This window comes from Podarcis gaigeae (assembly GCF_964106915.1).
Source record: "Podarcis gaigeae genome assembly, chromosome: 13".
Classification (NCBI taxonomy): domain Eukaryota; kingdom Metazoa; phylum Chordata; class Lepidosauria; order Squamata; family Lacertidae; genus Podarcis; species Podarcis gaigeae.
This window is the reverse complement of record NC_139689.1, coordinates 35,067,844-35,644,559: the sequence shown is the minus strand read 5'-3', so window position 1 is coordinate 35,644,559 and position 576,716 is coordinate 35,067,844. Positions and strand designations below refer to the sequence as shown.

At 46.0% G+C, this 576,716-nt stretch overlaps 7 protein-coding genes and 1 long non-coding RNA gene across 17 annotated transcripts; 5 read left to right on the top strand and 3 right to left on the bottom strand.

Moving 5' to 3' along the window:
* Positions 1-41,421: 41,421 nt before the first annotated feature.
* On the bottom strand, positions 41,422-65,513 carry NXPH3 (neurexophilin 3). The gene is made up of 2 exons (XM_083709884.1): positions 65,160-65,513; positions 41,422-44,353 (listed from the first exon to the last, which is right to left on the bottom strand). The coding sequence occupies exons 1-2, from the start codon at positions 65,214-65,216 to the stop codon at positions 43,610-43,612; spliced, it is 801 nt and encodes a 266-aa protein (XP_083566010.1). The 5' UTR covers positions 65,217-65,513; the 3' UTR covers positions 41,422-43,609.
* Positions 65,514-152,589: 87,076 nt separating this feature from the next.
* Positions 152,590-524,048, top strand: LOC310830330. Its single transcript, XR_014557591.1, has 3 exons — positions 152,590-152,661; positions 403,752-403,855; positions 524,014-524,048. It is a non-coding gene; the product is annotated as an uncharacterized lncRNA (long non-coding RNA).
* Positions 189,883-252,894, bottom strand: NGFR (nerve growth factor receptor). Its single transcript, XM_083709631.1, has 7 exons — positions 252,625-252,894; positions 233,350-233,488; positions 212,891-213,250; positions 206,233-206,310; positions 204,459-204,675; positions 199,632-199,792; positions 189,883-195,652 (listed from the first exon to the last, which is right to left on the bottom strand). Exons 1-7 carry the CDS (start codon positions 252,682-252,684, stop codon positions 195,351-195,353), a joined length of 1,317 nt encoding a protein of 438 aa, XP_083565757.1. The 5' UTR covers positions 252,685-252,894; the 3' UTR covers positions 189,883-195,350.
* On the top strand, positions 426,262-438,114 carry PHB1 (prohibitin 1). 2 transcript variants are annotated; one of them, XM_083709873.1, is made up of 7 exons: positions 426,262-426,341; positions 427,334-427,467; positions 429,653-429,814; positions 431,761-431,903; positions 433,109-433,225; positions 435,640-435,735; positions 437,090-438,114. In XM_083709873.1, the coding sequence occupies exons 2-7, from the start codon at positions 427,380-427,382 to the stop codon at positions 437,300-437,302; spliced, it is 819 nt and encodes a 272-aa protein (XP_083565999.1). In that variant the 5' UTR covers positions 426,262-426,341; positions 427,334-427,379; the 3' UTR covers positions 437,303-438,114. The 2 variants fall into 2 exon arrangements, with proteins under 2 accessions (XP_083565999.1, XP_083566000.1); XM_083709874.1 differs by having other exon boundaries at positions 426,332-426,528.
* ZNF652 (zinc finger protein 652) lies at positions 443,858-475,234 on the top strand. Its single transcript, XM_083709417.1, has 6 exons — positions 443,858-444,312; positions 459,824-460,946; positions 467,603-467,750; positions 469,765-469,880; positions 470,842-470,986; positions 472,399-475,234. The coding sequence occupies exons 2-6, from the start codon at positions 460,044-460,046 to the stop codon at positions 472,917-472,919; spliced, it is 1,833 nt and encodes a 610-aa protein (XP_083565543.1). The 5' UTR covers positions 443,858-444,312; positions 459,824-460,043; the 3' UTR covers positions 472,920-475,234.
* On the top strand, positions 483,886-509,987 carry PHOSPHO1 (phosphoethanolamine/phosphocholine phosphatase 1). 6 transcript variants are annotated; one of them, XM_083709881.1, is made up of 4 exons: positions 485,130-485,484; positions 505,796-505,932; positions 506,245-506,340; positions 507,698-509,987. In XM_083709881.1, exons 3-4 carry the CDS (start codon positions 506,320-506,322, stop codon positions 508,457-508,459), a joined length of 783 nt encoding a protein of 260 aa, XP_083566007.1. In that variant the 5' UTR covers positions 485,130-485,484; positions 505,796-505,932; positions 506,245-506,319; the 3' UTR covers positions 508,460-509,987. The 6 variants fall into 6 exon arrangements, with proteins under 6 accessions (XP_083566004.1, XP_083566008.1, XP_083566005.1 ...); XM_083709878.1 differs by lacking the exons at positions 485,130-485,484; positions 506,245-506,340 and adding an exon at positions 483,886-484,027; XM_083709879.1 differs by lacking the exons at positions 485,130-485,484; positions 506,245-506,340 and adding an exon at positions 483,916-484,027 and having other exon boundaries at positions 505,801-505,932.
* ABI3 (ABI family member 3) lies at positions 510,741-534,953 on the bottom strand. 3 transcript variants are annotated; one of them, XR_014557483.1, is made up of 10 exons: positions 534,707-534,952; positions 530,244-530,411; positions 525,156-525,332; positions 519,788-519,873; positions 518,929-519,018; positions 517,243-517,415; positions 516,377-516,505; positions 514,621-514,854; positions 512,006-512,634; positions 510,741-511,777 (listed from the first exon to the last, which is right to left on the bottom strand). XR_014557483.1 is itself a non-coding variant. In XM_083709731.1 (8 exons), the coding sequence occupies exons 1-8, from the start codon at positions 534,821-534,823 to the stop codon at positions 514,691-514,693; spliced, it is 1,104 nt and encodes a 367-aa protein (XP_083565857.1). In that variant the 5' UTR covers positions 534,824-534,952; the 3' UTR covers positions 514,616-514,690. The 3 variants fall into 3 exon arrangements, 2 of the variants coding, with proteins under 2 accessions (XP_083565857.1, XP_083565858.1); XM_083709731.1 differs by lacking the exons at positions 510,741-511,777; positions 512,006-512,634 and having other exon boundaries at positions 514,616-514,854; XM_083709732.1 differs by lacking the exons at positions 510,741-511,777; positions 512,006-512,634; positions 525,156-525,332 and having other exon boundaries at positions 514,616-514,854; positions 534,707-534,953.
* On the top strand, positions 532,242-552,816 carry GNGT2 (G protein subunit gamma transducin 2). Of its 2 annotated transcripts, XM_083709989.1 has the most exons (4): positions 532,242-532,277; positions 539,796-539,958; positions 550,606-550,695; positions 552,391-552,816. In XM_083709989.1, the coding sequence occupies exons 1-4, from the start codon at positions 532,255-532,257 to the stop codon at positions 552,514-552,516; spliced, it is 402 nt and encodes a 133-aa protein (XP_083566115.1). In that variant the 5' UTR covers positions 532,242-532,254; the 3' UTR covers positions 552,517-552,816. The 2 variants fall into 2 exon arrangements, with proteins under 2 accessions (XP_083566115.1, XP_083566116.1); XM_083709990.1 differs by lacking the exons at positions 532,242-532,277; positions 539,796-539,958 and adding an exon at positions 549,248-549,346.
* The last annotated feature ends 23,900 nt before the right edge of the window (positions 552,817-576,716 follow it).

Here is a 576,716-nt window from a genome sequence, read left to right as displayed (position 1 = left end):
GGCTGGCCTGCTTCCTTGAACTTTGCTGATGCCTTTTTGTACGTGGAACATTTTGCACAGTTGAAAAGCACAGTAAAAAAATGCTAGCAACATGATGTTGTGCTATGCTGCCTTGTAGAGAAGTTAAAAGAGAGTTGCATGCAAGGACTTTTAAGATGAGGCAATGATGATAGCCCTAAAGCAGCCCTTACAGTTCACAATCTACAGCCAGGGTAGCTTTTTAATCCAGGCTGCATTTGCCATTGGAAATACAGCACACTCTAGCTTCTCTCCAAGCACACGTTGTTAGTAGAATTGTAGCCTGACAATAAGTAGAAGAACGTAAGTTTGGGCTCCAGGGATGTCAAGGTGATGTTCAGGACTTTGAACCTGGGTCTTGCCAGTCCTAGTCTTGGCACTCGAACCCGTACCCTATGCTGACTCCAGCAGCCTGTTCCCCAGCTTGGAAAAAGAGTTATTAGGCAGATACATGGCAGGTAGGTCTATGAATAGCTTTTAGGTGTCATTCACTAAAAAATGGAAACCTCATGGCCTCCGCTCACCAGATTCTGGAATAACCATTGCTCCACGTCTTCTAAGACATATGGGGGAACCATTGGTGCTCCACGTGTTTCTGAACTACAACTTTCTTAGCAGTGGTTTGTAAGTCAGGCAAAAAAAAAAAAACCATGGCGGTGTGTCCTTTTGAAAACTGGTTCTCTTTTCCCGCTTCACCCCCCCCCCCACCTCTTCTTAATGCATTGCTGGTGTAAGTGCGAGACACCTAGATACAGTCTGAAACAGCATTTCAAGTGTTTTCCGGTAGCAGGAAGGTTTTCTCGTGTCGGATCGCGTAGCATCTCTGTCTCTAAGTATGAGCAAGAAAGCTGGCTGATTTTTTTTCCAAGGGAAAGAGCCGTGTTGTTTACTGAAAGGTTCGCTGCTACATGACAAAGACTTCATCCCCATTGGGTTTGCAGGAGCAGCTATAACTGCTCAGGGAGTCTCTCGCCTCGGCTTCCAGCTGCAGGATGCAAGACACACTTGCAACAAGTTAAACGGGCCTTGACATCACCAGCCTTGCCTTTCCTTCAGGGAGGTGCTTGACTGGAAAGCGAGGCTGGTTTTGGCAATCGACTTCCCCGGGGAGCCAGAGACACACAGGCAGAAAAGGTAATCTGTTCAGGGACTTGTGTGGCCTTTTTTCCCCCCCTCCGAGGGAAGAAGAGACCCAGAATGGATGTCCTCTGCACCTTTGGGAGATTTCCCCCAAGCAAGTGGATTGATTGCATTTAGATTTATAGCCTGCTTTGTTTCTTTAAATAGTCGGGAAAGCGAGAACAAAAACCAGCGGCGCAGATGGGGAGCTTACGAATGGGAACGGGGGCACAGTTTTAAAGCTGCACACCCAGTGTGCAGATGCACACACGGGAAAACCATTCATGCAGGAACTTTTCCCTTCAGTGGCAGGAAGTGATCTAGCATCTACATGAGGTCGAGAACGGGTTCTGGATATTGCACCTCTGGGAAGCACCATCTCCTGGTTGACAGGTGTTGTCAACAAAAATTGCCCTTTTCCCTTATGGGGTATCCAAGAGCCCATATAGACTCCTTACATAGGTTCCCTATTGGTAGGAGAGAATAACAGAGGCCAACCAGAGAATATTGAGAAGCAAAAGCAGCTAGTAAACTTGGATCTTTTTTGATCTATTGCAACAGGCCTCTCCCCTCACCCGCAGGAGAGGAGGGCCCAGAAAAATGGCGTGCAAGGCCTTAGAAAGACTTCTGAAATTCCCATCCTGTAGATCAAGACCACCCCCAGAAACATACATACATCACAGAAGGGGTGTAACCTAAGACCACCCCTCAGATACATCACACCTACATCACAGAAAAGGCGGTCTAAAACAGAAATTTGAATATTGTTTTTCTCCTGTTGTTGTTTATCTCCTGTCTGGCAGGTTACTTGATTGGATTGCCTGGGGAGCCTGGCCATTCTTTTCTAGTGATAAATTCTTAGTTCCTGGGCCAGGTCACAGGCTCACACCCTATTCATATCTTAAATGTGCCCTTAAGACAGGATTTGTGAGGAAAGAGACAATGGGGAGGTTTTCCACTTTGACCTTGCAGAGAAAACATTTGGTCAGTTTAGGAATCAAAATGGTTCCAGGTTGGCCTTCCTGTGCTGATCTATGTATGTGCTTGGTTGGTACGCTTATGAACATTACCATATATCTAAGACCATAAAATTCCTATCACACAGGCAAAGGATCAAGGGAGATGGGCACCAATGGTACGGCCTTTTCTCTCTCTTTCACACACACTCTCACACACACCTACCTCAGACCAGTTATTTCTGGTCAGCAAGCAGGTTTCCGGCTTTGCACGCATCCAGTTCACTGCAGCACCATTTGAGCGTTACTTAAGCAGCTGTGGGGAAAGAGGGCTCAGTCGGTAGAGCATGAGACTCTTAATCTCAGGATCGTGGCTTCCAGCCCCACGTTGGACAATAGATGCCTGCGTTGCACGGGGTTGGACTAGGACCCACATACCTACGGGACCGCCTCTCTTGGTATGCCCCACAAAGGACCTTAAGGTCCACAAATGACAACACGTTGGTGGTCCCGAGCCTCAAGGAGGTTCAACTAAGGCCAGGGCCTTTTCAGCACTGGCCCTGACGTGGTGGAACGCTCTGTCACAAGAGACTAGGGCCCTGCGGGACTTGACATCTTTCCACAGGGCTGCAAGACAGAGCTGTTCCGCCTGGCCTTTGGTTTGGACTCAGTCTGACCCTTATGTTTCCCATCCCTTATGGTCTTGATTTATCAGCTATTTTAAAATGAGGCTGCATTTTAACCTGTATTTTAAATTGGTTTTTATTTTCTCCCTCTCTTTTCCCCCTACAGTGGTACCTCGGGTTAAGTACTTAATTCATTCTGGAGGTCCATTCTTAACCTGAAACTGTTCTTAACCTGAAGCACCACTTTAGCTAATGGGGCCTCCTGCTGCTGCCGCGCCACTGGAACACAATTTCTGTTCTTATCCTGAAGCAAAGTTCTTAACCTGAAGCACTATTTCTGGGTTAGTGGAGTGTGTAACCTGAAGTGTATGTAACCTGAAGCGTATGTAACCCGAGGTACCACTGTATTATGTTTTTACTGTGATTTTATTTTATTGGTATTAGCTGCCCTGAGCCCAGCTCTGGCTGGGGAGGGCGGGGTATAAATAAAAACTATTATTATTATTATTATTATTATTATTATTATTATTATTATTATTATTATTAGATTCCTGTGGTCCCTTCCAACTCTAAAGTTCTGTGATTCTATAGAGGCTCCACCTCAAGCAGGGACCGGTGAGTGAGGGAGTCTCCATTCGTAGGTGAGAATGGCGTGCATTGAATTCTCGTGGAGTTTTCCCTCAGTGTATAGGAGCTGCTAAGTTCACAGCTGTTCATGAACCATAGAAGAGGCAATATAAGTTTATTTACTGGGCGGCTATGGTCAAGAGAAAAACCCTCCATTTTGCCAAAGCAGTTTTTCGCTACCCTCCGTCCCCAACATCCCCCACATTTCCACAGACTTTGGGGCTGCTTACTCAAGTCTGAACCTGGCTTTTGTACAGGTGGAACTGACTGAAATTTGTATCTGGGGAGCTATGCCACTATACCCTTCGTATGGCCAGTAAAATAATTGAAACCATGCTGCTTTTTGGTATACAGTGGTACCTCAGGTTACAGATGCTTCAGTTTACAGATGCTTCAGGTCACAGACTCCGCTAACGCAGAAATAGTACCTTGGGTTAAGAACTTTGCTTCAGGAAGAGAACAGAAATCGTGTGACGGCAGCGGGAGGCCTTATTAGCTAAAGTGGTACCTCAGGTTAAGAACAGTTTCAGGTTAAAAACGGACCTCCAGAACAAATTAAGTTCTTAACCCGAGGTATCACTGTACACAATACACTTTTAAGACTTGGCTTTGTTTACAACTCTGTGAAGCCGAAAGGATAATTGGGATTTGAACCTGTGTTTACCACATCCAACCCTTTCACCTGACCTCAAATGTTCTGCTGTCTCCAGGCTTCTTACAGAAGCTCTTTCCTCTCGGATGCTTGAAGGTACAAGCTTAAAAAGCCCTCTTTGTGTTGTTTGAAGGGTCAGGTGTTAACTCTGGGTACATGAAAGCCTGATAGGCCTCCAGGATCTTTTTGTGTGGTGCTTCCCTTCAGTGCTGGGTGAAGATGCACTTTTGTGGCGTCCGAAGGGAGAAAACAAGATATAGGCTGTTCCAGGTGCGCAGGGCCTTGCCAGTTCATGTGCCTGATGCTCATAGAGTCATAGAAATGTTGAGTTGGAGGATCATCTACTCCAACCCCCTGCAATGCAGGAATATGCAGCTGTCCCTTACAGGAATCAAACCTTGGTATTATGAGCGCCATGCTCTAACCAGCTGAGCTATCCAGGCTCCCATTCAAGCTCACCTGTGAATACTTAGCCACATGTCCTCCTGCCTGTTTTCCTGCAAGTATGAAGCAGTTGATCTCACGGGCGTGGGTTCGAACCCCATGTCGGGCAAAAGATTCCTGCATTGCAAGGGGTTGGACTACAGTGGTACCTCGGGTTACATACGCTTCAGGTTACATACGCTTCAGGTTACAGACTCCGCTAACCCAGAAATAGTGCTTCAGGTTAAGAACTTTGCTTCAGGATAAGAACAGAAATTGTGCTCCAGCGGCGCTGCAGCAGCGGGAGGCCTCATTAGCTAAAGTGGTGCTTCAGGTTAAGAACAGTTTCAGGTTAAGAACGGACCTCCAGAATGAATTAAGTACTTAACCTGAGGTACCACTGTAGATGACCCTCATGGTCCCTTTCGGCTCTATGATTTTCAGAAGGCAGCGAGGCCTGTCAGATGAACCCAGTGGGAGGAAGGGTGTCAAGTGTTCGTTATTTCAAGGCATTGCTCCTGCAGAGCACATAACCTGTGTCCCTTTTAAATGTGTGCCAAGTTTTTGGCCTGCCTCAAAGCCTTAAGGTGCCTAGCCCCTGTCTAAACAAACCAGACACTGAAAGCACTCCCTGCTCCTCATCCATGTCCACAAAACATCTCTCATTGTTTCTGCCCCATATCTTGGGCTTTTCCCGACTTCTGGTGGACAATAGGTCCAAGGTTGGTGAACCGGCACTGGAAAAGTCACCCTGGACACCCTCACGTCTTAGAGAGTGCTGATGTCCTTGAGAAACTACAGTAGTACCTCGGGTTACATACGCTTCAGGTTACAGACTCTGCTAACCCAGAAATAATACCTATGGGTAAGAACTTTGCTTCAGGATGAGAACAGAAATTGCGCGGCGTCAGCAGCGGGAGGCCTCATTAGCTAAAGTGGTACCTCAGGTTAAGAACAGTTTCAGCTTAAGAACGGACCTCCAGAACGAATTAAGTTCTTACCCTGAGGTACCACTGTATACGGATTGAGATGGAACATGAGGAAGAAAGCAGCTTCTGAATTGTCCCCATGCTACTGTAAAGGTAAAGGTAAAGGTAAAGGGACCCCTGACAGTTAAGTCCAGTCGCGAACAACCCTGGGGTTGTGGCGCTCATCTCACTTTACAGGCTGAGGGAGCCGGCGTTTGTCCGCTCCGCAGACAGTTTTTCCGGGTCGTGGCCAGCAAGACTAAGTCACTTCTGGCGCAGCGGAACACTGACACCAGAGCAGCGCACGGAAATACCGTTTACCTTCCCATCACAGTGGTACCTATTTATCTACTTGCACTGGCGTTCTTTCGAACTGCTAGGTTGGCAGGAGCTGGGACCGAGCAATGGGAGCTCACCCCGTCATGGGGATTCGAACCGCCGACCTTTTGATCGGCAAGCCCAAGGCTCAGGGTGGCGATGTGGTCTAAACCACTGAGCCTCTTGGGCTTGCCGATTGCAAGGTCGTTGGTTCAAATCCCCACAATGGGGTGAGCTCCCATTGCTCTGTCCCAGCTCCTGCCAACTTAGTACTTTGAAAGCACGCCAGTGCAAGTAGATACAGTGGTACCTCGCAAGATGAATGCCTTGTAAGACGAAAAACCCGCAAGACGAAAGAGTTTTTCGTTTTTGAGTTGCTTCGCAACACGAATTTCCCTATGGGCTTGCTTCACAAGACGAAAACGTCTTGCAAGTTTGTTTCCTTTTTTGAGCCTTTTTTGAGGTTTTTGAAGACTTTGGTGATTTTTGAAGCTTTTCCAAAACTTCTTTTGCAGCCATTTGGTAAGTTAAACTTTTAAAACTTTTTGGGGTTTTTTTGGATTTGGGGTTGGAATCCGTGCTTCGCAAGATGAAAAAACTCACAAGACAAAAAAACTTGCAGAACGAATTAATTTCGTCTTGCGAGGCACCACTGTAAATAGGTACCGCTATGGCAGAAAGGTAAACGGTGTTTCTGTGCACTCTGGCTTCTGTCAAGGTGTTCTGCTGTGCCAGAAGCGGTTTGGTCATGCTGGCCACATGACCCGGAAAGCTGTCTGTGGACAAACGCCGGCTCCCTCGGCCTGAAAGCGAGGCGAGCGCCGCAACCCCATAGTCTCCTTTGACTGGACTTAACCATCCATGGGTCCTTTACCTACTTCGAATTATGTCTAAGGTTATAGAAAGCCATTGCAAACATCAGGTCTGATCCAGCAAGAGAGGTCCATGTCTGGGATCAGATCCACATCTTCATGTACATCTGCATCATGCTCTTCAGAGGTGGGCAGATGCGCATGGTTTGCATCTTTGTCCCGTTGTTACATGGGGACTTGTAGAACTCAAGCAGGTTCACTGCAGTGCCATTTTTTTTAAATGTTTTGAATTTGTTAAAGACTTCGGAGAGGAGCAACCTGTTGTTGGCATCGCTTCTCTGCAAGCTGATGCTTCATCTATCAATTTTGTGTTATGTGTGGGTTTCTCTTGGCTCCCTCCCTCTTTTTAATAAACGGTAATTGATACAGCCGGAGTCATCTGGCGATGGTAGGATCAGAGCTGCTGCATGCTGTTCATAAACCTCCCACTAACATCGCTCCCTGCATCTTTCTAGTCTGTGCTGTGCTGCTGCAGAGAGTTTTGAGCCAGATGAGCAGCTGGGAGAGCCAAACTCCACAAGGGAAGGGTATATTTATCTAAACAATATTCCAGATAAACATTATTATTTTTTTGTTTCGGAAAGCCATTTTTGCTGATGTGCTCTGCAATCTAAACATGGCATTCTCTGTTGTAGGATGTTCCCCTAAGGGCTCTTACTAGCCACCAGCTTCTCTTGTGTATATGGTGCCATCATTTAATCTCTTATGTTCCGCCCAGAAATGTAGCTCCTGACAAGACAGTTTTGATGAGGATGAAAACGTAAGGTTTTCCGCTATAAAATATATACTGTATTTTTCGCTCTGCAAGACGCACCAGACCATAAGACGCACCTAGTTTTTGGAGGAGGAAAACAAGAAAAAAAAATATTCTGAATCTCAGAAGCCAGAACAACAAGAGGGATTGCTGCGCAGCGAAAACAGTGATCCCTCTTGCTGTTCTGGGATAGCTGCGCAGCCTGCATTCACTCCATAAGACACACACACATTTCCCCTTACTTTTTAGGAGGGAAAAAGTGAGTCTTATAGAGCAAAACATACGGTGTATATATGGAAGAATTTGAAAACAGCATCCCACCCAACCCCCAATTTGTATTTGCAAGATACGACGAATCAAAAACGAAAAATTTCAGGAACTGTGGAGCGGAGAGAAAGTTCAAATCTGAACATTGACAGTTCGGGAACAGATCTGAGTACAGATGAAATCTCAGTTCCAGTTTTGAGTGACTGGCTTTGTTTGGATGCAACAGCTCCTTTTGTATTTGCTCTATTTAAAAGGAAATATATGGGAGCCCTGTTGGTTGAACAGCAGGGGAGTTTCATTTAAATAAGCTAGAATTCTATTGTGAACTTGTGTTACGGGTACTGTAGAATTGGGAAAAGGTTCTGTAAAGAGCAATCCTGCGTAGCCAAGGGGCTGGAACAACTCTGCTTTAAGGAAGGTTGTGACGTGTGGCTTTTAGTGTAGAGAAAATGTGAGAAAGGGGTGATTTGACACATGTATACAAAACTATGCATGGGTTTGTTTTTTTTAAGAATGGAAACCATTTTTATTATTTTTTGGGGGGAAATCCTACGGTATGAAGAATCCGCGAGCAAGTTTTGAACTACGAGCAGCAGAAATAATTAAAGATTGTTGTGTTACGACTGTTTAAAAAAAGAGGGAAGACAGGGTCCAGTAAATTGGGGGATAAGAAAAACATCATGGAAAATGGGATGGGAAGTTGACAATATAATTTTTTTATTAGAAAAAAATGTATTGGAATTTTTTGTTGATTTTTTGGGGGGGGATTTAATAATACTTTAAGAATAAAACTATGCATAGTATGAAGAAAGTTGATAATAGGAAATGGGCTCATGGGCAGCCAATTATTTAATATCTTTCACAAAATGTATACGCTACCTGATTGTCAGAAAAAAGGGGGAAAAGCCCCTCAAAGCGGTTTACAATTAAAACAAAGATTAAACAAAATTACCAGTAAGGAAGATCAACAGCGAAAATTTTAAACGCTCAAAATGTTAAAATATCAATAGACTATAAAAATAGATTAAAACTCACATCGGTCTTCTTTAACATCTGATTGTTGGGAGATGCAGGACAGACAGAATGAAGACCTGTTCACACAATTTGGCTTTAAAAGAGTAGCAGACAAAACTCACGGAGGACGAAGCAATGAAATGGCTCTGTTCTAGGTCTGCTGCCAGAGGGAGTGTGCTTCTGAACACCAAGAGGGGAGAGGGCCGTTGTGCTCGGGTCCAGCTTCTGTGCTCTCTTTGAGAACAGGATGGTGGTCTAGATGTGGGAGCAATGCTCATGCTCAACTGTGGCAGCATAAACCTCAATGTCCTATGCAGATTGAAGCCCAACATATTGTGTGTTGTGGCATAAGCTTTCGCATGCCAGAAACCACTTCACCTAAATAGAAGCGTTGCCTCATGAGCTCTGGCCCGTAGGCTTCATGCTGCAGTGTGTGTGTGTTGGGCTTTCGGGTACCACAGAGCTCTTGGGTGTCTGGATGATGAGATTAGATAGATGATAGAAAGATAGATGATAGATGATAGATAGATAGATAGATAGATAGATAGATAGATAGATAGATAGATAATTATTGATATCCTATGCATCTGGCTGAGTTTCCCCAGCCACTCTGGGTGGCTCCCAACAGAACATTATTATTATTATTATTATTATTATTATTATTATTATTATTATTATTAAAGTGATAAAACACCAAACATTAAAAACTTCCTTAAACAGGACTGCCTTCAGATGACTCCTAAAAGTCAGATAGTTGTTTATTTCCTTGACATCTGATGGGAGGGTGTTTCACAGGGCAGGCGCCACTACTGAGAAGGCCCTCTGTCTGGTTCCCTGCAACCTCACTTCTCACAGGGAGGGAACCGCCAGAAGGCCCTCAGAGCTGGACCTCAGTGTCTGGGCTGAACGATGGGGGTGGAGACGCTCCTTCAGGTATACTGGGCTGAGGCCGTTTAGGGATGTTTATGCATTGGACTGCCTTTGCCCTTCCATTGGTTAAGAGCCATGCAAGTCCTGTGCCCGTGTTGTGTGTTCTCATGTGTGCGTGGTTTTACTCCACAAAAAAATAGCATTTGATTTCCGGGAGATTATTCTGATTGCCTTTATTGCTGTGGGAGAAAGCTTGAATGTGAGGTGGGGAGATCATCTAGCGCTAGGGTAGTCAACCTTTTTATACCTACTGCCCACTAATGCATCTTTCTTGATGGTAAAATTTCCTTACTGCCCACCAGTGCTCAATGGAAGGATGATTCAGCTTGTGCCGCAGAACCCCCTACTGCCCACCTAGAATCCTGAAACACCCACTAGTGGGTGGTAGGTACCAGCTTGACAACCCCCGATCTGGAGCATAGCCACAGAAGAACCTAGAAGGGTATTTCCTCTGGTTTACAGGGGTAGGTGTGGAGTGCTTTGTGTAATATTACTCTCTTCCTGTATTTCCTGTCTCACCATTTCCCATTTCACCTCTTCTTTTCCCTTCTGTTTTCCTAGTCTTTCGTTCCAAGCTGCATGGGGAATCTCCCAGGAAGCGATGATTTGAAAGGGATTTTTTCTACTCCGCAAAGGCTCTTTCCTCCTATCTCCTCCTGACTGTATTGCTCCCCTGTCTGTCATGTAGGCCACTTTTCAAATCCCCAGACGCTGTTCAGGCTTGTCTACTTATCAGCCCCTTTTGCCTCCTCCCCTTCTCCTGTCATTCTGCGCCTTTTGCTTAGAATAGCCTTTTATTCACCAAGTACTTCCCTGTTTAGCACTCTGTGCCTTCCCTGAATAGAGGATGCAGAGGGGTGGGTGTAAACCAATGACATTTGCATGGCTGGAGTTAAGAAAGTGGGATGTTTTGAGAACAGGCACTGGTGCAGGAATATCGTCATGGATATCATAGAAATGTAGAGTTGGGAGGGAACTCAAGGATCACCTAGTCCAACCCCCTGCAATGCAGGAATACACAGCTGTCCCATAAGGGGATTGAACCTGCAACCTTGGCATCATCAGCACCACGCTCTAATCAGCTGAGCTATCCAGCTTTGTGTGGTGCTACCCACTTTTGCCTCTGGCCTCACCTGCCAGTGTCTAAGAGGCATAGTTGAAAATGATTTCCCACTTCTGGTTTAGATTTCTCATGTGTGTGTGTGTGTGTGTGTAAGAGAGAGAGAGAGAATAGGTAAAGGTAAAGGACCCCTGGATGGTTAAGTCCAGTCAAAGGTGACAATGGGGTTGCGGTGCTCATCTTGCTTTCAGGCCGAGGGAGCCAGCGTTTGTCCACAGACAGCTTTCCAGATCATGTAGCCAGCAGGACTAAACCACTTCTGACACAACGGGACACTGTAATGGAAACCAGCGCACACGGAAATGCCGTTTACCTTCACGCCACAGCGGTACCCCTTTTTTTACTTGCACTGGCATGCTTTCGAACTACTAGGTTGGCAGGAGCTGGGACAGAGCAACGGGAGCTCAGCACCATCGCACCGATTTGAACCGCTGACTTTCTGATCAGCAAGCCCAAGAGGTGCAGTGGTTTAGACCACAGTGCCACCTGCATCCCTTAGAGAGGGAGAGAGAATATAAATTAGGGAGCATGTACCCTGCTGGATCAGAAGGAAGGTTGATCCTGTTTCAACCACTGGCCAGCCAGGAAGTGACAACTAGAGCATGAAGGCAACGAGTCCTGTTTCTTAGGTTTGTATTTTGTCTTCCCCCAAAGTCACTTAAGCCAGTGTACGTGGCTGGCTTACACTTCTCTCACTATCTTCACAACAACCCTCAGGTGCAAGTTAAGCTGAGGTGTGCTGAGTAGCCAAGGGTCCCCCAGTGTCTGAGTGGGGATTTGAACCTGGATGTCCCTGGGCCTGGTCCAGCACTCTTTCGGCACAGCTTCATGCTGGCTCCTCGCAACCAGTTTGAAGAGGCCTTTAGCCTCCGAAACTGGAAGGTTCCATATAGTCACCATGAAGAATAGCAGACCTTCCAAGTGTCCTTGTTTTCCAGGGACAGCCCTAGATTTACAGAAGCTGTCCTGGTTTCTGATTTGAATGTGACTCTTTTCCTTAGGACATCCCTGTTTTCCTCAGAGAAATGCTGGAGGGTATGGTAGAACGTCCCTATTTTCATTGGAGGGTACAGAGTTATGCAACCACCGAGCCAAGGAGATCCAACCTTTCGAAGACATCTGAAGGCAGCCCTGAATAGGGAAGGTTCTTTCTTTAAAAAAGTTTAATGTTTTATTGTGGTTTTTATATACAGTCATACCTCATGTTACGTTTGCTTCAGGTTACGTGTTTTCGGGTTGCGGACCACGGGAAACCCGGAAGTACCGGAATGGGTTATTTCCGGGTTTTGCCACTCACGCATGCGCAGAAGCGCCAAATCGCGCCTGAGCAGACGCAGCGCTTCAGCTTGCGAATGCTGTGGCTTGTGGACATGCCTCCGTCACAGATTACATCCACAACCCAAGGTTCCACTGTATGTTGGAAGCCGCCCAAGAGTGGCTAGGGCAACCCAGGCAGATGGGCGTAATATAAATAAGAAAAGTTGTATTATTATTTTCATCAGAGAAATGCTGGAGGGTACAGAATAGCTCTTGATAGACTTTTCCTCTGCAACTTGGTCTAATCCCCCCTGAAGGCTGCCTGAGCTGGGGCCTATTGCCGCCTCTTGCGACTGCGAATTTCATAACTGAATTACGAACTGCGTAAAGTACTTCTGTTTCCTCCACCTTGTCCTGAAGAAATCCTTTGCCAGTACATTTCTTCGGGGGATCCCGAGTTCTAATGTTACGCGCTAGAGAAAGAGAGAAGAGAGATGACCCGTTTCTTCTTCTGAAACCATGCAGTCATTTTACGTTTTAAAAATCGTACCTAGGCAAGTGAATTTCCTCACTTGGAGGGTTTTGGTTTTCTGTGTGCTGGTGAAATGAAAAACTCGCCGGTGAATCCATTGTCTCCTCCAGGCAAACAATAAATGCAGACAGCAAACTTCAAGCCCCAGAAGCTTTGCGGAGCGTTTCCAACGATCAGTCTAACGGCGAACCAACCATTATTGGCTAAAGAGATCTTTCACTGCCGGCTCCCTTGGGCTTTAAATTATTATTGGCGGATTCTGCTGAGGTATTTCTCTTGTTTATTGTGAGAGTTTATTTTACTTTCTCCGACCTTCAGTTCTCTCTCCCCTTATGAAAGACAACAGCTTGTCCATTTACCAGAAAAAAACATCTAACCAAGCAGAGGGAACGGCTGTGCTTTTGAAAACTCTCTTTAAAGCTTTTGTTCTGCGGTTTAGACAGCCCTCCTTATATGCCTATATGAATCTGCATATGGGAGAAATCTGTTGTCTCCTTTTGTTTCCCTTTTCTTTCAGAAGAGCATTTGTAGTCTTTTTGACAAAGACTCTCATGCTAAACTAATTACCTTGGCTTTTTTTATATACAAGAAGGAGAAGAAAGGAACACATTTTGGATACAGCTTTGCATTATTACACAGCTCAGCTCAGTTGGTTAGAGCGTGGTGCTGATAATACCAAGGTTGCAGGTTTGATCCCCGTGTGGGATAGCTGTATATTCCTGCATTGCAGGGGGCCGGACTAGATGATCCTCAGGATCCCTTCCAACTCTACAATTCTATGATTCTATGTCTTTCCCCACTAAAAAGGTGACTAGAGGCAAGGTAAAATGTAAAGGACTCCTGGACGGTTAAGTCCAATCAAAGGCAACTATGGGGTTGCACCGCTCATCTTTCTTCAAGCCGAGGGAGCTGGCGTTTGTCCACAGACAGCTTTCTGGGTCAGGTGTCCAGCAGGATTAAGCTGCTTCTGGCACAATGGAACACTGTGATCGAAGTCAGAGCACACGGAAATGCTGTTTCCCTTCCCGCCGCAATGTTACCTATTTATCTACTTGCACTGGTGTGCTTTCGAAGTGCTAGGTTGGCAGGAGCTGGGACAGAGCAATAGGAGCTCACCCCGTCGCGAGGATTTGAACCGCCGACCTTCTGATTGGCAAGCCCAGGAGGCTCAGTGTTTTAGACCACAGCGCCACCCATGTGAATTCTGCACCAGAACTGCTAAATTTAATGACAGTTATTGGACCTTCAACATCACCCCAACCCCAAAGAAGCTTAGAGGAATTCTTCAGATGTAGAGTCCCTACTGAACCCTAAAACAAGGCCTCACCTGCACCTTAAATTTAAAGAATATACTACTTTAGTAGGCATGGCTTTTCCCAAAGAATCCTGGGAGCTGTAGTTTGTTCAGGGTCCTGAGAGTTGCTTGGATTCTCACAGAGCTATGATTCCCAGAGTGAAGAGGAACAGGTTGTTGAAACCTCTTTGAAACTTGTAGCTGTGTGAAGGGAATGGGAGTCTCTTAACAACTCTCAGCGCCTTTAACAAATTATAGTTCCTAGGATTCTTTGGGGAAACCGTTACTATTAAGGTAGCATAATACTGCTTTAAATCTACTGTGTGTGTGCACACTCTCTCCTCAAATCAAGGATGCACAGATCAGTGGCGTAGCGTGGGTTGTCAGCACCCGGGGCAAGGCAAGTAATTTGTGCCCCCTAACCCGTGGATTTGCGCCACCTAACCCTAACCCCCAGATGTTGCGCCCGGTGCGGCCGGCCCCCCCTGCACCCCCCACGCTACGCCACTGGCACAGATTATTCTGGACTCCAAACTGTCTCTCAACTTTATGTCCGGTTTGGCATAAATCTCAATCCTCCCCTTCAGTAGCCCTGCTCAGAGATTTACAGGCCATGGTATATGAGCTGTTGGCTCTCCCTCACTGGCCATCAGGGACTGGTGCTAAAGTGGCGTGCTGGCTTTGTGCTGTTTTGTGCTGCAAACCATGCTTTCTGTGCCGCCCCCCAAGCTGAGTACAGTCATACCTTGGATCCTGAACGCCTTGCAAGTCCAACGTTTTGGCTCCTGAACGCCGCAAAGCTGGAAATGGGTGTTCTGGTTTGCAAAGGTTATTTGGAACCCAAACATCCTCCGTGGGTTCCGGAAGCTCCTGCTGCCAACCGGAAGCTGTGCCTTGGTTTCAGAACGTTTTGGAAGTCGAACAGACTTCTGGAACGGATTCTGTTCGACTTCCGATGTACGACTGAAATATACCCGGAGTCGAGTGTGGATTTCATGCTCTTTATTCAGCTCATAGTTGTGAGGAATGGAAGTTCTCCCCAAATATCTGCTTTATATACATTACTTACACAATGGGCGGCACGGTATTGGCTAATTCTGGGATTCTCCTGTAGGCCAATCAGGTTGTGGATTCACTTCCACCTGGAGCTGGATTGGGTGGCTCCTGCGGACCAATCATACTGCTGCATTGTTCTAGGACCAATCAGACTGCTGCATTCTGGACCCTATTGTTCTAGGACCAATCAGACTGCTGCATTCTGAATCCTATTCAACTCAGTACATAACAACAACTGTAATTGGCACTCAAACTGGGAGCCATAGGGACACCCCAAAACCCAACCTCGTCTGACTGACTCCAAACCAGTGCCAAAGAGGCATCAGGTTCCCAGAGCCTTCTCAAAAAGGGCATATGGCAATGAATGGAGAGCCAGTTGGGTGCAGTGGTCAAAGTGTCAGACTATGACTGAAGAAACCCAGTTTTTGAGTTCTGACACCACTTAGGTGAGCGCCATTGCTATTACAGGAGAACAAGGGAGGTGTTCATGGTGAAAAACAGCACTGGTGGGCTGGGCAGACCAAATGATATGACAATGTATAAGACAGCTTCTTATGTTCTTGATTGTTCTGAAACAACATTGAAAGAGGAGGGAGGCGCGTCTAAACGCCAGGAAAAATATGGCAGAAACAAAGAGGAAGGAAGAACTCTTATTAAATTTGTATCCCGCCCTTCATCCATAGCTCTCAGCACAGTTCACAACATAAAAATACCATATAAAAACACGAAGTGCATGATAGAAACAAGAACAAAAGAAATAAAAATTGATTGGATAGGAAGTTTGAGGGCTTCATGCAGAGCCACACGTTGCCTGCTTGTGTGCTATGGCATGGCATTAATGTTATTTATTCATTAAATTTTAAATTTGTTAGTCGTCTTGCCTTGCTCAGGGCAACCCAAAGCAACCAAAGGCCAAACAAATTGACAAAAATGTGCGAACCAGGCTCGCCAACCTTCAGCCTAACATCTCGGAAGTTTATTGTGGCGATTAAAGCTGAAGGGAACCTTGAGCTACGCTGCCTTGAGCTCTATCAGAATGGCAGGATGTAAATGTGTTTTCAAAAACAGAATTCCTCTAATCATTAATATGAAATTGCAGTGGGGAGGGCGGTTTGCAAGCAGGTTTGAGGCCTCAGAGCCCTGGTGTGCCCTAATCATGTCATTGCTTCGCTCTGGGGTCTATATAAGGATTTCTGGCCAGTATTGCTGAGGGACGCAATCCAGCCTTCAAATTATTTCTTCCAGACCTCCAGCTGACTTCTGGAAAATTAACCCAGTTACTTCAGATTTGTTTCCAGAGCGGATTACGGCGAAGCCTGCCTATCCCCAGTTTATATTTTGTGCCTCCTTTCTCCCCAATCCCCAAAGATTGGTTGGCCCATTAACAGGATCTGACCCGAGCCCCATGCACAGCCCCCGGTTGAATTGCTATGGGCTGCTTCCACTTTGCCAGGAAACTAATTTGGCTGCAGGTAGAGCAGGCTGCAAATCTCTTATCAGCCCTTTTGATTTTAGCTTGTCTGTTGTGCTGGTTCATTAGAAAGCTGAACTTGAATGTACTTCGCTCCTGTGCAAGTCAGGTGTGAGATGTTAAACACAGGTGTCCTTGTACGAATAGATTTTCAGTTTCTCGGGTTTGCCAGGGTTGGAAATGGCAGGAGCCCCTATTGTGGCTGTTTGGGGGGAGGTGTGGGGCACAGATGAGGCTACTGCCTGCTTCCTATCTGGGCTGCCAAATGTATGCAAACTGATCTGTTTAGCTTCTGGTAAGTCCAGATTCTCTGAATAATCTGACTGTTTACAAAAAGGCAGCAGAGCTGATGTCAGCTTGGCAGAGAGAATTTGGAAGCATGGATACTGAGAATTTGGAAACATGGATGTGGAGAATTTGGAAACACGAATATTGAAAATTTGGAAACGTGGATATCAAAGTGTTTCATTAATCTTTGTGTATATATATATATATATATATATATATATATATATGCTTTCGTAGATTTTCACGGGTACAGGAATGCAGGTTTTGGTGTCCTCGGGTGTCTTCCCGTGTAAAAGTTGGGGTGTCTAGGCGACGTTTCGACGAGGTCTCACTCGTCATCTTCAGGCTGGTGCTTTCGGCTTCTTGTTACTGGAACAGAGGGTGCCAAAGACCTCAGAGAAGAGGAATATTTTTGCCCGGCACCTAAAGATATGTAAGCAAGGCACCAGGCTCCACAAGCAAGGGGTCACTGCAGGAGGTCTGGCAACATGAGAACGGGGCCTTTTCTGCAGTGGCTCCCTATTTGCTGAATGCTCTCCCCAAAACCTGCATATATATATATATATATATATATATATATCTGTAAGGCAGATATAGAGAGATGTAGTGGAAGGAAGGAAGGAAGGAAGGAAGGAAGGAAGGAAGGAAGGAAGGAAGGAAAGAAAGAAAGAAAGAAAGAAAGAAAGAAAGAAAGAAAGAAAGAAAGAAAGAAAGAAAGAAAGCTGTTTCAGAGGGAGTTTTTTCCTGCCCTTTGTCTCTCCCAGGGCAGCTGATAATAATTAATTTTTGCTATAGCTCATGCAGGGGTCTAAACTGCCTCAAAGACTTGTCTTTCTAATTGCAGATCTGAGATGCGTTTGCAGTGAGACAGTCTTGGTTTGTGGTTTTTCATGGGCAAGCAAAATGTGCTCTGCCTATCCCCAGAGCTACTCTTTACTCTTTCTTCCTAGGTTTCTGAGTAGATTTATTTACTTGGTTGAATGGTTTGTATGCCGCCCTTCATCATACGATCTCAGGGTGGTTCACAGTATAAAATACAGGATAAAAACAAGCAAACAATTAAAAAACAAAAGAGCAAAACAATACCCACCCCCCTTCCCACAGACACATTTAAAAGACTATAGAATATTAACAAGCCCACGGCCTGGTTGAAGAGGAACGTTTTCACCTGGCGCCTAAAAATATATATAATTGATGGCACCAGGTGAACCTCCCTGGGGAGAGCATTCAGCAAATAGGGAGCCACTGCAGAAAAGGCCCCGTTCTCATGTTGCCAGACCTCCTGCAGTGACCCCTTGCTTGTGGAGCCTGGTGCCTTGCTTACATATCTTTAGGTGCCGGGCAAAAATATTCCTCTTCTCTGAGGTCTTTGGCTAATTGTGGCCTTTTAACCCACTGAGGTCCAGCTCCGAAGGCCTTCTGGTGGTTCCCTTGCTGCGAGAAGCCAAGTTACAGGGAACCAGGCAGAGGGCCTTCTCGGTAGTGGCGCCCGCCCTGTGGAACGCCCTCCCACCAGATGTCAAAGAGAAAAATAACTACCAAACTTTTAGAAGACATCTGAAGGCGGCCCTGTTTAGGGAAGCTTTTAATGCTTAATAGGTTATTGTATTCTAGTGTTTTGTTGGAAGCCACCCAGAGTGGCTGGGGAAACCCAGCCAGATGGGCGGGGTATAAATTATTATTATTATTATTATTATTATTATTATTATTATTATTATTATGTGGGAGGTTGCTTTTGTTTTTGTTTATTATGGCATGCATTTTTGTGTTTTTATATAGCAAATAACAGACCATACTGGATTGTTGGATCCCATATGGTGTTTGGAGATGGGGTGGCAGCGGATAGCGACTTTTTGCGGCAGATGGGCCGGTGCTTCTCCGCTGGATGCGCTCCTCACGCCAGCCTCGAATTGATCCGGTCCCTAAGCGCTTGGTAGCCAGAGAGCGCAGGAGAGTAGCCAAAGTTCTCTTTGCCGAACGGCTGTGAAAGGCATTGTGTGTGTGCGTGTGTGTGTGTGTTTGGAATGCCAGCCATTCATTTGTATGCGGCTTGGTATTTCGTACAGTTGCAATCCCCCGGTGGCGGCACAAAGCCCCGGCCATCTGTTGGGCTGCCGAGTGACTTCTGGAGGAACAACTTGGTGGTCTTTGCTGCCGACAGATATATCTGCATCCCCCTCCCTCCCCAAGAGGCTCGCCGCAGCTGCCACCGAGTGTCTCCTTTTGTCGACGCTTTTCGGAGGGCGCCTTCGCACAAGCACAAGTTGAAATGATTCTTAATAAGCTCTAGCCTGTCGGATTCTGTGGTTTTATGTACAGCTAAAAAAAGCCGTGTTTCTCCAGGACGGAGCTGGCGAGTGAAGCTTTAATTATAGCGAGCTCAAAAGCAAAGTGAGCGGCTCAGCCATCCTACCCCTGCCTTCCTCACAGCCGCCTCTCTCGCCGCCCATCCCTGCATGGAGAGAGACCCCCCCCCCCCTTTCACAGGGGTTCCTAAGGGGCAGGTGCCTGAACTCGCATCCAGTTATCTGATTGCTAGAAAGGGAAATAATTGTGCCTGCTGAGCCGTGCTCCAAACCGCAGCGTGACACACGCAACAGAATGGGTTGTGTGCCCCTTCAAACTGCAGGGAGGTAGATAACAGTCTCTGAGCCTCACTGCTGTTAACTGGTATTTCGCCTTTCCTCTCAAAGCTCTCGAGGCAGCAATGTGCTGCAATGCTCGAGCCAAGGGAGACAACCCACCATGGCACCCGAGGAGGCTTCCGGTGTTGTCCTTCGGCAGCTGCCCCAGACGCTGAACTTCCGTTGCAATAAGATGCACCTGACCATAAGACGCACCTAGTTTTAGCAGGACCAGTGGTCAGGAATGTTGGGAATTGTAGTCCCAAAACATCTGGAGGGCCAAGTTTGCCTATGCCTGTTCTAAGCTATCTTTGTGAAATGAGAGGGGTGTGTAGACGTGCAGTCGCATCTTACGTTCTGTTCAGGATGCGAATGGGACTCCGGAATGGATCCCATTCTCATCCCGAGGTACCACTGTAATCAAATTTATGTACCACAAGCATAGGACCTCAGGAGGCTGTCTTATATGGACTCAGACCTATTGGTCCATCTAACTCAATATGATCTATTCTCACTGAAGGACACAGTTGATTGGAAGGTTGGCAGTTCGAATCCCCGCAGCGGGGTGAGCTCCTGTTGCTCTGTCCCAGCTCCTGTTAGCTTAGCAGTTCGAAAGCACACCAGTGCAAGTAGATAAATAGGTACCTCTGTGGCAGGAAGGTAAACGGCATTTCCATGCGCTCTGATTTCCATCACGGTATTCTGTTGTGCCAGAAGCAGTTTAGTCATGCTGGCCACCCGGAAAATTGTCTGTGGACAAACCCTGGCTCCCTCAGCCTGAAAGTGAGATGAGCCCCACAACCCCATTGTCGCCTTAGTCCAGGGGTCCCCATAGTCCGGGGGTCCTTTACCTATACTAACTGACCATGGGTTTTCACTGGTCTCCGCCAGGCCTACCTGGAGATGCCAGGGTTTGAACCTGGGAAACGCAGGTAGTCTAGCACTGAACAACAGTCAATGTATCAATGCCGTATCTGTTCAGATTCACTCCTTGTTGCCTTTGCCTCTCCCAGTTGTTGGTGCCTCAGGTTGGAATTTAAATGGTAAACCCCGTGGGGGGCAGAAGCTTTCCTTTTGCGTAGCTGACTGCAATGTGCCGCGAACGGCGGCGTGTTGTTAATAACAACAGGAATGTGTTTCGCAGGTATCCTTCCCACCACAGGCCGCTGTTAAAATTAACAACTGCTTTGCAGCTTATTACTGGCGAGGCCTGTGCTCTTGCTGATAGCCGGTTTTCAGGAAGGTGAGGCGGCGGCGGGGGGGGGGGGGAGAGAACTGGACACAGGTGGAGGTCTTATTATCATAGGTAATTAAAGTATACTAATTAAATTAAGACTCCATCTGTCGGAGCTGAGCAAGCCAGCAGAGTCCTTTAATTAAGATACCGTGTTTACCATAATGGAGGCTGGGAGCAGGAGGCTTGACTGCAGAAGGGATAAGCAAAGAACAGGCAGCCAATGAGAACGTGCCAAGAACAGATCCCTGGAAGCTGCTGAAATGACTTAACGAAAAAAAGGAACCGGTGGGAGAAGGAGGAAGACTTTGCTTACGAAGGCTCCGGGGGAAGAGTCATCCGCCCTGCCTTTTGAAGTTGACTCCATGGTGGGGTGGGCCTGAGTCCCACCCACCCTTGATATTTTACTCCAGCATGCTAGGAGGACATGACCAAGAGCTGCAGCATTTTTATTTATCTATTTCCATTTATAAATTGCTTTTCGTAGATCTCTCAGCGCAATTTCGCAAGGAAAAGTCGACCGAGAAAACGGTCGGTCAATTTCATTTACAAGTGGTACCTCGGGTTACAGACACTTCAGGTTACAGACGCTTCAGGTTACAGACTCCACTAACCCAGAAATAGTACCTCGGGTTAAAAACTTTGCTTCGGGATGAGAACAAAAATTGCACAGCGGCAGCTAGAGGCCCCATTAGCTAAAGTGGTACCTCAGGTTAAGAACAGTTTCAGGTCAAAAACGGACCTCCAGAACAAATTAAGTTCTTAACCCAAGGTACCACTGTATAAAGATGGCCATAGCCATTAAAACAGAAGAAGGTTAAATACATTTTTGTATGTAAAAAACCCCACAATTTCTTTTATTTTTGGTAATACAGTTGTACCTCAGAAGTCAGATGCCTTGAGTGTTCTGGTTTGTGAACGTTCTTTGGAACCTGAATGTCCAATGCTGCTTCTGATTGGCTACAGGAGCTTCCAGCAGCCAATCGGAAGCCATGCCTTGGTTCCTGAATGTTTTAAATGTCAAACGGACTTCCGGAACAGATTCCATTCAACTTCCGAGATACGACTGTAATATTTTATTATTTTCTCCGTATAGAAGCTTACATTTGTTACTCAACAATTATATTCCAATTCAACAAAACCAGGGACTTCCCACTCAACCCAGCATCAATTTTTATAATTCAAATTTTGTTTTCCCCCCAGCAGAACTCACCAGAAGACAGTTCAGATACCTCTTAGGTGGGTGGCATTATTGTTCTAAGAGGAGTTCATGGTGAGTTCCAGCACCTCTTTTCCTAGAAAAATAGCACTGAATTTCATCCTAACACATTTCTTAAGATATTCTGCTGTTTTCTTACACTGTTGTCTTTGCTAATGGGAAATAACTTTTTTTATGCAGACTAGAAATGGTTTCTAGTTTTCTTTAAAAGATTCTAAATTGGTATCTTTTATCAGTGCTGTCAATTTTGCCATCTCTGCATATTCCAAGATTTTCATTAACCGTTCTTCCTTGGAGGGGGGGGGTCTCTCCTCCCATTTCTGAGCACAGAGAACCCTTGCAGCAGCAGTCACATATATAAATACTGTACATATGTACTGTATGTTAAAAAAAAGGATGGAGTCATGGGAAGAGATATTTCCGTTTCATCTTTCACCAGTCAGTACATCTAGAATTGAGGGGACGCGGGTGGCGCTGTGGGTTAAACCACAGAGCCAAGGACTTGCTGATCAGAAGGTCGGAGGTTCGAATCCCCGCGACAGGGTGAGCTCCTGTTGCTCGGTCCCTGCTCCTGCCAACCTAGCAGTTCGAAAGCACGTCAAAGTGCAAGTAAATAAATAAGTACTGCTCCGGCAGGAAGGTAAACGGCGTTTCTGTGAGCTGCTCTGGTTCACCAGAAGCGGCTTAGTCATGCTGGCCACATGACCCGGAAGCTGTCTGCAGACAAACGTCAGCTCCCTCGGCCAATAGTGCGAGATGAGCGCCGCAACCCCAGAGTCGGTTACAACAGGACCTAATGGTCAGGGACCCCTTTCCCTTTCCCTTACACCTAGAATACTGTCTCTACTCCTAGGTGCTGCGATTGAAGAAGGGGCGTTGTCTGGCAGGTGGAGGACCTCGGTAGGCAAATGTGACCTCTCTTCTCAGTCTTGGGGACTCCTCCCCGTCCCTGTTCCGTGCCCCCCTCTGAGTGTTTTTGTGTAGCTGAAATGTGTCTTTGAGGTGTGATGTTGCCTCATTCACCTGGTTGCAGGGGCATAGGAAGGGGAGGTGGGGGGGGGGTGGACCGCCCTGGGTGCTCTTACTGAAGGGGGTGACATTCAGTGTTAGAATTCCTGCTCCGTTATTGCAGTCATAGGATTGCTGTCTTTCACATGACATGGTATGTTTTGACTCCACAGAGTGGGAAGTGACGGAAACAGGATGTTTGGGTTACTGTGTTCCGTGAAGTGGGACTATTGTCCTTTGCTCTTTTTCCTTTTGCTGTCTGATGCTAGAGAGAGAGGGAGCCATGATGCAGTGCTCCGTGTGTGCTTATATGTAAATAAAGGTAGATTAGACAAAATGCTGAGGTCTGTCACGCAAACTTTGCAGATCCTTAAGTGTACAGTGGTGCCTCGCAAGACGAAAAGAATCCGTTCCGCGAGTCTCTTCGTCTTGCGGTTTTTTGGTCTTGCGAAGCAAGCCCATTAGCGGCTTAGCGGGCTTAGCGGATCAGCTGTCAAGCGGCTTAGAGGATCAGCTGATAAGTGGCTTAGCGGATCAGCTGTTAAGCGGCTTAGCGGATCAGCTGATAAGCGGCTTAGCGGCTTGGGAAAAAGGGGGGGGGGAGGAAAAAACCCCCGCAGGAACTCGCAAGACATTTTCGTCTTGCAAAACAAGCCCATAGGAAATTCGTTTTGCGAAGCACCTCCAAAACGGAAAACCCTTTCGTCTAGCGGGTTTTCCGTCTTGCGAGGCATTCGTTTTGCGGGGCACCACTGTGCCGGTGTCTCTTGGCATCGGTCGCTGTGATGTTCAGGCTGAAGAAAGCTCCCGAATGATCGACCAGGAGGGAAAGAACATGCCAGTCGGGCATGTGTCTCTGGCAGGGTCCTACTTGAGTGTAGGCTGAACTCCTGACATTCAGCCCACGACTCCCAAACCTACCCCGAGACGTCAGGGTAAGGGGGGGGAGCTGTGCTGCTTTGCTGATGACACTCCCCTTTCCCCCTTTGCTTTGACAGCTTGGGCTTGGGCGTCGCGGGCGGTGTGCTGAATGTCTGCCAGGGGTGGCTCACTCCACCTCCCTGTGTGGCTCGCTTCGCCCCTTGCTGCAGGGTGCATACGCCGCTCTGGGCACCCGAGCGGCTATTGTGCGCCTGGGAGGGCACCCTCTGTGCCACGCTTCCCTTGGGAGCATTACGCTTCTCATTTTTAAGTTCGGAATAGAGTACAGTGGTACCTCAGGTTAAGAACTTAATTCGTTCTGAAGGTCCGTTCTTAACCTGAAACTCTTCTTACCCTGAGGTACCACTTTAGCTAATGGGGCCTCCCGCTGCTACCGCGCGATTTATGTTCTCATCCTGAGGTAAAGTTCTTAACCTGAGGTACTACTTCCGGATTAGCAGAGTCTGTAACCTGAAGCGTCTGTAACCTGAAGTGTCTGTAACCCGAGGTACCACTGTAGTTGCTTTGGAAGACGATAATCTGGCATCCACAGCTTCCTATTCTTTCTACGAAGAAGGGTCAGGCTGGATGCCCAACGGGACCCATTCCGACGTTACTATTCTGACTTCAACGAGAGGTCTGGGCGAGCTGACCCCAAATCGTTCTGGCCGTTGAGGTCAAAGCTAGAAGACAAGCAGGAACAAGAGCAGATGCTGGAGCAGTGGTTAAAAAAATGTGTTCCTGGCAGCTTGCCTGTGGCAGGATGTCTATGTGCGGATACAGTTATATCAGTGGAAACTTTGCCATTGATTTGGAGGATGCAGTGGGGGGGGGGGCAAGTGTTGCACGGCTTAACTCTTTTAATAAAAAAATTATATAATACTCAGCGATTTGTCCTTCATAGAAACACAGATGTTGCATATTAAAATCCGCAATCGATATTTACAGCTGCCTGAGTCTTTTCCAGTAATTAATAACTGGTTGCCAATTTTCTTTATTATTTCTTTCTTGATTTGTGTTTAAGGCAATAAAAGGTTGTCTTCCTCTCTTTGATTCAAACACAAATTCAGCAAGGACAACCAAGATTGTAAATATTTGCTTTCTTGATTTCTTCCATCTTGGCAGTTTCCTAATCTCTAATAGTGGATAGAGATAGATAGGTATAGATAGATAGGTATAGATAGATAGATAGATAGATAGATAGATAGATAGATAGATGATATAGACAGATAGAGTGGTACCTCGGGTTACAGATGCTTCAGGTTACAGACTCCGCTAACCCAGAAATAGTACCTCGGGTTAAGAACTTTACCTCAGGATGAGAACAGAAATCACGCGGCGGCAGTGGGAGGCCCCATTAGCTAAAGTACCTCAGGTTAAGAACAGTTTCAGGTTAAGAACGGACCTCCGGAACGAATTAAGTACTTAACCCAAGGTACCACTGTACATACATACAGACAGTGCGGGGGGGGGATGTACACAGGGGTACACATACCCCTAAACATTTTGTGAATCTAACGGGAGAAGAAACTAACATGTTTGTTTGTTTTTTAAAATGGTTTCTTCTCTAGCACGGTCAATTGTCAGTTCCGTTGCTACCCCCAATGTCCATTCACTGTATTTATTTTTCCTGATCTGAACTATAAAATGGTGATTTTCTTGAGTCAAAATGAGAATACCCTTAAACATTTTTAAAGAAAAAAAATTGATAGATGGCTAGATAGATAGATGATAGATAGATGACAGTACAGAGATATATGAAAACATCTCTTGATAAGGTCTTGACAAATTATTTATACATGTTAAACAGATAAAGCTTGTTCCTTTTTTGCTTCAGGGCATATGGAGGTGGGCAGGGGAAGCTCTATATACAGGCCTCTTTTTAAAAAAACAACAACCCAAAAACGCAACCGTATCCAGGCTTCCTTCCCTCCTCCTTGGTCCCAGGAGAGGCAGAAGCTGGTAGCAGAGCAGATGGGTGATCACACAGAAATCTATCAAGTCGGGAAAGCTTGTCCTTCTCTGCCCACTGAGGAGGTTTGCAGGTTTATCTTCGGGACACTGTTACAAGCACAGCACGCCTGTGGGACTGAAGCCTCCCCTCTCCCTTGGCATCTAATGGGACTTTTGGACCAGGTTTGGGCAGTGCAGCTGCAGGGGCTGAAAACATTTTAATTGCTGATTTATCTCGTTCTCCCTCTCCTGCTTTTAAGCTTGCTTTGCATTCTCCCGAATTCCTTCCACAAATTCCCTCACTGTGGCGCTTCCAGACAGTTGTTGCTTTTGGGTGGGATTCAATCACACGCCGGCGAAGCTGAAGTGAAGGCGGTGAAGGTGGTTGGAAGATGGATGGCGGCTAACAGATTGAGGTTGAATCCTGACAAGACAGAAGTACTGTTTTGGGGGGACCGGGGGTGGACTGGTGTGGAGGACTCCCTGGTCCTGAATGGGGTAACTGTACCCTTGAAGGACCAGGTGCGCAGCCTGGGAGTCATTTTGGACTCACAGCTGTCCATGGAGGCACAGGTCAATTCTGTGTCCAGGGCAGCTGTCTACCAGCTCCATCTGGTACGCAGGCTAAGACCCTATCTGCCCACGGACTGTCTCGCCAGAGTGGTGAATGCTCTAGTTATCTCCCGCTTGGACTACTGCAATGCGCTCTATGTGTGGTTACCTTGGAAGGTGACCTGGAAACTGCAACTAGTCCAGAGTGTGGCAGCTAGACTGGTGACGGAGTGGCCACTGAGACCATATAACACCAGTCCTGAAAGACCTACATTGGCTCCCAGTACATTTCTGAGCACAATTCAAAGTGTTGGTGCTGACCTTAAAAGCCCTAAGCAGCCTTGGCCCAGTATACCTGAAGGAGCATCTCTACCCCCATCGTTCAGCCCAGACGCTGAGGTCCAGCTCTGAGGGCCTTCTGGCAGTTCCCTCACTGCGAGAAGTGAAGCTACAGGGAACAAGGCAGAGGCCTTCTTGGTTGTGGCGCCCGCCCTGTGGAACGCCCTCCCATTAGATGTCAAGGAAATATACAACTATTTATTATTTATAGAAATGCTATTTTTCAAGAAAAAGAGGTGCAGGAACTCAGCATGAACGATTACCATGTTCTCTTATAATGGCAATGATGCCCTCCTGAGAGGTACTGGAACTGAGTACCGACGAGTTGGTAAAAAAGCCCTGAATATTTGTCTGCCTTTGTCATTGCCTACTTCCACCTTTGATCTTGCCCACCATTGGAATGTGGCCCTCGGAATGTTAGCTACATCTGAATTTGGCCCTCAGGCCAAAAGAAGTTCCTCAGTAATGAGTTAGATATAGTAGTAACATCTCTCGGTCTGGAGTCCCTCACTAGAATTCAAAATGGTCGCTCCCCCGTTTTACATGCTGCACAAATTTGTAATCTCATGTTACAAAAGTGTGAGAAAGTAATAAAGAAAGAAAGCAAAAAACAAACAACAAACAAACAAACAAACAAACAAACAAACAAAAAACCCAAACCCCACAACCCTCTCTGTTGGAGGCAAATAAGGATTCTTAGCATTTTCTCTGGGGGAAGTGACCTTTCAGGGTCAGTTTGCACAAGCCGGAATAGGTGCGGGCAAACTGGCGCAAGGTAAGAGACGGCGGATAGCCAATTCCACCCTCTGAGAGGTGAGAGGGGTCTCGTCAATTTTGAGGCACGCAGAGGCGGACCCACCAGTGCCCTGCTCTTCCTTGCCCTTTCCGCAGAAACAGAAAAAAAGTTCCAGATGTGGAGGCGGATAATATTTTTCTTCTTCTCTGCAAATGTGACATATCGCTTTGGCAACAGCTTCTTATTCAGGGAGGAGCTCAAACAAGTTGTTGTTTTTTTTAATTAGATCCAGACTCCATATATTCCAGAGCTGCCTCAGAACAGCGGACAGCCAGATGGCCCTAGATAGCTCACAAGCAGGGCATGATGGGAGAATTATCCTTTGTCTTGCCCCAGTATAATCAAAGATTGGCTTACTCTGAGATGTGCAAGTTCCTTTACGTTCCAGCTGTCCCTCTTCCGGGGTGGACAGAAGGTGGGTTGGGATGTCCTGGTAGACCTCCAGACAAATGGCAGTAGATCAGCAAAGACTTTCGACTCTGAATGGTGTAGCAGTAGCACCAACCAAAAACAGAAAACCCACCCTTTCCCTCACCTAAATTAGGCTGCTGAAATGCTGGGGTGAAATGGAAGTGTATTGATCTTGAGTTCTGGTGCTGAAAGGAAGTTCCAGGGTTGAGCATATGCTTTCAGCCATATTTTTCTGCAATCCAATGTTTACCTTCCTATTTTGCTCCTGGCTCTGGTTGAAGTCAATGAAAAACAAGAAAGATCCTGCCAACCCAAAGTTTGCCCATCTGTTGCTTTCTGCACCAAGGGCGGTTCCTACTTTCTGCTACCTGCATTCCGGATAATTGTTTTCAAGATTGTGAGTGTGCACTCGGGTAAGAGGTGATGCTTTCCATCCTGTCCTCTGTTCATCACAATCAGCGTTGTTTGCATTCCACTACAGTTCTGCTAAAATCGACATTGTTCACCTCATGATCGGCTATGGCTGAAATTAATTGTATGATTAATTTGGCTGCATTTTGATGACAAGGAAGTGTCAGAAACAATGCAGGCAATAATGTAATTATATACAGTGGTACCTCGGGTTACAGATGCTTCAGGTTACAGACACTTCAGGTTACAGGCTCCGCTAACCCAAAAATAGTACCTCGGGTTAAGAACTTTGCTTCAGGATGAGAACAGAAATCATGTGGTCGTAGCGCGGCGGCAGCAAGAGGCCCCATTATCTAAAGTGGTACCTCAGGTTAAGAACAGTTTCAGGTTAAGAACAGACCTCCAGAACGAATTAAGTTATTAACCCAAGGTACCACTGTACATAACATTTGCAGACTTTTTTTTTTTTAAAAAAAAAAAGCAAACCAATGACATAGCAAAGACTGCTCATATTTGCTGGCATGATTTCTATTCCTGACCTCCAACAAACATTTTAATTGCAGCAATTTCTGCTCACATTTCCATTTCCGGTGTCCAATATCTCTAGTGTGCACCCAAACCCTCCAAGTGTCCCTATTTCCAGGGACAGTCCTGGATTTACAGAAGCCGTCCCGGTTTCTGATTTGATCCTGGAATGTCCCACTTTTCCTTAGGACATCTGTTTTTCATTGGAGCATTGTTATAAGGTATGGAGTTATGTGACCCCTGAACCAAAGACATAAGTAACTATACAACCTTTAGAAGGCACCTGAAGGCATTCCTGTATAGAGAAGTTTTTTAAAAAATATTTATTATGTTTTTATATATGTTGGAAGCCTCCCAGAGTGGCTATGGCAACCCAATCAGATGGATGGGGTGTAATAACAGCAGCAGCAACAACAACAACAATAGACATTCCTATTTTCCATCAGATGTCAGTCTTAATGCTATGCAAGTGGCTTCTTGGGTGGGGTGCAGGTAAATCTGAATTCTGCTGTGGAAAGAAGACACATGAACACAAAATAACCACACCTGAAAAAGGGATTTACCAGAGATCTGGCTTCCTCGGTGGTGGTAGTGCCTGCCCTGTGAAACGCCTTCCCATCAGGTATCAAGGAAATAAACAACTCTCTGACTTTTAGAAGACATCTGAAGGCAGCCCTGTATAGGGAGGTTTTTAAGTTTGAGGTTATTGTATTTTTAATATTCTGCCACTCAGTGTGGCTGGGGAAACCCAGCTGCATGGGCGGGGTATAAATAATATATTATTATTATTATTATTATTATTATTATTATTATTATTATCCTCTTGCTTTTGATGTATGAGAAAATCTGGATTGCAGGATGGAGAAAGTGTTTGAAGGTAGTGATTTGAAGGAGGCCACCATATGGGTAGAGGAGAATTAATGGAGGTTCAGGAATCTTACAGTCCATGCTCAACAGCAATATGATTGAGCCCTAAGATGATTAGAACTTTCGAGCTTGAATTGGCTACTATTGATTTATCAACTGAATAAATTGAGCTGTAGTTGATTTATTTATTGGCAGTTAATCACCGGGGATGGTGAATTAAGTTCTCATGGGTTATTAGTCCTGGTTAACAAAAAAAAAAAAAAAAAAAAAAAGCTTCTTGCAGAGCCCTTGTCCCTTTTTGGTGTGTTATAGTAGGGAAGGGGGAAAATTAAAGGGGGCTGTTTTTCTTCTCTCTAGCAGTGAGTGGAAACAACCCTGCTTGTTAAAACTTTTGAGTTATCTCTCTCACTTCAGTATCTCATAAATCCACCTATATTAAGTTTTTGGTAACATGCACATCTATTTGCATTTAATTAACTTCAATCAGTTAACGGGCGGATGATTGATCCGGGGGAAATTGTTTGTTCTGCAGCTCAGAGGTGGAGCACCTGTTTTGTGTTCAAAAGGTCCTAGATTCAGTCTCTAGCATCTCACCCTGGACGGATCAGTCAACCGGTGATGGGAAAGACCCTCTGCCCTAAGCCCAGGATCAGACTTGCACCCAAGATTGAAGAGGTCCAGGATGCATTGCATGTGTGTGACATCAATGCGTATCACATTTGTGCGATGTCATGCTCTCAGCATGCACTGTGCATGGGACGTCGCATCATCAGGAGGAGGCAGAGCCCAGTGTTACATGGCTTCATTGACCGGCGGCTCCTCTCTCACACTCAGGAAGAACTGGACATTGGAGCTACATTTTGCTCTGCTCCACGCTCAGCCTCCTCCACCCCCTCAATATTGAAGGCCCTCGGCCCCCTCCCAACAGATACTGAGGGGGCTAAATGCACCTTGGCCACGTAGAGGTAAAAGGTAAAGGATCCCTGGATGGTTAATTTAAGGTTACCAGATTTTTTTCAATGAATCCGGGGACACTTTTCAACTTCAATGGATTTTGTATGGGGACTGATTTGTAAATCTGGGGACTGTCCCCGGGAAACGGGGACGTCTGGTAACCTTAGGTTAAGTCCCGTCAAAGGCGACTATGGGGTTGGGGCGCTCATCTCGCTTTCAGGCTGAGGGAGTCGGTGTTTGTCCACAGACAGCTTTCCGGGTCATGTGGCCAGCATGACTAAACTGCTTCTGGCACAATGGAACACCATGACGGAAACCAAGGTGCACGGAAACGCTGTTTGCCTTCCCACCACAGTGGTATCTATTTATCTACTTGCACTGCCATGCTTTTGAACTGCTAGCTTGGCAGGCGCTGGGAAAGAGCAACGGGAGCTTACTCCGTCATGGGGATTCGAACCACCAACCTTCTGATTGACAAACCCAAGAAGCTCAGTGGTTTAGACCACAGCGCCACCCGCATCCCATGCAGGCTCCATAGAACTGATGCCCCTGCCCAAGAGAGCCTCTGCCACTCAGTGTGGACTGTATTGGACTAAACCAGGGCTTCCCAAACTATGGTCAGCATTTAAATATCCATGTTGGTTTTTTTATTGTGTTTTATTGCTCCCTTTATTTCTTGTAGGGCAGCGAAATGCAATGTGCAGGAAATAGAAGCAGCAATCCAAATGCAAATAAAAATCATGCAGCATTTAGCACAGTGCCTTGCAACTGCTTCAAGAGGCAGGAAACAAGTCTGAAGGGATTCACCAAGATCATCAGTGATTTTCAAGGGCACCATCAGAGTGTGGGAACTGCTGGACTAGAGACGGACAAATTGCCTGACTGGGTATAAGGCACCTTTCTCTGTACTTAATTCTGCATTGCTTTAGTTCTGCACAACTAAACGGAGGACTGAGGTCCACGGACATGTGCTTGCAATTGACCCATTGGCATGAATAGCTATTAACTTCAATGGTTCTTCTCCTAAGTCAGTTGAATGAAGGCGACCCAAAGTTCACACCCCAGTATGCCAAGGCTTGATGAAACTGCTGAAACTGAAACTGAAACTGCTGTTGAACCACCCACTGGCTCTGAGATTTGATTGGATGTGATCTACGCGTTCTCGGTCTCTTCTCAGTAGCTTTGAGGACTAGCGCCTTTGCTAGCCCCTTTCTTTAAAGGAAGGACAACTGGGCCCTGCACCAGATCCCAAAACATGCCCCCCTGGATCACCCCCTTCCTGTGAGTATAGGATATAATATCTGGTCTAATAGAAATGATTTTTATTTTTTATTTTTGCATTCGGAGTAATTATATTTATTTTTCTGCCTGCGCAAAAATAAGTCATCTGTTGTACACAAGCATCTTTCTCTTTGGTCTCTTGGCTGTTTCTGATTTCTGTTCCTTCTCCTCATCCTTTATGCGGAGTTCAGCCAGGCAGATGGTTGCAGCGTGGGCAGATGTGCCCATTCCCTTTCCCTGTTAACAGCTAAGCATGGTAGATTTGACTTGGGTGTTTGTTCTAAGTGGCTGGTTTTCTGGATGTGCGGGAGCAAAGGTTATTGGAGGCTCAAGCTTTTGAGGCTCATTAAATTTAAATTAGAGGAGGAAATTCCCCCCCCCCTTTTTCCTAGTGAGACGAGGGAATCTATTTATTAGCAAAACTGGCAAGCATCATATTCTGTAGATGGAAGTAAATTCGCCCCCTGCTTATGGTGTGATCAGAGCAGCAGAGAGGCAATCAAGCCCTGACATTTTCAATTTTGGAGACCAAATTCTCTTGTCTCTTCTTCTCGCCCCTCTTGGGCAGCAGGTCAGTTTTTTCTCTCTCTCTAATGAGCTGTGAGTCCCAGACCCTAATATACCTCTCAGTCTTTGCAATGTGTTTTGCTGCATTTAGGTTTACTGCTCTTTTTCTGCTGCCTTTGTACTTTGTATCTCGCTCTCAGCACCCCTGCAGGCATGACTGTTGCGTCCCGTCCCCCCCTTTTAGAGAAGGCAGCGTTAAGGTGCAGAAAAAAGGTGCATTAAGGTGTGAAATGCAATTAGGATTCCAGATGTCTAGGAGTTGGGGGCATTTATAGGAGCCCTATATTCCAGATGTGTAAACAAAGTACTGTCCTGTGTCCAACCCTTGTTTTCTTTTTTGGGGTGCTCAGGACAAACGGAAGTCAGTGGCACCATTAAAGGTGACAAGCCATTCTCGAAGGTGATGGATTACATGGAACTGGCGGAAATGACTGACAGAATCCGAGACCAGGGAGAAGAGCCGGTAGAAGAAGGTTGGAAGAAATTTAAAGACTATCTACAGAAACATTGTAAAATTAAGGAAAGTTAGAAGGATGTTGGAATCAAGTTATGTGGTTTTAGCAGCAATGTTACAAAGGAGTAAGAAAAATGGATTGTTAACAGGTGAGAATGTAAAGTTACAATATATTAAGATAAATTATTAAGATAAAAACAAAGATGGGAAGGATTTGCTGAATTAACTAATTGAACTAGAACACAAAAAAGGGAGGTGTGAGGAGGTCAAGGAAACAAGCAAATGAAAGATAAGATATGGAAAGATTGACTTGTTTTTAATTGTTTTAATCTTTCTGTATTTTGTATTTTTTTTGTTTTATTTTCCTTTAATTTGTAATTTTTTGAAATTTCAATAAATATTTTTTTTTTTAAAAAAAAGACAAGCCATTCTCCTCACAGATGCCCGGTCCAGGGCCGGATTTAGGTTTGACGAGGCCCTAAGCTACTGAAGGTAATGCGGCCTTTTATATGTCCAGCTGTCCTTTGCCAACAACAAATTGCCGCTGTTTTTTGTGTTGAATATATTCTATATGGTAATTTACAGACCTAATAGGTATCTAAAGCCACTGGCACATAATAAAATATGTATTTTATCAAAGTAATTGTTGAACTGAAATACAATTAAGAAGAAGTATATTATTAGTGAAATACAATTAAGAAGAAGTATATTAATAGTGAAATAATTATTAAGCTCTAACTTAAAATGATTGGGGGCCCATTACTTACATCAGGCTTCCTCAACCTTGGCCCTCCAGATGTTTTGAGACTACAACTCCCTCATCCCTGACCACTGGTCCTGCTAGCTAGGGATCATGGGAGTTGTTGGCCAAAAAACATCTGGAGGGCAGAGGTTGAGGAAGCCTGACTTACATCATAGGAGCCTACACAACACAAAACACTGTTGCTGTATGTAGGTTTTATTTTATTTGGTTTTTTTATCTTATATTTTGGAAATGTACATCCAGGTTTTTTCCTTTAATTTTTTTGGGGGGCCCCCAAGAGAGTGGGGCCCTAAGCTATAGCTTGTTTAGCTTATATGTACCTATCCGATCACATCAGCTTGGGGGATTGAATTCTCTAAATAGAACTGCTCTGCTTCTCACGTTGATTGCCTTCCCTAACAGGGGGAGAAATGGAACTGTGTTTGAACAAATGCTAAAATGGTAGAATTACTCATGAGAGCAGCTGTTCAAAGTCCAACCAATAAATCACTCCTGTTCTGCCTACCATGGCAATTTCTGTCCCTTCTTGGTGAACCGCCAGAAGACGCGGCAACATCCCTGGGCAACAAGTTCTGTAGGCCAAGTGAAATGTCGGAGGCTAGATGCCTCTGAATAACAGTTTCTGGGAATTGCAAGTAGAGTAGGGTTGCCATATTTCAAAAAGGGAAAATCCGGACAGAAAAGTACTGAGCTTTTTTCAAAATTCTGGACAGAAAAGTTGCTGAGCTTTTTTCCAAAAGACAAAATTGAAGTTCTTGAGCTATTTTTAAAGGGAAATCACTAAAAACGGCACCGCTGACACGGGTTGCCATGCGTCCAGATTTTCCCAGATGTTTCAGTGATTGCCAGCTGTGTCTGGGAAATTCCGGATGCATAGCAAGCCTAAAGTTGAGAGACTGCTGATGCATTTGGGTCCTGCTTTGAGGCTTCCAATATAGACATCTGGTTAGCATACCTGTCAAGTGTCCTGAAAAAAAGGACATACCTTTCTCCCCCTCCAAAGTGGTGGCCATTTTGGGTGCTGTACTCTCGTTCTTAGGGACGCGGGTGGTGCTGTGGGTTAAACCACAGAGCCTAGGACTTGCCGATCAGAAGGTCGGCGGTTCAAACCCCCACGATGGGGTGAGCTCCCATTGCTCGGTCCCTGCTCCTGCCTACCTAGCAGTTCAAAAGCATGTAGATAAATAGGTACCACTCTGGCGGGAAGGTAAACGGCATTTCTGTGCACTGCTCTGGTTCGCCAGAAGCGGCTTAGTCATGCTGGCCACATGACCCGGAAGCTGTACGCCGGCTCCCTCGGACAATAAAGTGAGATGAGTGCCGCAACCCCAGAGTCGGCCACGACTGGACCTAATGGTCAGGAGTCCCTTAACCTTTACCTTTACTCTTGTTCTTATCCCAAAAAAAGTGTTCTTTTTCAGGGTGAGTGTGAGGCATAGGTCATGTGACTCGCCCAGGAGCATGTCCCAGTTTGGGGTTTGGAAAAAAAATTGAACGGTATGGGTTAGCTGAACTAGTTGGGCCTCTGGCCTAACCCGGCCTGATCTTGGTGGCTGCTCCCAGACTTTGGAACGCCATCTCTGGAGAACTTAGACCTTTCCCCTCCTATTTGTGCTTCTGCCGGAAGGTGAAGATTTTCTTGCTCCAAAGAGGTTTGGGGGAACTGGCAGCTTTTAATGCTGCTGTGCTGTTTTTGTTGTAATAATTGATACGGTTTTAATAGATTTTATATGTGTATATAGTTTTAATTGGTTTCCCGCCCCCCAATGTTTCTAAAGGTTCTGATTTTTATCTGTAAGCTGCCTTGATTTCCTATCAGGGGGAAAAGGCAACATAAATATAAGATAATATCATCATCATCAGGGTTTTTTTTCCAGCTGTAACTCGCCTCTCAAGTGGGCTCTATTGTCATTCTAAGAGAACGAGGGAGGTGTTCATGGTGAGTTCTGGCACCTTTTTTTTAAAAAAAGCACTAATAATCTAGTAGGATTCACCTTACATTTTTAAAATTATTTTTGTGTTAAGTCTTCTCCATTGCAAAGTTCATTGGATGGCCCAGTTATTTGTCTTTAGAGAGTGATTGCTTTCCCACCTCCCTCTTTGTACTTTTCACATAGCTGTCAACTTTTCACCTAAACATTAGGAAGAACTTCCTGACAGTAAGAGCTGTTCGACAGTGTAATTTGCTGCCAAGGAGTGTGGTGGAGTCTCCTTCTTTGGAGGTCTTTAAGCAGAGGCTTGACAACCATATGTCAGGAGCAGTGGCGTAGCGTGGGTTGTCAGCACCCGGGGCAAGGCAAGTAATTTGTGCCCCCTAACCCGTGGATTTGCGCCCCCTAACCCGTGGATTTGCGCCCCCTAACCCTAACCCCCAGATGTTGCGCCCGGTGCGGCTGGCCCCCCCTGCACCCCCCACGCTACGCCACTGGTCAGGAGTGCTCTGATGGTGTTTCCTGCTTGGCAGGGGGTTGGACTCAATGGCCCTTGTGGTCTCTTCCAACTCTATGATTCTATGATTCTATTATTTTCCCTTATCTTGCAGGGAATCCTATTCGGAATAAGGGAATTTCCCTTTAAAAAAGGGAAACGTTGACAGCTATGACTTTTCATGCACCCTGATGTAACACAAAGGCCTGCTGTTCCATGCTCCCCACAACTTGCTTGCAGTGTGTGTGTGTACACAACAGACTGCATTCAGCAATGGCATAATGCACATCAAACCCGAAAGCGAATACATTTCCCGTGTAGTTGCTTTTGCACAATTGAGAGCTAGCCACGGTTTCCGAGCATCTGTGCAGCCTTCTGCCGTTCTCTGGAATTGGATTGCGACAATGATCTTATAAATCATTGCCTCCCCTCGCCAGTTGTCTCCTCCTGCCCACCCCACCCCCTCCGGCCATATATATTATGTTTATAAACCAAAATGCCTTGACAGTATGCAAATCCTTGGTCAGCAGTAGACACTCTCCTCTTTAGGGTCTCAAATGTAGGCTTTGCTTCAGGTTTGAGGGTACCCCCTGGACTAACTATACACCTTTGTCCAACCCAGAGAGACTTACGTGGTGGCAGCAGCATTCTGAACCATACTAGCTGGGCTGCTTTTGGCCACCATTTTAATGTCCCAATGGCAGGGTGGATAAAAATCAATGTTTTTTAAAATTTAAATCAGATTTATTTTTTTAAAATCAGATTTTTAAAATAAAATGCTTTTGGAGGAAATATCTTTCTAAAGATAGATTTCTATTTAAGTTACATTATGGTCCAAAGGCTATTCATCGGGAAATAAGGATTTGTTTTAAGTTTTTCATGTGTGCTAAAAGTCAATCTAAGTTGTTTTGTGTGTTTTTTAAAAAAATCATTCAACCACATCAGTTAACAAACATGGATATATATGCTATAATGTTATTGTTTTTGTTACATAAATTGTTTAAATAGTTATTAAGGAAATGATTATTTTTCTCCTTACAATAAAGTACAGTCCAAATATAAACAGTTAACTTATTAAACCTCACAGTAATTTCATAATTATCTATGTATTTATGTATCTATGTATTTCGAATAGTATAACCACATCCGTAATTTTTGATATAACTGAAAAAACTACTCTGAATTTTTTTTATTCCAAAAATGAAACCTTCATCTGGTTGTAAATATGAAGATTATACCAGCAAGAACGAGTCTTTCTGTAAAAAAAATGATTTAAATCAAGTCTTAATGCCTAGTGATTTAAATCAAGTCCTACTAGTAATTTAAATCATGATTTAAATTGATTTGATTTAAATCAAACCCACCTTGCCCAATGGAAGTGCTGACGGCCACCAACTTAGACGGCTTTAAGAGAGGATTGGACAAATTTGTGGGGGAGAGGGCTAACAATGGTTGCTGTCCTCTGCCTCCTCAACTGGAGGCAAGATGGCTTCTGAATACCAGTTGCTGGAAGCCACAGTGTACCACCTGCTTGGCCGCTGTGAGAACAGGATGCTGGACTAGATGGGTCATTGGCCTAATCCAGCAGCCTCTCCTTATCTTCTCGTGTGTCATGGCTAGTAGCTATTGACGGTGATACCCTCCACAAATTGGCCTGATCCTCTTTGGTAGCCATCCAAGTTGGCCAAGAGCAATGCTATGCAGAAATGGCGGTGAAGCCCAGCTAGAATTTGGTAGCCATTGTCAGTGCTTTTTTTCTGGGGGCACGCATACCCCTAAACATTTTGTGAATCTAACGGAAGAAGAAACTAAAAAAATTAAAATTTTTAGTTTCTTCTCTAGCACGGTGAATCGTCAGTTCCGTTGCTACCCCCGATGGCGGCCTCATTTCCTGTCACGGTGTTTCCTGAGTCTCAGATGGAAGCGAGCGTTTAATGTGTGAAGTAGTGTGGAATGTGTGGTGTTTCATGAGGTAATGCATGTTTTTGGTACCTTTGTCCATTTACTGTAATTATTTGTAACCACAAACCATCATTTTGAGGAGCTTTTAAACACAGGGGGTGGTAACTGTGGATTTGCGAGCATGTCTGTCACCGATTTGCCATTGGGATTGTTCATTCATGGAAGCATTTGAGTGACTGAGTACATTTCTGAGCACAATTCAAAGTGTTGGTGCTTACCTTTAAAGCCATAAATGGCATTGGTCCTGTATATCTGAAGGAGTGTCTCCACCCCCATCGTTCAGCCCAGACACTGAGATCCAGCACCGAGGGCCTTCTGGCAATTCCCTCGCTGCGAGAAGTGAGGTTACAGGGAACCAGGCAGAGGGCCTTCTCGGTAGTGGTGCCCACCTTGTGGAATGCCCTCCCATCAGATGTCAAGGAAATAATCAACTATCTGATTTTTAGAAGACATCTGACTGCAGTCCTCTTTAGGGAAGTTATTGTGTTTTTAATAATCTGTTGGGAGCTTCCCAGAGTGGCTGGGGAGACCCAGCCAGATGAGTGGGGTATAAATAATAAATTATTATTATTATTATTATCGACACCCCTCCCTTTTCTAGAGTTATTAGTGGAGAGAAAAGGACATTCTTCTGCAATCTAACAACAAAACCAGAAGCCACTCATCATTGTGCCCCTCCATAATGCAGAGGGAAACTTTATTCTCCATTTCAAGGGCAGTATTAAAAATAAATACATGATGCAAAGAGACGTGGCCATCCTTGAATCGGAAAGAGGAAAGTGTGGAGCAACGTGTAGGCAGAAGAGAGGAAGAAAGATCTGGCACAAGAGAGCGGGAGAAAGCAAAAGGTGGTGAGGCAACGAGACAAGCAGAGAAACTTGGGAAAGGCGGGAGAGAAGGAACCCTTATGAAACATTTATATACTATATATCTATAGCACCGGATGCTTTATAATCCTTCTCTCATCCATCATCACAACAATCCTCTGAGGTAGGTCCTTAATGTTTGCAGGGGAGAGGGTGAATTGCTTGTAGCAACCCAGTGGGTTTGGAGCGGGAAGCTAGGATTTAAACCCTGCTCCTCTGCATCAAAGTCCATTGATCCAATCCTGCAACCCCAAAACCCACCTGGGAATAGGCTTCCATGGGTGCATCTGCTGTGCTGGGTGTGGACTCCCCACTCACCCAGCATGTGTGAATGACAGAGAACCACACCCAACAACCTGGTAATGCGGACACAACTGTATGGACCCCCACGCGCTCAGATTCCAGGGCACAATAGTGGAGACATTTTGTCAACATCAGTGAATGTCAGCAGAGCGTCACGATGCTGGCTATAAAATTTCAACCGAATTTGGCAACTTTTCCCCAATGTGTGTTTCAAATTTTTAATTATTTGAGGAGCCCAAACACTTCTCTTTTGGGATTGGGTGGAACCGTGATTCTTCCCACTGAATCTGAGTTGGCGCTATCCAAAATAGAAATCCACATAAGAATTGACCCAGCCAAACTTCCAACTTAGAAAGGCACAGGCATTCACATTTGAAATTTTGTATTCCCCTCCTCTCTTACAAATTTCACATTCTGCACAATCAGCTGGTTTTGGATTACAATTCCCATCATGCCTGACCACTGGCCCTGCTAGCTAGGGATGATGGGAGTTGTAGTCCAAAAACAGCTTGAGATCCCAGATTTGGGAAACCGTGCACTAGATTGACCAAAGAGCCACTTCCTGGCAGAGCCATCAGGGCAAGTCCTTCCCCACCACCTCCCGTTTTCTCCATGTTGGTTGATGCTACTGGCAAGTACATGAGGCTGGCATCCCCCAAAGCAGCCTTGCTAGCTTCCAAAGATGCCTAAGTGAGTGGTAGATCAACCAGTGGTTGTTTATGGTGGCCTGGACAGAACAATTCAAAAGAGAAAGCTCCTACTGGAAATAATGGGAGAGGGTCTTCAGTACATCATGTTCCTCTTAGCTGCCTTCGGAACACAAATTTTAGAGACCTTGGTGATTGTCCTGGGCAGGCACTGTGCTGCACCCATTGCCTGCGATCTGGTTCGGTTGTGGAGCGCCTGCTTCCCTCGTGGTCCCTCCCAATCCGTCTGCGAGAAAGAGGATGTGCTCCTAGGGGATGCTCTGAGCCAAGGCTAAGAGCATACAGAGGGGCCCATTCTTAGCGGTTGTGCTGCCACTTCCTTCTGCCAGAGACTTCACCAAATCTTTGAGCCCGAGCTACCTGGTCGCCCTCAAAGGCAATAGTGTTTGGGTTTTGCTGGCATTAAATCAAGTTGATCTAACTCTCGGGTGCTGAGATCACAGAGAAGGCCCTCTTCCTGCTTCCTCTGCCCTTAGAGACTCGGAGTGGCAGTGGTCCAGGAGCAGACATTCTCCACGGCAGGGATGTCCAAAGCCCAAGAGACTGTGATCTACTCCTGCTGTAAAAACACTGGCAGTGATCTACCCATTGGATTGACCAAAGTTGTGGAGCATTTCTTGGGGAGTCAGGCCCAAAGTTGTTGAGCTTTTTTGGGGGGGAAGTCAATCCATCACTATCACGCGATTGACCAGGAACACCCCATGATCAACCGTTGGACCATCCCTGCTCTATGGCAACCCCTACAGAGGTGCGTCTGTTGCCTTCATTATACAGATTTCAGAGAATGTTGAAGACGTACCTCTTTCTCCTGCCTTTTAACACTTGAGAGGTGTATGTTTGTAGGACCCACCTTCTTTTGGCATGGCATCTCCAGTTTGCCTTCCTAACCTGGTAGAGTTGAGTTGTGCAAACTGAGTTCTTGTAGGCAACTGCTCTTTTGAATACTCTGTGTCAGCTAGAAATGGTAGCACCAAGAGGGTGGTGGGCCTTCTGCTTGACTTGGCGGGGGGGGGGGGCTGGCAAATGCCCCACCTTGCCACTTTTCCTGGAGGCAACCCTGACACCAGGCACCATGTTAGAAGAGGAAGACAGAACTGGGGAGAAGCATTTCCTCATTCCTTCTCTGAGAAGGAGGGATGCCTCTTCTAATATGGCTGCCTTGTTCCTTACACCAGAAATGGGGTCTCTGTGGCACCTCCAGCTGTTGACCATGGGCTATTGCTGACTGGGGCCGATGGGAATTGTAGTCCCTCAACATCTGGAGAGCCAAAAGAGACCCCCTGCTTATAGATACAGGTAGGTAGCCGTGTTGGTCTGCCGTAGTTGAAACAAAATAAAAAAATTCCTTCCAGTACCACCTTAGAGACCAACTAAGTTTGTTATTGGTATGAGCTTTCGTGTGCATGCACACTTCTTCAGATACCTTAATGCATGCACACGAAAGCTCATACCAATAACAAACTTAGTTGGTCTCTAAGGTGCTACTAGAAGAATTTTTTTTATTTTGTTTCCCCTGCTTCTAGATGGTGTTTAAAAGTAAAGGACCCCTGGATGGTTAAGTCCAACCTAAATTCGACTAAAATCGAACCGCCGACCTTCTGATCGGCAAGCCCAAGAGGCTTGGTGGTTTAGACCACAGTGCCACCCGTGTCCCTCTTTTCCCCTGACGTGGGTGGCGCTGTGGTCTAAACCACTAGCCTTCTCAAATCCCCGTGATGGGGTGTGCTCCCGTTGATCCGTCCCAGCTCCTGCCAACCTAGCAATTCGAAAGCACGCCAGTGCAAGTAGATAAATAGGTACCACTGTGGCAGGAAGGTAAACGGCGTTTCTGTGCACTCTGGTTTCCATCAGGGTGTTATGTTGTGCCAGAAGCGGTTTAGTCATGCTGGCCACATGACCCAGAAAGCTGTCTGTGGACAAACGCCAGCTCCCTCGGTCTGAAAGCGAGATGAGCGCTGCAACCCCAGTGTCGCCTTTAACTGGACTTAACCATCTAGGGGTCCTTTACCTTTTACCTTAGATGGTGTTTGCTGTGGTCTGTGCAACATCACCCAGCAACAATGGAGGAGGGTGGCAAAATCTTGAAAAGGCATACTCTCTAGTAGGCATACGAGAGCAGGAAGCATATGCCTTCCTTTAAGTGGAAATTGCCAACTTGCCAGCACAGCATGAGGATGCAGAATCAGGAGCTGGCTTCCTCCTTGCTTTCTTCTCATCACCACGGAAATTAGATTTGGGGTTTCCGGGGACCCGGGGGTGATAGATCTGAGTTAGAGCACTGTGATCCCTGCCGCACCTCTCAATGCCTCTGTCCCACTTGGCTTTATGCAAATGCCGACCATTTGTTTTAAGTTCCGCGTACTAAACGAACTGAGATTTCTTCTAAATGGAGTGACAGAGCTACTAATTTATTTGGGTTGCATTTGTTTCCTGCGCTGCTTCTTGCCCCCAAGCCCTTGGTTGCTTGATGGATATTCTATAGAAGCAGATAAATTATATTCAGAGCCCTCTGCTAGAAAACCTTACCCATCAAGGTGGCTAGGACTTGGCCATAACAAGGTCAGAGGAGGGGGGCAGCTTAGGGACAATTAAATGGGGGAAAGAAGGGGAAGCCAGACTCTCCCATCTATAAACCATGGAACTGAATGGACAGTGTATGATTCAGCAAGGGCCCTTTTGGAACCCAAAATGTTCTAGTAATTCAATCCACTTTTCCTGTTTCCAATCCAGTGGGTGGAGGGACATGAAGCCCGAAGTGATGTCTTTTGGGAGCCATTATGGTCAGCAGACTAGGAAACTAAGTGATCTGACCCATCCTTTATTCCAGGGGTGATGAACTTCTGACCATGGGCCAGTTGTGGCTCACCGGGAATCCCAATTTGGCCTGCAAGTCCATTCCCCTTGAAACCACGCCCATCCACCCCACATCTGACATCATATGTGATTTCAGGTGTGGGGTGGATGTATCTTTGAAGGAGCTTAAAGTGAGCTCCTAAGTGTCCCCTTTGCTGGAGCTGGGCGCCCTCCCACCACCCAGTATCATGGGCCAGGAGCCAGCTTCACCTGCTGAACGGCAGCCTGACAGGGGAGAAGGTAGAGTGACTCCATCTGCAGCTGACCAGCCTTCCAGGATACAGGAGAAGGCGCTGATGAGAACCTGCTGGCTTCAGCCTTCTTCAGCAGAGCTTCCAGCAGCAGTCAGGTGCCAGAAACATCACTTGTAGTTCCTGGCCCTCCCTTGTTGCTCATCTTGACCCTTGATCTTCGGGTTTCCTGACCCCTGGACCGCCTGACCACATGGTTTGCTGTCCCCGCAACCCTAGGACTGGACTTGACTTTGGATGCTGACTCTGCCTCCAGGCAAATTCCCTCTAAGAGACTCTTCTGGTTGGCTGGTCTCCCACTCCCCTAAGCTCTGCATGTTGTTGCTCAGCAACAAGACCACAACACCCATCGGCTGAGGAACGGAGAGGCCGTGCCTTGGTCTGGGAGCAGGGAGCGGTTTCCTCCTGCGCAAGCCCCATTTGAGGTTCACACAGCAGAATCCCTTGCTGGGAGGAAATGTCCCACTTGTTAAACAGTAGGGACGGGGGCAGGAGTGCAACTTGGGTTTCCCACTTGGAACACTTGCATGTTTTGGGCTAGCCCCGAATGCATGAAAGCTGGCGGACGGGTGAGCAGGTGGGAAAGGTGTTTCCAGGATGGTATGCTTGCTTGGGTACTCTCAAACTCCCCCCCCCAACCCCCCTGCCTTTCAGCAGATGCTGGAGGCTTTGCCACTGTGTCTGGTGCTGCAGAGGTCCTCCTCCCTGCTTGCAGCCCCACCCCTTCCTTCCTTGCCCAACCCCAAATCAAAGCTGTACTTGGGATACAGGACGCTTCTGAGATGGGAAAGGTAGGTGGTCACCCGGAGGGGTAATAAGGAACATTGCTGTGGTAGTTGTAGTCGGGACACACTTTCTGCACAAGCCTGTAGTCTATGCTGTAGAAGGTGATATAGATACAGATGACCTTGAAGGGCTTGGAGCAAACCCAGGAGACCTGGCTTTGTGTGTGGTTCAGGAAGCAGGTTTTGGAAGGGTCATAAGTGCACAGGGTGGTCTTCTTGGCTTTGTCCACTTTCTCGTACTCCACCCGGCAGTTGAAGATCTTGGATTCTTTGGCCTCGATGAAGATCTGCTGTTCGAGGTCAAACTCCACAGCTTTGTTGGGGGGCACCAGGCTGACGGAGATGTTCCCCTGCCCGGTGGAGTTGTGCCGGAAGAAGACGTTGACCGTGCCGTTCCCGTGGTCAACCACTTTCCCTGTGATCAAGAGGTTCAGCTTTACCGTCTTAATGTTGGAGTAGAAATCACCCCAGCCAAATATTTTCTTGAGCCGGCCGGGGTTGCCAACGGAGTCCCTCCGGCCGCGGGGCTGCACGCCCTGGCTGTGCTTGGACAAGCTCTCTAAGACGTCCCAAAACTCTTGGGCGTTGTTGGAGGCCAACTCCAGGAGACTGGTGTTCTGGAAGTGAGATTGGGCTGCAGAAGGTTTCAAGGAGAGCTGGCCTTTTTTCTTTTGTACCCGGGATCTTGGTTGCTCTTTGGGCGACTTCCCACTTTCCTCCTCCTCTTCCTCTGTTGCCTCGTCTTGGCCACAAATCACCTGCATGGAACAAGATGAGATCATGATGTCCTAAAGCACTGCCTTTTCTTATGGTTGTTGTTGTTTGACTTACCCCCTCCCCTGCCTTCTTTTATGGCATTGGTTCTCAACCTTCCTAATGCCGGGACCCTTTAATACAGTTCCTCATGTTGTGGTGACCCCCAACCATCAGTGGCGTAGCGTGGGGGGTGCAGGGGGGGCCGGCCGCACCGGGCGCAACATCTGGGGGTTAGGGTTAGGGGGCACAAATCCATGGGTTAGAGGGTGCAAATTACTTGCCTTGCCCCGGGTGCTGACAACCCACGCTACGCCACTGCCAACCATAAAATTATTTTCATTGCTACTGTATTTTTTGCTCTATAAGACACACTTTTTCCCTCCTAAAAAGTAAGGGGAAATGTGTGTACGTCTTATGGAGCAAATGCAGGCTGTGCGGCCTAACTAGAAGCTAGAACAGCGAGAGGGATCGCTGCGCAGTGCTCCCTCTTGCTGTTCTAGCTTCTGGCTTAGCTGTGTGAAGCTTCTACAGGGCACGGGGAGCCTTCATCCCGCTGCCCTGAAGAGGCTTCGCGCAGCTATCCCAGAAGCCAGAACAGCGAGAGGGATCATTCTGCAGCGCTTCCTCTTGCTGTTCTACCTTCTGGGATAGCCCCTCAGTCCCTTCCCCCACCTACCGGAAAAGCCCCCAAGAGCTGCGCTCCCTTTAAATAATTTTTTTCTTCTTCTTGCATTCTCCCTCTAAAAACTAGGTGCGTCTTATGGTCAGGTGCGTCTTATGGAGTGAAAAATACAGTACTTCACAACTGTGATTTTGCTACTGCTATGAATCGTAGTGTAAATATCTGATATGCAGGATGTATTTCCATTGTTACAAATTGAGCATAATTAAAGCATAGTGATTAATCACAAAAACAATAGGTAGTATATGTATATATATATTTCTCATGGCGCAAGCACCGTCCGCCCCCCCTGACATTTCTGCCCCCTCTCCCTCACCGTGGCGGAACCTCCCCTTCCTCCCAGTGTAGCAAATTGCCGGCCAATCGCCTGCTAAGGTTTGAGGCCCTGGCCAATGGGCGAGCGGCAGCTGCGCATTGCCGAGAGGAGGAAGGGGGCTGGGCTGGGCTGGGCTGGGCTGGCAGAGCGCATTTCTAGCAGTCCCTCATCAGAGCAAGCTGTTTGCCGCTGCCGCCGCTCATGCTGCCGCTGCTCTGCTAAGCGTGGCTTCTGTGCCTGCCCTTGCGAGCGGCAGAGGCTGTCATCGGCGAAGGAGCCCACCCCCCCAAAAGCTTGCTGACCCCTGGTCTTAGGCGACCCCTGTGAAAGGGTTGTTCGACCCCCAAAGGGGTCACGACCCACAGGTTGAGAACTGCTGCTTTATGGGCTTGTGGGCACCTTTGGCTATTTGAAAATCTGTTGTGGGCATCACCGCAATCTGCTGCAGTGGACTGGTTAGTTGCTGTGGGATGTAACATCACTGAAGAAGCAGTCAAATACAACATTTCCTGTTTGTCCAGAGTGGACACGCAGGGGGAAGTTGCTCCAGCCAGGAGGACTCCCTATCACACCTGGTCTGGAGCATCTTCCCCCTGCATGTGGCCAGGGAGATGGGTGTGACCCTGGCAGACTAGGGGCTAATCATGCAGCCATCTTCCTCTTGACTTTCTTGATGCCTTTTGCTGTCTGCTGGCTCTCAGCCAGCAGCCCATGGGCTCATCCCTCACAGAGGATGAGCCTACACTTTTCTCTATAACTGTTATTACAAGCTAAAGCACTGCCTTCAGGACCATACTGTGAACTGGATGTAAGTAACATTCATTACTTTTAAAAGAAGACTGTTGGGTCATTATTTTTTTTAAGAGGGAACTAAAGCGGATTTGTGGGACGTGGGTGGTGCTGTGGGTTAAACCACAGAGCCTAGGACTTGCCGATCAGAGGGTCAGCGGTTTGAATCCCCACGACGGGGTGAGCTTCCATTGCTCGGTCCCTGCTCCTGCCAACCTGGCAGTTCGAAAGCATGTCAAAGTGCAAGTAGATAAATAGGTACCGCTCCAGCGGGAAGGTAAATGGTGTTTCCGTGCGCTGCTCTGGTTCACCAGAAGCGGCTTAGTCATGCTGGCCACATGACCCGGAAGCTGTACGCCGGCTCCCTCAGCCAATAAAGCGAGATGAGCGTCGCAGCCCCAGAGTCGGCCACGACTGGACCTAATGGTCAGGGGTCCCTTTACCTTTTAAAGGGGATTTACCATGACAAGCCAGGCTTTGATTGCTTAACTCAAATGATTCTCACGAATCCATCCACTAGTTTCATGCAATGTACAAGGGAATGTGCTCTGCTACAAGCTCACTAGCGTGAGAGAGGAAGGATAATATTTAATCAATATATCCTCTCCTCCTATCCACAACATTCCCACAGTTTCAAAACACTAGTAGCTTGCCTGAGTACAAAGAGACCTGCAGTCTCATTTGAAGTGTCAATTTTCTGTCCACCAGTACACCCAGAAGGCAAAAATTAATTTCTCCAAATCAGCTCTAAGTAAATTATCTCCCCTGGTTTCTCTCTCTCCATTGGCTGGAATGACCCTCAGAATACTTGTGCACTCTCTTGCACATGCTCATGTTTTCACATGCACCCCCACATCTGTCCAATCACAAGCATGCACCCAAAATATCCAACACACACTCTTTTATGCTCCTCCTTCCTCCCATTGCCCCAACCAACGTCCTTTCGCTCCCTCAAATCCCCATCCACTCTGTTTTCTGCTCTCCTCCCATGACTCTAGCTTCACCCTTTCCCTCTCTGCCATGTTGCTTTCACATCCACCTTGCACCACCCACCCCATTCCTGCCCCTCAGTGCTCCAGAATTCCTACCTTCCCTCTTCCAATCAACAAACACGCAGCTGCAACCAGCCTTCTCTCTCTGCCCTCCAGCCAGTCGAAAGGTCTGCTGCTGTCCAGTCCGAATGGAAGTGGACGTGTGCAACAGAGACCTTTGAGCAGCCCAAGGAGACACTGTCATGGCATTTTCCTTGGTTATCTGATGTGGAGGGAAGCAGATGGCACTATGGCAACCCTCTGGGCTAAGCTGGTTCTCATGGGCACTTCCTTGGTGAATGCAGATAATGGGTTATCTAGATCAGGCACCCCCAAACTTCAGCCCTCCAGATGTTTTGGACTTCAATTCCCATCATCCCTGATCACTGGTCCTGTTAGCTAGGGATCATGGGAGTTGTAGGCCAAAACATCTGGAGGGCCACAGCTTGGGGTTTCCTGATTTAGAGGATTTGCCTCATTGACCTGCAGTGGGCTTTTGCTTTCCAGCTTTATAAGGAAACTTTCTTGAATGGTCTTTTACACATGTAGAAACATGTTGAGCAACTGACAGTGAAAGTTTGGGCTGTACCTTGTGAGCGATTCATGTATATTAATGAATCGGCAACTTTAAACTCCTAAGTTCAGGAATACTGAAGGACCTGCAGCTATACCGGAGACTATATATATATATATATATATATATATATATGCTTTCGTAGATTTTCACGGGTACAGGAATGCAGGTTTTGGTGTCCTCGGGTGTCTTCCCGTGTAAAAGTTGGGGTGTCTAGGCGACGTTTCGACGAGGTCTCACTCGTCATCTTCAGGCTGGTGCCGAAAGCACCAGCCTGAAGCCGAAAGCACCAGCCTGAAGATGACGAGTGAGACCTCGTCGAAACGTCGCCTAGACACCCCAACTTTTACACGGGAAGACACCCGAGGACACCAAAACCTGCATATATATATATATATATATATATATTAGTGGTACCTCTGGTTACATACTTAATTCGTTCTGGAGGTCCGTTCTTAACCTGAAACTGTTCTTAACCTGAGGTAGCACTTTAGCTAATTGGGCCTCCTGCTGCCGCTGCGCTGCTGCTGTGCGATTTCTGTTCTTAACCTGAAGCAAAGTTCTTAACCCAAGGTACTATTTCTGGGTTAGCGGAGTCTGTAACCTGAAGCATATGTAACCTGAAGTGTATGTAACCCAAGGTAAAGGTAAAGGGACCCCTGACCATTAGGTCCAATCATGACCGACTCTGGGCTTGCGGCGCTCATCTCGCTTTATTGGCCGAGGGAGCCAGCGTACAGCTTCCGGGTCATGGCGAACCAGAGCAGCACACGGAAACACCATTTACCTTCCCGCCGGAGCGGTACCTATTTATCTACTTGCACTTTGACATGCCCTCGAACTGCTAGGTTGGCAGGAGCAGGGACCGAGCAATGGGAGCTCACCCCGTCACGGGGATCCAAACCGCCAACCTTCCGATCGGCAAGTCCTAGGCTCTGTGGTTTAACCCACAGCGCCATCCGCGTCCCAACCCAAGGTACCACTGTATATATATATAGGCAGACAGGTCCCTGCCTCAAGAAACTTACAAAAGAGAGAGCTTAAGGACATGGAAGAACAATAAGCAGTGTGTCGAACCTACCTACCTAGACTTCACTTTGGATGGGAGATGGAAGACTGTGCTAAAAGTTGCATAGAATGCATTTGGAAAGAGACATTAGGATAAACTATGGTTTATTGTGTTGGGAATGAGCCTAGCCTTGCTAAAAGCTTGTATGCTCTTCCCTTCCCCCTCCCACACCCAACTGCGTCCAATTAACCACAGTTTTAGCCTAGCCTACCTCACAGGGTTGTTGTGGAGATTAATTGTGGCTGAGAGGCGGTGACTGGCCCAAAGTCACATGGTGAGCTTCATGGCTGAGTGGGGGGTTTGAACCCTGGTGTCTTTCAGGATGAGACAACTGTGGCCTCTTTTCTGGTAGTAGTAGTAGTAGTAGTAGTAGTAATAATAATAATAATAATAATAATAATAATAATAATGTCCCCTAACCATCTGACTGGGTTGCCCCAGCCACTCTGGGTGACACTTTGCTGGTGCTCAGCAAGACAAGATGCTTAGTGAAACAATAAGCAGCAACCTCCTTTTAATAAAATAAAATAAAATAAAATAAAATAAAATAAAATAAAATAAAATAAAATAAAATAAAATAAAATAATAAAATAAAATAAAATAAAATAAAATAAAATAAAATAAAATAAAATAAAATAAAATAAAATAAAATAAAATAAAATAAAAAAGTTTACAGCCTCTTCTCTATGGATATGTCTTTGTGCTTTTATCTTTTAAAGCTGCTCCTTTGGCTTTGACGTATCACTGCAGCCGGGCATAGCCCACCCTCCACGTTGTAAAGGGAAAGGAAGCGTTCCCTCTGACGGCGGATCGCGACTTTTGTTTATTGAATTGTCACAGTTAAGAGAAACGGCCTCTTTCCTCAGACAGGCACACCACTGAGCTTTTGCCACAGGCACGCTAACATTTATTCAATTAATCAGTAAAAGGCCAGGCAGTTAATTGATTGAAAGACCTCTAATAGCTTGACAGCTCCAGTGAATGGTTTGAAAGCTGAGAAGCGACAGAAATAATGGGTCGCGCCGCGTGTCATAAACCACTGCTGGTGGCCACAGTCATGCCATACATTTAAAACAGTGCCACCGTCATGGCTTGCCCCAAAGAATTCTGGGAGCTGTGGTTTGTTAAGGGGGCTGAGAGTTGTTCGGAGGACACACACCCCGTTCCCCCTCACAGAAATAACAATTTGCAGAGTGGCTTAGCAATCAACCCTTTTCCCACAGGGAATTCTGTGAACTGTAGCTCTGTGAGGGGAACAGGGGGTCTTCTAACAGCTCTGAGCACCCTTAACAACATACAACTCTGATAAATCTTTGGAGAAGTTGTGACTCTTTAAAGTGCTTATCGTAGCGCTTTGCTAATTCACATTCCTTTTTGCACTTGAAGTAGGTGTCTCATTAGGCTAGAGAGTCCAGCCTCAGCGATTGGGGGATCCTGGTTCAACTCCCAGAGTTTTAGCGGGTTCTGCTGTTTTAGGTCATTTTACTCCCAGTACTCAGATATCTTTGGGGTTAGCCATGACTGTTTAAAGTGGCATGGTACCACTTTAAATGTATGACGTGAATGTTGCTCATGGAATAATAATAAATAATAATAATAATAATAATAATAATAATAATAATAATAATAATAATTTATTTATACCCCGCCCACCTGGCTGAGTTTCCCCAGCTACTCTGGGCGGCTCCCAATCGAGTGTTAAAAACAATACAGCATTAAATATTAAAAACTTCCCTAAACAGGGCTGCCTTCAGATGTCTTTTAAAAATAGGATAGTTGCTTATAATAAAATAAAATAAAATAATAATAATAATTTATTTGTACCCCGCCCACTCTGGGCAGCTTCCAACAAAGACAAAAAATACACTTATTTCCTTGACATCTGACGGGAGGGCGTCCCACAGGGCAGGCACCACTACCGAGAAGGCCCTCTGTCTGGTTCCCTGTAACCTCACTTCTCACAATGAGGGAACAGCCAGAGGGTCCTTGGCGCTGGACCTCAGTGTCCGGGCTGAATGATGGGGGTGGAATGGCAATCACCATCATCCTCAGGGTTCAGGAGTGTGTTTTCTGAAGAGCAAACTGGAGGGCAAGAGGACACACACACCCCTTAGATAATGGTGCCTTTGAAATCCATTGAGATGAATTGACCTCAGCTAGTCATCTTCATGAAGTTCAATGGGTTGTATCCAATGTTAGTTCTACTCAAAGTAGACCCATTTTGCTGACGAGCTTTAGGACCATGGATTTCAACAGCTCTGCTCTGGGTCAAATGTTGTTGGATATAACCCATTACGCAAGCAAGGAACTAGGTAAAGTAAAGGTAAAGGTACCCCTGCCCGTACGGGCCAGTCTTGACAGACTCTGGGGTTGTGCGCCCATCTCACTTAAGAGGCCAGGGGCCAGCGCTGTCCGGAGACACTTCCGGGTCACGTGGCCAGCGTGACAAAGCTGCATCTGGCGAGCCAGAGCCGCACACGGAAATGCCGTTTACCTTCCCGCTGGTAAGCGGTCCCTATTTATCTACTTGCCCCCGGAGGTGCTTTCGAACTGGTAGGTTGGCAGGCGCTGGGACCGAGCAGCGGGAGCGCACCCCGCCGCAGGGATTCGAACCGCCGAACTTTCAATCAGCAGGTCCTAGGCGCTGAGGCTTTAACCCACAGCGCCACTACTCTGGCTTTAATGAGTTCCCATGTCCTGACCAAAGGCCAGGCAGAACAGCTCTGTCTTGCAGCCCTGCTGAAAGATGTCAAGTCCCGCAGGGCCCTAGTCTCTTGTGACAGAGCGTTCCACCATGCATGTGATTGTGAATCCTCTTCTGAACAGGGCTCAATGTGAGCAGCCTCAGGGTGTGTTCGAGGTCACCCTCTCATCCCTAAAACTTGTAAAGAGATTAGTGTACTTTGGACATGTTCGATATCACTTATCAGCCACAACATGCACACCCTAAAATGATGTGCAAGACCCAGGTATCTTTAAGGTCCTCTACCTCCATTGCTGTACATTGGTACCTCAGGTTACAGACGCTTCAGGTTACAGACGCTTCAGGTTACAGACTCCGCTAACCCAGAAATAGTACCTCGGGTTAAGAACTTTGCTTCAGAATGAGAACAGAAATCGCACGGTGGCAGGAGGCTCCATTAGCTAAAGTGGTACCTCAGGTTAAGAACAGTTTCAGGTTAAGAATGGACCTCCAGAACAAATAAAGTTCTTAACCCGAGGTACCACTGTATAATCCTGGTGGAAAATGGATCTGTCTATGATTCTGTTTCCATATGATCTTTTTAATTATTTTATTACTAGAATCAGCCGGTTCAGGATCTTTTTTTTTTATAAATCTTTTATTAAAGTTTCAACAAATTTTTATCAGAACAAAACAAAAACAATAACAAACAATAACAAACAAAAGAAAAAACAATATAAAAAAGAAAAACACATAAGTTCAACCCTTAATTTCTTATAACTTACTTTCCCAACTTCCTCGTATCTCCCCTTTCTGTATTCCAATTTCTGATTAATTTTTCAGCAAATCCTTCCCTTACTTTTAGCTTAATTTTAATGTTACTCATTTTCTTTAACTTAACCATTACCGCTAATAACCACATATTTTCTAATCCAACGTCATTTTAGCATTCATTAATTTTGCAATATTTCTTTAGATAGTCCTTAAATTTTTTCCAATCTTCTTCCGCCGTTTCTCTTCCCTGGTTTCGGAATCCAGCCGGTTCAGGATCAATACTAGGGCTAAGGGAAACATTCAGTTTTGTTTGTGTTTTAATGAGAAACTGCCCAATTCACACGCTCAAACCAATATGTGAACCAAAACAGCAATCCTTCCACAAATTCACACTTCTCCGAATTTTGCAATGCAGTTCTCCAGCCAAGCAATGTGTACATAATGCATGCAGTTAAAGAAAAGTGTACATAGAAGTGCGTATATTCACAAAAACAATTTCCAAAAATGTATTATATTAAATTGCTTGCAAAAAATCTCCGGGGGTGGGGTGGGGGTGCAGTAGTATGCTTATAAATTATGATTAGGATTTTACCAAACGAATTGTGGCAGAAATATGAACTGCATTTAAGAACAACGAGAAACTGAAAGAAACCAAAATGGATTGATCCTTTCCCATACTGAACTAAACAGAATGAAATCATGGGATCTTTAGAAACCTGGAAGTTCAGTTCCATATGCACTGAGAAATAAGAGCACATTTAGCTCCTTCTGGGATTTTACAAACTGCACCTGAGTGTAGAGAGTATTTAACTTAGTCACTGCACTTTATTTGCCTTATCTGTTGAGCTGAAAAAGGCATTGCAGTCTCTGGTGTTTTGCCCTTGCAGCAGGTTTGGCAGGAAGAACCTCTTAGTCTTAGTGTCTATTCCCCCACCAGGTTTAGTTTCAAGGACATACCCTCCCACCTGCCAAGAGCTGATGTAGCAGCTAGGAGATTGAGCTGGGAATCTGGAAGCTCCTAGTTTGACTCTTGCCTTTTCCACGAACTCACCAGGGTTGTCTTCTGCAATCTCCCCTCTTTCCCTCCCAGTCTCAGTCCTACCGTCTGCAACTGGGGGGAGAGGGAAGGATAATAGAGTCTCACCTTATAGCAGAGAGATACCTCACCATTCCTGACTGCGGACCACATTTATTGGGCAAAGGGAAGACCAAATACTATCTGGAGGGCTACAGATTCTCCACCCCAACCACCTTCCTAGCATGGATGCTGTAAGATTACAATTTGAATACAGCTGTAACTTGGAAGTCAAACAGAATCCGTTCCGCAAGTCCATTCGACTTCCAAAACATTTGAAAACCAAAGCGCGGCTTCTGATTGGCTGCAGGAAGCTCCTGCAACCAATTGGAAGCCATGGAAGCCCTGCCATTCGGCTTCCAAAAAGAGTTTGCAAACCGGAACGGTCACTTCCAGGTTTGCGGCATTCGGGAGCCAAAACGTTCGAGAACTAAGCTGTTCGAAAACCAAGGTATGACTGTACCAGAAATTGCTATACGGTGTTAATGTAGGGAGGTTCTGCACAAGAAAGCAAGGTTGGTAGACTGCCTGGAGCCCCAAACCTCCCTTTCTCCAGGGCTGCAAATAAACCACACACGTAAATCACATTTAAAACACCCCCTAAAAAAAAAAAAAAGATTCCCAGGAACTGTAGTTCTCCCCCCACAGAACTACAATTCCCAGCACCTTCCACAAATTGCAGTTCCCAGGATACTCCTGGGGAAGATGGGCTATAAATGTGTTATGTGCAAGAAGCCTAAATTAATAAATCAAGCTCTGTATATTGTTTGTTTGTTTAGTCGTTTAGTCGTGTCTGACTCTTCATGACCCCATGGACCAGAGCACGCCAGGCACTCCTGTCTTCCACTGCCTCCCGCAGTTTGGTCAAGCTCATGCTGGTAGCTTCGAGAACACTGTCCAACCATCTCGTCCTCTGTCGTGCCCTTCTCCTTGTGCCCTCCATCTTTCCCAACACCAGGGTCTTTTCCAGGGAGTCTTCTCTTCTCATGAGGTGGCCAAAGTATTGGAGCCTCTGCTTCACGATCTGTCCTTCCAGTGAGCACTCAGGGCTGATTTCCTCCAGAATGGATAGGTTTGATCTTCTTGCAGTCCATGGGACTCTCAAGAGTCTCCTCCAGCACCATAATTCAAATGCATCAATTCTTCGGCGATCAGCCTTCTTGATGGTCCAGCTCTCACTTCCATACATCACTACTGGGAAAACTATGGCTTTAACCATACGGACCTTTGTTGGCAAGGTGATGCCTCTGCTTTTTAAGATGCTGTCTAGGTTTGCCATTGCCTTTCTCCCAAGGAGCAGGCGTCTTTTAATTTCGTGACTGCTGTCACCATCTGCAGTGATCATGGAGCCCAAGAAAGTAAAATCTCTCACTGCCTCCATTTCTTCCCCTTCTATTTGCCAGGAGGTGATGGGACCAGTGGCCATGATCTTCGTTAGATTGGGCCAAAGAGGCAGTGACTGGCCCAAGATCACCCTGTGAGCTTCATGGCTGAGTGGGGATTTGGACCCTGCTCTCCCAGGTCTTAGTCTGACACTCTAACCACTACACCACACTGGCTCTCACATGTAATAACGCTGAATGTATTTCTTATGGTAAATGTTGACATTTACCGGTTGTGGGATTTTCGGTTGTTTTTGAGAAGCCACCAGGCAGGTTTGTCCCGTTGCAAATGTGCATAGAAGCAACACACAGAGGAAAGAGCATGAACATATGCTCACTGCAGCCTCAACATGTAACTTTTGTGCCTTGATCCTATACTGTAGTCGGAACAGAGCCTTCCTGTGTGTGAGTCGTACACAGCATGCAATTTCTCCCGATTGGTGGCTGCAGTGTCTCCACATGTTGCTTCTGTGCGCAGCTGTTTGCACGATAAGGGCTGCGCCGTTAGGAAGCTTACTGCTATTTACTGGTAAGTCTCAAGGACAAGCCAGTGCCCTTGGTAAGGGACCAAATTTCATCACCATCATCATCTAAACCAGTAAAAGATGACCAGTTTAGAAAGAGGATGAAAGAAAAGGATCAATACTCATCAAGAGGGTTCTGACACTTCCCAGTTGGCTTTTCAAAGTCTTTTTAACATCGATGTTTAAAACAGAGATGGCATACCCTTCCCATTTGACATTTACTGTACCGTATACATCTGAAGACATTTGCCTGCCTGGAATGGAACTCAAATAGGACACACACACACACACACACTAACGCCAACACTTTAAAAAGGCTCATTGCACCGATTCAGATTCCTCTTCTATATCTCCACCCCCTCTGGTGAAAATGTCTTCGATTTTCTGCCTGGTGGGACCACCTGCCTGGTTTTCTTTTAACAGAGTAAATATATATATAGGGAAAAGAAAACGTAAAACATTGCAAATATTCAAATAGTCCCATCTGAGAGGTTTTTCTCCCAGAGCTGATATATTGTAAAGTTATGTGAAATGTGCCCCATGACCAGCTGCCCTCTAACATCTCCCAACTGGTATATATTTTATCTTAATGCCATACAGTGGTACCTCGGGTTAAGAACTTAATTCGTTCTGGAGGTCCGTTCTTAACCTGAAACTGTTCTTAACCTGAAGCACCACTTTAGCTAATGGGGCCTCCCGCTGCGCTGCCCCGCGATTTCTGTTCTCATTCTGAAGCAAAGTTCTTAACACGAGGTACTATTTCTGGGTTAGCGGAGTCGGTAACCCGAGGTACCACTGTACTAGGATGCTGCTTTGTATACCCAGTTACACTAGTCCATCCAGCCCTATACTGTCTGTCCTGACTGGGGTTGGCAGCAGCTCTGTAGGGACCCAGGAAGAAGTTCATTTCCCATGACCTTTTCATTTTAACTGGAGACTCGGCAGATTGAACCTGAGACCTTCTTCAGATAAAGAAGGTGCTCTGCTACTGAACTGCGCTTCCTCTCCATCCATCCATCCATCCATCCATCCATCCATCCATCCATCTATCCATCCATTCGTTATTAAATTTATACCTCACCTTTGCTGTAAGGATCTCAAGGCGCCATGCATAGTTTTCCTCCTCCTAAGAACAAGAAGACCTGCACCAACAGTTGGCACTTCCAGGAGGCTGGGAAAGAGACATGCCAATCATCGCTCTCACTGACATTAGTCTTTTGGTGCTGTGTCAGCCACCTCTGGGAGGCTGTAATACATGGGTAGGCAAACTAAGGCCCGGGGGCCGGATCTGGCCCAATTGCCTTCTAAATCCAGCCGGGAACCAGCGTGTTTTTACATGAGTAGAATGTGTCCTTTTATTTAAAATGTATCTCTGGGTTATTTGTGGGGCATAGGAATTCATTCATTTCCCCCCAAAAAATATAGTCCGGCCCCCCACAAGGTCTGAGGGACAGTGGGCCGGCCCCCTGCTGAAAAAGTTTTCTGACCCCTGCTGTAATATGTCATCTAATATCCCCTCCTTGAACTGCATTTAAACCAAGCTTCTTGGAGTGCAGGAAGACCAGGATCAGAAACTTTATTGTCTGCGAACTTTATTATATTGGTTTTATTTTTCCCCTAATATTGACTTTATTCTGCATTTGCTGAATTGTTGGTTTTTGTTACTTTGAATCGGCTGACCTGTTTTGTATTTTTTTTGTATATTTGTATTTCCACTGCTCTCTAGATGTTTTGAACGCTTGGGCGCAGCTCATTGCGGAAAAGCAGAATGCAGGGAAACTCAATCAATCAATCAATCAATCAATCAATCAATCAATCAATCAGAACATAAAAAAGAGCCCAGATGGATTAGGCCAGTGGCCCATCTACTCCAGCATCCTGTTCTCACAGTGTCCACCAGTGGCGCCATCTTGAATAACAGATTGGAGGCGGGGCAAGTATAAGCCCCACCCTGTAGAATTAATCGCGAAGGGACCTTGACTCTAGGAGTTGGCTCTGATGGTGGCTCCCCCAGACAGTGTGGGAAGCCCACCAGCCCATTTTAACCCTCATAGTTTAACCCTGTGAGGTGTCTTACCCAGCTGAGAGATAAGGAGTGGCTCAAGGTCACCCAGTGAGCTTCACAGCAGATTTGGAAACTGCTCTCCCAGGCCTAGTCCGACACTCTGACCAGTCCCCCACGCTGGTTTTCTCCGTCCAAGCTATGCACATTTATTTCACGTATTAATTGCTCACGGCAAAAGGCTCTCTAAGGAACTCACAAACAGCAGTTAAGGGCATGGTTGCCACCTGTTCTGTATCATACAGGATTGTCCCGTATTTCAGTGTAAAATGCTACGTCCTGTATTGATACGGTTTAGTCCTGTATTTCAGGTCTTTTCTCCTTCTCTCTCTGCCAAGTTGGGGGATGCTCTCCCAATGCGTGTGTCTGAAAGGGTGTGAGAAAGGTCATGTATTTGAGCTCTGGGTAGCCAAGCACAGACAGATTTACGAATTCACGTGTGCGTCTGTGTGTGTGTGTGTGACAACTTCCAGAGGGGCCATCCTGTTAGGCCGCAGTCGATTGTAATAAAGGTAAAGGTAAACGGTATTTCCGTGCACTCTGGTTTCTGTCATGGTGTCCTGTTGCACCAGAAGCAGTTTAGTCATGCTGGCTACATTAAGGTTACCAGATTTTTTTCAATGAATCCGGGGACACTTTTCAACTTCAATGGATTTTGTATGGGGACTGATTTGTAAATCTGGGAACTGTCCTTGGGAAACGGGGACGTCTGGTAACCTTAGGCTACATGACCCGGAAAGCTGTCTGTGGACAAGTGCCAGCTCCCTCGGCCTGAAAGGAAGGTGAGCACCCCATAGTCGCCTTTGCCTGGACATAACCGTCCAGGTGTCCTTTACCTTTACGTTTCTAAAGATTGTAATGGATTGGTTTGAAGTCACTTCAGCACCAGAAAGGGTAAAAGAAATCACCCCCAAACCAACCCACCCTGTCCTGTATTTTGCCAGAACAAAGATGGCAAACCCTAATATCATCACATAGAAACAAAACGACATTGCAATACAACCATCACAATGAACCATAATAAACAGACGCAGCAAAACTTCCGACAGCAGAAAGCAGCTTCTCAATAGGTCACAATCCACCCAGTGCCTGCTTGCCCCAACATTGGTACAGTGGTACCTCAGGTTAAGTACTTAATTCGTTCCGGAGGTCCATTCTTAACCTGAAACTGTTCTTAACCTGAAGCACCACTTTAGCTAATGGGGCCTCCTGCTGCTGCCATGCTGCCGGAGCGGGATTTCTGTTCTTATCCTGATGCAAAGTTCTTAACCTGAAGCACTATTTCTAGGTTAGCGGAGTGTGTAACCTGAAGCGTATATAACCTGAAGTGTATGTAACCCGAGGTACCACTGTATAGGATTGTGGGGCCTTTGGTATGGAACAATTTGCACTGTTTCTGCTCTGCCATAAAGTTTAGTTTCCCCCCCGCTCCGCCTGAGGTTGGGGAAGGACAGTGTGAGTGTGGGGGTTAGGGAAATGTTGGCCCAGGATATTTGCAAGGTGATGTGTGCAGAAGCCTGCAGCACCGTCGTCAGGATGACTAAACGGTGGGAATGCTGTATTACTCATTCCCTCCATCTGAGCTTTGTTTTCTAATTCATTTATTTGCGGGTACGGTGCAGGGCTATGCATATCTAACCCAGGAGGTAGACCCATTGAATTCAATGGAAATTGCTCCCAGGTAATTGTGTATAGAAAGAGGGGCATTTTAACAGTTTCATGCCCAAATGAGGAGATTAAATGCTTCTCACTCTGGCACTTTTAATTGCTGCTGCTTAGTTTAAAGAATGTTTAATAGATTATTGTATTAATGCTTAATAGATTATTGCATTTTAGTGTTTTGTTGGAAGCCGCCCAGAGTGGCTGGTGAAACCCAGCCAGATGGGTGGGGTATAAATAAATTATTATTATTTTTTTTATATTATTATTATTATTAAGAATTAACTGGACTGGGAAGCTGATGGACTGGGAAGTCTTGAGATATGAAATGTTTAAAGGTAACTCTAAGAGGTATATATCTTAATTTAATTGATTTATTTTGGTCACTGACCAGAATGCAAAAGTATGTATCAAATTTTGGGAAAACACATTTAAATAATAAACTTCATCAGGGGAGAAAGGAACCCAACCTTTTTTTCTTTTTCTAAAAAAAAAAAAAACTCTGCTCAGCAGGGCCCTCCAGATGTTGTTGGGACTACATCATCCTTTACCATTCGCCATGCTAGCTGGGGCTGATGGGAGTCCAACGCCCTCAGTTTCCACAGCTGGGAAATGGGAATTATAGCTGCCAACCACATGGGGTGTCGGTTTATTTTCATGAAATAGTCCCCCCCCCCAAAGTATCAATACTGCTTAACAATTATGCAAAATATGATAGAATGATCAAGACCTCCCTCCCTTCGTGCTTCTTTGTGTTCTGTTTGTTTACTTTAGATGAACCAGAATATGGAACCATAAGTGCCAGATTAAATGATAACAACTAACAGCCTTCTGGAATTAGATTACCTTTCAGGTAAGCAGATTTCAACTAAATATTGGGCAGACACACACCATAAATTTGAAGGATGTTTGACACACATTTAAAGCACATTACTTCCCCAAAGAACCTGGGAACTGTAGTTTGCAAAGGTTCCTGGGAATTTGAAGCTCTGTAAGGGGGAAAACTACAGTTTCCAGGATTCTTCGCATGGTGTGGAGTGGAGTGTCAGACTTCCTAGTTGTAAGAGTTGTTTGACGGTGGAGCAGGAGGTGTTGAGTTCTTCTTCACTGAGAGTATTTAAGCAGAGGCTAGGTAGTCATCCTATCAGGGATCCTGTTTGTAGATCCAACATTGATCAGGGTGGGTTGGCCTTGATCACCCCCAAGATCCCTTCCAACTGATTCTAAATTCTAGAAGCAGGCAAAGATGGGAAAATTCCAAGGCAATATCCTCCATTGTGTGGTAATTCACTGCACCTGTATGAGAGAGGGCACCAAACATAGGGCCTCGCCCCGAGATCTGGGAAGGTAAGAAAGCTCTACATTGGTACCTTGGGTTAAGAACTTAATTTGTTCTGGAGGTCTGTTTTTAACCTGAAACTGTTCTTAATCCAAAGCACCACTTTAGCTAACGGGGCCTCCTGCTGCCTCCATGCCGCGGGAGCACGATTTCTGTACCTCTTAACCTGAGGTACTATTTCTGGGTTAGTGGAGTCTGTAACCTGAAACGTATGTAACCTGAAGCATATGTAACCCAAGGTACCACTTTATATAAACCAGGAGCTGGAGCTCTTATTACATGTGTATTTCTGAATCAGCGAAGGGGGCATGCAGAAAGCCCTGCTGTCCAGTCCCTAGTATCTCCAAGCAAGGCTGCATGTCCTCCAACTTCCCTGAAAATGTCGGGACCGTCAAGAAAACCCTGCTTCTCACTTGTTTCACACGGAGCCCGAATTCCCAAGGGGCCTTCCCTTCAGTCCAACGTTTCAACATGCTACTAGAAGTTCAGATCTGTGCATCCTTCTAACACATCTCTTAGATCTATGCCTCCTGCTCCCCACCCTCATCCTGCCACACTCAATATGGCGTCACTTCCTGTTTTTATGAAAAAACAAGATCTGGGTCACTCGAATGCCCCAAAGAAAGTTTCCCGCTGTTTCCCCACTACTACAGGCAGAGGGCCTTCTCGGCAGTGGCACCCGCCCTGTGGAATGCCCTTCCACCAGATTTCAAAGAGAACAACAACTACCAGACTTTTTAGAAGACATCTGAAGGCAGCCCTGTTTAGAGAAGCTTTTAATGTTTAATAGACTATTAGGGAAGATGCAAGGGAGTGGGCACACTGATGTAGAACATGTCCCTATTTTCTTGCCTATTAATTTTTATTAATTTCCCAGTTTTTTAACAGATTAACATCAAATCAATTCAAATTTAACACATATTTTAAAATGGACTTTCCACACACACCCTTTCAAGATGCTTCTTTCCCCTCCCTCCTTTGCTGCTCGCAGTAAAGTACATTTCCTTAATTTCTAATACTTTCGCATCCAGTCTCTCTTTCCATTGACTGCGCATGCTCAATTCCTGCTTGAACTTTTGTTTAACCATGTCCCAATTGATCAAATTCAGTGGTACCTCTGGTTACATACGTAATTCGTTCTGGAAGTCCGTTCTTAACCTGAAACCGTTCTTAACCTGAGGTACCACTTTAGCTAATGGGGCCTCCCGCTGCCGCCGCACGATTTCTGTTCTCATCCTGAGGTAAAGTTCTTAACCCGAGGTACGACTTTGGGGTTAGCGGAGTCTGTAACCTGAAGTGTTTGTAACCCGAGGTGTTTGTAACCAGAGGTACCACTGTAGAGTTAATCTCCCTTTATCAACTAATACAGTTTATTCATTATGCCGTATATGTCCCTATTTTCATCTGAGGAATGCTGGAGGGTACTGGGCTGGGAATGTCTCCCACCTGAAATTCTGAAGAGCGAATGCTAGTTGGTAGAGACGGTACTTTGCTAATTGGATTAAGGTTTAATATGAGGCAGGTAAGGTGTACACATGACCTGGAAGCTGTATGCCGGCTCCCTCGGCCAATAAAGCGAGATGAGCGCCGCAACCCCAGAGTCGGTCACGACTGGACCTAATGGTCAGGGGTCCCTTTACCTTTACCTTTTAAGGTGTACAGGACAGGGTTTGGGAGGAACCAGTGGCCCTCCCCGATATGGCTGGACTACAACTCCCATCAGCCCCAAGCACCATGGCCAATGATCGAGAGCGATGGGAGTTGTAGCCTAAGAATTTTGGATCATCACAATTCCTCCCCAGGGAAAAGGAAACGCATCACTCCCTGAGCTAGTCAGAACAGATGATACTTGACTGAATGCACCAGAGGACAAGGCAGCGTTATATGTTTATTGTAGGGATGGGGAAGCCTATAGGCCCTTTGGCTGTTGCTGGACTACAACTCCCAACATCCTTGGCCATTGGCTATGCTTGCTGGGGCTGATGGGAGTTGTAGCTCAGCTGGAGGGCCAAAGCTTTCCAACCTCTCTTCACCATAATAGGCAACCTACACTGGTGCCTGCCGACTCTGAGTTCTGTAATTAACGCAAACAAACACAATCGCCTTTTTACGTAGGGAGGAGAGGACCGCAGAACCACCCTAATTTGATTTCTTGACATGCAGACAGATTTTTAAGTGCCCCGTTGACTGGCATAGGGAGTAACCATTTATTAATATTTTTAAAGAGAGGAAGGAAAATACATTATGAGGGGTGGGGTGGCTGGATGGAGAAGAAACCAGGCGAGAAGCAAGCACAGCGACAAAGCCACCCAGTTCAGACCAGCTGCAAGCCCCCATGCCCACAGTGTTCGGAGGAAGATGTGTCTGCGCCAATTCGGCAGGGATTAAGGGCACTCTGCTGCCAAAGTAAACTCTGGGCTTGTTTCCCTGTGGACATGAAATGTGTGGGGTTTTTCCCCCTCCCCTCTGTTCAGAGAACAACAAAATGATTAGTGGGGGAGCTGGTAGGAGCTTTGAGTACCCCAAAGGGCAGTGGGAAGCTGTGGCGTAGCATGGGGGGTGTAGGGGGGCCGGCCGCACCGGGCGCAACATCTGGGGGTTAGGGTTAGGGGGCGCAAATCCACAGGTTAGGGGACGCAAATTATTTGCCTTGCCCCGGGTGCTGACAACCCATGCTACGCCACTGGTGGGAAGAGTTCCTAGTACAGTGGTACCTCAGGTTACATATGCTTCAGGTTACAGACTCCGCTAAACCAGAAATAGTGCTTCAGGTTAAGAACTTTGCTTCAGGATGAGAACAGAAATCGTGCTCCGGGGGCACAGCAGCAGCAGGAGGCCCCATTAGCTAAAGTGGTACCTCAGGTTAAGAACAGTTTCAGGTTAAGAACGGACCTCCGGAACGAATTAAGTACTTAACCCGAGGTACCACTGTATCTTCTCCAGGAGATGAGGTCTGCTACCTGTGGCCACCCACAATTCCAGTGAGATAACTTCTGTTTTTCAATGGGCTCAGAGATTAAATGGAGGGTGTGTCTGTGTCGGCACCTTTGCCGCTCCCCGCTGGAAATCAATTGTTATTCACCCTTCTATGCCAACCCACCCTGCCAGGTTGTTAAATATAAATGCTGCATGCAAAATCTCAGAATCCGTGTTTGTTTTTTCCTCGGGGGGGGGGGGGGATGATAACAATGATCTAAGAAGTCACCTTCTGGACATCCAAGCAGAGGTCTTCTCTTAGACCCTTCCTGCAACCAAAGATTGCCTCTTGAATACACAGCTCCAAAGCCCCGGGCAAAGGATTAAACAACAACAACAACCAGAACCTTGCAGACATGCATTGGGATAGCGTGACCGGGGGGGGGGGGGGAGCCTCTTCTCTGCTTGATAGGGAAACAAACCTTCTTAAGACTGCTGCAGCATTTTTAAGAACCCATTTCCAAGGCCTGATTTGCTAATTAGTTTTTGTAAGTTTTGGCAACCGTTTTAAACAGGGGTCAGTGGGGAACCTGCCCATCTTGTGGGGGGGCGGGGGGGGGAGAAATGACCATTTGCTACCAGCCCAGAGTCGATTAGGTTCGGCACAGACTCTGGACCTGTATTCAGATCCTTCCATCTTCCGAAAGCTCACTTGGGTGACCTCAACCATCTCTTTATTATTTTCTCTTCAGCTGCCTCCCTTTGTGTCCCCATTGGATTTGGGAGGAATCTTCACTCCCCTGAGTTCTGCCTTCCTCGCCCCATAAGGGATTGCCATAAGTAGAGCTAGATTGTTTGGTGGCCTTCCAGTTTCCTTCGGGGAAACTTGCAGGATGGGTTTTGTTTGTACTTCGGATCTGATAGCTTGCCATGGCAAGCACTTCTCTCCCCAGGACCAAGTTGCCTGCGAATGAATATATGATACAACCTTCTCCCCCATCATGTGTGGTTTCCTTACTTGCAGCCTGGCTCACCTACTTGAGCCAGCTAGAATTGCTTATTTACAGTATTTGGGTGGTGCAACCTGTTTGCCTCTTCAAGGTGTATTTGTGTTTGTTCCAGGGATAGCCAAATTGTCCTCTCTCTCTCTCTCTCTCTGTCTCTCCTCCCTGTAGTGCATTTAACTACATCCTGACATAAAGCCATAAAGCTGCTATTGAGCAGAATCCGATCCCAGAATGAGATAAAAAGTGATCAAATAGCTTTATAAGACTGCTCAAGCATTCTGAATGACAAGGTACGCTCAAATGGAGGAGTTAGGATTTATTTCTCATCTTTAAAAATCTGCGCTGTTTTGTGTTTTATTGCGGTATATTTTTTACTGCATTCCTTGTCATTTTTTTTTATAACTCATTTTGAACTTTTATTGCACGTTGCCCGGAGAACTCTCCTCCGGGGTGGTTAACCAATTTAAACGAACAAGCAATGAGAGATTCAAACAGACAAGCAATTAAGGAAGAGATTTGGCAGGTGACGCTTTTCTTAACCAGGCACCTGTTTACAACCCCAGATCAGGACCTTAAAGAAAAGGAAAATGGCAACCTTAATTGATAGGCGGATGGAGGGATAGTCCTGCCTTATGGGGTTGGACTAGATGTCCTTTGTATCCCCCTCCCAAATCTCCTGTGCCCCGACCCTGCCTGGCAAAGTTGATGCGAGGACAATTGTTAAGCCCAGGCAAAGCCCGGTGCATGCTAAGAAGTGCTACGCGGAAGCAGCAGACCGCAAAACCGCTGGAACATACTAATTTCAAGCAGCGTTTTGCACAAGCCGCCCCTTTGCTCTCAGGCACCGCCAAGGGCATGCCACTATCCTTATTCTCTCTCTCCCCCTCCCCGCACCCTCACCTTTCCCTTGTCCGTTGCTCACTCACCAGCAGATAGATGCTCCCTTGGATGAGGAATATGAAACAGCACCGAGTCAGCTGCATTTTCTTTTCAGCCTCTCCTCCGCCTTTCCCCTCCTCTTATCGATATCTGGCTAAATCTGTTGTGCCTCCTTTCTGCTGCTGCTGCTGCTGCTGTTTATAATCTGGCCTCTGGCTTCCTAGGATCTCCCCTTTCCAGGTTCCATCTGGCCGCCTCCTTCCAGCCAGGCATGGATGGGCAAAACAGGAAAAAAAGGAAGCAGGAACAGCCCCACTGTCTCAACCTCTGCAGTTGGAGAGCTCCATGGGGCTGCCTCCTGTCTGCTTCCCTGCTTTGCCGGAGACTCTGGCAAAACTCACTCCAGTCCCTCGCTCTTTTCTTTCTCCCTCTCTCCCTCTCTCCACTAGCTCCCTCCCACTGACAGGTGCCACCACTGGAGCCGACGAGCCCTGCCTTAACCCCTTGCCTGCCTGCCTGGCAAACTTAGAAACTCAGCGCAGAGCTCCAAAGTTGGCAACAGCGTTCCGAGAGAAGACTGCGCTCTGACTCTGCCTTGCCCAGTTTAGGCCAGCATCCTGGGAAGAACGGCTGCAGGTAGGTCAGGAGCGAGGAGGGTGCCGATGTCCCCAGGGTCTTGTGGACGGAGCTTGCTTTTAGGATGTGAAATCTGGGGGGGGGGGGGTGTTGGGGGTCGTGTTGTTCCAAGGTGATTCTTGGCAAGGAGGAAAGAGAAGTTCCTAATCTGAGTCAGATGCGGACTCCAGAAGCTGTTTTCAAGGGCAAGGCTATGTCCTTGGTCTGGGAAGGTTCAAAGCAGCTGACCTGAAAACAGAGACGTTTATGTACCTTTGTCTCCGTGAAAACCTTTCGATTAAAAACAACGATAAAAGAAGGAAAGGGGAGTACTTTTTGAAAATGTGCAAAGCTGCTCTGGGTGTAGGTTAAAGACAAGAGCCCTTGGGGCAGACGGTATGACTCACAAGCCGGCTTCAGATCTGCCACATCCAGTCTTTTATTTTTAAAATGATGTATCCCGGTTGCATCCTGCCCATCTTGAATCCCAGGGTGACTTTATGCAGCGCCTGGGATCTGGGAGGGAAAATATGAGCACTGCTTTCTGCCTCCCACTTCTGAACAGAGGGTCCTGATCCATCTCCCAGGTTAGCCTCACCCGAGCAAATTGTGCTCTTGCACAGCTCCCAGTCATTTCAATGGAGCTTGCGCAGGAGAGCTTCCCGCTGGGCTGTGGCCATATGTGATGTGCTTCCAGTATTAATTGCTCCCCCACATTGATAGATCTGGTATTGACTGAGCTCCTGTCTTCCTCTCGCTCAAGGTTCTGCTCTGTTCTTGTTTAATGTTTTAAGCTGGCTTTTAATTGCATTGATTTTTAATTGTGTTTTTGTCCCTCGTCCCCCCCCCCTCCACATCACCATGCCTGGTTGAGCATCTTTTGCAAGTGACAAAGTGTCTATGTTTTAATACACATAAATAATAGGGAGTCAGATCAGTTTTGTCTGCCGTGCTTGATGGGGGCATCCACCATAGCGCAGCTGGTAGAGCAGGAGACTCTTAATCTCAGGGTTGTGGGTTTGAGCCCCACGTTGGGCAAATGATTCCTATACTGCAGGGGGTTGGACTAGATGACCCTTGTGTACAATTCTGTAATTCTAGCTGCCTCACCTTACCTCCTTCGGAAGCCCACCTTTGGACTTTCTCAAAGAATTGATACGAAGGTGTGAGACCAGGCTTGCCTTGTGCTAGCCTGAATGGGAAAAGTAAACCCTTGGGCTGGATCCAGAGCTTCACTTGTCAATCTCCAGTTCTTTGGCAAAGGCTGCCCTTAACCCAGTGGAGTAGTACATTTTTAAAATTCAGAAGCTCAGCATAAAAGTCCCCGTAGCCACTTGTCCCAAGGGAAAACCCCCAAACACCAGCAACTGTGTTGATTAATTTGTATACTTACAGAGATATACACACCCCAGTGAGATCAGAATCATAGAATTGTAAAGTTGGAAGGGATCCCAAGTCAATGGTTCGAATCCTGCCCTCCAGAGAAGAGCCCACCTAGTCCAGCTCCCTGTTCGCATAGTGACCAACCACATGCCTATGAAAGGCCTGTAAGAAGGGCAAGAGTTCAACAGCCCCTCTGCCCACTGGTGATCCCCAGCAGCTGTCATGTGGAGGTAAATTGCCTCTGACAGAGGAAGTAGAACATAGCAGCCAAGACTCGTATCCATTGATAGCCTCCATGAATTTGTCTAATCCTCCTTCAAAGCCACAAAGAGTTGCAGCACATAACATAATGCCCACTCGGTTAGGATCGGCAGGATCAGATGAAGAGACTGTCTTGACTAGGTATACGGCAGGCTCAGATGTTCTGTATCTGAGAAGGCTCATAGCTTAGGGGTGCATCACGTGCTCTGCATGCCAGAAGTCCTAGGTTCAGTCCCTGGCATCCTCCGGGAGGGCTGGGAACGGCCTCAGTCTGAAATCTTGAAGAGTTGCTGTGAAACAGTGTGCAAATTAGAAATTAGGGAATCTGTGGCCATCCAAATGTTGCAGGACTCCAGTTCCCATCAGCCCCAGACAGGGATGGTGGGGCATATCTTCCAACATTTCTCTGGTGAAAATAGATACGTTGTATTCCATAATGATAGATGGGACGCGGGTGGCGTTGTGGTCTAAACCACTGAGCCTCTTGGGCTTGCCGATCAGGTCAGTGGTTCGAATCCCCATGATGGGGTGAGCTACCGTTGCTCGGTCCCAGCTCCTGCCAACCTAGCAGTTCGAAAGCACGTCAAAGTGCGAGTAGATAAATAGGTACCACTCTGGCGGGAAGGTAAACTGCATTTCCATGTGCTGCTCTGGTTTCGCCAGAAGCGGCTTAGTCTTGCTGGCCACATGACCCGGAAAAACTGTATGCGGACAAACGCCGGCTCCCTTGGCCTGTAAAGCAAGATGAGAGCCGCAACACCAGAGTCATCTGTGACTGGATTTAACTGTCAGGGATCTTTACCTTTTATTCCATAATGATAATAATATTTTTATTGTTTATACCCCACCCATCTTAACCGGCTTGCCCCTGTCACTCTGGGCAGCTTCCAACTTATATATATATAAAATGATAAAACATTAAAAGACTTCCCTATACAGGGGATGCCCTTCAGATGTCTTCTAAAGGTTGTAGAGTTACTTATCTCCTTGGCTCAGGGGTTGCATAACTCCACACCTTCCAATATTTCTCTGATGAAAACAGGGACGTCCTAAGGAGAAGCAGGACATTCAGGATCAAATCAGAAACTGGGATGGCTTCTGTAAATCTGGGACTGTCCCTGGAAAATAGGGACACTTGGAGGGTCTGGTGGGGGTTGTAGTCAGGAATATCCAGAGGACCACCAATTCTCCATCCTTGGTGCAGAGGAAGCTCTGCTAGATGGACCAACGACCTGATTCAGCTTCCTGTTTGTACGGCACAGGCTTTAGGTTCTTTCCCAGCTGCATTCCAGGTGAAATTTCAGAAGGTGGACCCTTTCCCTACATGGAGATTTGGGGGGGGGGGCGAGGAGAGAAAGATGCCCCTGTTTAATTTCTGCCTGCAGTGCAGCTGTGAAATGCACAAGACTCTCTGGGAGAGGAATACAGAGAGAGAGAGAGAGAGAGCGCATTCCTAGATCAGCCAAACAAACTACCTGCAGCCTAATTGCGTCGCACCTCTAGAGACCGTTGAATATTACAAATGACTTCACAGCTTGATAGTACATTTTTGTTGTTGTTTAATTTAGTCAAGTTTTATTATATGGCTAAGGGCTTCGCGGCGCTACAAAGACAATCAGTCAAAAGCATATTCCGGTAATACAAACCCAAATGGTTTGGCCTACGCCAGATCCAAACCAATTCATCACTCTTGCTTTTCAATAAATGCGCTCATTGAGTTTTCGAATCGGCCCCATCGCTAAGCCTCAGAAACCCTTTTCGGTTTGAGACGTGCACATCAATTGCGCAAATAAAAACCAGACTGCACCGCACAGTTGCTTAAGCTCTCGACGTTTTCAACCTCTGCCTTCTGATTTGGGAGCTTTTGCCCGTAAATCTCAGATATTGGAGTTGAGGAAGGGAGCGGTGAGTTGCTTGCTGCTACCTTGTCGAGGACTGGAAAATACTCTGCACATGCTTAGAGGCAGGTCTTCGGTTTGAGATCACAGCTTACAAGGCTGAAGGGAAAGCTTGGGGTGAACTCTAGTGCAGGAACTGGGGACCCGTGGCTCTCAAAATGGTGTTGGGCTCCAGTTCCCATCAGCCCTGGCCAGCATGACCAATGGTCAGGGATGATGGGGACGTATAGGTTCCCCATCAAGATATGGGTGTTGTTCATGTGCTAAAAGGACCAGCTAAATGTTGGCAAGTCTATTTATAACATCAGTTTAGAAATGAGACTGCAGAGAAGGAGGCAGTATTTTGAAGACGAAACTGGCCTTGACCAGAGCTTTTCCGTCTTTGCCGGCAAATATCAGCTGGCGAGGGTTTATTTATTTTTCTGGAAGGTTTAATTTTATGTCAGCACGGTCACAGAAATAACACACAAATACCTGTCTGCCATTTTTAGCTGGCCTATTACACCTGCTGCTCTTTCCCCCTTGGATGGTCCCTAGAGATAGACTTTGGAAAGGGAGCCAGCGACGGCGGCTGGTGCAATATTTCATCACAAACCATTTCACCTGTTGGGTGGCCTTAAGAGAGATTTTCAAAAGCCCTTCAGCTCGGAGAAACATTCAGTGATGACCAGGTTCGACTGGTTTCTAGTAAACAGAAAATGGGGGCGGGGGATTTAACTCATTCCTCTCAAAACGAATTTCAAAATGAGAGAGGAAATGAGACGTTCCTTAATTCTGAGGCAGTTCTTAATGAGAACATACGGAGTCAACGATGCCTGAAGCCTCTGAAGCCCAGCTCTCTCTGTGGGTATGTAGCTTTCAGCTGTATACCAGAGATACTCTGCACATGCTTAGAAACACTTCACACCCCCCACGTTCCCTCATTTTCTGAACAAAAGGGCTCTGTACTGTAGTACTAACCCCACTCATTTGGGTGCAAGACCCGCTGAATTCAATAGGGCTTACTTCTGAGTAGCGATGGCTAGGATTGTGAAATTGACTGTGTGGTGATGTTGTAACTGCCCTGAGACCTGTGGGTATACAAAAGTTAATAATAATAATAATAATAATGATAATAATAATAATAATAATTAATAAATAAAGGCTCCTGGCTCAGATGGAGGCAGGGTGGCTGCTCCTATTTTGGGGGACAAGTTAATTAACCAAACACGCCCCACTCCCCCAGCCAGCTCAGACATGTCACAACAACACTGAGGGCAGGGATGAGAGAAAGAAGCATCCAGACAGCACACCAAGCCCTTCCCACGCCAAGGAATAGCTTGCTATCTTCTCTCCATGCTCTGAACAGAGACTTGATGTCCAGCAGTCTCCTTACCACAGGGATTGGGCACGATTTTGGCCTGGTGGGTCAGATATTTATCTCCCCCTATCAGCCTCATTGGACAAGTTGGATAGCTGGGTGAATCATCTAGGTGGCCATGCCCGCTTGCCAAAGTTGGGGTTGGGAGGAGAGAGGCTTCCTGCCAGCCTGTACCATGCAGGGAAAGGATTGAACCCTCCACCCAGCAGGATTGAACCCTCCACTCATCAGGGGTCTGCTTTGCCAGTGCGTTCCCAGCAGGGAAACAGACCCCAACAGGACCGAACTCTGCCTTCCTGCCCATCAGCTGACATAACCCAGTGACACCAGCTGACTGGCAGGTGAGCGTAGTTTGAGGGGGGGGGAGGAAATGACCTCATGGGCCAGCAAAAATCCCCTGACAGGACAAGCTTGGCTCGGTGGGCCAGAGGATTTGCAAAATTCTGCATGTACCAATAGCTGCAAATGAGGGGTCAGCAACCTTTTTCAGCCATGGGCTGGTCCAGACCTTGTGGGGCACCAGGCTGTATTTTGAAAAAAAAAAATGAATGAATTCCTGTGCCCCACAAATAGCCCAGAGATGCATTTTAAAGAAAAGCACACATTCTACTCATGTGAAAACACCAGGCAGGCCCCACAAATAACCCAGAGATGCATTTTAAATAAAAGGACACATTCTACTCATGTAAAAACATGCTGATTCCTGGACCGTCCGCGGGCCGAATTGAGAAGGCGATTGGGCTGCATCCGGCCCCCGGGCCTTAGATTGCTTATCCCTGCTCTAAATAGAAATGGGAGATATCTTATCCCTACTGGAGAGGACTTGGACCTCTGTGGCTGCTCCATCTGTTACCTGGATGTTGCTGATGAGCAGCTTCAAGGCTCCTGATCTCTCCTGTTCTTTAGCACCAGACAGCTTTTTAAGTAAAGGACTGGGCTCCGTAAAAGTAGAACAGATGAGCACCCTACTACATGGCCAGAAATGAGCCCATGCTCTTGGAAGCATGTTTCCAGACTGAAGCCCAACTCTTACAAGGCTGCATACACAACATGTGTTTGAAGCCTATCTCTCCTCCCTCGCCATGGGAACTTTAGTTTGCAGAACTACAATTCTCAGCACCTTTGAGGGAGGTGTCAAATGTGCTTGAAATGGTGTGTCTGCAGCCTCAGCCTTCCTCTAAGACTATGCTGGAAATATATGATATTATGAAAGCTCTTTTCCCCCTCCCTCCCTTCTCAAAATTTTTCTAATTTGTACTCTCAGCCTGAGTGCTAAAACTTGCTTGAGGCATGCAGAGTAATAAGAGGATTCCTTTTTAAATTTATTAATGAGCGCACGCAGAGTGCTGTTTTGTTAAGGTGAGGAGAGTGTTGTCGGGTTGGCGGTTCTCTCTCTGTTCGGGGATAACATGCTGGCAGGGGTACCCCAGTACATTTCGTTGTCGAAGCAAGGCAGCAAATGGCAGCCCCCTCCCCAGCCCACATTGTATAGCACCCAGGATCAGTCAAGTTGCTTTGTCACCCAGCACCAAGATATTTTGCTGCCTGAGTTGAAGGAGAAGAAGATGACATCCTCTTGCTGCTCCACATTAGGAAGCCAACTGGGTCGGCCATTGAGTCTTAGGCCCCATCTGCACTATGCATTTAAAGCAGTATTGTTGTTGTTGTTGTTTAGTCGTTTAGTCATGTCTGACTCTTCATGACCCCATGGACTAGAACACACCAGGCACTCCTGTCTTCCACTGCCTCCTGCCCTGCCGTGGCGAAGGGGCTTGAACAACTCAGAGAAGCTATGAGCTATGCTGTGCAGGGCCACCCAAGATGGACAGGTCATAGTTAGAGTTTTAACTAAATGTGATCCACCTGGAGCAGGAACTGGCAAGCCACTCCAGTATCCCTGCCAAGAAAACTCCATGGACATATAAAACAACAGGCATATAAAAGTTATGAAGATGAGCCCCTCAGGTCGGAAGGCATCCAACATGCTACTGAGGAAGAGTGGAGGACAAGTACAAGTAGATTCAGAGCTGATGAAGCAGCTGGGCCAAAGCCGAAAGGTTGCTTAGTTGTGGATATTCCTGGAAGCGAAAGGAAAGTCTAATGCTGTAAAGAAAAATATTGTATAGGAACCTGGAATGTAAGAACCATGAACTGTGGTAAGTTGGATGTGGTCAAAAATGAGATGGCAAGAATAAATATTGACATCCTGGGCATCAGTGAACTAAAATGGACGGGAATGGGCGAATTCAGCTCGGATGACCATCATATCTACTACTATGGGCAAGAATCCCGTAAAGCAGTATTATACCACTTTAAATACAGTGGTACCTCGGGTTAAGAACTTAATTCGTTCCAGAGGTCCGTTCTTAACCTGAAACTGTTCTTAACCTGAAGCACCACTTTAGCTAATGGGGCCTCCTGCTGCCACCTCACAATTTCTGTTCTCATCCTGAAGCAAAGTTCTTAACCCAAGGTACTATTTCTGGGTTAGCAGAGTCTGTAACCTGAAGCGTCTGTAACCTGAAGTGTCTGTAACCCGAGGTACCACAGTAGTCATGACTCCCCACCACCACCACCGCAAGGAATCCTGGGAAGTGCAACTTTGTCAAGGGTGCTGGGCGTGGTTAGGAGACCCCCCCTACAGAACTACCATTCCCAGAATTCCCTGGGAAGAAGGACTGCCTTGAGGCCCATGTGGGTTCCTTTCCAACCTGACCATGTGACGTTTGCAGAAAGTTATGCAATTATAACACACACACAACTTGAAGTTCATTGGTTTTATTGCACTTTGGGCATTGTGGCTTGAGAGAGTGGCTGGCTGTTTTGAGGCAAAATAATGTAGAGATTGGATCATGAAGCCAAGAGTCAAAACAAGTTGTGATGTTCAAGGCTTATCTAGCGCATGGATCACCAACCTTTTTTTGATGCCCGGGGATTGCTTTTGGATTTTTGAGTGAGTTGCAGTGGGTATCACTCCTTCTAGTCTCTTCAGCTTCCCTCCCAGAGGCAGAAAGAGAGAAAGCACATGCTCCCAGCCTCTGCTTTCCCGAGGGATCTGGTAAAACCTGGATCTGGTAGAATGAATCCGAACCCCGAAAGGCACATAGAGCTGAAAGGAGAAGTGGGACGGAGTGCCGCTTTTCCAACTTCCTCCTCCTATGAACTTTTCAAAGGAAAGAAATTGTACCTACCTGTTATGTACTGAAGTTCTCACCCTGGGCCAGCAGGGGGATACTGTAGATAGTTTTCACTCAGGTCCACATATGCAAATAAGGGATAGAAGTGACATTCAGTGATTGGATAGTTACAGAAAGTGGTTACTGTTGCGTTGTAGAGGAGCTCTATATAAGCAGGCTGGCTGAACCCTTCAGGTCAGTTCTGTTCTGGCCTGTGAATAAACAAGAGCTGTTTGAAGAATCGCTGTGTCGTCTGATATGTTCACCCACAACTTAACACTACCCTCACTGCCTCATGAACAAGGGAGGCAGTGCATGTGGGGAGCTCAGAGGCTTCACAGGCACCAGTCAAAGGTCTCGAGGGTGACGCTGTGCCCACGGGCACCACTTTGTGGTACCTCTCAGCGCCGGGCTTTCTGCCCTACCATCCCCTCTGCAAGGACTTGCTCTGTGTTCTCTGCTTGGCTCTTGGACGGATCTGCTTTGTAATTTAATTTAAACATATTTTTTAAATTAAAGATTTCTTGGTTTACAAAAGTATGTGCAATGTCTCTTTGTTGAAGTTACATATCAGTTTCATTTGTTGAGACATTAGTGAGATGAGAGCAAACAGAAAGTGAAGGAAGGCTGAGATAAGTGGTTATGATGACTGAAGACTCAGCAGCAAATGGCCAAGGATGCTTTTGGAGGTGCCCCAGTTGCAGCAGAATGAGTTTGGCATGCCTGTTTGACCCGTGTCCAAGTCTCTCTTTCTCTCCCTCCCTGTCTCTCCCTATCTCCCTTTCTCCCTCTGAATCTCCCCTTTCCTTCCTCCGCTGCTACTTTCCTTGAGATGGTGCTGCCCTCTCATGGGCAAAGTTGATGGAACATTTTTAAGAAACCCAATGCTTGCATGGTTAAAGTTGCAAATTGCATACCTCACCCCCACATTTCTCTGATGAAAATAGGGCCACCCTCTTCCATTCTTCTTCTTCTTCTTCTTCTTCTTCTTCTTCTTCTTCTTCTTCTTCTTCTTCTTCTTCTTCTTCTTCTTCCACCCACCTGACTGGGTTACCTCCAACCACTCTGGGTGGCTTCCAAAATACAGTGGTACCTTGGAAGTCAGACACAATCCATTCCGGAAGTCTGTTAGACGTCCAAAACATTTGGAAACTAAAGCACGGCTTCTGATTGGCTGCAGGAAGGTCCTGCAGCCAATCAAAACCCACGGAAGTTCGGCTTCTGAAAATTGTTCAAGACCCAAAACACTCACTTCTGGGTTTTGATCGTTTGGGAGCTGATTTGTTTGGGAGCCAAGGCATTCTGGATCCAAGGTACAACTGTATATAAAAACACAATAAAACATTATTATTTTATTATTATTATTAAAAAACCTTCCCTATCCAGGGCTGCCGTCAGATTTCTTCAAAAAGTGGTATAGTTACTTATCTCCTTGGCTCGGGGGTCTCGCAACTCTATACCCTCCAGCATTTCTCCGATGAAAACAGAGATATCCTAAGGAAAAGGGGGATATTCCGGGATCAAATCAGAAACTGGGACAGCTTCTGCAAATCCAGGACTGTCCCTGGAAAACAGGGACACTTGGAGGGTCTGAAATTAGCCCAGAACAGCTTTGGTGCTGTGCATCCCAGGAAGGACCCTGCAGCCACGACTGGCGCACCACTGTTATTGACATTATTATTTATTCCTTTAAATATAGCTTTTTAAAATATACATTATATATTCTTTTCTCTTTTTTTAACCTCTTCTACTAGGACGCGGGTGGCGCTGCGGGTTAAACCACAGAGCCTAGGGCTTGATGATCAGAAGGTTGGCGGTTTAAATCCCCGCGACAGGGTCAGCTCCCGTTGCTCGGTCCCTGCTCCTGCCAACCTAGCAGTTCGAAAGCACGTCAAAGTGCAAGTAGATAAATAGGTACCACTCTGGCAGGAAGGTAAACGGCGTTTCCGTGCACAGCTCTGGTTCGCCAGAAGTGGCTTAGTCATGCTGGCCACATGACCCGGAAGCTGTACGCCGGCTCCCTCGGCCAATAAAGCTGGATGAGCGCCGCAACCCCAGAGTCAGTCACGACTGGATCTAATGGTCAGGGGTCCCTTTACCTTTACTAGGAGAAGGGGTGGGGAGCCTTTGCACCTTCCGATGTTGTCGGACTGCAATTCCCATCAGCTCCCAGTCAGCATGGTCAATGAGCCGAGTTGATGGGAATCATAGTCTTAACAACAACTGGAGAGTCACAGGTTTCCCACCCCTGACTTAGTGGGTCATAACAGTGACTGCAGAGTTATACGGTCTCAGGTTCATTCTCAGGTTCAGTGGTACCTCGGTTTTCGAACGTCTCTGTTGTTGAACGTTTCGGTTTGTGAACGTCGTAAACCTGGATGTACATGCTTCGGTTTTTGAACACGCCTCGGAAGTCAAACATGCCACACGGCTTCCACTGAGGGCAAGATCCTGAGGCCTAGCTGTCGGCTATTGGGTTTTCAGTTTTTGAACGTTTCAGAACTCGAACGATCTTCCGGAATGGATTACGTTTGAAAACCAAGGCACCACTGTACTTTAAGCTTCAACTCCTTTCAATCAGTCCTGGCTTTTCTTTACTTCTAGCAGAGAGGAAGTACTTTGCGTCTGAGCCGGAGTCGATTCAGAGAATGATGCTCTTTTAAAAAAATTATTAATTTAATTTATTTAACATAATTATTACAAAATATAAGCAAAAAATTGCAAATACATGTGTACATACATACATACATACATATTTCAGATAAGCACACATATAAAAAAAAGAACAAAAGAGAAGAAAAGAAGAAAAGAAAAAAGAAGAAGAAATAGGCAGAAAAAAGAAGGAAAGTTGGAAGAATTTCTTCCAAATTTGTTCTACAAATATCTCAATATGAAAATATGAATAAAATTTCATTGATTGACCTCCATCGCTTACACTGCACTTCCTTTTTACATTTTAAGCAAGATTGTATCTGTTATTCCGTATTCTTCCCATGCAATCTCGCACAAATATTCTAATCAATAAGTTTTCTAAATCGTTCATAAGTCTATTCTAAACACAACCAATACTTTGCATTTAATCTTTGTCTACATAAATAATCATTTAAACATTTCCATTGTTTCTGGATTACCGTATTTTTCGCTCTATAGGACGCACTTTTTCCCCTCTAAAAATGAAGGGGAAGTGTTACGCGTCCTATGGAGCGAATGTAGGTTCCTTGGCTTCAGCGATAGCAACGCGAAGGCTCCGAAGCGCAGAGAGAGAGCTCCCCCTGTGCTCCGGAGGCTTTGCGTTGCTTTTGCTGAAGCCCCTGGAGTGCAGGGAACTCCCACTGCACTCTGGGGGCTTCAGGTGGCTATCCGCAAGCCTTCGGAGCACAGCATAATTTATTCAGCCATTCTTCTTTGGTTGGAACATAATTTCCTTTCAGATTGGATTGGATTGGAGAGAATGATGATCTTAAGCTGATTGTGTTCTCTTTGGAAAGAGACGGGGTGGGGTGGGGTTTGAAAACGAAAAGTCCCAGAGGGGGAGATCGGGATGCTATCGTAAACACAACAGGAGATTCTGGCTAAACATCAGGAATAATTTTCTGATGGCAAGAGCTGTTTGACAGTGAAACCAGACCCTCAGGAGGTTGTGGCTTCTCCTTTCTTGGAGGTTGGATGGTCATCTGTCATGGATGCTTTAGTTGAGATTCCTGAATTGTAGGGGGTTGGACTAGATGGCCCTCAAGGTCCCTTCCAACTCTACGATTTTATGACTCTATGAAATGAAATACAACAGGAAATGAAACAGAACGTACGGGACTAGACATGAACTAGCAGATTATAACGAGAAACAAAAACGGGAATACTGGCGCAATGCGTGATCACAATGGAGAGGCTTTGATGTGGATATGGGTGGAAGAATTTAGTATTATCCAATATGGAATAATGGTGGTGGTGGGGATTAATAGAGGTTAAAGTTAGAAGATAAAATATGGTTAGCATTTATTAATAATACTAACAATTAGGGAACCTAACTTGGACTTTTCGTAGGAAAAAGAAATGAAAGATTCCGAGACACCTTGGCTTAAAAGAAATATTGTTTAACAGAAAGTGGAGAAGACAGATGTTCACATGAATGGAAGGTTTTGAATAATTGTCTTTTTATATATATAACCAGCAGATGGAAAATCAGAAGACCTTCTCATGCATCTTTTGCCGATGTTTCTTTTCCTTTATCTTATTCATCTTTCTTTCCTTTCTTTATTTCTGTTGTCCCTTTCACTTCTTTTCCTGTTTCAAATTTTACTGTATTAAGGGGAGAAATAATAATAATGAAACCTTACAAGGGAATGATAGGGGGAATAAAGATCTATACAGTGGTACCTTGGTACTCAAACAACTTGAAACCCAAACACAGCAAACCTGTAAGTGTTCTGGTTTGTGAACTTTTTTCGGAAGTCGAATGTGCTCCGTTTTGAGAGTTACGCTTCCGTTTTGAGAGCCACAGTTCAGTTGTGAGTGTTATGCTGAGTTCTGTCTGTTTTTGCTATTTATTTTGCGTTTTTGTTTTTGCAGCTCTTTTTTCCATTTTTGTGACTGTGTGGGAACCCAGTTCAGCTACGGATAAGTTGATTGTGTGACTGCAGTACATTGTTTATTGCTTTCATTTTACGGACCAATGGTCTCATTAGATAGTAAAATTCATGTGAAATTGCTGTTTTAGGGGTTGTTTTTAGAAGTCTGGAACGGATCAATCCATTTTGCATTGCTTTCTATGGGAAAGCGTGCCTTGGTTTTGGAATGCTTTGGTTTTGGAATGGACTTCCGGAACGGATTAAGTTTGAGAATTGAGAAGTCAGGTGGGAGGAGACCAAGAGCACTTCCTGTTCACCAAGAGTCCACTATAGAGGCAGCGTTGGAGTCTATAGGAAGTGGAAGATCCAGCCTCCAGTGGCAGCAGCAGGAGATGCATTCCTAGGAGGCCAACTCTGCTGCCCCTGTGGATCCTGCCGCCCAAGGCAGCTGCCTCACCTTGCCTCATGCGTGGGCCGGCTCTGCCCACAACAGGAGATGAAGATGCCCTCTGTGCTTAGCCGGAGAAAAAGGCACAGATCCCATATGGTGCAGATTAAACCACTCCCTGACCCCGCTGTGCTGCAAACAGGGATGGACGAGGCTGTGCTTTTCACCTTCTCATTTCCCCACTCCTCAATATTCCTTCATCCATTTGCAAATTGCTTATACAGTGGTACCTCTAGATACGAACGGGATCCGTTCCGGAGCCCCGTTTGCATCTAGAAGTAAACGTAAGTAGCGACGGCACATCTGCGCACACGCGTCGCTTTTCGCCGCTTCTGCGCATGTGTGTGATGTCATTTTGAGCATTTGCGCATGAGCAAGCGGTGAAACCCGGAAGTAACGCCCTCCGTTACTTCCAGGTTGCCGAGGAGCGCAACTCGAAGGCGCTCAACTCGAAGCATATTCAACCCGAGGTATGACTGTATATAGAGAAATGGCCTCATGAAAATCTGTCAACATACCCATCCTGCGAAATATTTCCCCAGGTAAAGGTAAAGGGACCCCTGACCCTTAGGTCCAGTTGTGGTGGACTCTGGGGTTGTGGCGCTCATCTCGCTTTACTGGCTGAGGGAGTCGGCAAACCAGAGCAGCGCACGGAAATGCTGTTTACCTTCCCGCCAAAGCGGTACCTATTTATCTACTTGCACTTTGACGTGCTTTCGAACTGCCAGCTCACCCCGTTGCGGGGATTCGAACCGCCGACCACCTGATCGGCAAGTCCTAGGCTCTGTCATTTAACCCACAGTGCCACCCACGTCCCAATTTCCCCAGATGTCATGCTATTTTTACTAATATGCATCTCTTATGCACACTTTCCCCTAGTGTACTCACGGATATGCTTTCTGTTAGAGAACTGCACCACAAAATTTGGAGAAGTAGAGAAGTACGGCTGCCTTTTGGTTTGTGCATTGTTTTGGAGAGTACCAATTATTTGGTGCACACTCAAATGCAAATTTTGTCCCCAAATCCTAGCTGCAAATGAAAAATGCAGTCTGTCCTTGTTTTTTTTTTATTAAAAAAGCAACAGTAGAGGGCAGCAGAAAGCCACTCTATTTACTCAGGATGTGTAGGGAAATGGGGAAGCGGCTAAAGGAAGAAGCTTTGAGAGACTGCCATCTTCTGAAGTCCACACAAGGTTGTTTGGAAGGCAGAAGGCTGAATTAGGCAACTCCACACACACACACACACACACACACACACACACACACACACAGAGAGAGAGAGAGAGAGAGAGAGAGAGAGAGAGAGAGAGAGAGAGAACTGGATTATGCAAAAGAAATGGAACCTATTTATTTCTTTAAAGTGTTTTTACCACTCCTTTTAAAGTGTTTTTACCACACCACAGGTGGCGCTGTGTGTTAAACCACAGAGCCTAGGGCTTGCCGATCAGAAGGTCGGCAGTTCGGATCTCCGCGACGGGGTGAGCTCCTGTTGCTCGGTCCCTGTTCCTGCCAACCTAGCAGTTCAAAAGCACATCAAGTGCAAGTAGATAAATAGGTACCGCTCCGGGGGGAAGGTAAACAGCGTTTCTGTGCGCTGCTCCGGTTTGCCAGAAGCAGCTTAGTCATGCTGGCCACATGACCCGGAAGCTGTACACCAGCTCCCTCAGCCAATAAAGCGAGATGGGCACCGCAACCCCAGAGTCAGTCACGACTGGACCTAATGGTCAGGGGTCCCTTTACCTTTACCTTTACCACACCCTTCAGTCTCCCAAGTGGTTTGCATAAGTCCAGTAACAAATGAGATAGATCTGATGACAGGGACTGTCTAGAGCACAGTCACGAAAGGAAAACGGGATGAGGAGGGGAGAGGGAAACGAGCAAACTGAGAGACACTGGTTCTTCAAAGTTCTCATGACGACCAACTTGTTTGCAAACAGTTGAGGAAGAGGAGGAGCCCAGTAGAGCTGGTTCCCTCAGCCCAGCCGATGGAGGGGGCCTTGCTCACACCTACCCCACATTAACCACTGTCTGTTTCAACGCTGAGATCCGGCACTGAAAACAGAGTCTGAGGCCTAAGGAGCCCCAATTTAAATTAAGTTCTGAGAGAACCTGGCCCAAACTGTTGGCTTCCCACAAAAGGCTTGTAGAAACCAGTCCCATTTCACAACACCCCTTGCGGTGCCACACAGCTGCCAGCTGTGCCCATTTGTGTATGAAACCTGCCTGTTTATGATCTTTCCTTTTTCTTAGTAGCAATTCTCTGTGGCCTCTGCTATTATTATTAATTTTTGCTACTTGTGGGGGTTTTTGGAGTGGCGGTGGAAATTTACTTTCATTGATCTTGGGCACAGCAGTAGATAGTGAATCTCTGGCTCAATCTCTTCTGAATTTCACATGCTGGATTGCACACCTCTTATTCTTTGGGTTTCGGATTATTAGCTGCAAAAACTTAAAATGCATCCATCAACATACCCAACATAATAGATAAATCAGGGGTGTGCATGTCAAACCCTCTGAAAGTTGATGTGCATTTTAATATGTAATTTTGTTATATAATGTATGCTTTTTAAACTGCTGATTTTTTAAAATAAAAAAAATCCTTTAAAATTGTTGTTGTTTAGTCGTGTCTGACTCTTCGTGACCCCATGGACCAGAGCACGCCAGGCCCTCCTGTCTTCCATTGCCTCCCGCACCTTGGTCAAACTCATGCTGGTAGCTTCGAGAACACTGTCCAACCACCTCGTCCTCTGTTGTCCCCTTCTTCTGCCCTCCATCTTTCCCAACATCAGGATCTTTTCCAGGGAGTCTTCTCTTCTCATGAGGTGGCCAAAGTATTGGAGCCTCAGCTTCACGATCTGTCCTTCCAGTGAGCACTCAGGGCTGATTTCGTTCAGAATTTCCTTCAGGTTTGATCTTCTTGCAGTCCATGGGACTCTGAAGAGTCTCCTCCAGCACCATCATTCAAATTATAAATTCAATTATTTTTAATTATTTAATCCCAATTTGTGTTTAACGTCTGGCTTTTATCGACAATATGAATGTATTAAACAGTATACAAATTCTGTTTCTTTTTTCTTTTTTAATGGGAAAACCTCATCAAAGAGCCAAAAGGGATTCTCTCTTTTCCCCCTTTCAAATAATTTTTAAAATAAATTTTCCATTTTAACAATCCAATCACATCACATTAAATATTCCAAATTATACAAATACATATCATATAGTCCAAATATTCTGCCAAATTATAAATTTTTATTGGGACTTCCCACGCTTCAAGTTCGCAAAAAGGGATTCTCACTCCAAAAATTTAACCCCAAAGTCCTTTTTGAGCTGGTCTAGAGAAGTTGCCTTAAGCAAACAGCTGATATGTTGCTTCGATTCCAGTGGGTTGAGCTAGATGACCCTTGGGGATCCCTTTCAACTCTCCAGTTCTGTGATTCTACACCTACAAAGAGAGGAGAGAGACCCTTACCTGGAGCTTTGCTGAATAAGCCTCATGGAGCAGGCCCTTCTTGCCTGCAGCACAGTCATTAATTTGGAGAATGCATCTCTTGCCAGAAGACCTCCCATGAGACTGAAGCTATTTAGGGTAGAGTTGCGGAAATCTGTAGCCCTCCAGATACTCTTGGACCCGGCCTAGGCAAACTCAGCCTTCCAGATGTTTTGGCACTACAACTCCCATCGTCCCTAGCTAGCAGGACCAGTGGTCAGGGATGATGGGAGTTGTAGTCCCAAAACAGGGTTGAGTTTGCCTATGCCTGTCTTGGACTGTTGTCCCTGTGGATAGCTCAGTCGGTAGAGCATGAGACTCTTAATCTCAGGGTTGTGGGTTTGAGCCCCACCTTGGACAAAAGATTCCTGCCTTGCAGGGGGTTGGGTAGATGACCCACAGGGTCCCTTCCAACTCTACAGTTCTACGATTCTAGGAACTCCCATCAACCCCATTCAGCATGACCAATGCCTGGGAAGCGGGGGGGGGGGGAGAGTTACATTCCAGAAATAACTGGAGGTCTACAGGTTTCCCCACCTGTGGTTCAGCACATCTTAAAAAAAAAAAACCTCAAATGAAGACAAAGTTTAAGGTATGTAAATGTTGAAAGCGCTCATTTTTATTTGGCGAGAGCCTGCTTTACGTTTGCACATCCTCATGGCGGCGAGGAAGCCTGTCAATTAAATGTTTTTGGCAGTGTGCTGGGATTGTTGGCTACACTGTTTGGATCTCATTCTTCCTAGAGTCCAGGGGTCAGCAAACATTTTCAGCAGGGGGCCGGTCCACTGTCCCTCAGACCTTGTTGGGGGCCGGACTTTATTTTGGAGCAGGGGAAAAAGAATTCCTGTGCCCCACAAATAACCCAGAGATGCATTTTAAATAAAAGGACACATTCTACTCATGTAAAAACACCAGGCAGGCCCCACAAATAACCCAGAGATGCTTTTTAAATAAAAGGACACCTTCTCTTTATGTGAAAACATGCTGATTCCTGGACTGTCCGTGGGCCGGATTTAGAAGGCAATTGGGCCGGATCCAGCTCCCAGGCCTTAGTTTGCCTACCCATGTCCTAGACCATTGTTTAGAGTTGGCAGAGCATCTTTGCACAATTCCACCCCCACTGCCTGTCAGCCACCACTTTGGGGTACGGTTTGAGGCACAAAACTGCCTCGCCTTGTTCTCCCTCGCAAGAGCCAGAGCTGTCAAAATCTGGGTACGACTCTAACCCGTCACTCTTCCCCAAAGCTCCTGACTCCTGTCAGCTGCAGAGGCTCCGGCACTCTTAGAGAGGCCCGCCGGACGGATACAGTCCATCTGCCTCCATTTAAGCAACATGGACGTTTTGCTGATGTGTGGGGATCAGCTTTGTGAGGCTCAGTTTTCTGGCGAAGCAGAGATGGCCCGGGGGCCTGTTTTGAGAACAAACACTCTAATGAGTTTTCGTTTCCCTTTCGCCAAGAGGTGGGTCCCAGAAAGTGAACTTTCACACCTCCTTGGCTGGCCCTTTAGATAAGGAGATTAGGGTGGATGTTAAAACCCCACCCGGCCTTTTCCCTTCTCATTTTCACCTCCTCTTTGCAAACCTGCATATTTTCTTGCAGGCATTGGTTGGGGACATCAAGTGCTTGGTATTAGCTTCTTCCCAGACAACTTACTGTATCTATAAAGCTTCAAAAAGCCAGTTATTAATTTGTTTAACAACATCAGCAAATCTAAGCCCTGCAGAGACTCGATAACAACTGGAAGTCACACTATTTAACCTTAAAAATAATGTTCTGTAATGAGAATAGGGCGCGTGTTTGCATAGGTGTCTTGTTTTTGTTTTGCTTTGTTTTGGTGTGAGGGAAAAGCACTCTTCACATGCCCAGGTGCCCTCTATGCTCAAAGGTACTGCATGTGTTCTAGGTGTCAATTTGATTCCAGTTAAAAGTATTTTCTGACTTGGAAGATGCCTGCTCTCCCCTCTCAGACCTAGTAGGCTGTGGTTATCCAATGGAACAGGAAAACATCCTGCCTTTGCTGAAAAACTCACTCCATACATCATGTTTGGCTCCCTGGCATTGAAAACCATAACCTATTTTAGACTAAGCCGTAGCTCAAAGTTAATGCCTGGTCAAATGATGTAATCCTCTGTTCTCAGTAAGGATGGGTGAATCTGTCAAACTTGATTTCTCTCAAGATTCTCATTTTTCAATCTTAAATTCACTTCTCCACATTTCCAAATTAGTTTGTATTATGGAAAAAACACGCTGTGCTTTATTGTGAATTTATCCCAGGACAGACATTTTTCTATGCAGTTTTGCCTAATGTACACATTTTGCAAGGCAATTTCACCTAATACAATGTGTTTCTTTATGCATGTTATTTTCAGTGGCATATGCATTTATAAAGGTAAAAAGGTCAAGGACCCCTGGACGGTTAAGTCCGGTCAAAGGTGACTATGGGGTTGCGGCGTTCATCTCGCTTTCAGGATGAGGGAGCCGGCGTTTGTCCACAGACAGCTTTCCGGGTCGTGTGGCCAGAATGACTAAACAGCTTCTGGTGCAATAGAATACCGTGATGGAAACCAAAGCGCATGGAAACGCCGTTTACATCCCTGCTGCAGTGGTACCTATTCATCTACTTGCACTGGCATGCTTTCAAACTGCTAGGTTGGCAGGAGCTGGGACAGAGCAACGGGAGCTAACCCCATTGCGGGGATTCGAACTGCCAACCTTCTGATCAGGAAGCCCAAGAGGCTCAGTGGTTTAGACCACAGCGCCACCTGCATTTATATGCAGTCATTATACTCCAATGTACATGTTTCTGTACACATTACATGTTTGGACAATGGCATCACAAAATTCAGAGAAGTGCAGATTTTGAAGTTTGGTGCATTGTTCCGGAAAGTGCAATTTAGTTTGCCTTTAAATATGAACCGAAACGAATTTCTCCCTCACCCCTAGTTCTTAGTGAAGCAGGATATCCCTATGGGCGTACCCTACATATTGGAATTGCAGGTTCCTCAGATCCCTGGTCAGCCGTGAGTGATGCCCACAGGCAAAATCTGGGCAATGAGTCACTTTACCATCTTCACCTGCTTACCAAAGTGTTTTGTTTCCAAGTTGCTATGCGACTGCTTGGTAATAAATATTTTCTTGCTTAACTCCCTTCTTCTTTCAACTATCCCCACCCCCCTCTCTCTGTCTCTGCCTCCCCCAGCCCTTTGGCTTCTTGTTAATCTTCCACGCAGATGCACGCACTCGCTTTTGGTTAGAGTTCACGATCTAACCCCAAGAGGTCAGAAGTTGCAAATCAGCAAATCAGCTCTAATCAATAGAGTCTGGTTTCTAAGCTTCAGTCTGAGCCTGTGATTGCGGTGAAGGTGAGAGGTGCGTACATGTGCGATACAGGATCAGTGCGGGTTGGGTGGGCGCGAGCAACTGAACAAATGCTTTGAGGAGACCCACAAATTGGAACCATGGTTTTGACACAAGACCTTTCGCCCCCCTGGTTATCCTTCAAAGCCGCCTGTGCAGCTTGGCTAATCTCTTTGACCCAACTGCAAAACAGGGTCCAGGGATTGACTAAATCTCACAACCCCTGTAATTGCCCTAAAGCACTTTGAACAGTCATCTTGATGGTTTAAAAGCAATCCCGTTTATTAGATTTGAAACAGTCCATATTATGGGTGTTTTGTTTGTGTGGGTATACGGTAAATAGATAGATGGATGGATGGACTGGGAAAGGTTGTCCAAAAGGAATCTCTCTTGGTCTCTCTTTCTCTTCTGTCGCCCTATTGATCTGAGGCATCAGAGATGATGACAACCAGGGAGATATTATGAGTCACTAGCACAACCAACCAACCTTTTTTTGAAAAAATCCCTAACCCGCGAGGTCAGAATTTCACAAAAAAATCTGACGTTCTGCAATTCACTCAAAAATGGTGCCAAACTGTTGCAAATGCTCCCCCGAAAGGTTTGGCGGTGAAAACAGAAGGGGTTTTATCCTAGGCTAAGAAATCAGGCCTCGACGCTTTATGCTGGCACCAGTGGGCACATTTTTAATTTTGAGAAAGTGCCATGGGCACCAGTCACAAAATGGCTTCCACATTTAAAAGAGCAAGAAAAGAGACAGAATTGTAAAATGGTACATGGATGCATGTTTTTGCTTCTTCTTCTTTATTTTATTTTATTATTTTGACAAAGTAGTAATCATAAATAAATAAATAAATAAATAAGAATTAAAATGTGCACCCCACCACCAAGACCATTCCATTGTAACTATCCAACCTCCCAAAATTTCAACACCTCTTGCGATGGTTTGAGCCCTTTCCGTTTTAGCAGTACAAATTCTAAAATACCTTCCATATCTCCTCAAAATAATTTATCCTACGTATTCCCCGCCTTACCTTAATGGCACATGTTAATTTATCATTAATAGCTATACCCCACACCTCTTTGTACCATTTTATATTCTGCTTGCCCCTTCCACTTCCTAGCTATCATAATTCGTGCAGCTGTCAATAAATTTGTGAGCAAGTCCTTCCTAGCCCGTGAACCTTCTACCCAATCGTAAATTGATAATAATGCTACTTTTGAACTTTTGGTCAGCTTTAACCCAGTGATTTCTGTTATCTCCTTAAACACCCTTTGCCAGAAAAATTGTACATATTTGCACCCCCACCACGTGAACGTAATTCCCGGTTTCATGGCATCGCCTCCAGCGTAACACTGAATATTCCTTGTTTATTTGATTTAATCTGACTGGTGTTAAATACCATCTCCAAACTAATTTATGTTTAAGGCGGGGGGGGGGTTGATGCAGAAGGGGCTGAACAAGTGCAAACAGGAACTGAGCAGGAAGAGCAAACTGCATTGTAGATTTTTGATGGGATAGCCACTTAGACCTTTTGCAGGCGTTCTAGGAGTTACTGGTGGGCACATGGGTGCCAGGAGTCCAGGTTCCCAGCTTGATAACACAGTAAGCATAGGTAATTAAAAAGGAGGATTTATTGCAAAAACAAACAGATATCTCTGGATGGCTCTAACAAAGCCTCTGGCATCATAACTCAAGATGACCCTTCTGAAGATTCCTTCCTGTGTCTACAGAAGATATTGAACTTCCAATCCTTATGTCTCTTGTTTTGCTTCCTATTAGCAGCCCTCCCATTCGCCAACTCTTCGGACTTAGTGAATCAGCTCCAACCTCTTCCCGTTCTGAGAGGCTGTATCTGAGACTGTTCAAGCCTTTTTGTGCTTCCTGCGAACTTTGGCTGTGTTCCAGTCTGCTCTCAGCTACTGCCTTATCAGCTTGCCCGTCAAGGTCAGGAAGAGCCAAAGTCTGCAGCTGCCGTCTCTCCCCTGCCTTGCTAACATCTAAGCCTCTGTTCCTGGCTGCTTTCTGCCGTTGGCTGCAAGCCTTCTCTTGGAGCTGGCTCATTCCTGACAATGGGCACCCATGGATGTCACATTGGTGATCCCTGTCCTGGAGAGATCTACCCAAAACACAGGCCATTCCTATGCATACTTCTGTAGAAGTAAGCCTCACAGGGGCTTCCTCTCTGGTAAACCCAATGAACTCAATGAGGTTTCTTTCTGAGTAAACATCAGTTGGATTGCACAGTGAATTACCTTGAGGAAACCTGGGCAAATTGGGCTTTGCTCTCACCCGGGATCACTGCCCACCATATGTGGGCCAGGAAAAAACTCCCCCACTTCCCCAGCCTAGTTAAAGGTCACATCATGAAATTAAATTGATAAAGTTACAGATAGGTAGCCGTGTTGGTCTGCCATAGTCAAAACAAAACAAAACAAAAAAATCCTTCCAGTAGCACCTTAAAGACCAAGTTAATTCTTGGTATGAGCTTTCGTGTGCATGCACACTTCTTCAGATACACACAATTGATAAAGTTAGCAATGGCGACTAGCCAGGATGGCTATGTTCAACATTCACGGTTGGAGGCAGCATCTCTCTGAATGACAGTTGCTGGGAATCATAGAATTGTAGAGTTGGAAGGGACCCCAAGGGTCATCTAGTCCAACCCCCTGCAATGCAGGAATCTCAACGAAAGCATCCATCCAACCTCTGCTTAAAAACCTCCAAGGAAGGAGAGTCTTATGGGAGGTGGTTCCACTGCTGAACAACTCCTACTGTGAGAAAACTCTTCCTGATGTACATTTGGAATCTCCTTTCTTGTCACTTGAAATCATTAGTTAGGGTCTTAGCTTCTGGAGCAGGATAAAATAAGCTTACTCCATCCTCTGTGTGATAGCCCTGAAGATCTCTCAGTCTCCTCTTTTCCATGCTAAACATACACAACTCCCTCAACTGTTCCTCAAAAGGCTTGGTTTCCAGACCATTGGTCACCCTCCTCCACACACGTTTCAGCTTGTCAATATCCTTCTTAAATTGTGGTGTCCAGAACTGGACAAGCGCTTTCCAGGGGAGAGTGCTATTGTACAGTGGTACCTCAAGTTACAAATGCCTCAGGTTACAAACGCTTCAGGTTACAAACTCCGCTAACCTGGAAGAGTTACCTTGAGTTGAGAACTTTGCCCCAGAATGAGAATGGAAATCGTGTGCTGGCAGCGCAGTGGCAGCAAGAGGCCCCATTAGTAAAAGCACGCCTCAGGTTAAGAACAGTTTCAGGTTAAGAATGGACCTCCGGAATGAATTCAGTTCATAACTAGAGGTACCACTGTACTCAGGTCCTGCCTGCAAGCTTCCCAACAGACATCTGGTTGGCTACTGTGAGAACAGGATGACGGACTCGATTGGTCATTGGCTGGCTCTATCAGGGCTCTTCCTACATTCCTTAAATCCAGTGGCTCTTAAAACTATTCTGACTTACTTGACTCATGGAAAACCCTATTTTCTTTCCTTGCGGCTGTTATCTGGTAGGATGCTTGAGATGTCCCTAGTCCAACTCCATTAAAAACCTGATTCCCTTAGGTTCAGTCCATCCATCCTGCATGCTGCAGAACATCTCCCCACACTCATGGTGCAAGTGGCTTCCTGGCTCCCTCCGTTGAAAAGCGTCTCTAACGCAGCAAACATACCTGCCAAGGGCACACCTGCCATTCACTTCGGCTTTCTTCCAGCTGTCTGCCACCTCCCCTAGATAATCACTCCACCATTTTTATATAGTTCCCCTTTCCCTGGTTTCATATGGTTCTCATTGTCTCTCTCCCTCACTTTCCCAGGCTGCGGTGGGGGCCCCTCTGAAAACCTCCTTCTCCCGAAATCAGGGATGGGGAACCTGTGGCTCTCTGCAGGTTGTTGTGTTCCAACTCCCCTCAGCCCCAGCCAGCATAGCCAAGCATCAAGGATGATGGGGACAGTTGTCCAACAACATCTGGTGGACAACAGGTTGCCCCATCCCTGGTCTGAATAGAAGATTTGCTTCTTCTTCTTAAAGCGAAACCCCTAATATGTTCACTTGCGAAGATATAAGGAGAAGGATGTTGGTAATATTCTACCCAAAAGCTCCAAGAGAGAGAGAGAGAGAGAGAATATGCCTTCTGCCTTCCAGGAGGGTTTAATTCTGAACATACACTGTTTCCACAATTCTGTTTCCATGTTCAAAACACATACTGTATCATATTGGTGTATGGAGTACATCTTCTCAGGCCTTCTCGAAAACAATGGGTTCAGCTTGAGGTTGAAGCATTCAAAGGATGTCCCAAACATGCCCACCACCACACATTCTGATTTCTCAGCCTTCCAGGTGAGTTTCATTGTGGCGTGTGCTTGACATCTTTCCTGGGCTCCTTGAACATTTCACCTGTGGCCCAGCTGGCATTTGAACATGGCAAAAACCAGGGATAGAGAACTTCCGGGGGCCTTTCCAGAAAAAAAGGGGTGAACCCTGATAAATAGGGACAGTTGGGAGTATATGGGAATAGGGGCTCAATGAATCAAAGGCATCACTTAGAATTATGGGTTTGGAAGTGACCGTAGACCCATCCTCTGCCTAGTGCAGGTATTGTGCAACTCTGGTATCTCTTACAGGTGGCCCTCCAATCTCTGCTTAAGCACCTTTTGCAAAACAGAGCATCATCACCTATCAGGCAATCTGGTCTACAACCCAACACCTCCCACTGCTAGGAAGTTTCTCGTAACCATTCTGCAAAAATCTGTTTCTTTGCAATTTCCACCCATTGGTTCCGACCTCTGGGGCAACAGATGGAACAAGTCTGCCCTGTCATTTGCAGGAGAACTCTTCAAATTGTTGAAGCTGGCAGTATTCCCCAGGCTGAAAAAGCCCTGCTGTTTCAAGTTTCTTATAAAAGATAAAGGACCCCTAGACAGTTAAGTCCAGTCAAAGGCGACTATGGGGTTGCAGCGCTCATCTCGCTTTCAGGCCGAGGGAGCTGGAGCTTGTCCACAGACAGCTTTCCAGGTCATATGGCCAGCATGACTAAACCACTTCTGGAGCAATGGAACACCATGACGGAAACCAAGGTGCATGGAAATGCCATTTACCTACCTGCCATAGCAGTACCTATTCATCTATTTGCCCTGGTGTGCTTTCGAACTGCTAGATTGGCAGGAGCTGGGACAGAGCAACTGGCGCTCACTCCATCATGGGGATTCGAACCGCCAACCTTCTGATCAGCAAGCCCAAGAGGCTCAGTGGTTTAGACCACAGCGCCACCCACGTTTCTCATAGGCCTTGTTTGCCACACCCCTCTCGTCATCCTGCCTGCACTCCTCTGACAGGTCTGTCAAGGTCTTTTAAAAATGAGGTACCAGAACTGGGCACAGCATTCCAAGAACTGCCAGGAAACCCCATCATCACAAGCGCCCTGAAAACAGATCTCACATTGCCATGAAATGTTTATCTCACAGCAGCAGCAGCAATGATGCCATCTGATGGTGTGCTATTTGCCAGTCTTCCACATATGAAATAAATATACTTTTCTCCAAGAGAACAATGAATAAGCTAAGCTAAGGGCTACTGGGTTTAAAATGTCACTTTTGTTTCAAACACTGCCCCCCTCCCAATTATGATAAACTGAAACATCACAAAATAGGGAGAAAATGTCGGCATGCCCCAGACCTCTTCGTTTCTATTTATTTTTGTTTCATAAAATTAAGATACTGCTAAATTGTAAAAACAAAACAGAAAACAAACATAAACCCTCAAGTTGGATGTTAAGCAAAGTGAAAAGTTGGCTTGGCATACAAATCGTAATCTCTTCATTGGTCAAAAAAAAAGAAGCATATTTTTTTTTATTCTGTGCAGCCTTAGAAGGGATGTGGCTGTTGGGGTTGTGCTGAAACGTGCCTGTACTTCAGCATTTACTCCACCGCTGACCAAAATACCTTTAAGCTGAAAATGCTTGGAGCGGTGCTGTCGGCCGAATTGTTTCAGTGGCATGGCTTCGTTCCGAGGAGATACCTCGTTACCATGTAAATTTGGTATGAATTATCATGCAGGCCTGGAGGTGCAGAGAAGTTAATTATTTGGGCCTGGCTGCGTGGGAGGCAGGAACCAGAGGCTTAGCAGAAGTAGCCTGATCTGATTCTTAAAAAAGAAAGAAAGAAAATCGGTTCTCTAGCGAATGCGCCTTGGCCTTGAAATTAGCAATGTGCATTTTCCTGCCATCCCTTGTAAACCTGTAAACTAGCACAAGAAACTGCTGTGTTTTCTCTGGCTGGAGCAGCACATAGCTGAAGATGCTAACATCCCCTGTGGGATGTGTGGATGTTAAGTTCTTTGGTCTCATTCTGAGTTCCCTCTCACTGAATTAGTTTTGTAGGGTTTTCTAAAATATTCACGGAAACCTACAAAGCAGGTGGACTGAATCCTTAATACATACCTTGCAAGTGTCCCAGAAAAACTGAGACTTTTTTTTTTAAAAAAAAGATCATGAGATAATGGTGGGCATTTTGGCTGCCGTGCTCTCTTGCAATTTTGTACAGTGGTGCCTCACAAGACGAAATTAATTAAGTCTTTTCGTCTTGCGAGTTTTTCGTCTTGCGAAGCACGGTTTCCCATAGGAATGCATTAAAAATCAATTAATGCGTTCCTATGGAAACCGCCTTCAGACCAGGTCCGGGGACAGTCTGTCCCCCGACCTCTTCTGAAGGCCGGCGGGGGGCGAAAGTCTTTGCTTCCCCCCCGCCTGCCTTCCCGGGACAGCGGAGACTTCTCCGCTGTCCCGGGGCGTCTCCACTGTCCCGGGGCGATCTTAAAATGCTGGCAGGCTGCAGAGACTTCTCCGCTGTCCCGGGGCGATCTTAAAATGCTGGCGGGCGGCAGCGAAGTATTCGCTGCCGCCCGCCAGCATTTTAAAAACCCCCGGACAGCGGAGGACTTCTGAAGGCGGGCGGTGGGCGAAAGTCTTTGCTCCCCCCCGCCTGCCTTCAAAAGCCCTCCGGGACAGCGGAGAAACGCGCTGCATTTCTCCGCTCTCCCGGGAAGGCAGGCAGGGGGGAGCAAAGACTTTTGCCCCCCGCCGGCCTTCAGAAGAGGTCCAGGACCTCTTCTGAAGGCGGGCGGGGGGCAAAAGTCTTTGCTCCCCCCCGCCTGCCTTCAAAAGCCATCCGGGATAGCGGGAAGCGCTTCCCTGCTATCCCGGACTGCTTTTAAAATGCTGGCGGTGGGGAGCAAAGTCTTTCGGCCCCTGCCAGCCTTCCTGGACCTCTTCTGAAGGCCGGGGGGGGGAAGGCTTTGCTCCCCACCGCTAGCATTTAAAAGAGGTCCCCGGAGATTTCCCTATGGGCTTTCTTCTTGCGAAGCAAGCCCATAGGGAAATTTGTTTTGCGAAGTGTCTCCAAAACGGAAAACCCTTTCGTCTAGCGGGTTTTTCGTCTTGCGAGGCGTTTGTCTTGCGGGGCACCACTGTAGTGTGATTCCCCCATCAAAAAGCTCCCCCCCCCAGGGCTGTGATCTCACAGAAGGGTAGGTGGCCAGTGGCGACTTTGGTCTTTTAAACTTCAACGCCACCCTGTGCAACACCAAAATTCAGACTCTTGCCTTCTGTTGTTTGTTATTCTTGGCACAGCACCATAGCTGTCAACTGTCCCTTATTTGGTGGGAAAGTCCCTTATCCCAGTGCCATGTCCTGCTGCTGTCCCTTATTGATGATGTCCCTTAAATTTCCCGGGTTTCAAAGGAAGCAGCTCCTCTCCCTCCCTCCCTCCCTGCTGGCCAGGGAGGAGGGAGGCTCCAACTGTGTTGCTTGGCTGCGTTGCTCACCCAATAAGGAGTCTAAGAACGACTGAGGGGTGGAGCTTGCATGCCTTGTGCCGATCAAATCGGCCGTGTTGCCTGGAGACTCGCCTTTGCTCAGCGCTTCCCAGTGGAGAGGTGTCAATGATTTTCCTTGCTGCATCCCCTTTGCCGGGTTGCTGCGCTGTGGGAACCACCACTTGAGGCTTCATTTAGCTGCTGGCTGGGCTTTCTGCTTTTGGCTCAGAGGGGCTCAGAAGTTGAACATACCTGTGCTAGGAAAATCCCTTATTTTGGCTGCTGATCCCTTATTTTCGAGGCTGCTGGTCCCTTATTTTCAAATCTGTAAGTTGACAGCTATGCACAGCTCCCAGGGTGGGCAAACTGATCGTGCTCCCCTAAATCTGTCTCTGATGTGACCCCCAGGCTGAAAAGGATTCCCTGTTCCTGAATTAGCATGTGCACATTTTCTGCAAATCTGTATCCTCTCTCTCTCTTTTTAATGCAATTTGAATCCTGCCACGCTCATTCATGTCAGTGCATCCTATGAGCTTGAGACGATGCTAGTCAGGGTCCAAAAGAGCCCTCATAAACGCTTCCTTTGGTGGCCCCTCTCCTACAACAGCGGGCACCAGCGATCTTGCCTGCAGTGGAGATGAGGCATAGCCGTGCTGAGATAGGGACTGGGCAGTTTGGATCTAAATTTCCCACAGTGCCCCAGTTCTGTGGCTGTTTCACCTCCCAGTGGCCCTCGCTCGGGCCGAGTCAGTTTAACCGGGCATCCACTCTGCGCGCCAACCCTGGAAATGTGGCAGCTGTTATGCTCTGTGCAGCGATGTTTTCCAGGACACCTTCCTCCTCCTTTCTGCTGCTTGGGAGACTTTTATATCCCAATAAACGCTCTGACACCGGCGGCCCTGATCCCTCTACAGAAGCCAGAGTGGAATCGAAAGACTGTCTCAGAGTCTGCTTTCCTTCAGGTGATGTCGAAGCTGGAGGAGGCCACAACCGCTGATGGCTTTATTTGGTCACGTTTTTCCTCCTCGAGCTGAGGGAGAGGGAAGTGATTTGTGAAACGTGTGTTTGGTGAGGCACGGCAGCCTGCCTTGTTCATAAAAAACAACAACCCCGGACTTTGGGGGTCTGTGTCCTGTTAATCCTTCAGACCTGGGAAGCGACTTGTCCTTTGAAGGAAACCAGGCGGGAATAAGCACAAGGCCTTAAACGCATGAGGGATTCCACTTCTAGAGCTGAAACGAAAATGTGGACGAGAATTCTGAGTTCGGCAGCCATCCAGCTTTGCGACTTTCCTCTTTTGTGTTTGGAAGTTTGAAACTGAAGGATTCTTTTAGGCTGAGGATGGGAGAAACTTGTTGCTCGACTACAACTCCCAGCATTCCATGCTGGCTGGGAGTGACAGGAGTTGGAAGTCCAGCAACAGGTGAAGGGCCTTCTTGGCAGTGGCACCCACCATGTCAGATGTCAAGGAGGTGAGTAACTAGGGAAGCCTTTTAAGGTGTAATGTTTGATTCTGTTTTTATATATGTCGAAAGTTGCTAAGAGTGGCTGGGGCAACCCAGTCAGATGGGCAGGGTACAATTTTATTATTATTATTATTATTATTATTATTATTATTATTATTATTAAGTTCCTCACCATCTTCTGCACAAACTCTCCACATACCTGCAAATTATAGCCAACTGAAGGCTAAGTGTAAGAAAGGTTAATCTAGCCCACCGAAAACAGGAGCGGTTCTGACAGATGTCATGCAATGCTAAGTTTATTAAGGGTGCTGGGAATTGTAGCTCTGCAAGGGGAGAACTACAATTCCCGGGACTCTCTTGAAGGGTTGTGTGTGCTTTAAATGCATGGTGTGTAAACGACCCGTATCCCCCACTTCGAAACCTCCAGATTTCTTACGTCTAAATGAATCCATTCAAATTCATCCTCTCCCCAATCCCACATTCCCAGGATGTTCGCACTCTTGTCTCAGTGATGCCTGCACTGGCTTGGTCATGTCCGCAGAATGGAAGATGGCAGGATCCTGAGACATATGCTCTATGTGAGGAGCTGGCTTCGGGCACCAGGCTTGTTGGCAGTCCTACTCTGTGTCCAAGGCCAGATTTACCGTAGGTTTGATGATTTAGGTTTGACCCTAAGCTACTGACGGTAATAGGGCCCTTTATATGTCCAGCTGTCCTTTGTCAACAACAAATTGTCACTGCTTTTTGTGTTGAAAATATGCTATAAGGTAATTTACGGACCTAATAGGTATCTCAAGTCATTGGCACATGTTGCCAGGCAACCAGTCCATGCAGAATGTAGGCACCCTGTATATTATTGTTGTTGTTTAGTCGTTTAGTTGTGACCCTATGGACCAGAGCACTCCAGGCACTCCTGTCTTCCACTGCCTCCCGCAGTTTGGTCAAACTCATGCTGGTAGCTTCGAGAACACTATCCAGCCATCTCATCCTCTGTCGTCCCCTTCTCCTTGTGCCCTCCATCTTTCCCAACATCAGAGTCTTTTCCAGAGAGTCTTCTCTTCTCATGAGGTGGCCAAACCAGTGATATTTTAGAGAGCAGGCTAGCAGGCGGGGCCCATGACTAACATCATAGGAGCCTACAGCCCTTCTATTTTGATGAGCTTTGATGGACCTTGGCTGTTCCTACAGAGCCCAGGAAAGGAATGCAAGCAGTGGTTATTTGGAATCTTCCTGAGAGCCACCATCCCACTGGTAAAGGGAACACAGTTGACCTATCTTTGAGCCGGCTGCTGTACAGACCTTCAAAATGTTTTGCATCGTGTTGGCTCACTGCAAATGGGCTGGGCGTGGGCTGCTTCTTTCTTTTGTTCCGCCCCCTCCACTGCCCTTCTCTTTCCCTGTGGCATATGGCGAAAACAGCTGTGCGGATGATTACTTTCCTCCTCTCTTTCCTCCGCCCTCCCCAACATCTCCTCGCCAGCTTATCTGGAGCTCCTCCCTGTTTCAGAGCCAGCTTCCTTGCTTTCAGGTGGCCAGATCCAGTCACTGCAAAGGCTCCGGCAGCATTGGCCATAAGGGAGAAGTTCCCAACTCTGGTTTTCTCCAGCCCAGTTCTGCAGTGACAGGAGATGCCGTATCTGGATGGATGGAATCCCTAAATTCTGCAAGGAGCCTGAACCCAGCAGCTATCCATCTTCAAGGGCCTTTGTAGCTTCCTCCCCCGAATCCTCCTCCCTTCCCATGTTTCCTTTCGGCTGATTTTTATTTTTGTTCTACCTTCCTCGCAGAGTTGGTTTTGGAAGGCCGGACGGCCTGAGAAAAACAGAGCCTGGCTTAATGGGTTGAGAAATTTGAGATCGAAGAAGGCAAGCTTCCCATGTTTTGCTGCAGTTTTTTCTACTTCTAACCCATAAGTCATCTGAGCCTCTTATATTCTTTGGAAATGGTTTTTTGGGGGCAAAGGCCTTCCATCTCCAACCGCATCTGATGCGCGCCAGGGTTAGTGGGGAGGAATGCTCTGCAGAGCGGTGGGAGAATAGCTGCTTCTGAGCTGGGTCTGCTTTTCCATCTTTCCCCTGTTCTCCAGGAAATCATCATTTCTGTTTCTGAGCTTGGAGGCAGCAGGCAGGATGAGAGATTGCCTAAGGGAGAACATTGCCTGGATAGCTCAGTTGGTTAGAGCATGGTGCTGAGAACGCCAAGGTTGCAGGTTCAATCCCTGTATGGGACGCCTGCATATTCCTGCATTGCAGGGGGTTGGACTAGATGATTGAGGGAGTGGGTGGCGCTGTGGTCTAAACCACTGAGCCTCTTGGCTTGCCAATCAGAAGGTTGGCAGTTCGAGTCCCACGACGGAGTGAGCTCCTGCTGCTCTGTCCCAGCTCCTGCCAGCCTAGCAGTTTGAAAGCATGCCAGTGCATGTAGATAAATAGGTACCACTGTGGCGGGAAGGTAAACAGAATTTCCATGCGCTCTGGTTTCATTGTGCCAGAAACGGTTTAGTCCTGCTGGCCACATGAGCCAGAAAGCTTTCTGTGGACAAACACTGGCTGCCTTGGCCTGAAAGCGAGATGAGCTTTCGAACCTCGAAATCCCTGTCCTGTAGATCTGTTGGGATCTCGATCGTCTTGCAAGCTAATGTGGAAAACAGAATTGAAGACAGGAAAATGGAGAAACTGAGAGAAACCAAAACGATCAATTTGTCACCCCTTCCTAATCCTTGGAAGACCCATCATGAGAAATGAGAATCTGGACTCTCATCTTCCCTGACCATTGACCATGGTGGCTGGGACTGATGGTACTGCATATCCATTAACATTTGGAGGACACCAGGTTGCCTACCCCTCAGCAAGATGTGATAAGATCTGACTCAGCAGTTTCATGCCCAAATTGGAGTTTGGATAGGGAACCCTGGGCAAATACTTTCCTCTTTAGTTCTGAGCATCCTGCAGCACCAGCAGAATGCAGAGCTGAATGTGCACTTGGCTGGCTATGCCGAACTGTCACATTCAAACAGGCTCAAATTTATACATCTAATAAACAACAGACAATGTATTGCGTACCATTTTCTAAACTAACCAAAAAGCAGGGGAAATATTAATTTAAGAAATCATAGGAATCGGCTTATTCTCGCGGGTAATGTAAAGGCCTCTGCTTATTTGTAAATCAACCTGTTTCAATGGCTTTATTAGCCCATTAGCAGGTACTTTGGTTTAGGAAATGTTTAACGTACTGATGGGGAACTTGATTTAAATCCCCAATTTAAACCGGCTTTTTCTCTTGATGATTTAAGCCGTGATTTAATCACTCAGCATGAGTGTGTATTAGTGGGGAACATTTACCAGATGTCTTGGATTTTCCAGCTATGGTTTCCAAATATCTCTGAGCTTCAAAATTAAAAACCACCCTTTCCACCATGGGGACATCCATGCGAAGTGTTTAGGGTGGAATTGCCATGCTCAATGGCATAGCGTGGGGGGTGCAGGGGGGGCCGGCCGCACCGGGCGCAACATCTGGGGGTTAGGGTTAGGGGGCGCAAATCCACGGGTTAGGGGGCGCAAATTACTTGCCTTGCCCCGGGTGCTGACAACCCACGCTACGCCACTGGCCATGCTGTCTCCACTCCCTGTTTACAGGGCATTGACAGGATGGCATCACCCAGTCATTGCTATCCAACACTTAATCCGATGGGTCTTCAGTCTTTTCTGCTACCAGGCGACCTGCTCACCAAGCATTCCTCATTCGTTCGCAGAAAGGTCCCATTCACACCACACATTTAAAGTACCTTTAGGTAAAGGTAAAGGGACCCCTGACCATTAGGTCCAGTCGTGGCCGACTCTGGGGTTGCGGAGCTCATCTCGCTTTATTGGCCAAGGGAGCCGGCGTACAGCTTCCAGGTCATGTGGCCAGCATGACTAAGCCGCTTCTGGTGAACCAGAGCAGCGCACAGAAACTCTGTTTACCTTCCCGCTGGAGCGGTACCTATTTATCTACTTGCACTTTGACGTGCTTTCGAACTGCTAGGTTGGCAGGAAAAAGTACCTTGAGCACGCATTTAAAGCACATGACTGTTGGGATACTGCTGGGGAGACGGGGGCATCACGCATGACTGGCATGACTGTTGTGTATCACTGCCTGTTTACTTCCAGCACTTGCTGGGAACTTCCGTTGTATGTTGCTTTTGCTATGCTGCTGTTTTGCTGGACACGAAGGCAAGCAGACATGTTTTCCTTTGTTCCTGAGCTATGCTGAATAAAATGCTGTTCATTTTGCTTGCACATCTCTCTGTCCGCCTCTTCTACTGTGAGGTGATTTACGCACTCTGCTGACAGAGCGTGCACAGGTCTCTAAACGTATCTGAGGTTCGTGTCGCTGACTGACTGATGCTGTTCCACGGGAGACCAGTGATCGTCTGGAGCCAACTGGGGGCCTGCGTGGTGCCCCCATCTCCCCAGCAGTATCCCAACAGTCATGTGCTTTAAATGCAATCATTGGTCTTCCATTGTAAGCTGCTTCACAATTGGCTGTTGAGCTATCCGCTGCACTGCAATTTTTTAAGGATGTTGGAACATGTTGCTGGATAAGCTACACTCCCAGGACTCTTTGGGGGAAGCCATTGTTAGGATATAGTTCCATTCCACCTTAAAAAGCAGGGGCTCACAAGCTTCATTGCTGCCCTATGCTAACTACTGGGGGGCTAAACCTTGCCAGCCAGTTATCTGAGCAGTTTGGGGTGTGTGGGGGTGGGAAGTCTCCTCTTGAATTTTGGTAATCCTAGCAGCAGATGTCTACTGGCTTCTGGGAAATGAAGCAGCTTTGATTTGCTTGGTTTTTGGCTCAGCAGATGGGGAGAGGCAGAGGGCAGATGGACACAGTGAGGTTGAGTTTGAGGAGGCTGTGCGTGCGCGTACAATCTTATCTTGCTGATCTATCAACTCAAACGGTAACATAACCATTTCTTTAGTCCAACCACATCTCCCCCCCCCCCCCCGAGTGACCTATGACAAAATCTGAAAAGCGATACGAGAACCTAAGAATCGCCCGGCTGGGCCCCGCCAGTGGCCATTCAGCAAACCAGCCAGATGCCACAAAAAATGGTCTGGGTTTAATTCCCAGCAGCATCTGGTGGTCCAAAGTTTGGGGAGCCCCATATCCTGATTTGCAGAACAGAGTTCTCTGTTTGAAGGACTGCCCCAGCAGAGTCCCCTATTTGAAGGCACCCTATTTTTCTGGGGTGGCTAAGTTGTGTCCCTCCAGATGTTGCTGCATTACAACACTGTCATCCCCGACAGCTGACCACACCAGCTGCGGTTAGCGATGGGCAAATCAATCCTTCTCAGTTCTCCCGGTTTCTCATTTTTCTCATCTTAAGTTCAGTTTTCCACATTTCCACATCTGTTTGCAAATTATTATTTTATTAAAGCGCCCGTGAAGACCTATTAGCATTTGAGTGTGGATTGCACATTTTTGTATGAAATTCTGCCCAACATAAAGGTAAAGGATCCCTGGATGGTTAAGTCCAGTCAAAGGCGACTCTGGGGTTGCGGCGCTCATCTCGCTTTCAGGCCGAGGGAGCCGGCGTTTGTCCAGAGACAGCTTTCCAGGTCATGTGGCCAGCAGGACTAAACCGCTTCTGGTGCAATGGAACACAGTGACGGAAACCAGAGCGCATGGAAATGCCATTTACCTTCCTGCCACAGCGGTACCTATTTATCTAATTGCACTGGCGTGCTTTCGAACTGCTAGGTTGGCAGGAGCTGGGACTGAGCAGCGGGAGCTCACCCTGTCATGGGGATTCGAATCGCCAACCTTCTGATTGGCAAGCCCAAGAGGCTCAGTGGTTTATACCACAGCACCACCCGTATCCCTATTCTGTGCAACATACAAGTGTTTGCAAAGCAACGTTCCCTGGCATCTTGCATCTTTATCTGCTATTTTCACAAATCTGTGCATTTTTCTATGTGCATGTGCAACTTGGCATAAGTTACTTGGCCGGAATACCGCATTGCAAAATTTGGAGCAGTGAGAATTTGGAAGGGCGGCTGTATTTTGGTTTGTGCATTGTTTCAGAGAGTGCGGATTTAAATTTGAGCTCAGTTGAAATCCTTCACCATCTCTAGCTAGGGCTGATGGGAACTGGAGCCAGATAATATCTGGAGGATCACAAGTTAGCCGCTCCTGTTTTAAATGAAGAGTTGTTGGATTCAAGTCTGGTTTAAAGATACAGAACCATAGAAAAAGTCATTGAAGTTGCTAATCAGCAGACTGAGCAGGTACCCAGGTAACCTGGTCACACCTTTCCCCACTAGGGTGAAATGGATCATCATTCTGTTCAGATTCTGGTAGTTATTTCTAAATTTGCACCTGTGCATATAAATAAGCACAGCAGCGGATTTAGGGGAGCACCACTGGTTCAGCCACACTGGGCATGGAGCCTTGGGGGGGGGGGCAGCAACTATTATTTAGAATGGACTGTGAGAGGCTGGGGCACTTCTAGCATATACAAAAACATAATAAAAGAGAAATAATTCTCTGTTACGGGGCTGCCTTCATATATCTTCTGAAGGTTGCATAGTTACTTATCTCCTTGGTTGGGGGTCACATAACTCTATACCCTCCAACATTTATCTGATGAAATAGGGACATCCTAAGGAAAAGCAGGGTTGTGTCATCTGCATAGACAGCATCTTAAAAAGCAGAGACATCACCTTGCCAACAAAGGTCTGTATTGGTTATGGTTTTCCCAGTTGTGATGTATGGAAGTGAGAGCTGGACCATAAGGAAGGCTGATCGCCAAAGAATTGATGCTTTTGAATTATGGTGCTGGAGGAAACTCTTGAGAGTCCCATGGACTGCAAGAAGATCAAACCTATCCATTCTGGAGGAAATCAGCCCTGAGTGCTCACTGGAAGGACAGATCCTGAAGCTGAGGCTCCAGTACTTTGGCCACCTCATGAGAAGAGAAGATTCCCTGGAAAAGACCGTGATGTTGGGAAAGATGGAGGGCAGAAGGAGAAGGGGACGACAGAGGATGAGATGGTTGGATAGTGTTCTTGAAGCTACTAACATGAGTTTGACCAAACTGCGGGAGGCAGTGGAAGACAGGAGTGCTTGGAGTGCTCTGGTCCATGGGGTCACGAAGAGTCGGACACGACTAAACGACTAAACAACAACAAGGGTAGTGATAAAGTGGGATATCAAATCCAAACTCTTCTTCTTTAAAGGTCAGCACCAACACTTTGAATTATGCTCGGAAACATACTGGAAGCCAATGTAGATCCTGTAGGACCGGTGTTATATGGTCCTGGGAGCCACCAGTCTAGCTGCTGCATTCCAGATTAGTTGTAGTTTCCAAGTCACCTTCAAAGGTAGCTCCACGTAAATCGCTTTGCAATAGTCTAAGCTGGAGCTAACCAGAGCGAGTACCCCTCTGTGCATGTAACTGTTCTGTGGGCATCTCAACAACGCCAATTTCAATGGCTAAGAAATGAATTTCACAAACCTCCTCCTCTGTTTGGAGTCATGACTTCTCCAAACCTGTCTAAAGGTATGGTGTGGTGCGACCTCTGAAAACAAAGGGTGATGCATTTGGCTATCTGAAATAGCAGCTTGCAAAACTTCTGGTAAGACCTTTCCTCTATATATTCAGCATCAGCATCCGTCTCCATGCAGGGCAGTGAGAGGGGGAGTCAAAGGCTTTTTTGGACACAACTGTCCTGTTTTTGCAAAAGGACTGTAATTATCTTGGCAACCTGATCCCAGTTGCTTTGGCTTGGTTTACAGCTCTGTTTTTACTAAGGTTTTTAATTTCCTCCTCTCTACCATTTTTGAAGTGTCTTTTTGCCTCTCTTTGTTGTTCTTCCAAGAGCTCCTGAATTACCCAGGTTCCAGGTCGGCTCCTCTGCTCTGGACAGGTCTAATAATCTCTCTGGAGTGTCAGGATTCTCCCACAGGTTGAAGGGGTCTTTTTTGGGGGGGTTGTAGTGGGAAGCTTTTATTAGCCAAATTCCTGCCTCTGAGTTGATCCCTTGGCAAGTTTGATTTCAGCCCCATGTGTTTCTAGTTAGGAGACATTCATGATCTATGCTTCCCGCTTTCCTCCTGGTGAGAAATGCTGAATACAACATCCCAGAAATGTGTGGATTCAGGCTGATCCCCCATCCCATTTCCCTTTTCAGGGAGTGGGGAAAAAATGAAATGAAATAAAACATTGGTGCCAAAAAGCTAATTTTCCCCCAGGAAGCCGAGAAATATTTAGAAGCCTGTCCAAAAATCAATTAAACAATAAATAACCGGTTTTAATGGTGGTGCTTGCAGACTCCACCAAAAGAAATGTTTCAAAAACCCTGGGTGGTTTTGGAAAGGGATGAAAAGCAGGAGCCCACCTCCGCTGCAAGCTTAAGCTGGTTGCAACTCTGATGGAACCGAACTGTATGATCTGTGCATGAGAACTCAGCAATAAGTCTGTGGAGATCAACAGGGCTTGCTCCCAAAGTAGAATACACAGGATAAAACAGACCCAGGCACTCCAAGTGCCCCTATTTTCCAGGGACAGTCCCGGATTTACAGAAATCCTCCTGGTTTCTGATTTGACCCCGGAATGTCCTGCTTCTCCTTAGGATGTCCCTATTTTCATTGGAGAAATGTTGGAGGGTATGGAGTTATGTGATCCTTGAACCAAGGAGATAAGTAACTATACAACCTTTGGAAGATGTCTGAAGGCAGCCCTATATAGGGAAGGGTTTTTTTTAATGTTTAGTGTTTGATTATGTTTTTATATACAGTGGTACCTCGGGTTAAGAACTTAATTCGTTCTGGAGGTCCATTCTTAACCTGAAACAGTTCTTAACCTGAGGTACCACTTTAGCTAATGGGGCCTCCCGCTGCTGCCGCACGATTTCTGTTCTCATCCTGAAGCAAAGTTCTTAACCTGAGGTACTGTTTCTGGGTTAGCGGAGTCTGTAACCTGAAGCATATGTAACCTGAAGCGTCTATAACCCGAGGTAGCACTGTATGTTGGAGGTCACCCAGAATAGCTGGGGCAACGCAATCAGATGGGCCAGGTATTATTAATGAATAGGACGTCCCTATTTTCATCAGAGAAATGTTGGAGGGTATGAAGACCAAAGCTGAAATCTTGGGGACACTTATCTGGGAGTAGGTTCTATTGACCTCAGTGGAATGCTATTCAGAGAAAACATGCAGGTGATACATATCTCAAACACACAGCCCCAAGGAACCCTAGGCCAGCCTTCCAGATTTTGATGGACCACAGCTCAGTTCAAGAGACACTGAGTCTGTTAGCTGTCTCTCCCCTTGTGCTTCTTCTTCCTGCTCCTGTTCACCCCCCAATATTTCCTAGCTTCTCTCCTCTGTAGCCTCTGAACCTTCTGCAAACCGCTCTTCTAAATCTATACTGTCTCCCTCTTCTCTGGAGGGAAAAGGGGGGGGGACTCCACTATTTCTCCTCTTCAGACTGGTCCCTGACACTCTGTAAGTTCAGCACCCTTCAGAAACCACAGCTCCCAGTATTCTTTTGCCAGCGGGAGGGGTGGGAAATCATGGCTGTTAAAGTGGCATAAGAGTGCTTCAAATGTTGGGTTGTTGTGGATGTGACCATAGTGCACTTGGGGTCAGCATCTGGGATAAAAAAGCATGGAAGGGAGTGTCTTTGCCCACACGTAAACCAGGAAAGATCTAATGATCCAGGCATGTGGAGCTCTTTGAACAATTGAAAAAGCAGTACAAATGTGGGAGTATTATTAAGTGTTATTGCAAAGAGCTGCACGTGATTAGGAGCAGGGAGGCCAGGAGCAAAAAGCAGGGCTCCTTTCTCGTCCCGCTTGACACCACCGATCAGTCCTGAGTAGCTGTTGAGGGAGGGATGGGAAGCCTGAAGTTGGTGGGCCAATTGTGGCCCCCAAAACTCTGTAATAATCTATAATTATAATAATTTATTATTTATACCCTGCCCATCTGGCTGGGTTTACTTCCCTAAACAGGGCTGCCTTCAGGTGTCTTCTAAAAGTCAGATCGTTGTTTATTTCCTTGACATCTGATGGGAGGGCGTTCCAAAGGGTGGGTGCCACTACCGAGAAGGCCCTCTGCTTGGTTCCCTGTAACCTCACTTCTCACAGGGAGGGAACCGCCAGAAGGCCCTTGGAGCTGGGCCTCCGTGACTGTGCTGAACAATGGGGTGGAGATGCTCCTTCAGGTATACTGGGCTGAGGCCCTTGGGATGCTCCCCTCACCATTTTACCTTTGCACTCTCTTTGAGTGTTATTGGCTGTCTGGGATGCATCCTTGAACTCTGACCATGGCCTCTTGCCTGCCTGGCTGGAGGGCAGAGAAGGCTTGCATGTGATCATGTGCAAAAACTAGCCTACTGTGCTGGTGCCGAGGGTTAACCGTGTGGCGAGGTCCGAGTCCAGTCCAAGGTCGAGGGTGTGGTATGGAGGCTGTCTGTCAAAGCTGAAGCTGGGTCCAAGGCAGGGAGTCGGGTGAGGTCAGGAACAGGCTACCAACAATGTTGCTCCCGCAACCTGGGACTAGGGCTGGCTGGCTTTTATCTGCCCCGAGGCATAGGGCGGCCCCGGTCCACAGGTGACTCACCTCTCCTGGCCTGGAGGCGAGCACTCCTCCTGTGGGAACTTAGTTCCCTCTGCCTCTTTGCCCTGAGCCTCTGCAGCTCAGGAGAGGCTGGAGGGTTACCGGACCCAGAGGCAACCTCAGCTTCCTCTGATGGGGCTGAGAGTGGAGCACCTGCAGGCAATGTATCCTTCATCACCTCCGGAGCCAGAGCAGACTCAGCTGGTGCCTGCAGCTGAGGATCCAGCACAGGTGAGGACCCTTCAGGCTCAGCTGGTTCTGGAGGCAAGGACTCCTGTGCAGGCTGGGATTCCTCAGGTTCAGCCTCCAAGTCCGAATCCCAGGTCATCACACCTACTGTGCAAAGGTAAAAATGAATGCCTGGAAGGGAATGTGGCGCTCAGGCTGAAAATGTCATTCCCATCCCTGTGCTACAGACTTCACCTGACTTGGACCTGATGTGGATATTGGCCAGGATGTCCAAGTGGCAGTAAGCGCCACTAAGTCCCAATTCCGGGATAGCATTGGGGGACTATTGCCTTCATGCTGTATTAGAGCAGTGTTCTCCAACTGTGGGTCTCCAGCTGTTTTTTGACCACAACTGCCGCCATCCCCAGCTAGCAAGACCAGTGGTCAGGAATGATGGGAACTGTAGTCCAGAAACTAGCTGGAGACCCAAGGCTGGGAAACACTATACTAGAGGGATTCTCAGAATAGGAAGGGGAATAGGAAGGCCTTTAGTCTGATCCAGAAGCAGAGCTGCTCCGTATAAGTAATAAACAAAACTGCTGCAGTTTATACTCACAGAAAAACAGACGTGCCACTTCACAGACTGGCAAGTTGCAAAAGAGGATGGGGCTTCTTTAATTAATAAGGGGATAGGAGAGGGAATTTCAGGGGCTGCTTGCATGGCAGCTTTTAACAAAAGGTACAGGAGCCCTGGCCTGTGTCCTCTGCACCTTTAATAGTGGCTACCCTAGCTGCTTCCGTGACTTTAAAAGAAAAAGCAGGGTGTGTGTGATCTAAACAGGCTCTGAAACGAGGGGACTAATGGCATGTTTTTAATAAAGTATTTTTAAACGAGACCCATTAATTTTAAGGGAAAGGAATACTTCATAGGGTTTTTTATATTAGGATTGTGATAGGGAGGTTGTTTTTACATATGTTATTGATTCTATAGCCTTTTTAATATCTGTGGGGCACGTTTATCTGATTTCTGTATTTTTGATCTCCTGAAGAAGAGTGGTACTTGAAACGTGTCGGGATTAATATACCTTACTCCATATTCATGTAAACATGTTCTGCTTGGTAGACATAAAATATGTATTCTGCCGCTGTGTGGTTTTCCATATTTTGATTCTCTCTTTGTTTTCACATTTATTTCAAAGCAATCCAGGGCTGTGATCTGGAACTTGCTGACCACCCAAAACAGGGCTTCGTGGCCGTTTCAAAAAGTTCTCTCCCCCAACAGCTGTTTACCCCGTCCATGCTGTTTCCCTTCTTATTTATTGCTTTTATATCCCATCTTTCCTCTCAGGAGCTCCAGGTGGTGTGTAGGGCTGGGCGATATATCGTCCCAAACCGTTTTGAAGTCCATATCGTGATACCAGTTTCATAATTTTTGACATGGCAATATATCATGAATCACGATGTGTGTGTATGTGCAAAAATCACAACCATGAAGCCAGCCAATGCCTCTACATAGCTCCATCCTTATTTCAGACATTGTAATAGATCTGCATATTGCAATGTTTAGCTGGTGATATATCACAATGTTGAAAGCCAGATATCGCACAGCAGTACAGTGGTACCTCGGGTTAAGAACTTAATTCGTTCTGGAGGTCCGTTCTTAACCTGAAACTGTTCTTAACCTGAGGTACCACTTTAGCTAATGGGGCCTTCCGCTGCCGCACGGTTTCTGTTCTCATCCTGAAGCAAAGTTCTTAACCCGAGGTACTATTTCTGGGTTAGCGGAGTTTGTAACCTGAAGTGTCTGTAACCTGAAGCGCCTGTAACCCGAGGTACCACTGTACTGTTCACCTCTACATAGCTGCATTCTTATTTCAGACATTGTGATATATTGATATATTGTGATGCTTGTTGGTGATGTATCATGATGTTGAAAACCAGATATCGCCCAGTCCTAGTGGCATGCATGGTCCTCTCTCTCCCCCTTTCCCCACCTTCACAACATCCCTGTGAGGTAGGTCAGGCGGAGAGATGAGGGTGACCAAGCCAAGGCCACCCAGTGAGCTACATGGCTGAGCAGGGATCTGAACCCTGTTCCTAATCTTAAAAATATAACCACTACAGTGGTATCTCTGGTTACGTAGTTAATTTGTTCTGGAGGTCCGTTCTTAACTTGAAACTGTTCTTAACTTGAGGCACCACTTTAGCTAATGGGGCCTCCCGCTGCTGCTGCCGCGAGATTTCTGTTCTCATCCTGAAGCAAAGTTCTTAACCCAAGGTATTATTTCTGGGTTAGCTGAGTCTGTACCCTGAAGCGTATGCAACCCGAGGTACCACTGTACTGGCTCAACATGGCTGCCAATTGGCAAGGCTTCCTGGCTTTAGTTTGCAAACAGAACGGAGCCCAGCGTCCCAGCCTCTCTCTTTCGGCAAACCAAATGCGATTCCTGCCATCTCCGATGGACAGGATCTTTCCTTAAGCAGGGTAACCTTTTTGGGCACCGACTGCGCTATTCTTTGTCATGAGGCCACAAAAGAATCCACTTGGACACGAGACATCATGCCCTCCCAGCCCCGCCGTGTTGAGAGAAATCCGAGCCACTAATTGGTTGAAATTCGGGGGCAGCGAGGGAAAATTCTTCCCATTGCAATTTGATGGATGAAAGAAGCCGAGGGAAATGGATGTGTGGCCTTAAGGAACAAAGGATGCTTTGAAGGGGCCGTGGGTTGCAAATTATTGCCTCTTCCTCCCGCTCCCCAACCCAACCCATCTCTATTGCTAGTGACAGAAATGCGAAAGGCTGACAGAGTTACCTTTCTGAATGACCGGCTTTTTCGCTCTCTCTCTCTCTCCCTACTGATTTTTTTGTGCAATCTGGCACTCCTTAGCAGAAAAACGAATCCAGATGCCTTGCATTGCAATTTTGTTCATCGATCCCTGAGGATCAGAGCCGGCTTTCTCTCTGTCGCCAAACCTGACTGCTTTCCAGCTACTTCTCCCTGGTCGCTGTCTGTCATTCTGCCCTCCACCCCCCCAAAAAAACTGTCTCTGGTTCTCCTCCCCCCGCATGGGACCATTCTAAGTTTGTTTCTGAATACCAGTCACTCCTCATGGGCTGGTATAATATTTGCTTTCTCGTTTCACGCTCCCACGCTGTGCCGTGTATCCGATCGATCCCAGAATTCCCAGCTGATCCCAGCCCAAAGAATTCAAATGGGACATCTACCTAGAATCATAGAATTATAGAGCTGGATGGACCCCAAAGGTAATTTCGTCCAGTGTTTCCCAAGCTTTGGTCTCTAGCTGTTTTTGGACTACAACTCCCATCATCCCTAGCTAGCTAGCAAGAAAAGTGATCAGGGGTGATGGGAATTGTAGTCTGAAAACAGCCAGAGACCCAAGTTTGGGAAACCCGAATCTAGTCCAATCCTCTGTAACACAAGAGTCACAGCTAAAAAATCCCTGACAGATGACCATCCAACATCTGCTCAAAGACCTCCAATGAAGGAGGATCCACCACCTTCTGAGATAGTTCGATCGATTGCCAAACAGCTCTTACCTCTCTGAATTGAGGGCCCCTCCAGCCTGGTGCAAGATTTTTTTGGAGCTGGGGGTTGTATTCTGCAATACAACATGGACTCAACAATTATGCATTAATGGTGGCTTTATACTGGACTGTCCGCACAGCATTCTATTTTATAAGCTGTTCTTGTCAGTATTTTCATGCCTCCCATTGCAAGGATTACCAGATCATGTTTTTTTTTACTTTCTCTCTGTGATAAAGGAGGGGGGGGGATGGAACTACTCTTCCAGACTTCTGTCCCTAGTACAGTGTGTGGGTATTTCTTTGATCTGTCTAGAGACAAGATGGCAGTATGAGAGAGCTGTATCTCTTGTGCATGTTTGTTATGTTCTTTTATTTGTTTAATCAGTAGAAATAAATTAGGTATGCAACGAAACCTCCACAGCTTTGCTTCCGTTACTCTGCTATTTTGGAGGTAAGGTAATGGTAAAGGGACCCCTGACCATTAGGTCCAGTCGTGGCTGACTCTGGGGTTGCAGCGCTCATCTCGCTTTACTGGCCGAGGGAGTCGGCGTACAGCTTCTGGGTCATGTGGCCAGCATGACGAAGCCGCTTCTGGCAAACCAGAGCAGTGCATGGAAACGTCGTTTACCTTCCTGCCAGAGTTGTACCTATTTAACTACTTGCACTTTGACGTGCTTTCAAACTGCTAGGTTGGCAGTAGCAGGGACCGAGCAACGGGAGCTCACGCCGTCACGGGGATTTGAACCGCCGACCTTCTGATCGGCAAGTCCTAGGCTCTGTGGTTTAGCCCACAGCGCCACCCATGTCCCTGCTTTCAAGGTGCTCACATAACAACAACAACAACAACAGCAACAACAACAACAACAACATTTTATTTATATCCCGTCCTCCCCAGCCAAGGCCTGGCTCAGAGCAGCTAACAACAGTAAAATAATACAGCATTCTAAAATCAATTAATTATAAAATCAGTTGAGATAAATTTGATGGCAAATGTGAGCCCACTGCACCAGGACCTATTCCTCAGGAATGCTGTGTTGCTGTTCCTACGTTCCTGTGATCGGAAGGTCAGAGAAGGTGCTCATGCAGCCCATGCAGGCACAGCTGAAGACGTGGGCTGTACATGGGTGTACTGAAAGTTCTGTGATACTTCCTGAATGGTGGTGCGTGGCACACTTCATGTTGCTCCCAGGGTTACTTTCAGCCCCCATTTTCCAGCTGTGTGTGTGGGGGGAAGCGGGGCTGTCAAGCACCCCACAAAGCCATGATTTTTTAAAAAACAAAATTAATTCTGCTCTTGGGTTCAGGCTGAAGAACATCTCAAGGTTGAGGTAGATATAAACCCACTCAGTACACTTGCTATGGGGTTCCACCCCCTCTCCAAACACCCCAAACTGGAAAGGGGGCAGCTGTTGAAAATTCAGATGGGCCCTAATAAATTTAACATGTGCTGCCTTTCCCAAAAAAGGAGGCGGCCAGTTCTGCAGGAGTTTGTGTCCATCCGTCTACCTTTCCTCTAGCCAAAGCATTCCTAAACTCCAATTGCAACGGCAATCTAGTCGCCTCCAGAGGGCTGTACGCAACCCCACCTGCGCTGGCAAAGACGAAACGCTAGGAAGAGTGGGAGGCAGATGAAGAAACAGACGCCATCCGCTCTTCTGATTTAAGAGCCAAGGCTCTGCTCCCGCCCCCTCCTGTCTCCTTTGCATTGCCTAATTGACAAACAGCTGTTTCTGCTCCTCCCCAGAGGTAGCTGCGCTTAGCCAGGGCTGTTGCCGTCTTTGATTCACAGGCTCATAAAGGTTCCGGGGCTCCATCTGGAAGGGAAAGGGCTCATAAAAGCCAGCTCACGGTTGCTGTTTCACATGAAAAGAGTGCAGGGTTTTCTTCTGGGTAGCTCTCAGGCCTCTTTTCACAGATAGCTGGGTCTCCATATTGAATTCTGTCTCGTGCAATGTTCAGGAGACGTTCAAATAAATGCGTTATTTGCACAAAGGGTCCCTTTGCACCCTAAGAGCTAAGGGTGCAAGAAGGGATGGGCAAATCTGTTCATTTCGGTTTCTCATTTTTGGTTCTTCATATTTCTGCATCACTTGTGAGGTTCAAAACACACAGACAAAACAAGTCCTCATGAAAATTCATCAGCATTCTGCGAATGTCTCCCAATACAGTGGTACCTCGGGTTAAGAACTTAATTCATTCCGGAGGTCCGTTCTTAACCTGAAACTGTTCTTAACCTGAGGTACCAACTTCAGCTAATGGTGCCTCCCCCCGCTGCCACCACCACGCAATTTCTGTTCTCATCCTGAAGCAAAGTTCTTAACCCGAGGTACTATTTCTGGGTTAGCAGAGTCTGTAACCTGAAGCGTCTGTAACCTGAAGCGCCTGCAACCCGAGGTGCCACTGTACTGTTCACCTCTACATAGCTGCATCCCTATTTCAGACTTTGTGATATATTGATATATTGTGATGTTTAGCTGGCGATATATCATGATGTTGAAAACCAGGTATCGCCCAGTCCTAGTGGCATGTCTGATTGTGTGACTGTGGAAATGGATAAAAGCCCCATACAAACAATGACTACCATCAGGGCAAGTAAGAAAAAACATTAATTTTAATTTTTATCATCTACAATACGGTCTTATTTATTTTATAGTAAAGTACATTGATTATTAGGGACATGGGTGGCACTGTGGGTTAAACCACAGAGCCTAGGACTTGCCAATCAGAAGGTTGGCGGTTCGAATCCCTGCGACGGGGTGAGCTCCCATTGCTCGGATCCAGCTTCTGCCAACCTAGCAGTTCAAAAGCACGTCAAGGTATAAGTAGATAAATAGGTACCGCTCCGGCAGGAAGGTAAACGGCGTTTCTGTGTGCTGCTCTGGTTCGCCAGAAGTGGCTTAGTCATGCTGGCCACATGACCTGGAAGATGTCTGTGGACAAACGCCGGCTCCCTCGGCCAATAAAGCGAGATGAGCGCTGCAACCCCAGAGTCGGTCACGACTGGACCTAATGGTCAGGGGTCCCTTTACCCTTGCACGCTTACATTGATTATTGCTTTCATTTTATGGATCAGTGGTCTCGTTAGATAGTAAAATTCATGTTAAATTGCTGCTGTAGGGGTTGTTTTTTAAAGTCTGGAATGGATTGATCTGTTTTGCATTACTTTATATGGGAAAGTGCACCTTGGTTTTGGAACGCTTTGGTTTTGGAACGGACTTCCGGAACAGATTAAGTTTGAAAACCAAGGTACCACTGTATATATGCCGTATGGAATGAAGTTTTTAAAAGCAAGCCATTCTTCTTTGTGTCTTGTGTGCCCTGGGGGCAGATGAGTTGCATTGGAGTCAACATCAGTCAAGACATTCTCAAGTAAATTTTTGTCTTGACAGGCTAAAGACTGACAGCAGAGACGGGTTCATAGCCAATGCATCCACTTTGGGCTGAGCTAAAGCAGACCAAGGAGTGGCACAAACAGAAATGGCACTATGGGAATCGTGATCACTAAACGAGCACAGACAAGCAGCGAATCCCATCCCTAGTATGACTAACTTAAAACCCGTTGTTTTTAATGGATCTGTTCTAAGTCTGGATCCAGCCCATAGATTCAAGTTTCTCTGGGTGCAGAATTTGACTTACTTACTTTGTAGAACTCACTGTTGTTTTTTTCTGTACAGAAAACAATAAAATGTAAGATTAATTAAACTTAGCACAGATTTTGTTTTCTTTAGAAATTGCTTCTATACTAGCCGCTTAGTCCAAAATTGCCACCCCTCAATTTTCTCTTTTTAAAATGGAGAATCCAGATGGCATCATTGCCTACCCATCGCATCCCTGTATTTTCTGTCTTGTCCACACATTTTCCCCAATACGTGATTTGTGCCTATTTCCCCCACTTAGAAGGCAGTTGAATCACCTGCCAGTCCAGCATGAATTGCCAAAATTCTATTGAGGGTTTTCAGATTTTAATTAGAAAGCTGCCTCCTTGCAGCTTCCGTAATTGCTTCCTGTTCAGTGGGGGCACAACATTGTTGCCTCTTACGGTAATTGTCCTTAAATCAATCCATTCTTTTCCTTGCTGGTGATAGTTACTAGTTTCTTCTCATTAATTTTTTTATTGAGCCCTATATATAAATATTTTTAAGGAAGGAAAAGGAAAAGGGAAGAACCCAGTAATTAAAGACTATTTTCCACTTGCAGTGAACAGAAAGGGGCAATTAAGGAGCAATTCATCAAGACTGCTGTGGGCAATCTTCAGTGAAAATAATTAGAGGCAGAGGCTGCAAGGAAGCTTCTAATTAAAGTTCCAAGGGATCTTGCTGATGAGGATATTCCATTTACAATACTTGTTTAGAAGTATCTTGGCTACCAGAATGGTCACTGCTGAATAATATATATCAGGGGTGGCCAACTCCCAAGAGACTGTGATCAACTCACAGAGTTAAAAACTTTTGGGGTTCAGGTCAAGGTTGATGAGCTTTTTTGGGCAAAAATGTTGAGCTTTTATTTAGGGTAGCCAAACTTTTTGAGCTTCTTTGGGGGTGAGCCACTGATCTGACAGTGATCTACCACAGACGTCCAGTGATCTACTGGTAGGTCACGATCTACCTCTTGGATGTGCCTGATATACCGTATATTAAGTGTCTTGTGGAAACACAGTTTTGATTCAGCTTCCAGCTAACTGTGGAAATAACGATGCCTCAACTTTCTTGGAGCCCTAGAGTCAAAGTGACCTAAAGGAGCCCTAGAGTCAAAGTGACCTAAATCTATACACAGCAACTAGCTGGATTCAGAAATGTCTGCTATTTCCAAGACGGAGGCGAGAGGACTCTAATGTCCTCATGAGTCTATAGAATGACCCAGACATACATAGACATCAGAGGGTCCTGAAACATTCTGGACGAGTGAAAACGGAAAGGTCTGAGAGCCCGCCAACGCACTACTGTCAACAAGCCTTCTCTGGGTGACTGCTGAGCTTTCTGCTACCATCCAGATGTTGAGCGTCTTCTCCAGAACTCTTGCGTTCTCAGAAACTAGACCCTCCTGGATTGACAGTAAAGGATCCGCGGCTGACCCCCAGAATTTCTTGGCGAGTTCTGCTCCACGATGTGCCAGCAGTGGCCAATGAAAAAACACACGCTGTCTGCAGTGAACTTGTGTGCTTTGACTCTTGAATTCCACTCCTGTCCCATGACGGATTTGAGGAGGATGTAAGAACTGGAACAACTGCCGCGTCCTGTATGGGAATCAGAGGAAACTTGATGGGAGGAGAAGGAGGGGAGGAATTCCGAATGTTTTGCATACGAAGGAAGTGAAGAATCTTGCTATCTTTAGGCCGCACTTCCTCAGCTAAGAGCCCCTCATGCTCAAACAGGGTTTAGTTAAATACCAAAGAGGGTGAAGTCTTAACCCATGAGGCACAAAAACCATGGGGTGTGTCTGAGCTTATGCAGAGTGCAATTATTTGGTGCTCCAAATAACTACTGTCACAATATACGCTGGGGCTAGGGCAAGAAAAGACAAATGAGGCAGGTTTGGGGGTTTCGGTTTTTGTTTTTAAAAAAGGAGGAAACAGATATATTTTATTCAGTTTAACAAAGAGTAGGGCTTACATACTGGATACAGTTTATGGATTTATGACATGATGGTTGTAAATGCTATTGACAGTTCTGTTGTGGATTAGCAATGCAATGTCAGTTTGCCTCTGCTGATGGTTTTGTTTCTGCTGTATATTCCTTGCAAGCTTTCTGTGGTTCCAATAAAACAATTATTTTAAAGAATAATAATGCCCGGGGCTAGGGGTTAACCCTATACTTCCCTGCGTGCTGCAACCTTCAGATGAAAATAGCGCTCCCCTTGGTGTAGCACATGGGTAGGCAAACTAAGGCCCGGGGGCTGGATCCAGCCCAATCGCCTTCTAAATCCGGCCTGGATCCAGCCCAATCGCCTTCTAAATCCGGGAATCAGCATGTTTTACATGAGTAGAATGTGTGCTTTTATTTTAAAATGCATCTCTGGGTTATTTGTGGGGCATAGGAATTCATTCATTTTATTTTATTTTTTCAAATATAGTCCGGCCCCCCACAAGGTCTGAGGGACAGTGGACCGGCCCCCTGCTGAAAAAGTTGGCTGACATGCCTTTTCAAGAAGGCCTGATCGCTAACCCTTGATTCAAAAATAAATAAATGAAATAGTGAGTTTAAACCTGAATGAATTTAATGCAGCCCTACTAATCTCCAGTGTGCAGGCAGGCTTGCGCTCACTGAGGGTTGAGTAAAAATAACTTTGCCCATGTTCAGATGCACTCTTTAATTTAATAGGTCACTCGTTCCAGAGCCTCAGTATTGGCAGAATCTCTCGAAGTTTAGGACTAAGTGCCGGCTCATAAAGACATGTGTCCGCACTTCGAACTTATGACTCATAACCTTACCCTCACATGACATCACCATCGTAAACTGCTTTTACCACAACTAATTGTGATGTCACACAGACAGGTGGGGGGCAAGGATGCAAAGCAGCAGGGGGCTCGGGAAACCCCTGAGAGAGAGCCAGCTGTCCCCAAACATGAGGCAAGGGGGAAAGGGAAAACTTGATACAGAAGCAGAACCAATTTGCTTCAAAGCTTTTAAAGCATTTTTATTCTTTATTTTTTAAAAAAAATATGTGTACAAATAGCATCACTGGGAATGGAAGTTGCTTCCCACTCCCATACAGCTCTCCCTTCCTGTGCTTTCCCATTTCGGCATTCTCCACCTGCTGAATTTTTTGAAGGGAGCGTTGCCTAGTGGTCAGGGTTGAAGCCCTGGAACAAGAAGGTTCGAAGAACAAAAGTACAGAACAGTGTGCCTTAAGCAGCATTTACATGTTGACGTCTCATGGAGAATTTTGTTCTCAGTGGTAAACCTGTGTTTGGACTCCACCACTTCAGACGATAAGTGGGGTTCTCTGGATTGCACCTCCATTAAAAACAAGCAAACCCCATTCTGCCTCAAAAAAGAGTTCCCTGGGGAGAAAAGCTTCCAGCCTTGTTTTCTGCCAGATACGATAGTTCCTCTTGTGCAGGGAATAAAATACAGTGGTACCTCAGGTTAAGTACTTAATTCGTTCTGGAGGTCTGTTCTTAACCTGAAACTGTGCTTAACCTGAAGCACCACTTTAGCTAATGGGGCCTCCTGCTGCCGCCGCGCCGCCAGAGCACAATTCCTGTTCTCATCCTGAGGCAAACTTCTTAACCTGAAGCACTATTTATGGGTTAGCGGAGTCTGTAACCTGAAGCGTATATAACCTGAAGCGTATGTAACCTGAGGTACCACTGTAACTACTTAAAATAAGCTTTGTGAGAGCTGAACTCGCAGATTAAGACAGCATTCCTCAAAAGAAACAGTGTGTGTTCTTCATTCAAATCTTCTTTATTTTTGGCCTGGCGTGAATATTTCGACCATTGTAATTATTATGGTATGCGCTGTTCTCAAAACAGCAAATAAGATGAGTTTTGCAAGACATGAACTGCTAAATCGAGAGAGACGTCACTGTGGTCGCTTGTTTCCTCAGAGCCTTCTGCCCTCTCCCTTAAACATTGCAGCCAGCATCTAAGCTAAACTTTGCAAGAGCTGAGGGGCTCTGTTCAGAAAGAGCTGCTTCTGAGAGCCCGATACAGCTTCCCCCTGCTAGATGGTTTTGCCCAGTGAAAATGTTAAGAGCTACACAGTCAGCACAAGTCTGCATTCCCAGGCCACTGCATTCAGTTAAACAACACATAAAGATCTTTTAGAAATCATTCTCACTGTGCCCAGAGAGCGAAAAGGAAAGACTGCTTGCAGTTGTTTTGCTATATAAAAAGCATCTTTTCAGCCAGGTTCCATCTTGGATCGATACCCATCTAGTCTGGAGGTGGAAGGTTAGCGCATTAAAATACATTTAGTAAACACAATCATTAAGGCCAGCGAGAAAATGAAGGCAAGAAATCATCGGGAAGCAGCCTCGGTTGGCATGTTGAGGGGGAGGAATGGGTAAACAGACCTACAATAAACCTCCGTTAGGGGGATTTATTGTTGGGTAGACTGATGAGGGAAGGGCAGGCTGGCGTGATCGCTGAACAAGCCAGGATGCAATTAGAGTATCATTTGCGCAGAAGAAGAGATGTGAGAGGAGGGGAATGGAGATGTACCTGCTATGCCTTTGCTACCCTCAAGCTGGAGCTGAGGGAACTGTGTAGTCATAAGAAGGGGGCTTTTTTCCCACTTGAACTCAGTTCTAGCGCCTCTCAGGTGGGCACTGTTGCCATTACAAGGTGGCTGTCATGATGACGTCCAGCACCTCTTTTTCTAGAAAAATAGCATAAGAACTGCATAAGAACGTAAGCATCTTAAAAAGTAGAGACATCACAAAGGTCCATATAGTAAAAGCTATGGTTTTCCCAGTGGTGATGTATGGAAGTGAGAGATGGACCATAAAGAAGGCTGATCGCCGAAGAATTGATGCTTTTGAATTCTGGTGCTGGAGGAGACTCTTGAGAGTCCCATGGACTGCAAGAAGATCAAACCTCTCCATTCTGAAGGAAATCAGCCTTGAGTGCTCACTGGAAGGACAGATCCTGAAGCTGAGGCTCCAATACTTTGGCCACCTCATGAGAAGAGAAGACTCCCTGGAAAAGACCCTGATGTTGGGAAAGATGGAGGGCACAAGGAGAAGGGGATGACAGAGGACAAGATGGTTGGATAGTCTTCTCGAAGCTACCAGCATGAGTTTGACCAAACTGCGGGAGGCAGTGGAAGATGGAAGTGCCTGGCGTGCTCTGGTCCATGGGGTCACAAAGAGTCGGACACGACTAAACGACTAAACAACAACAAGAACATAAGATGAAGCAGCTGGAAAAGCCCTATTGGAATTCTTGCCCGGTCAGAGGTATGTGCCTATCTGTCTAGGCACCGGCTGAATTCCTTTGACCTCCCTCCGGCGACTCCCGGCAGGAAAAACACACGAGGTCCGTTCCGGCGATTTTCCTCAGGCTGTGAGAAAAACACACCACCTGCTTCTCCTCCTGCTTCTCCTCCCTGCATATCCCCAGGGAGGGGAATCAGACACAGACAGAAATGTAACTACATGCTTTTATTCCTGTCTTTAGCAGTCATACAGTAAAAGATGTCTGCTCTCTTCAACAAACAGAGAGAAACTCCAAACTCCACCCATGTACATCCTGTACAGGTCATATGACACACACTGAGCTCACATCCTGTGCTCAATAAGGAGAATGGACTGCCCCTTTGTTCCCATGGCAACAGTCACAAACATCCTGTTTGGCTTTCCAGCCACAAGCAGCTGACTGAGCTGCTAGAGCCTTTGCTTGCTGCAGCATTGCTGCTTTAGAATAACAAGCCCAGCCCTAGGTTCTCCAGTTTAAAGGGCTGGGAGAGAACCCTGCCAGTCAGATTAGGCAGCACACTGGATCAGTGCTCTGATTTAGTTTAATCCATGGCTCAAGGGACAGATGTGGCCCTCAGTTTAATTTCAAGCGGCCCTCACTGCCACCCAGTTTCCTAGATGCTGTGGGCCTCTCTGGAAATTGCTTCTCTTCCACTTAAGGCAGTGGTGGCCAAACTTGGCCCTCTGTTTTTAGGACTACAGTTCCCATCATCCCTGGCCACTGGTCCTGTTAACTAGGGATGATGGGGGTTGTAATCCAAAAACAGCCGCTGGGCCAGGTTTGGCCACCACTGACTTAAGGTGTGTGGATCAGGTGTTAGAACAGGTGAAGAAGGAGTGGCACAGAGGGACAAGGAGCGATGCAATCCTGCAAACTCCAACCACTTTGGGCAGTGGTTCCACCCACCTCACCCTGGCCCCACCCACTCTAAGCCATGCCCCACCCTCCATCAGTTGCAGTCGCCCTGGCTGACTTCCCCCTAATTGACTTCAATGGTCATTTATAGGGGAAAGACGTAAGTCAAACGACTTCAAAACCTTCTCAGCAAAGTCTTTCCTGGCTTTTCTTCACCTGCTGTTGGGCATGGGGGGAGAAATTCAATTTTGTTTGCACTTTAATCAGAAATTTCATTAATTCGGGCTTCTTGGACGGATGTGCAAAACCGAAGTACAACTGTCCTTCATAATTCACCCTTTCCTGAATTTTGCAATGCAGTTACACAACCAAACCATGCGTACAAAAATATATATTAAGGGGGCGGGGAGTGTTGGTTAAAACTGCATACAAAAATGCACGTTTGGGGAGAAATACACATGAATTTTCAGGAGGATTTAAAAAAAATACCGTACTTTTCCATGTATAACATGCCCCCGTGTATAAGACTGTTTTGGGGGACTCAAAATTAAGAAAATGGGGGGAAATTGCCCCCAGAGTTGTTGAGCTTTTTTTGCGGTGGTGCCTTAAAACCGCTCACCTGGCTGGCCAACACTTCCGATCAAACGCGGCGCAGAAGCCTCCGAAACTATTTCCGCTCTCCGCCAATCACCCGCCAAATTGCCGCAGCAGCGCCAAATCGACAGCAGCCATTGCTGCAGCCACAAATCACCCGCACTAACGCCAGTGACAATCTACTACTCACAGCAGGAAACAATCCACTGTCCCCCATCAGCAATACCATGTATAAGACGAGCCCAATTTTCAACCACTATTTTAACGTTAAAAAACCCCCTCATCTTATACAAGGAAAAATGATAAGCTGAAAGAAACCAAATTTGACAGATAAGTCTATCCCTAACCCCTGCCACCCCATTTTTGCCCTGCTCCATCGCAGCTACATTTTATCGCTTCCAACACACGCCTATCAGCTTGTGCACCTGCTTTTGATTGTAACCCTGAGTCTGAGTGGGAGCTGGACCGCTTTTAGGGTATGCACAGATGCACGTAATTTTAGTGGTGAGCCAGCTGTGGAAACAAGCACTCTGGATTTAGGGCACACATACACCCCAAGTAAACTAAAAGCAGACCTTGTGGCTTTCACATCATGCCAGCTTTTTCTCTCTCTCCCTCCTATCCCTTCCTGCTTTGCTTAACATCAAGTCTGATTGACAGCTCTGGAGAATGTGAAAGCTTGCTCACTTCTTGGTGACATTAGTATGATCACTTCCAGGGGACGTGCCCTCTTTCCTTTGGCTCCATCTGTTTGGGCTCCCTTCTTGAGTTCCCTCCATCCTGCTTTCCTTCTTCTCTCTCCAGGCTCCCTTGACGACCCTGCAAATCAGGCTGAGGGTTTAATGTGGCCCTTTGGCTACAGGTTGCCCACCTCTGTCATAAAGCATTCGTGGGTCTGGTTAATGATCGTCCTCAATGTTTTGGCCACATCCTTGGCATGCATTTATAGCACTCTATTCCTGCTTTAAACAGTCATGGCTGCTCCCTAGAGAATCAAGGGAATAGTAGTTTGCTAAGGGTGCTGAGAGCTGTTGGGGGACTCACAGGTTTGCCAGGGAACTCTGGGAACTGTAGTTCTCTGAGGGGGAATAGGCATCTCCTAACAACTCCTAACAGGGACACGGGCGGCGCTGTGGGTTAAACCACAGAGCCTAGGACTTGCTGATCAGAAGGTCGGTGGTTTGAATCCCTGTGACGGGGTGAGCTCCCATTGCTCGGTCCCTGCTCCTGCCAACCTAGCAGTTCGAAAGCACGTCAAAGTGCAAGTAGATAAATAGGTACCGCTCCGGCGGGAAGGTAAACGCCGTTTCCGTGCGCTGCTCTGGTTCGCCAGAAGCGGCTTAGTCATGCTGGCCACATGACCTGGAAGCTGTATGCCGGCTGCTTCGGCCAATAAAGCGAGATGAGCACCGCAACCCCAGAGTCGGCCACGGATGGACCTAATGGTCAGGGGTCCCTTTACCCTTTACCTTTTTAACAGCTCTCAATACCCTTCAACTACAGCTCCCAGAATTCTTTGGGAGAAGCCATGACTGCTTAAAGTGGTATAATAGTGCTTTAAATATATGAGGCCAGGCCCACTCAACCTGCATTCTCCTACACTTGGCTTCTGCCCTGCTTAGCCTGCTCCTAGTTCCAGCTATGACTTGTTCATACTGTCCAACTTTTTTGGATCTGAAACCAGGACATGCGTCTTCCTGGACACACTCCTGCACCAAACTCTAGCCCCCAAAATGTGATTGGGTGGGGAGCGCGACCTGAGATCACAGCATCCAAAATGGCTGCCGAGATCTCATGTGAAAAAATGGGATGTCCTGTTTGTTCCAGGGCAATTGGCAGGTCTTGCTTTCTGGGATCCTGGCTCTTGTTGATGCCTCCTCAGCAGAAATAATTGCCTAACTGCTGCCTCAAACTTATACTCAGTGAACATCACAGGGCCGTCCCAGCTCCCAGCACTGGTTCCACTGCCAGGTGGGCTGTGGGTTTGCCAGCCATTTTTCTGACTGCAGTGTTTACGAAACAAAGGCAGAGCCAAAAATAAAAGGGGAAATGTGCAACGCTCAATTTTGATTATTCAAAATATGATAAGAGGAAAGGGTGTTTGTGAGGAGAATATTGGGTACCAATGCCTTGGGAGCTTTGCACGTATCTGTTTCAAGGAAACAGTTTGGGAAATAAAAAGGGAAGATAATAGAGAAAGACATCTAGGAATGTGCTGTGGGTGTGATTTCTGGAAAAGCTTTGACCCCAAAGTGGCCAATTTCTGACAAGAGTCAGAAGAGCCTCCTTCCAAGAAACCACTCAAAATTCTTTTTTGTCAGAAAGGCACTGCCGTCTTGTGATATCCAGCGCCTATTCCTCCGAAGTGTATACTCCGTAATTCCTCTTCATTCTGAAGGGCGTTCTGCCGCCATAAAACAAATTCTTTCGTCTCCTCTTGACAGCTGTTTCCTGCCCCATTTCCAGTTGTTGAAGGGGAAAGTCAGAGCATGAGTCTGTTTTAGAGTCATCTTGTGCTTTTTATATCCAAGAACGACATAGGCCCAATGCAAAGGGATTCTGGGAAACGTATCAGTAGGGATGGGAATGATGACAAAATAAGGAAGAGTCCAAGTTTTCTGGGAGAAAAGAATTGCCCTCCAGTTGTTGGGATGGAGGGAGTTTTTAAAGAAGAAGTGTTTGGATTTGATACCCTATTTTATCACCACCCTAAGGAGTCTCAAAGCAGATAACAATCTCCTTTCCCTTCCTCTCCCACAACAAACACTCTGTGAGGTTAGTGGGGCTGAGAGACTTCAAAGAAGTGTGACTAGCCCAAGGTCACCCAGCAGCTGCATGTGGAGGAGCGGAGACGCGAACCCGGTTCACCAGATTACAAATCCACCACTCTGAACCACTACACCACACTGGCTCTCTTTTAAAGCCATGGAAGACTGCATCTCTGACCCAGGCAAGCACACAGAGCTGGAGAAAGTTGTGAGAGCCTTAAACAGCTGAGTTACCCTTGCAGCTTGTTCCATCTCTCTCCATCAGGAATCCAAGGCTGGATTCCTGATGGGAAGCTGACCTACTCGTAAGTACACCCTTGTGCAAATTAATTGAAACAAAGCATGTTTTCTATCTTATTAATAATCCTGTACAGTGGTACCTCGGGTTAAGTACTTAATTAATTCTGGAGGTCCGTTCTTAACCTGAAACTGTTCTTAACCTGAAGCACCACTTAAGCTAATGGGGCCTCCTGCTGCTGCCACGCCGCCGGAGCATGATTTCTGTTCTCATCCTGAAGCAAAGTTCTTAAGCTGAAGCACTATTTCTGGGTTAGCGGAATAGGTAACCTGAAGCGTATGTAACCTGAAGCGTATGTAATCTGAGGTACCACTGTACTCTAAACAAACACAAAGAGTCAGTTGATCATTATGGTGTCGGAAGCCTGCAGCCAATAGAAGGAATGATGCACTCGCCACAATATATTGAGGTTCTACGAAAGAGAGTTATTACAGAGCTGAAAAGAGGTATCCTGACAGTACTGGGATATTGCAGCAGGACCCAGCCCCCTGTCACACATCGAAAGTGGTGAAGAAATTCATGAAAGAGCAGCAAATACAGGTACTTGATTGGCCAGGGAATTCCCTGGACGTAAATCCCATTGAGCATTTGTGGGCTATATGCAAAAGTCGCCTCGGTGCTGTAGACTGTATGACTATGGAGAAGTTCATTCAGGCACTGATTTAAGTGTGGTACAGGGATCCGAAAATCAACAGTGACTGTTCAAAACTAGTAGACTCCATGCCAAACAGTGTTCAAATGCTGCTTAAAAATAGCAGAGGTCATATCCGTTACTAATGTACGTATATGTGAGTTTTGTACAATAAACTACATTGTTTGTTTCAATTAATTTGTACAAGGGTGTAGACTGAGAGCATTGGGGTGTTAGTAATTAGGATAGAAGTAGTCAGGTTTTGGAGCCATTGGGCTCTTTTTGCTTTTCAAAAATGTTCTGTGGACCTTCTTGCCCTCCTCCTAATACGTTTAATAACTGGACTGATAAGAGTCAGTGTGTCCAAGTCCCATTCAAAAATTTGACATGGGGGAAACAGAAGAAGGGGAAGGGGTTGGAACCAGGGGCAGACATGCAATTGTTTCATGACCAAGGTAGATATGACATTAAATATGTCTTTGCATTTAATGTGCAGTACTTTAAAAATGTAAATATCACCAGCTGCAGGGCACCAATATGGGATTGTCCTCTAAAGCAAATAATCTGTTCCAGAAGTTGGTTTTCCCCTTTTGCAGGATTCCAGCCATAGATACACAGGTTAACCTCCCTTTTGGTGCCTGCTCAGAGGCCATTTATTACCAGTTCCTCCAATGGATTTAATTTGCATTTGTAAAAGCCCTGCATGTTTGATGTGGGCACATCTAATGCCACGGGTAGTTTGGTCCACAGTTGCATGTGCTTAGGCTTAGTTTCAGGAACTAGAAGATGGTGAATGATAAACATTGTGGAAATTCTGGTTTCCTTCTGGCTGTTCCATCCCCTATACATAGCCTGGTATCCTGGTATCCTATGTAGGATCTGATTCGTATCTACTGGTTTGGCATGGCTGATATGCCTGTGTGGTCTGGTCCTCAGGTCTTCTGATAGCATCTTCTACAGGGAACCAGGGATGTGGGTGGCGCTGTGGTCTAAACCACTGAGCCTCTTGAGCTTGCCGATCAGAAGGTCGGCAGTTCGAATCCCTGCGACGGGGTGAGCTCCTGTTGCTCTGTCCCAGCTCCTGCCAAACTAGCAGTTCGAAAGCACGTCAGTGCAAGTAGATAAATAGGTACCGCTGCCGCGAGAAGGTAAACAACATTTCTGTGTGCTCTGTATTCCATCGTGGTGTCCCATTGTTCCAGAAGTGGTTTAGTCCTGCTGGCCACATGACCCAGAAAGCTGTCTGTGGACAAACGCCGGCTCCCTTGGCTTGAAAGCGAGATGAGCGCCACAACCCCATAGTCGCCTTTGACTGGACTTAACCATCCAGGAGTCCTTTACCTTTACCTTACAGGGAACCACATGAGATTGATAACTCATAACTGTATGGTCAGTTCCATTTCTTGTTGAGTACTACTGTGAAAGATGCAGAAATAGCCAGGATAAAAGCCTCAGGCTTCCTGGCCCTTGTCCTCTTCTTCCCCCTTCATTCCCAATGCCTTTTTCTCCTTTTATTTCAGAATAATGAATTCCCACCCCCCATTACATTTGTCCCAGTACAGCGTCACCTTGTCAATTTTGCCTACTGATTTCTCTCAGTGGAAGCAGAAAACAGGGCCACTTCATGATCTGGAACTGGCTGCTTCCCATTTAAGTTCTCATTTTGACCCTCCCTAACCTCCCCACCTCCCAGCATTTTTCTCCAGATTTATTGGAAGAAGGAAGGCTGCAGTTCCTGCTCAGCATTCCTTTAATTAAAAGACGATTAAAAAATTAGAATGCCAGAGTCTGCAGTTCCCCAAGGAAGGTGCATTTATGTAGAGAAGGGGCCAGCAAACTTTTTCAGCAGGGGGCCGGTCCACTGTCCCTTGGACCTTGTGGGGACCAGACTATATTTTGAAAAGAAAAAAAAAGAATGAATTCCTATGCCCCACAAATAACCCAGAGATGCATTTTAAATAAAAGGACACATTCTACTCATGTAAAGACATGCTGATTCCCGGACCATCCGCCGGCTGGATTTAGAAGGCGATTGGGCCGGATCCAGCCCCTGGGCCTTTGTTTGCCTACCCATGATGTAGAGGATGCACACCGAAGCCTGAAGAAAAATTGCCGTTTCTGACAGCTGAAAGGGTAGACCATCAGGGGAGGTCAGCTAATCTAAGGTGCCTGCTTGAACTGTGTTTACCTCACCGCTCCCTCCAGCTTTACCTCCCAGTGGCACAAGATGGAAGGGTCCACCATAACAACACAATAAGAGCCAGCTGGTTCCAACCAGTGGCCCATCTTATTATCCTTCACCCTGTTCTCACAGTGGCCAACCAGATGCCTGCAGGAATCAAGCACAGGAACACACACACACACACACACACACACACACACACACACACACACACCAGTAGTTTCCAGCAACATTCAGAAGCATTGCTGTGAACAAATGCAAGAGGATTCCTTCACCCCTTTATTATAATAATAATAACAATAACAATAATTTATTGTTTATACCCCACCCATCTGGCTGGGTTTCCTCAGCCACTCTGGGCAGCTTCCAACAAAATATTAAAAACACGATAAAACATCAAACATTAAAAACTTCCCCAAACAGGGCTGCCTTCAGATGTCTTCTAAAAGTCAGATAGTTGTTTATTTCCTTGACATCTGGTGGGAGGGCGTTCCACAGGGCGGGCGCCACCACTGAAAAGGCCCTCTACCTGGTTCCCTGTAACTTCGCTTCTCGCAGTGAGGGAACCGCCAGAAGGCCCTCGGAGATGGACTTCAGGGAGTATTACATACTCAGGCCATCAAGACAACAACAAGAACCCACTAACCTGGCTAACTGGACCCAACAATCCCTGCCCCCCCCATGCAAATGAATCTTACTGTGGTCAACTAAAGCCAACCATCCATGCCCTGTCCCCCCCCCACCCTCTGTCACTGTCAAGGAAAAATAACAAACAAATAGAAATAGAACCTACCCAAGTGATACTGACACAAAAACCTCACACATACACTAAGAGAACGTCAGTTTGCCACCCTCCCTTTCCCCCTCTCTCCCCACCTCTCTTCTCCCCCAAGGTTATACTGTATACAACATTAATGTCTCACACTGAATGTAACTGATCTATAGAAAAGACTGGGGATGCGGGTGGCGTTTACCTTCCCACCACCGCGGTACCTATTTATCTACTTGCATGGGTGTGCTTTCGAACTGGTAGGTTGGCAGGTGCTGGGACAGAGCGACGGGAGCTCACCCCGTTGCGGGGATTCGAACCGCTGACCTTCCGATCGGCAAGCCCAAGAGGGGATTCAGCTGAATAGGGTTGAGGCAGCTCTGGGTTGTATTGGGTCCTGAGAAGGTAGCCGTAAAATGGAAGTCCCTTTCAGAGGGGAAGAATACCTTTGAGAAACTAGAAGGCAGATCTTGACACAGCACTGTTTTAAACATTGGGACGGTTCAGTGCAACAGTTAACTCCAACCAACAAGAGTTTGAAGGGCTTATTATTATTACAGTGGTACCTCAGGTTAAGTACTTAATTCGTTCCGGAGGTCCGTTCTTAACCTGAAGCAAAGTTCTTAACCTGAAGCACTATTTCTGGGTTAGCGGAGTCTGTAACCTGAAGTGTATGTAACCTGAAGCATATGTAACCCGAGGTACCACTGTATTATTATTTTATTTATACCCCACCCACCTGGGGTAATTATACGTCACGAACAAATTTGTATGTGAGAACCCCACTGCCCCCCACCCGTTTTAACCACTGCTGAGAATGGAGAGCGGTGAGGGTGGGGAAAGGGACCCCTTTCCCCACCTGCTGTTTCCCCACTATAAATCAGCCCCTTTAAGCAGTCCACCCCCCCCCCCCGCTTGAAGGGTTTCAAATGCACAGAAAGGATCATCAGCAATTACCAGATCGATTTCTTCCTAATGAACATTAACGAAGAGCCTTGTGGCAGATTAAAGACTAATTACAGAGTCGTTTGTCAGCAGTGCCCCTCTGTCTTCTGCACACAGCAAACGGGCAACAGTCCGTGCAAAAGAAAAAGGAAAAAAAAACGGACGCAACTTTAATTTGTGGTTCTTCTAAGGTGCCCCACATGGGCTTTGCTGCGGCGGAGAAAGGCGGCTAATTAAAACCTGTCTTCTCTTCTGTTCCGTAAACGCTGGCTGGGTATCCATTTTGGCGTTGTAGATTTTGTTTCAAGAATCCTCATATCTGGAGTGACCCTTCCTGATAGTTGCAAACGATGTGGAGCCCTTGGAAGAAGGAGGAGGAGGAGGAGGAGGAGGAGGAGGAGGAGGAGGAGGAGGAATGTGCCTTGCTAAATCTTTGGCCTGGAACTGTAAACGGTGGGAAGCGAGGGGTGGAATGGGTAACGGCTGAGATCCTGCAGCTGGCTGTTGCTACATTGCAATGGGAAAGGGGCATTATTTCTGGGTGCTGACGGTTGCTTAACGTCTGGGCTCCATTCTGTCTGCTGCAAAAAAAGGGGGGGATCGCTGGATGAAGGGAGAATTTTGTCTCTTTCCAGCTTAGGGTCCCTGAATCCCGATTTCCCCCTGTCTTCTCTTTCCCTTGCAACCTTGCTCAGCACAGCTGGCCTGCAGCGCTTGGTGATTTCAGTGCATAAAATCTTGTTCCAGAACGAATCTTTTGGCTCATTCTTGGCACCCGCTCAGAGCTTTGAACTCCTCTGCCGGGCCTGCCAGCTTTGGTTCCGGTCCGGTTTCTTCCCCTTTCAAGGTAGCCAGTGTGGTGGAGGCATGAAATGATAGATGTTCATGGCTGTTGGGACTGTGTGCCTCCCACAGAGTTTGGGAGCAAGGAACAGGGGGTATCTCTGACTGGTGCAGGGCTCAGTTTGCCTCCAGAAAAGCAGATTGGGAATACAGTGGTACCTCTGGATGCGAACGGGATCCGTTCCGGAGCTCCGTTCGCATCCTGAGCAGAACGCAACCCGCGTCTGCACATGCACAGGTCGCAATTCCCAGCTTCTGTGTATGCGCGTGACATCATTTTGAGCGTCTGCGCATGCGTGAGTGGTGAAACCCGGAAGTAACCCGTTCCATTACTTCCGGGTCACCGCAGAACGCAACCTGAAAACGCTCAACCTGAAGCGTCTTTAACCTGAGGTATGACTGTAGAGGTGAGCTCTCTGGGGCTCATGTGTTGTTGCAGGTTTGTGAGCCTTGTAGCTTCTGTTACATCTTCTCTAGCCCTGGACCAGCTACTCTTAACAAGAGAGAGACTAGTGTCATATTCCCTGCCCACCAATCAGTACCCAGCAGTGGTACTGAGTTCCATCCTCGTCTCATGCATATGACATCACATGTGTGATGTCGTGTGCATCAGGAGGAGGCCGCAAGGCCTGACAAAGCTCTCTGCCACTGCGGGGAGGTCCGGTGGGGCCCTCAGTCAACATGGGGAAGCCTTGTGGGGCCTGCTGGCGCTGCAAGGAGGCCCAGCAAGGCCCTTCAAGATTGGGTGCGGACCAGTCCCATCCCCACATACTTCGGAGTAGAGTTGGCGCCTATGATACCCAGAGCATTTTCAGATCATGTTTTAAGCACAGGTTAGACCAGGCTTCCTCATGTTCCTGATGTTTTGAGACTACAATTCCCACCATCCCTGACCACTGGTTCTGCTAGCTAGGGATCATGGGAGTTGTAGGCCCAAAACATCTGGAGGGGCGAGCTTGAGGAAGCCTGGGTTAGACTGACCAGGACGCTCTGGTACAGTAGACCTTGTTCGATGTGCTTTGGGAAACCCTACAAGAAAGGAGGTGATGCTGGGAAGTAGGGTGGCCTCTTATGTAGAAAAAAAAAAGACAAAAGAAGACGAAGATTTTCAAGACGTTTTCATGGGCTGATTCATACACAAATACGCAAGGATTCCTGTCATTGAAATAGAATTACATCAGAACCCAAGAAGAACCTGGGGGATCAGACCAAAGGCCCATCTCCCCAAACATCTCACAGTAGCCAACCAGATGCCTATGGGATGCTCCCATGCAGGACCTGGGTGCAACAGCCCTCTCTCCCCACTTTTGATTCCCAATGTTTGGTATTCGTAGGCATGCTGTCTCTGACAGTGCAGGTGGAACCTAGCCATCGTGGCTCATAGCCAGTGACAGCATTTCTTTTTTATATATATATATAATATTTTATTAAATTTTAGGAATAAAAAATTAAGAAAAGTACAAAAAGACAAAAATGCAAAATTACAAAATACAAAAATACAGACATTAAAGCATAAAAAAGAAAAAGACAGAAAGAAAAAAAGGACACATACAAGAAAAAAAAGAAAAGACAAAAATCCCTCTTTTTTAATCTCTCATCTTTGATTAACTTATTTTCCTGACTTCCTCACATCTCCCTTTTTTGTATCCCTTTTGAAATTTGATTCAGCAAATTCATCAACCCTATTTAATTTATCTATTTATCTATTATGAATCCAATCTTAACCTTATTGCTAGAACCCCTTCAGTTCAAATCAATGCCATCAACATTCAAAAATTTTACAATGTTTCTGTAAATAAATTTTAAATTTCCTCCAATCTTCTTCCACCAACTCTTCTCCCTGGTCTCGGATTCTGCCAGTCATCTCCGCCAGTTCCATATAGTCCATCAATTGCGTCTGCCATTCTTCCAGTATGGGTAGGTCTTGTGTCTTCCAATGCTTCGCGATGAGAATTCTTGCTGCTGCTGTGGCATGCATAAAAAAAGTTCTATCCTTCTTTGACACCGTTTGGCCAACTATGCCTAGGAGGAAGGCCTCTGGTTTCCATAGCATTTCCTACAGCACTGCAGGCAAGACTGTGACCAACCGTGTGTCTGCTCAGACCGTTATCCAGATTCTAAGTGTTGATGTGCAAATTCAAGAGCCCTCCGGCTCTCTCTTCTTACAGTTCTTCATCTTTTCCCTTCAGATGAAGGAATGCCCTCTGGCCGCCATTCTTATGAAGGATTCTCCTCTATAAACTAGGAAGGCTGGAGCTAGGGCTGAGCAGTATCTGGTTTTCAACATTGTGATATATTACCAGCTAAACATCGTGATATACTGATATATCACAGTGTCTGAAATAAGGATGGAACTATGGAGAGGCATTGAGTGGCTTCACAGTTTTCCCCACATGATTTTCGCATGATTCGCGATATATCGTGAGGTCAAAAATAATAAGAAACCAGTATCACGATATGGACTTCAAACCAGTTTTGGACGATATGTTGCCTGGCCCTAACACACATCATGATTCCTGATATATTGCCAGGTCAAAAATTACAAAACCAACATCACGATATGGACTTCAAACCGGTTTTGGATTATATATCAATATATCGCCCAACCCTCGTTGGAGCAAGTGCCTCAGATGTCACGACAACAGGACTGAGGCCGCCACATTCCTAGTGGAGGTTTTCAAAAAACGAACATACAGAAAACCAGCAATATCCTCTTTCTTCCTATCCTTGTTTATAAGTCACAGTGAATGCAAACGAAGTAGTATTTGGGCACCCCAAAGACAGGCTTCCTGCGCCGTAAGGCTTCATGGCCAGCTTTGATGAAGCGGGCTGTTCTCTGCGCAAGCAGAAACCGCAATGAATTCATTAGTCTTTGAGGTGCCACCGTCAGCAGCAGCTTCCTTAAATAAATAATTGAACGCATCTACTCCTTACATTACCCCTTGTGTTCTTTAAACGCTTTGCTATGCTCACAGTCATCGTTTCTAAAAGGGGTTTGTTTGGCTCAGCATCACTTAATCATGATGATAAATGGTGGTTGTGATCCCACTTGAAGCCATGGGGCATCTTCGGTGGGTGGAGCAGGTGGGTAGAGTTTAGAGCACCGACACTTTGCAGGGGATTTTGTGGGAATGCTCAGGGTGGCAGGAGAGGATCTATTGCTTATTCATATCCTTCCTAACTTGTGTTAGCAAGTTTCTTTACAGATAGGTAGCCGTGTTGGTCTGCCATAGTCAAAACAAAAAAAAAATCCTTCCAGTAGCACCTTAAAGACCAACTAAGTTAGTTCTTGGTATGAGCTTTCGTGTGCATGCACACTTCTTCAGGTATGTATCTGAAGAAGTGTGCATGCACACGAAAGCTCATACCAAGAACTAACTTAGTTGGTCTTTAAGGTGCTACTGGAAGGGATTTTTTCAAGTTTCTTTACTTAGCAGAGTGCATTCCCCTGTACACAGCAGAAAACTAGTTGTAAACTTGTGTGTTTCTTAAGACAATACGCAATTCAATCTGGCTTGTCCAGAACAGAAGGAGTGAGAAATTATTGTATTACAGTCATACCTCGGGTTACAGACGCTTCAGGTTGCGCGTTTTCGGGTTGCGCACTGCGCCGAACCTGGAAGTACCGGAATGGGTTACTTCCGGGTTTTGGTGCTTGCGCATGGGCAGAAACGCTAAATCGTGCTTTGCGCATGCACAGAAGTGCCAAATCGCAACCCCCGCACGCGGAGATGCAACGCTGCGGGTTGCGAACGTGCCTCCCGTACGGATCACGTTCGCAACCCGAGCTTCTACTGTATTGTTATGCTATTTCACTTTCTGAAATATTGTTATGCTATGCAATATTTTCGAAATGTTGTTATGCTATTTCACTGTTTGGAATACGGCAACCCTGAGCAACAGAAGGAATGAGAGATTATTGTATTATTGTTATGCTATACAGTGGTACCTTGGGTTACCTACGCTTCAGGTTACATACGCTTCAGGTTACAGACTCTGCTAACCCAGAAATATTACCTTGGGTTAAGAACTTTGCTTCAGGATGAGAACAGAAATCGTGCTCTGGCGGTGCGGCGGCAGCGGGCGGCCCCATTAGCTTAAGTGGTGCTTCAGGTTAAGAACAGTTTCAGGTTAAGAACGGACCTCTGGAACGAATTAAGTACTTAACCCGAGGTACCACTGTAAAAGAGGGACGATAGGGTGCAGCAGAAGGAAGGAATATAACACACTGTGGAAAATGGGATGGGAAGCCGACAAAACAAAACAAAAGTCCATTATGTATTGGAATGCCTAAGTGCAATTTGTGATGATTTAATAAAATATATCTTAAAAAAAAAGAGCCACCGTGGCATGGTGGTTAGAGTGTCAGAGTTGGGCCTGGGAGATCAGGGTTCAAATTCCCCTTTGTCCATGAAGCTCATTGGGTGAACTTGTGTCCAGTCACTGCCTCTCAGCCAAACCTACCTCACAGGGTTGTTGTGGGGGGTTGAATGAGATGAGGAAGAACTACGTATGCCACCTTGAGGTCCTTGGAGTAAAAGATGGGATGTAAATGCAATTGATAGCAATAATAATCTCAACAATAAAAGATAAACTTGGCTGCTGCTGAAAGCCATCTCCTCCTCCACTCTCAGCTTCAGAAACAGTCACTCGCAGCTAGATTCCGGGTAATATTCACCCCCCCTCCATATTGTGACCCAGTTGTGTATGTCATGACTATATATATCTTATTTATTTTTCAAAAAATGCCAGCAGCTTGGGTGTGAAAACATTAACAACTAGAGGAGGCCTCTTCTGCATGTGTGAAACAAATAATTCCCTGAGATTGGTGTGAACTGACCCCCAAGCACAGGAGCAGCTGTTGAGAGATTTGGTCTCACATCTCCCCACTAAATGTATTTTATCTTAGTGGGAAAGGGTGAGAATGAACAAATCCCGCAGCTGAATTGTAAGACCTTGGAATGGGCAGAAAAGACTGCCAGCTTAGCAAGTTTGTGCTTGTTCATCTTCTGCCACCGGATGACTCAAGCTAGCATTTGGCAAATAAAATGTTGTTTCCCCCCCAAAGAATAAAAACCACATTTTCTCATTTGCATACGCAGTTGCGTTGACAGAAATGAATATTTAAATATTTTCTTTAAATCAAAACAGGGAGAAGAGGACTGTTGTTGTTGTTGTTGTTATTTATTGAATTTATATACAGTGGTACCTCGGGTTAAGTACTTAATTCATTCCGGATTAAGTACTTAATTCATTCATTCCGTTCTTAACCTGAAACTGTTCTTAACCTGAAGCACCACTTTAGCTAATGGGGCTTCCCGCTGCCACCACACTGCCAGAGCATGATTTCTGTTCTTATCCTGAAGCAAAGTTCTTAACCCGAGGTAATATTTCTGGGTTAGCGAAGTCTGTAACCTGAAGCGTATGTAACCTGAAGCATATGTAACCCGAGGTACCACTGTACCGCCCTATACCTGGAGGTCTCAGGGCGGTTCACAGAATAAAATCAAAATATAAAACCATAAAATACATAATCAAAATAAAGACAACAACCCAATAACCCCTCCCCCAAAAGCCACATTTTAAAAGAGCACAGGATCCTCACAACATTTAAAATAAGACAATTAACAAACCTGGACAGGAGCCACTCGTTGGAAAGACCATGGTCTCAGAAATGTCTGGGGCAATATTTATTGGCAACCAAATGCTTTTTCAGGGACTTTGGTTCAGTGACTTACTGTAACTGGGTTATCCGGAAGATTATTTCTTTTCTTTTTAAAAATGATTTTAATTAAGTTTTCCATTTAACAATCCAATCATATCACATTAGATTTCCCAATTATATCAATACATATCATAAAGTCCAAATATTTTGCCAATTTTTTGTTGGGGGTTCCCATGCTTCGAGTTCAGTAAGGGTCCGATCATCTCATATTTCTGCTGATTTTGGTGTTCACAAGTCCCATCTTCCGATCTTCTTGTTGTTATCATTTTTCTTCTTAATAACCTCTAAGTTGTTTCCACAAGCGAGTTAAGGCAATTATTATGTTTCTGTGTGAACTTTGTAAGGCTCTCCCTTTTTCTTTTTTTTTAAGCTGGTAAGTCTTTTGTTTGCAGTAAATCATCACACACTGATCCAAAAGTCCTGCTCGGGCGGCAGGCGCCATTTTTGTCAGTTCCGATGAAATAAAATCTAAGCGTCTGCTCATTAATCGGAAGATTATTTCTTCACCCAATGCATAGTTAAGCCAAATTATGCACAGAAATGCATATATTAGTGACGACGACGTACAAAAATGCATCCTATCAGGGGGAATTGTTTTGCAAAACATGTGTATGTCAGACACAGTTGCATAGAAATAGGTGTGTATTAGGAAAAAGACACACTAAAATGCTGATTAATTTGAATCCCCGCCACACACACATAGGTAAAGGTAAAGGGACCCCTGACCATTAAGTCCAGTCATGACCGACTCTGGGGTTGTGGCGTTCATCTCGCTTTATTGGCTGAGGGAGCCGGCGTACAGCTTCCGGGTCATATGACTAAGCATGACTAAGCCGCTTCTGGCAAACCAGAGCAGCACACAGAAACACTGTTTACCTTCCCGCCGGAGCGGTACCTATTTATCTACTTGCACTGGTGTGCTTTTGAACTGCTAGTTTGGCAGGAGCAGGGACCGAACAAGGGAAGCTCACCCCGTCGCGGGGATTCGAACCGCCGACCTTCTGATCAGCAAGTCTAGCTGATGAATTTGAATCCCTGCCACACACACATACTGGTGTGGAAATGTGGAGAGCTAAACAATGGGAAAATGAGAAATTGAAATGGAGAGCTTCAGCCATTCTTAGCTGCTGCAGCTGAGCTACAGTGGACAAGAGGTTGCTGCTCCCTTGACCAGACAAGAGCAGAAGAGCCACAATCCTAGCAGTTAAACTAGGTACCAGCGCGCTTCCCAAATGATTCAAGAACACTGGATTAACTTGGAAATTCACAGTATCTGAATCCTTCTGGGAGGAAGAACCAGAAGAACCTGCCCAGTTTTTCTGAGCTGATTGGAGGGTGTCTGATGGAGAGAGGAGTTCCGTGTGGTTATTTTCATGACTTCTCTCTCCTGATCACAAAAAAATTGTCAAGAGCTTATGATCTTCAGCATTTCGGCAGCTAGGAACCACCGCGTCAAACAAAACAGCACACTAAACCACTTGGGGAAAGGAAAAAACACACAAAAAGAAATTAAAAACCAGGTGCAGTCTGTGTTCTGCAACAAGCCTTAATTTATTTTAAATTAATTTGCACAGAGGGAGACAAAACAGTGTATTAATTTCCCTCCTTTTTTTTCTCTGGGACCTTTTCCAGCTGAGAAGAATTGGGGGTGCGGGGGGTGATATTTCCCCTTTTCTTTCTTTTTTTGCTTCGTGGGGAAAGGCCTTAAAGCTTTCTTCAGGGAATAGGAAAATATAGCCAGTATTCTATTCAATTAGGTGTAATAAAGCCACATTTTCCTGTCTCCTGATCCCAGAGCAAAGTGAGGGTAATTAGTTAAACCCAGTCAGTTGATCAGTTAATCCCAAATCTTGCAAGTGTCCCCCAACCCCAGATCTCATAAATGGAAGGGAGTTTTCTGTTACCCAAGTTCAGAGCTGGCCCAAGAAATTCTGCTGCCTGAAGCAAATGACAAGATGGCAAGCCCTTCTTCCCCATGGCACTTACAGAACTAGACCCCTAGTTGATTGTTGGCTCCATCTGCACTATATATTTAAAGCGGTGTCATATCACTTTAAACAGTAGTGGCTTTCCCCCAAAGAATCCTGGGAACTGTAGTCTGTTAAGATTGCTGAGAGTTGTTTTACTTGTGTTCAATTGAATGCAAGCAGAACCCTCGACACTATCGGGCTTCCTGCTTTTTTCTTTAAAAGGAGACCACAATGTATTACAATGCACCAAAAGGTTCAATGCTAGATTGAATGGACACGATGTCTTTTAAGATCATACCACACGGGTTAACTAGCTTACCAATTCTAGGATGTCTATGTTATAAACACTTTTGTGAATGATTACAGTTAAGCTAGGGTTGCCTCTTAAAAAGCAGGGACATCACCTTGCCAACAAAGGTCCGTATATTTAAAGCTATGGTTTTCCCAGTAGTGATATATGGAAGTGAGAGCTGGACCATCAAGAAGGCTGATCGCTGAATAATTGATGCTTTTGAATTATGGTGCTGGAGGAGACTCTTGAGAGTCCCATGGACTGCAAGAAGATCAAACCTACCCATTCTAAAGGAAATCAGCCCTGAGTGCTCACTGGAAGGACAGATCCTGAAGCTGAGGCTCCAATACTTTGGCCACCTCATGAGAAGAGAAGACTCCCTGGAAAAGACCCTGATGTTGGGAAAGATGGAGGGCACAAGGAGAAGGGGACGGCAGAGGACGAGATGGTTGGATAGTGTTCTCGAAGCTACCAACATGAGTTTGACCAAACTGCGGGAGGCAGTGGAAGACAGGAGTGCCTGGCGTGCTCTGGTCCAAGGGGTCACGAAGAGTCGGACACGACTAAACAACAACAGGGTTGCCATATTTCAAAATGTGAAAATCTGGACACAAAAGTTGTTGAGCAGGAGCAATGAAGAACTTCTGAAACAACAACAGGATATTAGCTCCGCCCAAGGCATGATGGAGAGCAGCAATGGCTGGGAAATGGTAGACATAATATTTTACAAGGACAGGAAGGAACACCACGGACAGAATAATTGTCACACACAGTAGGAATAAGAATATAGTTTGAATGCTTCACCTATAGATTTATAAATTATTTGATGTGTCAATACAAATGGACATTGTTAATATTGCAGTTCTTGTATAAGGGATTGTTATTTCGACTGGAGTGTAGTTGAGATGAATAAGATTTTGGAACACAGAAATAAAGTAAATCATCAAACCAGCAACTCTAGCAGGCAGGAGGCCACCTAAATTATATAATTTGGCATCTGAATGATTGGAATTAGTAATTGTATTATAATTTGGCATTGTTATAATGAGGCTATCATTGGATTATTGTAATTGATAGCTAAATTGTTGAGCTTTTTTTTGGCAAAGTTGTTGGGTTGCACCTAAATTTTAGCCTGGACCTGGACGCCATTTTTGTTGGACAAATCCTGGCTATGTCCAGGAAATTCCAGACATATGATAGCCCTAGTTAAACGCTTAACTATCACTGGCAGTACTCTTCTGTATTTCATTTCCCTCTGACCTCACTGTTCTCTCTCTCTCTCCCCACCCCCTCTCTCTGGGTGTGTGGGTACCTGTAACTCAGAATAGTGCTTCACGAATCTGATGAAGTGGACTATAGTCCATGAAAGCTCATTGACATAATAAATTTGTTAGTCTTTAAGGTGCCAGAATACTATCAACAGGACTTAACAGCTGAACCAGCCTTCAACTTGCTGGTATTTCTGTCTGTCATGCAAATTGTAGACCCGGGTTCACGTTGCAGGTTATAAACTTTCTGCGACGAATCTTCCTATACTCTACCACTGCCTTCACTTTCTCAGGATAGAAAAATAAGTTGATCCCTAGCCAGGAACAGGGCGAAGTGCAGGCCACACCACCTGTTTCTGGTATGTTCCAGGGCAGAGATTGCATAAAAAGAAAAGGTTTGGGGGCAGATCTATGCCCTGAGGCGAAACATTATGGGATTGATCCACGCAAGGAAGAGTAATGCACTTTTTCTCCCCCCTCTGTGGCAGATGCACATTTTAAAAAGCATTCTCTGTGGGAGGAAGATGGTCTTTTCAAAGGAGGCAGCTAATTGGAAATGATGGCTCCCAACTTCGGTAATAATAAACTCAAGATGGGCTACTTGGGCCATCTCTTCAGAGAAGTCTCTCGATCAAAGGCAAGGATAAGTGGCGAGATTGAGATCTGAAAGAGAAAAAGGAAAAGAGAGTTCCTCTCTAGGTAGGATGGGGAGCCGAAAAGATGGCTGTGAAGTTATTCCTGGATAACTCAGTTGTTTCTGCTTCTAGATATACTGTATTTTTCGCTCTATAAGACACACCAGACCAAAAAACGCACCTAGTTTCTGGAGGAGGAAAATGAGAAAAGAAATATTCTGAATCTCAGAAGCCAGAACAGCAAGAGGGATCGCTGCACAGTGAAAGCAGCAATCCCTCTTGCTGTTCTGGCTTCTGGAATAGCTGCGCAGCCTGCATTCGCTCCATAAGATGCACACACATTTCCCCTTACTTTTTAGGAGGGAAAAAGTGAGTCTTATAGAGCAAAAAATATGGTACTTCTAATTTTGTAGGGCAGGAGCTGATGGCAAAACGTAAATGAGAGAAGAGTCATAGTCCATCTGATGAGCAGCAGAGGGAGAGTTGCCCTATTCAGAGGCATTTCTCTACTTGGTGATAGGTGCAGCGCGTATTTTTGACTCCAGGGACTTGCATCAAGATGTCAGAGACTTCCAACACAAACAGAAAAGGAAGCGGAAATTGCTGCAACTCGTGTGTCCCTCTGTGGCCAGGGATGGAAATCAGTCGAGCAAACAGGGCTGATTTCCCACAATGTTTTTTAAGTCTGCAAATGATATGCAATTAATAATAGGGGAGGTGTTTTTCTACATATCCTTTACGCTGAAATGACTGAAAGTTATGTAAGTTTTGCAACTGACGTTAAATAATGGACAGAAAGGCGAATAACATAATATTTGGCGGAAATGGGACTGCAGTGGAATGGAAACAGCACTGACTGAGAACAATACAGATCGGAATGGAAATCACTGCCTTCTGGCATCCCTAGTTGCATCTGTCCTTTTTTTCATTTTCAAATAACTTTCACACCTTTCAAATAAGTTTCATGCCTTCAAGACTTCCCTTGTAGAGCTGGGCAACATGTGTGCGTTTCGTCGATGTGGGATAAGGCTATCAACGCCTGCTTGTCATGATGGTTATAGAGGCTGCGTTCTTCTGAGTACTGGTTGCTGGGGAGCAACAGCAGGAGAGGGCATCTCTTTGGTTACCATGGGAAACGGACAGCATTTGCCAAAAATACCCTTCTGAAATATGCGCAGGGCAAACAGGCCAGTTCCATGGCAGAAGAATAAACAGATGCCAATCTGACATCAGAAATGGCCGTATTGACAAACCAGTGTGTAAACATTTTGACGTCCTAGATTACTGTAAATGACTTTAAGTTGGTGGTACTGGGACAAAGGCACTTCAAAGAGAGAATGCCATGGAAAACCTCTGATTTACAATTCTTCAAGAGGCTCGGTGCTGTCATTTGGGGACTGAATAGGCACAATGGATTTTTAGCATGCTGCATGTGTTAATTGACTTGGCAATGCCAGGATGCCTGCGTTATCAGTACAATTCATTTTAAGTTTTGGTGAGTGAGGAGCTACACTTTTGCACATTTCGACCAGGCAGAGGGCCTTCTCAGTAGTGGCGCCGCTCTGTGGAATGTCGTCCTATCAGATGTCAAGGAAATGAACTGAAATCTGACTTTTAGAAGACATCTGAAGGCATCCCTGTTTAGGGAAGTTTTTAATGTTTGATGTTTTATCGTGTTTTTAATGTTCTGTTGGAAGCCGCCCAGAGTGGCTAGGGAAACCCAGCCAGATGGGTGGGGTATAAAATAATAATAATAATAATAATAATAATAATAATAATAATAATAATAATTCTCTTCCTTTGGATCTCACATTTACAGCCCCACCCCCTCCTGTGTCATTGTCTATAACGTCTAGAACTCAAAATGACACTTCATACGTCTGTTGCCTATGAAAGCTAATGGAAGAATAGACCAGATTACGAGTCTACCGCTCTTAACCACTACACCACACTGAACTCACACTATGTTCTGTAACTACAAGCTAAAGCCTGCCTTCAGGGATCACACCGTGAACTGAATGTGAGTAAACATCTTGTTACCTTTAAGGTAAGCCTCTTGTGTCTTTGTTCTTTTAAGAGGGATCAAAGGGGACACCAGGAATAATCCAGTCTGATCAAGCCAGACTGGATTTCTTACCTAAAGAGATTCAAATGAATCTGCAAGCTAGCTTCCTGCTGTATTGAAGGGAATCCACTCTGCTACATGACTCACTAGCATGAATGAAGGAAAGATAATATTTAATCAATATAGCCTCTGCTACTATCCTTAACATTTCACACACTTTTGGTGCACACCAGCCTTCTGATCCTGGTGGCATTCCCTTGCCAGTCCTCCTGTATTCCTCAACTCATCATTTGCATTTGCTGTCTGTCAATATTACTATGTTATCTTTTGCTCAGGGCGATATCATTTGGCTGTTGACTCTGCCGCTGGGAGAGCCTTCGATCGCGACTTCATTGCACAAAAGTTAATGCCATTGCAATCGGCAGCCCTGATGCTATGGGGGCCATAAGATTGGTGCGCTTATCTTTTATATCTTTCAATATCCCCTCCTCCCCAAAGGTATATAACAGAATAATTGAGGAGGGGGGGGGGAGCTATAAACATTATAAAGCATCTCATAAAACTAACTAAATTACCAGCGCTGAGATTACGTCTCCGATTCCAAAATGTTAGATGTTGCATTCTTCGTACAGTAGATCTTATCAGCGAGAGCAACGAGGGCACCATTTAAAGGTTTCATGGGAGTGGGAGAGAATTCACAGCGTGGTTCAAAGGCATGTTCTTCCATACAGCGGAGATTATATTGCCCAAAATGTCCCCGCTGGTGTGCTTTTAAGTAGTGATGGCGCCAAAGTTCGTAATTGCTTTCCTCAGAACATGAGCTTATCTTGCCCGTGGTGCTTGGCGACGTTACAAAGCACACGCCATTTTCTTATCCTGCAGCATGACATCTGAATCTGGACCTTACCAGGCACCTTGAACACTAATGCGCCAACATCTCAGGTGCCAGGCAGCCTGGGAAACGTAGTTCTCTGGGGTGATTGAGTTAGGGAGGCTGCTTACACTTGGCCAGCAAAAGAGGACAGAAGAAGACACACATTTGCATAACATTTGCAGAGGCCAAAGTTATATGTATGGATGCAAATTTTGAAAGAATGATTATAATTTAAATCAGGGGTAGGCAGCCTAAGGCCCGGGGGCTGGATGTGGCCCAATCGCCTTCTAAATCTGGCCCGTGGACGTTCCGGGAATCAGCATGTTTTTACATGAGCAGAATGTGTGCTTTTATTTAAAATGCATCTCTGGATTATTTGAGGAGCATAGGAATTCATTCATCCCCCCCCCCAAAAAAATAGTCCGGCCCACCACATGGTCTGAGGGATGGTGGACCGGCCCACGGCTTAAAAAGGTTGCTGGATCAAATTAGAAGCCCTTTCCCCTGCGAAATTGGGACACTTGGAGGGTATGCGTACACCTCCTTGCTCCTGGGACACTGAAGGAGCGTCTCCACCCCCATCGTTCTGCCCGGACACTGAGGTCCAGCTCCGAAGGCCTTCTGGCGGTTCCCTCACTCTGAGAAGTGAGGTTACAGGGAACCAGGCAGAGGGTCTTCCCGGTAGTGGCACCCACCCTGTGAAACGCCCTCCCACCAGATGTCAAAGAAATAAACAACTATCTCACATTTAGAAGACATCTGAAGGCAGCCCTCTTTAGGGAAGTTTTTAATGTTTGATGTTTTATCGCGTTTTTAATATTCTGTTGGGAGCCTCCCAGAGTGGCTGGGGAATCCCAGCCAGATGGGCAGGGTATAAATAATAAATTATTATTATTATTACTACTACTACTGAGCGATGCAGGAACCATTTGGACGACATGGTTTGGAGCATGATGAGTCCAAACGAAGAATCGATCTTAGGCTGCATAAACACCAGATGCTTAAAGCACATTTAAAGCAGACACAGAGACTCCATATTCCACAACTGTCCTGATTGGGGCACCTGTTTTTGAGCTCTGTGCTCTTGCGCAAGTCACACGACTTGCCTGGGAGAGCATCCTAGAAGACGCGCACCCCAGTTGTGGCCTGCAACCTGTTGGATGGTATGCAGTAAAGGTAAAGGGACCCCTGACCATTAACCAGAGCAGCGCACGGAAATGCCGTTTACCTTCCCGCTGGAGCGGTACCTATTTATCTACTTGCACTTTGACATACTTTTGAAATGCTAGGTTGGCAGGAGCAGGGACCGAGCAACGGGAGCTCACCCCGTCACAGGGATTCGAACCACCGACCTTCTAATCGGCAAGTCCTAGGCTCTGTGGTTTAACCCACAGTGCCACCTGCGTCCCTCAGGACGGTATGCAGACTAGCCCTCAAAACCCAGGAACCATAGTTTGTTAAGGGTGCTAGGAGTGTAGCTCTGTGAGGGATAAACTACAACTCCCAGAATTCTTGGGGGAAGAAAGCCATGTGCTTTAAATATATGGTATGTAAGGCAAGGTCCCTGATGTTGGGAAAGATGGAGGGCACAAGGAGAAGGGGACAGCAAAGGACAAGATGGTTGGATAGTGTTCTCGAAGCTACTAACATGAGTCTGACCAAACTGCGGGAGGCAGTGGAAGACAGGAGTGCCTGGCGTACTCTGGTCCATGGGGACACGAAGAGTCGGACACGACTAAACGACTAAACAGCAACAACAAAGGCAAGGTCTCTGAGCTATGGTGAGCTCCAGCCTGAATGAAGCCTTACAAAATGTGGTTCTTTTTTGTTATTGCAGAATGTTTGAGTCCCTATTAGGAGCCCTTTTTTCAGATCTGATCCATCCCAGCCTTGGATAGAAAAGTTTTCTTCCCTCCTAAAAGCAGGAAATTTCATATACTTTTTTTTTTTAAAAGCATAAACACAAGTTAAATCTTTAAGTGCATTTTAGGCCCTCTTGATCCCCAGACTTGTCACACCAGAGGGGAGTAGGGAAGGTTTTTTCCTTCCATTGTGAATTAATTACTTCTGATGTTTTAAAAAGCCCTCCTTTCATTCTCTCTGCATGTCTGCGTGTGAAGGGCTAAAAGTTTTGCGGAGAAACCCGAAACCATGTGAAAGTTGCTTGACTTTGGGGTTTTAATGTAAGCTCTAAACTCAGACCAGATTCTCAGAGAGAGAGAGGGAGAGAGAGCTACAGTTAGCCTTGCAGGGCCTTTTAAGCAAACATGTTTGGCTTGTCAGCCTTACACCCTGACTTTGATGGTGGAATTTATTCAGGACGGGAGCCGTTTAAGTCAAGGAAAAACAGGGTCCAGATTTTGAGTTTGCTTGGGAATTATCACCTTTGATTTGGCACTCCAGATCCATCATTTAATTTCCAGGTTTCCCCCCCCCCCTTAGTTGAATATGAAAGGTAGGCACTCTGCACGTACCTAGAGGTGCTCTTGCCATTACTATAATTTAAAGAGAAATGCAGGTCACGGTGGCCACCATGGTGCCTACACAGTCTGCTGTCCAGGCAGCTTATCTCATAGAATCACAGTTAGAAGGGACCCAAGGGCATCTAGTCCAAGCCCCTACAATGCAGGAATATGCAGCTGTCCATTATGGGGATCGAACCTGAAGCACTGGTGTTGTCAGCACCACGCTCAAACCAACTCAGCTATCCAGGTTGGTTGATGGGTAGCTTCAGTCCTGCCCACTTTTTATTTTTAAACCAGACTTGGAGCAGGCAGCCCTTGGAACAGAAGTAAGGTAAAAGGGTAAAGGTACCCCTGCCCGTACGGGCCAGTCTTGACAGACTCTGGGGTTGTGCGCCCATCTCACTTAAGAGGCCAGGGGCCAGCGCTGTCCGGAGACACTTCTGGGTCACGTGGCCAGCGTGACATCGCTGCTCTGGCGAGCCAGAGCCGCACACGGAAACGCCGTTTACCTTCCCGCTGGTAAGCGGTCCCTATTTATCTACTTGCACCCGGAGGTGCTTTCGAACTGCTAGGTTGGCAGGCGCTGGGACCGAGCAGCGGGAGCGCACCCCGCCGCAGGGATTCGAACCGCCGACCTTTCGATCGGCAAGTCCTAGGCGCTGAGGCTTTAACCCACAGCGCCACCTGCGTCCCGATTGGAACAGAAGACAGCCCTTCAAATAGAGGACTGTCCTCTGTAAATCAGGACACATGGTCACCCCTACTCAGGCAGTGCACTTGAGGACCTCAGGAAGCAAGGCTGAGACCTTCAAAGCTCTCTGCCTTGCTTGCGGGGATAAGACTCACAGGGTATCAGAAGGAATGGTTCAAAGGGCGTGATTTGACTACAGTCGTACCTCGGAAGTGAACGGAATCCGTTCCGGAAGTCCGTTTGACTTCCAAAACGTTCTGAAACCAAGGTGCAGCTTGCAATTGGCTGCAGGAAGCTTCTGCAGCCAATCGGAAGCCTCGGAAGCCCCGTCGAACGTTTGGGTTCCAAAGAACGTTTGCAAACCAGAACACTCACTTCCAGGTTTGCAGTGTTCAGGAGCCAAAACAGCCATGTCGTAAGGCGTTTGACCTCCGAGGTACGACTGTATATATGTTTTTGTGTATACGCACCATCCCCGGAACATAACTGCCATGTAAGATGCAAGACAACCGTAAAATGTTGAATTCTGCAGCTGATCTGATTGTCTTCCTTGAAAGGCTGCCATCAAACAGATTTGGGGATGTTTACTGTGGACTTTTCCAGGGAGTCTTCTCCAAAGTATTGGAGCCTCTGCTTCACGATCTGTCCTTCCAGTGAGCACGCAGGGCTGATTTTCTTAAGAGTGGATAGGTTTGATCTTCTTGCAGTCCATGGGACTCTCTCCTCCAGCACCAGAATTCAAAAGCATCAGTTCTTCGGCGATCAGCCTTCTTTATGGTCCATCTCTCACTTCCATACATCACCACTGGGAAAACCATAGCTTTTTCTATGTGGACCTAGGGAAGACTCCCTGGAAAAGACCCTGATGTTAGGAAAGATGGATGGCACAAGGAGAAGGGGACGACAGAGTACGAAATGGTTGGATAGTGTTCTCGAAGGTACCAGCATGAATTGCGGGAGGCAGTGGAAGACAGAAGTGCCTGGCGTGCTCTGGTCCATGGGGTCACGAAGAGTTGGACACGACTAAATGACTAAACAAGAACAACACTGTGGACTTTCCTGAACTAAAGAAAGAAAGAAAGAGGGATTGTTATTTACCAAGGCCAGGTAGAAACAAGTAGGCACAGCTGAAACATAAGTATTGATTTAGTAGGTCGAATTCTGGTATCAGAAAATTGACATTCTTCGAAAAGATTGTGTGTCTAGCATGGCTGTGCTGCCACTGCTGCCTGAGACCATGGAGATCTTCTTTCTTTGGAGACCCCTCGTAGCCGAGTAAGATTGTCTTCCATGAACACGGTTTTAACAGTGAGTTAATTCTGGATCCACACATCCTTCCACAGTAGGGACATTGGTTTCCAGGTGTGAGTTGATCACGGTGTGGATTTGCCAAGCGTGCCTTCCTCTTAGCGTGTTTCTCCCTTACGTCCTGAGTTCGAGTGTCTTCAAAGCCCATGACACCTTTGGCAAAGGTTCAGGTTCTGTTCTCCAACTGGTGGGCAAATGGAGGACTGCCCCGCCCACTTCAGCCTGCCCCCAACTGCCTGCCTTCTTATTTACAACCTGTTAGGGACTGGGCAGAGGAGGAATGGTGGAGACTGCCTCCCCAGCCTGACCCTTCCAGAGAAGAAGAAGACAGTTCAGAATTACAACAGGGGTTTGAGGAAGGTCACAGCTCAGAGACAGATGAGGGGGAAAGCTGAGAAATAATGGGAGAGGACGACGACGAAGAGGAAGCACCAGGAGGGCAACAGCTGATGGACAGAGTGTCAATAATAATAATAATAATAATAATAATAATAATAATAATAATAATATTTTTTATTTATACCCCGCCCTCCCCAGCCAAGACCGGGCTCAGGGCGGCTAACAACCAATAATAAAAAACAAGTTGATTAAAATACAATTTAAAAGATTAAGATACAACATTAAAACAATTCGGGAGCAATCTCTTCATAGGAGGAGAAAGGGAAAAGAAAGAAGGGGAGAGAATCAAACTGATTCTGAGCCAAAGGCCAGGTGGAACAACTCTTACAGGCCCTGTGGAAAGAGATCAGATCCCGCAGGGCCCTGGTCTCATGAGGCAGACCGTTCCACCGGGCCGGAGCCAGTGTTGAGAAGGCCCTGGCTCTGGTTGAGGCTAATCTAACTTCCTTAGGGCCCAGGACCTCTAGGGTGTTGCTATATATGGACCTTAAGGTCCTCCGTGGGGCATACCAGGAGAGGCGGTCCCGTTGGTACCTTTAGAAAGCATTCCAGACCCCACCTCTCCCAGAACCCGGCGAGCATTGAAAGCAGGAGAGCAAAGGGCTCAGAAGCAAAGGGCCCTCAGCGCCACCTGTAGGGGAGAAGGTGACAAATGAGGAAGTGGGAGAAAAAGGGGGTCACTTGGGACAATGCCATTATTCCAAAAGGCTGCATTCCAAGCCACTCTCTGTAAATATTGAATAAAAAGCAGATGGTAAGGACTTTTCCTTGTCTTATCCATTCCTGGCAACCTGCCGTAGGTGTTGGTTCCTCTGCTGCCTGACACAACCGGTCCAGAAAGTGACACTGCATGTCATCTTCCACCTCCTCAGTCTCAGGTGTTGCCCCTTGCAGAACTCTGCAGGGAGGAGGGAGAACAAGAAGCTAGAGAATCCATTGGCTCTGTTTGTCATTGGTGCCACCTACTGTTCAGCTCCCTGCCTTTTGCCCTACCAATCTTCCACTGGGGCAATAGTGCCACTCAATGCAAGGCAGCTTTCATAAAGGGGGCTGGGAGCTGTTCCCCTTTCTCCTCCCGCCCCGAAGCCAAATCAAAGCACCAGGGTGGCTTTTTCAGAGGCCGATTTATTCCCTTCTCTGTTTCTGTGAACGTTTCAGTAAGATTTGAAATCTCATTCATCAATATATTTAATTAAAATCCCATTTTCTCGGTTTTTGTTTTCACAGCCTCGCCTGCTGGGGATACCTCTGTCTGGAGAGAGACGGCTTTGCTCCCCCCTTTCCTGGACCAATGTTTTGTTACTAATAATGGCTTCCTGTATCAATGAGGAGAGTTATTTTGAGAACTTTGTAAATGGGGCGGGGGGGCGACAACTGGCGAGTGAAATAGGAGCTTGACAAGTGAGCAAGCACACAAGGGATGGTCAAATGAAATAGTCCCCCCCCCCAAAAAAATGCCCCCACCCCAGCCTAAGATACGATGTACAAATTCTATAGCAAAGGGAGGGGATGGATAGCTTTCCCCCACTCATAGCAACAAAACACTGGCTCGCTGATTTTTAAAATAATACATAAAATACAACAATTATTTGTTCATTATTATTTCATTTATATTCTAACTTTCCTTCAAGGAGCCCGAGGTGCCGCACATCGTTAGTGTAACAAGTGCAGGAACTAAGTACATAAATAATAGTATACCCTTTAAATGTATAAAGGCCAGGCCAATGGGTTTACTTCCTATATGAATGCTCATTCTAACACTGATATACAATCATACCTTGGTTTTCGAACAGCCTAGTTCTTGAATGTTTTGGCTCCGGAACGATCGAAACCAGGAAGTGACTGTTCCTGTTTTGGAATTTTTTTTGGAAGCCAAACGTTCAATGGTGCTTCCACAGCTTCCGATTGGCTGCAGGAGCTTCCTGCATCCAATCAGAAGCCACGCTTTGGAAGTCAAATGCTTTGGAAGTCAAACGGACATCCGGAACGGATTCCATTCGACTTCCAAGATATGACTGTACAGTGGGCTTATGTAAAATGTGCTCTCCCCTCTCCATCAAAGTACCCTCTGGCATTTCCAGCTTGTATGCATTACAGTGGTACCTCGGGTTAAGTACTTAATTCGTTCCGGAGGTCCGTTCTTAACCTGAAACTGTTCTCAACCTGAGGTACCACTTTAGCTAATGGGGCCTCCTGCTGCCACCGCATGATTTCTGTTCTCATCCTGAAGCAAAGTTCTTAACCTGAAGCACTATTTCTGGGTTAGCAGAGTCTGTAACCTGAAGCGTATGTAACCTGGAGCGTATGTAACCTGAGGTACCACTGTATATGCTAACGTCGTGTTAGGCTGTTGGCTTGCACCAGATCAGACTATTTCTTCATGCAGCCCTGTACAGTCTTGTTCTGACTGAGGTTGGCAGCAGCGTAATAGGGAATAAGTTTGCTTCCTGCCACCTTGCTAGCTGATCCTTTTAGCTGGAGATGTTGAGGAATGGACTTGAGACCTATAGCCGTTGAGCTTTGCTTCCTCATTCCTCCATTATCACATTTACACCCCGCCTTTCCTCAAGCTGGAACTCAAACTATCATACATGAATATCTCTCCACAACAACCTTGTGGGGTAGGTGAGGCTGAGAGGTTGCGAGTGGCCCAAGGTCACCCCGCGGGGTTCACAGCTGAGTTAGGATTTGAACCCAGATCTCACAGGTCCTATTCTGGCATTCATGAATGAATAAACATAGGAACCTGCCTCATATCAATACACCTTTTACCACATGTGGTGGATCTGTAAGGTGCTAAAATAATTTTGGGAGATGATATATAATGAATTGGGGGGGGGGGGAATGTTTGAAATAACCTTTTCTAAAAAAAGAAAACCCAAAGCCTTTTTTTCCTAGGAATTTTAGGTGCTGAAATACCAAAGGACCAGAAGAGACTATTTATGTATGTGACCACTGCTGCTCGGATGTTATTAGCCCAGAGATGGAAAGAAGACACAGTCCCTATCAGAGAAGAATGGCAGATTAAATTGTTGGACGATGCTGAAATGCCCAAAATGACCAGAATAATTAGGAATCAGGAAGACCAACATTTAAAAAAGGAATGGGGAAAATATATAATTTATCTAAAAAAGTCATTGTAAACATTATTAGTAGGATTGGAATGACACTTGTAGTTAATGTTGGGCTGTGGTTGTAATGGGGATTAAATAGAACTGGATTAACAGAGAAGGTGCAGGAGGGGGAAAAGTTAATATAAGGACCCAGAAAGGAGAGAAGGAAAGTCCATGGGAATTGTTACTCTGACTGGTTGCAGTTACCCAGGATTTTGGACGGAGTTCTGTCTCCAAGACTTACCTAGAGATGCCAGGATTTGAACCTGCGGCCTTGGTGCTCTACCGTTGAGCCAGAGCTCATCCCTACCAACACTATGCTGGCTTAAAAGATATAACAAAGCCATAACTATGTCTATATTATATATTACAGACATGGAAGCATGGGAACGATCATGGAATATGGATACAGGTGGCGCTGCGGGTTAAACCACAGAGCATAGGATTTGCTGATCAGAAGGTCGGCGGTTCGAATCCCCATGGCGGGGTGAGCTCCCATTACTTGGTCCCTGCTCCTGCCAACCTAGCAGTTCGAAAACGCATCAATGTGCAAGTAGATAAATATGTACCGCTCTGGCAGGAAGGTAAACGGCATTTCCGTGCGCTGCTCTGGTTTGCCACAAGCGGCTTCGTCATGCTGGCCACATGACCCAGAAGCTGTACGCCGGCTCCCTCGACCAATAAAGCGAGATGAGCGCCACAACCCCAGAGTTGGCCACGACTGGACCTAATGGTCAGGGGTCCCTTTACCTTACAGTTTAAGAGAAAATTATATGAAAGTGACGTATCGATGGTATCTAACGCCGAGTAAATTGGCAAAAATGTATACATCTAAATCAAATAAGTGTTGGAAATGTAAAGAGAAAGAAGGTTCTTTTTATCAGATGTGGTGGTCTTGTAGTAAGGTTAAAGTTTCCTAGGAAATGATGTATAACGAATTGAAAAGGATGTTTAAAACAACGTTTGTAAAACAAACAACCAAAAGCTTTTCTTTTGGGAATTACCTAAATTTACTACCTAAATTTATTTACGTATGCTATTACAGCAGCAAGAATGTTACTTGCCCCAAAATGGAAAGAAACAGAAGTCCCAGCAAAGGAAGAATGGATACAAAAATTTATGGAGTGTGCAGAAATGGCGAAACCTTACTGGAAGAATAACCAATCAAGATAACAAACTTTTTTATATATAAAAGAATGGAAATAGTTTGTTGAATATTTACAGATAAATTGTAAACAGATAAGAACTTTGGCAGGATTATTGTGATAACCGGCTGTCTTATAAGTATATATTTAAAGTGAATGGATAAATGAGCAAATTAAGTTGATTTGGATATTAAAAAAAATAATTAAGAAACTGCGGAAAGAGGGGGAAGGAAGTCAAGATTTGAAATGTTAAGATGATGGTAAAATTGGTGAAATGTATAAATTTGAAAAGAATAAATAATTTATGTGTGGTTTTTTAAAAGCCACAATAAATAAGAATGCTGGTGATAGTCGTGGCATCCTGGGTTGATAATGAATAGTCTCTTCTTTCTACCTATATGACCTCTTTCCAGCCCAGTCTGTTCTCAGACAGTAGTATCTTCCAGATCTCACTCCTCTCCCTGCCCCTTCCCTGCGGCTCCTGCAGAATGGATCAAAGAGAGAAGGCCACTGACATCCCCTTGTTCGAGAGAACCTGAACTTTCCGCGGCAAGCTGATGCTCCATTGTCTGAGGGGGGAATCTTAGCTGGCGGAGAAAGATGTCCAGATAGCCGCAGAGAAAAAAGGGACTCTGGGACGAGATGGGCGCAATTTTGTAACCTGACCCTTCCCTCCCACAACCCGGCCGCCCCACCTTTCACCAAAAACAAAAAGGCAGAGAGAAAGATTGGAGATTACCACGACGGCATTGTCGAGGTGAGGAAAGGCCTCCTCGCCGACAGAGGGGAAGGAAGCCATCGGAATCCTTGTCGAAAGGAGATGCTACAGCGACATTCCTTGATCTGTTCCCGATGGGTTGGGAACGCCCTTCTCCCTCCCCATGTGGCCGCTGGGGTGGGGAGATTTGATATCACCTCGCTGTCGCTGTGAACACAGCAAGGGGGACAATGCAGCTGGAGGAAGGGCAAAGAAGCTCAAGAGCTCCTGACTTCTTGGGCCTCTGGTCCGTGCGCCCGAAGCCAGAGTCCTATTATTTATTATTATTTTATATTCAATTTATGCACCACCCTATACCGGGAGGTGGGATGCGGGTGGCTCTGTGGGTTAAACCGCAGAGCCTAGGGCTTGCCGATCAGAAGGTCGGCGGTTTGAATCCCCGCGATGGGTTGAGCTCCCGTTGCTCATTCCCTGCTCCTGCCAACCTAGCAGTTCGAAAGCACGTCAAAGTGCAAGTAGATAAATAGGTACCGCTCCGGCGGGAAGGTAAACTGCATTTCCGTGCGCTATTATGGTTCGCCAGAAGCGGCTTAGTCATGCTGGTAACATGACCTCTGTACGCCGGCTCCCTCGGCCAATAAAGTGAGATGAGCGCCGCAACCCCAGAGTCGGTCACAACTGGACCAAATGGTCAGGGGTCCCTTTACTTTTATCTATACCGGGAGGTCTCAGGGCGGTTCACAGACAAGACCACAACATATAAAATCACACAAAAAACAATGACCCAATAAAAATACACATCAAAAAGAGCCACATTCTGAAATTAGGGTATTGGATGACAATAAGATCAACCAAGGGCCTGGTTAAAAAGGAACAGTGGTACCTCGGGTTACAGACACTTCAGGTTACAGACTCCGCTAACCCAGAAATAGTACCTCAGGTTAAGAACTTTACCTCAGGGTGAGAACAGAAATTGCGCGACGGCAGCGGGAGTTCCCATTAGCTAAAGTGGTACCTCAGGTTAAGAACAGTTTCAGGTTAAGAACAGACCTCCGGAACGAATTAAGTCCTTAACCCGAGGTACCACTGTATAAGGAAGGTGTATAATGAAAGTGCCAGGCAAACTTCCCTGGGGAGAGCATTCTATAGATGGGGCGCTACTGTCTCGTGTTGCAACCCTCTGGACCTCTCAAGGAGGAGGCACACGAAGGAGGGCCACAGAAGATGATCTCAGGGTCCAGGTAGGTTCATATGGAAAGAGGCAGTCCTTGAGGTATTGCGGTCCTGAGTCGTTTAAGGCTTTATAGGTCAGAACCAGCACTCTGAATTGAGTCCTAATCAGTTTATTTATAGTTTCCCACAAAAACATCTGTGCTCAAAGCAGTTCACAGAACAACCAACGCAGCCTAAGTACTTGGCTTTTATTGAACATACAATCTGATTTGTTTGCAGGGTCTTGCCATTAGTTGGGTGAAGAAAACGCTATTCATTCATTCATTCATTCAGTGAATTTATATACCACCCTATACCCTCAGGTCTCAGGGCGGTTCACAGAATAAAATCAGAATATAAAACCACAAAATACATAATCAAAATAACAACAACAACAACACTCCAATACCCCCCCAACCCAACACATTTTAAAAGGACATAGGCTGGCACTGATGCTCACACTGGTCTTTCTTTGAAGAAGTTTCCAGGCGCTCACTGTTCCTGCTTAAGAGCTTCAGTACTAGCAGGAGACATGGGCAGGATGCAGGTGGCGCTGTGGCCTAAACCACTGAGCTCTTGGGCTTGCCGATTGGAAGGTTGGCGGTTGAAATCCCCGCCTGCGATGGGCTGAGCTCCTGTTGCTCTGTCCCAGCTCCTGCCAACCTAGCAGTTCAAAAGCATGCCAGTGCAAGTAGATAAATGGGTACCTCTGCGATGGGAAGGTTTTTCCGTGCGCTCTGGTTTCCATCACAGTGTCCCATTACACCAGGAGCGGTTTAGTCCTGGTGGCCACATGACCCTGAAAGCTGTCTGTGGACAAACTCCGGCTCCCTTGGCCTGAAAGCAAGATGAGCGCCGCAACCCCATAGTCACCTTTGACTAGACTTAACCATCCAGAGGTCCTTTATATTTTACCTTTTACTAGCAGGAGAGTGAGAACAGCAAGCCAGAGGCACAAGCGATAGGCCTTAGGGCTACTCTGCTCCAGGGCCAGCCCAAAACATTTCCGCACCTGAGGTGAACCGCAAAATGACGCCCCCTTCGCCACCAGGGAAGAAAGAGGGAATGAAGATTGACATCAGGGGTGTGGGGGGGAGTAAACCACTAGACTGGGATCTGCTGCCCCTGTGGATTCTGCTGCCTGAGGCAGTTGCCTCACATTGCCTTATAGGTGGGCCGGCCCTGCTTTGCTCAATTAACTATCAACCGATCGCACATGCATGCAGCTGCCCGTCTGGCAAGGAAGAGGCAGGATTCTGCCCCCACTCTTATCTTAGGATCTGAAGATGTCTGGCATTGCCTTGGTGCTCTGAAGACTGCCTGGCTTGTAGACACGTTTCCATTTATAGAAAGGGTAGACCGGCTGTCTCATCCAGTGCCAAAAATGGTAAACAGAGCTTATCAGGATGCTTAGTCTAGCTATGAAACTCAGGGTGAAAAAGGGGGTATAGGAAGATTGATCTGTTGGGAGAGAGTGCAGCACGTGAATGAAAAAAGAGCTGTCTTAAAGGAAGTTGAATGTGGCGGAGGCTGTGAGTCTAAACATGAAGGCGATATAAATTTGGGGGGGAGGTTTTTATTGGGTAGGATTAAAGGCTCAAGCCAGAGCTGAGAGAAGGAAATTAGAATCGAATCAAGTTTAAGCTTTAATTGAAAATCAAGAGGCAAATTTATGGCTCGCTGAAGCCGGGGCTTAATCCAAGCTGGGGCTAAAGCCACACAAATGCCAAATCTATTTGCAAGGTCCTTTCTCAGTCCTGGAACAATGCATGCAGTCATAGCACAAGAAAATTTAATATGAACATGTGCAGAGTGCCTTAACGAGCACAGCTGGCCCACACACGGATCTGGGTCAGCTTTGAGGTAGGCTCGGACCTCCTTCTCAGTTCAAAGTCAGGGACACCACTTTTTCTGATAGTTAGCGGATTCATTTTTGGGAAAGCTTGTTGCCAGGCACCCAATGGATGCTGGAGGAATGCTGTGTACCCCCAAACCCTAATTAATCCCAGCATTTATTTGCAGGGCTGGTGTAATGCAAGATCCTCCTTGTCACCATCTTTGCTGCGTTCTCTGGCTGAAGGTTGGATCAGAACTGTGGATAGCTGCATATTGTCCAAGCAGAGCACCAATGGCTATGGATATTGGAGAATTCCAACAGAAATGGAAATGGTAGTAGAAATGGACTGTGTTTCCTTGTTCATCCCCTGCCTAGAATGGAACTCAATCCAGCGAATACAACCAGTATTTGCTGCCGCGTTGCTTTCAGTCCCTAAATGAAGGTGATTTTGTAGTTGTTTACGTTTCTCTCCTCTCATCTGCACTGCATTTTCTTTGGATTGAAGCAAATGGGGTGGGAGAACATAATGGCAATATAATGTATGCAATCAATTACATAAGTTATATGATTTTTGTCGCTGTGCACAGCAAGACGAATAACGGCATTTTTGTGGGAAGACGAACTGCAGCTGAATGGAAACAGCGATGCATGAAACCAACAAAGGACGGAACAGAAGACGATGCCTTCTTACATCCCTGCTGATGGCTCTATTTGTTAAAACCCAGAATGGGAGGCAGGGATCTGTCAAATTAAACCTTAAAAGCTTCCCTAAACAGGGCTGCCTTTAGATGTATTCTAAAAGTTTGGTAGTTATTTTTCTCTTTGACATCTGGTGGGAGGGCATTCCACAGGGTGGGTGCCACTACCAAGAAGGCCCTCTGCCTGGTTCCCTGTAACCTCACTTCTCACAGGGAGGGAATCGCCAGAAGGCCCTCGGTGCTGGACCTCAGTGTCCGGGCAGAACAATGGGGGTGGAGACGCTCCTTCAGGTATACTGGGCTGAGGCTGTTTAGGGCTTTAAAGGTCAGCACCAACACTTTGAATTGTGCTCAGAAATGTACTGGGAGCCAGTGTAGGTCTTTCAGGACCGGTGTTATGTGGTCTCGGTGGCCACTCCCAGTCACCAGTCTAGCTGCTGCATTCTGGATTTGTTGTAGTTTCTGGGTCACCTTCAAAGCTAGCCCCACGTAGAGCGCATTGCGGTAGTCCAAGCGGGAGATAACCAGAGCATGCACCACTCTGGCGAGACAGATTTCCATAAGGGCACCAGCAGAACAATGGGGATGGAGATGCTCCTTCAGGTATACTGGACCGAGGCCGTTTAGGGATTTAAAGGTCAGCACCAACACTTTGAATTGTGCTTGGAAACGTACTGCCACAATGGAACAGTGGTGCCAGGTTGCATAACGGGGACAGAACAAATGCAGTACTCGTGGCGTGTGTGGTTTGAGCTGGCACCCTCACCACACCCTCACGTGGTCCGTGGCCTTCCACAAATGGTGGAAGAAGGCATCTAGAGGAGACAACCTGAAGTGTAGGTGGGTTCACATGAGGCAAGACACAGTGTTAACAGCAAGAACCTTTAACGAATTAACAGAACTAGACAACAGGGGCAAAGCAACTGCTTACATACATTTCTGCAGGCCTGGGCCACTCCCACTCCCAACGTGATTGGCTGTCTAAACTTCCAAGCTGCGAATCACGACTCAGAGTTTAAGAGCCAATGGCAGAGGCCCAAATCCTGAAATGTTCTGTGATTGGATGTCATGTATCGAATCAGAGCCCAGGAGCTCAGAATCTTTAGTGCAGACTCAAGCTCAGGCAAACACAGAGCCTACTGAATATGGACGATGGATGCACAACAGTGAGGGTCCCTAGACAACATTGCACACACAGCAAAAAAGACCCCAAAATACAAAAGTGGTAGTGTGTTACCCTAAGAACATATTTCATATGGTGAAGCACTTACTATCAAATGCATCTTTCAGGGAGTGTGTTGGCCTCTCCTTCGGCCTGCCCGTCTTAATAGCAGGCAATGCTCCAAAAAACACACGTGAAGAGTCTGGATACATTTCCTCAGAAGTGATGTGTTATCTCTCTCTGCAAGGATGCCAGATTAATCAGATGGGGTTGAAAAAGACGGATGAGTCGAAATGGTTTTTCAACCAGGGTTCCATCTTCTGACATATATTGCAGCATGTTCATATTTGGAGGGATTTTTTTGTTGGTTTTTTTGTTATTTATGCTCTGTTAGAAAGATGGGAAGAGCCAGAGCTCTAGTAATGGAGAAGGAAGTAGCTGCGAGGAGGGCTCTGGAGGACTGTCCCTCATCTTAACCCTCTTCTCCTCATCCACTGCCTGAGGCCATGGAGCTTAAAGACTGAGATGAAACTCCCCACCTCAGTCTTCTAAAAAACATTCTCCCCTCGCAAAAACCGATTTCCTGCTGCTTTCTTGTAGGTGGGAATTCCACAAAATTTTTTGAGAAGGGGGTGGGGGTCACTGCTAGGGATGAGTGAATCTGTCCACTTCAATTTCTCATCTTCCCTGCTCAGTTCTCCACACAACTTTACATTTTTTAAAGCGTTCCCATGAAAACGCACCAGCAAATTTCTCCTGATGAACACATGCTTGTAGGCAACATCCTCCTCCTAATATACATGCTTTCTTTGCAAAGCAGTTTCCCCTAAAACAACAACAACAACAACAACAACAACAACAACAACAACAACAACAACAACAACATAAGGGTCAGATGGAATCCAAACCAAAGGCCAGGCGGAACAGCTTTGTCTTGCAGGCCCTGAGGAAAGATGTCAAGTCCCGCAGGGCCCTAGTCTCTTGTGACAGAGTGTTCCAGTAATGTAATTGATTGTTATTTTCACTATTATGTGTGGTTATATGCATTTTTGCATGCATTATTCATGGAGAAGTGCACTGCAAAATTCAGAGAAGTGAGTATTTCGAAGGATGCTGTGTGCCGGTTTGCATCTTGTTTCGAAAAGTGAAAAATCAGGTAAGTTCACCGTTCAATGCAAACTGGGCTGAATTTCTCCCAAGTTCTGCAAGCTTTCTGGGAGAGGATATACAATGAAATGGGGAATAAAAATGCTTAAAATAACTTTTGTTAAGAAACCAGAAGCTACAAGAAAAACTTATGGAATATGCAGAATTAGCAAAATTAGCAGATAAATTACATGAAAGGGACAACGAAGACTTCAAAAGAGAATGGGAACCATTTACAATATATATGATGAGACAACATGAAGAGTTGGACTCATTGGTCTTTTGGTGCTACGCTCTCGTGTGAGTCAGCCAGCTTGCATGAGCCACTGAAAGCACCAGTGTTGGTTTATCCCTGAGACATTCTGGGATCAAATCAGAAGCCAGGATGGCTTCTGTAATTCTGGGAATGTCCCAGGCAAATAGGGGCAATTGGAGGGTATGCAACTGAACTATCTGAAAATTGCATATAATTCCGCCTCCCCATGATTTTGTTTCACGCCCACCCAGTAAATGGTGGAAAAGGAGATTCTCAATACTTTGAACACAGCCCCATGCCTAATGGTAGGGCTGTGCCTGGCTTTCTTCGGCGGTCGCACTGCTGACCCTATCAGCAGACAGACAATTTGTTACCAGAATGATGAGGTACGAACTGTTTCCCCTTTCAGTTTATCTCGCTTTTGATTCAGCTTTATTGTTCCTATTGTTGGAAGGATCACAAAAAGTGCAGTCCCTAAGCCCGAAGGCAAGACCATTAAATCATCCAATGCAAACCAGACTCTCCCTGATGTTTGGCAAGATAAGTGTGAACACATATATGAAACAATCGACCGCTAGCATGCAAAATCTTCCCTTTTCCGTTTTAGATCTGGCAGCAGAGAACATGACTTCTCAGCAAGCGTAGCAAGTGGGGTGGGAACCTGGGGCCTGCCAGATGTTGCATTCTAACTCCCAAACATCTGGAGGGCCACAAGTTCCCCATCTTTGCAATAGAGAAAACCCAGAAAGAGTGAGAACTTTGCTATATGCTAGGATTACCAGACGTCCCCATTTCCCGGGAACAGTCCCCGGATTTGAGAATAAGTCCCCGGACAAATTCCATCCCTGGAATGTCCCCAGATTTTATCTAATGTCCCCAGAAAACACAGCAGCAGCAACAGTCTCTGGCTGGCTTCAGGAGCTGCTCGGAAGCCCCCCGTGATGGTGGTGCAGGGGCTCTAAGATGCAGCTTCTGGGCTGCCTCCACCTTCCCTGATCCCAGCAACTAAGCTGTAGGCTTCATACTGCCTATCGGAGCAGCCTCCCAACTCCTACTTGTGTGCAAGCAGGAGCAGCGTGGGGATCTCTCAGCTGTGAGGCTTCACGCTGCCTAGCAGAGCTTGCCTGCAAGCAGGAGGGGGCAGGGATCTCTCAGTTAGGCAACGGGAAGCCTCCCTTGCCAGCTGAGGGATCCCTGCCCCCTCCTGCTTCCATGCAAGTAGGAATGGGATTGGGGCTGCTCGCCGCCGCTGCAGCTCTCAGCCTTCCTTCTCCACCTTCCATGCCTGACCCACCGTGCACCGCTTCCCCACCACCACCACTGAAGAACCAACAACTCAGGGGCTGGCCAGGCTCATGGAGAAAGGAGATAGAAGCCTCGAAGGAAGGGGAAACGTGGTGGTTGAGGTCAAGGCGGCAGCTGCCCCTCTGCCACCGCCATCGCTGCAGCATCAACGTCCCGATTGTGTAGTAATTAATTTATTAATTGATTAAAGTGCCCCCGGATTGAAAAAAAATCTGGTAACCTTACTACAGTGGTGCCTCGCAAGATGAAAATAATTCGTTCTGCGAGTCTCTTCGTCTAGCGGTTTGTTCGTCTTGCGAAGCACGGCCATTAGCGGCTTAGCAGATTAGCGCTATTAGTGGCTTAGCGGCTTAGAAAAGGGGAGGGGGGAGGGAAAAAAACTTGCAAGAACTCGCAAGACGTTTTCGTCTTGCAAAGCAAGCCCATAGGGAAATTCGTCTTGCGAAGCACCTCAAAAACGGAAAACTCTTTCGTCTAGCGAGTTTTTTGTCTTGCGAGGCATTCATCTTGCAGGGCACCACTGTATATGCCTTAATGACAACAGGTTTTCCCAGACCCTGATTAACTCTCTGCCTGGCTTCCTGATTGGCTGCGGAAATGAACCAAGAAACACCAGTGCAGGCAACTTCTAGAGCAATGCTTTCAATGTAACACTGGAATATTGGACAGGAGAGGATTAATGGAGCCAGGAGTATTGCTTACTTGGTGCCTTAATGATTGACAAATGCTTTCTCTTTGTTAGGGAGAGTGGCTGGTTGCTCTCAATAAGAAATTCTGGAGAGAGGGCAATCTCTCTGCCACACCTCAGATAAGGATGATATAGCTTACGAGGAAATTATATATAATGAAATGAAAAGGATGTTTAAATTAACGTTCGTAAACAACAACCCCCCCGAAGCTTTTCTCTTGGGAATTATAGGGACAGAACTACCTAAACCGTATAGAAACTTATTCAAGTATGTGACTACAGCGGCAAGAATGTCACTTACCCAAAAATGGAAAGAAGAATTCCAGGCAAAGGAAGAATGGATACAAAAACTTCCGGAATATGCAGAAATGGTGAAAATCACCAGAAGAATAAGAAATCAAGATGAGAAACATTTTATAAAAGGATGGAAATGATGGCTTGAATATTTACAGATAAATTGTAAACAGATAAAAACATTGGCAGGATTATTGTAATCTGCAGTTTCGTAAGAGTATATACTTAAAGAAGATGAATAAATGAGCAAATTAAGTTAATTAGGATATGCAGAAGATATTAAAAATAAACTTAAGGTACCGCAGAAAGAGGGGGAAGGAAGTCAAGTTTTGAAATGTCAAGACGATTGTAAAATCAGTGAAATGTATAAATCTGAAAAGTATAAATAATTTTCTTTAAAAAGGATGATATGGCTGAAAAGTGTGTGTAAGGAGAAAAAAAACTATAGACCGAGGCAGAGAAAGACACAGAAAGTTGAGTTTAGGCTCCGTAAGCATCTTTGGGTGCTAGTTCTCTCCTTGAAGTGCTGATGTGAGAAGGGTGGACTTTGGCTCCCTGTTGGAAGGGTGGACTTTTGGCTCCTAAGCTGCTCAACCTGGGCATTTGCAGTTAAATGCAAATATTATGGAACACAAACCAAGCGTCGAGTGACCTCTCCTTCCACAGGAAACCAAATCCGGGAGGACGCTGTGTCTCTGGAGTGCCTCTCCACTTTGAGAAGTGAGGCGAGCAGGGGTGGAGGAAGGGGGGTGCAGTGGGTGTGGGCCGCCCTAAGTGTCAGTCAGTCAGTCAGTCAGTCAGTTTTATTGCACATAGCCAAAGACTGCCGCAATGTACACAGAATCATTCAACAATTGAAAGAAAACATGCTGGATTAATACAAAAAACTTAAAACATTTATATTATCAAGACATTACCTACTCTAAACAGAGCTATAAAAGTACCTTTTAAGACATTAAACAATAAAATTTATAAGCTGAAATCATCACATGGCCACTAATATATTAAAAAATAATGTTAATTAATACAATGTGCAATTATATTCAGAATTTGGTGATAAAGATAGAATATAGCTTGATGTAAAGGTAAAGGGACCCCTGACCATTAGGTCCAGTCGTGACTGACTCTGGGGTTGTGGCGCTCATCTCGCTTTATTGGCCGAGGGAGCCGGCGTACAGCTTCCGGGTCATGTGGCCAGCATGACGAAGCCGCTTCTGGTGAACAAGAGCAGCACACGGAAACGCCATTTACCTTCCCGCCGGAGCGGTACCTATTTATCTACTTGCACTTTGATGTACTTTCGAACTGCTAGGTTGGCAGGAGCAGGGACCGAGCAATGGGAGCTCACCCCGTCGCGGGGATTCAAACTGCCGACCTTCTGATCAGCAAGTCCTAGGCTCTTTGGTTTAATCCACAGCGCCACCTGTGTCCCAGCTTGATGTAGATAGGGTCAAATAAATTCATCTCCTTTACAGTTGGTGGCTATCTTGGTTGTATAATTTGCTCTAATTTTCCTAGCGGCAGTTGCAAAGATTGCTACACACCAGCCCCAGGTGTCACCATTGAGGGGGGTGACAAAATGCCAGGTGGCACTCACCACGGGGCCTGCAGTGTGCCCAAGCCACACGTCTCTCCTGGGAGTGCCGCAGTGGCTTGGGCACACGCAGGCTCTGTGCTGCCCAAACGGTCCGCCAGCTGCCTCCCCCTCAGCTGTAAGGCAGCTGAGTAGAAGGAGGCAGGCAGACTCCTCGGAGGCCCAGTGGTGCACCTCGCGCCTATGGGTGGCTTGCCCTGCCCCTGGATGCATCATCCCAGGCGCCCGATCGGCTTCCTCCACCGCTGGGGGCGAGCAAATCCATCGGCCTCCCTCAGCTGCTTTACAGTGGTACCTCAGGTTAAGTACTTAATTCGTTCCAGAGGTCCATTCTTAACCTGAAACTGTTCTTAACCTGAGGTACTACTTTAGCTAATGGGGCCTCCCACTACTGCTGTGCCACACAATTTCGGTTGTCATCCTGAAGCCACAGTAGCAGACCATCGAAGTGTTCCCATTTTCCAGGGAGAGTCCCAGAATTACAGAAGTTGTCCCTGTTTCTGATTTGATGCTGGAATGTCCCGCTTTTCCTTAGGATGTCCCTATTTTCATTGGAGAAGTTGGAGGGCATGGAGTTATGCGATCCCTGAGCCAAAGAGATAAGTAACTTATACAACCTTTAGAAGACATCTGAAGACATACAGTGGTACCTCGGGTTAAGAACTTAATTTGTTCCGGAGGTCCGTTCTTAACCTGAAACTGTTCTTAACCTGAGGTACCACTTTAGCTAATGGGGCCTCCTTCTGTTCTCATCCTAAAGCAAAGTTCTTAACCCAAGGTACTAGTTCTGGGTTAGTGGAGTCTGTAAGATGAAGTGTCTGTAACCTGAAGCGCCTGTAACCCGAGGTACCACTGTATTAGACTTTCCTATCTCCCTCACCGCTCCGTGTGCCCCTCTCCCACACCTCTCTCTCTAACCCCCCTCCTCCCGTATCGCAATGCCGTTGCCGATTCCAATATAAAACAGGAGAGAAGAAAAGATCAGGAACTGCCCCATAAAAAATGAAGAAAGTTAATCACGGAGATAATTGGAACCAGAAGCTCGCCAGCTCCACACACATGGAGCAGACACACACACACACACACACACACACACACACACACACAGGGTCTTTCTTCTCCCCCTCTCCTGCTTCTCAGCACTCCGATCCCTGCTGCCCATGAAGCAATTAGAGCCTTCTCTTCTGCCCCCAAAGCAAAGTCCATATGGTTTGGAACAGCATTTCCCAGGAACTTTAGCCCTGGCTCAATCATAAATGTCTCAACCTTTTCGCATCAAGTGCATGCATATATATATATATATATATATATATATATATATATATATATGGGTTGAGCCTGCTATGCTCAGTCAATGGACACAGACTGTGGCCCTAGTGTAGCGCTCTCAGTTAAGCATGAGCTATATTATTTTTGCATGTGCTCATTCAAAAGTCCTTTCCATCTCATTTGGTTTTATTTCAACGTCTGCATCTCTGCGTGGACTTTATCCGAAAGTACGTGTTTTTAAAATGCACCGCGGTGCTTTTTTTAAAAGCAGGCGGGTGGTCGTTGCAAAACCCGAAGAAGTGTGAAATCCAAAACAACAATGTTCTTCCAATCCATGAATAATTTTGTTGTTGTTTTTTTAAATCATATTTTATTAAATTTTACAAAAGTTAACAACCAATAAAAAATTAACTAAAATCACAAAAACAACAAACAACACATCAAAAATACACACAGAAAAACAGAAAAAAGAAAAACATAAAAAAGAAAATTTAGCATAAAAAACACTCTCTTTCAAATTAATGCCCTTCCAGATCTTATTTTCCTTACTACCACCCGCCTTCCTTTCTTGTATTCCACTTTATAAATTAATTCAGTAAAATCATTTAATATTCGAATTCATCCGTTATCCTTCCCTTTATACTCTTATTTATCTTAATCACCAGAACCCCTTCATTTCATTTACAATGCCCTTAGCATTCATAAATTTTACAATGTTTTTGTAGGTAAACTTTAAACTTCTTCCAATCCTCTTCCACCTGTTCTTCTCCTTGATCTCGGATTCTGCCGGTCATTTCTGCCAGTTCCATATAGTCTATTACTTGCATCTGCCATTCTTCCAAGGTGGGTAGATCTTGTGTCTTCCAGTGCTTTGCGATGAGTATTCTTGCTGCTGCTGTAGCATACATAAAAAAGGTTCTATCCTTCTTTGGCACCAATTGGCCGACCATGCCCAGGAGAAAGGCCTCTGGTTTCTTTAGGAAAGTATACTTAAATACTTTTTTCAGTTCATTATAGATCATTTCCCAGAAAGCCTTAATCCTTGGGCAGGCCCACCAAAGGTGAAAGAATGTTCCTTCCGTTTCTTTGCATTTCCAACATTTATTATCGGGCAAATGATAAATTTTTGCTAGCTTGACTGGGGTCATGTACCACCTGTAAATCATTTTCATAATATTCTCTCTTAAGGCATTACATGCCGTAAATTTCATACCGGTGGTCCACAACCGTTCCCAGTCAGCAAACATAATATTATGACCAATGTCTTGTGCCCATTTTATCATAGCAGATTTAACCATTTCGTCCTCAGTATTCTATTTCAACAGCAAATTATACATTCTCGACAATACCTTAGCACTGTTTCCAACTTCAATTTTTCCACCTGGAAACCATTTTTCCTGTCCGAATTATAGGCCTCTCTTACTTGGAAATAATGTAACCAGTCATGCACCTTATCTTTAAGTTTCTCATAACTCTGCAATTTCAGTTTGTCCCCCTCCTGTTCCAGAATCTCCCAATATTTTGGCCAATTCGGTTCCATATTAGATTTTTTCAAGGCCTTAGCCTCCATAGGTGAGAGCCACCTTGGGGTTTTATTCTCCAAGAAATCTTTATATCTGACCCAGACATTGAACAATTCAATCCATGAATAATTTTGAAGTGGATCGGTTCACTTGCAAATGTATGCCAAACGTAATTCTCTGGATCCCTGCTATTTGGTCTTCTCACGTGTCACATTCTTTTCCAAACAAGAATGTGTCTTGATGTGGCCTGAAATGTGAGAAAACAGTTGTTTTTAATTAAAAAAAATGATATTCCCAAGAAACACGGTGAGTGATTATATTAGAGCTTGAACCTGACCTTTCTCAGGGGCTCAAGGTGATGAACAGGGCTTAAAATCACCTGGTAAGACCAGCAAAATAAATTTCCCCACAAATACGCTACATGTGAACATAAAATTAGGTTACCACACCTTCTGGAGTTCAGGCGCATGCAGGAACTTGAGGTTTGAACAATTGAGGTGGATTAAAGTGCTCTATTGCCCTAGTGCAACAAATCCACTTGTTAAAAAAGATGGGCTTTTGTGGTTAGGCATAATGGTATAACGATGCGTTCTTCAAATGTCTGGTGAGGATTTGACATTAACCTTCATGTAAGCCATGTCGCAAGCAAATCCTCAATAAAACGGGCTGTCTGGGCTGGAGGAGCCCTTATTCCATAATGGTTTGACCCAGTGCTTTTCCCCCCTTAAAAATGTTTAGGGGTACTGTCAGGGAACTGCCATCGGAGCCAGAGGTGGAGGCAAGGCTCCCAAGCGATCCTTCCTCATTGGCTGGGGAAGGAATTCAGCGTAACACCAGGGATAAAGGGGGGCAGATGGGGGAATCGGCGAGGGGGCTCCAGGACTCCTCGCCGGAGACCAGCGGGGAGAGCACGGTCCTCCGCTGCCCACACCCACCCTGCGCAGAAGACTTCCGCGCAGGGAGAGTAGGAGGAGACTTGGCATCAAAGAACTTCTTTGCTGGAAGAGGTTCAAGAAACGCCCACTGACGGATTCTGCTAGCGACTGAAACAGCCACGAAGTGAAGGGCTGTCCAGACAGAAAAGATTTAACCAGGCAACCTAGCCAGGAGGGGTGGCAACTTACACACAAGCAACCCCTATAACCATTACAGGTACTCTCATTTTGACTCAAGAAAATCACCATTTTAAGAAGAAAATCTTCACATACGCTACAACGGCAGAGAGGATACTTCTAGCCCAAAAGTGGAAAAGCGACAAGATACCAACGAAAGAAGAATGGCAAGACAAACTTATGGAGTATGCCGAAATGGCCAAACTGACTGAGAGATTAAGAGATAGACAGTAGAGATTTTAAAGAGGAGTGGGAACCATTTATGATGTACTTGCAGAAATATTGTAAAGAAATGAACTCACTAGCAGGATTTGACTAAACACTTACAATTACCAAACAGAATAAAGAAAGGACCTAATTTAGACCTAATTTAGAGAATACAGTATTAAGGTACAGTAGTACCTCAGGTTACAAACACCTCAGGTTATAAACACTTCGGGTTACAAACTCTGCTAACCCGGAAATAGTACCTCGGGTTAAGAACTTTGCTTCAGGATGAGAACAGAAATTGTGCGGTGGCAGCGCAGCAGCAGCAGAAGGCCCATTAGCTAAAGTGGTTAAGAACAGTTTCAGGCTAAGAACAGTTTCAGGTTAAGAACGGACCTCCGGAACGGATTAAGTTCATAACCCAAGGTACCACTGTATAACCAAAAAGCAGGGAAATTATTATGCAACAAACCAAAACAGGAAGCTGAGGGAAGTTGCAGGGGGGTATTTGGGTTTGGGTTTATAAATGAGATGATGTTATTGGGATGAAGGTAAAAATGTAAAAATCAATAAAAACTATTTAAAAAAAAGAAAGTCACCATTTTATAGTTCAAATCAGGAAAAATAAATACAGTAAATGGACCAAAGTACAAAAAAATCACAAAATGTTTAGGGGTATGTGTAATCCCTGCGTCCTCCCAGAAAAAAGCACTGGTTTCACCTCATGCTATTAGAGACCAGCCTAGAAGAGAAGACCTTACAGCAATCCTGAGAGTATCCAGAGAAGACTCAGGTGAAGGGCAATAACTCAGTGGTAAAATGTAAAGGTAAAGGGACACCTGACCATTAGGTCCAGTCATGAAAGACTCTGGGGTTGCGGCTTTCATCTCGCTTTATTGGCTGAGGGAGCCGGCGTACAGCTTCTGGGTCATGTGGCCAACATGAAAGCTGCTTCTGGCGAACCAAAACAGCGCACGGAAACGCTGTTTACCTTCCCGCTGGAGTGGTACCTATTTATCTACTTGCACTTTGATGTACTTTCGAACTGCTAGGTTGACAGGAGCAGGGACCGAGCAATGGGAGCTCGCCCCATCATGGGGATTCGAACCGCCAACCTTCTGATCGGCAAGTCCTAGGCTCTGTGGTTTAACCCACAGCACCACCCGTGTCCCAACTCTGTGGTAGAGCACCTCATTTGCTTGCAGAGGGTCCCAGGTTCAATCCCTGGCATCTCCACACAGTGGCATAGCATGGGAGGCAGGGAAGAAGAGTCGTTCTGTTGTCTGCAGAGGTCACTTCCTGGTTCGCATGGAGAAGCTGTTGTCAATGGATCCCAGCGACAGAAGAGCGCAGCTGTCTTGAGGCACCACCGGGTGTTGAAATTTTGTGCCCCAAACAATTTTGCACCTGGGGTGACTGCCCCCGTGCCTGCCCCACGCCACGCCACTGTCTCCACATAGAATGGGAAAGATTCTCATCTTGAAACCTTGGAGAGCCTCTGGCAACCAGTGTGGCCAATACTGCCCTAGATGGACTCATGGCCTGCCTTGGGATCAGGCAGCTGACTAGGCCCCCAAAGTAGCCACAAAGGATTACTTACTATGTAGCTGTCAGGGACTGGGCAGAGGAGGAATGGTGGAGACCGCCTCCTCATCCTGACCCTTCCAGGGAGGAGGAAGAGGAAGACAGTATAGGTTTGCAACAGGGATTTGAGGGAGGTAGAACCTCAAAGGCAAATGAGAGGAAAAGCTGGGAAAGCATGGGAGAGCCGGAACAACACCCAGCTGACACGTTGTCATGAGAAAGCATTCCAGACCCTACATCTCCCAGAACCTGGCAAGCCTTAAAAGTAGGAGAGCAAAGAGCTCAAAGACAGAGGGCACATAGCTGCACCCATTGAGGAGATGATGAGGATGACGAATGAGGAAGTGGGAGAGATGGGAGGTGGAGATTCACTTAGGACAATGCCATTAACTAAGAGGCTGGGTTTCTATAGCCTCTCTCTGTAAAGACTGAAATAAAAAAGAATGGTAAAAAACTTTCCCTTGTCTTTATACTTTCCTGGGCAACCAGTAGCCTAGCTTTCGAAATGTAGTGCCTAGTTTGGACAACGAGAAAGGAAGTTCTTAGTTGTCTTGCACTGTGACCAGTATCCAGTTGTGTGATGGAGTATGAGAGAAGAGGTCTTCAGGTGTGATTAAATGAGGGGCCATTGCTCGCTGGCAAAGCGTCTGCTTTGTAAACCCCAGATCCCATATTTAATCCCCAACATCTCCAGTTAGTGGGTGGCAGGAAAGAACTTTCTCCGAGAGCGGCTGCTGGTCAGATCAGACAAAATCTAGACAGACACAAAATACTGCCTTGCTGAATGTTCTCTTCCTGCTCCCCACGAGCAAGGACGCCCCAGACTAAGGCATGGTTTATGTAGAAGTTTGTAGACCACCAAAGACATATGGTGGGGCTCTTTTGTCCCTCTCTTTTTTGAAATATATGTTTATTTACCGAAATAGACGCACTCAGCCAAGGGAAGCAGGCAGGCTGATCTTCAAAGTCCTCTAAAGTGCTTTAAAGCAGATTTCCCATGAAAGTCACAGCATGCCGTTCGAGCTGCTCCTTGCCGCCAGCTGCAAAAAGTCTGGCCTGTTTTTCTGCAGGGCAGAAGGATGCAGGGCCTGGCATCGTCCCAAATCGATGTTTGCTGTGTAATGTCAATGTGGGAATATTGGGGCAGGGGGTGTATCATTACACTTACACCCCCCACCTTCCCTCCAAGGAGCTCACAGTCGTGGATGTGCTTCTTACCTCCTCCACACCTTATCCTCTTGCAACAACCCCATGAGGGTTGTAAAAATGCAATCCATAACTGTCCTTTCATGACACTCCCCACCCCATTCAGCTGCTTGAAGCAGCCAAGTCACTCTGTCTTGTGGCCTTGTTTGTGCATATCCTCCAATGCAACATTACCCCAAACCGGGATGCCAACTTCCAGGTCTGGGCTCAATAACTGGTTCTGCCCCGACGGGCCTAGGTGACTGGAGCACTTTCAGAGACCTTCCAATCCTGGAAAACAGGTCCCAGTGCACTGGACCCACAACTGCGCATTGTGAGCACCAGACTCATGCAGAGTATAAATAACACGGAAGCTAGCTGTGAAGCATAACTCCTTTTATTTCTAATAGCTACTACAAACTAACAAACTACTCGCTTGCATGTGTGTTACATCTCCCACTCAGCCATCTGGTCACTACATACAATAGATAAGACTCTCTCCACACACAGAGTCAGGCAGTCAGTCAGGAGCAGAAGAGCAGTTTCCGCCCTCTCTTGTCTCAAAACATCAGATCAGGAGATTCTGTCAATGGGAGGGGTGAAAATATCAACAGAAAAGGCGTTTTTAGGGGCGTGGGATCTCAGTCCGAAATCACATGAGAGCACATACTCTCATAGGAAATATGGCCACTGTGCTCTCTCAGGAAAAATGGGTTGTCCTGCTTTTTCCAGGACAATTGACGGGTATGTGTGTGTGCTGCTGTCTCTCAGGCAACAAAATTATCTTCATTTGGCCTTGGTGGTTGTTAATTTCAATGGTGCTTATGGGAAAGAACTTACCAGTGAATTTCTCTCTTTGGGGTCTTATCTGTCCAGAGGCCATTGCCTGAGCCTATTCATTTATTTACCACCCAGTGCCACCTTACCCATAGGTGTTAGGGGTGCGGGGTACCCGGGTGTGGGCTCTCAGGGGCACCAGGCTGAGAGTTGAGTCTGGGGAAGAGCCCGTCAGTCGGTTGGGGCAGCGTGGCGGGCTCTTCTGCTGCAGGTGGCTCTGTGCTGCGAGTTTGGGGGTGACTCAGCCAGTGAGATGCTGAGGCAGCTGGCTGGCTCCACCCTCCTGCACACCCGGGACTGGGCAACCTGGGTGGGGGGCACTGGGTGGATCTTTGCACCCTGGCACTGCATATGCTTAAGACAGCCTCTTACCACCCAACATGTATATCCCATGTTTCCTCCAAAAAGTTCAAGGTGGCACTCACAGGTCTCCCCCTCCATTTTATCCTCACAACAACCCTGTGAGGTAGGGCTGAGAGATCACGACTGGCCCCAAGCCGCCCAGTGAACTTTGTGGCACATGGGGATTTGAACTCAGGACTCCCAGATCGGGCTCTCTAATGTCTTGACCTCGTGGTAGAGCCAAAATCTCTGTGTACCTCTCTACGCCAAAACCCTCTTCGTCCCTTCCTTCCCATTTGAACGGATTTGATGAAGTGACCTTCCACTGAGAGCCAGTGTGGTGTAGTGGTTAAGAGCGGTAGTCACATAATCTGGTGAACCGGGTTCGTGTCTCCGCTCCTCCACATGCAGCTGCTGGGTGACCTTGGGCCAGTCACACTTCTTTGAAGTCTCTCAGCCCCACTCACCTCACAGAGTGTTTGTTGTGGGGGAGGAAGGGAAAGGAGATTGTTAGCCGCTTTGAGACTCCTGAAGGGGAGTGAAAGGCGGGATATCAAATCCAAACTCTTCTTCTTCTTCTTCTTCTTCTTCTTCTTCAACCCTTTAACCATCCAAGGTTTCCATAATCATGCCCATCAACCGCTTAAAAGCCTTTTCGGTCTTACAAACACAAAGGAGAACATCCTACCTCTTTTGGCAGACTGTGTACCTAGCCAGGTCTTTTCAAAGCCTGCCTGTTCTTGGGTTCAACCTTTCTTGTGGGCTGCAGTGAGATACTAAATGGAACAATCCTCATCCTTTTCTTTCTTTTTCCTGCAAAAAGGAAAAAACATAAACGGCAGGTTTTGTGCCTGACCCGTGGAAGCCAGGTGCTGGGCTGATCAAAAGGCAGCCGGGTACTTTGTTCTGCGCAGCGAGTTCCTGCGTTTTGATTATGTCCTGGCACAGGTCCATCGGGTTTATAAAACTGGCAAGCAGAGAAGCATGTCGTCCCAGATGCTTGCAGTCATCAGCACGCTTCTACTACAAACCTGCATGATAGCGGTAGAGGGGAGGCGGAGGGCCAGATTTTTTGGGGGGAGGGGGCTTTGGATGGGTTCAATGGCCGCAGCATGGGGTTTGCATCAAAGCAGGAGTGTGATGGCAATCTGGGCATGGAAGCTGAGCTGGTGTTGCCCTGACCAGGGCACTTGGGTCCTGGAGGGCATGGGAGAGCCATGTTCAGATGTGTAGCAGGAAACTCTCTTGAGTGGTCCAAATCAATAGTCTTCAGTGTTTTCAGATAATTAGCGGGGGAGGGCTGTAGAAAGTGCAAATTAGGGAAATTCACTTTCAAATGCAAACTGAATTGAATGTCTCCCTATTTCTCAGTGGTGCTGGCTGGTCCTGTGGGCGTCATCCAGATATGGGAATGATAAGTCCTCCAAGCCTCTGGCCAGCCATGGCTGGTGCCCAGCGTAGCATCTTCTCTTCCTTTTCAGAGATTTCAAGTTGTTTTGCACACTCCAAATTTCTGTGGAAACATTTCGTAGCAAGAAGTGCAAATTAGGAAGGTTTGCTTTAAAATGTGAGCGAATTGCATTTCGTCTCCTCCCTTCTTCCATCTGCAGCGAGAGAGAAAGAGGGAGAGAGGTGCTTGATTTGGGCGAAAAGCATTTGCACATGAACCGCCGTCTCATTGAGAGCGACTGAAAGTGGCTTCCACAGCTTCCATATGTGGCAGTCATAATATCCGGCTACGCTTGTTGATAGCAGATGGCCAAACCACCAACACCCCTTCCTGAGGAATTTCAGTTGTCTGATCACAACTCATTTCTCTTCATTCAAATCCCTTGCCTGTTTCCAAAAATCCATTTCCCTTCCAGTCAAGGGGGGTGCAATCTTTTTCAGCCCAAGGGATGTACCCTCTGGATGGCAACCTTTTTTGTGGGGGCACATGCCAGCATGGCCAGGTGACAGAGGCAAAAGGGGGCGGGGTCAGAGAGAGAGAAATGGGTGGAGCAAGTGATGCAATCCTTACCTTCCTACTGTGGGCTTCATTCCAGCCATGAAAGTCAGAGGTTGTTCAGAGACCCCTATTTCCCTGCCCCCAGAGCTACAATTTCCAAAGTGGTTTGAACAGCCAACCCTTCTTCCCTTGGGAATTTTGGGAACTGTAGCTCTGGGAGGACAATAAGAGGTCTCCTAACAACTCTCAGCAGGACATGGGTGGTGCTGTGGGTTAAACCACAGAGCCTAGGACTTGCCAATCAGAAGGTCGGCAGTTCGAATCCCTGCGACGGGGTGAGCTCCCATTGCTCGGTCCCTGCTCCTGCCAACCTAGGAGTTTGAAAGCACGTCAAGGTGAAGTAGATAAATAGGTACCACTCCGGTGGGAAGGTAAACAGCGTTTCCGTGCACTGCTCTGGTTTGCCAGAAGCAGCTTAGTCATGCTGGCCACATGACCCGGAAGCTGTACACCGGCTCCCTTGGCCAATAAAGCGAGATGAGCGTCGCAGCCCCAGAGTCGGCCACGACTGGACCTGATGGTCAGGGGTACCTTTGCCCCTTTAACAACTCTCAGCACCCCTAACAAATTATGTTTCACAAGATTCCTTGGGGAAATTCATGGTTGTTGAAGTGTTATCATTGTTGCTGGCATCTGTCTGACAAGGGAGTGTGACTCCAGAGGGGGTCAAACTGCTGCATAAGCAACACTGGAGTGACCTCTCTGGGGCACAAGCCTGGGCTGTTTGTAGGGAGGTCCAAGGCTGCCCAGATGTTAAGACCTCCCTCTCGGCCTCACCGATGTGGTCCAAAGGGAAGCAGAGCAATATGTTTGGCACCGGCTTGGCTGCAGGAGTTGCTGGAAGGAGGTGTACAAGGCGTCATCCAACTGTCTCAGAGACTCCACTCCAGATTTGTGGCAGGTTCACTCCTTAGCCTTTTGTGTGTCAAGACCCCATAACCACCCCCTCATTGAAATGTGACACACACAACACCAATATAAGGTTAATGTTATTGGGCGAATTTTGGCCACAACTGTATTGATTACAGAATGTGAGCAAGATCTCACAGACAAGATCTACACCCCTGGATTCCTTTAATGGAATACCCTTAAGCTTGGAGGGGCAGGTGATGGCCACACCTCCCCTCCCCCATCGAAAGGTCAAACAATGCCAAACCGCAAAACCTTACAAAGTTGTGACAATTGCTATGAGGTAGGCAAAAACCAAATGAGCCCAAGCCAATTCAGCCAAGTGGGAAAATTCCTACCAGGCCCCTTAATGGCGACCAACCAAGGTCCATAGCAAGACCACGAAGAAAAACCAGCAAAACTAGGGAGGGAGGGAGATCGAAGAGGCGAGCCAAGAGGAAACCTTTTGGCTCCTGCCTTGGCTTGAATTGTCTGGCCACGCCCCCACCAGCCAGCGGATTGGCTGGCTGGAGGCTGACACGGCCGGGATCCCCCAGGCAACGCGGGACTTCGTCCCCACCCCCTGGAGGGGAGTGGGTGGCCACGCGGTCCACCGCAACTCCTCCCCACGGTGAGGTGGAGTGGATTTCTTCTCCCGAAGATACCCCGCAAGGCAACTTAGGTTTAGAACCAGAGTTTTCCTTCTCCGTGATGGACTACCTTCCTAGGTTGGTGAGCTTCATCTGCCCCATACTTCCTCCTATAAGTTGTGCAGACGTTCTTGGCTTTTGGACCCAACTATTGGTCTCACCCTCATAATCCTGTAAGAGTGTTTTGAATATATGGTATGGGTGTGTGGCTTCAGTCAAATTCTCTAACCTACGGGAGAGGAATTAAGGGTGAATTCAAGCTGGTGATGTAAAAGAACTTCCTCTACAGGTGAGACTTGGGCTACAACACCTCTCCACACCTGCCATTGAAAGACAAATAAAAGTATAAAATAAAGCACAGAACAAAATTGGTATTCCACCCCCCCCATGGTGCCCTAAAGTCATTCTGTGCATGCCCAAAGGCAACTCTATTCTGCTTCATAAGATCCCGGACTGAGTTGGGACATTGCAGAGGAGGTGGGAACAAAACCATGGGCTCTGTCTCAAATTAAAAGCTCTCATTTAATTTTGAGGGAACTGTGCTCCTTTCCCTTGGATGGGAAGAATGAGCAGCTTTGCCATCCTCTCCCTGTCCCCATGCAGCAAATCCGCGGAGACTTGGCTAATGGACCTCTCCAGATGTTTGCCCCTTTCTCCTCTATACCGACCACACCTGCTGGCTGAAAGAGCCTGGTTTGTCTCCCCAGCCCTGCATCCCTCTTGCCCCTGCCCTCGTTCAGAGAACGTGAAATGAAAGGGAAGGTGAGGTTGATGGGTGCATTAGCAGGGCGGAGTGGTGGTGGAGGTCTGGAGCACAGAAGGCGAGAAATGAGTTCTGGCACGCATTAATAGGGTTTGAGTTACACCATAACCTCCTAACTTTGCTTCAGCTTTCATATGCCCCAGATCTGAAGTACGGGACAAGTGGGGTCCTTTCCCAGATTATAGTCTCCGGTGGGAGTGTTTGTGAAACTGGAGCAAGTGATTTGTGTAAACTTCTCAGGAGCGAAGTTCAAGGTTAAAGTACTAGCATATTTTCGAAGCAGAGATATACCTCCCCCCTCCCTCCATTAACAGAAGGATCGTATAGAGGTCTTGGGAATTAAGAAACCACAAATTCTTCCCTGTGAACAGTTGTGATTTCCAAGAGAGCCTTCTTAACCAAACCATTTGACAAGTTTGAACAGCAATGGCCCAGTTGGCATGTTATCCATGAGACACATTCAGAATACAGTGATACCTCGGGTTAAGAACTTAATTCGTTCTGGAGGTCCGTTCTTAACCTGAAACTGTTCTTAACCTGAGGTACCACTTTAGCTAATGGAGCCTCCCGCTGCTCCGCTGCGCTGCCGCCACACGATTTCTGTTCTCATCCTGAAGCAAAGTTCTTAACCCAAGGTACTATTTCTGGGTTAGTGGAGTCTGTAACCTGATGCATCTGTAACCTGAAGCATCTGTAACCCAAGGTACCACAGTGTATATTTAAAGCACTGTGGTGGCGCTTCAAAAAGTTGTGGCTTCCCCCTAAGGAATCCTGGGAGCTGTCATCTGTTAAGGGTGCTCAGAGTTGTTAGGAGACTCCTATTCCCCTCCAGATAGGTGCCGAGTTCTACGTGACATCAGAGGGGCTCGTTGCATGCGTGTGACATCACACATGTGACATCACACGTGTTGGGAGGAGGCTGCTACTGTAGGGAGGCCATGCCTGGCCACTCAAGATTGCAGGGGCTCAGCCCCATCCCGGAATACTTTGTGGTGGCTGAGCTGTCCTCAGCCCCATAGAGTTGGCACCTTTGACCCTCTGAGAGCTACGAATATCAGAGTGGCTTAATAATCAATCTCTCTTCACAGGGAACAGATAGATGATAGTTCAATAGATCAATAGGTCAACATATATTTTTAAAATCCACATGGAAGTTCATTAGCATTTTAGTGCAAAATTGTGAGACGATACTGTTCTTCTGTGCAATTTTGCCTAATATACACATTTTTCCAAAGTAATCTTCCTTTCACATTTTTTTGTATGCTATTTTCAGCCATATATGGATATATATGCAGACTTTACCCTAGTATAGGAAATTTTTATACACATCGCTTGGCTGGAGAACTGCATTGCAACATTCAGAGAAGTGGGAATTTTGAAGGACGACCGGTGCTTTGGTTTGTGTGTTGTTTAAGAAAATGTAAATTACCTAAAGTTCCTTAGCTCTGAGTATGGCAGTTGGATTTCAGCCACCAAATCTATTACCAGTGGCAGTAGCATGTTCTTTCTCTCTCTCCCCCCAAGCTTTTAATTATTATTTTGACAGCAGTGAGCAACTGGGTTAACAGCCTGACCACCATTTTGCATTGTCCATGGTGCCCCTGAAGCCACCATCATGCTGGGGCGTTGGGTGTGTGTGTGTGTGTGTGTGTGTGAGAGAGAGAGAGAGAGAGAGAGAGAGAGAGAGAGAGAGAGATGAAATGGTGGGTGGGGTGTTTGGCAAGAAAAGGGGAAATCTCAAAAATCTTCTCAGCCCATAAATTTTGGCTGAGTTCTAGGAACAACCCTTAATGGTCCACATGTTGGCTTTGCTCCTGCGGTGTCTACACTTATTCTGCTTTGAAAAATAAATAAAATCAATCCAATTCTTTTCTTTATTTCGCATGCAAGGTGCGCAGACCGCAAATCAAATACCCGCCTGGTCTTGTTTGTTGTCAACCAGCATGTTTACCTCCTTGCTGCAGTACCACACGCCTGAGGCTCCATGGAACCACACAGCCTTCAAACGATGCCTCCTTGCTCTATCTTTCAAGCCTTTTCTCATCCTTCTCTTCAGAAGGCAATTCATGAGGGTGGTTGTAGTCCGGGGGGGAACCTTCTGTTTGGAAGGTCGGTGCTGTTTCCTGAGCTGCTCCCAGCAATTCGGAAAGTGTGAAGTGGTAACTGGTATCTCTGAGCACGTTTATTACTTTTTCTAGCCATCAATGAGTTAAATAAACAGTCCCCCTCCTCCTGGCCATTTTATCCTCCTCACAACAACCCTGTGAGGTAGGCGAAACCATAGTGTCCAACATTTCTCCAATGAAAATTGTGACATCTTCTTCCATACCCTCCAAGATTTCTCCAATGAAAATAGGGACTTCCGAAGGAAAAGCGAGGGATGCGGGTGGCGCTGTGGCCTAAACCACTGAGCCTTGGGCTTGCTGATCAGAAGGTCGGCGTTTCGAATCCCCGTGATGGGGTGAGTTTCCATTGTTCAGTCCCAGCTCTTGCCAACCTAGCAGTTCAAAAGCACGTCAAAGTGCAAGTAGATAAATAGGTACCACTCTGGCGGGAAGGTAAACGGTGTTTCCATGCACTGCTCTGGTTTGCCAGAAGCAACTAGTCATGCTGGCCACATGACCCGGAAGCTGACTGCAGACAAATGCCAGCTCCCTCGGCCTATAGAGTGGGATGAGCGCTGCAACCCCAGAGTCATCCGCAAGTGGATCTAACAGTCAGGGGTACCTTTACCTTTAAGGAAACGTGGGACATTCTGGGATCAGATCAGAAACCAGGATGGCTTCTGTAAATCTGGGATTGTCCCTGGGAAATAGTGAGCTTCATGACCGGTGAGCTCTACATGCAGAAGGTTCCGAGTTCGATTCCTGGCTTCCCTAGGTCAGGGCTGGGAATGTCTCCTGCCTGAAACCTTAGAGAGACACTGCTAGCCTGTGTAGACAGTATAGAGATGGGTGGACCAATGGCATAATGCAGCTTTCCATGTTCCACAAATATCTTATGGCTTCCTCATCTGAAAGCAAGTTCTGAAGCCACTTAGAGATGGGGAGGAAACCACAGAAAGAAAAACAATGTCTCCCTGAAAAGGTGTTGGCTGTGTGGTAGTGATGGGGAGCTGACAGAGAGGCAGTTGCACAGTTGTGTTTCCAGAGGCTTAAAAGCAGCCGTGTGTGTGAACGTAACTCTTAGTTGAAGTGGGTGGAGCAGGGAGCTTTTATCAACCTGATGGGAACAATGAATTTAATCCCAGTCAACTTGCTCGCTGCTTTCCGTTCTTTCTTTTTCGGATTAAGGCTTCTTTTGGAGGAAAGCCGGCGTAAAGCCTGCATTCAAAAAGCCTTGAGCTTCTTGTTTCATGAGAGGACGGTGGGAAAATGCATGCAGGTGAATTTGCATGCCCAGGCGTGTCTGTTTGTTCACAGGCAAAGACCGTCTCACACTTTTCGGGCTTGTCTACTGGGGGGTTAGGTGTCAGTGGATTTGGGCACAGCAGGCAACACTCCAAAGCTACTTCCCGTCTTTGCTCTTCCACCAGGCATGGTTGTTATCATCATCTATATGGCTGCAGTCCTGTACCTGAAGGCGGCAACTAGACTGGTGACTGGGAGCGGCCGCTGAGACCACACAACACCAGTCCTGAAAGACCTACATTGGCTCCCAGTGCGTTTCCAAGCACAATTCAAAGTGTTGGTGCTGACTTTTAAAGCCCTAAACACCTGAAGGAGCATCTCCACCCCCAGCATCTAGTCCGGACACCGAAGCCCAGCTCCGAGGGCCTTCTGACGGTTCCCTCCTAGCGAGAAGTGAGGTTACAGGGAAGCAGGCAGAGGGCCTTCTCGGTAGTGGCGCCCACCCTGTGGAACACCCTCCCATCAGATGTCAAGGAAATAAACAATTACTGTATCTGCCTTTTTGAAGACATCTGAAGGCAGCCCTGTTTAGGGGAGTTTTTAATGTCTGATGTTTTATACAGATGGGCGGGGTATAAATAAATTATTATTATTATTATTATTATTATTATTATTATTATTATTTCTCCTGCTGTATGCATTTTTGTAAATGTTGGTTGGTTGGAGAACTGCACAGCTAATCTCAGCTAAATCTGAATTTTGGAAAAATGGGTGTGTTTTGGTTCTTATATTGGTTTTGAAGGTGTGAATTGGATAAACTAAACTGTAAATGAGAACTGAATGTGGTCCGTCTGTCTCTCTCCCCCCCCCCCCATCCTTAATCAGGAATGGTGTAATTAACATCCTCCATTGCAGAAGGTTGAATGAAAAGGTCCCCTTCCAATGCAACAATTCATTGATCTGGTGTTGTTTTGGCATAGTGAGGATTTCATCTTAGGTTTCACTAGTTCATGTCTCTAAGCCCCTACACTGGCTCTCTAAAAGTAAACATGCCCAACTCTACTGCTTTCAATGCACATCTGCAACCATTTCTTTCTAAGTCCCTTGCTTATGTCATTCCCATCGTCATTAGCCAATCTGCCCTAGGGAGGAAATTCATTTCTGACTTCAAGATACTGTAATCAATCAGGCGGCGAATGTGAGTTTTAAAAAAACAACAACAACAAACACCTAAGGCCTGCAAACTTTAATTAGTTTAATTGGTAGATTAATCAACTGAAGTTTTAATTGGCTAAGCTGCGGGGTAGCAATTTTAATCAGTGAGTCTGAGACTTAAGGGTACAGATGTTGACTTGTAGAAGCAATTTTGCCTCTGATGGGTTGCCATGACAGGGCATGGAAAATAAAATATCAAAGATGGCTTTCCCTTCTAAATGTATTTATGGTGGGCAAATCAATCAATAGGTGCTTCACTTCGATAGCTCAGAAGCACTACCCTGTTTCCAGGCACTGGGAAACAAAAGTGGGGTGTGAGACATTGCTGTAGTCAAACCAACCATAGATGCCAACTCCTAAGGACTGAGGCACTTTGGATCCCCCCAATGTCTTTTTTAAAGGGGGACAGGACCCCATTGTTCAGAGCGTGGAGGAGGGCAGATACAGAGCCAGGTGCGGCATGGTTCCTCCTCCTGGCTGGGGACAGCTTCCCCATCTTCCCCTTGCGAAGCAGGGGGAGGAGAGGACAGGGGCTGCCGTCCACTGGGGCCATGCTGCCACCATGTTCGGATCCACCTCCTGGCTCCTCACCACATTGTTCGTGTGACATCAGGACATCACGTTGTGCCCCTACAACCTTTTCCAGAAGTTGGCGCCTCTGAAATCCATGCTTTGCCAAACAGGCACATGAAAGGGTCGAGGCTCACAGCTTTCCTGAAAAATTTGCTAGAGAACGCTCCGTACGATCACTTTCTTTTTTTACCTTGGCAGGAAGCTGTCACACTACTTACTTCTTTCCTGCTGGGGCACCTCTCTCTTTCTTCATGATTCCAAACTGACAACAACAAGAAGAAGAACAAGAACAACAATTTATTATTTATACCCTACCCATCTGGCTGGGCTTCCCCAGCCACTCTGGGTGGCTTTCAACAAAATATTAAAATACAGTAATGCATCAAAAATTAAATGTTTCCCTAAACAGGGTTGCCTTCAGATGTCTTCTAAAAGTCTGGTAGTTGTTGTTCTCTTTGACATCTGGTGGGAGGGCGTTCCACATGGCGGGTACCACTACCAAGAAGGCCCTCTGCCTGGTTCCCTGTAACTTAGCTTCTCGCAGTGAGGGAACCGCCAGAAGGCCCTCGGCACTGGACCTCAGTGTCTGGGCAGAATGATGGGGGTGGAGACGCTCCTTCAGGTCTCAGACATGTTTTCAGACATGTTTTCAGACACGCCTCATACCACCTGCATGAAGTTCGGGGACCTCTGCCCTAAGGCACCAAGGTAAATGTCCATCATCCACTTTTGCCTCTGACCTCACCAACCTGTGGCCTCCGGAAGGTTGCTCTTGAAGAAACATGACCTCAGGTCATGAAAAGTATCCCCCGGCAGTCCCAAGTACATGTTTGTGCGGTCGGCCATTTTGACACACGTCCAATGAAATATCCAAAGCTCCAGGACTGGCAGTCCAGCTCCCACCCTCCGAAGCCCCAAACCTCTCTAGTTTTAGATTCTGCATAAGGTAAAGGTAAAGGGACGCCTGACCATCAGGTCCAGTCTTGTCCAACTCTGGGGTTGCTGTGCTCATCTCGCTTTATTGGCTGAGGGAGCTGGCATACAGCTTCCAGGTCATGTGCCCAGCATGACTAAGCCACTTCTGGCGAACCAGAGCAGCACATGGAAACGCCGCTTACCTTACCTATTTATCTACTTGCACTTTGAGGTGCTTCTGAACTGCTAGGTTGGCAGGAGCAGGGACCGAGCAATGGGAGCTCACCCCGTCACAGGGATTCGAACCGCCGACTTTCTGATCGTCAAGTCCTAGGCTCTGTGGTTTAACCCACAGCACCACCCACGTCCCTGAAGCCCCAAACATCTCTAGTCTTAGATTCTGCATACATTGCTTCAGGACACAAGCAGCCTGAAAGGCAGCTTTCTCCAACACAGAGAGGTCACACCCAGCGCCAACAAGCGTAGGTGTACATGTTTTCTAGCCAGATCTCCCTCCCTCTCTCCTTCCCTCCACTCCATGAGGTGATTCCAAGTAGCCTTCATATATCCCCACACAGCTCTCCCCTTGTTCTTATCTCTCCCTGTTCACAACCCTGCTCCCCACCAATTCCTTTCACCCATCATGTCTTACTGAGTCATCTCTGCTTCTGCCAAGCCCCTCCGGGCATCTGGCACAGACTCTGCAAGGAGTGGTTTCGCACACTGGCATTTACGAGGGATGCCAGGCAAGGCTTTGCTTTCTCTGGAAAAAGGCAGAGCGCTTTCCCTTTCGGGAAGGCATTCTTTCCACGCTCCCTTTTTCACTCGGCCTCTGCAGTCTTCACGGGTGGGCAGAGAGCATAAGGGATGGGGGAGGAAGGTTTGCTCCTTAAATTTTATATTTGCCAAATTATGTGCCTTTTCATTTTTGGCTGGCTTCCTAGTCTGTTGTGGCACATAGGCAGAAGTGGGTTGAGACAGGGCAATGGTGCTTGTCAGTTAAAATGTCTCTATTTATTTGTTTACAGTATTGCATTTATATTAGGGTTGCCATATTTCAAAAAGTGAACATCCAGACCTTTCTGGCCAAAGTTGTTGGGCTTTTTTTTAGTTTTGCCCAAAGTCGCTGAGCCCCTTTTTAAGGGTACTTGCCAATATCTACACTTCCGACATGGGTTGCCATCGGTCCGGATTTTCCCCGACATTTCAGCGATTTCCACCCAGACACTGTTTTCCCAGCAATGTCAGGGAAATTCCGGACATATGGCAACCCTAATTTATATGCCACCATTTTGTCTAAGGAGTTCAAGTCAGCATACATGGTTCCTCTCTCCTCATTTCACAGCCCTGAGAGGTAGGTTAGGCTGAGTGGTGGTGGCTGGCTCGATACAGTAGTGTAGCAGGGGGGGCACGGGGGGGCGGTTGCCCCGGGCGCAAAATTGTTAGGGATGCAACATTCTGGCACCCTGATCTGCCTCGATATAGCTGCACGCTTCCATCTCTGGGACGCGTCATCTGCAAATGTGGCAAAGGCAAGATAGAAACCCGTTTTCGAGTCAAAATCTGGCCAAATGGAAGCTTTACATATGAATGACAGGTGCTGGGGACAGGCAGGAATAAAAACCGATTTAAGCGTCACATTCAATAAGCAAGAAAGCAGCTTAAGAATGCCAGCCGTTAATTTGAGAACACGATGCTGGCTTGGAAATCAAACAGATCGAAGAGCCTCCATTGCAAATCTAACGGGGGACTTTCAGATGTGTCTCCCTTTTTGCTCTACCCACTGCCATCCTCTGCGGCAGAAACAGGAGTCCCCTTTCTGCCATTCTCCACAGCTCGGAGGAAAAGCTTTAATGTGGAGCGATATTGTCCAGCAAGTGAAATTGGCAATCAATCCTGTCTTTCATGACCTTTAATTCTTTCCTCTGCTTCAGTTGTGGGAAAAAGGAAAGGGATTATTTATTTAGTCCAGAGGATATATGTCTGTGTGCATAAGTGTGTGTGTGTGTGTGTGTGTATTATATATATATATGGAGTCCAACTTGGTTTCTTTCCAAATGGCATCAGGGACCTACAGAATCCCGTCGGCTTGGCGAGAGGTGAAAACCCGGAAACGGAGGATTTTATTTCTGGCTTTTTTACAATGAGAAAGTGCCTTATGCTGGTGCAGTGTGGGAGTTTTATTCCCAGCCCAAATTTTAAAAAGTGGACTGAGAGGGAGGTGAGAACATATCCGATGCTTGGTTCCTGTTGCCCATAGCTGTTCCTTTTCAACTCTGGCTCCTTGTGGAGAGAGAAAGAGCTCACTCTGAAGCAAAGTTTCCATGAAATCCAAACGTTATTGGCCCCTACCGTCCCTTGTGCCCAAAATGCAATTTACCATCGGAAGACCAGTGCTTTCGTATGGGTTTGTTGTACCCCACATATTGAAGCCTGTTAGAATCATAGAATTGTATAGTTGGAAGGGACTCAACGCCGTACATTTAAGGCACATTCAAGACATATTCCAAGCACATGACTTTCCCCAAAGAATCTTGGGAGCTGTAGTTTACCCAGCACAGAGCCACAATTCTCAGCACCCTTAAACAAATTATAGTTCCCAGGGTTCTTTGAGGGGAAACAAAGTGCCTTAAATGTGTATTGAATGCTCTTGAAATGTATTGTGTGGTTTGGAATGCAGACAAGGGATAAAGACTCCCTACTTCATACTGATGCTTCCCTTATGTTGTAACATTGATGTAAAATCCCTCCACAAATCCAGTGTTTTCTGTGAAGCTCTTGGTTCAATCCTGTAGTTCCCAGGCCCTAATGCAGGGATGAAAAACCTGCAGTCCTGATATTGTGGGAGTACTATTTTGTCAGATAGGCACTTTTCTTTTCTTTTTTGCCAAGCAATGTTCCCTAACCTGTTGCTCTTTTGTAAGCTGCTTTGAATAATATACGCATGCCTATGCACGCTTTACCCAGCATATGCAGTTCTGTACACATAATTGGCTGCAAAGCCACACTGCAAATTTCAGGAAACACTGAATTTCGAAGGGTGTTTCCATTCCACTTTGTGTGTTGAAGTTAAGTTCTGCAGCAATTTTTAAATTTAAGCAAAACTTACATAGTGCAGCACGGGGACTCAATTATTGATTGATTGATTGCCCACCATTTACCCTAAGGAAACGAGGGTGGGCTACGACATTAAAAACAATAATAAAAACCTGCACCAAGTAATACAATGTAAAGCAACAATGAAATTCAAGTTGCAGGTACTTTTTTTGCATATCGTTTAGCATATAATTAGGCTTTGTGCATATATATATATGCACAAGCAGCCCAGACCTAAGCAGGCATTTGACGAAAGTAGTGGTGTGATATGAGTAAAGCACAGCTGAGTTGGAACTGCCAAAAGGCTGTGTATAAATCAATTTTAATCAGATTCCCCACCTCACTCCTAACCATTTCAGTTCCATTACAGGGCAATGTATAAAAGCCAGAAAGGGTGGCTTACAGAAGGAATCACACATTTGGGATGATGGCTCAGTCTATAGAGCACGAGACTCTTAATTTGGGTTGTGGGTTGTGGGTTCGAGTCCCACGCTGGGCACAAGATTCCTGCATTGCAGGGGGTTGGGCTAGAGATGACCCTCGATGTCCCTTCCTCCCCAATTCTACGGTGTCTTCCTCCGCATCTGTCTGCCCCAGTTAAATGTCAAAACAGCGCAGTCCGTCGCATCACAACACGTCAAGGGCAACGCACCGGTATGCTTCCCAAGAGCCCCGCCTTGCGTGAGTCATTGAAATTTAAACTCTTCCAACGGAGCTTAAATTACATACCCTGCAGGTAAGAAAAAGAGCTGACAATATGCTATGCTAATCATGCAAGCAGCAAAGACGCAGGAGGTGTCACACCCATGTGCCGTGTTTCTGAAGAACACCACCTACTCCTTCAGGTTTAATTTCCTTCGCATGTGTGTGCAAAACAGCAAATCACACGGGGACAGCCGCACCTCTCCACCCAAAAGTAACCCCAATACTTAGCTTTACTCTATCGAGCTTGGACCCCGCCTAACTAAGGCTGCATGCCCACATACGGCCATAATAATACATTTTCCAGTTGCATAGGATTCCTGTACTGAAAGCATAGAGCGTGAAAGGGCATGCCTGGGGTGGAAGGGGTTAAAGGCCCATCGATTCCAATGCTCCACTTTCCATTGTAGCCAACCAGATAGGAAGCCCACATGAAGGTCATTTTGTGCCCCTACTGTCAGGGCTCAGGGAACCCTATCTCTCCCCCTGTGGCAGCCAAAAAGGCAGATAACACAAAGAGTCCTTACCATGAAATTTATTAATATTCACAGAGAGAGAGAGAAAGGAATGTAGTCTCGATGCCATGATGGCAATGCTCCAAGTAAAGTCCCACCCCCCTACGTCGTCCCTATTCTATGTCATCACTGTGCCGGCCAATCTGAACTTTCTGCCTCTGAGCTCTCTGTTCTACTACCCTCAATGCCCACCTGGTCCTTGGTGTTGGGATATTCCATTCCACCTTAAGGAACAGGCATGGTTGTTGTGTGTCACATGTCTGTTTACACTCCAGCACAGCTTGCTGGGAACTTCCTTTTGTGTATAGCTTTAGCTTTAGCCGTTTTGCTTTGGACACGAAGCAGATCAGACATGTTTCCTTTTGTCCTGCTGTACGCTGAATCAACTGCTTGTAAATATGCTCACACAGCCTCTCCTGCCACTTCTGTTTGCGCAGTGTTTACTCTGCTGAGTAGCATGCCCCAGCTTCTGAAGCTCGGGTCACAGATTCATGCTGCACCAAGGACTGGAGTTTGCCTGGCACACTGGCTGGTGGGCTGGAGCCAGCGGGGACCTGCCAATTGCCCCTGTTTCCTTGGTTGCATGCCAACACTTGGGGGGGTCAGGAATGCTCTCCAAGGACACTGAGTCTGTTGGCTGTCTCTCCCCTGGTGCTGCTTCTTCTTCCTGCTGTTCTTCTTCCACTTTTTCCCAGCTTCTCCCCTCTGCAGCCTCTGAACTATGCCCTTCTGCAAACCACTGTTCTAAATCTATACTGTCCTCCTGTTCTTGGGAAGGTGCAGGAAGGGGGGCAGTTCCCACCATTCCTCCTCAGTCCAGCCATACACTTACACCCATAACTACTGTTCGGTGTCCAGGAAGCTCTCAAGCAGTGCATGTGAGCAACAACACTCTCCTGTGTAGGAATGGATTTAGGCTGTAGGAGCTGATCTGTTATTTAGTTATATAGCCTTCCTTGTCGTGTGAGTGAGATGAACAGAGCACCATTCTATGCAGCTTTAAACTTGGAAACTAGGAGAAGGTTGATTTAACCTTCTAGAAACAATGGTATAACATATCATCTCCCTCTTAAAAATAACAATCACGCATACACACACATTTTGTGAAGAAGCAAAAGTAATATAGTAGTCTCATCCTCTTAATATAGAGGTGTGATACGTCTGGAATTTCTCAGACATATCCAGGATTTGTCCACTGAAAATAGCGTCCAGGCAGAATTTTCAGTATTCAGTTAAAATGTATGGAGAAATCTGGGCATAGGGCAGTCCATATCGGAAGTGTTGAATTTTTTTTGGCGAATTTCCTTTAAAAATAGCTCAAAACTATTTTGCAATAAAAGCTCAACAACTTTGGCCAAAACAAACAAAACAAGCTCAACAACTTTGCACCCCAAAAGCTCACTTTTTGAAATATGGCAACCCTAATGTAGTATTTACTTACATAACCTAGGTCTTGGAACATTAGTTACTGTAGCAAAATGAAGGCAGGTTTATAACTACTATCTAAGTTACAAAAGTACAAAATCTAAGTTAAAAATGGTTTCTAAGCTGCAGAGCTCAGACATACACCAGTCTACCCGAACACTGAGGTCCAGCTCAGAGCAGGAGAAAGCAAGCTTGCTCCAACTTCTATGTGGCAGCCCTTCAGATATTTGAAGACGGCTATATCTTCTCTCATCTCCTTTTCCAGGTTAAATATACCCAGGTCATTCAACCGTTCCTCATAAGGCTTGGTATCCAGCCCCTTGATCGTCTTGGTTGCCCTCCTCTGTTTTTCGCCCCTACTCTGCATCTGCTCAGAGGCCCTCTTTCCTTCCTGCATCTGAGGGCAAAACCCTGGTATTAAAAGCAGTTTCAGACCAAACTTCAAGCGCCAGTCTCTATTGCTTAATCTGACCTGGGTCTTCACCGCATCTTAGGCCAAGAGCGACAAGGGACCACCGTATCCTGCGCCGACATTTCCCCACCACATCAAGCTTCCCTTGCCCCCATGTTTATAAAGACACCAGGACAGGCCTTTGGGGAGCAGAGTTTGACTCCGGTCTGGCACCCAGCCGGAATGTGCAAATGTCCTGCTTTGCATTATTGGGGAATGTATGCTGCCTTCCACATGTGGCGGACAGATTGCGCTTGGGGGCATGGGGTGGTGAGCAGGCTGCTCTGCTCCAGCTTCTGATGCGTGGAGCTTGCATCCCTTCCCTCCCCGCCTTTCCCTCCCCCTCCCCACTCTAAGTGGGAGGGGGGCATCAGGAGGTGAATCTTTGTTCTTCAATTGCCAGGAACTTTTCTCGGATAACAGGAGCTGACTCTGGACACAGCAGCCCGTGGCTTTCTGCTGTTGTCGCTTTCTCCAAACCTCTGTTTCTCCCTTTGCATTTCCCCATGGGAGGATGCGATGCGGCAGCTAGACTGGTGACTGGCAGCAGCCGCCAAGACCACATAACACCGGTCCTGAAAGAGCTACATTGGCTTCCAGCACGTTTCTGAGCACAATTCAAAGTGCTGGTGTTGACCTTTAAAGTTCTAAACAGCCTCAGCTCAGTATACATGAAGGAGTGTCTCCACCGCCATCGTTCAGCCCAGACACCGAGGTCCAGCGCTGAGGGCCTTCTGGCGGATCCCTCCCTGCGAGAAACGAGCTTGCAGGGAACCAGGCAGAGGGCCTTCTCGGTGGTGGCACCCGCCCTGTGGAATGCCCTCCCATCAGATGTCAAGGAAATAAACAACTATCTGACTTTCAGAAGACATCTGAAGGCAGCCCTGTTTAGGGAAGTTTTTAATATTTGATGTTTTATTGTGTTTTTAATGTTCTGTTGGGAGCCAGGTAGTTGGGGTATAAACAATAATAATAATAATATATGCTCCAGGACAGCTGAAAGGTGTTCCTTTGTCTACCTGGATAGCTCAGTTGGTTAGAGCAGGGTGCTGATAACGCCAAAGTTGCAGGTTTGATGCCCAATCGGAGACCTAGGGCCAGTCGCTGCCTCTGAGCCCAGCCTACACCACAGGGTTGTTGTGGGGATTCACTGAGGAAAGGGAGAGTGTCACCTTAAGGAGAAAAGAGGAACCAGGGTGGAGGTGGTGGCGTAGATATCTGGCAGGAGATCAGTGTGGGGTGCTGATCTGGGACAATAGTACATTATAAAACCAGAGCTGTTTGTTTTCTTTGGAATAAAAGTAGTCAGGTTATGCTTTAAAAAGAGGGGCATTTATCTTAACAGAGGGATGGGGAAGAAGTTGTGCTCCAGATGTTTTTGGACTACAACTCCCATCAGCCCTGGTCAGGGATGATGGAGTTTGTAGTCAAATGAAATCTGTAGGGTCATAGGGAGGACAACTTCTCTGTCATGGCATGTAGTTTGAGATACGAGAGGGGAGAGAGAGAGAGAGAGAGAGAGAGAGAGAGAGAGAGAGAGAGAACACATGCTTCCCCATGATCACTTTTGGAATTTAAGAGGGTGTGTAAACACCAAATTTTGGCATTGTCACCAGTGTGTCAGATGTTGCATGGATAAGTCTCTGCCTGCAGAAAGTGTTATTACATTTATTTATATCTCTATTTATATCCTGCTTTTCACCCACTCCAAGGTACTCAAGCAATGTGCATGGATGTCTCTGCCCTTCCCCATTTAAAACTCACAGCAACCCTGTGAGGTAGGTCAGGCTGAGAGCTAGGGACCTGCCCAGGCCAAGACCCCTCCATAAGAGCTTCATGGCTAAATGGGGATTGGAGCCTGGACCAACCTGGCACTCTGAACCAGTGACATAGCATGGGTTGCTGGCGCCCAGGGCCGTGCAGAGGGAGGAAAACGGATGGGGTATGCATGCACATTCAACTGCCTAGCGGCATCTGCGTCCCCCAGGAGATCGCAGCTGCAGAGATGAGAAAAGAAGTGTCTGTAGAGTCGTCTGCAGAGGTCACTTCCTGGTTCGCATGGAGAAGCTGTTTTCAACAGAGTCCAGCGACGGAAGAGAGCAGCGTACTGAGGCAGCACCAGGTGTTGAAATTTTGCACCCTCTAACAATTTGGGGGCCCCCATGCTACACCACTGCTCTGACCACCGCGCCACGCTAACTGCCAAAAGTAATGGTGGACATTTTCACCTGTCACAAGCTGAGTTCGAGAAACAGTGTTATTTTTCTAGAAAAAGAGGTGCCAGAACTCACCATGAACGCTTCCCTTGTTCTCTTAGAATGGCAATGGCGCCCACCCGAGAGGTGCCGGAACTGAGTTCCGGCAAGTTCCGGCAGGGGAAAGAACAACAACGAATGGAAATAACTGAGGCTGAAAGCACCTCTGAGCCTGTGCAGAGGGTGCTCCAAGCAAAAGCACAACAAGCCCTTCTCCACATCTGGGAGAATGAAAGACTCCCGGTTTCAGACCTGAGCTTGTAAATTGTTGAGTCGGGATCGTGACACCCAATTAAACAACCTTGGCTATCTCTCGACGTGTAAACAAGACGTAAAACGAAACTCTCCTTTCAAACACAGAACATCTGGTGAGCTGCTTCTCCACCCCCTCCTGCTGCCACTGCCAGCTCTTGCCATTTATGCTTGGGGTTTAAGAGGAAGTAGGTGAAAATAAGTACTTGCCTAACATCAGTTACAATTCAGGCTGGGGCCAGTGGTTTGGTTGCCTTCTCCACCAGCTCTTCGTGTAAGTTACTTCAAACATTATTTTTTTGTGGTTTCTGGGTAGCAGGAGAAGAGTGCCCCAAATGTATATAGGCACACACACTCAGCCCTGGAGCTTGTTTTAAAATCAGGGGCTCAGACCTCAGGGCCTTGCAATGGACAAGAACCCCTCTGAACATGTACAGAGCGCTTCTCCTTCATTACAGTTAGCAAGTTTCCATAGCCAGTGCCCCTCATCTTTAGGCCTAGAAGGGAGTCACAAAGATCACAATTATTCCCATCACCCTTAAACTACAATTCCCAGGATTCTTTGGGGGTAAGCAATGTGCTTTAAATGTTTGGTGTGGATGGGACTCTACTCAGAGGTTGGCTTTGAGCATTGCTCAGGGAATTTACAGGTGGCCTCTGTGATGCTCACCCTCCAGCCAGCCCCATGGCGTCCCCAGTGACACAACAGGCAAGCACACAGGTGACGCAGACATGCCTGCACACAAGGGGAGTTTATGCCATGCCCTGTTGCATGCTCCTTGTTCAGGGAGGAACTATTTTCAGCACCGGGCCTGGATAAAAGTATCAAAAGCACCTGCTGCCAAACAAATTTGGACCTGATGCAAGACCAGACCAGCCAAGGAGTGCAAGCTCTGCCCACATAATGCTGAACTCTTTGGACAAAGAGAAGGAGACAGATGCAAAGAATAGAATGACTATTGCGTTATTGTATGAAACTGCAGGGATGCGAGTGGCGCTGTGGGTTAAACCACAGAGCCTAGGACTTGCCAATCAGAAGGTCGGCGGTTTGAATCCCCGCGACGGGTTGAGCTCCTGTTGCTCAGTCCCTGCTCCTGCCAACCTAGCAGTTCGAAAGCACATCAAAGTGCAAGTAGATAAATAGGTACCACTCCAGCGAGAAGGTAAACAGCATTCCCGTGCGCTGCTCTGGTTCGCCAGAAGTGGCTTGGTCATGCTGGCCACATGACCCAGAAGCTGTACGCTTGCTCCCTTGACCAGAAAAGTGAGATGAGCGCCGCAACCGCAGAGTCGGCCACGACTGGACCTAATGGTCAGGGGTCCCTTTACCTTTATGAAACTGCAAAGGAGCTTGCCCTTGAAGAGACTGACCTCCAGCCAGCCATACGCCAGTCCCAGGGAAATTCATAACACCAGTTCATCAATTATGGCAAATTTGCTTGAACATGTCTATTAGTCAATGCAAGCAAAAGGGGGTCCAGATCATCTATCCCTAAGAGCAAACATCTGTGTCTGAACTGGACCATCTAGAAGAGATTTATGCACATTGACTATGTTTACCTAAATCTACTCAGTTTGTTTATTTTGATTGCAAAGTAAACTTGGAGGGGGCTGCAGAATTTAGAAGGCTTTTTTTTTTTTTGGAGGGGGTAGGTGGGTTGTCAGTTTTGTACAACGAGGGGGAGGAATGTGAAATCGTAAGCTGTTTGGAGAGCCACAGATGAAGGCAGGGAAAAGGAGAGCAACAGGCTGAGACCTGTCCGAGCTGAAAATAAAAAACTGCCTCTTCCTCTGCTGGATTGCTGGAAGACACGTGAGACACAAACGGACACAGGTACACCTATTTATTCACATCTGAACAGTACACAGTTACAGTTGTCCACGCAGCCACTACAACATCATCTAAAGTCACCTTTCGCCCCCTCCCCCGCCGTCCCCTTTGAGTCATCCACCCATGCAAACTGAAAAGCCAGGGGGAAAGGGGCTTTTTGGACAATCACCGTGAAACCTACTGACCAATCCAATCGCTTCTGTTACAGAAATGTTTATTATTGGTAAAGACTGTTTTAATAAACTGGCATTTGTATTACAAGCAAACCACGGGACGGGGGAACAAGAGTATTAACAAAATAGAAACCCCACGCATCGCAACAAAGAAATGTAAAATATAGGCAGCGATTTATTTATTTTTAAGGTACTAACTTTGGCTATTTCCTTTTTCTTTTATAATACTTTTCTCCCTCTCTCTTGCTTTCATTCTAGCTGTGAAATTCTGAACCAGATTTAGAAATATGCCAACCAAGTTTTGTGGGGAAACGTAGCTTTCCAACGTTTATTTTCTCTTTCTTTCATGCAAAATACCTTTAGAAACTTAAGCATGTGTCTGACATAGAAGACTCTTCTCCATGTGAAATCAGCTTATTCAGCATCAGTGTCCATTTTGCAACCACGTTCTGTATAATCCGCGACTCCCCATCTTCCCCTGTCTCATAGTTGGTTCTCAGCTTAAGAATTTACCATCTGTTGACTTATTGGGTGGGGGAGCGAAACACACACATTTGGCGTTCTTCTCCAAAGGCACACATGTTCTCATGAATTTAAGATTGAGGAGGGCCTGCATATTCATAAGAAGAGGCCAAGGACCCGTCTAGTCCAGCCTCATGTTCTCACAGTGGCCAAGCAAATGCCCGTGGAAAGCCTGCAGGTATGAAAACAGCACTCTCCTCTCCTTTCCAGCAATATACAGAATTCCTGGTGCACTGCCTCTGATACTGGAGACAGGACATGGCTGGGCGAGTAGCCATCAATAGCCTTAACCAGCAGGCATTGGTCTAATCCTCTTTTAAAGCCATCCAAATTGGTGGCCATCACTGCCTCTTGTGATTTCTATCGACAACAACCAAAAGGATGCTCAGTATCTTTCTGCTACGTTCAGCTGAGCAGTCATCCCGAGCTGCTCGCACAAAGGTTTCACGGAACTTCTAAACGATGCCTGCTCTTCATGAGGCAATCGTTCCGATTTATTTGCCGAGAGGTTATGCTGCTCCCCATCCACCAGTCATTTACCCTACGCGTTTTTATTCCATTTATTCCCATTGCTTTCCTAACAGCACAAGGTGTGTGTTTTTAAAGGTGGATTTGCTGTGCCACGTTACCATAGCACTTATCTGCTCATCTAGCTTAGCTATGCAAAACTAAAGTTCCAGTATGAGGTGGAATCCCTCGCTTAAAATAGCGATGGTCTGGAGGCAGCTTTGATAACCGTGAGATTCCTCTTTCCGTTCCGCAACTCTGTGATCTTCCAGAGGTAGTAAACTGGGGTGTTACAGCTGGACCTGTTCCATGCACATTTATTAATTAGAGATGGTATCCGTGGCCTCTGTCCTATCAGATAAGAACACTGCCTGATTTTGCTACAAGCACAGCCTACGGTGGAGTGTACTGTTCTTCCGGCCAGGGTGGGATGAGTCCCAGAAGGAAAACAAGACTTCCTAGAATCTCTCAGCTAATGCAGCAGGTTCTGTTAAGTTCTGGCGAGTCCTTGAAACCTTTCCAGGCTCCTGTGCATAGTTCACTATCTCACTGGCAATATGGCAATGTCAGGGATTCTGTGAATGTGCAGGGAGGCCTAATGTGGCCCAGAAACATCCTCCAGGCCTCTATGCTCATCTGCAGAGGTCTTCGGTGTGCTACACAATCACTGATTTCATCAGGCATGTGGCATTTTGCACATGCACATGGAGGTCATTCCGCCGGTCTGGAATTCCATGATTGCATTCTAGAACGTGGACCAGAAGGGACAGAACCATAGACTCACAGGGCAGTAGAGTTGGAAAATACCCCCCAAGGGTTATCTCATCCAACCCCCTGCAATGCAAAAATCTCAGCTTAAAGCATCCATGACAGATGGCCATCCAGCCTCTGCTTAAAAACCTCCGAGGAAGAAGAGTCCACTACCTTTCAAGGGACAAAATATTTCCAATGAAGCTTTTTGGAATTGGCAGCCCATGGTTCCGCCATCTCTATTTTAAAGAGTTTGACATCAAAGCTGTTAGTTTAGTTAGAATATATGGCACTATGCTCTCACCAACAGTGGTCAAACATTCTCTGTTGTTCTGTTCATAGATAGTAGCTACTACAGAGCTATGCATACACTCTGGCTAGGAGTTACCACCACCAGTTTTGTCCCACCAGTGTTAGAACTACGATCAAAGTAGGTGGGGGGGGGAATGAGATTGAAATTATTATGTTTATTATTTTTTGCATGCAGAAATAGACCCACCAAAATGGGGGAGGGGGTAATTCTACACATGATTGTCCGCAATGATCCAAATTTCACCAGTGCTTTTATCTTGCCTCTCTTCTCTAAGCATGAAGATAGGATGGTGCCCTCACAAAAAAATAAAAAAAATTAGGGGCATGCTTGGCTGCAGTGTGCCTCAAGGGGACAGAATGGCTCAACAGTCATGGATGGTCAAGAAGAGTCAGATCGTTTTGCATCATCTTCTTGCTTCTCTTGGGTAGCCCCTGAAATATAGGGTGCATTTCTCCAACAGAAGGAGAAGAAACGGTGTGAGGGGGGGATCATGGTGGTTGATGGTTGAAGGACCACCCTAGAGACCTTCTGACCAAGGTTAAGATGGGGGTGGGCTATAGCTCAGTGGTAGAGCCTTGTATGTAGAACACCCCAATTCCTAATGTCTCTACCCATAAAAAAAAAATCTGGTAGGCCTCTATCTGAACCATTGGGGGGCTGCAACCTGCCAGAGTGGACAATACTGAGATGGATAGGCCAATGGGTTGTCTAAGGATATGGCAGTTTCATGCTTTTCTTGTGTAGTCCATTCTGTTGGGAATTCCATTCCTCCGTGCTGCAGATGTGTGATTGTTGTTGTCACGCGTCTGCGTTTACATTCCACAGTGTTGGATGTCATGGGACGGGAAGTTCAGATACGCTGTTTCCGTGATATTGCTTTTGCTCTTCTCTTCTCTTGCCGATGAAGAAAGTAAGAGGAGCCATGCTTTCCTTTGTCCTGTAAATAATAAACGTAGTGCTTCGTATCTACGCCTCAAGCCTCACTTTCACTGTCTGCTGATATCTGCTGATACTGTGTGCAGGTGTTTACAAATACCTGTCGCACCAGTGGCTCGGGAGGAAGATTAATCACCCGAGTGGCACTTCGAAGGGAGTAACACACCATCTGTGGTGTTGATTTCCCAATACATTCTACCACTCAGGACTTGCATACTGGTTCGCCACATCTTCTGGATTTTTGTCCACCTCTTACTTAGAGATTCTGGCCATCTGATGCCAACAGCTTGTAAAGGAAGTGGTAGTCCCAGTTGTCTGACAAGAGAGAGGTTTAAAAAAATTTAAAATTAATAATAAACCCTAGATAGAACTGCCACTCAGTTTTGCCTAGAGCAAATTTTCAAGGCAAATTGAGATGTTCCGGTTTAGGCAAAACACTGGAGAAATTATTGACGGAAGCAAAATGTGTTTTAACCAGAAAAGCAACCTTTCTCGGAGGGCTGCCATATACTCCTCATCACACCCAAGTGTGGGGCTGGAAAATTCTCTTGCATTCCATCCCAGCTTTCTTATGTATTGGTTTCCATCTCTTCCTAAAGCCCTTATATGTACTTCTGTGGGTGGGTGAAGAGGATCCCTTTTCTGCATAATTCCAGTCCAGAGAGACAACAGGAGCAGTGCGATGACCTCCTTTGGCAGGCTCCGCAGTGGTTCAAAATGCTGCAAACTTTCAAACATCACAAGTTCTCCACCAGGTCTACACATATCTTGTAATATATATCAAAGGGGAAGTGATGATCCCAGTTCACTTTAGTTGGCCCATTGACTTCAGGTGGATCCTCTTAACTTATGGAAACCGTCCCCATCCCCCCAACCCTTTATGTTACTTTTTGGGACCCTCTAATATTTACGAAAATGGGTGGGGATAGGGGAACACCGGCAAACCATAGAGGTTTAACACCCGACCCAAATCTAGCTCTGAGTCTTTAGCGTAGAACCAACAGCCCTCCTCTCTCCACCTTATGTCTTAAGGCCACCCAGGGGGACTTTTGCTCACCCCTTTTTTTAATGCAACAGAGGTAATGGCTTTAATAACCCACAGTGATTGGTTCACTAGTCTGAGGAAAAATGCAGAGCATCGCTTTTAATTATGTCTCACGAACACAACATCTGGGATAACATCGGAGGCCAGGTTTATAGGATCACAGTGATTAATACAATTCCCACTCATTAACGACAATGTTTGCACTGTTAGTTTGTTTGCCTTGGCCAGCTCTGCTCTCTCAAGTATGGCTTATAACCCCTTTTTAAACTAGCGCTGTCCCATTTGGGGACTGGCTAGCTTTGATCAAACCCAGCAAGGGAGCTACGGGGCGAGGTTCAACACAGCTTTGCTGAACTATGAGGAATGCATCTTGAGCAAGAAAAAGAGAGATCAGGGACCAAAGACATTCTTGATGTTGCCATCAACGCATGGATGGAAACATGGATGGGGGTCTCCTCCTAAGCCTCCGTCCATATACTTTGAGGTTTGATCTTCACAGTGTCAGTTTTGACAAGCCAGAAATCACATCCTTCCTCCCCTCCCAGAGACGCTCCCTGAAGATAAAGTCTCCATCGTGTCCTCTTAACATCCTCATGCTCCAGATCCATATATTCATCCTCTGTCAGCCTCCTTCAAGTCCGTCAGCCACGCAACACATTCAAGCCAGGCTGCCTTTTGTATTTCTTGGCTTAGGGGAACACAGTGCCTAAAAAGGATGGGGCAGTGGCTGAAGATTGACAATGACAAGTGAGGAAAGAAGATCCATAGAGACAAGGATGGAGAGGCACATAAGATGGCCGTTCAGAGGCACCTGGAAGAGTGAGACCAAACTAGCAGCATCGACTGGGTGCAAGTTCTGCAGGACCAGCAAAATGCTGTCAATCCATTTTTTCTTGAAACACACACACAAGCAATAACATTCATTCCAGTTACCTTCCTCTGTTTCTTTCTCCTTTGTTTAGCATCTTACTGTCTGCTACAGGTAAGAGGTATTGGGTGAAAATACTGGGGAGGAGGAAGAAAACAACCCACAACCGATGCAGTGCATTACAGGGTTGCTCCGGTGCTCCCCAGAAACGATGGTGGCCATGGGGAGACTAAGCTCCATTTTGTTTTCCTTCATGTGTCTTCACCCCGAAAGGCATTGGTGAGGGAAAAAGCAGGGTGGGGAATCACAGAGGGGCTGGCCCGTAGGACCTCTGCCCCGCCTCCCCTGCTTCAGACTGGCGAACTGGCAGTGGACTCGCTGTAGAGGCTTTCCACAATGTCCCCCCGTTGGATTTTGCGCAAGGCGGTATAAAGGGCGTCCATCGTGGCGCTGTCTTTGCTGGACCAGTCGGAGAGGAGGGCGCGGACAGGGTACTCCTCCTGAGTGAAGGAGTCTATGTGGTCCTCCTTGTAGCCCAGCTCTCCAGCCAAGTGGCGCCAAGTCTCCTCGGTAGAACCATTCAGCAGCTTCTCAACTTCCTCCCGTTTGTTGACAGGAAGGTTGGTGTAAAGGTTCCCGTCTCCTTTAAGGCCTGGAGTGGGGAGAACAGGGGTGGGGAGCACAAAAGGGGTTACGTAGGTACAAAGTCAACATCCAGCCCACCTCAGAAGCCAAGAAGGCCTGGATCTGTCCATGGGATAGCAGGCCTGCATCTGACCATCAGTGCCCCACTAGGAACTGAGGAAGTTGCCTTAACCCGAGTCAGGCCATTGTCCCGCCCAGCTCAGAGTTGTCTACACCAAGGGCAGAGAACCTTTTCGAGCCAGAAGACCAGATATTTATCTCCCCAACCCATTGCAGGCCAAAGCTGCCTGGTGGTTGGAGTCAGTCACTTGTAAATCACCTGATGTCAGAGTATCATCAGGTTTTGCTTCTCCAATCAGAGATGGATTTTGGTAATATGGCACCCTGGGCAAGGACAAGAATTGGTGCCCCCTGACTTTGAGTAGGTATTATTATTATTATTATTATTATTATTATTAACTTTAGAAGATATCTGAAGCCTTTTTAATGTCTAATATTTTATTGTGTTTTTATATATGTTGGAAGCTGCCCATAGTGGCTGGGGCAACCCAGTCAGATATTATTATTATTATTATTATTATTATTATTATTATTATTATTATTAATCCTCTCAGCTCAGCACCCAGGGGGACCATCTGCGCCACCCTAAATCTGGTGCTGCTCTGACTGTCAGGACTTCAAAGCAAACTGCAGGGTTTTCCAAACAGCCCTTTGTAAGCATCTTCACATGGGGATGTTTACAAATGGCTTTTCAACACCCCCCCCAACCCTCCCACACTTCTCCTTTAAACTTCCACAGAGGGTTGAAGCAGAAACACAGAGGGGAACCTTGAGCAGGGGGTGCTCCTAGTGCCCAACAGCCGATGGGGGTGAGATGTCTATGTTCCCACGCCCCTCATTTCTCTTTAAGCTTCCTTGGAGTTTTGAAGGAGAAACATGGAGGGAGTTATGATTCTATAGGTCTTGGTTGACCACAAACTTGACATGAGCCAACAGTGTGACGTGGCAGCTAAAAAAGCCAGTGCAATTCTGGGCTGCATCAATAGGAGTATAGCATTTAGATCAAGGGAAGTAATAGTGCCACTGTATTCTGCTCTGGTCAGACCTCACCTGGAGTACTGTGTCCAGTTCTGGGCACCACAGTTCAAGAAGGACACTGACAAACTGGAACGTGTCCAGAGGAGGGCAACCAAAATGGTCAAAGGCCTGGAAACGATGCCTTATGAGGAACGGCTAAGGGAGCTGGGCAAGTTTAGCCTGGAGAAGAGGTTAAGGGGGGATATGATAGCCATGTTCAAATATATAAAAGGATGTCACATAGAGGAGGGAGAAAGGTTGTTTTCTGCTGCTCCAGAGAAGCGGACACGGAGCAATGGTTCCAAACTACAAGAAAGAAGATTCCACCTAAACATTAGGAAGAACTTCCTGACAGTAAGAGCTGTTCAACAGTGTAATTTGCTGCCAAGGAATGTGGTGGAGTCTCCTTCTTTGGAGGTCTTTAAGCAGAGGCTTGATAACCATATGTCAGGAGTGCTCTGATGGTGTTTCCTGCTTGGCAGGGGGTTGGACTCGATGGCCCTTGTGGTCTCTTCCAACTCTATGATTCTATGATTCTATGAGTTTGAAGGCTTTCTGCATTTTGAAGCGCAGGCTTTCTCTCTCTCTGTTTCTCTGGCCACAGCGGCAGTAATGGTGTAGGAAGGCCCTAAGCCAAGCTGCTCTCTGAAGTGCGGTCCCCCCCCCATCTGTAAACTTTGAGAGGGGGCTGTTTCAGAGACCAGTTTAGCAAACTGCTTTGACAGCCTCCCATTTGAGCAAACAAAATGCCAACAGAGAATAAGAAGAAGAGTTTGGATTTGATATCCCACTTTATCACTACCCTGAGGAGTCTCAAAGCGGCTCACAATCTCCTTTCCCTTCCTCCCCCACAACAAACACTCTGTGAGGTGAGTGGAGCTGAGAGACTTCAGAGAAGTGTGACTAGCCCAAGGTCACCCAGCAGCTGCATGTGGAGGAGTGGAGATGCGAACCCCGTTCACCAGATTACAAGTCTACCGCTCTTAACCACTACACCACACTGGCTCTCAACAGAGAGTTGGTGGCGCCAGAAAAGAGTCTGTTGGGGTATGAAATGTGGGAGTAAGGAGTAGAATGGAGAGTGGGCCATACTTAATGGTGGGAGAATTACAATGGAAGGCAACGTATGTCGAATACAAGTGCCCCAGTCAAAGTGAAAATCAGTCTTAACCCGCGGGGGGGGGGGGATATTTCTCTTCCAAATATAGATAGAAAGATGGTGGATGGAGGGATGGATGGAGGCAAGCATCTATTTTTAAAATAAATCTGCTATGCTCACTAATTTTCAATAATCATAATCAGATTTACTCATATACTAAAGAACACTAAGCTGCAATGTGTCCAGCACCATACATGGATTGTACTGAATTATTGTATTAATTTGTATGCAGCACAATCTATTTATAACGAAGTGGCCGTGCGAGAGGCAAGTATACAGGATTAGTTCTGTTCCATACTATTTTTTTAACCAAAATAAAAATGTTCTAGTGGACCTAACGAATTTGGTAAAGAAATCATTGTACGGTTTTGTTTCAACTCTTCTTGATATTTGAATAAAAGTCTCTGCCCCGCGCCAGCATCATTCCAGTGATGATACATATTTGCCTAATGGTAGACAGGTCCTGCTGTCCATCCCTGAATTACTCCATCGATCTGGAGTGAAAGGTGATCTCAATTTCCAAAGGAAGAAGTGGGAAAGATACATCCCTTTGCTTATTTGTTTTCATAGAATTGGTGAGTCAGAAGGGACCCCAAGGGTCTTCTGGTCCAGCCCCTGCAATTTAAAGCTTTGCAAACGAAAAAGGCATTTAAAACCACCAGTTCTAAATAAAGAACATTGGGGGGTGGGGGAATAGATTTAGGGGGCCTATCATTTCAGTTCGGTAACCCAAAATACCTTGGTTTTAAAAAACAACCCTACATTGAATATTTTGGGGCTCTGTGCAATACACACAGAGAGAGATGGATGGATGGATAGATAGATGAATAGATTCATATTTGCTTGGGGAATACAGTGGTACCTTGGTTCTCGAACTTATCTGTTCCGGGATTCCGTTCGACTCCCAGAACCGTTCAAAAACCAAGGCCCGGCTTCTGATTGGCTGCAGGAGCTTCCTGAACTCAAGCGGGAGCCGTAGAAGCCACGAAAGCTGTGTTGGACATCCAGCTTCCAAAAAACGTTTGCAAATCGGAACACTTCCTTCCGGATTCACGGAGTTCGGGAGTCGATTTGTTTGGGAGCCTAGCCATTCGAGTTCCAAGGTACCACTGTATTTGTTATGCATTTTGCTTTCTGCATCGGAAGTCTGATTGCTCAAACGGCCCTGTCCTACAATGCTCCTTTTCTGTTTGGAAATCAAGATGGAATTCCCCATCATTTGAATGGGCCACTACAGAGTCTGTGGGGCGATGGAAAAAGAGGACTGACCTTCTCCCCTTGTTTTTTCTCTCATTGTGTTTTGCTTGGTTCACCAGCTTCTGCCAGTTGCAACTAGAGAAGCTCAGTCCAAGGGTGCCAAGTTGAATAAAATATGGGGGGGGGGGAGGTAATTGATCACCAGACCTGGTGCACCCCCCCCCCATTTGAATGGCAATGCCTCCTTAAATATCTTATTGGGGGGGCCAAAGGGAACTCGGCCCCTAGGAGTTGGCTCCTACAATTCAGAAGTCGGAAGAGCATGAAGCTCTTAATCTCAGGATCGTGAGTTTGAGCCCCACGTTGGGCGAAAGGTTCCCGCATTGCAGGGGGTTGGACTGGATGATCTTCATGGTCCCTTCCAATTCTACAGTTCTGAGATTTGCAGGTGACAGCCTGAACACGCTCGGCAGCTGCTGCCCCCTTGTCCCTGAAGCTGGCTGGTGTCCCTTAGGCCTTCCTCCCTGTTCACCCAGCAGGCCATCCCCCTTGCCTTGCATGGACGCCGTCTGTGTTTGCGGCTGTTGGTCGTGGAGGCTTTGGCTGTCGACCGAGATGCCGCTATCGCTGTGGAGCTTCTCCCCTTCCGGCGAAGGCGTCTGGTTAACAGGGCGGTTGTTGGCGCCTTGCTTGTTCTGCTTGCAGCTGTTCCACCTAGAGGTGAAAAAGCAGGGAACAGCTGAGCCTCAGATGCTCATGCCTCCTTTCCCAGATCAAGGTAGACCACAAACTTGGCCCGGTTGCCAACACGGTAGATTGCTCCCTGCGGATCACAATGCTTTGGGTGTGGTGAGCCCAATCTTCTCAGGGCTTGCTCAGGCAAACCTCGCGGCAGGGACTGTTTCTCCAGTCCAGGCATGAGGTTGCATTCGTCTGCACTGGCTCCTTGATTCTCAGCAACCAAAGTTTTCATGGAAGTCCACAAAGGCTCATATGGAAGGAACAGAGCCTGCATTTATCTCCCTAGGACACTTCCCGTGCTGAACCAGAAGACCATGAAGCCGCCCTCTGGATCAGGTGGGAAGGGACACACCTTTGGCCCTCCACTTGTCACTGAACTACAACTCCCACCATCGCTGGTCATTGGCCATGCATGCTGGGGGGACAGAGTGCAGCAACATCTGCAGGGCCAAAGGTCTCCTACACTTGCTAGGGGTGAACCTTCTAAGGATGGGGTTCAGCTATCAAGTAGCCCAGCAGGCTGGTTGCAACCCCACCCCAGCCATTCGACAGCTAGACTGGTGACTGGGAATAGCCACCAAGATCATATAACACCGGTCTTGAAATACCTACATTGGCTTCCATTACGTTTCCAAGCACAATTCAAAGTGTTGGTGCTGACCTTTAAAGCCCTAAACAGCCTTGGCCTAGTAGACACTGAGGTCAAACTCCGAGGGCCTTCTGGTGGTTCCCTCGCTGCGAGAAGTGAGGTTACAGGGAACCAGGCAGAGGACCTTCTCGGTAGTGGTGCCCACCCTGTGGAAGACCCTCCCATCAGATGTCAAGGAAATAAACAACTATCTGACTTTCAGAAGACAACAGAAGGCAGGCCTGTTTAGGGAAGTTCTTAATGTTTGATGTTTGATAGTGTTTTTAATATTCTGTTGGGAGCTGCCCAGAGTAGCTGGGGAAACCCAGCCAGGTGGGCAGGGTATAAATAATAAATTATTATTATCATTATTCCAGGGCTGCCTACAAATCTGAACTTTAGTGCTGGTGGCGCTGTGGGTTAAACCACAGAGCCTAGGACTTGCCGATCAGAAGGTCGGCGGTTCGAATCCCCATGACGGGGTGAGCTCGGTCCCTGCTCCTGCCAACCTAGCAGTTCGAAAGCACGTCAAAGTGAAAGTAGATAAATAGGTACCGCTCCAGCAGGAAGGTAAACGGTGTTTCCGTGAGGTGCTCTGGTTTGCCAGAAGCGGCTCAGTCATGCTGGCCACATGACCCAGAAGCTGTGCGCCGGCTCCCTCAGCCAATAAAATGAGATGAGCGCCGCAACCCCAGAGTCGGTCACGACTGGACCTAATGGTCAGGGGTCCCTTTAACTTTTAGCTCATCACTAGCCAGCTCTAGATTTTGGTGGGCCTAAAGGATGGGGGGGAGTGCATGTTTAAACCTGACTCTACCTAACGTGCATTTCCTGAAACAGCAAGCAAATGGAAACGAAGCCCATAAATACACTAGTGGATATTATATACACAGGCAATGGCCGGTTTGCGCAGAAGTTATGTTCCTGACCCCGTGTGCATCTCAGAGCAGAGCGCATAAGCCAATCTAGTCCAACATCCTGTTCTCACAGCAGCCCAACAGTTGCCTGTGGGAAACCAGCGAAGCAAGACCTGAGTGCCACAGTTCTTTCCCACACATAATCCCAAACAACCGGCATTAAGAGGCACCCCTCCTCTGATACTGGACATAATAAAGCCATCATGGCTGGCATTATCCCCCAGGCGTGTAGCTAACTCCCTTCTGAAGCTGTCCGACTCGGCTGCATTCCCCACATCTTGCAGTAGCGAATTCCGTTATCTTAACTATGCACTTACTACGGAATAGCCAAGCCTTGTTTACTCACTTTTTAACAAGGCATTTCAACAGCATTTTCAACAAAACATCCTGCTCCAATGTTTCCCTGTTCAGCATTTCTTCCCCTCCCCAACCCTTGGAGCATAGAAAAGGCAAGCTTTTGTTTTTTGTTTTTTTAACGCACACAATGGAACAGCTGTGTAGTATCCCCAGATGTAGGTGATATGTTGTGCAGCTGTTCAGTACATAGATTGGCTGGTTATGGCCTGTATAGATTACTCAAGACATTTCCTTCTCTATGGTCGGTCTCTCCTGACTACCATTCAACTCTATTGCTTTAACCCTTGCCTTTTCAAATCTCATTGCAGACCCTCCAAGTGTACCCATTTTTCAGGGACAGTCCCGGATTTACAGAAGCCATCCTGGTTTCTGATTTGATCCCAGAATGTCCCACTTTTCCTTAGGACATCTTTATACAACCTTTATAGAGAAAGGTTGAAGGGTATGGTAGGATGTCCTTATTTTATCAGAGAAATGTTGGAAGCTATGGAGTTATGTGACCCCCAAGCCAAGGAGATAAGTTACTATATAACCTCTAGAACACCTCTGAAGACAGCCCTGTCCAGGGAAGTTGTTTAATGTTTAATGCTTAATTATGTTTTTATATATGTTGGAAGTTGCCCAGAGTGGCTGGGGCAACCCAGTCAGATGGGCAGGGTATAAATAATAAAGTTGTTGTTGCTGAATAGGATGTCTCTGTTTTCATCAGAGAAATGTTGGCGGGTATGTCATTGCCTTTGTATCAATTCGTCCCCAATTCCCCAAATTGCAGTATGTTTGGGGGAATAATCATGATCAAGAGTATAATGTGGGTAGAGTTAATAATTAACAGTTTCCCTCCACACCATGGTTCAAATGAAAATCATCCCCCTTCCCACCAACACACCCAACATTTAGAGCTGAGGAAAGGGGGGATTGCCAGCCAAACCGTAAATTGTTATTTGGATTCCAGAAGCAGAGTTGCCAGTGGAGACCATCCCATTAGGGCAAGTGGGGCACAGCCTCAGCCTGCCCTCATCCAGCTCCCAACTGCCTGTCTCCTTACTTACAACTAGACTAAAGGGGATAGAAATACAGGAGCATAAGGTGTTGAGGCTATCAACTTCAGCATTGTCTACACTGACTGGCAGTGGCTTTTTGGGATTTTCAAATGGGAAGCACTCCCAATCCTACCTGGAGATACCTGAGACCTTTTACAGGCAAAGTAGATCCTCTGCCATTGAGCTACAGCCCTTCCCCAGATGTGGATGGTACTGGATCTCTGACTCTTCCTCCTTAGTCTCAGTGTAGAACTCAGCAAAAGTCTGCCAGTTACTTCCTCTGGCTCCCCCTACTGTTGGCCTCCCTTCCTGCCGCCCAACCAATCCCTACAGGCAACAGCCTACAGCAAGCGCTGCTATTCCACCTGCGGCATAAAGCAGATTGGCAACGATTGCCAAAATTTCCATGTCTGGAGGCACCTCCTTGCACATTCCGATGAGGAATCATGAAGCAGCCTTCAAGGGCTGGTTTCTGGGAACCCAACAACACAGAAGAAGACTCCCAGATCTAGGCAATAGCAGCTGTCTGGAAAAGACATAGGCTTGACAATAATGGTATGTTGGCAGGTTCAGAGACTGTTTCCCTGCCATATGGGGCAAATGGAGGAGGGTGCCAAAACCTACACCAACCCACACAAGCAGCTTGAAGAGGAAGGAGAAAATGGGTGTGTATTCTGCTGATGAGCATCAAGGATGCTCAAAGACCACCTTGCTTGCCCCCAAAGGGATAAAGGCATTGCGAAAACTCCAAGCAGATGCTCATCAAAATGCCTTGCCTCTGGTGCTGCTGCCTCCGCCTCCTCCCTGCCCTGTTACCCCCATCCCCACCACAAAACCTACTTTGGGGCATGGAAAATCCAGAGGTGACTTAGTATGTGATGGAGCACCTTTCCCTGCAGAGGACAGGAGTGGGACTGATGGTGCCCAGTGGGAAAGTGACACTCTCTGCACTAGGGATGGGGGAGAAGTGTGATCCAGTTCGCATTTAAAGGCGAACTTACCTAATTCACACTTTCTGAAACAATCTGCAAACTGAAACACAACTATCCATCAAAATCCACCCTTTTCTGAATTTCAAAGCGCAGTTCTCCAGCCAAGAAACATGTACAAAAATTCACGTGCTAGTGTAAACTGCACATATAAATGCATACATTCCAAGAATAAAATACAAAAATACATTGTGTTAGTCAAAAACTCATTTAAAATGTGTACATTGGAGGGAAATTCATACAGAAATGCTTGTGAATTTTCACAGGATTATTTTCACTAAAATCTGCAAATTTCTACGGTAAAGTGGAGAACTGAATTTAACACTGGGAAAAAATGAGAAATGGAATGGATTGAAATTGACAGATTTGACCATCCCTACTCTGCACACATTTCTAGCTGGGAAAATGGGAATCTAACACAGAGCCTCATCTTATTGGGTTGCAATTGCATCCCAGTTTCAAACAGCTCTGCCAAGACCAGAGAGCAAACAAAGTTGCGTTGACCCTTCCCTTGACCCAAAGTAAATTTCACAAAAGGAGGATAGTCGTGCGGCAGAGGAAGTGGCAATGATGGGAGCAGCTTGTAAGAATGGGGTGGGCTTAGGGTGTGAGTAAGATTGGCCTTTGTGAGTGACCCTAATGAACGTTGATGATGTCCTTCTTCTGCACAATAATCCTCTCATTTCTGAACCTTGGGAGCATGCTTACCTCTTGAAAGCAATGTACGCCACCAGCCCCACCACCACGGCTGCCAAAATGGAACAGTACACAGGAATGAGGTTGTCCGCTGTGCCGCTTCGGACCACAGGCTGGGAGCTACCCATGACTGTGGTTGCTGTACCAGCCACGGTGCTACCAGAAACATCCATGATATCTGGGCCATCTGTGACCTGAAAGGGGCCTTCAGGACTCCCAGGTGGAAAATCTGCAAGGAAGCAAAATAGCAAATGAGTCACTAGTGTGGGAAATGGGAGGCTGCATTTCAGAATCACAGCTTTCAAAATGTGTGTCACTGGAAGGGACTCCTTTTTCCATAGCATAATATACTATATAAATTTGCTCTATGAGCCTTTGCACAAGGCAATGCCCCCTTTTAACAATATGCCACTGAAGAAGGCTTTGGAAGTCAAAGCACACCAGGCACGCTTTCTGAAATGTATCTGTTATAAGCAGATTTCTCCTCAAATCATACACGGTTTTGTTCAGATTCCTCAGTAAGTGTTGTCAGGGTTTCTTTTCTCTCTGGATTCCATCTGTGTTATTTAAGTGACTTTGCTAACAGAGAGGGGAGATTGAGAATGGGATCAAGGAAAGAGTTACCTTGCTGGCTGCTACTGGCATAAGTGCTTCTGTTGGTACTTGCAAGCACATTCTACTGAAAGTATACAAACCTGAACTCATAGTCTTGACTTTTAGCTTCTTTGACCTCTATGGTGTTCTACCTCCCCTCAGAAATCCTCAGGAATTGTAGCTTTCGGAGCGTGTCAAAAATTCTGCTTTAGTGACTTAAACTATTTCACACAGTTCATATTTCCAACGGAGTCCTTCCATGTTTGGAGTTATACCAACCAAGTAAATGAGGAACTGGTTCAACCAGATCAGAAGAAAGGTGCAAAGAGCCATTGTGGTGTGATGGTCAGAAACTTAGACTACGCCCTGGGAGACCAAGGTTCAAATCCCCATTTGGCTGTGAAGTTCCGTGGATGATGTTGGGCCAGTCACTCTCTCTCAGCCTAGCCTACCTTACAGGATTGTTGCACTGGTGAAATGAGAAGGGAACCATGGAAGGCGCATTAGAAGAAAGGTGGTATATAAATACAGTGGTACCTTGGGTTACGGATGCTTCAGGTTACAAACGCTTCAGGTTACAGACTCTGCTAACCCAGAAATAGTACCTCAGGTTAAGAACTTTGCTTCAGGATGAGAACAGAAATCGCGTGGCAGTGGGAGGCCCCATTAGCTAAAGTGCTACTTCAGGTTAAGAACAGTTTCAAGTTAAGAACAGACCTCCAGAAGGAATTAAGTTCTTAACCCGAGGTACCACTGGACCTCAAGGACCACCCCTGCCCATATAAACCATCCTGGACTCTGCATTCATCATCTGAGGTCCTTCCTTGTGTGCCACCTGCATGTGAGGTCCGGAGGGTGGCAACACAAGAACAGGGCCTTTTCTGTAGTGGCTCCCCATTTGTGGAATGCTCTCCCCAGGGAAGTTCACCTGGCGCCTTCATTATATATATTTAAGCTCCAGGCAAAAACATTCCTCTTCAACCAGGCTTTTGGCTGATTCATATTCTACAGCCTTTTAAATGTGTCTGTGGGAATTGGGGGGGGGGGGGGTTTGCTGTTTTGTTTTACTTATTTACTTGTTTTTATCCTGTATTTTATTTTGTGAACTGCCCTGAGATCTTATGATCTAGGACGGTATATAAATCTAATCTGAATAAATAAACAAAATGTCACAAACAAACATCAAAGGTACCGTGTTGAGGAGCTGTGGTTGCACCCGTGGTGTTGGACTCCAGTGTTGGTGCAGCTGTGGTAAACCGTGGGTTAATCGCTGCCAATAAAACAGAGAAGAACTTATCAGGGGAGTAAACAAAATTTCAAGAAGGTGTGACCATCATCAAAAGTCTCATTTTTTGTTTTTGTTTTTTTCATTTGCTTAAGCTCACTGATTCCAACAAGAGAAGGCCTGTGGGGAGGTTGGGGGGTAGCCAGGCCTGTGGAGCCATTTCACAGGAGAGGCAGAAGTAGTGACTGGGCCACTGAAGGGTTTAGTCTGGGTGCAGGAGACCTGATTGAAACCACTGCCCTGCCACAAAGATTACTTTGCAGCCTTCGACAAGTCACTGTCTCCCAGGACCAAACTGACACTCGTGCCAGGAGATCAGGGATCTGAGCTGCTGATGTTTCATTTTTTAAAGCTGAAATGAAGTCACAGGGAACTGTCAATTTGGGACATTTCAAATGTAAAGTTTGGATTTGCATTTCGAATGGGTTTTCATCTTCAACATTTACTGTATTTTTCGCTCTATAAGACGCACCAGACCACAAGACACACCTAGTTTTTGGAGGAAGAAAACAAGGAAAAAAATATTCTGAATCTCATAAGCCAGAACAGCAAGAGGGATCGCTGTGCAGTGAAAGCAGCAATCCCTCTTGCTGTTCTGGCTTCTGGGATAGCTGCGCAGCCTGCATTCGCTCTATAAGACGCACACACATTTCCCCTTACTTTTTAGAAGGGGAAAAGTGAGTTTTATAGAGCAAAAAATACGGTAAATTATTTCGGCTTGTTGACATCTCTTGGTTACTTCAATTTTTTGGCAGGCCTGGAGAAAGAAACCTGTTGTTCCGTCAAGCTCACAGGTACCATTTCAGGTTATCTATCAAATGATGTCACCGATATCAAATATCAGTGCATGTTGCAGGTCATTCACAGGTCTGCAAAAACAACAACAACCACTTGTGGTCCCCCCCCCCCCAAAAAAAAATTATAATGAATATTTACTGCCATCTGACACATTTTGCCCACATAGCATTATTGACAACCTCGGCACTACAGCCCTTTGGATTTGCTTTAGTTCAAGATACTGAGTCAAGCTACCCCATATAAGCAGGCGATACTCTTTCCCCTACACCTCTTCCCACTCATTTAGGGCTTCCCATCCAGCCTTGGACCTGACTCATCCCTGCTTAGCTTTACAGAATTTGGCAGTGCCTAAGGGAACAGCTGTTCTTTCTGCTCTGCAGCCTTGACTCCCGCCCTCCCCCCACACACACCTGAAGCCCTGTTACATCACAACAGTTGCTTACTCATTGTCAGGGGAATGCAGGTTTGCTGATCACATTAACTCCACCCCATTGTCAAGGGAATTCCTGGCAAAGGTTCATTGAGTGTCCACACATCAGTTTCAATCCCAACCATTTCCCATCTTCAAATATACACAGTGAAAAGGAACAGCTGTTTGCCGTGACTTGATTTGTGTCCTGTTTCCAGGGGCTCTGAGGGCTAAATTTGGTGCTGCCTTTGCTGGGAAGCCTCTTTTATAGTTAATTGTTCTTATTAAGATTTTATTGGGTTACAAAAGTACATCTTCTGGCTCTCTTTGAACCAGATGTTTCACTGCTCCCTAGATCTTGGATGAGGGACGCAGGTGGCACTGTGGGTTAAACCACAGAGCCTAGGACTTGCCGATCAGAAGGTTGGTGGTTTGAATTCCCGCGATGGGGTGAGCTCCCATTGCTCAGTCTCTGCTCCTGCCAACCTAGCAATTCGAAAGCACGCCAAAGTGCGAGTAGATAAATAGGTACCGCTCCGGCGGGAAGGTAAACAGCATTTCCGTGTGCTGCTCTGGTTTGCCAGAAGCGGCTTACTCATGCTGGCCACATGACCCGGAAGCTGTACGCCGGCACCCTCGGCCAATAAAGCAAGATGAGTGCTGCAACCCCAGAGTCGGTCACGACTGGACCTAATGGTCAGGGGTCCCTTTACCTTTACTAGATACTGAATAGAACAAGAACCCTGCATTTCTCAGATCTACAGTTCCCACTCTTCTTCATACACCTTTTATCATTTCTTTTAAGTTAATTAATAAAAGGTGTGTGAGCTAAATGGAGGGTATTGTGTACATTAGCCTGGCCTGGTTCAGGTTAGGGATGGATAAGAGAATGGAAGATGCCAGGAAGAGAAATAGGCACACACTCAGAGTTTTTGTTTTCTCATCTTTGGTGGTTGAAAGAAGGGGAAGATGAGACCACTGGGGAATGGAGTGCATTGCAGTGTGGGCGGTTCTCTGCTGCTCTGTCTCCACATGCAAGTTGAAGAAGGAACATCTGTAGACAGAAAGTCTGTAATCATAGCCTCCTGCCACCCACCAGCTGTAGGGTGTTGGGCTGGGCATGGCATGGGCCACACACCTCAGAGAACAGTTATACAACTTCACAATTTGCTTCTTCCCCTGATCTGTTTATCCATTCAAAGGCTGAATAAGTAGTAGCTGGGTTGTAAGGGGGTGGTGCTGTGGGTTAAACCACAGAGCCTAGGACTTGCCGATCAGAAGGTCAGCGGTTTGAATCCCCGCCACGGGGTGAGCTCCCGTTGCTCGGTCCCTGCTCCTGCCAACCTAGTAGTTCAAAAGCACGTCAAAGTGCAAGTAGATAAATAGGTACCGCTCCTGCAGGAAGGTAAACGATGTTTCCCTGCGGTGCTCTGGTTCGCCAGAAGCGGCTTAGTCATGTACGCCGGCTCCCTCGGCCAATAAAGCGAGATGAGCACTGCAACCCCAGAGTCGGCCACAACTGGACCTAATGGTCAGGGGCCCCTTTACCTTTACCTAAGGGGAGTTCAGAGCTCTGCGGAAATGCATAAGCCCAGGTTTGCAGACGACATGTAGAGCGAATCTCCAGAGAGAAGTGAGGTCAGATGTCAGGGGCTGGACTGCGGAGGAATGGTGGGAGCTGCTACCCCCTTTTTCTGAACCTTCCCAAGGACAGGAGGACAGTATTAATTTAGAATGGTGGTTTGCAGAAGGGCATATTCCGGAGGGGAAAAGCTGGGAAGTACTGGGTGAGGAACAGCTAGAAGAGAAAACGCCAAGAGAGGGACAGCTGGCAGATTCAGTGTCCTTGGACAGCATTCCTGGCCCTCCCCCTTCACCCAAGACTAGAGGGTGTTAGAACAGGAAGCGCAACAGCAACAAGCTCAGATTACCCAATGTAGGAGTGATGTAGATTAATGGGCATGGGGATGACCAACACCATTTCTTTTAGAGATATGCATTCCTTGTCTCTCGCTGTGATCATTAAAGAACTTGTCTGGTAAGAAAGTTCCTTTTGTTTAATCTGCTCATTTACTGCCACTGGGGAAGGAATCTGATTCCCCAATTGAGGTCTAAACCAAAGTCTCATGAGATTTTGAGAGAAATCAAGTTTTACCAAATGCAGTATATGGAATTGATGAACCAGGAGATAGAATGGAAAATCAAGCAAATGAGACAGAGGACATTCGAATCAGCGGACAAATGTGGGAAACTTCTAGCATGGCAACTGAAGAAGAGACAGAAATTGAACACAGTCACAAGCTTGGAGGTGGATGGAAAGAACATTTTTAAACCAAATGAGATCAGCAACTGTTTTCAGAGCTATTTCAGAAGATTATATGCACAAGGGCCGGAAAACGAAGGAGAAATAGAAGATTTTCTTAAGAAATATGGATTACAAAAAATTTCGCAACAAAGTATGTTGGTTTTAAATGAGAAAATAACAGATCAAGAAATAGAGGGTGCCATTCAAAACATGCAATTAGGGAAATCTCCAGGACCAGATGGACTAACCTCCAGATACTACAAAGCATTGAAGGAATGGTTAATACAGCTGCTTAAGGAGGTTTGCAATGAAATATTAGAGGGGGAAAAGGCACCTGAATCGTGAAAAGAAGCTTTTATTACACTTATACCAAAGACTGAAACTGAAAAAAATCAGATCAAGAACTACCGCCCTATATCATTACTTAATGTGGATTACAAAATATTTGCGGACATTTTAGCAAAAAGACTGAAGAGGGTGTTGGTGGAGGAGATTCATAAGGACCAGGCAGGCTTTCTCCCAGGAAGGCATTTATCAGACAATGTAAGGAACATAATTGACATTATGGAAATGTTGACAGTAAATAATAATACAAAGGCAGTTTTAATTTTTGTGGACGCGGAGAAAGCCTTTGATAACATTTCTTGGAACTTCATGAAGAAGAATCTCCATGGGATGGGGGTAGGCCAAAGGTTTGAAAATGGTATAGGTGCAATATACTCTGAACAAAAGGCAAAGTTAATTGTAAACAATGTGGTTACTGATGAACTTTCTATAGAAAAAGGGACATGGCAGGGGTGCCCAATATCCCCACTACATTTTATATCAGTCCTGGAGGTTTTGTTGAATATGATCAGGGGGGACCAGCTGGTAAAAGGAGTTCAGGTCGGAGCCAAACATTATAAATTGAAGGCATTTGCAGATGACTTAGTATTGACTTTACAAGAGCCAGACACTAGTACAAAAAGAGTTTTAGAACTAATTCAAGTTTTTGGTCAGGTTGCAGGATTTAAGTTGAATAAACAAAAAACTAAAGTTTTGGAAAAAAATTTAACAAATGTTGAAAGAGAGAGGTTCCAAAATGAAACTGGGTTAACGGTGGCAAAGAAAGTAAAATATTTGGGGATTAACATGACATCTAAAAATGTGAACTTATTTAAAGACAATTATGATAAGTGTTGGACAGAGGTAAAGAAAGACCTAGAAATATGGTCGAACTTGAAGCTTTCCTTGTTAGGCCGAATTGCAGTGATCACAATGAATGTATTGCCTAGAATGTTATTCTTGTTTCAGACATTACAAATTGTGGATAAACTAGATTGTTTCAAGAAGTGGCAGAAAGATATATCTAAATTTGTCTGGCAGGGCAAAAAGCCCAGAATAAAATTTAAGATACTCACTGACGCAAAAGAAAGAGGGGGGTTTGCCCTGCCGGACTTAAGACTGTATTATGAATCGGCAGCTTTCTGCTGGTTGAAAGATTGGCTACTTCTTGAGAATGCAGACATTCTGGACTTGGAAGGATTTGACAATAAGTTTGGTTGGCATGCATATATATGGTATGACAAGGTTAAAGTTCACAAGGGTTTTAAAAACCATATTGTTAGGAAAGCATTATACAATGTTTGGACTCGATACAAGGATTTGTTGGAAAATAAAACTCCTAGGTGGTTATCACCAATGGAGGCTAAGGAGGTGAGGGAACTTAATATGAAATCTAAATGGCCAAAATATTCTGAAATCTTAGAACAAGAAAGTGGCAAATTCAAATTACAGAGTTTTGAGAAAATAAAGTCCAAGGTACGAGACTGGCTCCATTATTATCAAATAATGGAGACTTTTAAACAAGACAGGAAAATTGGCTTCCAGGTGGAGAAATCGAAATTAGAAACAGAATTGTTAGAACCCAATACTAAGAATTTATCAAGAATGTATAATCTGTTGCTGAGGTGGAATACAATAGATGAGACAGTTAAGTCAGCTATGATTAAATGGGCACAGGACATAGGCCATGACATTATGTTTGCTGACTGGGAACGGTTGTGGACCACCGGTATTAAATTTACGGCATGCAGTGCCTTAAGAGAAAATATCATGAAAATGATTTACAGGTGGTACATGACCCCAGTCAAGCTTGCGAAGATTTATCATCTGCCCAATAACAAATGTTGGAAATGTAATGAGACTGAAGGTACCTTCTTTCACCTTTGGTGGACCTGCCCAAAGATTAAAGCCTTTTGGGAAATGATCTATAATGAAATTAAGAAGGTACTTAAATGTACTTTTCATAAGAAACCAGAGGCATTTCTCTTGGGCATGGTCGGCCAACTGGTGTCAAGGAAGGATAAGACTTTTTTTATGTACGCCACCACAGCAGCAAGGATTCTTCTAGCAAAGTATTGGAAGATACAAGAGTTACCCACACTGGAAGAATGGCAGACGAAAGTGATCGACTTTATGGGATTGGCAGAATTGACTGGCAGAATCCGTGACCAAGAGAAAGAGACGGCGGAGGAAGACTGGAAGAAGTTTAAAGTTTATCTTAAGAACTGCTATAAAATTGAGGAGTGCTAAAATGTTAAGGGGAAGGAAGATGTAGAATTACAGCTGAAATTGGTTGATGATTTAAGGGGAAATCAAGAAGGATAATAAGTTTAAATTTAATTGGCAAAAAGGGTTGCTGAAAAACCGTAAAATAAGGATGCAAAAAAGGGAGAGGTATGGGGAAGTCCGAGAAAGGAGGTTTATGAAAATGAGGTTAAGAAACTATATTTATGTGTTTGTTTGTATTTGTTGATGTTTGTATGTTGTTGTTGTTTTGTCTTAAAATTGCAAAATTAATAAAAATTATTTTTTTTAAAAAAGGGATCTGATTCCCTGAAGTCTGACATCACCCCACTGACCCTGACCCCAATGTCATTGCCTCCCACTCACCCCACTTCATTACCTCCACAAACAGCAGTGAAGGTCTGGAAAGAAATGTTTGTGCATTGTAAGCATGCTCTACCCTTCCTGTTCAATGCACAATTTTAGCCTGTCCGAATGACCCTTACCTCTGCACCTTGCATCTGACGTGGCGGTGCACTCCTTGACAGTGATCTCGTCCTCTTCACACACGGTGCAAGGAAAGCAGGGGTCCACGTGGTTCGCTTCGTCAGAGTACGTCCCCAGGGGGCACTTCTCACACCACGTGTTCTGATTTTCCCCACAGGGGTACACGAGGCCATGGCCCACTTCGCAGATCCGGCACTTCCTGCAAGTGTCACTCCTCTCGTCCCGGTAGTAGCCATAGATGCATTTGCAGACAGTGTTGTCCGACTCCACGCAGGGTGCTAACATGCCTTCCAGGCCCACGCATTCCTTGCAAGGCTTGCAGGGCTCCGTGGCACTCACTGCGTCAGAATAGGTGACGCCTGGAAAGAACAGGAGGAAGCAACAGTCATCCATTGGGCGAGAGATGGGAGACATCATATAGAACTGTCTTTATGGGAGAAGTTGGGGCAGAGTAATCTAGGATGTACTGCTTGCTATACTTTAAAATAAAATTATATGAAGGTAATTTATGGATTGTATTTAACACCAAGTAAGACACGGGTGGCGCTGTGGGTTAAACCACAGAGCCTAGGACTTGCTGATCAGAAGGTTGGCAGTTCGAATCCCCGCGACGGGGTGAGCTCCATTGCTCGGTCCCTGCTCCTGCCAACCTAGCAGTTCAAAAGCACGTCAAAGTGCAAGTAGATAAATAGGTACCACTCCAGCGGGAAGGTAAGCGGCGTTTCCATGTGCTGCTCTGGTTCGCCAGAAGCGGCTTAGTCATGCTGGCCACATGACCTGGAAGCTGTACGCCGGCTCTCTCAGCCAATAAAGCGAGATGAGTGCCGCAACCCCAGAGTCGGCCACGACTGGACCTAATGGTTAGGGGTCCCTATACCTTAAGCTAGCCAAAATGTATAAAGCTAAGTCAAGTATGTGTTGGAAGTGCAAAATGACAGAAGGAACATTCTTACCTATATGGTGGAGTTACAAAAAAAGCTAAGGACTATTGGGAAATGATATATAATGAGATTTAAAATATGTTTTAGTTGATGATTCCCAATAAACTCGAAGCTTTTCTTTTAGGAATTATAGATAATGATGTTCCAAAAGAGCTAGTTAGCTTATTTAGGTACACGATGACAGCAGCATGAATATTGTTTGTCCAAAGATAGAAAGGAGAATTCCCAACAAAGGAAGATTGGCTTTTGAAAATGATGGAGTACGCAGAACTGTCAAGATTAACACCAAAGATTAGACACCAAAACGATGGTAAATTCATTGAGGACTGGAAAGTTTTTTATTGAGTATTTCAATAACTATTATAGGGAGATGAAAATATGAGCAGGACTTGAAATACGAGGAACAATGTGAATGATTTAAAAAATAGGTGAAATTGAATGTATCGAATAGCATAGGTGAAATATGCAGCATTTAAGGTTAAAAGTGGAAACTATGGAAGTGGAGGAGAGGAAGCCGATTGATAATGTACGGTAATTTATGGTTTATGTTAAAATTTGTAAAGTTTTTTTTTCCTTGTGAAAAATTAATAACCAAGATTTTTAAAAGCCTAGCAGTCTCTCAATGAATAAAGAGCCCATTGACTTGGGTGTTAAAAGGGACTGGGGAGTGACTTCAGATGGCCTATCTAGCCTAGCACCCTGGCCAATGAGATGCTGGTGGGACACTTGCAAGCAGAACCTGAGAGTAACCACACTCTACCCATCTGCGTTTCCCAACAACTGGTATTTGGAGGACATATCCAGCTTGGCTAGTAGCCACCGATAGCCTCAGCCTCCATGAATTTGCCCCATCTTCTTTGAAAACCTTCCAAGTTGGTGGCCATCACTAGTTCCATTGACTAAAATTAGCCTATGGAACTCACTGCCTCAGGATGTAGCGGTAGCTACTTGCTCAAATGGTTTTAAGAGGGTTTTAGAAAACAGGTTGATCAGTGGCTATTAGCCATGAAAATGAATACAACCTCCATGTTCAGAGATCGTATACCTCTGAATTGCCAGTCTTTTAAAGTCTCTTGACCTCCCTGGTGGCTGGAAGCAAGGTTCCTTCCAGGTCACTTCCAGGATAACAACTGAGAGCTGGGGCTTTGTTTTTGGAACACTTAAATGCTGGATGCCTACAGTTCTTTCAACTGGAGAATGGGTGTGTCGAGTATGGGGGGAAAATTGAGATGTCAAAATTAATTTACCAAACACGTGCGATAAAAGGAAGGAAGAAAAACAAAGCAGAATTTTGGATTAGGCCGGTTGCCTTTTATTAATTTTCGTAAACAGGGCTGCAGTACTGATTTGAATAAGTCCAGATGCTTTGAAGAAATTTTATACAATTACTTTTGGAAATAGCTCTGTCCTCATTCTTTGTGTTTTGCTTGCCTCGTGACTGTTAGACTTTTAAAAAATCGTGTTGACACTCGCCACTGCGATTTTGTTCAATTCATGTGGGTGCATCTCCCCAGAAAGGCTCGCCGGACACCTTCTCCGCTACTCTTAAGGCACCAGGCAAAAACATTCGTTTCTCCCAGGCCTTTTAGGTGTTCTCCTACCAGGGCAGACAAACCTCTGCAGTGTGAGGGCTGCATCTCCTAATATGCAGCATTCTGATAGCCACATGCCAGAGGTGAGCAGGACCACAGATGTTACTCTTGCCTTTATACAGAAGGCTACAGCCCAGTCACATAGAAGTCAGAGTTTTCTTCATGTACATCTCTCCATCCAAGCAAACAGAGATACAATTCACTAGCCAAAAGAATTGGGAGAGTATGGATCAAGGCCAACGTAAAGGACCCCTGGATGGTTAAGTCCAGTCAAAGGTGGCTATGAGGTGTGGCACTCATCTCGCTTTCAGGCCGAGGGAGCCGGCGTTTGTCCACAGACAGCTTTCTGGGTCGTGTGGCCAGCATGACTGAACCGCTTCTGGTGCAACAGAATACCGTGACGGAAACCAGAGCGCATGGAAACGCCATTTACCTCCCTGCTGCAGTGGTACCTATTCATCTACTTGCACTGGCATGCTTTCGAACTGCTAGGTTGACAGGAGCAGGGGCAGAGCAAAAGGAGCTCACTCCGTCGTGGGGATTCGAACCACTGACCTACTGATCAGCAAGCCCAAGAGGCTCAGTGGTTTAAACCACAGTGCCACCTGTGTCCCATGAGGGCCAATGTGACCTGGGAAGAGTCCCAGAGCTCATAGGCCTAGCGGCCAAATGCAGGGCCCCAGCCAGTGTGGTGTAGTGGTTAAGAGCGGTAGATTCATAATCTGGGGAACTAGGTTCGCATCTCCGCTCCTCCACATGCAGCTGCTGGCTGACCTTGGGCTAGTCACACTTCTCTGAAGTCTCTCAGCCCCACTCACCTCACAGAGTGTTTGTTGTGGGGGAGAAAGGGAAAGGAGAATGTTAGCCACTCTGAGACTCCTTCGGGTAGTGATAAAGCGGGATATCAAATCCAAACTCCTCTTCTTCTTCTCTGCGTGCATAAACCCTTATACATTAAGGAATAAGGCAGCAGGGGAGTAAGGAGCAGGCAGTGGCAGGTGGTAGAGGAGGCAGCAGCAGCTGTGGCAAGCATCACATTCCTTGGAAGCCAGATCTGCCACCTGAGGCAACTGCCTCAGCTTGTCTCATAGGTGGGCCGGCCCTGACTCCCACCATCCCTGACTATTGACCAGCGCTGATGGGAGTTGGAGTCCCACCACATCCAGAGGGCCACACGTTCCCAACCCCTGACCACGGATACAGGGATTAACAGTGTGGGTGGGTGTGCAGATTGATAAAACAAGCTCAGTCGCAACCCCAGATTCAAGCCACCTGCCAACTCTGGCTCCAGGGCCTTTGGCTGAAGCAAGCGTAGCAATATACCAACCCTCCTAATTATGGTCCTTGCTCCCCACCCTCATTTCCTCTCCAAATTAAGTGATCCCAATATGGCTCCTGAAGGATCACAGGGTGGGGGAAGCCTGTTTAGAGTTTGCATAACTGTGCCTGAAGGCAACATTCGCTTGCCGTTCATTGCTGCGTAGTTATAATTGGCTCGTAACAATAAAATTGACCCAACTCTGTTACAAAGATCGCATAGGATGAATCACACACCAGTGAGCATTATAAAGTGCGCCGTGATGCCTAAAGAGGCAATATATTATGATTTAATGGGGGAGTTAAACCAGCAGAAGGAGCTATACAAACACGCTGACTTCGAGTTAAAATAGTTTATTTCGATTTAGCTCTGGCTCCAGTGGCTCCTTCCTAGCTGAGGAGCCAGCACTGAAGATATCCAGTTTCGCACGAGCCAGGGAAGGGGTGCTGGCAAAGGATCAGTACCCAGATGGCAACATTGCCAAGTTCATGCCCTGAAATAGCCCCTGTACAGAAGGTATGGCATTTCCAGGGGTGGCACTTTCCCCATCGCAAACCTGCCGTAGCAAGGAAATCCATGCCTTGCAGAGTTCTTCGTTCTGTGAATCATCCACTAGGAATGGGGGAGTGATTTGATGCATTTTTTTGAAAAGAATTCACAAACCGAAACATAGCCATCCTCGAAAATGCTCTGAATTTTGCAATGTGCTTCTCCAGCCACGTAATGTATACAAAAATGTGTATAAAGCATGGGGGGGGGGAGTGCACTGTATTAAGGGAAATTCCTTTGCAATAAAGTGTGCATTAGGCAAAAATTGCATAAGAAAATGTGCATATGAAGCCGCAGAAAAATCCGGATTACAGTGGTACCTCGCAAGACGAAATTAATTCATTCTGCGAGTTTTTTCATTCTGCGAGTTTTTTTGTCTTGCGAAGCACGGATTCCCTGGGTATTAACGGTTTTAAGAAAAAGGAAACAAACTCGCAAGACGTTTTTGTCTTGTGAAGCAAGCCCATAGGGAAATTTGTCTTGCAAAGCAACTCAAAAAACGAAAAACTCTTTCGTCTTGCGAGTTTTTCGTCTTACGAGGCACTCGTCTTGCGAGATACCACTGTAATGTTTATGAGAACTGTGGAAACGAGAAAAGCAGAGAAAGTGAAATGGACAGATTTGCCCTTCCTTAAGACTAACACACACACACACACACACACACACACACACACACTTCCTTTCTAGTGCTATTGTCTTCCCCCTAGCACAACTGCTATGCTATACAAGGCCCAGGTTCCTTGCACAGCAGGTGATAGATGATTTTAGGACCTACACTGGGAATGAAGGGTGGGCTGTCTTTTGCTTTAACTGGAGATTTAAATTCATCATCATCATCATCTTTATACCCCACCCATCTGGTGGGGTTTCCCCAGCCACTCTGGGCAGCTTCCAGAGGAATATAAAAACACAATACGGTAGTACCTTGGGTTACATACGCTTCTGGTTACAGACTCCACTAACCCAGAAATAGTGCTTCAGGTTAAGAACTTTGCTTCAGGATGAGAACAGAAATTGTGCTCCGGGGGTGCGCCGGCAGCAGGAGGCCCCATTAGCTAAAGTGGTGCTTCAGGTAAAGAACAGTTTCAGGTTAAGAACGGACCTCCGGAATGAATTAAGTACTTAACCTGAGGTATCACTGTAAAACATCAAATGTTAAAAACTTCCCGATGCATCCTGTATCCGGGGAATGTATCACTAGACCAGAGAAGGCTTCCTTAAATCTGGATCCCGGCGGTGCTGATAAGCCATTTTAGTTAGACTCACCAGGACTCAACTGCAACTCCCGTCAGCCTCAACCAACATAACCAATGGTCGTTTCTATACACACTTTCCTCTAATGTACACATATTTGCTACACCTTATTTGGTTGAAGAACCGCATTACAAAATTCAGAGAGGGATAACATTCGAAGGCTAGATGTCCGTTGCTTTTGTGTATTGTTTCTGGTACTGAGTAATTTCCCATTAAGATGCAAACCAAAACAAAATTTCTTCACGACATGTGGACGATGCTTCCCTGAAACAAATTACAGATGTTTTCAGGGAAGCAGGAATCCTCGGTAATGAGCAACTGTCACAACCACGATGTTTACTTGGAAACAAACTCCACTGAGCATGGAATCTCCAACCAATTTCAGGCATGCCTTGTTGACATCTTCCTCTTCCACAAGATGGAGGAAGAAATGAAGGGATTGGCTCAATCTCAGCCAATAAGGAAGAGCTGGTCTGTGAGGCTGGAGTTGTGGGAACTGCTCCATACCTGAAGGATCACCTCTTTTCCCATATAACTGCTTGGACTCTGAGATTTTCCTCGGAGGTCTTTCTCCAACTGCCACTACTGACTGAGATATGCTGAAGAGAAGGGAGGCCTTGGAGGAGAGGGTCTATCCTGGAGGGAGGGGCACCTCAGCTGTGGAACGACCCCACCCCTGGAAAAAATAATCACCTAACATCTACTTTAATTTCCTTTTTTATTTCCCCAGACCTTTGAATGCATTTTGGTTTTAAGCTGTTTTACTCTCTACGATGTGTGTTCTCAGGTATTTATATGCAGGGCCGGATTAAGACTTTTAGAAGCCCTCAGCACTTAAAAGATTTTGGTGCCCCCTGTATGTACTGTATCTGATTCAAAATATAAACAATTGTTGTTGTTTAGTCATTTAGTCGTGTCCGACTCTTCATGACCCCATGGACCAGAGCATGCCAGGCACTCCTGTCTTCCACTGCCTCCCGCATAACAAGCCATAAAATATTGTCTTCTGCAATTATTTTATAAAGTTCAGCCTGACTGAATATTGTTTTTACTCTTTGTGTTCTTGTTGTCGTTGCACAGAACTTGAGAAATAATAAAAATATTATTCCTTAACAGCCTTGGCCCTGTATACCTGAAGGAGCGTCTTCACTCCCATCATTCAGCCCAGACCCTGAGGTCTCGCTCCGAGGGCCTTCTGGCAGCTCCCTCACTGTGAGAAGTGAAGTTACAAGGAACCAGACAGAGGGCCTTCTCGGTAGTGGCACCCGCCTGGTGGAACACCCTCCCATCAGATGTCAAACAACTACCAGGCTTTTAGAAGGCATATGAAGGCAGCCCTGTACAGGGAAGTTTTTAATGTTTGAGGTTTTATTGTGTTTTTAATATTTTGTCTGGAGTTGCTCAGAGTTGCTGGGACAACTTATTCAGATGGGTTGGTGTATAAAGAATAAAATTATTATTATACACGCATATTAGGGGAGCCTTTTTTGTGGGACCTGGTCAGCTGCACCATATGGTTCGCGATAAATCCAGCAATGGAAAATTTCTGTGGTGCTCCCCTTCCCATGATGTCCTAAGCATGTGCTTATTTTGCTTAATGGTTAATCCAGTCCTGTTTATATGCATGTATGTGCATAAACGTGTGTGTGTGTACATGTGTACCTAGCATTGCTTGGGAATTCTAAGAAACCCAAAATATGAGTGCAGTTTTGAAACCGGTGGTTAAAATCAGTGCGGTCCGCCATCTTGATTCCAAATGGTGTCTAATTGAATCCCAACAAAGACAACCTGCTCCTTGATCTCAGGAAATCATCATGCAAGATTTGGTTATGGTGTCTTAAAAGGTGTCCAAATGCATAGCAAACAGGTCAACCACTTTCCAAAATATATAGCCAATACATACATAAATGTATGTCTATCGCTGTCTCAATTATTATTAAGTTTTACATGACATCATTTCCCGTTGTGAGCCACCCCGAAAACTTCGCTATGGGGCAACCTATAAATACCGCAAGCGAGTAAATAAATGTTGATTTGGCAGCCATACATTGCTGCCATCTCCGTCCCACAGTGGGGCTGCGGGGAGCAATGTTTGATCAAGCATCTGTTTTCCCGTCAATTAGCTATGGGAAAGGATTAGGATTCTGGTGTCCAATGTAAACACTGAATAACGATGCCAAAATTGCTGACTTTCCACTGACCCTGCTCTTCGTTCCTGCTTCTCTGGTTTCAGCTGCACTCTGTGGGGAATTAAATAGTGTGTGGAAATCAATCTTTCTGTGCCCTGCTTCAAGTCAAGTCCCAAATTTCCTGGCCTGCTTTTTTCTCTGCGGGATCACCCTCACCATCATTACCCAAAAGCGTCTCGAGAAGGAGAACTTGTTTCAGATTGATGCAGGAACACACAAGTGCTGGCTATCTAAAGAAATGACTCTTCGTGTAACCAGGTTGCACAGTGACTCTAAAAGGTAAAGGTAAAGGGACCCCTGACCAGCTTCCGGGTCATGTGGCCAGCATGAGTAAGCCGCTTCTGGCAAACCAGAGCAGCACACGGAAATGCCGTTTACCTTCCCGCCAGAGCGGTACCTATTTATCTACTTGCACTTTGAAATGCTTTTGAACTGTTAGGTTGGCAGGAGCAGGGACCGAGCAACGGGAGCTCACCCTGTCATGGGGATTCAAACCGCCAAGTCCTAGGCTCTGTGGTTTAACCCACAGCGCCAGGCTTAAATCGCCCTCCTCTCAAAAATGCTCTTAATTCATTTCTTGATTTACCTTCAGGTGTGGTGTTGAGCCTAGGGCTAAGCAAAGCTGCACATTTCAGTTCCTCTCGGTTTCTCATTTGCACTCTCAAGTCCAGCCCTCCACATTCCCACATCAGTTTGCGAATGAAAAACAAAACTACAGCTCAGACTCCATCTTAAGCTAGACTTAAGCATACCTTTGCAACTGAATTGCCATTTTAAGGGTGCCTGAACAAACCTACCATCTCTGTTATTCTGCAACAGGAACTCTGAAGGGAACAAATGTTATTCTTACATTTCACAGCACTGTTTGTGTGATTTGTGTTTCAAGGAGAAGAAAGGGGGGGGCAGAACCAGGAGAATCCAGTCTGCCTTAAAGCATTCTGGATTACTTAAACTAGAAGGCTAAAACTAGCCTATCTAAGCTTCCCTTTTAAGCTGCAAAGAGATGCACTCTGCTGAACTCACAAACATGAGAGAGGGAGGATAATAGCTAATATATATATCCTCTCCTAGCATCTAGACACAGCCCTACACCCCTAATATGCACGCCTCTGTGTGCTATTTTGCCCAATATTCCCATTTTCTTTTGCTTTTTTCACAAATATGTGCATTTTTATGCCTGCTTTACCCCACTCCATGCATTTTTCCTACCCATTACGTGGCTGGAGATCTGCACTGCAAAATTCGCAGAAACTCGTTTCGGCTGGCGTACTGTTTCAGAAAGTGCAAAATTGGTAGGTTCGCTGATAAATGCAAACCAAAGGGGTTTTTTCATTGATTCCTTCCGCCGTGATTTTGTAGCAGTCCAGCTCCTCCACACACACCCTCTCCCTCCCATTGCACCCTATTAATCTTTCATCAGCTGTGTGATCTCTTGAGGACATTCTGGGGAAATAGCCATTTTCCTTCTGAATGGCAGGACGCAAAAAGCCACTCTTCAGATTGAATGCCTCCATCAAAACACACCACGCTCTCATTTAAACTTGCCCTTTGCTGTCACTATCAATGAAGCAGTAGCCTTTGTCACCAGCCTCTTGGGCAAACTCCCGCCTCCCCAAATCCCCCTTGTTAACTCGGGGGGCGGGACGGGAAGGAAGGAAAAGTAATAGAGCTAAATTGCAGGAAGGAGTATTAAGGTTAAATAGCAGAAGGGATGTTTTGAAACGTTAAGAGACTTGAGCACTGAAAAAAAGAAATGTTAGTGGAGACTTCAGCCTTCTTGGGGAAGTACTGATTCCTTGGTGGTGGAGCTGAAGGCCCCAGATTCAAATCCTGATATCTTCAAGGATCAAGTAGCACAATCTGGGAAAGGCATCTGCTGGGTATTCTTGGGAGTCCACTACCCACTAGAAGAAGCAACACTGGCCTAGTGGGGCCAAGGTCTTGACCCTCTATATGAGGCGCTTTTGTGTTTTAGTTGTTGTAATCTGCCCTGGGACCACCCTAAGGTGGTGATAACTTGGAGGGATGGGATGTGGGTAGGTGAGCAGCCTGTGGGCTGTAACATCACTGTAGCAGTCAAGTACAACATTTCCTGTTCGCCCAGAGTGAGCACACAGGGGGATGTTACTCCAGCCAGGAGGACTTCCTGTCACACCTGGTCTGGAGCATCCTTCCCCTGCATGTGACCAGGTAGATGGGCGAGACCCTGTGAGACCCCATAAAAGGGCTAGTCCCACAGCCACCTTCCCTTCTCTCTTGACCCTTCTTCGCTTCATACCATCTTGATGCTTTTGCTGTCTGCTGGCTCTCAGCCAGCAGCCCATGGGCTCAATCCCCATATAGGATGAACCCACACTCCCTTCTGTAACTACAGGCTAAAGTCTACTTTCAGAATCATACCGTGAACTGAATGTAAGTAAACTTCTTATTACATTTAAGAGAAGACTGTTGTGTCTTTATTCTTTTTTTAGAAGGAACCAAGGGGGTTTACCAGGAATCCAAATCTGGACAAGCCAGACTGGATTGCTTAACTCAGGGGTCAGCAAACTTCATCAGCAGGGGGCCGGTCCACTGTCCCTCAGACCTTGTGCGGGGCCGGACTATATTTTGAAGAAGAAAAATGAATGAATTCCTATGCCCCACAAATAACCCAGAAATGCATTTTAAATAAAAGCACACATTCTACTCATGTAAAAACACGCTGATCACCTGGACTGTCCGCAGGCCGGATTTAGAAGGAGATTGGGCCTGATCCGGCCCCCGGGCCTTAGTTTGCCTACCCATAGCTTAACTCAAGAGATTCTAATGAATCTACTAACTAGCTTTCTGCAATATACAGGGGAATGTACTCTGCTACTGACTCACTAGCGTGAGTGAGGAAGGATAATTTTTAATCAATATATCCTCTCCCACTATCCACAACATTCCCACACAGCCTAGGCAGACAGTCCAGGGGAGACAAAGAGGGAACTGAAGAATGGAGATATAGGCAGGTTGGTAGCCCAGGCAAGTTGCGGAGGTCTGAGGGTTGGATTTGTCAATGGCTGTCAATTTGTCAATGGCTGGTGGTATCGTGTTGGAGGGAGCACTTGGCAAGCTCTACGATTCTCTGATTTCTGTGAAATCAGCATCCATTTCTACATGCACAGCAGGCGCTGTAACTTTCCAACAGTTTGACCTTAGCCCTGAAAACGCACTCTTCCATTGTCTCCCGAGACAGACGGATGCCAACAAAAATTACCAGTGGAGGCTGGTGCCCAGCTGGGAGTGGGAAGATGGATGGCATGGAGGCTAACAGTCACAGCAGCAAAAGCCAGTGGCAGGCCGAGACAGAGACAGTAATAGGCCGAGCCAACTAATTCCGGCTTCGTCCTCCTCCTCCTCCTCCCTGCTGAATTCTACAAAGGCAACACTGAGGCTGAAAAGAAGGAGGTTGACAGACAACGCCAGGGGTGCCAACTTGAATAAAATATTGGGGGGACCCAGGTAAGCCCCACCCTGCATAATCAATCACATGACGCAATGCACATGCACCATTTGAATGGCAATGTCCATCAACTTAGGGGGAGGCTCAAATATTTTATGGGGGGCCGAAGACGCCTCGGCCCCTAGGAATTGGCCCATAGGAGTTGTATTTAAGGAGGCAGGCAGGTGATACCTGACTGAGGGCTGACTCATAGCTGTCAACCTTCCCTTTTTTGCAGGAAATTCCCTTATTCCAGCGTAGTTTCCTGCTGCTTCCCGCTGCTATCCCGGATTGTTAGATATCCTGTAGACTATCTCCGGGACAGGTGAGGCTGCTGATCCCTTATTTTCAAATCTGAAAGTTGACAGCTATGGGCCAACTGTTCTTGAGGGAACAGTACCTTTCAGGGATTGGACTCAAGAGGGCAAGATGAAGGAGGAATGGTGGAGACCCCTTTCTCCTGACGCTGCAGGAGAAGAGGGAGGCAGCACTGGTTTACAGCAGGGCTTTGAGGGAGAGTTAGACACACAGAAGAGTTGGGAAGTGTTGGAGGGGGACTGTGGCAGGGCAGCCAGATGACACGTTGTCACTGGAGAGTTTTCTGACCCCCCCCCCCGAACTATGCAGGAACAAAGTTATCAGAGACATTTGACCATGAGTGGCCACCGTAAGGGAAGATGTTGTTGCTAGGGAGGAGGGAGGAGGAGCCCAGTTTGGAGCAACGCCATTACAGTGGTACCTCAGGTTACATACGCTTCAGGTTACAGACTCCGCCAACCCAGAAATAGTTAAGTCGTGTTAAGAACTTTGCTTCAGGATGAGAACAGAAATCATGTGGTGGCAGCGGGAGGCCCCATTAGCTAAAGTGGTACCTCAGGTTAAGTACAGCTTCAGGTTAAGAACGGACCTCCGGAACAAATTAAGTTCTTAACCTGAGGTACCACTGTATGAAGGCTTGTGTTGTTTTATCTCTTGCTATTAGGATTGAATGAACTCATTAAAAAGGACTCTGCCTTGTTTTCTCTGCTCTTGCTGCAACCAGGGGGGAATAGCTTTGCCGAAGCCTTGACAGAGCCTTGACGGTGCCCCATAGCTCAGTTGGTTAGAGCGTGGTGCCGATAATGCCAAGGTTTCAGGTTCCATCCCCCTATGGGACAGCTGCCTGCACGGCAAGGGGTTGGACCAGATGATCCTTTGGGTCCCTTCCAACTCTGCAATTCCACGATTCTATGATTTGCCCCAATGGGCCAACCTCCACTTAGGCCGCTGCCTGCTGCCCCTCGCCAACGTGACGTGAGAACGTGAAGCTGCCTGCTCCAGTCTCTGGAAGAACCATGCTTTTGCATCCAGCACCAACTCAGCGGCTGGAGCAAACAGCTCCCATTAACCCATGTGGATCCTTCCATCAGGCTGAATTATTGATGGCGACCATTAGACTGGTGCAGAGGAGGGGAGAAGACAGCAGGTTTGCGGGAGGGAGGTGGCTGGGCCAAATGGGCACTGTCTCCGCGGCGGCCTGGAGCGGGAGGGGAAGCATTCAGAAAGCAGATGGATGCCAAGAGGAGACAGCTACATATTAATAAATCCAACCGCTGCCAGCAATGGGACATTGACGAGTTGCAACGTGCGCAGAGTAGTGGTGAACTTCAACACTATTTTGTGATTTTTATTTCATTTTATTGGTTGGTAATAATAATAATAATAATAATAATAATAATAATAATAATAATTTGTTATTTATACCCCGCCCATCTGGCTGGGTTTCCCCAGCCACTCTGGGCGGCTTCCAACAAAACACTAAAATACAATAACCTATTAAACATTAAAAGCTTCCCTAAACAGGGCTGCCTTCAGATGTCTTTTAAAAGTTTGGTAGTTATTTTTCTCTTTGACATCTGGTGGGAGGGTGTTCCACAGGAAGGGTGCCACTACCGAGAAGGCCCTCTGCCTGGTTCCTTGTAGCCTCACTTCTTGCAGCGAGGGAAACGCCAGAAGGCCCTCAGAGCTGGACCTTCTAACAAAGATTTTGCCTGACCATGAATTATTTCTTCTTCTTCTTCTTCTTCTTCTTCTTCTTCTTCTTCTTCTTCTTCTTCTTCTTCTTCTTCTTCTTCTCTCCTCCTCCTCCTCCTCCTCCTCCTCCTCCTCCTCCTCCTCCTCCTCCTCCTTCTCCTCCTCCTCCTCCATCGCAGTTCCCTTTGCTCCCTCTTTTACCATGTTGATCTCACACAGGGAAAACCCCAGAATTATTTTTTCACTGAAGTTTACCCTTGCCTTTTTATTTGTCTTCTTCTTTTAAGGGAAGGGGACTCTGCAGCACTGGGACCCGAGCCAAAGGCTCTGATCTTGCAACCCAACAACGGAAACAGACCGGCGGAGCAGCGCAGATGCGCAAGGGTGTCGCAAGGTCAGGCTTCTGCACGGTAACATAAAACAGGAGCGCATGTGTTTATGCCCACAAACCACCCACAGGCAGCTTAGCGGAGCTAAACACATATGCACAGTGTGGTAGTTTTCAACGAGGTAGACAAACCGTAAATCTGCCTGCTGTAAGCCTTCTTCCCTCCCATCTCCCCAAACGGAGATCCCAGATGAGAGAGGAAATGTCTCCACTCTGCTGCAACGTCCTGGAATATGAGGTTGGGGGTGGATAGGAAGGAATGTGTCCCCCAGAATGCAAACCAGACAGGCCCAGCAATGTCTCTGAAGCTGCGCACGTGGGTGACTCCATGCAGTCATTTCACCACCACCCCAAGGCAAGAGGCTTCTGCAAACCCACTCCAGGAAACCCCCTCCTGCAGGAGTTTGTTTCTAAATGTGCATTTCATTTGCTGGATTAGGGCATAATGAGGCAACTGTAGCTACCTGAAGGATCATCTCCACCCTCATTGTTCAGCCCAGGCACTGAAATCCAGCTCTGAGGGCCTTCTGGTGGTTCCCTCACTACCAGAAACGAGGTTACAGCGAACAAGGCAGAGGGTCTTCTCGGTAGTGGCACCCTCTCTGTGGAACTCCCTCCCATCAGATGTCAAGGAGATAAAGAACTACACAACTTTCAGAAGACATCTGAAGGCAGCACTGTATCGGGAAGTTGGTAATGTTTGACATTTTCTTGTGTTTTTATATGAACTAGAAGTTCGCTTATAATAATAATTTATTACCCCGCCTATTTGACTGGGTTGCTCCAGCCTCTCTGGGCAGCTTCCAACAGAAACTAACAGAACACAGCGAAACATCAGACATTAAAAACATCCCTATACAGGGCTGCCTTCAGGTTTCTTCTAAAAGTTGTGTAGTTCTTTATCTCCTTGACATCTGATGGGAGGGCATGCCACAGGGAGGGTGCTGCTGCCGAAAAAGCTTTTGGCCTGGTTCCCTGTAACTTCACTTCTTGCTTGTTGGTCTGAAAACAGGAACAGAAATCAGGCAAGCAAATGCGTTTGGTATCTGCTGCTGCCTTTTGTTGTTCACCCCAGTCCACAATTTCTTTGTCATTACAGGGGTACCTCGGAAATCCGTTCGACTTCCAAAACATTCGGAAACCAAGGCATTGCTTCCGATTGGCTGCAGGAGCTTCCTGCAGCCAATCGGAAGCTGCAGAAGTCATGTCGGACGTTTGGGTTCCAAAGAACATTTGCAAACCGGAACACTCACTTCCCGGTTTGCAGCGTTCAGGAGCCAAAACATTCGACTCGCAAAGCGTTCAGGATCCAAGGTACAACTGTATATTTTCCAGGATGCAAGCAATATGTTATTAACAATATTCCCTACCCCCACGCCCCTTGTAATGGATGGTGTAGAAGCAAGTAACGATAACCGAAGTAATTACATTATTAAATCTGGTTCAGAGAGAAAAGGGAGCCAAATAGCATTGTTTGGGGGAAAGATGAAGTGCAGCAGAACAGAAACGGCGCTGGTTGTGGCAGAGTAGAAAATAATGTCGTTTCACATCCCTATCTGTACCAGAATCCTGAAGATTTTTTATGCTTCAGACTTTCTTGTTGTTAGTTCTCTACTGGTTTTGCTGACACCCTGTACTATGATGTATAAAACTATTGACTTGAAGGAGGTCTTGCAGGAGACCAGGTCCAACTCCCGGCAGGAAAGCTAAAGCTAAAGAATGCCCAAGAGATGGCTGTCTGGCCTCAGCTGGAAGGTCTGCAGCAAAGAGGTTCCCGCCACCCCGCAAATAATTGATTCTAAGTTTGAACTGCTCTTACCATTAAGGCATTTCTCCTTATGTTCCGCCTAAACCCATCCTCTTGTAATTTGAAGCCTATTAGATCTACTACCTGTCACGCCCCCTTAGCTGTGATGGTGAGGGTGACATGTTTAATCAGAGAAAAATAATTGCCAACATTTACTAAAGATTGGAAAATAGGGGTGTCCTACCATACCCTCCATGGACGTGGGTGGCGCTGTGGGTTAAACCACAGAGCCTAGGGCTTGCCGATCAGAAGGTCGGCGGTTCGAATCCCCATGAAGGGGTGAGCTCCCGTTGCTCAGTCCCTGCTCCTGCCAACCTAGCAGTTGGAAAGCACATCAAAGTGGAAGTAGATAAATAGGTACCTCTCTGGCGGGAAGGTAAACGGCGTTTCCGTGCGCTGCTCTGGTTCGCCAGAAGTGGCTTAGTCATGCTGGCCACATGACCCAGAAGCTGTACACCAGCTCCCTCAGCCAGTAAAGTGAAATGATCGCTGCAACCCCAGAGTTGTCTGCAACTGGACCTAATGTTCAGGGGTCCCTTTACCTTTTTACCATACTCTCCAAAATTTCTCTGAGGAAATAGGGACGTACTAAGGAAAAGCGGGACATTCCAGGGTCAAATCAGAAACCAGGACAGCTTCTGTAAACCCAGGACTGTCCCTGGAAAATAGGGACACTTGGAGGGTCTGCCATGCCTGTGGTACTGAATCGGGAGGTGCAAATGAACAAACTTCTCCCCCTTTCCTAGTGGTAGTTGCAACACAGGAAAACAGGCTGGAGGTATGCCTAAGCACTCCCAAATAAATCTCAGATGCCACTGAGGGCCTAGTTTGGTGCTCGGACTGACTCATCTGGAAGAAGGTTTTTTTTGTCTCTCACAGCTGTGTGCTTATTCTTCTTTATTGATTTGCCCTATCCACAGTGTCCGCTTTCAGCCGAAATCCCCTAGGGGACCTGCTGCACTCCTGGCTTTGCATCCAATTCTGCCAGCACATGCCTGCAAATCATATAGATAGTACGGATAGATAGATAGATAAATAGATAGATAGATAGATAGATAGATAGATAGATGATAGATGATAGATAGATAGATAGATAGATAGATAGATGATAGATAGATAGATAGATAGATAGATAGATAGATAGATAGATAGATGATAGATAGATAGATGATAGATAGATAGATAGATAGATAGATGATAGATAGATAGATAGATAGATAGATAGATAGATAGATAGATAGATAGATGATAGATAGATGATAGATGATAGATATATAGATGATAGATAGATAGATGATAGATGATATATAGATGATAGATAGATAGATAGATGATAGATAGTTGATAGATAGATTAGATAGATAGATAGATAGATAGATAGATAGATAGATAGATAGATAGATGATAGATAGATGATAGATAGATATAATAAATCTGGTAGCATGCAAGATGCAGGTGAACCAATCAGCCCTGGGCCAGGACTCCTCACAAGGCCCAGAGCCCTGAGAGCACCTTGGGCAGTAATGAAAGATTGCAGGCTTGCTTCCTTTTTCTGAAAAGCAGCACAGTAGCTTTCCTTCCTTCCTTCCTTCCTTCCTTCCTTCCTTCCTTCCTTCCTTCCCTGCCAAATGCCAATGCAGCAAGTCTTCCAAGGTCAGATTATCAGCCTGGTATTTGATACCCAGCCTCTCTGCTGCCATTCTCTGCTGAGGTTAAGTAGCAGCCATTGATTTTGCATGGGAATGTTATTTTTAGTTTATTTTTAACCAGTGCTGTGTGGAGCAGAACCAGACCTTTGTGTCGCTCCCCTGCCAGGGGCACTTGGTGCTTTCGAGGGCTTAGGAGCTCCCGTCTCTCTTTTCCGGAGACACCCTGGAATCATAGACCCTCCAAGTGTCCCCCTATTTTCCAGGGACAGTCCCAGATTTACAGAAGCCATCCCAGTTTCTGATTTGATCCTGGAATGTTCCACTTTTCCTTAGGGCGTCCCTATTTTTATCGGAGAAATGTCAGAGGGTATGGAGTTATGTGACCCCCGAGCCAACAAGATACAACCTATATAGGCAGCACTATATAGGGAAAGTGATATTTAATATTTAATGTTTTATTGTGTTTTTATATATGTTGGAAGCCACCCAGAGTGGCTGGGGCAGCCCAATTAGATAGTCAGGGTGGTATTATTATTATTATTATTATTATTATTATTAGCACATCCCTATTTTCATTGGAAAAACGTTGGAGAGTATGCAATCGGCATGCAGTGTTCGAAGAGAAGCTACTGCCAGCAGCAAAATCTCATTCTGTGAAATGCCATCTGAGCTGTTAATGTAGAAATATTTGCATCTTAAAGCTGCCGCTTGCTGCCGAGTCCCCTTTACTCTCAACCTTAAAAAAGGAAATCTGAGCAAGTGGTACAGCAGTTCAGGGCTCTAATCAAAGATATTGTTCCGTCCACAAAAGGCTGTCGACTGGCGAACAGCTGTAGCTCAATAGCAGAGCATTTGATTTGCATGCAAATGAGCCCATGTCCAATTCCCAACATCTCCGCCACTGAGGAGTACCTGGGGGTTGGTGAAACCAGCCCCCAGCGGGGTGCAGGCCTAGAGAAAGGGGACGCCCCCCTTCAAAAACACACCTATCAAACTATGGAGTGTATGACATATAAAGTGGTACATTGGGTTACAGACGCTTCAGGTTACAGACTCCGCTTACCCAGAAATAGTACCTTGGGTTAAGAACTTTGCTTCAGGATGAGAACAGAAATCATGCGTCAGCGGCGCGGCGGCAGCAGGAGGCCCCATTAGCTAAAGTGGTACCTCAGGTTAAGAACAGTTTCAGGTTAAGAACAGACCTCTAGAACAAATTAAGTTCTTAACCGGAGGTACCACTGTGTATGTGTGGAAATGTGTCACAGTGAGGTCAAGCACAGGAGAAGCTTCCCGTTAGTGGCATAGCGTGCGTTGGCAGTGCCCGGGACAAGGATTGTGCCCCCAAGCCTCCTTGTGGGCATTGCACAGGAGGCAACAGGCAGACTTCGCTGCGCCCCATGGCAGCCACTCCTCGTGATCACCTGCAGGTTGCCATGTTGGCCCTCTCAGCTCGGCAAGCTCCCTGAGTGCTCCTTGTTGGGCTTGGCAGCAGGCCTAGGAGGAGGGTGGCAGAGAGCAGGCCGAGACTCCAACTGCAGTCCATCTCCGGCCACCTCTCCTTGGCTGTGCAATGTGGGTGGGCACCAGCTGGTCCTGGCCGAGCGGGTGGTTCTCCTCTCTGTGCTCCTGCCAAGCAAGGCATACCTCGCCCAAGGTCAAACACCAGGAGATAGGCCCCGGGGAAGGACCGGCGCAGGCCAGGAGAATTCCCGGTTTGGCCGGGCGGGAGTCCCACCCAGTGGCGTAGCGTGGGTTGTCAGCACCCGGGGCAAGGCAAGTATGGTAATTTGTGCCCCCTAACCTGTGGATTTGTGCCCCCTAACCCATGGATTTGCGCCCCCTAACCCAGATGTTGCACCCGGTGCGGCCGCCCCCCCTGCACCCCCATGCTACGCCACTGGTCCCACCCAGGGCCAGGCATCCCTTCACCGGCCACTAGAAGAAGGAAGCACTGCTGCAGCTCTGAAGGCCCAGCCCGGGTTCGGCTTGCCTCCCCACAGCTCAGGAAGGTGACAGTCATGTGGCCTCGCTGAGGGAACCTGTTGTGAGGGCACTGGGTTGTGAGGGCATTTTCTGTGCCCAGGGTTACAGCCCTCCTCTCCCCCGCATGCTGCACCACAGCACAAAGGAGTGTGGTAAAGTGGTCCTTTTTTTAAGGTAAAGGGACCCCGATCGTTAGGTCCAGTTGCGGACGACTCTGGGGTTGTGGCGCTCATCTCGCTTTATTGGTCGAGGGAGCCGGCGTACAGCTTCCGGGTCATGTGGCCAGCATGACTAAGCTGCTTCTGGCGAACCAGAGCAGCGCACGGAAACGCCGTTTACCTTCCCGCCGGAGCGGTACCTATTTATCTACTTGCACTTTGACGTGCTTTCGAACTGCTAGGTTGGCAGGAGCAGGGACTGAGCAATGGGAGCTCACCCCGTCATGGGGATTCGAACCTCTGACCTTCTGATCAGCAAGTCCTAGGCTCTGTGGTTTAACCCACAGCGACACCCGCGTCCCTTTTTTTTTTAAGGTGGGGGGATGCTAATACAGCTCCTTGCCAAGGGTGCATGGGAGCCAAGTTACTCCTCTGCTCTTCCGGGTAAATCTGGGAAAGCCTGGGAAGTTACTGTCGGTCAGTGTGGACTATACTCAGCTGGCTGGACAACCAGAAAGTGCCCAAGTAGAGCCTGCTGGATCCAGCCAATGGCCCTTCTAGTCCAACATCCTGTTCTCACAGTGGCCAACCAGATGCCTGTGGGAAACCTGTGAGCAGGATAAGTGCAGAACAGCACATGTCTGACTTGATCTCAGGTGATAAATTCTGTGGAATACTTAAGTTGGGGTGCTTTAAGATTTTGAATGTTCTTCAAATATGTGAACACAGATCCACTCCAGATGATTTGGGTGTGTGTGTGTGTGTGTGTGTGTGTGAATATCAGCATTCACCAGTGCACCTGAGTCATCTCAATATATTTATTTTTAATAAGCAAAATTTGCTTGGAACAGGTAGTGCTCCCACGTACTGAATTTCATCGTTTATTGTTTAAAGCAGAGGACTGTTATTAACCATTTTATTATTTGTTGGTCAGTATGCTTTTTATTATGTTTTTATTATTGATGTTCTGTCATGTGTTTTTAATGTTGTACACAGCCCTGGGATCTTTTGATAAAGGGTGGTATATAAATTGAATAAAGAAAGAAAATAATAATTTGTGGAATTGATCGCCCTTTTGGGGCGGTGATTTTAAGCAACGAGGTCATGCACACTTTCCAGGGATGGGCAAAGGATGCTTGTGTGTTACTTACTGTCCAGGCACGGTTCACAGACGGTTTGGTTTATCCCGCAGGGCTGGGCAACGCCTTCCCCGACGTTACAGGCTTTGCAGCATTCCCCACTGGCGGTGTACTTCTCGGTGGGACAGGTCTCCTTGGCCCACGCAGAGCCCTGTGGCGAGAGGCAAGCAGAAGATGTGTGTTACTCGTTAACCAACAAGTATAGAATTCAGCAAGCTTTTATTGCCTTCGGATTTGTCAGCGATACTTAAGGGTTTAGCTTTGTAAGTATCTAGACATTTAAAAAAATAAAATAAGCATGTGAACATTTTCAAGCCTTAAATACTTCATAGAAACTTAGAGTTGGAAGGGAAGCCAAGGATCAGCTAGTCCAACTCCCTACTTGATGCCTAACAAAATTATTTTAGCTGGACTTGCAAGGGCTGGTCCACAAAGTCAAAAGGATTGAAACTGAATAGGCCAAGGTAAGCCTTGCAAGTCTACAGGCAAGGCAGCCCTGTCTACTCTGAAGTAAGTGCTATTGAATTCAATTGGTAAGTGGAGGAGGGGGGGAGAGACTGCAGCCTAAGAGAAAGATTTATGCACCATCTCCCAAGCAATTTGTCTCGTCATAAAGCCAGACGATGCTGCTAATAGATTTACTGACTGCAGACCTGCTTCCCCACAATTCTTCCGGAGAAGCGCATAACGTCAGAAGGGACATTATCTTCCCAGGAATCCAGAGGCCCAATAATTGAAAATGTATACTTTAAAGTGCTTTATAATCTGGTGCTGGGAGGATTTAGATGCATCTTCTGCCTCTCGGGAGTAGCAGTTAGCTTACGAATAAATATTACCCTTTTCCAAGCAAGGCAGTAATACGTCCAAGGAGCTGTGTGGTTAGGCAGGCAACCTCTAGGGTGGAGCAGAGGTAAAGTCTGCAGCAGAGCTGAGTTAATTCTTTCGGGAGAAGAGCAGGTGCTTTAAAGCTTAGTTATATATTGGCTTGCTGCCTTTTTCGGAGCACAGCGGCTTATCAGGCCAGGGTCTCGCTCTTAGAACTCCATAACCTCCAACATGCCATTGATCAAAATCGGGACGCTCGTTTTTCCAGTCCCAAACTCTTGTGGGGGGCAGCTGATTGGCGTAAAAGTTTGAGATTTAAAAAAAACCTCTAGCTTCTTTGGGTTCAGTAAAGGTAAAGGTAAAGGGACCCCTGACCTTTAGGTCCAGTCATGGCCAACTATGGGGTTGCGGTGCTCATCTCGCTTTATTGGCTGAGGGAACCGGCGTAAAGCTTCCGGGTCATGTGGCCAGCATGACTAAGCCACTTCTGGTGAACCAGAGCAGTACACGGAAACGCCGTTTACCTTCCCGCTGGAGCGGAACCTATTTATCCACTTGCACTTTGATGTCCTTTCGAACTGCTAGGTTGGCAGGAGCAGGGACTGAGCAACGAGAGCTCACCCCGTGGCGGGGATTCGAACCGCCGACCTTCTGATCGGCAAGCCCTAGGTTCTGTGGTTTAACCCACAGCGCCACCCGCGTCCCTCTTGGGTTCAGTACTTGGGTGCAAACCAGCTGGCTCGTGCCAGAGCGCTGGACCAAAAAAGCAGGACATTCCAGGATCCAGTCAGAAATCAGGATGGGTGTTTTGGGCTCGGGGAGGACGGGAGGACGGGACTAAGAGTTACTTAAGTATTTTTCTGGAAGCTTGCTAAGAGGAATCTCACGGCACACCAAAGTCCCTCTGCAAGCTAACAATTTGGGGAATGGCTGCAGTAAGTACTGTATCCAGCTACGCAGGTGGGAAACAGAAATTTCAGGTGGGATGGAATTAGCTAATAATTGGCCTTGTGTTGAAACTGAGTGTTCACCCAGGCTTCCTTTTACCCTGGGCTTTGTAGGCACAGATCTGCACTTTAAAGCTCTGTGTCTTAGAGGTTGTTGTTGTTGCTGTTGTTTTTGTTGTTGTTGTTGTTCCGGCTCTTTCCCTGGGAAAAGCTGCGCTCTATCACTAAAACAGTGTGAATGGCAATCTGCGGGAAATCTGAATGCCATTTGCTCCAATTCAGTGGCAGAATGTGCGTTTTCCTGGGGAAAGTACCAGGCTCCTTTTACAAAACCACTCAGGTACAGAGCTTTAAAATCTGGAAATGTGCACAAAAGGAAGTCTGGACGAGCCCTGAAAGCCAATTGATTTCTCAAGCTACAGTATTCCTTGCTAACTGTATGCCCCACTATACACATTGAGCTGATTCAGTAGTAGTCCTGAAAAACGAGCAGCCAGCATGATAAACATGGAGTAGAAGTAATGGCAGACCTGTTCCCTTTTTGGTCAATAAAAGCAGGGACACTGGGCTGCAGTCCCTGCCCAGGCTCAGCTCCTCTGTTGGAGCTCTCCAGTGCTTCTTTTCTAAGTTTATGCCTGCTTGGAAGTCATATCCTTTGACCCTGGCGTTCTGCTCCTAAGCTCAGGTGTGTTGATACAGAAAGGCGTTTTATCCTGAGTCTGACAGTATAGTCTAATGAAGCCATCCCCAAGTCAGTGGCCTCTAAATATTTGGACTACAACAGCCATCAGCCTCAGACAGCACAGCTAATGGTCAGGGGAGCTGGGAGTTGTAGTTCAGGAACATCAAGGGTAGGCTAGTCTACTCTGTCAAAAGCTTTCTCAATGTTTCAGGCGGGGGTTTCTTCCAGCACCGTTACTTAAGGAAGAACCCTTCTAACAGGAAGTACTGGGGATTGAACCATAGAACTTTGGAGTGCAAAGTGTGTGCTCTACCACTGACCCATGACTTCTCTTCAAAACATACAGCCTACAAAACACAGATGGATGGTCAACTTGACCATGCTTGATCAACTAAGGACCAGCGAGGTAAGGGGTCATTTTGTGTCCAGGGTGGTCCTGAACCAGGAATATCAGGCACCAAGGTGTGTGTGGTGGGGAGACCGGACCAGGCTGCTGTTGCTCAGCAATGAGGGAGTGAACACTCTGGACATGCTCAGCACCAACTCTGTTCTCTGTCCTTTATTTGTTTTGATACTTTTTTGTTAATTCTATCTTGACTTCTATGAAATGATTCTGTTTGCCAGCTTGGATCTCTTTATGAGAAAAGGCCAATGAGATCAAGGGTGGGGAGGCTACTGTCCTCCAGATCCTGTTGGTCTACAGCTAGGGACTGGAGAGGAATTCAGTTCAGTCCACATTAAAAGGCAAACTGACTTGGTTTGCACTCTCCAAACCAATGGACAAACCAAGACACATCCATCTTTCAAAACGCACACTTTTCCGAATTTTGCAATCCAACCGAGTAATATCCACAAAAGTGCAAGTAGTGAGGGGAAGTGGGCGTCAAAAGGCATATAAGTGAAAATACCATACATTGTTATTGTTTTAAGGAAAGACAGCTGTGCAAACATGTGTCTATCAGGCAAAATTGCACACAAACTTGTATTTTATCAGAAATTTGCCGTAAAATGCTAAAGAATTTTCACAAGGACTTAAGTGGGGGGTCACAAACTGACATGGAAATGTGGGGAGCTGGATTTATGACTGGAAAACATGAGAAACTGCAAGAAACCAGAACTGGTGGATTCACCCATCCCTAAGCACAACTCCCATCATCCCTGACCTTTGGCCACAATGGCTGGGGCTGATGGGATCTGGAGTACAACAACAACAACTGGATGGCACCAGTTTCTCCCTCTCTCAGATCAGGTGGAGAGAGAGAGAGAGAGAGATCTCAACCTGTCAAATAATAAAAAAAATTAAAGGATTGCCTCAATGCTTTCCAGAGCTGGACTCTCACATTGAAAATAGGTTCCAGTGCTCCCCGCTGGCAGAAATTAAGTCCTGGAAGTGCAACAGGCTGTGTAAATAAAGGAAGGTCTTCTTAAGCAAGGAAGGTAAAAAGTGAGTAAGCATTGCCTCTTCAGTCTCTCTCTCTCTCTCTCTCTCTCTCTCTCTCTCACACACACACACACACACACAAAATCCACTTCTCAACAGCGTGTAAAAAAATGTAACATCCATTTCACCACCAGCTTTTTTGGGGGAGCAGGATTGCATCCTGCCCCACACTTCAGCTTTAGGTTTCCCCTAAGAGTCCAGGACCTCCCTTCCCCACAGATTATCACTCTCGGGGGAGGACACATGTTCTGCATTAGGCCCATCTAAATGTGCTTGCTATTAACACGACTCCTGTTGACAAAGCCGTAGGTATTAACCCCATAAAGCATTCTGACAGGTGGAAGAAAATGAGGAGAGAGAGGGGAGAGACACCTTCGCCAAGCTTTTAATTGCTTTCTAAGTCATGCTCGTGTTTGGGCCAGTGGGGTTTCCTTCTCCTCCTTTGCAAAGAAATACAATGAACTGTGAAGAGAAACCTTTCATTCTACACTTTGATGTGGTTATATGGAGGGGGGTGTTTAGGCCAACAGGGCTGGCCCAAAATATTTTGCCGCCTGAGGCAGAAAAGCAGGTGGTGCCCCTGCCATCCTGCTACCTCTATATCATGGTATAAAGTGTATCCAAGGCCAGTCAAGATATTGTGCCACCTGGGGCAGAAAACCCCCACAAAGGAGCTTTCCCCACCCGGGCAGTAAAAAATACAATAATCTAAGTGTGAGCTCACACAGAGGAGCCCCAACCTGAATCTGTTTCCTCAAAGAGAAACCTGGTTGATTTAAAGTGCTATTGACTTCCAATAAAGTAATCATGTTTAAGAGTAGGATCTTTTCACTCCCTAACTTGTTAGTTAGTTAATTAATTTCCTGAATTTTAAAATTCAATTGTAAAACACCAACGACCCTCAACACACTTTACAAAATGAATAAAACAATTAAATGATTGGGGGTTTTAAATAAAAAAAGACAAGAAAATTTTAAAAAGAATGGGAAATGTTTCTAATGTATATACAAAATTATTTCAAACAGGTCAAAACATTAGCAGGATTCTAAACACACATGTAATGTAACAGAAAGTACAGATAACTTAGGAAGATATAAAATTGGAGAAGTATTGATATACATGGATGGGATGGAGGGAGGGAGAGTCAAGAGATTCAGAGCAATCTCAATATGTGGATTTTGTATGATCTTTTGATGTATGTTTGTTTTCTTCTTTCTTTTCTTTCTTTTTGAAAATCAAATAATAATTTTAATAATATATAAACAATATATTAATTAATAATAATTATATAAACAATATATAATTAATAAAAATGATTTTAATAATAAGGTTATATAAATAATATATAATTAATAATAATGGTTTTAATAATAACAATAAAAAAATCAGCTTTAAAACAACGATTTAAAAATATTAATAAATATAAACTAAAAACCCAATTAAAACACATGTCAACCCCTTACATGTCTGGTTGAACTAAACAAAATGTTTTCAGCAGATGCCGAAAAGGGTATAGCCCGGTGTCAAGTGGCAGGGAGTTCCCAAGTGCAGATGCTGCCACACTAAAATATTGATTTCTTATTCATGCAGGATGAGTATTAGGTGTCAGCTGTAACAGTGCCAGCTCTGTAGATTAAAGTGGTCGAGTGGGCATATTTGAGGCAAGGCGATCTTGCAGGTTAAATGGTCCCAAGCTGCTATGGGCCTTAGATGCTAATGGCCACATCTTGAACTTGGTCTGGTTGTTTTCAGTGCCAGAACTCCGTTTTGAAAGCTGTGAATGTCAACGGGCTTCTCAGCCCATCCCTAAGTACCCACAGCCAGGGCCAACACATAAATGGGGGAAGAGGGAGCAGTGACTGGGTTTTAGACTTCAAGCTTGGTCCTTCTCATTTTAGAAATGAAGGTTGCAATGATAAACACACTTTGCTGGGTGGGAGTAAATCTCACAAATTCAGTGGGACTTGCTTCTGAGTAAGCATGTGGTAACTCTATGGGAGGTGTGGGTGGGAATTGTTATTTTGTTGGTTTTGTTTTAATTATTGATTTCTGCTTTTACCTGGTATTTTTTTTATCTTGTGAACCACCCTGAGATCTTGTGATGAAGGGGTGGTATAAGAATCTACCATATAAATAAAAATAAACTGTATACTTAACTCGCCGTCTCATGCACGCACAGGTTTGTATCTAGCAAAGTTATACTCAGAGGAGACCCAATGAAATTAATGGACCTAAGTTATGCACCTCCATTATCTGCAATGGGCCTACTCTGTGAAGGGCTATGATTTAGCTGCAACCCACACCCTCCCTGTTCAGAATTTACATTTAAATGTCAAAACCCAAATCCGCTCCTGCGACTGTCGGAGAACATAGGCAAATTTCCCCTATGAAAGTTGCAGGTTAACTTCTAAATATTTCACTTTCCACCCGACGATCGAAGCAGGCCCAGGTGCCTTTTCAGCCTCTCTGAGATTATCTTTGTGGACAGAGAGGTAGATAGATGAAAGGGAGAGAGGAAGGGACATTTGTAGAAGAAACTGGGATGTGCACCTCCTTTGAACGGAAAATAAAAGGGATTTGGGGGATGGAAAGGCTTGGCTGCAGTTTAAACCAAAAATGTCTACATGAAGATTCCTGTATAAGCACTTTAGTAATCCACAGCAGAGTGCATTCCTCCCCCAGAGTTTTAATGCGCACGGCAATAATACTTGGCATGTGTATATATACTTAACAGAGTGCTAAAAGCACTTCGCAGACATTACCTGATGTAATGTGCTTTCAACGCTTGCTTACATAATTTTCTGCAGTGGTACGACAACCCTGTAGTGCGGGCCAGCCTAATCACACACCCATATCGCAGATGGGGAGCTGAAACTGAGAGAGAATTGATGAAGGCTGCTGGGTGGATCTTTGACAGAGCTGAGACTCAAGGAGCAGACCACCCGATCCTTAGGTCACCCAGGGGAGGAATGGATAACCAGGGTTAGGCTGGGGTGTGAGGGGCAAATGCCTCCCTTTCCGACCCCTGAGACCAGGGTCGGCAACCTAAGGCCTGGGAGCCGTAGCCGGTCCAATCGCCTTCTCAATCTGGCCTGCGGATGGTCCGGGAATCAGCGTGTTTTTACATGAGTCAAATGTGTCCTTTTATTTAAAATGCATCTCTGGGTTATTTGTAGGGCATAGGAATTCGTTCATTTTTTTCTTCAAAATATAGTCCAGCCCACCACATGGTCTGAGGGACAGTGGACCAGCCCATGGCTGAAAAAGGTTGCTGACCCCTGTCTGAGACTCTTGCCATTGCACCCCTCTCTTCATCCCTGTTCCACATCTGTTTTTGCCTGGCAGGAAGTGCAATAAGATGGAAGACAGAGTCATGCGTGTGTGTTCGCGCATGTGTACACCTCTGACTCAACTGTTGCCTACTGTACGGGGCCCCGAATCACATCTGCCGCCCCGCCCACCTTTTGCCTCTGGCCCCGCCCACACCTGGGCACAGGAGGCCTTTGTGAGGTTGCTCAGTATGGAGTGTGGTCCTTGGGTTAAAACGGGTTTCCATCCACTTGCCACAGCATGTAGAAGTGCAGCCTAAACTCCCTCTTAACATGACTTACAGTCAAACCTCAGTTGTTGAACGTAATCCATTCTGGAAACCCGTTCGGCTTCCGAAATGTTCGACAACCAAGGCACGGCTTCCGATTGGTTGCAAGAGCTTCCTGCACTCAAGCGGAAGCCGCGTCGGATGTTCGGCTTCTGAAAAACATTTGAAAATCAGAGCGTTTACTTCCCGGTTCGGGAGCTGAATCGTTCGAAAACGGAACCATTCAGTAGCCGAGGTTTGACTGTATTTCTAAACAAATATGCTCTACGGTACACCAGCTCTGGCAGCTTTGAGGCAATTGGAAATATTTTTGAACATAAATTAAGGGGCATCACAAAACAATTGAGAATGGAGGAGAAAAGGTTGTGTCTCATGATGACTAATCATACTGCAAGAAGCCGTTCCATAGGGACGCCTTACATAAATCCCACCCAGCAATTGTAATATCCAGGCAAGTGCTGTTTTGGGGGAAGGAATCCATCTTTGTAGGGGCACAAGGGGTTGGGCTTTGAATGCTCAGAAAAGGTGTTGTAACTGCAGTCTTTAGGCTGCAAGGAAGAAATAAGCCAGAGTTAGAGAACCCAGGAGGTTTCTTTCATAAATGTTGGTAGGAGTGTATGCAGCCAAACTGTGCACACACAGAGAGATGTGCAACTTGGAGGCTAAATAATACACAGTCACTGCAAATTCCCATCATCACAGTTGCACCTTTTTGGAGGCCACCATGCAGATATTATTTTTATTTATTTCATTCCACCCCCAAAAAATGAAACTCAAAGCGACTTTTTAAAAAGTTGCACAAAGTTGCCTGTTCACAAGCCACAAATATTTTCTTGCGGACCGATAAACCTCAGCACAATAAATCCCTTCCTCTGTTTGGCCTGTGATGTGAACTATTTAACACGGAAATCAAGCCCCACCTCTTCCATGGAGTCGCCATGAGGCCTTGGATAAATCACCACCTCCCAGCCTCCCTTTTCCCATCTGTAAAATGGGCAGACGTAGCAGCCTCCATCGCTGGGCAGCAGCGGGAGTGAACAATTTGTATGGCAAATTATTCAACGTTTTCTCTAAACAATAAGTACCAGTAGGAGCTGCAATGTGGGGTGGCTTTGATTTTATCCCCCTACATAGGAAGTTGAGGGTGTTTCTGAGGCCGTAACTAACTCCTTGTCAATTGAGTCATCTCTTTATTTTCTTTCCCCTGCCACTTCAGTCAGATATGACAACCGACTCTGATTTCCTGCTCCCTTTCAAGATCTCTAAATCAGGGGGTGGGGAAGTGTTCATAACTTAGGTTTTGTTTTTTCCTAGACGTGCGATTTCTGACCTTAGGGTCGTTCTACTTGAAGAACAAAAATTCACAAGGACGGTTGGAAAAGAACACCTACAGAGCTGGAGCACATTCCCCAGTTTGACTGCATTTCTCGGGCTCAGGATAAAGATTTAGGGTGTTTGTCCTATTTGGGAAAATCTGCTACTACATTTCTGACCTTGGGCCAGTTGCTGTCTCTCAGCCTGATCTACCTCACAGGGTTGTTCTGAGGATCAAATTAGTAGGGGGTAATGATGATGATGAGGATATGTTGCCCATTTGACCGGGCAGCTTCCAACAAAATATTAAAACACACACAAAACGAGAAAGGGGGATAGCCATGCATGCTGCCTTGAGCTCACTTGAGGAAAGATGCAGTATTAATGAAATAAAATGAAAATGCGAATTTCATGCAAATCTGTGTCCTTGCGGGCTCAGGAGAATACTTAAGTTATACTTCTGTGGCTTTTAGCACTCTGGCTAATGAGTCGCACTTCTCTTTCTCTGCCTCCACTGGGTCTCATCCCGCTAATCACTTCGTCTCCCTTGCACCGCAGGCCCTGTGAATTATACATCCAGCACCCTCTCAGCCCTGTGCTTCAGATGAAGGGAAGCTTTTGCCTGTGACAGCTCTGGCCACAATACATCAATTAGCCTCAGAGGTGCCATAAATTAAACTAGAGGTGTCAGGGGGCGCCAGGAGCTGTGTCTGTTGCGGCCTCGGTGTTGTCAAACAAAGCTCGTCCTCCGTGGTCCAAAACTGAGGGAAGACGGAGCACAGCCTAGCAAGCAGATAGGCAGACTCACCTTGCATATCGGGGACACTGTCGTACAGTGGATAGAGTTTTTAAACTGCTTTTCCTTTTTAAAAAGGCAGTGCATAAATTGCTGATACCATATAACTGGTCCTGAAAGACCTACATTGGCTCCCAGTATGTTTCTGAGCACAATTCAAAGTGTTGCTGCTGACCTTTAAAGCCCTAAACGACCTCAGCCCGGTATACCTGAAGGAGCATCTCCACTCCCATTATTCAGCCCGGACACTGAGGTCCAGCTCCAAGGGCCTTCTGGCAGTTCCCTCCCTGCAAGAAGTGAGGTTACAGGGAACCAGGCAGAAGGCCTTCTTGGTGGTGGCACCCGCCCTGTGGAACGCCCTCCCATCAGATGTAAAGGAAATAAACAACTGACTTTCCAAAGACATCTGAAGGCAGCCCTGTATCAGGAAGCTTTTAATATTTGATGTTTTATTATGTTTTTATATGTTTTGCAAGCACCACAGAGTGGCTGGGGAAATCCAGCCGGATGGGTGGGGTATAAATAATAAATTATTAATATTATTATTTATTATTATTATTATGCTTGTTCAGAAGTTAGTTCCGTTGATTTCAGTGATTTTAGTTCAGTTTTGATTTCAATTTATTTCGGAATACAGATGTTTATGATTTGCACCTTTTAGTTCAAGGCTGAGGAGCCTTCTGCTCAGGGATCAAATTTTATAGAAAGCAACAACAACAATTTATTGTTTATACCCCACCCATCTGGCTGGGTTTCCCCAGCCACTTTGGGCGGCTCCCAACAGAATTAACAATAATAATAATAATAATAATAATAATAATAATAATAAAGCAATAAAACATCAGACATTGAGAACTTCCCTAAACAGATGTCTTCTGAAAGTCAGATAATTGTTTATTTCCTTGACATCGGACAGGAGGGCATTCCACAGGGCGGGCACCACTACCGAGAAGGCCCTCTGCCTGGTTCCCTGTAGCCTCATTTCTCACAGTGAGGGAACTGACCGGGCTGAATGACGCGGGTGGAGACGCTCCTTCAGGTACACTGGGCTGAGGCCATTTAGGGCTTTGAAGGTCAGACCAACACTTTGAATTGGGCTCGGAAACTTACTCAGAGCCAATGTAAGTCTTTCAGGACTGGTGTTACATGATCTTGACAGCTGCTCCCAGTCAGAAGAAGAAGAAGCAGAAGAAGAAGAAGAGAAGGAGGAGGAGTTTGGATTTAATATCCCGCTTTATCACTACCCTAAGGAGTCTCAAAGCAGCTAACATTCTCCTTTCCCTTCCTTCCCCACAACAAACACTCTGTGAGATGAGTGAGGCTGAGAGACTTCAAAGAAATGTGACTAACCCAAGGTCACCCAGCAGCTGCATGTGGAGGAGCGGAGACGCGAACCCAGTTCACCAGATTACAAGACTACCACTCTTAACCACCACACCACACTGGCACCAGTCTAGATTTGTGGAGTTGGAAGGGATATCTTGAGGGTTTTCTAGTCCAACCCCCTGCAGTGCAGGAACCTCAACTAAAGCATCCATGACAGATGGCCATCCAGCCTCTGTTCACCACCTTCCAAGGAAGGAAAGTCCACCACCTTCGGCTTGGTGTGGGTCCCAAAGCTATTTCCCCCAAACCACGCCCACTTGCCCCACACCTGATGTCATATGTGATATCAGCAGTGGAGCAGCCAATCCCTGCAGAAAGCAGCTTTGTCCAGCCCTATGATTGGTGCTAACCAAGCACTGGGCACACAGCTGGCAATGAGAGGGACTTTGACAGGTGGGCGGGATGACCCGCCTTTCAATCATCCAGCATCATAATGACATTGGATGATGGACAGGTGGGCAGAACCATGCACCAGTCAAAGTTGGCCCGCACTGATAAGGTTGGATAACAATCTTGCCCACTGCACCATAAATACTCTCTGCCCTCCCCCCCAACTTACACCCCCCCAATCTGGTGCTGGAGCACACCTCTCATTCAACATTTCTTAAAACACCAACAATATGGGTGTTCACACATTAGATTCAGCAAGTGTACAATCCCTGTACACCTGTATACCTGGGTTGATCTGCACGCTCGCAAAATTAGTTGCATGTAACGCCCAGAAAATGGGCACCCTGCTTACCTGTGTACACAATAGCTAAACTGTACAAATAAACAAGTGTACCCTCTTTCACACAAACACTGGTACATGGGCAGAGGCAGCTTGTGCCCATGTTCAGCAAAATAATAATAACAACAAAAACAACAACAATAATAATAACTTATTCATATCCCGCGCTCCCCAGCCAAAGCTGGGCTCAGAGTGGCTAACAACAAGTAAAAATAACACAGTGTACATAAAATCACACAGTCAATTAATTAAAATCCATTCTAAAATCAATTCAGAATCAAATTAATGGCAACCATTGGGCTAGAGTTCTATGAAGATTACAGAAGGAGAGAGGGGGTCAGACTGTGCCTTGGCCTGGTGGAACAGCTCCGTCTTGCAGGCCCTGCGGAAATATGTCAAATCTCGCAGGGCCCTAGTCTCTTGTGGCAGAGCGTTCCACCAGATCGGGGCCATGGCTGAAAAAGCCCTGGCTCTGGTCAAGGCCAGCCTAACCTCCCTGCATCTCCAAGATGTTTTTATTTAAAAACCGTAAGATCCTCTGTGGGACATACCAGGAGAGGCGGTCCTGTAGGTACGAGGGTCCTAGGCTGTGTAGGGCTTTTAAGGTTAAAACCAGCACCTTAAACCTGATCCTGTACTCCACTGGGAGCCAGTGCAGCTGGGAATGTGATCCTACAGTGAGGACCCCATAAGGAGTCTCACCACAGCATTCTGCACCCGCTGGAGTTTCTGGGTCAGTCTCAAGGGCAGCCCCACACAGAGTGAGTTACAATAATCAAGCCTGGAGGTGACTGTTGCGTGGATCACAGTGGCTAGGTCAGGGCGAGAGAGGTAAGGAGCCAACTGCTTAGCTTGGCGGAGATGAAAAAATGCCGCCTTTGTTATGGCTGCAACCTGCGCCTCCATAGAAAGGGAGGTGTCGAAGATTACACCCAAACTCTTAACGGACGACGCTATTATTATTATTATTAATAATAATATTAACATCCATGCTCCTCCTCCTCTTCTTCTTCTTTTTCTCCTCTCCATGCCTGCTCCATGGAACCTGGTCTGAAGTACTTCCCCACCCCCGAAATCCTTGTTCCTTTCTTAGAAAAAGTAGGGTCGTTTGAGTTGCCTTGCCTTTAATTTGGTGAACGTTGCAAACAGGACCTGTGCCTTGAAGCAGGCTCAGACTATTTCAGTCGGTTAGAGCGTGGTGCTGATAACACCAAGGTTGCAGGTTCGATCCCCGGATGGGACAGCTGCATATTCCTTCCTTGCAGGCAGTTGATTACCCTCAGGTCTACAATTTTGTGATTCTCCTCTTCATCTGCTCTCCAGGGTCTCACTCCAGGGTCTTTCCCATGAGCTGCTAGATGACCCTTTTCCACTGGAGATTCCTAGGCTGGGACTCAGCCTTGGGACTGTCTATGGGAAACTGTATGTGGCCTGCCACTGGACTGTGGCCCCTCCCATAGAGTCAGGGACATCCCTAGCTGCCAAATTAGTGTGTGGGAGAGGCTGTCATTAGCGTGCAATTCCTTTCTCCTTCCCCCCTCCTCCCACGATCCTTGCTAAGTTGTCACAGGGCACCTCCAGACTGCTACGATGCAAACCCACCATGCACACAGGGGTATTTAGGTTTGCATGGAGTGGACAAAAGCCGTCTGCCTCCCTAGCACAACGAACCCATTTTTTAAAAAAGAAAAATGGCCTTTTTGTGGAAGCCAGAAGGCTCTGGGAAGAGTGGAGGTGGGGGTGGGACAAAAGATGCAGAGGAAGGTTTACTCTGCAAGCAGATCAGGATGGATGCTCAGTAAGACCAGACATAGACTAACCTCCATGAGGGAGGGAGGAGAAAGTCCATGCAGCACACCTTTAAAGTTGATCCATCAAATCTGCAGTTTTTGAAACAATACGAGAATGGGGGCAGCGCCATCCTTCAAAATCCGCGCACATCTGAATTTTGCAGTGCAGTTCTGCAACCAGTCTTTCCCAAAATGCATATATGACGTAGAAGTGTGCATAAGGATGGAGACGTAGTGAAAACGACATACAAAAAATTTGCATTTATTAGGAGGAATTGCACGCAAAAATGTGTATATTCATCAAACCTGCTTTTTAAAAATGTGTTTATTAGGAGAGATTCACAATAAAACGCTGGTGTTTTTTCATCAGGATTTCTTTAATGATAATAATAAATAGTCACAAATCACTGCAAAATGCAGAGGAGCAAATTTAGGAGATTGGAAAAGTAAGAAACCGAGAGAGAAGAAATGGTGAGGTCTTGCCATCCCTAATCTCTGCATAAGCCTTGTGCAAACACCCCAGTATAGATTCTCAGTGAAACAGGGTAGTCTTGAGGACCTCATAAGACATCATCCTCTACAGGACTCTTCTTTTCTTTTTCATGAACAGCCTTGGGGGGGGAAGCATTCTGTGTAGCTCAAAAGTTTGCCCATCATTTTTTTTTGGGGGGGGGGACCCTAAACTAAACACATGATCCACTAACAGCCATCCTTTCATTTTCCCTCTGTTTTTCCCTTCTTCTTCTTCTTCTTCTTCTTCTTCTTCTTCTTCTTCTTCTTCTTCTTCCTTCTTCTTCTTCTTCTTCTTCTTCTTCTTCTTCTTCTTCTTCTTCTTCGGCACATATCATCCCTAGCCCCCTCTGGCATGAGGGCGGATCTGGAAACTAGACATGTTAGGCTTCACCGACACCCCTTCCTCCGCCTCCTAAATTAAGCAAAGCTTACTTGCGAACAAACATGTTGTGCAACTTCCTTTCTTGTTTAATTGCATTTATTTTAAGTGCTGGGATCTTTCTCCCTGGCTTTTGCAGCCTTTTGAGCTGCAGAAGGTGTGTCTCTAAACGCACACAGTGAACTTCCCCCTGTCTATTCCTCCTTCCAGGGGAACGGGACGGCATCTCGTAGACCCAGCACTGAAAGAAACGGATTGTACTCAGCTGTCCACAGCCAGAGACTGCCTGCGGGAAAGACGAGAAGCTGTGTAGACGATGCTTAACTCGTTGTTTTTTTCAAACATCCCAGAGATTCCAGGGTTTAAGCAAAACAGGAAACTCGCACACTCTCTGCCTTTGTAACTGTCATGCCTGGGACCTCACCCATAATACCGTCAGATCGCCACCTCTCTCCTCCCTCAGTTCCCTCCTCCAGGGATAATAAATCCAGACTCCTTTCCCACAATGCCCAGGCACCAAATCTGTACCCCCAGGCTAAAAAGTGTGTGTTGACTGCATTTCTGCATCTATGGTCCTTCCTAGACAAGCCTGCCAAGGTTGCAGGTTCAACCCCCGTACGGGGCAGCTGCATATTGTTCCATTCCAAGTCTACAATTCTCTGATTCTACTCCTGCCTCTTCCATGCCCCCCTGCCTTCTGATCTCCTTCCACAGATCTGTAAGCTCTTTGGTGCAGAAATCTACTGTTCAGTGCCTGTGCACTGACATCTCAGCAGTGTCTTATTCCTTCCTTCCAACCTTCTAATCATGTTCCTTGGAAGATCTTCCTGTTTAGGCCAGGATGAGATTAAGTCAGGCATAGGCAAACTCGGCCCTCCAGATGTTTTGGGACTACAACTCCCATCATCCCTGACCACTGGTCCTGTTAGCTAGGGATGATGGGAGTTGTAGTCCCAAAACACCTGGAAGGGCCGAGTTTGCCTATGCCTGGATTAAGTGGTGGCATGTATAAAGCTCCCGTTTCTTTTCACATGCTCAGAGGCACTCTGGGGTGTGTTATCTCCTCAACTGCATCATTCTTAAAGTCTGGTTCATTTTGCTAATTCCACCTGCTTTGGCATAATTTCTTGCATTTGTGTTTTGTGCAAAAATGGCAACTGCTGGTGTTTTGATTTACTTTGGTGATATTCCTTGCTGGCGTTTCAGTTTAGTTTGGGGATTCCAATCGTCTGTATATATGTTTGTGCTTTATACTCAAACTGCAAAGGTCAGGGGGCTGGTCACATGGATTTCTATTCCAGGGCAAAAGAAGTGGGGGAGCACTGATTAAAAATGTGTTGCAGAGCTGGTTCCTGTTTCAAGTTAAGCCAGTGGGCGCAGTGTCAAGAAAAATGCTATACTAGCGTGCCCCCATGGACCCTGTTTCAGCCTCTGCCGTGGTGCCGAACCTCCTAATTTATGTCTTACAGTCCTGCCATCTGCCTCTCCCAGTCAGCCACCAACCTTAAATGTCCATCACCCCCAAAGTTCAACATGCCAACCCCACGCCCCCTAAGATATTAGCCTTTTACTGCACTAGCCGTCCACTGTCTCCTTTTCTGCTAAGGGCTAATGCAATTCAACCCTAGACAGTATTATTATTATTAACTGTTTCCTGTCCAGAAATGAGCAAGGCAATAAAGCAACGATTTGCCTCTGAGCGTATGCAGGGCTCCTTATCTCCACCTTGCATACTCAAAGAGTTACGGGCACGGATTTGAGGTTTGTGGAAAACACGGACCTTGAGATCCAAAAGCCACGACTGTTCAGCCTCCCTCCGCCCCATTTTGCAAGCTAAACACTACAGTGGTACCCCGGGTTACATACACTTCAGGTTACACACTCCGCTAACCCAGAAATAGTGCTTCAGGTTAAGAACTTTGCTTCAGGATAAGAACAGAAATCGGGCTCCGGCAGCGCGGCGGCAGCAGGAGGCCCCATTAGCTAAAGTGGTGCTTCAGGTTAAGAACAGTTTCAGGTTAAGAACGGACCTCCGGAACGAATTAAGTACTTAACCCGAGGTACCACTGTATACGATTTGAGAGGGTTGAAGCTCAGGGGTAGAACTTCAGCTCTGCATGCAGAAGATTGGATCCCTGGCATCTCCAGATATGGGTGGGAATGTCCCCTGTCAGAAACCCTGGGGAGCTGCTGCCAGCCAGTGTCAACAGTACTAAGCTAGACGGGCCAATGGGTCTGACTGGGGATAAGGCAGGCAGCTTCCTAAGTCCCTATTGCAACCAACCCCTCTCAACCAGCGAGCCTCTCCCTCCGTCTGGCTACGCATCCTAAATCTCCCCTCTGCAAAATTATATTAATTTGAAAAACCGCCCCTCTTCCTTCTGTGATCTTTCTCCCTCCTCTCTCTCACGCCAGCTCCCTGCCGTTTTTCATCCACACTAACCGAAGGGCTGTAGGCAGAAATGACCACTCGAAGCTAAAAAGCCGATGCGTTTTCTAATCAATGTATGTGATTTGGCTTAGAGGGGACCTCGGTAACTTAGCTTCCTTGCCTACAGGCTAACACTGGTGCGACATGGGAGATCCGGGAATAGGATCACTCTTCCTATAGCTGGGCTTTTTGTTTTTTTTTAAAGTAATAACAGGGAAGGTTGGTGGATGGGCTTGGGAGTGGAAGTTGTCATTTCCCCCGTGGAGTAAAGAATAGCAGGTCTCCTGCAATTCCAACCGTGTTTAGCCTCGTGGGGCAAACAGCAGCTGGAGGGTGAGTGAGAGAATCATAGTACAGTGGTACCTCGGGTTACATACGCTTCAGGTTACATACACTTCAGGTTACAGACTCCACTAACCCAGAAATAGTACCTCGGGTTAAGAACTTTGCTTCAGGATGAGAACAGAAATCGCGCGGCAGCGGGAGCCCCCATTAGCTAAAGTAATACCTCAGGTTAAGAACAGACCTCCGGAACGAGTTAGGTACTTAACCCAAGGTACCACTGTATTTTAGAGATGGGTTGGGGACCTCAGAGGTCATCGAGCCCAACCCAATGTAGGGATCGGCATCGTGCTTGGTAGACAGTCAGACACCCAGCCTGTGCAGAACTACACCCCAAACTGAAGGAGAGCGATTCAGGGAAACAGGACGGCGGTGGTCCCAATGTAAAATCAACCTCAGGGCTACGGTTATTATTAATGTGTTACGAGAGGCGAATATCCTTGCGCAAGGCTTTATCTCTCAGCCTTCCCTACCTGATAAGGTTGTTGCGAGACTGAAATGACCCTGGCAGCTCTTTGGAGGGTGGGTGGGTAAGGATTTGTTATCCCCCTTGCAGTTTTGGTCCAGGGCACCTTTGTGCTTCCGGACAAAGGATGCCCATCTTTGATCGCACACAATCATCACCATCACCGAGGTTTGAGGTTACAGAAGGGTCTCCAGAGCAGTGGCGTAGCGTGGGGGGTGCAGGGGGGGGGGCCCGGCCGCACCGGGCGCAACATCTGGGGGCTAGGGTTAGGGGGCGCAAATCCACGGGTTAGGGGGCTGCCTTGCCCCGGGTGCTGACAACCCACGCTACGCCACTGCTCCAGAGGCAGGAAAAGCGCAGCGAGATGCTTACATTTGTCGCGAAGATTTCTTGGAAGCACTTTCGAGCACGCAGACGTGCTTCCTTGGTTTATCACCCCAACTGGAATCTAGTCAGAGCTCCTTAGACGTCTCATAAAAGGCTGAACCGTGCCTCAAACACACTATCTCTCTCTCTCTCTCTCTCTCTCTCTCTCTCTCTCTCTTTCCTCAGCACATCCTCGGCGCCGCTCTTTTTCGTTTCCCTGCCGCGCCCCCTGCGCGCACAAAACCATTCCACACGTTCCGCAGAGAATATAAAACAAGATCTATCATTCCGGACACTACATAGATCGCATCCTCGCTGCCGCCGCCGCCGCCCCCCTTTTGAAACGTCAAAATAGGACTTTTTAAATCCTCTTCTTCTGCCCCCCACCCCCTGCTCCCGCGACTCTCATAGTCGCCCCAAATGTACTCCTCCAGCAGGCAAATCTCTGCTTGGGGGGGTTTCCAACAAACCGACGTCGGGTGTGGTTAGGGTGGGGTCAGGGAGCCCGGCGCTGCCCTGCCCTGCGTATCCACCCGAATACTTTGCACGCGTCTAGGCAGAGAAAGCAACTCTCCCTGACTTCACAGAGCGATCCTCGCCGCGCCTCCTCTGGAACTCCGTGGGCGCCAGACACCCGGGATCGCAGCATTACTCGCGAGAAAGTGGGCAGAGGACAGCAGCCCGCCATCGGTTTGGGCGCGCGCAAAAGTTCCTTCCCAGCTGATTAGCAACCCCCCACCAACCCTCCCTAGGGACCGAACCGATGGGGGGGGCGCCTCCCAGCAGGTCCACCCCCCCAAAAAAAAGATAAACTTAAACCCCAGTAGCTAGGGGTGCCAACTTTAATTAAACATGGGGTGTGTGTGTAAATAATTGATCACATGACAGTGCACACACACTATTTGAATGGCAGTATCCATCAACTGTCGGGGGGGGGGCGAAGGGACCTTGGTCCTAAGGAGTTGGCTCCTATGCCGGAGACAGAGCTCCCTGGTGTCCAGCGGACTCGAAGGAGAACCGCTACCACCCGCCCCATCCCATCTCTGCACCCCAGACTGGACACACACACACACACACACACACACACACACACAGCACCCATGGGTGGCAGATCCGATCGACGCCCCCGTCTCAACCCTCGCCACGATCCGTGCGCACTGTCACTTGCGATCTTCTCCCCATCCCTGCCCTCTAAAGATGGGAGTGAGTCGCGGAGCCTCTTCCACACCCCACCCCACCCCACCCCACCCCTGGGTTGATCCACAGGGCGAACCCACTCACCCCGGAAAGAAGCAGCAGCGATCCCAGCAGGAGCGCCAGCCTTTTCGCCTTCTTCTCCATGACCGTCAGAGCTGGAGGGAAGCAGAGCGCAGCGGGGGCCAGGCGGGAGGCTTATTCCACATCCCCTTCCCGGTACTCCTCGGGCGGATGGCGCGCGCGCGTCTCAGGTCGAGAGAGGGAGCGCGATGCAGTTACCGCGGCGGCGGCGGCGGCCCCTGTAGGAAGCGAGCGACTGAGCTGCAGCCTGGGCAGCACCTGCTTTCTGTAACTGGGAAGCTCCGCCCCGCTTCCCCCTCATTACTATTAAAACGAGCGGCGCGCTCAGCCCACTGGCTGGGTGGCTTTGGGGGGGGGGGAGGCGCACGCACAACGGTGGCACCAGGGCGCCGCCCGCTTTCAGGCTCCCAGCAAGAGCTGAACTGACAGGGGAGGACATGAATCGGTTTCATTGCATTCCTGATTCCATTCCTTCATTTTATAGAGCTGGCTTTGATTTCTTTCGAAGGTGGGGAGAGATTCGCATCGGGCACGCCCTGGCAGCTTCCCCAAAGTTCCTTTGGAAGAGTAGAAGTCAGAGGGTTGCATTGGCAGCCACCTGGTACAGTGGAGAAGGGGGACTTGGGGGGTGAATGTGCCCCCCCTACTGCAATACGCTCTACCTTTGAAGGTGATTCGAAAACTACAACTAACCCAGAATGCAGCTGCCAGACTGGTGACTGGGAGCAGCCCCCAAGACCATATAACACAGGTCCTGAAAGACCTACATTGGCTCCCAGTATTCCAAGCACAATTCATAGTGTTGGTGCTGACCTTTAAAGCCCTAAGTATATGTGAAGGAGCGTCTCCACCTCCATCGTTCAACCCAGAACCTGATACCCAGCTCAGAGGGCCTTCTGGCGGTTCCCTCCGTGCGAGAAGTGAAGTTACAGGGAACCAGGCAGAGGGCCTTCTCGGTGGTGGCACCCACCCTGTGGAACACCCTCCCATCTGATGTCAAGGAAATAAACAACTATCTGACTTTCCAAAGACATCTGAAGATGGCCCTGTATCAGGAAGTTTTCAATGTTTGATGTTTTGTTATGTTTTTAGATGTGTTGCAAACTCCCACACTCGACCCCCGAGTGGCTGGGACAACCCTGCCAGATTGGCAGAGTATAAATAATAAAATTATTTAAAATATTATTATTATCTGGCCCTTAGATTCTTCTCAATCAGAAATCACTCCTTAGCAACTTCCCCTCTCCCCAGGTCACACCCCTCGCTAGTTCTGCATCGCACCCTCCTTGACTGTTTTAGGGATGTGTCTTTGAACTCTGCCCCCAACGTCCCCTGCTTTGCTGGATGGAGGATAGAGTGTGGGGCGCGTGAGTGTGCATGAAACGGGCTTATTGTGTACAAGAAGAGCCTGCTGGATCTGGTCAGTGGTGTACCTAGTTGAGCTTCCTGTTCTCACAGTGGCCAGCCAAATGCCTGTGGGAACCTGCAAGCTGGACCTGAGCACCAGAGCACTCTCCCCTCCTGTCAGGGACCAGGCTGAGGAGGAATGGTGGGAACCTCCCCCTTCCCGTTCCCCCTTCCCTGAATGTTCCCAGGAGCAGGAGGACAGTATAGATTTGGAACAGTGGTTTGCAGAGGGACATAGTTCAGAAGGCAGAAGCTGGGAAATACTGGATGGGGAACAGCTAGGAGAAGACACAGTGGAAGAGAGAGGGCTTACAGATTCACAGTCCTCCAGCACCCTCCGCAAGTCGAGAAGAGCTCAGAAAGTCTCAGAACAGAAAGTGTAGAGGGTACAAGCTCATATTACAAGACGTAGGAGTGACATAGATTAACAGGGACGGAGGGGTGTGACCCTTAATTGGGAGCACCGCCATTCTAGGTAGACGGGTTCTTTTGTCTCTCACTGTAATTATTAAAGAATCTAACTGGTAAGAAGTTCCTTTCGTTTGATCTCTTCTTATTTACTGCCATGGGTGGCGCTGTGGTCTAAACCACAAAGCCTAGGGCTTACCGATCAGAAGGTTGGCGGTTCAAATCCCCATGATGGGGTGAACTCCCGTTGCTCAGTCCCTGCTCCTGCCAACCTAGCAGTTCGAAAGCACGTCGAAGTACAAGTAGATAAATAGGCACCGCTCCGGCGGGAAGGTAAATGCCGTTTCCATTCACTGCTCTGGTTCGCCAGAAGTGGCTTAGTCATGCTGGCCACATGACCCGGAAGCTGTACACCAGCTCCCTCGGCCAATAAAGCGAGATGAGCGCCGCAACCCCAGAGTCGTCCGTGGCTGGACCTAATGGTCAGGGGTCCCTGAACCTTTTCCAGCTCTGCAATATCCTTTTTGAGGTGAGCCCGCCAGAAGTGTACACAGTATTCCAAATGCAGTCACAACATAGATTTGTACAACAGCATCATGAGATCTGCAGTTGTATGTTCAGTTCCTTCCCTAATAATCCCTAGCCTGGAATTTGCCCTTTTCACATCAGCCACACACTGGGTTGACATCTTCATTGCACTGCCCACTATGACCTCGAGATCTCATGGTAAGCCACCACCAGTTCACCCCAAGCATATATGTGAAAATAATATTATTATTATTTGTGCTAGCATACGCCACTTCCTACTTGCTTACATTCAATTGCTTTTTCCATGTGACCACCCGTTCACTTAGTTTGGTGACGGTTTTGTAGAGTTCTTCATCATCTCTGTTTGCTTTATCAACCCCAAATCATTTAGTATCACCAGCAAACTTGGCCACCAATCCCCTTTGCATCTATATCGTTTACGGTCTAGTTAAATAATGCAGGTCCCAATATCACTTCTTGAAGGACTCATTTTCTACATCTTTCCATTTGGAGAGATGCCTTTTTATTGCTGCTTTCTGCTACTTAATCAACTCTTGACCCATGGTAGGATCTCTCCTCTTCTTCCATGACTGCTAAGCTTATTTACCTTGTCAAAGTCCAAGTATACTATGTCAACTGGATCATCTCTAGCTACATGCTTGTTGACATTCTCAAATAACTACCGTATATACTCGAGTGTAAGCCAACCCGAATATAAGCTGAGGCACCTAATTTTAGCACAAAAACTGGGAAAACTTATTGACTCGAGTATAAGCCGGTTCACCACACCAGAAACCTGGTGGTGGCGGCAGCGGTGGAGGAAGAACAAACAGCCTAAAAGCGCAGTGTCTTTTTTTTTTTAATAGATATTTATTAAAGTTTCAAAAATTATATAAAAACAAAACAAAACAACAATACAAACAAACACAAACAAAAAACAAGTATAATTTCATTCCCTTATTTTCTTATACCTTACTTCCCCGACTTCCTCATACCTCCCCTTTCTGTATTCCAATTTCTAATTATTAATTCAGCAAATCCTCTCCCTTATTTTTCATTTAGTTTTTAACCTTTCTTTTCTTTTTACTTAACCATTACAGCTGGGAACCACATAATTTCTAAACCAACGTCATTCTAACATTCATTAATTTTGCAATGTTTCCTAAGATAGTCCTTAAATTTCTTCCAATCTTCTTCCGCTGTCTCTCTTCCCTGGTCTCGGATTCTGTCAGTCATTTCCGCCAGTCCCATATAGTCTATCACCTTCATCTGCCATTCTTCCAAGGTGGGTGAATCTTGTGTCTTCCAATACTTTGCAATGAGTATTCTTGCTTCTGTTGTAGCATACATAAAGAATGTTCTATCCTTCTTTGGCACCAATTGGCCGACCATACCCAGGAGAAAGGCCTCTGGTTCTCAGGAAGGTATATTTAAATACCTTTTTCATTTCATTATATATCATTTCCCAGAAAGCCTTAATCTTTGGGCATGTCCACCAAAGGTGAAAGAATGTACCTTCAGTCTAAAAGCGCAGTGTCTCTCCCAACCACAGCTCCCGTGCCTGCCCTTGCGAGAGGCAGGTGGCGGCGGATGGACCAACGGCAAGAAAGGGCTCCTTTTGGGCTGCTTGTCCCTCCGCCGCTGCCACCCGCCTCACTCAAGTATAAGCCGGGAGGGGGGCTTTTTCCACATAAAAAATGTGCTGAAAAAGTTGGCTTATACTCAAGTATATACAGTAATCAGTTTGTGCGACAGGGCCTGCCTTTGCAGAAGCCATGCTGCCTGGCTCTGCTTGGTTATTTTAACAATACTTTCCCCCAGTTCTCCTGGGAGAGAGATTGGTTTCCAAGGTTGCCCCTGGATCCCTTTTTTAAAAATTGGTGTTGCATTGGCAACTTTCCATGCACTCTTGGGTGGATGCCCATTAGACCCAATCAATGTCTTTTTTTTAATTATTTTTCTGTTAGACCTAGAACTTCATCTCTTCTCACCAGATCCTGCCTCAGATCCTCAGGCTCGCCTCCTGCAAAAGTTAGTTCAGGCCCTGGGATCTGCCCTATATTGTCCCCTGCCCATTTCTGCCTCTGGCCCCACCCACCACGAAAGGTTGCTCAGAAGCCAATATGAAAAGTTCCTCAACCCTGTTTTAAAGAAAAAGAAGAACGGGAGGGAAGTCAGGATGAGAAACTGACCAGGTGAGCATTGCACTCGCCAAGCAGGCAATAAATCGGAGCGTTGGAAGCGTGACCTCGGAGGTCATTCTGCCTGCGCTCACATGAGCTATTGTTTTCTGTTTCAACCATGCCCTGGTCCTGGAGCATCTCATAACGGAGCCAGCCCTCCCAGGAGATGGCATGAAGGGGCCGCTTCAGATTTTACTGGGCATTGTAGGGAGTGATATAAATAGAAAGGAATGTAAGCTCTTTTTATATGCAACAACGGCAGCAAGAATATTATTGGCCCAAAAATGGAAGCAAGAAGAATTACCGACGAAAGAAGAATGGAGGACGAAACTAATGGACTATGCAGAACTGGATAAACTAACAGGAAGGAATCGAAATCGGCAGGACCAGAGATTCACAGAAGACTGGAATAATTTTACAGATTATTTGAAAAGTATTTGTCAAGATCAGACGACGTTTGTAGGTTTGCAAGAAGTTTTGTGAGGAGTACTATTGGAATTATTGCAAAAATGGATAAGGGGGAGGATGATTAGTTAAGAAATTTAAAGGTAATATAAATTTAAAAAATGCATAAGAAGTGGTTAAAATGGTGGATCATCAGAGGTGCTGATGGAAGTCCAAAAAGATTGTATAGGTGATAAAGTTTTGTAGTACGTATTATAATTTATATGTTAAAATCAATAAAAAGTATTATAAAAAAGTGGCCACTTCAGGTGGCAAATTTGGGGTTCCATTAAACCTTTTGCAACTGAAGACAGACAATCAGATCATCAAAGGCTCCAAGGTGTCAGGCGTCAGAGGATCCAACCCCCTACGGTAGGTTGCCACGAAACAATAAGACAAGGAAAGTTCTCACCACCAATGTTGTTTATTCAATATTCACAGAGAGAGGCTTAGTAATGCAGCTTCTTGGAGTAATGGTGCTGCTCTGAGTGAAACCCCACCCCACCCCTCCATCTCTCCTATTATACGTCATCCCTACGGTGGCTGAGCTGTGCCTTCTGCCTCTGAGCTCTCTGCTCTCCTACTTTCAATGTCCACCGGGTTCGGGGTGTCTGAAATGCTTTCTAAAGACACTGAGTCTGTCAGCTGTCTCTCCCCTGGTTGTTGTCTTCTTCTTCCTCCTCCTCCTCCTCTCCTATCATTTCCCATCTTTCCCCCTCATCTGCCTCTGAACTATGATCTCCCTCAAACCCCTGTTGTAATTCTGAACTGTCTCCTTCTTCTCCAGAAGGGTCAGGCTGGGGAGGTGGTCTCCAACATTCCTCCTCTACCCAGTCCTTGACACAGGGTTTCACAGACTTGGGTCTCCAGCAGTTTTTGGACTACAGTTCCCATCATCCCTGACCACTGGTCCTGCCAGCTGGGGATGATGGGATTTGTAGTAAAAACAACAACAAAAAACCAGCTGCTGACCCAAGTTTGGGAAACCCTGAATTGTAAGCCATAAGGCACCGTTTCTCCTGCCCAAGCTCTGCGCAGTTCCTTTTCATCTCAAATGGCACTTTAAACCCGCTTCAACGAGACGCTTTGTGCCCCACCCCAGTCAATTAGTGGAAGGGGAATGTCATTTCGGATTTCTGCCTCCAGCATGTTCCACAACATGCAGGAAAGATGCTATAAACGCTGGTGAAATATATCTAAGAAACGTGCAGGAAAACAGAGGGGTGTTTATGTTGTTGTTGTTTTGCATTTGATCAGAAAACGTTGAACTGCAACCTCACCGTGCTCAGAAGCGGCGCTCCTTTATTTAAGCGATGCGCCCTGAACATAAATGCAAAATAAGGGGTCTCCTTCTGCAGTATGTTGCCTGAAGCAACCGCTTCATGATGGTTCATGGCAAGATCAGCCCTGGTTGTTGGTTTTTTCTCAATCTCAGACAACTCCTTTCTGAGTCCATTGTAAGATCAATAATAACAGAAACAAGGATCTAATTGTCTGACTCGACAAAAATCGCCCCTCTTCTGTGCGCAGGCTCGAACTGGATCTTGTCTGTTCTGCCTTGTCTCTTTCATTCATGAAAGGCTCGGCCTTCTGAGCTCCAATCACTCAGCCTTGAATGGCTAAATTACCCACTTGTTTAAAGACAGACATTTCAGACCGCCGTAACCCTTCCATCTCTCTCAACAAAGCATTTCTGGGGAGGAGGGATCCTGGGTGTAGTAGCAGCAGCAGCACATTGGAGCATGACTCGGCTTGAACAACCTCTCCGGTTGCTCATCAGAGCATTTTATGGCTTTTCTTGTGGCTTTAATAATGAATGCCAGTTTGAGCGCTAACTCAGAAGGCGCTCTGCTTTCTTGGAAAACACTCCCTCAAAACTGGGCTTCAGCAGAGGAAATGAGAGAGCCGTTTTTAAAAATTGATAGGCTACACAACATCCACCGAAAATGGCTTCTTCAGGGATGCACCTCTCACAGTTTGAATAATGTTGTAGAGATTTGACCTAAGCTGTATCGTCGGGAATTTCAGCTCTACATTTACTTGTGGGGTCGCCTTACCCCAGATACATCCTATTTTGTTTTTGTTTTTTTAAGATTTGTAACCCATGGAAACAATGGAGAAAAACGTTCTCCCCACAAAATTTCAATACAAAAAAAATATTTAAAATCATTTAAAGATATTCCACAGGTCTGATACTTAACTTTTTTATGAAATACTTCAGTAGCCAGTTTAGAGGTGATGTACAGTGGTACTTCAGGTTAAGTACTTAATTCGTTCCGGAGGTCTGTACTTAACCTGAAACTGTTCTTAACCTGAAGCACCACTTTAGCTAATGGGGCCTCCTGCTGCAGATGCGCCACCGGAGCCTGATTTCTGTTCTTATCCTGAAGCAAAGTTCTTAACCTGAAGCACTATTTCTGGGTTAGCGAAGTGTGTAACCTGAAGCGTATGTAACCTGAGGTACCACTGTACGTCTGATTATGTTATGTTATGTAATTATGTTAACTATTGAGCAATTTGTGGAACGCTCAGCCTGGTGGAATGCTCTGTTGCAAGAGACCAGGGCCCTGCAGGATTTGACATCTTTCCGCAGGGCCTGCAAGATGGAGCTGTTCTGCCAGACCTTTGGTCCGGGTCTGGGCTGACCCCCCCTTTTTTTTACAAGATCTTGCATGTAAGGGGCCCCTCTAACCCTTCTCACCGACTCATATGAGACCAGCAGAAATAGCTGGGCCTGGTGAGCACTTAATGTTGCCAACCTCATAGTTATAATTATAATTCGTGGGGGTCTAATACAAGGTGCCAGGAAATAATTAAATCAATTGATTTAAACTGCAAAATAAATTACCGGTAATCGATTTAAACTGCAAAAAGGCGCGAAAAAGTCAGGGGGGGAAGGCAAAAATGACCAGCTGCCCATCACTATGTCCCTCTGCAAGACACCATCAGACCTCCATCAATATAGCACCATCAGCAGCGAGTGGATCTGACCCACGGCTAAGCACTTGGGAGTACCGATCTACCTCAGATGCACAGCCAGGAACTTGGGAGTTACACGCAGGGCCGGATTAAGGTTTGATGAGGCCCTAGGCTGCTGAAGGTAATGGGGCCCTTTATATGATAGCTGGAATTAAGATTGCTAGAAGAAATATCAGCAACCTCAGATATGCAGATGACACAACCTTGATGGCAGAAAGTGAGGAGGAATTAAAGAACCTTTTAATGAGGGTGAAAGAGGAGAGCACAAAATATGGTTTGAAGCTCAACATCAAAAAAACTAACATCATGGTCACTGGTCCTATCACCTCCTGGCAAATAGAAGGGGGGGGGAATGGAGGCAGTGAGAGATTTTACTTTCTTGGGCTCCATGATCACTGCAGATGGTGACAGCAGCCATGAAATTAAAAGACGCCTGCTTCTTGGGAGAAAAGCAATGACAAACCTAGAGAGCATCTTAAAAAGCAGAGACATCACCTTGCCAACAAAGGTCCGTATAGTTAAAGCTATGGTTTTCCTAGTAGTGATGTATGGAAGTGAGAGCTGGAGAAAGAAGGCTAATTGCCGAAGAATTGATGCTTTTGAATTCTGGTGCTGGAGGAGACTCTTGAGAGTCCCATGGACTGCAAAAAGATCAAACCTATCCATTCTTAAGGAAATCACCCCTGAGTGCTCACTGGAAGGACAGATCCTGAAGCTGAGACTCCAATACTTTGGCCACCTCATGAGAAGAGAAGACTCCCTGGAAAAGACCCTGATGTTGGGAAAGATGGAGGGCACAAGGAGAAGGGAACGACAGAGGACGAGATGGTTGGATGGTGTTCTCAAAGCTACCAGCATGAGTTTGACCAAACTGTGGGAGGCAGTGGAAGACAGGAGTGCCTGGCGTGCTCTGGTCCATGGGGTCACGAAGAGTTGGACCCGACTAAACAACAACAACAACATATGTCCGGCTGCCCTTTGTCCACAACAAATTGTTACTTTTTTGTGTGTGTGTTGAATGTATGAAATCAATCAGTGGGCATAAGACTCATACCCTTAGTCTATGCTGCCTGATCATCAGTCTACAAGCACTCTTTAATATTAGATAACAGGCACAACAGCTTGGCCTACATTCAACTGTGCTGCACTGCGGTCTGCAGCTGCATGCTACATGTTGCCATGCAACCAGTCCATGCAGAATGTAGGCACCCTATATATAGAAAGGAGCAAACCAGTGATATTTTAGGGAGCTGGCTAGCAGGCGGGGCCCATGACTTACATCAGTGTTTCCCAACATCGGGTCTCCAGCTGTTTTTGGACTACAGTTCCCATGATCCCTGACCACTGGTCTTGCTAGCTAGGGATGATGGGAGTTGTAGTCCAAAAACAGCTCGAGACCCAAGGTTGGGAAACACTGACTTACATCATAGGAGCCTGCACAACACTGTTGCTGTATGTAGGTTTCACTTTATTTGTTTTTTTATCTTATATTTTGAAAATGTACATCCAGGTTTTTCTTCCCTTTAATTTTTTTTGGGGCCCCCAAGAGCGGGGGCCCCTAAGCTATAGCTTGTTTAGCTTATACGTAAATCCGGTCCTGGGTTATAACCTACCCCGCCCCCGTCATTGCATCCACATCCTCCTCCTGCAATGAGGAAGACTGAGAGTCACCATTGCCATCATTCTTGCCAGTCTGGTTAAGTGCTGCTCTTTTTTAAAAAAGGTTTTTTAAAGGGCAGCCAGAGGTTTAAAGAGTGTTCGCAGGTTTTTTTATATCCTGTCCCCCACTATACACGATCTCATGAATGCACACAGTACCCAGAAACTTAACAGCCACGTAAGTACAGGGAGATGCCAGCATGGTGTAGTGGTTAAGAGTGGTAGACTCGTAATCTAGTGAACCGGGTTTGCGGCTCCGCTCCTCCACATGCAGCTGCTGGGTGACCTTGGGCTAGTCACACTTCTCTGAAGTCTCTCAGCCTCACTCACCTCACAGAGTGTTTGTTGTGGGGGAGGAAGGGAAAGGAGAATGTTAGCCGCTTTGAGACTCCTTCGAATAGTGATAAAGCGGGATATCAAAACTAAATCCAAACTCTTCTACTTGTTCAGCAGTGGTATGAAATCAAACCTTTAGTGTGACAGCACCTACATGTAGATCATAGAATTGTAGAGTTGGAAGGGACCACCAGGGTCATCTAGTCCAACCCCCCGTCATGCAGAAATCCCACCACCCAGAGATTAAGAGTCCCGTGCTCTTCAGAACTCCCTGCCTATTGGTATCAGGCAGGTGCCTTTGCTCTTTTCAGTGCCTGCTTAAGTGTTTTTGTTTGTTACTATTCTCTCCTAGCATATAACCTCATCCCAACAGTTTCACCAATATATGCATTTTACCTTAGTGTATGCATTTTTGTACACGTTGCATTGGCTGGAGAACTGTGCTGAGAAATTCAGAAAAGTGTGGTTGTGTTTCGGTTCGCATGTCGTTTAGGAAAGTGCAGATTAGGGAGGTGTGTCTTTAAATGCAAACTAAATCAAGTTTTCCTCCAGTCCAAATCACACTCTTTTATTCGTAAATCACACTGCTCATTCTGCCTGCTCATTCACTACCTGCTTGACTGCTTGCTGTTCTGTCACCGCCCTGCAGTTTGTGTGGCCACCTGTTGGCAGCCATGTGAACTGCAGCTTGATGGCATCCTTACATTTTTATTATATACTACCATTTATTTATTTCGAAACATTGTGCCATTTAATATCACAATAAAAGCAGCTAAATGGATTACAGAAATCTTCCCACAGTTTACATATACAACTAGCCTTCTTGAGTATGCATACTTTAATGCTATGAATACTGTAAAAAAAAGAAAAAAAGAAAATGACAAGGACGAAGTAAAATTAGAAATATGGAGTCTAAAAACAGACCAAAACAGCATCAAACCAAATAAAACCAGCAACAGGAGATAACAGTGATGCAAATGATTTAAAAGGCACTATAAGGCACCTGGTTAAAATCTAATTCAATTGCATAAAGGCAATAAAATGTTGTGCTGGCTCCTGTAAGCCTGTAATGTAAGAAGAAGCATAGAGGATTTGGGAATGGCAGTCAGAATATTCAGATCTGGACTTAGAAGTGATGGAACTGCAATACTTAACCCAAATTCACATCCATCAACACTGGCAATGGGACACTATCCTCCCTCACATCAACAGCAGCACGTTAGCTTAGGAGATGCAGAGCAGACTCCATGGCATACACAGCTCTGTCTTCCAACACTTCACTACCACACCCAAGCATCTGCCACCTGAGGCAGCCGTCTCACTCTGCCAAATGTTAGGGCCGGCCCTTCCTCTATCTTTAAACCAGACTCAGACCACACAGACCTTCAAACAGAGGACACCTTGAAATAGAAGACTCTCCTCTGTAATGCGGGGCATGTGATTCAATTACCTGACAGCAATACTAGGGATCAGTTAGTGGAAAGTCAGGTGGCAACAGGAGAGCCAAGGGTTGACTCAAAAACCAGACAATGGTGTAGATAAACAACCCTCCAATCCCCGTTTGAGCGGTTCACAATATGTGGCTGAACTCTTCTTCTCCTTCCCAGAAGCTCTGTTCTTTGTCCTTTTTATTTCCCCCCAACCCCTTCACAAAATCAGGCCCTCCTCCCTGTGCCCTCCTTAACCTTTCTTTGATTATCTTTCCTCTCAACTCTCTCCAGCTAGCCAATATCTTCCGAGTAATGAGGTGGCCCAAACCAACTGCAGCGGCATGAAGCGTTGGTGTGTTTTTTCAGATGCCGATCGTAAAAAAACACTTTTTTATAACCCTCCTTACCGTCCGGGCCTTGCTGCCAGCAAATGGTATATAGCCTCTCAGCGTTTTCTGAGGAGAAAAGGAAAGGAGGAAGAGAAAAAAACAGAGAGGGCACAGACGGGGTGGCAATCCACGTGCAATACAGTGGTACCTCAGGTTAAGTACTTAATTCGTTCCGGAGGTCCGTACTTAACCTGAAACTGTTCTTAACCTGAAGCACCACTTTAGCTAATGGGACCTCCCGCTGCCGCCACGCCGACAGAGCAGGATTTCTGTTCTCATCCTGAAGCAAAGTTCTTAACCTGAAGCACTATTTCTGGGTTTGCGGAGTCTGTAACCTGAAGCATATGTAACCTGAAGCATATGTAACCCGAGGTACCACTGTATGTATCTCTTTTTCTCACTGCTGCACAACAGTTGTGAAGTGGCAGCTTTTGCCTGCCTTCTCGCCAGAGTTGACATCTTTCTCTGGAATAAGGGCTTTTGTCCTATCGATTGCTTCATACGAGGTTTTCTCTGAAAAGCAGGAACGATCGACCCACTGAGGCTTGTGGGGTTATTGGTCTGACCGGGCAGTTGTTCTGCTGTCATTATTATATATTTTTCATAGATCTGTCCGCTCTGATTAGCAACGACAAAGGGCCTTTAATGGTGGTGCGAGAGACCAAGGGTGTTGCCTACCTCTCATTCCGCAGAGCTTTGTGGCAATTCCACAATTTCCCCAGTGTTAGGAGGGCTTCCAATTCGGGCTGCAGCGCTTGACTCAATTAACTGGTTATAATATTAACAAATTTTAAAAAAATTGATAGACTACAACGATGGTGCCGATTATTCCGGCTGCATAAAGTTAATTACAAAGACATCAAAGGCGAGAGGCGAGAGTACCTGAGCACCCACGCCTGCCTCCAGTGTCAAGACTTGGTTTTGGAACATGTTAAACCAGGCATAGGCAAACTTGGCCCTCCAGATGTTTTGGGACTACAACTCCCATCATCCCTAGCTAACAGCACCGGTGGTCAGGGATGATGGGAGTTGTAGTCCCAAAACATCTGGAGGGCCGAGTTTGCCTATGCTTGTGTTAAATGATATGGCTCTTGAGCATATGCAGAGTTCATTCCCCTCGTGACCAGGAAACTGCAGTCCTTCCACCCACAGATGAAATGCATTTATTTGCAATATTTAATATCCCAAATGGTTTCCCCCAGCATTGGGCAGTTCTAACTTCAGGAAGAGTATTCTTGGTTAATCCATTAATTGCATTATTATTGTATTCTTACTGCCAGGGAAGGAGGAAGGTGCTTCTGGGATTTCCTACCCGAGTTGCTAAAATAGCTTGGCTGGCTGTGGGTAACACACACTTCGACTTGCCTGGCAGTGGGATTGATCTGCTGCTCTGGCTGAGATAGCAAAATATCCTGGGCTGGTACTGCCCTCGAGGCAGGGTATTAGGAAAGTTAAAAGCAAAACGTTGCAAAAATCCAAAGAAGAACAATATAAAAACCATATTTGGGTCACATCTACTCGATACGGACCCTTTCAGCACTATACATTCAAAGGGGTATCATACCACTTTAACCAGTCATGGCTTCCCCCAAGGAATCCTGGGAAGTGTAGTTGAGAGTGCTTATGTTGAGAGTGCTTATGAGACTTTTCCATTCATGAATTGAGTCATTCATTCAAGAAGTTTATTGTGCTAGCCAAAGGCCATGACAATTACATTAAAATGCACCTAACAGATATAGTACTAGAATTTGTGGGTGCAAGGAACCCATACTTCCAAGATTTAGTAAATGTTAGAATTTAACCAATGCTTGGAGTTCTAAGAGAAGGTGCCAGATGTTGGATTAACAGTGTAGAAATGCAGGATAAACTTGCTTTTCCTGTCCAGGGAATCACCTGGATATAAGCCATTAAGAAACAAAGACAGAGTCTTGACCCATCAAGCCAAGGCAGTGCCCACTTCAGATGAGGGGTAGTTAGTAGGACAAACGACCAGTAGTTTTGGTTTAAGATAACAGTTTGCCTGATGTAAACAAACAGAAGAACTGTCTGTTTTGCCATCTAGAGTGGGGAGCAAGGCAGAAGACAGTTTGCCTGTTTTATACTGCAGAGAGGGTCAGACACAATGTTTGGGGTCTCCTGGAATCTGAGGCTGCAGCAGTGGAGGGAATAGAACTCTCTTGGGATGTGAATACTCTGAACTCTCTCTGCCTAGGCTCAGGTTTTATGTATGTGTAAAGAAAGTAGGGACGCGTATAGACTGTAGGGGAGGATATAATTGTTAGATATTATTAATGTGATTTGAAATAATGTGATATGTTTGGCCTGTTAATAAAAATTATGTTTTTAAAAAAATAATTGTTAGATATTATCCTTCCTTCCTCACATTTGTGAGTTCAGCAGAGTGCATCCTTTTGCAGCTTAAAGGGGAAGCTTCTAGATAGGCTAGTTTTAGCCTTTTAGTTTAAGTAATCCAGATGTTTTAAGGCAGACTGGATTCTCCTGGTATTTACCCCTTTCTCCTCCTTAAATCAATAATCACACAAATAGTACTGTAAAAGGTAAGAGGAGCATCCACTCACTCAGTTTCTGTTGCAGAATAACAGATACAGTACAGCACCTTTTTCAGCCGGGCTTAAAATGGTAATTCAGTTACAAGGACATGCTGTAGCTCAGACTTAGTAGTTGTTCTCACATTTCTGGCTTGGTGATGAAGGTGGAAGAGTAAGAGAAGAAAGTGAAGCAAAAGAGAATATGCCCAGGCAGCTCCCTGAACGAACGTCTCCATCCCCATTGTTGAGCCTGGACATGGAGGTCCAGCTCTGAGGTCCTTCTGGCAGTTCCTTCACTGCAAGAAGTGAGGTTACAAGGAACCAGGCAGAGGGCCTTCTCGGTAGTGGTGCCCGCCCTGTGGAATGCCCTCCCACCAGATGTCAAGGAAATAATCAACTATCTGACTTTTAGAAGACATCTGAAGGCAGCCCTGTTTGGGGAAGTTTTTAATGTACAGTATGATGTTTTATTGTGTTTTTAACATTCTGTTTGGAGCCGTCCAGAAGCCACATGGGCGGGGTATATTATTATTATTACTATTAGGCTATCACCTTCCCCTGTCGGGGCACAGGGGGAGTATCTCTCACAAAGTTCTCTCTAGCAGACTTAACAGGAACACTCTGTGAGCTTTAGCTCCTAGTATATGCCCATCTAGCATGTACAGTGGAACCTTGGTTGTCGAACGTAATCCATTCCGGAAGACCATTCAACTTCCAAAACGTTCGACAACCAAGGCGCAATTGCCAGTCAGCAAAATCCATTGGAAAAATGGAGAAATGCGCCTCAGAAGCTGTTCGACGTCCGAGATGCGCTAAAAAACGGACGCATTCACTTCCGGGTTGTCGGCGTTTGAGAGCCGAAATATTGACTTCCGAAGCATTCGACAACCAAGGTTGTCATGGGGATTGGGGTGGTCTGTAACCCTAGTGATAACATAACAGAAGAAAAACTAGAAGTACCATCAGTTAACTCAACATCAGGTTGAAGTCTCAGAGTCTCCTAAACAATTCACCGCAATATTATCAAACTCTTTCTTTCTTTTTGCAGACAGCGCAAAGAGAGCCACTTTAAGGGTCACAAAGTCATTAGTGTCACTCAAAAGAAATTGTACTGTTTCTCACAAGGTATTCCTGCTTCCATATGTCAACAAGGGTTCCAGAAATCTCTCTCTTGGATCACTATATAAAGGGCGGATTAATAGATAGGGAATAATGTCTTCCACCTGATATTGGCCACGAACACAGAATCTGCCTTCATCAGCCACCTTGTTATAGCAGCCGTCCTGGATTGCAGTTGGCATCACTTGAAATTTCAGCTCAATAAAAGCATTTCTTGAGGAAACAAGCATGCCTTTAGCTCTAAACTAGCTCTGAAATTCTAAAGAAAATACAGTGGGTTTGATCAGCTGCCTTTCCTTATTAGAATAAAACTTCATCAATGCCCCAATAGTTTTCTGTGCCTTAGATTTCACTGCCTCAGTATGCCATTTCCACGAAAGGCATTCACTGAAAAGAACACCCCAATACAGTGGTACCTCTGGTTAAGCACTTAATTAGTTCCGGAGGTCCGTTCTTAACCTGAAACTGTTCTTAACCTGAGGTACCACTTTAGCTAATGGGGCCTTCCGCTGCCGCCATGCCGCCGCCATGTGATTTCTGTTCTCATCCTGAAGTAAAGTTCTTAACCTGAGGTACTACTTCCGGGTTAGCGGAGTCTGTAACCTGAAGCGTTTGTAACCTGAAGCGTTTGTAACCCGAGGTACCACTGTATTTAAATGAATGAGTTTGTTCTATAACTTGCTGATCTAAACTCTGTTTATACCTGTCTGCCCCCTTCCAACAAATATTGAGGGGGCCAAAGACCCCCTAGCATTGGCACGCCTGCCCTCACTACATGTAGAATAATCACAAGTGGCTGCCACAAATCTGGGACTGGGGAATTGGACTTCCAACTGAGCAAATTCAGTCCACCTTTAACACATAGCACAGACCTTTGGGGCATCTCCTAGTCCTGCGATTTCTGAAAGCAGGTATCACTTCATCCTCCCACTTGCCCATCAACGTCAAGATCCTAGTTATGGTCCTGGAAAGAATGAAAAACTCACCTAAAACGCAAGTCTTGTAGCCGCTCCTAAGCTACACATACATGTGCTTCCCACATGGTGATGCCTCTTTGGAAATTGAGTTGGCTGGCTTAGATCAAGCCCCTCCTTAGGTGTGAAAGAGAAGGGTAGGGGGAGCTCAGAGACCGGCCTCCAGTTAGCAGAGACATGCCTTAGATTCTGGCGTTCTGCAGCTTACAGGACGTGGGGTTCCACCAAACTGAGGTGCTCTTGGGACCCAGCTGGGCCAAGGAAGTGCCTGAACAGAGGGAACGGGGTGAAGCTAAACTGATCTCAGACCTCTCCCCCTGCCCCCTCCCTTTCCCGCCGCGCATCTGTATTTCCTGGAATGTGCAGCAAACCTCTGTGGATGTCTGTTTTGACCCCTGGGAGATTTAGGGGCTAAATGCACGCTATGCACAAAAGCACATATTAGAGCCCCAGAGCCGTTATTATTTTTCAAAAAGCAGCTTGCAGGGTCGATTGAGAGCAAAGAGACTGTGAAGCACCTTAATCCTTTCTCTCCATCTCTCTCTCTCTTACTCTTTCTCTCACTCTCTGTCACACACAAACATGCAAACACAGGACACACACACCCCCGCCCCAATCGCAAGGTTTAAACTACATGTTTATGCATAGCTTAGTATGGAATGAAGTCCCTTCGGAGTTCGATAATTTAAAACTGTTCCCACGTTGCTTGTTTTTTGTAAAAAACAAAACAAAAAAACCAGGGAAGGAACACATCCTGGATGAAAGGTCTGGAGTTGTCACGAAATGCTTTGCATGTAGAAACAGGACTGGTAGTAGCCGCAGAGGTGCAGACCGATGCTAGGCAGTGTGGTGGAGTGGTTAGAGTGTCAGGCTTAAGATTCGTCTCGAACCCGTGCTCAGCCACTAAGCTTCCTTGCTTGGGTCCTTGCAGGTCATCACAAGACAGTCCTCCAGGCAGCCGGCCTCCCTAACCTAGGGTATTATGCTAGTTTCTTCATTAAGGCCTACCCCAAAACCTTCTATTTATCCCATAGGAGAAAGCATTCAGTTATGATAACTGTACATTAACATCCCTGCGCCCAATAGCAGCTTCAAGGCTTTGAGGTACTTGGGGAAATGGCAGTGTGATGTGGGGTGGACAGTGCTATTATATAGTTAAGCCACTAGGTGGCGCTGAACTTGGATGTCTTCTGGTGTGGAGTCAGGAGTTTCCTGCGTCTGCTCTTTTCCCCCCTAAAGTGGGCAGGTGTCCTACTTTATAGAGGGCGGTCCTCTATTTCATTTTCAGTAGGCAATATCCGTGCACACATCACATGGGTCACATTTTTAATGTACACCTGAATTAGGGTGGCCACATAATCTTTACATAAACACGAATCCTCTCTTGGGAGGGCTGTCCAGTCCAAGGCCGGTTTGAAGATGAAGAACCATGAGAAGGAAGTGAATGGATCTTGGATGCCCATCAACAGTCAGCAGCTGGACAGCAGATCGAACAGGCGCACAACTCATCTGTTCACCATCTTGCCCACAGTGGTGAAATATATTTGCCGTTCTAGCTAAAATACAGTCTTGTCTGCATACCTCAAAGCATGAGGTCATTCATTCTCCAAACTACACGTGAACACAACGAGAGTCATTGCTTCCAGCAGTTGTCACTCAGCAAGTGAAGTTGCCAAGGCAAGTTTACTGCAATGCGTTATACGTAGGGCTGCCGTTCGACTTCTGAAACGTTCGGAAACCAAGGCACAGCTTCTGATTGGCTTCAGGAAGGTCCTGCAGCCAATGGGAAGCTGTGGAAGTCATGTTGGATGTTTGGGTTCCAAAGGACTGGAACACTCACTTCTGGGTTTGCAGCATTCGGGAGCCAAAACGTTCGACTCGCAAGGCGTTCAGGATCCAAGGTATGACTGTACCTTTCTCCTGCCAGTGTGAGAGCCTGTGTGGTGTAGTGGTTAAGAGCAGTGGACTCGTAATCTGGTGAACCGGGTTCGCTTCCCCGCTCCTCCATATGCAGCTGCTGGGTGACCTTGGGCTAGTCACACTTCTCTGAAGTCTTTCAGCCCCACTCACCTCACAGAGTGTTTGTTGTGGGGGAGGAAGGGAAAGGAGAATGTTAGCCACTTTGAGACTCCTCAGGGTAGTGATAAAGCGGGATATCAAACCCAAACTCTTCTCTTCTTCTGCCTCAAAGTTCCCCTTAACAGGAATGCCTAACCTTCCCTCCCCCTCCCTCCCTGCTCTAAATCACCCCTTAGCAGCTTCCCCCCACACACACACATGTGATTATGCATACGTGCTATCCTCCATCTCATACCCTGTGGAGTGATGGTGCTTAGGAGCCATCGGAAGCTGGGAGGTGGCAGGCAGCGAAAGGGTTAAGCCCCCTTCCTGCTGCTTCTCTTGTCTAGATTGGGCCTCCTCTGGAAGCAGCTTTTCCACTTTAAAGAAGGTCCCACCGGGAATGATGCGCTCCCCAGCATCTGCATTTACCGTCAAAGTTTGGGCCTCTCCGGGAGAACCATCTGTTCTGCCCGGCTTTCAACTCTCACTAGCGTCTTTCAACTTGGTTGCATAGTTTTGAGGAGCGAGCCTGCCCTGGGAAAGATTGTGGTTTCTTTTATATATTGTTTTGCTTTGTAAATTGGGGAGATATTGTCTTTTTATTGCTTTTGGGCTTAATTGCTGTAGTGTGTTATAGCTGAAAGCCAGCTGGGCTGCTCTCGGAGCTGAAGGACAGTCGAGGGGAAAAGTTCAAAGGAACCAAATAAAATAGAATGTACTTATTGTTGGGCATGGAAAACCAGCCTGGAGAAGCCTTCGTTCCCAATGTGATTCCGAGTCCAGGGCTGGGCTTTGCTTTCCCCAGCCCCTCCTCCAGTAGCACCAAGTTGGTTAGAAGCTCCAGACTCGGAGGACGATCACCCGCTGCCTCAGGAATGCTGTGACTGATTCCCGCTTTGCCATGGAATTTCTCTTTCTGACCCGATCAAAAGCGGCAGCCTCTTTTCCAGCTTGGCTCCTGAGGTCCTCCTCACTTTTCTGCTGCGCACAGTGGTGCTCCCTCTGTGGCTTTTAAGGAGGCAGATGTCCCCAAAGGGTGCAAGAGGTGCTTTGCCAATGCTGTTGCATGGCCCCCTGCCCACTGTGTGTGTGTGTGTGTCTTGTGCACACGCAACAAACTACTGACAACACAAAAGCTGGAACACAAGACACCCAATCAGATGGGATGCATCTGCAGGGCGGGCTGGGAGCCAGCAAAAGGTAAATGAAAACTGCTGCTCCCTGTAGGAACTTTACACAGCCCTCTCGGATGAGCATGTTTAGTTCCATAGCAAAGGATGGCGGGGGGCAATCCAATTCAGTTTGCATTTAAACCTAGTTAATTTGCAATTTCCAAAACCAGAACACAGCCAATCCTTTGAACTTTGCACTCCTCTGAATTTTGCAAATCACAGAACAATCCTGACTATAGGAAGCCGGCATGAGTTACGTTGCTATAAATTAAAGCTGGCATAAATCACCCCTATTCCAAACTTTTGTTTGGGAGGAATCTGACCTACACAAGCTTTTTTGCTGAATCAATTCCACTGGGTCGCTAGGTCACATGACTGAGCTGCAAGGGGTTTGTGACAGGTGTCATTCTCTCCTGGCCCCATCTCAGCCACACCATGCCACATCCCTAGCAATAATAATAATTTATTATTTTTATCCCACCCATCTGGCTGGGCTCCCCCAGCCGTTCTTGGCGGCTTCCAACAAAATATTAAAACACAGTAATCCAACAAACATTAAAAGCTTCCCTAAACAGGGCTGCCTTCAGATGTCTTCTAAAAGTCTGGTAGTTGTTCTCTTTGACATCTGGTGGGAGGGCGTTCCACAGGGCGGGCGCCACTACTGAGAAGGACCCCCTAGGACCCCCTTCTTTGGAAACTTACTCTGGCCAGGGGAGAAGGAAGGGGTGCGAGTGGGGATGGGCCGCCCCGAGTGTCACCACTGCTGGGGGTGACAATATGAAGGGCGGCACTCACCGTGGGGCCTGCAGCGTGCCTGAGCTATGCATCTCTCCTGGGAGTGACGCGGTGGCTTGGGCACCCTCAGGCTCCGCCCTGCCCCAAACACTGTAGGGCGGCTGAGTGGGAGGAGGCGGCAGGCAGACTCCTTGGAGGCCCCACAGAGTGTCCTGCCCTGGCTGGCCCCACCCCACGGGCGGCTGACCCCCGCCCTTGGGTGCAGGGCACATGCGCACCTCAGGCTCCCAATTGGCTTGCTCCACCGCTGACTCTGGCATAAGTTACACCATCTTAAGTTCTTTTTAAAGATATTTTTATTAAGCAATTTCATCATAACAAATTATCAGACCACATAATCACATACCTTATTTCCCCCCCCTTTCCCCCACCCCCTTCAATCCCTCTGTCCGCCCCACCCCACCAAGGACTTCCTCAGCTCCTCTCTCTGATTTCTCTGCACATATTATTCTCTGCATGTTATAAAATTATACATATCATTGCCTTATCTATCATATAAAGGGACCCCTGACCATTAGGTCCAGTCGTGGCTGACTCTGGGGTTGCGGCGCTCATCTCGCTTTACTGGCCGAGGGAGCCGGCGTACAGCTTCCGGGTCATGTGGCCAGCATGACTAAGCCGCTTCTGGCGAACCAGAGCAGTGCACAGAAACGCCGTTTACCTTCCCACAGGAGCGGTGCCTATTTATCTACTTGCACTTTGACGTGCTTTCGAATTGCTGGGTTGGCAGGAGCAGGGACCGAGCAAAGGGAGCTCACCCCGTCGCGGGCAAGTCCTAGGCTCAGTGGTTTAACCCACAGTGCCACCCGCGTCCCTATCTATCATATAATCAACCAATAAATTTGATGAATGTTTCAAAACCTGCCAAGGAGTCCAGTTCATTTTGTTGTTGTTTTAGATAATTTGTAAAAAGTTCCCATTCTTCCTTAAAGTCACAGTTGTCCTTATCATGCAGTTTGTATGTCAATTTAGCCAACTCTGCATAGCTCACCAATTTTTCTTGCCAGTATTCTTTCGTTGGGATTTCCTCATTCTTCCATCCTTGTGCTATCAAGACTCTTGCCGCTGTTACAGCATACATAAATAAATTCTTTGTTTTTCTTGGCAGGTCTTGTCCTACAATCCCTAACAAAAATGCTTCTGGTTTTTTTACAAATGTCATTTCAAACACCACTTTAAGTTCTGTGAATGAACCTGGGCTGAGCACAGGTGAGGAACTTATGCGAGCCTAGGCAGACCTAAGAGCCACGGAATCCGAATTCTTGCATCCTGGTGGATCTTGAAGTTGGATTGCGCTGTGAATTCTCCAGCCAACGATATGTAACTGAAATTAATGGAACTAAGTTAGTCATGCTTGTTAATTTCAGTGGTTCTATTCTGAATGCAATACAACACGCAGTGAGATGCAACACACAGTGAGTGAAAGCTTAAAATTGTACCACCGTTTGTTCACATTCCTGATGGGCTCTGCCATGTTCCAGAGACAGACTGAACCAATGAAAGAGCTGCTGGATCCATCTGGAGCTCATTTCAAAAGCTGTGCTTTTGTGCCAGGTAAGGAACCTGAGTTTGACCACAAACTAATAGGCAGACAAATCCACAGGAATCCGTTGCCTGAGGAGCTCAGGAAACAGAACGAGCAATGAAATTCCTCCTGAAAGTTGCTCACCAAGGGTGCTACATGCAGATTTGAAACTGAGCTGCCACACTTCTGGGAGTGTAGCATTTGCGGGGGATCGTATACTTGGTTTAGGTGTGTGACATCTTAGCACATGCTTTCAGCAGAATATCAATGCAAAAATTAATATTGTGGCCTTTTTTTTGAAAAATTAAGTGCCTTTGGCACTTAATACCCTCAAGGTCCCAGGCCTCAGAGAGGTTAGGCTGGCCTCAACTAGAGCCAGGGCCTTCTCGGCTGCGGCTCCAATCTGGTGGAACGCTCTGTCACAAGAGACTAGGGCCCTGTGGGACCTGACATCTTTCCGCAGGGCCTGCAAGACAGAGTTGTTCCACCAGGCCTTTGGTCAGGGCGCAGCCTGACTCCCTCCTCTGGCAACCTGTACAGAATCTTGCTTAATCGGTTGCCATTAATTTGATTTTAACTAATTTTTATAATGAAATATTTTGAATGTGTGACTATTTGATTGTTTGATTATTTGATTATTGTTAGCCGCCCTGAGCCCGGCTTCGGCTGGGGAGGGCGGGATATAAATAAAATTTATTATTATTATTATTATTTGCACAAATATTTTAAGAATATAGGAATTTATTTTTGTTTTTTAAATAAATAAAATCAAGTTTTTTAAATTATATAAATCAGAATAAGATCCACTATTTGACTATTGTTTCAAAACCCTAAAATGTATTTTATATAATTGACTTTTTATTTTTGTTCTTTGTATATCGTATTGTTGTTTTATTGCTATGGCTGACACAAATAAAGATTCATTCATTTGCAGAATTGTAGAGTTGGAAGGGACCCCGGCGGTCACCTAGTCCAACCCCCTGCAATGCATGAATCTTTTGCCCAACATGGCGCTCAAACCCACATATTAGATTTTACTAAAATGCTTTTTTGACCTACATAGCACCTGGCCTATACAGTGGTTCCTCGGGTTAGGAACTGAATTCATTCTGAAGGTCCGTTCTTAACCCAAAACCATTCTTAACCTGAGGCGCGCTTACTCTAATGGGGCCTCCCACTGCCGCCACACGATTTCCATTCTCATCCTGGGGCAAAGTTCACAACCCAGAGCAACTACTTCCAGGTTGGTAGAGTTTGTAACCTAAAGCATTTGAAACCTGAAGCATTTGTAACCTGAGGTACCACTGTATAGGCCAAAAGGCATTTTAGTACAATCTAAAACAAAACAAAAAACAACACCCTCAAATTCCTAAATGTGATAGGCTTGACTGCCGCAAAAGCCACTCATTTTGCATATCATCACCACCCCTTTATTTGTATGCTACTTTCCGACAAAATAATTGCCCAGATAGCACATAACACACACACACACACACACACACTATATTAAAAACAATTCAAAATAAGAACAAAAAGCAGCACCGACAAAATTTGTATAAGTGTTTCAACTGTGTGTGAGGCGGAAGCAGCAGTGCTCCTCTCTCTGTGTAAGTCTTTGCAGGAGGGGCCCCAAACAGTGATAAATCAGGTTGGAATGGAGGTGCTACATCTCTTCAGCGCATGCAGAGAGATAAAGCAGATGCTGTCAGGCAGCAGGCAGAAAGGAGAGGCAGGTGTCCGACAGGAAGAAGGAGAACCTGCAAAAAGGGCTAGGCAAGCAGGAAGGACCTACCTAGCTGGCTACCTCTTCCTGGAGGAAGGTGAATCCCTTTGGGCGTGGGGTGTGGATTTTCCTGCCCAATCTCTCCTTCCCACTCAGCCTCTCATTCCTACCCAACACCTCTCCCCCTGAAGCAGCGCCACACAGGATGGAATCCCCTGCTTACCAGGTGTTCAGATTTTTTAAAACAAACAACGTCTTTATTGTCACCCATTTGTGACACCCGAAGGACCCGTTGGCGATATTAAGCCCCTTCAGGAAGAGCCAAAGAGACAGAAGCACCACAGGAAAAAGGCAGGAAGTCCACAGTCTGGTGACAACATCTTCAAGATGCCCCATAAAAAGTCGGTGGGCCAAGAGTAAAGACCTAGGGTGGATGCTCAGCCCTGGAAATGTTGCATTATCCCTTAAACCAGCAGTTCTCAACCTGTGGGTCCCCAGATGTTGTTGGACTACAACTCCCATCATCCCTGAGCTCTGGCCTTGCTAGCTAGGGGTGATGGGAGTTGTAGTTCAACAACATCTGGGGACCCACAGGTTGAGAACCGCTGCCTTAAACTAAGCATAGTTCAATCGCCCTCATTTAAAATGTATTTGTCCTACAGACTAAAGAGAAGATAGAAGTCATATCGTCCCCGGCCAGAGAGTCATTCTGAGTCACGCCAAGCCCCCTCATGTCATCCGTTTCTTGACTGGTGCCGACAGCACTTCTTGAAACCGTCAATTGTGTCTACGAGCCCTGAAAGGTTAGCAACCCCAGCTATAAACGACAACGAGCACTTGAGCGCATGTCTTGCCCTTCACCGTTGAGTAACCCCAACTGTTTCCCATCTTGCATACATCTGCACGGACGGGGAGGGTTTCTGGGACAGAAATATTGCTTTTCCAGCAGACTTCATCCCCTGCATATCTCTCTTCTTCAGGAGATTTAAGTCCTTCTGTCATGCTGTGAGACTATTTGATATCTTACTTCCAGGAGGCAGATACTCTCCTAACATGGACAGTTCAGATATGTGTTAGAACAGACAGATGGGCTGTCGCCTGAACCTTCCAGGCTCTTCCTGAAGGAGAAGCATCCGTCATCTCAAATAAGCTGCTTGTTTCCTGTGGGTGACAGGGAAGAATTCCTGTTTTTGTGTTAACATGCAAACCAAATAAGAGAGTATGTAGGTACCACAAGGGTCATCTAATCCAACCCCCTGAATTGCAGGAAAAAAATTTGCCCATCATGAGGCTCGAACCCATGACCTTGAGTTTAAGAGTCTCGTGCTCTACCAACCAAGCTATCCCGGAAATCATCACAAGTGACATACAGTATTGTGTTCTTCATCTTCTCCAAATTTATCTTTTACTTCCAAATCATCATACATTAAAATTGTAACTTTTTAATGTCACGCAGTAGAAATACAGTCGTACCTTGTGTTCTTGAACGCCTTGTGATTCGAACATTTTGGCTCCCGAATGCCGCAAACCCAGAAGTGAGTGTTCTGGTTTGCAAACGTTCTTTGGAACCCGAACGTCCAACGCAGCTTCCGATTGAGTGCGGGAAGCTCCTGCAGCCAATCGGAAGCTGCGCCTTGGTTTTTGAACGTTTTCAGAAGTCTAACAGACTTCCAGGATGGATTAAGTTTGAGAACCAAGGTACGACTGTATACGTTTTCCAAAAGTTTATATTAGAGTTTGTTTCCTATAATATACATGATTTATTATCACAGCGGTGAAAAAGCCGTAAGTATAATTCTAGCTGATGTTCTTGCACTTAATAATGGGGAACCTTGGGCTCTCAAACTGTAAATTTTCTTTCTCTACCTTTCCTTAAGCCTACCATTTCCATTCGTCGTGGCAAGACACCAAATTTTACTACACCGTTATAATTCTCTTGGAACTATCGGAGGACGCCATTTGGCTGAGATCAGTGGTTTGGCAGCGGTTAACAAAGCCCCAGCTGAATTTCGATCTCCTGATGTCACAAGTTCTTTTAAGATATCCCAGAAGAATTATTAGCGGGGTTCATATGTATGTGATATCCAATTATTTTTTTGCCAAGAGTGAAGAATTCAGTTTGATCCATTTTGGACCAGGTTCCAGCAAGCAGCTGACCTGGAAAGCATCAGACCCTCAAGGATACAGGCCAATGCGTGGGTTCAAGATGCTCCCATAAGGGTGGCGGCTGAGTTGGTGTTTCACCTGTTAGGGGAGAGGTGGAAGGGAAAAGAGGACCTTGGAGGGGAGCGAAAGCAAAGCACTTATAACTGTACCGTTTTCTCCTGCAAGCACAGACTTTATTTAGAAGTAAACTAAGGAAAGACCAATTTGTCAGTTTCAGTTTTCCATTTTTCCATTCTTAACTTCATTTGCCCTTTTCCGCATCACGTCATCGGTGACAGCTTGCTGTTGACATTGGCATGAAAATTCATATTCATTTTCACACACACACACATTTCTCCTCATATACATCTTTTTGCAGGCCTCAGACAAATAGTTTCCCTCCATAATCTGCCGGTTGATCATTTCAGCAAGAGCTGTCTGGGGTTAGACTTGGGTTCTTCTGAATGCAAATCAGCTGTTCTGCTTCCTTACAGCATTGGACACAGCTTCTGGGGCTACACTGACAAACTGTGTCTTGGGTGAAACCTTAGTTTTCCCTAAGGGTGAGAGAGAAGTTTGTTCAGCTTTCATTTTCAAGGAGAACGAACCCAATTTTCCCTTCCTGAACCAATACGCAAGCTGAAATGCAGGCCTCCTTCAAGATGGCTTCAGGATTGCTCTCCTGTACTGTTTCAGTCATGTGGTTTATGTACTTATGCATGTGTGCATACCTTCCAACATTTCTCTGATAAAAATAGGGACGTCCTATTCCATCATAACAATAACAATATTTATTTTTTTTATTTATACCAAATCCATCTGACTGGGTTGCCCCAGCCACTCTGGGCAGTTTCTAACATACATAAAAACATAATAAAACATGAAACTTTTAAAAAATCCCACAAAAACTCCAGTATAGTAGGCTGCCTTCAGATGGCTCAGGGGTCAGATAATTCCATACCCGCCAACATTTCTCTGATGAAAATAGGGATGTTCTAAGGAAAAGTGGGACATTCCAGGATCCAATCAGAAACCAGGACTGCTTCTGTAAATCCGGGACTGTCCCTGGAAAATAGGTAAAAAGTAAAGAACCCCTGGACGATTAAGTCCAATCAAAGGCGACTATGGGGTGTGGCACTCATCTTGCTTTCAGGCTGAGGGAGCCAGCGTTTGCCCACAGACAGCTTTCTGGGTCATGTGGCCAGCATGACTAAACCGCTTTTGGCACAAGGGGACACCATGACAGAAACCAGAGCCCACGGAAACGCCGTTTACCTTCTCACCGGAGTGGTACCTATTTATCTATTTGCACTGGCGTGCTTTCGAACTACTAGGTTGGCAGGAGCTGGGACAGAGCAATGGGAGCTCACTGGGGATTTTAACCAGCGACCTTCTGATTGGCAAGCCCAAGAGGCTCAGTGGTTTAGCGGGTCTGTGTGTGTTTACCTTCTGTACTTATGAAAATTCATTTTATGTATGACACATTGGGATTCTTATAACACCCGCACACATGGGAGAAAGAAGTGGTGGCACGCCTGGCGTGACCCACATTAGCTTGGGTCTTATCCCAGTATCGGTTTCCAAACCACCAACTGAAGATAAGCAGCTTAGATAGCATATCTAAGCTGCACACACTCAGATACACATCTGAGGATTAGCAGGGAGACGCACCCTTTGTGAAATGAGTTAACTGCAGGTTGGCTCTTTCTCACACACACACGCAAACACATCCCTGCCCCAGGAGTTCCTTGGAATTTCGTTATCTCTTCATCCCAAAGGCATGGCAATGTGAGCAAGTACCATGCCTCACCTTCCCGCAGTAGATCAAGTTAAATACTCTGCACTCATTTGCACCTAGCTAAACTTTCCATTGATTTTACTAAAAAGCAAGAGGTAATTACTTCCCTGTCAAAGCTGGCCACCCATTAGTGGAAAGTTATAAATAACAATGCATAAATAAGGCCTCGGCGGAAGACCAGAATTACTCATCGTCTTCTGGTGCGGTGCAGAACAAAAATATGGGATATGAGAAGATGGGGAAGAGAGGGGAGGAACACAGAGCAGGAAGTTCAGCGCTCGGTTGCGATATAAAAGAGATAGGTATCTACTTGTGAAATTAAGGACAGATTTCCATAATTCACAGCCCACAAACTCGGTGGAGAGATAGCAGAGCAGTTGAGAATATTTGCACTTAACTTTATTCATCCTGGAGTTTGAGGACATTTTGAACAGGACCAAATCATCTAGCAGGCTGACCAGGACCTAAGCTATGATTTACATAACATGGCACCGGTTTTGATGATGATGGGGAAATGTTATTAAAACATGAGTTATGCGTGTGTTTTGATCTGTAGGACAAGGAGAAGTTTATTAAAGTGGTCTGCCAAGAGACTCCCAGAAATTTTCAAACGGTCTTTTAGGATGGGAATGTTTGAGCTCCACTTGTTTTAGGTCACAGTCTCATTTTGTGTGGGGCCTAGGTTGCGGTGTCCTGTTCCTTTAAATCTCACCCCACTTCCTGTTTTCTGCTTGACTCTCAGCTCCGCAAAACAAACCTTCCTCTGGCAATTGAGCTCCTTTGGGTTACTTTAAAGTTGCATGTATAGCAAGACCTGTTAGAATCTAGGGTTACCCCATGGGAACTGAGAAACTTGGCATCCGTCTGTCTGGAGAGACAATGGAAGATTGTGCCATTGAGGGTCAAGTCAAGCCTTTGAAGAGCTACAGCAGCTGCTGTGGCTGTAATACAGTGGTACCTCTGGTCACGAACGCTTCGGGTTATGAACTCTGCTAACCCGGAAGTAGCTGCTCCTGGTTGCGAACTTTCCCCCAGGATGTGAACAGAAATCGTGCACCAGAGGCGTACGTGCAGTGGGAGGCCCCATTAGCAAAAGTGTGCCTCAGGCTAAGAACGGTTTCAGCTTAAGAATGGACCTCCGGAACGAATTAAGTTCATAACCAGAGGTACCACTACTGTAACAACAGCAACAACATTTATTACACTGGGCAACAATTTTTTACTTTTTGAATGTTGTCTAGATTTCTACAACTGATTTAGGGTATTTTTGCACTGCTGAATCAGGAAATGGCATCCGTTTCTCTCCATCAGGTCAGGTTTTTGTGCTATGTTGATTTGAAAAAAAAATCAGATCTTGTGACAAAATCGATTACATTTTTGTGGCATTATCAGCTGATTTTTGTCAACATATATCATCCTAAATATGTTTTCAAGAGAAAAAAATGTTTTTCCAACAACATATATAGATTACCTGATAGAAACATTGATTACTGTAAACTGAATGGTGGGCATTGATAAAGGTAAGTACTCGTAAATTGCATGTTGCTTCACCATTTTTCAAACTTCAGGGCTTGAACTTCCGTTTCTTGGAACTCCTGGAATGCTCAGCGGCAGGGAGGTCTCTCTTCAGAGTCCAACAGTAGTCAGCCATCATGACTGCATCCCAGCGACCCTGATACCTGGTCTCCATCTTTTTCATGTCCTGATGGAATCTCTCCCCCTGCTCGTCACTCATTGAACCCAGGTTCTCAGGAACCGGTCCATATGTGAAAATAGGTAGTGCATCTTGACGCTCATGTTGCAGCCCAGGTTTCTGAAAGCAGCCAGCATGTTGTTGACAAGTTCTGCCTAGTTTCTGGCCTTATTGTTGCCAATCAAGTTCTTCACTACCAGAACAAATGCCTTCCACGCTTCCAGTTCCACTTCGTTCATTGAGTTTCCGAACTCTGGATCTCTGATGAGCTGACGGATCTGAGGACCGTCAAAGATGCCAGCTTTCAACTTCTCCATGGTCAATCCTGGAAAAGCCTGGCACAAGTAAGTGAAGCAGTCACCATCCTTGTCCAGAGCCTTGGTGAACTGCTTGATTAAGCAGAGCTTGATGTGCAGCGGTTGGAAGAGTATTCTGTCTCTGTCCACCAGAGGGTCGTTGATGACGTTCCTTTTTTTGCAAGGCACCAATTCCTCCCGTACAGGCCAGTCCTTCTTCGTGTAATGCTGAGCATGGCTGCCCCATTAACTTAGTTTTGATCCCCCAACTTTATGCTTTGCCGCACCAATTTATGGAAGATTTCGAGGTTTTATGACTTCAAACTGATCCCTTTTCAACATAATCACCCAGAACTATCGGACCTGAATACTTCTTGTCAATAAAATCATCATTTCCAATCAAAACAATTATTCAACATGGCATTTTACCCCCACCAACTTCTTCTAAAATGCTCCACACAAGCGTACATGTGAACAAAAACGTAAAAAACCGACATGTGGCCATAGCTCAAAAACTTGACCTGATTGAGCAAAACCAATGTGATTTTTGGATTCAGCGCATCAGATTCGTCCTAAATCAGCTGAAAAAACGCAGACAACAAATTTGTTGTTGAGCAGTGTTATTTATACCCCGTCCATCTGGTTGGGTTTCCCCAGCCACTATGAGTGGCTCCCAACATCATCATCATCATAAAGTGATAAAGCATCAAACATTAAAAAATTCCCTAAACAGGGCTGCCTTCAGATGTCTTCTGAAAGTAAGATACTTGTTTATTTCCTTGACACCTGATGGGAGGGCATTCCACAGAGCGGGTGCCACTACCAAGAAGGCCCTCTGACTGGTTCCCGGCAACCTCACTTCTCGCAGGGAGGGAACGGCCAAAAGGCCCTCGGAGCTGGACCCCAGTGTCCAGGCAGAACAACAGGGGTGGAGACGCTCCTTCAGGTATACAGGACCAAGGCCATTTAGGGCTTTAAAGGTCAGCACCAACACTTTGAATTGTGCTTGAAAACGTACTGGGAGCCAAAGTATGGGAGAGACATGTTTTGTTGCAGCTGGGGTGGGTGAAGATGTCTGGTTTTGCTATTACAGATACGCTAAGGTGTTTCTCCTCTCTGCTGTCTTCTCAGCGATCACTTCTCCTCTGGTCATTGCTGTGGATACATAACCTGTCTATCTGTCTCTAGGCACTGCGGTCGTCTGCAAGGGATCCCGATATGGCAGGGTTAATGTTGTTAGCCTTCATGTCATGTTTGCAGACATCTTTATAAGGCAAAGTTGGTCTGCCAACATGCCTGGTGCCTGAAGACAGTTCCCCATAAAGCACATCCTTTTCTTGAGGATCTTGCCAGCTTCCATTCCATGGACATGACGAAGCAAGTGTAGACACTGCTGAGACAGAAGTGCAAACATGTTGAGAATGTGGACTTGGAAGAGCACACCTTTGTTGTTGACTTTGTCCTGCCATGTGATGCCCGAAACCTTCCTAGCACAGCACATATGGAAAGCATTGAGGCATCGTTCCTGGCGGGTGTAAGTTGCCCACGACTCACTCCCATCAAGCAGTGTTCTCAACGTGCAAGCCTTGTAGACCTTCATCTTGGGATCGATTGCTACCATCAGCTTCTCCCATAACATTTTGGAGAGGTGAGCCATTGCCGTAGCTGCCTTACCAATATCCTTCTCCAGCTCAGCATCAATGGAGAGAGGATGCTGGTTTTGGTGAAGACCAGGTAGACAAAATTGCTTATCACCTCGAGCATGTGGTCACCATTGCTGATGGTGACGTCCTGAGACAGGATGTCAGTCTTCATTAGGCTGATGGTGACCACATGGGTAAAACAGTTAGAATCTAGGGTCACCACACAAACGCTCCAAGGCAGCTGCACACTGCAGAGGAAAAGCAGTTAGGGAGAACGAACCATCCTTTAGACCTACATTGGCTCCCAGTACATTTCTGAGCACAATCCAAAGTGTTGGTGCTGACCTTAAAAGCCCTAAACGTCCTCCGCCCCCTATACCTGAAGGAGCATCTCCACCCCCATTGTTCTGCCTGGACACGGAGGTCCAGCTCCAAGGGCCTTCTGGCTGTTCCCTCACTGCGAGAAGTGAGGTTACAGGGAACCAGGCAGAGGGCCTTCTCAGTGGTGGCGCCCACCCTATGGAACATCCTCCCATCAGATGTCAAGAAAATAAACAACTATCTGACTTTTAGAAGACAACTGAAGGCAGCCCTGTTTAGGGAAGTTTTAAATGTTTGATGTTTAATCGTGTTTTTAATATTTTGTTGGGAGCCACCCAGAGTGGCTGGGGAAACTCAGCAAGGTGGGGAGGGGGTATAAATTTTAAATAATAATAATAATTATTATTTAGACAACTTGTCTTCCATTCCTGATCTTTTTCATTGGAGGATCTCTCTGTTCCTTGCAGCTTCGAAACCATAGCTTGAGCTCACCCAGTCCCCACAAAGCTCACATCTAGCAGGAGCTTTCATGTTCTCTCCATTCCTGTATTCCTCCCATTGAGAAAGGCTTATAGATCTTGGTTTGCCACACTGTTATTCCCATTTTACAGACGTGGAGCTGAGGCAACATGAAAGAGAATGGCAGGGCCAACAAGAAGGCTGTGCACACTCTGTTGAGCATGTGAATTCTGTTTGATGGTTCAGGGTGAGAGTGTTCATAGCAGAGGTGGGGCATCAATCTAGATCTCCCATATCTTTCCAACTGTCTAGCTACCAGACCTAACTGGCTCTGCAGGGCTTTGAAATGGGAATGAAGTCGGTGTAGAAGGTGACACCTGTGATGTGGGTGCTTTTATCCCCATTCTACAGATGTCATGTTGAGGCAATAGAGACAAACGATTTGGCCAGGACCATGCAATTAATCTGTGTCAGAGATACAGCTTGACCCCCGGTCTCCCAGGTCCACCCCCATGGGGCGAGTGGTGGAAGAAGAGATGTTTTAGACGAAACCGATTCAAATGGAAGCAGAAACCACAAATCTGTTGTCAACATTCACGAGCATGAAATTGGAAAGCCAAGCATATGCACAAATATTTGTGAACTTCTGCCATGTTGGCAGCCTGACATCTGGAACTGCTTCCCAGCCCACTGAACCTTTGAAAACCACTCATTTATTTCTAGTCGATGCAATGGCAAGCCCAAACGGAAGAGTAGGGCTGGCTGAGTTCTCAGAAGCACGGTTCCAGGTTGTGATCCCTTGCCAACCAAACGTCTATTAAGAAGTGCAGAATCACACTTTGACAGGAATGCACAAAAAACCATTCCTCCTTGGGATAAGGATCAGATTAAAAATATGTCCTCCGTTGTCGGAGAGGGGAAAAACAATACAAATTGCCCTACCGCAGCCTCAAGTTAAGTAAGGATGAGCCTTACAGGAAGGGGTCAACTTTCTGACAACATTTCTGCAATTCATGGCTTAAAGGCCTATCCACTTGGTTTTCTTTAAAACAGGTTCCAACTCAATCCTAGACCACAACAAGAGCAGGAAAAAACTGCATGAGTGCTCTACTCTAGGAGATGGGGAGAAGAAGAGAACTTCTGGCTAGAAGTCATTTCCAGGCTGGCTCCAGGTTTGAGGGTGTCATGAGCCCCGTGAGGATGTCATAGAAGGGATGGGCAGATCCCAAGCAGGAGGGTGAATAGATCAGGGAGTTGGCATTAGTTGACCCAGAGGAAGATCTGAGAGGGATGGGGGAGGTTAATTAGCGCCTCAAGAAATGCCAGCTCAGATCTTTTCACATGCTGAATTTCTCAGGTAGACTGGGGAGGAAACAAAGGCTTGGTTACCTACTTTCTCCCCAGGTAAGGGGAAGTGACATAGAGAAGCCTGGCAGGACAGTTACTCTATGGTTTTAACCCCTTCATGTATTAATTAGACATAAGCGTGTTGGTTATTTGAGACTGGTTATCCCACAAGAAGTTCAGATTTCAATGGATAATTGTGTTTCAGTTTGCATATTGGTTTGAAAAGTGCAAACTAGCTACGTTCTCATTAAAAGGCAAACAAAAATAAAATTTCTGCCTCATTCCAACTTCTGCTTTACTGTTCCCATCCAGGCACTGGCTGACACTTCTCTGCCAAAGCTCTTGCCATAGTTTACATCCTATAAAAAGGGAAGCAGTTAAAGAAACCATTTAAAACTACTAAAACAATAAAATCCATTTAAACAAGACACAGCTAGCAATTAAGACCAGCCAGTTCATAAAACCTTTTAAAGAAGATATAATGACCTAACTTCATTCTAGCAAACCAAAGGTCTTCTTCAAGACGAGGGGTTTGCTTGGCTAATCTTCTAGCTAAAGGTTGTTGTTTTTGTTTTGTTTTTTGTAAAGAAGAAGGAGGAGGAGGAGAGCAGGCCAGCTCAAAGTTCCCTGGGGAGGAAGTTTTAGAACTTGCAAAAGCAAACTGTGCTAATAGGCAGTGACTTTTACCTTATATTAGGCAAGGGGAGAATTTGTGCTTAGATTCTGGTCCCACATTGAGAGGCCCAGCCGGTGATGCAGTTAGGTCATGTTAGACTCTGGAGAAGGGGGAGGTGCAGTGATTTACTTATACAGTGGTACCTTGGTTCTCAAACGCCTTGGTACTCAAACACCGAAAACCCGGAAGTAAGTGTTCCTGTTTTCGAACATTTTTCAGAAACCCAATGTCCAGTGCGACTGGCAGCTATTATTTCCAGGGCACCTGCACCAATCAGAAGCTGCACCTTGGTTTTCGAATATTTCGGAAGTCAAACGGACTTCTGGAACAGATTAAGTTTGGTGCCTTCGTTTTTGCTATTTATTTTGTGTTTTTGTTTTTGAGGCTTTTCCAGTTACCGTATTTTTCCTTCTATAACACGCAGATTTTTTCTTCTAAAAAGGAAGGGGAAATGTCTGTGCGTGTTATAGAGCGAATGTGTGGTCCCTCGAGCCGAAAAATCATGCAAAAATCAAATCGCGGCGCTGCACGCTGCACGGAGAAGCGAAACCTGAAAAGAGGAAGCGGATGCTTTCCTGCATTCTGCCTCAGGGTCTTACTGCCCACCCCCCTCTGTTTCGTTGCTGTGTTTGCTGAAACGGAACAAAGAGCAGGGAAAGCCCCTCCCCTCCAGGCAAGCTCCGTTGCTGCTGGGGGAGAGGGAGAGAGAGAGGGGGGAGGGGAGGGAGAGAGAGAGGGGGGAGGGAGAGAGAGAGGAGGAGGGAGGGAGGGAGGGAGGGAGGGAGAGAGAGAGAGAGAGAGAGAGAGAGAGAGAGAGAGAGAGAGAGAGAGATGGCTGGCTTGGGTGGGGGGAAACTTTTGCCTTTCTTTCCTCCCTCCCGTTAAATCCCTCTCCTGCATTCTTAGCCAGCTGCTTCTCTGCACACCCCTCTAATGTCCCTTCTTTGTTTTTCCTTCCCTCCCCACTTAAAATGTGGTTACAAAGCATGGATCCTCAGGATCTTTGCATTGGGTCACCCCAAATTCACCATCAGATCACATAGCATGTCCATGGCTACAGCCTGCACCAAAAAAATCACGCACCCACTGTTGCCTGGGGCTGCAATGGTGCAAAAATGTGGTTAAAAAGCATGGATCCACAGGGATTCTCAGGATCCTTGCATTGGGTCACCCCAAATTCACCATCAGATCACATAGCATGTCCATGGCTACAGCCTGCACCAAAAAAATCACGCACCCACTGTTGCCTGGGGCTGCAATGGTGCAAAAATGTGGTTACAAAGCATGGATCCATAGGGATTCTCAGGATCTTTGCATTGGGTCACCCCAAATTCACCATCAGATCACATAGCATGTCCATGGTCACTACAGATCACTACAGCCTGCCCCCCCAAAATCACGCACCCACTGTTGTCTGGGGCTGCAATGCTGCAAAAATGTGGTTAAAAAGCATGGATCCACAGGAATTCTCAGGATTTTGGCATTGGGTCACCCCAAATTCACCATCAGATCACATAGCATGTCCATGGCTACAGCCTGCCCCCCCAAAATCACGCACCCACTGTTGCCTGGGGCTGCAATGGTGCAAAAATGTGGTTAAAAAGCATGGATCCACAGGAATTCTCAGGATTTTGGCATTGGGTCACCCCAAATTCACCATCAGATCACATAGCATGTCCATGGCTACAGCCTGCACCAAAAAAATCACGCACCCACTGTTGTCTGGGGCTGCAATGGTGCAAAAACGTGGTTACAAACCATGGATCCACATGGATCCTCAGGATCTTTGCATTGGGTCAGCCCAAATTCACCATCAGAGCACATAGCATGTCCATGGCTACAGCCTGCCCCCCAAAAATCATGCACCCACTGTTGCCTGGGGCTGCAATGGTGCAAAAACGTGGTTACAAACCATGGATGCACAGGGATTCTCAGGATTTTTGCATTGGGTCAGCCCAAATTCACCATCAGATCACATGTCTGTGGCCACAGCATGAAGCACAAAAATGATACATCCACTGTTTCATTCAGAATGTTTTTTCCCTTGTTTTCCTCCTCTAAAAACGATGTGCGTGTTATGGTCAGGTGCGTGTTATAGAGCGAAAAATACGGTAATTTGTTTTTGTGTCTGTGTGGAACCCTGTTCAGCTACTGCATGTTCTCTCGGACATAAGGCCCACTCAGTTCAGTGCAGCTTTCTGCCTCCTAACTGTGCCCAGGATTGGAGCCCTGGGCTTCGTTTGCCAGTAAAACAAAGTTTAACATTATAAAGTAAATGGATTGGAGGTGGAGATTAGTCACAAGCAGGAAAGGACATGCCGGTGGATTTTATTATATATATGAAAGAGAGGGAATGAGAGAGAGAGAGAGAGAGAGAGAGAGAGAGAGAGAGAGATATGCATTGACTATCTGCAGCAATTTAGTACTTGGTTGATTAATTTCCTGGTTAATGAGTTAAAAGCAGCCCACTTAATCCACTAAAAATGTAATTGTTCAGCAGTCCCAATTCCAATATGATTTACACCCTTTGCAATACATATTTGAACTTTAATGCATTTGGATAAAGTTCCTGTTCATTTCCGAAAAGCCACATTAAATTATCTTTATGGGCCTGCTACTTCTCTGTTTTAGTACTCATAGAGCTTACTCTCGTGTGTGGGGACTGGGAAGTGAATTCACTAAATTGGATGAGCCCCAAGCTATCAAATCAATGACTTGCTCTTCCATTCCTTATTTCAATGGGGCTGACAGATTGCTGAAACTTTTTGTGCACCAAGACCACCGCCAGCTTGCCTATTTAATACAATCTCCTAGGAACTTCTCCTTGATGATAATAATAATGTAATAATAATTTCTTATTTATACCCCGCCCATCTGGCTGGGTTTTTCCAGCCACCCTGGGTGGCTCCCAACACAATACAGTGGTACCTTGTGTTACATACGCTTCAGGTTACAGACGCTTCAGATTACAGACTCCACCAACCCAGAAATAGTACCTCAGGTTAAAAACTTTGCTTCAGGATGAGAACAGAAATTGTGCTCCGGTGGCGCGGCTGTAGCAGTAGGCCCCATTAGCTAAAGTGGTGCTTCAGGTTAAGAACAGTTTCAGGTTAAGAACGGACCTCCAGAACGAATTAAGTACTTAACCCGAGGTACCACTAAATTAAACAGAACAAAACTTCAAACATTAAAAACTTCCCTAACCAGGGCTGCCTTCAGAAGTCTTCTAAAAGTCAGATAGTTGTTTATTTCCTTGACATCTGGTGGGAGGGCGTTCCACAGGGCGGGCACCACCACCAAGAAGGCCCTCTGTCTGGTTCCCTGTAACCTCACTTCTCACAGTGAGGAAACCGCCAGAAGGCCCTCAGAGCTGGACCTCAGTGTCCGGGTGAATGATGGGGGTGGAGAAGCTCCTCCAGGTACACTGGGCTGAGGCCATTTAGGGCTCTAAAGGTCAGCACCAACACTTCATTGCAATAGGATTAGAAGGTGGAACCCTCATTCTTGTGCAACAGCCATTCATTTCTATGGGCCTTGAACTGACATTTGGATTTCCCACAAAATACCTTTTGCAAACCTCGTTCCTGATTGCCACCCCCTACCCCTACCCATTCTCTAAGGACTGTTTCCAGAGTAACATTCGAGAACCACAAACCATCCCATTGATTGGAGATAAATGCAGAAGTTAACTTAGCTAAGCTTAGACTCTGGACAGGGACCAGCAGAAGGGGTGCAGGAGGTGCATCATACTCCTGCTCAGGGTCAAAAAGGGGGCACCTGGGAGTCAAAGGAGGGGAGCTTGTATTGTGTGAAGACTAGCATTTTACATTTCTTGTGTTGTTGTTTAGTCGTGTACGAATCTTCATGAGCCCCTGGACCAGAGCACACCAGGCACTCCTGTCTTCCACTGCCTCCCGCAGTTTGGTCAAACTCATGCTGGTAGCTTCGCAAACACTACCCAACCATCTTGTCCTCTGTCATCCCCTTTTCCTTGTGCCCTCCATCTTTACCAGCATCAGGGTCTTTTCCAGGGAGTCTTCTTTTCTCATGAGGTGGCCAAAGTATTGGAGCCTCAGCTTCAGGATCTGTCCTTCCAGTGAGCACTCAGGGCTGATTTCCTTAAGAATGGAGAGGTTTGATCTTCTTGCAGTCCATGGGACTCTCAAGAGTCTCCTCCAGCACCATAATTCAAAAGCATCAATTTTTCGGCGATCAGCCTTCTTTATGGTCCAGCTCTCACTTCCATACATCACTACTGGGAAAACCATAGCTTTTACTATACAGATCTTTGTTGGCAAGGTGATGTCTCTACATTTCTTGTAAGCCTACATAAAACCCTTCTTTCCCTCCTCTGCCGCCCACATTCTCCCAGGCAATCCAGAGAGGCGGTGCTGAAGTTCTGGCAAAAGATAGCCCAAGGCGAGAAGGTAGGCTTGCTTGGAAAACAGAAAGAAACAGGGATACAGATTCATGAGGAAGTGAACTTGGAAGATGAGAGGAGTCATCATAACGTAGTCCTTGATGTATTACAGCTGAGGTTCCATCTCGAAAGAAGATAGAAAAGGTCACATCCCTCTGCCTAAAACATTCCCCAAAGGAACCTGCCATCAAGTTTTGCTGAAAAGCATACTGAAATTCCAAAGCACTAATGGAGAACGATGTGTGAAAGTTTTCTCTTGCTTCCCACACCCATTCTTTTGGCACAAGACAGTAAAGACTAGCAATTCTATCCAGGCCTTCTCGGTAGTGGCACCCACCCTGTGGAATGTCCTCCCATCAGATGTCGAGGAATTAAACAACCATTCGACTTTTAGAAGAGGCAGCCCTGTATAGGGAAGTTTTTAATGTTTGGTGTTTTTGTGTTTTTAATATAGTGTTAGGATCTGCCCAGAGTGGCTGGGGCAACCTAGTGAGATGGGTGATTTATTATTATTATTATTATTATTATTATTATTATTATTATTATTATTTTATTATTATTATTATATTATTAGTCTGCACCGATATCTGCTGAAGGCACTGGTATCTGCTGGTTTCGGAAAAGAAATGCAACATTTACCCTCAGTACCTAAAATGAATTTTGTAAATGCATAGTTAAAGCAATTAATCTATTGAACTTGTTAATAGAGTACAGATTTGGTGACTTGTTTCCAAATGTTTGTGTTAGTTTAAGAATACTATTAACAATTCCAGAAACAATAGCTTCTGGAGAGAGATCATTTGGCAAAAGTTAGCTAATTAAGAATTATTTAAAGTCTACAATGTCTCAGAAACGTTTTGTGGATTTGGTCAGGCTAGGTATTGAATCCAACATTGCAATTAATTTTCATACTGTGATTCAAAATATTACACCTAAAAGTCCAGAAAATCTCTTTAAAAATAAAAAGTCCCCCCCCCCCCATATTAAGGTCTTCTGATGATCTGATCTGCATTGCAATATAAAATAATATTCCAGTGTGAATTCTTTCTCCTTATCTGTATTGTGGCATAAACAAAGATGTTCAAATCAAATGTGCTTTCTTATCTCTGATCCTCTTTCATTTTATTTATATTTATCAGAGAACAGCATAAGGCCTCGAATGCAGAAAATTCCACTTCGCAGGTTGCAGCGGTGCTTTTTGCACCGCCACCATCCCGACAGGTAGATAGTTAAGAGCTTAGGCAGCTTCAGCGGTGGACACCCGTTGCCCCTTGGAATTCGGCGCCCGGGTGCCCAGCACCCCTTGCACCCCCAGGTAAAGGCGGCCCTGGTATATAAATGTATATAAATGTTAATAATAATAACAATAACAAACAACAACAACATGGGGATCAAACCTGCAAACTTGGCATTATCAGCACCATGCTCTAACCAACTGAGCTATCCAGGCTGCTAATCATCATCACCATTGGGGCAATCTATTACTACCGTTTAACATTATTCTCCTTCACAATTTAACGCCGTCTTTAGCATATGCGCCACTGGGGTGCAAAGATCCACCCAGCGCCCCAAAATTTAGTTTAGCCCCCCAATTAACTTTTATTATGCTTCTGTCAGACACCATGCTTTTTTAAACGATTTCTCTAAACAAATTTGAACTGTGAAAGTGATGAAATCAAAATGCAATTTGCAATGTTTCACTCGGGGTCAGCGGCACCGTTGACATGACTGAACTTGTGTGGCTTGCATGCAGCCGGTGAGTCACTGAACAGCCGGCGCAAAAAGAAAGAGACGCCCTATGCCGCTGCTGCAAGAGCACCTTGCAGCAGCGGCTACTAAAAAACAGAACCGCGTCTGTCCATCCATCAAGTGCAAAGCACACCAATCCAGGCATGCAAACCTGGGGCAGGGAAGGTGAAGCACGCATGCGGTGTGGCGGAAGGGAGGGAGCGGAAGAGGACCAGGGTGATTGCACACCTCCCGAGGGATCCTTGGTGGTGCTTTGAAGGAACGCAATGTGCCAAGAACAGCAGATCGGGGGTTTCTCTTGATCACAGCAAACTGTGTGGTGGGGTACTCCGTTCGTGATCTTACCAAGGGTGGGGGAGGGAAAGATCGATCAATCCCCTGCGTGAGCTATGCGGCACATTCCCCGCGAGGCACGCAGCCCCATTCCCACCCCACCCCCCCAAGCACAAGCGACTCCCCATCCACTGCGCTCTCCCGAAAAGTGTGCCTTGTGCACACAGGACTGCCTCTCTGCAGCATTTAAGGACCGGGAACCTTCACAGGTTGCAGCGATGCTTTTTGCACTGCCACCATCCCAACAGGTAGATAGTTAAGAGCTTAGGCGGTTTCAGTGACGGGTGCCCGTCGCCCCTCAGAATTCTGTGCCCAGGTGCCTCACACCCCTTGCACCCCCAGGTAAAGACGGCCCTGGCCACCCATGTGGGATGACTTTTAAAAACAATAATAATAATAATAATAATTTTTTATTTATATCCCACCCTCAGGGCAGCTAACAACAATAAAATAATACAACATTCTAAAATCATGTCATTATAAAATTAATTCAAATCAAATTAATGGCATCCATTGGGCTAGAGTTCTGTGAAGGAGGGAGTCAAGCTGTGCCTTGGCCAAAGGCCAGGTGGAACAGCTCTGTCTTGCAGGCCCCGCAGGGCCCTAGTCTCTTGTGACAGAGTATTAATATTAATATTAATTCTTTTAGATTCAGTATTTCAGGGAGAAAGCGATGCTGTCTTGCACCCACGTCTAGTGACGTTAGAACCTTTCAATGTGGTGTGGATTTCAAGATTGTTATTATTATTTTTTTTAATATGTGCCAGCAGTTGGCATCCCGATCCCTTTCACTTTGTACAGGGTAAATGGGGTAGAACGCTTTCCCATCCTCCCCCCACAGCCCAAGCCCTACACTAAGTCTGATTTCCATTACTGTCAAAGAACCCTGCTCTGGTTTCCATTACACCCCTTGATTCTCAACCCTATAATTTCCCCTAATGTCGTCCCGCCACCTCCCATTTCACTTGTTAATCTTCTTTTGGTTAAAGGTTTCCCATCTCCCTTTCTCTCCGTACAAAGTGTCCTTTCAGCGGGACGTCTCGCTCTGAAAAATGACAGGCCAAAGGGGGCAAAGCGACGTAATGCAGCTTTGGTTTCTTACAAGAAACCGGCGCAACCAAACACAACAATGTCCGCGAAACGTGATCCGTTAACGGGGGGGGGCGGGAGAGAGAGAGCAGAAAGCCCTGAATTAGAGAAAGATGGGGAAAAAATGGATGCGCTTGCAGAATGCTCTTTGTGCTAGTGGCAGGGAAGGGAGTGTCATCGAAAGAAATTCAGATTACGCAGTGAAGGATAAACAACCGCACGTTCAGGGAGGGTATTAGAGAAAGATCAAGCTCCTTGTGGTGACTATAATAAGGCACATAAATATGTCTGCAACGGCTTGTGGATTGCATTATCAATATTTTTCTGCTTAAAATATTGATTGATTCCACATGCAAAAGGGCCCGGCAGGCTTTCTTCTCACCGGCCGGGGTTTTAGGAGCCGATTGATCCGCTTATGTTGTTGATAGAACAGGATTTCAGTTGTTCAAAGGAAATGAACTTCAAACACCGGGTTGCTGTGGATATCGAGGAAAGAGAAGACGAGAGGTTGGCGCAAGCAGACTCGTGTTAGCGTTTACAGGGCAGTATTCGGGAGGGGGTGTGTCTTGCTCTCGGTGCTGGATTTCCTAAATAGTAAAAAAAGGGGGGGAGTGGTGCCAGGGATCGTAGAATTGTAGAGCTGGGATGGCTGGCTTCGGGCGTTGCAAAAGGAAAAGAAAGTCATCAGCCTTCATGGCTACAGAGAGATGCTTGGAATGTATTTATTAATTGAAATATGTATAAATCCACACTTTCGTAAAACTATATCAAGGTGGTATGCAACATACAAAATACAGTCGTACTTTGGAAGTCTAACGGAATCCATTCCGGAAGTCCATTCGACTTCCAAAATTTTCAGCAACCAAAGCGTGGCTTCTGATTGGCTGCAGGAAGCTCCTGGAGCTAATCGGAAGCCGCAGAAGCCGTGCCAGACGTCCAGCTTCTGAAAATCGTTCGAAAACCAGAACACTCACTTCTGGGTTTCAATCATTCAGGAGCTGATTTGTTTGGGAGCCAAGGAGTTTGAGATCCAAGGTGCGACTGTACCAGAAAATCAGTAGAAGCATCCATAAAAATTTAATTAGAAACATCAGCAAAACATCGGAAAATAAATACTGATTGGTTAGAAAGAGATATGCCTATTGAGGAGGCCTGTCCAATCAGTGCGGTTTTCAGAACATGTCTAAAAGAATACAGGGATGGTTCTAGTGGAAGAGAGTTCCACAGGGCAGAGCCGGCCACACTGAAGTCCCTAGGGAACAACAACCAAACTGCAGGGCCACGGGGGAGTTACATTTAAAGGAGAATCTAGCAAATGTGCACTTTCTGGAACAATATGTGAGCCGAAGCACAGCGGCCCTTCGAAATTTGCATGTATCTGAATTTTGTGATGCTGTTCTCCAACCAAATAACGTTTATAGAAATGAATATTTTTAAGGGATAGCACACATGACAATGAATATACTAGTGAAAGGTTGCTGGGAATTGTAGCTCTGTTAGGGTTAAACTACAGTTTCCGTGATTCTTTCTTGGGGGGAGGAATGAGTTTTCAACATGTAGTGTGTATGCAGCCATGCAGAAGGAGAAGCAAAAGCAACGTCACAGTTACTGGCCAATCGGTACTGCTTTCGAAAATTCCTTCCTGACTACCCCCAATGTGGGGTACAGTCCAAACCAGGGTATGAACCTTAGCCCAAATCCATTGTCTTGAGCCTAAATCTATGCCTTTTACTTGTCCAGCAATCTGTGTAGGCAGAGGTTTCGCTGGGCCCCGAACTGATTTCCCATCTGTTCCTGAAGGTGGTTGCAAAATCTCTAGGATCAATCAGAGAGCCCTGCTCCCAAGTGCTCCTCGGGATGGCTGCCAGGAAATGGCTCAGATTCCTGCTTGCGAATGGGAATCCCATCCCTGGACTCGTTAACTCCAAGCGTCGTTAAATCACAGGCCACCGTCCTTTCTTTGGACAGCTGGGTCAATTGACGGGCTCACCTCCCGCTGCTGGGGCACCCGCAGAAACTGCTGGTGTCTGGATAGGCAAGATTCATTGACACAGCCACTCGGCTGTTTGCCTGTCAACCTGCATTTTGGGTCAATGGCCTTTGGAGGTTCCTTGTCCTTAAATCAGGTTTATTTCCCTTCCTTCCCTTAAAAAAAGGCCTTTATGGCATGGGAGGGTGGGAATGTGGGGATCTGGAGGAAGAAAGGAGGGACTGTGGACGGGAACAGGTCAGGTCAACATGTGGGGCACAGCCCTACAACGTCAAGGGACTGTCCAGATCCCAGGTGTTCCCTAGGCCTGAAGTTCAGCAATGGCTGCTCAGGACCATCCCATAAAGCAGCCACTTCCTTTGCTTTTGACAAGGGAGCGTGCTTAGGTGGACACAGAAGGAGATCTGCTGAGCCACCACAGCTGCACCTTTCATTCTTTTGTGTCTGCTTAAGTTATGTGCATCATCACAATCCCCCTGAACTCCTCCAGGTCTTCATTTGAGCCAGAGCTGGTTGGTGGTATGGTTAGGCAATTTTAGACTCTGGACATTATGATGCTATGGCAGCCCACTTGATAGTCTGAGGGCCTCTCTCTCCCCTTTTCAGAGGGTATTGTCTAAATTATTATTATTATTATTATTATTTATTTATTTATTTATTTATTTATTTATTTATTTATTATTTATACCCTGCCCATCTGGCTGGGTTTCTCCAGCCACTCTGGGCGGCTTCCAACTGAATATTAAAAACAATACAGCGTCAGACATTAAAAACTTCCCTAAACAGGGCCGCCTTCAGTTGTCTTTTAAACGAAAAATAGTTGTTTGCCTTGACATCTGCTGGGAAGGTGTTCCACAGGGCAGGCACCACTACCGAGAAGGCCCTCTGCCTGGTTCCCTATAACCTCACTTCTTACAGTGAGGGAACCACCAGAAGGCCCTCGGAGCTGGACCTCAGTATCCGGGCTGAATGATGGGGGTGGAGATGCTCCTTCAGGTATACTGGGCCGAGGCCATTTAGGGCTTTAAAGTTCATTGGGAGCCAATGAAGATCTTTCAGGACCGGTGTTATATGGTCTTGGCGGCCGCTCCCAGCCACCAGTCTAGCTGCCGCATTCTGGATTAATTGCAGTTTCCGAGTCACCTTCAAAGGTAGCCCCACATAGAGAGTGTTGCAGTAGTCCAAGCAGGAGATAACTAGAGCAACTAGTCTATTACTTCGTTTACTTCAAAATGTGGTAAGCCAACTCTGATGCACTTAGTGACCCTCCTAGGCATTCTGTTATGTGGGGACCTGGACCTCTGCCCTAAAGTCCTGCCCTGATAGCACCACTGGTCCTGGTCCTGGATCAATAAACTGCTTGGTTTGGTTATGGATTTCTTGCAATTACACAAACATGGGCTATACAATCCATACAATAAATGAATTTTAAAATGCATGTAAAATTATGAAACATTTGATGAGTTCTATTGGGGGGACGACGACGACTGTGCAACAGAAACAGCTGAATCCCAAACTGAATCAGGTCAATTCAGAGGGATCTGGAGTCAGGTGGAAACAGCCTATGATTGCCCCAGATCTGATCAGGCTGCTTGGAGCAATACTGGACTGTAAGGGGGCAGAGACTGTCAAGAAGGAGAGGAAAGTCAGGTGGGAAGGAGAAGCTGCCGGTCAACGTCTGATCTTCAAGCACCTTCCATCCTATGGTAGACTTCGGGAGCTGGAAACTGGTACAGTGGTACCTCGGGTTACATACGCTTCAGGTTACATACACTTCAGGTTACAGACTCCACTAACCCAGAAATAGTACCTCAGGTTAAGAACTTTGCTTCAGGATGAGAACAGAAATTGTGCTCCGTCGGGCAGCAGCAGCAGGAGGCCCCATTATCTAAAGTGGTGCTTCAGGTTAAGAACAGTTTCAGGTTAAGAACAGACCTCCAGAACGAATTAAGTATTTAACCTGAGGTACCACTGTATTATAATTTCCCACAGTGCCTCAATGCATTATGGGAGATTAAAATGGCTCCCAGCCACCCAGTAGTCATTCAGAGCAGTGCCCACTGCCAGGGCCCATCAAAGTAGCAGGGAGCCCCCTGGAGGGCACTTTGCTGAGTTTCTGGCCCTCCAAAAAACCCACCCCTGGAGCCTGCTGCTTGGGAATCAATTAGAGAGCACCTTAAGGACCATACAGTCTCAACATAATGTGCCCCACACTGGGAAACGAGCAGCTCTCTCCTGTATCAGTTGCCTTCCCTGGCCGTCCTTCAGAGGCAGCCCTTGAAAAGCGCTTTGGACAAGTCGAGGAGTCGCAAAGGTGTGAATGATTCTTGCCAGGCCCAGCTTGGTAGGAAAGAAATTTCAGGCTTGATGGATCAAGGAACGAGCTCCCAGCTATTAAAGAAAAGTGTGGGGGGTGGGGGGAGGAACAGACCAGTTGGTTTGTATTTTCGCCTTCCCCTCCAGAGTCTCGTGTCAGGGGGTTTGGAAAGCATCCTCCGCCATGGCATATGAGCCCTCGCAATTTTCTCCCAAGCAATTAAGTGCTTGTAATAAAGTTTATCATATTACCTCCTCATTACAATCCTATGACATTTCTGACGAGAGCCTTAATATCCCTCAACCGATGGCTGAGTGCTTTCCCAGCCATTTTCAAATTAATTCAAACTCTAAATATTTAATTATCTTGCTGACTTCCAACCAGGAAAAAAAACAAAAACCCAACAACCTCCAATGAGTTGAGGTGCCACTGAGTTTTCACGCATCACTGTGAGGCTGCCTGCTGACAACGGGCGGAGGCTGCTAGTGGAGCCTATTGTTTATTTATGGCTTTATCACACCTTTCTATTGCTAGACAAAGAAAAAATACGTATAAAAAAAGAATTCCCTGGATGCCAAAATCAAGGTTTGGGGCAAGTTCTCTTTAGTGAGAGAACATCAGCAGAGATTCCGAATTACAAAATATGCAGCAAAGCATGGAAAAATTGGCTGCTAAACCTTGAAAATATACCCTTGTGAATTTCAAAAATCCTCTCTTCCCCCAGCATTTGGTAAGTTGAAATGTGATTTACTCACAAATATTTTGAAGGTCAGGTTTGTGTGCTTTTCCATACAGCAGTCAGAAAACACAGGCAGTACAACTTGGCTTCGTTACAGTGGTGAAAGTTCCTAAATTATTGGTTCAGGAACACAAGAAAGGCGTGTTAGAGCCGTGCTGTCTGAGCTTGGAGCAACCAGCTCAGAGCTCTTTACATGCTGAGTTTCTCAGACAGACTGAGCTACAATAATAGGCTTTAATAATAGGCGAGAGCCAGTGTGGTATAGTGGTTAAGAGTGCTGGACTTGTAATCTGGTGAACACACACACATTCCATGTTATTGCTGAAGTAACCTGAACTGGACAATCTTAAAGAGGATTATCAAATTTGCCTAGGAGGATTAAAGATGATCCATGATGTTTGGTAGGTGACAAGTCTGTGTAGAGGATAATTTCCGCTCCTTAACCCTGTGGAAAGAGGGGGTGCATCTGCTACTCGGGTGTGGCTGTGTGGACTTGGAGACACCTCTAGCAGCATATTTTTTCTTACATGAGCCATGGTGTGTCCTATATCTTCACACACAGAGATGGGCCATTGACACTTTTGAGCAACCCAGGAAGGTGAACATCAAAAGAGAGAAATGGGAGACATATCCATTCTTATGTCTGGGAGATAGAACCATCTGCTTGAAACAGGATGGGTAGATAATACCATGTGAGGTTCTAGACCTGGGATGTTGGATCTTTAAAGAGACAGGTGTTTTACTCTTGGCCTTTTTCCACACAGTACTCCCCTGGGCTTGCTTTTTAGCAAGGTTACTTTAGAGTACGATTGCATCAACCTTTGCTTGGTTACCTGAACACAGATGTATTGCAAAACCCTGCTCTCAAAATCGGGGGTAGAGCCTTTGCAAAGAAAGAAAGAAAGAAAGAAAGAAAGAAAGAAAGAAAGAAAGAAAGAAAGAAAGTCCCAGACATTAAAATGAGCCTTTGCAAAGGAAAAAAATGAGATTATTATGATGATTGTTATTTTGCCCGCACTATCACCACCCCAGCCCTCCCTCCTCCTTTCGGGAGAAATTACCTTGAAACCAAATTACCGGCTCTTAGAATTTGGGTGTACATCCTTTGCTCCAAAAAGCCAAACCCAAACATTGAAAACAGCCTCTCCAAAGGAAGGAAAGGAGATTACGGTGAAGATTATTATTATTACACACACACACACACACACACACACACACACGGCCTTCCCTGCTGCTTTCTGGAGAAATTACCTTGAAGCCGAATTGTTTCCATGCATGATGGAATTGATTTTATTTTGTGCACACTCGACACTGTTGCCGTTTTCATGGAAATCTGATGATTTGTAACCCTAGCCCCTTCTTCCTTTCCCTCCATCAGGCCGGCGCTCTCCTCGCCCTTCCTCCTGTCCATCTGTCCAGGCGCATTTGCCTTCCTCCCCTTCACGCGTCCCCCTTCATCAGCTTGGCAGCACTAAAGCTCCAATCAATAGGAATAGATTGATTCCCCATTGGAACACAGATGCCCCTGAGCGAAACACCTTGTTCTTTTCCCATCAGCCCTGGCTGTGGCCTTTGAAAGAGCGCTGCCTCTGACATGCTACATGTGGCAGATTCAGTTACCAAAGCTCCCCCGCCCTCCAGGCTGTGTTTCTTGGCACTGATGAAGCATTTGCTCCCCTAAAGACACCGTGAAGGAAGGGCGGGAGGAAACGGAGCAAGACAGGAAAACAGCCCAAGTTGCCACTCAGAAACGCTGTCCCCATCTCAACCGCCCCATTCAACTTAGCAGCATCCTCTGCTTCCTGTCTCCACTCCCCTTCGTCTTCTTGGGCAGGGCGTTGAGCTGCCTCAAAAGGATGGGGTCACCGTCAATCTCAGCTCTCTCAGGCTGAAAGAGTCTTTCTTCGTAGCCGAGTAAGATTGTCTTCCATAAACACGGTTTTAACAGTGAGTCCATAAGTGGCTGTGGAGGCCAATTCTGGATCCACACGTCCTTCCACAGTGGGGACATAGGTTTCTGGGCAGGAGTTGATCACGGTGAGGGTTTGCCAAACGTGCCTTCCTCTTAGCATGTTTCTCCCTTTCTCCTTGAGCTCAAGCGTCTTCAAAGCCCATGACACCTTTGGTAAAGGCTGTTCTCCAACTGGAGGGCTCACAGGCCAGTGTTCCCCAGTTGTCGGTGTTCATACTACATATTTTAAGTTTTGCCTTGAGAGAGTCTTTAAACCTCTTTTGTTGACCACCTGCATTACGCTATCCATTTTTAAGTTTGGAATAGAGTAGTTCCTTTGGAAGAAGATACTCAGGCATCCACACAACATGAACAGTCCAACAAAGTTAATGTTGAAGAATCATCGCTTTGATACTGGTAATCTTCACTTCTTCCTGTACACTGGCATTAGTTCGCTTGTCTTCCCAAGTGATGTGTAACAATTTTTGGAGATACCTGTGATGGAATCTTTTGAGGAGTTGGAGAAGGAGTAGGCTTCTCCTGGGACGGGTATCCAATAGGAACACCAAGTGCAAGGCAGATTGTGACAAAGGACTAGTTCTACCTTGCAAGTTCCCATCCACAGCTGCTCTGTCTCAGGTGGGAGGTCTCGGTCAGATGCAGCCCAAGCCCAAACGGCGTGGGGAAAGTCTAGGCAAGTGTCAAGATTCCAGCCAGTTAAGCAGACGAAGGCAAGGTTGGTTTCCAGCAAGGCAAAGCAAAGCAGGTCAAAGTTCAGATTCCTGCAGGGAAGTTCAATTTCTAGGTAGCACCCTGGATAGCTCCATTTGAAGCTCAGCCTAGAGATTTACTCAAGAATGCTCAAAAGCTGCCTCCACATGTGGAGGTATGTGCCTATAGAGGGGCAACCTCTCCAGCACCAGCTTCCATGGTGTTAGGTACCATCTATAGATAAGTTTTGAAGGTGAGTTCCCTTCTTTTGGCTGTGATGGATTTATAGGGTGGTTTAGGTAAAGGGACCCCTGACCATTAAGTCCAGTTGCTGACGACTCAGGGGTTGCGGCGCTCATCTCGCTTTACTGGCCGAGGGAGCTGGCGTACAGCTTCTGGGTCATGTGGCTGTTTAACTTCCCGCCGGAGTGGTACCTATTTATCTACTTGCACTTCATGCTTTCGAACTGCTAGGTTGGCAGGAGCAGGGACAAAGCAACGGGAGCTCACCCCGTCTCGGGGATTCGAACCGCCGACCTTCTGATTGGCAAGCCCTAGGCTCTGTGGTTTCACCCACAGCGCCACCCGTGTCCCTTTATAGGGTGGTTTAGACCACAGTTTATGTAATGTATCATTTTTGTTAAATCGTTTTTATTTTATTTTTACAATACAATGTTATAAAAATTCAAATATACAGAGATTCCTCTGAATCTCAGAACTTCCTCCCACCCCCTCCCTGGAGCCCCATTTCAAACATTAAAAATTGCATCTTCTTCCTAACTCTAACAATTATATCAATCCGTATTTTCCATGGGAATTGTTACACCACAAGTGAAAAAGTTTAGACCACAGTTTAGACCAGGCTTCCTCAAACTCAGCCCTCCAGATGTTTTGAGACTACACTTCCCATCATCCCTGACCACTGGTCCTGCTAGCTAGGGATCATGGGAGTTGTAGGCCAAAAACATCTGAAGGGCAAGGTTGAGGAAGCCTGGTTTAGACCATTGGGTAGAGTTTATTTTGTAACCTTATGTCATGCTCCCATTGTTCTTTGATTGAGGTGAGGGGTTTGGGGGATTCTGGAGTAGTCTTTTGTATATCGTGGATACCATCCCCTTGCCATGTTGCTCTGCTGTCAGGAGATGGTTTTGGAAGATGGTCAAAGGCCTGTGGCTGTTGCTTTTACAGCGGTACCTCGGGTTAAGTACTTAATTCGTTCTGGAGGTCCGTTCTTAACCTGAAACTGTTCTTAACCTGAAGCACCACTTTAGCTAATGGGGCCTCCTCCTCCTGCTGCGCCTCCGCTGCATGATTTCTGTTCTCATCCTGAAGCAAAGTTCTTAACCCGAGGTAATATTTCTGGGTTAGGGAGTCTGTAGCCTGAAGCGTATATAACCTGAAGTGTATGTAACCCAAGATACCACTGTACTACTGGGTTGTTTAAGAAGGCGTGCAGTTAATTGCATGTTAGCCAGGGTATTTGGGTGTCCCCTGATTTGTCATGTATTTCTTGTGTTGCTATGGGTTTGTTATTCACAGAGCCTAGGACTTGCTGATCAGAACGTCGGCGGTTCGAATCCCTACAACGGGGTGAGCTCCCGTTGCTCAGTCCCAGCTCCTGCCAACCTAGCAGTTCGAAAGCACGTCAAAGTGCAAGTAGATAAATAGCTACCACTCCAGCGGGAAGGTAAACGGCGTTTCCGTGCACTGCTCTGGTTCGCCACATGACCCGGAAGCTGTACGCTGGCTCCCTCGGCCAATAAAGCGAGATGAGCGCCACAACCCCAGAGTTGTCAGCAACTGGACCTAATGGTCAGGGGTCCCTTTACCTTTACTTATAAGGTGTATGTACTTTTGTAACCCAAGAAAATCTTTAATAAAAGCATTTTTTTTAATCCCAGCTAAGGCCTAAAGGGGACATAGTGAGGATAGATTGCTCTGTCTCTGTTGGAGCGGACTCTTCCAGTTAAAGGGGCCTTGCCTGCTTCAGCAACCATTGGCTCTGACAGCATGAGAGAGACCATCGTTCCCTCTGGGCTTCAGACCTCTGACTTAAAGGACAGCGGCATGACCTCCTCAAGTCAGGAAGGGAATGGTGAGACAGGGTCAGCACTTGGGGCACTGACCTCTCCCACCCTTCGTACAAGTTCACAGCCCCAGCCCGGGATCAAGACGAGTGTTTGTGTGGAGATTTTAGCAAGAGATGTTGGAAAGAATGAAAGCAAAGAGAGGTCTGCTGGGTCAAACCAAGGGGCCAATCAGATGCATTTTGGAAAGCCACAATCAGGTCCTCTCAATAAGGGATAGTCAGAGGTACACGGCCATTGAACATGGAGGAGGAGAGAGGCATTTAGAAATGCATATTTTGAAAAGACAGTGTGTGCATTTTGTGAAGAAATACAGTAAATATGTATTCTTGAGAGAAAATGCATTAAATTCAAATACTATTTAGATGCACATTTTGGTGCAGATTTGAAATACTGCAAATCAGTGTGAAAATGGGACAGAACAGATTCAAGAGCGAAGGCAACACAGATCAGAAATAGACTTGTTCATCTGTCTCTAGAGCAGGGATGGAGAATCTGTGGCCCTCCAGATGTTTCTAGACTACAACTCCCATCATCCCTGACGATTGGTCATGCTGACTGGGGCTGATAGGAGTCAGAGTCCCACCACATCCATGTCCTCAAGTTAGGTGCTCTGAATCGTAATATTTGACATTTGAAACACCTAGGAATTACTCAGGGTGTTCTGCAAGACTACAAATAAACCAGCACAGTACATGACTGAGCACGGTGACTTGGAGGAGTCTTGTGTGTCTTGAGAGTCTTATTCTCAGGTAAGTGTGCATAAGATTGCAGCCTTTTTTCCCCCAGCTCTGCATTGCTTTCTTCCCCCACCCCACCCCCTCTTTCATCATGCTGGATTTCCAGAAAACCCGCAAGATCCTCCACCTATCCTTTCACCCAGATGGTGGTCAGAGCCTCAGAGAAATGGCAAGACCAGCCTGAGTAGACTTGGATGCATTATCATGGAGCGATGTGGTTCTGGTAAATGCATTTTCAATCCATCTCCTCGCAGCTGAGAAGACACTCTGATTAACGCTCAAAAGTGAAGTGTGCTTCAAGGTCAAAAGAATGAATGCGATCATAGGGAGGGAGGGAGGGAGGGGGGCCTCTCGGCTGTCGTGCGTGTGTTCATTAAGGTTCCCGGACAAGGGCATAAATTTTCAGAGCGCATCAGCTCTTTTCTAGGGAAAGGTGCTGAAAACAGCAAAAGCTTTGCAGATCTCCTTGGAAGCTCCTGGGGTCTGTCGATTTTTGCCCGTCGCTCTGCATTTCAACACCAATCAATCTTTCTTGTAAACCGCTTACGCCAAGCGGCGTATAAAGCTTGGTGAAATAAAACAAGGAATCTGGCGTTGCAGAGTAAAGCGTTTAAAAGCAAATGTACAATCTGGGTTTCTGCTTCCTCCGTTGGCCTAAAGGTTTATCATTACTATTAACAGTGTATAGTTTCTGTCAAGCAGGTGATGGTGGTGAAGAAAAAGGAGTTTGCCATATGAAGCAGGTGGCTGTTGTTGTTGCTGCTGTTGTTATGTATTAAATGTGTATATCACCCTATACCTGCAGGTCTAAGGGTAGTTCACAACATAACATCACAATATAAAAACACTAAATACATATTAAAAATAAAAACAAGATATACCCAATAATCTCTCCCCTTCCACAACACATTTTAAAAGGGCACTGGATGTAAATCAGTCAAATGTTCCACTGAAGCCAAAAAGGCATCTATAAAGCCTGGAGATACAGTTGTACCTTGGAAGCCAAATGGAATCCGTTCCTGAAATGCATTCAACTTCCAAAACATTCAGAAACCAAGGAAGCTCCTGCAGCCAATCGGAAGCTGTGGAAGCCCCATCAGACATTCAGCTTCCAAAGAACGGTCGCAAACCAGAACACTCACTTCCGGGTTTGCGGCGTTCAGGAGCCAAAACGTCCAAGCGCCAAGACGTTCGGCTTCCAAGGTACTACTGTACTGGTTTTTCCAAGACCTCTAAGAAATCATTTCCTATATTTCAGATGTTCTAAGTGCCAGGGTTAATGTAGCAGCATCATTCATGCACAACAGGAAGATATCAGTAAGCATGGGGAGACCTCAATGTTTGCAGAAGTACAAAAAATATATAGAAAAATAAATAAGGGGAAGGGTCCCCAAAACAGCCCAATGCGGACTGAGCATGCAAGGTGGCCAATGGATGCTGAATGGCTGGGGGAGGTGGATGGGAAATGGGGACAGGGTGAAATGGACTATTGGAAAGGAGGGAAGTCCTGGCTGGCTGGCTGGCTGGCTGGCTGGCTGGCTGAAATACTGAACAGGAGCACTCTGCACTGATAGAAGCTGCAGTCTAGCAACACCTTGAGGGCCAAATTTCCCCATCCCTGGCATATGAAGTAGAGGCCCATCAATATCCATTCCAACCTGTGTTTGTCCCACGCAGCGCTGCTTCCATTCCACTGCAGCTCAGCTTCCAACAAAAATGACGTTATTCGCCTGGCAGTTTGCTATGGCAGAAATGGTCGGAATTAATTAGGTTATCAGTAAGTTATTCCATGGGGACGTGGGTGGTGCTGTGGGTTAAACCACAGAGCCTAGGACTTGCTGATCAGAAGGTTGGCGGTTCGAATCCCTGCAACGGGGGTGAGCTCTGTTGCTCGGTCCCTGCTCCTCCCAACCTAGCAGTTCAAAAGCATGTCAAAGTGCAAGTAGTTAAATAGGTACCTCTCCAGCGGGAAGGTAAACGGCGTTTCCGTGTGCTGCTCTGGTTCACCAGAAGCGGCTTAGTCATGCTGGCCACATGACCCAGAAGCTGTACGCTGGCTTCCTCGGCCAATAAAGCGAGATGAGCGCTGCAACCCTAGAGTCGGTCACGACTGGACCTAATGGTCAGGGGTCCCTTTACCTTTAAGTTATTCCATACAGTTCATTTCAAGGAAATGCAAATGGGTTGGTGGGGGGCACTGTCATTGTTTGCAGGCTGAAAAGAAACCGCACCTAATCCCGATCATATTTCCTGGATTGATTTCTGTTCCAGATATGACTCAAATGAGCGAACACATGGCATTTCTGCTCCCGTTTTCCAATTCTCTTTGAATTCTCCAGCATCCCTAACGGAGCGTGCATGGTGCCAAACCCTTTCATAACAGCATACCTTCCAAAGCTTCACAGATGAAAATGGGGACATGCTTATAACACTCCCATTCGCATACGAGGACCAAGTTTCTGAAGCTCGCCCAAGACACTTTGTGGAAGGCTTTTCATATCCTGCTGTATGTTGCATTCATTTAGTCTGCAATACTCCGCAGCTGGTTTAAAAGCCAGAAAAGGGCAATTGTTCTTTCGCTTAAAAAAGGTATACTAGAAAAACCTATTTGTCCTACAATATGTTATCAAGAGTTCAAAACACAGCTTGGCGGCTTCTGTCTGCGTGTGAGAGAGAAATGGCAGGCTGAGGCCTCGCCATCCCTGCCCGTACATTTATTTGTTTATTTTACTTACTATTATTTTTATACCACTCACTTACTAAGAACATTATTCGCTAAGCAGTCAGTGGTCAAGTCACCGAAGGCAGCATAAAAAAAAAAACATTTAAAAGTGATTCAACAATCAAGTAAAGCAATAATGCAGAAGCTGGACACGCTCCAGGGGAAAGCTTGGTGAAATGAGAACATTTTTAGCTGGCCTTTAAATAATAATAATAATAATAATAATAATAATAATAATAATAATAATAATATATTTACACTCTGCCCACTCTAGGTGGCTTCCAGCAAAATATTAAAATACAATAATTCATCAAATATTAAAAGCTTCCCTAAACAGGGCTGCCTTCAGATGTCTTCTAAAAGTCTGGTAGTTGTTTATTTCTTTGACATCTGAAGGGAGGGCGTTCCACAGGGCGGGCGCCACTACTGAGAAGGCCCTCTGCTTGGTTCCCTGTAACTTCACTTCTCGCAGTGAGGGAACCACCAGAAGGCCCTCAGAGCTGGACCTCAGTGTCCCAGCTGAATGATGGGGGTGGAGACGCTCCTTCAGGTATACTGGGCCAAGGCCTTTTAGGGCTTTAAAGGTCAGCTCCAACACTTTGAATTGTTCCCAGAAACATACTGGGATAACATGGAGGGAGCTTGCTTAATATTCATGAGGTGGGAAGTCCATAAAATGGGTTGTGATTATAAGGGTTTTGTTTAGGCTCAACAAACCTTTAGAATCTACAAACTTTCTGTCATTCAAACCAAAGGGTTCTGGCAAGTCCTTTATTCCTCCAGGAGAAAGTCCAATAATCTTCTCATCAAAGGGCACCCACATGTATCATGAATCATGTTTGCCCCTTTTTAGAAATATGCCTTTCCATTCTTCTCCCTCTCCAGAAATATTGTCATTTTTAAACTGGCTGCCAACAACCTAAAGCAACTTTTTAAAGGCAGTGAAAGTAGCAAGAGGGATTCTTCTTCTCCTCCTCCTCCACTACCCAAACAATAACCTGTCATGGCCAGATCAGAACCAGAGACTCGGTTTATTTGCTTTAGCAATTGAGGAGTGTGCTTGGAGAGCTGGAGATCCTAATAAAAATTCTTCATTAGCCGTGTGCTTACCTCAGGGGACCACTTGCAGTCCCTCAGAAGACGACGGGGAGATGATTTTATGAAGGGCTCCCTCCTCTCTTTGAGCAGGTGCTGAAGGCTTGAGAGAGGCCTTTATGAAGTGTGGATTTTGCAGTAACAATTGGTCCTTTGGAAACTCAGCACGCATCTCCCCCTTCCTCTCTCCCTTCCCAAGACCTTGGCTACAAAGCCACAGAAGATGGCTCTCTGTGCCGGAAGACAAGATGAGGCATCTGCAGTGCCGGATTTATGCATAGGCTAAGTAGGCTAAAGCCTAGGGCCTCTAAATGTAGGGGGCCTTGCCACTCGCCAGCAGGCAACCTCCCCTCTCCCAAATTGCAAACCCAAGACTTCATGCAAGGGCAGGGCAACTCAGGCCCAGCAACTATTAGACTCAGGGCTAGCCAGTGGAGACCAATTTGAAGAAGTGGGGCCCAACTTTAGGTTGTTTTTTTGTAGGGCCCCAGTTCACAGCCAAAGTCTGCAAAATCTTAGAGATATAAATAAAACCCATCTAGATTGCCCTGGTGCAGGGCTCCTCTTAGGAGCGGCCCATAGGGCCCAATTTGGCCAAATTGCTCCAATTGCCTTAAGGTCAGCCCTGATAAGACTGTGCAGGGGTTGGACTGACAAGCCCTGCACCTTCTAGGTCCCTGGTGTCACTATTCAGAGCACAGGCTCCAGAACTTTTTATGGAAATAAAGGGGGGCACATATTGGAAATCAGTTTTGTCACCTCCTCCCCCCCAAACCCCGGGATGATGAGCCCAGTCACCGTTTATTCACAGTTGCATAAGCACTACACTACAGCATGACCATAAACCTGTACGTTAAACTGCTGAAATACACACCCAATATGTAGCAGTGGAGATTTATGTTACTGCTTTATGAATGAACACTGTGTTTTATTAATGGACTCTCTATTTTTGGAATTACCTAAGAGCCACCAATAGGGAGCTCTGGAATCTGACAGCTAACCAACTGGGTACTACCAAACAGCGACCCCTATTGCTGAAAGCAGGTAAGCAGCAGGAAACGCTTCAGCTCAGCCTTTGCACTGTTGGCTGAACACCCCCTGCTGTGCAGATAATGGAGAAAGCTCATAAATTGTATGCCTTCTGGCATCCTGGCCAACTCTGTTACACTGGTGTAAACCCTGGTGCACCGGGAGCCCAGAATAGCAGCAAATGAAATCCGCTCATACATCAGCAACTGATAAGACTTGTCAACCAGTTCTTCCAAAGTCTTCCTAAATGATAAAGCTCCAAAATACAGTCCAAAAGAGAGCAGATCTGGAAAGAGTGAGCCATACAATGGGCACCACCAGTGAAAAGGCCCTGCTCCATGTAGCTCCTGCCCTGTCATTTGATAGGGTGCCCACTTGCCCTCCTTCTTGACATGGAATGCTCTCTATTTCAGTCTCCAGGTCCAATATAAGGACTATAAGAAGGGAGAGCAGAGGCCTTGAAGTTCCCAAGAGCTGTTAAGCAAGCAAGCAAGCAAGCAAGCACACAGGTCACCTTTGTCACAGTCAGGAGGCCTATGTCCTGGCCAGACCTACATCCAATCTCATTTTTGTATAAACCTGTTTGTTCTCAGTAACCAAAATTATATTATCAACATATACAAGCAGAAAAATTGTTTTCCTTCATTTGCAAGGAATCGTACAAAACAAAGTGGCACTAATAAAGAAAAGTTCCAGAGTAGCAACAGAAAAAACCTAAAAATGCTTTTGCAGTTCATCAAAATTATCCAGCAATATCAAGTTATAGGGAAACTGGTGCTATTAACAGCAACCCTGCTGGTTTGTTTTACTTGGCGTGGTTCAATCCTACCTTTTTCTCCTGGGAGCTCAAGTATACGGTCTTCCCTCTCCTCAATTAATCCCCACAACAACCTTGCAAGGTCGGCGTGACTGAGAAGCAGTGACTGGCCCAAGGTCATCCAACGAGTTTCACAGCCAAGTGGGGATTTGAACCCTGGTCTCCTGGTCCGATACTCTTGACCACTATACTCTTAACCACTATACCCCAGTGGCTGCCACCCACAAGTTCTGCACTGAAGACGGGAGCGGGGCAAGGTATTGTTAATCTCGTTTGCACAAAATCCTCTCTGGTGCTTGCATTTGAAATGCAATGCCTCTTCTCCTGCCACCCAAAATGTCATCCTATTATTATTATTATTATTATTATTATTATTATTATTATTATATTCCACCCTTCATCAAGAGATCCCAGGGCGGTTCACAGAATAAAATACAAGATAAAACACAAATAAATAATTAAACCAAAACAACAAAACAATAACCAACTGATATCAGAAAAAAACTGCTCCTTTCCCTTATGGGGTATCCAATAGCCGGTACAGAGTCCTTAAGTGGGTTCCCTCTTGGTAGGAGAAAATAGCAGAGGCCAACCAGAGTATACTGAGAAGCAAAGCAGCTAGTAAGCCTGATCTTTATTAAAGTGTTGCAACAAGGTCCTCACTCACGACACGCAGGAGGGAGGAGGAACCCCTGAACAATGTTGTGCAAGTCTTTATATAGACTTTTGAAATTGCCTGTCCTGTAGCCCAAGACCACATCATACCTACATCACAGGAGGAGGCGGACTACAGCAGAAATCCTGTCTGCCAGGATACCTGATAATGGTCACCATTTGCTTTACCTGGGCAGCCTGGCCATTCTCTTGTGTTGGTAAATACTTTAATTCCTGAATCCAGGTCACAGGCTCACCCTATTCATACAAAAATACGCCCTTAAGACAGGTAAGCAAAAGACAACAGAAAGGCCTTCCCATTTCCTTCCTCCTTGCAGAGAAATATTTGAGGTCAGTTTAGGAGACTCAAAATGGTTTGGGAGAGTCAAAATGGCTTCAGGATTGCTCTCCTTCCTATTTCAGACACGTGGTTTATATACTTATGTGAGTGCTTGCCTTGTACATTTGCGAACGTTTCTTTTATATTTGGGACCTTAGAATTCTTATAATCCTCCTTCCCCACAGATACATTTAAAAGCCTGTGGGATAATACAGTGGTACCTCCAGTTAAGAACTTAATCCGTTCTGGAGGTCTGTTCTTAACCTGAAACTGTTCTTAACCTGAGGTACCACTTTAGCTAATGGGGCCTCCCGCTGCCGCCGCATGATTTCTGTTCTCATCCTGAAGCAAAGTTCTTAACCCGAGGTACTATTTCTGGGTTAGCAGAGTCTGTAACCTGAAGCGTCTGTAACCTGAAGCGTCTGTAACCTGAGATACCACTGTAATCAGCCAAAGGCCTGGTTGAAGAGGAACGTTTGAAGATTATTTTTCAAAGAAAAAAAGGAGGTTAAACAATATATTTGGCTGGGCTGGCTTAGAATAGTGTACATGTACACAAGCTTATAAAATTAACACAAATCTGGGACTGTTGATAATGTGATGACCGCCATCACGACCACACGAGGTGCCAGGAGGGAGAAACGTCTGGGAAAAGGGAAGCCATTTCCCTCAGCAGAACCTGGGCTGTCCTCCTCTGATCAGGGCTGAAATTCGACCCCTGTCAGTGATTGATTTGATTCCGGGTTAAATGTTCTTTTTCAAAGACTTCTTGGCTTTAAAAGCATTAGGGCTCCCCGGCTAATAAAGGGAAGATGGCGGGGGGAATAAAAATTGGGGCCATTCATGAAAAGGGGGGTGGTAGTGTAGGGGGGGAGCTGCTGTTGGAAGACCCATTTTCTCTGGAACCCTTTTTCTGTGGCATGAATCACCGGATAGTATGAACTCAATTAGTTCAGACAGGAGGCTGGAGATAAATCACAGTCCCATTAGAGAAGCTCAAGAGGTTAATTTATGGCTTTCAAGGCAGGGTTGGCTGGCTGCTTGCATCCCCTACACATTTTGCTTCTCAGAGATAGCTTCGTTTCTATTTTATCTCGACTATTTTCAGCAAAGAAATTGGCCATGGTGGCGGGTTGACTCACCATTAAGCGTGGGTGTGTTTACAGTGGTGTTCCTGGTGGGACCACTGCTGAATGCTCTCCTTCCTGCTCCCAGCCAGGAGGCAGTGATAGCCAGGAATTTGGAAGACCCTGATGTTGGGAAAGATGGAGGGCACATGGGGAAGGGGACGACAGAAGACGAGATGTTTGGATAGTGTTCTCGAAGCTACCAGCATGAGTTTGACCAAACTGCGGGAGGCAGTGGAAGACAGGAGTGCCTGGCATGCTCTGGTCCATGGGGTCACGAAGAGTTGGACACGACTAAACGACTAAACAACAACAACAAAAGGGGATTGGACAAATTCATGGCGGAGAGGGCTACCAACAGCTACAGTACTAGCCATGACAGTTGTGCCCTTACCTCCACAGCTGGAGGCAGCAATAATAATAATTATTATAATAATAGTATTATAATAATTTATTATTTATACCCTGCCCATCTGGCTGGGTTTCCCCAGCCACTCTGGGCGGCTTCCAACAGAATATTAAAATACAATAGTCTATTAAACATTAAAAGCTTCCCTAAACAGGGCTGCCTTCAGATGTCTGCTAAAAGTCTGGTAGTTGTTTTTCATTTTGACATCTGGTGGGAGGACGTTCCACAGGGCGGGCACCACTACCGAGAAGGCCCTCTGCCTGGTTCCCTGTAACTTGGCTTCTCGCAGTGAGGGAACCACCAGAAGGCCCTTGGCGCTGGACCTCAGCGTCCGGGTAGAAGGATGAGGGTGGAGATGCTCCTTCAGATATACTGGACCGAGGCCGTTTAGGGCTTTAAAGGTCAGCATCAACACTTTGAATTGTGCTTGGAAACGTACTGGGAGCCAGTGTAGATCTTTCAGTGCTTGCAAATACCAGCTGCTGGGAACCACAGGAGGGGAGAGGGCTCTCGTCCTCATGACCTGCTCAGTGGTTTCCCCCAGGCCACTGTGAGATCAGGATGCTGGACAAGGTAGGCCACTGGCCTGACTCAGCAGGCTATTCTTATTCCATCAACGGTGTCTCTGAAAATTATTACACATCACTTGGAAGAAGCAAAGATGTACTGGAAGTGTACTGGAAGAAGCAAAGATCACCAGTGTCGAAGCAATGACTCTTCAACACCAACTTTGTTGGATTGGTCATGTGTGGATGCCTGGTTATTGTCTTCCAAAGCAACTATTGTATTCCGAACTTAAAAATGGAAAGCGTAATGCTGGTGGTCAACAAAAGAGGTTCAAAGACTCTCTCAAGGCAAATCTAAAAAAATGTAGTATAAACAATGACAACTGGTGTAATGGTTATAGGGGTTGCTCGTGTGTAAGTTGCCACCACTCCTGGCTAGGTTGCCTGGTTAAACCTTTTCTGTCTGGACAGCCCTTCACTTCGTGGCTGTTTCAGTCGCTAGCAGAATCCGTCAGTGGGCGTTTCTTGAACCTCTTCCAGCAAAGTTCTTTCACGCCAAGTCTCCGCCTACTCTCCCTGCACGGAAGTCTTCTTCCTGGAGCCCCCTCGCCGATTCCCCCATCTGCCCCCCTTTATCCCTGGTGTTACGCTGATTTCCTTCCCCAGCCAATGAGCTGCCTCTCTCCCTGCTGGGCCCTTCTCCAGCATCGCTTTGGAGCCTTGCCTCCGCCTCTAGCTCCAATGGCAGTTCCCTGACAACTGGGAAACACTGGCCGGCGAGCACTCCAATTGGAGAACAGCCTTTACCAAAGGTGTCATGGGTTCTGAAGACGCTTGAGCTCAGGACAAAAGGAAGAAGCATGCTAAGAGGAAGGCGCGCTTGGCAAACCCTCACCGTGATCAACTCCTGCCCGGAAGCCTATTTCCCCACTGTGGAAGGACATGTGGATCCGGAATTGGCCTCTACAGTCACTTACAGACTCACTGTTAAAACCATGTTTATGGAAGACAATCTTACTTGGCCACAAGTGGTCGCCGAAGAAGAAGAAGAAGACATATTGCCAAGAGTTCATTGTTGAATTGTTCATTGATTTGATGTATTTATAGCCTGCCTACCTCCGAAATTGGGATTCTAGGCAGCTTACAATTTATTTTATTTTATTTTTTAAACCATCATAAAATACAGGAACAGAGGAAGCCGCCTTGTACAGAATAGCTTTGCTCCCCATCCCTAGGAAAACAGGGTCACCCCATTTGGGGGGGAAAGTGTCCCCTGTCCCATTTGCACTTCAAACGGGATGATTCCCCCCCCCCCCTTATTCGAGCTCAGCTGGCCCAAAATGGTGTCTGTGTCACTGTTGGTAGCTTGGGCCCAAACCATATTAGGCTTCATAGGTCAAGACCAGCACTTTGAACTGTACCTGGAAATGGGCTGGTAGCTAGTGAAGCTGTTTCAAGAGGGGACTAACATGTTCCCAGTAGCCAGACTCGGTCAGCAGTCTGGCCACAACATTTTGGTTTACTGCTGTTGCCCTGAATTGCTTAGTAAAAGCAGCAGAAATGGTTTGGGAGTAGAATGGAGCCTCTTATTGCAATTAAGCAATTAACCAACAACTTGCAAAACACAGAATTCATATATATAATGGATGAAGTGCAATTAACCCGCACAATTAAAATACACAATAAAACATTTCCTTCAGAACGTTAGCATTAGCACACACACACAATTAAAATGTGCAATAGAACTCTAGATCGTGGAGCAGAAATTCAGTCCGAGGGCTGAGTTTTTATTTGGGTTGAAGGAAACAAGCTAGCAGGATGCTGTGGTTAAGGACACTTCCAGATACAAGGGGCTGGACAGTCACAGCCTACACAGGGACTCAGTTTGGACTACATAGGGACTCGTCCAAGCAGACAAAATGGACATTGGTACATGCATTTACATGCCACCCCATTTTCCCCAGGCAGAGCTCCTGTCACCCATCACAAACACCCAGGATAATGCTTCCCTGCAGGAAGTCAATACAGCCTTTGCTAAATGGTTGTTGCTCTGTCCAATTTTAATAAACCTCGTGAGATTTCTTTGTGTCAGGTGACGTTATGTTGCTTTTGAAAGCCAAGGGGAAGAAAGGAGGGATGATGAAGTCCAGCCATCCCTGGGAAGCGATTTTAATGAGACGCTTGGAGAACAGAGGAAGGAATAGGAAGGTGGCCCATGTTCTACACAGCTGTGATAGGATAATGGAAACCCAACTTGGCAAGGGCCTATATCGTTATTTGTGCTTGCGAGAGGGAAGCCTCTGACTGGCTGAGCTGCTGAGGTGGCACGGAAGGTTCACAAACACTCTTGACTGCTCAGGCAAAGTTTGAAATCAGAGTGCGTGAAATCCAACTTCTCTGGGGAAAGAGAACATTGCAAGTATGGCTGGGATTAAAATATAACAATGTGATTTTGTGGGGCAGGCTGAATACTGTGAAAGGATACCGGGAGGGAAGTGAAAGGGTAGGTTCTCAAAACCTCCTCAGGCCAATGGTCCATCTCATAGTATTCTCACAGTGGTCACCCAGATAATTCTGGGACACCAACAAGTAGGACCTGAGGACAAAACACTCCTCTCTCCTGTGTTGTGTTTGTAAAGGAAGTCTTTGTCACTTGCTTGCTGAGGTCTGAAGTGATCGGACATGTTTTCTGTAGTGCTGCAAAGTCAGAAATAAAGAGATGTGAATAGATTTCTGGCTATCTCCTTTCCCTGCTAGGGAAGCAAGGAGGGAGGGGGTGTGCATTTCCCACACCGGGAAATGTCGCCTATCGAGACCTATCCTGGAATTACGGGGATTGCAGCCAGGGAGGTCACCGGTAAACAAGCCGGGAGTCTGGGAGAGTTGCCAGTCTCTCCCGAGAAGGCTTGTTTTCCAACAGGGAGTTGTAGTCCGACAACAGCTGGAGACCCCAGTTTGGAAAACCCTGATATAGAATAATCTGTCAGGAGCTCAACTTAGACTCAAGTAGTACTATGGTAGAGACACATGCCCGACTGGCATGTTCTCTCCCTCCTGGTCAATCGTTCAGGAGCTTCAAAAGCTTTCTTCAGCCCGAACATCACAGCGACTGATGCCAAGCGACACCAGCACACTTAGGGATCTGCAGAGTTTACACATCATGCATAACATACCTCAGCAACTCAGCATTTTGGCTAATCTACTTTATTTACATATAAACACACATGGAGCACTGCAACATGGCTCCCTCTCTCTCTGGCATCAGACAGCAAAGAGAAAAAAAAACAACAAAGAACAGTAGTCCCACTTCACGGAACACAGTAACACAAACATCCTGTCTCCGTCACTTCCCACTCTGTGGAGTCAAAACATACACCGTCATGTGATAGACAAAAATCCCATGACTGCAATCATGGAGCAGGAATTCTAACATAACCTTCACCAGCCTGGTGCCTTCCAAATGCTTTGTGCTAGAACTCATGAGCATGCTGTCTGGGCTTGATGGGAGCTATAGTTAAAAAACAAACAAACCTGGAGGCTGGCATATTGACAAAAATGGAAAGAGCCCATGCGCCCAACATGTTGCCTGTCTGCAGGTGCACCAGCGCATGCACAGCCTTCTGCTTCTCCCTCATTCTGCGAGATCCAAGGCCTCTGCCCTTTTAGCAAGGCGACATCGTGCCTTGCAAACAAGAGGCGTGATGTGACATACTTTCCCAAGAATGGAGGTTTTGGTTTTGGTTTTAAAGGCATTGCCTTAAAGGAATACACTTGGCTCGTTCCCACCCCCACCAATGTTGTTCTCCCTGTTGCTTCTCTTGGGAAAGGAGGCCCAGTGGCAAATCAGGAAAGCAGGCTGTGCTAATATTTGAGTAGCCCTGGTGAGAGAGGCCCGATCCTCCTCCTGGCCATCTGCTCCATCCCCAGCGTGGCCCCGACATCCTGGCTTTCACCTGGCCATCAACAGCTGCAACCTAGGAGATGCCACTGTGATTTAAGGCCTGGGCAATGACCTCTGTTAGCAGCCACTGTGTGGAATGTGTATCCAGACACTCTCGCTGCTATCAACACCTGGCTGTCCTCCCTCGGTCCCCACTCTGTGATTTCCTCGTCCAACTGGCCATTCCTGTTCCTGTGCGATAAGACTGGATCCATTTGCTCTGCCGGAGGGAGCTGAATTGAGCTTTTCTTCCCCAGGAGATGGGATTTGCTTCAATACAATCTGACAAGTTTCTTGCATTTAGTCATTGCATACCCGCCAACATTTCTCCGATGAAAATAGGGATGTCCTATTCAATAATAAGAAGAAGAATAATGATATCCCCCATCCATCTGACTGGGTTGCGCCAGCCACTCTGGGCAGCTTCCAACATATATAAAAACATTTTTAAAATTATGCATTTTTAAAAAAAACTTCCCTACACAATGCTGCTTTCAGATGTCTTCTAAAGGCTATATAGTTACTTATCTACTTGGCTGAGGGAGTCACATAACTCCATACCCTCCAACACTTCTCTGGTGCAAATAGGGACATCCTAAGGAAAAGCAGGACATCCCAGGATCAAATCAGAAACTGGGATGGTTTCCATAAATCTGGGACTGTCCTTGGAAAATAGGGACACTTGGAGGGTCTGCCATCACACTATATAAGTTTTCTTCCTAGCCTGGGCACAACTGGTGGTGATTCATGGAGCGAGTTCCTCAACAACATCCTTCGTATCCTTGTTCATGGAGTTTAGAGCAGGCAGTGACAGCATGAGGCTAAAGGGCCTCAGGGGTGGCGGTGGACCCCTTTCCTTGGCGTCAACCTTGGCAGCTGCCCAGCAATGCCAACTCTGATGGTGCTCCCAGAACAAAACAGCTCCAGGTTTGATAGGGACACAGGCAAAGCTGCCTCAGGTGGGCGCTCTCCCCAGTCAGAGGAATCTGGCAGGTCCACCTGGCAGCAGTGGCAGCGCTCCAAAGAATGTTCTGGGCCACAGTAGCACATCCTTCAAGTCTTCCCGTTTTCCAGGGAGAGTCCCAGATTTACAGAAGCTGTCCCTGTTTCTGATTTGATGCTGGAATGTCCCACTTTTCCTTAGGACATCCTTATTTTCATTGTAGAAGTTGGAGGGCATGAGTTATGTGACCCCTCAGCCAAAGAGATAAGTAACTTATACAACCTTTAGAAAACATCTGAAGACATATAGGGAAGTTTTTTTAAAAAAAATGCTTTTTGGCTGAGGCAGCCCAGTCAGATGCGTGGGCTATTGTTGTTGTTGTTGTTGTTATCATTGAATAAATTGTTGATTAAATTTTGTTTTAATCAACTTGTTTTTATTATTGGTTGTTGGCCGCCCTGAGCCCGGTCTTGGCTGGGGAGGGCGGGGTATAAATAAAATTTATTATTATTAATAGAACATCCCTATTTTCACTGGAGAAATGTTGGAAGGTATGCAGTAGGAGACTGCCTCTAGCCGCCATTTTTATTTCCCAGAGTGCACCGGGGTGATGACATTTCAGGAAATCAAAATGGCCGCTATAGTATTCTACCGAGGACTTCGTGCTCAGATTTCCAGGTCGTTTGTTTTCATGACAGATTCTGCCAGTGGGCCCTCCCAGCCTGCTACTGCTGCTGCCCCCACCGCTTCCCAAGGACACTGGGTGCTGGCGCTAAACCAGGCCCCAGCGCATGGAGACGCAGTGGCGTAGCGTGGGTTGTCAGCACCCGGGGCAAGGCAAGTAATTTGCGCCCCCTAACCCGTGGATTTGCGCCCCCTAACCCTAACCCCCAGATGTTGTGGCCAGTGCGGCCGGCCCCCCCTGCACCCCCCACGCTACACCACTGCCACAAAGTAGTGCGAGGCTTAATCACATGGCGGGGAAGAAGGCAGCAACTGGGTCCCGGGAGCGGCACCCCATCCGCGCGAGCGCGCCCCCAGACGCAGGAGCCGCGCAGGCAGGGCTGGGGGCTGAGGCGCCAATGGAGGGGAGATGAAGGGCCTGCGAAGCCCTCGAGCACCAGAGAGCTGCTCCTGGTTTCGCGGGGGGGGGGGGCTCGGCCGGGGGCGGCAGCCCTTTTGTCCGCAGGATGGCAGCGGCGCCACCGGCCAGCCCCATTACCGGCCCGGCCAGCCTCCCGGGGCGCCAGGGCTCCGCCGCAACTAACACCTTCCCTCCAAAACTGGGCTGGTCGGATGTAGTTCTCTCCCGCGCTCAGCTCTGCGCTGGGCGGCCGCTGCATTTTCCCTCCCCCAGATAGTCCCTCCCTCGCTCTCTCTCCGCTCCCCAACGCACGCCTGGCACCCTCCCCCTCCACAGTGGGCGGCGACCCGGCAGCTCGGATCAGATTCGCACAGCCAGCACTGTGAGAGAGAGAGTGAGCCAGGACCAGGTAGGGGCAGAGAGCTCCGAGTGCACCCCCAAAAATGTTGCACCCGGTGCGGCTGGCACCCCTTGCACCCCCCACGCTACGCCACTGTGGAGACGGCAGCAAATACGCACACGCACACACCCCTCTCGTTACCAGTCCGTCAACCCTTCACCAAGTGTTTTTGGCTGCCCTGCTTAGAGGCCAAAGATTATCTCCATTTTGCAGACGAGGCAAGCTGGCATTTTGACACAATGTGGCTATTTGTGGACGGCCGCCTTTCCCGGTGGGTGACTAAGCAGCGGCACCCTTTTCATGGCACAAGTGACAAAAGATTCACAGTCCCCGCTAATGGCTGGCGCATGGAACAGATTACAGATCTCCTTGTGCGGAATAGGCCACCGTGGCTCTGCTTTAGCTCTCCCATGGCAGAGGCTGATTCTTCTTGGCACCAGGCAATGGGGCTTGTAGTGCGAGCATCACAGTGACGCGTGTGCAGCTGTTTTCCTTCCTTTCGCTCTTTCTTTCTTTCTTTCTTTCTGCTGTTCTCAGAAGCGCGCAATATCTATAACGGCCTCCTCCTTCTCCCCCTTCTTTCACCTTCTGAAAAGCGTGGGGAACAGCTGCTTGAAGGGATACCCGTTCACATGCACATAATTTGAAATCAAGCAATTGGGGGGGGGGATTAATGCATACTTGAGCCATGCAGGGTACAAGACAGAAAGGGGAAATGCCAGCCTTTTTTTTCAGCTGGAACTTAGTTCCGACACCTCTCAGGTGGGCGCCATTGCAATTTCAGTGGTACCTTGGGTTACATACATTTCAGGTTACAGATGCTTCAGGTTACAGACACCGCTAGCACAGAAATAGTACCTCGGGTTAAGAACTTTGCTTCGGGATGAGAAGAGAAATCATGCAGCAGCAGCGGGAGGCCCCATTAGCTAAAGTGATGCTTCAGGTTAAGAACAGTTTCAGGTTAAGAACGGACCTCTGGAATGAATTAAGTACTTAACCCGAGGTACCACTGTATAAGAGAATAAGGGAAGTGTTCATGGTGAGTTCCAGCACCTCTTTTTCTAGAAAAATAGCATTGGAAATGCCCACACGGTGCCCACATTTATATAGGCCAGGGATAAATTCCCAGGGGAATAAACAGACTGGAGTTTTTAAATGGGAGCACTACAAACTGCTTGGACGTTAAGCATTTGCAAGAGGGCACAGGGACCCGCACCCTTCAAGAATACCTGCCTTGTTTCATCCCAGGGCAATGGAGGGAACAGCCCTTCAGACGTGAACATAAGCCCATTCCATGCGATTTCCTGCAGATATTTTAAAGCAAAGCTTGTGACGATGTTGCACACTAGATATGCTGCGTCTGAATTGTGTATGTGTGATCTGATTCTGTATTAAGTCCAGGAACTGGGAACTGGGAATTAAAATGTATAAAAATTAAAGGGACCCCTGACCATTAGGTCCAGTCGTGGCCGACTCTGGGGTTGCGGCGCTCATCTCGCTTTATTGGCCGAGGGAGCCGGCTTACAGCATGACAAAGCCGCTTCTGGCGATCCAGAGCAGCGCACGGAAACACCGTTTACCTTCCCGCCAGAGTGGTACCTATTGATCTACTTGCACTTTGACATGCTTTCGAACTGCTAGGTTGGCAGGAGCAGGGACCGAGCAACGGGAGCTCACCCCATTGCGGGGATTCGAACCGCCAACCTTCTGATCGGCAAGTCCTAGGCTCTGTGGTTTAACCCACAGTGCCACCTGTGGACAGCATTAAATTCTCTTCCATCCCTGCTTGGGGCCAGGAAATCAGAACATAAGAAGTGCCAGTGATCCTTCTAGCTCTGCATCCTGTTCTTACAGTGGCAGGCTAGATCCCTATGGGAAGCCTACAAGCCTACTTAGCCCTACTATAAATTGCAGCCAGTTTCTCCAGGACAGGCATAGGCAAACTCGCCCCCCACCAGATGTTTTGGGACTACAACTCCCAGCATCCCTACCAACAGGACCAGTGGTCAGGGATGATGGGAGTTGTAGTCCCAAAACATCTGGAGGGCCGAGTTTGCCTATACTTCCTCCAGGACCTTGCTGTGACACCATGGGTGTTTGGCCTTAGCTACAAGAGCTATCCATGGTCCTGAAGCCACACCTTGACCTCCATCCAAAGTGCCAACACTTGCCCTGCCCTAGGAACCAGGAACTACTGATCTCCCCTTGCCTGGACCTTGGTAGTGCAGCAGATTATGACACAGAGGGGTTGAAGGGACAAGAAAGGCGAGCGAAGGCTTATTTCACCTTTAGAGTGAGGGGGGAAATGTGAAGAATAACAAGCACTCCATGCTACTCGCAGGGAAGGGCCATAGTTCAGTGGTAGAGCACTGGTTTCACATGTAGAAAGACACACATTCAGTGCCCAACACCTCCAGGAGGCTAGGAGCAGAGGTGTCTTCAGCCCCCTCAATATTTTTAGGGTCAATATTGAGGGGGCGGAGGAGGCCAAGCGTGGAGTCGAACACAGTGCAGCATTGGTGGCGGGCTCCTCCTGAGCGCGAGAGAGGAGAGCCACAGCCATTAAAGCTGCATTGTGCTGGGCTCCACACTCAGCCTGCTCTTGAGGATGCGTGTTCGATGTGCACCACCTGTGTGATGTCACAGGCAAGTGGTGCTTCTCTCTCTCCCCCCCCCCCAATCTTGAGCCCAAGTCTGTGCCTCTGCCAGGGCCGGATTTAGGTTTGATGAGGCCCTAAGCTACTGAAGGTAAGGGGGCCCTTTATATGTCCAGCTGTCCTTTGTCAACAACAAATGGTCGCTGTTTTTTGTATTGAATATATGCTATACGGTAATTTATGGACCTAATGGGTATCTAAAGCCATTTGCACATAACAAAATATGTACATCATAGGAGCCTACACAACACAAAACACAAAACACTGTTGTTTGTTTTTTATCTTATATTTTGGAAATGCACATCCAGGTTTTTTTTCCTTTAAAAAATTTTGGGGGCCCCAGGAGAGTGGGGCCCTAAGCTATACTATAGCTTGTTTAGGTTATATGTAAATCCGACACTGGGAAACCCCTGCTTGAAGTTCCCTATGAAAAGGATTGACCATGAAACCACTCTGAGAATTGTAACTCTGTGAGGGCAGTAGAGGTTTCCTAATGACTCTCAGCACAACTTAACAAACTACAGCTCCCAGAATACTTTGGGGGAAGCCCTGGCTGTTTAAAGTGGTATCAGAACGCTTTAATGTGCATTGTGAATGTGGGCGTGACTTAGCCATAACCAGCCCTGTACTGTTTCCAAAATCTAGTAAAGCACACATAAACAGTTGTTGTTTAGAAATCCTTAAGAACGTTTAATACCAAGTTTGACCTCACAATGGATAGGATTGTTCTTGCTGGAGAACAGCTGCACAGCCCAAACATATTTCAGCAATATTTAGGGCCAAACTAGATGCAATGCCAGAAGATGTGGAATTAGGATAGCCCTGCATTTAAAATATATGTATCAAGAGCAGAGCAGGGCAGGTGAGAATTGAATTGTGACTGTGGTGTTGCAGGAAGGCTTTTTAAAAACTCACTACCAGCAGCAGCTTAAGTCACCCCCATGAAATGTTACTTGCCTTGTGGGGAAAGCATATAATACGAGTCTCTGGATACCTTCCCTTCTGGGGCAAATAGCTGCAGAGGGAAACTTAAATCGAGAGAAATGTGCAAAGAGGGAAGGCAGCAGTGTAGTCCCAGGGCAATTCTGGGGCCTGCACAGCTGCTAGTCATTTTTAAAGGGAAAACGGCACAGGAGATCCTGATCGAAGTTTCCCCTTCCATCCCCATGTCCAGTTTGCTCCTTTGTTTCTTGCTCGACGGATGTGCAGGGATTAGAGTTGAGAACACATTCTGCAGACCTTCCAAGTGTCCCTGTTTTCCAGGGACAGTCCCGGATTTACAGAAGCCATCCCAGTTTCTGATTTGATCCCGGAATGTCCCACATTTCATTTGGATGTATATAAGTTGGAAGCTGCCCAGAGTGGCTGGGGCAACCCAGTCAGATGGGCGGGATAGTAATAATAATAATAATAATAATAATAATAATAATAATAATAATAATAATAATGGAATAAGGTAAAGGTAAAGGGACCCCTGACTATTAGGTCCAGTCGTGACCAACTCTGGGGTTGCGGTTGCGGCACTCATCTCGCTTTATTGGCTGAGGGAGCCAGCATACAGCCTCCGGGTCATGTGGCCGGCAGGACTAAGCCGCTTCTGGTGAACCAGAGCAGCGCACGGAAACACCGTTTAGCTTCCCGCCGGAGAGGTACCTATTTATCTACTTGCACTTTGACGTGCTTTCGAACTGCTAGGTGGGCAGGAGCAGGGACCGAGCAACGGGAGCTCACCCCGTCGCGGGGAGTCAACGTTCTGATCAGCAAGTCCTAGGCTCAGTGGTTTAACCCACAGTGCCACCCGCGTCCCACCAATAATAATAGAATAGGATGTCCCTATTCCCATAATCAAAAACTATGGTTTGGCATTATGCAAATAAGCCTCTTGGATTAGCGATTCTTCCTTTGTTCATCCACTCCCATGGTTCTTGCTTGAAATAGCAGGGTGAAGAGCTTACTTGTGAGAAGATATATGTGAAATGGCCAGCTGGAAGGTCTTCTCCTGAGTAAACAAGCACCCAGCATGCCATTTCAAGCAGGAAGTGGGCTTCTTCTTGACCAGATCTATTTGTGGGTAAGCATCCCTACTCCCAGTTAAAATTAGCACAGTTGTTCAGCCTTAAAAGGTCAAAGGTAATCTCAAAGGAACTTAAGATACCACAACTTTGTGGGTGGGGCGACCCTCTGCCTGAAACGCAGAGGCATCGGAGAGGCTACTGGACTGGAAAGAGCCATTCATTTGATCAGGCAACTGCCCTCTCATTCACTAATTGAAGAAGTAGAAGTGTGTTTCGTCTGCATGTTTAGGGAAAGCAAAGAGGGCTTTTGCCATCTCAAGTGGGCTACATGTAACAGAATTCCACCCATATGCAGAGACCTACGTTTCTCTCGAAAGAGAGGGCTGTATTGAATGCATTTAGTATTTATTTATTTATTTTACTAAACTCCCGCTTCACCGTTCTATAAATAAGTGTGCATTGGCTGCTAGCTGACCGGGGCGGGGGGGGGAGGACAAAAGGAGGGGGGGCGAGTTTTGCTGTGTTGTAATCATAATATTTATTAGTAGCAATAAAATCTCCATTCCAAAACCCCGGGGAACAAATATACCGAAAGCAGAACTTCCGTGCTCATATGGTGACCGCATGAGGCGGGGGGGGGGAGAGAGAGAAGGGGGTAGGAAGAGCATATTATGAACGTTTTGCAATGCAGACTGGTTCAGGATTCTGCAAACAAAAACCAAAAAAACCCTAACCCAACCAGACTTTCTCCCTCTTTGCCGTTCTTGAGTTTATGAGCTAGATATAAAATATAGCCAAGTAAGCTGCCTGAGTGTCAAACCGTTTAACAGCCTGCACTGGAGACAGCAGGATGGATCTGAAAGTCTCTTTGCCATTCCATTCCGGCCTCTTTCATGATGCGGGACAACTAATCTATTGTTGCAAAAGCGCCTCGGCGTATATATGCAACCTCCCCTCCCCGCCTCTCTCTCTTTCTTTAAGACCACAGACCAGCTGCCATCAGAGGCACCAAGACAATCTTCGCCCCTCTTTTCCTGCTTAAAAGCCCATCCATGCAGGAAATGTCCCCCATATAAGAGAGACCAGCAGGGGGGCACTTCCATTTGTCTCCCCCCTTCCTCCCCTCCACCCACATCCCTTTCTAGATGTGAAAAGGTCAACGCCACGGGGGTTCTGTCTAGGTCAGAGCAGCCGGGCTGGAGGTGGGGAAAGGGGTTGTGACGCCGAAACCCATGCGGTTTGCGCAGCAGAAGAAACCAAACTCTGCCTGCTGGCTTGCCTCTCCATCTGGATATATTTGTTCATTTTAGACTTCAGGTAGTTGTAATAATAATAATAGTAATAATAGAAATCCTGCTAGACTCAGGAAGGTTAACAACAATACTGAAAAGCGATTTGAGGAAAAGTAGGAGTTTAGTGCATAATATGTTCGAAACACGCAGCCAAAGATCTGGCAGGTTAGTTTGAATCAATGTGAAATCCAGTCCTCCTCACCTCTTTGCACCCCTCCCAGAACAAACCTCACACACCTAGCTTCTCCTGCCCCTAGAGCCTATGTGGAGCTTTTAGCCATCTCTTTCCTTAGCTGCCCTGTCTCTCAACCATCCCACCCATCTCCCTAACTCATTAGCAGAGCATACTCCTGCCCGTTCCTTGGCCATGCAGCCAGCTTTCCCCCCACTCCCAGCCAAACTGACTTTCTCCTTCCTTCACAGCGCTGATTTCCGGCATCCCGTAGCATACCCCGTTGCCCTGCGATTCACATCAGCATCTTGGCGCATGAAGTGTAAGGTTCCAACTTACAAGTTTTCGTCTGTGAAAGTCAGTCATGGAGAGTTCATGCAGAGCCAGAGAGTTCAGGATTCTGCGAGGGATGTTGGTCCAGGGCTGGCCCGAGTCATTTCGATGCCTGAGGCATTCCCCTGTAGCAAGGCAGAGGCACAATGGCAGTGAAGTTGATGTGGTGCAAACACACTGGCGGGAACGCCAGATTAACTTAGCTGGCGTGTTTGCACCGCAGCAGCCTCGCTCCTGCCTCATTCCCTCTCCTTCTACCTCCTGATAAGCGGCAATGACTCAGCTAACCAGAGGTCAAGTGAGCACCACTGCCCCATTACACCATCCATTACTGAACACAAGCCACTCATTGTCTGTCCTGCAAAAGTTTCTCTGAAATGAAGGAGACCTGTGCAATCGCCCTACAATACAGGGGCATTAAATGAGCCTTTGTGGGAGAACATCACTGTCACATGGGAGACTGTGTGCTTTAAGGCAGATGGCCCCAGGTTCAATCCCGGGCAACTCCAGGTAGGACTGGGATGGTCTTCTTGCCTGAAAGCCTAGAAAGCTGCTGCTGGACAGTGTAGCCAGTACTGAGAAAGATGGGGCAATGGCCTGATTTGGTGTAAGGCAACTTCCTGTGCTCCATGATTCGCATCGGGATGAGAAATTGGGTCCGGCCAGCATGGCGAAACCTTATCTTCCCTACCCCACTTCCCAGGGTTGGCAGGTGGGTGGAGCAGCTCACCTATCAATCATGTGACATTACAATGGTGTCAAGTGACCCAGAAGCACCAGCACTGGTCATCTGACGGTGGATGCTTGCAAAAACCTGTTGATAGGACTGTCTGTCCTCAATCCTTCTACCCTAAATGACACTGTGACTCCCAAATCATGCTGCCTGACCTTTTCCTGTGTCAAGGCTGCATCTCAGTCCACCTGTTAGGGGATGAAGACGATAAACTGCTAGCCCATTGGTCTATCTAGCTCTGTATTGTTGACACAGTATTGTCAACTGAAGTCTAGTGTCCAGATCAAGGGAAATAAAGGTACCACTCTATTCTGCCTTGGTCAGACCACACCTAGAATACAGTGGTACCTCGGGTTAAGAATTTAATTCATTCTGCAGATCCGTTCTTAACTTGAAACTGTTCTTAACCTGAGGTACCACTTTAGCTAATGAGGCCTCCAGCTGCCGCTGCATGATTTCTGTTCTCTTCCTGAAGCAAAGTTCTTAACCCGAGGTACTATTTATGGATTAGCAGAGTCTGTAACCTGAAGCATCTGTAACCTGAGGTACCACTGTACTGTGTCCAATTCTGGGCACCATAATTTAAGAAGGATGTTGACAAGTTGGAACGTGTGCAGAGGAGGGCAATCAAGATGATCAAGGGTCTGGAAACCAAGCCTTACAAGGAGCTGGGTATGTTTAGACTGGAAAAGAGCAAAGAGGAGATATGATAGTTATCTTCAGGTATCTCAAGGGCTGTCACATGGAAGGTGGAGCAAGCTTGTTTTCTGCTGCTCTGGAGGGTGGGACTCAAACCAATGGCTTAAAGTTACAAGAAAGGATCTTCCCACTAAACACCAGGAAGAACTTTCTGACCGTAAGGGTTGTTCAACAGTGGAACGGTCTCTCCCGCCAGGTTGTGGACTCTCCTTCCTTGGAGCTTTCTAAGCAGACATTGGATGGCCATCTCTCATGGATGCCTTAGCTGAGATCCCTGCGTTGCATGGGGTTGGTCTAGATGACACTTGGGGTCCCTTCCAACTCCATGATTCTATGACTGACAGCAGCTCTCCACTATCTCAGATAAAGGAGTGTCCCAGGCCCTACCTGGAGATGCCAAGACTTGAAGGTGAGACCTTCTGCATGCAAAGGAGATGCTCTACTGCTGAGCTACAGCTCTTCCTCTGCCACTGACCAAACCAAGACCTTCATCATGTCCATCAGGTGACTTCCTTCGGTGCTCTTTGGAGCCAGCGTGGTGTAGTGGTTAAGAGCGGTGGACTCATAATCTGGTGAACCGGGTTCGATTCCCCGCTCCTCCACATGCACCTGCTGGGTGACCTTGGGCTAGTCACACTTCTCTGAAGTCTCTCAGCCCCACTCACCTCACAGAGTGTTTGCTGGGGGGGAGGAAGGGAAAGGAGAATGTTAGCCGCTTTGAGACTCCTTAGGGTAGTGATAAAGTGGAATATCAAATCCAAACTCTTCTTCTTCTTTAATCTCATGTGGGTCCAGGAGAGTGGGCCTTTCACTCCTTTGGCTCCTTCACCAGGAGCAGCAGTGCAGGGAGAGCTTTCCGCGGTTCGTATTCCAGATTCAAAAAGCTTTCTGCATCTAATTTTCATTAAGAGCCCAAACGACATCAAAAATAAATAAAAAATTAAAAAAACACACAGGCAGCAGTTTTTTCTTTCCCACTCAGCCCAAGCAAGGGAAGTATGAAGAGGGGGGTGTCTGATCTCCAGCCCTGCAACCCATCGCAAGCAGCAGGAAAACATGCACTAATGAACATCTGCCCCCGCTCTGCAGCCGACCCCCCCCCCCCCAGCCTCGTGCCAGCGGAGATTAAAGTTTACGGCTCGCGCTGGGTCACTGGAGGCGCGTAAAGAGAAATGAGCGTGAAAATAGGAAAAATGTGGGGGGAACACCCGGCGGGGAAGAGGCAACGTTTATAGCGTGGAAAAGGAGACATTCTAGCCCGTGCAAAACCTCCTCCACGCTGCGCAGGCAGTAAATGCTTCCATGAGGCCCTCCACGAATTGCCGCAGGTGAAGAAAGGCCAGCATCAGTTCACAGTTCAAACCTTTCTCCGGTCTTTCAAGAGAGCAGCGGCATTTTGCGGCTCAGCTCACCGACTGCCGCAGAAGATAACACAGATTATCTGAAGGAAGACAGAGACAAAGGATCCAAGCCTCCTCTCTTAAGTCTGGATATCCTGTACTGAAATATGCCCCAACAGAGGGCTTGGACAGCCTTTCCGTGAAAGCCAGGCATGGCCAAACTTCGCCCTCCAGATGTTTTGGGACTACAACTCCCATCATCCCTAGCTTACTGGACCAGTGGTCAGGGATGATGGGAGTTGTAGTCCCAAAACATCTGGAGGGCCAAGTTTGGCCATGCCTGCCTTAGACCAAGTCAGACCATTGGTCCATCTAGTTCAGTAGTGTCTACACAGATTGGCAGCAGCTCTCCATGGTTTCAGGAAGGGAGTCCTTCCTAGCCTGACTTGGAGATGCTAGGGTTTGAACCCAGGACCTTCTGTATCCAAGGCAGATGTTCTACCACCCAGGTATGGCTCCTTCATCTTAAGAATCCTTACATTCTTTGGACGTAAACCTTTCTGCAAGAGCAAAGCACGCCTCCGATTTTAATTCCGTAACAATAATGTGCCTTGGCTACCAGAAGTTTGGGAAACACTTGAGACTTGTATGTCCTCTTCAGCCTTTTGAAGAGCCCTGGAAAAACACTTCTCCAAAAGGGGAGAAGGGAAAAAAATCAAAGATCGACCTTAGAGGAGTGGGAGATCAAAGGTCTCGCCATCTGTCAGTTTCGTTGGCAGGGACCACAGTGCCCAATTGAATTAAATTATGTAAGGGCTTGTTCCATAGCCCAAGGGAGGAAGAGAGAACAGAGCCTCCAATTGCAAGGAGAAGCTATGAGTGAGATCTCCGAAAAGGATCAGTCACAATTTGGTTGATGTAGGAAGAGCGGAACATCCCATTTACTCTCCCATAGGGAGGAAAGCCAAACCCAGGCCAGATTCCAGCTGTTTTGAGGCCAATTAGATCAGAAGCATTCATCCAGAGAAGGAATTTCTCCTCCCCCTCTAGCTTCCGAAGCGACCATTTTGAGACTTTACCATTGCCCCCTGTAAAATCTTTTCTTCGCCGCTTCCAGCTGTGTGCCCTCCGATCTTTATTTTGTGTACGCTTCTTCACGACTGCGCTCGGAGCCGAGCCATTGTTTATGCCCATTTTACAGATGAGGAAATCTGGACTGTTGCAAGCCTGCAGAAATGAATTCGCAGCCGACTGAGGAGGTGGATCCAGATATTCTAGAGCCAAAACATTTGAGGTCCCGAGGTGGGAAATCTACACGGCAACAACATGGAAATACAGATCTGCTAATTAGCATTTTTCGTGCCTGCTCATTTCAACGAGGCTAGTACAAGGAAACACCCTAGTGGATTGTGCTCCGTAGATCAGATCCATCTGTTTCCCACACCAAAACCTTGTCATCATAACCCTTTGTTCTATTACTGATGTTCAAGTTGTGAGTGCCGTTGCTTATGTAGCCTATACACCTGAGGGACGGGTCAGCAGATTGAGGAGAACCCCAGGTTTGCAGAGGTAACAAAATTTTGTTAAGGGAAAAGCCCCCCAAGGGAAAATTGCCCGGCAGGGATTGAGCATGCTTAGGGGCAATGGAGTGTTGACCGATCCTAAACAGGATCACTCCACCCACTGCAGTGGCTTTGTTACATAACGCCACTGGTGGCACTCTAAATCTGCCAGCTTACTTTGCCTAATGAGTCAGCTTTCCCGAGCCAAGCCCTTCTCTGTCTGTCTGTCTCTCTGTCTGTCTCTGTCTCTCTACTAGAGCGCAGAAATTTAAACCCGGGAGTGCAATCTCTCTCTTCCCTTCTTTCTCCAAAGGTTTAATTTGTGCCAGGCCTCACCCCCCTGGAACGTATTAAGCGATGTAATCACTGGGGAGAAAGTCCCTCAGATCACATGGCGTGCCTGTCCCTCACCACCAAGTAACCACAGCCATCTCCCTAACACACACACACACCGAGAGAGAGAGAGAGAGAGAGAGAGAGAGAGAGAGAACTCCTAGGGGCCTCGGTCCCTTCAGCACCCCCAATAAAATATTTGAGGGAGTCACACACACTCCAAAGTTCATGGGCATTGCCATTTAAATGGCATGCATGGACCATGTCTTGTGATACAGGGCAATAATATTTTATTCAAGTAGGCACCTCTGCACCCACACTTACCTGGGACTAGGCTGAAAATCTTCCAGATCAGATTAAGCTCTACCAGTGTGTTCTCTCTCTCTCTCTCTCCCCTGTATTCACAAATTCACCCCTCAGTCTTGGTCAGTTCATACCCACTATTGCTCAGCTGAATTGCATAGTTGCCTACAGGCCATATCCTGCTGTGTGTGTGTGTGTGTGTGTGTGTGTGTGTGTGTGTGTATCAAGGGAATTACACCACCCATTGTGAGTTGTGATCTGCTCACACCCCAGATCCTCGTTCCTTTGGTTGGTGCAATTCGCCCAAGTCCTCCAAAGCCGTAAACTTGGGACTGGCGGTCCCTTAACACAAAACAGTTGTGAGAATTGGCTGTTGCTCCTCCTGACCAGCGGAAACCCGGTCTCCAGCCCCTCTCTTTCTCCCCCCAGCTCACAAATTGATCCCACACGCTCTCTAAAGGCGGCCCACATCCCCAGGGCTGTGGTGTATAAAGGTTACGGGATGAAAATTAATGGAGCTTCTTCTGACTCCTGAAAGGCCCGTACAAAGTGTTGCTGTGGCCTCCCCTTGGCCTACACAGGAAGGAGACCCCCTCCCCAGAACGGTCCCCCTCATTAGTTCTCCCATTAGTGTGGCAGATTGCTCAATTAGCAGCCGCTTGAAAACTGAGTCTCCCTCGCTAATGCACAGCCCCCTGGCGAAGGACCCAGCAGTCATGCTGTATTCTAATCGGGCTATAATAAATCCCACGCTCGCAGCTGGTCTCATCCAACCCTCAAATACGGATTGCTTCTGATGCTTCCTTCTTCTCCCTCCTCCTCCACGTCAACAAGGGCTGCATGTACACCATGGAGCACATTTAAAGCCCACACCCAGCCAAATAATCCTGGGAACTGTAGATTCAGGGGTGCCAGGAATCCTAGCTCTGTGAGGGATGAACTGCCATGACCTTTGGGTGGGTGGGAAGGGGTGCTTCAAAATGTGCTTTAAATAGATACTAAATAGCTGTGATCTAAACTACTGAGCCTCTTGCGCTTGCTGATCAGAAGGTCGGCGGATCGAATCCCCGTGACGGAGTGAGCTCCCGTTGCCCTGTCCCAACTCCTGCCAACCTAGCAGTTCGAAAGCACACCAGCGCAAGTAGATAAATAGGTACCACTGCGGTGGGTAGGTAAATGGCGTTTCCGTGTGCTCTGGTTTCTGTCACGGTGTCCCATTGCACCAGAAGCGATTTAGCCATGCTGGCCACATGACCCGGAAAGCTGTCTGTGGACAAACACCGGCTCCCTCAGCCTGAAAGCGAGATGAGCGCAGCAACCCCATAGTTGCCTTTGGCTGGACTTAACTGCCCAGGGGTCCTTTACCTTTTCACCTTTCTTACCTATATACGAAACTGAGACGGAAGCAGTAGGTACCAAGTGCAGAGAAGGAGCGATACAGAATACAGGCATATGAGGCATCCCTTGCTCTCTCCCTCCACCTCCTCAGCCCCTTCCTCTGTTGTTTTTCTAACGCAGAACTACCACCAGTGGGAGCAAAAATCTATCCAACTTCCTCCACAGAGACCAGCTTTTCGGTAGACAGCTAACAAGTTCAGGCCGGGGTTGGATTTATTGGCATGATTCAAATTGCTAATGCAGATTAGGTGTCTGCGTAGGTCTGAGGGATTTATTTGACATTTCCTTCTACTGCCGGGTAGCTGTTGTGGGCTTTGCGCTGTGGGGCTAGAGATACATGAATCTGTGCTTTCCAGTTTCTCTAGGTTTTTTTTTTTTCTAGGCTTAAGTTCAGCTTGTCCCATTTCCGTATCAGTTTGCAAACAGATACACACAAACAAACAAACATATATTCTATATTGAAAATTAAAAAGACATAATCACATGTGCACAGAGAAAGATAAGACTCAAAAAAGAAGGAAATAGTACCCATGTAGAAAACAAAACAGAGCAAAAGAAAAGAAAAGAAATTGTACATATCACACAAAAAAGAAAGATTGAAAATATGTGCAAATTCGCGACACAAAAACACGTTAGTTACAAATGTAGGCTTACCAGGGACAAATTTAACAATATTTGGAATTCATTTTTATAAATACAGTTGCACCTCGGAAGTCGGACGCCTTACAACTCGAACGTTTTGGCTCCAGAATGTCACAATCCCAGAAGTGAGTGTTCCAGTTTGCGAACGTTCTTTGGAACCCGAACGTCCGACGCGGCTTCCACGGCTTCCTGCAGCCAATCAGAAGCCGTGCTTTAGTTTCTGAATGTTTTGGAAGTCGAATGAACTTCTGGAACAGATTCCGTTCGACTTCCAAGGTACAACTGTACTGTAGTAGGTTAAGGTCTGGTTAACTACTATAACATTTTTCTTCTTCTTTTGTAATGCATCCATTTGCAAACTGGCTTTTTCTAAAAATAAAAAAGAGTCTGCATAAAAAATTGTACTCAATTTGGTGTACACATTTTTGGCTAGCAGATTTCCCTAATAAAATGCATTCTTAACATTCTTAACATTATTTTCACTAATATTCACTGGGTTTTGTGTGTGTTTACATATTCCCCTAATATATCTTTTAAGTGGACATTTTTGTTGTTGTTGGAAAACTATGTCACAAAATTCAAAGGAGTGCATATTTTTTTAAAAAAAGACTTGTGTTTCAGTTTGCCTACTGGTTGAGCTAGTGTCAGTTAGGTGGGCTTGTATTAAAATCTGAACTAGATGGATTTAACCCCATTTTATTTGCATTTAAATAAGATCTTACTTAATTCTCACTTTCCAAAAGAATACATAAACTGAAATATTGTACAGCCATGCTTCAAAACTCGAACTTTGCTGGGCACTTTTTCAGTCATGCAATGTGTCCAAAAATTCATATATTAGCATAAGGTATGCATATAAATGCGTATTTCACTGAAAATAACATACAGGAATGAATTCAATTAAGGTAATTTGCTTGCAAACAAATTGCATATTAAGAGCCTGAAAAAGTATATTCTAGCTGGGAAGACCCAGCCAGATGGGCAGGGTATAAATAATAAAGTTGTTGTTGTTGTTGTGGTGGTGGTGGTGGTGGTGGTTGTTAAATTCACACTGCCATGCTGGTGGATTTCCATGCGGATTTTTAAAAAAAAGAATCACAAACTCATGCGGTAATGTAGAAAACTGAAGAGTGGAAAGACGAGAAATGGAGAGAAACCCAAACTGACAGTTTTGCCAATCTTCAGGCATCCCCGATACAATCCCACTATAGAAACTTCAGGAGTAGAGATGGGCAGAAGTAGCACACAGAGGAAAGCATCAAGCAGTTAAACAGTGAGGTACCTCCTTTTTATACATATAAAAACAATGCCTCTTGATCTTTGCATGCTTCTTCAAAGCATCAAATTGGGCAGCTCGCTAGCATTTTATTTATTTCATGGGCCTTTTAAAAAACACTTCACTTAGAGGCTGAAAGGGTATAAACAGCGGAGCGGGGAAACTTCACAGCGAAGTAGAACAAAACTTCTTTCATTCTTTTTTTAATGTGGTTAGTACTGGCGTTTTATTCTTATGTGTTAAACCAGGCAACCTTTTTCTTGTGAATTCATGATTATTTGTGCTCATGATGCCAAGGTCATATTCCTGCATCGCAGGGGGTTGGACTAGATACAATGGAACCTCGGTTTTCAAGCGTAATCCATTTCGGAAGACCGTTTGACTTCCGAAACGTTTGAAAACCGAAGCACGGCTTCCGACTGGTTGCAATAAGTTCTTGCACGCAAGCGGAAGCTGGTTCAGACATTCGGCTTCCAAAAAAGGTTCGAAAACCAGAACATTTACTTCTGGGTTTGAAAAAAACATGCAGTGGAAGCCATTCGACTTCCAGGTACATTCAAAAACGGAAGCGTTTACTTCCGGTTTTTCGACATTCGGGTTCTGAAACATTCGTCAACAGAGACGTTCGAGAACCGAGGTTCCACTGTAATCCATTAAGTCCCTTCCAACCTATGAATCTGTGAAGGGGTATATGCTACCCCGCTGCTTCAAAACTGCAAAAGTTTCAGGGCAGTCATTTGGCTTAACTTCTAGTTCATGTACATCTTAGAACTTTCTGCAGAAATCCTGTGACTTTTCATGCAGCAAATGTTCTGGGTTTATTTTATTTTATTTTGTCCTGCTTTTCTGGTGCTATAGTGCAGGATTGGCACCCCACCCCACAACAATGCAATTCACATTGGGGAGATATTGCAGAAGAACCAAGGAAGCAGAACGATTTGTGAAATATTCGGTATAGGTCTACCCCTAATGCACTATTTTTAGAACAATGGCAAGTTGCAGAATAAGCATGCAAAATGGAAAGTGAAAAAATCCCAGCCTGGAAGGACCCTTAGTTATTGTGAGCTGCCTTGAGGACCAACCAAAGCTGAAAGGCAGGGTGAAAATTATTGCATAGAATAAAGAAAGAGAATTGAATTGACCCAAAATGTGCATGCTTAGCTCTGGCTGTTCCATTACCATCCTGCATTTCACAGATGAAAATATGGACTCTCTTGTGCATTGTTAAAACCCTGTTCTTACACAAAGGCTCACTTGGTCATGGCCCTCCCCCCCTTGCCCCCACTCCCAAGTTCTGTTCTCACAAATTCCTGAAAACTTTTGATTGCTGTACGTACAGTAGCCAACTTTTTTAATCGGCCCTTGCTGCTGTGCTTGATCTGCAGCAATTAGCAGTTGACGCTTTCCATTGCACAGAAGTAAATGTTACCAGCTGCTAAGTGCGACAGACCAAGCTCTGTTTTGTGTACACATATATATATAGGGTTTACTTAACACGCCCTGATTGAAAAGCCAGATTTTATCGCAGGCTATTGCAGAATAAATGAACATTTACAGCTAGGGTTGCCAACATTTCAACCAGCCCTGATGCCTGGGCCTCTAACAAAGACTTCCAAGTAAAGGAGAGAAGGGAGACTGGGATTCTATTTTAGTTTGATACATCACCCTACCCCCACCCCCATCCCATTCGTCCATCAGAGGCCTCTGCTGGAGGCAAAGCTTGTTGAAGAGTTGAGAAGCTGGGAAACGTAACTGTGGATATTCATTTGCTCTTCAGTAGAGCCAACCTAGCAGTTCGAAAGCACCTCCGGGTGCAAGTAGATAAATAGGGACCGCTTACCAGCGGGAAGCTAAACGGCGTTTCCGTGTGCGGCTCTGGCTCGCCAGAGCAGCGATGTCACGCTGGCCACGTGACCCGGAAGTGTCTCTGGACAGCGCTGGCCCCTGGCCTCTTGAGTGAGATGGGCGCACAACCCCAGAGTCTGTCAAGACTGGCCCGTACGGGCAGGGGTACCTTTACCTTTACCTTTAGAGCTGTGGGTTAAACCACAGAGCCTAGGACTTGCCGATCAGAAGGTCGGCGGTTCGAATCCCCATGACGGGGTGAGCTCCCGTTGCTCGGTCCCTGCTCCTGCCAACCTAGCAGTTCGAAAGCCAATAAAGCGAGATGAGCGCCGCAACCCCAGAGTCGGTTACAACTGGACCTAATGGTCAGGGGTCCCTTTACCTTTACCTTTAGCCAGGCATGAAAACTGGCTTCCCAATCAGAATATGCTAGTAAACTGATAATAAGAGTTTTCTTTTAACAGTTAGATTAGTAACAGAGCGTCAGGAACACCAGTGCATTAAAAGAAAATGTTTGCAGGAGCAGAAACGATGATTTATGTATGCGCCGACAGCAGCGCGGATGCTACTGGCCCAGAGATGGAAAGAAGATAAAGTCCCGACCAGAGACAAATGGTTGATGAAGATGATGGACTACGCTGAAATGGCGAAATTGACCAGGAAAATCAGAAACCAGGAAGAGAAGAACTTTAAGAAGGAATAGGTGAAATTTACAATGTATTTAAGAGAACACTGTAAACAACTTTAAAACTTTGGCAGGATTTGAGTAATGCTTGTAATGTACTAAAAACTATGGTAAAAATGGATTGTTGTTGTTTTTTAAATAGAGAAATTAAGCAGCTGAAAAAAGATTAATAATGGTAACCAGGGAAGTGTGGAGGGGAGTCGAAGGATTCAGGGGATTCTAAATGATGATGTTGGTGTTTAATGTTTGAATTTAAATCTGCAATGTAAAACTCAATAAAAAAAGATTTGACCAAAAAAGAAGAGGAAGAAGAAGGGGGAGGGAGAGAGAGAAAATGTTTGCAGTGGTTCCCAGAAGAAAAAACAGGAACCGTGATTTATGAAGGACTTGACCTGGAACATAGGTGGCAATTGGAAGCTTTGCTGTCAAAAGCCAAACAAACAGGGAGAATATAGATAGAGGGGGGAAAGATAGAGATAGTTGTAGATATTCACCCAGAGAGAGCATTTCTGAGAGGCTGTGTGTGATGTTGTGCCCTCAGACTCTTTATTTTCAGCTTTTAAATTGTCATCTGCCCTCAGAAATCCAGAAAGGGTGAAAACTCGATCAATAGCCAGAAAGATACATATTGACCCAGGCTTTAAAATCACAGGCTTATTGTTGCGACCGCATGCTTTTGCCGTGCCACGCAGAGATGATCCCTTGTTTCAGAAGCGTGGTGTGCGACCGCTGGCTGATGGAGCCAATGGAAGTTTGATTAATGAGCAATTAACTTCAGCAGGAAAGCTTTTATTCCCAAGCAACCGACAAGTCACACACATCGGGGGGGGGGGGTGTTCGGAAAGCTTGGCCTGACCTAGCCTGGCCTGACCTGGCCTAACTGGGGAAGTGGTGCTTCATAAGGCCAACAGTTGGTGAAAATCAATGGGAGTTCGCTGTACTTTGAGCCAGGGCTGGGTCAAGACATTTTGCTCCCTGAGGAGAGTGGCAAGATGGTGCCCCACCACCACAACCCGCCAAATGCACTTACAGAAGCCGATGGATTAGGAGCAGGATCTTACCTTTGTGGAGATGGGGCAGCATTCTCCATTTCACTCCAGGTCAGCAAGCTACTTTAGGGGTGTGTTGTTGTTGTTTAGTCGTTTAGTCGTCTCCGACTCTTCGTGACCCCATAGACCAGAGCACGCCAGGCACTCCTGTCTTCCACTGCCTCCCGCAGTTTGGTCAAATTCATGCTGGTAGCTTCGAGAACACTGTCCAACCATCTTGTCCTCTGTCGTCCCCTTCTCCTTGTGCCCTCCATCTTTCCCAACATCAGGGTCTTTCCCAGGGAGTCTTCTCTTCTCATCAGGTGGCCAAAGTATTGGAGCCTCAGCTTCAGGATCTGTCCTTCCAGTGAGCACTCAGGGCTGATTTCCTTCAGAATGGAGAGGTTTGATCTTCTTGCAGTCCATGGGACTCTCAAGAGTCTCCTCCAGCACCAGAATTCAAAAGTATCAATTCTTTGGCGATCAGCCTTCTTTATGGTCCAGCTCTCACTTCCATACATCACTACTGGGAAAACCATAGCTTTAACTATATGGACCTTTGTTGGCAAGGTGATGTCTCTCTTTAGGGGTGTAGGGCAGCCCATTGGGTGCACACAGGTCTGTTCTTCAGTATCCCACCACAACTTCCCACCCCACCCCAGCAATCTGCTGCCTGCCTCACTCAGCCTAATGGTAGGGCCCTCTCTGCCAGTGGCATAGCATAAGTTGGCAGCACCCGGGGCAAGGCAAGAATTGTGCCTTCTAATCTGCGCCATGCAGGAGACAACAGTGGAGCAGCTGTTCCTCACAGGTCACCTACTGGTCACCGCTTATTCAAGCATGGGCTTACAGTCTCTACTTCTAACTTCCAAACAATTGTATTTTCCTCTCTTTCAAGAGCTCAGCCCTCAGTCCTCTGCATCTCAAATAGGCCACGCCTTGCAGCTCCTTTAGAGATTTCCACTTTTACCTTCTCCTGTAGCTTTGATCTCTTTCTTTCAAGCAGAGAAGAAGCACTCCAGCGCTCCCTTCAACTTAGCAGTGTTCACAGTGGATTCTAAAACACAGCCATCTTGCTTCTCATAAAATGGAGTCTCCCCTTCACTCGATACCTCCCATGTGACCGGCGTTCGCCAATCACACAGGAACTACTAGAGAATTCTCTAGAATTCCATTACCAACCAATCAAATTTAAACACATAGTGAGTCATACAAGCATTTACCATTTCAGCGAACTGAATTACTATAGTTAACACCTCAGACCTGGAGCCAGATCACACCTTGAGGATAAAACCAAAGAAGGTGGTTTATTGGGGACTGATAAATAGAAAACAGGGTCCCCAAGCAAATATGAACTTTTGGAGAATATGTATTTGTAAAAGAAAAAGAAAAAAGATAGCTGCCATGACACAGTAGCCTCCAACACTTTTTTTGTATAGCTTTTAGTTAGCCAATATGGTGCTCTCCAGACATTGTGGAGTACAGCTGTCATCACTGCTTCTTAGCCATGATTGGTGGAGCTGATGGGAGCTGGAGTCCAGCAACATATTGACTACCCCTGGCCTTGCGTGGTGTATTCCATTCTATCCCATATGTTATAGTTCTGTACATTGTGACATGTAAGGGTTTTGATTCAGAGGGAGCCATACATAAACAAAGAAGTGTGGTTATGCACTGCTCCCATATGGACGTACAAGATCTGTCTGGATAATCTAGTCTTTGATCACTCTCAAAAAACTCATGTTGGAGGGATTACACTGAACGCATCCCCAGCTTAATGGATCTGCTAAGTCGGAGCTCCTCAGGTCTGGGTATAATAAAACTTCAAAGCCCCCCTTGGTGCCCAGTCATTAGTTGGGCTGTTTTTTCATCTTTGTTTCATCGTTGGCTCATTATTCTTGACTCTCGCTGTTGACATTTTCTCTAATCGGCTGCTGAAGGAAAGGTCTTCTGAGAGGGAAGAGGAGATGCCCTCGCCTTTGGCTGCTGGTCTTGCCTTCACGAAAGGGCCGAGGGCATGAACTCTGCATTTCCTGGAGAGGAATTGGAAACATACCCCTGGGCCCAGTACATAATCCACTTAAAAGAGATGGCAGAGGGACTCAGACATGGCGCTTTTGACCCTGTCAAATCTACGCAGACACGTTGGCTGAGACGAAGTGCCAGCTTTGAAGGGAAGAACAGGGCTTGAAGGCCACCTTTTGATATTAGCTTGCTCCAGGGAGCAACCCAAATTAGGGGGTTCTCTAATGATCAGCAGTCTTCACATTCCATTGCCAGCTTCTAGACCAGAGATGTAGACACAAAATGGGCATTAAAGATCCTATAATACAGGAATGGGGAACCTGTGGCCCTCCAAAGGTTGTTGGGCTCTCTTGAGGCATCCTCCCAAGCACCATAGGACCACCCCCTAAATCTGCATAAATTCACATATTACTAAAGCTCTAGTTTTGAAGGAAAGAAGAACACTCTTCATTTATAAACGGAGCACAGATCTGTTTCAGAAGACACCATCTTAGAAGAATGACTTTCTCCTGCATGAGAGTGAAGTCCCGTTCTTCTAAGATGATACTTAAATTGCAACAATTATTTTATGTGTTGAAAAATTTATAATGAAAGGCCTTTAATTTGATTAGAAAGTTTTCTAATTTATTAAGTAGCCCTAATACCGACATTATGGCAGTGCAACTTGAGTAGAACAGTAGAGGCACCTGCCCTAGGCTTAACTTGGAGACAGAAACAAAATGGACATTATGTATCATCTAATATAGGATGGATATGGCCCTTCAGATATTGGATTCCAATTCCCATCAGCCCCAACCAGTATGGCCAGTGGCCAAGGATGATAGGAGTTGGAGTCCGACATCTTGCAGAAGGCCATAGGTTCCTTATCCCTAATATAATAGAATAATTCTAATAATGCTCATGTATGTATTGTTTTCTTTTAAATTTGGAATAGGTAAGTAGAGTCAAGGCTGGCGTGGCAGCAGGGACAAGGCACCATTGCTCACCTGGTTTCCCAGTGGCTCATCTCACTGCTGGTTACCAACAGCAGGAGGGGCAAGGCATCAGGAAGCTTGGCACAGTGCAGGTGCAGGAGCGGAGCAAACCTAATGCTCCCTCTCATTGTTCCTACACCATGCTGAGGTCCCCTCTGTATTGCCCCTCTCCCTATCAGTAAGCAGCAGTCATGCACACCATGGGGGAAACCTGGTGAGTAATGCAGCAACACCAGCCACTACTAAGGAAGCAAATTCTGAAGATTAAAAACAAGACATCAGCTTGCTGAGAAGCTAAGTAAGGGCAGCAAGTAAGGCTGAGTGGTACCCATTTAGCTTATCATTTCCCTTTTGCCTATACCCTAATATAGCACACTGAATACTGCTGGTCGGTGTTATAGCCAACTAAATTATACTTAGAGTAGACCTATAGGAAGCAATGGACCTACATTAGTCATGTCCATAAATTTTAATGGGTCTGCTCTCAGCACAGCTAACAATGGATATAGCCCACAGGACACTGGTTAGGCAGAAGCAGCCAGCAGATTTCTTATGCAACAGCTTCCAGGCTCAGGGCTTTCTCCATGTGCAGTAAAATACTGGAATTCTTAAGTCACTTTGCTGCCAGTTCTCAATGGGGGTGTAGAATTGGGAGCAGGACTGAGGTGCATAAAGTACTAATTTCAAGACTGAAACACTAATTGCAAACATGTCCAGTGCTGGGAATGGAGTTGCAAGATCATTGTAGCCTGGGGGACCTAATCGCTGCTTCTTGCCAGTTGGCAAATGCCAAAGAATAAAAATAAAAACAGAATGAAAATAGAAAGCAACTGCAAATGGAAAGGGAAATTTTCATTTGTTTGGGCTTTAAAATAGTATGCAGACCACAATGTTAAAGAGAAAAACAATAGATAATCATGCTTCTACCAAAAAAGCTAGAAAATTAACATTACTATGGTGTGATGAGGGTGGGGAGGGCAACAGTCATAGTATTTTGGTGTTCTGTATTTAGCAACCTTCAATATCTAGGTAGGGACGAGGATGGCACTGTGGTCTAAACCACTGAGCCTAGGGCTTGCCGATCAGAAGGTCAGCGGTTCAAATCCCCGTGACGGTGTGAGCTCCCGTTGCTCGGTCCCTGCTCCTGCCAAGCACATCAAAGTGCAAGTAGATAAATAGGTACTGCTCCAGCGGGAAGGTAAATGGTGTTTCTGTGCACTGCTCTGGTTTCGCCAGAAGCGGCTTAGTCATGCTGGCCACATGACCCGGAAAAACTGTCTGTGGACAAACATCGGCTCCCTCGGCCAGTAAAACACCGCAACCCCAGAGTCATTCGCAACTGGACTTAACTGTCAGGGGTCCTTTGTTGTTGTTGTTGTTGTTTAGTCATTTAGTCGTGTCCGACTCTTCGTGACCCCATGGACCAGAGCACGCCAGGCACCCCTGTCCTCCACTGCCTCCCGCAGTTTGGCCAGACCCATGTCTGTAGCTTCGAAGACACTATCCAACCATCTCGTCCTCTGTCATCCCCTTCTCCTTGTGCCCTCCATCTTTCCCAACATCAGGGTCTTTTCCAGGGAGTCTTCTCTTCTCATGAGGTGGCCAAAGTATTGGAGCCTCAGCTTCTTGCAGTCCATGGGACTCTCAAGAGTCTCCTCCAGCACCATAATTCAAAAGCATCAATTCTTCGGCGATCTGCCTTCTTTATGGTCCAGCTCTCACTTCCATACTTTTACCTAATATCTAGGTAGGATGTGCAGAAGCCTTTAGCTCCAGCTGGATGGGGAATTAAAAAAGCGGTTCACAGACACAGCCTGGATAAGTTACTCTGAATCACATAATCAGCTTTTCAGAATAGGGAGCAAGGAAGATTGCTTTTCTACCAAACAGCTGATTATGGATAGTCAAAGGTCTGGATCCAGGCTAGTAACCCAATTCTATGCAAGCCACTCAGAAGGAAGGCCTTCTGAGCATAATGGGGATAAGTGAGGTTAGGACTGCAGCCTTAATTCCCAGAATGTGTGTATAGAACTGCAGTCAAAGTTAATTGTCCTTAGGTCCAACAAGAATTGAGAAAACCTGACAATAGGACAAACATATCCTATTGATTTCCGTTACTGAAATCATCTTGAAGTTCAGCTAATGTAACAGACAATCCCACACAGAAATCCTTTTAAGTCCAATGGGTCTTCCTTCCTCGTAAGTGAATATAGGGTCCAGAATCTCAGGGACAGTCAAATCACAGTATCACTTCTGCATATCTGTTATATCCTTTTTTCTTTTCTTTACATTAATTGGGGGGGTTAAGAGCTCTGTATGAAAATTCACATTGAAATATTCATTTTTGAACATACCATCCTTTAATAGTCGTGTCTCAAAATGTAAAAGGTAAAGGGCCATTAGGTCCAGTCGTGGCCGCCTCTGGGGTTGCGGTGCTCATCTTGCTTTATTGGCCGAGGGAGCCGGCGTATAGCTTCCGGGTCATGTGGCCAGCATGACTAAGCCACTTCTGGCAAACCAGAGCAGCGCACGGAAACACCGTTTACCTTCCCGCCAGAGTGGTACCTATTTATTTACTTGCACTTTGACGTGCTTTTGAACTGCTAGGTTGGCAGGAGCAGGGACCGAGCAACGGGAGCTCACCCCGTCGCGGGGATTCGAACCGCCAACCTCCTGACCGGCAAGTCCTAGGCTCTGTGGTTTAACCCACAGCGCCACCCCCGTCCCATCTCAAAATGTATTTTATCTCAAAATATGCATCTTGTATTTTGATACACTTTTGAGCTGAAAACCATGTTGAAGGCATTTGGAGAACTGCAACATCTGATTGACAGGTATACTCTGATCCTTCCCTAAGTCAGGGAGAGATGCATCTCTAGCCAGTTCCTATCGGAATTTGCACAGATCAAAGGACTCAGGCATTCCTAGTACGGAGCCGACCTAGAATTTCTAACAAGCTGAGGAAAGGTATGGGTGGGTGGAAAAAAGCCTGCCCCACTTTAACAGCAATTCAATTCACAGAAATCGGCTTGCAACTGTTTCTACTTTAGAAGCTGCAGTCTCCTCTCGTGCAGTGCTGTCAGAAAACTTGTGTTTAGGCTGGAATGCAGAGTCTGGCTAAGCCCTTCTTCCCAATCAACAGAATGCCTTCCTTGCTCGAGGCATTTAAGATTGCATCCAATTATGCCTGATTCGGCTAAAAATTTACTGAATTATTTCACATGGCTTCCTTCCTTGTGGTGCATTCATTTATTCGGCAATAGCCTGTCCTCCATCAATTTAAGGGCCAATAGGCTGTTAGTTCTTTGGATTAAAAATACAGTGGTACCTCGGGTTACAAACGCTTCAGGTTACAAACTCCGCTGACCTAGTACCTTGGGTTAAGAACTTTACATCAGGATGAGAACAGAAATCGCGAGCCGGCAGTGGGAGGCCCCATTAGCTAAAGTGGTACCTCAGGTTAAGAACAGTTTCAGGTTAAGAACAGACCTCCGTAAGTTTTTAACCAGAGGTACCACTGTATGCTAGTACAATCGAATTGCCCTGCAACAGGTAATTGGCAAGCTGTCTCTCTAGCTGATTTGTGGGTCACCCTGGTTTTGGTGCAGGTCAAATAAAGGTGCCCCACATCCCTTGTTCTCTTAGATTCAGGTAGATGGCTAGGGCAGCTCAGAAGGGCCCTCATGCAAACATGCACATGTGCAGCGATAGGGGCTTGGCTGAAAAACTAAAAGCCTACATGGGGGACAGATTGAAGAGAAGGAAATATGAATTGGCCCCGCCCCATAGCTTGACCAGTCACAACTAGGAGTGACTGGCATGTTTCTGTTTTGACTTGAAATGTTTGTTTGGGGCTTCTCAGAAGTAAATAAAGGCAAGAAGTGAGGGGGGGGAGCACCAGCCTCCAATGCCACCCACCTGAGAGGTGCTGGGGGAAAAGCACTGGAAAACAGTATACTAAAATGCTGACAAAAAAAAAAAAGCATCATGAACTGATGTGGAAATGTGGCAAACTAAATTTAAGATTATGAAAATGAGAAACTACTGTAAGAGGAACCAAAGAGGACAGAGAGACTCTTCCACCCCTAGTTTGAACCCCTCCAGCACAGCGGATTGGAAACTTGGATTGTTCTGTCCAGCAACACTATTCTTTTGAAATACAGTGGTACCTCGGGTTAAGAACTTAATTCGTTCTGGAAGTCTGTTCTTAATCTGAAACTGTTCTTAACCTGAAGCACCACTTTAGCTAATGGGGCCTCCTGCTGCCACTGCACCACCACTGCACGATTTCTGTTCTTATCCTGAAGCAAAATTCTTAACCCGAGGTACTATTTCTGGGTTAGACGTTGGTTTTTTACCTTAAAACAACGCTTAAAATTTGGGATCGTCTTATACATTGGATATTGCGGAGGGGGGATGGTGGAAATGATTTCTGTCTTGAGTAGTAGATTGTCACTGGCGTTATTGCGAGTGATAGGCTGTTGCAACAATGTCCGCTTGCGATTGGTCGCTGCAGCAGCAATAGTTGCTGGTGATTGGGCACTGCTGCAGCAATTGGGCGTGTGATTGGCGAAGGCTAGTGTTGATCGGAAATACAATAGGAGGCTTCTGTGTTGCATTCGATCACAAGCATTTGGAATTTGGGTGACCTTTTTTTGGCATTCCTCCCATTCAGGACAATCTCCCCCCCCCCCATTTTCTTAATATTGAGTCCCCAAAATTAGGGGCGTCTTATCCATCTTGTAGATGGGAAAGTATGGTATTACTTTAAAAAAAAAAAAATTTCACTAACCCTTCTGATGGACCAAAATATTTTGCAAGAAATGTCCCAGTTCCTCTCCAATTTCCAGTTGTTCACTTAAGCTTCAGGAAGCATAAACCCTCGGGCTTTAATGAGTCACCACTAAACTGATCGGCCATATTTGCTTCTTTAGAGCAGCTATCTTAAATGTGCTTTTATGTGCTTACTCACTCTTTCTTTTCTTTTTTTATTGCAGCTTCCTGGGAAGATGCCAGCTATGGCACAACGAGACCCAGGAGGCCAGTCAGAAGCTGCAGTGGTCAGCAGTTGGTAGGAGTCAGACATTAATCAGCCCCTTGAAGATCTAGAAATGGGTCTGAAGCCAAGTGCACAAGTGGGACCTGCAACAAAGCGTTGCACTGTGTGGTGCTCCTATTAAGAACATTCCATTTGCCCTTCCCTCTCGGTTTTCTTTTTCCCATCACCACCGCTAGCAAACATTACGGGGCCTCTAAACGCACTCAGGCCTCATTGTGACATTTTTGGACGTTTCAGAGGATTGAAGGATTCAAATCCTCACCGAGGTCATAGCCACGCGATGCATTTACATACCACACAACTGTCCTGTTTTAAGCGGGACACCCCAGATTTACAGAAACCACCCGTTTCCAATCCCAATCCTGGGTGTCCCATTTTTCCGTCCTGCACTGTGGGATGAGTCAGTTGGCTCACGCCAGAGTGTCAGGAGTGCGTGCAGGAGCCAGGCCCTGTGACCAATAGGACTTTGCAGGACTGGGGACTTCCTAAGTTTGTTCTGAAGAGGCAAGGCACAGCCACACAGGTGAGGCCGATTGGTAATTCACAGCACCTTGTGGCAAGAGCCAGGAAGGGATATAAGGTCAGCATTTCCCTTTGGCTCTTTGCCACAACAACACGTTCTCTGCCTTGCTGCATTTGGCTCCTTGACTTCTTGATCCTCAGACCCTTGACTTTCTGACCCCTTGCTTCCTGACCCTCAGACCCTTGGCTTCTTGACTCCCAGCTCTCTGACCCTCAGACTCTTGGCTTCCTGGCTCCTGGCTTCTGGACTCCCATTCCTGCTCCCACCCCACCATCTTGCCCCCGGTCCTGACGTCCCCAGCCAGGACTTCGATCGCCTGTGAACCAGACTGTGACACCGAGCGAGGGACTAAAAAGGAAGAAGCAAAACTTACCTTGCTCCACACATCACCACCGTTGTGCCTCCTTCCAGCATGGCTTTCCAGCCAATGTACTTCCTGAAAGCCGCGCCACACTTCTGGAAGTGCAGTTGTGGCAGAGGTGGGGGCCATGCCAGAGGTGGCTGCAGTGGAGTCTGAGGGCGAAAGTGCCAGACGAAGGTGCAAGAGAGCCAGGGGGGTGTTTGTGAGAGGGGGCACAGCCTCTGTCAAGGTCATACCCCAGTTGGGTGGTATGCATTTAGAGTGAATTCATATCACTTTAACAGTCCTGGCTTCCCCAAAAGACTCCTTGGAACTGTCATTTATCCTTCACAGAGCTACAGTTCCTAGCATCCTTAACCAACGATGGCTACCAGGATTCTTTGCAGGAAAGCAGTAATCGTTCGAGTGGTAAAAAGGTGCTTTAAATGTACAGTGTGGCATTTAGATCTTACTTCAATACTAGTGATGATAAAGAACTACATAACTTTTAGAAGACATCTGTAGGCAGCCCTGTATTGGGAAGTTTTTAATGTTTGATATTTTACTATGTTTTATACATGCTGTGAGAGGGGTGGGATAATAATAATGATACACAATGATGTGGGCTTTCCAGAAAATGTTGAATGGGAAAAATTTCCTATGCAAATTACAGTACTTTGCATATTGTCATTTGAATTTGAAAATCTTCACTTGGCCGCAGAGATTCCCTGATGTTCTCACAAGTTAAAAACTAGGAAACAGCCATGTTTGCCTAATATTGTGCTTGCAATTAGAACCCATTCATTCTTACTAATGTCATGAAATTAATGGGAAATTTTATGTTTGGGGAACTTTTCTGCCTCACATCACAACACCTGCCCTCAACGGTAAAGGCAGCAGGCTAGCTTAGGGCGCCCAGGCCAGGTTGTGTGGCACACACAGTGCTATCTTTCAACAGCTCCCTGCCTCCTAACACCAGCCACTGAGGTGATTACTTCCCTCTGCCTAATAATAGGGCTGGCCCTAGATCAACCTGAAAAATCCAGACTGCAGCATAACCCAAAGAAAGAATAGGGTGTGCTGCAAAAAGATGATTGCAGAGCAAATATGAAAAGCCAAGCAAAGGTTCCAAACCACACAGTCCAGACAAATTCCTAAATAAAATCATTAGCCAACTTAAATATGAGCTAAATTCTTTCCTAAGGCCAAACACGGTCACTGTTAAGACTTCCCAACATAACACGGCAGACAACGTAATGTTATTTGCAGCACTTCCTTGTGCCACATGGAAAGGAATTGAGCCTTTCTGGCCTCATCGAGTTACAAAATTAAACGATATATTTTCCTCAATGGCAAGGGCTGTGGCTGAGTGGCACATCGTCTGCATGTCAAAGGCTCCAGGTTCAATCCTGGGCATCTGCAGGTAGGGTTGGGGAAAGCTTCCTGCCTAAAGCCCTGTACAGCTGCTGCCAGCAGGATTAGACAGCACTGAACTAGGGTCTGTAAAAGCCAGCTTCCTATGTTCCTGTGTTCGCAGTGGTTAAAAAGATGAGGTCCTCAACTCAACCTGGATATCATTGGGCATCCTTCAGGGCAAACAACTGTCTCAACTCCCTCTCTCTAGTGTATAGATAAGAATACTGCCATACATTGCAGTTGTGATTATTATGGTGATGCTGTATGGAAAAGACCAAAAGCACTATTATGTATTATCAAAGATGCATCCAACTTTATCTTCAGACTGGTCAAGATTGTTGTCTGGGTCAGGGTGGGCCCTGACATGGCCACAGTCTTACTCCACTCTCATAATCTTCCTTGGCTTGCTTTGCTCAGAAAGCTATTGATGCAGTGGAGTGGTACCCACTGGTTCTCCATCATTTAACAGAATCCAGCGCTAATCAGACTCCAGAAGAATAAATGTCCCTGTAGCACAGGAGTGGGGAGGTTCAGACCCTTGGGACTCTCTCAAAACCACCTCTGTTCTTGAACCATATCCTCTCCCTTCCAGCTATATTCTTTGCCACCTTGTTTCATATTCCCTCTGAGTGTTTTCACCTGGCTGGAAGGTATCCAAACTAGATGCCTGTACAAAGCTAAAAGTTATATGCATTGCTCCATCCCCTTTCACCTCAAGCTCCACACACCATGTGGCTCTCAGGTTGAAGAAGGTTCCCCAAACCTGTTGTAGCAGGAATAGCCCTACTTCTCACCCTTCCTGTATCTTCATGTCTTCCAGATGTTGTTAGACTACAATGGTCGTCCCTGACCATTGGCCACGCCGGCTGGGGCTGATGGGAATTGTAGTCCAAAACATCTGGAAGGCTGCTGCACAGAGAGCCTGCTTCTTGCTAAGTGTTGCTCATGCACCCTAACAAGTCACTCTTAATCCCCATATCTTTGATTTAAGTGTTAAGGATGGCTCCAAGGGGATTTGCTATGCAGCATTGGGGAGCCAATTAAAGCTTGCTGGTGAGAGATGCATGCAGAAAGCTTTAATCTGCCGAGACCTATTGCTCTTTGGTAGCGTCAAGAGTTGGGAAAGATATAGATGAATGAGAAGCAAGGAAGAAGAAATGGGGAAAGGAAGTGTCTGGGGAATGATGACGCTCTGTTTGGCAGGCAGTCCCTGTTTGCTGTTAGAAGCTTTCAGGGTGAACAATGAGGGCTATAAAATCTACTCAAGCCCCAATGCATTTTCACTTAACTGTTTTGCCTCTGAGGTCCAATCCTGTTCTCCTTTGGGTCAGCTGCAAGACTGGCATCGGTAAAAGTAGGAGCGATTCACAAACACCTACCAGAATTACAGCTAAGGAGATTGGGAGAAGAGAACTAGATACAATAGTGGTCAATTGCAAAGGTGATTCAGATATTTAAACTGGCACATTCTACCTGAGAACCCCTTGTTATTCTATCGTGTGCAACAAATAATTTTTAGAAGACGTGATCATGGTTTATTGTATCTGCTGTGCCTGATGTTTTTATGGTTTTTATGGTTATTGTTGCTTTTCTTTTTGTTCCCTCTGTGAACGATGCCATGGCCTTTGGCTAGTGCAATAAAGTTTATGATGACCTACCAGAATTACAGAATAAGGGCTAGTGGTGGAAGGGAGTTCAGCGAGAGGGAGAAGGCTGTGCCTGTTGGAAGCCTGGTCAGACGAAAGGAGAACAGCCTAAGTTCACCTCCTATGCAACAAATTTTGCAACCCATAACGCAGAATCAAGTGGTTTCCTCAGTTACCTGCTCATGGTAGTACCCATCACTATACTCCTCACAATACTACAGGAATGGGGAACCTCCATCCTGGACCTCTCTGTTTGGCCCATGAGGCCATTCTGGAGAAGCCACACCCATTCACCCTACACCTGAGGTCATACATGACACCAGGTGTGTGGCAGGTAAAGGTGGTGCTTCAAACAAACAACTGGGAACGTAAAGTGGGTTTCTGGTTTGTTCCTTGGCTGGAGAAAAGAGGGCAAGAACACACTCTGCTCAAGGAGGGAGAAGCAGTTCCTTTCCTCTTCCCTTAAACCTCCAGTTTGGCAAAGTTGTCTTCTTTTTCTAGGGGGCTGAGACCAAGGACAATTTCTGAGGAATGTCTTCTGGTTAAAACCTGTTCCCTTTTCTCCTGAGCTCAGCAACTCAAGTTCCTCTCTCTTTTTTTGGAGATTCTCTTATTAGAATATTCTCAGTGGACTTCTCCATAAATGCTTTTTCTAGGCAAAACCCCCACAACACACTTTTTATTTTTTATTTTTTTATATATAAATATTTATTAAGATTTTTATAAGAGAAAAGCATAAATAACAAACAACATTGCTTATATCATACACAAAATTTCATAACTTGTTTGGACTTCCTCACGTCTCCTGCTCCCACTTACATTGTTAAAAAGTTTTTTCAAGCAAATTATCATCTTGTTTACAATCTTATATCCACTCGTTTAAATATAATCTAATAGTTCTCCCAAAGGGTTTGTCTTTTCCTTAATCTCACTTATCATCTAATTCCAATCTAGTTTAGTGGTGGCCAATTATTTATGATCAAGCATCCTTCTTAACATTCAATCAAATTACAATATTTTTGTAAATAAGTTTTAAATTTCTTCCAGTCTTCTTCCATCCTTTCTTCTCCCAGGTCTCGGATTCTGCCGGTCATCTCTGCCAGTTGCATATAGTCCATCAGCTGCATCTGCCATTCTTCCAGTGTGGGTAGATCTTGAGTCTTCCAATTCTTGGCAATGAGTATCCTTGCTGCTGTTGTTGCGTACATAAAAAATGTTCGGTCCTTCTTTAACACCCCCTGGCCGACAATACCCAGGAGGAAGGCCTCTGGTTTCTACACAACACACTTTTTAAACTGGTCGTTGGGATTTGCCTTCTAGAGTCTTCACCATCTCTGTAGCTCTTTCTGCTCTCATGGGAAGTTTTTCCAACTTAGCACCAACATCTTTCTTGAACCACAGCACCAGAACCTGATGCAAAATATGCTCTCTCGCACGGGCAGAATATGCCTTCTGCTCGCAAAGGACTATTTTACAGCACACACTGCAGCAGCCTTCACCAAGCTGGTGCCCTCCAGATGTTTTGGACTGGCTGAGGATAATAGGAGTTGTAGTCCCAAATTATTTGGAAGGTACCAGGATGGCAAAGGCTAAGTTAAAGCACACTATGTCACCAACTCTGTACACACAAATCCTGGGGACCTACTTTGCACACTATGTAATCCGGCTGTTCGTGTGGGCATTGGGTAGCATTTGGAACTTCATGGTCTGAAAACCAGATGTTTAAAGGCCTCTTTTCTTCCCCTTGCAGAATTCTCAGCGCTCAATTTATCCTTAGTCCCTTTTCAGATATTTACTTCCGTTTATTTACATAATTTCTCTGCATGGCTGAGCACCCATCCATCTTTCTGGTTCCTTTCCACTTGACAAGTCTTCTTGTTGTTTTTTTATGTTGCTGGGCTTTCTTTTCCCCTTTCCTCAACACCAAAGCTTTGAAAGCAGAAAGCAAGGAGAAAATATCAGGAGCCCTGTCATATATTTGTCTAGCATTAGATTTTCACCATCTCACTTAAAGCAAACAACATACAAGCTGTTAGCATGGCCCAAAGTGGACCCTGGAGACCTGTGAAGGAGCTGAGAAGAGAATCTCTCCAGTCACTGAAAACAAAGGGCTTGGGATTGTTTTAGCAGCCTGAAAAAATGGACGGCAAATAAAAATCCAGAATGCAAAGCCTCTGGACTGGGTTGATCAATGCCAGGAGCCCTCCACCTCTTTTTTGGGGGGGGAATTATAGAGCCCTCCCCCCAGAGTCTCCTTTGTTGCTGAGACAGGTAACAGACGGCAAGCCCCGAGAAACACCTTCCCTTCTAGCAAACTACAGTGGTACCTCAGGTTAAGTACTTAATTCATTCTAGAGGTCTGTTCTTAACCTGAAACTGTTCTTAACCTGAAGCACCACTTTAGCTAATGGGGCCTCCCGCTGCTGCCGTGCCGCTGGAGCACAATTTCTGTTCTCATCCTGAAACAAAGTTCTTAACCTGAGGTAATATTTCTGGGTTAGCGGAGTCTGTAACCTGAAGCGTATGTAACCTGAAGCATATGTAACCTGAGGTACCACTGTACAGCAAAAGGGGGGCAGGAATGAGCACACAGAGGTCTCAGGGAAAAAAATCATTTAGGAGCTGCAAGAAAATGTTTCGCCCGGTTTCTGAGTTGATCCCGCTTTTCCTTAGGACAGGCACCCCCAAACTTGGCCCTCCAGATGTTTTGGGACTACAATTTGCATCATCCCTGACCACTGGTCCGGTTAACTAGGGATGGTGAGAGTTGTAGACCCAAAACATCTGGAGGGCCAAGTTTGGGGGTGCCTGCCTTAGGATGTTCCTATTTTCATTGGGGAAATGTTGGAGGGTATGGAGTTATGCGACCCTTCCCCCTGCTCTCAGCCAAGAAGATAAGTAACTATACAACCTTTGGAAGACATCTGAAGGCAGCCCTGTATAGGAAGTTTTTAATGTTTTATGATGTTTTTATATACATTGGAAGCTGCCCAGAGTGGCTGGGGCAACACAGTCAAATCGACATGGTATAAAACAGTGGTACCTCAGGTTAAGAACTTAATTCGTTCCGGAGGTCTGTTCTTAACCTGAAACTGTTCTTAACCTGAGGTACCACTTTAGCTAATGGGGCCTCCCGCTGCCAGAGCACGGTTTCTGTTCTCATCCTGAGGTAAAGTTCTTAACCCGAGGTACTATTTCTGGGTGAGTGGAGTCTGTAACCTGAAGCATCTGTAACTCGAGGTACCACTGTAATAACATCATCATCATTTCATCAGAGAAACCAGATGCCTATAAGAACCCCTTGAGATTGATCTGAGTGCCCTAGCCCTCTCCCATTCATAATCCACAAGAATTGGGATACAGAAGGCATCAGGCTCCGGGGACTTCCGGAGGCGGCGCGAACGGCAATGGCTGCCCTCTTCTAGCTGTGAAGGGGGAGCTCCGCGGAAACGGGTCGTCCGCTACGGCGAAGCGGAGACCCGCATCGGAAACCCACAGGCAGCGAAAGCCTGTGGTCGTGGGACTCGGCGGGCACCAGAAGCGCCCCCCGAAACGGAGAAGAGACCCCGTAAGGGGTTTCGGAACGTGGAAGGGCTGGCGCGGTGCTGTGAGTCGATCGCTCTTTCTGTGGAGTGAAGCCGCATAGCCGCTGTCGGTGAACACTGACCTTTTTTCTTGGGAACATTCGATTCGAAAAGCAACAACCCGTGAGTAAGAAAAGACAGAAAGAATTGGAGGCTAAATTATTGTAAATTCGGCTAAAAGCGGGAGACGCAACCAGGAAGTCCGTCTCCCGCCCCTGCTTAAGATCTAAAGCAAAGGATTTGACGTTTGGAGCCTTTGAAGAGGCGTTAAAAGCAATCAATCTGCGCATCTATTGGAGATGTTTTTATGGAGATTTAGGACTTAATAGTTTAAGTGATTTACTTTTTAGTATGGACTGTGCTCTACCTCTTCTTTCGGAATTACAACTTTACTGAGAAACCCAGGCAGTCGGACTGCCTGTTTAACAGAACTGTCAGATTGCAGACTTTGACACTTTGTTACTTTGGTTTGCTACAAGCTGAGTGTTATTGGAACTGTTATATTGAAACATCTTTTCTGGCACTTGCTAGAGACATTGTTGTGCTTTTAAGACCAACTCTGCTAACTACAGGGAAACTGAAGGTTCTTTGGAAATTAATGGCTGTTTGGACATTGTTTTAGAAGTTTTGGAACTTTGGACTGATTGGAGTTTTAAACAATTGATTTTAACAATTTGGCTTCTTCCCTCAAAATACATTCGAACTCTCTCTAGAGGATTTTGGATTTACAATTGTATGTGACTCTGCTTTCTCTTTCCTTTCCTCCTATCTGGCTGTTTACCCTCTGGGCTGGGGGATTCCTATGGGAACACACTCAGTTTGACCTTGACTAGTAGACAGAACTGGAATGAGTGGCCCTGGGAAAACAAGAGCGGCTAAAGCGAAAGTTAAACAAACAACTTTGACTTTAACTTCACAGCCGCGTAGATCATCTGTCCCTGCTGTTTTGTTGGCAGAGGAAGAAGGAATTGAGCAACCTTTGCTGGAAGATATGGCAGCAGGAGGTTCCAACTCAGTACTAGATAAAATCTTTGAAAAATTGGAAGTTTTGGATAAAAAAGCGGATGAGCAAACGGCCAAGATTGACCAAAATACTGCCAGTGTTAATAAATTAACTGAACAAGTTGCTCTGAATGCACAATCAATTGGGAAACTATTTGAAGCCACCACAGAAAACCGCAAATTGGCTGAGGAGGCCAATCAAAAAGTTGAAGAACTAAAGCAGGAGGTAAAACCAATGCACAAGCAGATTGGTGAACAGCAGGCTTATCTGTCTATGATAGAATTACGGAGTCGGGAAAATAATCTGAGATTGAGGTCAATACTAGAACTTGAACAAGGAAATTTAATTGAGTTCCTGACAAAAGAATTTTCCAAGTGTTGGCCTTTGGAGGAAGAAAAGGACTTTAAAATTGTGACTGCTTTTAGACTTGGAAAATTAACAAGGAAAGACAGGCCCAGAGACTGTTTGATGACTTTGAGATCTAAGGAGGAAAGAGATAAAATACTAGGTCTACATTACGAAAAGTCACTTGAAATTTTGGATAGAAGAGCAGAAATTTATAAAGATATCCCAAAACAACTTTTGGACCTTAGATCCACCTACACTGAGTTAGTAAGACTGCTGAGGAGCAATTCAATCGTTTTTAGGTGGGAATTTCCCCAAGGATTATCTTTTACATTCAGAGGGAAGAAGGTGAAAATTAAAACAGCCAAGGATAAAGAAAAATTTTTGAGTGCCTATGGAGAGGATCTTCAGAAAGGGATTGAAAGACCTTCAGGGTCTGGGCCTTCGCCCGCACCTACACCTACACCTTTGGGATCTGAAGATCAGGAGAAAAAGATACCACCATCAAAGGAATAACAGATTTGTCCAGGATGTCTCTGCAACTTCTGAGTTGGAACATTAATGGCTGCAATTCCCCGGAAAAAAGGAGAAGAATATTTCATGTATTGAGGAAAGAACAATTGGACATTATTTGTTTGCAAGAAACACATGTGACCAGGCTCCACAGAAAAGTGTTAATAAACAAGAGATTAGGCCAAGAATTTATCTCTTCAGACCGAGTTAAGAAAATAGGAGTGGTGATATATGCAAAGGAGAGCCTGTCACCAAAAATTTTATTTAAAGATGAGCAAGGAAGAATTTTGGCAATTGAGATACAAAACCAAGGAGAAAAGTTTTTGATATTAGGAATCTATGCACCAAATGAGGGGAAATCGGAATTTTATAAGAAGCTGCATGAGATAATGCTGGACTATCTGAACTATGACAACATCATTATGATGGGAGATATGAATGGGGTGGCATCAACCAACATGGATAAGTCACATAGCCAAAACGTGACAAAAGATGGCAGACTACCTAAAACATTTTTTGAACTGACTGACAATATGGACTTGATTGACATTTGGAGAACAAAGAACCCCCTGGGAAGAGAGGGAACATTCTTTTCTGAAGCCCAACTGACATGGACAAGAATCGACCAAATATGGATAACTAGAGGTCTGGCACCCAAGACAAGAAAAGTGGAAATCTGCCCAAAGACCTGCTCCGACCATAATGCCATAAAGATGGATATAAGATTAACTCCAACCGGCTCCTTCAGATGGAAGATGAATGACAATTTGTTCAGAGATCAGGAGATTACTAAAAAGGCCCAAAAAGCTTTGAAGGACCATTTTGAGATAAATTTGAACACTACGGTGGAAAAAAGAATCATCTGGGACGCAAGTAAAGCGGTTATGAGGGGGTTTCTGATACAACAGAACACTATAAAGAAAAGAGCACAGAATGAGAAAAAAGACAAGATCCTGGAGAAAATTAAAGAATGTGAGAAGAAGGTAAGATCAAGACCGAAGTCAAAGGAGATTTTGAGAGAAATTAAACTTTATCAAGCACAATATTCTAAATTGATAAATCAGGAAGTGGAGTGGAAAGTTAAGCTAATGAAACAAAGATCATTTGAATCGGCAAACAAATGTGGAAAACTGTTAGCATGGCAGTTGAAAAAGAGACAAAAATTAAATACGGTCACAAATCTAGAGATTGAAGGAAGAAATATTCAGAATTCAGTGGAGATCAGAAAGTGTTTCCAGAGATATTTCAAACAACTATACACCCAAGGGCCTCAAAATGAGGTTGAGATAAAACAATTTTTGATAAGGAATGGTCTACCAAAGCTGTCTCAAGAAAATAGAACAATCCTGAATTATAAAATAACACAACAAGAGATTGAAGAAGCCATTCAGAATATGCAATTGGGCAAATCTCCAGGGCCAGATGGGCTTACCTCCAAATATTACAAGACATTGAAAGATTACCTGATACACCCATTAATGGAGGTTTGCAATGAAATTATGGAGGGGAAGAAGGCACCGGAATCGTGGAAAGAAGCTTTCATCACATTGATACCTAAATTAGAAACTGAAAAGACACAACTCAGGAACTACCGTCCCATCTCCCTCCTAAATGTGGATTATAAAATATTTGCAGACATTTTAGCAAGTAGATTTAAAAAAGTTTTAAATGAAGTAATTCATAAGGATCAGGCAGGCTTTCTCCCAGGTAGACATTTGCTTGCTAACACAAGGAACATTATCGACATTTTGGAACTTTTGCAAACAAATTTATAGATGCGGAGAAGGCCTCTGATAATATTTCATGGAAGTTTATGAAGAAAAATTTGGAAGGGATGGGAGTGGGACGGGGATTTGAGAATGGGATAGACGCAATTTATTCAGAACAAAAGGCTAAATTGATAGTTAACAATGTGGTGACGGAAGAGTTCAAAATTGAAAAAGGAACACGACAAGGTTGCCCTATCTCTCCCTTGTTATTTATCTCGGTCCTGGAGGTGCTCTTGAATATGATTAGAGGGGACCGGTTGGTGGAAGGAATTCAGGTCGGAGCGAAACAGTATAAACTTAAAGCTTTTGCAGATGACCTGGTTTTGACCCTACAGGAGCCAGAATCTAGTACGAAAAGGGTATTACAATTGATTCAGGAGTTTGGTCGGGTGGCGGGATTTAAACTTAACAAGCAGAAAACTAAGGTATTGGGAAAAAATTTGACACCTTCAGAATCAGAAAGGTTTCAGAAAGAGACAGAGTTAAACGTGGTTAAAAAAGTAAGATACCTAGGGGTAAACATAACAGCTAAAAATCTGAGTTTATTTAAGGATAATTATGAAAAGTGTTGGTCAGAAATTAAAAGGGATTTAGAAGGTTGGTTAAGATTGAAACTTTCCTTGTCGGGCCGAATTGCTGCTATAAAGATGAATGTATTGCCAAAAATGCTGCTTTTGTTCCAGACGTTACAGATTGTGGATAAAATGGAGTGTTTTGGGAGGTGGCAAAGAGATATCTCCAAATTTGGCAGGGCAAAAACCCAAAATTAAGTTTAAAATATTAACTGATGCTAAAGAAAGAGGGGGCTTTGCCCTGCCAGACTTAAAGTTGTATTATGAATCAGCAGCTTTCTGCTGGTTGAAAGATTGGCTGCTTCTTGAAAACACTGATGTTTTGGATCTGGAAGGTTTTAACAATGCTTATGGATGGCATGCATATTTGTGGTATGACAAGGTTAAAAGTCATAAGGCTTTCAAGAACCATATTGTCAGAAAAGCAGTGTTTAATGTCTGGACAAAATATAAAGACTTATTGGAAAACAAGACCCCAAGGTGGTTATCACCAATGGAAGCTAAGGCCCGGAAAAGACTCAATATGGAGGCCAAATGGCCGAAATATTGGGAAATATTAGAAAAAGATGGAGATAATTGGAGGTTGCAGAGTTTGGAGAAACTAAAAGATAAAGTGCGAGATTGGTTACATTATGCTCAGATTAAAGAGGTTTTTAAGTTGGATAAAAAGACAGGATTCCAGGTGGAAAAATCAAAGTTGGAAACGGAATTGTTAGAACCTAAGACTAAGGTACTTTCAAGAATGTATAACTTGCTGTTAAAATGGAATACACAAGATGAAACGGTCAAATCGGCTATGATAAAATGGGCACAGGACATTGGGTACAATATCATGTTTGCTGACTGGGAAAGGTTGTGGACCACCGGTACGAAATTCACGGCATGTAATGCCTTGAAAGAAAATATTATGAAAATGATATATAGGTAGTACATGACTCCAGTCAAGCTTGCAAAAATATACCATTTGTCTGACAATAAATGCTGGAAATGTAAAGAAACTGAAGGAGCGTTCTTTCACCTCTGGTGGACTTGCCCTAGAGTTAAGGCTTTCTGGGAAATGATATATAATGAGTTGAAAAAGGTATTTAAGTATACCTTTCCTAAGAAACCAGAGGCCTTTCTTTTAGGCATCGTTGGCCAGAGGGTGTTAAAGAAGGACCGAACATTTTTTATGTATGCATCAACAGCAGCAAGGATACTTGCCGCCAAGCACTGGAAAACCCAAGATTTGCCCACACTGGAAGAATGGCAGATGCAACTGATAGACTATATGGAACTAGCAGAAATGACCGGCAGAATCCGAGACCTGGGAGAAGAGGCAGTGGAGGAGGACTGGAAGAAATTCAAGGACTATTTACAAAAATATTGTAAATTGTATGAGTGTTAAGAAAGATGTGAGATTATAAATAATATGGCACCATTAAGTTAGTTGAAAGGAATATGAAGATAAGTGAAAATCTAAGAAAAGATAACTTTTGGATAAATATTATGTTAAAACTAAGCTTTTAAGGTTTGGGTAAAAATATCTAAAATAAGAGACACAATATTGGAAAATTATAAAACAAGAATTGAAACAAGGTGATAAATTGCTGGGTAAAGTTTGATAAACTTGGAACGCAGGAACGAGAGATGCGAGGAAGTCCAAAGAAGTGAAGAAAATATGGTTATTATAATGTTATATGTTATTTTGTTTTTTTTTATTGTATTAAGAAAATCTTTAATAAATATTTTATAAAAAAACAAAACAGAAGGCATCAGGCTCCATTTGGCTGGAGCCGAGGGAAGTCACCCAAAAGCCAAGCGTGTCTCACAGCGCTCATTAACTGTGCCTAAAGTCTCGCTTCCTTCGGCTCATTTCCAGGTCTGGCCAAACACCATTCTGAGACAACCAGCTTGTCACTAAGTCACTCCCACAGCCCTCAATTCCTTTGCCCTTTATCTTATGGTTTCTTGAGCCATAAAAAAAAAAACTCGGCTGCCAAAATGATCATCATCATATCGGAGGCCTTTTCTCTCCCTCCTCCTTTCACTGAGGGGCCATTGTGCGGCTGAGAAGAGCCTTTTGCCAAAAAAAGAGGCGATGGGAGGGGGAAAGGAATAAGGATCCCACCGTGCCCTCCAGACCAAATAAATAAATAAAAGAGAAGAGCCAAATGAGTTGCATTACTGGTCCAGTGAAAGAGGCTTTCTTATTTATCTTTGCATGTTTTCCTCATCTCCACAAAGGGCATCTCTGTTCTTTTCTCTTTTTTTGCGGCCTGCCTGCCAATTTGCCCATCAGAGGGGAATAAACCATAACAAATATGATGTTTTGCTCCCATTTACTTGAGCAGGGCGAAGTTCAGGGCAGCCTGCAGAAGACCCATTTCCTTTGGAGAACAGAGCGCTAGAGGCTTCTGGTGCCCTTATGGAAATCTCTGTCTCGCCAGAGTGGTGTATGCTCTAGTTATCTCCCGCTTGGACTACCGCAATGCCTCTACATGGGGCTACCTTTGAAGGTGACCTGGGAACTACAATGAATCCAGAATGCAGCAGCTAGACTGGTGACTGGGAGTGGCCGCCGAGACCATATAACACCGGTCCTGAAAGACCTACATTGGCTCCCAGTACGTTTCTGAGCACAATTCAAAGTGTTGGTGCTGACCTTTAAAGCCCTAAACAGCCTCAGCCCAGTATACCTGAAGGAGCGTCTCCATCCCCATCATTCAGCCCAGACACTGAGGTCCAGCACCAAGGGCCTTCTGGTGGTTCCCTCACTGTGAGAAGCAAAGTTACAGGGAACCAGGCAGAGGGTTCTCGGTAGTGGCACCTGCCCTGTGGAATGCCCTCCTATCAGATGTCAAGGAAATAAACAACTATCTGACTTTTAGAAGACATCTGAAGGCAGCCCTGTTTAGGGAAGTTTTTAATGTTTGATGTTTTATCGTGTTTTAATATTCTGTTGGGAGCTGCCCAGAGTGGCTGGGGAAACCCAGCCAGATGGGCGGGGTATAAACAAATTGTTGTTGTTGTTGTTATTCATTTACAGATTGGGAACGTGAGCTGTGATTCCACACAACTGGTGTGCAGGGCCAAGAGCCCAACTGGCCTTTTAGCTTGAGGGCCACATTCCCTTATGGGAAATCTTCCAAGGGCCAGTATTGTGGAAGGCCAGAGACAAGGGCTAGGTGATATATCGATATATCATCCAAAACCAGTTTGAAGTCCATATCATGATAATGATTTCGTGATTTCTGATGTGGCAATATATCACGAATCATGGGGTGGGTGGGTGTGCATGCGCTCTGCAAAAATCACAATGTGGGGGAAACTGTGAAGCCGGCCAATGCTTCTCTTGATTTCTGCAGTCCCTGTTAACTCTGCCAGCTCAGCTCTCCCCTGCCTCATACAGGAGGGCAGCGAGTCACAAGAGCAGGCGCTGGCGAAAATCATGACACAGTGAAAACCGTGAAGCCAGCCAATGCCTCTGCATAGCTCCATCCTTATTTCAGACATTGTGCTGTTTCGCTGGTGTACTATCACAATGTTGAAAAACAGGTATCACACAACCCTACCAGAGACATCAGTGGGTGAAATTAGAAGCAATTGGGCTGGAGCCCTTTGGTTGAACTGATCAACATCCCATACCCTTTTAAAATGTGGCTTTGGGGGGGTATTATTGGGTTATTGCTTTGATTTTGATTTTATATATTGTGATCTTTTTATGTGAACCGCCCTGAGACCTCTGGGTATAGGGAGGTATATAAATTCAATCAACAACAACAACAGACTTTTAGACCAGGAATAGGCAAACTCGGCCCTCCATATGTTTTTGGGACTACAACTCCCATCATCCCTAGCTAACAGGACCAGTGGTCAGGGATGATGGGAGTTGTAGTCCCAAAAGATCTGGTGCGCCGAGTTTGCCTGTGCCAGTATTAGACCCACTGGAAGTAATAAACATGAGTAAGTTAGGTCTGTTAGTTTCAATGAATTTACTTGGAGTAAAACAGTTGAACGCTGTCAGGACTGCCGCTAGGTCCCAGCTCACAGAGGACCAACGCCCAGTGGATATTATATACAAAAGTCTTTATTGAAGTTTAGTTTCCATTTCCAAGCTCTGGGCGCGCAGGCCCACGTCTTAACGCTAGACCGGCTAAGTCCCCTCTGACTCACTGCTCCACCCACACCAGTTTAAGATTCTAGCCTGGCTCCACCTCTTGCGCTGCTCTTTCCTGCGTTGGGTCCTTCTGCCCTCTGGGGTTCCCTCCTTCCTGGACTCCTCTGACGCGGAGCCTCCTGAGTCTTGCCCCTCCCTCCGGCGGGCTTTAGGACCTGGCTCCCTTCCCGGGCTCCCCGCTGTGCCGCGCTCCTGTACATTTGAACTTGGCGCGCGCGCCCAGCCGGTGACTTTCCTTCTGACCGTTTCCCCGCTTCCTGATGTGGGTGTTGCCAAACCTGACTCCTCTCCTCCCTCTGGTGGTGAGGACACTGGTCCCGACTCCTGGGACTCCCCCTCCCCACTGCGCTCTGGTGGAGACGCTGGCCCTGATCTCCAGCTGCTGTTCAGAGACTCCCCGCTGGCCCCTCCCTCTTGAGGTTTCTCCCTTGGAATCTCCCTTGCTCTGGCCACCGGCGCTCCCTTCTGTGAGTCCTCCGATTCGCTAGAGAGGCTTGTGGAATAACTCTGGCCACTGTCACTGCCTGCGCCCCCCTCGTACTCCTCCTCCTCACTCTCCATTTGCTCCCCCTCCTGTGTCTCTCCTTCTGAACCCCTGACATCCATCCCCCCCTCGAAGCCCCCCCTTCCCCCCTCCCCCTCTTCCGGTGCGGGTTCCGGGTGCTCCATTGTTGTAGGGGTGAGTCCAGGATACAGCTCGTCCCCTGAGGCTTGCAACCATCGAGATAAGTCCGGGAAGTCCCCCATGGGCTCGTCGACGACGACCTCCTCCGCTTCCATCTCCTGCGCGGTGTGCTCGAAATCTGCGCTCGACCCCAAATCACCCAAGAGCCCTCCTCCCCCTGTTGTTTGATGGGGGTCCACCTCCCAGGGCCCCTTCGGCATGTCTCTGCGCCAGCCCACCTCGGGTTGGTCCTCCCACCAATAAGATCCCCCCGTGCCAAAACCTGAAAGTGATCCCTCCGGAGAGCTGCCTCCCGGAGCCGAGTCCTCAGCTGACGAGAAACCCCGGAAAGTGCTGGCCGAGAGTGTGGGTGTGAACAAACAATCCTCGAAAAAGCCCGCCGGCATAGGCTTGTGCGGGAAAAGTGTGTGGAATTCTTCCTTGAGCAACTGCTCTTCCACTGCGTAATCCGGCACCCACCTGTTGGCGCTGGCCGGGGTGTCCTCCGTGGCGAGAAGATATTCAATCCCGTCCTCCCCCCACCTTGAGTCTAAAATCTCAGTGGCTTCATTAAGTGGCTCCCCTTTCGGCGACCCCCCTTTTTTGGGCGCTTCTCTGAGCGGGTCTGGCGCCTTCCCCGGTGCTTGAAACCTGTGGGGCTCTCTGTAGGGCGTGAGCACTGATCTATGAAAGACCGGGTGCATTCTGGAACCCTCCGGGAGTGTCAACCGGAAGGCCACTGGGTTGATCTGCGCCTCTACTTGGTAAGGCCCTAGCTGCTTGTGCCCTAGTTTCTTCTTGGCTAACGATCTGGCTGGAACTGCTTGTGCTGCCAACCAGACCCAGTCTCCCACCTGGATGTCCTCCCCAACCCTCCTGTGTCGATCTGCCTGCACTTTGTAAGCCTGTTTTGCCAACTCTAACTGCCTCCTGAGCTGCTCGTGGATCTCCTGCAACTCCGCTGCCACTTCCTCTGCTCCCTGTGGCTCCCCCTCCCGCACTGTGTCCAGACCCGGGAAGGTTCTGGGATGCCTCCCGTAGTTGGCAAAAAATGGGGTCACCCCCGTGGACCCGTGCTTCGTGTTGTTGTAGGCAAACTCGGCCAACGGTAGATAGTCCACCCAGGTCGATGGCTGCTGGTTCGCGTAGCATCTCAGGTACTGCTGCATGATGGCGTTGACCCTTTCCGCCTGCCCGTTAGTTTGCGGGTGTCTCGCGGACGCCAGGCTGACCTTGACGTTCAGGAATCCCATCAGCTTTTGCCAGAAGTTGGAGATGAACTGGCGCCCCCGGTCGGACAAAATAGACCGTGGTAGGCCGTGCACCTTGAACACGTGGTCTATGAACATCTTAGCGGTCTGCTCGGCCGTGGCCACCTTCGCGCACGGAATGAAGTGGGCCATCTTGGTGAACAGGTCCACTACCACGAGCACTGCCGTCTTGCCCCTTGAGCTGGGTAGATCTGTGACAAAGTCCAGGGCTACCCTCTCCCACGGTACGAACGGTGTCTGTAGCGGTTCCAACAGGCCCGCCGGCGGCTGGTGCACAGGCTTAGCCCTTTGGCAGGTGTCGCACCTATTGACATAGTCCGCGACATCCCCCCGCATCTTAGGCCACCAAAAGTCTCTGGCTACTAAGTCCACCGTCTTCTCCTTGCCGAAGTGCCCCGCGCTGGGCGCGTCGTGCAGCTGTTGCAGGACCTTCGCGCGGAGGCTGTCTCCTGGTACGTAGAGGACTCCCTTGCGTAGGAGCAGGCCGTCTCGCACTTGGAATTCGTCGCCCCTCGCCTTGCCACTGCACACCTCCTCCATCTTGGCTCGGGCGAACGAGTCTGTTCGCAGCGCGCGGCGCACCGCGTCCAGGTCCACCGTGGCTGACGCGCATGCCCACGCCTGTGGTGTGAAAATGTGCTTGGCCGCCGCCGGTGCCTCTGCCTCCAGATACTGCGGTTTTCTGGACAGCGCGTCCGCCAAGACGTTGCTGTTTCCTGGGATGTACTCAATTCTGAAGTCGAAATCTGCAAAGAACTCCGCCCAGCGGATGTGTCGCTGGTTCAGGAACCTCGCCGTGCGCCAGTACTCCAAGTTCTTATGGTCTGTGCGGACCTGCACCGTGTGCTTGGCTCCGACGAGGAAGTGCCGCCACGCCTTGAAGGCTGCATGTATGGCCAGCAACTCCCTGTCCCAAATGGTGTAGTTCTGCTCCGCTTTGCTGAGTTTTCTGGAGTAGAAAGCGCACGGCCTCCAGTCCCCCTGGTGGTCTTGCTGCAACAGAACGGCTCCCACGGCCCTGTCTGAGGCGTCCGTCTCCACTCTCATGGGCCTGCTGGGATTTACGTGCAGTAGGTTCTCTTCGGAAGCGAAGAGCTGCTTGAGCTTCTGAAAGGACTGCTCTGCCTGCTCCGTCCAGATGAACCTCTTCTTCTTGGAACTGAGGGTGTCGGTGATGGCCGCTGTCTGCATGGCGAAACCCTTGATGAACTTGCGATAAAAGTTGGCAAAACCGACAAACCTCTGTACTTCCTTCCTATTGCGTGGGCTCTTCCAATCCAGTACTGCACGTACCTTGGCACCGTCCATAGCCAGTCCCTTGTCGGACAGTTTGTAGCCCAAGAAATCCACCTCCGTCTTGTCGAACTGGCACTTCTCCAGCTTGGCGTACAGCCTGTGCTCCCGCAGCCTCTGCAGAACTTCCCTAACATCTCTCTCGTGAGCCTCCGGCGATTCCGAGAAGATTAGGATGTCATCCAGGAAGCAGACGCACTTCTTGTAGAGGAGACCCGCCAAGACATGATGCATGAAGGCTTGAAAGCAGTGGGAACCATTTTTTAATCCAAAAGGCATAACTCTGTATTCATAAGTGCCCAGCGGCGTAAACATGGTTGTTTTCCACTCGTCGCCTTCCCGTACGCGAATGAGATTGTACGCTCCGCGCAGATCCAACTTGGTAAAGATGCGACCCTTCCTCACCGTCGCCAGCAGGTCATCGATCTTGGGCATAGGGAATGCTGAGGGCTTGGTCTTGAGGTTCAAGAAGCGGAAATCAACGACCAGCCTCTTTTGGGGCGTGTCCCGCTTCTTTACAAAGAACACGGGACTGCCTCCTGCCGCCTTGGACTCCCGGATGAATCCCCGCTTCAGGTTGTGATCTATGAACTCCCTGAGCTCTTGCAATTCATCCTCAGACATGGAGTACAGTTTCCCCGTCGGGAGCGTCGCCCCGGGCAGGAGGTCGATCTTGCAGTCGTAGGGTCTGTGGGGTGGCAGCTTATCCGCCTCTTTCTCGCAGAAGACCTCCAAAAACTCCTTGTATTTGTTAGGCACCGCTTGCAACATGCCCAAGTTCAGCTGTGGTCCATCCTCGTGCCCCTCATCTTCCAAGTCCGCCAGGATGCAGTGTTCTGCGCAGTAAGAGGAGCCGAAGGTCAGTTGCCGCTGGTACCAAGCTAATGCCGGGCTGTGCCTATCCAGCCAACTCATTCCCAACACTATGGGCGTGTCTGACAGGCGGGTGACGTTGAAGCTGATGACCTCACGGTGGTTTCCAATGCGCATCACCATTGGCGGCGTCTGCTGTAGCACTTGCCCTCCCAGTAGCTCCCTGCCGTCCACTGTGACGACTTTCAGAGGTACCGCCGCTGGCAGAAGGGCTATGCCATGTTGCTGGAGGAACTGCATGTCTATAAAATCTGCATTGCTCCCCGAGTCTACGGTGATGGGAATTTCCACCAGTAGCCCATTGGGGAGCTGAAGGGATGCGGTGAGCTGCACTACTGGTTTGGGTGGGAGGGGGTCGGTGGGCTGTAAGATCCCTGGGGATTGCTTCACTGACTTGTCTGGCTGGTCCCCAGAGATGCCATCTCCAGCCAGACAGTGGAGTTTTCCTGCTGCGACTCCCTCTGCTGAATTGCGTCTGTTACTGTCGCTGCGGCTGCAGTATGCTTGTGAAACCGCTGGGGACACTCTTTTGCCATATGCTGAGCACTGTCGCAGATGTAGCACTTCCTGGTTCCTCTAGGAGGCTTCATCTTGACTGCTCCCGGAGTTAGGGCTCCGACTGTGGAGTGAGCCTTAGCACCACCTATCTCCATCGGCTCCTCTCCCCCTCCCAGCGGAGGCATGGATCGAGCGCGCGCCGCCTCCTTGGGGAAGGGAGGCAGTCCTTTCGCTGGCGTGCGTCCCAAATGCCCTTCCTCCCTGCCCCAAGGGCGTCCTTCCAACCGAACCCCAATGGAGAGTGCCCGTTCCACCACTTCCTTGGTGGTTTGGGGTCTTCCCCCCCTTGCTATCTCATCTTTCACAGCTCCGCTCAACCCCTCCCAGAACAGGTCTCTGACGGCAGGCGATTCTTTCTCCCAGGCTAGTACATTCACCAATCCGAAAAAACGTGCATGATATTGCCTCACAGTGGCTTTACCTTGTCTTAGTCCGTGAATCTCCCTCCTAGCGATATCCACATCAATCTCAGATAAAAAACACGCATCCATCACTTTAATGAAGGCAGCCGCATTTTGGAGGGCTGGATCCTTGTCTCTCCATAGATTGCGCAGCCACGATTTTGCCTCCCCCCGCAAATGCGAAATAATAAATCCCACTTTCTCTCCCTCATTTTTAAAGTCTTTGTCAAGCAGCTGCAATGTATAAATCACATCTGCTCTGAAGTTAGGATACTCCTGCAGGTCCCCATTGAAGTGAGATACCAGGCTCCCTCCTCTGTTTCCCAGCCCAATCCCTTCTGGTCTGGTGGCTGGTAGCTTCTGTGTACTTAGCACTTCTAACCTGGTTCGCAGATCCTGGCAGGCAGCAGCTGCTTCCTGTTCTTTCTTTCTGGAAGCCGCAATTTCTGCAGTCAACTGCGTCACTGCGTTTTGCAAACTCGCTATCCTCTCTTCGGTAGTCATTTCCCTGTTTTTCGTGAGCTCGCGAAGCACCAATCTTCACCCCTCGCTGCTTTCCCGCACTCCACGAGGTTGCAAAATTGGTGAAAATGGAGAGGGGACTTACTGTCAGGACTGCCGCTAGGTCCCAGCTCACAGAGGACCAACGCCCAGTGGATATTATATACAAAAGTCTTTATTGAAGTTTAGTTTCCATTTCCAAGCTCTGGGCGCGCAGGCCCACGTCTTAACGCTAGACCGGCTAAGTCCCCTCTGACTCACTGCTCCACCCACACCAGTTTAAGATTCTAGCCTGGCTCCACCTCTTGCGCTGCTCTTTCCTGCGTTGGGTCCTTCTGCCCTCTGGGGTTCCCTCCTTCCTGGACTCCTCTGACGCGGAGCCTCCTGAGTCTTGCCCCTCCCTCCGGCGGGCTTTAGGACCTGGCTCCCTTCCCGGGCTCCCCGCTGTGCCGCGCTCCTGTACATTTGAACTTGGCGCGCGCGCCCAGCCGGTGACTTTCCTTCTGACCGTTTCCCCGCTTCCTGATGTGGGTGTTGCCAAACCTGACTCCTCTCCTCCCTCTGGTGGTGAGGACACTGGTCCCGACTCCTGGGACTCCCCCTCCCCACTGCGCTCTGGTGGAGACGCTGGCCCTGATCTCCAGCTGCTGTTCAGAGACTCCCCGCTGGCCCCTCCCTCTTGAGGTTTCTCCCTTGGAATCTCCCTTGCTCTGGCCACCGGCGCTCCCTTCTGTGAGTCCTCCGATTCGCTAGAGAGGCTTGTGGAATAACTCTGGCCACTGTCACTGCCTGCGCCCCCCTCGTACTCCTCCTCCTCACTCTCCATTTGCTCCCCCTCCTGTGTCTCTCCTTCTGAACCCCTGACAAACGCCAACCATTTTTTTTAGAGAAAAGACCCTAAAACAATAGCCATGCAGATGACTAAATAGTGAAACTGGGGAGCAGAGGCATAGCATGGGGGGAAACTGTGGCCCCAGGCACATATTTTTGAAGGGGCAAAATCAGGCAACCCCACGGCAGGCATGGAGCCTTGACAGCTGAGGCCTGGAGGCAGGCGGGTTGGCCTATTGGGCACAGATTCTGAACCTGATGGGTGCAGGGAAGCGTTAGATGGTTATGTGTATTGAGTCACTTAATTCAAAATGTGATTACCTAGCCCTGCTCATTCCACTGAGTGGGGTGCTGGATTGTCACCCTAAAGTCCCACCCTGGCAGCGCCACTTTATTACCTCAGAAAGGGCCCTTTTCACCTGTCACTTCCGATATATCTGGTACCATAGCTGTCAACTTTTCCCTTTTCTTGTAAGGAATCCTATTCGGAATAAGGGAATTTCCCTCAAAAAAGGGAAAAGTTGACAGCTGTGTCTGGTTCTGGTCCTCTGGGGGAAGATCTTAAGATGAATATTTTTGAATCTTCGTTCTATACTTAGCAGAAGAACACGCACCCAGCTGGTAAAACTGCGAGGCCCGTATTGCTCACTCAGCAGACGTCTTCAGGTGGGGGTTGGGGATGGGGAGAAATCGATGGAACGTCTCGGAATAGCACGGCAAGGTTGCAAACGGTGCCTTGCCCGGGGTCATAGGAACGAGAGCAAGCACCTGGGACTAATTGCACTAAATAAATGAGCAATTAAGGATATTACAGGAAGACTGAAACCTCCCAGACCTCTGCCTGACCCTCTTTGCTTATTTCCATGGCAGCCAGCTGTCCATCCCGGAAGTCTTCCCTCCTGCCAATCAAAGCCATCATGACGAAGAGGGGGCTCTGATTTATGAAGAGAGAAGAAGGGTTCAGCTTCCCTTTGAGCCAACGGCAGCGAAGGATAACCCTCATATTTGTGGAGCGTGCATTGTGTATTCCCAGAGATAACTTCTGCATCCCATCTGAAAGCGGAGTAAAATATTATAAGGATCATAGAATCATAGAATCATAGAGTTGGAAGAGACCACAAGGGCCATCGAGTCCAACCCCCTGCCAAGCAGGAAACACCATCAGAGCACTCCTGACATATGGTTGTCAAGCCTCTGCTTAAAGACCTCCAAAGAAGGAGACTCCACCACACTCCTTGGCAGCAAATTCCACTGTCGAACAGCTCTTACTGTCAGGAAGTTCTCCCTAATGTTTAGGTGGAATCTTCTCTCCTGCAGTCTGGATCCATTGCTCCGTGTCCGCTTCTCTGGAGCAGCAGAAAACAACCTTTCTCCCTCCTCTATGTGACATCCTTTTATATATTTGAACATGGCTATCATATCACCCCTTAACCTCCTCTTCTCCAGGCTAAACATGCCCAGCTCCCTTAGCCGTTCCTCATAAGGCATCGTTTCCAGGCCTCTGACCATTTTGGTTGCCCTCCTCTGGACACGTTCCAGTTTGTCAGTGTCCTTCTTGAACTGTGGTGCCCAGAACTGGACACAGTACTCCAGGTGAGGTCTGACCAGAGCAGAATACAGTGGCACTATTACTTCCCTTGATCTAGATGCTATACTCCTATTGATGCAGCCCAGAATTGCATTGGCTTTTTTAGCTGCCGCGTCACACTGTTGGCTCATGTCAAGTTTGTGGTCAACTAAGACTCCTAGATCCTTTTCACATGTACTGCTCTCAAGCCAGGTGTCACCCATCTTGTATTTGTGCCTCTCATTTTTTTTTTGCCCAAGTGCAATACTTTACATTTCTCCCTGTTAAAATTCATCTTGTTTGTTTTGGCCCAGTTCTCTAATCTGTCAAGGTCATTTTGAAGTGTGATCCTGTCCTCTGGGGTGTTAGCCATCCCTCCCAGTTTGGTGTCATCTGCAAATTTGATCAGGATGCCCTTGAGTCCATCATCCAAGTCGTTGATAAAGATGTTGAATAAGACCGGGCCCAAGACAGAACCCTGTGGCACCCCACTAGTCACTCTTCTCCAGGATGAAGAGGAACCATTGATGAGCACCCTTTGGGTTCGGTCAGTCAGGACTTCCGGAGGCGGCGCGAACGGTAATGGCTGCCCTTTCCTAACCGGGAGAGGGAAGCTCCGCTGGAAAAGGGTCGTCCGCTACGGCGAAGCGGAGACCCATTTTGGAAAACCGCAGGCAGCGGAAGCCTGCGGTCTCGGGACCCGGCGGGCGCCAGGAGCAACCCCCGAAACGTTGAGGGAACCCCGTAAGGGGCTCCGGATCGCAGAGGGGGCAGCGGCGCTGTGGGTCTATGCGCATTCAGCGGAGCGAAGCCGCGCTGCTGTTGCCGGTGAGCGCCGACCTTTCTTCCTGCAACACAAGATTCTAAAACGCAACAACCCGTGAGTAACTGAGGACTTTACTAAATTTTGGGACTAAAAATACTGAAAATAAGCTGAAAGCGGAGAGACGAGGAAAAGGAAGTCCGTCTTCCGCAGCCATTGACTTTTAAAGCAAAGAGCAGGAGGAGTGGAGGCATAGAGAGAACTTTTGACAGCTCAGATTGAGCACCCGCAGAAATTACTTTCAATCCCCTTAAAGACTGTAAGCAACTGATTTTTGGACTTTTATCAGGACTTATATATCCTCTTCTTTGTGGATTACAACTTTATTTAAGAAGCCCAGGTGTCAGAACTGCCTGAGCAGTAGAACTGTCAGACTGCAAATTTGGATACATTGTATTTAAACTTTGAGACAGTCTGAGGGAGTTCAGAATGGTTACGTTCTTGCATTATGGAACTCCAGTAAGCACAACTTGAAATATTGTGGCAAACTTAAAACCAACTCTGCTAAAACTACTTTTGTGAAGATCCCTAAGTATTGGTTCAGATTTTGTATGATTGGAATGGACTCTTCTTCTTAGGACATTTTATGCTCCCCCTAGAGGATTGAGGATTTATAACAAAAACATTGTTTTACTTTCTATTTCCCGGCCCTCTGTTTGACTGCTACCACCTGGGCCGTAGCTTTCTCATGGGAACAACTCAGCTTGACCTTGACTGCTAGATAACTTTGGAATGAGTGGCGCAAAAAGAAAGGGATTAAGAACTAGACAAACAACTCTGACAACCTTAACTGCAGCCTCACAAACACGCAGATCATCTGTGCCTACTCTGCCCTCGGAGGAAAAAGCTACCTCCCTGTCACAGGCAGGGGAGGGAGAAACTGAGGAATTACAACTAGAAGAGATGGCCTCAGGAGGATCTGGTTCTGTATTAGAGAGAATTCTTGAGAAATTGGAGTCTTTGGACAGGAAAGTTGACCAACAAACTGCGAAAATTGACCTTAATACAGAAACTTTAAACAAATTATCTGGGCAAGTTGCACAGAATGCACAAGCAATCGGACAACTGAAGGAGGCTGCAGGTGAAAATCAGAAACTGGCCGAAGAGACCAGCCAAAGAGTGGGAGAGTTGGAAAAAGAAGTAAGGCCGCTCAGCAAGCAGGTTGGGGAACACCAGACCTACCTCTCTATGTTGGAACTTCGGAACAGGGAGACTAACTTAAGGATAAGATCGATACCAGAAGTGGAAGAAGGCAATCTAGCTGAGTTTTTGACCAAAGAATTCTCCAAGTTCTGGGGTCTAGAGGAGGAAGACTTTAAAATTGTGTCAGCCTTCAGACTTGGAAGACTCATAAAGAGAGAGAAGCCCAGAGACTGTTTGATTACGCTGAGATCAAAGGAGGAAAGGGACAAGATTTTGGGCCTGCACTACGGAAGATCCCTGAACATTTCGGACAAAAGAATTGAGATTTTTAAGGACATTCCTAAACAGCTGTTGGACCTCAGATCTGAATATTTGGACTTAGTAAAACTGCTGAGAAGCAATTCAATCATCTTTAGGTGGGACTTTCCCCAAGGATTATCCTTTACCTTTAGAGGGAAGAAGATTAAAATTAGAACTTTGGAAGATAGGGATAAGTTTTTGACTGCCTACGGAGAGGATCTTCATAAAGGACTTGAACTACCCTCAGGGCCTGAACCACCACAGGTACCTGTACCACAGAACCCTGAAGACTCACAGAACAAAACACCATCCCAAGGAAACTAAACAGATCTATCCAGGATGTCTCTGCAACTTTTAAGCTGGAACATAAATGGCTGTAACAGCCCGGAAAAAAGGAAGAAAATCTTTCACATATTAAAAAAGGAGCAACTAGACATTACTTGTCTACAAGAAACACATGTGACTAGGCTCCACAGAAAAATATTGGTAAATAAAAGGTTAGGCCAAGAATTTATATCTTCGGATTCAGTTAAGAAGAGAGGAGTGGTGATATATGCAAAGGAGAGCCTCTCACCAAAATTTCTATTTAAAGATGAACATGGAAGAATTTTGGCAATTGAAATACAGCACCAAGGAGAGAAAATTTTGATATTAGGAATCTACGCTCCAAATGAAGGGAAATCAGAATTCTACAAGAAGTTGCATGAGATTATGCTGGATTATCTGGACTATGATAACATCATCATGATGGGAGATATGAATGGGATCGTTTCAACGAACATGGATAGGTCACAAAGCCAAAAGGTTACTAAAGATGGCAGACTACCAAAGACCTTTTTCGAAATGACAGACAACATGGACTGGATTGATATATGGAGGATAAAGAACCCCTTGGGGAAAGAAGGAACATTTTTCTCTGAAGCCCAACTGACTTGGACAAGAATTGACCAAATATGGATTTCTAGAGGTCTGGCTCCTAAGGTTGGGAAAGTGGAAATCTGCCCAAAGACCTGCTCCGATCATAACGCGTTGAAAATGGACATGACACTATTACCAACCGGCTCCTTTAGATGGAAGATGAATGACAACTTGTTTAGAGATCAGGAGATTATTAAGAAGGCCAAAAAAACAATAAAGGACTACTTTGAGATAAATTTGAACACTGCAGTGGAAAAAAGAACAATCTGGGACGCAAGCAAAGCTGTGATGAGAGGGTTCTTGATACAACAGAACGCCATAAAGAAAAGACTACAAAATGAGAAAAAGGATAAGATTTTGGGGAAAATTAAAGAGTTAGAGAAGAAACTAAGAGCAAATCCGAAGTCACAGCCGATCTTGAGAGAAATTAAACTTCATCAGGCACAATATTCCAAACTGATAAATCAGGAAATAGAATGGAAGATTAAATTAATGAAACAAAAAACATTTGAATCGGCTAACAAATGTGGGAAACTGCTGGCTTGGCAGTTGAAGAAGAGACAAAAGTTGAACATAGTAACAAATTTGGAAACAGAAGGAAGATATATTCAGAACCCGGTGGAAATTAGAAAATGTTTCCAGAAATATTTTAAGAAATTATACACTCAAGGGCCACAAAATGAGGAAGAGATTGCAAAATTTTTGGAGAAAAATGGACTTAAAAAACTATCACAAGAAAATAGATTACTCCTGAATAGTAAAATAACACGATTAGAGATAGAACATGCCATTCAGAATATGAAGCTGGGCAAGTCTCCAGGGCCAGATGGCTTGACCTCCAAGTACTATAAGACATTAAGTGACTATTTGATTCAACCACTGATGGAGGTCAGCAATGAAATTATGGAGGGAAAGAAGGCGCCTGAATCGTGGAAGGAAGCTTTCATCACATTGATACCAAAATCAGAAACTGAAAAGACACAACTTAAGAACTACCGTCCCATTTCCCTTTTAAATGTGGATTATAAAATATTTGCTGACGTTTTGGCAGGAAGACTCAAAAAAGTTTTAAATGAGATAATTCATAAAGACCAGGCAGGCTTTCTCCCAGGAAGACACTTGTTTGCTAATACAAGGAACATTATTGACATTTTGGAACTTTTGCAAACAAATATTAACACTAAAGCAGTTTTAATTTTTATAGACGCGGAGAAGGCCTTCGATAACATCTCTTGGAAATTTATGAAGGGGAATTTAAAAGAAATGGGAGTGGGGCGGGGTTTTGAAAATGGGATTGATGCGATTTACTCAGAACAAAAGGCAAAACTGATAGTCAACAATGTGGTTACAGAAGAGTTTAAGATTGAAAAAGGGACACGACAAGGCTGCCCGATTTCCCCCTTGCTGTTTATTTCTGTCCTGGAGGTGCTCTTGAACTTGATTAGAGGGGACCGGTTGGTGCAAGGGATTCAGATCGGAGCGAAACAATATAAACTTAAAGCTTTTGCAGATGACCTTGTTTTGACATTGCAAGAGCCAGAATCTAGCACAAAAAGAGTGTTACAATTGATTCAGGACTTTGGTCGGGTAGCGGGCTTCAAACTAAATAAACAGAAAACTAAGGTGTTGGGAAAAAACTTGACAGATGCAGAGTCAGAACGGTTTCAGAGAGAAACAGAACTAACTGTGGTTAAAAAAGTAAAGTACCTAGGGGTAAACATAACAGCAAAAAATCTGAGTCTATTTAAGGACAATTATGAAAAATGTTGGTCTGAAATTAAGAGAGACTTGGACAGTTGGTCAAAATTGAAGCTTTCTTTGCTAGGCCGAATTGCTGCTATTAAGATGAATGTATTGCCTAAGATGTTGTTTTTGTTTCAAACATTGCAAATTGTGGACAAGACGGAGTGTTTCAGGAAGTGGCAGAGAGATATTTCTAAATTTGTCTGGCAGGGCAAAAAGCCCAGAATTAAGTTTAAGATATTAACTGATGCGAAAGAAAGAGGGGGCTTTGCCCTGCCAGACTTAAGGTTGTATTATGAAGCCGCAGCTTTCTGCTGGCTAAAAGACTGGCTACTTCTAGAGGACACTGATGTGTTAGATTTAGAAGGTTTTAACAATGCATTTGGTTGGCATGCATACTTATGGTATGATAAAGTTAAGATCAATAAGGCCTTTAAGAATCATATTGTCAGGAAAGCAGTGTTTAATGTCTGGACAAAATACAAAGACCTATTGGAAAATAAAACTCCAAGATGGCTATCACCTCTGGAGGCCAAGGCCCGAAAAAGACCCAATATGGAGGCCAAATGGCCGAAATATTGGGAAATAATAGAGAAAGAGGGCAATAATTGGAAATTGCAGAGTTTGGAAAAAATGAAAGACAAAGTGCGAGACTGGTTACACTACGCTCAGATTCAAGAAATTTTTAAAAAATGGGTTCGGTCAGTCAGCCAGTTACAAATCCACTGAGTGGTACAAATCCACTGAGACATATGAAAGGCAGCTAACATGGTGTGATAGATGGGAGGGGGAGTGAGGACTTGGGTTCAAGTTCTCACTTAGCCACAAAGCTTGCCAGGTAACCCTGCGCCAGTCAAAACCACATAGCTTAACTTATCTCATGGAATTGTTGCAAAGATAAGTTGTTGTCTGTATGCTTTTTATTATGTTTTTAGCGTTGGTGTTCAATAATGTGTTTTTAATGTTGTACACAGCCCTGGGATCTTTTGATAAAGGGTGGTATATAAATTTAAATGAAGAAGAAGAGGAGGAGGAAGAGGAGGCGGCAGGGAACAGGATATATGCTATCCAGAGATTTTCAGACTCATTCAGAGGAAGATAAGTATGTTAACAATCCTAATCATAATCATAAAAAGTACATTTGATTCACATTGTAAGCTCCCACAAAGGAACAATGTGCAGTTATAGAGCTTATTTCTCCTCTCCCACCCTGTCACTGTAATGCAGGTAGGTTTGTTGTTGTTGTTGTTCAGTCATTTAGTCGTGTCCAACTCTTCATGACCCCATGGACCACAGCACACCAGGCACTCCTGTCTTCCACTGCCTCCCGCAGTTTGGTCAAACTCATGCTGGTAGCTTCGAGAACACTGTCCAACCATCTTGTCCTCTGTTGTCCCCTTCTCCTTGTGCCCTCCATCTTTCCCAACATCAGGGTCTTTTCCAGGAAGTCTTCTCTTCTCATGAGGTGACCAAAGTATTGGAGCCTCAGCTTCACGATCTGTCCTCCCGGTGAGCACTCAGGGCTCATTAAGAATGGAGAGGTTTGATCTTCTTGCAGTCCATGGGACTCTCAAGAGTCTCCTCCAGCACCATAATTCAAAAGCATCAATTCTTTGGCGATCAGCCTTCTTTATGGTCCAGCTCTCATTTCCATACATCACTACTGGGAAAATCATAGCTTTTACTATACGGACCTTTGTTGGCAAGGTGATGTCTCTACTTTTTAAGATGCTGTCTAGGTTTGTCATTGCTTTTCTCCCAAGAAGCAGGTGTCTTTTAATTTTGTGGCTGCTGTCACCATCTGCAGTGATCATGGAGCCCAAGAAAGTAAAATCTCTCACTGCCTCCATTTCTTCCCCTTCTATTTTCCAGGAGGTGATGGGACCAGTGGCCATGATCTTTATTTTTTTGATGTTGAGCTTCAGACCATATTTTGTGCTCTCCTCTTTCACCCTCAATAAAAGGTTCTTTAATTCCTCCTCACTTTCTGCCATCAAGGTTGTGTCATCTGCATATCTGAGGTTGTTTATATTTCTTCCGGCAATCTTAATTCCGGCCAGGGATTCATCCAGCCCAGCCTTGCACATGATGAATTCTGCATATAAGTTAAATAAGCAGGGAGACAATATACAGCCTTGTCGTACTCCTTTCCCAATTTTGAACCAATCAGTTGTTCCATATCCAGTTATAACTGTAGCTTCTTGTCCCACGTAGAGATTTCTCAGGAGACAGATGAGGTGATCAGGCACTCCCATTTCTTTAAGAACTTGCCATAGTTTGCTGTGGTCGACACAGTCAAAGGCTTTTGCCTAGTCAATGAGGTAGGTTATACAGCCATCATTACCTTAAACCCTTCCTTAACTGTTACTTTTCAAGAAAATCAAATCTCCCCATTCTGAAGGAAATCAGCCCTGAGTGCTCACTAGAAGGACAAATCCTGAAGCTGAGGCTCCAATACTTTGGCCACCTCATGAGAAGAGAAGACTCCCTGGAAAAGACCCTGATGTTGGGAAAGATGGAGGGCACAAGGAGAAGGGGACGGCAGAGGACGAGATGGCTGGACAGTGTTCTTGAAGCTACGAACATGAGTTTGACCAAACTGTGGGAGGCAGTGGAAGGCAGTGGAAGACCTGGCGTGCTCTGGTCAATGGGGTCACGAAGAGTCGGACACAACTAAACGACTAAACAACAACAAGACTGTCCCTCTTTTATGGAACCTGAACATACCACTTCTCAAGATAATTGCCTACTGACACAGACACGATGAGAATCCAGGAGTCAATTGATTGACCATAACAACAAATACCACCACCGTTATCGTTGTTTGAAATGTTCACAATTCATCCTGGTTTCAAACCTGATTACTCATGGTTGTTTGTCTTGATTTGGTTCATTAGTACATGGGCTGGTGTCCACCTAAGTTATCCACAGAGTAGACTTTTTGAAATAAATTGAAAGTTCAATGGGTCTACTCCATTTATGGCTAACATTGTACATCATTCGTAGGTTTTAAAATTGCCCCTTTTCTGTCTTCTGGTTGTAAAAATCCCCAGTCATAGGCTTAGTTGCCATGAGGTCGGAGAATGTTCATGAATATTCTAACTTCTGTAAAGGAAAAGGCAGCAGGGGGGGAAAGCTGAAAATAAGTGGGAATGTTTGTTCGTTAAGGTTGCTGGGAATTTGTAGCACTGTGGAGGGAAAACTACAGCTCCCAGGAAGTATTTGGAGAAGTGGTGTGCTCTAAATGTGTGTTGAATATGCTTTAAATGTATAGTAGCTCTGCTAAGCAAAAAAGAAAAAGAAAGAAATCTCCAAGGGAGATCACATAAACCGAAGCGTCTCTTCATAAGCCTTGACTCAGTATAAACAGTGCTGAATGGCATTTAGACCCTGAGTTAGTGGTTTTTTAAAGAGTCTTCCTGGCAGACACTCTTTCAAAAGCCACTAGCTCTCCCGGTCTAAATGCCACTCAGCACTGTCCCTTGGTGCACCAATTTCTAGTCATATTCAGAGTCTCTCTTTCTCTCTGTCAGTCCCAAGTGACAGACTGAGTACAGATGCTATCCAGCCATCTCATTCATTTGCCAAATGAACAACGGCTTTTGTTGTTCCACCTGCAAGCTCTCCCCCCGCTACCCCACCCCAAATAGCGGCACATTCTGAAAACCAATTATTAAAAGCCCCCCCCCCTCCCTCTCACACACACAGCCCTCAGACAGCTGTACGGAGGGGGGGGGAGTGATCCATTAAAAATCACAAATGAACTTGGTGGGCAGGGATGATTTCAGATCAATGGTGTTTCTGCACTGCCGTTCATGTTATATTTATTACTTGCTTCACTCAGAGCGCTGGCTGGGTCCTCTCTCCTCTAATGGCAATTCCATTTGTGCCACAAGCATTACAGTAAGTTAAGAGTTGGCCAAGAGCAGCGCCTCTCATTTGGAGGCCCACCAGTGCGGAGACAGGAAGCAAAGAAAATAACAACCACCCCCTTGCCAAAAAATAAAAATATATCACCCTCTTTTATGTGTGTGTTTGGGCCTCTTTTTTAAAAAAATAATAATATATGTTGTGGTTTGCCAGCTGGTAAACAGTGCCTAAGGAAGCAAGGGGTTTTCTGGAAGCTTTTATCATTAGGAGAAAGGCAGGGGGGTGACGTTGCTGTGTCCAGGATTCCAGCCAGCCATGACCTTTTGCAGAAAATTTCATTCCCAGCTCTATTGTTCTCTCTCTCTCTCTCTCTCTCTCTCTCTCTCTCTCTCTCACACACACACACACACACACACACACACACACAGAGTCACCTGGCATCAGTGCTGGATTTTAGGTATAAGCTAAACAAACTATCCAGTAGTGATGTATGGAAGTGAGAGCTGGACCATAAAGAAGGCTGATCGCCAAAGAATTGATGCTTTTGAATTATGGTGCTGGAGGAGACTCTTGAGAGTCCCATGGACTGCAAGAAGATCAAACCTATCCATTCTGAAGGAAATCAGCCCTGAGTGCTCACTGGAAGGACAGATCGTGAAGCTGAGGCTCCAATACTTTGGCCACCTGATGAGAAGAGAAGACTCCCTGGAAAAGACCCTGATGTTGGGAAAGATGGAGGGCACAAGGAGAAGGGGACGACAGAGGACAAGATGGTTGGATAGTGTTCTCGAAGCTACCAGCATGAGTTTGACTAAACTGTGGGAGGCAGTGGAAGACAGGAGTGCCTGGCGTGCTCTGGTCCATGGGGTCATGAAGAGTCAGACGCGACTAAACAACAACAACAACCTATCAACAACAATCTATAGCTTAGGGCCCCACTCTCTTGGGGGCCTCCTAAAAATATACTTCTTCTTAATTGTATTTCACTATTAATAGACTTCTTCTCAATTGTATTTCAGTTCAACATAAAATACATATTTTGTTATGTGCAAATGGTTTTAGATACCTATTAGGTCCATAAATTACCATATAGCATATATTCAACACAAACAACAGTGACAATTTGTTGTTGACAAAGGACAGCTGGGCATATAAAGGGCCCCATTACCTCCAGTAGTTTACGGTCTCATCAAACCTAAATCCAGCCCTGCTAGCTTCCTATGGCTACTGAGCATGATCAATCCTCATTGCACTGTTTCTTGGGGGGCACCCCCACTTAGAAAAAAAAACCCCTAACTTCTTTTGTACTTCTGCCAACCTTAATGTGCCTTCAAGCTTGCTAATAGTACCAGCCATCTGTTCTGTTTGGCAGAGGGTGAACATGGTGCCCTGTACCCCCACACTCTATGAATGGTTTCTTCCTCAGCTTATGTTCTTTTAAGCATGCAGAGCACATGAAGAAGGATGTCTCCATTCCAGATGCACGGCAGAGATCTGGCCTTCAATATGTGTATCAACCAAGGGATGATGTCAGCGGATTTCTAAGCAGCTGATGTTTGAAGGACCGCACAGTTATTGGGCAATAATCACTTGGTGCCTTTGCAGCTCTCAAGTCTCCGCAGTTTGGGTTCCATGGTTTTACTTGAGTAGCTGCCACGTCGTATCAGATTATGCCTGAGAGTACAAAGCAATGCTTCACTTAGACCCAGAAAAATAATGAAAGCCCAATTTATTCTGTTTTAAGGGCCCAAAAATAACAGCACTAAACCAAAAGAAGCATGACGCCATTAGGAGGGAGGGGGGAAACAAGAAAACACCAGCTTCTTCTAAAGTTATTTTATTCATTTGTTGTTGTTTTTTCCCCCTTTCTCATTTAATTACATTTGCTTGCGGGTTATTCTTTTTTCCCTACCACATTTCAGAGAGAATATTAAATCTAGGACAAAGGAAGCAGCAATATAAACAAGCCATTAAACTTCCCTGCAGACTTGAGCCACTCAGGGCTGACGCTGAGGCCTTTTGGAACGTGGCCTGCACAATGGGCGTGCACAAACACCACTCTACACAAACATGCCCTGAGAGAAAGCGTAGCCAACATGCTGCCCTCCAGGTCTTAGACCACACCAGCCATCATCCTTGACCATTGGCTACCCTGGCTAGGGCTTATGGGAGTTGTAGTCCAACCATTGTGAAGGTACCATGTCAACTACCTCAGAGACTCTAGCCCTATTCTTCCTTTCTAAGGTAAAGGTAAAGGGACCCCTGACCATTAGGTCCAGTTGTGACCAACTCTGGGGTTGCGGCACTCATCTCGCTTTATTGGCCAAGGGAGCTGGCGTACAGCTTCCGGGTCATTTGGCAGCATGACTAAGCCACTTCTGGTGAACCATAGCAGCGCACGGAAACACCATTTACCTTCCCGCCGGAGCGGTACCTATTTATCTACTTGCACTTTGATGTGCTTTCGAACTGCTAGGTTGGCAGGAGCAGGGACTGAACAATGGGAGCTCACCCCATTGCGGGGATTCGAACTGCCGACCTTCTGATCGGCAAGTCCTAGGCTCTGTGGTTTAACCCACAGCGCCACCCTTCTAATTGACTGAAAGGTTGGACAAGCAAGAGAATTAAAATACAGTGGTACCTCTGGTTACGTACTTAAATCGTTCCGGAGGTCCGTTCTTAACCTGAAACTGTTCATAACCTGAAGCACCACTTTAGCTAATGGGGCCTCCTGCTGCTGCTGCACCACCGCTGCACAATTTCTGTTCTCATCCTGAAGCAAAGTTCTTAACCCAAGGTACTATTTCTGGGTTAGCGGAGTCTGTAACCTGAAGCGTATGTAACCTGAAGTGTATGTAACCCGAGGTACCACTGTACTGCATATAAGTTGGGGTGGGGAGCCTCTGGCCTGTGGGCCAAACCTGGCCTGCTCCCCCATCCCATTTGGTTCAGGACACCATTCTTGGAAAAACGTCCGCCTACACCTGACACCATACAATCTGAGCTTCAATGACGCCTGGCGTCACTGTGGCATTGGGTGATTGACAGGTGAAGGGCCAGTGGTCAGGGAAATTAAGAGCAAACCTGGAGGCCAGAAAAGTTCCACATCTGTAAGAGAAGCTAGCAAGCAGTGTTAAAAGAGTTGTTGGTGAACTGAAGAGGGTTGCTGGAGAAAGATGAAAGTGCAAGGAATCGGAAGGTGACAGGACGGAGAGTGCAGCAGGGGACCCAGACTCCAGGGACTAAATAAGCTGAGATGAAAGGAGGAAAGCTAGAAACAGCACTGCTGGTGGACTAGGATGAGCTGAAATCACTTCATTCGCTTAAGTCGGGAAACAGTCTAGACAAGGTTCGGATTAATGTGTTTTTCCATGTTATTTTCATATCCTAATTGCTCTCAGAGTTAACTGTTTTGAATTCTGTTCCTCCTTCCCCCCTGCCCCCTGAGATACCATCATAAATTGCAGCCTTTCAAAACCTTTAGTTAGAATCCGATTATGTCGTTGGTGAAACCTTGGTTTCATGCGCTAAATTTCAGCCCATGCCGAATCACCTTTCTGTCTTACCCAGTATGATGGACGAGTTGGCTGGGATAGTGACGACATCACTTAAGAGAAAGGGCTGTTTTAGCGGAGGCAACTAGGATAAACAAAACTTTCATTAGATGGCAGAGGTTGGCAGGGGCAGCCCGTCCCGTTTTGCTGTAGGTGAACGAAAAGGTGTCACCCTGTGTGGTGTGCCCCTACCAAAGCCTAACTTGCCAGATGTCAAGGAGCTGTCAAGCTTCTCCAGATCAACCACAGGGCAGGGAAAGATGGGAGGCATGGAGTGCCATTGGCTTTTTATTAACAGAAAATAACAAGATGGTGGAGTCCTCTGATTTGTCTTAATTCAGCTGAGACATTGCTGAAACTAACCACTGCCCACCCCCAGCCACTCATTCTGGATTTGTCCCAAGCTGACAAAGGCTGAATCGAGGAGGTGGGCTCCTCCTCTGGGCCTGTCTGAACCATTGCTCAGCAGGACTCTCCTGGCACTGTGGTTTAAACTACTGAGCCTCTTGGGCTTGCCGATCAGGAGGTCGGCAGTTTGAATCCCCATGACGGGTGAGCTCCCGTTGCTCTGTCCCAGCTCCTGCCAACCTACCACTTCGAAAGCACACCAGTGCAAGTAGATAAATAGGTACCACTGCAACGGGAAGGTAAACGGTGTTTCTGTGCACTCTGGCTTCTGTCAAGGTGTTCCGTTGTGCCAGAAGTGTTTTAGTCATGCTGGCCACATGACCCGGAAAGCTGTTTGTGGACAAACGCCGGCTCCCTCGGCCTGAAAGTGAAATGAGTGCCGCAACCCCATAATTGCCCTTGACTGGACTTAACCGTCCAGGGGTCCTTTACCTTTACCTACTTCAAGCAGGACTCTCCCCAAGTAGGGTGTCAGAGCAGGAGGAGAACGGATGGGACTGAGACTGTCCTGCTGCTGGATAGCAAGGGCAACCTCTGACTCCTCTCATGTCTGAGTCTGTGCTCACACTGTGACTCTCAGCCCCTAACCCTGTCCAGGAAGGGCCTACTTCTTCTGACCTGCCTTGATCGCTCAAACCCCCTGCTTCCAGCACCTCCCAGCTCATCCCTTTCCTAGACTGCCCAAAGTGTCCCACCACCAGGATCTGGGATCAAAGTTGTCTTCTTCTGTGTCCTCCCTGTGGGGCTCCCACCACTCTTCCTCATCCAGGCAGTCCCTGACACCAATATCGAAAACCTGTGGTGAAATATACTCAGAGTCGAGAGTGGATTTCATGCTCTTTATTCAGCTCATAGTGGTGAGGAGGAATGGAAGTCCCCTCAAAGTATCTGCTTTATATACATTATTTACACAATGGGCTGAATGTGATTGGCCTACAGGAGAATTCCGGAATTAGCCAATCAGGTTGTGGATTCACTTCCATCTGGAGCTGGATTGGGTGGCTCCTGCAGACCAATCATACTGCTGCATTGTTCTAGGACCAATCAGACTGCTGCATTCTGAATCCTATTGTTCTAGGACCAATCAGACTGCTGCATTTTGGATCCTATTGTTCTAGGACCAATCAGACTGTTGCATTTTGGATCCTATTCAACTCAGTACATAAGATGTGGCTTCCATGTTCTGGTGACATCTCGCAGGGCTCTCATGAGGTTCTCCAGAACCTGAAAACCACTGCAGTCACTTCTCCAGCAGTGGCAGAGGGGAGTGTGCCCATGGAGGTGTCCACAGAAGTACCCGTTGGATTCCACTGCATGAGGTGGCCACCTCAGTCTGCGCCTCATGCACAGGCCAGGCCTGAAGGGGCTGTGAGGACCACAGAAGGGGCTAAGTGAGCTTGGTTGCTCCCTTTCCCTCCATCTCACAGTGCAGGCTACAGCTGGCTGGACATTGGAGATGCCAGCACATTTCAGGAATTCCAAATAGCACCATTCAGCCGAGGGTTACATGAAATAAGAATTATACAGATAGCATCTCTTTCTCTAATTTTCCCTCCAGCATCTGGTAATCAGAGATATCCAGCCGCCAAACTGGGCAGGGATAAGAGAATCTGTCCCTATCTATCGTACCAGATGATCTGTGGTGGATCAAATACTTCCGCATTATAATTTATATTTTAAAAAGCTTCTTACTGTGTAACACTAGAACTCCTGGACATTCAAAGAAGCTGAATGTTGAAAGATTTGGGACAGATAAAATACAGTATTTCTTCAGCGCATAGTTAAACTTGGGCTGCCAAAGCTAAGGCACTTTGTCCTAGATCTTAGGCAGTTTCTATAAAACTTTGAGGTTTGTTTGTTTTTTATATAGGATATTTATTAAGATTTTTTTAAGTATTACAATAAAAATTAAAAAAATAACAAAAATACAAAATAAAAATAGTTAAAAACACACAGATTTTCTATTGCTAGTTTTCCTTTAGCTTGTTTCCCGGACCTCCTCATACCTCCCTTTTTTGTATTCCACTTCAAATTGTTGGTTCAGCAATTCCTTACCATTAGATTTTACCTGTTTATAACCCTTTTTTCATATTCTCTTAAAGCATTACAGCTGGAAACCACTTAATTTCTATCCAACATCAATCTAACACTCATTAATTTTACAATATTTCTGTAGATTGTCTTTAAATTTCGACAATTTTGGAGTCTTCCTAAATAAGCTCCTCAACTTTCAGGGTGTCCTGGCAACCCTAGCTATGAATCTCACTTCCACAGGAGGCATTGACAGCCATAAACTTAGATGGCTTTAAAAGAGGATGAGACGAATTCTTGGAGGAGAGGGCTATTGATGGCTACCAGCCTCAGTGGCTTGGCTCAGCTAGCACAGTTGGGGGCAGTACTGCTTCAGAACACCAGTTGCTGGAAACCACAGGAGGGGAGAGTGCTCTTGGGTTCGAATCCTGCTTGCTGGTTTCCGACAGGCATCTGGTCGACTACAGTGGTACCTCTCTGGTTAAGAACTTAATTTGTTCCGGAGGTCCATTCTTAACCTGAAACTGTTCTTAACCTGAGGTACCACTTTAGCTAATGGGGCCTCCTGCTGCTGCCGCGCAATTTCTGTTCTCATCCTGAGGTAAAGTTCTTAACCCGAGGGACTATTTCTGGGTTAGCGGAGTCTGTAACCTGAAGCGTCTGTAACCCGAGGTACCATTGTACTGTGGGAACAGGTGTTGGACTAGATAGGCAATTGGCCTGATCCAGCATGCTCTTCTTATGTTCTTACACCGTGGGACGTGGGTGGTGATCTAAACCACTGAGTCTCTTGGGTTTGCTGATCGGAAGGTTGGTGGTTCAAATCAACAGGGTGAGCTCCCATTGCTCTGTCCCAGCTCCTGCCAAGCTAGCAGTTCGAAAGCACACCAGTGCAAGTAGATAAACAGGTACCACTGTGGCAGGAAAGTAAATGGCATTTCTGTGTGCTATGCTTTCCGTCATGGTGTTTCATTACACCAGAAGCAGTTTAGTCATGCTGGCCACATGACCCAGAAAGCTGTCTCTGGACAAACGCTGGCTCCCTCGGCCTGAAAGCGAGATGAGTGCTGCAACTCCATAGTCGCCTTTGACTGGACTTAACTGTCCAGGGGTCCTTTACCTTTTACACTGTGGTTTATGACTTAATTTTCTTCACTGGACTTAACAGCTTCTCCTTTGATGCTAGAGACATATTAAGAAATAGAATCCAGGATTGGACCAAGCCTTCCATGTAGCTGCAGTGGGACAGTTTAAACCAGGCTTAGTTTTGAGCTTGTTTTTGAATACCAGGACTCACCCCTGCTAGAGTAGGTTAATATCATAAAAAAAAGTTCTCCAGAGCACGTGCAGAGTGTATTTCTATGGAGAATGTGCAGCCACGGGTTCACTCACACATATGTGCATCAAGTGGTTGTCAGGCAATACTTTCCTTGGTGGTAGTAAGAGGTATTTCAGATTTGGGGGCAGGGTAAAGAGCTATATTAATAAAAGGGCAAGATTTTAATCAAAGTTTAAAAGTCAATTTTGAGATTTGTTAAAGAGAGGCTGCTTTTTTGTTGCAGGTTTTTTGGCACAACTGCAGTTTATAATAGCTGTAGTTCATAATAATTGCGGCGATGTTATCAGTTTGGGTCAAACAGTCATCTTTTGAAAAAGCACACGAGGGTTACCGTATTGGCCCAAATATAAGCTGCACTTTCCCCCCAAATTCCGACTGTGAAAAGTTAAAGTGCGGCTTAAATTCGAGACCTTACAAAAATTGGCCTTTTTTACAATATTGCTGCTGAAACAGACATATGGTAAAATGGAACGGGTGTGAGTACCTGTGGAATTTTAAGGGAGTGGCTTATATTTGGGTATTGTATATATTTCTCTCCCTCCCCCCCCCCACCATTGAATTTTAAAGGTGCAGCTTATATTCGGGTGCGGCTTATATTTGGTCCAATACAGTACTTATACCTTTTTTCAGGCATACAGTGGTACCTCGGGTTAAGAACTTAATTCATTCTGGTGGTCCGTTCTTATCCTGAAACTGTACTTAACCTGAGGTACCAGTTTAGCTAATGGGGCCTTCCACTGCCGCCGCGGGATTTCTGTTCTCATCCTGAGGTAAAGTTCTTAACCCGAGGTGCTATTTCTGGGTTAGCAGAGTCTGTAACCTGAAGCATCTGTAACCCGAGTCTGTACCACCGTACTTCATACACAAGCTTCTTTCATTTATTTTTTTAAAATACAAACACAAACAGTCACTCGGTGTGTAAAACAACCAGTGACTTGGCCGGAAATTTATAGATGCTCTTGATGAATGAATCGTATACCATCGGGGGGGGGCGATGGATTGAACCCCCCTTCCTTAAATGGTGTCCTTGAGTAGTTGTGATCCCGATTTGGCAATGCTCGTCCTGGCCTTGAAGGTCAAAGGTCACCTTGCGATTGGGTCGAGTTCCTAAACGGAGAGCTATCCTGTGTTAAAACCGTAGCCCACGCCATCCCGGCCGTGCCTCTGCTGTCTGCTGTTTCCTGGAGAGACAGTCAAGATACTTCCTGCGGGATCTTTGAAGAAGTCCCAGATTGCTGCTGCTTCCAGCAGCGGCTTATTTTAATTGCCAAGGCAGCTAATGACTGAAGGGCTGTGCGCGAGGCTTGCCCGCGGGCGATGGTGAGGTTAACGCTACTAAATCCCAGAAAAGCCCTCAATGTGATAACCAGCTCTCTTCCAAACATGTGCGACAAAGAGGGAAAGCAAGCAGATTATTTTTGCAGCGGAGTGCTGCTTCTTGCTTTTTTAAAAAAACACCAAAATACCTTCCCTCATTCATTCATTTCAGCATTTGTCTCCTTATGGTTTTCATTCTTGCGGTCTCCGTTCTTTTCTCTTTCTCCTTCACACAAACACTCCAGCTAGATGAGATGCAGGAGGGAGGTCTGTGATAAAGATCTCCTGCTATTTTATTTTATTTTTATGCAAAAAGCAGTCCTCACCCAACAATTTCAGGCTACGGTGCTGGGGAGCCAAGGCAGCGAGAGAGCTTTTCAGTTTCCCCTTCTGCATAGTCTGCCCCTATAGTGATAAGTGTACAAGTCTGATTTATAGATTTAGTTATTTCATAAAATTTATGGGCCGCTTGATGGTCAAAGAAGCTCCAAGCAGTTGGCAAAAGAAGATAAAACAATAAAATAGCCACTAAGAAAAATGAACAGCGATCCTGCAAGACATACGAAAAGTTGAAATAACATTAGACTAAGAAGAAATTAAAACTTGTGTTAACTTTCTAGACATTTGTGTCTTCTTCTTTGGTGATCACTTGTAGCCGAGTAAGATTGTCTTCCATGATCACATTCTTAACAGTGAGTCCATAAGTGACTGTGGAGGCCAATTCTGGATCCACACATCCTTCCACAGTGGGGACATAAGTTTCCAGGTGGGAGTTGATCATGGTGAGGGTTTGCCAAGCGTGCCTCTTAGCACGTTTCTCCCTTTCATCCAGAGTTTGAGTGTCTTCAAAACAGCTGGCGGGGGCAGGCTGTTGTTTGGACTTCCCTTCAGGCATCAAAATGGCTTTGGCCAGCACCGGTTTGCTCAGTTCCCGTACTGGAGTAGGATCATAATATTTGACAATCTGTCCTATTTTGCCACTGGCACAGTTTCAGTTTCAGATTGTTTCGACAAAACCACACAACAGACCTGTTACTGATTTGCAGCTGATCTCTTGCAAAGCTGACCTCTTGTTTCTGAAAGTTAATAGGCAGTGAGAAAACAACCACCAAGATCATGGGTAGGCAAACTAAGGCCCAGGGGCTGGATCCAGCCCAATCGCCTTCTAAATCCGGCCCGCGGACGGTCCGGGAATCAGCGTGTTTTTACATGAGTAGAATGTGTCCATTTATTGAAAATGCATCTCTGGGTTTTTTGTGGGGCACAGAAATTCGTTCATTATTTTTTTTCTTCAAAATATAATCCGCCCCCCCCCCCCCAAGGTCTGAGGGACAGTGAACCGGCCCCCTGCTGAAAAGGTTTACTGACCCCTGACCAAGATATTTGGACATTCTTCGTCTCAGGCCTTCCACTGTGTTAGAGGCATCTATCTTGCGCACAAACGGTGCTCTGTCGCAGAAGCAAACGTAGCATGCTCCGTTCCTAACTTAGCTTACGGAGGCCCAGGGAGGGACATACAGGGAGGGCAGCCCAGATGCGTACAATAATTGCTCCTAAATGAGAAACAGCTCTTTGAATGGGAGAGCGATTAGCAGCTGAATGGAGAGAGGAGATAATGGAGTGGGAGAACCCTGAAAATGGAGAAGAGCCGGGAGGCGGTGGGGGTGGGAGGGGATAAGCCTAGAAAGGGTGTGATGTGACGAGGAGGGAAGACACCTGCAGTTTGGCTTTCCAATTCTTGGCCTCCGCTACGACTGTCGGCAGGCAATTACCGGCCATTATGGCCTTCCTTGGAGCAGAACCGGGCTCAGGCGCAGCAAATTTCAGGGCGCAAGCCAGGTCTGCAGAGGAGGCAACTTTGTTAAGAGGCGATAAGAGATCTGGAAGTGGCTTTAAAGGAAGGGAGAGAGAAGCAGGACACTGTCCAGATGCGGAGGCCCTTTTCTTGGCGCTCTCTTCCTTTCCCACCACATGGCTCAGGCCTCCCTCCTTCGGAAGCTAAAGTGCATCTACCTGCGGGGACCACCGGCCATGCTGGACCTGCCTGTAAAAGGGGAGCGTTAATGGGAGCTGGAACGGTTTCTGTCGGGTGGCACACAGACAAGGCAGAAGCGGAGCTACCATGCCAGGTGAGTTAGGCAGGGTGGCCCGTTTTATTGATGACAATTGAAAGAGAGCAGTTGTCTGCTTGAAGGGGTTTTCTCTTCCAAGAACTGGACAATCCAGGCCTGGTTTAATGTTGAAGATGTGGGATGTAACATCACTGAAGAAGCAATTCCTGTTTGCCCAGAGTGGACATGCAGGGTAATGTTGCTTCAGCCAAGGGGACTTCCTGTCACACCTGGTCTGGAGCATCCTTCCCCTGCGTGTGACCAGGGAGATGGGCGTGACCCTGGCAGAGCCTACAAAAGGCCAGTCACACAGCCATCTCTCTCTCTTGATCCCTTCTCTCCATTTTGCCTTTTGCTGTCTGCTGGCTCTCAGCCAGCAGCACATGGGCTCATCCTTCACAGAGGATGAACCCACACTTTTCACTGTAACTACAAGCTAACGCAGGCATAGGCAAACTGGGCCCTCCAGATGTTTTGGGACTACAATCCCCATCATCCCTGACCACTGGTCCTGTTAGCTAGGGATGATGGGAATTGTAGTCCCAAAACATCTGGAGGGCCCAGTTTGCCTATGCCTGAGCCAAAGCCTGCCTTCAGGACTGTAATGTGAACTCAATGTAAGTAACATTCATTACTATTAAGACTGTTGTGTCATTATTGTTTTTAAGAGGGAACTAAAGGGGATTTACCATGACAAGCCAGACTGGGTTGCTTAACTCAAATGATTCTTACGAATCCATCAACTAGCTTTCTGCAATGTATAAGGGAATGTGCTCTGCTACAAGCTCACTAGTGTGAGGTAAGATAATATTTAATCAATATAACCCTATGAAGGGAGAGCTCACCCATCAATTGTTAAACCTGGACTCAGGCTCAGCAAGCACATGGGTCATCTGAGCCACGTCTTCCCCCCCATGGCCAGATGGATTGTTTATATTTCTTTTTATATTGCAGTCCTTGGACTCAGCTATACACCTGCAAATATAACGCTTTAAGTGCATTATACAAATGTGAAACAAGATGGCGCTGGTGAGCTAATGGCAAATTCCATATATGTTTTAAAACATGTTTTTTAAAAGCATTTTCACAGCGTTGTTTTTTTATGTGTGTAGATTCAGCCCTTATTTCTGAAATTGCATATGAACATTTAAAGCCAGCATATGGAAACATGTAGATCCGTGTCATCTTTTCGGAGAGAGGGGGGGAGGGCATGCGTAAACAATCAACCCCAGAGCTGCGGGTGTGATGTGCAGTGGTGTACAGTTCTCTGCTCGCACCTTAAAGAAGCAAACCAGCCACCTTGCACATATTGCACGATCGCACAAGTAGTGAATTGGGCTGGTGGAATTCTGGACTGCACCAATTTACGCTGTAGGGGAGGAATCACAAGGTGGTGAAGTGAGCTGGTAGAATTTTGGGCTGTACCACTTCACACTGCGGGTGAGGAATCCTTCCCCTCCTCCTCATATTGCCATGGGAAACTCCCAAGCACATGCAGGAGGGGCACAGCCCCACCACAGCAAGAGCCTACTCTCTGTTTTCCTCCTCCTTGCCCTCCCCTCTTGCGCCATCATCCAGGCATAACATGCTCAGCAGGGACCACAGATTGCACATGCATCTTCCTGTTAGGATTCTTGCTCCGTGTTTGCAGTCATGGGATTGTTTTCTATCACATGCCGGTGTATGTTTTCATTCCACAGTGTGGGAAGTGACGGAGACAGGATGTTTTGTGTTACTGTTTTCTGCAATGTAGGACTATTGTCCTTTGTTCTTTCTCTCTTTGCTGTCTGATAAGAAAAAGGAAGGAGCTAAGTCAGAATGCTCCGAGTGTATTATATGTAAATAAAGTAGATTAGCCAAAATGCTGTGCTAATGAGTTCTGTTACACAAACTGCCAATACTTTGCAGGATCGTAAGTGTGCAGATGGGGGACGCAGGTGGCGCTGTGGGTTAAAGCCTCAGCACCTAGGACTTGCCGATCGAAAGGTCGGCGGTTCGAATCCCTGCGGCGGGGTGCGCTCTCGCTGCTCGGTCCCAACGCCTGCCAACCTAGCAGTTTGAAAGCACCTCCGGGTGCAAGTAGATAAATAGGGACCGCTTACCAGCGGGAAGGTAAACGGCGTTTCCGTGTGCAGCTCTGGCTCGCCAGATGCAGCTTTGTCACGCTGGCCACGTGACCCGGAAGTGTCTCCGGACAGCGCTGGCCCCTGGCCTCTTAAGTGAGATGGGCGCACAACCCCAGAGTCTGTCAAGACTGGCCCGTATGGGCAGGGGTACCTTTACCTTTACCTTTAAGTGTGCAGATACTTCTTGGTATCCGTCGCTTTGATATTCAGGCTAGAGAAAGCTTTTGAAGCTCCCAAACAACAGACCAGGAGGGAGAGAACTTGCCAGTCGGGCATGTGTCTCTGCCAGGGTCCGACATGCGAGTAGGACAACCCTTACATCCATCCGTGGCCCATTCCTTTCCCACCCCGTAACTTTGGTGGGTTGGGTTGAGGGAAATAACTCTCACATCTCAAAACACTTTCAGGCTTCTGGAAGGGCAGCCCAACAAATGCTTTGCCTTTTAGCCTCTCTCCTCCACTTCAAATTCCCACTAAAAAAAAAAAAAATTAAAACCACTAACATCTTGCACTTAGTGAACATGCAGACCAAGAACAAAGTTCTTCTATTAACCACACGCAAGCAGCTTTTACTTGAGGAACTATTTTAAAATATTAACCCACACGCATAGCTGCAGTACAAAGAGCAACTGCTCCAGATTCCTAGTACTGTATCTCCGGCTGCGTATACACTATACCTTTAAAGCACATCCAAAACATATTTCTCTCAAAGAATTCTGGGCACTGTAGTTTCTCCCTCACAGAGTTACAATTCCCAGAAACCCTCAACAGTTAGCCTTGTTCAAACTTCATTCTCTTATAAATCCATAGTGCACTTTTAAGAAAAAGTTTTTAAAAGTTGTAATTAAACACAAGAAGAAAAAGGAACAGCCCACTCTTTCTGATCCTCTTCTGTACAGAGACAGTGGCAGGCAATTATGATTCAGTTTTATAATTCAGGGATGCTGTGGTCCTTGAAGTAAAGGATTACCCTAGAGCAGAAACTAATATCTATACTGTAGATATTGGCAAATTTTCATTCTTGCTTCCCATTCAAACCATTTCAGTGAGAAATGGTAGAGAAAATTACAGTTTTTTATACACAATGTGAAATCTGCATATAAATGCAATTACCTAATGTACACATACATGTCTTGATGGTTTGATTTTAACAGACTTCTAATATCTAAGCTCATCAACAGCCAACTATCAATACCTTGTATTGCTTTAAAAAAAACCCAAACAAGTTAGGCCCAAGGGTACTTTAGAGACCACCTGACCCCTTATATTCAGTCTCTGAGATCATCTGCAGGAGCATCACAAGTAATTCCTTGAGTTGGAGAGGTTCATTTGACAATAATCTGAACTGTTAGTGTCATCATCCCAGTTTTGTGCAATATTCTGCTGATGAGGGGAAAACATGCTTCAGGTGTGCTTCAAAGGTACAATGGTACCTCGGATTAAGAATTTAATTTGTTCTGGAGGTCCATTCTTAACCTGAAACTGTTCTTAACCTGAGGTCCACTTTAGCTTAATGGGGCCTCCTGCTGCCGCCGCACCGCCGCTGTGCAATTTCTGTTCTCATCCTGAAGCAAAGTTGTTACCCCGAGGTACTATTTCTGGGTTAGTGGAGTCTGTTACCTGAAGCATCTGTAACCTGAAGCATCTGTAACCCGAGGTACCACTGTATACTAGTGTGTACATAGCGTTAGTTTGATCACCTCGTTCTGCAGAAAGTATAGAACTATTCAGAACTTCATCGAGGTTGGCATAGATCATGATTCAATCAACATCTGGGCCCCGGAAAAGTCCATGGTGAGAGTTTCAAAGATCTGGTTTCCTGGTCCATATTTTAGTGCAGGACTATAGCTCCCATCGGGACGTGGGTGGCGCTGTGGTCTAAGCCACAGAGCCTAGAGCTTGCCGATCAGAAGGTCATCAGTTTGAATCCCCGTGACGGGGTGAGGTCCCATTGTTCGGTCCCAGCTCCTGCCCACGTAGCAGTTCGAAAGCACATCAAAGTGCAAGTAGATAAATAGGTACCGCTCCGGCGGGAAGGTAAACGGTGTTTCCATGCGCTGCTCTGGTTCGCCAGAAGCGGCTTAGTCATGCTGGCTACATGACCCGGAAGCTGTATGCCGGCTCCCTCGGCCAATAAAGAGAGATGAGCGCCGCAACCCCAGAGTCGGTCACGACTGGACCTAATGGTCAGGGGTACCTTTGCCTTTACCTATAGCTCCCATCATTCCTGGCCATTGTCCATGCTTGATGGGGCTGATGGGAGTTGGAGTCCCACAACCTCTGCAGAGCCACAGGTTCCCCGTCCCTATTTTAGTGCCTGGAGTTCTTTGTTCCGAAGGAGCCAGCCATAGGCGCTCTTCCCATTAATATTTATCTGTTCCTTGTTGAATGGAAGTAGAGCTGAGCAGACAATGAAAGTTTTAATTGCTGGCACTTGCTGCCAAAAAGCAATTTCTCTCTTGCTCAAGGGACAGGAAGACAGGAGGTAGGTTTTATTATTATTATTATTTAAAGAGCACCTCAATGGAGCTTGTGGATCAGAGGGGAAAGCACCGTCCGAAACTGGCAAAAAAAAGCTTCTGCTGCTGCAACCTTTAGTTATGAGTTGTAATATGTATCTAACATGCTCCATCCAAAGGGAATACGTTGAGTAATAGCACAAGATTTTTTAAATAAGAAGAAGGAAACTAACCGCAGTTCCACTGAATATGCAGCGCAGTACAATTAAAGCTTTCTGCCATGCAGTTTTACTCCAGGCCACCAAATGTCCCTCTCAGGCAGGAAGTCCTGACATCACGTCTCCCCTCAGAGTCCCAAAGTTAACTTGTGCGAAGCAGTTACCAAGAACACCCTCTGCAAATCATCATCATCATAACTAGATGGTTCCCAGATGGAACAATTAAAGACATTTTATTCTCTCAGGCAATTTAAGCGAAATGAATTTTTCTTTTAGATCTGATGGGAAAGGAAGCTATATTTTAAATGCTAAAATGGAGTCACCCATTCTGCTGTCTGAATTGGTTATGATGAATCTGGAAAGTGCTCTTGTTTTAATTGTCTCTCCGGGTGTGTATTTTTTTTTAATAAAAAAAAATACTGTTTCATACCTGCCTGGCCTGTCATTTCAAAGTAATCTTATTCAATGTTCATTCAGAAGTTTCAGTGGGTTCACTGGGACTTCCTCTAGCCCAGTAGTTCCCAAATGGGGGTCCGTGTAACCCGCCCGGGGGGGGGGCATCTGTGACACCATTGACATGAAACAACTACCATAGTGATACCAAGTTTTTCAAAAGTATGGCTTGGCTTGGCTTTTGAAAGAAGGCCACACATTTAAAGCACTGTGGTTCAATTTTAAACAACTCCCCTGAAATAATTCTGGGAAGTTTAGTTTGTTAAGAGTGCTAATTATTGTTAGGAGACCCCTTTTTCTCTCCTGGAGCTACAATTCCGAAAATAGTTTTAACAATCAATCCCTCTTTTCTGGGAACTCTGGGAGGGGAATAGAGTTTTCCCCTAAGGAACTACAGCTCCCAGAAGGGGCGCCACAGTGCTTTTAAACGGTGTGAGTGCGTCCCAAGTCTATTCAGCCTGGAAGCGTTTCTGCTCAGCATCAGGAAAGCTATCTCCAACCAAAGCGATGGCAGCTATCAATTTTCTAAAAACACACAGTCTGTTATTGCAGTTGTAAACTGGGGCTTTCCCCATGTCTGCAGGGTCTGGAAATTAGTCATTACTGCGGTTAACAACCAGTGGGGCTTTGCTCATTAATTGCTCTGCCCCCAGCTGTTAAATAGCAAAAACGGTTGTTAACTCCAGGTTAAAAACAACCGCTAAACACACACACACACACACACACACACACACACTCGTGCACAATCCAAACAGAAAGCAAGGTGATCAGGAGGGGGATTATGACAGGAATTACAGACTATAAACTCCCTGCAGGTTAATGTCAATGCCAAAGGTTGGGTGAGGCCGCTAGCTATCTCAAGTGAGTGCAAATGTATACATTGGCAAGACACTTCGCTTTAGCTGCTGCTGCTGCTGCTGCTGCTACAGTTCAGAAGCTATTTTACCTCAAGGCAAAGCAGTCGCCTCAAGTGGTGGATTTGAAGTTCAAGGCAATCGTTTTTGTATGGCGTTTAAAAGCAATTTGGTGGGAGAAGTCAGGGAGACTCAAGAGGGCAACATTTATTTTATTTTCTAATGTAAAATAATTATAAGTCTCCCTTCATCGGGTACCAGGATTAGATAGAGTACATATAGAACCAAATAACAACAACAACAGCAGCAATACCAGAAGTCTCAAAACGATTTACAGGGACAATGTAGTCCCATCTATGCCATATATTTAAAGCACTCTTATGCCACTGTTAATAATATTATTATTATTATTATTTATTATTTATACCCCGCCCATCTGGCTGGGTTTCGCCAGCCACTCTGGGCGGCTTCCAACAGAATATTACAAATGCGATAAAACACTAAACATTAAAAACTTTCCTAAACAGGGCTGCCTTCATATGTCTTCTAAAAGTCAGAGAGTTGTTTATTTCCTTGACATCTAATGGGAGGGCCTTCCACACGATGGGTGCCACTACCGAGAAGGCCCTCTGCCTGGTTCCCTGCAACCTCTGCAATTTGTTAAAGGTGCTAATATTTATCAGAGTCAGACCCGTCTTACCATTAGGCAACTGCCTCAGGTGGCCGATTCAGGGGTGAACCATTCCCTCCCATTGGAGGACAGAGCTAGGTATGCCATGCAGATCATTCTGCACCCCCTGAATTAGCCTGCTTCCCTTGGGTGGAATGGAGGACGCCATCTTAGCACCAGTGAACTGCTGCTCTGGTTGACTTCCATATATGAAACAGGGGACACCATCTTGCCCGTTGCCTCATACAGCAAAATGTCTTGGGCCGGCCTTGGTCAGGAGACACACACCCCTCCTCACAGAGTGAAAATTGCCAGCAACAAACTACAGTTCCCGGGGGGGTTGGGGCAGGGGGGCGGTTGCCATGATTGCTGTCAGAGTGCTTTCAATGTATGGTGCGAACGTGATCGCAACATACTATAAAAACCACTTGAAGTGAAACAGGCATACAAAGAGGCCCTAAATTGTGTCTGGATTTTCATCCCTTGCCGCTCCATCTCCACACACACACTCCACCCACGCCTGATGGCTCAGGGTGGCTGACAAATACTTTAAACAACAAACATCAGTTCAGATGCCAGCTCCTCTCCCGCCAGGCTGGCATGACTGTCCGCTATCAGCTTCCCTGCCACAACTGTGTCGCTCCCATTCTTAAGTTAACAGCTTGGTGTAATTGCTTTGCGAGCGACAGCTTGAATCACAGCAGGCCCTGTGAATGCGGGTGATTCAGACCCCCTCCTATCTCCTCGCTGCCACCACCGCCAGGGAGCTATTTTAAGCAATGTCAAACAAAAGATGCTGCTGAAGCCATTCTGGAGAGCAGGGAGGTAGCCGGGCAAGTCGGGAAGCCGGGCCTGAATGCTGCCTCTGTGCGCTCTTGGGAAGACTTTCGCCTTTCAGGGCCTCATCGAAGATGCATCCCTCTTTCGGATTGGAATGGCTCCCATGCCAGCTCATGGCCCTTCCAGGCTGCTGCTATTTTCAGGTGGAATTCAGTCACACTCTGGCAAATCCAAGCCATGCAGTTATAGGCAGGGCCGGATTTACGTATAAGCTAAGCAAGCTATAGCTTAGGGCCCCACTCTCTTGGGGGCCCCCAAAAAATTAAAAGAAAAAAACTGGATGTACAGTGGTACCTCGGGTTAAGAACTTAATTCGTTCTGGAGGTCTGTTCTTAACCTGAAACTGTTATTAACCTGAAGCACCACTTTGGCTAATGGGGCCTGCTGCTGCCGCTGCACAGCCGCTGCACGATTTCTGTTCTCATCCTGAAGCAAAGTTCTTAACCCGAGGTAATATTTCTAGGTTAGCAGAGTCTGTAACCTGAAGCGTATGTAACCCAAGGTTCCACTGTACATTTCCAAAATATAAGATAAAAACCAAATAAAACCTACACACAGCAACAGTGTTTTGTGTTGCGTAGGCTCCTATGATGTAAGTAATGGGCCCGCCTGCTAGCCTGCTTCCTAAAATATCACTGGTTCTTAATTGTATTTCAGTTCAACCTGGGTTGTTATGTGCAAATGGCTTTAGATATCTATTAGGTCCATAAATTACCATATATTCAACACAAAAAACAGTGACAATTTACAGCTGCCCCAGCTTCTGATTTGATCCTAAAATGTCCACTTTTCCTTAGGTCATGAATGAATGCTCAATAAATAGCCGACCTTCCTGCAAACAAAGCTGAATGAAGGCTGAATAATTTATTTGTATACTACCCCTTATCAAAAGATCCTGGGGTGGCTTACAACATTAATAGCACATTTTATGGAGCATCAATTATAAAAGCATAATAGCAGACAGCATAATAATAAAATAATCATAATAACAGCCCCTCCCCTCCACAGCTTTAACAGGTCATTATTTAATGGCCAAAGGCCCAGGTAAAGAGGAATGTTTTTGCCTGGGGCCTAAAGACATGCAATGATAGTGCCAGGTGTGCCTCTCTGGGGAGAGCATTCCACAGATGGGGAGCCACCACAAAAAAGGCCCATTCTCATGTCACCTTCCAAACCTCTCAGGAAGCAGGGACATAGAGAAGGGCCTCAGATTACAAGGTCAGTGTAGTTTGGTATCATGGGCGCACTGAATGCAGAGTAGTGGTGTAAGGCAGTGTTTTTCAACCACTGTTCCGCAGCACACTAGTGTGCTGCAAGATGTTGCCTGGTGTACCGTGGGAAAAATTGAAAAATTCGAAAGATTTAAAAATAAAGTATTTTATAATTTTTCATATTTCTGTTTACTTACTATTTCACAATAAAGTAATTATAAAATACTTTCTTTGTGTTTATTTGAGTCCTATTCAAGAGAATTACTTTATATATAGTCAATATAGGCACAGAGTTAATTTTTTTAACATTTTCTAATGGTGGTGTGCCTCGTGATTTTTTTCATGAAACAAGTGTGCCTTTGCCCAAAAAAGGTTGAAAAACAGGTGGCGCTGTGGGTTAAAGCCTCAGCGCCTAGGACTTGCCGATCGAAAGGTCGGCGGTTCGAATCCCTGCGGCGGGGTGCGCTCCCGCTGCTCGGTCCCAGCGCCTGCCAACCTAGCAGTTCGAAAGCACCTCCGGGTGCAAGTAGATAAATAGGGACCGCTTACCAGCGGGAAGGTAAACGGTGTTTCCGTGTGTGGCTCTGGCTTGCCAGAGCAGCGATGTCACGCTGGCCACGTGACCCGGAAGTGTCTCCGGACAGCGCTGGCCCCTGGCCTCTTAAGTGAGATGGGCGCACAACCCCAGAGTCTGTCAAGACTGGCCCGTACGGGCAGGGGTACCTTTACCTTTACCTTAAGGCATCAGCTGGGAAACCCCCAAGGAAAATCCCAAGAAATGAAGGCTCAGAGAGGTGGTGGTGGCCCGAGGGAGAAGAGGGACAGGACTGGGAGGAGGAGGTGTCGGAAGCTGAAGAGCTAACAGGACTTAATGACCCGGGAGAGTGTGGCAGAAAGAAGTCCAGAATCGGAGGCAGAAGCTGAAGCAGGAAAGTGAGATGAGGGAGGCCAAGAGGTAGAGATGAGTCAGGCTGGTGAAGAGTCACGGGTGTCTCCCCCTCCTGCTGTGAACAGATCTCCTCCCCTCTGATCTCCCAGGACCAGGAGAGGTGTGAAAAGGGCAGAGGAGAGGTTGGTATCACACAGACACAGTCTCTGATTGCTTGGGAAACAACCTGGTGAGGAGGTGGGGACTTTGAATCTCTAGAGCTGATTTTCATGGAGGAAGACCGCTGGGAATGCTGCTCTGCTCATTAGGCCTGACACTCAACCAAGTCTGTGGAGGTCATGAGTTTGCTAATAGCTAGCTCCATCTTCAAAGTGTGTGATTACTGACCGGCACACTCCTATGACATCACCAAAGGGGCAGGACTAGAGATGGGAAGGCCTGGGGAGGAAACTGGAAAAATTGGGGGGGGGGGACAGGATCCCCACCTCCATTTTTCCAGGTTTTCCCCCAGGCCTTCCCATCTCTAGGCATGACAAAGCCAAGCAGCTATCATGTAACACCTGTGACTCCCCCTTTCTTGAAAACGCAGCCAGTTTGAGACATCCTGACCACTGTCACCACGACTGCCTCTGCCCAAACGAAATGCTGAGCTTCTAGCAATAACAAGGATTCCCGAAGCGAGATGGGAAGAGATCAATGGCTGCCTTTATAGCTGACAAGATCTCTGGGGTCACTCGGTGACAAGCACTTCAAATTCTCCAGAGTTTGCAAATTTCATGCCGCAACATTCCCCCCTCTGGGGTAGACTTTGGACACCATTGTCTTTGGGCTGGCGGGCTGGAGAGGGATGAGGAAGAAGGGTCTCTCTTGTTCCCCCGGCCCGCCTGCTCCCTTCCAAGCATGGAGTTGGTGCTGGCCTAGACTCCCAGCGGAGAAATACAATGGAGCGCTTCTTGGCTCGGAGGCCGTGACTTCGCCCGGTGGAGGCTCTGCCCCCAATCTCGGAATGGATCTTCTCAAATACACCCAATTCCCACACAGAGCCCCGATTCAGACTCCCGTCTTTGTTTCTGCAAGTCGTCATCTATTGGAAATCCCATTGTTAGCCGTCGGGGAAGGACCAAGAGATGCCCCTCTGGATTCCTGAAAAGCCCGACACCCTGGCCTTATGAGCTGCGGTGCTAGAGGTTTAAGAGGGGACAAGAGGAGGACAACGGCACCAGCCCACGAGCAACGGCGCCGATGCTGGCGAGGCAAGCAGGCGTGGGATGTTGTGCAGACACAACATCTGCCCTAGGCAAGAACAAGCGGGCAATGGTAACAAGAGAAGTGGCATCTTGCAGCAGAATTGCATTAATTTTTTTCTTTACTGGCTCTGTTCTACTCAGCTTAGCAGTCGCATGATAAAGGTAAAGGGACCCCTGATGATTAGGTCCAGTCGTGACCAACTCTGGGGTTGCAGCACTCCTCTCGCTTTATTGGCTGAGGGAGCATGGTGTGGACCAGGAGAAAAAATGGCAACTCCTTGGGCTAGCATCCAAAATAGTGGTACCCTGGTTCTCAGACGCCTTGGTACTCAACTTGGAACCCAAACACTACAAACCCAGAAGTAAGGGTTCCGGTTTGAGAACTTTTTTCAGAAGCCGAATGTGCTCCGTTTTGAGTGCCACGCTTCCATTTTGAGTGTAACGCTTCTGATTTGAGTACCACACCTCCTCTTTGAGTGTTACACTGAGATCTGTCTGTTTTTGCTATTGATTTTGCGTTTTTGTTTTTGCGGCTCTTTTTGTTTCATTTTTGTGACTGTGTGGAACCCAGTTCGGCTACGGATTGATAGATTGTGTGACTGCAGTACATTGTTTATTGCTTTCATTTTATGGACCAATGGTCTCATTGGATAGTAAAATTCATGTTAAATTGCTGTTTTAGGGGTTGTTTTTAAAAGTCAGGAATGGATTAATCCATTTTGCATTACTTTCTATGGGAAAGCGTGCCTTGGTTTTGAAACGCTTTGGATTTGGAACGGACCCCTGATATACTGCAGGCGTCAGCAAACTTTTTCAGCAGGGGACCAGTCCACTGTCCCTCAGACCATGTGGTGGGCCGGACTATATTTTGAAATATATATATATGAATGAATTCCTATGCTGCACTAATAACCCAGAGATGCATTTTAAATAAAAGCACACATTCTACTCATGTAAAAACACACTGATTCCCAGACTGTCCATATTTAGAAGGTGATTGGGCTGGATCCGACGCCCGGGCCCTAGTTTGCCTAGTTTGCTATGAAATTGTAGGTTACAAAAACTTCAACAAATAAGCAGATAAACAAACTATATTAGACAACGGTCCCTGCCAAAATGTGTCTCTTTGAAGAATTCACAGTAAAATGATTACAAATATTCATAAGGGCTATTTTTATATATAGAAAAGAAAGGAAAAGAAAAACGCAAACTCGCCTGCATTTTGTTTCTTTAAACATAAGATTTAAAGAAAATGAGAAAACTGAAACGAACAGATTCACCCATCCCTAGTCCCAGTAAGTATAGCCAGTTCCTTCATAAACCCCCTTGTGCAGGCAGCTAGAATGGATAAACCTCCAGCGTCCCATTTCAACTCAAAAATTCTAGGTCTATTATTCACACACACTCACACACACACGCAATTCACGTTTGAGATCATCTACAATTTACCAGAGTTTCACAGAAGACCAATAAATGTCAAAAGGGCCCTCTGCATAATCACTGATCCAGAGGAACCTTTTTCCTTTGAAAGTCTGCAGTTTTTGTACTGTGTGGCTTCCCTCTCTCCCTCTCTCTCTCTCTCACACACACACGCAAATCCTCCCTGTCTTCTTAATGTGCTCCCTCAAGAAACAAACTTCTCATTTTGCATCCATTTATAGCCAGTTTAGGTAAGTGGATATGTTGTGTGGGAACTGATGATCTTTTAGAAAGGAAAGCAGTTAAATATATAAATAACCCAAGAGGGGGTGGGATTTGTCGGTTTGATGGTTTGCTAAATAATTGTGACTCTGAAACAAAAACCCTGCCCTAACACTACACAACAGAATAAAAGAACACCCCCCATCTGGAAACACACACACCGTCTTTCTCCCTCCCTCTCTCCCTTTCCCCCATTCGCAATATGTCTATGTCAAAAGTGTCTCTCGCGACATGTAAATGAGCTGTGAAAAAGAATCTATGAATTGAAAGTGGAGTCAAAAGATGCACTTTTCCCTATTCGTTTGTTTTGAAGCGCAAGAATATCTTTAAGAGAAACTATTTTTTTTAAAAAAAAGTGGAAATGGTTGTTTGTTTGTTTGTTCGGTGTGCGTCCGTGCGTCCATGTTATGTGTCTGGTTTTGCTAACGAAGCCAAAGGTCCAGCCACTTGATTTGTAAATGAAGTCCAACTGACGTGTTTCTTTCCTCAGCAATCCTTCAGCCTCATTAAACAGAATCAAAACTCCCCGTGACAAATCTGAATTGAGGAGGCAGAGGCCAATCTGACCTCCGAGGATGCTTTGGCCAGGCGTGTGTCTGTGGAAGCTGATAGCGAGTCAAGTTGGCGTCACTGCCGCTCCAAAGTCCTAATTCAGCAAAAGATTCAGCACTTTCTTCCCTAGGCAGCCACTGTGCCATCTACTGAACAGCTCGGTGCAGAGGAAAGCATTTCCAGAAGGAGTCCTGGACCTGCGGCCACGCAGCTTTGGGTTCAAACCTTGGCCAGCCCCACAGACTTTCCCTTGCCCAGCTGCTTCTCTTCAGCTCCCTCCCTCTGTAAAACTAGCATCCTTACACTTTGCCACGCAGAGTTTTGTCTTGCAGACAGATGCGTCAAAGGCTGTGAAGTGTTTCAAACAACACAGTTGCAATGGAACTGACAAGCACGCAAAATTCAGGGGGAGGAACTACCGAGGGCAAAATGAGAATTTGCAAAGCACAGAGTAGCTACGCTTGTTGAGACTCGCCTCTACGTGCCCATCCTCGTTTCTTGAACCTTGGCTTGCATGCCTGTGAAACATGGCAGCTTGCCTCCCTTCGCCCCTTAGTTTGACATGTGTTGGTTGTTTGGCATGCAAATAGGTGTCAGGTGAGAGTGGAGAGAACTGCAGCCAGACACTTACCTCGCACATCAATGTGGTGGTCTCTCATACTGCGGGATGTGAAAGCAGGGCTCCAGTGTATATTACTCCATGTTGTTGGGATGTGAATAGATGGTAGGGGACGTGGGTGGCGCTGTGGTCTAAACCACTGAGCCTCTTGGGCTTGTCGATTGGAAGGTTGGCGGTTTGAATCCCCACGACGGGGTGAGCTCCCGTTGCTCTGTCCCAGCTCCTGCCAACCTAGCAGTTCGAAAGCACGCCAGTGCAAGTAGATAAATAGGTACCGCTGTAGTGGGAAGGTAAATGGCATTTCCGTGCGCTCTAGTTTCCATCACAGTGCTCCGTTGCGCCAGAAGCAGTTTAGTCATGCTGGCCACATGACCCAGAAAGCTGTCTGTGGACAAACGCCAGCTCCCTCAGCCTGAAAGTGAGATGAGTGCCACAACCCCATAGTCGACTTTGACTGGACGTAACCACCCAGGGGTCCTTTACCTTTTAGATGCTAGGAGAGGATACGTTTGTATCCTAACAGATATTATCCTTCCTTATGTTTGTGAGTTTAACAGAGTGCCATCCCTTCGCAGTTTAAAAGGGAAGTTTAGATAGGCTAGTTTTAGCTTTTTAGTTTAAGGAATCCAGGAAGCTTTAAGGCAGACAGGATTTTCCTGGCATTTTCCCCTTTTCTCCCCCGTAAAGCAACAAACACACAAACAGTCTTGTAAAAGGTAAAAATAGCATTTACTCACACAGAATACTTGTTGGAAGAGTAACGAACACAGCAGCTTTGTCCAGGCAGGCTTCAGGTGGTAATTCAGTCACAAAGACATAATGTATTTTACGCTCTATAGGACGCACCTTGTTTCAGAGGGGGAGAACAAGGAAAAAAATTCTCCCCCTCTCTGCTCAGCGCCCCTTCAGCGAAGCAGCAGGAGAAACAGAGCCCCTTCCATTTCTCCTCCCACTTGGCTGAAGGGGCGCTGCGCAGCTCTCCCTCTCTGCTGAAGCCAGGAGAGTCTTGCTCTCCCGGCTTCAGCAAAAAGAACCCGAAGCCTCCGGAGCACAGCGGGACCTCCCGCTGCGCTCCGGAGGCTTCGGGTGGCTATCCCTGAAGCCTTCGGAGCGCAGTGCAAGTTCCTGCAGTGCTCTGGAGGCTTCAGTTCAGTAATAGCATCGTGAAACCTCCAGAGCGCGGAGGGAGTGCTCCCTCTGCACTTCGGAGGCTTCACGTTGTTATCGCTGAAGCCGAGGAGCCTGCATTCGCTCCATAGGACGCACACACATTTCCCCTTAATTTTTGGAGGGGGGAAGTGCGTCCTATAAAGTGAAAAATACAGTACTTAAGTCTAGCTTAAAATGGTGTCTGAGCATGGAGCTCAGGCATGCAGATGTTCTCACATTGCTTGCAGAGTGGAGGGAGGTGGACAGACATGGAAAGGGAATAAAAGAGTGTGCCCAGGCAGGCAGGTGAATATCTAGCTATGCCCTCCCTCCCTGTCAGGGCACAGTGAGAGTATCTATCACAGAGTTCTCTCTAGCAGACTTAACAGGAAAATTCTGTGAGCTTCAGCTCCTATCATGTGCCTATCTAGCAAGGCATGAATTGTTGGTTTGACTGCCTTTTGAATATCCCACACCATGGCAGCTTGCAAGGGGAGAGAACTGGCTACCTGGCCTCAGCTCAAGGGCAGTACCACCACTGCCAGATGTGTGTTTGAAACCTTGCAGAAGGTGAAAGGGGTGGAAGGAAGAAGAAGCCCCAACGATAACGGACTGGCATAATAAACTACAAGAATTTGCTGAAATGGCACAGTTGACAAATAGCCTGAGAGGCAATTCAAAACAAAAAAATTATGGGAAAATGGGATAGATATAAGATATATGTTAAAAAATATAGTAAAGGTTTGCTATCTATGCTAGCATTCGATTGATGTTGGAGAGAAATTGAGTTGAGAAACAAGATTAAGGGTACATATTGATATAGGAATGTATTAGATAAAATGTAAAGAAGTATACAATTCATTTGTAAAAAAAGAATATACAACGAGATTGACAGGAAGTCTGTAGTCTTGGTACAAATGTTATTTTGAAATGGCTTTATATCATTGTTTTTTCTTTGTTTTTTGTTTTTTCTTTCTTTAGGTACATAAATTTGCTATATAAACTTTGTATACATGTTGGAAATTATATTATAATATGCCCTGTAATGTAATATGATAATGTATACACATGTGACATAAGAACGCTAAAAAAGAAAGAAAGAAAGAAAGAAAGAAAGAAAGAAAGAAAGAAAGAAAGAAAGAAAGAAAGAAAGAAAGAAAACCCTGCAGAAAAGGAAGTTGATTGAGACGGTGATTTGGAAGAGGGCAGCAGTGAGAGTCTTAAGAGACAGTTTGTCACATATACTGTGGTACCTCAGGTTACATACGCTTCAGGTTACATACGCTTCAAGTTACAGACTCCGCTAACCCAGAAATAGTACCTTGGGTTAAGAACTTTGCTTCAGGATGAGAACAGAAATTGCGCGGCAGCGGAGCGGCAGCAGCAGGAGGCCCCATTAGCTAAAGTGGTGCTTCAGGTTAAGAACAGTTTCAGGTTAAGAACGGACCTCTGGAATGAATTAAGTACGGAACCAGAGGTACCACTGTATGTGTCATTTCAGAGTCCATATGGTTGCCTGGCAGCAGCTGTCAGGCCCTGGACCCTCCTGTCTTGATGGATGCCTTGTCCACTCCATGCCAGATGGCGGGGTCTGGGAGGTTTCCACCGAACATTTCCCATAGTGCTCTGGAGCAACTGTCCACTGAGCACACAGGGGCATTGTGGGAAATTCTAATTGGCAGCTTCCCAACCATCTGTTCCCAGCAGCAAGCAAAGCCATGATTGTCCTGCGTTGGGGGCCCACCAGATAGCACTTTGCTGACGGGACCTTCCTCCCTGGACCCTGGTTATGGCAAAAGAGGGTGCCATGTTGTTTATAGCTGACAGGATGATTCCAATAGTTATTCATCAGGCAATGGTATTTATTTTGGTTTAATGCAAAAGATAGGGACCTGGGTGGCACTGTGGGTTAAACCAGAAGGTCAGAAGGTCGGCAGTTCAAATCCCCATGACGGGGTGAGCTCCCGTTGCTGGGTCCCTGCTCCTGCCAACATAGCAGTTCGAAAGCACATCAATGTGCAAGTGGATGAATAGGTACCGCTCCGGCAGGAAGGTAAACAGCGTTTCCATGCACTGCTCTGGTTCGCCAGAAGCGGCTTAGTCATGCTGGCCACATGACCCGGAAGCTGTACGCTGGCTCCCTCGGCCAGTAAAGCGAGATGAGCGCCGCAACCCCAGAGTCGTCCGCGACTGGGTCTAATGGTCAGGGGTCCCTTTAACTTTACCTAATGCAAAAGATGGAGTTGAATTTTAACTGGCATGGTTTGAAACAAGAGTGTCTTTTGGGATAAAGGATGACTTTCCGAATGATGTTAATGTTTCACTCTTCCTTCCTTCCTTCCTTGTTTTCTATTGTATCATATGTTTGAGATTTTAAGCCTGTGCGCAGGGAAGTTCTTGTTTTAATTAATTGTTTGTAAGCTACTCTGGGAGTCCTTTTGGCTGAAGAACAGGGGATGCATGCTCCCAGTCCCTGTTGAACTTCCAGCCCTTGGTGAAGGCCTACTAATTTCTATGGCATTTGAAGTTAGTTTTCCAGTTAATTTTAACTGATCTGATCTTTAATGGATCTTTTGCAACCTTCCTGTGCACCGCTACATAGATCAAATGTATATCTAATGTTTAAATAAAGAATCCTTGAAGTGTTGCTGCAGTAGCAGCAATTTGCATGGATAGTAGTTAATGTCTTAAAGGAAACGTATCCCATAGACTCTACATAGAGGTTCAAATCCACCTGGAAGTTGCATTCTGCCCTCCTTTCTGATTGAGGACACCCTATGTTGCACCTGGGAAGAGTGGTCTGTGATGATGACGCAACAATAGGCCACTTTGCATAAGCTCAGAAGCAGTCTTTTCAACTGCTGCAGGAATGTGATCTTAGCACCATGCTATGATGAGTTATTGCTTCCTTTAAACTCTGAGAACAAACCTTCATAAAGTTGTCCTGTGAGGTTTTTTCTCTCCGATTGTTTTGGGACGAAAAAAAAGTATATTTTTTGACACATCAGCCTAAGGGCCGGATTTAGGTTTGATGAGGCCCTAAGCTACTGAAGGTAATGGGGCCCTTTATATGTCCAGCTGTCCCTTGTCAACAACAAATTTTTTTTGTGTGTGTGTTGAATATATGCTATATGGTAATTTATGGACCTATAGGTATCTAAAACCATTTGCACATGTTTCCATGCAACTAGTCTATGCAGAATGTAGGCACCCTATATATAGAAATGAGCAAACCAGTGATATTTTAGGGAGCAGGCTAGCAGACTTACATCGTAGGAGCCTACACAACACAAAACACTGTTGCTGTATGTAGCCTTTATTTTATTTGTTTTTTATCTTATATTTTGGAAATGTACATCCAAATTTTTCTTCCCTTTAATTTTTTTGGGGCCCCGCAAAAGAGGGGGGCCCTAAGCTATAGCTTGTTTAGCTTATACGTAAATCCAGCACTGACAGCCCCCACTATGGGTTGTTTGCAATGGGTCCTGGGTAACGTGAAATCTGCAAGCACAGCAAGCAGCGACACTCACCGGGTGGTACAGCACGCTTGCGGGTCTTTGCAGAAAGCGCTGAAAACAAATCTCCAGGTTTCACCCCAGATGAGCAGAAATTAGCAGCTCATCAATTCTTCAAGAGCAGCTAATTAGCAAGTACCCAGGAGATCTGCGCTCTCTCTCAACATCAAGCCACTCAGCCAGCCCAGATTTGAGCATGCCGGGGGTGCTACTGTCTGTAGTTGAGACTCTCAGCCAGGATCCAAGTGGCCTGTGGTCTCCCCTGGAGAAAACGCCAGCCAAGCAGGGAAGTGCCACAAATTGCACTTGTCATGAGCACAGCTTCTTGTGGAGCCCGCCGAAAATCATAAAACACTTCCAGCCAGAAAAGTATCCCAACACTCAGTCAATGGTGTGTCCTTTTTTTTTAATTTTTTTTTTGAAATCCAAATGTTTTCTATTGGTTTCCATGTAAATACAAGAACAACATGCAACTACAGTAATGTGCTTTTTGAAAGACATCACCATCGTTGCGTGGTTGGTACTTAGCCCCAGAAATTATGCGGCTTTAAAATTTGGCTATCATTAGCCACAGGTTTCTTTGGCCCCTCAGATGTGGCTAAACTACAGCTCCCATCATCCCTGGCCATTGGTCATGCTGGCTGGGACTGATGGGAGTTGTGGTTCAGCAACATTTGGAGGGTCAAAGGTTCCATGCATGCAGTCTGCATAGAACTGAGATCTGGAGACAGCTGTGTCATGGAATTCTACTCAGTATTGATCCAGAGTAGATTCCAATGTATAGTTAGCAGAGTAAAACCTTAAACACGTTGCAGGATTCACAAAAAATAGACCCGAGGCAATTGTATTTCATCCAGCAGAGCTTTACTGCTACTGAAGGCAAATGAGCATAATGGTCACAAGTCCAATACATTCAGGATTGGCACTGTCCAAAAGAAATCCAGTTGCGGAAGACTTGCCGTATTTTTCGCTCTATAAGACGCACGAGACCACAAGACGCACCTAGTTTTTGGAGGAGGAAAACAAGAAAAAAATATTCTGAATCTCAGAAGCCAGAACAGCAAGAGGGATCGCTGCACAGTGAAAGCAGCAATCCCTCTTGTTGTTCTGGCTTCTGGGATAGCTGCGCAGCCTGCATTCACTCCATAAGACGCACACACATTTCCTCTTACTTTTTAGGAGGGGAAAAGTGAGTCTTATAGAGCAAAAAATACGGTAGCTTAAACTTACAATGTTGTTGTTGTTGTTTAGTCGTTTAGTCGTGTCCAACCCTTTGTGACCCCATGGACCAGAGCACGCCAGGTCTTCCACTGCCTCCCGTAGTTTGGTCAAACTCATGCTGGTAGCTTCAAAAACACTGTCCAACCATCTCGTCCTCTGTCATCCCCTTCTCCTTCTCAACATCAGGGTCTTTTCCAGGGAGTCTTCTCTTCTCACCTTCATGATAACTTTTAATAAATCTAAAAAACTTACAATAACTTATAATAAATCTAAACCTTAACACTGAGCACACTATGCACAGAACACCACACCAGAAAAAAACAGATAGAAAGAGAAAAGTGAAACCCAGGCTCCTTCTGGCCTTACTTTTAAAGTCAGCATGACCTTGACAGAAAAGATAACAGAACCAGTTTAAGCCTGCTGTGCTCAGCTTCTCTGAAGGAATAACCCAAATATCATGAGCCTTCTGCCTGTTTCTTTCACACAGAGAAGCTTCCAGAAGCTTCCAGTATACTCTATTAATTAGAATAGGAAAGATCTCTACACATCAGAGTAATACTTTCTGCACTAAGAAATACAAACTGATAAGCTGGTCATTCTAGACAGGAGCCACAGGATGATGCAGAAGAGGGTGGTTTAGCAGCACTCAGTCATTCCTGTTCAGCTTTAATCTGGTATAGAAACTCTGCTTCCAGGCTTCTAATACTCTGTAGCCAGGATTTAGGGTGGTGCGTCCAGTTCCCTCCCACACACACACACACAGGGTGCTGAGCTGTTGTTGTTGTTGTTGTTATTTATACAGGGATGCAGGTGGCGCTGTGGGTTAAACCACAGAGCCTAGGAGTTGCCGGTCAGAAGGTTGGCGGTTTGAATCCCCGTGACGGGGTGAGCTCCCGTTGCTCAGTCCCTGCTCCTGCCAACCCAGCAGTTCGAAAGCACGTCAAATTGCAAGTAGATAAAAAGGTACCACTCTGGTGGGAAGGTAAATGGCGTTTCTGTGTGCTGCTCTGGTTCACCAGAAGCGGCTTATTCATGCTGGCCACATGACCCGGAAGCTGTACGCCGGCTCCCTCGGCCAATAAAGCAAGATGAGCACCACAAACCCAGAGTCGGCCACGACTGGACCTAATGGTCAGGGGTCCCTTTACCTTTACTTTATTATTTATACAGGTGCCTTCAGGGAAGATCAACTTAAAAAGCAACTGCACCAAAATGAATTATTGTAAATAATAAAAAACACTTAGCGGGGAAGTGTCAAATGCTCTCCTTGTTCAGGGTGCCATATTACCCGCCCTGCCCTCCTCAGCTCCAGGGTTCCCACCAACTCAAAAACACCGTGTTTCCATGGAAGCATGTTGGACTCTTTGCAGGGCACAGAAGGAGAAAGGCCGACTCAGAATTAAACCAAAACATTCTGCCTTCAACAATGCCCTCAGTGCTACCTAATTTTGTAGAAATGCGTGCCTCATGGGTCTCCCGTCCAACACACACAAACACAGTGTCCCCCAGCCTCACAATCGTGAAGAAGGAGAAGGAGTCAGGCGTCAGTCTTAGCTGAACTCACTCTTGAGATATTCCTCAGACAATGAGGCCATTTTTTGATTTCCCTGGGCCTCCTCCCCAGCCAGCCTAGAAATCATAACTCTCTCACTCTCTGGAACGTGTCAACAGATGGTGACCGGGCGGTGACTGGGAGAGCACATGACGACTCCCGCTGTGGTCAATGTGCCAATATGCAGAGGGATGTTTCAGCTGAGAGCTGGAGATGTCAACAACTTGCTGGGTTCTCAATGAGTTGGCTGCTCCATTGACAAGTCTTTGGGATGCGCCCATCAGTGTTCCATATTCTAAATCTGCAGGTTCATCCTCATCAATGGGTGCAGTAGCCTGATTCATGGCCATGTGTTTTCTTATCATTACTATATCCCAGATTTCCTTCAAGGAGCACAAGGTTCCCCCTCTCATCATTTTATCCTCAGAACAACCCTGTGAAGTAGCTTTGGCTGAGAGGTCATGACTGGCCCAAAACCAGACAGCGGGTTTTGTGGCCAAGTGGGGACTAGAACCCCCGTCTCCCAGGTCTTAGTCCAACACTCTAACCACTACACCATCCTGGTTCTCAATAGAGAGGTGAACAAATGGATAATAAATGCACTGATTAGGTGTGTTTTCCTATGAACGAAGCCAAACAGTGAGAGCAAGTGCTGTAGGAGAAATTCAGGAGCAAGCAGAGATGGCACCCTTCTGCCCCTTCCTCCCCCCTGTTGTTGCAAATTTCCTCACCCAAGGGTGCAGCTAGGCAATTTCAGACCATGTACTTAAAGGTCTTACAGAGCCAAGGGAGAAGGGCTCTTTAAATGGCAATGCAGGTTACTTTACCTACATATACTTGAAGACAGGAACCCCAGAGCCACTTGCAAAAAAATCAGTGAAACTGTCCCTGCCCTCAGGCATATAAAGCATTCCTAACACACAAGCCACGCTACCAGAAGTGGTTTAGGATATGGCAGAGATTTCCTCCCGCTCTGGCCCCTGGTGATCTGTTGCAGAGTGTTTGAGGACTGGGACATTCGCAGGGAAACCAACATGCTTGTTTACAAAGCTATTGTACTACCAAACTTACTGTATGCTTTTGAAACGTGGACCACTTATAAACGCCATCTCCAACTCCTCAAAAGATTCCATCAACGGTGTCGCCGAAAAATTTTACACATCACTTGAGAAGACAAGTGAACTAATGCCAGTGTACTGGAAGAAGCAAAAATCACCAGTGTCGAAGCGATGATTCTTCAACATCAACTTTGTTTGACTGATCATGTTGTGTGGATGACTGATTACCATCTTCCAAAGCAACTACTCTATTCCGAACTTAAAAATAGAAAGCGTAATGCTAGTGCTCAACAAAAGAGGTTTAAAGACTCTCTCAAGGCAAATCTAAAAAATGTAGTATAATCACCAACAACTAGGAAACACTGGCCTGCGAGTGCTCCAATTGGAGAACAGCCTTTACCAAAGGTGTCGTGCGTTTTGAAGACACTCAAACTCCAGATGAAAGGGAGAAACGTACTAAGAGGAAGGCATGCTTGGCAAACCCTCACCATGATCAACTCCCGCCTGGAAACCTATGTCCCCACTCTGGAAGGACATATGGATCCAGAATCGGCCTCCACAGCCACTTACGCACACCCTGTTAAGAGTGTGTTTATGGAAGACAATCTTACTCGGCTACGAATGATCTGCAAAGAAGAAGAAGCATACCCTCCAAGTGTCCCGATTTTGCTGGAGAACGGGCAAAGACAAGGAGAGGCTGAAGCTGCTGAGGCCCAGCCCTGATTTTTCCTGTCCCCCTCTGAATATGTGTGTGCGTGTGAATTTATTTATTAAGCTCTACTTACGGATCATTTCCCTTAAAAGATCTCGAAGTGATTTCACAGCAAAATAAACATCAGCAATAAAAAGAATCACACCATTTCATATGTGAAAATACAATTAAAGCAATTTTGAAAACAAACTTTTTTTTCATATTTAAAAAATCAAGTCCAGATCGAAGATGAACAGAGACTAGGATAAAGGTCTCCACTTAAATGGGTTGCTGGAAAAAGGAAGGTTTTCGATAGCTGTTTTGATAGTTGCCAAAAAGACAATGGAGACGGAGCCTGGTTAATATTCAAAGGGAGGCGGCGGTCCAAAGTACAGATGCCACACACGAAAGGTCCCATTCCTACATCATATGAAACAGACGCCCTGATGAGATGTTGGAGCACAGTGATCAGTTGGGTACATAAGGGGTTACGGTACAATCTTTTCCAGGACGCGGGTGGCGCTGTGGGTTAAACCACAGAGCCTAGGACTTGCTGATCAGAAGGTCGGCGGTTTGAATCCCCACAATGGGGTGAGCTCCCGTTGCTCAGTCCCTGCTCCTGCCAACCTAGCAGTTCGAAAGCACGTCAAAGAGCAAGTAGATAAATAGGTACCGCTCTGGCGGGAAGGTAAACGGCGTTTCCGTGCGCTGCTCTGGTTCGCCAGAAATGGCTTAGTCATGGTGGCCACATGACCCGGAAGCTGTATGCCGGCTCCCGCGGCCAATAAAGCGAGATGAGCGCCGCAACCCCAGAATTGGCCACAACTGGACCTAATGGTCAGGGGTTCCTTTACCTTTATCCTTATGAGTTGGTGTTTGGCCCCTTTGTGCTCAAATCTCTCATGATGCTCTGTTACCATCACCCACCCCATTTCCGTCCTGCAGGCTTCTCTTCCGCCGTCCTCCCCCTCCAAGTGTCCTTTATATGGATGAGCTCAGCTCCACATGGCTTTAGCCAGTCCCAAGGGCTGGTCCGTTCCAACCTTCAACTTCCAAAAGAAGCCAATCTGGAGTCCCCCGTGATTCATAGCTTCTCTTTTATGAGAACAAGCTCTGGCACATACACACACCTCTCGCCTCCCTTTCCTTTTCTTCCATCCAGGTTCGAGCCCCCAGAGGATCCTCAATCCCCTCACTGCTTCCCTTCCCCCCCCCCTTCTTCCGGCAAATGGCTTATTAGAAACTTTTGTGGAACCTCCGTCTGTGACGTCAAGGTCTCCTTCCCTTCCTCTGTCCCGGGGGATGAGACACTAGAACAATCCCACACACCTGTAAACACCTTCCCCCTCTCTTCCTTTATCCTCTAAAGTTTCTGCTTCCCAGAGCTGTCAAGACATAAAAGATCTTTTGTGAATGCGGGGAAAGGATTTGCCAGAAATGCAAAACTCAATTCCAACCATGCTGCCATACATCTGGTCCATACAGCTGGTCTCCAGTGCAGTGAGGGACTTGGGTGTGCAGGCTGTTTTCCCCCTCTCCCCTTTTCATTTAATCCCCCCCCCTTTTAACAAAACAGGAACATGCTTGGTGCCAGAAGTGAAGATCAGCTGTGAACTTGTCCTTGGTGCACAGGGAGTTTCACACCGAGTGGAACCAGGAGGTCAATTCTTGATTTTTCATTTCAGCAGTTGGAGATCCTCTACATCTGAGCAGCTTTGTCTAGATAAGGTACACACACACATTTGTTCCAGCTGCTTTCGAGGCCACCCACCGCCTCTCTCGCTGTTTGTAAATAAGAGGCTGCTATTTATGCCTCCTCCCCACTGAAAACACTTCCCTGCAATGTCAGAAAACAACAACAGGTCATACATCTCATCGGTCATATGGCTGGTCAGGGAGGTGCTTATCAGAACCAGATTCAAGCAAAGGGGTCTTGGGACATTGATAACTTTGGCATATCTCTGAAGCCCCTGCAGATTTTCGCAGGGTGTGTTCTGCAACATGTCATTGATTCCATAATAGTGCATTAGTCGTGGGTTTATAGTGGGCTGTCCGCTCCTCGTTCTGCCTTATTAGTCCCCCCCCCCCCACCATGTTACTCTTCCACTCTAGCACAGCAAAAGTAGGACCAAACAAGCAAATCCTGGAACATTTGTGGTATAAACAGTTCCAGGATTAAAAACGAAGCATATTGTTGCCACAATCATGCTCCATCCGCCACTGTCTGCAAGATCCCAGAGAATTCCAGGCACTCGCCCAGGGTCTGTGCTCCTTTGGGAAATTGAGACACAGCAGAGACTGCCATAGCTTTAAGAAATATGGTTCATCCACTATTTACACCTTCAGTCTGCGTGGAGGGAGTCCAGATCTTACAACATGGTCATTTCAAGAGGGACTTGTCACCCACAGCAGTGCAGCCAGCCTTCAGCCAACCTGCCCAAGATGGGTCCCGTTCTCTCTTTTTCTTCCTCCTCCTCCTCCTCCTCCTCCTCCTCCTCCTCCTCCTCCTTCTTCTTCTTCTTCTTCCCAGAACACCTTACTAAAAAAAACCCCTCTCTTTTCCTGTTACCTCACACCCAGTTGCCCTGGCAACCTTCTAAACCCCCCATCTCTGTTCACACTTCAGGGCAAGGAGGGATGACAGTTCTCTTCCATTGCCAATGGCTAATAATAATAATAATAATAATAATAATAATAATAATAATAATTTTATTATTTATACTCCACCCATCTGGCTTGGCTAGGTCGTTTTGCATCTCCTACTTTTGGAATGGGGAAAATGGTAGGCATTGCATGGGTTTCCTATATATATAATTGGCTGAATTATATATACAATTGAATTCCACAGCATTTGAGGTTTGGTTTGTAGAACTCAGTAAGGTATCATGCAGGAAACTAATATAAACAGCCCAGTCCAATGTTTACCTGGAATTAAGTCCCATTTGTATTCAGGGGATCTTATTCTCAGGTAAGTTTGCAAAGAATTGCAGCTGTGCAGCTGTGGGTGTGGGAGTTAAGAAGAATTTATTCTCAGAAGATTGGCTAGCGTTGATAAAATCTAACATTCATGCCAAACTTTGCAGCAAAATTAAAATTTTAAGGACCTTGGCAACCACTTGTTCCCTTTGTGCCATCAGTCAGTCAATCTACTGATCCTGTCAGGAGACCTCACAATAAAACTTACAGCTCAAGTTAACATGCAAAACTAGGGTGCAGAATGATCAGAGATCTCTATTAACAGATAAGATCACTTAATTGCATGTGTTTGGGTGCCGTTTTTACTTGTATCTTAATTGCTCGAAACAGGAGTTTAGCTATGGTATCTGTGACTCTGCTCTTATCTGTATCAGAGAAGGAGAGACATAATATTCAGGTGATCTTCCAGAATACAAAGTGATTGATGGATTAGTTAATTCTTTCCGGAGATCTTGATGGAAGTTACAAAACAGTAAGGCGTGGCTTATTCACGGCAACATTCACCTCAATATTATTGCTGTTGATATTTCACTTTCCTCTGAACCAAAGAGCAGTAATAGTTATCATTACATTCTCATATTTACATGTATATTTCAGCTTTCCTCCAAGGAGCGCCAAGTGCCGTGTGTGATTCTCTCTCACAAACCCCATTTTCTCCTCACAACATGGCTCAGAGAAAGTGATTGGCCCGAGGCTTTATGACCAAGTGGGGATTTGAACACATGTCTTCTTCCCTTTTGGGAGATGATATACAATGAAATGAAAAAGATGTTAAAATGTACATTTGCAAAGAAACCAGAGATATTTCTTTTAGGGATTACAGGAAAGGAAACAAGAAGAAAGGACTTTAAACTTTTCCAATATGCAGTTACAGCAGCAAGAATCCTATTGGCCCAGAATTGGAAACAAGAGGAAATACCGACGGTAGAAGAATGGAGACTGAAGCTGACAGACTATGCAGAACTGGGCAGACTAACTCCCAGACTAAATCAGATATCTTCGAGACCAAAAGTTCATCGAGGACTGGGGGAAATTTGTTGAATATCTGAAAAGAATGTGTGATGTGCAAACAACGCTAGCGGGGTTCCAAGAAGCACTGTGAGAGTTGAGATATATTGTCTGAACAGAAATAGAAGTGGGAGGGAAGGTTAATGGCAATATAAACAGAAGAAATGCGTAACTGGGAGGCAAATATGGATGATTGTCAGAGAAGCTGAAGGAAGTCCAAATAGAGTTAAATTTGTGGAAATTCTGATTGTTTATTTGTGTTGGAAAATTAATAAAAATTATTATGGGGGGGGGGGAATGAACACATGTCTTCTTCCCAGTCCATCACTCTAACCCAGGGATTGCCAACCTGGCCCCTCCAACCACTAGTGGGCATTTCAAGATTCTAGGTGGGCGGTAGGGGGTTCTACGGCGAAAGCTGAATCCTCCTTTCATCGAGCACTGTTGGCAGGTAAGGAAATTTGACCATCAAGAAGTACGCACGAGTGGGCAGTAGGTATGCTTTTGAATTATGGTGTTGGAGGGGACTCTAGAGAGTCCCATGGACTGCAAGAAGACCAAACCTCTCCATTCTGAAGGAAATCAGCCCTGAGTGCTCACTGGAAGGACAGATCCTGAAGCTGAGGCTCCAATACTTTGGCCACCTCATGAGAAGAGAAGACTCCCTGGAAAAGACCCTGATGCTGGGAAAGATGGAGGGCGCAAGGAGAAGGGGACGGCAGAGGATGAGATGGTTGGATAGTGTTCTCGAAGCTACCAGCATGAGTTTGACCAAACTGGGGGAGGCAGTGGAAGACAGGAGTGCCTGGCGTGCTCTGGTCCATGGGGTCACAAAGAGTCGGACATGAATAAATGACTAAACAACAACAACAAAGGTATAAAAAGGTTGACTAGTAAAGGTAAAGGGACGCCTGACCATTAGGTTCAGTCGTGACCAACTCTGGGGTTGCGGCGCTCATCTCGCTTTATTGGCCGAGGGAGCCGGCGTACAGCTTCCGGGTCATGTGGCCAGCATGACTAAGCCGCTTCTGGCGAACCAGAGCAGTGCACGGAAACGCCGTTTACCTTCCCGCCAAAGTGGTACCTATTTATCTACTTGCACTTTTATGTGCTTTCGAACTGCTAGGTTGGCAGAAGCAGGGACCAGACAATGGGAGCTCACCCCACCACAGGGATTCGAACCGTGACCTTCTGATCGGGAAGTCCTAGGCTCTGTGGTTTAACCCACAGCGCCACCCGCGTCCCTGCTCTAAACATTACGCCATTCTGTTTCTCCTTTTGAAATAGGATGCCCACCTAATTTTGTGCCACCGCCAGACACATTCCTTTCTTTACAGAGAGGCAAGGCCACTTCCAGATAACCCATCTATTCAGCATTCTTCCCGATGTGTGTGCTGGAAGATTAATACATCGTAAAAAGGCAAAGATGGCAACACGCCATCAGAGAGTAATAGTCATATAAAGCCCATAAAAGCAAGATACAGCATGCATTTTAAATAATTGGAGAAAGAGAGAAGAAAAGAAGGGGGAAGGTGTAGAAAGGTTAGAAAAGGAGAATCATAGAATCATAGCGTTGGAAGCAACCGTGAGGATCATCTAGCCCAGTGATGGTGAACCTTTTAGAGACCGAGTGCCCAAACTGCAACCCACTTATTTATCACAAAGTGCCAACACGGCAGTCTAACCTGAATACTGAGGTTTCGGGACACAGTTGGTGCTGTGGGTTAAACCACAGAGCCTAGGACTTGCCGATCAGAAGGTCGGCGGTTTGAATCCCTGCGACAGGGTGAGCTCCCATTGCTCAGTCCCTGCTCCTGCCAACCTAGCAGTTCGAAAGCATGTCAAAGTGCAAGTAGATAAATAGATAGCGCTCCAGCGGGAAGGTAAACGGCGTTTCCATGCGCTGCTCTGGTTCGCTAGAAGCAGCTTAGTCATGCTGGCCACATGACCCGGAAGCTGTATGCCGGCTCCCTCGGCCAATAAAGCGAGATGAGCACCGCAACCCCAGAGTCGGTCACAACCGGACCTAATGGTCAGGGGTCCCTTTACCCTTTACCTTACTGAGGTTTCAGTTTAGAAAAAAAACGACTCATACATTAGCATCTTTGGTCCTAAAAGAAAAAAAACAATACCAGAGCTTTCAATGACACAAGCAACTTTTTATTGTAAAAGTTTGCATAACAGTCTTTTGACCCCCATCCTTCTCCTCCCCTCTCTGTGCGCAAACCGACTGCGCAGAGAGGGCGTTGGCAAGGGGGACTTGCCTCCCCCCCCCCTTTGCTCAGGCTCAGTGCTGCGGCTCTCTCTAGCATCTTCTGATCAATGCATCCCTTCCCCACTGAAGAGCTGCTTCGCCAGTGTGGTGTAGTGGTTAAGAGCGGTAGACTTGTAATCTGGGGAACCGGGTTTGCGTCTCTGCTCCTCCACATGCAGCTGCTGGGTGACCTTGGGCCAGTCACGCTTCTCTTTTTTTAAAAAAATAATAATATTTATTATAGTTTCAAAAGATTACAAAAATAAAGAAAAATAAAAACAGAACATACAAAATAAAGAAAAAGTAAAAACAGTTAAAGAGAAATCCATCTTTCCATGGCTTGTCTTTCATTTACTTGTTTCCTTGACCTCCTCACACCTCCCTTTTTTGTATTCTAGTTCAATTGATTATTGCAGCAAATCCTTTCCATTCTTGTATTTATCTTACTAATTTATCTTAATATATTATAACTTTACATTCTGACCTGTTAACAATCCATTCTTCCTTAACCCTATATAGCATTACTGCAAAAACCACATTACTTCATTCCAACATCCTTTTAGCATTCCTTAATTTTACAGTGTTTCTGTAGATAGTCTTTAAATTTCTTCCAATCTTCTTCTACCGACTCTTCTCCCTGGTCTCGGACCAGTCACACTTCTCTGAAGTCTCTCAGCCCCACTCACCTCACAGAGTGTTTGTTGTGGGGGAGGAAGGGAAAGGAGAATGTTAGCCGCTTTGAGACTCCTGAAGGGGAGTGATAAAGCGGGATATCAAATCCAAACTCTTCTTCTTCGCACGATCTTCGGAGGCTCCCTGTAACACAACTCCCCTTCTATCTCTTGCCTCTGAGCTGATGGCAGTTCCCTGAGAACCCCTAAGAATTTTTTAAGAAAAAAAAGCACTGGGTAGTTCTACCCGAATGCACTTATTTCATGTCCTTATTTCCTCACACACACACACAATTAAACAGTCCAAGATGCTGTAACTTTTTCTCAAAAGGGAGCCGCTCCTACCCCTTGATCCTGTCAATGCGGCTTATGCAGGGGAACTTTCTGCCAGATTATGGGATTCACGAAGGTATGTATTTACAACGAGGGCAGGAAACATTTTTTGGCCCAGTGGATCAATTCTTTATCTCCCCCCCACCCTGCAGACTGACCCACTTGCCATTCATCTGTCAAACTTGCCTGAGTGGGGTCTGCTTTGCTTGCCAGCTAATGAGTAGAGGGTTCGATCCTGCGCAGGTGGCGCTGTGGTCTAAACCACTGAGCCTCTTGGGCTTGCCGATCAGAAGGTCGGCGGTTCGAATCCCCGCAATGGAGTGAGCTCCCGTTCCTCTGTCCCAGCTCCTGCCAACCTAGCAGTTCGAAAGCACACCAGTGCAAGTAGATGAATAGGTACTGCTATGGCAGGAAGGTAAATGGCATTTCCATGCGCTCTGGTTTCCATCACGGTGTTTCGTTATGCCAGAAGTGGTTTAGTCATGCTGGCCACATGACCCGGAAAGCTGCCTGCGGACAAACGGCAGCTCCCTCGGCCCAAAAGCGAGATGAGCGCTGCAACCCCACAATCGTCTTTGACTGGACTTAACCATCCAGGGGTCCTTTACCTTTACCTGGCGTGGGTCTGCTTCACTAGCATGTTTCTCACAGGGAAGATGCTGGCAAAGTAGTAGTAATAATAATAATAATAATAATAATAATAATAATAATAATACCCCACCCATCTAACTGGGTTTCCCCAGCCTCTCTGGGCAGTTTTGCACACAATATTAAAAATACAATAAAACATCAGACATTAAAAACTTCCCTAAACAGGGCTGCCTTGAGATGTCTTCTAAAAGTCAGAGAGTTGTTTATTTCCTTGACATCTGATGGGAGGGTGTTCCACAGGGCGGGCGCCACCACCCAGAAGGCCCTCTGCCTGGTTCCCTGCAACCTCACTTCTCACAGTGAGGGAACTGTCAGAAGGCCCTCGGAGCTGGATAGTGGGGGTGGAGACGCTCCTTCAAGTATACTGGGCTGAGGCTGTTTAGGGCTTTAAAGTAGCACCCAGCAGAATTAAATCCTGCCCACTATATGTCATCATCCAGTGACATCAGCTGATCAACATGCATGGAAATTTTGATGGTAATAATAATAATAATAATAATAATAATAATAATAATAATATCATAAAGCTGGAAGAGACCCCCAGAGTCATCTAGCCCAACCCCTTGCAATGCAAGGAATCTAAATGAATGCATCCATGACAGATGGCTATCCAATCTCTAATAATAATAATAATAATAATAATAATAATAATAATAATAATAATATCATAAAGCTGGAAGAGACCCCCAGAGTCATCTAGCCCAACCCCTTGCAATGCAAGGAATCTAAATGAATGCATCCATGACAGATGGCTATCCAATCTCTAATAATAATAATAATAATAATAATAATAATAATAATAATAATATGGTGTGTTTGTTAATATAGCGTATATGATGGCAGGGAGAAATTAGATTCAGTTGCTGTGGACCTAAATTTGCCCCTTGTGATTCTATTGCCTGCAAAGACAGGGAAGGGGCTTATGGGAGGGTCGGACTTTATTGCAGGAATAGATAGCTTGTGCTGGAAGGGCACAGCCTTAGATGCCTGACGCAAGCTGAGACCCTCCGCAGCCCCTGACTGATGTTTTGGGTTAAACGCATGACAGCAAGACAAAGGGACAGCAATAAAAGTGATTCATTTCGGAGCTCGTAAATCAGCCAGTGTGCCATTGAGCAAGGAGAACCCACCATTAGCAGCTGGTTTTCCAGAACCACTCCCCACTCCCTTCGCCTCCTCCTGCCTCCCCTCTGGCCCTCTTAAGTTTATCTGATACCTGATAGATGTCAAGATCTAAGCTGTTGCCTTGCAAATCACCAACCCTTTGTCTTAATGAAGACCCTATGCTTGGGGGTATGAAACCAAAGGCAAGACCAACAGAGCAGTGCTTGAGTTTGCTAGAGTGAAGGGGGGGGGGGAGAGCTGTGGAAGGGACTTGATATACGCTGAACTAGATACTTAGGCGTTTGTCCATGGAGTTTTCTTGGCAGGGATACTGGAGTGGCTTGCCGGTTCCTGCTCCAGGTGGATCACGTTTGGGCAAAACTCTCCACTATGACCTGTCCATCTTGGGTGGCCCTGCACGGCATAGCTCATAGCTTCTCTGAGTTATTCAAGCCCCTTCGCCACGGCAAGGCAGTGATCCGAAGAATTGATGCTTTTGAATTCTGGTGCTGGAGGAGACTCTTGAGAGTCCCGTGGACTGCACGAAGATCAAACCTCTCCATTCTGAAGGAAATCAGCCCTGAGTGCTCACTGGAAGGACAGATCCTGAAGCTGAGGCTCCAATACTTTGGCCACCTCATGAGAAGAGAAGACTCCCTGGAAAAGACCCTGATGTTGGGAAAGATGGAGGGCACAAGGAGAAGGGGACGACAGAGGACAAGATGGTTGGACAGTGTTCTCGAACCTATCAGCATGAGTTTGACCAAACTGCGGGAGGCAGTGGAAGACAGGAGTGCCTGGCGTGCTCTGGTCCATGGGGTCACGAAGAGTCGGACACGACTAAACAACAAAGATACTTAGGTTATGTTTCTTCCTTCTCGGACGACAGGCTAAGTCCAGAGCTTCAGTAAAACTTGGGTCATTTTTTTCACCCACAAAGACTGATGGGTGAGGACAACAGCGCCTCCCGGTGGCCACTGGAGAGAAACAATTGCAAGAAGATGTAGCCAAGATGGTACGGAGGAGGTCTCTCGCTTATGTCTTGGGTGGGCAACATATGCCAAGCAGAAGGGCTCCAGCTAATCTGCATATTTCTTGCATGTAGTGATGAACATCCTTCCCCACAAACATGAGGCTTCCCCAAGCCACCAGGGATGGGAAGAACATGACTCTTTTATTCTGTGTTCCTCTGATTATCCCCACCCACTCCTGCTAATGTAAAGTCAGATCTGTAAGATGTTTAGCCGGGCTTAGAAAAGCAAGAGACTGCAGTGGGTGAGGGAAGAAGTTGTATTTTTTATTTATTTCGGAAGTAAATAAATGAATGAGGTTGGTCTCCAGCACCTGTCAATCCTGCCAGGATGGCCAATAGGAACTTTACAGTGGTAACCTTGGTTCTCAAACTTAATCCGTTCCAAAACCAAAGCGTTCCAAAACCAAGGTGTGCTTTCCCATAGAAAGTAATGAAAAATGGATTCATCCATTCCAGACTTTTAAAAACGACCCCTAAAACAGCAATTTAACATGCATTTTACTATATAACGAGACCATTGATCCATAAAATGAAAGCAATACTATAAAATAAATAAGATGATAAAAATTAAAATTAATTGATTTTTCTTACCTGCACTGACGATAGTCATTGTTTGGATGGGGGGCTTTTATCCATTTCCGCAGTCACACAAGCAATCAATCAGTAGCTGAACTGGGTTCCACACAGTCACAAAAACAAATGAACTGAAAAAGCCTCAAAAACAAAAACGCAAAATTAATAGCAAAAACAGAAGCGCCAAGAAGTCCGGTTGACTTCCGAAATGTTCGAAAACCAAGGCGCAGCTTCTGATTGGTGCAGGCGCACCCGGAAACAATAGCCAACAACCACGACATTTGACTCCCGAAAAACGTTCGAAAACCGGAACACTTACTTCCTGGTTTTGGCATTTGGGAACCAAGGTGTTTGGGAACCAAGGCACCACTGTAGTTCAACAATAATGTGGAGCCCAGATACCTCTGCTTTGAAAAACTAAGCACTCCAGTGAAAAGAAAGGCGGTCGCCATTGATAGCCCCCAATCAATCATTCTTATTCTGGGTAGGTGAGTGTATTATGCCCTCCGAAGATGCATTGTCAGCAGATTTCCTCTCTCTCTCTCTCTCTCTCTGCTCAATAATATACCTCTGCTCCTAGAAATGTTGCTTGCTCAGCAGTGTCTTGGAGGAAAGAAAGGCAATTTTGTGCCTTTCCCCCACAATTTTAATGGAAGATTAAAAAGAAGAAGTAATGACCTATTGCTCTGATTCTGCTTAGTTAGTACTTTAATGGGGTTTGATGCCACAGTCAGCGGGGAAAACAGCCAAGGAGAATGCCAGGCTGAACAAAGGGGGAAGGAAATGTGGTCAGAGGCTCAACATCTTCCTTTGTGGGCTGTTTGGACAGGCAGGTCCGTGGCATTCTGTCCATGCTCAGAGTTCCTTTTCTGCTTGATCACTACAGGAAATTTTCCACTGCTGCTGAGCCCTGACTTTAAAAACCAAATCTGGGATTCAGGCCTGTCTTAAAGGAAGCCCCTTTCACCTGCAGCACATCACCTGTGTCAGAGCGTTTTCTTTTGCCATGAACACCTCTGTGTTCGTGGACCGTATCCAAACTTGTGCCCTCCAGATGTTTCGGATGACAACTGCCATCATCCCTGGCTATTGGCCGTGCTGGCTGGCTAGGGCTGGTGGGAGTTGGGCTCCCAAAAATCTGTAGGGCAACAGGTTCTGGAAAGCTACCCCAAGCATATTGCTAAGAATTCAGGTTGTGTTATTCTAACCTGATGGATACAAGAGACGCTATTACTAAGTTATGGGAAACAGCGCCACCTACTGTTGGAACAACAGCATTACAGTTAAGATTCTGCATTGCATCACCTCCTTGGCAGTACAGTGGTACCTTGCGTTACATACACTTCAGGTTACATACACTTCAGGTTACAGACTCCGCTAACCCAGAAATAGTACCTCGGGTTAAGAGCTTTGCTTTAGGATGAGAACAGAAATCGTGCTCTGGTGGCGCGGCGGCAGCAGGAGGCCCCATTAGCTAAAGTGGTGCTTCAGATTAAGGACAGTTTCAGGTTAAGAACAGACCTCCAGAACGAATTAAGTTCTTAACCTGAGGTACCACTGTAATAGGGGGCCTCTGCGAAGCAGAGGGAAGGGAGGTCCCTTTCCCACATCAGTACTGGTGGCAACTTCAGAGATGGTAGGAGGCTGCCAGTAACTTTAATGATTGACAATGAGATGGGTGTGTTTGGTTGCTCTCCTCTAATAGCAGAAAAGTACTACAATGGCTCCACGTCATTGACTGCATCGGCCTGGGTTTGTAGGTTGCCCATCTGTTAACCCTAGTTCAAGTCCACACCGGCTGGCTGCAGATCCCTGGAGACCCCCACACATAGCTGTCAATTTCCCCCTTTTTTTAAGGGAAATTCCCTTATTCTGAATAGGATTCCTTCCAAGAAAACGGAAAAGTTGACAGCTATGCCCCCACAGGGCAGCCCCCACCATTTCCTCGCTAGGGGAGGGGAGAGACCAGCAGTCTTCCTATTCACCAAAAAGCTGCTGTAGAGGCAGCATTGGGCAGAGGCAACAGATCTTTCGTAGTTATCAGATCTGTTCTGTTCTTGTGTTCTTCTTTTGTATTGTTATGCTGCGATCTTCAGGTGAAGGGGGTCACGAAGAGTCGGACACAACTAAACGACTAAACAACAACATGATGATAATTGGGTGTGGGTTTTTTCTGAAGAATGGAAGTCCTTTTCAGACTATTTAAGAAAATATTATATAGTTTGATGTACTTGCGAGCAGGATTTGAATTATGAGCAAGAAGAAGGAATTAGAGTATGGATGTGTTGGTATAAGAAATGGAATGCAATGAGCATCAGAGGGGAAGAAACTTCAAAGACAGTGGAAAATGGGGCAGGAAGTTGAGCAAGTACATAATTGGGTGATAAATGCGATTTTCACTTTTCACAAGAAAAAAACGATATCGTCGGTAACGGTAACGATATCGATATATCTTCGGTTGTATCGATATCGACGGTACAGGCAGCGATAACTATACCGGTATCGTCAGTACCGATAACGATAATGGTATCGTTGATAACGATATCTATATCGAGATACTATATCGAGATAACTATATCTATATCGTCGGTAACGATATCGATATTTACGATATCGATATCGATAACGTAATGATGAGAATGACACGTGTCCAGCAATGGGTGGGGTGGGGAAGAAGCTCCATATTTGAGAGGGGGCGCTTGTTTCCCCTCCCGCACTGGCACCGCTGCCTCCTGCCCTTGGTGCTTACAGGTGGGAACGAGAACTAAATACGGCGGACAACAACTCCCAGGATCCCCCAAAGGCGATCGCTGCCCCAAAGGCGAAAGAAGGAGGCGGTGGTGCCGCGGTGCCCTTCGGGATCTGTAGTTCTCACGCCTTCCAAGGGAAGGCCCTGCCGTTAAGCGCCCTGCGAACGGCGCAGCGGGTGGCTTGGGGAACTACCGATCCCGTCAGGCTTCGCCGCCCTTTTAGGCGGGAGCCAATCGCGGGACGCTCCGCGGTCGCGCGGGTTTTACGTCATGCCTCGAGCGACAAGAACCAGGTGGCTCGGCTGGGCATTCACGCGGAGGTCAGCGCTGCGAGGTGAGAGTCGAGCGAGGGAGGCGAAGGGCCTTGGCTGCTGCGCCCTTCGCGCCCCGGAGCCCCGGGAGGGTTGGCAAACGGTGCTTGGCACGCCAGCGGCTGCAGAAAAGGAAGAGAAAGGGGAGGGGAAGATAGGGAAACGGAGCTGGCAGAGCGCGGAGGTTAATTAGTGACATAAAGTAACGAGGTAAAGTAGGAAAGGGAGAAAGGTGCTGAGAATATTATTATTATTATTATTATTATTATTATTATTATTATTATTATTATTTTATATCTATACCGCCCTCACCCGAAGATCACAGGGCGGTTTACAATAGAAAACACGAAAATAATTTTAATAATAATAATAATAATTCAGACACACCCTCCCCAAACAAACACAGTTAAAAAGGCCCTTGGTTGTTCCTAGGCTTGGGAGAAGAGGAATGCTTTTGCCTAAAGTTAAGTGGAAGGCGGCGATTCCCCTGCCCTCCATCTTTTTGGGATTTTGAGCAGGAAAAGGATGTGCAGTATCTGTCATAGAATTGTAGAGCTTTATTCAGTCCAACCCCTGCTGTGCAGGAACCTTTTGCCCAACGCTGGTCTCGAACCCACAACCCTGAGATTAAGGAGTCTCGTGCTGCAGCAGCAGAGCTCTCATGATTGGTAAAATTTAAAAGTAAGCAGCGGTAGAATATAGTGATGGTGAGAGAGGGTGGGGGGAGAAGGAGGCGGGTAATGCAAGGCTGGGAAAGGCAGTGGTCCCTGAGAAGGGGGAAATATGGGATTGAGGTGAGAGACGAGTGTAGAAAAAGCACAGGAAGCTTCTGTTCAAACTGTGTTCCAGATGCCTTGGAGTGCATTGCAAGCTGGGGGGCTTAGAATCCTAGGATTGGAGGGATGGAAGGTACCCTGGTGGTCAAGTCCAACCCCCTGCAATGGTATCTTTTAGGAAGCTGTTTCACTGACTGAGTTGTCTAATGCTGCTGCATCTTTCCTTTATGTTTAAGTAGGTGTGACTTTTTCGGCAACACAGGAGGCGGATTTGAGCTGACACCGATGGCTACCAAGATCTTTGAGACAATCGGCAAACTTGGCCTGGGGCTGGCAGTTGCCGGCGGAGTCGTCAACTCTGCTCTTTATAACGGTGAGGAGGCCTTTCCTTCCATAACACTGAGCTGTTGCATGACTATTTTTGTTTATCTGGAATTCTTCAGCCCAAAACAAACCACACCCTCTCATGATTTTCCTGTGGAATAAGATGGGAGTCTACAGGATCCTATCCTTTCCCACAGGCTATGTAGCAGTGATTTTTATAGAAAATACGAGGGTCTGGATCCTCACCTCTATAGGTGCTGCAGGCGGAAAATAAAAACAAGGCACAGCAGTGAATATACAGATACAGTATTTCTCCTGAATATGGTCTACAGCCATGGTAGCTAAAATGGCGCCCTCCAGTTATTGTTGGATTCTGGCTCCCGTCAGCCCCAGCCAACAGAGGGAATGGCCAGGGTTGATGGAGTTGTAGCCCAGAAAGATCTAGAAAGGAGCCACCACGTTGGCTAGCGCTGGGCTACTGGTGCTATAGGAGACAGTCCCAAATGCTTTGGCTGCAACAAGCCTAATTCCCTATCTTTCTTATAGATCACTTGCACTTTGGTATCTGTTGAGTTCATCCAACTTAGGGCAGTGCTGTTGGCTTCACCTGGTTTTGTAATTTTGTAGTGGGGAGAAGGAGGAATGTGCTTATTTAGTCCTATTTATGGGCAAACTCGTTCTCTGAGCACCAGCCCTTATCTTGCCAAAGTGGCACGTTCCATACACAAGAAGGGTGGCTTGGACAAACGCCAAGGCCTGCAGAAGTACAAAAATATATTTGGGGACTGAACGTGCTCAATGTGCATAGAACATTGATGGCTTGGTGAATGGAATGACATACCTTGGAAGGGGGCATGGCTGGTGGAACTCTAAATCAGGGTGGATTAAAAAAACTTAATTTTTTTTAAAAAAAGATCAGATTTTTTTTATTTATTTAAATCAGATTTTTAAAATATAATGCTTTTGGAGGAAAAATCTTTCTAAAGATAGTTTTCTATTTAAGATACATTATAGTCCAAAGGGTATTCATCAGGAAATAAGGATCTGTTTTAAGTTTTTCATGTGTGCTAAAACTCAGTCTAAGGTTGTTGCATGGATACATATGCTACATTGTTATTGTTTTAGTTAAATAAATTGTTTAAATTGTTATTAATGATTATTTTTCTCTTTCCAATAAAGTACAGCAGAAAATTTGTCCATATATAAACAGTTAACTTATTAAACCTCACAATAATTTCATAATTATCTGTCTTATGTATTTCTAATAGTATAACCAAGTCAGTAATTTTTGATATAACTGTAAAGACTACTCTGAAAATTTATTATTCCAAAAATGAAACCTTCATCTGGTTGTAAATATTAAGATTATACCAGCAAGAATGAGTCTGTTAAAAAATATATGATTTAAATCAAGTCTTACAGACTAGTGATTTAAATCGTTATTTACATCGATTTTATTTAAATCAAATCCCTGCTCTAAATGAAGCACTCCACAAAACAACTTGTTGCAGGACCTGTTTGTCCATTTGTAATGTTTGTGTGTGTGTTTTTATTAAATTTCTGAAATTTTACACATAATTTTTAAAAAAATCTTTTAAAAAGAAATTTCTTTTCTATTTTTGCCTTCCCAACCTGTTTTCCATGATGTTTTCCTTTTCACCCCCTTTGCTGCACCCTATCCACACTCTTTTTTTCATATTCCTCCTAGCACAATAGTTTCTAATCCTTTCTTTTGCTCATAACTCGAAACCTGTTCGCGGATTCTTCATGTTGTAAAATTTCTTCAAATAATCCGAAAAGGGCTTCCATTCTTCTGGCCCATTTCTATTCTTTAATACAGTGTCCCTTTAAGAATGCAGCGGTCAGGTGGAAGAAAAAGAAAGGCCAGTCCACGAAGGGAGTAGGACAAATGGAGGGTAGGGGGGATGTATTGGTAAGTGTTCAGGGATTTGAACATGTGCTGTTCAACTGATTTTTCTTAATGGTTTTTTAAAATGGTTTTTCAGGAGTGTGGATGGCGCAAATGTAAAATTTACATTTCTTGATCTTTTGCTCTGGCCCCACTCACCTTTGTCATGAGCCCCCCCCCCCCCAAAAAAAAAAGTTGTCCGGAAGAACATGTAAATGATCCAGCTTTACCTAGAATCTGGGCGTAGGAATCGTCACATAATTATTCAATATTTCTTCTTTGTGTTTTGAGTGCAATGTTGCTGAGCTGTTTCTCTCTTCTCTAGTTGACGCAGGCCACAGGGCTGTCATCTTTGACCGATTCCGAGGCGTCCAGGACATAGTGGTGGGAGAAGGGACCCATTTTCTCATTCCCTGGGTGCAGAAGCCGATCATCTTCGACTGCCGCTCACGCCCACGTAACGTTCCTGTAATCACTGGCAGCAAAGGTGAGCAGTGGGTGGGTGCAGTTTTTTATCCTCTGGACTCGGGAATCGGAAGTTGGGTCTGGGTAACGGGAAACTAAACACAAAGGCGAGCCGCCCTAACTACATACCAGCTTCTGACCCCAAATGCATCATTTTTTTAGCAGCAGCTATAAAGGCTGCTTTAAAATTGAGAAAGAAGCACGTCCATTTGAATGTGTCCTTTTTCATAATGTTGCATGTAGTCATAGCAAGGGGTACGTGGGGTGTTAGAGGAGGGGTAATACCGGTACCTCTGGTGGGACGCGGGTGGTGCTGTGGTCTAAACGACTGAGCCTAGGGCTTGCTGATCGGAAGATTGGCAGTTTGAATCCCGCAACAGGGTGAGTTCCCGTTGCTCAGTCCCAGCTTCTGCCAACCTAGCAGTTCAAAAGCACGTCAAAGTGCAAGTAAATAAATAAGTACCGCTCCGGCGGGAAGGTAAACGGTGTTTCTGTGTGCTGCTCTGGTTCGCCAGAAGCGGCTTAGTCATGCTGGCCACGTGACCCGGAAGCTGTACGCCGGCTCCCACGGCCAGTAAAGCGAGATGAGCGCCGCAACCCCAGAGTCGGTCACGACTGGACCTAATGCTCAGGGGTCCCTTTACCTTTACCTAATACCTCTGGTAGGGGACATGTCATATTCCTCCTGGGGTGGTTTGTCCACCTTTGGTCCCCACCTTGCACCCAGCTCTCACCCAGGACTCCTAGAAGATCCCAACATGCAATAGCAGCCACACCCCGAGAATGGCTTTGACTGGCTAGCTGAACCAGGTGAGGGTGGTCGGTGGGTCTCAAACCCTTGGGTAGCTAGGCCCCTCCCCTGCATGCGAAGACAAGCTTCGGCAGATTGAGTGAACAAAACCAATACAGTGGTACCTCGGGTTAAGTACTTAATTCGTTCCGGAGGTCTGTTCTTAACCTGAAACTGTTCTTAACCTGAAGCACCACTTTAGCTAATGGGGCCTCCTGCTGTTGCCGCGCCGGCGAAGCACAATTTCTGTTCTCATCCTGAAGCAAAGTTCTTAACCCGAGGTACTATTTCTGGGTGAGCGGAGTCTGTAACCTGAAGCGTATGTAACCTGAGGTACCACTGTAGTGGATCCAACAATCAAGAAGGCAGTTTCTGCACATGCTGAAGAAGGAAGTGAGGGACAGATGGGGCATATCAACCTGGGTGGGCAGCCCATCTAGGAAAAGGAAAACTTTGATCTTAAACCACCGCTGCCTTTGAGGGACATCTTCAAGAGAAGGAAAGCCTAAGGAGTAAACCCTATACAAATTTGGAGTCCCTAAGATGGTTGAATGGCACCTTGTACTGCTCCTTCCAGCAGCAACTGCAGCCAAGCTGGTGCCAAACATATTGTTCTCCTTTGGACCACATCAGCGAGGCGTCTGGGCAGCCCAGGAACTCTGTACGCAATGCCCTGGCTTGTACACCAGGGAGCTCACTTTGGTGCTGCTGACACAGCTGTTCGACTTTACCCACCAGAGGCGTGCTCCATTATCTCTCAAGACGGACGGATGCCGACGACAACAGTCATAGCCATCTCAGTGCCGCTGCTTATGTATCCAAAGTGGGGGTGGCATTAGCAAGTTTGTGGGGAGCCCCAAGGTTTGCAGAAGTACATAAAACCTTTAGAATCCTCTCTTCCCAAGAGCTCACTGAGTAGTGAGCGTTCTGAGCAGGATATTGGACTCTGACTAGCTGTTGCTTTTGGGAGGGGGCAGGAACGGAGAACTGGGAGTGGGGGACGGAGTTTGGAATCCTCGATGTCAGCAACGTTTTGTTGCGGGTCCCACCTGCAAACCCCTAAAGTAGTAGTGGTGGAATTTGTGTCGCCGCCGCCAATCCAACTTAACATTTTGACCTTTAGCACTTGCTGAGACTTGTTCCTGCTCTGACCCTCTCCCCGCCCCCTCCCCCGGTAGATCTACAGAATGTGAACATCACACTAAGGATCTTGTTCAGGCCGGTGACCATGCAGCTTCCCCGGATTTTCACCACGATCGGCGAGGATTACGATGAGCGGGTGCTGCCTTCCATCACAACTGAGATCCTCAAATCTGTGGTGGTAAGGGCCAAGGAACAGCTGGTGATATTCCTCTTTTCATTGGAAGCCATGAATACTGGAGCCCTAAATGGCAGGGGTGGGGAACCTTGGACTGCAGCTTCCATCATCCTTGACTGTTGATTATGCTGGCAGGGGCTTCTGGGAATTGGAGTCCCACAACAGCTGGAGGGCTTCAGCTGCCCCTCCCCTATCTTTGGGCCTTGCGTTCCTCTTTTCTCATCCTCTGAAGGAAGGAAAGGGGAGCAGTTGTAGTACAAAGCCAAAGGAGAGATCTTAAGGGGTACATGGAGACCAGCAGCACACCTTGGGTCACAGAGTTTTCTATCAGGATTGATCCTTTTGAATACTAACCAAGGGCCAAGCTAGATGTGAGAGGGTTAAACTGCCCGGGTATAGGGCGGTATATAAATTCTAATAATAATAATTAAAATAATAAATGGTAGGTGTGGCTGGCCTGATCCAGACCCTGATGTGGGCAGAGGGGCTTTTACCCTGTGCCACTGCTGCAGTTCTGATCTAGATCACCTCTTCCCACTGCTTTTCTTTTTAATAATTTTCAATAGCATAAACAGTGTCATGTCTAGCTCAGTGCTAAAGTGGTAAAGGGATGCGGGTGGCGCTGCGGTCTAAACCGCTGAGTCTCTTGGGCTTGCCTATCGGAAGGTCAGTGATTCAAATCCCTGTGGCAGAGTGAGCTCCCATTGCGCTGTCCCAGCTCCTGCCAACCTAGCAGTTCGAAAGCATGCCAGTGCAAGTAGATCAATAGGTACCACCGTGGCGGGAAAGTAAACGGTGTTTCCGTGCGCTCTGGCTTCCCTCAGGGTGTCACGTTGAGCCAGAAGCAGTTTAGTCATGCTGGCTACATGACCCGGAAAGCTGTCTGTGGACAAACACCGGCCCCCTCGGCCTGAAAGCGAGATGAGCACTGCAACACCAGAGTCTGGACTTAACCATCCAGGGGTCCTTTACTTTTTTTTTTTTTTACTTTTTTTTTTAACCTTAACTAAAGTGGTATTGGATAATGTCTCAGAGTAATGGGAAGGTGTGTTCATGCATTTGCCTGGATCAGAGGATCCTGACTTGGCAATCCACATCCTGCAGCGTCCCTTGCAGGCTCCTTGGGGTTATGTTTTAACAAGGGCTCGCAGCTTAACAAAAGCTCTTTGGTTTAGGTCCGCATTTATCATTGCTTGTCTCCTTTTTAGGCTCGCTTTGATGCTGGCGAGTTGATCACGCAGAGAGAACTCGTTTCCAGGCAAGTGAGCGAAGACCTCACGGAAAGAGCAGCAACTTTTGGCCTCATCCTAGATGACGTTTCCTTGGTAAGAGCTACCTTCTAGTTTGGTTTACAGCAGGGAAACGAAGCTTGTGGCCCTCTAGACCTTGCTGAATTCCAGCTCCTATCATCCCGAGCCAGCATGGCCAGTAGTCCCTGGTTGTACTCCAGCAATTTCTGGAGCAGGCATAGGCAAACTCGGCCCTCTAGATGTTTTGGGACTACAACTCCCATCATCCCTAGCTAACAGGACCAGTGGTCAGGGATGATGGGAGTTGTAGTCCCAAAACATCTGGAGGGCCGAGTTTGCCTATGCCTGTTCTGGAGAATCACAGGTTTCCCACTCTTTAGGGACTGGACCCTTCAAATTCCATTCTCTGCAGTGATAAAACGTTCAGGGTAGAGCAAGCAGAAGATTTGGATCGGGGGAATATTTACTGCTGAAAAAAATATGTGTTTATTCAGAAGCTGTTAGGTTTGTGTCTTATTTTCTCTAGAGTTAAATAGGTTAGTGATTTTGTTTTTCACCTGCCGGACATGCCAACCTTAAGGCCATGGTTAGCCCTTCCAATACCGCAAACCAATAGTAAGGTCTCGATCGCGAATTTGGTCAGCTACTGCAGCCGGTTTGCATAATTCAGGCTGAGGTTGTGTTTTGATTCTTAAAGTGGGCCTATCAGCCTTCAGATGTTGTTGGACTGCAATTCCCATCATACCCAACCATTTGTAGTGCTGCTAGGGGCTGATGGGAGTAGGAGTCTTAACTATCTGACAGGTCACGGGTTCCCCATCAAAGGGATGCTCAAAGTACAACTGGGAGAAGTGAGGAAACTTGGGGGCTCCCTCTGCTGGATGCAGTGAGAGGTTTGGGAGGCTATCGAGGTTCCAACAAAAGCAACACAAAATTCTCAAGCCCCTCGGTGGCGTCTCTGTCAAAACTCCAAAGCTGTTACCACCAAATGCTTAGGAACCTTGACAATTGAGAGCCAGGATGTGTGTGTGTGTGTGTGTGTGTTTTCCATCTCTGCTTCCAGCAATGTGGAGAAATGCCAACATTTCACCAGTAGTTCTTAGAAGTCTAGATTCTAGAACAGAGCTTTCAAAACTGTGTCGCAACACGTTGGTGTGTCAGCTGCGGTGTGTAGGTGTGTCACGCGAACGCACCCCATGCTCCTCCCGGGGCTGGAAAGGGGTTAGTTTAACCTCCTGTTTGCTAGTAAAGCTGAATTACTGTGTCACTAAACGATGCATGTCTAAAAAGTGTGCCACCAACATGAAAAGTTTGGAAAGCTCTGTTCTAGAATATGGTATACTCTATTTCTCTGGCTTTGCAGTGCTGTTTGCCTGTAAGAATGCAAGAACTCAGCCAGCCACCAACAACAGAGATGCGGTAGTCCTATGATTCCAAGAAAAGGAGAAGAGGGAAAAGTTGTGAATAATGTACTGAAGAGCTTTTCAATAAATTTTTATTTTATTTGTATGCCACTTTCCCACTAAAATATAATTCTCAAAACCACTTACAACAAAGAAACAGGTGTGCATTTCTAACAAATGCAAAAAAATTCAGTTTTTTGCAAAGCAAAAAAAAGAAGTAACAAATTTCATAATAGCACAGCAAAACAAAAATATAACAAAATACAAACCCCCACCCCCGTATTTCAATACTATAAATTTAACAAGATTGCTTAAACAACATGCAACATCCTATAGCAAGTAGAGCAGGGAGAAACACACACAGAATCCAACAGGAAAAAATGTTTGATTGAACTGAATTTTGAGTTTTGGCTTTGCATCGCAGTCATTGATAAGGCTGATGAGGTTGATGAGGTTGATGGGTCCAGCAATACCTAGATTGCCCATTCCTACTTTGGAACAGCCTCCTAATCCCAGTACCCTAATATAGCTAACTGAAAGTGCATAGAACTGAAATAATCACATTTTCTTCCCCTAATTTACTTCCCTACCCCCTTCATCACCCCACCGTCCTCTGTTGTTTTCCCTATGTTGTTTGCCTCTGTGTTTTTTTCATTCTTTTCTAGACTGTAAGTCCTTTGGGCAGCAGAGACCTGTCAAACCTGTTTGTAAAGTACCAAGTCTGTAGATGTTGCTAACCTAATCAATTAAAAAAACCAGCAGCCAATGCAGTACACATGTTAAGCCAGTGGTGCTTAAATGAAACCTGCATATAAGCTGTGGACCTTACCTCCTTTTGGGACTGATCATGTTTCTCCAGATTTGGTGCCTACTTTACCATCTTTTCAGCACCGGGTTAAGGCATATTTTTATTTACCCAGTCATTTTTAATTTCTATAATCCCTTGGCCGTCTTTGTAATTACTTTGTGTTATATTATGTTTCAATTAAGCCTCTGTCCTCTTGTACATCTCCTGCCCTGGGAATCTGGAAGTAAGACAATAAAGAAATGTTTTTTTGAGCACGTGCGTTTATTCTTCCCTCTTAGACACATCTGACATTCGGAAAGGAGTTCACGGAGGCAGTAGAAATGAAGCAAGTCGCACAGCAAGAAGCAGAGCGAGCCAGATTCATCGTGGAAAAGGTGAGGACGTTGAGCTTGCCAGCTGGTCTCAACATCTGTCGTTGTTTCTTGCCAATGCAACAACCGAGGTGGGGTTTTTTCACCTCATTCAATGTTCCACTTACTTCATGTTCTGCAGAACCCATCCCTTCCAATGCACTGTTTCCTGTGTTGCAAATGCTTTAGAGCAGCTTTGGGGAATCCGTGGCCCTCCAGATGTTGTTGGACTACAATTGCCATCAAGCCTGGCCATTGTCTGGAGCTGATGAGAGTTGGGAGTGAAAAAGGATTTGGAGGGCCACAGGTTGCCCACCCTGCATAAGAGACATCAGAATCCTCTGGGATCAGACCATTTTCTGCAGTACCAGCCAGATGTTCTCTGGAAAACCTACAAGCAGGAGAAGAAAGCAGCCGCCATATCCTTCTTTTGCTCCTTAGCGAGTGGAACTGCTTCTTGAAATCTGGAGGTTGCTTGTACCTGCCATGACCCATAGCCACTGTAACAGACTTACAGTGTGATCCTAAGAATGTTTACTCAAAACTAAGTCCTACTGAACTCAATTGAGCTTGGATTGAAGCCTTGGAAGACTCCATGAATTTGTCTTAACTCGTTTTTTGAAGCCACCTAAACTGGCCCTTTTCATTTATCTCATTGACAGGGACGCGGGTGGCACTGTGGGTTAAACCACAGAGCCTAGGACTTGCCAATCAGAAGGTTGGCAGTTCGAATCCCCGTGACAGGGTGAGCTCCCGTTGCTCAGTCCCTGCTCCTGCCAACCTAGCACTTCGAAAGCACGTCAAAGTGCAAGTAGATAAATAGGTACCACTCTGGTGGGAAGGTAAATGGCGTTTCCATGCGCTGCTCTGGTTCGCCAGAAGCGGCTTAGTCATGCTGGCCACATGACCCGGAAGCTGTTCGCCGGCTCCCTCGACCAATAAAGCGAGATGAGCGCCGCAACCCCAGAGTCAGCCACGACTGGACCTAATAGTCGGGGGTCCCCTTTACCTTTAAACTGGCCCTTTTCATTTATCTCATTGACTGTCCTGTAAAATAGGCTGGGCTGTGAAAGATGACGACTTGCTTGGCGCTGCCTAGGTCAGCAATTGGAGCCTGGTCTCGTTTTCTGACACTCCTATGGCTACTGAGCATGCTGAGCCATCACTGAGTGTATCTGTGCATGCAAGTCTGCAGATAACTGCTGCTACTCTGGTTTTCTTGGGTGCCTGTTTTTGGTTGCAGTTCTGTCGGCATGCGCCACCTGAGTTCATTATTATTGGGGGCACATGACCTGTTTATCAGCACTGCCTTTGACCAAAGTTCACTGTCCGTATCTTCTCTCTATCCCTCCCCCCCCCAACCCGGTCCCCTTCACAGGCAGAGCAGCAAAAGAAAGCCGCTATAATCTCAGCTGAGGGGGATTCGAAGGCAGCTGAGCTCATCGCCACGTCACTGTCTTCAGTGGGCGACGGCCTCATTGAGCTGCGCAAACTTGAGGCAGCCGAAGACATTGCTTACCAGCTCTCGCGCTCCCGCAACATCACCTACCTGCCCTCAGGACAGTCAGTGCTGCTCCAGCTACCACAATGAGTGTCCTGACTCTCCCCATCCCCATGTTATTTTTCTACTATTCCCTTGAAACTTAACAGATGAGTCAAAAGTATATAATCACTGAGATTTCCCCATCTGGGGGTTGACAGATAGCAGGAAATCAAATGGATTTAAAATCCCTCGATCTAATTAAGGCAATCTCCCTTTCCCACTCTAGAATATAATTTTTAGCAGATCAGTGCTTGGAATAAAAGCTATAAAGGAGTGGGGGGTGTTTGTTTTTGTCCACTGGGAAAGCCTTTTGTTTTGGTAAGACCTTGCCATAGCAGCCTGCGGTCTGTGTAATCGGAACTAGGCAACTTTGGTTTGCTGCTGTTTATGGAAAAGAGGTGTGTTTTTTTCCTTGCCCCACCTTTTTTCCTGCCAGATCTAGTGTCATACAGGTAGCATATCAGCTCCTCTTCCTGGTTTATTTCTCCCTAATGTCTGGTTCTGCAGTAATGCTTCAGACTGCAACAGCGCAGATCTAAAACACCTGATATAGTTTCAGTTCTGTATAGATCTGAGATTATAATGTTCCCATATGTGGAATTACAGTTCCTGGGGACAGCTCTCTCTCTTCTCTGTAGCTTGTATCTGACCTTGTGCAGAAAAAGGCTGACCTTTTAGGCAGCAAGCATCTATTCCACATGTCTCAAGGCCCAACTGTAAGAGGGGTTCTTATTCCACTGATAGGCTGCATTCATGAGTGTGTTATTGGGGCTCTTTTAATTGAAAGATGTTCGCTTTAACAGTGAAACTGCAAAATATGAAATTGTATTAACCAACCTTCAATAAATGAACAAATAAAATGCCCCTTCTTTAACTGTGTGGTTTGTATTTAGCATGTTGACAGTGTTACCAAAATTTATGGTTCTGTTTGCTTTTCACAATTTGCATTTCCATCAGAGGTGGGGAGGAAAATCTAGTGAAAAAATGTTGTGTGTGGATGGCAGATTGGGACTACAACTCCCATTAACCCTCAGCCAGGATGGTCAGTGATTGGGGATGGTGGCAGTTGTAGTCCAACAACATTTGGAAGGTGCCGTGTTGACTGTCTTGCACTTAAGTAGTCCCAGGAAAGCCTCTAAAATCTTACAGCTGGTTCTGCAAAGGTGAGCAAAAAAACAGGATTACCCACCCCACCCCGCTGCTGCCCGGTTACTGAATTTAGTGTTCATTTGAATGTTAAAGGGCAGGACCTGCATTTGAATTGTGTGATTGACACATGCCTGGGACATAGCGAATCAGATTCTGGGAAAGATGCCTATCAAATTAATGCTTAGTTTCCAAATGTGTTTCATTCATGGGCCTCATATTTCCACAGAAGCAGGTTTCTTTAAATTATATCCAACTACGTTCTCAGAGTAAACCCCTTGAAATATTTGGGCCTATGTTAGTCCTCTTCATTTCAGTGAGTCTACTCTGAGGAGAACTAACATTGGATGCATATGTTAAGACCACTGGAAGAAAAAGATGTCCTGCCCAATGTTTTATGAGACATAGCTAGGCAATAAATTGAGAAGCTTGTATAGTATTAAGAACAAGGGCAGTAAGGTAATTGAAGCTAGGTGCCGTTCACTGGCAGAGTCAACAGATGATTCCTGCCACAGGCCAATGTTACATTCTGGGCTGGCACTCAGAGCAGCACGTAGCAGCTGGATCTAACCACTCTTTAAATTCCCCACAATGCCCTGGGCCTAGCATTGCTCTGGGGCATTATGGGAAATTAATGTGATGGCTAGAGTTAGCTGTCCAGCCCTGCTTTGCCACCGCAGCCAAGGCTCACTGACGGAAGAGATGACTCACCAAAACACATTTTGCCCAAGGCCCCCCTCAAATCTGCCTTGTAAATTGAAACGTATGTTCAAAGTGTTGCATGGTCAATTTTGCAGTGCTTGTTTTCACAAGGTTGTTTTTGGCTGCCTACAGTGCCCCCACCTTTGATCTCAATTTTCACATGAAAGGACATGTCACCTGGGCAGAGAAAGAAAGGGAAACTGCATAACAAACCCACACCTGTTCGCATACTGCAGCCATTTGCCAACACACAGAGCGACACGCCTGCCCCTCAGCTGCAGATCTTAATCGGGACCGTGATTTCCCTGTTGGCACTGGAGGCTGAAGATGCCTAATCTGCTTTCCACATAGATGCTTCCTAGCGCTCGGAATATTTCTCATGGCATTTTTCTCCCCAGGCATCCTGGCTGCAATCCCAACAGATAATCTCCCTTCCATATCCTCCCTGCGGTTTCACTTGGCAGACGCTCCAAGCTTCAGTTCTTGCCGTACGTTGCCGCATATACTTGTCTTCCAAGAAGCAACGATCCCACTCTCATGCCAATGCGCAGGTGGTGTGAGTGTGTTTCTTCACCTGCAAATGTAGAAGCTGCGAGGCAGTTTGGAATGTGCTTTTGGATGCAGCGGGTGGAGAACGTCTGCGTGCCAACCTCACCATGATCTGCTCTCTGGGGAACACAGAAAGCAGTCGTATACCAGGTCAGATATTCTTTTACCATCTAGTCCAGGGTTGTCCAGGCATAGCCAACATGGTGCTCTCCAGGGGTATTGGATTACAACTCCCGCCAGTCCCATCCAGAATTGCTTATGGCAGGCATGTCCAAAGTCCGCTTCGGGGGCCTAATCCGGCCCGCTGGTCGGTTTAATCCAGCCCCTGTGGCAGTTTATTTCCTGGGGTAAAATCCTAAAAAAAACCTCAACAGCTTCAATCCTAAAAGAAGCTCAAAGAAGCTCAACAACTCCACCCCTAAAAAACCTTTAAAAAGCTCAGCAATTTCAATCCTAAGAAAAGCCCAACAACTTTGGGGTAAAATCATAGAAACAGCGCAACAACTTCAATCCTTTAAAAAGGTCAAAAACTTTGGTTGGTCCTTTGGTCAGCCCCCACGGCCCTTCACTTCATCAAATCTGGACCTCTGAAAAAAGTTTGGACACCACTGGCCTATGGTCAGGGAAGATGGGAGTCATCTTTCAACAAAATCCCCAGGGCTACCCCGATCTACTCTGTATAGCACTGGCTCTCCAGGGTTTGTGGCAGGTATCCCAAGTAAGAATACAAAAAGATAGTACTTAATTATTGTTGACAGTATTCAATACCAATATGGGGGCCATGAGAGAGCAAAAGGGATTATATGAGAGGTAAACATTTCCAAAATATTTTTGCTGTATTGTTTATATTCCACTTTTCCTCCAAGGAGCTCAAGGTGGTATATGTGGTTTTCCCCTCTCCTAACAACCAGTTCTATTTTTCTAGAAAAAAAGGTGCCAGAACTCTCTTATAATGGCAACAGCATCCACCTGGAAGGTGCCGGAACTGAGTTCTGGCAAGTTCTGGCTGAAAAAAAGCCCTGTGAGATAATTCAGTCCGTGGTGATTGGCTCAAAGTTACCCAAAGAGCTTCATAAATGAAAGGGGATTTGTACACCAATCTCTTAAATCCTAATCTGACACACTAACCATGACACCATACTGACTATGAATACATCCATCAATGCTCGGGAAGGGAAAGCACAACCCCTTTTCCCACAGCCTGCCCTGACCCATTTGTCTTTTTTATATTTGTGTTATTAGTCATTGAAGTTTGTTCACTAAAAAGATGAAGCTGGCGATGATAATGATTATATAAAACCCTGCTTAAATATAAAAACAAGTATATACAAATATCTTTGTTATGCCATATGTAGGTCAACACCAAGTCTACTCAGTCAAAAGGTTTCCACATATGGAATTCAGCCAGCAAGGGCTGTGCACATGCATAATCTGCCACTGAAGATATCTTAAATCAAAGCTATAATGATGGTTCCTGATGGAGCAGTTTTTGTCTATTGTTGGATGCCCCTGTACCTGTTTGTTCCTGAGGATGTTTTGGTCTACATTTGAGGACTTGGCCTTTTAAAAAAAATGCACTGATTTGGGTAACACCTTGGCATGATAGTTCTTGAGACACACCCAGTCACTGTTCGTGGAAAGAATAATAAAAAGGGGGAGAATAAAAGACAGACTAGAAAAACATCAACCACCACCCAACTACCTTCAATAAAGCATCGTTCGTATGCTGCATACATTTCTACCTTCTAATTTTCAAAGCTGCTTTCCCCTTGGTTTCTAGGTCCGCTAACCCTAACAATCCTGGTATTTATGTTGGGATAGACTAAAACATGCATAGGCAAACTCGGCCCTCCAGATGTTTTGGGACTACAACTCCCATCATCCCTGACCACTGGTCCTGTTAGTAGGGATGATGGGAGTTGTACTCCCAAAACATCTGGAGGGCCGAGTTTGCCTATGCCTGGACTAAAATGAATGACAAGAATGCCCACTGGAAACAACGGCAGCTTTTTCTTATGGGAGCTTAGGATGTTGCCTTGCACTGAGTAGAAGAAAGTGGTCTATCTAGCTAACAGTCATCTATGCTCACCGGCAGTGATTAATAAGAATTGAAGACAGGATTATTTCCCTAGTTACCCGGCAGTGCTGGAGACTGAACCTGGGTTTTTTTTTCTGCACACAAACCAAGCGCTCTACTTCCGTGGAGCAGTCATATTAAAAAGGTCATTTGGAGAGCTCATTATTTCCAAAGGGCCTTCGGATAGCTCCCATTGTTTCCAGTGGCAATGGGCATTCTCGTCATTAATTTCCAAAGTGTAAATTGGATTTGTTTTCCCCTCGTGGATAGCAACCACTGCTGCTTTTCTGGCTTCATTGTGATATACAGTAAGTAAAAAAAACTGGTCCATTTTCCTTATGGGGTACCCAAGAGCCCATATAGAGTCTTTTTGTAGGTTCTCTGTCGGTATGAGAAAATAAGAGAGACCAACCAGAGAATATTGAGAAGCAAAGCAGCTAGTAACCCTGATCTTTATTGACTGTTGCAACAGGGTGCTCCCCCACATGTAGGAGAGAGGAGGAGGACCTTGAACAATGGCACGCTAGCCATTTTGAAATTCCCTGCCCTGGAGCTCAAGACCACCCCTCCATACATCATACCTACATCACAGAAAAGGCGGTCTACAACAGGAATTTGAATGTTGTTGTTTTTCCTGTCTGCCAGGTTATCTGATAATGCCTTATCTGATTGCCTTTTCTGGTAGTCTGGCCATGTCTTTGAGATAAAAAGGTAAAGGGACCCCTAACCATTAGATCCAGTCATGACCGACTCTGGGGTTGCGGCGCTCATCTCGCTTTATTGGCCGAGGGAGCTAGCGGACAGCTTCTGGGTCATGTGGCCAGCATGACTAAGCCGCTTCTGGTGAATCAGAGCAGCGCACGGAAACGCCGTATACCTTCCCGCCGGAGTGGTACCTATTTATCTACTTGCACTTTGATGTGCTTTTGAACTGCTAGGTTGGCAGGAGCAGGGACCAACCTTGGCTCTGTGGTTTAACCCACAGCACCACCCGCGTCTCATTCTTTTAGATGGTAATTACTTAATTCCTGAGACAATGGGAAGGTTATTTCACCTCCTCCCTCCTTGCACAGAAACACGTGTTCAGCTTTGGACTAAAAATGGTTTCAGGACTGTCCCCCTGCGCTGCTCCACATGCAGTTCACACTCATGTGCCCCCTTGTGTATATTCTAAATAGATGGACTTTATCTCTAATTCTGAAATGTAAAGGACTTTAATGGACAAGAGAGAGAGCACTTTTAACTCATATCAATGTTTAATTATTGTTGTTGTTTTAAGTATTTCCCCCCCCCCCCATGCTTTTAACTGTTTTTATGTTTATCTGTAAGCCGTCTTGAGTTCCTGTCAGGGAAAACAGCGGGGGGGGGTGTGTGTAAATAAATAAATAAATAATGAATAAATAAATAAATTTTATTAACAAAATTCCTAAAACAGTGACCCACCCTCGCAAAGATTAACTGAAGAGCGTGCATTCTCAGTGCACGGACTCCGTGCCTTCCCACACTTTCCAACCACCATCAGCAGCTGTAGTATGTATTAACACCTTCCACAGAAATACTGGGGTTTTTATTTTTTTTAATAAAAAATTAATAAAAATAAAAAACCCCGATCGGTCTTAATGCACACAAACAGACAGACAGAGAGAGAGAGAGAGACGAAGGATAAACATGGAAATGGCGGGATATTATAATTGCTATTAACATATATATTTCAGTGAAACTAGCAGAATTTCGTAGCTGCCGCTGGTCACGCATGCGCGGATGGCTCCCTGCTTCCCTCCCGCACCGTTTTGTTTTGTTGGCCCTCGGCCCCGCCCCTTCCTCCCGTCTCACCTGAGGCGGTGAGAGCAGAGCGCGCGAGCGCGGAGACGTTGATTCCTACCACGCACGCGCCGCCGTCCGAGCCAGCCAGCGTTCGAGGGTGGAGGGCAAGGAACAGAACGGCCGCGCTCCAGAGAAAGTGGCGCTCGCGCCTATTGCGCGCGCAGGTTACGAGCTGGGCGAGGGGCGGCGCGGCGAACGGAGTAAAGGGGGAGGGGGAGGAAGAGGGAAGCCGCCGCGCGTTCTCGCGCGAAGTCCTCCTCAGGCGACGACAGCGACGACGCAAGCGCAGTCGCTGTCTTCCTTTACGACGAGCCAGTCAAGCCAGCCAGCGACGCTGAAGGAAAAGCGAAGAGAGAGAGAGCGCGCGCGGGGCGGAGGAGGAGGAGGAGGGGGGGAGGGTGTTGCGAGTGGAGCGGGCGGTGCAGTCGCGAGGCTGAGTGTCTGACTGACTTTGGTTGGCTACGGCGGCGGCCACGTAGCGCTGCGGCGGCGGCGGCCGCCGAGGGGAGGGCGAGCGACAGGGAGAGCGTCAGTGGGAGCAGCCGCTGGAGCGGCGGGGCCTAGGCCTGGTCCTGAGGCGGCGGCGGCGGACGAGGAGGGGGCTCGAGCCCAGGGGGAGGGCAGGAAGGAAAGAGGGCCCTGGCCGCCCCTACCTTCCCCCCTCCCCTGCCTAGGCATGGACCGCGGCGGCGGAGGAGGAGGAGGCGGAGCGGCGACGGAGGAGCAGCGCCGGTGGCAGTCCCGGAGAGTCCCGGCCTGGGTGAGTCCGTGCAGGAAAAGAGGCCCTCCGGCTGGGGAAAGGGCAGGCCGAGCTCCTCCTGCTCAGCCTCCTTCTTTTTTGCTTAGTTGTTGGTAACGTGCCTCCCGCTTCGAAGTGCCAACGAGGCCCGGCTGTGGAGCGTCAGGGAGGGGCGAGCGTGCACCTGAGCATGTGCAGAGTGCTCTTGCTTGCTTGGGATCTGGACAGTTGAGATAGTGTCATGGGGGCGGGGTTGGGGTTTGAGGGTTTGGCTGCGGGAGCGTTTCTTCCTTGAAACTGGCAACCTTTTTGGACCACGGAGGAGAAAGGGGGAGAGATTTCGTGGGCCGAGGTTTTTTTTGGGGGGGGGGAGCTCAGTTGGTCGAAGAGTCGAAAGTTGAAGGGGGTGTGTGGGTTTTGGAAAGTTGAGGTGGAAGGTGCTTCAGCAGAGAAGTTGGCATAGAGGGAGAACATTTAGTTTGGCATCACTTTAAAGGTTTGGCATGGTTAGAGGAGGAAGTTGTGCCGCCTCCTGAGACAACTCTGATGCTGGGAATATCTCCGTTTAATGCGGATCTTGGGAATTGGGGGAAGGGAAGCAGTGTTAAGAGACTCCTTGCACCCTCGGGTGTTCTGTTACATTAGGTCCGCGAAATAGTAGAAAAGTTAAAAAAAAGAAAAAGTTCCGGTACTGAAGTAGAAATGTTATCATTTCCCAACACACAGTGTTCCTTCTCTTCCAAACCACTCTATTTGAAGTTTGATATTTGATATGATTAAATCCCAGATTTCCATGACCAAACTCCTCATCTGCAAATAAGCTACAGGTGTCTAATGTTTGTAAATTGACTTAACTTCAACCTGTGCATGGTTGGAGCAGGCAGATCAATGTGTTATGTCACACTATTTTCATAAAAACTTACCTGGGAGTATATCTTTGGATGATGTACCTCCATGCAACCTGAATCTAACTCCTAGAAAGTCTGAAAATTAATTGGTTCAGTCCTAGTTAAAATCTCATTTTGTAGAAAAAGAAAGTTACACATTTGTTTCAAACATCATTGTTTAAATACTCCCTACTCTTAAAATGCTCCTCTAGTGATAGATTGGAGAATTGTTAGGCTGCTATACAGCAGACTTTTGGAGAGTGTTACTATTGCTCTTTCTCACAAGGACACTAATGGGAGAACTCAGGTGATTTGTGGTGGAGAGCACCATGATGGTTCCTGGAGTAAAGCAGGAGAGACAAATGGGATAGTTTTGTTCAGGTGAAATAGGATTCATAAGAAAATATATGCAAATCTACTGTCCTTCAAATTGTGCGTGATGTGAGAATTAGGTATGTTCATGTAAGCTAGTCTCTGGGTGTCAGTAGTGGTTGCTGAACTTGGGTGGTGGAGTTATTCTGTACTCCAGATAGAAGTTTGTGCAACTAGAAAAACAATTGGAGCTATTTGCATGATGGATGGGGTTTACAGCTTTTGGGGTGATGAAGATGGAGAAAGGATCTACCCAAAACCTTCTCGAGTGATGCAGTTAAATGAATGCCCTGCAAAGATTGTTGCACCAACTGAAACTAGGAAGAGATGTGATCAAAATCTGAACCCCTTCTTCTTGTGCCCCCTCCACATGGCTTCCTGTTCGTGGAATGCTGTCACCGGGGAGGCTTGCCTGGCGTTTTTATTACATATCTTTAGGCGCCAGGCAAAAGTATTTCTTTATAATCAGGTTTTTGGCTGATTGAACATTCTATGTAGCCTTTTAAATTGGTTTGTGTTAGTTTTTGTTCTGTATTTTATGTTATCATTTTGTATTTGTATGTTGTGAACCACCCTGTGATCTTCAGGTGAAGTGAAGTATACAAATAATAATAATTAATAATGGTAGTGGTGATGGTGATGTTGCTCCTAAACAAGTTGTGGGCCATATCATAGAACTGAATCATAGAATTGTAGTTTTGGAAGGGACCTAGTACAACTCCCTGCAATGCAGGAATATGCAGCTGCCTCATGTGGGGATCAAACCTGCAACTTTGTCATTTTCAGCACCACACTATTCTGGCTAGATATATATTGGGAAGCCTTAGCATCAAGTTTGTTTTGCTAGGTGTAACTGGCTAATGGTAGCAGCTGGCAACAAAGGTTAATGAGGGAAAGAGGAGGGTGGAGAGTTGTGTATGTGCATACAGGGTTGCATGACCACCCGACTCATGTGGGCATACTCTTACTGCCCTTTACCCCCTACTCTTACTGCAGTATATGGATCACCTAGCAGATAGAATCTATTATGCTATCCCAGTTCAGATCCTTCAACTAAATATCCATTTTACAGCACTTTAAATGTATGGAAAAAACCAGTGCAACATAACAGGAAGGTACAGGGATCACTGGATATTGACTGTTTTCACACATGAATACCGCATCCTGTAGAATTCTATCAGTTATATTTTATCTGCACAATCAGAATGAATTTCAGGAACAAAATGCTTTTTCTGTGCAGCTTGAGCAGAAGCAGTGCTATAGTTAATAGTTGCCGCTTGTATTCACCTACCCCTGCCCACTCCCGTGCTCACAGTTGTGATTAATATTCTTCTGTTATGAATGGTCTGTCACCATTAAGGAAAAAAAGGTAGGAAGAGTCCAGCATATATGTAGACTGTCCCTGGACCAAGGGACTTTTCTTAAGTTCTCAAAGCTTTTAACCTTGCTCAAGGTTGTCATCTGAACTAGCCAGATCACAGTCAGTCCATCCTTTGAAAATTAAGACTTTAGAGCTATCTTGCCCCGAAACGGCAAATAGATATTCAGTTTAAGGAATGTCTCCTTAAACCTTGGTTTAAGGAGACATTCCTTAAACTCTCATATATAAGCTAGGTTCCAAATGACTACTTAAACTTTGGTTTAAGGAGTCATTTGAAACCAAGCTTATATATGAGAGTTTCTAACACTGGTAGGTAGTGTGCTGCCTTGGGAGAAATGGAAGTACAGTGGTACCTCTGGTTACAAACACTTCAGGTTACAGACTCCACTAACCCGAAATTAGTACCTTGGGTTAAGAACTTTACCTCAGGATGAGAACAGAAATCGCGCTGAGGCGGCAGCGAGAGGCCCAATTAGCTAAAGTGGTACCTCAGGTTAGGAACAGTTTCAGGTTAAGAACGGACCTCCAGAACGAATTAAGTTCTTAACCAGAGGTACCACTGTAAAATAAAAGTCTTTGGGGTAGCAGCTGTTTTCTGTGTCATGGATGTATGGGGGGGGGAGAGCAATGATAGGGGGATAATCCAGAATTAGCAGAAAATTATGCCAGCATCTGGATGTTGGCACTAGATATTTCAGCTGCTGCACCTGTGGTAAGTGCTTATTTCCTAGAATACTGGCCCAGGGAATAATTGTACTGACTGCATTGTAGCTGCTTCAGTTTAAGCAATGAGAGGGGAAGAAAGGCTGCACTTGCTGTAATACCTTGTGATCTAAAATAATCCTTCTGAAAGTTTGAGTGTACATTGGTTCTTTGAGGGTGACTTGTATTTACTGAAATGCCTTCTGTAAAGGCGTGTGGGGTTTAAAAATAATAATAGCCTAATTTGCCTAGGAAATTTTTGCAAATTTATGTCACAAATAAAATTTTCTATTTTAGCCTTTTTTTATTAAAAAAAACCAACAACACTTTGAGGAAACAAAGCTAAATCTTTGAAACAGCCACACTTGCCTAATATTGTATTTGCAGTTGGTATCCATTCACTTATACTAATCAACTTATGAAATGGAAACTTTTCCACCAAAAAATAAAGTGCTAGAAAGATTTCCTCTCCATATAACTGCTGCCTTAGCAGAAGCATTCATGAGCTGGGGTAAAATAGGATTGTACTTGGTAGGTGTGGCTACTTCAATCAGGACAGGTAGGGATGGGATGAAAAACTGTTTTTTCTAGTGTTTCTTCTAGATCTGGAATACGGTGGGATTTCTTGATGGTGCAAGTGCTGGGAGGCTGTGTATGTGCTTGTGTTATTAGGCATGCTGATAACACTCAGACACTCCTAGGGTAACAGATAGTACAGTGTGTATGCCCGGGGTTGTTTTCAACAGGATTGTGTTCAACTTTTGGTCCTGGGGAAGTTTTGGCAGTGTCCATATTCAGACTGTAGTGATTTGAGATAATGTTTTCCATTAATTCTGTTGTAGTGTTGTATTTGCACTTCATTTTAGTTTCTGTTGATGTACATGGATTGCATAAAACAGTGGTTTAAAATGAGATACAGGATGGTTCTGTATATTAAATTTCCATGATATGCTGAGTGTCATTCCTCTTGCCTTGTCTTCTCTTCTCTTCTCTTCTCTTCTCTTCTCTTCTCTTCTCTTCTCTCCTCCCTCCCTAGGGTGTCCTTAATTGTTCCAGGATTGGCTGTGGTGTATATGTGATTATTTCAAGAATTGAATAGCAGCTTGTGTTGATTTGTGACTGGCCTGTCAGTTGATGTGTCCTCTGCATTCACTCTGGCAATACTATTTACAGCCAACATTATGCTAGCGTTTGTTGACTCCTGTGCAAAATTAATGTGCGCTACATTATGATGAATTCATCTTGATAGCATGCGACGGAATTGTAGAAGTGAAAGTAGCTTATAAAAGCAATGGATATGCTGTAGCATGCAGATTTTATTGACTTTAACTGTGCATTGTTTTGTATCTCATGTCTCTAACCTAGAGAAACATTGGATCAGCAGAAGGCACAGAATAGTTACTATTCTTATTTATTTATTTATTTATTTAGAATATCTATATCCCACCTTTCCAACTGAATATTGCTCAAGGTGCCTAACATTCAAAATAAAAATGATGATAGCTACAATTCTGTGATTCTGTGTTGCTGTTGAGTTAATGCGTCCCTTGTCTTCTTTTCTGCAGCAGACCCAAGGTTTACATGATTAGTAAAAGAGACAAGGATCTTGTGAACTGGCTCAAAATCATGCTAGCACCTTGAGAAATCTCATTCTCTATTCCATTAGTCCTTCCTTTCATTATTTACTGGTGCCAGTTAAGATGGTCCTTTTTAACTTACAGGTTATAATGATACTTCACAAACTTTTTAAAACTCCAGTTGTCATAGGGCTGAAGCTTATCAATTATTTTACTGCGCAATCACTTCTAGATGTTTTATGGAAAGTGATTCATAAACAGAACCAAAATGTAGTTTATTTGCAGCTGACATAAATACTATAAATTATTGATAGTGTGTATTTTTTTAGTTTGGAGATTAAACAACTAGGGACTGGCAAGAACTTTTCTTGCCTTTGCATCATCTCCCACTTCCCCTCTTTCTAGTGTGCAGATTCTAGTGTGCTCAACAACTGCAATCCTTAAAAAAGCTCAACAACTTTCTCTTCATCAAATCTGGCCCTCGTTGAAAAAAATCTGGGCACTCCTGTCCTATGCGATCCACACATTCATAAGCTTATATCAGGATGGATTAAAAATAGATTTTTGTTAATAATAATAATATCAATGGTAGTTTTGTAACAATCAAATTGTGGCAAATTAAAGTGAAATCTGAACTGTTTACAAGCAAATACTTAAGTCTATACAGTAGTTTATATTTTATTTATTTAATCATGACTGCTAACAGATTAAATGAAACCAGTTTTCTGTGCATAAAAAGAACTCTGAGGAAAGAGATCTCATTTCTGAGGTTGATCATTATATATAGCACCCTAAATAATATGTTACCTGTTATTGTTGTATTTGTGTTGGGTCCAAGTTATTGCTAAGCATTAGGCTCCATGAGGTGCCCATGGTATAAGCTACCTGGTTTGCCTTCAAAGCCCATATGGGCAGCCTGGTACTCCTGTAGTATTTCAATGTTTGTAATCCTTGTATGACCACACTTAAAATACTGTGAATAGTTTGGGTGCCCAGTCTTCATGAGGATATTATAGAGCCGGAAAGGTTTCAAGAAAGGGAAATTGAAACTATCAATGGGCTGAAACATCTTCTCAATGAAGGAAGGATACATCTGCAGGGCATGAAAAGAGGTTTATAAAATTTTGTGTGATCTGAAGAAAGGTTGGTAACTGTCTCATTACCAGAACTTGAATGGTCATGATATTCAAGTTAATTGATAAAGTTTGCTGCTACTAGATGTGTTAACAGCCACTAGCTTAAGTAACTTTTAGAGGAGATAATGGAGGATATGACTAATAGTCATGACGGCTTTAAGTTTAAGATACTTTACTACAGATCTTTACAAACTTTTCATGTTGGTGACACACTTTTTAGACATGCATCATTTCGCGACACAGTAATTCAGTTTTACTAGCAAGCCAGAGGTTAAACTAACCACATTCCAGTCCTGGGAGGAGCGCAGGGAGCATTCACACAACACACCTAAACACTGCAGCCGACACACTAACGTGTCATGACACACAGTTTGGAAAGCTCTGCTTTACTAGATGGTTTGTTCCTATGATCATGTAAAGGCTCTTACATACGATCAGAGCTCCTCATTGTGAAAGGTTCTGTTGAATTTTAGGCTGTCTTTTAGCTGGTATAGTATTAGTTGTTGGTATCCATGCTTGTTTGGAAAATCTGTGCATTTGAAAATGAGAAACATGCACTTGATGATTTAAACAACCCATCATTTGTTGTGCACTCAAGCACATTCACCTTCCATTTCAACTCCTATCAGACTTCCAGTTTTGCCTGGCATCTCCACCCTGTTCTGCTACTGCCCACTTTAGGTAAAGGTAAAGGGACCCCTGACCATTAGGTCCAGTCGTGGCCGACTCTGGGGTTGTGGCGCTCATCTCGCTTTATTGGCCGAGGGAGCTGGCATACAGCTTCCGGGTCATGTGGCCAGCATGACTAAGCCGCTTCTGGCGAACCAGAGCAGCACATGGAAACGCCATTTACCTTCCCGCTGGAGCGGTACCTATTTATCTACTTGCACTTTGACGTGCTTTCGAACTGCTAGGTTGGCAGGAGTAGAGACCGAGCAACGGGAGCTCACCCCATCGCGGGGATTCGAACAGCCAACCTTCTGATTGGCAAGTCCTAGGGTTAAACCACAGAGCCACCCGCGTCCCTTTACATGTATGGTTATGACCCTATTATTTTCCAGGTATGCATTCTCTCACTGCATTTGTGTGCACACAGCCATTCATGTTATACTTAGATGGGGCAGAAGAATCAATTCATTTCTCAGTTGGGGTGAAAACAAATAGTCATCCTAGCAGCTGTCAGTTAAGTGTTGAATTAATTGTTGAAGTGCTGACACTTATTTTTGAAACGCACACAACTTATTTTCAACACAAAAAATAACTTCCCCTCTTCCCAATTTACAAATAGGCTGTAAGTAGAAATTTATGGTTCCTTGGGAAAATCACCTGAAAAAATAATAACTTTGAAATTGCTTGATTTGTCTGGTATTATGTTACAAATTTTTATCAAGCAATGCATTTTTAGAAATGGGAGAAAAATCAATAGAATATTATATGACATTAGGAAAAAGCTGGACTCTGCAGCTTGTTCAAATTATACATACACAGCAATTATTATTTTCAATAATTTTCTTTCTGTTAGCCATGGAGAGGTAAAAAGGTGAAACCCCACATGCACTAGAAACCTCATTCAGCCATCCTTCTGGCTTCTACAATGTCAGCCATATTTCAAGCATATTTATGCAACCCCAAGGGCTCAGAACTTGTTTTTTCCATGAAAGATGAGAGTCTCAAGAAACTGAATTATTGTGCTTGGAGAGATGGTTCATGGAAACATGATAGCAGCTTAGTAAAATGTTCTGTGTGCTAACAATTCTTTTAAGGTTCAGACTGAAGCCTCTCGCAGGCTTTCCTGCTCAGTATGGGAAGGTTAGGCATGGAGCAGGTAAGAATGGATTGGAGGGGAACTTGCCACTCCCCCTTACACATGTCATCCCTGTACATGTTCATTTCAATGCACGGATAGGATTTCAGGTTTCTGTGTTACTTTGGTCTATTTATTCATCACTGTAGATGGATTTTCATCTTTTTGAACTTTAGTTCAAAACTGACTTACTGAAATTCGTCATGTCTTCAATACATTCAGATTCATATACTACGTTTTTCATCTATTATTCCAGTGTGGCATTCCATGCTTTTATAGTGAGGAACACAGTGCTATTAGGGTAGAAGATTGAAAGTTTTCACTTTTGGTTTTGAATAAATCAGTTTCCTGATACACAAGCTTTCATTTTTCTTCCTTCATGTGTGGAAAAGGGAGAGAGAGAGCACATGTGGCAGATCAACACAGCTCATTCTTATAACACTGAACGATTAATTAATGAACAGTGACTGAGATTTGTTTCCTTTAATTTCCTTTAATGTATACTTGGGCTGTGTACACACCATACATTTGAAGCACACTCAGAGCACATTCCCACCCTCACCCTCCATGCTAAAAAAATATCCTGGAAGTTTGGTCTTCATGGAGCTACAGTTCCTCAGCACCTGCAAAACTACAGTTCCCATGGTTCTTTGAGTGAGTGTGCTCTAAAGGCATGGTGTATATGCAGCCTTGGTCAAGAATGTCAGTCTTTGTCTTAAGGTGTTTTGTTAATTTTAAAAAAAGTTTATAATAAAAAGCGTAACTATAGTCAGTAAGCATTGTTTCTTCGCAACCTGTTTTCTGTCCCTGTTCTACTCTAATCTTTTGTATAAAGCATTTGCTGAGGTCTGGTTTAAATGTTTTATCACCCGCCTGATAGATTTCTATTAGGATATTGTGGGTCCTTCATGGAACAGTATATTAGACTTGTTTTAAATATTCCTTTTCTATACAGTTGCTTTAATATGACTGTCATTGCACCCTCCATTTTAGCAGGAAAATCACAGGCCTGCTCTGCTTGGCACAGCTGTAGAACATTCAAATGCATTAGGGGGGATATATGAAAACCAGTTTTTTAAATGATTGTATCACTTTGGGCTATTTCATGTGTTAGATCTGTAATTCATTCTTTAAAAATATTTTGATGCGTGACTGGAAATGAATTTGTAAAATGGTGGAACTGGGTTTGGTTTGGTGTGACATGAGCTTAGCTTACATAGATTCTTCATCTTATCTTTTTCATGAGGTATACACAACTTGACTGCAAAAAGAATGGAAAGGAGACCATACTGATGAGCAGTACCTGGGTGATGACTTGGTCCCATCTGCCCATCTCATCCAGTTTTGCCTCATCTTCTGTTTTCTTTGTTGCCTTCATCCTGCCTTTCACTGTTCCTTGTTCTCTATTCTCTCATCTTAGGAGTCTGACTCTTTCTGCTTCTCTCTTCAGTCGACTTCTGCTATTACTTTCTTCAAGGAACAGGGGGAGTGGTATTCTTGTGACAGTGGCTGCTATTGTACCAATTCTTACCATTGTCTGAGACCTCAGTGCCCCTTTATTTGCATACATTGTTTTTCTAGGCATGCAAGGAGTTGATAGTTGGGAACTGGTGCAATGGCTGACAATTGTTACAATCATTTTCCCTTTTCTTCGAAAGCAGAGTACTGTACTGTTTTATTCCTTTCTGCAGTTCTCAGAGTGAAGGGTACTTGGGGAGCTTCCAAATGAAAGGATGGTGGTTCCACAAACACCTTTTATTACCTTCCCTGCCACTTAACTTCAACTTGGATTTGCTCCAGCCCATCAGATGGCAGGGAATGTGTATGGAAATGTGGCCAAATATGTGGAAGAAGCAGCTATTTTGGGGTAAGTGAGAGCCCCAATAACCTTCGCAGCTGACTTTCCTAGAGACTTATTTCTGGCTTCTAGCCCCTGCTTTCCCCCCTCTCATCTGTCAGGCACCTCCTCTATACCTTTCCATCAGGCCCTTGCCTCCTTTCTGTTTTACCCTATTCAGGTGTAACTGTTCCTTGTAGCTACATTAGCAATGCATCCTTGAAATGTGCACTGAAATACAGTGGTACCTTGGTTCTCAAATTTAATCTGTTCCGGGAGTCCATTCCAAAACCAAGGCGTGCTTTCCCATAGAAAGTAATGCAAAACGGATTAATCTGTTCCAGGCTCTTGAAAAACTACCCCTAAAACACTAGAAACAGAAGCACAACACTAAAAACAGAAGCTCAGGACACATTTGACTTCCCAAAAATTTTTGAGAACCAGAACGCTTACTTCTGGGTTTGCGACGTTCGGGTTCTAACTTGTTCGTGAACTAGGCTGTTCGAGAACCAAAGTACCACTGTATAGCTGAGAGAGACTGCATCTGCATGAGTGAATGTTGGTCTCAGCTTCCTTTCCCTTTGCTTCAACTTCTTTTAAGTCTCTGCTTCCTACAGGTTCATCACTTTTTTCCCTTGAAATATATCCTAGGTCAGGAGTGGGGAACCTCCAGTCTGCAGATCAAAAGTTGCCTTTCAGGTCTCTCTGTCTAGCCCTTGGGACTCCACTTAGGCCTAGCCATACTCTTCACCATCCATGAGTGCTTCTGGTCCTTTCCATCACTAGCATGTAGTCCCATAAGATTGCTCACAATGTGATATTGGCACTGAAAATAATCTGCACCCAGTCCTAGGCATTTCAAACCCACCCACCCACCCACACCCACCATGGTTCTAATTGCAACTTTTAGTTGTTGAACCTTCAGGGTTTTGGATAAGCAAACGAAGCATGTTCTGTTGACTAGTGGCATCACAACCTCCCTTCTTTTTGCCTTAAAAGATTGTTTCTTACTTGTATTCTGCCGGAAGTATTTGGAGTTCAGCAGACATTCACCCAAGCACAAACAGGTTCTCCAAATGCTGTAGTGCAGACAACAGAAAAATAATTACAGAAGATGCGGCACTATTTAAGGTGTCATCTGTTTTATGCTTATCTTCGCAACAGTCATGTGAAATAAACCATTGTTCAAGTTGTTCTTGTGAGAGACCGTGAACCAAAGTAGGCACAGTGTTAAATTCATGTTCATAGTTAATGTATCTGTATTTTTTGTTAAATAGTAGTGATGTGTGTATATTCAGGGTCAGCTGCTATTGCACATCAGAAACCTGGGAGAGGCCATTTTCATTGGGAACTTAATGTGAAGGGAAAGTTGTATCCTGCAGTCCTGATCTCTCCCTCCTTAGTCCTCTCCCTACAGCTCCTTGTGTGGCTGTTATTGAACCCTAAAGCAACCCAGATATGTTAAATGTGATCACAGGATGTTCTTGGTGGTCATATGCTAGTTGTGGAGTACTTTCCCCAGAGAGATTTGTCTGGCACCACCTATATTACTGTCCACTGGGCACCAGGCTAAGACTTTTGTTTATTTTCCCAAGCTTTTTAGATTCATTTTGAATCCTTTGAATCCTCCTTTACTGTTTTACGCTACTTTTATGATTTTGTGACCTTTTGGTGATAGTACTGTGTTAGAAGCTGAGATGTGAAAGTTAGGAGCTAAATGGCATCTTAAACCTAGGTTATGGGTGTCACAACGGAATGTTGAGGCACACTTTTTTAATAATAAGAATACAAAGTTGGAAATGAATGAACTGCCCCTAAAATCTTATGTTCATTTTTCACATGGTCTAGTCCTCATCTGAAGACTGCAAAAAATAAAGCCATGCTTTTCCTGCCCGCCCCTCAAAACACTGCCTTTCTGTGAGGCCAGCTTCGAGGCAGAACCTATCAACTTGCCTGACGCTGCAGTGATTTCTTGAAAGTCAAGCAAGCAGGAATTTCTCCTCCCATGCCGTCAGCAGCGGCAGTTTTAATCTGAAATCTTAGTCACAGTACTGTGCCCAGAGCTCAGAAATTGCTCGAGCTAATGAAATTCCCAGTGGCAAAATGCACCTAGAACAATGGGAGTTTCGAACGCTGTTATTGTATGTTTGTATTTCTCTTTTCAGTTGTTTTGTTCTTTTCTGTAAGCCATCCTGGAATATAATTGAAAGGTGGTATAAAAATGTTTTATTTTTATATAGTTGGAACAGGGTAAAGAGAATGTTGAAAATGTAACAGTTGACTTTAGGAATTTGTTTGCTGTTAGATCCATTCAGCAGTCCTCCTCTTTCCCCCTCCCCCTACCCCAGTCTAATGCTGCAGTTTTAGGGCAACAGGCAGTCGCTTGGTTGTCTTGCTAAACCAGTTTCTTTAGGGGGGGAAATCACAAATGGAAACTGCTGGTAGAACATAGTTTCTAGACCATGGGTAGGCAAACGAAGGCCCGCGGGCCAGATCCGGCCCAATCGCCTTCTAAATCCGGCCCGTGGACAGTACTGTAATCAGCGTGTTTTTACATGAGTAGAATGTGTTCTTTTATTTAAAATTCATCTCTGGGTTATTTGTGGGGCATAGGAATTTTTTCAGTTTCCCCCCACAAAGTCTGAGGGACAGTGGACCGGCCCCCTGCTGAAAAAGTTTGCTGACCCCTGACATAATGTATGCCTATGCTATTTGCATAATTAATCTATGTGTTTTTATTTGGACACACAAAGTACATGCAACTATGAAGCTGTATGGAAACTGACCTGGAAGGGAGCAATTGATCACAGTATCTTGTAGTACGGTTTGCTGTCAAAAGGCAAAAACCTAAACTGTTTGTACATTTACATGCTGTCAAGAAAGTTACTTGGTATGTAAAAGTCTTTTAAATGTTTCAGCTTTTGAAGGGAAGGCATGGCAGTAGCAAACTGGAGCTGTTTCTTTTGGTGCGCACTGGCCAGAACACCCCCCCCCGGCAGGTGGACAATTCTTTTTTATTGGTTCTGCCATTTGAGTTCTTGCTTTGCTGTGCTTCCCTGCAGCATGGAAAAAGTGACTGCACCTAAAAGACACTGTAGGAGGCATGTCCTTAGGGACTATATGTATTCTGAAAACTATGTAGCAAATGTGCATCTTCGACTTTGGAATAGTTATGTAACTGCTGAAAGCAGATCAGTCCAACATGTGCCTGGTATATATGCCTTATTCCACAGTTATAAATCCACTGTGATAGACACCTTGCTGCACAAAAAAACTACTACTTTTCATCAAACCCAGGCAAGACACCCTAGTTCTAGAATACGTGTGTGTGATCAGTGGTGGATTAAATACAGATGTAAGAATTTAAACTAAATTCAGATGAGATAGCTGATGATAACTCAGTAGACTGGTTGAAGAAATACCTTTTTTGAATAGGGTCAACTTTGCTGTAAAAACCAAGTTTGTAACTTACGTTTGTTGCTGGACTCAGTGTTGCTTCTTAATTCCTAGCTGATGGCTACGACCTGGAGTGCCTTTTATCGGCTTTGGCTGATATACTGACTAAGCCTGTTGCTGGAAAATAGAAACCTGACCATGGTTATCCATACATTGGTTGCCTCCAAGAATATTGTGTTCTACATGGAGCTGCCTTTGACAATGACTTGAAAACTTCTAGTGCAGAATGCAGAAGCCTCTATGTGTGGTCTGATATTGACCCGTTTTGAAGTATCCATTCATTCCAGGTTCAGTTCAGAAGCGCTTATTCTTGCTGTTAAAGCCCTAAACAGATTGGTCCTAACTATCTTAGGAAATGTGTTCCAGCATGAGCTGACTCCACAGCAGGGTTTCTTCCATAGCAGCCTTTATGCTGTGCAGCTCACTCCCAAGAGATGTTGTACAATTACCTCCCTGTTGGCTTTTCAAAGGCAGGCAAAACTGTTGGCCTTTGAAAACTGACTGCTCCCCCCCCCCACACACACACTGTTTTCCTGCCCTTGGTTGTTTCTGAGTTTTTTATTGTTTGATTTTATAGTGTTTGGTTGTTGTTTTAAGAAAAACAAAACAGAAAAGCCCCTATAAGCAACGTTGTTGATTTTTATAAGTGGGAGTCTTAGTTGTTTTGGGGGAACTTTGGAAAGGTAGCATAAAATCTTTTAAATAAGAAAATCCAAATATTGAAGCCTGAATAAATTGTGTAAATCAAGGAAGTGTGTGTACAATTTATCTGTCCTCCTAGCAGAATAGGAAAGGAGCTATATAGAGCACATGACAGCCCAGACACTGAGGTCCAGATCTGAGGGTCTTCTGGCAGTTCCCTCACTGTGAGAAGTGAAGCTACAGGCAACCAGGCAGAGGGCCTTCTTGGTAGTGGCACCTGCCCTGTGAAACGCCCTCCTATCAGATGTCAAGGAAATAAGCAACTATCTGACTTTTAGAAGACATCTGAAGGCAGCCCTGTTTTAGGGAAATTTTTAATGTTCAATGTTTTATCGCTTTTTTATTATCATTAATATTCTGTTGGGAGCTGCACAGAGTGGCTGGGGAAACCCAGCTAGATGGCCGGGGTTTAAATGATGGTGATGAAATACCCCACCCCTGAAATTCCTATCCTCTCTGGCTTCTGAGTTAGACTGTACCTCAGTGGTTGAGCACATGTTCTGCGTGCAAAAGGCCCCAGGTTCATTTCCTGGCATCTCTAGTAAAGAGGATTGAGTGGAGAAGACCTGTGTCCAAGACTGCTTGGAGCTGCTGCTAGTCAGAGTAGACAGTATTGTGCTATAGACAGGTAACCAGTCCTGATGTGAACTAGGAACACGAGAAGCTTTTTCACTAGGCACTTCCCATGAGTTTTAAAGATGGATGTCACAGCTGTAGGGTCTAGAACAGGGGTTGGCAAAGTTATTGTGCCTTGGGCCGGTTTATAGTCCCGCAGATGCCGCGGTGGGCCAGAGTGTGCAGGCACGAATGTGCGAATGCTATTTCCAGCGCGGAGGAGGCGTGTGCAGCTTCCCATTGGCTGCAGGAGCTTCCAGCAGCCAATGGGAAGCTGCCCAGCTTTGCAGAAGGCGGTGCACGGGAGCTGACCGAGTGGGCGGTGGGGGTCCATGGGCCGCTTATGGCCCATGGAGCTTAGGTTGCCGACCCTTGGTCTAGAATCATCTAAAAAAATAAAAGCCAAGGACAGGGAATGCCAAGTTCCATGCTACATTACAATCTATGTCTTTTGAATCTGTACCTGCAGACACATAGGAACCATACAACTTAATTGGTTACCTGGGGGGGGGCTCATAATTTGTTTCTGGCAAAACTGATGGGTGGGCGGACTAGTGTGTGCAAGAGTTTTCAATTATGTGTGAATAAATGTGTGATTATTATTATTTTTAATTAAATCTGAGAAGTATTTTACTGTACCAATTCAATGAAGTTTTAATTGTGCAGCACATTAATTCTGTTGTAGTGTTGAATATAAGAATAGGGAAGTATGTTAATAATGATGTTAAATGGACGAATGCCAGTGCTGGTGACTGACCTTGGATAAACTATTTTTTGTTATGTGCCATCATTCAATTAGATGAGGCCATTTATTTGGAACTGTGTTTCAGGACCTTCCTCTGCTCTGAGGATCAGATGAAAGCTGCATATTTTCCAGCAGTAGAATTAATTCCCCGCCCCAACCCCCAGCAATAAGATGAAGAAGCCATCATTAATAAGAATGTTTAACAACTTGTGTGGCAAATCCTGTACTCTGTTTAGGTTAGGCAGCCAATGATTTCACAGGGATAAGTTCTTTTAGTTATGTTTAAGCCACTGACTTAATTTTCTCCTTCTTTTCTAGACAAGATGTTCAGCTGTTGAGCGGCAGCTTTCTTCCTGTGAACTGCTGCCGATTTCCTCGTGCTGTAAAGCCAGAGTTCCATGACCTGCACGGGGTGCTTTGGTGCTCTGCTTCCCCAAGGCAGTCATGTGTTAGTTCTCTCCGACAATTCATCTTGCTCCAGAGGAGTTACTTCCTTGGTATTCTGGAATACAAGGTGCTCAATGAATCGGGAGCCCCCATGAATGAAACAGCCAGCTCTTGCCAGCAGATGGCTAAAAACTGCAGCACACATGTAGCAGGGATGGCGCAAGAGGACAGAGCTCAAGTGCCACCCACTTTCTACCATGGTGCCAGCCAGGAACTTGATTTGTCCACCAAAGTCTACAAAAGGGAGTCTGGGAGTCCTTACTCCGTATTGGTGGACCCAAAAGCAAGTAAACCACATCTCCATGAAAGAGAGGAACAGCCATATTTCAAGGAGGACAGAACAGTAGGAGAGGTCCGAGCCGTGAAAGAAGACAGGGAGAACTCTGACGACTTGCAGGAGGACGAGGAGGAAGATGAAGTGACTTACAAAAGGGAGCAGATAATAGTAGAGGTAAACCTTAACAACCAAACATTAAATGTTTCAAAAGGGGAGAAGGGGGTCCCCTCCCAATCCAAAGAAACTGCTGTTCTTAAGACCAGCAGTGAGGAAGAGGAGGGTGACAGTGGGGAGGAAGAGGCCACTGAAGACAGTAATGATGAGGAGGAGAATGAGAGGCAGAAGAAAAAAGAGCAAAGAGAGGAGAAAGATAGTGTTGCACAAAGGAGGACAAGGAGAGCTGCATCTGCTGCAGCCGCCACAACTTCCCCTACTTCCAGAACTACAAGGGGCCGTAGAAAGAGCGTTGAGCCCCCCAAGCGTAAGAAGAAAGCTGCAAAGGAGCCCAAGGCACCTGTGCAGAAATCAAAGTGTGAAGAAAAGGAGACTTTGACCTGTGAGAAGTGCCCCAGGGTGTTTAACACACGCTGGTATCTGGAGAAGCACATGAACGTCACTCACAGGCGCATGCAGATCTGCGACAAGTGTGGGAAGAAATTTGTTCTAGAAAGTGAGCTCTCCCTCCACCAGCAAACAGACTGTGAAAAAAACATTCAGGTAGGTTCTCTTGCCTGCTTGCAAGATTTCCCTGCCTTCTGCTGTCCCCTGGACACTTCGAAAGGGGGGAAATCCTTTAAGGAGAACAAGGTCCCAAGCCTTTCTGCTTCTGTCGGCATTTCCTGTTGCGCACCTAAGGAAACTAACCTGTATGAATGCGGGGTGGGAAAGGGAGGGAGTAAGAAGTGGCTTTTAGGGTTTTTCTACACAATATTACAGGTGAGGTGAAATATAAGGTGCTTGAAAATAGAGCTTAATGCACTCTGTGCTGGTTAGTATGAGCAGAAGTTTATCTCCAACAATCATGAACATGAAGCTGAGTTTGCTGTGCTCGAGGCAATTCAGGTTCTAAAGACAGGCTGAATGTAAAACTTGTATTTATTTATTTTAGTAATTCTGCTTGTAGTATGTATGGTGTCACATGCTTTGATAAGGAAGGAGGGAAAACTTGAATTGATGGGCAGGCAAATACAAGGATGGATCCAGATGCTGTTTCACGCAAGACTATTTTCCTACCTCGAAAGTATTTCCATGTAGGAAAGCTGTAAACACTAATGTGTAACAAATGGACAGAAGTCTGAGTATACTAGATGGCCTATTGCAACTTATTGCTTATGTCTGCTTGTGAAATAGACATTTGTACACACATTAAAGAACTATGTATGGAATGATCTTGTGTGAAACTGTTCTAGGTGCCACAAGGGGGAGAGAGACTGCTGCTACCACGAAGAGATGAAGTAGGGATTGTGAAGCTGTGGGTTTTATGAAGAGTCCTATAGAAACTGCATACAATCACCACAAATCCTGTTCTGGGTTCTCTCCTCATCACAAACTTTATTTATTCAGAGTCCTTGCATTTTATTTTATTTAGAAAATCCTATAGACTGCTTAATCAAAAATAAATCCTACACGGTGTACATAATAAAACAATTATCAACAATACAAATAAAAGCAACAAAACTTTTATAAAACATTACCTAATTAAATTATATGTCTGGGTAGACCTTCTAAATTAAAAATAGTTCCCAGGCATCTAAAGTAATACAGCATTGGTGTCTGCTATATTTACTTCAATGGAAGTAAAACTGCATTGACATCCAGATTCTGTGTAGCACAAGTACTTATGAAGAAACCCTCAAAGCACACCGTCTTAGGATGCTTGCTGACATTCTCAGCCTTGAATTTTCTCCATCTCTGAAAACCAGGGCCATCAAATTCTTAAAGGGCGGATACAGATAAATTGGTTGCTTTGCTAGGATGAGAACAAAAGCAGGGACAAACATGTGAATCGTTGGATCATGCTAGTGGGATGACTTGGTTACATTAGATAATGTTAAAGTGCATGTTAAAGGAGGTATTAAAAATACAAAAGCAACCCTGCTACATCAGACCAAATGATCCTGTTTGTATTGAATCTCCTTCTAGTAAGTTTCATTGGATGCCCTTGAATTTTAGTACTATATGAGAGAGAGAGAGAGAGAGAGAGAGAGAGAGAGAGAGAGAGAGAGACTGACTTTTCTGTCTGTTTTTCTCTACACTCTGTATAATTTTATAAACTTTTTTGAAACTGCCCCTTATTCACCTTTTTTACTTAACAAATAAGTCTCACGTGTAGCTACGGCGGGACAAAGCCTTCTTTCTCACCTTACATAATTTGTGTCCGTTGGTGAAGGTGGGGAAGAGAATATCAGGGACTTCCAAGTGAAGAGGGAAAGTGCTTTGCTTTCAGATAAAGACTTTCCTGCTTACATAAAATGGGGACAATTTTAGTGTTTCCTTGAGTACTTTTAAAAAACCAAGTTGCAGCTCAAAGCTTTGTTGATAAATAATCAGCGTTACAGCTTTGAAAAATGAACTGTATGGCAAAGAAGTGAGAAGGGAACCATAAAGCTGATCTCTCGGCCCAGACACAACAGCAGCGTAACTTTTTAAGTATATAAAAGGAAAAACTACTCCAGGCATCTCATAGCCAGAAGCAGTGAATTCCTTCTCTCTCCCCCCCCCCCACAAAAAAAATGTGTCACCCAAAATGCTTGCCCTCCAAACCCGCTCATTCTCCTAAGGTGCCCCACAACTCTCCATAAACATGCCAAAAACATGGTTGTGAATTTGTTCCCATGGCCTGGTTTGCATTGTTAAACTATTATTTAAATTTGACAGTACATGTTGCTGAAATTGTGGTTGTAGTGTCCATCTCCTGCTTTTGGCTTAGCATTATGTCTTGTGTATGGTTGTCTGGAACTGCACCAGCCGTTTGACTTCACCCCCAAAGGCACACGCCTTCATTGTCTCCCAAGGCAGACAACGCCAACCATCAGGCCTGTTGATCAGTGATGCTCTTTGCAAGCCCTTCGTGGCGCATTATTATTATTATTATTATTATTATTATTATTATTATTATTATTATTATTATCATTATTATTATTATTATCATCATCATTATTATCATTATTATCATTATTATTATTATTACCCTGCACATCTGGCTGGGTTTCCCCAGCCACTCTGGGTGGCTTCCAACAAAATATTAAAATACAATACAGCGGTACCTCGGGTTAAATACTTAATCCGTTCCGGAGGTCTGTTCTTAACCTGAAACTGTTCTTAACCTAAAGCACCACTTTAGCTAATGGGGCCTCCTGCTGCCACCATGCCACCGGAGCACGATTTCTGTTCTCATCCTGAAGCAAAGTTCTTAACCCAAGGTACTATTTCTGGGTTAGTGGAGTCTGTACCCTGAAGCGTATGTAAGCTGAAGCGTATGTAACCGAGGTACCACTGTAGTCTGTCAAACATTAAAAGCTTCCCTAAACAGGGCTGCCTTCAGATGTCTTCTAAAAGTTTGGTAGTTGTTTTTCTCTTTGACATCTGGTGGGAGGGCGTTCCACAGGGTGGGTGCCACTACCAAGAAGGCCCACTGACTGGTTCCCTGTAACTTGGCTTCTCACAGCAAGGGAACCACCAGAAGGCCCTCGGCACTGGACCTCCGGGCAGAACGATGGGGATGGAGATACTCCTTCAGGTATACTGGGCCGAGGCCGTTAGGGCTTTAAACGTCAGCACCAACACTTTGAATTGTGCCCGGAAACGTACTGGGAGCCAATGTAGGTCTTTCAAGTCTGATGTTATGTGGTCTCGGCAGCCACTCCCAGTCACCAGTCTAGCTGCCGCTTTCTGGATTAGTTGTAGTTTCTGGGTCACCTTCAAAGGTAGCCACACGTAGAGTGCATTTCAGTAGTCCAAGCAAGAGATAACTAGAGCATGCACCACTCTGGCGAGACAGTCCTCAGGCAGGGTCTCAGCCTGCATTCCAGATGGAGCTGGTAAACAGCTGCCCTGGACACAGAATTGACCTGCACCTCCATGGACAGATGCGAGTCCAAAATGATTCCCAGGCTGCATTGAACTCCTGGTGACCATCACCTGATGGCACTGTGATGTTGTGCGAACAGCCCTGCCCACCCATCAACTTTGGCCCACAAGGATTTGACCCATGTTCCCCACCCCTGGTTTTGAAGTGACATGTGGATCAGACCACTGGCAGACAGACAGAAGCTGCCTCATTCTGAGCCAGATCATTGATTTGTCTAACCCAGTATTGTGTTGGGAGTGGCTCTCCAATATTTCAGACAAGAATCTCCCATGCCTATTGGAGATACCAGATATTAAACGTGGGACCTTTTCAATGCAAAGCATGTGCCCTCATATTGCTGTTTAAATCTCAAGGTAAATTGTCACAAAGAAGACAGTCGAACAACTGTCATTGCCCATTTGACAAAAGTTTTCATTACCATTTATCCTTATTACATTGCCTTGCTAATGTGGAGCAATTAAACCAGCAAACCTGATGGTTAAGTCCTGTTGAATTTGGGCTTATGAGTAAATCTGAATCAAATAGGTCTGTAAATGTAGTCGTTAAATATTTGAAGTTACTCGTAAACTCATCAACATATTTTAGGCTTAGGCTTCTAGAATGGGGTTGCCAACCTTTTTGAACCAGTGGAAGTGTTTCAATTTTTGAGAGAGTGCTAACGGCACCAGTCGCAAAATGGCTGTCATGGGGACATGTTGCATAACACAAAATGGATGTCACTAGACTTGCCATAATACAAAATAGCTGTCATGGGGAATGGCGTAACATAAAATTAGCCAGACAACCATACACATACATTCAAATGTTGTTGCTGTTTTAAGAACAGTACCAGGAAAAATATACAAGATGGCCACATCACGCTCACTCGTTTCACAGAAATCACTTAGAAGATTCCTGCACATTTTGCCCCATAACAACCTTTCTAGGGGGGCTAGTGACTTGCTTTAAAAAGGGGGGGAGCTGAGAATCTGGGGTACTAGCCCAGGGTGAACCCTGTGCTGGATCTTGAAGTGATTGTATAAATCTAAAACCTTCTGGATAAAAGCATTCAGTATATTGATGCGTATTTTGAATTTGCTCAAGCTGTTTAATTTTATTTTAATGGGATAAATGTCCAAAGGGTATCAGTGCCTCTTAATCTGGTGCCTGTGTAAATAGTCATTGCATCAGGTGTTGCATTGCAGGAATACTATATCAGATTTGATGAGTCAAAGCGTAGGCTGTTTCCAAGAACTGGGCAGAGTTTTTGGGCAGTCTTATCTGCAGCAGAGCAGATTGAACTCCGACAAGAAACTTCTGGGGTTGCAGGGCCTGTAAATGGTGGGCTTGATGTCAGAAACTATTACCCTAAGCAGTCCAGGAACGAATATGAAAATGGGATCCTTGTGGGAGCAAATGTTTGATGAATGAGTTGGCAGAACTTTGCGCTAGCAACTGCTAGCTCTCTTCCTTAGGGTTCCTGTACTCAGAAGCCAGATATTCTGATTGTGTTAACATTTATCATCTGTAGCAAAGGACTAAGGGAACTAATAGGCAAACCTTCCGAAGCTCCTCCTATGGGCCGCCTTTTAAGCTATTGCCTGGTTGGGTGGTGACATACCTGCATCTGGTGGCTAAGAAGTGGAAAACTTGCAGAGCTGTCATTCATCAGACACTGGAGCTAAGTACCACGGCTAAAGAACTGGATCTTGCTTTGGATCAGGGAAACCTCATGTGTTCAATAGATTTGTAATTGCTGTATTCCAAGTGCTTGATAATATTGCTGGGATCCGGTTGTTTTCATTCATCCCTCCAAGAAGTCCTCTGCTATTCCAGGTTCCAGTTTTTGTACCTGGGTATGATTTTGGTACACAGAAGCACAGAAGCTGCTGCTGCTTCACTTCACTAGTTCCAACTCCTCATTCTGCTACCACTGTCTCAGCTAGGACAATCCTCCTGCCATGTTCAATTGGAACTGGAATCCAGTTAACTTCTGTCTCCATATCTATCTCCCTGAATCCTACAAGTAAATTAGAGAAGAGTCACAACCTGAAGCCCCTAAGGTGGACTGTGGAATGGGCTAAGTAGTTCGATGGATGCCAGGGGTTGAGTTCGAAACCTTCAGAGTTCTTTAAAGTGTTAGGAGAAAGTATTAAGTATTTCTGTTTAAAATGCTGTTTAACTTTTATCAACTGCCTTTGTTGATACATTTAGCATAATTTATATGGGGGGGGGGCAAAATCCAGCTTTTCTTGGTATAGAATTTCAGTTTTTAAGCTCACAGTACACACAGCCATGTGCATAACTAGGTCATTGGGGGTTGTGTTAAGGTTTGTGCCGATATACATTCCTAGCTCATAATCATGTTGTCTAGTACTTGATGTAAATTGTGTTACAGGGTGTTTTATATGCTGTGTTGATCCAATTTTTACTTTTCTAAGACATTTTGGAGTTGTGTTTGGAGAAAATGGAGACATTAGTTATTAAAACAACAAAAATTATTTTGACTACTAATTGATAAATTCAAATTTGTCTCCATTTGCAACCAAGGGTCATTACTTCCTACTTACATTAACTTGTTTAGGTGTGATGAATTTATCACAAATCCCTGGTAGAAGGAAAACATTTGGTTCCAGTCTCAGTTACTGTCCAAACTCTCGCAATTCCTAGAATCTGGATAAGAAAGGCAAATATGCTTCACTTTAGATTTACTCTGTTTGCGTAATATAGGGCTTTCTAGACTTCACAAGTTCCAGTCACTGTGTACAAATGAAAACCTGCTATTTATCTGAGTTAGAATATCACTGTCTTTAAACCAGCTAAAATAAATGAAAAAATTGTCCAGTAGCACCTTAGAGACCAACTAAGTTTGTTCTGGGTATAAGCTTTCATGTGCATGCATACTTCTAAACCAGCTAGCACAAGTTATATATTAGCCTCTGAATAGGGTTTGTAATAGTGTAATCCTAATCTTTCTTTCCCATCCACACCAATCTTGGATTGGTTTTACTCCCATCACAGCCATCAGGTTTTTAATCTAGATGTAGCTGCTGTTCTGAAGCAGCAGGTGGCGATGTAAGTCCAAGAAAAACCCACTCATTCTTTAATCGGACATTTAGCTTTTGAGCTCTGTCGGCGCAGCAGAATTACAGTGAAGTGGGTGGCATTTCAGCAGTTGCCACAGAATAATGTATCTAGGGTTGTGGTTTCCTTCCCTATTTCACTGCATTTCGGTTACAGCTGGCTTGTCCCGTCTGAAATGAGCTCTGTGTCAATTGCACTTCTTTGTCCCGTCCATCCTCAGTGTGTTTCCTGTAATAAATCGTTCAAGAAGCTATGGTCCCTCCATGAGCATATCAAGATTGTCCATGGGTATGCAGAGAAAAAGTTCTCCTGTGAGATATGCGAGAAGAAGTTCTACACAATGGCTCACGTGCGAAAGCACATGGTTGGTGAGTTTTTGCTGCCCATATTGTGGTTCCTTATCTCTCTGCTGCTTGTTTCCGAGAACGTTCAAAGTACTTTCCTTATACTGTTGCCAGTGCCTCCTGGGTTATAAATAGACAAATGATCTGTCTATGTCTCCTCTCCAGTACTGTAACCTTATTCATTCTCATCAGCCGTTGCCATCTCAATTTGCAGCTGAGGCCAAAATGTGGAGGGAAATGCCCTTATCAACAGAATGTCCACATGGGGAAAAACATTGTAGAGTTCGAAGGAACCCTGAGGGTCATCTAGTCGAACCCCCTGCAATGCAGGAATATGCAGCTGTCCCTTATGGGGATTGAACCAGCAAGCTTGGTATTGCTAGCACCATGCTGTAACCAGCTGAGCTATTGGTGAGATCAGTGCTGTTACCTGCACCAGCAAAGCTACCTTTTCTCTGAAATTCAAATTTTGTTCTTCTATTTTGCAAAATTTATATACCATTTGATGGTGAAAACAACAGAGCTGTCAACAGAACAAAAACCAAACATTCAGATTCTTGATTAAAAGAAACAAAAAGAATTTCAAACATAATTACTAAAATCATAACAAAGAGATACAACTCTCTTTGTTGTATCGGTCTGCATCGGTTTTGCCTAAACAAAAATGTTTTAAGAAGGGAGTTCTGAAGTGTGGGTCCTGTGGTTAAAGTTAGCGCCTTGAACAGGGCCTGTCAGCAACCAGGGTGCTGCATTCTGCACTAACTGCAGCTTCTGCATGAAACACAAGGGAAGTCCCAGCAAGAGTGCATTGCAGTAATCCAGCCAGTGCCTGAACTACTGTGGCCAAGCTCTCCCAGTCCAGGCACAGCTGTCCCAGTTGCAAATCAAATCCATGCACAAGAATGCAAACACATCTGCTCGTGGGCCTCACAACAACCCTATAAGGTAGGAGAGAGGGAGAGAGACTGGCTCTCTCAGTGAGCTTCATGCCCTCAAGGGGGAATCTGAATTCAAGTCTTATCAGGTCTGAAGTCTGACACTATTTCCTTCCTACCAGGTTCTTACTTAGTAAACATTTTCTTTGACAAAGCTGAGTTACAGCAGAATCTGCCCAAGACACAAAGGTTACAACAGCATCCTGCTAAGAACTCTGGCTCAGTAATGAATAACTTGTTTAACCAACAACCTAGAATATCATACCAGATCTTATATTCCAACTTGATATTTCTAAAGCCAGACTACCTTATTATTCAGTTGTTTTGTTAAATCTGCCCAGTGCAGGAGCACCAAGTGCTGACTTTGATGTGTGTTATTTTACCCAATAACACACCTGGGCAGTTTAAGCTTACTGGTGTGATGTTGGGCAGGGTGGGCATGATAGTAAAAGGCTGCTTCCTTCCTTGATATTAAGTCTTATGTAGGTAGTTTGTTTTTTTTTACTATTATCCTTAGGGTCTTATAAAGATTTTCAGCAGAAGGAAGTTTTTCTCATAGTCTGATTATTAGCCTTCTTTTTCTCAATTAATAATGGCTCTATGGACATATCTGATGTGTTCTTTGGGTCCCACTCCTCTGGGGCTGTTGTGCGCAGCAATGGGCTTTTTGTGGTTTAAGTTTCACCTGCCATTTTTAATTGCTGGTTCTTATTGTGATTAGAGATGGGAAGGCCTGGAAAAAACCCAGAAAAAATAGGGGGGGCTGATTTTTTTCCCCCAGGGGAAAAACGGATTTGGAAAATCTAATTGTGATATTGTTTTATTTCGTTTATATTGTAATTATTTTCTTATAAACCATCCTGGGAAGCATTCTGGCTGAAGGGCACTATAGAAATAAAATAAACATCAGTTATGGATATTAGTACGTTGGTTTGAAGAGTCCTTTCTCAGTATATGAGATTAGACTCAGCGGCTTTTTGACCCTTTCCAACCTCTTTTTTTTGCCCATCACAGCAGAGTGGAATTTTGGATAGAACTTAGCATTGTTTTCACCACTTACTGTCCTCCTCTCTAAATACTTGTTCCCTAATTTGTCTTTTCAGCACACACTAAGGACATGCCATTTACATGTGAAACCTGTGGAAAATCCTTCAAACGCAGTATGTCACTCAAAGTTCATTCCCTGCAGCATTCGGGAGAGAAGCCTTTCCGGTGTGAGGTATGCACTCTTGCTAATTCAGGGTGCCGTTAGAGTTGGGAATTACTTTGAATTTGAAAAACGTGCACAATGGAGACAAACATCTAGACTGGATATTGGTGACTGTTTGTTGCTTGTCTGCTGCCTGACTGTGAGATTAATTGTGCCATATCATCACAGTGTGAAGTAGCAGGGACACTGTAAAATACACTTCACTATATGGTAAGGCACTACAGCTGACTGGCTGACCATGTTCTTGCCATCATACAGCAAATTCTGACTATTTTATCTTAGCGTAGGCAGCAGAAGAATAAAACTGAGTATGAGTGTAGATTTAGAGATGCGGAAAATGGGATTGTCAAAGGTGAAATAGTCTTATAGAAAAGCAAATTGAAGCTTTTGCCTTCCCCCCAAAATGTTATCTGCAAAAATTGGGTAGGGGAAGAAGAAGTTCCATTGTGCAGGCAGATGTTCTTGCGTGAATGGAATGACTTTGTTGGACCCAATCCAGTATGTGCATCAGTATTGCGACTTACTTTGATTCTTACATTTCGAAAGCTTGATTCTTGGGTGTTTCGACTTGGAAATGAAATAGAACAAAGTTCTCCCATTTCATTTCCTGCTGTCTACATATACCACTACAGATTTTCCACCTTGCCCTTAAGAAACAGTCCATAAATCTGAAAGAATATTTTTGTTTCGTTTCTCCCAACGCAATAAACTGATCAAGTCTTTACGGTGTAATTTTTGAAATAGTATATAAAGTATCCTGGGAACTTATTAGCACAACAGGATTTTATTGCAATTATTTTTATTATAGCCTTAGCAGCCTTGAAACTGTGTGTGGTAAGGCATAATGAAAGCTAAATCAGAATGAGAGCCTTTTGGGTCTCTTCACAATGGGATACATTGCTGCTGCATTATAGTTTATTTTACCCTGATTCTTGCAAATGAAAGACTTGTATCCTCTTGTTTATTGTAGAACTGTGATGAAAGGTTTCAGTACAAGTACCAGCTCCGTTCCCACATGAGCATCCACATTGGACACAAGCAGTTTATGTGTCAGTGGTGTGGTAAAGACTTCAACATGAAGCAGTACTTCGATGAGCACATGAAAACCCACACTGGTAAAGATGTACTTTTTTATTCTATAATGTGAAAGTACAGTGGACAGGGTTTCCCAAACTTGGGTTTCCAGCTCTTTTAGGACTACAGTTCCCACCATCCTGTGACGACTGGTCCTTCTAGCTACGGATGATGGGAGTTGTAGTCCAAAAACAGCTGGAGACCCAAGTTTGGGAACCACTGCACTAGACCAAAAAAGGTCCACAAAAAAAAGAGATTCACTAGCATGTACCCCTCAGTTTTATTCATAACAATAATGCAGAACATGAAAAGAAAAAGACATGTTCTTGCCCAGTCTAAAAATTTTGAAGTATAGTGGAGGAAAGTCAAGGGTAAACAACAACCAAACATAAGGGAACAGAATTGCACGTGGGGAAAATGCAAATAACCAGGTTTCCCAGAAAATACGGGTTTAGAGGAGACTTTGTGTGCTCTGGGAGAGGTTATGGCCTTAAAGAGCAGCATCTAGTATAGAAGGTTATGGGAGCTGGAGAGCTTTAAGAATGTGTTTGTGCTGGAAACAGAAGGGGATGGGGAAAGAACGTAGGGATTTGGGACGAGGTGTTGCATCGTCTGAATGATAGAGGTGAATGAGTTGTTAGCTAAACAGGAAAAAACTGAGGTTAGTAAATGGGAGGCCGAAGTGAAAGCTGCAGTGACACATGGACGCTTTCAGGGGGGGAAACGGGCTCTGGAACCTTGGAGGGCTGCTGCCAGCCAGAGTGTGCTGGACCAGATGGTCTGCCTACTTATAAAGCAGGTTACATTGAGTGCAGAAAGCAGGAGCCAGTTGTGGTAGGTTGAGAGAAGAGATGGATAAGACAGCAAGAATAGAGTCTGTATTCCGGGAATTTGGAGGAAAGATCTAAAAGAAAAAATGTGACCATAGATAAAAGGGTGGAATAGGTCAAAAGAGGACTTTTTGTCTTGCTGATTCATTTGAACACAATACAGAAGGAGCTGGAGAATAGGCTGATTATATTCTGCTGAAAAGGAAGAATAATTGGGGAGATGGCAAACTGAAATTGGAAGGGATAGGATCCCCGGGGCACATGGTCGTCTCTGCAAGCAAGACTGCGGAGGAGAAGGTTTAGGGCTGTGTTGAAGGATGAGGGGTGGAAAGAATGTTTGGATAGCTCCCATTTTATATTGAGAGTCAAGGAACTGGAGAGGTGCAGCCTCTGGGCATGAAAAGTAGAGAAGCATCAAGGATGTAAACCAAGTTGGCATCATAAGCATTGCTTAGCTAAGATCATTTTTGTGTGATTTTAAGTCTTGAGTCCTTTAACATAGCACCTAATATATTCCTCAGCCTTTGACAAGTTTTTGATTGTAGATCCGTTTTTTCCTACGGTTAATGAATATCTGATTGAGGTAGGTGGAGAATGAATTTCCACCTTCAATTTTCCAACAGGAGAGAAGCCTTTTATCTGTGAAATCTGTGGCAAAAGCTTCACCAGCCGCCCCAACATGAAGAGACACCGCAGAACTCACACAGGGGAGAAGCCATATCCATGCGACGTGTGCGGCCAGCGGTTCCGCTTTTCCAACATGCTCAAGGCACACAAGGAGAAGTGCTTCCGTGTTACCAGTCCTGTTAACGTGCCACCAGCTGCCCAGATCACACTAGCCACAAGCTCTCCTGCCACCACTGTACCTTCCATTGCGAACACACAGAACGTCCCTGCTCCTACTCCACCAATCAATATGAACCCAGTGAGCACGCTTCCACCCCGCCCCATTGCCCACCCATATTCTCACCTGCACCTCCACCCCCACCATCCACATCACCTCCCTGTCCCTGTGCCCCCCGTCCCTCATTTACCCCCACCTCCTGCTCTGTTTAAGAGTGAGCCTTTAAATCATAGGGGCCAAGGCGAAGACAGTTTTCTACGACACCTAGCGGAGAAAAACAGTTCAGTACAGCACCACTAACTGCTTTTGTCTTCTGCCTGCCGTTCAGTTGGTCTTGAGAACCTGGAAGTGTGCTCCCTTCTCAAGAAATCTCACGGTGGCTTCTGCAGCCCCAAGGGAAAGAACTTCACATGCATCTTGACTGTTCTGCAAAGTGGTCATCAAGCCCAGGGGAACCGATAGGACAGAAGCCCAACTTGGCTTGCACGTTTTACTGTTGACTTTTTTAGATTTCAAAATGACTGAGACTTGTGAAATTTTTTATAATTTCATATCAGCTGATGAGGTATGCTTGCTTTTATATCCCGGACTTTCTCCTCAAAGAGGGGATGAGCCTGGTTTCCTTTGTACTAATCAGAGACTGTGAGACTAAATCCCAGAGCATTAATTATCACTGTGTATTTGTTAATTTCTTTTCAGCTTTTTTTTTTTTTTTTTGGTGTGTGTGCGTGTGTGGTTGTGTGTGTGTGTGTGTGTGTGGTTGTGCGTGTGTGTGTGTGCTGGTTATGGAGTGAGCCAGCCACATGATCGCAGAATATCAAGCATTATAGGAAAAAGACGGTAAACAAAACTTAATCCCATTTGAGTAGTTCTCCTAACACACTCTTTATTTTAATACGGAAAAATTATTTTAGAGTTTTTGTATAGACCTATTTAGTAGCCTGTTTCTAAAATGAAATGTATTTCAAATAAGCGGTGTAATTTTTTTCAGTGTAGCTGGACCTATGTTGTTACAATAGATAATTTTTTATAATCATTCAAATGTGATTCTTTAAGAAAAAAAGATGCAAATAGCTTATAATAGGGGAAAAAATATTCTTACATCTGTACTACTCTTAAAAAGGTGCTTTGAAAAGGAGAGGAAGGAACACAATAAGTCTCTGGTAAGGCTGCCTCAGAAGTGGAGATGATTTCAGAACTTTATATAACTTATTTGTAGGGTGTTGTTTTTTTCCTAAACGTGACGGTTACCTTCTTTCAATGTCACTCAAGGGTTGCTAGACAAGAACATTAAACTACTGTATTCCCACAAACATTTTTCACTTGCCTCTGCTGGACTGAAGTGTGGAACGTTTCAGAAAGGATAGACTCTCTCATTGGGGGGGGGGGGAATTGGGGGTATGAAGATGCAAGGAAGAACTCGACGAGAAGTGACACATTTGGAATTTGTATGCTGTTGTTTCTTTAGCATACATTAGGACCTAGTTCATTTTATAGATATGTGTTTAAGCTATGACTTAATCTGGGAATCATACTTGATGCTGCTTTTGCTTCCCCCCTCCTCGAAAGATTAAAAAGTTCATTAGGATACAAGTGGGAAACCACTAATAGGGTGCTGTTTGGTTTGGTTTGTAAAAACAACAACCTTGAATTAGCAGGAACGCAGTTGTTATGTTGCCTGAAATGTTTACCCACAGAGTATGTGCACGCAGTGAAGCAGTGTCTGGTATAGAAAAGAGGTGCATATTATATAGGATAGCTTCTTTCAGATTTGACCAGGTTTCACAGGTATGTGGCAAAGAAATGTTTGAATGTTAAGCAAGTTGCTAGTTGTGTTTTCTCAAAGTCTCCAGTGGCACTAAATTGTGGCAAACTAGTTTGAATGCAGAGAGTCATGGTTCTTATTCAGATGTAGTTTACGGAATTTGAAATACAGCACCGTTCTAAGCAGCTGAAATAGTTGTTGGCTCCTTGAGGAGAAGGCACAGTGATACACTCATGATTAAAAGAGGTGAAATTTCCTTAAGCTTCATTTCATGCCCCCCCCCCCCAAGACCATCATGCTGATCCCTAGCATGCCATTCTCTTTTTAAAAATGGCTTTTAAATCTTAGGTGAGGGATTACATCTGATAAAAAAGAAAGCCCTCTCTATTGCACCTCAAGGTTGCGATTGTGTTTTTACCATCTCTATTAACTTTGATTTTTGCATTAAAAAATAGTGTTAGGCCTTTTGCATACCTATTCATATTTGAATAAAAACCTCTAAATCTCCTCCTTTTTTCTGGAAAAATAAGTATTTTTAAAAAAATATGTGATAACATCTGTTCCTTCTCTTTTGTAGGTAGTAAAGCTAGCTATAAAAGTGAATAATTGATACATAACAGTTTGTCATCTTCAACTACCCTGAATGGTTTTATACATTCCATGTCATGTTTGCAAACCTACAGTTCTGTGTAGATATGCCACAGGTCAACAGACTGGCTTGTTAAATCTACTTTTATAGGAAGAAAGAAAGAAAAAAACCATTGTGGTTAAATCAGTTGTAATCCACTTTTGCAAAAAAAATGGTTTTCTCAATAAATTTACAGTATTTGGCTGCTATTTATGAATCCTACTACTTGAGACGGGTGTGTTATTTTTCCCCAAACAGCAGCTGAGCTGGCTCTTTGAATGTGCGGCTGATTCTACACACTTCAGAGTTGTATTAATATATATATATATGTGGGTAAACCTGGCAAGTGGCAAGATGGGGGCAGCTGCAGTTCTACTCACATTATCTATCTGCCTTCCTACCTATGGATGGATTTGCAGCCGCTGTGTTGCAGTAGCCAAGCCAAGTTCCTGATTGTGGAGAGGTTCTAAGTGTGTTCGGAAGAACACATGAAGAGCCTCCATCAACACAAAAAGGTCAGGGGGTGGAATTGAAAGGCATGAGGATATTGCGGACAACTGACAAATGCAGCCCCTTGCCCATTTATTTCTCCATGTGTCCTTTGGAAGCCTGAATTAGAACTAAACCTGTTCATGGATATACTAAGGTAAAGGGACCCCTGACCATTAGGTCCGGTCGTGACTGACTCTGGGGTTGCGGCGCTCATCTCGCTTTATTGTCAGGGAAGCCGGTGTACAGCTTCCAGGTCATGTGGCCAGCATGACTAAGCCGCTTCTGGCGAACCAGAGCAGCACACGGAAACGCCATTTACCTTCCTGCCAGAGTGGTACCTATTTATCTACTTGCACTTTGACGCGCTTTCAAACTGCTAGGTTGGCAGGAGCAGGTACCGAGCTACGGGAGCTCACCCCGTCGTGGGGATTCGAACCGCCGACCTTCTGATCGGCAAGCCCTAGGCTCTGTGGTTTAACCCACAGCGCCACCCGCGTACTCATGGATATACTACAAATTTCAACATTTTTGTCCTAAAAGCGAATGGTTTCAGAACATGCAGCTCTGTGGGAGGGGGTCTAACTTGTTCTCAGTATTGGGGATATTGATGTGTCCGTGCTGATCTCTTCCTGAACCTGGGAAAAGTGGGACAGGCACTGGTTACATGGATTTTGTGTGCGTCCCTCAGGCCATAAGACTTTGCATATTGCACTTTCTCATTTCCTAGTAGTGGCATTTACACTTGGATTTTAGTACTTTAGCTTGGGAAACCTTGGAGTCCATTTCCTTCAAAGATACCCGAGATGCTGCAGAAAGCATGATTGCCCTGACCCTTGCAAATCAGAATGTTGTAAGAATCCAGTTTGTTGCATCTCATTCCAAATATTTTCAGGTGGCAATGCAACCCAACTTTGCTTAAACGGAATATTTAATTTCTTCTTCGTGCTCCTAACTAGTGCAGTACTGGCTCTGATGTCAGAAAGGACAGTCTATCCCTTTGAGTTACGAGTAGCTTCAAACTTTAAAAGAGGCACTAACAATTTGCCACCACAGTATGTCTGCATAATTAAGATTGATCTTTGCATCAATGTATTCTTCCAAGCTGAACTTCTTACAGAATCAGTTATTCTGACATATTGAAAGTTAGGAAGCATCCATGGCTAAGGTGAGGGGACTGAAATGGCAGATTGCCATTTTCAAAGGTCTGCCAGTTGTGCTGGCTGGTTTGAGAGCAAGGAGGGATTTTGCCCAGGCAATTCTCTGTTCTTTTTTTTTTTTTTAATCCACCCATTGAAACCAAGAGGGAAGGGAGGAATTAGCTCTGCCAGCTTCAAATTCATCCTAGAACTTCTCGGAGGAATCAAAGACTTTGGATCCAGCAGATCCAGAATCACTTCCAACTCGCCTCTTGAATGCCCCATTTCAGAGCCTCTCACTGATGAAACCACCAGCAGCCTAGATCTATGACCACAGAGATTTTTGCAGATGTGGGAGGGGCCTCTGTTGCAGACTCTTGGCAGCAAATCACCTGTGCCCCATCATAACATCTTCTCATCTGGGTTTTAGGATCACTGTTCCTTCTGAAATTCCCAGAACTGATTAAAACTCAATACAGCAGTACCTCGGGTTACATACGCTTCAGGTTACAGACTCCGCTAACCCAGAAATATTACCTCGGGTTAAGAACTTTGTTTCAGGATGAGAACAGAAATCGTGCTCTGGTGAGGGGGCAGCAGCAGGAGGCCCCATTAGCTAAAGTGGTGCTTCAGGTTAAGAACGGACCTCCAGAACGAATTAAGTACTTAACCCGAGGTACCACTGTACATTTTCCCCCCAGCACAAGTGCTTGAGCAGTGGGTATGGCAAACTACTTGGGATTTGTTTTGCCAAGGTTGCTGAACAGCGGGGTGCAGTTCCTTGCCACCAAAATTACTCCATGTAGACTTAAGAACTAGCTTATCTTGGTTTTACTGAATTGAGACTTACTTTCCTCATTTAAAAATTGCTGGGCTCCAATTCTCGAGAGTACTGGAGTGGAGCAAACAAGTTTTAAAAAGCCTACAGAAAGTGGGTGTTTTGAAAGACTAGTTGGATATTACTAATGCCATCACACAGAGAAAAAGAGAGTCTATAATATTGATTTGGCATCTGTATCTCTTGTTTCAATTGCAAAGGCTTTTTGAATAAGCTTCTGAGTTTTAAGTCTATTCCTGCAGTTTGCTTTCAGGATTAATTACAGCAGGTGGCACCGTAGTAAGATTGGATAATAGATGGAACGCACAAGTTGACAATAGCATATTATACTTCTGTCAGCATGTTGCAGTAAAAATAAGATGTGTGTTGCAAACCAGAAATACGCCACCCTCAATTTATTTATTGCATTATGTGCAGACATGGATGCAGTTTGGAATAAATGCTGGAGCTATCGTGCATTAGCTGGCACTTGAAGCAAACTTGCAAAATTAGGAGCTTGTGGAAGTTGCTGCTTATAGAAGAGACTCCACGTTCCCTTTTCTAACAAGCAACCTCTTTGGCAGGTCCGCTGTGGACTGTGAATAAAAACACTGTTTGTCCATTCCTGTCGCCCATATTTATATACTTACATATTTTTTTAAAAAAAATAAATCTTAGACACTGAGAACAGAAAACCTTCCTTGTGGCATTGTTGCAAAATGACTTTTCTGTTGTGCTCTGTAGCATGTCTTATTAACAACCTTATCTCCCATCTGTACTCACCTTTCAACAGGGAAAGAAATTTTATATACAGAAACTGTTCTTGAGGAAAAGGGACAGCCTCGAGGTAATGAGTAGTTGGGTATTGGCAGCTAGGGCAACATCTTAAAAATCTCCATGATTAAATACTTCTACAGTCATCTCCCTAAAACATATTTTTAAATATAATTCAATGTTAATGGCATTTGTATTAAACTGTCAGAGCAGCAGGCTGTTGGCATTTCTTTGCTTAAGGTTTTGCTTTGCATTTTAATTGGTTTTCTGATGATTGGGGCATAATTTTGCTTTGCTATACTGGTGCTCAGTGCTGCTAAGTACCAGGCTACCAGTCTGCCAACCAACTGCATTAAAAAGAGAACTGCCTTCAGGTTGCTGTGAAGGGAACTGATGGTGTGGAGCGACCTGCTTTTGGGCTCAGGGCTGCAGTGCTTGAACACGGTTGCCCATTTTTGTTCTTGTGCTTGAGTTTATTCTCCTTAACCTAACATCACGGTTAATTTGTGTTAAGCTTTGCTCTGGTCCTACCATTGGGCGTGTGGGACATGTGTGTTGGGTGCCCACCAATTCCCAGAGCGCTTGTGGAGGCAGTGCATGCCCTTCAGGCAACCCAATGTACTGTGTCCATGTGGAGTGGTCCTCTGCAACATGGCAGGTGCTGCTAAATCCTTAAGCAAAATGAGCAACATTCTGTCCCTCTTAAGTCAAGACTGCATCGCTTCTGCACAGCATCTGTTTCCACTAATTTCTATGCAAATTAAAATGCTAAATTGCATTGTTTATCAGTAGTAACTGAGGGTGCATAATTATAACGCAACAGTAGAAGGAAAATGAGGAAACGCTGTGTATCCCCTGTGCGTATGTGAGCTTGAAACGAACATGGAATTTTGGATAATGCTGTCCTAGGACAAAGGGTGTGTCGCTTCTGTGTTGCATAATTCCTACTGACCGCCCACTTATTCCAAGGTTCCTCTTAACGTTTTCTCCCAGTCTGCCTCCTTCCCTGCCCTTCTAACACCAGCGTTCTTGCAAAAATACAGTATTGCAAATGCTACAGAAGCCCATGCGTGGGGCTTGGAAGTATTTATGCAAAATTACATGAATCATACTCATTTGTTATCATGTGAGGAACCTCTAGCACAATTCACAATTGGGATGTGGGTGTTCTTTAAGCAACAGCTAGGACACTTCTTACAGAACCTGTCCAGATAATTGCTGAGAATCTTGCTGCATAAAGAGGTTGCAGATATGTGCAATTTTTAATCTTTGGGTCAGTTTGAAAAGCCGCAAGCCTGTTTTCTCCAGCATACTTGAAAGGATGGCAGTGGTGATGTCAGGACCTATCATTGTTGTGTCTGTGTCATAACTGAAGCAAAGTTCCTTTCCATTTAAAACAAACGGTCCAACATTTCTTGATGGTTATTGAATTGCTGCTGACAACAACTGTTGCAAGTTGATATAACGTTTCCTGTGCTGTGCTTGGAGCAGCTGACTTTCTGTACAAAGGCTCTTTTTTGTTTTCTTGTGAAACTTTACAGGAGCAAGCTGGGCTGAAGCAAGCCAGTCTGCTATCTGCATATCCGACTGCAAGGAAATGCAAGGTTGGAGCTGTAGCAAGCACTTGAGAAAGAGATAAGCTCGCTATTTATTGTATTGTTCCTTTCAACCACTGTCCTTTCACTAGTTTTATGCAAATTAAAACACTAAATTGCATTACAGTCTGCCCTCTTCCCTTGTTGTCCAAAGTGCGGTCAGTTTTGATAGATAAAAATATATAATTGCAGCACTTAAATTCCTGTATTTATTTATTTTTAAGATAGCACTGCATGGCACGTCTTGGTATAGTTCCTTGGTACCATAAATGTTTATCGGGGAGGAGTGCATCAGTAGGAATTGTTTTATGTTTGGCTTTGTGTAATTGTGGACACAAATAACCTTGTTTATCTCTGTGGAATGAAATAGGATGAGTAGCTGAGGGATGGGGCACTCTAGCTTCTTTCTGCCTTTGCTCTCTCTGTAGCACGCTGGAATATGCATTGTTGTTTGCGGGGGGAGGGGGGTTGTCTTGGAAAAATATCCCAAGCCACAGCTGGACACTCTTATCCAGGCAACCTAAGGCCCAGGGGCCGGATACGGCCCAATCGCCTTCTAAATCCAGGCCACGGACGGTCCGGGAATCAGCATGTTTGTACATGAGTAGTACATGTCCTTTTATTTAAAATGCATCTCTGGGTTATTTGTGGGGCATAGGAATTTGTTCATTTTCTTTTTTCAAAATATAGTCCAGCCCACCACACGGTCTGAGGGACGGTAGACTGGCCCACTGCTGAAAAAGGTTGCTGCCCCCTGCTCTTATCTTTAGGCTTTTAACCTGCATTGTCTTGCGCTGATCAAATGCAGCTTGCAGGGCAGCTTGAGAAAAGGGATAAATCAATTGTGTCTGAAACTTCAGTGTATAGTATTCACCAGAGTAACTGGTGAGGGAAGCTGCACTTATCAATGCACTCATACCGTCATGAATGATTACAAACCCATCACTGTACATAAGCCCTCAAAAAGTTATGAAGTGTTATAAGTAGCTAACACTATGCATTTCTGTGCTACCTGCAGAAGAAGCTAAGGCCCACCCCCTACTTACTGAGCAAGACTGAAATGCAGGTTGCTAGATGATGGACAGACTAGTAAAAAATAGGGAGGGAGATTCTGGCAGAGAAGGGACAAATTGTCCTGTCTCTCCACCAGAGCTTGGCTTTCGTGCTGGTTGCAGAAGGAGGGAACGGAGGACCAATCCCTCTCACACCAGCCTGCTTGCCTGAATGGAATGCTTGGTCCCAAGTTGTGAAACAAAAATTTATGTTTTAATGATGATATATTATAATCCACCTTGTGAGGAAATCCTTCACAAAGCGCTTACAGTATTTTAAATTACAGGTTCATTTAATAAAACCTGTTTAAAGCACATAGTGGGCAATAATAAAACTACCAGCATAAAACAGTAACCTAGCCCACACCCCAGTTAACTGCCTTCATCCATGCATCCCATCAAAAACTTAGGGAAGCATTTTAAAACCACCTTTAAATGCAGGAGGTGGGACCTGCTTACTGTCTAACTTTTAATATGGAGTTGTGGAGCCACAACCGAGAAGGCCCAGTTATGCATTCTCATCTGTCTAATTATATCTGTGTTTCCGAAAAATTTTACACATCACTTGGGAAGACAGGTAAACTAATGCCCCCACTGGAAGGACGTGTGGATCCAGAATTGGCCTCCACAGTCACGGACTCACCATTAAGACCGTGTTTATGGAAGACAATCTTACTCGGCTACGAGTGATCGCCAAAGAAGAAGAATTATATCTCTAAATACTTGTGTGTTTTGCACTGGCCCCTTAATTTTGTGTTGCTTTTGTGACTCCCTTGGTCAGGACAATTGCAGTTAACAGTTTGCAAACATGGTCAAAAGGTGTTGTTTCCTATTTTCCCCTCCCCCCCCAAAAAAAATCACCCTAGGTAATTTAAGTGAAAAAGAAAAATAATTAAACAGAACTTGCGAGAACACGGGGATGAAAACTAATTGAGTTTGAAATATGGTAGAGGGTCAGGTTTGTCACAGTTGCGTGAGTGATCAGTTTAATAATGAGTTGCATTTCCTACTGGCCTGCACTGGTATGGGTAATTGGTGCCATTATGCCAGTGTGGAGACTTCTTAAATATAGGGAGACCTCAGGCATTCTTTGGTAGTTGGTAGAGACAACATCTGCAGCTTTCTGGTAGGCTAAAATAGTCCTTGCAAGGACCGCACCCTGTGCTTTAATGACTCGTTTCCCTTATCTCTCTCAAACATGTGGTATTGAATTAGAAGGTTCTGCAAAACCAAAGATGCTTTAGGTGAGCTGTCCACAGTATTTTAGGGTGGTGGTAGGGTTGTTTAACATGCCACCCATTGCTTAGAACCCTGTAATCTAATGTTCTCTGTGGCACAGTTTGAAATCTATAGTTAGCCAGGAGCAGGGTGAGGTTTTCCAGCCGTGGCAGCTTTATTTTTAAACATGTCTATTTTTGTTTCTTTCATTTCCAAGTCTTTTGCTGAGTAGTGAACCGGGAGCTGGCAATATGGTACAGGTGCTGAATCTGGCTTTTTAAAATCACATTTGTTTGAATGTGAGGACATTGGGGAACTCTCTAGTTCCTCTTTTGCCAGCCTCTTAATGGGAAATTGAATAATAGGACACATATGTTATGAACTAAACTCTTCCAGAGTGAAAGGGTGAAAAACCTTAACACTTGTTGGTGATACATGTGCCCTTGGCTGCTTGGTTAATAATGATTTTATTTTTTATAATTTCAATAATTTTAGTTTTAATGTTTAAACATTCATAAGGGTAGGAGTTACTAGGGTCATGGAATATAATTGCCTTCTCTTTAACAGAAGGGAAATCGTACCCCCCCCCCCAAATCTAGAGTGTTAAAATTGGGCAGAGATATGTTGGAAAAATCAGAGAACTTGCTTAGAAAAGGGTGACTTTTAAAATGACCCAGTTAATTAATGCTTGTAATGATAAGTCCCCATCAGATCCCTTTTCAATTTAAGTGGTATGTTTCATTTGCTTGACCAAATCATTTTTCATAAACTGAATTCTGCAGGCTGGCCTGACTTCTGCCAAAACACTGATCTGCATCCAACTTCTGATCTGACTCAGATCAGGCCAATTGAGGTTGATGTACTGAAGTTAGCTGTGCCCATTCATTTCAGTGGGTCTTCTCTCGAGTATGACGAGCATTGCACACAACCCTCTAGCAAACGCTGCCTTTGTCACTTTTGCAGGTCGCCTCTGGCATTTATGAAACAGGTGACGCTGCAAATTTTATGGACTGAGAACGGGGGCGGGGATGATTTGGGGAGGGGAGGGATGTCAACTCAAGAGTGAACTTAGGAATGCAGTTCTCAGGGTTCTCTGGAAGGAGAAGGTGGTTTCTTAAACCAATGTCTGTCTTGTAGTTTTGATATGTCCTCTGATCACAAAAGGAGCATAGCAAATCCATATCAGATTTAGGCCAGTGACCTGAAGAAACCTAGGGAAGTTTTTTACCGTGTGGTTTTTGTACTGTGGTCTGAATAGCAGGAGTTGGGCTGCGGTGGGTGAGTTGGTCACATTGCAGCATAAGGCTTGACTTGATGTTCTTTCTCTGCCTTTTCAGCGTCTTCTAGGGGTGCACAATTACGTAATTCTACTGCATGTACCGCAGTGGTAGAGAGTTTTCATTTTTTAATACTTTCTAGCTGCCTACTGGGCAATATTTTTTTTCCATTTTTGAATACTTTCTAGCTTTGTCTAATGGGACAGGGGCTGTGCATGACACCAGAGCCTTGTTCTGCACCAGTGTGGCGCTTGAGCTTCCAATTCCGCAGGGCTTATGTCTTCACACGCCTTCAAGTGTGCTGTTGTGAGCCTGAGTTCTAGAAACTTGTTTGGAAAGCCGGACGCTGTGGCTTTTTCCTTGTTCGGAGGCAGAATCCCAGCAGTTGTTCTGCGGGGAAAGGTTGTTTTGCATTTCACCTGACCAGATAGGGAGGCGGCGCCCTAATAATGCGGAAGGAGATAATTATCAGAAACATCTTCCTTCGCCCTGGGGGTGATTTCTGCTGGGAATGCGTGGCTTCGCCTTGTGCAGCTACCGCTGAGAATACAGGGCTGGCTCAGGGCAGGTGACGATGACTCGATTAGAGCACTTTTTACACTCTGGTCCTACCCATTGCATGTGGCTTTCACCCTCAGGATGGCACAGGTACAGGTAGGTCGTCTTCTTCTACTTCCCTCTTCCCCCTTTAAAACATGTTTGCCGGCATTTTCCTTTGACAGGGGTTAGGCTCCAAGCGCCACCTCGGCCTCTTGAACCGGTTGTGGCGCTTAAGTTAAAAAGCGTGATTGCAAAAAAGCAAAAAAAAACACATGGGAGGGGCAGCTGCCCCACACTTAAATCAAGCAAATACATAAAAATACTTAGCTAAAAGTAGAGATTGTAGAACGGTTTTGACAGATTTTTCCGAGCACTTGGGGTCAGAAGAAATGAATTTTAAACAACTGTTGTTGAGACATTTCATTCTGAATCTGCTAGACCAGTAGTTCCCAAAGTAGTGCTTGTCTCGGGAGTGTTTGTGTGTGGATTACCTAGGAGGCACTAGGCACCGGGGGGCGGGCGCTGGGGGTCGTGTAAATGACTATCAAGCTTTGAAAAGCTGGCATCAGTGGATCAACTTTTGTGGAATCAATTAAACAAAGCAGTTTTTAATGGATTTTGTATGAATGCTTGCCGTTTCGAGTTTTATTGCGCTAGCATTGGCTTCCTCGGTGGATCATGCAAACTGCCGTTCGGAATGCTTTCTGTGGGCCACAGGGGATGAGTTTATGGAACCAAAGGGGCAGTGGGCTGAGAAAAGTTTGGGGACCACTCAGTGGCGTAGCGTGGGGGGTGCAGGGGGGGCCGGCCGCACCGGGCGCAACATCTGGGGGTTAGGGGGCGCAAATCCACGGGTTAGGGGGCACAAATTACTTGCCTTGCCCTGGGTGCTGACAACCCACGCTACGCCACTGGGACCACTGGATAGAGGATGGTGACAGGTGGGTGTCCTGCCAGCACCCATCTCCTCCCCTTGCCAACATAAATCCTGGCTGCACCCATGCAACGGGGACCAGGGCGCAAACTTTACGGGGATTATCCCCCACCCCCACCCCCTGCTTGGCCGAAGTGTCTCCCCTCGGCTTGCAGGAGGGCGCGCTTGCTCCGGGATGCACTTTCTCCGTTGCGGCGTCTCCTCTTTTGATCTCTGCCCAGGAGCCGCTGCCATTGGCTGCCTCTCTTGTGACGTGCGGGGACTGCGGTTGTCCTATGTAGCAAGCGCCGGGCTTAGTTTCCGTCTCTTTCCAGAGACCCGGGATTCTCTGCTGGGTTGGTGCGGGTGGGGAGGGGGGAGGGAGAAGCAAAAGGAGGAACCCGGGGGCCGCTTTCTCCCCCCAACCCCTCCACCCCAACCCTCCTTTAAAAAAATAAGAGGGGAGGGGTGGAAGGATCAGCTCTCCGCCGGCCCTCGGCGTTCAAAAGGAGGCTGGCCAGGGAGAGAGAAGGGGAAAGCTGTTTTTTTCCCCCATGGAGAGCGATGCAGGGAGCAAAGTTGGAAGTGTGAAGCGAAACTAGGGATCTCCCGCTCCCCCGCTGCCGCTTGACGGCTGGGATCCGGTCCAAGAGCGCACGTGAGTCTGCCGCACTTGGGGTGACGGGGAGAGGAAGAGAGAGCAGAGTTGAGCTGAGATCTGGCCAAGGGCAAAAGGGACACAAGAGAAAGTGGATGGGGCCCGGGATCCTGGGGGTGGGGGGCAGGAGGGTGCTGATGGGGAGGCAGAATCCGAGTAGCGTTGAGTGGCAGAGGAGATCTTGGAAGCAGTAGACTTGGGGCGAGGGGGGCAGCAGTTTTGCAGAAGTTTGGGGATGGGTAGGCTTATAGATGATAAGTGTAGCTGTGAGATGTCATGTGGATAAGTAACTGATGAAGAGTTAATTGGGGGGGCGTTGATCCCAGCTCTTTGATGGGATCAGAGGAAGGAGAGGTTATATATAACCATAGCCATTAAAGATCTGTGGTCCATTTATGTTGTTCTGCCTTATAAAACAGCAGCCCATTGCACTTAGGAAGAATTTCCCCCTCCAGATGCTGATTACTGGAGTGTTAGACGAAAGGAGGGTTGTGGGAAGAGAGGTGGTGATGATCCAGGGAGGTCATTTAAGGATGTAAAGGTGTGCATTGTGCCCAAGGCAAGGGCACAGGTATGCCTAGAAAAGTTGCCTTCCCTTTACACCGTCCTGTTCCAAAAACCACCTGCCACCCATGCACCCACCACTTGTTTTGGTGGGGAGGAAGTGACTTGTCCTTGTAGTAGGTTTTTGATTTACAGTGGTACCTCAGGTTAAGTACTCAATTCGTTCCAGAGGTCTGTTCTTAACCTGAAACTGTTCTTAACCTGAAGCACCACTTTAGCTAATGGGGCCTCCTGCTGCTGCCGCACCGCCAGAGCACGATTTCTGTTCTCATCCTGAAGCAAAGTTCTTAACCTGAGGTACTATTTCTGGGTTAGCGGAGTCTGTAACCTGAAGCATACGTAACCCAAGGTACCACTGTGTTTATTTTTTAATGCTGTTCTTCTTTTGCATTCTGTGAGTACATGAAAGCTGCCGCCTCTTTGATTCCACTGTCCCATTTGGGGTGGGGCGAGCGCATTATGCAGGATCGTGGAGATGGGGAAGGACTAGGCAAGTTGTCTTACCTAATAGGGGCAGCATAGGAGCGAACTCCTAAAATATTTGAGCGGGCTGCCACCACTGCCCCAAGTTGATGGGCATTGCCATTAAAATTGTGTCTGTGCACCACGTCATGTGATTGATGGAGGGGCTTACCTCCCCCCCCCCCCGATATTTTATTCCAGGGCAGGAAGGGTCCCTGCGACTGCCAGCATTAGAATGGGAGGCCAGAAGTTGCTTATCGCCCCAGGACATCGTCTGGAGGCTCATGACACAGCAGCCTTGCCAAAGATCTGGCTTGTCTGTGTTTGGTTGGAAGGCTGCCTGGGGACCCAACCTGGGCATAGGCTGATTTTTCCCCCTATAGGAACAAAGACAGGATGTAACTGCAACAAATACACAGAAGATAGAGTGGTGGTCATAGCACCTTCTGATCTAGGCACTGAGATCTTTGCGGGCTCCAAAGATGCAAAGAGGCTTTGGGGGTTTTACTCCAAGAGAGCCAGGGTAGAAAGTTGTTTGAGGGGTTCCAAGGAGACAACATTGCTGCCAGTGCCAGTTTGAAGTGCCAGTCCGCAGGCTGTACTAGGGCAAGCAGATCCAGGAAGCTTCATACTTAATCCAAGGGACTTGGATGGATCTGGGATTTGAAGGAGTCTTTGAGATACTGAGCGGGAGTTCTGGCTCTCGGAATGCTTTTAAGGAATGCTTTTGATGTGACAGGCAGCTGAGGGTGGATTGTACCCTCAATGGATTGTACTGAGGCATGGATTGTACTGAGTTCAGTGGTTGAACATCTGTAGGCCAAAGTTTCAGCTTCAATCTCCAGGTAGGAGTGACTCGTGTCTGAAATACAGTGGTACTTAATTCATTCTGGAGGTCCATTCATAACCTGAAACTGTTCTTAACCTGAGGTACCACTTTAGCTAATGGGGCCTCCCGCTGCCATGCGATTTCTGTTATCGTCCTGAAGCAAAGTTCTTACCCGAGGTACTATTTCTGGGTTAGCGGAGTCTGTAACCTGAAGCGTCTGTAACCCGAGGTACGACTGTACTGGAGAATCCCTCGCAGTCAGAGCAGGCAAGTCGTGCATTAGATGGACACAATGATCTAACTTGGTACAAGGCTGGGTAAAATGCTCCTGCAAGGCTGATGGCTTGCATGCAGTTTACAATACAACCATACCTTGGTTCTCGAACGGAATCCATTCTGGAAGTCCATTCGACTTCCAAAAACCAAGGTGTGGCTTCCTGCGCTCAACTGGAAGCCGCGTTGGACGTTCGGCTTCCAAAAAAAGTTTGCAAACTTGCTTCCGGGTTTGCGGCGTTCAAGAGCCAAAATGTTCAAGTCACAAGGCATTTGAGAACCAAGGTACGACTGTATGTTACAAGCCTTGCCTGTCTCAGAAATGTGATACACGGGACTATTATTCCCATTCTACAGAGGCAGAACTGAGGCAAAGAGAGGAGTGGCTTGAACCCAATACCTTCCCAGGGCCACGCCGATTCTTTTAGGGCCAGCAGCACTGGAGAGCAATTTTGTCGTGCCCCTGAAATTGTAAATGCAAGGCCTAACCTTAGCAATTCCAGGGGGTAGGGGGACATCTTCAAGGTCATGTTTGTCTCGTGGTAACTGCAAGTAGAAGCAGATTTCCAGCTTGGTCCTTGTGCCATGAGCAGGATTGTGTGTGCTCTGCCTTCTTCCCTCATTATATGGTGAGGGTCCCCTCATGCAAATTATGCAATTGTGTACTCTAGTTTCTTGGACGCGGTGGTGCTGTGGGTGCCGATCAGAAGGTCGGCGGTTCGAATCCCCACGACGGGGTGAGCTCCTGTTGCTTGGTCCCTGCTCCAGCGAACCTAGCAGTTCAAAAGCACGTCAAAGTGCAAGTAGATAAATAGGTACCACTCCGGCGGGAAGGTAAACAGTGTTTCCGTGTGCTGTTCTGGTTCACCAGAAGCAACTTAGTCATGCTGGCCACATGACCTGGAAGCTATACGCCGGCTCCCTCGGCCAATAAAGCAAGATGAGCACTGCATCCCCAGAGTCGTCCGCAACTGGACCTAATGGTCAGGGTTCCCTTTACCTTTTACTCTAGTTTACATTATTCTTTCTTGAGGCAGGATCTAAAGCCGATATGGGGAACCTGTGGCCCTCCAGGTAATGGCCAGGGATGATTAAAGCTGCAGTGTGGCAACATCTGGAGGGCCAGATGTTCCCCAGTCCTAAAGTTATACAAGGCACTGAAACCTAGGCTATTGGAAACCCTGCTCAGCACCCCCCTGCCCTCCTTAAAAAAATCAGCAAGCATTGCCTCTGCATCTTCAGATCCTTCCCATTTTGAAAGCTTAGAAACTTGGGTTCTCAAAAATCAAAGTAACTGCAAGCAGAGTTAAGGAGGCGAGATTATAGGCTGTTGCATCAAAAGAGTTGTACCTCTTGGCAAAAGTCCCTGTCTTATCTTGAGGGCTCTTCCTCATTCCCGAATGCACATGGACACAGCTGCTTTGCTCAAACCCTTCGCTGAAACGTTTATCCGCATGTACGCACCCACGCCACCCTAAAATGCGGTGTGTTCCTCATACCTCTTGCCCCTGCGTACCGATAAACGATTGCACTCCTCTTTCAGGTATCCCGGCTTTGACTTCCCCATTCGTCAGTTGCTCTTAAGCCTCTCGCCCAATTACCTTCCCCATTTTCCTGCCCTTCCCTTCTTCCTCCCCATGCAAAGTTCTCAACACCCACATTCTGAGCCTTCTGTTGCAAGGAGAGAGTAACTCCGAATGTAGGGCATGTTTGGAAATCGTGGTTTAGACGCCTTCAAATATAGCATCCCGGAGATCCTCTCCAAACAAGCATGCTGTTTTATTTGCTGGATGTAGAGCCTTCCAATACAAATAAAAGGTTTCTCCATACAGAGTTTTATTTCATTCCCTATTAATTTTCCTTTTTTGTTTGTCTTTCTTGGCCTTCTCTCTTCCATTCCCCCGCCCCAAACCTCCTGGTCAGGTGTTTTTCCTTTCTGGGGGGACTCCTACAAACCAGATGCCATTAGGCAAGCGATATGTTTATCCTGTCAGTGTGGAAAAGAAGGGATTTTAGAACAGACCAGCTTCTTCAAAGAAAAACAGAGAAGGCTAAATTTAGAATCTACCCAAATGCCTCTCCTCTAAATTAAAGGCATTCCGTTTAAAATAAAGCCTCTCCAAAGCTCAGTGCAGTTCTCCTTAACATGGAGGAATGCCTGAAATTTTTTGTTGGAACTGGATGGACGTGGCAACCCCGGTTGAGGATTGCGGGTGACACGGTGCAGAAATGATTGCCTTTTTTGTCCTACCTCACAGGGTTGTTGAGAACGATAAGTTGGTCAACGATTGTAAGCTGCTTTATACGCAGAGAGGGGCTGTGCAGAAAGAAAAGACATTTAGATCTCGGGCCAGTTTTTGGTGTGTCATCACTCTGGTACCACCAAGGGCAGTTTTCTGACCATTTCTGGCACGAATTGGATGGATACTCCACCGTACACAAGTATTCCCTCCACATAGGAAGCTAGCATGGCAGAGAGGAAGTCTGGGAGTCCTGAAATGCTCGTTTTCTGCACGGAGGGAATGTTTTTATATTGGGGGACAGCCATTCATACAAACCCCCTTGTTCAGGGATGGCATGTCACCGAGTAATAGTTGCTGAGGATAAACATTGTGTCTCGTCTCTGTGCAGGTCATAGAGTTGGAAGGGACCCTGTGGATTATCTGGTCCTATCTGACCTAACTGAGCCATCCTTGTAGTACTTCAACTCTCCTGCTCACATATTTTGGTAGCAGAGCTATCGTCATGCGGCGGGGGGTAGGGGGGTGCGCACATCATGAATGGCTTGAAAGAAAACAGGGAAGACTTATTAAGCTCTGACCAGTTTTTGGAAGAGAGAAGACAATCACTAAGATTGCCAAATTTGCTTTTCGTCTTATTTCGCAGCTGAGCACAGAGGTTCCTGATATAGCCATGATTGATTACTTTATTTCATATATAAAAATATGTATATTCCACGTTTCAGACAAATACTGTTTCCCAAATTCAGGTAGGTAGCTGTGTTGGTCTGACGCAGTCGAAATAAATTAAAAATTGTCCAGTAGCACCTTAGAGACCAACTAAGTTTGTTCTGGGTATCAGCTACCAGAACAAACTTACTTAGTCTCTAAGGTGCTACTGGACAATTTTTTATTTATTTCGACTGTTTCCCGAAGTTTACTTAATATATTGCATTTATATCTTGCCTCTCCTCCAAAGAGCTTGAGGTGGCATGCGTATTTCTCCTCCTTCCCATTTTGTCCTCACAACAACAACAACAACAGCCCTGAGAGGTAGATTTAGGCAGAAAGTAAGTGACTGGCCCCAAAATCAACCCAGTTGAGCTTCATCGCTCTTCCCCAGATCCTGGTCCAGCTCTGTACAACCACTAGGCCACACTGCTCACATCAGTCACAATAATAATAATAAAGTGAGAAGCAGGCTTCTGCCTTGAGATCTACAAACTTAAAAAGATGAGCAATAAAGGGAGGAGGAGAAGTGGAGGCCAAAGGTGGAGGGAGATCAGTCTGACAATGTCAAGAGCAAAGGTGTGAGCTGTAAAACAGACGGTTAGCACCTGGTTGGAGCCAGGCTGCTCTTAAACTCCCTGGACGCTTTGCTTGGGTGGAAGTGACCCAGCAGCCTTGGCTCTTTCTAACCCAGGGGTGGGGAAGCATTGTTTTCTGACCACAGGCTGCATTCCCTGCTGGGCCGCTGGAAAAAATAGGCAGCCCAATAAAAGTACATGTATGTCGCGGCTGGTTTCCACACCCTGGCCGTGCCCTCTTTATCCTCCACCCATGACAGAGTCATCATTATCCTCCTTCGAGGACGCGCACAAGGCAAACAAAAAAGGGCTTGGCTTCGGGAGCAGGGCTGGTGAGGGGTGAGACCTTGGGAGAGTTCTGAGGGCCACACAGAAGCCTGGGGGGAGCCCCACATTTGGCCTGGGGTTCCCCACCTCTGCTCTGATTGGCAAAGGCCAGCACCTGCTTCCCTCTACCGGCTCTGCAGTCCCTAAGGACAGGGATGGAGATGTTGTTGAGCTGCCAACCCTTGACCATGCTGGCTGGGGCTGATGGGAACTGGAGGGCAGACCCTCCAAGCGTCCCTGTTTTCCAGGGACAGTCCTGGATTTACAGGAGCCGTCCCGATAATATTCTGAATATATATTCTGTAAGCCACCCAGAGTAGCTGGGGAAACCTAGCCAGATGGGCAGGGTATAAATAATAAAATTGTATTGTTGTTGTTGTTGACTTGACCCCGGAATGTCCCGCTTTTCCTTAGGACGTCCCTGTTTACATTGCGGAATTGCTGGAGGGTATGGTAGAACGTTAAGTCCTTATTTTCATTGGAGGGTATGGAGTTAAGCAACACACACACACCCCCGAGCCAAGGTGATAAGTGACTATAGAACCTTTAGAAGACATCTGAAGGCAGCCCTGCATGGGGGAGTTTTTAAATGTTTTATTATGTTTGTATATATGTTGGAAGCCGACCAGAGTGGCTGAGGCAACCCAGTCAGATGGGTGGGCTAATAAATAAGGAATAAAAAGGTAAAGGACCCCTGACAGTTAAGTCCAGTCGCAATCGTTTCTGGGGTTGCGGCGCTCATCTCGCTTTACAGGCCGAGGGAGCCGACGTTTGTCCGCAGACAGTTTTTCCAGGTCACGTGGCCAGCATGACTAAGCCGCTTCTGGCAAAACCAGAGCAGCACACGGAAACGCCGTTTACCTTCCCGCCAGAGTGGTACCTATTTATCTACTTGCACTTTGATGTGCTTTCGAACTGCTAGGTTGGCAGGAGCAGGGACCGAGCAACGGGAGCTCACCCCTTCACGGGGATTCGAACCACCGACCTTCTGATCAGCAAGCCCTAGGCTCAGTGGTTTAGACCACAGTGCCACCCGCGTCCCTAAATAAGGAATAGGGCACCCCTATTTTCATCAGATTAATGTTGAAGGGTATGAGTTGGGGGCAGGGGCAGAGGTTCCCCATTGCTGCCCCAGGCTAGCTGAGAATTGGAACAGAATATTTGTCCTGGCTCGTGTTTAGATATCCCCCCTTTCCTTTCCTTTCCTTTCCTTTCCTTCCCTTCCCATGCCCAGGGAATCGTTGATTCATTCTCTGGAAAACTCTGTTGTGATCTCTTATCTCCCTTCCCCCAGCCCCAGTGCTGCTGCTGCTGGATGTGCCAAATATTAGCATGACTCAGCTGTGCTCCAGAGAACAGTTCTCCGATGTTTAGGCTGCGCTTGGAGTTTCTCAGCAGGGAGGTTAAGCAGGGACGCAAACATTGTATTCCTCTCCAGCCTTTCGCCAGCTACAGAGGTAGGGCGGCCGCAAATGCCTCTTTGGAGAGGAAGGTATTTTGAAATGTTCTGAGTGCTTTTGGCGGCATTGCCCAAGGAGAGGCACACTTGTGTTATTTGCACACCGAATGGCCCTTTCCTTCTGCAAATCAATAAGACCTCGGTGCAGAGGCGTGTGGAGGAATCCCAAAGAAGGAAGGCTGCTTTAGGGAAGAGGCTGTCCCTGAGGTGCCTTTGCCCTGGCTGGAAAGTTAAGATTTCACCCTTGCAAGTCCAAAAGAAGACGGAGCAATTGCAGCTTTGGATCAAGGTCATGGGAGACCTATGTTCAAGTGCCGCCTCCACCGTAGCCTTTGCTCTAATACCGTGGGAGCATCACACACCCTCTGCCCAAACGTCCTGCATCTGCAGAGTTGGGAGGGTGTTTGATTTTACTTCCCTTTTGGGTGTGTTGGCAGGGAACGTAGTGTGCCATACACTTGGCCTACTTTTGTTGCAATCCTCACTACACCGGGTGGTGAACCGGTGTAGATCAGGGCGGTACAACCTCTTAAACCAAGTGAGCCGCAAGAATGCTTTGACGCAGAACCCCGGGGCCACACAGCGTAATGACCCAGAATGCAACCTCTGTGCAAATGGGGAGTTGCCTGTATTTGGTTTGTAATGTGTTGTAAACCGCTGTGAGGTGTTTTTCTTCAAAATACAAAGCGGAAAATAAATTAAATTAAATAAATAAATAAATAAATAATAATCTGATCCCAAAAAAGGCACCTAGACATTCCGTTGCAGTGACCGTAACTTAGGCTTAAGATGCCACTTCACAATTAGCCAAATACAGTGGTACCTCAGGTTACGTATGCTTCAGGTTACAGACTCCGCTAACCCAGCAATAGTACCTCGGGTTAAGAACTTTGCTTCAGAATGAGAACAGAAACTGCGCAGCGGGGGCGCAGCGGCAGGCCCCATTAGCTAAAGTGGTGCTTCAGGTTAAGAACAGTTTCAGGTTAAGAACAGACCTCCGGAATGAATTAAGTACTTAACCCAAGGTACCACTGTATGAGTTTCCAACCCTGGTTGCATTGTGAAATGAGGCCTTTCACAAATGCCCGGTGCACATCCATAAAATGAAATGCGTGCAAGTTAGAAATGAAATATTGGGCAGTGGCATGAAATTAGAAGCTGTCTCAAATCTGCATCCCCAGAAATCTGCAAACCAAACAGAGAGGCCCCTGCTCTCTAATCATTTGCAGGACGAGGATTCCTGTAGTTGCTGGGCTCCTTTATCTCTTTACTTTGACCAACCAGATTCAGACTTGCTGGAATAGGCAAAGGGAGCAAGCTGACCTGCCTTAGCAAGGATGCGGCGTGACTGGTCCTCTTTTGTCGTATGACTAGCCTTGCGGGTGCAGGAATGGGAAAAGGTCGCAGCAGGCAGAGCGTCAGAGTGGTGGTGCAGCTTTGATGGTGCTGGGTTTGCCTGTGAGAAGCTGTGTCCCACCCTCGCCTTCATTTTTTATTTTTTATTTTTGAATAATTTTTTATTAAATTTTCCACCGTAATAACACAAACCACAAAGCAAAATGATACACAAAAACAGAAAAGGGAAAAAAAGAAGAAAAGGAAAAAAGGAAAGGGGGGAAAGGAGGGGAACAATAAACAAATAGACAATAATAACAAACTTAATTCTTCACAAATCCAACTTTTTAAACATCTTAATTGACTTCCTCAAATCCCTCCCTTCTGAGTCTCCTTGTAATTTAAAAGTAACAGCTTTCCAATATCATTATTAAACTAAAACAATTTCCAATTATAATCATCTTATTCACTTTTCTTAAAATTCTGAATCCCATTTATTTATTTAATTTAATTAATATAACTTAATTTGTCCTAGGCCTATTTGTTTCTTTCAAGTAATTTCTAATTTTTTATATTACAATATTTGTTCAAATAGTCCTTGAATTTCCTCCAGTCCTCTTGAAACTCCTCTTCTTTCTGGTCGCGGATTCCCAACCCTCGCCTGCAGTGGAACTAAAATGTTCAGGTATCTGAGGGGAAGCCCCGTTTTTGTTTTACTTCTCAGTCACCTGCTTCTCTTCCCCCATGCCTCCCCTTTATTCTATTAGTCAGGGAGAGGATTGTATTTCCTGGGCAGTGGTGGTTTCTGAGATTTCCCCTGCGCTTGTCTCATTCATTGGAGGCTTGTGGTTGTGTGCCCTTTCAGCCTTTTGGAGAGGGATGGGGTAGGTGCTTCTTTAATGACAAGGTGGATCGTAGGTAAAGGTAAAGGGACCCCTGACCATTAGGTCCAGTCATGACCGACTCTGGGGCTGTGGTGCTCATCTTGCTTTATTGGCCAAGGGAGCTGGCGTACATTTTCCGGGTCATGTGGCCAGCATGACTAAGCCGCTTCTGGTGAACCAGAGCAGCACACGGAAACGCCGTTTACCTTCCCACCAGAGCGGTACCTATTTATCTACTTACACTTTTGACATGCGGATCGTACCGTGACTTAAATTTAATGGCTTTAATTTCCCAGGCACAGTAGCTTGCGGGATCTACAGTGGTACCTTCGGTTACAGACGCTTCAGGTTACAGACTCCGCTAACCCAGAAACATTACCTCAGGTTAAGAACTTTGCTTCAGAATGAGAACAGAAATTGCGCAGCAACGGCGTGGCAGCAGCGGGAGGCCCCATTAGCTAAAGTGATACCTCAGGTTAAGAACAGTTTCAGGTTAAGAAAGGACCTCTGGAACTAATTAAGTTCTTAACCCGAGGTACCACTGTACTTTGGGTGTGACTAGAACCCAGAGATCCACCCACTTGCAAAAGGTGTACACTTTTAGAATGAAAGAATAGTGCTTCTGAGCATCTGCTGAACACAGGGATTTGTTTTGAGTGTGGCAACTGACCTGAGTTTACCCAAATCTGTTCCTAGAAACCGTCAGCTGCCTCCGCTCCCACGCCCCCATTACGATCATTTGATGGAGGGGGGAAGAGTAATGTTATCATAGCTATGGCTGAACAACAGGGAGTCAGAAATCCCCATCAATCAACTGCAAACTGCGCAGAAATCTGCTAGTAGATCCTGCTTGTCCTACTCATTCCTCCACAGAAGTGCCCCAGTGCAGTCCATGAGGAATGTTATAGAACAGGCTTCCTCAACCTCAACCCTCTAGATGTTTTTGGCCTACAACTCCCATGATCGCTAGCTACCTAGACCAGTGGTCAGGGATGATGGGAATTGTAGTCTCAGGACATCTGGAGGGCCGAGGTTGAGGAAGCCTATTATAGAATCATAGAATTGTAGAGACCTGAGGATCATCGAGTCCAACTCTGTGCAATGCAGGAATATGCAGCTCTTCCATATGGGAATCGGACCTGCAGCCTTGGTGTTACCAGCACCACGCTTTAACCAACAGGGCTTTGGGTCGGGTTGGATAATCTTGCAATGTTATGCTCAAATGCACCCCTTTAAATTTTTATTTCATACAGTGGTACCTCGGGTTAAGTACTTAATTCGTTCCGGAAGTCCGTTCTTAACCTGAAACTGTTCTTAATCTGAAGCACCACTTTAGCTAATGAGGCCTCCTGCTGCTGCTGCGCCGCCGGAGCCCGATTTCTGTTCTTATCCTGAAGCAAAGTTCTTAACCTGAAGCACTATTTCTGGGTTAGCAGAGTCTGTAACCTGAAGCATATGTAACCCAAGGTACCACTGTATAAGCAAATGACTGCTATTCAGAAGCACGGCACTTGGAGGTAGGCGAGAACAGCATTAACACTGGTCCACCTTCCCTTACTGCAGGGGTGCCCAAACTTTTTTCAAAGAGGGCCAGATTTGATTAAGTGAGGGCCGACTAAAGTTGTTGGGTTTTTTTTCAATTTTGCCCCAGGACATATACTGTCATCTAGCTCAGTAAAGGTATCCCTGACCGTTAGGTCCAGTCGCCGACGACTCTGGGGTTGCACGCTCATCTTGCTCTATAGGCTGAGGGAGCAGGCATTTGTCCGCAGACAGCTTGCAGGTCATGTGACCAGCATGACAAAGCCGCTTTTGGCGAATCAGAGCAGCACACGGAAACGCCGTTTACCTTCCCGCTAGAGCGGTACCTATTTATCTACTTGCACTGGTGTGCTTTCAAACTGCTAGGTTGGCATGAGCTGGGACCAAGCAACAGGAGCTCACCCCGTCACAGGGATTCAAACCGCTAACCTTCTGATCAGCAAGCCCAAGAGGCTCAGTGGTTTAGACCACAGCGCCACCCGCATCCCTTTTAGGATTGAAGTTTACCCCAAAGTTCTTGAGCTTTTTTAAGGATTGAAGTGGTTGAGCATTTTAACAATTTTACCCCAGGACATATACTGCCACGGATTGGGTCCCCAAAATGTACTTTTGGGCATACCTGCCTTACTGGCATCCTATGGGGCTGTGCAATATGGGCACCCACACCCAAAGATGTCCCGCATCGGGCCATTTGCTAGTTCTCTGAATTCTGCCTTCTGTTGCAGCAAGGTATAAATGGATCTGCACACAGACGGCTGCCTGCCTGTGGCATAGCCCAGTCCCAAGAATCTGACCAGCTTAGGTTGTCCCCCAAAATAAATTTTAAAAACAAAACACAAATCATGAACCATCGAGAGGTGCCACGTCTCGCTGTGCTTAATTGGTAGCATGTGGCACTGCTGACTCGGCACATCCCACATGTTCCGCACCGCGCTTGCCAAGCCGGGGGCAGCCTAGGACAGGGAACATCCTGTGAAAAGGAAAGTGCTCTCCGGCCCAGTGCAGTGCTAGGACTTTGCCATCTGCTGGAGCAAAGATTCACAGTCTGTGTGTCCCTGCAGTGGGATTTAAGCTAGCGATTTTTTAGAGACTTCTGTGTGTTTGGGGTTTTGAACCGTAGCTTTGAGGGATGTGGCAGAAAAGCAGGGGACTGGGGACAAATGGATCCCATTCATTCATTCATTCATTCATTCATTCATTCATTCATTCATAGAATTCAGCCCTCCTCACTTCAAACAGGCATTGCTTCTTAGACTGTGCGGGAGCATAAGTTTACATTGCAGTGACCAGCAAAGCCTTTAACCTCTCCGGACTACTTGTTGCAAGTCTTTACCTGAAGGAGCGTCTCCTCCCCCATCGTTCAGCCAGGACACCGAGGTCCAGCTCTGAGGACCTCAGTGTCCCTCAGACATGTCCCATTAAACTTTAATTAGTTTAATGTAAATGCCCAGTGCGCTTCCATCGTCACAAGTCCCACTACAGCAGAGTATTTCGCACAGCAGTTGAAGAAGGGCAGGAGAGGCAGTATCTTTTCAAAGAGGAGTCTTGGAGCATGCGGTTTGTAACTCAAAGATAAGGTTTATTTACAAAACAAAAAACAACCCTGGCGAAGAACCACACATCTCAGCAAACACGCCCAAAAAGGGGGAGAAAAGGGAAGAACAAACACACAGGAGACTATTTATACAAACTCATGTTCCTGGAAGCCTAATGACCTCCAGCTGCTCAGTGATTAGAGCGTTTCTGCTACCCTTTAACCCTTTGATAGCAACACCCCCTCTCGCTCGTAACACTGAGCTGCACCAACCTTAATTCAAATTTAAACCTGAACAGAAACATTTATGAGATTGCGGACCCAAAGCTTTCGTAAAACCGTCTGCGAGATTTTCTTGGCTTGGACAATACTTTAGTTCAATTAAACCTTGTTTTACACTTTGGCATACATTTTGATAACGGATATCCAAGTGTTTTGTGTGTGCCTTGAATTGACCTGATTTAGCTAGTTTAATACAAGGTTGATTGTCTTCCCACACTCTGATAGGTAGGGAACATTCTCCAAACAATTCTTGTACCAGTTGCTTATAAAATTCCAGTTCTCTACATATATCTGATAATGCATTAAACTCAGATTCAGTTGAACTTAAAGCTATAAGTGATTGCTTTCTTGATCTCCAACCAATTAGTGCATTTCCAAATTTTATCGCCATTCCTGACACTGATTTTCTATCTGGTCCAGCATCTGCCCAACTACTGTCGGCCCAACATTCAAGTTGTGTGCTGCCCTCTGCTGATAGTTTTAAGCGAAACCTTTTGGTAGTTTGGAGATACCTTAAAACTCTTTTTACTCCTTGCCAAGCATGCATTGATGGTTTTTCAGCTTGTCTACACAGCATGTTGACAGCATATGTTATATCGGGCCGAGTCCACTGTGCAATGTGGAGTAGACTGCCTATCGCTGACTGGTAAACCCCGGGATTACTGAACTCTGTCTGTTGCTCGGCTTGAGCATCCTTTATGTAACTTAATTCCATTGGGGTTTTAACACCAGCACAGTTGTCCATTTTAAACCTTTCCAGCAACTGCTGGATCTTAGCTTCTTGGCTGAGCCAATAGTTCCCATTTTCATCTTGCTGAATTTTAACTCCTAGATAAACAGATACATTGCCTAGTGATTTTATCTGAAACCTTTCTCCAAGCTTTGTGGCGAATTGTTGTGCAAGTTTATCATCCTTTCCACTGTATAATAAATCGTCAACAAATATCAAAACTGCTTCTTGTTCACGTCCCGAGCCTTTTAGATAAAGACACGCATCTGCTGCGCTCTTTCTGAACCCCATGCTCTCTAGAGCATCGTTTAAGCAGGAATTCCAATTACGGGTGGACTGTTTCAACCCATAAATGGATTTGTGTAGGCGCCAGACCTGGTTTGGCTTATCTCCTTCAAAACCCGGTGGTGGTGTCATATAGACTTCCTCCTGTAAGTCTGCATTTAAATAAGCCACATTGACATCAAAATGAAACAGCTTATTTCCCTTCTTAGCTGAAGAGGCTAAAAGCATTCTTAGTGACTCTGATCTTGAAGCAGGGGCATAGATTTGAGAATAGTGAACACCTTTGCGCTGCGAAAACCCTTTTGCAACTAGTCGGGCTTTATATTGCAACTCCTCAGTAGTTGTGGGCTTTAAACGATATACCCATCGACAACCTACAGCTTGTTGCCCTTTCGGAAGCTCTGTACTTGTAAACACACCGAGAGACTTCATTGAAGCCATCTCTTTTTCCATTGCTTCCTGCCACTTAACGGCTTCTGAGCTTGGAAGCTGTTGTACCTCCATATAGCTATCTGGCTCACACTGTGCCATATTTATGTATACACTTGTCACCTTAAACCGCTCTGGTGGCTTGCCCTTTGTGGCACGATTTGACCTGCGCAATTGTTCCTCTTGTGCCCCCTCTGACCGTTGGCTGTCAGAATCTGTCTCAGACTTTATACCTGGATGTGCCTCTAGGGATAAAGACCTCCGTTTAGATACCTCCCTTGGGCTTGGTGTTGCAGGTGACCTGCTTCGCTTTTGCTGTCTGCTAGGCCTACTGACTGGCGATGTTGGAACACTCCTAGATTCTGGCTTTTCTACCTTAGGAGAAGAACCTTGTGCCTGGTCAGAATCTGCATCTGAACCATGTGCACCATCCCCTTCTGGCTCACTACTCTCTGGACTTTCATTCTCAGCATGAATGCCTAAATCATCTCTCAAAATGTCAGGGTTAGCATGTAAGTGAGTCCATCCGGATTGCTCACAAAATTCAGCGCTCCTACTGAGGACTACTCTTGTAGTATCCCCATTTGGGTTCACGAACCTCCAAGATTTGGCGTGTGGTTCGTACCCACAAAAGATGAGTTTCCTAGCCCTTGGACCTCCCTTTTTCCTTAACGCTTTTGGGATAAGTACATAGGCTGGACACCCAAACACCCGAAAGTAATTAATTTTGGGCTTCTTCCCATATAAAGCAAAATAAGGGGTAGTGCCAATCACCGAATTATATACTCGGTTCAAAATATGAGTAGCCACCTGCCAGGCTTCCGCCCAGTAACTTTGAGGGAGTTTAGCATCATACAACATAGAGTTTGCCAACTCTTGCAGAACCCTGTTTTTACGTTCGGCCACGCCTCCTTCTTGGGGGGAATAAGGTGTAGACAGACGATGCTTAATTCCCTTTTTCTTAAAGAAATTCTGCAACACAGACCCGGTAAATTCTGACCCTCTGTCTGTCTGAAAAGCAAGTACTCTAGTACCGAATTCAAGTTCTACTGCATGAACCCAATTTTTAACTGTTTCTGCAGTATCTGCTTTTGTTTTGAGAGGAAAAAACCATGTAACCTTTGTTTTGTCATCCGAGAGACACAGTGCATACCTCGAACCTCCCATGCTAGCAACAGGCATTGGGCCACATAGGTCCATATGCACAAGTTGGAATACTTTGTCAGATTTCCTATCTGAACTGGGATAGCTGCATCTATGAACCTTCGCCCTTTTGCATGCAGTACAATCCAAATACTTAGTACATTTATTCATTTTGCACCCTTCTGATAATTCAGGTTGCCTTTTAACATACTGAAAATTAATATGTCCCAGACGGCGGTGCCATAAATGGACACAAGAATTATGGGTAGGCGTGTTCACACAACCAGCATGAACCTGTTCAACTTCATCTGGACTTGTCTCAAAATAATATAACCCATCTCTGCATTCCACCTGCAAAAGAGATACGTTATTCTTTGAAATAGTGCAAACCCCATTTTCAAACACAGTTTTAAACCCATTTCTATCAAGCTCTGACACAGACAAAATACACCCCTTCAATCCCTTTAGCACGTAGGCATCAATTTCTGTTTGCAAACATTTCAAGAACACTGTGCCTACGGTCTCTAAGGAACGTTTAGTTGAATCTGCCATTGTCACAACTTTAAGGGTTTGCAAATGTCTGCAATTCTGCAAACGGACACTAGATGGCGCCACCAGGTGGTGAGATGCACCACTGTCGATCAACCAGCATAGATTGCTGCCTTGGCCACGCCCTTGCATCAACGCCATTGCTGAAGCCATGTGCTGTGTGCTGTGGGAGTAGCCATGACCTCCTCCTCTTCTTCGACGTCCCCTGGAACTCCTTGTCTGGTAACTAGGGGTAACGGCCTTGGTGCTGTCTTGACCAGGTTCACGTGGACAATTCCTAATTAGATGGGAAGGGGAACCACAGTGAAGACAGTGTCTAGCTGCAAAAGCATTTACTGTGTGCTCAAACTCAGCATCAACACTCTTAGGCACAGCATAACTCCCCTTTAAAGACAAACCTCTTTCTCTTTGCCTCTTATCCTGTTCATCTGCAAGCCGAGATGAAATGTATTCAAGGGTTAATTCAGTTGAAGGCATAGCTTCCAAAGTTAGAGCTAGAGTCTCATAGCTTTTATCAAGAGAAGACAACAATATGTATGACTGCTGCTCCATAGAGAAAGGAATGCCCAGCTGTCTTAGTTGATTAAAGGCAGACACCATTTTGGCAATATGTTCTTTTACACACGCTCCCGGTTGGAGACGTAAATCAAACAAACATCTTGTAGCATGGATCTTGGCCCCCGCAGTGTTTCTGGAATTTAGCCGCTGCAGAACCGTCCAGACCTCATGCGTGTTCTTTAACTCAGAAACGTAAGGCATTTGCTCTGGTCCCACTGCCAAAACTAGTAGACCTTGGGCTTTCCTGTCACGTTTCTGTGAAGCTGCTGCTGTTGCTTTGTCTTCTGCAGACGCGTCTGCAGGTGCCTGTAAAGGCGGTGCTTCAGTACAACTCCACAACTCTTTTGCTTGCAACCAAACCCTCACTCTAGCCTTCCAATCTTGCCAATTTTTCCCATTGAGTCGCGTAAACGGGACAGAAAAACTTTCCTGGGACTCTGCCATCCTCCCTGGGGCTTAGGAACGATACTCACACACCTGTAGACCGTCTCCCAGCTGCTGAGGTGGCTCCTTGAAGAATAAGACGTCTTCCAGCGAGTACAAACTGCGCAGTGCCTGTTTAAAACTTTTCTAGGCACATTGCAGGACTCAAGCTGCTTTGAAAGCTTTCGTTGTCGGCAACCGCTTCTGACTTCGCTCCAGTCCTTGCATAAATCACTCTGAACTGCACTCCTTAGCTCCTTCTTGACGTACAAACACCCATAACCTGTCCCATTAAACTTTAATTAGTTTAATGTAAATGCCCAGTGCGCTTCCATCGTCACAAGTCCCACTACAGCAGAGTATTTCGCACAGCAGTTGAAGAAGGGCAGGAGAGGCAGTATCTTTTCAAAGAGGAGTCTTGGAGCATGCGGTTTGTAACTCAAAGATAAGGTTTATTTACAAAACAAAAAACAACCCTGGCGAAGAACCACACATCTCAGCAAACACGCCCAAAAAGGGGGAGAAAAGGGAAGAACAAACACACAGGAGACTATTTATACAAACTCATGTTCCTGGAAGCCTAATGACCTCCAGCTGCTCAGTGATTAGAGCGTTTCTGCTACCCTTTAACCCTTTGATAGCAACAAGACACCGAGAATTGAGGTTACAGGGTACCAGGCAGAGGGCCTTCTCAGTAGTGGCGCCCTCCCTGTGGAACGCACTCCCATCAGATGTCAAGGAAATAAACAACTATGACTTTTAGAAGACATCTGAAGGCAGCCCTCTTTAGAGAAGTTTTTAATGTTTGATGTTTCATCATGTTTTTAATATTCTTTTGTGAGCCACCCAAAATATTATTACTATTTATTTATTTCAGATGAGAGCAGAGTCAGTTTCAGGTCTGCTCCAGACTACAGATTGGGCACAATATATCTGTTAATCTGCTTGATGAGTTAATAGCATATGAATTTGAGGATTAAAAAAATAATCATCCACTTCAGTTTTTCTTGCACAAATCTGGCGTCCTCAGTATTGTTTATTAAATTAGCATTCTGCCCTTTCCAAGGAGCCCCCAAAGCATCTGTGATTTTAAAAAAATACAGTGAAGAGAAAACACGACCTATTGTAAAAAGTGAAACACCTAAAAACTTTCAAACATTTAAAGCGGTTTAAAATGTAACCGAATCCCATTTCTGCATAGGCCCACCGGAAAAGGCCATTTTTCAGCAGGCGTCTAATAGAGCCTGGTATCAAGTGGCAGGGAGTTCCGAAGAGCAAGGGCTGCCATCTGTGTACCAGGGAAACCAGCCCTGCCACTTTGTAGCAGAATTTGGCTGTGGGCAGCACTGATTGGCTGGTCCATGTGACATCACGAACCCACTCACCATCCCAGAGCAATTTTATGACACTTAAAATTTACTTTCCTTGTTTGTTTTCTTTTAAAAAAAGAATGTTTAAATGAATAAATGGTCGTGTAGGGCTTTTTTAAAAAAAGAACACAATGAAAACAGGCAGGCAGCTTTGCAGGGGACAGACTGACAATAACCAGCATTAAAACTGTTGTTCTGTACATCTGCCTCCCTGCTATTTTTATAAGTATGCTTGAGTGCTCTCAGTGGATCAAACCGCCGGTTACATTCCACGAGTTATCAAGCATTTTCTTAGAATTTCGCTCTTTTACCTTTTCTGGCCACATGGTGGCAGCGGAGCGAAAGAAGATGACGCTTTTCTCTTCTGCCAATTGTGCCCATCTCTTAAGAAAGAGTTCATGGCTGAAACAAACCAGCAGCCCATGCAGGTTTATATAGAATCTCAGCTGCTCGATGTGATTGTGAGGCAATATATTATGTGAGGCTACAATGGGATGGGAGGCTGCTCTGGAGGGTAGGACTCGAACCCAATGCCTTCAATGTGCAAGAAAGGAGATTCTGATTTCCGACTGAACCTCGGGAAGAACTTCCTGACGGTAAGAGCTGCTCGGCAGCGGAGGTTTCTTAAGCAGAGGTTGGATGGCCATCTGTCATGGATGATTTAGCTGGGATTCCTGAATTGCAGGGGTTGGACTAGATGACCACTGGTGGTCCCTTCCAACTCGACAATTCTATGATTCTAGGCCTTATTCCATGTCCTCCCTGAGTGCCATTGCCTAGCCGGGATGTATCCTATGATGATACCGTGATTGACGGGTGTAGAGAGGTGTGAATGACTATTATTTTGAATATGAATATTGTTGATTTGTATTGCCAAAGCCAGTACAGTGGTACCTCGGGTTACAGACGCTTCAGGTTACAGACTCCACTAACCCAGAAATAGTACCTCCGGTTAAGAACCTTACCTCAGGATGAGAACAGAAATTGCGTGGCAGCAGCGGGAGGCCCCATTAGCTAAAGTGGTACCTCAGGCTAAGAACAGTTTCAGGTTAAGAATGGACGTCCAGAACGAATTAAGTTCTTAACCTGAGGTACCACTGTAAGAGGGTTGGGTGGGTGTAGAAACCCGTCTGGCTTCTGCATGTTTTTAATGTATCCTAGTACAGACAGCTAGCAACTTCATCGATTGCTTCACCCCGTATCCCAAAGGTAGCCCACCCCCAACGGAAGTGCGGTCCTGGGACTGCAAAATAAAAATAAAACATGCCCTTGCAGTAGTCTCTGCTGGCTACCAGGAACCAGTATGGAGTGGGAAGTGTTTTGCATTGTGGGAGAAAGAGTTGAGTGTGGGCCACTACTTCCTTACCTTGAAAGAAGTCACTTCCTCTCTTCTAAAATGGCTTTGCCAGGCTTTTCTAAAGAGATCCACAGAAGGCAGACTTTCTCCAGGATCTGTCAGTGATGGAGAAGCCAGACCTTCTCTGCATCCTGAGCTCCCATGCGCTTCAATTTGCACCAGATTTATGGCACGTACATGCCGTAGATTGAAGGCACATGACTCCCCTACCAAGAATCCTGGGAACCGCAGTTTGTTAAAGGTGCTGTATCTGGGGGGAAACTACAGTTCCCAGAATTATTCCAAGGAAGCCATGTGTGATGTGCATGGAGCCTTATTGATTGATTGGACTGAAACAGAGATGTCGAAAGCAAGGCTGTCTTTTAAAGAAATAACTGGAGCTTATTCGCGAGAAATAACGGGACAGGCATGGGCCCTCGCAAAAATGGCAGTGTGTGGTTTCTCTGGCAGCAAAGAGACCTTTCTGTGGAGAGAAAGGAGAGAGAGGCAGAGAGAGAGATAACCCCGGTTGATGCAGCGTGTTGGCTACTAAGGAACTGAAGATGAGAAGGTGCTTCGAAAGTGTCGGGCTGCAATGCTTTCTTAAGGTGAGCACGAATCTCCGGAAATGGGCTGTTCCTGCTGCAGGGAATCAGGATCTCAAAAGCCTGGATGTTGCCATTGCACGGAGGGCCACAAGCCAACCTGTGCCTCCGTCACTGGAAGGCAGGGCGAAGCGGGCTCCTTTCTTCAAGGTTGGCCCTGGTAGCAGCAGGGCCTCTGGAGGTGTGTGTATGTTTGTGTGTGTGGAGGGGGGGTAGCTTGGACTTCAGCGGCGAAAACGCCTTGGTCCGACTCTGGCTGAAGATGCCTCTGTCTGTTAGCTTAACCACTTTGCCTCTACCGCCCGCAACCTCTAGGCCACGCCTCCGTCTCTTCATTGGCTGGCATTCCTCATTTCTGATTGGCGGGCAGGATCTATATAAGGTAGTGCGATGGCAGAGCAAAGCGCGCAGGTAAGTCGATGAGGTAGGAGAAGCGAAACGAGGCTGGAGAGATGGTGTGGGAGGGGGGCAGTCAGTCAGGTGGGGCTCAGAGGCTTCACCACCTTGACACCAGAAAAGATTTGCTCTGTGGGGTTTCAAAGCTCTGTGGGGACTAAAAACCTACCATCATCATTTATTTAGAATTTATGAATTCTAAAAACTCAGTGAAAATCCAGATGGTGATAACTCCTGCTGAATTCTAGGAAATCCAGTATCGAGCTGACTTACACAGATCCTCACCCAACACGAAGATCCCCACAAAATTAAAGCCATCTTTCCACCCGCCTCAAGTGTATTCATTCTCCAGTTTCCCAGCCTCACATCAGTTGTCCTTTTGGGGCACTGGCATGCAGGTTTCAAGGGCAAGTAATCGTCTTGCTCGCTAAGGAGCACGGCCTGGATTAAGATGGACGCAAACCTCTGATCCCCTTTACTTGCAGGCTAAGCCTCTTAACGGTCAGAGTTGAAGATAACATGAGGGAAAAGATTATGGCTGGGAAGATATGCTCCAAGAGGCAACCGGGCTGTAGCTGACTCGGCAGGCCTGTGGGCTCCGTGTTCTTCCCCACTCAAATTTTTAGGCTTTTTCCATACCGGAGTTTCCATTGGGAAATGAAAGGCGAGCTGGTAGTCAGAGACATTGAATGTATAAGGCAGGGGGTCAATTTTAAAAACCCTGCCCATGGCTAGGGTTGCCGCTGGGTACTTAAGACTCAGTGGAACCAGTGTTCGAAATTAGCTAGGAGCCAGGCACATTTTGCACCAGGATAGCATCTGACATCTCCACCCTCTGGGGATCATTGGTTCCAGACTGTTTTCACACACTTAATACCCCATCCCATAGAATGCGATCAGTTATATCGCACAATCAGAATGAATTTCAGGAACCAAAATGCTTTTTCTGTGCAGCCTGAGCAAGAGCAGTCGCCATTAAGGAAAATAGGTCAATCTATGTTTTAGACTGCTTGTAAGTTCTCCAAGTTCTTAACCTAGCTCGAGGTTGTCATCTGAATTAGCCAGAGGTTTAACTGAGAATTAGTCACAGTCAGCCCATCCTTTGAAAAATAAAGACTTTAGAGCCATATTGCCCCAAAATGGCAACCGGACTTTCTGTTTTGGCGACTGCAACCTTGGTTTAAGGAGCCATTTGGCACCTAGATTACATATCTGAGTTTCTAACATTGAGTGGAACACACCCCCTCAGGTGGTGGATTCTCCTTTCATGGAGGTGCTTTGAACGTACTTCTGTGTCCGTTTGCAGTAACGAATGAAAGCCACACCCAAACAGGACTCCGCTTAATGGATCTCGCCTCTGTTCTTGCTGCAGGATAGGGCTATGGCCGTAACGCAGGGCCAGAAATACCTCCTCATCTTCGACTTCGACGAGACCATCGTGAACGAAAACAGCGACGAGTCCATCCTCCAGGCCGCTCCGGGGAAGCAGCTCCCGGAGTCGATCCGCAGCACGTACCGTGAGGGTTTCTACAACGAGTACATGCAGCGGGTCCTGCAGTACATGTGCGACCAGGGGGTCAAGATGGCCGACTTCAAAGCGGCCTACGAAAGGATCCCGCTCTCCCCCGGCATGCCCGACCTCTTCCAGCTCCTCTCCAAGCAGCAGGAGCACTTCGAGATCATCCTCATCTCCGACGCCAACATGTTTGGCATCGAGTGCGCCTTGAAGGCGGCCGGGGCCTACCCCCTCTTTCGTAAGATCTTCAGCAACCCCTCGAGCTTTGACAAGAGAGGCTACTTCACCTTGGGGCCTTACCACTCGCACAACTGCAAGCGTTGCCCGGCCAACATGTGTAAGCACAAGATCCTGACAGAGTACCTGGCAGAGAGGGCGCAGGAAGGGGCCAGGTTCGACCGCGTCTTCTACGTCGGGGACGGAGCCAATGACTTCTGCCCTTCCACCGCGCTGAAGTCGAGCGACGTCGCCTTCCCTAGGAAAGGCTACCCCATGCACCAGCTCATCCAGGAGACTGGGAAAAGCCAGCCTGGGACTTACCAGGCCACGGTCGTCCCCTGGGACTCTGCCGTAGAGATTTCTCGTCACCTTCAAGAAGTTCTCAAGAAGAAATGTTGAGGGCGGGGGAGACCTTTGGCGGGAGGAAACAGCTGCTCTCGTTTGGAAAGATCTAAACGATTATAGCATCACGGCTCTCTCACGCTTGGCTTAAGGCTCTCTCTCTCTCTCTGGGCTTTCTCCACCTCAAAATCTCTTGTCTCTGGGTCTCCCCTTCCTTCAGCCTAGAGATAAGGGCTCACTATGCAGTTAGGAAATCCATTGGAGGAAGGGTGGGTGGATGACAGGACACTTTAAATATTTCTGATTGCCTTTTTGGAAAGCAAAAGCGAAAGACTTTTGCATTTGCTAAACCCACGCATCTCGTTTCGCTCGGGCTGGTTCTCAGTAGCGCTCTTAGCCCATGGGGAAATTCTGTCGCTACCAAAGCATTTTGACTGCTCACGGGTGTTGAATATAGCTCTTCTCCCCTTCCCTTAACAAACACCCTTTTAAAAAAAATTACATTTCCAGATCCTACTCCATCTAACAGGATGTCAGAATCGTCTTTAATTGTTTATCTAAATTGGGGGGCTGGGGCTGTGGTCCAACAACAACCGAAGGACTATAGCTCCATCCCCACTCTTTGGCTGAGCACATCGGGAACAAAAAGGGAAAGCACTTTTGCTGCGGCAGCCTATGAATGATGTTTTCTACTCCCCCCTTCCTTCCCTGGCAAGACAACCTCTTCAAGGAGTACAGTATTCCTGCTGCTCAGAAAAGGCTGGTGTCTAAAATGAAGGGGGAACGAACAGGATCGGAAGGCCTGTAGGTTGCAATGAATAGCAAAACAAGCAAAGAGTCCAGAACTGAATGGGTTGGAAGAAGAAGCCAGTCAGGGACGGTGTGCACTTGAGTTACAGAGTGGGCGAATGAGAACAAGCAAAGATATATTTGAGGCGCCATTTTTCTCTAAGGGTGCATCATCCCGGTAAAGCACCCAAGTTGTGCACCCGTTGCACGTTTTGGCTCTTGCTGGCCTGGGTTTCACTTTTGGGCATTTTCCCATTCCTGCACAGCTCTTTTCCTTACAGATTCAGGCTGGGTTTTTCTATTCCCCATATGCTGAATTTGTCAGTTTGCAGCAGCCACGTCCTCCCAAATGAATGGCGGATTGGGGACAGGGTTGCGGAGTAGAAACAGATTGTTTGGCAAGGTGGGAAATCCACGTGGAGTTGGTCTTGTGCATCATTTTAAAGAAAAAGGTGGCCCTTTCTGCTACATCTATATGATGTTTTTTGTACCCACTTACCCACTAATGCGCCGGCTCCCTCAGCCAATAAAGCGAGATGAGTGCCGCAACCCCAGAGTCGGCCACGACTGGACCTAATGGTCAGGGGTCCCTTTACTTTTTTTACCCACTAATGACTTTCCCCAAAGAACCCTGGGCATGGTAATTTGATAAGGGTGTTGAGCATTCTCTCTTCGATATCCATGGATGCCTTTGCAGAACTGCAGTCCCCTAGGAACATGAGCATTTATGCAGAGTGGGGGAATGTTCCTCCCACAGATGAACCATAATCTCCCATTCTCTAGCCTTCATTTTTTTTTTTAAAAGAGCATTTAGCATTTGTAGAACCTGAGATACGGGGCAAAAATGTACAGCTACTATTCTTACTTTTTTTGGTGAGAACCGAGCCTGCTTCTTCTACCCCTGGAAAAATTGCTTGAGAACCCCATGCCTGGGAAGAAATCACATCCATTCAATCAATAGCTACAAAGACTTTAGCAATGGGGGAAACAGGTACTGGACAAAGTTTGCGAAAAGGGACCGTGCAAAACATTTAATCCGAACAAAGCCTGTATCTTTCTAAGTGAGATACATGCCGCTGCCGCAGAAATCGCAAGAGTTTGCTTAATGTAAACAATAAGTGATGATCCATGAGATTATACGTGGGTCATATGGTCCTATGTGGATTGCCTTTGTGTGCAATGATCATTAACAGATTGCTTCGAGAGATGCTTCTGTGAGTGCAACGCAAGACCTGCCAGATTCCTCTCTATTTATGATATTTCTATTGCAGCCTTAAATTTCCCTCTCCCATGCTGCTTTCTCTGAAACCAGCAAGATGTTCCTGTCCTCACGCTTGCCGCCTGCTCATCCACTGCAGATTGCACAACCAACTCATTTGTCAGTCTGTCATGCTTTGCCTTTGCCTTTGCCTTCGCCTTAATTCTGTTTCCTCTGCAAACCTGCTTTGTTGTCAACAACTCCCTCCCTTTCCTCCACTGGTCTGTCAATGTTTGTTGGAACTTAAAAGCCATGGAAACTCTTTTTGTAAGCGTGCAAAAAAAGAAACAATTAGCAAACAAATTTGGATTTATTTTGTCTTGCGTAGACTTCAGCAATTGCTGCATGCTCTGTGACTACATTTCCAAGTGTCCAAAATTCCCTGTAGCCTGTTAATTTTGGTTTTTGTTTTGTCCTGCAATGTTGAATGTATGAATCTCTCTACTTGAGACCCGGGCAAGCATATTGAGGAGAGGGGGATATCCTTCCCTCCTGTGGAGTTGCCCTTTCTGTTCTAAACCAATCTCCCTATACAGTGGAACCTTGGTTCTCAAACGGCTTAGTTGATTAACAAATTGGCTCCTGAACGTCGAAACCCTGGAAGTAAGTGTTCCGGTTTTTTAATGTTTTTCAGAAGCCGAAAGTCTGACACAGCTTCCGGTTGAGTGCAGGAAGCTCCTGCAGCCAATTGGAAGCCATGTCTTGGTTTTCAAACATTTCGGGTGTTGAACAGATTAAGTTTGAGACCCAAGGTACCTCTGTATCCGTTGGCCTGTGGGGTGAAGCCACTACTAGTGTGCAATGCATGGTTTTATAAGCCATCTTTTCTTAATGTGCTTCCCTCCCTTCTCCAAGAAGAAAAGAACTGAAGACGAGAGAAAATAGAACCATTCTCAGCAGCCACCAACCATCCTTGCCAGGACTGCAACTCCCAACAATCCTCACCACCTTGGCTGCATTGCCCAAAGCTGATGGGACCTGGAGCCCAACATCACCTGTCTTAGCCCAGCACACTTTACTGTTTACTCTGGCTCCAGTGTGCTCCCACTGCTAGTGTACACATGCTGTTAGCCACACAAGTCACTTGTATCCTGTAGTTTCTTGAGAAATACTGCTGTTTGGTGGCATTTCCCCTCAAACTGGTTCGCATCCCATTTGAAAACATAAGCTACGTCCACTTCTTCACCGTGAAGCTGAGGTGTGTACATTTGGGACTGCCATCGCACATGCTCAGATATCAAGATTCATGAGAGTTGTTGGGGGGTTGCATGGGGGGACCAAACAGGTAACATGCAGCTAGTGAAGACCATTGACACACACACCCCTGGCTGTGTACAGTGGTACCTCGGGTTAAGTACTTAATTCATTCTAGAGGTCCGTTCTTAACCTGAAGCTGCTCTTAACCTGAAGCACCACTTTAACTAATAGGGCCTCCTGCTGCTGCCGCGCCGCCAGAGCACGATTTCTGTTCTCATCCTGAAGCAAAGTTCTTAACCTGAAGCACTATTTCTGGGTTAGCGGAGTCTGTAACCTGAAGCTTATGTAACCCGAGGTACCACTGTACACACAATGTGCAAATATAGCTTGAGATGGGGAGGAGGAGGAAGAAACAACCGCACTGTGTTTGAAGCCACTGATGCGCACATAACTTTAACCAGCATCTTAAGCCACTTCTATATTTCCAGCCCTTCAGTTCCTCTCTTCATTCTCAGGCCCACAGCTTCCTTTTAATGGCATTGGTGGTTAAGTCATACATATTTTTGTCTCGTCACGTCAACAGATATTCATCCCTGTCCACAACGCCTTTTTAACCACAGCGCGTGCGAAAAGCACATTTGCTAGGCCCTTCACAGCCCTGACCCTTAGAACCAGCTCCCCCTCCTGTGAAGGCCTAGGACTACACAACATGGTACCCTTCAGATGTTGCTCAACTGCATCTCCCAGCATCCTTGCCCCAGAACCTGGCCTACCCATGAGGGAAGCTGAAGCAGACGGCTTCTGCCTTGCTCCCGCTGACTCTGGGGCTGATGGGAGTTGGAGTTCCAACATTTGCAGTGTCCTTAGTTTTCTGTCTCTGCATTAATGGGTGTCAAGAGTGATGGGCAAACCGCTCTGATGATCCATGAGTTGCAGTCAACATGGACTCTGTCAGGGAGCTGACAGGCAGAGCAGGTCATTTGCAGGTCTCAGAGAGAGAGAGAGAGACGCTTGGTGAACGTGCAGTTAGTTTCTTCATTAAGGAAAGCAAAGAAAGCACAGAGATTTCTAAAGGTTGCTCCTGTATTAATGAAGCAGTTGTTCGGAAGGGCTTGTAGCCCCTCCTTCACTCCCTAGCCCACTGTCAGGCCTCTCTCGCTGTGATCTTTGGCTACGGCGAGCTCCAATGGACTCCCTCTGTGTCTGCCTGGCTCGCCGCTTGCTTGGCAACATGCAATAAACCGGACATAGGCAAACTCGGCCCTCCAGATGTTTTGGGACTACAACTCCCATGATCCCTAGCTAACAGGACCAGTGGTCAGGGATGATGGGAATTGTAGTCCCCAAACATCTGGAGGGCCGAATCTGCCTATGCCTGCAATAAACATCTCGTTCTAGGGTGGGGGCAGGGTTGAAGACTTTCAGCAAAGAAGCTGTCAGAGTGGCCCCAAGAGAGACCTGCAAGGTCCGCCTCCCCTGTCATCACTGTTGGTGCCTACATCCAAACTGGAAAACAACTCGCTCTTTCCAGTCTCTTCGCTACCCTCAAGCGCCCTGTTTTTAGCACTTCCCAGCTTGTCCCCTCCTCAGGTGTGCCCCGTGTCCCACCACCAGGCCCAGGTTCAAAATCCTCTTCCTCTGCGCCTTCCCTGGGGAGCTCTTGGTTGGGCAGATTCTGCCATTCTTCCTCATCCAGCCAGTCCCTGACAGATATTTGCGTGCACAAAAGCCACCCAACACCTCAAATGGGAATGACAGAAATCCCATGTTCACCAATGGAAGAGAATGTTTCTTTTGCAGGTGCCTAGTCAAGTAGCTTCCACTTTCCCTCTAGAGCAGCCTTTCTCAACCTGTGGGTCCCCAGATGTTGTTGGACTACAACTCCCATCATCCCTGAGCTCTGGCCTTGCTAGCTAGGGGTGATGGGAGTTGTAGTTCAACAACATCTGGGGACCCACAGGTTGAGAAAGACTGCTCTAGAGTCTAGACCAGGGGTCAGCAACCTAAGGTCCATGGGCCACAAGCGGCCCACGGGGGTCGTTTAACCGGCCCACAAGCCACCCACTCAGTGAGTCCCCGTGCACGGCGCTAAACTGGCACAGCATGGCACAGGGACTTGCTTTCGCGGCGCCGGAAATCGCATCTGCGCAGACACAGACACCGGAAACCGCGCGATCCGGGCCACAGAGGGATCTCCGCTGGAGTGAACCGGCCCAGGCAAGGTAAACTTGCCGACCCCTGGTCTAGACCATGAAATCCAAAAAGCGCCACCAGCTGGCAGGAGCAAGGCAGCGCAACATACCTAGCCTCCTCCAAAGCACTTTGCAGATGCTTTTCTCAATGTAGGGAGCTAAGCATTCATTCATTTATGCTGTATCCCCCCCCCCCCCGCCATGCCCAACCTTTCCGCCGCACGTATATTACAGAACTGGCCTTAAAATCAATTAAAATAACAGCAGTATAACGATGCTATGGAAATGTAAGAGTTTCCACACACGGGATACTCAGGGCAGGCAGAGCGGATGCATCATTGTGTTGCACTAAAACTGAGACGGTGTTAAGTGATGGTGTTGGTGACGATGAGGCAATCGTTGCTTCGGAAACAGCTGCTGCGGGTTGCAATCCTGTACATTCCAAATCGGAACTCGGCCCCTTGGCGTTCAACAGGACAATCTCCCGCCTAAGTGTGTATAGGATTGCACACACTTAGACATGCACAGCTGTTGCACAGACTTTGTAGAGGAGGAGAAGAGAGAGGAACCACAGCAGATATTTAACCCTACATCTCTGCATTCCAATCAATTGAGGTGATGGGGATGTTCTGATATTCTTAAATGCCCCCCTCCTAGCTATTACTTCAGCCTGGCTAGCACAAAGTGGGGTGGGAGGGAACTATGGCTGTTGATATGCCAACACACCAACTTCCACCCAAGTTTCCTTCTACAAGGCCAAGAACAGAGTAGTCAGTCTTCACCAGATCTCACATTTTAAGTATCTGCATTTTTTTAAAAAAACAAAAATCTCCAGCATCCGTTCTGCTTCCTTCATGGCAAAGGCTCCGCATAGTTCCCTGGGAACAATCCCTTTGCACCACTTGTCACCCCCTCACACCAGCCATCTGAGTATCTTCGTGTCACGTAAATAACAGTCCCCTCTGCAAACGAGAGTTCTTGTTCCTGTTGCTGAGTATAAGGGTAGAGGGTCACCACTGAAGGGGAAGAGAAGGGGGGAAGGAGGTCAGCAATGAAAAGCAAAAAAGAAATCACCAGTCCCAAAACGCATTTACGGAAGGAAGGGAACCTGGGAATGGCAATTTGGGGATCATCCGATCAATAGGATACATGTCACCCATGGCATTCACTGAATGGCATAAACAGCAGAGGCTTGGTGCTGTTGAGGATGGCGATAGGAAAGTAGAAGGCCAGTCCACTGGGAAGTTCTGCCATGGCCTTGTGCAAATTAATAGGAGCTCCACGAGAAAACTATTCCGATAGATGGATAGGTGTTTCTCAATGGGGCTCATGCATTAGAGCTTCCCAGCAGACCTGTTAGTACAGTCGTACCTCGGAAGTCAAACAGAATCCATTCCAGAAGTCTGTTCAACTTTCGAAACATTCGGAAACCAAAGCACGGCTTCTGATTGGCTGCAGAAAGCTCCTGCAGCCAATTGGAAGCCGTGGAAGCCCTGTCAGATATTCGGCTTCTAAAAGAACGTTCGAAAACCAGAACACTGACTTCCGCTTTACCATCATTCAGGAGCCAGAATATTAGACCCCCAAGGCGTTTGGGAGCCGAGGTACGAGTGTATATACAAGTTGGATTTTAAATCTCAGAGACTCAAATGTCTTTGTACAGCCCCAATATAAAGGTAAAGGTAAAGGACCCCTGACAGTTAAGTCCAGTCATGAACGACTCTGAGGTTGCAGCACTCATCTTGCTTTATTGTCTGTTTACCTTCCCGCTGGAGTGGTACCTATTTATCTACTTGCACTTTGACGTGCTTTCAAACTGCTAGATTGGCAGGAGCTGGGACAGCAATGGGAGCTCACCCTGTCGCAGGGATTTGAACTGCCAACCTTCCAATCAGCAAGCCCTAGGCTCAGTGGCTTAGACCACAGAGCCACCTGTGTCCCTATTTAGAAAGCCCCAATATAGGGCTTTCTCAACAGAAATGCAGATTGAAAAGGCACAGGAGAAATCCACTGTAGTGGTAAGCAAAGAAGCACAACATTTGTGCAGAGCAGAGAAAATGCAGGCAAATAAAGAATCCTGCAGAATTGCATAGACCTCATTGCAGAACAGGGCTGGGTGATATATCAACACATGGTCCAAAACCGGTTTGAAGTCCATATTATGATATCAGTTTCATAGTTTTAGACCTGGCAATATATTACGAATCATGATGTCTGTGCTATGCAAAAAAATCGCAATGCAGGAAAAACCATGATGCCAGTCAATGCCTCTACACAGTTCCATCCTTATTTCAGACATTGTGATTTATCAGTATATCACAATGTTTAGCTGGCGATAATGTGGAAAACCAGATATTGCCCAGCCCTACTGCTGAATAGGTCAAAGGCCAGTCAAACACCTGGATTATAGGTAAGTGTGTGCACAGCAGATGGTTTCAGGTGGTATAGATCCCCAAGTATATCAGTGCTCATTATCAGAATGCGAACCGATTGCCCTGGTAGCCGACTCCAGGAGTTTTCTTCTCTTTAGCAAGGTACCTTTTTCCAGATAGGTGTCGGGGGCCCATGGCAATTTCTCTGGGGGTGGCGGAGGGGGGAGGAGCGGAGGCACCAGCTGCTCCAAATTAGAGGCATCCGGCGGTGGAGGGGTCATTGGAAAATCAAGGTCTGCAAGGAAACACACACACTACTGACTCTTTCACAAACAAAATTAAAAATGTGTTCCTGTGCACTTGGCCTTCCACGCCTGCTTGCCATAATGGGGAGAGAAGTGCATTGAAACAGCATCACACTCACTCAGATGAATATGCTTAGTGAAGTGAAGTGTAGGTGAGTTCCCATGAGGCAAGACATAGCGATAACGGCAAGAACCTTTTATTGAACTACATAACTAGGAAACAGGGGCAAAACAACTGCTTATACACATTCCTGAAAGCCTGGGCCACTCCCACTCCCAACGCGATTGGCTATCTAAACTTCCAAGCTGCAAATCACAACTCAAGAGTTCAAGGGCCAATGGCAGAGGCCCAAATCCTGAAATGTTCTTTGATTGGACATCATGTATCGAATCAGGAGCTCAGAATGCTTAGTCCAGGCTCAAGCTCAGGCAAACATAGACCACTGAATACATAACATTTAGCATTTCAGGTCACACTGTGACCAACCAAAGGACTCTGGGAAGCAGAACAGGGATGCAATTGGACTCCCCTATTCATTTTCCCTGGCAACTACTGCCTCTGCCTGAACTCAGGTGTCCTGGAAAGTGTACTCAGGTAGGTGGGTTCTGAAGCCAATTCCACAGTCCTGCACTTGTGGGGTATATAAAGCCAGGCATGCAATTACCTCAGCTAATTTTGAGTTCAGTTTTGTTCTGGCTTTGAAAAAGGAGGAGGAGGTAGCCTTACCTGGGGTGACATCGCTGACTGCAAAAGGTGGTGGTGGCGGCAATAGATCTTCTGGAAAAGGAGGAGGAAGAATATCACTTGCCTCTGCCGGTGGAGGAAAAGGTGAGAGTGTAGGCGGTGGAGGTGGTTCAGTAGATGCGATCATACCAGTCTTCTCCATAGCTTCTGTGGAGCTGCAGTGACATTCAAAGGAGGAAGATTTAGGTACGCTGCCCCTGGGCAGGGATGGGGAAACTGTTGGCCTTGTGGATGTTGTCGGACTACAGCTCCCATCATCATTGATCATTGCCCATGCTGGCTAGGGCTGATGGGAGTTGTTGTCCAACAACATCTGGAAGCCCCAGGTCCTTTCCTAGTGGAGGGTCGACACAGAAGAAGCCTGAGCTGATGATACAAGAAGGAAAGACCATTTCTTGACGCTAGAGAGGAGAGGCTGAGCTAGATGCTTTCACCCTGCTGGGCTCAGCTGGATTTTTACTTTTGTTGCTGCCCTGTAGATGTTGCAAAGGGGAATGTTTCAAAATGGCACCCCCGTCCCAGCAGTCTCAGACGGTTCAGCTGCAGGCTTCCATTGCCTTATGTTGTGGAGCAGGATTAAGAGCGTCATTTTGTGGAGCCCAAACAAAGCTAAGAAGGTCTGAGACGCAAGTCATTTCACCATCTGCTGTCTGGAGCCGTGGCTGAGTGGTAGAGCATCGTGCTTTGCACACTAAAGGTCCCTGGTTCAATCCCCAGGCAGGATTCCCAGTTTAAAAACCTAGAAAGCTGCAACCAGCCAGGGTAGACAAATACTAAGCTTGGAGGGCCAGTGGTACAGCTGGGTACAAGACAGCATGCTTGCCTTGGAAGGAAACGAGCTGGTGAGAAGCCCAAATCTGCAGCTGCCCTCCCCTGAGCAGGTTGGAATAGCAGCTAGGTTCCAAGTTCCCAGCTCTGAACTTCATAGAACCTGTAGAGATGGAAGGGGTACCGAGGGTCATCTAGTCCAACCCCCTGAAATGCAGGAATCCTGCCCACACCCGTCCCTGTGTGGGCTCAAACCACCAACCTTCTAGTTCACAGCCACACACTGACCAGGGTTAGGGTGCTCACTCGGGCATCACCCAAAAAAAAGAGAGAACATAACATTTGCTAATTTATATGCTTTTAGGGACGCGGGTGGCGCTGTCGGTTAAACCACAGAGCCTAGAACTTGCCGATCAGAAGGTCGGCGGTTCAAATCCCCGTGACGGGGTGAGCTCCCGTTGCTCAGTCCCAGCTCCTGCCAACCTAGCAGTTTGAAAGCACCTCAAAGTGCAAGAAGATAAATAGGTACCGCTCTGGCGGGAAGGTAAACGGCGTTTCTGTGCGCTGCTCTGGTTCACCAAAAGCGGCTTGGTCATGCTGGCCACGTGACCCAGAAGCTGTTCGCCGGCTCCCTTGGCCAATAAAGTGAGATGAGCGCCGCAACCCCAGAGTTGGCCACGACTGGACCTAATGGTCAGGGGTCCCTTTACCTTTACCTTTACCTTTAGAGAAACAGTTTGTTTAAAATAGAAAGGCAACAGATCTCGCTGAAGACCCCTTGGAACAGAACCTTATCTTCATTTTCCATAGAAAAGTAGCCACCAGTTTTCTCCCTGAGTTTTGCTTTGCCACCCACACCATGTCTCCTTTTGAGCCATGCTGGGAATTCCACAAATGTACCTCAGTGATGACAAAGATGAAGCAGATGAGGAGGGTTTGCCCTCTGGGACAACTGGTGGCCGTATTGGCTCTGGAATCCGTTGACTTCTCCTAAAAAAAAAAAAAAAGTTTGAGTTGAATGTTTATCTTGATCTTCCTCCCTTATCTACTTTGCTTTTGTTTATGAAGCATGTTGTCCAAACAGTGGACCTCCTTCTCTGCCAGCAGACAGGTTAGGATTGCAGACAAAACCTGGCACACTTTAGATCGGGCTTCCTCAACCTCGGCCCTCCAGATGTTTTGAGACTACAGTTCCCATTATCCCTGACCACTGGTCCTGCTAGCTAGGGATCATGGGAGTTGTAGGCCAAAAACATCTAGAGGCTGAGGTCGAGGAAGCCTACTTTAGATGTTTTGGACTACAAGTCCCATCAGCCCCAGCCAGCTGATGGGGGCTGATGGGAGTTGTAGTCCAAAACAGCTGGGCTGCAAAACACCTAATGGAAAGAGTTTGGTTCCGGTTGTGTTGGGAAGGGGAGGAAGGCGATAGCGAAGGTGTTATGTACTAAGCTTGGATCCTAGAACAATTGGCAAGTAGGATCCTAGAATGCTACAACTGATTGGCCTGCAGGAAAAGACCAATCAGGCTCCAGGAGGGAAACAGAATCAGCCAATCAGACAGGACTCATTGTGTAAATAATGTATATAAAAGCCTGAGGTTTGGGGGGGCAATTCAATCACTGTTTTACAAGCTGCAATAAAGAGCATGAAATCACTACAGGACTCTGAGCATATTTCAGAAGGGCAATATTTGAGAAGAAATCTTGGCTGTGCTAGAAGGCAAACTAGGACTTCATGCCTCTACTTGATGCAATCTCACCTAAGGCTCCCAGATGACTGTCCTGATGATGTCGCATTTCCTCGTCGGCAGAGAGTCCCTGTTTTGGCCAACTGTGTGCCATGATCCTAAGAGAGAGACCAGAAGGGAAAGAGGTGCGTGAAAGAGAGAAAGCTCATACTAGTATTCTTCAAGGCAGTGCTGCTTTTTCAGCAGAGGATTAACCTGTTGTCAGTCACCTTCTCCTCTGGCCACTGACTTTGGCGGTAGCTGCAGCTTCTGAACAAGGACAGTTCCACATAAAGCATGTTAACAGTATTGTAGTCAAAACAGTATTGTAGGTTACCAACGCATGCAAAGGCGTAACAATTTGCAGCTGATGCTCAAGCGCTGCTGCAACGTTCTAATCAACAGTGCTAAAGATTTACGTCCATTCTAAAAGCGTCTCTCCACTGAATTTGAAAAGTGCTCTCGCTGTAGCAAAAGTTCCTCAGGTGTGGAAGCAGCCTCAGTTCGCTGCCTCTGTGTGAATTTGCTCTGTTGATGTACATAGGAAGTTGAATTATACTTAGACTGTTGATCCACCTAGCTCAGTAAAGGACCCCTGGACAGTTAAGTCCAGTCAAAGGCAACTATAGGGTTGCAGCGCTCATCTCACTTTCAGGCCGAGGGAACCGGCGTTTGTCCACAGACAGCTTTCCAGGTCATGTGGCCAGCATGACAAAGCCGCTACTAGCACAACGGGACACCATGAAAGAAACCAGAGCACACGGAAATGCCGTTTACCTTCCCGCCTCAGCAGTACCTATTTATCTACTTGCGCTGGTTATAAATCTAATGTTGGTTATAAATCATGGCTAGAAACTATTCCAAGCCGTTGTCTTGCTTCACATCTTGCTGCCTGCCATAAAGGTAAAGGAAAACGACACCTGGTCAGCTATGTTCAGTCAAAGGCGACTATGGGGTTGCGGTGCTCATCTCGTTTTCAGGCTGAGGGAGCCGGCGTTTGTCCACAGACAGCTTTCCGGGTCATGTGGCCAGCATGACTAAACCGCTTCTGGCGCAATGGGACACCGTGACGGAAACCAGAGTGCACGGAAACACCATTTACCTTCCCGCTGCAGCAGTATCTATATATCTACTTGCACTGGTGTGCTTTCGAACTGCTAGGTTGGCAGGAGCTGGGACTGAGCAACAGGAGCTCACTCTGTTGTGGGGATTTGAACCGCCGACCTTCTGATCAGCCAGCCCAAGAGGCTCAGTGGCGTAGACCACAGCACCTTCTCCTCAGTATTGCGCACCGAGTGCCAGCAGGACAGGGATGCTCCCACCCATACCTGGGGATGTTGGGGATTGAACCCGAGACCTTCTGCCTGGGAAGCAGAGGCTCTCCCCCTGAGCTACAGCCCTCGTTTGCCCCATTCTGCAACCAAAGCTCACGCTCCAGGCCTACTTAGGCCTCTCGCTGTCATCTGACATGTGAAATAAAAATGTTAAGGTCTTATATTTTAATAAATGTTCATAAAATGTACCAACCAAGCAAGTACATAGATTTGTGGACCACATGTCTGGAGCAGCACAGGAAGACCACCCTGAAACCATTTTGACTCCCAAACTGACCAAATGTTTTCTCTGCAAGGAGGGAGGGGGTGAGGGAACCTTCCCATTAGGTAATCACCATCTCAAAGAAATGGCCAGACTACCAGGAAAGACAATCAGATAAGGCATTATCGGATAACCTGGCAAACAGGAAAAACAACAACATTCAAATTTCTGTTGTAGACCACCTTTTCTGTGACGTATGTATGATGAATGGAGGGGTGGTCTTGAGCTCCAGTGCAGGGAAGTTAAAATGTCTATATAAGGGCAGGCACACCTGGGTTCTGGGTCCTCCGCCTTTTCTGCATGTGAGGGGAGCACCCTGTTGCAACAGTTCAATAAAGATCAGGCTGACTAGCTGTTTTGCTTCTCAATATTCTCTGGTTGGCCTCTGTTATTTTCTCCTACCAATGGAGGACCTACAACAGACTCTATAAGGGCTCTTGTGTCCCCCATAAGGGAATAAGGGCAGATTTTGTTTATTACACATGTTTCTGTCAGGCTTCTGCACCTGTTTTGAAAGAGAGAGAGGGCTTTTCCTTTCCAGTCTTCCGGACTTAGCATCAAAAGGCCAGCCTTGAAAGCCTCCCTTCCACAGGAGCGCACCTTTTCGTGAAACTGGGTCATGCGTCTTGGGGGGTCCCCCAGTCACTGAGCCAAATCTGCATGCCAACAAAGGGCAGCAGCCAAAGTGGCGCAAGGCCCCTGCTGTGGCAGCAGCCCCAGCTGTGGAGAGAACGCCGCTGGGGAAGCAGACGCCAGTGTGGGAACCGAGAGCCCGGCAAATCTTTGCCTCATCAGTTTCAGGCCCTTGTGGTTGAGATCGGTCTCGATGGCTGGCCGCAGCTGACAGCACAATTCTCCTTTTTCTCTTCATGAGAGAGCGCCCAGCGGGGAAGGAAGAGAGAAGCGCTTAAATTTAACTCGCAGGCGTCCTTATGTGGCTGCAACTTCTCCGTTTGCTGCAGGCTGAATTCAGAATGGTATTATTGCTGCGGGGTGGTGTGGAGAGAAGTGTTTGAGACACGTGAAAGTGTGTGGGTGCTTTGCCATCCCCTTTCTTAAATTAAAGAAAGGTCCTTTATTTGGCAATACGGCATTTGGGTCATATCCCCACACCATACGGTTAAAGCAGTAGGGTACCACTTGAAACCATCCTGGCTTCCCCCAAAGGATTCTGGGAAAGACAGTTCATTAAGGATGCTGGGAGTTTTTAGGAGATCCTCCACAATTCCCAGCATTCTTTTAGGGAAACTTTTAATATTTGACGCACCATTGTATTTTAATATTTTGTTGGAAGCTGCCCAGATAGGCAGGGTATAAATAATAAATAATAAATAATATATTATGATTATTATTATTATTAGGGAGAAGCCACAGCTCTTCAAGTAGGGTAAGACTATGTTGAATATGTGCTGTGGATGTGACCTGTATTCCTCTATAAAAAAGGGGATCCCTTCCTTAAAATAAATAGCAGATGATAAGTCCAGATGGAAACTCCATTCTAAGACTCAGTTTCTCCTCCTTCAGAAGTAGCCATCTGCATATATATTTTTTCTTTTTAAAAATTTAAAAATTTTATTTTGAGCTTAAAAGTCACATTTTGTCACTCAGCAGTTATATCCAATTCTACCACATTTTTCAATATTTTCTCAGCCATCGTGGGGTTAGAAACTTGTGTTCAGGAAGTCGACGTCATGCAGATCTCACATGAGCTGTGAGTACAGTTACATTAATTAAGTCTCACTGAAAGTGATACTAGTTACTTGCGACTATTCTATCTGCCATTAATTTCGATATAACCTTTTGTGATTAAATTTCTTTGGATTTGGGACGTTGCTTTGTTTTGTTTTGTTTTTTGACTACTAAAGATATTGCTGTCTGAGTGCTCTCTAATCTTTTTTTTTTCTTTTTCTTTTTTAAAGGAAGAAAGCAATTGCTTGGTGGTTCATCAAAAGACGTACATTTTCCACAGAGGAAGTGCTTGGAGACTCACTGTCTGTTACTGAGTTTCGGTCTCTAGATAAGTCATCAAATCTTCTGGGTTAGGCCGCATCACCTCTCGTTTTGAGTCCGAAGCAAACCACATCGTAGCAAGTATTACCACAGCCAGACTTATGAATAAAACTAATGATATATTAATTTGCTTGTTTGCTTCCTTCTGCCACTGATGCTGCTCAGTAATTCTAGTGGTGATGTGATCCCCCAGGATGCCCATCTCTGTTGCTCAGTAATTCCCTGGCTCTGTGATAAGTCCAGAAAACGACAGCATTTTTTTCCTTTTAGTTTTAGGGTTTTTTGCATCAACAGGAGTGATGGCACATATATTTTTTCCACATTTTGCCTCAGGATAGACCAGCTGGCTTATATGGCTGGTATGCGGACACGAATAGCACTGTGGTCTAAACCACTGAGCCTCTCTTGAGCTTGCCAATCAGAAGGTCGGCGGTTCGAATCCCCACAACAGAGTGAGCTCCTGTTGCTCAGTCCCAGCTCCTGCCAACCTAGCAGTTCGAAAGCACACCAGTGCAAGTAGATAAATAGGTACCGCTACAGCGGGAAGGTAAACGGCGTTTCCGTGTGCTCTGGTTTCCGTCACAGTGTTCTGTTGTGCCAGAAACGGCTTAGTCCTGCTGGCCACATGACCTGGAAAGCTGTCTATGAACAAGCGCCGGCTCCCTCGGCCTGAAAGCGAGATGAGTGCCACAACCCCATAGTCACCTTTGACTGGACTTAACTGTCCAGGGGTCCTTTACCTTTACCTTTATGGCAGGCAGCAAGACATTGGCTTGGGATAGTTTCTATCCACAATTTAGAACCAGAGCTAGATTTTGGTAGTTTGCTATTTTAATTCTCAAGGTATTTATATACTCTGGTGTTTAGTTATTCTAAATGCACACACATAGTGTTAAAGCCAGTGTGGTGTGGTAGCTTGTGTGCTGGTCTGGGACATGGGAAACCCAGGGTCCAATCCCCACCGACTGGGAGAGCCAGTCACTGCCTCTCAGGCTAGCCCACCTCGCAGGGTTGTTGTGAGAATAAAATAATGACCGGGTGGAACCACATACACCACCTTGAGCTCCCTGGAATAAAGGCAGGATAGAAGTGTAATAACAATACAGCAACAACTGTCTTTATCAGATGTATGATCTGAAGTATACAAAAGGATTTGGTTGTTTATTGAATTTATATCCTGCCCTTCCTCTCAAAGGAGCCATTTATATTCTTTCTGTCAAGGTAGGATCTAGCCTGCCAGTGCTCCTATGATAACAGGCAGAAATTCAATAGGTGTGGCTCTCTCTCCCCACCCCCCAAACATTCCATAGCACTACAAAATCCAGCACCATTTCCCCAGAAGATTCAACAGCATGTGCTCCTTTTCTTCTCTGGATAAGGACCCTTTGGGTGGCGCTGTGGGTTAAACCACAGAGCCTAGGGCTTGCCGATCAGAAGGTCGGTGGTTCGAATCCCCACAACGGGGTGAGCTCCTGTTGCTGAGTCCCTGCTCCTGCCAACCTAGCAGTTCACAAGCACGTCAAAGTGCAAGTAGATAAATAGGTACCGCTCTGGCGGGAAGGTAAACGGCGTTTCCGTGCGCTGCTCTGGTTCGCCAGAAGCGGCTTAGTCATGCTGGCCACATGACCCGGAAGCTGTACGCCGGCTCCCTCGGCCAATAAAGCGAGATGAGCACCGCAACCCCAGATTCAATCACAACTGGACCTAATGGTCAGGGGTCCCTTTACCTTATGGCTTGTCAGCATGGAAGATGACTACAGCTAGGGGAAGAAAGGAGGCCATGCCCAGCTCTTACCTTTATCCCATGCCCAATATCGTCCAAACTGTTGAAGTTCAGCGGTTTCCTATAATACGCCTCCAGGGGCTCCACGTGGCTTGGGGGGATGATTTTCTGTTGGTGCGGAAATCTCTTGCAAACAGAAAGGGCCCCGATGTCTCTGCGGGACACTTTCTCCATGTGCATCTCCACCACCTGAGGCAGAAAGACACGGTGAGGGAAAGAGGCCATAGCTGGGTCAGGAAGCATTTGCAGGAGCTGGTTTAATTGTATTTCTAGTCAACACACAAACTGGCAGCACCCTACCATTTTGCGGGGGACAAGTGGCAAAGCCCACTCCCCAGGGAAGCCATTTTTGGCTCCTCCTCTCTCACAATTGACTCCTCATTGACCCTCTTTGCTGCTCACGGTATCCTGTATATTTGTGGTGTACACAGTTCTGTCTGATCCCTGCCCTTTCAATATCTGTTGCCTGAGGCAGCCGCCTCACTCTGTCGAATAGTCCAGCCGGCTTCAGTCATCTGGTTTTTCTACCCTCAAGCACCTAAATATGGGCTTTGCAGGTATATTCCCCAACATGGCACTGAGGCAGAAGTAATGCATTGTGGTGGATTTATAATGATGCAACCAAAAAACCCAACACAACCCTGAATATTTGTGATATAAAAAATTGCAGGATTACTGCAGGAAGTCAGAGGGCATGCACCAAATGGATACAAAGCAGTATATTCACACACACCCCAAACCTTTGCAGGTGCAGGCCATATTGAAAGCAGGATCGTGTATGACCACCCCAATGGCTTCAGGAGCACAAGTCTTCACGGATGCATAAGAAAAAGGACACTTGAAGACTGTTTGCTGGTAAGGCCGCACTGGAAGTACGGCACTGAATTCTGTGCATGATGGCCCCAAGAAGATATGGGGAAAGATTCAGAAGAGGAAGCCAAAGCCATAATGAGGGGAACACTGAACGAGGGACTTGTCCTGGCCAGAGCTTTGTAAATACTGTGGTTGCGTGACTGCACAGCTGTGTACATGACCATATACTTAAAGCGAGGGAGGAGACTGAGAGGGGGATGTGACAGCCATCTTCAAATATCTCAAGGGCTCTCACATGGAAAATGGAGCAACCTTGTTTTCTCCTGCTCCGGAGGGTAGGATTCGAACCAATGGATTCAAGTTTGCAAGAAATTATTGTTCAGTTATTATTATTTGCTAATTTAGTTTGAATACCGCCATTTACCCGAAGGTCTCAGGGCGGTTCACAGATTCTGACTAAACATCAGCCTTCCATGGGGGTTTATAAGCTGGGGGGACTTAAGGTGAGGCTTCAAACTAGTTCAGGGGCTTTTGCTGAGATTCCTGCATTGCAGGGGGTCGGGTTATATGACTCTACAGTTCTATTATTCTACTCTCCCCCCCAAAGAATCCTGGGAATCCTGTAGTTTACACAGTTACCAAGATTCTTAGGGGGTAGTCACAGCGCTGTGGGTTAAACCACAGAGCCTAGGGCTTGCCGATCAGAAGGTCAGTGGTTCGAATCCCCGTGACGGGGTGAGCTCCCATTGCTCGGTCCCTGCTCCTGCCAACCTGGCAGTTCGAAAACACAAAGTGCAAGTGGATAAATAGGTAACTCTCCAGCGTTCACGACTGGACCTAGTTGTCAGGGGTCCCTTTGCCTTTACCTTATTTCCCACCCCAAAGAATCCTGGGAACTGTAGTTTACACCAAACTACAGTTCCCAAGATTCTTAGGGGTTAGTCGTGCACTTTAAATGTATGGGGTGTATGTCTGCAGCATACCACCAGGGCAGCTGGTAGTAAGATAGTACCCCCACCTCAATGGCACATTTATTCATTCATAAAGAGCGGCAAATAAATTCAGTTTGCATCTCCCAGTCCTTGGTCAGGTTCAGTTGGAAGTTCATTCCCACTGAGTTTGATTAGAGTTGTTAGCTTGCGACCACGGGTGCGAGCTGTAAACAAGGGCGCTTCCACTTCAAACCGGACATAAACTCATAAACTCTCTTGCTGTCTTGGCCTCCGCTCTTCCCCAAACAGCGTATGGCACTTGGCCACGAGAAGACGGACAGCGTGCCTTGCTGTGAATAAATGCACCAGGCAAGGCAAGCAGATGGAGATGTTGTTTAACAGGCAATTCCCAAGGTGTTTGCATCAAAATATACTGCGTGAGGGGAAGCCGCAATGAAACAACACAGCAGTTATAAGTGGGCACAGCATTGCATTCCTTCCTACAAGCCCCTTTTGCAGAACGGCTGTGTCTCCATGCTTAATTTCCAGCGACATTTCAGGGGACTTAAGGTGAGGCTTCAAACTAGTTCAGGGGCTGAGCCTTGGTTCAGATTAACCTTTTGCCCTAGTGAAGCAGGACATCCGATCTAAAGCAAGGGTGGCTGTTGCCCATTAATCTCTTCTTGGCATAAAGCGATGAGGAAAGACTCAGTAACCTCTTACAACAACATCCAGAGAGCTAGTCATGAGTCTGTTGCAGAAGAGAACAGCAGACAGGGCTCTGGCAGAAGACCTGTTTATCGAGCACTTGTCCTTATTTGCAGGGAAATCTGACGACATTGGCTATGCGATGAGCCTTCATTCCGATTTGTTTGCGGGAAGTTTGGATGATCATGAAGTCAAAGTGAGGCTTGTGCCAAACTTTCCACTGCATTTCACCATCCCTATCCTTATTGCCAGGATGCAGATGGCGCTGTGGGTTAAACCACAGAGCCTAGGTTTGCTGATCAGAAGGTCGACGGTTCAAATCCCCATGATGGGGTGAGCTCCTGTTGCTCAGTCCCTGCTCCTGCCAACCTAGCAGTTCGAAAGCACATGAAAGTGCAAGTAGATAAACAGGTACCACTCCGGCGGGAAGGTAAACGGCATTTCCATGCACTGCTCTGGTTAGTCTCTGCCAGAAGCAGCTTAGTCATGCTGGCCACATGACCCGGAAGCTGTACGCCAGCTCCCTCGGCCAGTAAAGCGAGATGAGCGCCGCAACCCCAGAGTCAGCCACGACTGGACCTAATGTCAGGGGTCCCTTTACCTTTACCTTTCCTTATTGCCGGAAGTCAGATATTTGGGGGAAGCAGGTTTGTTGCGGTCAATTGCACAACATGCAATTTGTTGGGATGTGATTGAGTCCCACCTGAGAACAGCAACAGCCTGAAAGCACCCAGAGGCCTTTAAGACAGGTGAGGAGCAGAATGCAGATTAGAATCTACTGGTAGATCTCTGGATTATCTTCGGTAGATCAGCAAGGGTTTCTGACTCCCAGTTATTCAACAAGAAGGTTACTTTCCCCACCTTAATGAAGAAATAAGAAATGAAGAAAGCTAACCAGCGGTAGACTTTTGTGTGAAAGGCTTGTGAGCCCAGTTGAGTTTGGGTGCTAAAAACAGTCTCCTAACTTCACACAGTTCCAAGAGACCTGGTTCTTTAATTGTAAACATTGGAAACTGCCATTGAACCAGACCATTGGCCCATCAGTCTCAGACACGGTTTTCTCCCAACCCTGCCAGGAATTGAACCCAAGACCTTCCTCATACCAAGCAGATGATCTACCACTGAGCTACAGCCCTTCCCTCATTATATCTGCTATCAGGGCCGGCCCACTCATGAGGCAAGGTGAGGCAAGTGCCTCAGGTGACAGGATCCACAGGGAACAATTCCACTGAAGAAGATAACCATGGTCACCCAGACCTAGTTGCTGATAGCAAAGGACCCCGCCACCCCATAATGGTTCAAGCTTCAAGAACCCAAAAACGTAGGTCCACCACTGGTCTAAGTCATCTCCTTATGTTCCTCTGTCAACGATGAGATTTGAACCAGGGTTAACCAGCTCACAGCTCACTCTCTTATTCTCTGTGCTATGCCAGCACACTCTGCCTCTCAAAAAGCCCGCCCTCCCTTTCCTTGCATTGTTACACGGTACTTGGGGAGCCTATGTACCTCTTGTTCATCAGCACATAATGGTGCATATGCTCAGAAGAAGCTCCCCCTCTGGACGAGAGAGATCTGCAGGTGCAGAGGTGGTAAATGCACGATTTTGGCTAAGTGTGTTCTAGGATCCAGCAGCAGGAAGTGCTGATTATTAAGCAGAAGGCAAACAGTTATTCCTTACCATTCCCCTCCACACCTCTTGCACTGAGCTAAAAGTGGATTTCATAAAAGTGTTTGGAGATACCAAACTGGTGACATGACAGAGGTGATTAATCCATTCCACGGATGTTTCCTGATCCATTATGTTTTTATTCCCTGGGAAACAGGAAAGCCGTCAAGTAACAGGAAGAGGAATCCGATGTCCAGGAACATTGTGTATGCCTCCCTATATTCCAGTATGAAGGGAAGGCACAGGGAGGGGGAATCTCTTTCGGCTGGTTTGTAGTCAGGGCTCAGGGGACAAGGCAGGTCAGTCTGCTTTGGAGCTTTTAAACAGTGACACTGCAAAGGAACACACCCAAAAGGCTGGGAAGCACAGAGCAACTCTGCATGGTCAAGGGGCCGGAGCAACTCCCCTGTGAAGACAGGTTACAAAAGATTCCCACTGTTAAGTTGTGGGTTGACATAGCTGACGACCAGCGATTTCTCCAAATAGCTCTTTATTTCGTAAGCTGGAATGGAACTGACTGCAAACAGCTCAGCCGGCCTGCTTTTATAGGCAGCCGGCTGTCAACATTGTAACAACAGCCCAGAGTTCCCGCCTAAAATAACTGACGTGGACCTGAGGGAAAACTATCTACAGACCTGAGTGAAAACTATATACAGTATCCCCCTGCTGGCCCAGGGTGAAACTTCACTACATAATACCCACATTGCAGAGGTTTGGACTGGATGACCCTCGTGGTCCCTTCCAGTTCTTCAATTCTATGGTGGAAAGAATTTAGTGGAGCAGCGTGTGTATGGTCCCCCAAATAAAACTGATTTAAACAAAAAAATGCATCTCATCCCCCAGGAAGCAGTTTAAGCAAAAACAAAGGCAAAACAAAGCAGCCAGGGTCCCGATTACAATCACAGAGGGCTACCAACTAGAAAAACAGTTTATGGGGCAAATAAAGCCCTCCCGCTACACCTCTTCATGTTGTCTTCTCACCTGCGCAATGGAGCAGACTTTGGCTTCCACCTGCCGGACTTCAGCCAGCTGCAAGTCCATCGTTTTGAGGATGTCGCTCGCCAGGTTGCTGATTTGGTAAGCCACGCTGGCTAATGACTGGGTTGCAAAAGCCATGGTTTCCTCGAGGGCTTTCCGCTTGTCCTTTGCCTAAGAGGTTTATGAAAACGGAGGGGGAAGAAGTGAGAACTCTGCCATAAATCAGGACAACTGAATCTGTTTTTAAAAATATTTTTTGTTCTGTGTATACTGCAATGTTCTTTTGTTGCTATGGCCGTTGGCTGATGCAAATAAAGTTTCGTTCATTCAACATTCAACTGTATCGTGGTATAAGTGGCTACGATAGCTCTACCTGCTACACCCAGTATCGCATCCTGCACGGTCACAGCCACACTCCCCATGTGCATAAAGTGTGTTTAAAGGTCTTCCAAAGAATCCTGAGAACGGTCGTTTGTTAAGGGCGCTGGGAACTGTAGCTCTGGGAGGAGTAAACTGCAGTTCCCAGCAGCCTGGAAGTGCTGTTGTATATCTATGAACACAGGAAGCTGCCAAGACAGAGTCTCCTGGTCCATCGAGCTCATAGCTCAGTTGGTTAGAGCGTGGTGCTGATGACGCCAAGGTTGCAGGTTCGATGCCCGTATGGGACAGTGGCATATTCCTGTATTGCAGGGGGTTGGACTAGATGATCCTCAGGGTCCCTTCTAAGTCTATGATCCTATTACTATAATATGGACTTCATATACTGAACTGACAGCAGCTCTCCAGGGTTTCAGCCAAGGTTCTTTCCCACCCCTACCCTACCAGATGCCAGGAATTGAAGCTGGGAAGAAAGAAGAGGAATTCAGGGATGGTTATAAATTGTGTGTCCTTGCTTCTCAATTTGATCCTTTTATGCATTGCGACTTGCTGTTATTTATTATTATTATTATAGTTTATTACATGGGTAGGCAAACTAAGGCCTGGGGGTCGGATCCGGCCCAATCAACTCCTAAATCTGGCCCACGGATTGCTCAGGAATCAGCATGTTTTTGCATGAGTAGAATGTGTCCTTTTATTTAAAATGCATTCTGGGTTATTTGTGGGGTACAGGAATTCGTCATTTCCTCCTCCCCCCCAAAAAATATAGTCCAGCCCTCCACAAGGTCTGAGGGACAGTGGACCAGCCCCCTGCTGAAAAAGTTTGCTGACCCCTGGTTTAGTAATTCTTTATTGCAATTGATAAGTGTAAACTGTTTAAATTATTATTTGCTGATATTTAATTTTACTGTTACTATTTATATTCTAAAGGATTATTGACTATTGCTTTATTTGATATAAGTTGTTTATTTTAAAGTTATTGTGACTTTTTTGTATCGGATCAGATTACTACGCATGTCATCTTTGCTGTCTGTTTTGTTGTTTCTTCAGCTTGCAAACTGCCTTGTGCAAGGTTGCCATATTCTGAAAAGCAAAAAAGAAGACGCTTTTCAAAGCAAATACCGTATTGGCCCGAATATAAGCCGCACCCGTATATAAGCTGCACAATATAAGCCGCACCCGTATATAAGCCGCACTTTAAAAATTCATCGGGGGGGGGGGGGAGAGAGACAATACCTGAATATAAGGTGCTCCCTTAAACTTCCGCAGGCACTCACACCCGTTCCGTTTTATCGTATGTCTGTTTCAGCAGCGATAATCACAAAAGCCGAATTTAAGCCACACTTTAACTTTTCACAGTAAAATTTGGGGGAGGGGGGAGTGAGGCTTTGTATTCAGGCCAATACGGTAAATACAATTTGTCCCCAATTTCACCCGTGAAAAGGAGGATGTGTCCTGGAAAAAGAGGACACATGGCAACCCCTTGTGTTTAGCAATATAGAAAGGCGATATGCAAATCGAAAGTGAACTGAAAGTGAAAATGAGCTGCAAGGAACCCCCACCCCAGTAATAAGAATAATATGGACCTATTTTCAATGCCATCACATGACTGTTTTCTGTACGGACAGTGGTCTGAATGTCATGGGGGAACGAATCCAAGTGAGTAGGCCTTGCTGTTTAAGAAGCTGTCTGGATATAATAATCTTCTGGTCAGAGCCGGATTTAGGTTTGATGAGGCCCTAAGCAACTGAAGGTAATGGGGCCCTTTATATGTCCAGCTGTCCTTTGTCAACAACAAATTGTCGCTGTTATTTGTGTTGAACATATGCTATGTGGTAATTTACGGACCTAATAGGTATCTAAAGCCATTTGCACATAACAAAATATGCATTTTATCAAAGTAATTGTTGAACTGAAATGCAATTAAGAAGACGTATATTAATAATGAAATACAATGTTTTAGGGGTTGTTTTTAAAAGTCTGGAATGGATTAATCAGTTTTGCATTACTTTCTATGGGAAAGTGCACCTTGGTTTTGGAACGCTTTGGTTTTGGAACGGATTAAGTTTGAGAACCAAGGTACCACTGTATATAGAAATGAGCAAACCAGTGATATTTTAGGGAGCAGGCTAGCAGGTGGGGCCCATTACTTACATCACAGGAGCCTACACAACACAAAAAAATTGTTGCTGTATGTAGGTTTTATTTGTTTTTTATCTTAGATTTTGGAAATGTACATCCAGGTTTGTTTTTTCCTTTAAATTTTTTTTGGGGGGCCAAGAGTGTAGGGCCCTAAGCTATAGCTTGTGTAGCTTATATGTAAATCCGGCACTGCTTCTGGCTAACTCCAGCGAGGCTAGGTCAACATTCATTGCCTCCAAAGGCAGAGCAGGATTGTGGCATCTCTTCGTAAACTCAAGAGTTCTCCGAGCTGAATAGTCTCTCTCAGAGATAAGGTGCGCCTACCTCGCAGGAGGTAGACAGCATTTAAGATGTCTCTTAAAAAGTAGAGACATCACCTTGCCAACAAAGGTCCATATAGTAAAAGCTATGGTTTTCCCAGTAGTGATGTATGGAAGTGAGAGCTGGACCATAAAGAAGGCTGATCGCCGAAGAATTGATGCTTTTGAATTATGGTGCTGGAGGAGACTCTTGAGAGTCCCATGGACTGCAAGAAGATCAAACCTATCCATTCTGAAGGAAATCAGCCCTGAGTGCTCACTGGAAGGACAGATCCTGAAGCAGAGGTGCCAATACTTTGGCCACCTCATGAGAAGAGAATCATAGAATCATAGAATCATAGAGTTGGAAGAGACCACAAGGGCCATCGAGTCCAACCCCCTGCCAAGCAGGAAACACCATCAGAGCACTCCTGGCATATGGTTGTCAAACCTCTGTTTAAAGATCTCCAAAGAAGGAGACTCCACCACACTCCTTGGCAGCAAATTCCACTGGAAGACTCCCTGGGAAAGACCCTGATGTTGGGAAAGATGGAGGGCACAAGGAGAAGGGGAGGACAGAGGACGAGATGGTTGGACAGTGTTCTCGAAGCTATGAACATGAGTTTGAGCAAACTGCGGGAGGCAGTGGAAGACAGGAGTGCCTGGCATGCTCTGGTCCATGGGGTCACGAAGAGTCGGACATGACTAAACGACTAAACAACAACAACAACCTCGCAGGATCTTCACAGAGACTTCTGGGAGGGCAGGGCAGTGTGAGAGAACCCCAATTCTTCCAGCAGCCAGCTCCCCTAAAGGATGTTCCTCAACATCCATCCTCTGCAACATTGCCAGGAACTCCAGTGACCACGCTGTGCGTTGCTCTTAACACTGCAGTGCCAGCATGCCAAGCAACTCCTGAAACTTTGTTGCCGTGGGCAGCTTGCCAATAATAATAATAATAATAATAATAATAATTTATTTATTTATACCCCGCCCTTCCTGGTTCAAAAACCGGGCTCAGGGCGGCTAACAACAAATTTAAAACACTTAATTATAAAAGCAGCATAAATTACAGTATAAAAACATGAACAACAATAAAATTCAAAAATCAATTTAGGGGAAATAAGCATTAGATAATCCCCAGGGCTAGCTGGCTGAATTGGTCCTACTTGGGCCGGCGAGGAGGCCAGGGGATAATTAGCTGTGGGGTCTCAGAGCGGGTGATCTTCATGAAAGGGGAGGGGGAGGGAAGGGAAATAAAAGATCAGGCTGAATTCAAAGAAAGGCCAGGCGGAATAGCTCTGTCTTACAGGCCTGACGGAAGGAGGTTAAATCCTGAAGGGCCCTAGTCTCATGGGACGGAGCATTCCACCAGGTCGGAGCCATCACTGAAAAGGCCCTGGTGGAGGATAGTCTGACTTCCCTAGGGCCCGGGACCTCTAAACTAAGATTATTCATGGACCTTAAGGTCCTCTGCGGGGCATACCAGGAGAGGTGAACCCGTAGATATGAGGTCCCTAAGCCACAAAGGGCTTTAAAGGTCAAAACCAGCACCTTGAACCTGACCCTATACTCCACCGGGATCCAGTGCCAAGTCTGCCCGCCTGGCAGGGCCAGCCCCTGATGCAATGCCCTCTTGCCACTCACCTCCTCATAGTTGCTCTCGCAGTAATCTGCCACTTTGAGAAGGTTGCTGTAGTTGTCCTTCAGGGTTCCCCTGGCGCTGGGGATGGCGTTCTGCATCAGCTGCTGCAACTCAGACATATCGCGGCTCCCCACTTCCTTCTCTGAGCACACGGTCTCAGCTGCAGACAGGTTTTGAACCTCGCAGCTGGGCTGGTGGACTCTTTTTGTACTTGAGTTGCCTCCTGTGGGCAGAGCTGATCCCCCCCCCTCAGCCTTCTGGCCCAGATGTCGTCTTGCTGACACCCTGAAATTTATTGCTGTCCTCGCCCAGAAAGCGTGTGTGTGGATTCCTGTACGAAACCCTTTCTGGCCTCCGCCTCTGTAAGCGCAGACACCTCCATTCCACACGGGAGTCTTGAAAAACCGCTCACATGCCCAGAACAAGGGTCATGAGAATTAACAGAGGAAATTAGCAGAGGCGGAGGACCTGTGACGAGAGGAAACCATTATTTTTAGAACCATTTTGCTTGGCTGATTGCAGAGATCTTGGGAGCAGAGGGTTGGCTTTTATTACTAATCAAGCTGTGGTGAAATGTCCTGGAATCTACTGAGGGTGGAATTTAATAATAATAATAACAATAATAATAACGACAACAAAAACAACAACAACAGTGGTACCTTGGTTCTCAAACTTAATCTACTCCGGAAGTCCATTCCAAAACCAAAGCGTTCCAAAACCAAGGCGCGCTTTCCCATAGAAAGTAATGCAAAACCGATTAATCGGTTCCACGCTTTCAAAAACAACCCCTAAAACAGCAATTTAACATGAATTTTACTATCTAACGAGACCATTGATCTGTAAAATGAAAGCAATACTATAAAATAAATAAGACAGTATTGTAGATGATTAAAAAAAAATGTAAAAAATTCTTACCTGCACTGATGATAGTCATTGTTTGAATGGGGGGCTTTTATCCATTTCCACAGTCACACAATCAATCAGTAGCTGAACTGGGTTCCAAACAGTCACAAAAACAAATTAACCGGAAAAGCCTCAAAAACACAAAATAAATAGCCCAAGTTAATCCGTTAATCCGTTCCGGAAGTCCGTTTGACTTCAGAAATGTTCGAAAACCAAGGAGCAACTTTTGATTGGTGCAGGTGCCCCAGAAACAATCGCCGACAGCTGCATCAGGTGTTCATCTTCTGAAAGCTGTTTGAAAACCGGAATACTTACTTCTGGGTTTTCGGCGTTTGAGAACCAAGGCATTTGAGTACCAAGGCATTTGAGAACCAAGGTACTACTGTAGTAGTAGTAGTAGTAAGGCTTTTTTCCAGCTAGAACTCGCTGGAACTGTTTTGGCACCTCTCAGGTGGGTGCCATTACCATTCTAAGAGAACAAAGGAGGTGTTCATGATGGGTTCAGGCATCTCTTTTTCTAGAAAAATAGCACTAATAATAATAATAATCTCTAGATTAGCTTTGGCAGGGACTGAGCTTCTGTTTTTGTTAAGTTGTGGGTGAACATATCAGAGGACACAGCGATTCTTCAGACAGCTCTTGTTTATTCACAGGCCAGAACAGAACTGAACTGAAGGGTTCAGCCAGGCTGCTTATATAGAGCTCCAGTACAATGCAACTGTAACCACTTTCTGTAACTATCCAATCACTGAACGTCACTTTCAATCCCTTATTTGCATATGTGGACCTGAGTGAAAACTGTCTACAGTATCCCCCTGCTGGCCCAGGGTGAGAACTTCAGTACATAACAGTTTTCATGGCACCTGAGATATTGCCTCTTCCCAAGTCACTTAAGAGCATGTTTCTACAGTGGAACCTCGGGTTACATATGCTTCAGGTTACATACGCTTCAGGTTACAGACTCCACTAACCCATAAATAGTGCTTCAGGTTAAGAACTTTGCTTCAGGTTAAGAACAGAAATCGGGCTCCGGCAGCAGCTAAAGTGGTGCTTCAGGTTAAGAACAGTTTCATTAGCTAAAGTGGTGCTTCAGGTTAAGAACAGTTTCAGGTTAAGAACGGACCTCCGGAACGAATTAAGTACTTAGCCCGAGGTACCACTGTAATCCTTATGAACATATATCAAGCCCAGTGCTAGTAAAGGGAGTCAGAGGGCTTGGGTGAAGGAAAGAGGGAGTGGGGTAAATGATTAGTCCTGGGTTGAGGATTAGGACTCTGGGTTGAGAAGACCTCTGTATTCACACATTTGATTCGGTACTACAATGAATCAGATCCACATCTGAGGTCCACTTCTCTTTCAGCAACCACCAGGGCCTTTTTTGTAGTGGTGCCAAAATTATGAAACGTCCACCCAGGGTAGATCTGCTAGGTTCTTGTTTCATTTTCACTGGGAACTTCTAAGCAACCCCTAGTGCAGCCTTCCCTGGCATGGTACCCTTCAGATGTTTCTGGATTCCAAGTCCCATCATTCCTGATCATTGACTATGCTGGCTGGGGCGGATGGGAGTTGGAGTCCAAACCATTTGGAGAGCCCCAGGTTGTGGGTTGGCTGTCTTGGTGCCTCCCTTTCCCATGTGCGGTGGTCTGGATGAAAATAAGCAGAGCTGGCCCCTGGTAAATAATAATAATAATGATAATAATCCTGTCTGTTTACTGACCACACAATGAAAGCAACAGGTAGCTGGACCCTGAGGTCCAGACAGAACCTATTGCCCAGAGATTTGTACACTTACAGTTTCCACTGAAGAAGAAATCATTGCTCAAGTAGGAATTTACGGTATGTTCCGAGAGGGAGGGGAGCTGAGATATTCCGGATGTTAAATCCCTAATCAGTAGACCAAATGAAACAGAAGATTTCTGCAGCTGGGCCAGGGGAGAGAGAGAGAGAGAGAGAGCGCACACTGCCCTCTTGACATCTATCCAGTTCTGCTTGCCTTAAGCCTCTAAGTAACTCTGGAGGATAACTCATACAGGGATGCTGTGCCCACAAAAACAACTTGAATTTGACCTTGGGTGTTCATGAGCCAGCTTCTGAAACTAATTTCTCCCCACCCAAAAGAGAAAGAGAGAGGTCTGGGGCTGATCCCTACCTGAAAGCTATTCTTCTGCACCTGAAGGCGCTACAGACAGAAGTACTGTTTTGAGGGGACAGGGGACGGGCAGGTGTGGGGGACTCCCTGGTCCCGAATGGGATAACTGTGCCCTTGAAGGACCAGGTGTGCAGCCTGGAAGTCATTTTGGACTCATAGCTGTCCATGTCCTCTGTGTCCATGACAGCTGTCTACCAGGTCCATCTGGTACGCAGGCTGAGACCCTACCTGCCCGCGGACTGTCTTGCCAGAGTGGTGCATGCTCTAGTTATCTCCCGCTTGGACTACTGCAATTCGCTCTACGTGGGGCTACCTTTGAAGGTGACCCAGAAACAACAAATAATACAGAATGTAGCAGCTAGACTGGTGACTGGGAGTGGCCGCCGAGACCACATAACACCGGTCCTGAAAGACCTACATTGGTTCCCAGTATAATTCAAAGTGTTGGTGCTGACCTTTCAAGCCATAAACGGCCTCGGCCCAGTATACCTGAAGGCGCGTCTCCACCCCCATCATTCAGCCCAGACACTGAGGTCCAGCTCTGAGGGCCTTCTGGTGGTTCCCTCCCTGCAAGAAGTGAGGTTACAGGGAACCAGACAGAGGGCCTTCTCGGTAGTGGCGCCCACCCTCCCACCAGATGTCAAGGAAATAAACAACTATCTGACTTTTAGAAGACATCTGAAGGAAGCCCTATTTAGGTAAAGGTAAAGGGACCCCTGAACGTTAGGTACAGTTGTGGACGACTATGAGGTTGTGGCGCTCATCTCACTTTACTGGCTGAGGGAGCTGGCATTTGTCTGCACACAGCTTCCGGGTCATGTGGCCAGCATGACTAAGCTGCTTCTGGCGAACCAGAGCAGCACACAGAAACGCTGTTTACCTTCCCACCGGAGCAGTACCTATTTATATACTTGCACTTTGACATGCTTTTGAACTGCTAGGTTGGCAGGAGCAGTGACCAAGCAACGGGAGCTCACCCCAGCGCGGGGATTCGAACCGTCGACCTTCTGATCGGCAAACCCAGGAGGCTCTGTGGTTTAGATTTACGGAAACTTTTAATGTCTGAAGTTTTATTGTGTATTTAATATTTTGTTGGAAGCCGGCCAGAGTGGTTGGGAAACATCATCATCATCATCATCATCATTATTATTATTATTACTATTAATTATTACTACTACTACCTCCTGATCCCAGCTGCATGGCAATGTGCCGTAGTTATTTACTGGCGATGGGCAGGTATGGGCAAACTCAGCCCTCCAGATGTTTTGGGGACTACAACTCCCATCATCCCTAGCTAACAGGCCCAGTGGTCAGGGATGATGGGAACTATAGTCCTAAAACATCTGGAGGACCAAGCTTGCCTATGTCTGCTGATGGGCATGCAGTCTCGTTTTGCTCCAAGGCCACCTGTCCTACATCATTATGTAATGCAGGCTTGGCCCTTCAGATGTTTTGGACAACTCTCCTCCCATCTTGCCAGCACAGTTGTGCTGGCTGGGGCTGATGAGTGTTCGTGTTCAAAACATCTGGAAGACACAAGGCTGGTGAAGGCTGGCTTAGTCTCTCCCAGGTGGAGTCAGTCCTGGCAATGGAAACAGGTTTGGGGATTGAGTCAACAATGCTGTCACACCTCTGACTCTTTAGAGCAGGGTTTCCCAAACTTGGGTCTCCAGCTGCTTTTTGACTACAGCTCCCATCATCCCTAGCTAGCAGGACCAGTGTTCAGGGATGATGGGAATTGTAGTCCAAAAAAACAGCTGGAATCCAGGTTTGGGAAACTCTGCTCTACAGTAAATGGGTGGCGGGCAAAACATAGTGGTCCATGAATGGCTATAGAGACCTTGGGGATTCAGAGTTAGGGATTCCCAAGGTCTGATTTTGCAATATTTTAATGTTTGTCTGCAGATAGATCTATTGATCTGCTTCCCCCCCGCCAAATGTGCCATCTGATTTCTCCTTTCCCCCCCTTCCCCCTTACCCTGAGTTTGAGGTTAAGTCAAAACACCTGACCAGTTTTAACTTGCTGAGTCTATTATCAGATTAAGGACAGGAGACAATCAGTTCCAAAGCAAGTCACCACCTAATACCGAAGACGTCTTCAAGCCGACCAGTGGACACAGCAGAGGACATCATCTCACCAGCGCAGGCAAATGTATCTCTAAAACACAGTGGAGCTTTGGAGGGGAAAACACATCAAAAGAGGTAGGTGTTCTCTCCTAGAACAGACCAGGATTGTTTTGTGATGGGAAAACAAAACTGCTGTAGGTCACCTTACCCAGTGCTTTTTTTCCTGGGGGAACGCAGGCGGGGGACACATACCCCTAAACATTTTGTGAATCTTTGTCCATTTACTGTATTTATTTTTCCTGATTTGAACTATAAAATAGTGATTATCTTGAGTCAAAACGAGAGTACCTACCCCTAAACATTTTTTTAAAAAGAAAAAAGCACTGACCTTACCTATGCACATTTTACTGGGGCGGAGGGAGGAGTTTGAAGGAGTTTGCATTAAGGGTATTTGGGGTAGCAGTTTTATACGTCAACTCCACCTGCTGCAACCTGCATGCAGATACAGGTTCCTACAGTCTGATTTTGGATGTGGAGAAAGACAATGGTTTGGTGGTTTTAAAGAGAAATGGAAGTGGTGTGACAGAAAGATTAGCGCCACTGGTATGCATGCCCACAGACACACATGCATACACACATTGATGGGAGGAGTGCCTATTAAAAGCCACAATGCCCCGATGATGATGATGATGATGATGATGATGATTTTATTACTTATATGCTGCCCATCTGACTTTTTTTTTGTAAAGTAAAAAGCCTTCCCAACATGGCACAGAACATACAACAATATGCATTGCATTCAGTAATGTACATCAGTGCTGTAGATGGGGTTGAAACCGACTTATTTGCATTTTATTTATTTATGTACTTATTGCCCTGTAATATAGATAATAAATAACAGCTTGATTTCTTAAAAAGAAAAAGAAAAAACCCCTGTAAAATATTTAACAGTGATACCAAGGCACACCAGAAACCAAGGCAACACAAAATACCAGTAATAAACGACGGCAAATTCAACCACTCAAGTCATATGTCAGAGAAGCTTTGTAAACTGTTTGAAAAGTTAGAAAACAAGCAGCCGCTAAAATGGCAGGGGCAAGACTAAAAAATAATGGTAGGTGATACCTAGAAAGAGTAGCTTTTAAAAAGTTATTTTAAAACTAAGCAAAAAACCGCACAAATCTTTGTCATGTAGAAAAGACATTAATGTGGTGACAGGCAAGCCTATGAAATCTCGTGTTCCACATCCTTGCCATAGCTAGGCATATGAAGGCCTTGTGGGGTGGTGGTGGGGAAATTGGAGGTTTTTTCCTGTTCCCCCCACATCTTATTTGTTACCAAAAAAAATTGGCCAGGGACCTGCGCTTCTCCTCCCTAAATTTCTGAAGTTTTTCCAGGCCTTCACTTCTCTAGCCATAGCTATGCTTTGGGATTAGGGTTGGCTGAGTGAGGCAGAGAGCCGATTTGACAGAAATGTTTCCACAAGCCCCTGTAAATTCATAGAAGTATAAAACATGCCTGGAATTGGAAGTTCAGCCCTTGCCCTCATCCCCCACCATGCTGCAAAATGCAGGGCTGGTGTGATTCCAGCCGTCCTACCATCTTAATATTCTCAGAGGCATTTTATATGTTTATGCACATTCCTGTGTTGGGATTGTGCCCTGAGACCTTTAAGTACCTAACAAGGTCCTGATGAAGAGTCGAACACGACTAAATGACTAAACAACAACAACAACAACACACACACACACACAAACACACACACACACATATATATATATATATCTCTCTGTGTGTGTGTGTGTGTGTGTGTGTGTGTGTGTGTGTCATCATCAATCTTTATTACAGTCCAGAGACCCAACAAATCATTACAAAACAATACACAATTCATACAGCCTACTTCCAGGTTAAACAAGCATTTTGTTTAGAATATAGGGCTCCTATATATAGGAACGCTTTCCTTCAGGCACTTCTTTTTTGGGCAAATCTACACCATACATTTAAAGCAGTACTTCAGCAGTCATGCCTTCCTGCAAAGGATTCTGGGAACTGTCACTTATTAAGGGTGCTGAAAGTTCTTAGGAGACCCTGCTCACAGGGTGACGATTCCCAATGTCCTCAGCCAACTACAGCTTCCAGGATTCTCTGGGCGAAGCCATGACTTCTAATGCAGTAAACAAGTGCTTTAAATTTCTTGTGTGGATGTCACTCCCAGGGTCAGGCTAAAAACGCTCTGCACTAGGTAGCATAAGAAGTTCTCCTGTCAATAGGTGCAGCTGCATACCCCCCAACATTTCTCCAATGAAAATAGGGGTGTCCTATTCAGCAACAACAACAATTTTATTTTTTATAACTCACCCATCTGACTGGGTTGCCCCAGCCACTCTGGGTGCTTCCAATATATATAAAAACATCATAAAACATTCTAAAGACTTCCCTATACAGGGCTATCTTTAGATGTCTTCTAAAGGTTGTCTTGTCACTTATCTCCCTGGCTCAGGGCGGGTTGCATAACACCTACCCTCCAATATTTCTCCGATGAAAATTGGGAAAACAGGACATTCTGGGCTCAAATCAGAAACCGGGAGAGTGTCTGTAAATCCGCAACTGTCCCTGGAAAATAGGGACACTTGGAGGGTCTGGCTGTGCAATTTTAGACTCTGGACTTGGCGGTCTTGCTGGGGCCTCTCTTTAGATAGCAAGTGTCTTGCTTCATTTACAGCAAAATTTTGGTCCTTCCTGCACATTCTGCTGACTGAGGCCTTGTATTATAGCTCTGTAGTTCTGCCCTGATGCTTTCAGTGGCTGGGTTCACGACAAAACTCTGGTTGAGCGAAGGGGAAAGAGAAAATGAGGAATTGTTTTGACCTCGAAATGCTTTTAGGGTGGGGCGCTGTTTCACTTACGGTCAAAAAACGCCATACAACTTAGGAAATCATGTTCTGCAAACTGGTTTTGAACAGCTTTGGAAAGACACACATTGGGCCGACATGTCAAGTACAATTAATATGATCTTTCCAAATCAGTTCCATCTAATGCATTAGATGGGAACTGTATTGGCATTGGCACAAGCAGTGCTGATTTATCTGAACAGAGCTGTGCAGATTGGATTAAGTATTTTGGCCCAATGGCAAAACAGTACAAGAGTAGAGGAAAGGAGGCATGGTGCCCATGACAAATTGTAGGGAAAGGGGAAAGCCTATGGGGCGGGAGAGTTGGAATTGGTTCTTACAATGTCTACAGAAGAAGACAACTAAAAATATTCCTTTCTGCACCTTTTAACCAATGGATGGACGTTCCTCCACCCATTCATCCCTGTTGGTTGTCTTAAAATATACCGTATTTTTTGCCCTATAGGACACACCGTCCCATAAGGCACACCTAGTTTTTTGGGGGGGAAATAAAGGGGGGGAATTATTTTTTCCCCAGGCGCGGGGCTGGGGCGGGGGAAGCCCGAGCTTCCCCCGCCCCCAGCCCCCAGAACAGGCAACTCTCCACAAGCCGTGGGAGCCCGGCACTGGGCTCCCGTGCTTTGCGGAGAGCTGCACGAAGTCTGGGCGCGCTGAGCTCAGCGTGCCCAGGCTTCAGCATGCAGGCAACTCTCCGCAAGCCGTGGGAGCCCTGCGCGGGCCCCCACGGCTTGCGGAGAGCTACGTGAAGCCTGCATGCACCCCATAGGACACACACACATTTCCCCTTCATTTTTGGAGGGGAAAAAGTGCGTCCTATAGGGTGAAAAATACGGTAATATTGTGTCAACTATGAAAATGAATGTATTACCAAAACTGTTATTTTTGTTTCAAACAATTCCGGTGATCAGCAAGATAGATTGTTTCAATGTATGACAAAAATATATTTCTAAATATATCTGGCAAGGTAAAAAAACCCAAGAATAAAATATAAAATACTGATAGATGCAAAAGAGAGAGGAGGTTTCTCCCTGCCGGATATGAGATTATATTATGAAGCATCTTGTCTTTGTTGGTTGAAGGAATGGATGACATTGGAGAATCCACATATCTTAGATCTAGAAGGTCATGATAATATTTTTGTTTGGCACATTTATTTGTAGTATGAAAAGGTGAAAGTACATAGAGGATTTACAAAGCATATAATTAGGAAAAAATTGTATAGAGTATGGGATAAATGCAAAAAATTATTGGAGACAAAAACATCACTTTCGCTCTCACCGTTGAAAGGAATAGCAGTAAAGAAAAAGAACGTAATAGAAGGTTGAACACCTTATAGAACTTCATTAAAACAAGAGGGAGGAGAGTATAAATTAAAATAATTTAAGGATTTATCAGGAAAGCTAACAACAGGGATACAATATCATCACTTGAATGAAGTATTTAAGAAAGATAGGATACGAGGATTTGGGGAACAAATATCACAATTGGAGAGAGATCTGTTGGAATGTAAAGCGCTGTCTAAAATGTATAAGATATTATTGGAATGGGAGACAAAGGAGGAGCAAGTAAAATCTTCAATAATACATTGGACAATAGATATTGGTTATAATATAGCTATGGAAGCATGGGAACGACTGGATATAAAATTTAAGGGATGATATGGTTTAAAATTAAACTCCATGAGAATGTTATATAGATGGTATCTAATACCGAGTAAATTGGCAAAAATGTATAAATCAAAATCAAATGTGTTGGAAATGCCAAGAGAAAAATTATTTTTTATCATATGTGCTGGTCTTGTAGTAAGATTACAGCTTACTGGGAAATGATATATAATGAATTGAAAAAGATGTTTAAAATAACATTTGTTTTTAAAAAAGCAACCCAGAAGCTTTCCTTTGGGGAATTATAGGGGTAGAACTATCTAAGCAGTATAGAAATTTATACATGTTTGTGACTACAGCGGCAAAAATGTTATTTGCCTAAAAATGGAAAGAAGAAGAAGGCCCCGACTGTATCCAAACGAACAGATACAAAAACGTGTGGAATATGCAGAACTGGCGAATCTTACCAGAAAAATAAGAAATCAAGATAACAAACTTTTAATAAAAGAATGGAAATGGTTTATTGAATATTTACAAACAAACTGTAAACAGATAAGGACATTGGCAGGATTATTGTAATAACCTGCAGTTTCATAAGAGCATATATTTAAATGAGATGAATAAAAGAATAAGTTAATTTAAAATATGCAGGAAATCTAAAAAAATAAATAAAAATGTAAGGAAGCACAGAAAGAGGAGGAAGGAAGTCGAGTTCTGAAATGTTAGAATGATTCTAAAACTATTGAAATGTATATAACTGAAAATCATAAATATATATATTTTTTTAAATAGAGTATAATTCAAATGCTGAGGAAGTAGAATTTGTCAGCCATTACTGATCTTCAAATCAGAAAGCCATATGAGACAGTGGTTAGAAGGGCAAGTTCAAAGACCGGTGGGGAGCCCTTTTAAACTTCTGAGAAACTCAAGAGTTTGCTGTAACACAGCTTGAAAGTCAGTGTTCTCAGCTTGTGTTCTAATGTAAATGCTCTAATGTAAATTTTAGCAACTTAACTAAGATCCCATCTGCATTGCACAATTAAAGCAGTATCATGCCACTTTAAAGAGCTTTCCCCCATAGAATCCTGGGAACTGTAGTTTGTTAAGGATGGTGAGAGTTGCTAGGAGTCCCCTATTCCTCTCACAGAGGTACAGTTTCCTGAGTCCTAAGGGAAGAGGGATCGGTTGTTAAACCACTTTGAAAAATCGCCTTGTTCTTTCCTCTGAGATTGTATCTCAAGCATTTGGTTCATTCACCAATACAATGGTTTGCCTTAAAGAGGAGACAAACTCATTTCAACAATCTTCCTTCACATCCTCGCTGAACACACCTTTGTATGAAATCTGATGGGTTTTTTGGCAAAACCATCTAATGCTACTGAAAGGGCAATAAAATTTAAAGGTAAAGGGACCCCTGATCATTAGGTCCAGTTGTGACTGACTCTGGGGTTGCGGCGCTCACCTTGCTTTATTGGCCGAGGGAGCCAGCGTACAGCTTCCGGGTCATGTGGCCAGCATGACTAAGCCGCTTCTGGCGAACCAGAGCAGCGCACGGAAACGCCATTTACCTTCCTGCTGGAGCGATATCTATTTATCTACTTGCACTTTGACATGCTTTTGAACTGCTAGGTTGGCAGGAGCTGGGACCGAGCAATGGGAGCTCACCCCATCACGGGGATTCAAACCGCCAACCTTCTGATCGGCAAGTCCTAGGCTCTGTGGTATAACCCACAGCACCACCCGTGTCCAGTAAAATTTACTGAATCCCTAATTCAGTCATGAAATCTACAACCAGCATATGCAGTAATTCAGGATTCATTTGATAATTCAGGCAGGAACACGCGTTTACTAGAAGCAGGCCCCACTGATTGCTGTGGGACTGATCTCTGAGTAAACGGGAAAAGGACAGTGCTGAAATTCATTTAAAACATTTATATCATCATCATTTTATTGGTATGCCTTCTTTCCATAACTATGCTCAAAGCGGCTTACAACATAAAAAGGTTTACACAATTACAAACATAACAAAAGTAGTCCTAAATAATAAATAAAACACATCAAAAAGTACACAACCAAAGATACACAAAATAATATCGACAGCAGCAACAAAATTTTCTGAGCAATACCCAAACTCAAGAGTCTGGAAGTTCGAGAGGACTGACAGAAAAAGAAACATGAACACAGTTAGAAATATTTTAAATGTGAAGTGCAATAGAAACAGTAAAATCGTCATTAGTTAAGATGAAACAAAGCAGCAAGAGTAAAACCAAACAAAGAGAACAGAAAAATGAAGGCCTTCCTAAAAAAGAATAGTATGATCTTCACAGTGTAGCAGAAGACAACCAAGGATGGGGTGAGGTAGACCCAGTTGGGCAGGGAATTGTCAATGATCCTAGTACTAGGGCAAGTTCATATGGGAGCAGGTGAACCGTCACGTATCCTGGTTCCAAACTGTACAGGGCTTTAAACTTCATAACCAGCACCATGAATTGGGCCCAGAAAGAAAACAGAGAGCCAGTGCTGTCTGGCAGTAGCAAAACATGCCCCCAACATCTAGGACGACTTAAGATGACATCCAACAACATCTGGAGGACACCAAATTGGAGAAGGCTGTATCATGTGGATCAGGTGACAATCTTAAGCGTATCGCCGCATAGTGTCATGAGCTAGGAGCTCCTCTATCTCTTCCGCCTAAATTATCCTCATTGTGTTGACCGAGTACACTTGTGCCAGTCTGGTGAGCAGAAGAGGCCCGAGATTCAAAAGTGTGGTCCAAAATCAGTGAATCACAGGTGCATCAGAGGGTGCACCATGAGCAAAGCACCATGTGCATAAACATAAGAAACATGGGGCTCTCCTATCAACCTGTGCATTTGTACCTCATAACCAGTTGTTGTGCAGCTCCCCTCCTTCTGCTGCAGAACACTTAGTACGGGAGACCCTTCTCCAGAAACCTGCTCCTGAGTGCAGAATGGAGGTGGCAGTGGACTAGATTCTGGCAAGACAGAGGTGCCTGGATCAGTAGAACAGCCAATCTGGGAACTCAGATTCAAGTTGTTCTGGATGGAGTAGTATATTCTTACATCTATACATGTGTTTTGAGAGTGCTTCTGAACCTGGCCTTGACCATTCCGTTTCTAGGGAGCCCTCCCCAAACCATAGTTTGGGTTGCAGCACAGAGAGCAAGCAAGTCTCTGCGTCTTCACAGCTCCATATGAGACTATCCTAGATTCCCCGTGATCTATTCTCCCACACCTAGCATGAAGTATTGTCCAGCCAGGTGAGTGGGGAAAGGCCTAACTCCTCCACTAGCTAGTTGTTTCCATGGCAACACATCTCTATTTGATCAATTTGATCTTTAGACAAGTAAAAAGGATCCTGAATGGCCAGAACCATTAACAGAACAGAGAGACTGTTTAGACCTCTACAATAGGTTCTCATCCTGCAAATACAAAACCACAGGTTTGGAGGTTATGTAAATATATCATCCAAACTGACACACCCCTCAACAAAAATCCTATAACAATATATTCTTGGCACTGATTTCGGCCTAGTTCCAACTTTCGCTGTTCCACAAAATCTGAATCCAGCATTATGTATTATTTTTTAGCCATCACTTATTCACATATGCAGCCGGGAAGGGGCCAGAGCAGACCAGAACTGTCATCAAAGGCTGGTGTTTTTCTGCAGCTGGTATGATGGGAGAAATTTGGGGGCAAACAGGTCCCAAAATTTTGACCTGTTTTTGTTTCATGACCTTGGGGAAGCCACAACAACAATCCGCTTGCCAGGCTACGGGTCTCTAAAATACAGATCAGGCTTGCCTTCCTCGCTGTGGGTTGGAGAGGCTTATTTCATTAGCGATAATAAAGCGCTTTGGGGCTTATGGGTGGAAAAAAGAAAACTCTAGCAAAGGGCAACTTCTTAACTTTTGCATGGAAATAGCAGCAAGGTCAGCAAAATGTTGTTTTGCTTCCTTTAGAAGAAGCGGGTCATTCATTTCAACTCTGAAAGTTGACAAAAGTTGACAGGACTGGCAATTATTTCACTACCTAACCCCAACCCCTAACATTACCAACTCCTTAAACCGTCAAAAACAACAACAACAACAACAACAACTTTGCAGTGCCTCTTTAATTCAGGACAGGGTGATTCAAACTGTTAAAACAGCCCTTAGCAGAGATATGGGGTCCTTACCCTGCTTGGGTCTGACTGTCCTAATGGAAGCCACAGCAAGATTGTTTGGTTCTGGTTGAATTTTTTCTGGAGAGTTGAGAAAGGAATTGACCTCTTGTGCTCAGAAGCTTGGAGCTGGTTGGACGCTGCAGTGATTCTGCCTTAAAGATGAATACTTGCCTCTGCCTGATACTGAAGCCTTTATTGGCCTACCTTAATTTGGAATTTCAAACAGGCATCTACAATAGTTTTTGCTACTTACTGCTCCCTTACTATGTTAACAACAGCGTGGGGAATTTTCACCAATATAAATTATTTTCGTCGTCATTATACTGCTTAATGCCAAAACAAGCTTCTGAGCTGTCTACAAAATATTTAAAAAAAACAATCGCACAACAGTAATATAATATACAATAATTAAAAATACACTCTAATTCAAATACAATAAAACAATCCCTTGGAGGTTTTTAAGCTAAGGCTGGATAACCATCTGTGATGTATGTATATATAATTTAGCCAAGCTTCCCGAATGACAGGGGATTGGACTAGATGACCCTCAGATGACCTTCCAACTCTACAATTCTATGATCCTATTAAAAATGGGATTTTGCCAATGCAGTGTAGCAGTTACAGCGACTAGGGAGATCACAGAACTCAACTGCTCACTCAGCTCTACCTGTACAAGCAATGGATCAGCCGAACTGTTCCTGGCCTGTACCATCCAGACTACAGAGGGAGAGTCACACATTTCAGAGATGGGGAACTAGCAGCCCTGCTGTTTGTGTTGAACTGCCAACTTCCATCATCAGTCTACTGTCGCAGAGGCGCTAAGTATTGACAGGCATCTTCATGGTTTTTTTGCTATCTCTTTTGTGGAGTTCACTTTTCGTCCCAGACTTGGACCAAGCAGATTCTTCAAAACAGAAGATTCTCCTCTTGAGAACATCCCAACAAAGGGATGTTCTGAGCATCTTGACACAGCCAAGACGACGCGTGGAGCATTTCAGTGGGGTTGTCCATAATTTCTCCCTATTTCTTTCTCCTTCACAGATGCATACCTTCTTAGCCCCTTGTCTAAGTCACCCAACTTTTGCAACAAACAAAGTGAAGGGCATATGGTGGCTGGTTGAATAAGCTGCTTAACTAATTGATTAAGGTTCTTTGCGAATCTTCACTGCCACGACTTCATGTAGGGAGCAAGCAATATCTATGGCATAAGCAGACACACCAAGCAAAGTGGTCAATCCTACAATCTGTTGATGGGCACAGTTTTTAAAGTTTTAAATAGATACCACAGGGGGAGGGAAACTGAGCTGGGGCCGCTGTGCAGGAGGAGGAGTTTAACCATAGCTGTGAAGTGTCCCGTATTTGAAGGGACAGTCCCTTATTCCAGCGCGATGTCCTGCTGCTGTCCCTTATTGATGGATGTCCCTTAAATGATGTCCCTTAAATTTCAAAGGAAGCAGCTCCTCTCCCTCCCTCCCTGCCGGCCAGGGAGGAGGGAGGCTCCAACTGTGTTGCTTGGCTGTGTTGCTCACCCAATAAGAAGTCTAAGAACGACTGGAGGGTGGAGCTTGCATGCCTTGTGTGTGGCTAGTTAATGCAAGCTGAGGAGGTTTTTGAATGCTGGACGCCATTTTGTTGCACGTGCTGCTGCAAACTTTGCAGTGCAAAGCCAGGCCGGGGAGCCATCTTAGGTTGAGGCTGCATAGGCCTTGTGGTGCATGTGATTCAGATTCTATTCAGTTGAACTTCTGGTTACAAAGTTGGTTGGACAGTGTTCTCGAAGCTACCAGAATGAGTTTGACCAGCCTGCAGGAGGACAGGAAGACTGGAGTACCTGGAACAGGTGAGGCTACAGGCCCCTTATTTTGGCTGCTGGTCCCTTATTTTCAAATCTGTAAGTTGACAGCTATGAGTTTAACCCTCCCGGCTGCTAAGGACACAGCAAAAATCACCCCCCACCACAAGTTGTCAGTTGCCCCAGAATGGAGCTTTTGCTGTTGTCACTATCTGAAAATGAGTCCTTATTGTCTCCACCAGAGGGGCTGCATGAGATTGGCTAATATGGATTTGTCTTTGGATTTCAGGGCAAGATGGCCCAGGATATGACTGAGAAAGAGCTCCTAAAGATGGAAATAGACCAGCTGAAAAAGGAAGTGAAGCTTGAAAGACAAAAGGTAATGATTCCCAAATGCTCCAAGACAAAATATTTATGCTGGCTGGCCAATTGGTGCCAGGCTGCACAGACAACATGTATTTAAATACAAAGAATTGTGGGAAATGCAGTTTAAAGGGGCTGGGAATTGTAACTCCTTGGGAGGGGGTGGAACTACCATTCCCAGGGTTCTTTGGAGGATGTCGTGTGTTTTAAAGGTATGGTGTATATACAGCCCTAACATGTGCAAGTTCTTTTAAGTTACACAGCACAAATTGTCAAGTGGAAGGAGGAGGTTGTTCAGTTCTGGCTGTGATCAAATGAAGCAAGCATAAGCCACTGAGAAGTTCTCCTGCACAAGGCCCACTGAAATAAATGGGAGCTATGCGAGGATACCAGGTGGCGCTGTGGGTTAAACCACAGAGCCTAGGACTTGCTGATCAGAAGGTCGGCGGTTCGAATCCCCATGACGGGGTGAGCTCCCGTTGCTCGGTCCCTGCTCCTGCCCACCTAGCAGTTCGAAAGCACGTCAGTGTGCAAGTAGATAAATAGGTACCACTCCGGCGGGAAGGTAAACTGCGTTTCCGTGCGCTGCTCTGGTTCGCCAGAAGCGGCTTAGTCATGCTGGCCACATGACCTGGAAGCTGTACGCCGGCTCCCTCGGCCAATAAAGCGAGATGAGCGCCGCAACCCCAGAGTCGGCCACGACTGGACCTAATGGTCAGGGGTCCCTTTACCTTTACTTTATGAGAGGATACAACAGTATTGCACAGCTCCCAGACACTGAATGTGTCTTGTGCAGGAGAAGTTCCTGTTGAACGGAGCCCTGTATTATGTAATAGTGCAAAGACTATGGGTTGTTTCAACCAGACAGCTACTTGAGTATTTCAAACATTCAAGTAACAAGACACATGGGGTGGTATTCAATTAATTAACTCATGTTCAGAATAGGCCTATTGAAACTAACAAACCTAAGTTGGTTGTGTCCATTAACTTGAATGGGTCTCCTCTGAGTAGGCCTTGCATTGAATACCACCCATGAAGACAACATCAGTGAGGATTTTGCTTCCAGCCAGGGGGATTTGCTGAATATTTGTACACACACACACACCAGAGTTTAGTACTTGGCTATACAAAAATCCCTGAAAGTGTTTGAAATTGAGATTTCCTACTTTCTCCAGTGGGATGAGTCTGTTAGTTATTACTTTATTGTGTTGGCCCAGGACATTTTGCTGCCAAAATTGGGAGGAGCAGAAAGAGGCTTCACCCCATTCCTAAAGTCAAGGTACAGAGCACCAAACCATAGTCACATTATTTTTGGTATCCTGGGCAGAAAATCCCACAAGTGCCCCTCTTCCCTCTCCAGCAGTTAAAAAAAAGCAAAGTGGTAAAGTAAATAACTAACCATTCACCACCTCACTCTGTCCAATGGTAGAGCCGGCCCCCACCAATTTGCCCACTTTCACACGGCAGCTTTATTCAGAAATTGGTCCCATTGAGGGGTGGTAGTCAACAAAGTGGATCCACTGGTGCAAAGACTTTTGGCTGCACAGTAGCACTTGCCCTCCCTCTCCCCCCATGTCCCCCTAAATCCGTTATTTGTCCAGGTTTTCCCACACGTCTAGGAATCGTTCCAGGAGGGATCAGGTACCAAAAAGTTTTGGGCTGGTCCACAGAACCACAATGATGATGCAGATTTGTTTCCCTCCTCACACAGGTCTCGAAGACAGCAAAAGAACTCAAGGATTATATAGAATCCATGGCTGGAGAAGACCCTCTCTTAAAAGGTGTTCCAGAAGACAAAAACCCATTCAAGGAGAAGGGAGGCTGTATAATAAGCTGACCCCGGCCCCGCCGAAAGATCATTGTTGTGTCCTTGTAAAAGAAATACCAGGACTGTAAGAATCTGCCTAGCGTAATTGAGTGTAAATGATCTTCTGCGGGGGGGCGGGGGCAGGTAGGACTCCTTTGCTGGAGTTTCACATAGAACAAAAGAATTGGAAAGTGGTCTCCTCCAAAAGAAAAAAGGAAGACGACAATATCTCTTTTAGGACCTCACGTTCAATTCCTTGGGTTGCTTTGAGAAGAAGGATGGGATATAAATTGAATAAATAAAATAAATTCCCATTTTGTAAATACATCACCAGTTTCCCAAAGAAGCCTGGTTTTAATTGCTGGTTTAGTTTTTTGAGTTCGATTGGCATATTATTTTGTATGTGCTTGGTTGTTGTTTTTTACTAGCTTTCCAAGAGAAAAATGGTAGGCAAAGGAAAGGATTCTTTGTGTAGGATGCTTCTTCTTAAGAAGCGAGTGTCTTTTACAGCTGGGATGGGAGATCTGAAGCCCTTGGCCTAACTTCATGTAACTTGCAGAGATGGGATAGCAGAGAGAGACACAGAGAGCAATGAAATCCTGTAGTGCTTCAAACTCCGCCCACTTCTGGCCATGACTCCACCCACCGTTGGCTGCACCCTCCCACTGACTTTTTTCTGTGGGTCAATTGCCCTTTGGGGGGGGGGGAGTGTTCTCCACACATTTACAGATTTTATAACCCACATTTGTGACGTAAGGGGCTCTGTGCACACCATACATTTAAAGCACTTTTAAAGCCCAAAGAAGAGTTTCAGCAGTTGTGTGCTTAATCCTTCCCCCTCCGAACATTTTTCTGTGTCAAGTCATACACACAACTCCTTTTTTCTCTTCATGAGTTTCTTGAGTTTCACAGTCTTTATGACACCTGCACAGTACGAGGAGGGGGCAATTTGGAAAAGAAAAATGCTCCAAGGTGTGTTTGCCTAATCCTTTCTCCTCCGGTCATTTCTTTCTTCCAAACCACCCCACAGAAGCTTTTCCCGTTCATGAGTTTTCAGAGCCTCCTGGCTATAGAGCTTTTATAACAGCTGTAGGAGTCTAACGCTGAACAGTTTGCCAGCTTTTATTCTTACTTTCATACCCTTGCTTCAGGTGGGATGTCATATATGTATATACATGGAGACAAGTGAATATTAACACTGAGCACATTAACAAAGAGATAAAACAACACAGCCCCCGCCTATTGTCCATAATTATCGTCAAAGATTAATAATTGCCATCGCTTTTTCTAAAAGTAATGAGGCTTATTCTTTACACAGCATCACCACATATAATTGTCTTGTAAAATAACGATAGCGTTAAAGTCAGATTTTGAATTGTCAGTTGTATTGTGGAGTGCAAAATACAAATAACCTAATTGTTTGTAATTAAAAACGCAGATCTTTGTGTGCAGCATTGGATGTGGCCTGCTTTGAATTTCTTGATTCGTTTATTTATTTTGAAGCTCAAATCAAGTATTTATTGGAGAAATATATCTAAGGCATGAGAGGTGGAGGGCGGTGAGGAGAAATTCCAAGGGGACAAATGTGGGTTCCGTGGGGGGAAACAGTCACTGTCGAATACACTTATTTCACCTCAGAAATGTGCATACACATTGTACATTTAAAGCATATTTCCCCCTCAAAGAAACTTGGGAACTGTTAAGGGTGCTGGGAATTGTACACACAATTCTGTAAGGGGAAAACTACAATTCCCAGAATTCTTTGCAGGGGGAATGTGGCTTAAATGTTCTTTTAAATGTATGGGGCGTGTGGGGATGTAAGAAAAAGGCTCTCACCATTTAATCATCTACGCCCTGATCCACTGAATGCAATTTAGGCCTGTTCCCATTGCTGCTGGTGCCCCAACATGAATACCTCAGGAGTACCTCAGGCAATGCTTCCAGGTTGTTCTATTTTGGGGTCCAATTCAAGCACATCTCAACAAATTCAGGTTGTGTTGGTTCAAGGAAAAAACGATACAGAAAGGAAGAATTCCTAGATCCCATGTTTGGGGCAAGTAACATTTGGTGAGAGAACCCCCGTAGAGATTTAAAGTCACAAAATATGCAGTGTGGTAAAGCAAAGCATGGAAATATAAGCTGTTATACCTTTAAAATATGCCCTTTGAAGTTCCTCCCAAAGTTCTCCTCTTCTCCTAGCACAGAAAATGACTGCAATGCATGTTTGGCAAGTTAAACATGGTTTACTTACAAATCCTCCAAAGGTCAGATTCATGTGCTTTTCCATACAGCATTCAGAAAAATGTGCACAGGATGTAAAACTTGGCTTGGTTACAATAGTGAAAATTCCTAATTTATTGGTACCGGAATGCAATAAAGGCTTGTTAAAGCCATGCGGTCTAAACTTAGAGCAACAAGCTCAGACCTGTTTACACATTGAGCTTCTCTGGTAGGCTGGGAGAGAATAGGCCTGATTATCCAGTTCAGGCTTCCTCAAGCTTGGCCCTCCAGATGTTTTGAGACTACAATTCCCATCATCCCTGACCACTGGTCCTGCTAGCTAGGGATCATGGGAGTTGTAGGCCAAAAAACATCTGGAAGGTGAGGTTTGAGGAAGCTTGACCTCGTTCCTCCCATGATAAGCCTGGCAGGACAGCTTACTCTATGACAGGCTTCCTCAACCTTGGGCTTCCAGATGTTTTTGGCCTACAACTCCCATGATCCCTAGCTAGCAGGACCAGTGGTCAGGGATGGTGGGAACCATAGTCTCAAAACTTCTGGAGGGCCGAGGTTGAGGAAGCCTGCTCTATGATCTTAACCCCTTCATGCATTAAGAAAGACTTAACACATGTTAGCTATGAGGCTGGTTATCCCAAAGGTTGCACAATTACACTTGATTGGGAGGTGTTGTACAACCAACCCGCTTCTCCCAAAGATCAGACTTCTTCTGATAAGGAAAGTGACAGGGAAATGAAGCAGAAAGTGCAGGGCAACCCTTGTTTTTGACTTAATGGTCATCTAACCTTCTCACAAACAAATCAGTATGAATGCCCATTAAATAGTCAACACTGTCTAATCTCCCTGAAAACTAAATCAGGATGACCGCTCAATAAACAGGCCACCTGGAAGCAACCTCTTGTCTCCACAGGCAGTGCAATATGTCAGCAATCTGTTTTGCCTGAGTCTCTAGATCAGTGATATGGTTTCCCATAAAATCTGAGTGTGTCCATCCATTGAGGAACGTTAATAAAAAATATATTTGAAGGGTCAGATACATGTTGTGAGGTCGAGGGCTCTTCTCCTTCTGTAAAACAGGTGACCTACTTAAACCAAGCTATGTACTTTGTAGCCTATTTCAGAATGACATAATCTCTTTTAAAGGGATTTGGGCTTCTAGCCCTTTCCTGTTTGCCTTTGGATTCTTCCCCGAAGATTTCCTGTAATGCAGGAAGCACCGAGGTCACAGTCAGAAGTCTGGGGCCTTCACAATTTGATTCCTTCTCTAGAACTTTGCGGGGGCTCCCGGCTGTCCTGCTGCGACCAAACTAGCAGGGAGGCCAACAGACACCCCTTTCTTTGGCTGCCTAACCACAGACCTTCAGGTCAACCCAAGGGTCAAAAGAATCCATGATGCAGCGAGAACTAATTTGCTCTCAAAAATGCTCTCTTGCAAATGTTGATGTCCCACGTTTTTGAGATAATTTCCTGAATCCTCAAATATTTTTGCTGAATTGCCTTGTTGTTCTTTAGTCGTTTAGTCATGTCCGACTCTTCATGACCCCATGGACTGCCATGCCAGGCACTCCTGTCTTCCACTGCCTCCCACAGTTTGGTCAAACTCATATTGGGAGCTTCGAGAACACTTTCCAACCATCTCATCCTCTGCCGTCCCCTTCTCCTTGTGCCCTCCATCTTTCCCAGCATCAGGGTCTTTTCCAGGGAGTCTTCTTTTCTCATGAGGTAGCCAAAGTATTGGAGCCTCAGCTTCACGATCTGTCCTTCCAGTGAGCACTCAGGGCTGATTTCCTTCAGAATGGGGAGAGGTTTGATCTTCTTGCAGTCCATGGGACTCTCAAGAGTCTCCTCCAAGCAGCATAATTCAAAAGCATCAATTCTTCGGCGATCAGCCTTCTTTATGGTCCAGCTCTCACTTCCATACATCACTACTGGGGAAACCATAACTTTAACTATACGGACCTTTGTTGGCAAGGTGATGTCTCTGCTTTTTAAGATGCTGTCTAGGTTTGTCATTGCTTTTCTGCCAAGAAGCAGGCGTCTTTTAAATTCATGACTGCTGTCACCATCTGTAGTGATCGTGGAGCCCAAGAAAGTAAAATCTCTCACTGCTTCCATTTCTTCCCCTTCTATTTGCCAGGAGGTGATGGGACATCTAATACCCGATACTGTTGTGAGTTTGGGGGAGGATGGAGGACTGGCCAGGCAAGTTTCTTTTAGGACAAAGGCCAGCTGGCTACTTCGAGTGCCCTGAGGAGCATTTCCAAGGAGTGAGATGGGTTGTAACAATTGCATCTATGTGAGAAACAACAAAAACAGCCAGCTGAGATGGAGATTTGCTGTGTGAGTGAGCAGGAAACTGGAAAGGTCCTGCAAAAAAAGGGGTGTCAACTTTACCCTGCAACTGTGGGTACCTGGGGCCGTGGGTGCCATGCAGCATGTACAGCCTTGGCACTGAAATTTGTGGGTGCCTAGCCCCTTCATGGGACACGGGTGGTGCTGTGGTCTAAACCACAGAGCCTAGGACTTGCCGATCAAAGTCAGCGGTTCAAATCCCAGCGATGGGGTGAGCTCCCGATGCTCGGTCCCTGCTCCTGCCAACCTAGCAGTTCGAAAGCACATCAAAGTGCAAGTAGATAAACAGGTACCGCTACGGCGGGAAGGTAAACGGCGTTTCTGTGCGCTGCTCTGGTTCGCCAGAAGCGGCTTAGTCATGCTGACCACATGACCCGGAAGCTATACGCCGGCTCCCTTGGCCAATAAAGCGAGATGAGCGCCACAACCCCAGAGTCAGCCACGACTGGACCTAATGGTCAGGGGTCCCTTTACCTAGCCCCTTCATGGGGAATGTTGTGGGTGCTCAGGCACCCAGCGAGTTGGCAATCTATGCTGCAAGGGCTGGGGGAGAGACAAACAAATTTTTTTTGGGGGGGGGGCTTAATATGTGAGCACCTCCATCTTCTGCTCAGGTCTTATTTTGTAATAACTCTTTGTCTAGTAATGAGATTTCATTTGTAAAGCCTCTTCTTATCTGCCTTGAACACTTCATTTAGTTGGCAATACTGAATCCACCCTGTTAAGTGATGCCTTATTTCCTTGTAGTCTTTTAATATCAGCTTACTGTATTTTGCCTTTGGCAAATCTTTTTTTTTTTTTTTAGTAGCCCAGTTTATTTCCATATTTTTCTTTTTTACCGTTATGTCACTCTACAGTGGTGGCCAAACTTGGCCCTTCAGCTGTTTTGGGACTGCAATTCCCATCATCCCTGACCACTGGTCCTGTTAGCTAGGGATGATAGAAGTTGTAGTCCAAAAACAGCTGGAGGGCCAAGTCTGGCCACCTCTGCAAGTCTATCTTATTCTCCTTCGGTGAACCTTTTAGCACAGAGAGGTGTGCCCCCATGTGCCAGAGTCCATAATTAAAGGCCCTTCGCACACTCACAAACAGCTGTTTTTGAGCAACTTGCTCTTTATTTAAGGAGTAAAACCTATCATCCTGCAACGTAGAAAAACAACCCATTTTCAACACTATTTTGCCACACGTCACCTTCCTTAATGAATTACATAAAAGGTAAAGGTAAAGGGACCCCTGACCATTAGGCCCAGTCGTGACCGACTCTGGGGTAGCAGCGCTCATCTCGCTCTATAGGCCGAGGGAGCCGGCATTTGTCCACAGACAGCTTCCGGGTCATGTGGCCAGCATGACTAAGCCGCTTCTGGCGAACCAGAGCAGCGCACGGAAACGCCGTTTACCTTCCCGCCGGAGCGGTACCTATTTATCTACTTGCACTTTGAGGTGCTTTCGAACTGCTAGGTTGGCAGGAGCAGGGACTGAGCAACGGGAGCTCACCCCGTCACGGGGATTCAAACTGCCGACCTTCTGATCAGCAAGTCCCAGGCTCTGTGGTTTAACCCACAGCGCCACCCACGTCCCTAATGAATTACATAGTTTAATATAAAACAAGACAAAAGAAGAACAGTGCTGGATCAGGCCAGTGGCTCGTCTGGTCAAGCATTGGGAAAACATCAAGCAGAATCTGAACCTGTGGTCTCATGGTATTCAGAAGCACGCAAGCTGTGGCGAACTCTCCACACAGCTACAATTCCCAGCATCCTTTAACAAACTACAGATCCCAAGATTCGCTTCAAATGTGTGCTGGATGTGTTTTTAAGTGTCTGGTATGGATTTGCCTTTCCCTTCTGTTAACTTCATGGCACCGTGATGGACACATGTAAGCTCCTCCTCGGGATGGCTTTGCTTACTCAGGAGTAATAAACCTTAGCTGAGAGAGAGAGAGAGAGAGAGAGAGAGAGAGAATCCTTAGTTGCGTCAGCCACCAGCCATAGCAATAAAATAAAATGTACTGAAGATCAAGGTAAAAACTTAACCATAGAAAATACATTTTGGGGGTTAACCTAAAACTGTTCTTAACCTGAGGTACCACTTTAGCTAATGGGGCTTCCTGCCACTGCGCAATTTCTGTTCTCATTCTGAAAGCAAAGTTCTTAACCCAAGGCACTATTTCTGGGTTAGTGGAGTCTGTAACCTGAAGCGTCTGTAACCTGAGGTACCACTGTAGTCAAATAATAGATCTTATTCCAATTGCCCCAGCTAAACACCTTGCAGTTTTTGCTGTCACCTTGATCTGCTAAAAGAAAAAACACAATAGCAATGGTTGAGTGACCTGGCATGCACAATAATAGAGGGGTAATAATCCCACTTCTCAAATCTTTATAAATAAGAGTGCAAGCCCAGAAGCACATGAGCCACTGACTTAATACTGCCTCGGTCCAGTATATCTGAAGGAGCGTCTCCACCCCCATCTTTCAGCCCGGACTCTGAGGTCCAGCTCTGAGGGCCTTCTGGCGGTTCCCTCGCTGCGAGAAGCCAAGTTACAGGGAACCAGGCAGAGGGCCTTCTCGGTAGTAGCACCCACCCTGTGGAACGCCCTCCCACCAGATGTCAAAGAGAAAAATAACTACCAAACTTTTAGAAGACATCTAAAGGCAGCCCTGTTTAGGGAAGCTTTTAATGTTTAATAGGTTATTGTATTTTAGTGTTTTGTTGGAAGCCAGCCAGGTGGGCGGGGTATAAATAAATTATTGTTGTTGTTGTTGTTATTTCCACAGGGTCATAACCGTTTTTTCCAGTGGAATTTTTTGAAATCAACCCTCGAGTACAGTATATTCAGTCTTTCGAAAGTGAAAGCACGTCTTAAATTTTGGAATTGTTATATTTTGCAAACAGGGCGACAAAGTGTCAAAATGACTAGATGGAAGATAATCATACCATGGACGAAATGAATAACCCTTATGTTTCTCTATTCTTTCCACCAGCAAGTCTAATCAGACTAGTTTTGCACTTCTGATGCTACAAAGACCGAACTCCTAACAATTCGTACCCTCTCCCCGCCCGCAACGCTACTGGCATTCGGACCTCCCTCGCGGCCAGTAGCCATTGGCAGAACCTTATATGCACGGATTCTGCCTTGCCCCCAAGCTATTGAAATCTCCCTTTTGCAACACCATGAACGCACGCTGAATTATGGAATGATGCTCCTGGGCAGTTGCATAATAAAGAGGGCGGGCGGGGGTGCAGGTCTCTATCCAATGATCGAATTGCAAAAGCATTGCCCGCCTGCAAAAAGGCAGCGCAAAAACATTAGCAGGCGCGTGCACGAAGTAAGAGCGCGCTTGCTCGACGCGCATAGCATTGCCCATTTCCAGCCAACCTCGTTTGCCTTTCTTGGCTGCTAAGGGACCCTGGGAGCCGGGCGCTCCATTAAAGCGCCTCCACTGAAGGGCAGCGCCGGATCCGCTTCGCCTCCTCTCCTCCTTCCAGCCTCCACTTTCTCCCGAGAGCCGCACGCATGCGCACTGCTAACCAATGCCTGTTGCAAGCACAAAATACAGCCCCCTTTCTCCCCCCCTCCTGGTTTGACGGAGCAACTCCTGGTCGCCCTAAGTAAGAGGTCCCCAAATTTCACTTAGGGCAAAAATGTCCCCCGCGAGGTCCCACCGAGATTTGAACTCGGATCGCTGGATTCAAAGTCCAGAGTGCTAACCATTACACCATGGGACCTGCTGGCTCCTTAGTGGAGCAGGAGGCTTCCTCAGTTACAGCTGCCGCCGCTGCTGCTGTTACTCCCCCCACTGCTGCCTTGCAAATGGTACGAGCGGATTAGGCTGGCTGGAGGGGGGGGGGAGAGGAGGGAAACAAAGCATAAAAATACGCCCGGCGAGGTAGGTAGGAAAGCAAGCATGAGCATGAGCTCAGCAGGAAATGGCATATTTATTTATTTTTCCCTTATGCAACATTAGACTGTAGAGCTTCGTTTGCACGGCGTGGCTCTTTGCACCGCGGCGCTAGTCCCGGCTGCAGCGTTGCAAGCCCAGGGCGGGTGCAGATAGGAGGTCTGGAACCTTTGCTTGCAGCGCCAGCCAGCCAGGCCTGATGGTGACGACGGAGATGCACCTTGCCTAAGATATTTGAGAGCTTGGTGGAGTGGGGGGGGGGCGGGTCATGCGCCTGCTACTTCTTCATTCCGTATACTGTACTAAGGGCAAGCGGGATGCGGATCGTGCCCTGAAATGGACGCGGAACGGCCACCCAGAGCGAAAATCTCCATGCGTAACACTTTAGGAGTGAGCATCGCTTTTAGGCGCAGGGATCAGCTGCGGCGGCTGCGTAAAAACGCACGGGAGCAGGCTGTGGTTTGCAAGGAGGAAGCAGCGCCGGTGCGCTTTGGAAGACTGATTCTCTCTCTCTCTCTCTCTCTCTCTCTCTCTCTCTCTCTCTCTCTCTCTCTCACCTGGCTGGTAGTGAGAATTGCAATAGCCAGTATCATACTTGATTACTGCTAGAATCCAAGGCATTGGGTATGAGAGAAGCAAGACCTCCTGGGGTGTTGATGCTGTGAGCCCCTCCACCTTAGGCCCAAGTTGTATGTATGTTTAAAATCACCATCACTCCAAGGAGCTCAAACCCTGGGCAAACGCCCGGAACCCTTGGAAAAGCACGCTGCTTAGAGATTTCGGGTGGTGTGCAACAGTATTTAAAATGTATACTAAGGACCCAGATTTGGGGATCGTTATGATCGTTGTGTGGCTAATTCAGCATGGGATCCTCCATTAGATATTAACCCATGCCGGTTCCAGGAATTAGAAGGGACTCATACAGCCGAACACACACCAAACTCCCAACAACACATTTCATTAAAACACAGCCTGGATAGCTCAGCTGGTTAGAGTGGGGTGCTGATAATGCCAAGGTTGCAGGTTTGATCCCAGCTACATATTCCGACTAGATCATCCATCGGTCCTTTCCAAATCTATGATTCTGTGATGCGCTTCTTTGATTCTACGATGTACATTAAACTTACAACGTTAGCAGACAATTGGAGCTTAGCTCAGCAACACTCAGTTCTGATCTTGAGTCTTTATTCCGCAGCATCCCTTTTCTTTCACACCTCAGCCACTGGGTACAGGTTAACACCATCCCCAAAAACCATGGCTAAGGCAATAATGAGGCAACCCTTCTTAAATAGTGCTGGGAAAATAAATAAGAAAATATAGTTATGAAAGGGAATACCAGTGAAAATTACAAAATATTAGTAGAATCTCAGGATCAACAAGATCAACTAAAAGAATTGTGGGGAAAGGAGTTAACAGTTGCAATAAATAGTCAAAGCTGGGGGGAAATATTGGAGAAACACACTGAAAACTATGTTTATAAAGATAAAAGAAAACGACGAAATCAAATAGACAAAAAACATCCGGTGTTATGTTGGAGGGGACGTCAGGAAACCGGGACTTACGCTCATATGTGGTGGGGGTTGTAAAACTTTTGGCAAAGGGTGTTTAATGAGCTAAGAGAAATAACAGGGTTAATGCTGAATGAAAGTCCAGAAATAGCATTGATACCATTGTATGATAAGGTTAAATGTATGCAAGCTCTGAAGGCCTTAATCACAAACTAGCTAGGAAATGGGAAAAGCAAGGTAGATTTCAAATAGAAAAGTGGTATAAAGAAGTGTGGGATATAGCGATTAATGATATATTAATGTGTGCTATCAAAGCAAGACAGGGAATATGGAAGGGAAATTGCTGAGAAAATATGGAAGATATTTGTGAAATTTGTATTGTAAAAACAGAAAGGGGTCAAACCATCTCCCTACATACATTAAGCATAACAGAAACATCGCCATCCAACCCCACCCCCACCCATCTTCCTTCCCTCCATCCCTTCTTTTTTTTTTCTCCCCCTAATGTCTAAATAAATGAAATGTTACATGGAAAAAATATGAGGGACATTACACTTACTTCTGAAAAACAAGAGAATCTTGTAATAAATTTTTTTTTTAAAAAAAGTGTCAAATTTTTGGAAAGTTTGATGATTATTATAAATAATGGTCTCGGGGGCAGGATGCACAATTTTATATGTATTATTACTTTGTTTGAAAATAAATAAAAACAACAAATAGTGCTGCTGGATCCGTGTGCTGCTGCCCTCTACTGGTTATAGCTGGAACCCCTCAAGAAGACGGGAGAGGGCAGTAAGCAAAATTGCATCGTAACTGCTCCAAACAGAAAGTGATGGGGGGAATTAAACCGTTTGCACCTCAAGGAATGTCTGTGTCTAACAGGGGGAAGCTAAGGAAAGCCAAATGCCCCCTTTCTCCATATTCTAAAAGACACATTAAATGAGAGACTTCATATCTGCTTAAACCAATGTACCATGGCTCAGAGCACAGCCAAATCACACACATAGTTTAGAGAAGCTGTGCTGAGCTTCTTGGTACAGTGGAACCTTGGTTTTTGAGCGTCTTGGAAGCTGAATGATTCGGAACCTGAACCCCCAAAACCTGGAATGCTTCCATTTTCGAACGCGCCTCAGAGGTTGAAGGGCTTCTGAGGCGCTTTCCTCCATTTTCTCAATGGAATTTGCCAGCCACCCATTGCTCCTCAGTTGTCGAACGTTTCGGAAGTCGAATGGTCTTCCGGAACAGATTACATTCGACAACTGAGGTTCCACTGTAACAAAATCCAGGCAGATTTGAGCAACACTGATTCACCCCGTACACTGTTTTTCATAGGAACACAATTCAATATACAAAAATTAAAATTCGTGCCTGCCCTATTGCAGGCTAAAAAAGTATGGCTGTATATTGTTGGAACACGCTCAGAAGAAACAGAAATAAATGATTCAGGACCGTGAAGTGTGTTTTATATAATCGGCTTTTTATTTCTGTTCTTTGTATATCACATTTTTGTTTTGTTGCTATGGCCAATGGCTGACGCAAATAAAGATTCGTTCATTCATTCAATAGAAATAAATGTGTGTGAGAAAGAGTGTTGTGGCCCACAACAGGGTCAAGAGGCCTCTGCAAGTAGAGTGTTGATTTTATAAGTAAACCCAAGATATGTACTTTTAGTCCTTAAGTGGTACAATGAGTACCTCTTACGACAATTCGTTTTCTTGGCATATTATAATGCTGTGTTGAAACTTTTAACACCACCACAGAAAGTCAGGAATCTTACATTTTAATACTGGAGAATTGTTCTCTGGTGGGTGGTGGAAGATCTAGGGGCAGCTAATTGCAACATTGCAAGAAAATTACTTCACCAGATCTTCCCCCAGTGTTAGGGAAGAGTTCAGGTGAGGGTGATGCGAAGTTTGCTTCTCAAAATAATAAATAATATCTTATTTTGACACACCTATGTATTAGTAATGACATGACCCTGTTTCTGCCACTCATCAAACCCTCTACAGTGGTACCTCAGGTTACTACGCTTCAGGTTACATACACTTCAGGTTACAGACTCCGCTAACCCAGAAATGGTGCTTCAGGTTAAGAACTTTGCTTCAGGATGAGAACAGAAATCGTGCAGTGGCAGTGGGAGGCCCCATTAGCTAAAGTGGTGCTTCAGGTTAAGAACAGTTTCAGGTTAAGAACGGACCTCTGGAACGAATTAAGTACTTAACCCGAGGTACCACTGTATTAACAAAATGCAAGATCAGATGTCCTGCTGTTAACTTGCCAAAATATACTTTAATGCGAATAAAGCTATTAAAAATGTTCATCATTCATTATATCTAGCACTGCTTCTGTCACCACATCTTTTCTGAATATTTATATAGATAGCTTTGGAAGCAAAATCCTTTAATCGGATAGCTGGTATCCTTACATTACCATAAACAAAACTGTGAATAGCTTTGTAAGTATTACAACTCTTAATGCAGAATTTGTTGAATTAGTTACAAATTATAAGTATTTCAACAATCTCCACATTAAGAGGAGTCTTAAGTAAATCTTTTGCTTTGATTTCTCAAGTTACGGTTACGAAACAGGCAAGCTTGCAGTTGAACGGCACGGAGCCGAGGTCTGCTGAAGACCTAAGGATCAAAATTCATGTGGCCATGGAACAGCGAGTCACTCGCCGCACCAGGTGAATGTCATAGAATCATAGCCACCTAGAATTGTAGAGTTAGAAGGGACCCCAGGGGTTATCTAGTCCAACCCCCTGCAATCCAGGAATCTCAGCTAATGCATTTGGGTCGCCATTCCATAAAGGTAGGGGAGTACTTCTCTAGCCCATAGTAATAAGAGGTCCAAAATTAACCCTATAATGTTTTAATTAAGAGAGAGGTTGCTTTTTTTAAAAAAAAAAAAGTATGAGAAACTGCAGCCATGTCACTGAAAGTCACAGTTCTCTGTCGCATGACTAGTTATATTTTAAGTTGGGTTGGTTTGCACACAATAGAAGCCTTTGTAGGATCAAAGGCAGCCCACTCTCTTTTGAAACACTATTTATTTTCCCCATGAACACATTTTGAAGGCTGAGATAAACAGCTTCAACATCAGTTTATCGCACGAACAAAGAACCAGGAATGGTGACAAAATAGCCCAGCAATGCAGGATGCTGTGAGGAATGGGGGAGAGGTCATAGTGGTGAAATAATTGTCGGAGCAATCTTAACTGGCCAGGCAGCATGGCAGAACATCGTAACTACTACTGCATCGACTGACCCCCTGCTCATGCTGGCTGGGACAGAAGGCGAGGGATGGGCGGGCAAACCCTTGGCTTGCACTACATTAGCCCGGAAGAGTCGGGTCAAGTGCTGTCAAGTGACAGCAAAGGGGCTTAGCAGATCCTGGGCCAGTTCAGCCACTTTCCACAATGTTGTTGTTATTTAGTCGTGTCCGACTCTTCGTGACCCCATGGACCAGAGCATGCCAGGCACTCCAGTCTTCCACTGCCTCCCGCAGTTTGGTCAAACGCATGCTGGTAGCTTCGAGAACACTGTCCAACCATCTTGTCCTCTATCGTCCCTTTCTCCTTGTGCCCTCCATCTTTCCCAACATCAGGGTCTTTTCCAGGGAGTCTTCTTTTCTCATGAGGTGGCCAAAGTATTGGAGCCTCAGCTTCACGATCTGTCCTTCCAGTGAACACTCAGGGCTGATTTCCTTCAGAATGGAGAGGTTTGATCTTGCAGTCCATGGGACTCTCAAGAGTCTCCTCCAGCATCATCATAATTCAAAAGCATCAATTCTTCAGCGATCAGCCTTCTTTATGGTCCAGCTCTCACTTCCATACATCACTACTGGGAAAACCATAGCTTTTACTATACGGACCTTTGTTGGCAAGGTGATGTCTCTGTTTTTTAAGATGCTGTCTAGGTTTGTCATTGCTTTTCTCCCAAGAATACAATACCCGGAATTAATGCTAGGGAAAATCCTGCCATCTGTACTTCTGCCTGCCCTTTCAGCAGGTGGAACGGGATTCGGGTGTGCCACGTTGTAATATGTTGGCTCTCTTGACTTGCTGTTGTCGGAATTGGTGAATCAGCTCTCAGCCAAAGAATAGTTTTAAATCATAAAAGTGTACACAGCCTAGATTAATAGGGGATTGTTGGCACCCATCTATCTTGAAAGACAATGGAGTTTCATATCCGGGAGTGAAGTGAAAGTGAAGTGAGCTCTCCAGGGTACAAGCCTGGGCATTGTTTATAGAGGTCCTCAGCTGCCTTGCTGATGTGGTCCAAGGGAAAGCAGAGCAATATGTTTGGCACCAGCTTGGCTGCAGGAGTTGCTGGAAGGAGGTGTATAAGGCACCATCCAACCATCTTAGGGACTCCAGTAAGGCAGCAGATTTTTTCCTTGGAGTTTACTCCTGAAGCATTTCTCATTAATGAATATAGACACAAGGATCAATGGTCTCATTAGATAGTAAAATTCATGTTAAACCTTTGTTTATGGGGTTGTTTTTAAAAGTCTGGAACAGATTAATCCATTTTGCATTACTTTCTATGAGAAAGTGTGCCTTGGTTTTGGAACACTTTGGTTTTGGAACATACTTCCGGAACGGATTAAATTTGAGAACCAAAGTACCACTGTGTATGCAAATATATAAAGAATTTAATATAACTGCAAACATCGGTTTTTCTCAGCCAGAACTCAGTTCCGGCACCTTTCATACGGATGCCATTGCCATTGTAAGAGAACATGGGAGAAATGTTGGAGCGTATAGTTATCTGACCCACCGCCATCCCCTGAGCCTTCTGAAGGCAATCCTGTTTAGGGAGGTTTTTTTTAATGCTTGATTATTATGTTTCTATAGATGTTGGAAACGGTCCAGAGTGGCTAGGTGTTAGAGAAATTACAAAAATGTATCCTTTCAACTTGACAGCTCAGGGAAGTTACCTAGCTTTAAAAATAATATAAAATCAACTGCTTTGCCAGTTCCCTCCATTCCAAAGCTATTTTCCCCTTGAAAAAGGACTCCAGGAAGTTCTCAGAGGTGACAGTTGCTGAGCTGATTGTTGACCAAGGAAAGGCTAGTCCCATCACCAAACTTACCAAGGGGCCAGACATGCAAATGAAGTTCTATTGTACTTTGGGTGGTGGGACTTCAGAGGTGTTTGCCTGTGCTAATCTTATACCTAAGTCTTGCCCTGCCATGTCTGATTATGCTAATCTTGTACCAAGGACTTGTCTGGACATGTTTGCCAAAGTTAACCCCTCCTCTTTCGCGACATGTCAGTGATGTAGCAATGATGCTGTACAAACTGTATTCTGGGATATGGTGGGAAAGTTTTAAAAGTCTTTGTCACCCCATCCTCAAGGTTGAAATTTCCTCTTTGAACCTATTGCGCAATAAACTTTGGTCTACAGCTATTTGCTCCAGTTGGCTGGAATCCTTCCTTTATTCCCCAGGGACCCGCGGACTCTGCCCAACAAGCTGGGTAACTGAGCAGCCTCCCACCTAGATTTTTCCGTAACACTGGGGCAACCCGGTAAGATGTGTAGGGTATAAATAGTAGAATTCATTATGGCATGGGGGGGGGTCCCAATTTTCATTGGAGAGATGTTGGAGGTTATGAAATGCTGGATATCCTCCTCCTGCATTTAGTTATAAATCTATAATACTATAGGCTTGCCATACGTCAGGAGAATTCCTAACATGTCCTTGTTTTGGTGTGTAAAAACGGTGTCAGGGGAAAAATTTGCCAAGTCGGCAAAATGTCAGGGGAAACCCGAATGTGTGTCAACACGATGGAAAAATCAGCAGAAACAGCTCAAAAAGCTTAGGTTAGGTTTCCCCTCCCAAAAAGCTCCAGGTGCCAGGAATTTTATTTTTTGTATGCCAACCCTATGTAACTATGGCTCGCTGAATGTATTCGAAACAAGGTTTCACAGCATTTTCAGTAGCCCTGAGGCTGCACTGAACAAAAGAAGAAAAACAAGTTGTAGGTCCACTCCCTCTGCTGCATTCCCCAACAACATCTGATGGAAGAGCAGGAAACTAAGCCAATGTGCAACTCTTGAAAGCAGGCCTGAGGCAAAAGATCCAGGCTTCTTCCGACTCCTTTGGAGCAGCCCCACGGCCTCCTCCTGCCAGCTGGCTTCTGGAGCCCTCCTGCAAGGGAAAGTACAGTGGTGCCCCGCAAGACGAACGCCTCGCAAGACGAAAAACCCGCTAGACGAAAGGGTTTTCCGTTTTGGAGGCGCTTCGCAAAACGAAATCCCCTATGGGGTTGCTTCGCAAGACGAAAAAAATCTTGCATCCCCCCGCGGGTTTTTTTCGCTTTTTTCGCCCTTTTCTTAAGCCGCTAAGCCGCTTATCAGCTGTTCTGCTGATAAGCCGCTTAACAGCTGATCGCTGGAAGCCGCTTGACAGCTGTAGCGCTAATCTGCTAAGCTGTCAATGGGCTTGCTTCGCAAGACGAAAAAACCGCTATACGAAGAGCCTCACGGAACGGATTAATTTCGTCTTGCGAGGCACCACTGTACTGTATATTGAGCACACTCTGCTGCTTTGGAAAGAAGGTTTTACAACATATTGTCTCCCTGGGCTTAGTAATAATGTAAGTTTTGTAGGGTCAGTTTGTATGACACCTGAGTCCCTTCTAATTCCTGGGGTCCTGGACGCAGCAATGGTTAAAACCTAATGGAAGAGTTGCCATTGTTGAACAAGCCAGACCAGCGGCCATTTTAAAGAGTCATGTGACTTCCCTCTCCCAAAGAATCTTGGGAACAATAGTTTGTTCTGAGTTGTGAGAAGATGCCTCACTATTCCACTCAAAGGTTCTGGAGTTCTGCGAGCGGAATAGTGGGGGATCTCCTCACAACTCCCATTATATTTAAACTACAGGTTCCCAGGATCCTATGGGGGGGAGCCATGACTGTTTAAAGTGGTGTGATGCCACTTTAAATGCATAATGCAGAAAGGGACTGTTGTAAATAAAAATATGCCCTTTTCTCTTATGGGGTATCCAAGAGCCAATATAGAGTCCTTACATAGGTTCCCTATTGGTAGGAGAAAATAACAGAGGCCAACCAGAGAATATTGAGAAGCAAAGCAGCTAGTAAGCCTGATCTGTTGCAACAGGGTGCACCCCTCACATGCAGGAGAGGAGGAGGACCCAGAAAAATGCTGTGCAACGGCTTATAAAGACTTTTGAAAATTCCCGTCCTGTGGATCAAGACCACACCCAGAAACATCATACATACATCACAGAAGGGGTGTAACCTAAGACCACCCCTCAGATACATCACAGAAAAGGTGGTCTTAAAACAGAAATTTGAATATCTCCTTGTTTATCTCTTGTCTGGCAGGTTACTTGATTGGATTGCCTGCAGAGCCCGGCCAGTCTTTGTAATGATAAATACTTAGTTCCTGAGCCAGGTCACAGGCTCACACCCTTATTCAAATACAGATAGGTAGCCGTGTTGGTCTGCCATAGTCAAAAAAAAAAAAAATTCCTTCAGTGTATCTGAAGAAGTGTGCATGCACACGAAAGCTCATACCAAGAACTAACTTAGTTGGTCTTTAAGGTGCTACTGGAAGGAATTTTTTTTGTTTTGACCCTTATTCAAACACAGACATACCCTTAAAGACAGGATTTGTGAAGGAAAAGACAATGGGGAAGCTTTTCCATTTTGACATTGCAGGGGGGGAAAATGGTCAGTTTAGGAATCAAAATGGTTCCAGGTTGGCCTTCCTGTGCTGATCTATGTATGTGTGGTTATGAACACTACCATATATCTAAGACCATAAAATTCCTATTACAGGGACCTAGGTCTTTTCTGGTTTATTGTGACATGTGAACCAGTCCTCAGTTTCTAAGGAATTGTGGTCTCAAGGTGGTCCTGGCAGGGGGCTGGATGGCTTCAGCCATTGTGGCCCCTCCCTCCTTCCCTCCCTCCCTTCCTTCCTTCCTTCCTTCCTCTCTCTCTCTCTCTCTCTGTTCTGCAGAAATGAATTCTCCTGGGATGCTAACTACGCAGCATTTCTCTGATGAAAATAGAGACAATCTATTCCATTATTTATACCCCATCCATCTGGCTGGGTTATCCAAGCCACTCTGGGCAACTCCCAACATATATAAAAACATAATAAAACATTCAACAACAACAACAACAACAAAACCATTAAACAACCTCCCTACACAGGGCTGCCTTCAGATGTCTTCTAAAGGTTGTGTAGTTACACAACTCTGAGAGCTGGACTACAACTCTCCTCATCCATGACCATTGACTTCACTAGTTGGGGCTGACATACCCTCCAACATTTCTCCGATGAAAATAGGAATGTCCTATTCCATAAGAGTAATTATATATAAGGGACGCAGGTGGCGCTGTGGGTTAAACCACAGAGCCTAGGACTTGCCAATCAGAAGGTCGGCAGTTCGAATCCCCGCGACGGGAAACCACAGAGCCTAGGACTTGCCAATCAGAAGGTCGGCAGTTCGAATCCCCGCGACGGGGTGAGCTCCCGTTGTTCGGTCCCTGCTCCTGCCAACCTAGCAGTTCGAAAGCACGTCAAAGTGCAAGTAGATAAATAGGTACCACTGAGGCGGGAAGGTAAATGGCGTTTCCGTGCGCTGCTGTGGTTCGCCATAGGCAGCTTAGTCATACTGGCCACATGACCCGGAAGCTGTACACCGGCTCCCTCGGCCAATAAAGCGAGATGAGGGCCGCAACCCCAGAGTCAGCCACGACTGGACCTAATGGTCAGGGGTTCCTTTACCTTTACTTTAATTATTATTATGAGCAACCTCCCAACATATATAAAAGCGTATTAAAACATTAAAAAACTTCTCTTTACAGGGCTGCCTTCAGATGTTTTCTAAAGGCTGTCTACTTACTTACCTCCTTGGCTTGAAGGTTGCATAACTCAATACCATCCAACATTTCAACAGGGACGTCCTAAGGAAAAGTGGGACATTCCTGGCCTGTGTTGTGACACTGTTAAATTCAGCACCTGACAGCCCATCTTAATACTCCAAGCATTGGTTAACACCCACTAGATCCAGCACCTTTAGAGTGAAGAATTTAGCCATCAGGTGAGTCAAGGCACACGCAAACCCATATTATTATGTTCACATGTAGTAAGGGCATTTTAGTCCATTGTGTAATAGGTGGCGAAGGTTTGTCCTTCCAGACCTGAGGTATTGAGTCTCTTTTGTGGAAAATGTGGCTGGCAACTCCTGAGGCAAAGGTGTGTTAGTCATGAGGGACTGTGAGTGCTCTTGTGCTGTTTATAGTATTCCCAGAGAGACATTGTAAGAACAGCATGCTGTATTAGCTGGAACATGGGCCACGTCCACAAGATATATTTAAAGCATTCATCATACCCTTCAGCATTTCCCCAATGAAAGCAGGGACATCCTAAGGAAAAGCAGGACATTCCGGGATCAAATCAGAAACTGGGACGGCTTCTGTAAATCTGGTACTGTCCCTGGAAAATAGGGACACTTGGAGGGGCTGTGTTGGTCTCACTAAGCAAAGGCTCTTGCTCTCCGTTGCCAGGATCCAAAGAAAGTTGCCTGTCCAGAGCAACATGTAAAAAGGAAAAGGGACCCCTGACCATTAGGTCCAGTCGTGACCGACTCTGGGGTTGCGGCGCTCATCTCGCTTTATTGGCCGAGGGAGCCGGCGTACAGCTTCTGGGTCACGTGGCCAGCATGACTAAGCCGCTTCTGGCGAACCAGAGCAGCGCACAGAAACGCTGTTTACCTTCCCGCCGGATCGGTACCTATTGATCTACTTGCACTTTGACTTGCTTTCGAACTGCTAGGTTGGCAGGAGCAGGGACTGAGCAATGGGAGCTCACCCCGTCGCGGGGATTCGAACCGCCAATCTACTGATCAGCAAGTCCTAGGCTCTGTGATTTAACCCACAGCACCACCCGTGTCGCCAGAGCAGGGGTCTGCAACCTGCGGCTCCGGAGCCGCATGTGGCTCCTTTACACCTTTGCCACGGCTCCGGGGCGGATACTAGTGAGGGGAGGAGGCGCATTGTGCGCCCCGACACTCCCCACTGTGGCGGGCGCTGTACTGGCTGTGACGTCGCATGGGGGTGATGTGTGCGTTAGTCACGCACCGTCCCGACGTCACCTTCCCGCCCGCCCGCCCGCCCGCTACATTGTAAGGGGCATGTACGCTGGTCACTGCATTGAAAGGGGGCATGTATGCTGGTCACTGTTTTGAAGGGGAGTGAAGAACAGACACACACAAAAAGGTAACTTGTTAATTTAACGTTTATTTCTACGAGGAGGAGTAATTCTGAGGGGTCAAACAAAGAAATAATAAAAAAGTGACAAAAAAGTTATTTTTATAATGACGAGTTTTGCGGCTCCCAGTTGTTTTTTCTTCGGAAACGGGTCCAAGTGGCTCTTTTTGTCTTAAAGGTTGCAGACCCCTGCGCCAGAGCAACATGACTCTGTGTTTAAAAAATTGGAGGAGAGATGAAGGAGTGGAGACCAGAGGTCCACTTTGGAGAGCCAGGCTGGAGCCATTTTATAAGCTGAAAGCCATCTTAGAGAGCAAACTAAAAGCCAAAAGACATTTCTCTCTCCCCTGCTTGCCCCTGCTTGCAAAGACAATATTTTTGCAACACGGCGAGTTTGCAAGGGGATGCGGTCAGGGGATTTTGCTAGCAGTTGAGCTCTTTCTGAGAAACTGTCTGTTTGCCCAGGATGTCTGCCCACCGCAGGATTCTAAATGCAGACTTAGGCCTGAAACTGTTAAAACCACAGAAAGAGGTGGGGGTCAAGGAGCATTTACTGGAAACAGCATTTAGGTCAGATAGATTTTAAGCCATCAGTGCCACCTAGTGGATAATGCAGCCTGGAACCAAAAGGCCACCATCAATTCTTTCATTGGTAGAGCTTTTAATGAATATGCATAAAGGGGGATGTCTGGGAGGTGGAAAGGGGGGCTGAACTGTTGCTTTCCCTTAGAGCATAAAAGTTGTCTGCATCTGACTGACGGTGGGCATTCTCTCATTTTTTCCTGAATGCACCCCTTTTGCTTTTGTCTGACAAAACCAAATTGAATAAAATCTTTTCTTAAAGAAATATTGCTGCCTGGATTTTTCCATTCTGGTCTGTGTTCTGAAGTCTCTTACAGAGACTGTGTGTATGTATATACACAGTATGCAGCCTGTCTCTGCGCACGCATTTCAGTTTTGGGAGTGCTGAGGTTTGGGGATGATTAAAGGCGCTTTCGGAATATCCATAACTGCATGCTACACAAGCTGCACAAACAATTGTTAAATTAATTGGCCCTGTCCACACAGAGGGCATGTCCTCTGCAGCTGGCATAGGTTTCTACCTGTCGTTTCAATGCCCACTGTACTCCTTTTTCATTCCCCACCCCCCAAAAGTTTATAGATATACTGTTCTGCAAGTCCGGAAGCACAGGCTGTGAAGGCTCAGTTAGTTGTGTTGCACTCAGTGCATGCCCAGAGGTTTCCTTTCATTGTACCATGCAGGCAACTTCGTGACTACATAGCACTTTTCCCTCAGCAAGGTGCTCTTGGGTATTGTCAGGGTTTCAGGGACAGAGAGCGAGGGGGAGGGGTCCCAGGGCGACGAGGAAGAGGACGACGACGACCCGAGGTTGTCAGTGAGTCCGTCAAGTGAATCCGAGGATTCCCAAAAGGGAGCCCCCCTGGTCAGGCCAAGGGGCAGTAGAGAGGGAAGCAGTCAGAAGCAGGGGAACGAAGAGGGAATCCCCAGTGGGGGTTGGAGATCGGGACCGGCCTCTCCGTCGGAACGGAGTAAAGGGGGTGGAGTTGCCAGTGTGTCAGAAAGAGCAGAACAGGGAGCAGAGAGGGGAAGGAGTTCGGAGCAGAACGTCCTGCCGGAAGGGGAGGAGTGTAGTACCGAGAGTAGCGTAATGGTCGAAAGGAAGGTCAGAGGCAACGTACGCGCGCCAAGTTCAAATGTGGAGGCGCGCGGAAATGAGGAGAGCCCTGAGGAGGAGCCTGGTCCCAAAGCACGAAGGAGGGGGGAGCAGGCGTCAGAAGACTCAGCCTCGGGGGAGTCCCGGAGGGAGGGAGCACAGGGGGGCAGGAAGACCCTGCGGAAAAGGAAGGAGAGGAAAAGGTGGAGCAGTACAAGCCTCTTAAGCTGGTGCAGGGGCGGGACTGACTCAGAGGGGACTTCAAACATCTAAGGGTAACAGATGCAGAGCCACGGAGCTTGGATGTAACGACAACAATGTTCTTCAATAAAGCCTTTTGTATATAACTTGGACTGGACTTTGGTCTCTTGTGAGCTGGGACCTCGGGTGGCTCTGACAGGTATGTTCAGAGGCTGCCTGTTCTGGCACCACCCATGGCTAATGACTGATACCAGTGTCCACTTCACTTTACCGCAAGACATACTTCTCATGGTATGGTGTTCTTGGAATCTCCCTGCCCTGGCACTCAGCAGGCTGGGATTTATTGTGTGAAGAGTACAAAGAAGTGGTTTGTACTCTTCAGGCTTTCAATATATCTGCTCCATTTGACTTCACCCCCCAGGCACACTCCTCCATCGCCAACAAATTAGACCAATTAATTCAGCAAGAATCGCTGTGGTTTCTTAAAGGGCAACACCCCAATTAGGCGTGCCGCAAATCTGTTAAGTCACCGCCATAAGCAGTCAGGCAATACATCTCTTCTCTACCTTGCCTGCAAAAAGAAGATACACATTTACATAAGGAGTGTTGGTGAAGATGCTGTGGATTTGTGTCTTGGTGATGCATGGATATATCCCTGAATCAGACCGCAATACCTCAAGGACCACCTCTTTCCATATGAACCTACCCAGACCCTGAGATCATCTTCTGAGGCCCTCCTTCATGTACCTCCTCCTCGAGAGGTCCAAAGGATGACAACAAAAGAACGGGGCCTTCTCTGCAGTGGCTCCCCATCTGTGGAATGCTCTCCCCAAGGAAGTTCACCTGGTGCCTTCATTATACACCTTTAGGTGCCAAGCAAAAACGTTCCTTTTTAACCAGGTCTTTGGCTGACCTGATTTACATCCTATGCCCTTTTAAAATGTGGGGTTTTTGCGGCTATTGGGTTGTTGTTTTTCTTTTTATTATGTACAGTGGTTACATACGCTTCAGCTTACAGACTCTTCAGGTTACAGACTCCGCTAACCCAGAAATAGTACCTCGGGTTAAGAACTTTCTTCAGGATGAGAACAGAAATCGTGCAGCGGCGGCAGCGGGAGGCCCCATTGGCGAAAGTGGTGCTTCATGTTAAGAACAGTTTCAGGTTAAGAACGGACCTGTGGAACGAATTAAGTTCTTAATTCGAGGTACCACTGTATTTTGTGGTTTTTTATCTTGATTTTATTCTGTGAACCGCCCTGAGACCCCGGGGTATAGGACAGTTTATAAATCCGATAAATAATAAGAAAAGAATAATAATATATGCTGGGGTGGTTGACATCCATCTGTCTCAAGAGAAAATGGAGCGCGCCTCTGCGGGTGAAGTCAAACTATTGGCGAATCACAGTGCCTGCAAAGACCAGTAACTCGGAACTGCTGCCTCCCATGTTGTTTCTGCTGCGTTAGCAGCACTGAAGTGAGCTTCCTGGGGCGCAAGCCTGGGCACTGTGTATAGAGATCCTGGGCTTCCCAGATGACAAGGCCCACCTCTCGGCCTCGCTGATTTGGTCCAAAGAAAAGCAGAGCAATGCATTTGACACCAGCTTGGCTGCAGGAGTTGCTGGAAGGAGGCGTACAAGGCCAGTGGCGTAGCGTGGGTTGTCAGCACCCGGGGCAAGGCAAGTAATTTGCGCCCCCTAACCTGCCTCCGCTGCCAGCTTCTTCTTGCTGCTGCCTGGTCTGGTCTGGTGTGGTTCTCTCCCGCGCTCAGCACTGCGCTGGGCGGCCACTGCACTGTCCCTCCCCCAGATAGTCCCTCGCTCTCTCTCCGCACCGCACCCACCCCCTCCACAGTGGGCGGCAACCTGGCGGCTCGGATTAGATTCGCACAGCCAGCACTGCAGTGAGAGAGAGTGAATGAGCCAGATAGGGGCAGAGAGCTGCAAGTGCCACCCCCCCCCCCGAGATGTTGCGCCCGGTGCGGCCGGGCCCCCCTGCACCCCCCACGCTACGCCACTGTACAAGGCGCCATCCAACCATCTTAGGGACTCCACTCTGGATTTGTGTAGGGTTTACTCCTCAGCCTTTTCTTCTCCCGAAGATACC

Excerpts from the sequence above, each read along its gene's own strand:
- NXPH3 (XM_083709884.1), bottom strand. The coding sequence starts at position 65,216 with ATGCAGCTGACTCGGTGCTGTTTCATATTCCTCATCCAAGGGAGCATC. Across the intron at positions 44,354-65,159 it reads AAGGGAGCATCTATCTGCTG|GTGATTTGTGGCCAAGACGA; the intron begins GTGAGTGAGCAA and ends TGTTCCATGCAG.
- NGFR (XM_083709631.1), bottom strand. The coding sequence starts at position 252,684 with ATGGAGAAGAAGGCGAAAAGGCTGGCGCTCCTGCTGGGATCGCTGCTG. Across the intron at positions 213,251-233,349 it reads CTGTGAACCGTGCCTGGACA|GCGTCACCTATTCTGACGCA; the intron begins GTAAGTAACACA and ends TGTTCTTTCCAG. Across the intron at positions 195,653-199,631 it reads ACAGACGGCGTCCATGCAAG|GCCTTAAAGGAGACGGGAAC; the intron begins GCAAGGGGGATG and ends TCCCCACTCCAG.
- PHB1 (XM_083709873.1), top strand. The coding sequence starts at position 427,380 with ATGGCTACCAAGATCTTTGAGACAATCGGCAAACTTGGCCTGGGGCTG. Across the intron at positions 427,468-429,652 it reads CAACTCTGCTCTTTATAACG|TTGACGCAGGCCACAGGGCT; the intron begins GTGAGGAGGCCT and ends TCTCTTCTCTAG. Across the intron at positions 431,904-433,108 it reads AGATCCTCAAATCTGTGGTG|GCTCGCTTTGATGCTGGCGA; the intron begins GTAAGGGCCAAG and ends TCTCCTTTTTAG.
- ZNF652 (XM_083709417.1), top strand. The coding sequence starts at position 460,044 with ATGAATGAAACAGCCAGCTCTTGCCAGCAGATGGCTAAAAACTGCAGC. Across the intron at positions 460,947-467,602 it reads ACTGTGAAAAAAACATTCAG|TGTGTTTCCTGTAATAAATC; the intron begins GTAGGTTCTCTT and ends GTCCATCCTCAG. Across the intron at positions 469,881-470,841 it reads AGAAGCCTTTCCGGTGTGAG|AACTGTGATGAAAGGTTTCA; the intron begins GTATGCACTCTT and ends TGTTTATTGTAG.
- PHOSPHO1 (XM_083709878.1), top strand. The coding sequence starts at position 505,888 with ATGAGAAGGTGCTTCGAAAGTGTCGGGCTGCAATGCTTTCTTAAG. Across the intron at positions 505,933-507,697 it reads GGCTGCAATGCTTTCTTAAG|GATAGGGCTATGGCCGTAAC; the intron begins GTGAGCACGAAT and ends TTCTTGCTGCAG.
- GNGT2 (XM_083709989.1), top strand. The coding sequence starts at position 532,255 with ATGTCATGGGGGAACGAATCCAA. Across the intron at positions 532,278-539,795 it reads TCATGGGGGAACGAATCCAA|ATTAAGGACAGGAGACAATC; the intron begins GTGAGTAGGCCT and ends GTCTATTATCAG. Across the intron at positions 539,959-550,605 it reads GGGAAAACACATCAAAAGAG|GGCAAGATGGCCCAGGATAT; the intron begins GTAGGTGTTCTC and ends TTTGGATTTCAG.
- ABI3 (XM_083709731.1), bottom strand. The coding sequence starts at position 534,823 with ATGTCTGAGTTGCAGCAGCTGATGCAGAACGCCATCCCCAGCGCCAGG. Across the intron at positions 519,019-519,787 it reads CAGTCATCTGGGAGCCTTAG|GAGAAGTCAACGGATTCCAG; the intron begins GTGAGATTGCAT and ends TTTTTTTTTTAG. Across the intron at positions 514,855-516,376 it reads CGACACCTATCTGGAAAAAG|TGGTGACCCTCTACCCTTAT; the intron begins GTACCTTGCTAA and ends CTTCCCCTTCAG.